The following is a 504158-nucleotide window of genomic DNA, read 5'->3' as shown; positions in this document are numbered from 1 at the left end:
TTTACTTGTAAACACGTGGAAAAACACATTTGCACTTTTTAATGCGTTATATATAAGTGAATAAATATTACTACTTGATTCATTTTGCAGGTTCACAGTCTGTTTTCCATCTAAAAAGTTTGTTTGCACAGTTCTGTTGTTCTTAAGCGAGATCGGGCCTGGTTAGTACTTGGATGGGAAACCACTGGGACTGATGTTGTGTCCTTAGGCAAGACACTTCACTCACATTGCCCACTGTGGCTACAATAGTGTGAAGTGAATGAATAAAGCTCTATAAAGAGTTTGAGTGTCCAAGAAAGTACTACAGTTGTCTCTCGATATATCGCGGTTTACCTTTCGTGGTCTCGCTGTTTCGTGTGCTTTTTTACAGTATTTGAACGTGCGTTGTGTCCTGCGTCCTGATTGGCTGTTGGACTGTAGACCATTGTCCATCAGTCTCCTCCGTGCCGTGTCTCCTGTCCAGTACAGAATGTGTTCAGACAAATTTACATAAACGTCGGATCGCGGTGTGACTCTGAAGTGCTGTACGTTTGCGATTTGTTTTCTCCCCGACAAAACCCACAATGTCGATGAAACATTCTGCACCGACAAAGACGCCTACAAAGGTTTGAACTTTGAGAGAGTTTAAACGAGAGAGAAATGTGAGGAAATGTTAACGCCTGTGTGAGAAAAGTGTATAAAGTGTGTGGTGAGGGGTTTTACAAACATATAGAATAATTTTAAAAAATAAAGCTGATACTTCGTGAGTTATTTTTAGAACGTAACCCTCACGATAAACGAGGGACGACTGTACTTAAGTAGATTTTGAAGCGGATTCTTTTTACTTTTACTTCACTACATTTGAGAGCAGTATTTGTACTTTCTACTCCACTAGTTTAGTTTTTGAACAGGACTGAAAAGTAAAAGTATATTCATTGTTTGAGACCTGCTGAAAAGACCAAGGGTTTTATTTTTAACAGTCATAGTAAAAAAAACAACTAATTTTGTTGTTTGTTACAAAATACATCACAAATCTCTCAAAATCACTCCATTTGAAACTTTATTAGACCTCAAAATCTGTGTGAAATACGTTGACTTTTTACTCTTCAAGTACATTTTTTAAACATGCACTTTAATATTTTTACTTAAGTTTATTTTTTGCTCAGATATTTCTACTTTTGTTACAATATTGAGTACTTTTTCCACCATTTCTACACGCTACTGTCTTATTTTTAGACCGCGATAAACGAGGGACCACTGAATATAAAACTAATGCCTTATTGATATGTTAAACAAGTCATTTCTATAACTACAGAAGCCATAAAAGAGTCTTGTTCCGTGTAGAAAAACCCCACGTCAGCTCCAACTCTACGAATAGTTTGAAACGGTTGAAACGAGCTGAACCTTTTGCCCTGTGCCTGTATCAATAACTTTATTATCCACCAGGAGATTAATAAACTGTCATCTCGAGGCCATTTACCTGCAGTTTAGTCTCATTACCAAATGCAAAATCAACACATGACTTCATATAAACGTTAAAGGGCTTGAACTTTGACCCCTGCGAGTCGCACGTCAAACACTATTACGCATCAGGTCAGATTGGCCCAGACACGCAGACATGTAAACGTAAGTAAAAAAAAACGCTACGGCTACCCCCAAAACAGCCCCGCAAGAGCCAGGCAGGTCCACGTCTGCGCCAATACGTCCACGTCCGACGCTCGTCCTTCAACAAAAGCATGACATGAGACTTCAAATGAGCCGGCGCAACCCGAAACTGCATAACACAGCCCCCTTTACCTGCGTTTACTGCTCCACTGAAACACCGAGCTGTTGTTCTACCAATTCACCACACCATAATTGCGCACCAAGCTCCATATGGTCTTCATCTGCGGCACGGCGGAAGATAAAAGACCAGTGTGTATGTAAGCATTTTGGGGCAAATTGAAGGCAACATAACTTGGGATAGTTGGGGAAAACGGCATGATGTCACTATTATTATTCTGTAACTGCTGATGATCCGGCTTTGAGGAGTTCTGGAGCGCAGACCTGCCCTGGTGTCTTTGAAGTGCTGCAGTGGAAAACAAAAGACAGTTTTATGAATCAGGAAATGTTAGTCAACTCATCACTCATTCTGTATATGTCTGTTCTGACCGGAGCGTCTTGGAATTCTTGAGTTTGGTTTGTGTTTTGGGACGGTAGCGTGTAGCAATAGTGGAAAAAGTATGGAATATTGTTGTAAAAGAAGAGATACTGGAGCAAAAATGTACTTAAAGAGTAAAAAGTAAACATTTCACACAGATTTTGAGGACGAATAGAGTTTCAAAAGTAGTGATTTTGATAAAGATTTGTGCAGAATTTTGTAACACAGACAACAAAATTAGTATTTTTTTACAACAACTGCGTTAAAAATAAACCCCTCGGCCTTTTCAGCTGGTCTCAAGCAATGAAAAATACCTAAAAATGTTCAAAAACGTAGTGGCGTAGAAAGTACAGATACTGCTCTCAAATGTAGTGAAGTAAAAGTAACAAGTATCCGCTTCAAAATCTACTAAAGTACAGTCGCTCCTCGTTTATCTTGGGGCTTACGTTCTAAAAATAACCCGCAATAGGCGAAATCCGCGAAGTACCAGCTTTATTTTTATATGTTTTTGTCTGTAAAACCCCTCACCACACACTTTATACACTTTTCTCACACGGGCGTTAACATTTTTCTCACATTTCTCTCTCGTTTAAACTCTCTCAAAGTTCAAACCTTCGTAGGCGTCTTTGTCGGTGCAGAACGTTTCATCGACATTGTGGGTTTTGTCAGGGAGAAAACAAATCGCAAACACACAGCACTTCAGAGTCACACTGCGATCCAACGTTTATGTAAATTTGTCTGAACACATTCTGCACTGGACAGGAGACACGGCACGGAGGAGACTGATGGACAATGGTCTACAGTCCAACAGCCAATCAGGACGCACAACACAATGGTCTACATTCCAACAGCCAATCAGGAGGCAGGACACAATGCACGATCATACACTGTGAAAAAACACGCAAAATTGCACTAAAGAAATCCGCGAAACAGCGAGACCACGAAAGGTGAACCGTGATATAGTGAGAGACAACTGTAAAGTGCAGATACCTAAAATGTATACTTGATTACAGTACTTTACTGACATGACATGTAATGACATGTATTTCAATGTGTGTAAATACTTTACACCTTATCAGGCTTAACTGTGTAACTAATAGCAACCCTAAAATGAATGAATAAATGTAACTCTCGTGTCCATGTCAGTGCAGTGTTTAACTGTTCAGTGTGACCTGCTCTAAGGGTCAAAACTGCTTGGAGTTTGGGTTTCCACTTCCCCCTGACCCTCTGATATTCACCTTATTCTGGAAGTTACCGTGGGCACAGCCGTCGTCTCTGGGGTTGTATTATTTTGCATGAGGCTAGGGGATCTTGACAGTAAATACACTGCCTGGCCATAAAAAAAAGTCACACACTCACCTTGACTTCGCTTCTGCAACGTCACAAGATTTATTTCCATCCAGTGTTGCATTAATTTCCCACCAAGATGTTGCATTGATGATGGTCGAGTCTGACGCTGCATTCAGTATATTCAGGTGTCAGACTGTTGCTGAACCTAGACCGGACCAACTGCAGCAACTCATACATATTTGCTTAGTTAAATCCAGGTGGCGACTTTTTTTTGACCAGGCAATACAAACTCCAAAGCCGTTTTCAAGCCTTGGGACAGTGTTGACTTGTTGCTCACATGAACACTGAACATTTTACACAAATCAACCCACTTTACATCAGATTCTAGCAGCGAATCTTTCCCCAAATTCTCTATTGAAACGACAGGGATTCCCGCTTAACAGGAAGAGCCACAACAAAGAGCAGTTTAGTCGCATTTACAGCAAAAGTGGGCGGTTCCAAATAATGTCAAAATCCAACAAAGAATTTGATTACTACACAAAGATTTGGTTTACTTAAGCTAAATCTGAGTTATGCCTCATGCCTTGATCCTCGATGACTCACAGTTTGTTGAATCGGATTTCTGACCTATAAGTTCGTTTACACGTTTGTGGCTGTTTAAAAAAGTAGTTTAGCTTTTGATCCCGTGAAATTACTGAACAAAGCGGACAGATCCTTTATAGAACGGTGTTTTTTTGTATAAAATCTCTGACAGGAACCAAAACAAGCCTACATAAACAGCTTAATGCCCGGTAGGTGTGGTAGGTGTAGGTGTGTTAAATGTAGGTGTGTTTGGTCTAGTTTGTTCTGCTGCAAACAACCAACAATGTAACGTACTGCATGCTAACCCTGATTCATTTTATATGTGATCGGTGCTGTGTCTGTGGAGTACCCAGCTGCTACTTTTGGTATTCTTCTTCGTCCTGACTGCTCACGTGCCAAAAATGTGCAGACGCCTGAACCTGCCTGCAATATGGAAATGTATTACGTGACTTTTTACCTCTTACTTTTAAACTAAACCCAGCCAAAGAACAAAAAATAAAACATACATGCCTTTTTCTAACTGAACTGTCTCTGTCAAGTCAGTTAATATAATAATAATAATACATTTTAGAGCGCTGCAACAAGAAAGAACTTTAAAATGCTAATTGCGAAAAGCTAAAACATCAATAATAAGCTTTTCTAAATAAAAAAATGTCTTTAGATTCGCTTTAAAACAGTTCAGGCTCTGTGTGGCTCTCAGCTGGACAGGGAGGTAAGTCCAGTGTCATAATGAGGCTGAAACAGGATGCTCGGTCCTCCATCGTACGGAGCCTCTTGTTGGGGACTTGAAGGAGCCACCTGAAGATTTGAAGATTGCAAAGTTGATCAGATCTTGCAGATACAGCGGTGCCTGAGCAGTGATGCATTTATGGGTCAGGAGAAGGATTTTGTATTCAATCCGGGATGAAACATGAAGCCAGTGCAGAGCGTAAAGGTCCTATGTTACACACAATTGACCCACGTGAGCATTAAACCGTGTTATAAAGCGGTTACCTCCTCAAAAACATACCTAGAGTTGCGTTTGAGATGTTTGAGTGACCCTTTATTATTAGTCTGTCTACGTCCACTTCCTGTTTTACGACGTGACATCACAAGGTGGAGCAGAGTTTCGTTTTGAGGGAAGAACATGTGCGAATGAAACAAAAACTCCAGGTCTGTTTGCGACGAGGAAACATCATAACGTAGATCAGAAAATTGCGTAACACGGGCACTTTAACAAAACCCACGTGACCTTTCCCCGCTTTGTCAGCTGTAGCTATGCCCATGTGGCGTTGTTAGGTTTATTTATTTAATTTCACATGTTGTTTCGTTAGTCATCCGCTCTTTACGCCACACCTGGATCAGACTCGTACGGCAGACGGGCTCAGAGCGTCTCCACGGGGCTAACGCCAGCCCTCTGCCCAGTCAGGTTTATAAAAGTGCAGTGGATTAGCTCACAGCCGGGGCTCCGTGCACTCACACCAGCAAACACAACCGCTCTACCCTCCACACGGCTTTTGTTTAGGGATTCCTCTGTAGCCCAACACACACGCACGCACACACACACACATACACACACGCAATCTTAGGCTCTGCTCCAAATTAAAATACCAAGGCTTATTGAGCAATACTCCTGTAATGGGTTCATGGTTTTATCTTTGTTGGGTGCATAAGTGCGCATGCAGCCTGAACTCTTCTCTTCTTACATAAGCTAGCAGAAAATCTCCTAAATCCTCCTTTTGCTGTTGTTGTGTTGGAGCATCTGAGCCGGGGGCAATTAGAACCTGGAGCCCGGCCATGGGAGCAGTAGACCATTTAGCGCACGGGCTAATAAGGGCAGTGCAGTTTACATGTAAAAACAGAGAGATGTGTTAGCGCGGTGCTATCCAGGATGATAAATGGTAATAAATAGTACTGGAGATTTGTGTAATGCAGGTTTAGCTTCTTATACACAACAACTATGGACAAAATGTGCACATAGATTGTAAATTGTCTTGAAAAAATGGACAATATTTCAACTAACGATGCTCAAAGGTCAAATCAATTAGCTCAAATATTTAGCACATTTTTATTAAGTCCTTCGAGATGGACTTTAGGACTTTATTACCTAAATTCCATACATTTTCTATAACCATACCTTGTGTTCTTTCAAGATACAAACAAAAATCTACATTGACCATAACGAAAAACGTGTTTTGTGCAGCTCGTCTACAAAAAACTCCATCGTTGCAATAGGCTAAATGAATACCCAGGCTAGTTTGGACCATTCTGCGCACAAAACTATGCCAAATGTTTACTTTTCTAGCAGCCAAACTTGCCATTTCAGCAAGTGCATTAGCCATTGGGAAAACTACAATGAAAAGGAAGCTTTCAAGTGTTACAAAAGAGGAGTTGAAAGGTCACAGAGAAGGGAGAAAAAGAGGGGAAGAGACAGAAGCAAAGCAAAAAAAAAAAAAAAAAAAGACGGGGAGAAAGAGCAGGGAAGGTTGCTGCTAATTCTTCCATATCTAAGCTTCTTTGCAGAAACTCCCTTTGTCTTCCAAGTCCCAGTCATTAGAGCCTAATCCTATCAAGCAGGGGCTAATCTGAGGGCACAGGGTTCAGGCCTCCGCTCCAGGGGCCAGCACGCACACACTCACACAGGTGCACAAATCTCCACACTGACGCTGGCATTTTGTTTTTCAGTCAAAGTCAGAAAGTGAGCGCTCGAAAACAATATTAAAATCCCATATTAATGACCTTACTTGTCTACTTAAACATTAAAACAACATCAGTGTCAGCGTCCAGCAGTATAACGCATGAATCATTTTTTTTTAGTTTGGAAACAGTTACACAGAAGGAATGTCAGATATGCAGCGTGGGTACTTTTGGTTCCATCACAGAGTACACGGTTTAGACTTGACCGCCATCAGACCGGATGTGACTGGATTTGTAAAGATGTTTGTTTATCTCATGGCTAAAACGCTCACACGCAGTCAGACTTGGCACATTATAATTGCTCTGTTGTTCTGATGCAGCTGTTGTATATATTTTCCACCTCTAAGTATTTTAATTTATTTTTAAGCATATCTTTTTTAACTTTGTGCATGCCCTTATTTGTATTTATTCAGTATTTTTATGTTGCTGTTCCTAGTCTGTGAGCTGCGTTCACTGACAATGGCAATAAAAGTCTTTTGATTCTGTTTCTGTTTCTAAACTCAATTTTCCAGTTTCTACATGAGAAAAAGCGACCACTAACAGCTTGATGTCGACGATATGAACTCATTTGAACATTTGCATCTCTTGTGTGCAAACGTTCCTTGAGATATGTTTAATTTTCAAATTCGTATCCTTATTTCTTCTTCTTCCAATTACATCACACACTTAAATTCACAAAATTAAGACGGTTACTAACAATAACTTGAGATCCAGATCACACGCTTCTTCAATACTTTACAAAAAATGTGGATCTGGTCATCGGTGAATCTTCCTGTTTTCAAATAGACATGATTGACAGGTGGATTAGCCAATCAAGGACAGGCATTGGAAGAAATAAAGGGGAAAAAAATCGCAGTGGATTGAAAAACAGGGCGGATTTCTGCAGAATCAATGACACTAAACTCTGGTCACTTAAGTTTCTCTCACCTTAGACCAGGGGTGGGCAAACTTTTTGAGACACGGGCCACATTGGGTTCTAAAACTTGACAGAGGGGCCGGACCAGGATGTATATGTGTAAATATTAGATTAAGAGATTTGGCCTGTAACATGTAGCTAATCATGAATAACTTACTTTGGTACTTTGATTGGATTTTGGTGAAAAAACTCCGTAGTAAACACTCAGCGCTCACTATCCACTTTTCTTTTTTTATAGAAGGGCTGATAAGAGAATAAGAGTAATGCAAAGTTGATGTAGCTGAAGTGCGGCATAATTTGGGCCGGATTAATAAAACCGACGGGCCGTGTGTCGCCCCTGAGCCGTAGTTTGCGCACCCCTGCCTTAGACTAACAATCAACTCCTTCATTTCACGTGTGTCACTAAAAAAAGCAGATCTGATTTGACGATCACGGGCTTGAGACGCAATGGAGGACGTGGGGATCAGACAATCAATCTGTATCAAACCAGTCAATCTATATAAAAATACAGTGAAAAATATCAGTCTGTATTGGCAAATCAACTTGAAATGACTTGTAGCGTCTCTATAATTGCGTATTTTCTTGAACCACTACCTGTTACGCGCTCTTGAGCAGTAAGACTTTGAAGTAACAGTACTCCTACTTGAAATTTTGGCTCATCTCCACCTCCGACACACACAGAACCAAAGTCCATTAAAGTTTCCAGAGCAGCTTTGATGTGATTTCTCCGCACGTGTCGGTAATGGCAGTTCAGGGCATGATTTCCCCCTCCGTCCCCGCGGCTCCTCTCCCCGGGCCACCATCATTCTCCTCTTTATTTCTGCCCTGACTATGCCCCAGATTAGTTATTGATCAGTCCGGATATAAATTATTCTAAAGTGAAAGCCCAACAACACAGTCATTATAGATCGACTATTGACCAGCTCAGATATATCACTCCATTTCCCCCGCTCCGCACACCTGCCACAGAGCGCAGAAATGCTCAAATAATGAGAGGACATTTTTATGACTCGGGCACACTCGGCTTGACCTTTTGGGGAAACTAGATGGATAGCGGCCCGGGTTTCAACAGTGATGCCATTTGGAGAAAGGGGCCGAAATGACCTGGGGAAATTAAGAGCGGGACAGGTTCCGATGGAGATGGACGAGCGGCTGGAGAGGTTGTGTGAGGTTTCCAGTCAGTAATTAAATATAAAGTGATAGTGACAAAATTAACCTCTTACCACAAGGGTGCAGCTTGTTTTAAAGAATGGCGGGCGGAAGAACTGATTAAACTGGACGACTTAATGATTCAAATAATATGGTCGTGATGGATGGAACACGGGACAAAGAGAAGAACAGATCGACTTGGGGTGTATCGTTATAATTTGATCGGGAAGTGGATTCGTATAAAATCATAACGTATCAGGTCTGAGGATGTTACAATATCGACATGTACATTTAGATTTCTTTTTGGAGACTACTTTTTCCTTCTGAAATGGTCCCTACTCCTGTAATATGTAACGTATAGCTTCTTTTTTTATATTATTCTGCCATTAGAACTGCTCATAGAACTATGTCTATGTGCAACAGAAAGATTTTATTTGAAAAATCTGTGAAAAAGTTGAATTGAACTTAACTTAAAAGGTTCTATATTATGCAAAAAATGACTCGTGAAGTTTAAGACAAGTTAGAATGATGTTACTGCATCAAAAACAGACCTGGAGTTGTGTTTTGTTTCATTTGCAACGTTTTATTATTCATCTGTCTTCATCTCAAAAGCTCAAAATGCTCTGTTCCACCTTGTGATGTCATGAAGTGGTCAAGTTAACAGCTCCCTTTTTTACCTTTAGTTCAGTAAAAATCGGCAAAACTGGAGTTTAAATCATCCAAATGATTCTAATGAAGGTGATTGGAGTTTAAAAACACAGTGGAGCACTTCCTGTATCACCACATGATGACATCACAAGGTGGAACGGCGTGTTATCAGTTTGAGAGAAGACTGAATTGAATTGGTTTTGTTTTTTAAAGATAACGACACATCTTTGCCTGAAAATACCCTCAAATAACTTCATAATCATAGACTTTTTGGATAACGTGAAAATGCGGAGTTATATTTTGGATCAAAGACACAGAATAAGTGAAGAGGAATCCACTTAAACACCCGTAGATAGCGTCAAGCCAAGCAGATATTTCCAGTTTGTTTGTTTCCCCGTGTTTTCCGGAGCGGGGGTTAGGACAACTCAGTGAACAAATGGGGGGATTTTGTGTTAGGGAGTTTAGCAAAGTGTAAAATACTTAGAGCATGGGCCACATAACCCTCAGCTGGGTACGGTATAAATCAACATATATTCTTATTGGCCTAAGCCCTTGTTATGAGTAAATACATCCACTGCAACAGAGGCTGGCAGGGTTGAGGGAAGACTCAGCCAGCAATAGCAGAGACGAGCCGCCGTGTGTGTGTGTGTGAGGGTGTGTGTGTGTGTAGTTAAGGGGCTAAGGAGAGGATAAGGAGATCAGCAGAGGGGAATATCACGCCTCTTAAGCATGTATACAATTTCAAACTTTTACTTTTTCAGCCCAAATCCCGACGCATCTGAGCATGAGTCTTTTTCTTTTCTGCCCTGTTAAAGCCTTGACCCAAAACTTAAATTATTTTTTATGTTAAATGTTAAAGTGGGTAGTGAGTTTTACTATCCGCTTCAGATTTATCAAAGTAGTTGTAGTTGTTGTCTACTCCAGTAACTTTGAGCCTTAAGAGGAGTAAGAAAGTGATGTGAGTCGAGTCAGCTCTTTTGAATGGTTCGTTTACATCGGGGCTGTCCAAACTACAGCCCAGGGGCCAATTTTTGTTGGCCCTCATGCCTCCTCCTAAACTGGCCCAATTGATCAGGGAAGTATTTTTACTACAAACTGAAGAGATTCTATGTCTGTAACCTGAATAATATCACATTGCATCATGACACAGACCTAAAATAATCTTCCAAGTCTTATAAAAGGTACAATTGCGGCGTCAAACCTGTGTTAAATCCACCATTTGACTCCCCGTAACGACATTGGTCTGTGGTCCTCTGCTTTAAATATGTTTCAGTGAAAAAAGTCTGGACACCCCGACAGGAACCAAATCTTTTTCTTTCAATTATTCATGCATTTTTATATTGAACTAACATGAGAAAAGCACAATACTACTTAGATTTTCATAATTTCACATGGTAAACACACTCTCACTCTCAGTTTGAACCATTTTAAACAGATCTGAGCATTGGTGTGTTTAGTTTATAGATAAAATGAGTTATCGTTTTGGCTTTTGTCACATAAATAAAAGGTAAAAGAGCCAGTGTTTAGATTCAAAAGATTCGGATCCCGCAAAGAAGCCGAAAGTCCCATCACTCCCACCACACATCATAGAGAATTCACAGTAAAACAAAGAGAAAAATGAATATGCCACTCAAGAGCCTCGCCCAAGAATCTAACCCACAACCTCTTTCTTCCTCTAATGTGTCTAACAAAGTCTAAAAATCAATCAATCTGAAATACTTGGATGTTGTGCTGCCACTGCTGTCTCCAACATTTTCCGACACAGGGCCAGAGAGTTTATGGCTTTCAGTTCTTGTCTGTTTAATTGATGGCATGAGTGAATCTGGAGAGACAGAAAAAAACAGTTTCATATTTCTGTAAGCATCCAACTTTTGGCCAACACAAGAAAAGAGAACTTGGCTCTAATTCCGTCTCACGCTGGCATTTGTGCATTTTAAGTTCTTGGGGGCTGCACTGGCGGAGGGCCTGAGCCAGTAAATTGGATATTAGGGAGTGATATAATAGAGCCTGTGTGTGCTCCCGTCCTGAGGAATTACTGCATCCAATATCCCTGCGTATGCGTCTAGGGCTTCCGAAAAACCAGGCCAGATAGATCCTCATCTCATAAGGGGGCCAAAGAAGACTATATCCATCGCTCCTTAACTTTTATGAAGCTCCCAAGCTCGACAATGGGATTTGCCAGGGTGTCTTTACCCCTCATCCACACCAGGGGAGGGGCTGTGACAATGCACATATAGTTGCATTCTTCAGCTCCAAAGCGCCGCTCTCCCATTTGAATACAAGCATTCCCAATTGTAAAGTGCCATTCTTCTCTCCCTCAGTGAAGCAGCTCAGTGGTTAGTTATGCCTTTTTGGTTCCTTCTGCATCTTTGCCTTGACCCCATTTTTGCACAGTGCTGGGTACGAGCAAGGGCAAGGTAACAGCGCCGATCATTTATAAAAGTATTTAGATTTTTACAGTTAAATTCGTTTGGGAAAATTAATGTTATCAAACTGGTCAAATCAAAAATAATGGCAAAAGACAAGCGCACGCAAACCAAATGTTCTGTGCACAATGGCACCTGGGAACCTCACCGTTAGCTTCACTACTTCCTGTCCAGTTTTATAATTGAAGTTTTTTGCAGAGTTACGCTAAAATGAATAAATATTTAAAGATGGGGAGTTGTGTGTGACAATATGTTGAACACTACACAAATACAAAGAATAGTTCACCAGAGGACACATATTAGAAAGAGAGATGTTTGTGTCTTAATGCTAACGCTAATGCTAATTTTGAAGCATTATTATATTAAAACAACACCACAAACTAAAGTATTCTACACTTAAAAATACTTGAGTTGTTTTATTTTAGTTCATTTTAATTTCACGAGGTTGTTTATTTTATATGTTCCGTTGTGAATAAAAGAGACTGTTAGCTTTGAGACACAGTGACCTAGCTAGCATGTTGCTGTGCCTATTGTTGGTGAGACTATCCTTAAGCAAAAGAGGAAGTTTAAATGGGTAAACTGGACAAATCGTTGTAGGAGTGAAGACGTTTCGCTGCTCATCCAAGACGCTTCTTCAGTTCTGGTCAGATTGCCCAAAGCAAACAAAAACAAAAGAACAATAGTAGGGCCATTAAAGGTTGAATTGGGTGATTAGCTGTTTACAGTTTCAGTGTGGTTAGCTCCTCACTTCAGACAGATATAAGGCAGTGTCCTGCAGTAATCTGACCAGAACTGAAGAAGCGAAACGTATTCACTCCTGCAACGATTTGTCCATTTGACAGATTTAAACTTCGTCTTTTGCTCTGAATCAGACCTGGACGATTGAGCGATTACACAGACGAGAACATCTTAAATTATTCTGCGTTCGTGACATCCAAACACTGTAGAATTCCTGTAGTCTAAAACAGAGCCGGTCAGAATTCTGTGGTGAAATTTGTTGTTTAACTTTCAGATAGCAGATCTGTTGGCCCGGTTTACGCTTAATATCCCTATTGTTGTGGGCCTGGCCACATGAAACAAAAACTGGCATGATGTTTAACGTCTTCTCTGACAGCATAAATAAACAGAAGTGAAATTAGTTTTTCCCTGATATCTTCAGAAAGTGATGCTATTATTCAACCGAAAAGATGGGACTGTTCTTTAGTTCAAAGGGCTTTTACGGCGTATCCGTGGAGACAATCTATAACAAATAACAGGTTTCAACATGTGTGGATCATAAGAAACTATTTTAAAATCAGTAAGTCTTCCATAGAGTTGCATCGGCCTCTGTTTTTATCTGAAATTGACCTAATCAGATTGAATAATATGACGCAACCCGGACATATTTCCATTAAGAGTAGTGTAAAATGTGTTTAAAAGTCAAATTCGAGAGACACTAGATATAACAAAATGAATAAATAAAACTACATGGACATAATTTTGCTCATAGAGTTGCCCCGCTGCATATATATACCTCTCTGACTCCTAACAAATGTACAGCTTGTGTCCTTGTGCCCCGATCTCTGCCCCCCTCTCCCCTGGGGTAAATCCTAAGACGGCAACACCATGAGAGAGTGTGAAATTAAATACATTACGGCATTGCAGATTAAAGTGTTTCTTAAGCAGTTGCTCATCCACATCAAACTTTAGCCTTTTAAAGCCTCACATTTGATCTAAGTTTGACACCAAGGCCAGACGTGAGGAAGAGGACAGTCACGAGGCTGCGAGAACGAAGACCAGCGCGAGTAAAACAGAGTGCTAATCCCCAGCATGACAAAAATTGGAATAAAAAAAACATTTGAAAGGCTCGCATGCTTGGAAATGAAGTGGGCATGTGTTCTGTTTCACGAGGCGTTTTTAAATGGCATAGCGTAATCGTGGAATTAGAAGCCTTCTCACACAAGCTGTTCCTGACCAGCGCCCGGCCAGGTAGTAGTCACACATACCACTCTTAAAAGTCATAAATGTTAATGAGCCATTTCCCAGTTAATGAGAATTACTCACATCGTCCATCACATCACTACAGTCTGGGCCACACATGTCCACGGCCAAGAACCAACAACTGCTTTTCAAACATCAACTTTGTGTCATTTAATCAAACTATCCTCAGTCAAATCTTGTATCCTGTTTGGCTTTATACTTCACGATGCAACTTTTTCCGTTTAACCTGATCTGGGACAGTCATACAGAGTCATTACAGTCACTAACTTGTTATATCCGAACTGAAACAAGAGGCGAGATGGAAATAGTCATTCTGTGTCATTGGTATTTAACATAAGGGCGTAGCAGATGTCATCAAGTTGTCCTGTAGTGTTAGGTTCAACTTGTATTCATGGGCTTCAAGCTGTAACAATTAACCAAGTGAAATCTAAATCACTTCTCAGTGGGAAAACATTCACACTAGATCCTTCAAATCAGGAAATGATGATTTGCCTTAAACCCACAGACAGATGTTTTAGTTTTGTTGTAGAGTGAACTGTGGTGTGTTTTGTGTTTCTGTAAATGTGCATTATTATGTATCGTCTCCGCAAAAAATTTTGCTTTGACTAATCAACAACTTCTGGCGTCAACCCAAAGTGCTTAAAGTGGGTCGGCTTAAAAGAAAAAGATGATTTATTGCGATGAGGCCACCTCTAGCACATTTAACTATTGGTCATCCATCCTATCCCGCTCTTTTAATGTTGCTTTGTCTAGCTCTAACAGGTGTTTGTGTTGCCAGGGTTGGATCTTGAAGTAGTTGTTTGGTTTTTAGTCTCTTGGACAGCTGCAGTGAGCTGCGGCTCAATCTATATTGTAATAGGCTGGAATGAAACCTACATTCTACAATTTGATGATGACATAATTTGAGATGGAGGGCGGGGGCCAAAAACACTCCCATAAAGGATTTTAATTCACTGTTTTGGAAAGAAAACTCAAAGTATGATCCACCAATGGGAACTTTATTATTCATAAGTAATTTGATCCACAAACTTGCCACATTAATCTCAAAGTCCTTGCAAATGACGACAAACACAAATGACACCACATTCTGAAGCTTTTGTGAAGATGGTTCTGTGTGCGACGGATGTGTTGTCCTTATGATCTTACACACCACAGAATTCATCAGCAGTGAATCTCTCTGAGTCATGCAGACAGGAGATGACCTTGAGCAGCTTTCAGAGGTGACTGTTTCCAAGTGAAGGAAGTCAAAACAGACGAGTGGATTAAGTGAGAGAGGGCCTCCCCAGAGACTCATTAGAGCACAGTACAATCAGGAGGGAAGGTCTGCCCAGCGCACTTTACATCTGACCTCATCCCTGGACAAATGCTTTTGAAAGTAAAGGCTAGAACTAATGCACTGCTTCATGTGTAAATACATACTGATAATGTTCTGGAAACCCTGTAACTAGTTTTCAACATTTAAATGTATTTTAAGATTGATTACTTCTGTAAAGACCTTTGACAGTAGGGCTGGGCCTTATGGCAAAAACACAGCATGATTTTTCTTTTCCCCATATTAATCAATCTCAGTCTTTTTTTTTCTTTTCAAAAACAAAATAAAAAAATAGCCCAATTTATTCCTAAGTCCAAACTGTTCCAAACCACATACCTTTCCTGACAGACCTCTTGTTTAAAAAAAGACCAAAGCTTTGACGATTCGACATGACTGAATCTCTGGTTCTGGCTGATTAATCGGTCGATGAAGGGAGAAAGTGTGTGATTTTAACGTTTTGAGAGTCCACTTTTAAAGAAATCCAAAATCTGACTTAAAACTACTTTAGTTGGGAGTTGAATCCATTCGTGGAAAAAAGTTTTATACTAAGTCGTGTTGGGTTTTAGGTCTGATACTTGTACAGATGATTCGCTCTGGTTTGTTGGTCAGATGGAGTGATGTATAAAATTACCAACTCAATTTTATACATCAGGACAAGTCGATGTTTTCGCGTCTCAAGAATTTTCCATCCAAAATGTTTGAGCATAGATTTTACACATCATTTTGGATCATAGTCAGAAGTTACAAAACGTGCTGCCCTTCTCTGCGCTCTTAAGTTTACTCTTATCCTTTGATATACAAGGATCCCAGATGGTAGCGCAGCAGTCGAGGATGCTGCTAACTAGCCGGTTATTACTGGTGGTTTTAGCCTCCAGGGGGCAGTTCCTCCTGTTAAAGTTCAGGGTGTTTCTTATCTTCTGTGACACTGCGTTGACTCCCATTGTAAACTGCTATTCATGTTCATGCTAAGGTACTTGGTATGGTCTGACTCTGACAAAACTGTATAAAATCTGTCATGTTACTGAGTGAAAAGAGCAGTTTGCATGTATCTGACCACTTCTACGAGGCACAGAGGTCATGTAGGAGGACAGCTTGATCCGTGCTGGACAAAATCTATCTGTAAACCAAACAATCGTCATCAAATATGCAATTAGTAGTGCCATGGGTTGTGTGCAGAGATTGGTCAGTCATAGAAATGGAAAACAATAGTGGCCCGAGTACTGTACCTTGTGGGACACCAGAGTTCACCTTGTTCTTTCTAAGGTAACTCCGTCTAGGGCTAGCCACACGCAGCTGCATAGGAACGATGCTATCCAGGAACGGATTGCACCAGTGATCCCAGTGTGACAGCTTCCCAACAATCTCTGGTGAAAAGCCCTGATCTCGATTCAGATTTGATTAATTGCCCAGCCCTTTTTTGACAGAGCCTTTAATAGCCGGTAATGTTGTCTTGTCAGTTATTGCGTTTATGAAAGAGCTATGCATCTGACTTAAACTGTGTCTCGCAATAGCAAAATCACCATATGACAGACACTGAACAGTTCTGTCAAGGAACCACAAAAGAATCATTTTAGATATTTTTGTATCATTAAGAAAAGGTCTGAGAATTTAGAAGATTATCATATTTTCTGTCTGTCAAACCACTGAAAATGTGCTGAGCGGATAACTTGGCTTACTCTGACATCTTTGATCCAAATGACAAAAGTGAAATTTACGATTAGAAATAAATCTTGACAGACCGATTGGAAAAGGCCTTCCTCAAAGCAACAAGTCAATCATCACGCAGTAAACGGATCCAGCGGCGAACCAAGCGCAAATATATTCACGATGTCATTTGAGCGAAAAGATTAATAAGGAGTGAAATCAAAATAAACACAGCCATATCAAAAACAGTTGGAGCAGGTTACCAGGGATTTCTGTTGGTGGATAATATTATATGGCCTTCATAGGGTTGATCCTGAACATTGGCCTCCTTTACTCTGCTTTTCTTCCTGCTCAAATGGTGGGATTAGCCCAGGAGGAAGTGCTTTGATTAGACACAATGGGCATCCATCCTCTGTTGATTTGTGGGATTGAAGAAGTAAATCCCAGACTAAAAAGCTAATACACACGCACCGAGAAGTCTTCAAGGGAAGGTTCTGGGGAGGAGTTGAAAAACAGACACAAATTCGAACGCTCCAAAATCAAAATACGTTTCCCGGGTCAGAGGAGGAGACATGGATGAGGTTTTCTGGATATGACAGGAATATGTACGTTTACTATTCACTTCCAGTCGGAGCAGAACCTTTTGCCACTAGAACAGTGTCACTTTACACACGTTACAACACCTGTCACTTTAAATAACGTCTTTTTGCACAGCTAATTTTGCACTATTCACACTATATTTTGTATTTAGATTCAGCCAAAGTAGATTTTTATTCTAAGCCTTTATGCATGTAGATTTATTTGAGTCGATTTTTTTTCCAGACCAAGGTTTAGTTTGTTTTCATACCTGACCGTTTGGACTCCTCTTCCTCCGAGCAGTCACGTGATGTTGCTGTGACGTGTCCGATCAGCTGATTTAAACAGGTTTTGGCGCCGTTTTCTAACCAGTGGAGGCAGCACTTTGATCTGGGAAAATAATTTGTTAAAAGAAATTAACAAAAGACCAGATGAACCAGAATATTTTTGCAATATATTACCAAAACACACTCCTAGTTTGTTCATTTTACTCATTAACAATGCAATCAAGTGATTTATTTTGTGGAATTTTTTTTATTTTTTAATGTTTTATTGTGTAGATTTATCTGTTTTCCATCTTGTTCTGTTGTACATCTGCCACATTTTATAAAAAGGCATATTTTTAAAGAGGGAGGACATACGCACTTATAAAACAACTAATGCCATTCTACTTTTTTCTCCAAATTCAAAGTTGTAAAAAATAAATACCTTTGAGCACACAAGCCTAACCCTATAATCACTATATTATCCACTTTCTTCGGCGCTACAGACAAAAGTGGGCTGGCGAGTGCTGGCTGGGGATTTCTTTTGGATTTACACATCTACAATTTCGCTCAACGTCCCCTAAATCAAGGCCAGTGTTGGAGGTGTTAGCTAAGGCCGTGTGTGCCGCCCAAGCACCCACTTTAAATGCAGCTTTAGCATCACGGCAATGTCACAGTGGGCGTTACATACCTGTAAACAACACAAAAAGAAGGATTTCCTCATTTAAATTCTTTAGTCAGTCTGCGGGATTTGCTTTAACGGGCTGAGCGGCAGACAGCTGACTCCTAATCTGCGCGTATAGCTGTGTACTTGAGCGCGCACATGCTAAAGGAGTTTTCCCATGCACCACCAGCCCCAGTCCTTGCTCCGTATGGTTAGCCAGACTCTGCAGTGGCCCTTTGGTTTCCTCTGAAGCCTCTCCAACACTCTGGACTCTCGAAAACACACACGCACACACACACATAATGCTAAGGGCCTAAGATTGCCAAACTGCAGCAGACTGGCTTTTCACTTAAGAGCCACAACTCTCTCGCTCTCTCATCCAAGCACAGTAGTTGGCAGAGTTGTAGTTTGACTCATTCTTTATTCCTCCTTACATGTGTGATGTATGTATGGATGTCCTCAAACAAGCGATATCTACAATATGGAAGAGCAGATCACTACTAAATGACACTTCCAACGTCACGCTGTATTCTTTTACTATGACATATTTTCAAAAACCTTCCAACTGCAGCATGTCGGCTGTCAGGAGTGTTCAACTAAAGACAGCGTTTCCACGGCAGATCTCGAGCAGCAGACCGAGGACAGATGAGACAGTAGAGAACGGCATTAGATTGTAACGGTTAAGACGATGGTCGAATGATTTGAACGTCACAGTAATGAGGTCGTAGGTTAAAAGTTTGGGATTTGCATGGGGTTTCTTTCATTAGTGTACAGAAAAACTTGCACTAAAGGTTATTTATCCTGCTCAAAAAATGGGTTTCGTTACTGCACAACAAAAGGTAAAACACCAAAGTTAAAATGTATAGAGAAAGAGAAATGTCTTTATCACTAACAGCTCTTAAATCTATTACTTTTATATAGTAATGACGAAGGCAGAGAAGCACGGATTCCCTCATGATTCAGTTTTATACAATACAACCCTCAGCTCGTGGGTGTCAGTGTCATGTGATATTGACACGGTCTCTAACCTACTGGACACAAACACATGGATAAGTCTCTCCAAGTCTGTTGGACCGCTGTAACGTCCTGCTCACTGTACGACAGCTGCAGTACATTCAGAACACTGCTGCTCGGGTCCTCACTAGAACCAGGAAGTACTTCACACATGTGTCCTGTGCTCAGGTCTAGAACCAGGAAGTACTTCACACATGTGTCCTGTGGCTCAGGTCTAGAACCAGGAAGTACTTCACACATGTGTCCTGTGACTCAGGTCTAGAACCAGGAAGTACTTCACACATGTGTCCTGTGGCTCAGGTCTAGAACCAGGAAGTACTTCACACATGTGTCCTGTGACTCAGGTCTAGAACCAGGAAGTACTTCACACATGTGTCCTGTGGCTCAGGTCTAGAACCAGGAAGTACTTCACACGTGTCCTGTGACTCAGGTCTAGAACCAGGAAGTACTTCACACATGTGTCCTGTGACTCAGGTCTAGAACCAGGAAGTACTTCACACATGTGTCCTGTGGCTCAGGTCTCTGGCTCCTGTGGCTCAGAGAACAGACTTTAAAGCAGCTCTGCCGTTTTGTTCAAGTCTCTCTATGGACCAGCACCAAAGAACATCTCCCACTCTGAGGACTAAACCGGGACTAAACCAGGACTAAACCAAGACTAAAACCAGAACTAAACCAAGACTAAAACCAGGACTAAACCGGGACTAAACCAGGACTAAACCAGGACTAAACCAGGACTAAAACCAAGACTAAACCAGGACTAAACCAGGACTAAACCAGGTCTAAAACAAGACTAAACCAGGACTAAAAGTGGACTAAACCAGGATTAAACCAGGACTAAAACAAGACTAAACCGGGACTAAAACTGGACTAAACCAGGACGAAAATTGGACTAAAACTGGGCTAAAACTGGGCTAAAACTGGGCTAAACCAGGACTAAACCAGGACTAAACCAGGACTAAACCAGGACTAAACCAGGACTAAACCAGGACTAAACCAGGATTAAACCAGGGCTAAACCAGGATTAAACCAGGATTAAACCAGGACTAAAACAAGACTAAACCAGGACTAAAACAAGACTAAACCAGGAATAAAACTGGGCTAAACCAGGAGTAAACCAGGACTAAACCAGGACTAAACCAGGGCTAAACCAGGATTAAACCAGTATTAAACCAAGACTAAAACAAGACTAAACCTGGACTAAAACAAGACTAAACTAGGACTAAAACAAGACTAAACCAGGACTAAACCAAGACTAAACCAGGACTAAAACTGGACTAAACCAGGACTAAAACTGGACTAAACCAGGACTAAACCAGGACTAAACCAGGACTAAACCAGGACTAAACATGTTGAATCAGCGTTTCATTTTTCTGCAGCTAAAACCTAGAACATTCTTCCTGAAGATGTGACACAGGCCTCAACTTTGACAATGTTTAAATCCAGACTCAGACGGTTCTGTTTATCTGTGCATGTGACTGAAAGCGTTTTATTCTGCCTCTTCTCTTTAAATGTCTATTTTATGATGATTATTTATGTTTTGATCCGTTTGTATTGTGATTTTAACATCTTTCTTATTCTTTAAAACACTTTGAATTACTTGTTTGACCAATTATACTGTACAAATAAACTTGCTTTGCCTATCAACAGATGAAGTATCTCGTCATATTGAGATACTGATGCTTTGGCACATCTGAGTCTGATGCTAGAACCTGCTCTACCTGATTTATAAACCACGATTATAGTTTGGCTAAAAGCTGCAGCCTAATGCCTACTTCAACATTTGTTACGGTACATGTTGTATATAGTGACTGTGTGAAATGAATCTCCTTGTTAGCAGTGACTTTGAGGTCCCGTCCGGGCAGACACAGAAGAATGTGACACTAGTGCTAATCTCCCAGGCTGCAGGGGTAGCTCAAACACACAGATTCTGTTACAACTTCGACCGGGCCCCAGCGGGACCGTCCTGAACACACGGATTATAAGGGCTCTACTAAGTCACTTACTACCCCCAACCAAAACTGACATGATCACGTTACTTCTGAATGGAAAACTATTTTGCAGTACTCGTCATAACGTGTACAGTATTTTGACTTTTAAAGATGTAAAGACATAGATTAAATTGATACTACTTCACTGCAAAAAGGACTAATATTTTTACGTTGAGTTGGCTACGGCGAGCACATGTTCAGGTTGAATTCAAAACAGCGCTTTGTCAGATACAGAATAGCGTCTCTTTTGAAGTCTGTTTTTTTTTTTAAAGAACTGAGGCAAACAAAATTACACAGATATACGAAACATATGAAAGAAAATAACCAGTGTTTTCAGGCTGCTATTCTATTGTGAAGTTGTTGACCAGCCATATTTATTCCGCTGGTTTCTACAGCCACTAAACAACAACAACGACGACAACGACAACAAGCTGCAATTTATGCCACAGATAAAATCACAAGGAACAAACAGCAGCCAGAGGTTAAATGATTTGTTCAAAACTCTAACTCTGCTGCTATGAAAGGGTTACTTACTATATGCGATAAATTAAAAATGACAGCAATTGTGGCTTATGAAACAAAAACTCAAAATTACGACACTGTTCTGTTGTGTTGCAATAACAGTTAATAGTTTTTGTTCAAGATTGCTCATAAAAACACTGCACAACTGTTAGACGAGCTTTAAAGAAGACATACTGTGCTTGTGTCTGCGATATACTTATAATCTAGGACATCTTTGGACAATTAGGTTATAATTTGCACATTTTAAATCACAGTATTCATCTAAAACGACTTAATAAGCGAAACAAATCCGCTCACGTCCACCTTAGAAAACCACGTTGCCCAATAGGAGCTGACGTCGCCGTAAACATCACAACAAAGCGCCGTGGAGCTGTCGGTTTCTCTTACGGTTAGCTGCACATCACACTAGCGAGCAGCAGATTTTTTTTTTTTTACATTTGCACCAAAAGGACGATGCAACGCTGCTGAATCCTGCGCGTATCGCTGTTTAAGAAAATAAAACTGAAAAACGAACCGCTTCGATTAAGAATGCATCGTTTTCTTGAGCAATAAATCAAACAAATGCAAGACAGTTTAATGCCATATGGTGGAACATGCCCAACACAGACAAGCAGATGGTGGAGCACTATCAGAAAAGTTACACATTTATAATATAAACTCTATGACTCTAGATTAAGCTCAAGATTATGTAGGTTAAGTAGACTTTGTGCTGGTGTTGTGGACAGTGCTTTGGTCGTACCGCACACATCCTGTTTACTCCAGTGGCACCGGTGCTCTCGGGTCCTTCTCTGGTCCTTCTCTGGTCCTTCTCTGGTCCTTCTCTGGTCCTTCTCTGGTCCTTCCCTGGTCCTTCCCTGGTCCTTCCCTGGTCTCTGGCAACGCTGCTGAATCCTGTGCGTATCGCTGTTTAAGAAAATAAAACTGAAAAATTAACTGATTTATTGCTCAAGAAAACGATGCATTCTTAATCGAAGCAAACAAATGCAAGACAGTTTAACCAGAGAAGGACCAGATCCTTCTCAGGTCCTTCTCGGGTCCTTCTCGGGTCCTTCTCGGGTCCTTCTCGCGTCCTTCTCGGGTCCTTCCATGGTCCTTCCAGGGTCCTTCCCGGGTCCTTCTCGGGTCCTTCTCTGGTCCTTCTCTGGTCCTTCTCTGGTCCTTCTCTGGTCCTTCTCTGGTCCTTCTCTGGTCCTTCTCTGGTCCTTCTCTGGTCCTTCTCTGGTCCTTCTCTGGTCCTTCTCTGGTCCTTCTCTGTCCTCTGGCAACGCTGCTGAATCCTGCACGTATCGCTGTTTAAGAAAATAAAACTGAAAAATTAACCGCTTCGATTAAGAATGCATCGATTTCTTGAGCAATAAATCAAACAAATGCAAGACAGTTTAATGCCATATGGTGGAACATGCCCAACACAGACAAGCAGATGGTGGAGCACTATCAGAAAAGTTACAACTTTATAATATCCTTCCTTCCTCCTTCTCGGGTCCTTCTCGGGCCCTTCTCGGGCCCGTACCGCACACATTCTATTTACTCCGGTGGCATCGGTCCTTCTCTGGTCCTTCTCTGGTCCTTCTCTGGTCCTTCCCTGGTCCTTCCCTGGTCCTTCCCTGGTCCTTCCCTGGTCCTTCCCTGGTCCTTCCCTGGTCCTTCCCTGGTCTCTGGCAACGCTGCTGAATCCTGTGCGTATCGCTGTTCAAGAAAATAAAACTGAAAAATTAACTGATTTATTGCTCAAGAAAACGATGCATTCTTAATCGAAGCAAACAAATGCAAGACAGTTTAACCAGAGAAGGACCAGATCCTTCTCGCGTCCTTCTCGGGTCCTTCTCGGGTCCGTACCGCACACATTCTGTTTACTCCAGTGGCACCGGTGCTCTCGGGTCCTTCTCGGGTCCTTCTCGGGTCCTTCCATGGTCCTTCCATGGTCCTTCCATGGTCCTTCCATGGTCCTTCCATGGTCCTTCCATGGTCCTTCCATGGTCCTTCTCTGGTCCTTCTCTGGCCCTTCTCTGGTCCTTTTCTGGTCCGTACCGCACACATTCTGTTTACTCCAGTGGCACCGGTGCTCTCTGGTCCTTCTCGGGTCCTTCTCGGGTCCTTCTCGGGTCCTTCTCGGGTCCTTCTCGGGTCCTTCTCGGGTCCTTCTCGGGTCCTTCTCGGGTCCTTCTCGGGTCCTTCCATGGTCCTTCCATGGTCCTTCCATGGTCCTTCTCTGGTCCTTCTCTGGTCCTTCTCTGGCAACGCTGCTGAATCCTGCACGTATCGCTGTTTAAGAAAATAAAACTGAAAAATTAACCGCTTCGATTAAGAATGCATCATTTTCTTGAGCAATAAATCAATCAAATGCAAGACAGTTTAATGCCATATGGTGGAACATGCCCAACACAGACAAGCAGATGGTGGAGCACTATCAGAAAAGTTACACCTTTATAATATAAACTCTATGACTCTAGATTAAACTCAAGATTATGTAGGTTAAGTGGACTTTGTGCTGGTGTTGTGGACAGTGCTTTGGTCGTACCGCACACATCCTGTTTACTCCAGTGGCATGGGTCCTGCACGGGTCCTGCACGGGTCCTTCTCGGGTCCTTCTCGGGTCCTTCTCGGGTCCTTCTCGGGCCCTTCTCGGGCCCTTCTCGGGCCCGTACCGCACACATTCTATTTACTCCGGTGGCATCGGTCCTGCTCTGGTCCTTCTCTGGTCCTGCTCTGGTCCTTCTCTGGTCCTTCTCTGGTCCTTCTCTGGTCCTTCTCTGGTCCTTCTCTGGTCCTTCTCTGGTCCTTCTCTGGTCCTTCTCTGGTCCTTCTCTGGTCCTTCTCTGGTCCTTCTCTGGCCCTTCTCTGGCCCTTCTCTGGCCCTTCTCTGGTCCTTTTCTGGTCCGTACCGCACACATTCTGTTTACTCCAGTGGCACCGGTGCTCTCTGATCCTCCTCGGGTCCTCCTCGGGTCCTCCTCGGGTCCTTCTCGGGTCCTCCTCGGGTCCTCCTCGGGTCCTCCTCGGGTCCTCCTCGGGTCCTCCTCGGGTCCTCCTCTGGTCCTCCTCTGGTCCTCCTCTGGCCCTTCTCTGGCCCTTCTCTGGCCCGTACCGCACACATTCTATTTACTCCAGTGGCACCGGTGCTCTCGGGTCCTTCTCGGGTCCTTCTCGGGTCCTTCTCGGGTCCTTCTCGGGTCCTTCTCGGGTCCTTCTCGGGTCCTTCTCTGGTCCTTCTCTGGTCCTTCTCTGGTCCTTCTCTGGTCCTTCTCTGGTCCTTCTCTGGTCCTTCTCTGGTCCTTCTCTGGTCCTTCTCTGGTCCTTCCCTGGTCCTTCTCTGGTCCTTCTCTGGTCCTTCTCTGGTCCTTCTCTGGTCCTTCTCTGGTCCTTCTCTGGTCCTTCTCTGGCCCTTCTCTGGCCCTTCTCTGGTCCTTTTCTGGTCCGTACCGCACACATTCTGTTTACTCCAGTGGCACCGGTGCTCTCTGATCCTCCTCGGGTCCTCCTCGGGTCCTCCTCGGGTCCTTCTCGGGTCCTCCTCGGGTCCTCCTCGGGTCCTCCTCGGGTCCTCCTCGGGTCCTCCTCGGGTCCTCCTCTGGTCCTCCTCTGGTCCTCCTCTGGTCCTCCTCTGGCCCTTCTCTGGCCCTTCTCTGGCCCGTACCGCACACATTCTATTTACTCCAGTGGCACCGGTGCTCTCGGGTCCTTCTCGGGTCCTTCTCGGGTCCTTCTCGGGTCCTTCTCGGGTCCTTCTCGGGTCCTTCTCTGGTCCTTCTCTGGTCCTTCTCTGGTCCTTCTCTGGTCCTTCTCTGGTCCTTCTCTGGTCCTTCTCTGGTCCTTCTCTGGTCCTTCTCTGGTCCTTCTCTGGTCCTTCTCTGGTCCTTCCCTGGTCCTTCTCGGGTCCTTCTCGGGTCCTTCCATGGTCCTTCCATGGTCCTTCTCTGGTCCTTCTCTGGTCCTTCTCTGGCAACGCTGCTGAATCCTGCACGTATCGCTGTTTAAGAAAATAAAACTGAAAAATTAACCGCTTCGATTAAGAATGCATCATTTTCTTGAGCAATAAATCAATCAAATGCAAGACAGTTTAATGCCATATGGTGGAACATGCCCAACTCAGACAAGCAGATGGTGGAGCACTATCAGAAAAGTTACACATTTATAATATAAACTCTATGACTCTAGATTAAGCTCAAGATTATGTAGGTTAAGTAGACTTGGTGCTGGTGTTGTGGACAGTGCTTTGGTCGTACCGCACACATCCTGTTTACTCCAGTGGCACCGGTCCTCCTCGGGTCCTCCTCGGGTCCTCCTCGGGTCCTCCTCGGGTCCTCCTCGGGTCCTCCTCGGGTCCTCCTCGGGTCCTTTTCTGGTCCTTTTCTGGCCCTTCTCTGGTCCTTTTCTGGCCCTTCTCTGGCCCTTTTCTGGCCCTTCTCTGGTCCATACCGCACACATTCTGTTTACTCCAGTGGCACCGGTGCTCTCGGGTCCTTCTCGGGTCCTTCTCGGGTCCTTCTCGGGTCCTTCTCGGGTCCTTCTCGGGTCCTTCTCGGGTCCTTCCAGGGTCCTTCCCGGGTCCTTCTCGGGTCCTTCTCGGGTCCTTCTCGGGTCCTTCTCGGGTCCTTCTCGGGTCCTTCTCGGGTCCTTCCATGGTCCTTCCATGGTCCTTCTCTGGTCCTTCTCTGGTCCTTCTCTGGCAACGCTGCTGAATCCTGCACGTATCGCTGTTTAAGAAAATAAAACTGAAAAATTAACCGCTTCGATTAAGAATGCATCGTTTTCGTGAGCAATAAATCAATCAAATGCAAGACAGTTTAATGCCATATGGTGGAACATGCCCAACACAGACAAGCAGATGGTGGAGCACTATCAGAAAAGTTACACCTTTATAATATAAACTCTATGACTCTAGATTAAGCTCAAGATTATGTAGGTTAAGTAGACTTGGTGCTGGTGTTGTGGACAGTGCTTTGGTCGTACCGCACACATCCTGTTTACTCCAGTGGCACCGGTCCTCCTCGGGTCCTCCTCGGGTCCTCCTCGGGTCCTCCTCGGGTCCTCCTCGGGTCCTTTTCTGGTCCTTTTCTGGTCCTTTTCTGGCCCTTCTCTGGTCCTTTTCTGGCCCTTCTCTGGCCCTTTTCTGGCCCTTCTCTGGTCCATACCGCACACATTCTGTTTACTCCAGTGGCACCGGTGCTCTCGGGTCCTTCTCGGGTCCTTCTCGGGTCCTTCTCGGGTCCTTCTCGGGTCCTTCTCGGGTCCTTCTCGGGTCCTTCTCGGGTCCTTCTCGGGTCCTTCTCGGGTCCTTCTCGGGTCCTTCTCGGGTCCTTCCATGGTCCTTCCAGGGTCCTTCCAGGGTCCTTCTCGGGTCCTTCTCGGGTCCTTCTCGGGTCCTTCTCGGGTCCTTCTCGGGTCCTTCTCGGGTCCTTCTCTGGTCCTTCCATGGTCCTTCTCTGGTCCTTCTCTGGTCCTTCTCTGGCAACGCTGCTGAATCCTGCACGTATCGCTGTTTAAGAAAATAAAACTGAAAAATTAACCGCTTCGATTAAGAATGCATCGTTTTCGTGAGCAATAAATCAATCAAATGCAAGACAGTTTAATGCCATATGGTGGAACATGCCCAACACAGACAAGCAGATGGTGGAGCACTATCAGAAAAGTTACACCTTTATAATATAAACTCTATGACTCTAGATTAAGCTCAAGATTATGTAGGTTAAGTGGACTTGGTGCTGGTGTTGTGGACAGTGCTTTGGTCGTACCGCACACATCCTGTTTACTCCAGTGGCACCGGTGCTCTCGGGTCCTTCTCGGGTCCTTCTCGGGTCCTTCTCGGGTCCTTCTCGGGTCCTTCTCGGGTCCTTCTCGGGTCCTTCTCGGGTCCTCCTCGGGTCCTCCTCGGGTCCTCCTCGGGTCCTCCTCGGGTCCTCCTCGGGTCCTCCTCGGGTCCTCCTCGGGTCCTCCTCGGGTCCTCCCCGGGTCCTCCCCGGGTCCTCCCCCGGTGCTTCTCCGGTCCGGCTCTCGTCCAGCTCTGGTCCACTCTGAGGGGACATAGAAAAGCCTGTATCACTGGTGGGCCACAGATCACATAAATAAACATATGTTCAGTGACAGCTGTGAACCCCGGGGACAAACGCTGGCCACCTTTTCACCTCACTACATCAAACAGAAATACGCTCTGATATAGTCTATAATTAAATATAAAAGAGTAGATCAAATATTGGGCACATTAGCTGTAATGCCTTTTGTGGGTGGTTGTGTGCGCCTGCAAACAGCCACTATCACAGTCATTCACACATAGCCCCGGCCAGCAAGCAATACTCTGTATTATTCATGAGGGAGAAAATATTCAAATAATCATGAGCCCATGCACCAGAGCCAAACAGTATTCCCGGGTCCATACATGAGAGAAACACATTTACCACCAACACTAGCTGCCACACGCACTTAATACTTTTATTTGATATATCCAATTTCAGAATTTCAAAGTTCTTATTCCACGTCATGTGTGATGTCCTGTTCTTTCCTTTTTTCATATTTTCATATATTTGGTAACTAGAAAGGGTAAGGATAAAGATTTAAGCTGTTCTTTGTTTTATTCACTAAAAGGGCTTGAGCGTGACTGATTTCTGTTATATTTTAAAACAAGGCAGATTTGAGGACGACGTGTAGATAAAGAGATTACGATAAAACCTTTTAATTATAAGGAAAATGCTAATAGTGCAAAACTTAACACAGAGATGCTCAAATGCACTAAACTAATTTTCTGTAATACTTAGTTTGTAGTAAATTTAAATGACATTATCGGTCATCAGTTGCTCTGTAATCTAAACAACTGGTATCAGCATCTTTTTTATTTTTATTTTATTTAACATTTATTTAACCAGGAAAGTCCCATTGAGATTACTAATCAGTTTTTCAAGGGAGTCCTGTCCAAAACAGCAGCACAGTTAGTTACATTACACACAGACATTTCAACACATCATAAAATGGATTCTTAAAAGCAATTACAAATCATAGACTTAATTTCCAAACCTTTCAACATAGATTTAAACTGAACTATTGAAGTCAGTTCTTGTAATTTCAAGACTTTTTGTAAATTATTCCATGTTGAAGGTGCAGAATATTGAAACGCCACTTTACCAGTCTCTGTGCGGACACTTGGGACAGAAAGAAACCCCATGGAAAAACCCCTTATCAGTCAATCTCTCGCACGTAATCAAGAAAACCCCATGTGAAAAATTCCGTATGTGTTTTTTTACTTAAATTTCCAAAGGCCAACCACCATTTCACCTCACTCTACTGCAGCATAAGCTAAAAATGTACCCGCTCTGTCTGCTGTGTTTTTGGGTGTCAGGGTGTCACTCAAGCCCGTTGCCGGAGCAGTGACTTAAACAAACCGGCTCTGTGGACCCTCTCTGTTCTTCCTGTGTTAGCTGTCACTCACTTTGATTGGCAGACAAGTGTCGCTATGAGGGAATGTGGCAGAGATCTGAGAAGAGAGCAAAAGCCACGGCGTCTCAATATTTCATCTGGACACAGCGCGGAGAAGGGCTCATAGTTTAAATTCTAATCATGTTAAGGCCACAGGGGCATGTCATTTAGAAAAATCACACCTCCCTCCCAAGGCCGGCCCCGAACAATTTATTGGAAGATTCCATTATTTCTCCATTATGCATATGTGTTTGTGCGCGGGCGGCCGACACAAACAGACAGAAAAAGAGCATAAGTAAATAGCTTTGGTTTAACTCATCAAGGGCCAATCCGCCTGGCCCTGGGAACAGCTGGGGTCCTCAGGGGTCTTCAAATTGGTCATCATAATGACTCTGATCGGGTTGTTTGGCCCCTGGATAATGCTGCAGTCTGGATAATCTGACCACAAACACGATTTTATATCATATGGTAAAAACACAGTGGATGTTTTGTGTTTCTATTGCAACATACAATCGACTATTTTTACTAATACCGTTTATAAACCCATTCTTACACCACATAAACACATATTTTTATCCTTTCTTGGACAGTAATTAGTCAGTTTAATTAGACAAACATGGTGCATTCAGTGTCCAAAGCTCTAACCCTGATAATATTTAGAAAAACAGAGGTGGAACTAGTTTTATCCGCACAAACAGAGCTACACATTTAATGATAACAGTGATACGCACGACCCCAAAGCCTCTCGTAGCGTCACTGCTGTAGCATACGGCCCGATGTGCACAAGGTTTTCTCATCCATTATAAATGAGTGCAGAGGGACTTTTTCACATAATGAAAGATATAAAGAGAATTGTATTGCAGAGGGCGATAATCCATATTTCTGCCCCGGACCGTGTGCCGGGGTTATTTTTGGCCGTCAGCCGCCTGTTTTAATGGGTTGCATATTTATAATGTCATGGTTTTATATTTTACAGCCTAAACAGGATTTCCTGCAGTCTCAGAGCCGTAATCAGGGTTAGTTCATAACTCACCAGGGATTATTGATGCACTTTTATATGAGCATCCCAGATCCCATTTTCAACAGAAGGCCACTGACCAATGTGGAATCACCGTGAAACTGAACTGTCCTCCATGCACAATCTGGACTATTTTAATACTTATCTGAGAAATGATCATCTGTGTGTTGTTTGGAACAGAAAACAAATAAATACATATACATTAAACTGATTAGTGCTGGATCTTTGACAATTTATGAGAACTTCAGCTTTCAGTGTTGTCCCTCACGGTTACAAAGTGAAGCCCGCTGTCAGTAAATCAAGTCCGAGGGGATCATTTACTCCTAATGGCCCGAGTACGACCGGACCCCCTGTCTGTCCAACAACACGGCCCTCAGCAGCTCCGACCAGTGTGGCAAAATGTCACCTCTGAAATTAGCCATCAAGCGGCGGCCATTTTCCTCCAAGCTAAATGACTAAATAAGTAGAGGGGCTGTAATAGGTAGCAATCTGGCCCTAATCTGATGAGATCATTTGGAAAACGCCGGGCTGGAGGTTAACAGAGTGGGAGGAGGGACAAATGAAGTTAAAATACACGTAACAGCTAAAAAGTGGCAAACAATGCATGTAAAAGTATGAGTAAAAGTGTAAACGAATTCAGTTCATTCAAGTCTTATGTCGCATGGGGCGTTTATGTGCGGAGTTTGCATGTTCTTCTCGTGTGAAACTGAGACTTTAAATCTTTATGGGACTTTCCTGGTTAAATAAGGAATCAATCAATCAATACTATGTTAAAGTAAAGATGTAAAAGTACAAATTCAGGTACAATTCAGTTTTATTTATATAGCACATTAAAAAAAAAAACTTCAGCTGACCAAAGTGCTTCACATTAACGTCAATAAAAAATAAAATAAGACAATACATAGGCAAAGAACAATAAAACACCAAGATATCCTGTGTAGCTTGTATTAAATGCCAGGGAGAAGAGGTGCGTTTACAGTCTAGTTTTAAACTGCGTTAAAGACTAATCTGACAGAGAGCGATGCCGTTCCATAGTATTGAGCCTCAAGACTCTGGAACATCATAAATTTGATGTTTTCTAACGTTCAAATGTCAAAATTGAAGAAAAAAACGCATGCAATGTGTTGAGTGTGTTTCTGTTTAAATTATGCCAAAGCTTATGAAATTCTCAGCATTTGTTTAGCCAAAAATGATGGAAAATAAAGTTGCTGTTGTCTGTGTAATCTATCAGTCGTCTAGGTCTGATCCTTGGCAAAAGACGAAGTTTAAATCTGTCAACTGGACAAATCGTTGCAGGGGTGAAGACGTTTCGCTTCATTTCAGAATCGAAGAAGCGGCTTGAAACGTCGTCACTCCTACAACGATTTAAACTTCGTCTTTTGCTATCAAGTCGTTGATAAAAGTTCATTAGTACTGCACAATTATGAGTAAACTGACCAAGTACTTAACAGAATTCCCACAGTAAGATCCAAGAAAACATCTGTGAACTCGTCCTAATTGAAATGATCCTCAGTCGCGATGAGACGGGGTGAAGCGCAATAGACGTAAACAACACAACGGGTCAAGTGCGATTGTTACAGAGCCCCGTAAAATGAACCGAAAATCATTCCAACTTAAACGTGTAAGTATATTTGTACCTTTGCCAAATCTGCTCTTTACATGGTCTCTATTGAAACATGTGGACACAGCTGGGAGGTCACGTGACGGCAGCAGCGGCGTGCGTAAAGCGGGGATTGTGCTAGAGGTGGTGCGGGGGCTGCATATTATTGTCGGCGGGCACCAGATGCCAGCTGGCAGGGGCACAAAGGAACAGACAGAGAGTGGCTCCAACAATTACTGTCATTCATCAACTGCGCCAACACAGAAGGTCTCTGGAATTACACACACAGGCCCGGATTCATCCAGATACAAGTGGTTATAGAGCTGTACAAATATGGCGAAATACTGCAGTTGCCAATCTTTCTGCTGGAGGTTGATGTGCAATAATAATAATAATGAAAAGGAGAAAAAAAACTTGGATAAACCTTGCACTGACAGCAAAAATAAACCTCACGCCATATCTGAGGATGTCATTTTATTAACCTTTTATTAATAGAGCTGTGTTTAAGTGCACTACACAACAATGAACGCTCCCTTTGTCTCGATATCAGTACAACCTCATTTTCACGTAACCCACTTTTTAAATCAAATTGTTATTAAGTTTAATCAGAATGGGGTCAGTCCTGGAAGCAACTGGGCCTGGTGTTTAGTAATTAACATTCTCATTAGGGGAGACAAAGGTGGCTAATGGAACGACGGGAGAGTGAGAGCACAAAGACCAAGCAGTTTGGAGGTTTATATAAAAAGTGAGGGGAGTATGTAGACGATGGATATTCAAATAGAAACAGTAAGAGCTTAGAAAATGTGATCTGCGTTTGGGGACAGCTGTCATTGGTGAAAGATTTAATGCAGTAATGACATCACTGGGTACTACAGTAGCTTTGGCTGGCACCCAGAATACACACTACTCCAATACTTTACAAAGAGTTCACAGGGGCGTGATCGACAAGTGAATGGTAAATGGTCAGGGGTCGCGTTTTTACATAGCACTTTTCCAAAATCGAGACACTCAAAGCGCTTTACATCACAGAAACACTCACACAGTCACACACACATTCATGCACAGTGTACACAAGGACACAGCAACATCTGTGGGAGCTAGAATCGCATCGCCGACCTCTGGGTCAGTGGACAAACGCTCTACAAACTGAGGTACTGTCGCCCAAGACCGGCAAATCAGGGACACACGTTTCGTTCATATAAAAAAATAAATATGGCTGCTTACAAGGAGAAAGAAAGAAAAAAACAACAACAACACAAACACTCTGAGATCAATTAGACTTTGTTTAAAATGAAGAAAGGAAAGGGAAAAAAATACATAAAAGAGAATGGAGACTCAACCCTGAAACTGAATGTCAAAATTAGTCTTAACTTCATAACTAAACTCACTCATTCATTTTACCTGCTCAATAATAAAACATTAGCTCATTGTAAGACCCCATATCCTCCCATATCTATATCTTGTCAACTCCTATTATGTTTTGTACTGTACTGTTATTTTTTTCATGAATAAAAAAATAAAAAATGCATTAAAATAATAAAATAAAATAATAAAAATAATATAATAAAATAATAAAAATAATAAAATGAAATAATAAAATCAAATAATAAAACAAACTCAAATAAAATGATAAATAACCAATGAGCTCCTTCGTTACACATGCATCACTTAAATACAGAATATCTGACTGCACAGTTCTGTCAGAAGAAGACGACTCATATCCCTCTGTATGAAAATTACACCAAGATTCATTAAGGATTGGACAGGCAAACAACATCCGTCTTCTAAAAGTTCTTTCTGCAAACTGTGATCAACACAAATTTGAGATATTGTTTTAATAGTTTACATTTTTCAAAAAGGCTGAGTAAATCTTGCAAATCAGACCAGATTTACAAAACCGTTGCAGGTCTACACCAGCGTGCACAAAGACATGTGCTTCTAATATGTTCAGATTTGACATAGTCCAGTGTTGCCCTGCACCACCAACAGGAAAATGAATGTCAGCCTCACTTTGCTCCACCCCTCTCCTTCCTCCCCTCTGAATGAACAGATATGGGCTATGCATTTGGACGGCTGCCTCTCCTGGAAAAGCAGCTCCTTCGATTGCTAAAGCCGTCGCAGACCTCTGAGGCCTCATCTCCCTCGGTAACAAGACAAAGAGGCTAAATGTGTTGATGGTGGCAGACGCGGCAGGAATTCCGGGCAAATGTGTCAAATTAGTTCTCGCGTCTCTCCACCTGACTGTGATCTCTTCTCCTCTCTCCTCCCACACACCTCTCCATTCCTCCAGTGACCCTGTCCCTGGGCCCTGTGTCGTCCTATGTATCCATAGACACACACCAGACTGTTGGCTTTGTGTTAACTCGGCTCGTAGATTTGTGAAGAACAAAGCTGGAACGACAGTCGTGGTATTTGTTTTTTTATTTTGCCAGTATTGTCTAAGATTTCTGGAATTACTTTTTAAGAATAATTATATTTTATTCATGAAAAACATGTGCCAGGATGCTACATCCAAAACAATCCAATAGAAACATTTGCTTAGTTTCAGACAATGAAAGTTGTAAGAGTTGATAAGTTTGAAGTGTTAAAGTAAAAAAGTGCTGAGATGACAGCACAAACGCACTGGCCTACAGTCCTGTTATGTTGTCAAACAAATGTTTAATAAAATAAAAATGTGAATGTGGTGAGAAGTGCCTAAAGACTCTGGACAGTGTCGTCTCAGGTTTGTTGTATCTGTACATTTCTCCTCTGCTGTAAAGGCCATGTTCTAGTGAGACTCCAGGCCTCTATATGATAGACTGTTTCATAGCACAGTATACAGTATAAAACCAGTGCTCCCAGCCACAGCCCTGAGCGCTTAGAGCTAACGTGTGCTGCAGCCTTTACTTATGCATGAGACACCCTGATGCCATCCGGGAATACTGATTCTTTTCCCGTGATCAAACTTTCATGGCCTAAGCCACTCCAAAGGGAGTAAATGATTTACTACACAGCCTTACAGTATGGTAAGTAAGCAACTAATGTTAATTCAGCCTTTTCTGATAAGGTATCAAGTAGAGGCCAGTGCTACATTTACCCTTGTGTACGTTTAAACATGAGCAGAGGATAGTGAGGCCAGAGGCAGGGGGCGTGGCCACTGCAGATCACGCATATACACACTAAATATTAAAACACAATATTTATGTGTCAGCTTTAACACAAAATAGTCAATTCAGAACTTTTCTTCTGCATTTAAAACATAAAACATAGTTGCAATAACTGACTTCTACACGCACATAATGATGTATATAATGTGTGTATATAAATATATTGTGTTTATATGAGCTGACAACACTCCAGGTTTATAGATTTACAAAAGAACTTTTCCTGCTGAGGGTTTAAATGAGCAAAATTAGGCAATTCCATTATTTCCTCGACTATATGTTTAAATAATTAAAGAAATGTGGCTAAATTATGGATAGTGTACAGTTTGAAGAAGGGTTCATGTGGGGCCTGGGGATATAACCTCACTGTAACGACGCCTGGGTAGATGGAGGACACATTAGTTTCATGAGTCATTTTTCACCATTGGATTTTACTAAGCAAAGGAGCAGACCATATGTTTCAAACACATCTACAAAAACCACGGACCGGGGCAATAACAGGCCCCTCTGAACTGCATCCGGGGCTTTAGCACTGCCCGGTTAAAGTCTGGATCTTAAACTGGCATAGCATGGATTTATGCCATTAGCCAACGGGACTGACATCCAAAAACACACACTTAGCTGCTACCACACATAAACACCTTTCAGCATCCAGCATGGCGTCTTCCTGTTCAGGCTCTCTCCAATGTGGAAGCCAAGTGCACATACTCTTCTAATTACCCACCTTCCTCTAATTATCCAATCATAAAGCCATTAGCAGTCTCACACCATATTAACATGGGCCTGCCTACATGCCAACGTGTGCAGTGCCAAGACGGAGCTAGAGGGGATTTTCTCAGCGTAGTACCAAACCAGGTGCTGTATCATATAAGGTGAAATGTGCTTTTTTTCATGAACTAGTTTGAATGTTTCTATTGAATTGAGTTTACATTTCAACTAAACCATGTGTCTAATCTCATGCTACTGTAGTGTTAAGTATAAACATCATCCATGAGTAAAGCGTGTCATTCTGTACATACGGCAGGGGCAGTTTGCATGTTCTCTGGGTACTTCATCCTCCCTCATCAGCCTAAAAAAAAACCACAGCAGGTTAAAGATTCAACTAGGTAATCCTGACCAAGATCCTGGCCCAAGATCTGGTAATGGGTCCTCAGGCAGTGACTGCAATTTGAAACAGCTCCTGAACACACCATTTAAATAATGAGAAGATACATCTGCAGCCACGCAAGTCCCACATCTACCCCATCTGTAAAACATGCAGATGTACTGCACCTGCAGACCAGCGCCACATGTTAAACACAGGCATCATACTGCACCTCCACTGTCTATGAAGGATGTACAGGCTCGTCCCCAGGCTGCATCAAGAAGGATTTCTTGAGGACATTGCCTGTAATTGTCCCTCTCCATCTCCATTTCTATAGTGAACTGTTCATCTTCATCATGACATACACGCTAGCTAAAAAATGAAGATATTCAGACATTAGCTAAAATGTTGTGGGTGCTCATGTGAAAACTGACTAAAAATAATTACATTTTTACTCAAAGTTATTGTAAAAGAAAACAGACACAGCTAATGTGGCTAAAGGCCTGTCTGTGTTGAGCTCATTATTTCAAATTCTTTATAAATCAGCTGTTGCAGTAACTGGGTTGATATATTATATGAAAGTGTGTATAGTTGTAAAAGGGTCATCCTGGATCATGTAGAATAGATACGTAGAGTTCCAAAGGCAGATTGCACAACGATTCTCCAGACTGTTCTTTACTTTATTCATAGCCGTGCGATGGATGGAGAGTTATTGGAGGGAATGGGGCAGACGGGCGCAGATGTTGGCACAGCTGCAGCACTGGGAGATGCTCAGGTTAACATGGAGCCCACAACGTGCACAGACTAAAGTCATGGTCCCACATAACAATTCAGAGGTCAAAGAAAACCAAACTAAACCAACAAATAAAGCAAAAGCATCAGGAGACGGGGGCGCAATGAAGGTTTTGCTTATTTGCTTCACTGTAGAGAAAACATTTCGTACTTTTATTCTAGTCTGGCTGAATACTGTCTATGTCAGAAAAGCAGAGGAGAATAACACCGCTCTCTATAGGACTGTGGCTGAAGCCCAAGGCCCGGGCTGAAACTGAGCCTGTCAACACTGGCACTGGCACAAACAGCACTGCCACCAAATGCAAGACAAATCCATTTATTTCAGCATCCCTCCACATCCGCCGCTCACAGCTTCATAATGACGCTCTGTTTCTGTCTCTATGAAAACATCCTCATTATCTGACCAGCAGCACAAGGTGACAGCGAATAAAAGAGCTTTTTCAGTGGGAACAATGGGGAAGGTATAGACTGACAAAGCGGGATCTGACTGAGACGCTGCTCATGAAGACGCACAGCTGTTGTCCCTCTCTCTGCGCACAATCAAACGTCTATCATTCAAAAGGGACAATCAAATAAACAACTCTTTGTTTCACAACCTCACCATTGTTTTTGGTATAATTAATATTCCTGCGAGAAATACTTGTATAAACTTTGTCAAATTGCTTCTTAAAGGTCCGATATTACACAAAATTGACCTTTGTGAGCTTTACATCACGTTAGAATATTGTTATCTCATCAAAAACACACTTGGAGTTGTGTTTTGTTTCATTCACACATGTTTGACGAACAGTTTATCATCAGTCCACGAATATTTGCAAGGCTAAACTGTGGGCTAACTCATCTAAAACACTAATATTACCTTTACAGAACAGTTAATACAAGCTGTAAAGATACAAGTAAAAATAAATGACTTGCACCGCGCTCCCCACGACCTCATTCTGACGTGATCATGTTGACAATATCTATATTTGTGTAATGTTTCTATATAAAACGCCATGTCTCGTGTGATCTGAGAAGTCTCCTCTGACACTCCGCACAGCTCTCTGTCAGCAGCCTCATAATCACATCTGTAAGAGTAACTTGTTGGTTGAGACAGAAACTGAGGACATCTGACACTTCAAACCAACCTCAAAACCGAGTCTCGGCCCAAAACTGGAACAGCGCGGAGACAAAGACACTCCCATGAAAATCTCATACAGTACAAGACGCGAAAAAATATCTAATGATGATTCAGACCTAAAGACTTCCATATGGGAAAATACTGGAGCATGAAATGTGCATGGAGGAAATGGCTGAGCTGATGTAGAGCTCCCCCTGTTGATGCACTTGAGGTGTAACATGTTGAAAATTTGGAGTAATGGAAGTATTTTCAAGACCTAATTTACGTAACGCTATTATTTTGTTATATCCTTGTAATTAAATGCTCTGTGATCATTTGAAGAGGAAAAAAACACACAATTTGACATGAAAATAAAAGGTAAAACATGGAATTCATACACACAATCTATACCTGCCTGATTGTTCGTAATAAACCCACAGACTGTATAAAATCTCATCGAGGCTAACAGTTATAGCGGCTAATTTGGAGCTAAGTTACATATTTGGAATTCAAAACACGAGTATCATAGCAACCAAAGAGCCAATCCGGAGCGAGGATGTTGAAAGTAACGCCCCGCACTGCTGGTTTAGAACAGAGCGGGCACTTAGCAACGCTGTCAGTCAAACCTGTTGCTAACGCCGGCGGGATCTGTCTGTTATTAATGTTCATATCTTGATTTACGAACACGATAGCGAAATAAAAATACCAGGATGATGTAGCGGGTGTAAAGTTAAGTGAATTGGAGCCAGAGTTGATGGAAACGGAAGCGCGCCCATGAGTAATTCTTACTGAAACGCGGACGCTAGCAGGTTAGCCATGTCCATTTATATATAAAGTCGACGAGTAAACACAATTTCCATCATTGCTTTCCAATATCTGGTCAATATTTCAGATTTTAGTTAGCACGTAGCTGGTTAGCCTCCGCGGTTAGCCTTTTGAACTCTAAATTAGAAGTGTATCGGATAAATTCATGTGTAAATTCACTTTTGGACCCCGCGTTGGCCGTCACTGTTGAGCGCCATCGCAGTGACAGAACATCCCTCCTCTCCTATGTAGTTCCTGGGCACTTTCATGAGGTCTTTGCCACTGCCCGTCCCCGCCGCTTCGTCCCTCTGCTCCTCTCCTCCTCTCCTCTCAGGATCTGTGTTGTCCCATCATCTTCCGCCCATAATATAACATGACACTGGCGGTTGCAACAAGGCCGTCCAGCCAAGCCGAACGTTTAAGACCAATGAATATCATTTGCTCCCGGTCGGCTCCCTGGCGCTCTCAGAAGCTCCGGCCGCCACAGTGAATCAGCACTCGCGCCTGTCATGTCGGCGTCGTGACAGAATACACCCGCACGCACGCACACGCACACAAAAACACACACTCGCTCACTCTCTGCCTGTTCAGACCACTTTGCTACATCTGAAGGGTTTGCCATTCTCAATACTGCCCACACTGCTCCAGCCAATTTGAGATTTCTGCACCACTTTGTCATAACTACAACATAAAAAGTCTTAATAAACCATGAACAAAGACTTGATTCATGATGAACAAATGATTTATTAAAGCACAAAATGGACTCTTGTGAGATTCAAGTCATGTTATAATGTTACCTAAACAAAAACAGACCTGGAGTTGTGTTTTGTTTCACTCACACATGTTTAAATTACCCTTTATTATTAGTCTGTCCACATCTTCAAAACTCAAAATGCTCTGTTCCACCTTGTGATGTCACCAAGCTGTAGGTTTTTTTTTCAAGCCAACAACTACATTTTACCTTTAGTTCAGTAGAAATTGGATGATTTCAGCCCCGGAATTCCCCAAACGATTCTAGTACAGGTGCATGGAGTTTATTAAAACGGTGGAGCACTTCCTGTATTACCACATGATGACATCACAAGGTGGAACAGAGTGTTTTCAGTCTGAGAGAAGAACTCAAGCCTAAGTACGCAGGGTTTGTGTGTTAAACATGTGTGAATGAAACAAAAAACACAATTCCAGGTCTGTTTGCAGTGAGGAAACAACATTATAACACTCCAATTAAGAGGTTAAAACTTAATCAAGTAATTTCTAAGCCTGAATCAGTCTTAAAGGTGAGGTGCTTTTTTGTGTGTTTTGTGTTTTACGCCAACGATTGTATGGAAAAGCAGCACTTGCAGACAAAATGAGATCACTAGTGTATCTTTATTTCTCGTCAACCAGAAGTAAGCGCCAAAAACAGCTGCCTGATTGGTTGAAGAACGCTGTACTAAAGCCAGAGAATTAATGAATTTAGATATTAAAGATGTGCCCCTCCTTTGACACAAACTATTATCAACATTTCCATTATTGCCCTTTCTAAAATGAAAGTATAAACATGTAAATCAACCCTCATAGGTGAAAGCAGTTCTCCTCAGACTCATTAGTTGGACACAAGTCAGTTCGGCCTTTTACTTTGGTTAGAAACATTCACAATGACCCCCGCCCTCTCACCTCCGCTCCTGATCCTACCGTAGCCTCCTGTTTAAATTCCCTGCGCTCTGTGAATGCCCTCCCTGGGGATTCTCTTAGCTTTGATCAGCCATCCCGACCATCCAACCTCCAACCCGCCCTGCTCACCGCTGGGGGGCACGGGGGAGACCAATGAGGGGTCCGGCGGGCAACACTGCTGGAGATAAGAAAGGAGAGAGAGAATGAAAGGGGAGGGCGTCTCGTAAAAGATCAACTGGATTTGGTTAAAGGCTGGATAAGTGAGGGTCTAATGAACACCACTATATGGCCTTCTACATATGTATCTGAACAGCTAATTACCTGGAGAGCAGCACCTGCATCAAGGTCAAAGTGTCAGTCTCCAGCGCTAACAGCCTGATTACAGAGCAGCTCATGTTAACAAGCTGTAATCACGCTCCACGTTTGGTCTTATGCAAAAAGGAGCAGCTTATGATCTTAAAGAGACATATTAATGCTCAGGCTTTTCATCTTAAAAGTGTGTGTTTGCTGGACAAGAAACCGCGGTGGAGTCCTGCGCCTATTCACTTCACTGAAACGCACCAGCTAAGCAATTTCAACTCCCGATTGAGAGTCACGGCAACATTCACACGAAGTCAGAATTTATATGAATACATGTACTAGTATGTGTATAGTATAGACAAGGGTGGCTCCTTTTAAGTACAGTTTGACATAGAAAAATGTATTGTCTACTTTATGGATGAGACAGGAAATGGAACAGGAGATGAAATAAAATAAATGGGAGTAAAAGCGTGATATTTCCCCTTTAAATACATCTCATGCAGGTTTTCAAGCCCGATACACCCTCAGACAGTAAAGGGATAGTAATCAGCTATCAAAGATAACACAAATGAAGATTATAGATAGCAAAATATGCAGCTATCTTTGAAACTGAGTGATGATTAAGATAATAGACGCTGAGGAAACAGGAGGGGGACTCGTCTCACTTCGATAAACAGCTGAGCACAAGTACTCAAGGCTTTGGGCTGTAACCAAAGACACACAAGCGACGCAGCTAAAAGTTTCTCTCTTCTATCTTTTGCTAACAAACCCATTGTCCTCTCATGATCAGACCCTTAGTGTCCATCACAGAGTGTCAGTGTGTTAACATCCACCTGCACTTATTGTGCTCTGTAATGTCATTGTAATGTTAATACAAATCACCTCTGCAGGCCTTTAAGTTCAGTCTGGCTTTAAGTGCCACACTTATGCATTTACACTTTGAAATACTGCCCACTTGTCATTTATAGATTCAGATAGGAGTCAACTTAACATCTCGGCTGTATCTCTTTGACAAAGATGGCTTTCTAAACAGCTCTAAACAAACTCTCCTTAAAGCCCTGATGAATAAGTGAAGGGATAAAAGCTACATCAATACCATCCGGGCGCATTACCGTGCCAGATAAATAAATAAATAAGACAGGGGTCTGTGGAGATGTGCTGCGTTTCTTTGTACACTGAACGTATCTTATCAGAGCGTGTAAAAATAGTCTGACAGAGGCTAATTGTGCTTGTTGTTGAATAATGAATCAGAGCAGAGGGCCTTCCTGGAACTGTTCCCCAGTCCACACGGGACAGCTTCTTCCTCTGGGCCGATAGGTAGAACATCTGCCCCCCTAGATCAGAGATCTGAATTTAACAATAATCCCACATTAACTTGGGTTCACTTCTGTGAAAAATACGGCTATAGTGCTCAGACTGTAGACACAGATACTGAATCTCTATTGTGTCTTTAAAAATGTTTAAACATGTTTCAATGTGTTTATGACATACATACATTATGACATACATTTAATTTATATACACATTTATATACGTGTGTGTGTGTGTGTATATGTATTTATAATACTGTAATTGCTTAATTGCTCAAAACACAGAACAGTTCACTATTTAACTATTTATGAACCATTTCAATGGCATTTGACAGCACTGAAATAATCCTCTTACGGGACATGGTGAGTGAGTTTTGTTGGTAAATAGCAGCATCAAAGTTAAGTGTGAGGTTGTATGTTTTGTAAATGTCTTAGTCCCAGTCTGAGGAGTGTGCTCAGCTGATGGAAGAACGCTTACAGTTACAGCAGCTAAAGCCTTGTTAAAAAGTGCTTTCCTTCGCTGTCACTCTAAACGTGTTTCTTTAATAAGTCACTGCTCCACCGCTGCTGTGGCCTTTGTTGTCATTGCCAGACAGTACAAAGAGGACCACAGCTACATGTGTGTACTGTAAACTGTATCGAGTGTTTCCTTTATCCTTCCCCTTCTACACTCACCACAGTGAAGTGATCCCCTTCATCGCACGGGCTTGGGACAAGTGCAGCACCTGCTCCATGAGGCTATGAAAGAAAACGAGTCAAGATCGTGACACAAATAGTGCATTTTCAGCTTCTGCTTTTGATGAACTTCAGTTAACAGCCATGATAATCACTTTGTCAGACTCCATATATCTTAAACAGATAAAGTTCTCTTTCATTATTCTGATTTTACACACACTCTAGAACAAATCAAGATAATGAAGCAGATAAGACCTCGTTCTGTGATATGCATGTAATCTATGGCTGCTAAAGTTTGTTCAAACAGGTTATGCGATATGTTTTAGTTACATTATGTAAATACAAAAACGCAAAATGTAAAAAATACAACTGCACATCAGTGGTGGAAGGTAATGGAGTACAAGAAGTAAAACAGATACCAAAAAACTAAGTACATTTTACAAAGGATACTTTTTACTTCACTACATTTCAAAGCAGTATCTGTACTTTCTACTACACTACATTTTTAACTGAACCGAACAGTAAACGGTACTTTTCCTATGACTTGAAGGGTAATTTTTGCTTCGTGGAAACATCTTGTTTTCAAGCTTCACCTTTGAGCAAACAAAAATAAATACACAAAACACATAAGAAAAGTGAAGAAATAGATTTGTATTGTTACCACTGACCAAAATATGCATAATTATTTTAATCAGTATCACGACATTTGCATGTTAACAAATTTACAGCACAAAATTGAGTACGTCTTTACATTACGTCCACGTCTCGCCTCAGTATCAGTGTCCACTTATTGCCTTCTAAAGCTGATGGAGAGAAGACCACTCTATCAATATTTCATGTGATCATATGAGGTGGGTCTATGTGCCTTATGCTCTCAGCTCTATCTTAAGCCGAAGCCGTCAGTACTTAGGGCCTCGGAGGAAATCACTGGTGGATAGCATCAGTGGCCTGGTGGTTACTGTAAGTTCATCATTACCATGTTAACATTTCCAGTAATGTTGACATCACAATATCGTTATGGGCCACGGAGGCAGGATTCAGACATGGACAATGTGTTTAAGGGCACTGGAGACGTGATGAGATTACAGCCTCCATATGGTTCACAAAGTCACTTTTACAACATCTGTGTCTGCTTCTGAACTACGGCGGCACAGAAGCACAACAATAATACAGTATTTCAACACAAACACTGACAAATAACACAAAAATAGCACATTCAGTGAATAAATGAATCCTTAAAGGGCCCATATTACACGGTTTTGTGATCTGTTATAATATTTCTCATCACAAACAGACCTGGAGTTGTGTTTTGCTTCATTCACACATGTTTAAACACAAAAACCCCTGCATATTTAGGCTGAGTTCAAACAGAAAACACCCTGTTGCACCTTGTGATGTCATCATGTGGTAATACAGGAAGCTCCACTGTGTTTTTAAACTCCACACACTTTCACTAGAAACATTTGGATGATTTCAGCTCTGGAATTGCCGATCTCTACTAAACTAAAGGCACCGGTTCACTTTAAAACTACACTGCCTGGCCAAAAAAAAGGTCACACACTCTAATATTTGGTTGTTCCGCCTTTAGCTTTGATCATTCTCTGTGTCATTGTTTCAGTTTCGCTTCTGCAACATCACAAGATTTATTTCCATCCAGTGTTGCATTAATTTTTCACCTCTTGCATTGATGCTGGTCGAGTCTGACGCTGCACAAAGCTTCTCCAGCACATCCCAAAGATTCTCAATGGGGTTAAGGTCTGGACTCTGTGGTGGACAATCCATGTGTGAAAATGACGTCTCATGCTCCTGATCCACTCTGTCACAATTTGAGCCCGATGAATCCTGGCATTGTCCTCTTGGAATATGCCCCGTGCCATCAGGGAAGAAGAAATCCATTGATGGAATAACCTGGTCATTCAGTATATTCAGGTGTCAGCTGACCTCATTCTGCTGAACCTAGACTGGACCAACTACAGCAACTCCAACGTATTCGCTTAGAACAGATCATTTTGAGCTTTGGAGATGTAGAGAGGCTAATAATAAAGTGTTATTCAAACATTTGTGAATGAAACAAAACAACTGTTTCTATGTTACTATGTTTTTGATGAGGTAACATTATAACAGGGTTTAAAGCTTCAAAGAGTAAACGTTGCTTAATATAGGACCTTTAAATAAGCATGAAATACTTATTAGGAAAGTGATCTGTCAATAATGTGTCTAAAGTCAAAACAGATTACATAATGATGCATTTTACTGAGACCACATCATTAGACAATTACATAAATGGTGATGTTACGACCCAGCTTTGCCAGGGTTAGGGGAAATAACAAAAAACAGGATGTTCAAATGGTATAAATAAAGTTGTAATATAATGAACAGGAATGTAAAAGGCAAAGTCACAAAATATGTACAGAAATGACTCAAAACAATAGAAACAAAGTATAATTTACACCAAGTAAACCAATGGTACTGAAAACTAACCTGACTAACCCAAACTACAAAACCTCAAAAACTATGAGTGTAACAATAACAATGAGTCACTATAAACAGAATCGAGTGACAAATGAAAATGAGACACACAAACAAACAGTAAACCAGTGTCTCAAAACACACAAAGCCAGACACAGTTTAAATAAAGGCTTGGCTCTTTCTATAAATAGCCCATGTGGGTCACAAACAGCATGAATGCAGAGGGACGCCTTATCTCAATGTCTTTAATATTCCAATATTATAATCAGAGCCACTAATGCAGGCCGCATGCATGATGTCATCGCATTCGGCCTGATTATTTGAAACATGCTCAGCTCTGAGCTTGCAGAAAGTCACTGGACTCAAAAACACCATTAGCCAGGTGGTATGCCATGAATTAAAAATAGCTGAACATGGTTTTCCAGTCAAGCTGCTCTCTAAACCACCCCGTCCTGAACAACATGCCCCCGCCCCGCGCAGTCTTTCGTGACAGACGGCTGCTTTCCCTCCGACCTGATGAAGAAATCTGTGGTACTAAAGCTGAAAGACACAGGCGAATCTGCCAAATGGTCCCGTCATGGATAACTGACCCACATACTCTCCCACTGGCCTGGCCCTCCACCCCATGTCATCTCAGGATGTTTTCACAATGTTTTACTGTCCAATCTGTGTGCTGTATACTCAGGCTAAGTGTGAATTAGACAGCGAGCAGAGGGAGGATGTGGCAGAGACACCTCTGGAGTTATGTTAGCACGCTGTCACAAAGCTTTAGACAGTTCTCACACACACCGCTGTGAGAGCTGCAGCGTCAGGCCTGGATTAACACCAGGGTTAAACTCAGCTCAAGTCTGCAACAAGACACGTGTACACACACACGTTTTAATTATAAACATCCTCCTGTACTGAATTAAGAATAAGCATCTCAACATATATGTCAAGTACGATATATTGTCCAAACATCCCTTTTAAATTGGATCAAATTATTATATTAAAACTCAAACAAGTTTGTCCTCACTAGAAAAGTTAAGCCGTTTCATTTGAATTAAATAATGGAGAGTAGAATTATTGGCCTAGAAATTCACAGCTCTGTCGATAAACTATAATGCCCACAAACAATGCTGTGTCTGCGCTTTACTAGCTGCTGTATATTTAATATGCGCTCCATCTTCCTGCCTCCTCCATCCTCCTCCTCCTCCTCCTCTCCGCTCCTCCATCACTCCTCCTTTCATCTGGACGTGCCCAAACAGATGGAGATGCTGAGGCTCAACGGTGCGTTCCAGCAGCACAATCTGTCTCCACTCGTGTGCTTCAGGTCCACGGGAAAAGGCCAGAGCAGCTCTACATCATGCGAAGGTTTGAGCGACGGATGAAATGAAGTAACTACAGAGAAATGGGGCCTCTCTTTGTGCACGGACCTTTTGTTGTCTCATAACCAGTTTAGTGCCACCCACCTCTAGTTTCACTTTGCTCCTGAGAAAAACTGGGACACATTTTGGAGACATCTTTAGCTACTACAGGTTCTTACGGCGCACTTTTACATAGCAAACGTCTACACTGTTTAAAAAATACACTGCTTTTCAGATTGATTTCACTACGTGTATCTTAAAAAAACTCTCTAAGTGGTATTAGAACGGTAGCGTGTCGGAAGGATCAGCGGAGAGAGATATGAATAATCGTAGAGGCATTATAGAGACGAGAATGGGCGTGGCTTGTGCGTTCTTACACATGGGTGGCAGGAAGGGCAATGCAGGCCAAACGCATTTAAATTTACCCCATCACAAACATGTTTATCTTTATCCCTACGCAGCCGACTGGAGGGGGGAAATCGCTCTGATATCGCCAGTTCAAAGCACTGTCAAGTTTAAAGGGCACATATTACACTGTTTTCTGATTTCTCAAATGAAAAACACTCTGTTCCACCTTGTGATGTCATACAGGAAGTGCACCTTTGGGTTTTTAAAGTCCGCACGCCTTCACTAGAGTCATCTGGATAATTTCAGCCCTGGAATTGCCAATTTCTACTGAACTAAAGGTAAAAAGGTAAAACTACCACTTCATGACATCACAAGGTGGAACAGAGCATTTTGAGCTTTGGAGAAATAGAAAGACACGTGTGAGTGAAACAAAACACAACTCCAGGTGTGTTTTTGAGAAGGTAACAGCGTTAAAACTTGGTTTAAAGCTCACAATTTTGTCCATTTTGTGTAATATAGGACTTTTAACCATCGCAAACAGACAAACTAAAGCATAATCTGGGTTAAACGTTATGTCTTTGCACATTAAATGAAGCCAAGTAGGTGAGATAAGACTACGGTTTCACAAGATTCACAAAAGAAGTCTCACCTTTTGCTTATTTCATTTCCTCTACTTGTGTCGCTCTGTTTTTTTCCTCAGCATATTTTTATTTTCGGGGTCAGGGAGATGCTTGCCTTGCATTTTTCCAAGTTCAGACCCAAAACAGATCAACCGAGTCAAAGAGAAAGTACTCACTCTAGTGGTGACTCCTGACACCAAACCCAAAAACCCGCTGGTGTGAAGCGGAAAAATTAACAACACCAGACAATAAATCTTTCATCCCGCCAGCAACGCCAAGGTGAAGTAAGTGAGCTGTGTGACGTGTTAAATGTGTTTGGATCAAGGCTGGCAAACATGGCTGAGGAAAGCATGAAAGATGCATGGGGCCACTGGAGAGGTATAAAGAATTTAGCGATATAAAGGATATATGACAAATAAATCCGGATGCAAATCTCACCGGGTGCCACTGGGACGTCTCGAATGAAAACGGAGTGAATAATACAAGAGCAGGAGAAAACATTTCATCAATGAGAGGAAGTGGGGAAAAGACTCTTCCAGTTTGGTAAGTAGCGTCCGTAGAACTCTTTCCAAACTGCTCGGTGCCGTGCCAATAAAATCTTCAAAATACACCGGAGTAGAATGGCCTAATAGAAAATAAGGATGTTTTGAAAAATACAAACCTCTCAACACCTGCATTTCTGAAAATATTTTACGAAACACAAAAATGAGCGTAGTGTTCTGTGTAACCAAATCCTAAAACTGCTCTGAATGAATTAACAAGTTTGCAGAGTTATCTAATAGAAGCATTCATTTCGGACAGCAAAAAATGTAAAAAACCTCTCCTAAAACCTATTAAAATCGGAAGTTGCGTAATGACTCTGCCTTGAAAATTTAGAGAGACATTTTTCACCAAGGAAAAACTTCTTGTGGAAAGTCATCGCCATGGAGAACCCGCGTTGCCAAGCACAACTGTCGCTGAACAGCGTCCCTGTTCTGGCCGGGCCCTGGCTCCCTGTAGATGGGACTCATTGATTAGAGTTGGAGCGCGCCCCACAGTCCTTGGAGTCATTAAACTCAGTGGGTTTTTGTGGAGTCGGAATGAGAGCCCAGGGAATTGTGGGAAGGATCCAGAGGTCATATTCATTAAGAGGTTGGAGTCGGTTTTTGGTCCAACGTGGATATCATAGTTACTGTTATGTGTAGTACTTTTGAGAGTTTGTTTTTTTACAACCAAAACCCCAAATTAATTTAAAAGACCTGAACAATTCACTGCACCACGAGTCGTCTGCCATGTTCTGCTGGTATTAGCGACGACTTGAGTTTGTTGTGTTAAAATGCACTGCAGCTATTAGCAACATGATGCTAACATACCACGGCAGCAAGATGACAGCTGAAACATTTCTAGTGCTGTCATAGACTATATATATATAAATGGACAAAGCTAAGCCGCTAGGAGCCACGTGTCAAATACTTCAAGCTCTGTCCAATTCACTTTACATTGAAAAATCATCATCTTATTTTACCTCCGTCTTCTCATTTTGGTCTTAACCCAAAATGTGTTGTCCACATTTGAGGATGCCACGTCTCAGGAGGTCGTCTAGGCCACAATTCAAACTTTTAGGAGAAGAACAACAGCGTACAAGAACAGCAACAATGGAAATATATTAAATTTAGACATTTTTTAATAGTTTAGAATGTTTACAGTATTTTTATTTTTTGTAAAGGCATACGTCTTCCTGCTCCTGTCTGCAGCTCTTCACATGAGACACATTATTCTAAGAGGCACAATTGTTGTTTTTAATTTTGTTTTTACTCAGGACAAATGTTGCTGTGTTCAGGGTCTTAATAGTTGTTGAAAATCATTATTCAAATGTTTTATCAAAATGATTAAAATGTCCACATATGAGGACATTCAATTTACATAATTTTTCTCAGAAACTACATAATGTAAAAAGATAATTCTTTGTATTTACACTCATCAGATCCCATCAGCTCGAATAACAAAGAGAAATTAATAAAGCTTGTCATGCAAGAGCTCGGGTCTTAGGAGGTTAAAATCTTGGTATTAACCCTCTACATGATCCTGGTGATTTTATTTCGCTATTGTGTCTGTAAATCAAGATATGAACATTAATAACAGACAATTCAGCTCTAAATTCACCCTATAACTGCTAGTTTTGATGAGCTTTATTTGACTTCACTCCCTTGGTCCTAGTATAATTCACTTAAGAAAACAAAAACAAAAAACCTCCAGTTAAGATTTTGTTGGTACAGAAGGTAAATTTGGCAGAAAATGATAAAAGATTGAAACATTTTTATATAAACCATAACATTACTATAACAAATCGCCAAGTTGACCGCGGGTTTCTGCATTTTGCGATAGGTATAAACAGACTCTCTGTGTAATCGAAAAGGAAAGTAAACCCCATTACAAATAGCTTCTTTATATTTAACCATTCTGTCGTGATGAAGGCGCTCTCCTCCGCTCAGCCCCAGCACAAGTGTCATAGTGAGTTACTTACAGGTATGCGTGCGGGTGACACAGCGCTGTTGTGACAAATGCTCAGGCTCAGTGTCACATCTTATACCGAGCAGTGACTGACACTCTGAAGAACACAGAGCGGCCACTTTACACAGCCTGTCCACACGCTTTACATTGTATATCCACAAGAGTTTAAGCGCCGTCGCGGGAGAAGAGCGGCACGGTACACGGATTTCTGATACAATTCAAATATTATAGTTTGAATAATCTGTAAAAATACTCATACTTAATCCAGAATAATCAAACGCTATGAAGTCCGTGAAGAAAATATATGAATGGATTGGATTTCACAGTGTCAAGTGTGAGCGTAGACTGTATAAAAGTGGACTAAAAGAGTGTGACGTCATTCATAACGTCCAGTCAAATGAAGCTAAATCGAGGCAAATTGTCAATCAAACCTGTTGCTAATGGTAACGGGAGCGACCTCAGGGAAAGAAGTCGCCTGATTTGTCTGTTATTAATGTTCATATCATGATTTACAGACACAATGAAATAAAAGCACCAGGATCATGTAGAGCGGGTTAATACGGACATTTTAAAACCAAAATAGTCGATGGAGAAGGAAGTGCGCCCATGATCACTTCCTATTTGGAACGTGACGGTTAGCAGGTTAGCTACGTCTATTTATATATAGAGTCTGGTTGTGAAGCTTAATAGAGCACTAAAGAGCATTTACCCACCAAAAAACTGGAGATTTATCACTGCTAGAGCTCCCAGGGCACTACTACTTGCACTGAACTATGCTGGATTCACCACATTTTCACTTTAGTCTTGTCTGGGCACCTCATTGTTTCTTCATCATGAGACAAGTAGTGGGCACCGGCGAGGCACTACGCAGGGTGCGCAGGGTAAACTGGGGTAAACAGGGAGGAGCTGTGCCAGGGGTCTTTGTCCGTTTGGGTTTGGAGTGGCAGCTTCCCTCAGGTCCAGCAGACACACGCCAACTTCAATAGATACATGCTTTGTGTGTAGGCTGGAGAGGAGCCATGAGACGCACAAGACACACACAGAAACATGTTAATTGTCTTGTATTTTGAGCTGGGAAAAAATCATTAAGAGTTATTTTGTTTATTATTCACATTATTATTATTATTGGTGGTATTATTTTGCATGGAGCTAGCGATTTTGACAGTAAATAATAATTCTATACGGACTACAGAGATGTTTTAAAGCACATGTGTCAAACTCAAGGCCCAGGGGTGAAATCTGGCCCGCCATGTCATTTTATGTGGCCGCGACAAGGTAAATTAAAATGTATGACTGTCTTAAAATGTCCGTTTTTTTTTTTTTACATCTATGCAAATTGGCCCTCGGTGAAATTGAGTTTGACACCCCCGCTTTAATCAGAGAATCGGTGAGGTGTTGACTTTCTGATCATATGAACATAGAACATTTCGCACAAATCGACACTACTTTATATCATATTTTTTAGGCAAAACTTTTCCCAATTGAGGCACTGAAAAGAATGGAATTTCCCCTTAACCTGGAAGTGCCACCTCAAAGAAAGCGCAGTATGGAGCGTTTAGATGCAAAACTGTCTGAATAATGTCAATAAAGAAAGATAATTAATGCAATAATCAAACACTATTACTGATTTAGTTTTAGACCATATTATGTATTGCGTATTTATTTAACAAGGCTTGGGACTGACACATGAAGTGCACTTGCTAAACTTGAGGTTCAAAAAGTAACTTTCAAGTTCACAGAAATATTTGCTCGCTTGCCGATAATGAACACAAACGGTCAAAGAGTCTAAAACAGCCATCACAAATGTTTATGTGTGTGTCTGTCCAATGGCACCTTGTAACCTGAAGCGTGCGCCAGCTGTACGCAGGAATGTATTGGCCAGTGTCCTCTCCAACCCTTGTGCATCTTTCAACCCTTACCTCTGCCAGGATCTCAGAGGAACAGAGCATCCGTTGACAGCAGGCGCTCCTCCAAAGACATGCTTCTCATGCCCTGTGGAGGCCCTCAGTACAGGAGAGTCCAACCCCCACCCCAGCTTTGTCCCGCAATCAAAGACAGCTTCATTATGTGCTGACTAATTCTGCGTCTGCCCCGGGACCGCTCAGGTAATGGCGGCGCAGGTTGGCCCTCAGCACAACAGCCGCTCTGAGACTTCAGGGGCCACTAAGCCGAGCCCCCCTCCCCAACAAAGAGCTCTCTGAGGGGGCAGAGACGCACAGGTCCTCCCTCCACCTGCACGGGGAGCCAGGCGGGAGAAAGGAAAGGGGAACTTAATCCTGGATGTGTGCAGCAGGAGAGGAGCCAGCGCTGGGACAGGCCCTGATACAACATTTGAATACCTCGACCGGGAACACACCGTCGTGCCTCTCCAATTAAATTATACAGTCCACAATGGCGAGGCCTTGAGAATTGACACCTCTATTGAGCGCATGTTAGCAGCTTTGTGGGCACTGACAATTTCCATTTCTGCTCAAATAGATTTGCTCCCAAGAGGTGCAACAATAGCAGAGCAATCCCTCTAATGCCGTTTTTGGGAGGAAAATAGGGATGAGAGCTGGGGATTTGGAAGGTTTACTTACAGGGAACCCAGGGAATATTCACTTTAAAAGTGATAATATATTTGAAATGTCTGATAAAATGCTCCGGGGACAGAAGTGTTGTTTATGGGATCTGAAATGTAATGTCAAATATCTATCACCAGAGTCACTTTAAACAAAGAATCGCTCACTGTCCACACTTTCTCAAACATTTGTTGTCCTTGGTGTTGCCACTTCTATTAAAGTGTCATCATGTCTAGAAGGATGAATACTGTCCCCTGGAAATGGAAAAACTCAAATAGTACTTTATTTACTGAACTACAAAATGACTTTTTAAATACATTTTAGCACAAAACATATGAACATATTAATTAAACAATCCTTTCTTGTGTTTCTCATGTGAATCATTCATTCTGAAGCTGGAGGAGCCGTGTGTCTGTGCACATAAAGCTGGTCTTGTTCTGTCTGAGACGGTCAATAAAAAGTGAATATGACAGACAAAGGTACATGGATAATGTGCCTGTCTCTGTCTCAGTGCTAAGTGAATGCTGGTGAAAAGAAAGGCCTTTATGTTTGACCCCATAGGTCAGACGCACACAAGCGGATGTGTGTGTCACCACTGAACCCGCCCCGTCATTTCAGTCTATTTCACAGATGCATCAAATTATTATTATTATTAATTTTTTTTATGATGGAACTGGGCCTGTCACGATAACACATTTTGAAGCATGATGTATCGCTACAGACAAATATTGCAATAAATGATAATATCTAAACTTAGATTTAAATAATGCAAGATAATCCCACTAAACCATTAAAAGACATGAGCTGAAACAAACAGCAAAATGCACCAATAATTAGCCATAAAAGGGACTAACTCACTCCTCCACAGCTCAAATCTTATCGTATTACAACAAAAAATACCCCAAATCTCCTCATTTTTGCAAAGAAAAAGTACTCACATTGAATATTGAGGCTCAAAGAATATTGTTCCAGCTTTAATATACTGAACGATAAAACTGAGCTAATCTGCTAGCCGCTTTGTTCCAAACAGGAAGTGATTACGCTGCAATGAGCCTCGTCATTTTGGTTTTAAAATGTTCGTACTAACCCGCTCTACATGATCCTGGCGTTATGTTCGTAAATCAAGATATGAACACTAACAACAGACAAATCAGGCACCTTCTTTCCCCACGGTCTCTCCTGCTAGCTTTAGCAACAGGCTTGATTGACAGAGTTGCTAAGCGCCCGGTCCCTGCTAAACCAGTGGTGTGGGCGGGAAGGGGGTGTTACCTTCAACAGCTCCACTCCGGATTGGTTCTTTGGTTGCTACGACACTCACGGTCGGAATTCCAAATATGGAAATTGGCTCTAAATTGGCCCCTATAATTGCTCGAGTTGATGAGCTTTATTTGACTGGAGCTGAACACTTGCGGAGGGGACATCACACTCACTTAGTCCACTTCTTTATACAGTCTAAATGAAACTATAAAGACGGCAACATCCATGTCAACTTACTTAATGTGCAAAACCTCTAAGGATTTTCTTTTGTCCTTGACCAGTAAGAGACACCAAAGGGTCCAAGTCAAGACAAAACAAGACGCAACGGAGCCAGAGGAATGGAAGAAGAGGAAGGAGGATTCTCTTTCTGGGTCAAAGCCTAATTGATTTCATTATGAGTTGTCCATCACGGCTCACGCACCTGCACCAACGGCACCTCGGATCACGTGACGCCACAATGATATAAATGACACTTTTTAATTCCACTGTTTAAGTCGGTTAATTTCCAGTGAGAGATTTGACTCACTTGATTGTTCATCTCTTAAACAACACCTCACTTAATGCAGTACTTGTGTTTTCAGTTGGTGAGTATCCGGGGAAATATGACACGTGAACACAGCAGCAGCAGCCGTAGCTATTCACCATGTTGTGCGTTTCATTTGTAAATCCATCCCCAAAGCTCTTGTGATACACGCGCTTTACCAGAACAATTATCTCCTCAGGATAACCAAGTTGGAATAATTTCCCCAGACTGCGTATCTGTTTCTTTACAGTGACAAACTCATCACAAGTTTAAGGGAAAAGTTCCATTGCAAATGAGTTGTGTAGGTTCAAGGCTTTTGTATATAAATCCTGCAGTTTCGTCCAGGCTTTGGATCAGACCACTGAATTACATCGCTTATATCTTGAAGTCAATGTTTGCTCTATAACAGGTGTCCGAACTTTTCTCATTAAAGGTCACATATAAAAACACAAAGCTGAGGCCGATTGAGGGCCATAGACTCGTCGCCAGCACAGTGAATACTTCAAATCTGTTTTATTATTACAAGTTAGACTGAACCACTAGAACCACTACATCCTCAATAATACATCATTAAATATTTGATATGGGCAGTAAGTAGATTTTCAGAAAGTAAAAAGTAAAAAGTACTGTTTAAGGTAATATGGGCCGATTCACCTGGAAGCTTCAGGGCCAAGAAAAAATGGTCTGAGGGCCGCATTTCGCCCCTGGGCCACAGTTTGGGCATGCCTAATGAATAAGATATCTGAAGAAACTAAATGTTAAAGCAGACCTATTATGCTAAATTGACTTTTTGACCACGTTATAGCTGTTTCCTCTCAACATTTACTCAGTCAAATTTTTGTTGAGTGATTCGTGTCTGTTTGAGGAATCTTCAATCGCTTATTTTCACTGTGACTGGTACACGCCCACTGCTCTGTACTTACTTCATGCTCCAATTTTATTATCTAAATCTGTGATACACATAGGATTCGGCAAAGTTGCGCAGTAATTTTGGTACAGATGCATAAAAATCCGCAGCTATCCATTGGAGACGTCAACAACTTCACTGCTTTTTGCTGTGATGTTTACGGCAGCATTAGGTCCTATTGGGCACCGTGGTTTTCTAATGCAGAAGTCAGTGTATTTGTTTCTTTTATTATGTTGTTTTAGACGAATATTGCGATTTACAGTGTCCAAATTAAAACAATTATCCACGGGTGTCATAAGTTTGAACTCTACAGCAGACACAAGCACAATACGTCTTCTTTTAAAAGACTTCTCCCTCAAACCAATGCTTTTCCTCTATTCCAGCCATTATTACCGTTTATTTTGGTCCCCTGACAGTAATCTGATACCTGATGTTCACTCAGTACTCGGGCTCGCTCTCCTGCATCAGCCCAAGGAGAACCCACAGCAATTATAATACTTAGAATAATTCCCCCAAAGTGGAGCCGCCATTAAATAATCCATCCTCCGAGTCTTGTCAGGACTTTGCTGGACTTATGACATCATCCCGGCTAAATTTACTTGAGCAGATGTCCGAGCCAAGAACCACTGGAGCAGGTATCACGTTCCAAAATGTGTACTCTCTCAAAGGCACGTTGGGTGAACTTCAGAACGTGTTATCAAAATAGTTTTCTAAGTCTTAAAGAAGTTGAGATTCATGCATGTTTAGGTGGGTACCTGCTTGGGGCCTGATAGGACGGAGAGATCATTAATAAGGTCGATTTGTTCATCTGAGGGTTGTATTTGTAAAGGAGCACAGTACAATTAAATACATGAACGAGCAAATCTGCAGTGTACCATGAATACTGGATGAACTCCACACAAATATAAGTCCGACAGCTAATCATGATTATTATGCACATACACGACCTTTCATTTATTTATTTTTTCTATATTTGTACTACTTTTTACATTTTAAATACATACGGAAGACATGAGATATATGAAGCAAGATATATGGAATCATTTGGAATGGAAAAAAGTGAAATAACTACAAAATAAAGAGTGAATATTTTAAGGATTTTAAGATAAAACATTTTGTTATTTACCTTCGCAATTCAATAAATCTTACTTCATATATTTGACCCGCTCTACATGGTCCTGTTGTTTTTATTTTGCAATTGTGTCCGCCTTGGAACGCCTTGGGGTCCCACCGGAGGAGCTGGAGGACGTGTCTGGGGTGGGGGACGTCTGGGAGTCCCTGTTTAGACTGCTGCCCCCGCGCCCCAGCCCGGATCAGCGGAAGAAAATGGATGCATGGATGGATGGAATTGTGTCCATAAAAGGGGCACTACCTTCGCTCTGGATTGGCTTTTTAAATGCTATGATACCTGTGGTTGGAATTTGACTCAAAATTCACTGTAGATAGTCGTAAAAAATAAAGAAAAAAAACATTGGATGAGAGGGTGTGTCCAATCTTTTGACTGGTAGTGGACATTGAGTGACGGCTAAAGAGTCTAACGTTGACCAGTGTCCACAGTTTCCTATGAATCCGTCAGGAGAGTTTGCACTTTGCACTGAAGATCTGGATTTATAATATTGCACTTTATGCTATACATTGGTAATCCAGTTAAAAAGGCCATAACACTATAATCAAGCATCGATCACATTTTATCTAGACATTTTTTCTAAGCTTCCCCTGTCTCTGTGTGTCCATCAGAGTCATCTTTTTTGAACAATGTGTAAAAATGGAGCGATGTGGCTAAAAATGGTTCAATCAATCAATCAAATTTTAGTTCTATAGCACCTTCCAACAACCAAAGCTGCCGAAAGTGCTGTACAACATTAAAAACACGATTAAAAACAATAAACATCATACGAATCAACAGCGCATATTACACCAGTAAAATAAAGCGTCACAGGGCGAAGTGTTAAAAGCCGTTCTAATTAAATAAGTTTGGCTTTAAACAGAGATGGAGCGCAACTCAATGGGCAACGAGTTCCAGAGTTTCGGACCGGCCACTGCAAAAGAACGATCGCCCCACTGTTTGCAGATGTTGCCCAGTAGATCGTAGAGCTCTCCTGGGTTAGTGAGGGGTCAAAAAATGGTTTTGCGCTTATCTGGGTTATTGAAATCAGTGCTTGCATGATTCTATAAATACATTTGTTACCATTTTTACAAAAGCGAAAACTTAATTTGTGAAGTTTACTATAACTTGTATTTAAGTTATAGATTTAAACACATTTTTGGGCTTTGCTATAGATTTAATATCAGTATAAGATAATAGCAGCAAGACAAACAGACAGTATCAGCCATATATATCGATTTATCATTTATATATGAAAGCTGGAACAATATATTTTGGGCCTCAGTGTTTAATGTGAGTACTTTTTCTTTGCAAAAATGTGGAAATAATTTTACAATACGACAAGATTTGAGCTGCGGAGAGGTGAGTTAGTCCCTTTTATGGCTAATTATTGGTATATTCTGCCCTTTGTCATTTGTTTTTGATTTATTTGTTGCAGCTCATGTCTTTAAATGAAACGGTCTATTCAAAAAGGGTTTACTGGGATTATCTCGCGTTATTTAAATCTTAATTAGTGGCACAATGTACAGTTGAAACCAGACGACACGTGCTTTTTTTTCCCCTCATTGTCTCACATGAAATCAGATTAAACATTTCCTGTTTTAGATCAATTAGGATTACCACAATTAGTTCTATTTGCTAAATGCCAGAATAATGAGACAATTTTTCATTATTTTCTACAAAGTCAGATGATAATGAAGGATATTCAAAACAATGGACCCAAGTCACTACTTATCTTCATGGAGATGTTATTGCTTTGCCCAGAATGTACCACAGTATGAGGAAGCAGGTGACTTCACAAGGCCGGGGTACAGTCAGATCTATGGAGAGGCAAGAGGCATGTTTTTCCTAGATATTTTTGAGCAATAAAAACACACAACGCAACAAAGGCTGGATGCAGTTCATACCAGAGGTTTACATTACACTATATAACGAGACACATATGCTGTTTTTTCCTCACTGTCTGACATGAAATCAGACTAAACTTTTCCTGTTTTAGGTCAATTACAATTACCAAAATAATTTTTATTTGCTAAATGCCAGAATAATGAGAGAATGATTTTTTTGGACAATATTTTATTATTATTTCTTCAAAGTCAGAAGTTTACATACATGCCATTAGTATTTGGTACCATTGCCTTTAAACTGTATGACTTGGGTCAAATTGTATTTATTTATATTTTTAATTCTTTTTTTATTATTATTATTATTATTTTATTCATTTTTTTATTCTATTTAATTTAATTTTAATTTCATTTATTATTTTATTTTATTTATTTAGAGCACATGTATCAGGTACACTTAAAGCACATTTCACAAATTAATCCTTATATAAGCTCAAAAAACGTGAGACGCTTGTGGAAGGATCTCCAAAACAATAGTTGGTAGGAATTTTGGCCCATTCCTCTTGACAGAACTGGTGTAACTGTGCATATGTGTCTTTTTATACTTAACTGTAGTTTAAATATCATCATTTATCTCAATATATCGTGCTTCAAAACATGTTATTATGCCACGTCTGACCATCCCTATTTTTATCTTGCCCTGACTCTACAGCACCATGTTTTCTCCCTGACGGTCCCATTTGTCGGCCCTGTGGTGTGTAATTGTAAATACAGAAGAAGCGACTCGTGAATGCGCCCTCTGCATAGATGATGTCCTAATTGAGAGACGCAGTGGAATGGTTATGGGGTGTTTTCATTTCATGGTTCAGTCCACACTCGCCATGCGCTCACACAGCCGTACCCACACAACGGGCCTGCGGTTGGCATCATGAATAAATTGAATATCCCCTTACTAAGCTGCTAAATATGTCTACGGTGGCGTGTTACGGTGACTCTATAGAGCACAAATACATACAGAAAGACGCCAAACATTAAGGATCTAACGTTCTATCAAAAATAAAACACTTAAACTTGAAAAAAATGTCGGAAAGTGCTGGTCCAGACTGTGCACTGCTGATCACCCAACCAAAAGAAAGACACAAACACGCCATTTTGGACATCCTGAATTTCCAACGTAGCCTAAATCTGGGGGTTAATCGCATTCATATTTTAAAACGATCCATTCATCTGGCCCTTGTGTCTTCTCTACCGTGCGTTATTGTTCAGTGGATTTGCGCACGGAAGAGCGAGAGGAGTGTTTCCGAGGAGAAGAAGAAGATGGAGATTTGTGGTTTAAATCCTGAACATGGCAAATGCAGTGTTAACTTTGCTGATGATTTAGTATTCTGATCCCCAGGGCCCGTTGTGTTCTAGTTAGTCAATGTTTTCTGGTTAAAACTGGAAAAAAAATGGATTCTTGGGCTTTAAGTCGTGTTGTGATGTTATTAACTGATCAAAAACACACCTGGAGTTGTGTTTTCATTCACACGTTTGGGTAATTCTTTGGTATTAGTCTGTCTACATCTAAGCTCAAAATGTGTCGTTCCACCTTGTGATGTCATGAAGTGGTACTTTTCAAGTTATCAGCTCCTTTTACCTTTAGTTCAGTAGAGACTTGCAATTCCAGGGCTTAAATCAGCCAAATGATTCTAGTAAAGGTGTGTGGAAGTGTAAATAGATGAATGTATGAATTTTATTTTATTTTAGTTTACATTTTTCTTTTTTGAAAGACAAAATAAAACATTTTCTTCATTAACTGCAACCAAAAAAGGATTGGGCTGATGTACGTGCTTATGTAAGACCATCCTGACCAACACAAAACTCAACAATACAGTAACACAACACTATTTATTTACTTAATATCTTAAACACAAATGTCTTGGCTCCTACTCCTACAGATTGAATTCATGTTTTAAAGCTTTTTTCAATTTAGACAGAGTTTTAATTAACGTAACTTCATCACTGAGATTATTCCAAAGTCTTATTCCTAAAACTAGACACACATCTTAGTTCCTATTTTATTAGATTCAAACTGAAACAAACCTCTTAAGTTATAACGACGACTTCTTAATTTAAAGAAGGACACAATATCCTTGTTCACAACACAAAACAGAACAGAAATGTGCAGGGTTTGTGCGTCAAACTTGTGTGAATGAAATAAAACACAACTCCAGGTCTGTTTGTGACGAAGAAACATTAGAACAGATCAGAAAATAGCGTAATATGACTCGTTTAAATGTTCAAACCATGCACTAATGTCCCATATTCAAAAGACAAACAGAGTGTAGAGGTCATTTTAAGTCGATGGTTAAAGTGGGCGGGGCTGAATGTATAATAAGCAGCAGGGGCGTGTTTGGGCGGTGCCAGAGGAGAAACATGGGGGATCTGTAAAGTAAAAGTGTCCCACAGATTGTTGACTCCGTTTGTAGATTCTTTGGAAGTCGTTTAAATCTGTGCATGTTTTAAATTTGAAGCAGACCCATTCTGCAAAATCGACTTCAGAGCTTTTAACCATGTTATAGTTGTTTTTCCCTTCGCGTTTACCCTTTTGAAGTTGTATTTGTAGTGACTCTTGCATGTTTGAGTGATCTTTCATCGCTTATTTTCAAGAAGCCATTTTATTTTCACTGCTAATTTTCACCGCCATCGACACACGCCCACTGCTCTACTCACTTCATCCTCCAGTTTTATTTTCTTAATTGAATTTTTAAAAAGTGCATAGGATTTTGCAGCGTCACGTTGTCATTTTGGTACAAATGGAAAAAATAAATAAATCTTGTTGTGATGATGTTTACAGAGGTGTCCACTTCCATTGTGCACCGCAGTTTTTTTCAGCAAACTTGTTTCTTTTATGTCGTTTTAGATCAATATTGCGATTTAAAATGTCTAAATTAGGACATAATGATCCACGGGTGTCATAGATTATAACTATAGAGCGAAACAAGAACAATAGGGCTTCAATAAACAACTAAATGTAACTATTGTTGGAGTAATTCTTTATCAACGCTTGTTCAAATGTGTTGGTTCATATTTCACTATTGGCACGACTGGATTCAATGTGCTGGATAAACAGGGCAAGTCACAAATTTCTTCAAAACCAAATTAAACCAAAGTTCCTCTTGTAAATCCCATTTGATTTTATGTTGGTGTGTACAGTGGCCGCAGCAGCGCACAGCTCCAGGGCCCGGTGTTTGATCCCTGCTTGTAAAAAGGATTATCCAGTGGCAGAGAGAGGAAGGAGCGCGGGTGTGAGCCAGTGCATGTGTGCGTTTGTGTCACTGTGTGTTGGGTGAGAGTGCATGAGGCTGGACAGCCCACGGGACAGGGGCCGCCCCCCCGAGGAAGCCCGTCTTAAGAAGCTCTGTATGGCTCCAACTAATGCTCACTTTGTCACCCAAACAGGGCGGGAAAGATAATCAATAGCCTTTGATAGCTACTATTAGTGTTTTAACAAGCTTTTCCTCACGCTGGGATGCTCTGCTGAGGGGGAACAAGCCAGAGCCAAAGAAGCCCACATCATCCTGACCCTGGACAGCGTTAGACAAATGGATTTACAACTGTTTCATGCTCGTATGGTTGGAATATGTGAAGAGAAAGTTTATTTTAGTTTGTAATCATATGGAGGTAAAAAATATGAACTGAAGAAGTGTCTTGGATGAGTAGTGAAACGTCTTCACTCCTACAACGATTTGTCCAGTTGGCAGATTTAAACGTCATATTTTGCTGTGATATTTAAGTCCATATACACAGTGTAATTGTTCAATACAGGCATTTCCTAAAGTGTTAAAGAAGACCTGTTGTGCTTGTGTTGCTCTATAGTTATCTCTAACACACATGGATCATTAGGTTATAATTTGCACATTTTAAATCATAATATTAACCTAAAACGACTTAATAAAAGAAACAGGTTTACTGACTTACACTTTAGAAAACTGTGGTGCCCAATGGGAGCCGACGTCGCTGTAAACATCATCACAACAAAGAGCCGTGGAGCTGCCAGCACCTCCTATAGAGATCTGCACATCACACTAGCGAACGATGGATTTTTTTTAATTTTTTTTTTTTATACCAATATGCCTATGCAGTGCTGCCAAATCCTACGTGTACCACCTATTAAGAAAAGGAAAAAAGAATGAAGTGCGTACATCACAGTGGGCGTGTACCGGTGGCGGTGAAAAAGAGGCTTGATCGGCAATATGGCATCTTGAAAATAAGCGATTAAAGACAGTTGAGTGATTCGTGCATCTCTGAACAATCACTTACAACTATAACATGGTTAAAGGCTCTGAAAAGTCCATTTTGTAGAATAGGTCCTGCTGTAAAGGGATTTTGCTCCTAAAAATAACCCTGATCCTCTAGTGCAAGTCCATAAACAGGTTCAGTTCAGGCTTTTCCAAACGTGTTAATCATGATCACTGATACTAAAGTACTTGAGTACCACACTATCCTACTTTTATTGGTAATTATTCCCAACACTCCACATAACAACATGGCAGTTTCACAGACTGAACCAAATCTAATTTGTTCCATCTGCATGTGTCACATCATTAGAATAATTCCTCCCTCCTCAGCTGTTTCCATCAATTTACATCGTACAAACTAAATGATCTGTTCATTCTGAAGCCTCTCGTGTGTTTTTTCTTTCATTTTCTTCATTAAATCTCAAGGCACTTCTTTCAAAATTAGAACTCGAAACCACTAATGACCATAATTGACCCAAAATGGGACTTGAATAATTACAGAGTGGCAGGATTACTCATTCAGGAGAAGAGGAGATTAATCTTGTACTTGAGAGCCTTATCAAGGTGCATTGTGTTGTTCTGCTGCAAACACTTAATCTCGTATCGTCGCACATTGAGTAGGTGTACACTGGTTAAGTTGTAGTCAAAACAGACGGCACAAAGAGAGGTGTGAGGAAGCAGGAGACATACTCTGGGTTCACTGAATAAAGTAAACTTCAAAGCTTGATTACTGACATTTTATTTGTAAAGAATTGCAAACCAGTCCAGTACCACTCACCAAGATTCGAACAGTACTTTCCAGTTCAAGGGCAAGCGCTTAACCACTGTGCCACTATTGGGTGTAGTTTATTTACGTTTATGTGTCCAGCTGCAATTAAAAGGTCCTATAATACACAAAACTGACTCTTGTTAGGTTTTAGCCGTGTTATAATCTGAACATCATACTTAAAATTGTGTTTTTTTTGAGTAACCCTTCATTATTATAAACTCAAAATGCTCTGCTCCACCTTGTGATGTCATGAAGTGGTAGTTTAAGAGATCGGAAATTCCCGATCTGAAATTAACCAAACGATTCTAGTGAAGGTGTGTGGAGTTTAAAATCACAGTGGAGCACTTCCTGTATTACCACATGATGACATCACAAGGTGGAACAGAGTGTTTTCAGTTTGAGAGAAGAACTCGGCCTAAATACGCAGGGTTTCTGTGTTAAAACGTGTGAATGAAACAAAAAAACACAACTCCAGGTCTGTTTGTGATGAGGAAACGACATTATAACATTTGAAAATAGTGTAATATTGCCCTTTAATTCATGTTTATGAGTTAATTTGGTAGAAATATCAATAAAATAAAGCCATTTCTATCTTACCAGTGGAACTTACTCTCAAATAAGTTGCTTTTTTCACTCAGTCAAAGCTCCGTGATGTCCTGATGTCGCCACAACAGAGGACAGATCATGAGTTGTACTGTGAGCTATTCCGGCCGGTGTGTTCAAATACATTCTGTTCATTCCACGCAAGGAAAAACTATGACTTGGGTTTAACCGTCTTCAGCGTTCACGAGCATCAGCGAGCGAGAGCAGCTTGCTGAAAGAGCGGAGGAAAAACAGAGGCTGCACAATGAAATCTCGTCTGTTTATCTCCATATTGCTTCCTCTTTATCTTATCCTGCAGGAGGGCGGAAAGGAGGTTTACAGTAAAGCTCGCAGGGTGAAATTATTCCTGGAGCCCCGAGTTTAATTATTTCCTCTCGTATCAATACAGTCCACCGACGTAATTTCCGTGTTGATCTGATTAAAAAATATGACATTCTGCCAGGGCACGGTCAAATTGACTTTGGTGGCAAGGTCTTGACAAGAACCAGACACACGGCTTTATGCATCACTAACGGCGTAACCACATTAGCCATGCGCCGCTTCCTCCGCTGAAACGCAAAGAGGTGCTGGTTTAGGTGAAGACAAATGAAGATGAAGAAGAGGCTGTGTGCTGCAGACGACGTGACAGGTGATGGAGGACTGTGCTCTACTCAAGTACATTTTTGAGTGGATGCTTTTTACTTTTACTAAGTTTGAGAGCAGGTATTTGTGCTTTCTACGCCACTATGTTTTAGCTAGAGTGGAAAGTAAAAAAAGAAGTGAAAAAGGCTGAGGGGTTTATTTTTAACACGTTAATAGTCTAAGCAAACAAAAATATACAAATACTGAACATAATCTATCAAAATCCATACATTTGAAGTTTTATAACACCTTAAAATCTCTCTCAAATACTTTTTATTCATGTATATTAACACTATATTTTTCATGTGATACTTTAACTTGAATCAAGTAGCTCAAGTAGTGTTAAAATGTTGAACTTTGAAGGTTCCAAAATGCACTTCATAGATTTTGATTTTGAAATTATTGTAGATATTGCTTTTTGCTATTGTTGTATTTTTTTTTTATTTTTATATATTTTTATTATTATTTTTATTTATATATATATATATATTTTTTTTTTTTTTTTTTATTATTATTATTGTAGGTATTGCTTTTTATTTGCAAAAGAGTATTTAGTTTAAAAAAAAACAAAAAAAAAAACAAAACTCCAGCTTAGTTCAGTTTTAGACATTTTCAAAGTAGATAGATTCCCATTAGTTTTGAATAATGCAGATGTGGCTATTATGAAGTAAAAGCGTTCAATGTGTTCAAAAAACCTCACCTAACTGGCAACACACACACTGCCTGACCAAAAAAAAAAAAAAAAAAAAAGAAAAAAAAAAGGTCACACACACTAATATTTGGTTGTTCCGCCTCCCTGAACCACTCTTTTACAATTTGAGCCCGATGAATCCTGGCATTGTCGTCTTGGAATATCCCCGTGCCATCAGGGAAGAAAAAGTCTATTGATGGAATAACCTGGTCATTCAGTATATTCAGGTGTCAGACTGTTGCTGAACCTAGACCGGACCAACTGCAGCAACCACAACATATTTGCGTAGTTAAATCCAGGTTACAACTTATTTTTTGGCCAGGCAGTGTACATATATTATACATAAGAGTTGATCTGAAAAAATATGGAGATCAGAGTCAGCCCTTTTGTAAAAGCAGAACCCAGAGGAAGCCGGTGAACCGCTGACACGAGGAAGCGCACACCTGTACCACGAGAACAGGTGTTTTCCACTCCACTTCAACATGGGCCTCCTGATTAGGAACTGCCACGCTTCCCTTCCCACGTCAAAGACTAGCTTATCCCCCCATTAGACCAGCTCAGACTCTGGGTGAAATCACGGACAATTACCTTATGGGAAGCTACAAAGCCACCTTTTTTTCTTTTTTTTTTTGAGTAACACTCTTCTACACGCACGCCGCTACTGGTTAATAAGTTCAGATAATCATAAATCCACCAAAAATACTGGATAATAGTCGCCATCGCTCGCAAAAAGACGGTACATAGCTGCAGTTTCCAGAGCGAGTGGATTACGGGGGTACAGTATAGATCTTCCTCCCGCTTAATCTGTGGACACATAGGGAAACGATTAGCAGACAGTGGGAGAGGGAGGGACAGTGTGATTATGCACAGCTGTGTGAGCAGGGGGCCAATACAGGTCACATTACCGACCTCTAAACAGTTTCACCTGCGTCGCTACGTTATCCCGCGCTAAACACTTTCACCTGGACGCACCGCTGTTTTAACTTCTCAAAATATCCCATAAGAGACAGACGACGCGGGACGCTTTATTTAAAAACCGTGAAACAAAACATGCAAGTCCACGTAAAGGATGGAGGGATCAGAACGGTTCCTTTGTTGAGCTAAAATGAGTGAGGACACGTGGGACAGGCCTGGGTGTTTCTCGCGTTCTGTAGTTGAATGCGTCTCCGAACGTGACTGGAGTTGTGATGTTGGTATCTCCTCAAAAACAGACCCGGAGTTTGGGTTTTGTTTCGTTCACACGTGTTTCAAAAGTGCAAAATGCTGCGTTCCACCTTGTGATGTCACCAAGTGGTAGTTTAAGTTAACAGCTGATTTTTACGTTTAGTTCAGTCGAGATTTGGGAATTTCAGAAGAGAAAGAGACATAGAAACTGAGAAAGGAGAGAGAAGTACAGAAGGAGAGAGACAGAGAAATAGAGACAGAAAAACAGGGAAGACAAGAGAAGGAAAATGAGATGACAAACAGAAATAGAAAGACAGAAGTACAGAAGGAGAAAGACCGATAGAGAAAGGAGAGAGAAAAACAGGGGAGAAAGAGGAAATAAGGAAAATGAGATGACAAACAGAAAGAGAAAGAGAGAGAGAGAAGAGAGAGAGAGAGAAAAAAGAGAGATACAGAAAAGAGAGAGAGAAAGAGAGAAGAGAGTGACAGAGAGAGAGGAGAGAGAGAAAGACAGAAGTACAGAAGGAGAAAGACCGATAGAGAAAGGAGAGAGAAAAACAGGGGAGAAAGAGGAGAGAAGGAAAATGAGATGACAGTAGAGAAATAGAAAGAGGAGGAGAGAGAGAGGAAGACATAGAAACAGAGAAAGAGACAGAAGTACAGGAGAGAGAGAGAGAAATAGAGAGGCAGAGAGAGAAAGATAGGAGGCGAGAGGAGGAGAGAGAGAAAGACAGACACCGAGAGAAAGAGATAGTAGAAATAGAGACAGAGAGGAGACACAAAAACAGGAGAGAAAGACAGAGAGAAGGAAAATGAGATGCTAAAGAGTAGAGAAATAGAGAGACAGAAAGGAGGAGAGAGAGAAAGTGAGATCTGAGTATAATCTGAGTATTAAAAGGTCTATATTACACAAAGCCATGTTATGATGTTACCTCCTCAAAACACCTGGAGTTGTGTCGTTTCATTTACACATGTTTGAGTAACACATTATTAGTTTGTACATCTCCAAAGCACAAAATGCTCTGTTCCACCTTGTGATGTCATGAAGTGGTAGTTCAAGTTAACAGCTACTACTTTTTATCTTTAGTTCAGTAGAGATTGGCAATTCCAGAGCTGAAATCTTCCATATGTTTCTAGTGAAGGTGTGTGAGGTTTAAAAACAGTGGAGCACTTCCTGTATTACCACATGATGACATCACAAGGTGGAACAGAGTGTTTTCAGTTTGAGAGAAGAACATGTCATTCTAAATATGCAGGGTTTGTGAGTTAAACATATGCAAACTAAACAAAAAAACACAACAACTCCAGGTCTGTTTGTGATGAGGAAACATTAGAACATAGATCAGAAATTAGCACAAAATGATCAATGTTTCTGGTTTTGGTTTGTATTTTCAGAAACGGTTCAAATGCGACCGTGCCAAAGGTGGAGTTTTCGCGGCGTACATGTAAACGTAGTGACCGTTGGCTCGTGTTGGCAGCTCTGACCAGCTCTGCAGCCAGGACGCCAAGAAGTGGAGGAATATTAAACAAAGGAGGAAGCAGACGCTGAAAAATACCTGCTGGCCCAATACGAACGCTCCATATGCCAAGCTCAAGCCTCGCTGCTGCCCGGCCCGCCTGGATGCCCACACACACATGTACACTTTATACACACACACTTTATACACACAGACGTACACTTTATACACAGACACACACATACTTTATACACACACGCTTCACTGGGGACAAGTCAGCAAGAGTAATCGTGGCCTACTTTTCTGCCTGAAGCGGACCACTGCACACTACCTCTGCTGAGGACGAGCCGAGGTGCAAGGTGGAAGAAAGAGGGAGAGAGGGAGGAGAAAGAGAAGGAGACGGAATGAGAGGAGGAGGAGAGAGAAAGACAGGAAACAGAAAGAGGAGGAGGAGGAGAGAGAAAGACAGGAGACAGAAAGAGAGGAGAGAGAAAGTGAGACAGAAAGAGAGGAGGAAAGAGAATGTGAGACAGAAGGAAAGGGAAAGAGGAGAGAGAAACAGAGAAGGAGACAGACAGAAAGAGGAAGAGAGAAAGAGGCCGAGGGAGAAGGAGGAGAGAGAAAGAGGAGGAGAGAGAAAGTGAGACAGAAGGAAAGGGAAAGAGGAGAGAGAAACAGAGAGAGAGAGAGAAGGAGGAGACAGAGAAAGAGGGAGAGAAAGAGGCTGAAAGAGAGGGAGAAGGAGGAGAGAGAAAGACAGGAGATAGAAAGAGGAGGAGAGAAAAAGACAGGCGATAGAGAGACAGAGAGGCCAAAAGAGAGAGGGAGAAGGAGGAGAGAGAAAGTGAGACAGAAGGAAAGAGAAGTAGGAAGAGAGAAAGGGGCAGAGAGAGACAGGAGGAGAGAGAACGTGAAAGATACAGGGACAGAGAGAGAAAGAGGCAGAGAGTAAGAGAGAAGAGACAGAGGGAGGAGAGAAAGAGGCAGAGAGAGACACACAGAGAGGAGGCAGAGAGAGAGAAGAGAGAGAAAGAGCAAGAGAGGCAAAGAGGGAGAGAGATGGAGAAAGAAGGAGTGAGACAAAGGAGAGAGACAGAGGCAGAGAGAGACAGGAGAGAGCAAAAGAGAAAGACAGAAACCGAGAGCAGAGAGAGAGAGAGACAGTAGAAAGAAAGACAAAGAGAAAGAGCGAGAAGGAGAGAGAAAGAAAGACAAAAGAGAAGGAGAGGGAAAGAATGAGAATAAGAGCAAGAGAGGAAGGGAGAGAGAGAAAAAGAGGGAGAGAGTGAGAACGAGAGAGAAAGAGAAAGAGGGGGGTGGCAATTGGAAAGGTCATGGAAAAGTCTAAGGTAGGAACAAGCAGAAAACTCCAATTTGGGGTGAGGAAATTCTAAGGATGGGGTAATGAGCCCACAAGAAAGACACAAGATTTAACAGGGAAAAGAAAAAATGTCAGAAGTCGGAATCTTGGTGGAAAACAGTTCAACAGCAAAGATCTGTGCCAAACTTTGGAAGAGAATTGGCTTTTCTTTTCCAAAATAAGAATTAGTTCTGGCCATTTGCTTTTTCTGGGAGCTGAATATTCTGATGAGGTGAAAGGAATAACACCAAACCAGTACTGGGAAAAATATGGGTTTTGTATGCAAATTAAAGCACACCACTGGTATTTTTTTAATGAACAGAGTTGATGCACTTGTGTCTGTTGGTATATATAGTTATAATCGATGACATCCTGGTTACTGTCATAATTCGCACATTTTAAATCACATTAATCTAAAACATAAAACAAGTCCGTTAACTTCATTTGTACCAAAATGACGACATGATGCTGCCGAATCCTACGTGTATCGACAATTAAGAAAATAAAATTGGTCAACAAAGTGCGTACGTCACAGCGGAGGTGAAAACAGGGATCAGCAAAATGGCGATCTCACAATAAGTTATTAAAGATTGCTCAAACTTGCACGTCTGATTTAAATGTGAGATAACGTATTTTCCGGAGTATAAGTTGCACCAGCTAAAAATGCATAATAATGAAAAAAAAAAAAAAAAAACAAAAAAACATAAGTTGCACTGGACTTTAAGTCGCATTTTTGGGGGGAAATTTATTTTACAAAATCCGAGACCAGGAACAGACATTTTATCTTTAAAGGCAAATTATAATAAGAATAAAATAGAGAACAGGCTGAATATCAGTACAGCACGCTGACGTAACACATTTATATTTATTCAGCGACATGAAGCACAGACAGAACTGAACACGTGTCTGGTTTGTTAACATACTAATAATATGCAACAATTTAGCTTTATTAGATGACGTTTTCTATTAAAGGTGACACTGCTGATACTATAAGTTTGGTATAACAAAAACAAAACAAAATTCATCATGAAAATGTATTGTTAAAGGTCATATTTTACACAAAATTGAAGAGTTTTGATATGACCTCCTCAAAAACAGACCTGGTGTTGCGTTTTGTTTCATTTACACATGTTTGAGTAACATTTTATTATTAGTCTGTACATCTCCAAAGCTCAAAATGCTCCGTTCAACCTTGTGATGTCATGAAGTGATAGTTTAAGTTGACAGCTGCATTTCATCTTTATTTTAGTAGAGATTGACAATTCCAAGGCTGAAATTACCCAAATGATTCTAGTGAAGCCGCATGAAGCTTAAAACTTCCACCTTGTGATGTCATGTGAGTGTTTTGAATAAATAAATATGCAGGTTTGTGCGTTAAACATGTGTGAATGAAACAAAACAACTCCAGGTCCGTTTGTGATGAGGAAACATCATTATAACAGGTCAGAAAACAGTGTAATATGGGTCTTTTTAAGGTCAAGTTTAAATATTCTGCTTTTATCACACGCAAAAAGATGAGCGCATGTATTTATCAGCTCATACTACTGGAAATATATCAAAAAATCAGAGGAAACAACATAATAGATCAGAAAATGGCTTAATATGGGCCTTTTTAGCAATAGAGAAAACAAGCAACCAACTACAGGTGAAGCGCTTCTTATTATAAAAAAAGACGCCGTATATGGTTTAATATAGGCTAATATCGCTGAAGCTCTGGACAACTTTAATGGTTAATAAAATGGCACAGTGTGATTGCAAGAAGTGATGCGTTGACACCTCAGCGTAGGAATATAGGGCATTACATTTCATTAAACTGTCAGGTGAGCGCCTCTTTTTATACCTACCTTATCTGCGTGTACAGGAGTGTGTGGGTGTGGGCCTGGTCTCGGTGAACACGGTGAATTATCTGGAGTCTGAGCCTTGAGCATTTTAATGAGCGTTCCACAGATCTCCACTCACCAGTCTGATTACTTTTGTGTCAGGTGGGACTGAGAGAATGTCCCCGTGTAATCCCCTGACAGGAGAAATAAGAAAAGGGAGGGAAATGAGTTGTAACAAGGAAAGGAGTTGTACAAGAAAAGCTACATCCTAATCACAAAGCACATGCAGATAATGGTTTTCTCACCGGTTTAAAAAAAAAAGGTGTGTCTTCGGTAGTTTGTCTTCGGGTCGCCTCATTGGACAGTGCGAGGACTCGTTTATTTCTGCCCGACAGCTCCTTCTGTGACAGACGAGATAATGGGCTTGAGTAGAATGTTCCCAAGTTTGGCATTAAAATGGTGTATCTCCAGGCAAATTTACAGGTCAGATCAGAGGAGAGGCGACTTATTATTCAGTATATGACAGCTGGAGCAATATTTTTTGGGGTCAGTATTTATTGTGGATACTTTTTCTTTGCACTACTGGGAATTTTCCAGTTATTTTTTGACTATATGATAAGATTTAAGACGTGAAAGGTGGAATAAATTACTTTTTATGACTCATTACAGATGCAAACTACTACATCTACTACACTTGCTTGTTGAACTTTGACACAGAAACTTTTAATGCAAGTTCTCATGATTGTCCAAGTCTAAAAACTGGCTGCACTAGAACTGAAATGGGGAAAAAACCTTGGGATTATTTTGCTTCCCTAAAATGGAATACATTTCAGATTAGTGCCACTAATGCACTTTAATAATCTGGTGATAAACATTTATACTCACACTTGCTCTTGTTTTTAATGTTTTAAATGAACCTATGCAGTTTTTTGTTTTCGTTTTTGTTTGTGTTGTTCTGTATTTAAGAGGGTGCTCATGAAAAAGAAAGCACCACTACCCTCATTGGGATCTTAGTGTAAAAATAAAGAAATTAAACTATAAAAACACCTGCAGCAGAATAAATGCATGGTAGAATACTTTAATGTCATACCGTGGGACATTCCAGGTAAAAAAAGGGTATCGCCATGGAGACGAGCACGTGCTGGACCAGAAAGGCTACATAGAGCACATTTAACACGATAATACATTACTTTTCCAACTCTCCACACTGAACAAAATCACCACAGACCAATGACAGAACTGATATTTAATGTTCGATTAACCAAACAAAGTACAAGTAGTTAAGTACTGTACTCAAGTAAAGTACAAATACCTACAATTTGTAATTTTAGAGTGGATACAGAGGCCTAACCTTGAAGCTAACAGGAAAAAGTAACAGTTTTCAAAGAACTTTAAAATGTTTTATTGATTAAAGTGGTTGTGTATCAGCAAATTGATTGTAATTGAATTGTTTGGAACTTCTACTCACCTCACACATGTTGTCGGCCATCTTGTGTTTCGGCCAAATGAGTCCCCAGGGAGCCAGAGCATCTTAAGAAGGTTCCAGGACAGACAACTGTGAGTTGAGGAGGAGGGGTGTCCAGATATTTTAGCTTGTTGTATCTTGTTTGGTTTTTCACAGTTAAAACAGATAAAGTAATGTAGAGCGCCATTTTTAACAACTAATTTAATTGAATAAAGATTTACACTGTTTTGTTAGCAATAACTTTTAACAGGATTATGGTATGTGCTGAAACGTACCTGTGCTGCAGAGTGGGCTCAACCGATTAAGGGAGATGTGCTATTAAAGGAGAAAACCTCAGTCTGAGCAAAGTGAGGATGCTGCAATTTTAATTTTAATTTTAATTTTAATTTTAATTTTAATTTTAATTATTTTGTATTTATTTATTTTATATACATATCAACTTTTCCTGTTATTATAAATATTTTTGGTGTCAGAAATAAATGCACTTGGGTAAATTCTCTCAGCTCTGCTCTGTTCCTCGTCAAACCGCTAAGATTACTATTTGGGCGAATACTTCTGTACTTGAAATGGTCTGAAAAGTAAAAGTTTTTGTTTTTTTATTATTACTTTTTGAGACCTGCTGTAAAGACTGAGGGGTTTCTTTTTTACACGTCCGTAATTATAGCACCTGTAATAGAATGAAAGCGTGGTAGAATATTTTAATACTATACCGTGGGACCTGGTAAAAAGAAATAGAAAGAAATACTACATAGTGCACATTAAATATGATGCAAAGTCACTACGCAGGTACATGAAAGAACTGTTTTTTGAGGGGTCAGTACGAGCGTTCATGTCCCATTAGCCAAACGCTGACAGGAGCAGGGTCTTGGTAGAACAGACGTCTCGGGATTTCGTCTGCTACTATTTAACTACACAGAAGAGGTCAATAGAAATAATCTCACCCTGACCTAAAGACAAAAAAAAAACAGCAGTTAAGTACAAGTGTCTCTCCAAATCCCATCAGGCCTCACCCTGAAGTTCATGTGTTCAATTTCCTGAAATAATCATCCGCTAATCACAGAATCCTACAGAAGAAGAAGAAGTAATTATTATTTTTATCGCATAATCTTTAGGGGTGCGGCACAGTGACCTATGTGACGCCGAAAGCATCACTTGTAAATGGAAAAAGAAAATGGAGGAGGGGGGAAAAAAAACGTCCAGGGAGGGATTTGACTGTATAATGAAAGTAGCTGATGCATATTCATATTCATATTTGGATAGGCAAAGTGAGAGACAATGGGAAGTGTGAAGTTAGCTGGCCCCTTTCAATACATTCAGCTCTGTCCCGTACAAAGACAGAAATTTTACGCTGGGGCCCGGTGAGGGATGGCACAGGGGGGAAGCCGCAGCGCCCCTGAGCGTCGTTGAATCGGACAGACAGGAAGTGGTCCTCCGCGAAGCCCCGTCCCCATGGCGATTCCCATGAATTCCCACAATTCCGCTGGGCCGTTGTTTGGTTACTTATTCAGAGATGCAACGCCATGCACCGGTGTCATAAAAGGGACAAGTGGGGGGCAAAAAGTATAGAAAATGATATTCATTCGCTATCACAACATGCGCCCAATAAGACTGGCCGTTTTGGTGGGGAGAGTTTGATGAGCCGGTCTTTTGTTTCTCTTGTAACTTCAGCCACAAAGGTCAGTCTAATACATGAAAGATCACAGCTTCACAGTGTAACTCCCACTTTCTACTGCCAGTATGAGCTGCATGTACGAGCACAAGAAAGAGTAGTGTTTGGTCCTGTCTCCCGTGGTATGCAGAAATACTTGCCCACATAGGTTTAAATCAAGAGATAACACCCCAGCTCACATGGCACAATTACTATAAACTTCTTATTCAATACACGACAGATGGAATGATACTTTTTGTGGGTCAATATTTATAATTAGAACTTTTTCTTTACACTATCAGGGAACGTTTTGTTATTTTTCTGTTCTATGATAAGATTTGAGCCATAGAGACTTGAATAAATAACTTCTATGACTCATTATAGATACAAACTGTGACAAAGTGGGCCTTGTCGTTTGTTCATTGTCAATTTTTTTGCAATATACAACCAAGCAGAACTATCCCGGGTTTGTTTTGTTTAGTTTTCAATGAGTTTACCTTTAATTTAATCACCACACACAAACACGTCTGTTACTTTAAAGATATTTTATTGTTTTTTTGGTTTTTTTGGCAATTCAGTTTAATACATTCATCCACCTGAATCTCCACATGGTCCAGACAAAAAGGGGGCGTGTCTTCTTCTTCTTCTTCTTTTTGTTGTTTTACGGCGGTTGGCAACCATTGTATAGGAGCATTACCGCCACCTACTGTTCCGGAGTATGGGACAGAATAGGCTCACAATCTGATGCGAAAGTAAATAAAATAAAATAAAATAAAATGAAATAAAATAAATTAATATAATCTAAAGGGGGCGTGTCCTGTGTCGGCCATGTTTATAGGCTTGTGTGTGGTCATGGGCCGGAGCATGTGGAGGGGAAAAACTGGTATAAGTTTGTTCGTTTCTTTGTGTCAATGTCTTATGTATTTTGTTTCAATGTTTTAAGTGTTTATATATATTTTTAAACTATTTAGTTAAGGGACTTGGGCTCAGAGAGATAGTTCAATATGAGATATGGCTAAAGTTCTACCCACTGCACCTGTGAAGAACAAGGCGTATACCGGGGGGGAGGTGCTTCCTGTGCAGGGGGGTATTTAAGCAGTGCCAATTAGACATTCGGGGAGACATCAGTGTAGCCAGGTACATGTGGATTTTCTCCTTAGTGTCTTAATTTCTGTTGCTTTGTTAAGTTCAGCACAGTTAATTGTTTTTGTAAATATGTATTATGAGCTTCCCCACACAAACGAACAACTAAAGTGTTTCATTCTGCTGGTTTTTTTATTGCAGTTTGTGTGTTTTAATCATAGTATACATTTAAAATACTTTTTGGGATATGTCCAATTTAGGATTATTGTGTTAGTGGCATAAATGAGTTTCAATATTATCATTTATCGTCTATATTTTCAGTAATTTTCTATCTATTTCTGCCTTGTTTGGGGTTGTGCCTTCAGATATTTCAGGGACTTCAGTGATTTCGCATTTAAAACTTGAGATATATTGTGAACGGATCAATCAGAATTATCATAAAACCTGGCAGCTGTTCCTCATTTATTTTGAATCGGAACTAACACTTTTTTTTTTCTTAAATTTCCCATTATTTATTTGTATTTATTTATTTATTTATTTTTATTTTGTATTATTATTATTATTATTATTATTATTATTATTATTATTATTATTATTATTATTATTATTATTATTATTATTATTATTATTATTATTATCATTGATTTATTATATTCTATTTATTTATGCAATTACACAACCAATATATTCAGTCTTTTGTATCTGATTTTGATATTGATGTATAATCCAACCTAATTATTTATGTATATGTGTACCTATATGTATGTGGGTTTATATGTATGTATGTATTTATCCTTTTTTTTCTCTCTCTCTCTATTTGAAAGTGCCTGCTGTCCTGTTGTGTTTTTGTGTAATCTTTATATATGTTCAAAGCATTTAAAAATCAACGAAAATAATTGAATAGTAATAATAATATCGCACTTCTCATATAAACTCTTTTCTTAAACGTTAAAATGGTACACTGTTGAATCGTATGTATGTTTTCTAAGGAGACCTATACACGAAGACAAGCAGTGTATAGGATCATAACAAGTCGATCGAGTGTTTAAAGTATTTTTAAAGGAATTCTCCAAGGCGTAAATATCGCAAAAGCAACATAGTGAAGCTTTAAGAAGAAGAACAGGCCGATATGTCTTCTCTCTCCCTCTTGTTTCTTTTATGTCAGCCCATAAAGACAGAGCTTTATGCACACACCAATGTAGGAGGCTCACTGAACATGGACGGGAATGAAAATGCACCACAGGGGAGTACTATACCTTCACCATCATCATATATGCGCTTACACAAGAAGGTAGAGACAGGGCGGAGGGAGGCGAGGCTCTGATGGAGGAGAGAACAAGGGGCACCGGCACAAAACAAGGCCGTCTGCTAGTTTAATCACAAAATCTGGACGAGCAGGCGGGCCGTGTAGTCATCAGCGGAGATCACATCTGAGAATGACATTACAGGGTTGGCCGTGGGTACTGCTGCCGGGCCTGGAGCAGCAGAGGTACTAAGGGTTTTTACTGAAGCCGTGACCTGTCGTTAGAGCACCTGCTGAAACGGCCCCGGATCACACAGTCGTCCATACCCACGCGGTAATGGTGTAAATGCTGCTCGTAAAACTGTGTATGGGTGTGGGACCGAGGCTGCTCAACACTTTCCATTCATGAAAAGTTACACGGGGATATGGGACAGCCAGGTGATTATTTTATTATTACCATAACCGTATAAGTCTGAGTTTATGTGGCAAGGTGAGCTCTGAGTATGAAAATCAAACTTTCAAAAGTGTGGAGTCTTTTTGTCTCAGTAGATGTTAAAGTTTAGCTTTATGTTGTTGATTATTTACGTCACTAAAGTCCCATAAAACTTAATAATTGTGATTGTGGGATTTACAACATACATTTATCATTATATTAGCTATTATTATACGAACCAGTGGTGGAATGTAACAAAGTTAAAGTAGTAAAGTGCTGTCTTAAGTACAAGTTTTAGAGTGGATACTTTTACTGAGAGCAAGTATTTGTACTTTCTACTCCACTACATTTTGAACTTTTGACTGGAAAGTAAAAGTATTTTTTATTATTGTTTGAGACCTGCTCTAAAGGCTGAGGGTTTATTTTTAACACGTTCATAATTTGAGCAAACAAAAATAAAAAAATATAAAAATATAAAAATAAATAAATAAATGAAAAAATAAATAAGAAAAACAGCTAGAAAAAAATTGCTCAGTCTTTATCAAAATTAATACATTTGATGCTTTATTACATCACAAAATGCGCAAAATACTTTTACTTTTTACTCTTTAAGTACATTTTTAAACGAGTACTTTAATACTTAAGTACATTTTTTCATGTGATACTTTTACTTCAGTATTTCTTTTGCCCTGGTATCTGTACTTTTATTTAAGTAACAAAGTCGAGTACTTCTGTTTGGGAATCATTTTTTTTCGATAATAGATTGAACATGTGCGTTGGATTTCAAACAGAGTGACAACATTTTGACCTTGTTTTCATTTTGGCAAAGAAAACGACTATCTTTACTTTTTCAGTGCGAGTTGAGTGCATGTGCGTGTTGCTTACCTACACTGTGGCAGGATGGGGGATGCACAAAGGTGGAGCAGCAGCAGCAGCAGTGGTATAGAGAGGGGAGGGATGCTGCAGGGGAGCAGGAGTACACAGTTAAATATTAATCCATGGTGATTCATCTGCTGTGGAAGCCTCCAGGCCCCTTCTGCACACGGCCAGCTGTTGCGCTCCAGCCTGGACGTGGAGAGGCTGGGTCATTGCCCAGAGTACCCAGGCTCGCACTTCCTCGGCCCGGGGAGCAGGCGGCACAGGGCCAGGGCAGGTGCTGGACCTGGAAGATATTTAGGCAAGGGGGATGTAAGCAGAAGAGGGAAAAAAAAGAGGGTAAGGTTTGAAATGGCAGGACGAGAGAGTTGGAAAAGCCCATCAAATACCTTCTTTCAAATGTAGTCAAGTAAAAGGACAAAGTATCTACTCTAAAATGTGTGCTTAAGACAGTACTTTACTACCTGTACTTCATTAAGTAAGTAATAAGTAGGAGTCAGGCACTTGGAAGAGCAGCAAAACATCTTCACCACTACAACGTTTTGTCCAGCTGACAGATTTTATTCTTCTTTTGCGATGGATCAGACTTGGACGACCGAGGGATTACACAGATACAAATAAAAAAGATTTGAAAACACTATCTCTGTGTAAAATTGTTTGAGCCTCATTAACCTCAGTGCACTTGATCCGGTCGTGTATCCCGGTGTCAGTGCCACAGTGAAACGCAGAAGGTGGATCACAGCTGTTATTTGGACATCAGTCAAAACCTAATGTACCTTGAGCACATTTGGATTCCACAGCGGACGGTTTGAAGACAGGGTCAAGAGAAGAACTGATATTAAAGCTTTGTTTTGGCATGAAGAAGGAATGAATTAAGAAATTATAACTTAGAAATGATGAGTTGGACTGAAAACACTAAAGATTGAGATCAGGGATATTCACCTTATTCTAGAAGTTGCCGTATGCGCTGCCATCATCATTCGGGTTGTAGTATTTTGCGTGGGGCTGTGGAGCTTGACAAAAAATAAATTCTATATGGACTACAGAGTCTTTTTAAAGGGAATTTGTGCAGTGTTGATTTGTTGGTCACATGAAAACTAAACATTTCACACAAATCAACCTAGTTTAAATCAGATTTTAACCACAAAACATCCCAAATTCTCTATTAAAATGAATGGGATTCCTCCTTAACCGGAATCGCCACCGCAAAGAAAGCGCAGTTCAGTCGCATTTAGAGGCAAAAGTGGGCGGAGCCAAATCATATGAATAGGCTGTATCCACTGAGTGACAAACTTAAAGCCTGTAAAGCAGTTTGGCCTGGTGTTCTTGAACGTCGTCTTATGGTAAACGACCACATTTTTATCAGAATCAGAAGACTTTTTATTGCTATTGTCAGCGAACACACAAACTCACAAACTAGGAACTCGCTTTGGTGATAAAGTGCAACATAAAAACACTGAATAAGCACAAATAAGGGCATGCATAAAGTTAAAAAAGATATGCTTAAAATAAAATAAAATACTTTAAGAGATAGTGTCCAGTTTAGTGCAGATATTCTAAAGTGTTGATGGTACAGACATTACATATAAGTGAGACAAACAGCAGAGGGGAAGAAATTGTTGTTATGACGAGAGCAGCAAATCATGAGGGCGACCGTACGTGGCGCCATCTTGGATCATCTTTATGTGCCGCTTTTCCACCTTCAAGACACTCAAAGCGCTTTAAAACAAGGAACCAATCACTCATTCGCACTCACATTCATAGACATTTGGGGAGAGGTTGGTTAAGTGCCTTGCTCAACGACAGCATTCATTTGTGGGAGCCAGAATCGCACCGCCAAACCGTGAGTCCTTGGACAAACGCTCTACAAACTGAGCTACTCCCGTCTTATCGAGATTTTGCACCGGCGCCATCTTCACGATAAATCTCATCGTTCTCCGCAGCAACATAGAAAACGCACTGACCTTTTTAAAAACCCTCACTTTCGTTTTTGCACATATAAACTGCAGAATTACTTCGGAAACACTCCTCCAGACGCATTAGCGAGTGGCACCCCATTGTCTTTAACAGCACCTTCACTCGGAGCGCGGGGTGCAGTCGACAGAGAGGTTACTACAGTGTCCTTAACAACTAGAGAAAACATTTGAGTGGCGAAGAAAGAAGAAAAAAAAAACGCTCAGTCATGAATTATACAGTAGATCACTTTCGACGAGGGCCAAGCAGAGACACTACGAGAAAGGAGATTCACCCCTATTCTTGTAACGTGGGAAGCCACCGGGGAGCGCGATTTATGGCCAATTGAAGCAGCGGCAACATCTCTCGCAAGGCAACGAGAGGATCCATAGCAACGATCCTAGCGGGGCATATTAATCCCCTGCTTTATGTAGTGCTAAGTGTACAATAGTAATCAGGATTGGAGCAGGCCCCACTGATCATTAAGGGAAAAGGCTATATAAAGAATTCATAATGGGATTAGCCCACGGCAAACAGAGAGAAAGACAGAGAGAGACGAGCCGGTGTGGGGGTAGGTGTCTGGAGGAACAGAAATGGGCAGAGGGAGGCTTGGTGGGTGGACGGACGGGAGGGAAGGAGGGAGACACTGGAATTAAATCACCCATCAAATTGCACGGAGGAATTTTAATTTACAGGTTAATGTTGTATTGTGTGACTAATCACAGCCAACCGCAGAGATAACCCGGGAGGACATTAGAGCTGCAACACCCCAGGAGAGTGTGGACAGGACAAGGAGGGTTTGAACACATGCAGTTTATGAGGAAGTAGTTTATGTTTTGGGTTGAAAGGGGGAGATATTTTGTTAAAGTTCTAACAATAGCAAGCGATCAGTGCGTTAACCAACATGCTGTAGTGTAGGAAAAGAACATTTCTATTCTGCAAACTGGACAAAAAGTTTTTAGAGTGAGGTTCTGGTCAGATTACTGCTGGACACTGCCTTATATCTGTCTGAAATGAGGAGATAACTACACCGAAACTAACACACCTATTTGTTTACAGTTCTGTTTGTTGCCTAGGTCTGTTAAACTGTGCCTGCGTCATATTTCGCACGATCGTTCAGGCCTTTAATGGGAGCTCTCAGACCTATTAACACACTGTTAATAGGTGTGTTGATTTAGATCTGAGGATGGAGTTATTAACAGGAGATAAATGATGTTCAAGCCGTCCATTCCTGTGCTAACATGGATTGTCTTGCCTATTTAACTCCCCTTTGTTGTCAAATCATTTCTTTTCTTTGGGACTAAGAGGAGTTGTTCGTCGGCCCATGCTGTCGTATAGGCTTTGGTTCTTATAGGCCTTTTGCAAGCAACAGGTACCTCGAACTAAAAGGAAAAAACTATAGATATATATATAAATTGAAAGGTAAAAACCTGTGAAACTAGATGCACTTTCTGGTGTCTGTCCATAAGGCATAACTCTGGACGTAATGGTTGGATTTGGCATATAGATCACTTGTATTGTCACTCGTTTCTTACTATTTTTTTTAAATTGTAAGTCTTTACCATTGGAATAGTTTCCAAAGAAATAGAATCTAAACCAACGATTCAGTTCCCAGTTAGAGCCCATAGGATTAAAATCGCAAACAGCCCCAATGGATTACAAAGTTCTCTCTGCTGTTTCTTATTTAGAGCTGAAACTCCAAAAACAGACAGAAAATGGGGTGTTTTTCCCGATACATTTAAGTCGGTACTTTTCCTGGTTGTCCTTGTATGTGGGACTTGGCTCGGGCCTCCCTGGGTCTCACTCCTTCAGCGCCGCAGCAGACCGGGAGGAGGACTTTATTACAGGCACAGCTCGTTAGCTTGAGTGGTCTTAATGAAGCAGCATGGTGATCAGACAGAAATCATGCTGCAGAGGCCTTGCGTCATTACACCTCCCTTTAATTATGTTGATATACGACCGGGTTGAGTCGCCATATCGAACAAACTCACAAGTTTTCCCTCCCACACAACATAAGATTAGAGCAGAGAGCCGTATAAAATCAAAGAAGACATTATATTTTCTGGTATTTAATATTTAAAAGGGCTCATTTTACACTATTTTCTGATGTCTGTTATAATGTTTCTTCATCGCAAACAGACCTGGAGTTGTGTTTTGTTTCATTCACACATGTTAAACACACAAATCCAACTTCAGGTATGTTTTTGATGAGGAAACAACATTCTAACACGGCTAAAAGCTCACATGAGTAGATTTTGCTTAATGTAGGACCTTTAAACTGTAACACACATGCATTATTTTACTTTTTGTTCCATGTAATTCATGTAATGTAATGTAATAATAGAAACAGGCCCATTAACTTTCCATTCAAACTGCAGAATTGAGAAGACCCTGCATCTTTATAGTGGCATTTCACCTGTTTTTTATTGTTGCACAAAGTCGAAGTGACATTTTTGAGCCCAACATCTTTAACCGGGAGTCTGACTTTTCAGAATAACTGCAGAACTACGCAGAGATTTGTAAAAAAAATAATAAAAATTTAAATCGGATCAATTGGAAACAGTGTTTTTTATGGGGAATGTTTCTGAAGTTGCTGGTCATTTGCCTACAGCTACACTTGTTCAGTCACAATAGACGTTTTACAATAGAAAAGCGCTGATTTCGGAGGCGAGTGAGACCTCTGAATCCTTCATCAGTAAAGCAGCATGCATCTGCAGCAGTGGTAGTAAAACATTATGGTGTGCCGTCTAGTGCCACTGCTCTGTGAAACATTCTCATTTAGCTTTGGTTGGACTCAGAATTATGATAGCTATATTATGTCATGCTTGCCTACCTATTTCATTATTCAAAATGAACAGAAATCCAGTTATATAATATGAGGGCAGAAGTTCTTATGAGATTTGGAGAGCTCAGCACTAGACATCTCCACTCTGTGTTAATTGGTTTTGCTTTTGAAAGGCCATCATTTTCTTTCAGGCCCATTAACCATAATGCTCTCGAGTCCCGGATTAGTTCTCACTCACTAAGACTGCTGTGTTGTCATTAAATTCAATTTTACAGGGCACCCACCATGTGCTAATTATTGCTCTCCCACCGTACCACATCTTGTTCATTTGGGCTTTTCCCAAAAAGCATCACCTTGTTTAATTAATTTATGTCGAACTCTGGGTGAATTGGAAAAATCAGCTTTAAGTCGTCAGTTGCCTCCATTTAACATCTATATATCATTCAAATACTCAAAGATTTTACAAGCATTAAAAAATAAACACTTTTAGTTTGATGTTGTTATAGAAGTACATTTGACATGTTCTTTTTCTCTGTAGTCCTAAAGAAGAATAAAGAAATTATCCTCGTTTCATAAAAAAGACTGAACTACTGTTTTGGTTTGCATCGCTTCAACTTTGTTTAAAACATGGTTGCAGGTAAGAAATTCATTATTCAGGTCTAGACCAGGGTTAGGTAGGGCCTCTCCGATAGCTTTTACCTAACGACCATCCTAAAAGCCTCCCAAGAAAACTACCTGCATTACAGAGCCGGCTGTGTACAGTGTGTATTCACTGTGGAGGCACTCAGGGAAGGCTGAATAAAAGATGAAATATTCAACATCCACTATGAGCTTCTATGGGATTCATTATTCAAGTCCAGCCGGTCTAATTGTTCTAATGCAAGGAGAGATGATCATATTTTATCCAGCCTTCCTTCGCTAACATTAGCTAAGTCGCCTGGGAAGACAATGGCATCCAAACAGTATTTTGAGAGGTCGCATTTGAGACGGGCACATTAATGACTTTTTAATTTGAAGGAAAGGTTTTACAGACTGTTTAATTTTTCAAACCCAAAGCTCTTTACCTGAGGCTACAAACGGCCGAGAGGGAGGACCTAAATCGAAATGTAGAAGTTTTTTAATGTGGAGAGCATTTCTGCAGCCTTTATTATTAATGAGCACAGCATTGCTTTCAAAACCAAATAGACCCAGAGGAACAGTTTGAGGATGACTGTACAAAGGGTTACATGAAGAGTGATTATTTCTTATTTCACTTTTTACTTAATGTGCTGAGATGCTTTCCAAAACATCCCGGGAGTTGAAGGCCAAATATTGGTGAGGTCAGTGACATCATGCATGCATATGTCTTTAACACAGTTTAAGACTAGACTAAAAACAAGACTCCCTGGTGTTTAAATCTAGCTAGACAGGATATTTTTATGTTTGTTTAGCTTTGTTGTTTTTTTTTTTCTTTTCCTGTGTAAAGCACTTTATGCAGCTTATACTAATACTACAATACTAGATAAATAAAAATAAATGTTTCTCTAGTTAGTTAATATTATAGTAATACAAATAAATAAATAAATAAATAAATAAATAAATAAATAAATAAAATAAAATAAAATAAAATAAAATAAAATAAAATAAAATAAAATAAAATAAAATAAAATAAAATAAAATAAAATAAAATACAATACAATACAATAAAATGCAATAAAATAAAACAAAAGAATGTATGCAACCTAGCAGTTTTTTTCCCTTCTTTTTGCTATCTATAAAACAGGCACATCTGTTTTAAGTGCCCGGTTTTGTGCTATCCAAATCTGAAGGCCTTTGGAGATCCAATATAAGCCTCTTTTATATTTCCAGGGAGTACAAATAATGATTGGTTTTATCTCAGTTGGAGATCAGGTATCAAAATGTACTTAGCCCCTGTTGCTGCCAGTCAGCGTTAGCCCAGCACAAACCCCACAACCTCTTACTCCTCTCCTTTTCACAGTCTGAGTCCCAGCTCCGCTTTACTGTTTTGGTCCCGTTTGTGTAGGAAGGAGGGGACAACGCATGGACTGTGTGTACAAATGGACGTAGCTAACCTGCTAGCCGCTGCGTTACAAATAGGAAGTGATTATGAGCGCGTTTCTGGCTGCATCAACGCTGGTTCCAATTCATCATTTTGGTCTTAAAATGTTCGTATTAACCCGTTATACATTATCCTGGTGTTTTTATTTTGCTATTGCGTCCGTAATTCAAGATATGAACATTAATAACTGACAAATCAAGCGTGAAGTTGCTCCCGCTAGCATTAGTAACTGGTTTGATTGACAGCGTTGCTAAAGGGGCGTTACCTTCAACAGCCTTGCTCCGGATTGGCTCTTTGGTTGCTATGACACTCGCGCTCGGACGTCCAAATAGGGAACACGGCTCCAAATTGGCCGCTATAACTGCTAGCCTCCACTTCTTTATACCGTCTATTGGGACAAGAGACGCCAGAGCAGCTAATGTCGGTGGTTGGTGCTGTTGGACTGTTTTTTTTCCCGTGCCTTATTGGCCCAGAGTCAACAGTGTGTCCATGTGCGTGGTTTTGAGTGGCTTTAGTGTGCACTGGAATGTACTTAATCTGCCTGCTGTCATAATGCAAATGAGAAACTGTGCTTGTGTGTGGTGGGGGCGCAGGGGTGAAACGGTCTGTTCCCAGTCGCAGCATGAGGGAAAAGAAGGTTAAGACTTCTGCCATATCAGTAGCTTAAGTCCTGGTTTGGTCCTGTCAAAAAATATTGTGTTCGAGTGAATAGAAATAAGAGAAAGATGAAATATATATAGCTTTAGATAGCGTCGACATTTCACCAAACAACGCAAGTTTAGCCACAGTGGACAAGCCAAATGACACCATGATGTCAAAGGTCAGTTGTCAAGATGTGCAACCCCAACAAAACACTACTTTATTTAAGGAAACCCCCAGGGACATGTCTTCTCTCCTTAGCTCTTCTGTCTTTCCACATACTCCCACCCGTCCAATCACAGCTCAGTGTTCTTCCTCATCTGCAAATAACACACAGCGACACTTGGGCTAATCATTGACATCATCCTATACAGTGATATACACTTTAAAGCTAACTGTAGGCACTGCTCTGTCTGAAGCTATTTTACTTAAGAGCTTTTTTTTAAGCCAATCTGGCCATAAAGAACTGACGTAGCTGGAACTACAACAGATGAGTGGATTTGCGTGCTTCAACAAGCCTCTCACACGTAAAATTACAGTCACAAGCTAGTTAGCGTTAGCCAAAAGTTTTTCCGTCAGTCGCTCTCACCTAAACTGGACCATGAACGTTTGTATTGATCACAGATTTTGGAAAATGTGCTGTTTAAACCCATTTTGTGCATTTTTCTCAACTTTTTTGACCGTGTTTGCTAACGTGTGCTTTATGGCAGCCGCTCAACATTCCACTACATAGACATACATGTAGAACACCCCCAGCGTGATGTGACTGCAAAGTATCTATTGTTCATTTTCTGTATTTACTGACAAAGACGTAGTTAGCGTTAATATTCGTAAATTACCGTGCTAATTTTGATTGATATATAAGACAGACGACGCAGACGCAGTATTTCAGACCCTTTGTACACGTGTAACATTTAATTAACCTGATTAATTGATAACAATAAGTTGACTGCGGTAAGACGACAAAACTTGTTAAACAGTTTGGGGCTATAGGAGCTTCGGCGCTTCAGAAACCCTCCCCCCTCCTCCTCCTCCGACAGTTAAAAGTACAATAGCGTGGACAGATCTTTAAATAGCACAACAGTTAATTAGATTGAAAGATTAATTAACAACTTATCTAATCCATCAAAGGGCTAAAGATAACTATCTAATTAACAATGCCAGTGAAGAAGTGTGGCAAAGTTTGTCCAACATAAAAGTCTGCCATTAGCGAGAGAGGCTCGTTATCTAAAGCATCTATTGTTCTCTGATGCCGTTCTCAATCACTGGACTTCACTCTTCACTCACACATATCTGCCCAGGAAGTTTATTGATTATCCGAGTTCATACAAGAGCTGTTCTTAATGCGTTTGCTTTCATGTCTTTCCTTTGTTGCTAGCCCTGCCATGCACCATATTGCAAATTGATCCGTCCATCCCAACTACCCCTTTGTACCCTTGGCCCCTCCGCATGTTGTCTTTGCTTTCGCTCACTCCTGTCACTTTGCGGATGGCATCGGCATGGCTAAACACCGCCGCTTGATTACAGAGGGAGGTCCACGCCTGGCTGGACGCATTGATGAGCTCCTTGAGGTTTGATGATGTAGCCAATAAATGGACACTTCTGATTATCTGACCCCACGCCCCTCGCTGTAACAACAAACCCCCTCCTCTTCCCCCCTTTCCTCTCCTCTTTACACCTCTTCACTCGATCGTCCCTCTCAGGTGACTAGATTTGAAATGAGGTCATGCGAGCGTGGATACAAACAAGGTTGAAGAGAAGGGTGTCCCGTCCTTCAAAGTGAAAGGAGAATGTCTACGATTACACGCAGGCTGAGGTGAGGTTCGTTTAAACTACTCGCTCGGGTTTTAATGGGTGTTACTGCATTTTTTACTCTGATTGGGAGTTCAGTCACATCCAGGGATTATGCAGCCTTTGTTGAGTTTACAATTTAAGATTTTTTTCATTTTTCCTTTCAGATCAGATGCCTCAGTATCAGCTACACTACTGTTCTTAGATAAATGCCTAACGATACTCTTGCATCTCTTAAATAATTAAAATAGATTTGTAAAATACAGGAAAAAAAACACTTAAATGTCCTATAATTACGCAAAAATGATTCTTGTGAGCTTTAAGATATGTTATAATGCTGTTAGCTCCTCAAAAACAGACCTGGAGTTGTGCTTTGTTTCATTTACACGTGTTTAAGTAACATTTTATTATTAGTCTGTACATCTCCAAAGCTAAAAATGCTCCGTTCCACCTTGTGATGTCATAAAGTGGTAGTTTTCAAAGTTATCTGCTATTTTTTACTTTTTGTTTAATGAAGATCGGCAAATTCCACGTCTGAAATCATCCAAATTATTCTAGTGAAAGTGTATGGAGTTTAAAAAGAGCGCTTCCTGTATTACCACACAATGACATCACAAGGTGGAACAGAGTGTTTTCAGTTTGAGAGAAGAAGAATTCAGCCTAAATATGCAGCGTCTGTGCGTTAAACGTGTGTGAATGAAACAAAACACAACTCCAGGTCTGTTTTAGATGAGGAAATAGCGTAATATTGGCGCTTTAATCCCAATACCCCTTGAAAAATGTTTGTTTGAGACTTTGTTTGCATCGAAGTAAACTAAGTAAACTTGGACGAAGTAGTTAAATCTATGACAGCTTGTCTAATGCACTGGCCACTAATGATACCTAGCAGTGCATTTCATAAAGTTTGTAATGTTTTAAAGCAAAGAAGTTTTACCCAAGTTGCAAAACCTGTCCCTTTAGGCTCTGAATGGACCACAACTTCCAAGACAGGCTTCGAATAATACTTTTAGACTTGCCCTGAAAAACTTGGCAGGAATTTGGAACGGAATCTGTAGTCTTTTTGACGTGCCTCCGGTCCAGGACTCCCTCCACTCGGCTTAAGACAAGGGGATGTGCCTGTAATTAAGATTGGACACTTTTGCATCCCCCCATACGCAAAAAAACATGCACATTTTCCCAAAGCTGCTGTTGTCAAGGCGATGTCAAGACGATGCAAATGTGGAAGATGAAATTTTGTGTGGGGAGTTGTTTTCAGCAGTAAATGTATTTGGGGGGAGGGGTAATAAGGGGACGGGGGACTGCGGCACAATCATCTTGATTTCTTGTGTTGAACGATTACATGCCATGCTAATTGCTAGCAGAGGGATCTTTAATAAATATTTCATTCGGCACAGCATCATTACTGCCTAATGTCGTTATTAATCTCCGCCGGTAATTTCCACTCAGGAGAAGGCTTCTTTGTGAGGGGAAAAGCAGTGTTTGGGCCCCTAAAGAGAGAGAGGGAGGGAGGAGAACGAGGAGCTAGACTGTGGATTGATGTACTAGAAGTTTAGAGAAGATGCTGAAAAATGGCTGGAAGAAGGACAATAGAAAGTGCACGGAATTAGTTGATTTATGCACATAATTTATAATAAAGTGGACGATTCATTCAGGACATAAATCAACAATAACAGCCCCGTATAACTGTTAGAAAGAACGAATGAGCCATCAAGACTCATCGCCAAAACAACCCACAAACTCACCAATCACGGGTTCACAGGAGTATCACAAAAACACAGATTTAAGTTGATTTTGAATGAGCTCGGAATAAAAACACAGGAAGTCAATTTGAGCAGGATTTGAAGAAAACTTTTTAAAATGTAAGCTATTTCCCAGCAGCCAAAAATAAGTCAAGGGTGCCTAAAATGATCCTTACAGAATTTGCAGAATAACCACTGTGCATGGCCCTATAGCATGTTGTGCAATCCATCTCTTTCTTCATGCACTTTAAGACATTAAGAAGGCGTGAAAATGGTAGCAAGCCGAGCCTTGGGCAAATAACAAATAGCATTAGCTCTATCTATCTGGGCCTGCAGCGATGCTATAGCCAACTGCTATCACACTGGCTTCTTCACACACATTCTCCACAGCATCGGTGCTTTTTAAAGAAAAATTCAATCTTGAGTAATAAGTGCATTTGCGACGGAGCTGCAAACCAAAGGCAAATCCAAATCCATGTTGGTTTTATCGGACATTGTATTTCATGGCAGTATTCCAAACTTTTATGAGAATAGGTTATGAATGATTACCAGAAAAATGATTATACGCTTTGCATGATGTTTCAATAACACATCCATCACGCCGGGCCATTGGCAGTGACAGTGGAGGGGGGGAATGGGATGGAGAGATGAATGAAAAGACGAGAAGAGGATCTGATTTACTGACATACAATAAAATAAGTCTTAAACATCTATCTGTCAAGGCCTCCCCTCTCCCCTTCAGTCTCTGTACACACAAACACACACACACCCAGATGGAGCAGACGCACAGCGATGGCATTGCCCTGAAAGAAAATAGAGCTGTGTGTACCATCCAATTATCTGTCAAGGGTGAATAATGGCCCCAATAATATATTCACATTGCCGTTGCCGATCAATTTTTAATCAAGCTGAGAAATATGGAGGAAGTGCAGCTAAAATGACCCACCAGGAACTCTCCCATAATGCCTCAGTACAGGAGTCTCTAATTTTGCACCAATCAAATTACCCACTCCCCAGCGAGCCCCCCTCTAATGTTCTTACAGCTCAGCAGCCAGCAGTGCAGCCTACTATTGTCTTATTACACGCCGCCACAACAGAGCCCATATCAACGTCTCCGCAGGCTCTCACTTTTATAAGGCCAGAGGTCAGGGGTCATTCGCTCTTAAAGGAACATTTGCCAATAATTAAGTGATTAGCTGGTTAATGGGTGCGGGGCTGTTTAGTGAAAAAAAAGAACGGAGCTGTTTTGTGTCACGGGTGAATAAATATAACGTTGGAAGAGATTGGATGTGTTTGTCGTGTATTATTAGACAAAAGGAAAAGGCTGGGGGTTTAGTTTTAACGCATTTGTAGGTTGAGCGAAAATATACAAATAAAAACAGCAAAGAGAAAACGAATCATTCAGTTGTTTTGGTTTATTTATAAGACCTCAAAATCTGCGCAAAATACTTTAATACTTTTACTTAAAGGGTCCATATTACACTATTTTCTGACCTATTTTATAATATTTCCTCATTACAAACAGACCTGGAGTTGTGTTTTTTTGCTTCATTCACACACGTTTAACACACAAACCCTGCATATTTAGGCTGAGTTCTTTCGTCAAACGGAAAACACTCTGTTCCACCTTGTGATGTCATCATGTGGTAATACAGGAAGTGCTCCACTGTGTTTTTAAACTCCACACACCTTCATTTCTAGAATCATTTGGATCATTTCAGCTTCTGGAATTGCGAATATCTACTGAACGAAAGATAAAAACATAGCTGTTAACTTGAAAACTACCTCTTCATGACATCACAAGGTGGAACGGAGCATTTTGAGCTTTGGAGATGTAACACAGTAATGATAAAGTGTCACTCAAACATGTGTGAATGAAACAAAACACGACTCCAGGTGTGTTTTTTAGGAAGTAACGCATTTTAACATTGCTAAAAGCGTCACAAGAGTCAATTTTGTGTAATATAGAACCTTAAAGTAGATGTTTTCATGTGATACTTTTACTTTTACTTGAGTATATTTTTATATTTTTGCTCCAGTGTCTGTACTCGTACTTAAGCAACAAAACTGAGTGCTTCTTCCACCTCTGGCTGCAAACAAAACTCAACTATGTATTCAGCAGTACATTGAAATAATATTGTGCGCATTGGATTTTTCATTATGCGTTTCCTTCAATCCACCAGTGTGAAGATTTAACAGGGGGTCTGCTTTGTGTGAACCCTCCTATATAATGCCTCCCCATGAGGGCTCAAACAAGTCACCGCGGGGCCGGACCAATCTGCAATGAAAGCTTTCCTATTTGTAATAAACCCGGCTCTCTCCAAAGAGCAATCCTTGGGAGAATCCAGTATCTCCTTCTCGCCATAACAACAGCATCAGTAAAACAAATGAGCAGGTAGGTAATTGCAGACAAACAAAAATTACATTTCCAATAACGGATCTTGTCTTTAAGCTCCCAGAAGCCCCCGGCCCTCCTCAAGTGTTTAACAGCCTTAATATACCTTCTCATCAACCTTTCCTTTGAGAAGTCACAGGAGAGAGGCTATCAACGCACAACTCCACGGCGAAACGCTTCTGCAACGAGAACACACGCTGAGACGTTTATTTGGATATGACAGCGATCTAGGAAAACGGTTAAAATAATACAAATGCAGGGTGTTGTTTTGGTAGAGCGTTTGTCTACTAATGCGAAGGTTGCGGGTTCGAATCCTACTCTCAGCATTAAGAAAAACGAACAAAAAAGTCGGCGGTTTGCTTTCAGCTTCCACAAATGAATGCTGTTGTTGCGTTTTTGGGGCGAAACTTAGTGTTTACGTGCACTGGTGTGTGAATATGTGCGTGAATAGATGATGTAAAAGTGCTTTCAGTGCCTTTTAAGGTGGAAAAGCCGTATAAAAATGTGAAAATTTGCCATACCATCATTATCATTCCCTGTTTATTTTCTTATTTTTGGTCTAAATCAAAATGTCCCCCAAATGCCCTTTTTACATTTTCCTGCGCTCACTGGTCAAAGTTATTCTTAGCCATAGCGTCACTTTTCCGAAAGCTTTGGATAAAAGTAGATTTAGTTATTTGGCCAACGTCTCACATCAACTCTTCAGATACAATCAGCATGACATAACCAGATTCACATCTTTGGCCCTGATCCCGAACATCATTTGTAAGAGACATTAAAGCCAAACAATGAATTGATAAGTACAAGCAAACTCAAGCCCTGACACAAGCGGGAGTGTATATTTCAGACACAAAGAAGGAATTCCTCAAAGTACAGTGGGAGCCGTCTATTCCCCGCAGCGCTCAGATCAAATCACTGTTTATCTGATGGGGCGCCTGACATTAGCCCAAACCAAAAGGTCCCTGCACGGCTTCCTCTTATCAAACCAAGCCAACAGTGAACTCCACGGCGCCCCCCCTTCCTCCCCTTCACCACTGGGGGAAATTGATTAGTGCCGGAGGCCAAACTGCAGTTAAGTCCACACAGCCCTGTTCATTCCATTATGTGCACGGGCCGAGCGCTATCCACCGTTCTGACTCATAGATGGGAGATATTAGTGGATCATGTGGGATGATGGAGAGTGTAAACTCGGGTTCGAGGGTTCAGTGACCTCAGCGGGCGACAAACAACCGAATTTAACAAGAGATCACCCGAGTTCAGCTCAGACGTGGAGCAACCAAAGCAGAATTTTTTTTTTAGCGGTTAGCTCAGGATATGGGAAAAACTTCAAAAAATACAATACAGACATCATCAAAGCCAAAAGTATGTTGTAAACCTGTCTACAACCCTCAATTAGAGATCGACGAAAATGTGTTTTTTCATGTCCAACGCCGATACTGATTGTTAAGAATACAGAGCGAGTGATAGTCATTGAGATCTGCCGATATTTTTGGACCAATATTTTGATTATTCCTCATTTAAATTGACTATAAACTCCTCCCAAGTCCTTTTTTAACCACAAACTTATAAGAAATCTGTGTAGTCATGTTTTGTGCAGCTATATTTTTGTATTAAAGCGTTAAAATAAAGCTTTGTGTGTGTTTTTTAAGCAGCAGATTGACCAAAACAGAATATCGGTCAATGGAGGCGATTTAAAGTCAATAGACAACGTGCTAAAAAGTCCAAATATCAGCTCGGTGTATATATAGGTCTCTATCTCTACCCCCAATGGTCTAAAATGATAGCAAAGTATTAGTATAATTAAGATACTCTATTACTTTCCTCAAGTGGCTGCATGAAAAGAAAAGATACGCACATTCGCCATGATTTGCCATTTTGTTTTTCCGGCAAATGGAGGAGACTGAAAGCTGAGAATCATGTTGTTCCAGGGCATTTCTGTCAGCGCTACTTTCTCTTCAAAACTTTAAGACTCTGACAATCGTGACGTATAAACACTCAGAGGAGACCACGAGAAAGTCCCTGAGATATTTAAACGATTAATTCCTGCAACACGTCCTCTTCCTCTCCGCTTGTCTCCAGACTTCTTTCATGGCAGAACAAACAATCTTCAACATACCTTTCTTATTTCATCAAAGCATCTCCAGTCGCAGTATTCCAGACCTGCAAGTTCACACACAACTCCCCAGAAAACCAACCCAGCAGTGTTGAAACTGCTGGAGGCACTTTATTCTCCCATTAAGACTTGTCAAGGACCTGACAAGTCTAAACACTGTTGTAGCAGCGTACAGGAAATTAAAACTGCTTTCCAAATCAAGTGTATTCCTTCAAATGCAGTTGTGTGGTGGTTTGTGTCGGGAGCTCAGACACTTTAGGGAAAAGTATGAAAAGATTTGTATTATTAAATTACATCGTGTGCTTTACAGTAGTACTTATATAAAGGTCCTATATTACACAAAATGGATTCTTATGAAATTTTAGCCATGTTCTAATGCTGTTACCTCCTCAAAAACACACCTGGAGTTGAGTTTTGTTTCATTCACACATGTTTGAGTAACACTTTATTATTAGTTTGTACATCTACAAAGCTCAAAACGCTCTGTTCCACTTTGTGATGTCATGAAGTGGTAGTTTTCATGTTAACAGCTCCTTTTACCTTTAGTTTAGTAAAGATTAGCAATTCCAGGGCTGAAATGATCCAAATCATCCTTGTGAAGATGTTTGGAGTTTAAAAACACACAGTGGGGCACTTCCTGTATTACCACATGATGACATCACGAGGTGGAACAGCGCAGGGTTTGTGTGTTTAACATGTCTGAATGAAACGAAACACAACTCCACGTCTGTTTATGATGAGGAAATAAGTAAAAAGTATTAAAGTACACACAGATTCAAGTTTATTTGTGCAGATTTTGAGGTTTTATAAAGCAGAAACCAAAAAACAATTGAATGGATCGTTTTTTTCCTAGCTGTTTTTATTTGTATATTTTTATTTGCTCAAATGAAACACAGCTCCAGGTCTGTTTGTGATGAGGAAACAACATTATAACATAGATCAGAAAACAGTGTAATATGGGCCCTTTTGAAAAAACTTAAGTTCAGCCTCTTGTAATATTATTTGCTATTATTACAGTATGAAACAACAAAAGAGCCTAATTGAAAGTGGGCCGTATTGTTTTGGCGTGCAGCAGAGGCACACACAGCCCACAGGCCACACCCTCTCTGCTCCTCTGATGTGCTTTTCATGTTAACACTTTGCAGAGCCATAGGTACATTGTGTGGCTTCCCTCCATACAGAGCCCATCCGAGCCCATTTAGGATGTTTTTATGGGATAACATTGGTTTTATTTTTCTATGAAATTTTTATACTTTTGTGTTTCCCTGATGCAAGATATTTTTCCCTCTACTGCTTCCACTTTTGTGTCTTTGGATAATGTATTTATTTTTTGCCTTGAGACTAGTCTGCTTTAGTCTCCTATGGAAAGTAAACTTACTGTGGGTTTTCACTGCATTTATACTAAACAATCGATGCATTTTATTATTTTATCAATTATGTGTCAATTATGTTTTGTCCATTATTATAATACAGTGGTCCCTCGTTTATCTAAAAATAACCCGCAATGGGCGAAATCTGCGAAGTCGTCAGCTTTATTCTCTATGTTTTTGTCTGTAAAACCCCTCACCACACACTTTATACACTTTTCTCACACAGGCGTTAACATTTTCTCACATTTCTCTCTCGTTTAAACTCTCTCAAAGTTCAAACCTTCGCCGGCGTCTTTGTCGGTGCAGAACGTTTCATCGACATTGTGGGTTTTGTCGGGGAGAAAACAAATCGCAAACGTACAGCACTTCAGAGTCACACTGCGATCCAACGTTTATGTAAATTTGTCTGAACACATTCTGTACTGGACAGGAGACACGGCACGGAGGAGACTGATGGACAACGGTCTACAGTCCAACAGCCAATCAGGACACAATGCACGTTCATACGATGGAAAAAAGCGAAACAGCGAGAACGCGAAAGGTGAACCGCGATATAGCGAGGGACAACTGTACATCTGTTTGAGTAAAGCTCCCTGTACAGTAGAAGCCACAGCATTATCGTACGACTGTTCCGTTGCGCAGTGTGAACGCATACACACGTTAGCTAACATATGTAGCTTGTACGACTGTGATCTGAATGTTGATTTAAACTCCGACATGAGCAGAATCGCTTTGAACCCGCGGCGCCGTATCCCATCTGACATCCCACAACAGGCTCAGGGCATCGATCCCCCTCCCAAAATGGACATTGATCAGATCGGTGTTTGAACACGCGTCCTCACTGAGCACGAGCAAAGGGTCAGCGCTAGATCCGTGTTGGGCTCGGGTCTTTTGTTATAGGAATCAATGGGCTCGAAGTCAAAGGAGGCCTGTCCAATGAGGTCATGTGAAAAGTACTTACATGTCTGACTTCAATATGTTATTATCCTCTCCTCGCTTTGAATAGGCAATCAACCGGGAGTCCAACGACACTGGTCACACTGGACAAAACAACACGGTGAATACGAGTGAAATCATTGAAATCAGTTGGTATAAAACAACTTCTGCTGACCTGGTTGTAGGTTTAAGTTGGGGCATAGTCTTTTCCATCTACTGTCATAAGTTCACGCCACTTATCTGACCTGAAACAACAGCCGGAACATTAAACTTGAGTCTTATTCCGCCTACAGTACTGACACAATAACACAAAAAAAAACATCTGATAGGCAGCTAATGCTCAGTGCTCAACTTATATATTTAAATTTTATTCAAAAGCTGAACGCCGCAAAAGAATACTGCAGATGAACAACACGGCGAAAAGTACATGGACAAAGAAAAGTGATAAGGTAAGCAGCTTCTGAAGTAAAAAGTGCAGAAGAGAAGAGGAAGGAGAGGTGAGAGCTGAAGGCTTTGGCAGGGCCCGAGCAGGCCATAAGCAGACCAGTGCTAAAGGGCCCAGGACAAGTGTTGCTATGTCCCCCTGAAACCGCCGAGGCCACTGGGTAATGAATAAATAAACACCCCCTCCAACCATGTAGCTTCTTCCTCTTCCTGCTCTGTGCGCTGCCAGCCGGTGCACACACACACACACACACACACACACACGGGAGCAGCATAGACAAATAAACAATAGACACAAATGAATATATGCATGATCGCCATGAGTCTGAAAAGTAAGGCAGATGTTGTGAGGAGGAGCAGGTTGTGTAGACTTCTCTGTTCATGAGTGACTTTTGTTTGGCCCGTTCACATTCGCACCAGACAGTTTGGAGACATTTGGCAGCAAGTCCAGATTCAGAGCTCGTTCCGTCTCCGCGGTCATGTCCAGTAAAGAGCTGCAGGAGACAAGAAGCTACACAAACGCTTGTCGCTTATCTCCTGGTCTAACGGAGGAAACTCAGTCAAAACTTCACTTTTTCCATTCTGCTTTTTGGCATCGAATCTCAAGCTCAAATCAACTCGTCACCGTTAGTATAAAAGTTCAATATACTATACGTTTTAATGATCGTTTGACAGTAATAACAACTATGACAACTATAATAACGTTCACAAAGACGCAAATTTGATCCAGTATCGTGGCTAAAACCTAAAAAAAAAATAAACTCATCGATTCTCCACAGCTCAAACTAATGATGAAACGGTCAGCAGTTGTTATCCCTCACACATCACCGCTGTTATTGCTCAGTCCAACCTTGACCTGCTGCTGGCCGTAAATCACCGCGAGGCCCGGCTGGCACCTCATTCTGCTGTCCGAGAGCCGCAGCCCCACATCAGGCGCCATTACACCTCTGAGATGGAGAGGATAACAAGGCAAACAAACACCATCTGAATCAATGTGTCCCAACCGGAGGTACGCAGTGCGGCGCTGAATATTTCAAAATGTTATGAGTTTGACATAATTATTGAATGAGGACGGTCTTTAAAAGCAAACGTTTTACACGTGCGTGAGAGGGAGACTTCAACGGTTAGCGCAGATCGCACGAGACAAAAGGGTCTGGAAAGTCCGCGTATTAAGATGTTATTTTTAGGCGCTTTACGAAAGTCTTGAATAAATAACGTACGGTTTTAACAGCAGATAAATAAAGGGTTCGTTTTGGAGAAGAATCACGTGATGATCCTAATGTTTTATTTTATCGTAGCTGTGAATTAGAGAAACACCAACGTAGGACGATATATCGGGCCGATATTTGGACATTTTAACTAGTGGGTACCAGCCTTAAATCTTCAGGAGAGGCCGATATTTTTGTTTTGTTCGATCTGCTGCCTGAAATAATACAAATAAATATACTTTAATCCAGAGAAATAGCTGCCCGAAACGTGACTACACAGCTCTCTGAAAGGTTTGTGGGTGAGTTTGTAGTGAATTTAAATGACAGAAATAATTAAAATCGGCCCAGCATATCGGCAGAGTTAATCGGCCATAGGTCGCGCTGGATTCTAAATAATCAGTATAGGTATTGGTCCTGAAAAATACACAAAAAAACATTAAATATCAGTCAAGCTCTCATTAAAAAGATGAATAGTTTGCTCAGAACCACCCATCCTCAGTGCCACCGAGATAAAGTCGGTGTATCGAAAGTTCAGCCCGACTTTAACCTTGGAGCCAGGCCGTGGGCGTCTGTATGCAGCACATGTATGTCCGACTGCTGTGCGCTTTATGTGGATGCAAATGAGCAGTGTGGGTTTGAACGTGAGTGTGTGTGATCGCGGTGCTCCCCGTGCGGCTCCGCTCACACAGGGCCCACGGGACTCATATGCCTCCCTCTTATTAATTCATCAGGCTTAACCATGCAGCACTTTATGGCTCTGTTTGCACTGAAAACTACCACACATCCAAAAGTCTAGGTCTCGTGCCCCCTCGGAAGTCTTCATCCGGTGATCCAGGTGTTTGGAAACAGTAGCCGTGACGGGATGTTCAGGTTCTGTAGGTTTAAATGGGAGGTCGTTTTAGTTTGCTCTGTTGAAGCCGTGTAACGTCGAATTTTGACTTTTTCTGCATCCGAAAATACTCTACTATGGCAGGATGAGAAGATTACATGTCACAGATAATGGTTTCTTATGGGTTTTCTTATGGGTCATATTGAACCGCCTCAGTTTCTTTAGTTTGTCACATTAAAAACAAATAAATTCGGCTTTAAATATGAATTTCCTGAAGTTTTAATCAGTGCCATTCAACCCAAAATAGTCACATTTCTTCTCCCAAAAGCTAAAAAGTCCAAACGTCTGCCACATAAAAAAGACCCAAGATGATTACTAATGATTAGAAATGACAACATCTCGTTTTCGATTAAAATTCAACAGATTGCAAAACCCTGTAGGAGCTGCTTCGATTTAGCTCAGAAAATTGACAAAATTATTAAATTCTGCCCGGGCCAAACACATGTACGTGTGTAGGTCCAGTTACAGCGACTCTTTACTTTTAAACAAAACAATCTTATCAAATAAACTTTATTTAAATAACCCCAGAGTCCAGACTTCATCCACTTTGTTACGTCTGTTTTTCTAAGTCCCACTGGGGAAACTTTGAAAACTGGATTGTGTTAAAAATAAACCCTTTTGAGGCTAAGAGATTTTAAACTTTGGAGTAAAAAAGATAATCTAAGAATCTATCAATTCCCTCCACGTGAATATGTCTTGATTGCCATGTCTAAACCAATTGCCATCAAAGACACAAAGAGGAGAGGCTGGAGTGTGGCACATCAGGAGTGTGTGAGTGTGTGTGTATGTGTGGGGGTGTGTGTGTGTATGTGTGTGTGAGTGTGTGTGTGTGTGTGTGTGTGTGTAAGTGTGTGTTTGTGTATCTCCAGGCTCACACTAACCACACAAAGTACACAGACTATGGTACACGCTAACTTTTCAAACAAAGACAAAGAAAGAAAGAAATACATAAATGAGGGAATGCAAGTCTTGAAACACTGCAGCACATTTTAGTAAAGTATAAACGCAACTAATTTCACTTTGTCGAAACATCAGTATTACACATAAAGGCGACATAGAATAAAATAGAAAAAAATATATATTTAGAACATTTTAATCTTGTTTTAACATTGATACTCTTTACTATACTGTCTGCTCAAAGAGTTTTGCACTTCCAGGAGGAATTTTTCTGGTCCAATGTGGCTCACTACTAAGTGTACACTGCCCCCTAGTGGACATAACGCTTATAACATGTAAAACTTCTCATTCATTGTTATTGGGGCAGGATTATGTTACAATAAACTTTAATTTGAAATACTTAGATATGCACCAGCACTTTCAACAAACTTCTTTCTCCAGCTAACCCTTTTTTCTTTTTTTTTCTTTCTTTTTTTCTTTATCCAATCCTTTTCATGGACGTCCTGCTTAAAATATAATAAAAGCAGAAAAACACAAGTACACAAGTCCATATAAAACATTAAAAACAGGTGCAGTTGTGTGTACATAAGTGTGATTGTGTTCGTCTCGTGACTTTCTTAAGCTGTGTCTCACTTCTAAGGCCCTCGCACATTCAGATCTGTCCACACATCAGTCAAAAAGCTCCATGTGTCGTCTCACTAGCGTTATTATTATTATTTTTATTTTTTTACCTCTGAGAGAAGACACATTCTCGGAAGTGTTGACAATTCTCTTGTTATCGTGGATGTCAGATTTCCCACTGCGGAGTCTCACTGCAACACAACGACTGACAATGTTTGAAAATGTTTGAAATACAAGAGACAGAACCAGACCAGGCACACGTCAAGTATGTGCTTAGGGGGAGGAAATTACGGAGGAAAACTGACTGAAAATTAAACTGCACGATATGAGGAAGACTTAGAGTAAACTGTCAGTATATTTAAGGTTTGATAGACCTGTCACGATAGCACATTTTGCAGCAAATACAGAGAAATATCACGATAAACGATAATATTGAAACGACTTTATGTCACTGTCACAATCCAGGATAATCCCAGTAAACCCATTTTAAATAGTTTCATTAAAAGGCCTGAGCTGCAATGGATAAATAGCATAGAAATTGTTTATTCTACTGCTTAAAACTTTCATTGTTACATAAAAATGGCAAAAATCTCCCCACGTTTGCAAAGAAACTGTAAACACGATTAATATTAAACCCCAAAATATAATATTGTTCCATCTTTCATGTACATATAGTGATAGTAATTATAATGTCAGGTCTAAAGTTTGATCAGTGTTTCTCAAATTGAAGGTCAGTCCTTGTTTAGATCAAACTAATATAGACCTGGTTTAGTTATGGGGTGTTCAAAGGTCAAATATTTTCTCAGGTTGTTAGCATTTCTCTGTAACTACAACTAATATGAGGATAAATAAGGAATAAAAATGGATGAAAATAAATTCTTAAAGGGGCTCTGTTACACAAAATGGATTCTTATGAGCTTTAAACAATGTTCTAATGCTCAAAAACACACCTGGAGTTGTGTTTTGTTTCATTCGCACATGTTTGAGTTACACTTTATTATTAGTCTGTACATCTCCAAAGCTCAAAATGCTCTGTTCCACTTTGTGATGTCATGAAGTGGTAGTTTTCAAGTTAACAGCTATTTTTTTTTTTTAATCTTTAGTTCAGTAGAGATTGGAAATTCCAGGGTTGAAATGATCCAAATGATTCTAGTGAAGACGTAGTGTGTGGAGTGGAGCATTTCCTGTATTACCACATGATGACATCACAACGTGGAACAGAGTATTTTCAGTTTGAGAGAAGAACTCAGCTTAAATATGCAAGGCTTGTGAGAAACAAAACACAACTCCGGGTTAGGGAATGGAACAATGAACAATAATATCATTTATCCTGATACAAAAGTTTGACAATAATCGTTCGTTATATTTTAAATAATTGTGATAATCGCCATTGAATCACCAGAATGTGCAGAAAAAAACAAAAAACTACTCATCTACAGGGAAGTCAACGGGGGGGGGGACAAAGAGGTCTGTTAACCCAGGGTTTGGGGGCCCAGAATTGAACGCTCTTCTTACTAATTTGTATGAGAGGGGGGCCCATGTGAGACTTCTTGCCCTGGGCCCCTATATTTTGAGTCGACGGCCCTGCGTGTACAGTAAATTCTCCACTAGATCGTCGTTATTTTCACTGTTGACAAAGTACAATGCTGTAACAATTGTTTAAACAGGGAACTTATTCATAAGATTAAAATTATAATGATTCATATCCATAACATTTTATTTTAAGTGTCAGGAAGTTGTATAATTATCGTGATATAATCGTTAATCGCAGTTATTTTGGCCACGATAAACGTCAGAAAATAGCGTAATATGGGCTTTTTAAACTAATTACTATGTCCCACTATATATATAAGTATCTACAGTGAAAAAAAATACTGTAATGTTACTCCAGCTGCTTTTATTCTGATAATTCTGCACTAAATATGGTTTGATTGCTGCGCGTCACTGTCAATTCTAAGCAGACGGAGACATATTCATTAATATAATCAATAGGCGTCTCTTACTTTACTCTTCCTTTACTTTTTCTTCCAGGATAACAAATCATGTGCCTTTTCTGACCTCCCCCTCCTCTTCTCTCACACCATTTAGTTTCATGTCCTCTTTCACCACATCTATAAATCCTACACTTCCTCTTGCCCTCCTGCCTGACTATTCTAAACCCTTCCTGCTATCTTTTTCCCTACCTCTCCTCTCCTGCTGTTTCACACACAAAAACCACTCAAGTCAGGCCTTTTTGTTGACTTTATCCCCCAAATATGAGCCGTATCTCGCTGTCAAACCCCCAAATAATTAAAAAAACGATATTAATTAAAGCATATTAAGAAGTTTGTTGATGATGGAGCTGTTTTTTCATAGACACAAACATCTTAAATCACTATTCTTTTGCTGCCGTGGGCCACATCACTTAATGCGTTTTCCTCCCGGGAGCCTTTCTTGGCAAATGGAGTTGTTTATTTGACTGCGGCCTCTACTCCAGCCGCTTTCTCTAATTAAAAAGTGGCAAAAACGTTGAGGACTCTGCATTTTATTTAACGGCTAATTGTGCTGACGCCAGGGACATGATTTTATACATTCTCTCCTCAAGATCACACGTAGACTATACACACCGGCGTGGTTTTTTTGTCCAAACGGTGGGGTGAATTTTAAACAGTCGCGAGTTAATCAAGAGGATGCAGTGGGGATATGACAATGACTCTTAAGACTAGAGGACGTGCGTGCGCTTAACGGCGAGCTCCCATCAGACGCTGCAGAATAATTGCCTTGTTTACTAACAGGTGTTTTTCCATCTTGGTACAAAAATGAAGCGTTCTTGTTTGTAGAGGCGCTTGGGGCTTGTCAGGTCTGAAATGTAATGAGGCGTCTAATCAACAGTTCAGTGAGTGATGGGTAAAATGACATGCAATAAATGATTATACTGTTATAAAGCACTGGGTCTATTCTTATTTTGCAGCATATAGTTATAATTTTGAGCCCACGAAGCTTTAAAAGGCAGACACTACACGCAAAACTCATTCTTCTTCTTCAATTTTTTGTTTTTTTGGTCAGTTTGGTCTCTTATCGTACAAGCTTTCATTTGGAAACAACAAAACCATCCACTCCGCACTGAAACATGTTTTAATATTTAATTTAATCAACCTGCCTCCATAGAGTTATATGGGACATTGTAAACTCCAAGGCTGTTTTCTCAAAATGCGTTTTCCCCTCATACGGACATAAGGATCAGCTCAAAGTAGCACCTACACACATCAAACTTTACTGTCTTGTACTTAATAGCACTCTGATGAAACGCACAGAAGGATTTGTTGATATCAAACTCCAAACTCAAAAAAAAATCAGGTGATGTTTGAGTTTTTAGGCACATTTTCAGTCAGATCTAGTTCACGCAAATACTAAATAAGATATCTAAAAACCTCTTTGTACTTTTTTTTGTGTCTAATATGACAACAAAAAGAAGCTCTTGTCATGTTTCTGTTTTGAATGTCCCAAAAACGGTCAATTTCAGCTGTTTTTACACATAAATTACCCATATTATTATATTAAAATGAATGTTGAGTAAGCATAAAGTGCAGAGGTGGACCTATTGACCATAAAGCCATAAACATGTGCAATAATTATACCGTACATCATTTCATTTCAGGTTCTCTCACCACATTAAGTGTTGGACATGAGGCTGCAGTTCTCCTCCTTTGCCACTAGTTGTCAGTAAATCACCAAAGGAAGGATGTTAATTGTTGTTTTCTCAGACTGTTGGCGTGTAATGCATAGATCTATTAAAATAACATATAATAACGTGTAAGGTAGTTTAAATATTACATCACGTGATACAGACCAAATTATTTTAGTTTAGGCTAAAGTAGCATAGTATCATTTTACTATTTGCGTTCATTTTAAATCAATAACTTTGCTTACACAAGTCACCAGATGAAAATACAAGCACGAGGTAAATCACGCTGTGTAATATGTCTCCTGTGCTTCGCCCGGCTCTCGTCCAATCAAATGAGACTTTACTGCAGGGGTGTCCAAACTGAGGTCCAGTGGTCAAATACGGCCCTCGGGCAAATTTTTGTTGGCCCTCAAGTCTCCTGCTCAACTTATTATAGGCAGAACTTTTTTTACCATAGGCTAAATCTCTGCCACTATTACCACAAAACCTAAACCTAAATGATTGCTGTTCCAAGCTTTATTAAAGGCACAGTCAGAAGTTTGTAAAATGCACCAACGTCAAAGACTCACTGTATCAACACCGGTCTGTGGTCCTTCACTTCAAACATGTTTCGGTCCAACTTTGCTGTAGTAAAGGCCTAAACCGTTTATTTATCCCATATCTTAATCCATTCTGTCTTGTTTTATTTATTTATTTATTTATTTTTGTACAGGTACCAGATGTGACCCCATGAGTAAAAAAAGCATCAACTTACACAATCTACTCTATAAGGTTAATCATTAGGTCAAAGGTCAGTATGTTATGCTTCTTTATACTTACATGACACACAGGTCTTATATAATACACAGTATAATATACTACTGCAGGTTACAGGCCGCTCCTTTGATTAAAGTGCATCATTCTCCACTGGCCTAAACTCAAAATATGCATTTTCAAAATGCATTTGCTGGCATAAAAATCAGATTGACCCCTAAAACTTTGCCTTAATAAAACTCTGCATTTAAACATGTTTATAGCCTCGTACATGTGCCATTTCTCTCCAGGGGCAGCCTATTTTTATGATGTTTACTTTACCCATAATCCAGTTCTGACGCTGTGCATGGCGTTTCCTGTGATTGACAAGCGTCTGTTTGTGTTTATCTGCTTAGAAAAACTGAATTTGACTGAAATTATCCCATGAGATATTTACAAGTTTACTGGCTTTTTGAGCTCCTCTTTAATGGCCCCCTTCTCCCCACAGTGAACAGGCTGGAGCCCTATCCCATTTACAAAAAGGATTAAAGGGTGTTTTTGTCACTCTTATCTAGTATTTGAGCACTTGATCACAGAGCCGTGCCCTAATCCTTACATCGATGCTCCATCAACTCCACTCCTCAACCAATTCACCCTCAAAAGGCCTATTGGGGACAGACCTTTTTCACCCCAGCAACAACACACAATCTAGTTCCTTGTGTAGAGACCACGGCTTTGATAGTTGAAGCCAAACGTCTAATCTTGTCGACTTTTCTTGATGGGTGCAGCCTTACAAAGCATGGTGCAGATTTGTTTTGAAATCTAAGAGGGAGATTACGTGGGGTTGGTTGGTCACGAGAGGGTTTGTTTACAGCGGGCTTTTGACAGAGATGATAAGCTGTTTATGTCAGATCTATCAGGAATAATTGCATGTGTTTGTGCTGCAAAGTGGTGTGGAATAAAACGGCCTGTATCCGTTTCCTTAAAGCGATACGTGATCTGCTTGTGTTTATTGTTTGTAACTTTACTCAGACGACAGCGGGGGTGAGCGATAGGTCTTCAGCGTGAATGTCACAGTTTTATTTGAGCCAGATAACGACATTGATTTGGTCACAGTTAACATACGCTTTATTTATAGATTATTATTCATTTAAGAGGTAAAGAAAGTCATCTGCTTCTTAAACTAGTTCACACTTCACTGTAATTAGTTACGTCTACCTGGCAACTTCTCCAAGAGATCGTTTCACGGATCAGACAATGACTCGATTTTTAAGATTTTTAAGCGATTAGACAGAGAGACACGTTTATTTTTTCGTTTTAATAAATATATGCAAAATGTAACACGCACATTGAGCTCGATTAGCCGCACAGGTCATTCCAGAAAGTGCAAAAACATCATGTTGAACACACCTGACAAATATCCTGTCTCCACCACGTAGCCTCTTTTATTAAATCCAGATCGGTTTTGTTTTTACAGAAGAAATGTGAGCAAGAAATGTTCACAAAGTCTGTCAGGAAAATGTGCAGTTAAATGTTTGGTGTTGCAGCCAATGGTGAAACATCCACGAGATCTACATCGTCTACAGTTCGTCCACCAGTTCCACCTCGGAGTAGACGACACCAGCGTCTACCTCAGGGGCGTCAAACTCATTTTCACAGAGGGCCACATCAGCAAAACGTCTGCTCTCAAAGGGCCAGATGTAAATGTAAGACAGTATAAGCATCACTAAATATAACCAAACATAATGTAAAATAAATGTAACTACTTTTTACTCTCGTTAATTAACTGTTTTTGTTTTTATTACGTTACAAATGTTGCATATGAATTTGCATAGCTATGAAAAAATGTCTGTTTAACTGTATCTCCTGATGAACTGATATTTTAAGACAGTCAGACCTTTTAATTCACCTTGTCGCGGGCCACATAAAATGACACGGCGGGCCACATTTGGCTCGCGGGCCTTGAGTTTGACACATGTGGTCTACCCGCTCCACAGAGTCCACATCCACCTGGACAACTCGGTCTACGCTGTGAGAGTCATGTTCTTTGACTTCTCCTTTGCGTTTGACGCCATCAGGCCGGTCCTGGATTGTGGATTATACAGTGTGTATGTCTGAGCACCAGGACTCCGCAGGGAAACGTCCTCTCTCCTTTGCTCTTCACCCTCTACACCACAGACTTCAACTCCTGCACTGAGTCTCGTCACCTTCAGAAGTTCTTTAATGACTCAGCAGTGGCGGGATGTGATGGTGAGAGGGAGTATAGTATAGAATGTGGTGGACAACTTTGTCTCCTGGAGCGAGAGGAACCACCTTCAGTTCAACGAGATGAAGACCAAATGAACTGGTGGTGGATCATAGCTGCAGTGACCTCCATCTCCATCCGGTGGTTATGGAGGAGGAGAACAAGTACTTGAGGGTAAACTTGGACAATAAACTGGACTGGAGCAGGAACATGAACGCCGTCTACAGGAAGAGCCAGGTTGAGGTCCTTTGGCATCTGCGGGACAATGCTCAGGATGTTCCACGAGTCTATGGTGGTCAGTGCCATCTTTAGACTCGTAGAACATCCTGAGCATTGTCCTGAGAGTCTGTGGTGGTCAGTGCCATCTTTAGACTCGTAGAACATCCTGAGCATTGCCCTGAGAGTCTGTGGTGGTCAGTGCCATCTTTAGACTCGTAGAACATCCTGAGCATTGTCCTGAGAGTCTGTGGTGGTCAGTGCCATCTTTAGACTCGTAGAACATCCTGAGCATTGTCCTGAGAGTCTGTGGTGGTCAGTGCCATCTTTAGACTCGTAGAACATCCTGAGCATTGTCCTGAGAGTCTGTGGTGGTCAGTGCCATCTTTAGACTCGTAGAACATCCTGAGCATTGTCCTGAGAGTCTGTGGTGGTCAGTGCCATCTTTAGACTCGTAGAACATCCTGAGCATTGTCCTGAGAGTCTGTGGTGGTCAGTGCCGTCATGTCCACTGTGATCTTCTGTGGTGAGAGACAGTAATAGACTCAATAAGATCATCAAGAGCGCAGACATGTTGTGGGGGAGGAGCTGGACTGTCAGGCGAATGTTGTCCAAAATCAGGACAAGAGCTCGTTCACCCAAAGACTGTTAGGGCCACACTGCTCCACTGAGACAACCCCAACCCTAAACCGAACCAAACTAACCCCAACCAAAACCATAACTACAGCAGAGACTCTGTGTGTAAAAGTCTCACTGTGCAATCCCTCTGCAGTACTTCATACGTCACTGTTGTAAAACTTTATATAGAGATGTAAATATGTCATGAGGGTTACTATATTTGTAGAACTTAAGTTAAAATCCTTATTTGATTATTTATTTATTATATTACTGATATTTACATGTTCTTAATCTCATTTTTGACAGGTTTGTTCTTCTGTTGGTCGGCTGCACGTCTGTAACAACAACATTTCTCCTTGAAGATGAAGAAAAGTCACTGTGATTCTGATTTTATTGTGTAACCACGATCTTGAAAACATGCCAAATCAATACAATATTCCAGACAGTTTTATCGATATTACTATGAAGCAGTTTATTTGTTGTGATGTTAAGAAAAACAGAAAAATGTGAAAAAGAACACGGTTTATATTGGACTCTGAGTGAATCTTTTAGTTCACATTGTGTTGAATGAATTTGCTTGTGGAAACAGACAGAACCTTGACCTCTGACCCCTGCTGCCGCCTCGACGGGACTGTACTCCAGAGCTGTGGGTGAGCAGTGGTAGTAGTAGTAGTAGTAGGCGACCGCTGTGAGCTTGTCAGTGGTCAGGGGGGTGTTTGTGTCCGTCATGGGGCAGGTTTTCTCCATGTTTTATAAAGATGAAAGTCTGTTGTTCCGGCAGTGGATTCTTTAGGAAATGACTGTGGCACATGCTGAGGTTGGAGCCAAGGCCCCGGCGACACGGGAACTGTCTGGCTGGAGCCCAAGAGCCGCCGTGAGAGGCACTCTGTGTAAATACTCGTACTCATCATGCAGGGTGGGCGGGGCGTCTGGAGTATTTCATGTTATTTATGTCACGGCAATTAATCAAATCATTTTTCAGTCGTCTCTAATCGTTAATAACAAGTTTGGGTCATTTAGAGGAATCAGCCAAATCCTCTAAAAGTCTTTGTTTTTTATTATCATTATTGAAAGCATTTTTTAAACATTTAATTTGTTATTGATCAATATGTGGTGGAAAAAAAATGTATATTGGTTTGTCCTATTATTCAATGGTCAAAGAAGTATTTTTAAGTAGTAAAAGTAAATACCAGAGCGAAAAATACTAAGTGAAAGTAAAAGTATCACATGCTAAAATCTACTTAAGTAAAAGTATTAAAGTACCTGTTTAAAAATGTACTTAAAGAGTAAAAGGTAAAAGTATTTAGCGCAGATTTTGAGGTGTTTTAAAGCGTCAAGATCTGTGCTAAATTTAAATTTAATAAACGGAAACAACTGAATTGAATTTTTTCTAGTTGTTTTAGCTTTTTCTAGCTGTTTTATTTGTATATTTTTTCCTTTTTTTTTGTTTTGTTTTGTTTTTGTACATATGAACATATTAAAAATAAACTCTCAGCCTTTTCAGCAAGTCTCAAACTAAAAAAATACTTTTACTTTTCAGTCCTGTTCAAAAATGTAGTGGAGTAGAAAGTACAGATACTGCTCTCAAATGTAGTGAAGTAAAAGGAAAAAGTATCCATTAAAAAATCTACTCAAGTAAAGTCCAGATAACTATATTTTTAATTAAGCACAGTACTTTACTACTTTAACTTACATATTAAATAGAAAATGCTATTCCAAAATCCCAACAATTACCAAACTGTGCCCTGCCTTCTTTAATAAATAGAGACTTATTTCATTTACAACATAATGTCAAATGTACCGTGTTTGCTACAGAGATGAGAAAACTACAATGAAGACTCGTAATGTGAATGCGACTGCTCCCACATCAAGAAGCACAGACTAAACAGAGCTGACCCCACCGCTGACCTCACCCATACACAGGTCATTTGTCAGTTTACTTTAAGTTGACACACACTGCACTCTCACTATGGGAAACAGTACGAGCTGGATACTTTACATTATAAAAGTTAAATAGTGGTGCATCCAGGTGAGCGAATATGGTCAGTTTATATAATAATCTCTGCTAAACTGTTTATTGCTTTGTTACTTTTTGTGTAAAATGTCCTACTTAACGATTACTGCTGTGCGTTTGCTGCTCCTTCTGATCATTTGTGCCACTTTTAACAGTGTAAAGCAAATAAAAAGAGTCAACTCACCTTTATTTAGTCTAAAAATGCTTTATATTAAGTCTTATTTTTAATACTGGCTTCTCTAATTTGGATTTTTGACTCAACTTTTTATGTCCTATTTTTATGTACATGAATCTTTGTCTCCCTCTAGTGGAGATGAAAGTCACATGTTGTTGTTTTTTTGTTTTTTTTTTCTTTGGCTGAGGAGACTTAAACCAGTCTGGTCACCCATATCCAAGTGACTCCTGTTTGGCCCTAAAACCCCACAAGGACTGTTAGGGTGACCTCTGACCCTGTCATGCCCAGTGGGGTGACCTCATTTATCACCTGGATGTGAATGTTGTGATAGGGGGGTCATTACCAGAGCTGGGCCCATGTTGATTTTTAAAGGGGTACCTGGTTGTGCGGGGGGCGCTCTGGGGTATATGGAGTCTTGAATAGGAAGCACTTATGCAGCAGTGCGATAGTTACAGACAGAGTGACGCTGTCTGGGCTGCTGCTGATTGGCTGGGGGCAGGGCTGTACAGAGGTTAGGGTACCACCAAAAGGTCTGTGTGAAAGCAGGACAATGTGGTTTGAGTTAAGGCAAAGCAAATGAGCACCTTTTATATTTAAGAGCTGCTGTGCAAAGACTGGGGCATGATCAAAAGTCAGTTCTAAGTCGTCTAAAAAAAGTATAACATAACACTAACAAAGTAACAAATATATAAATGCTGTGGATTACACATGTCAATATGAGGGAAACAGATGCATTTCAGCGTATGCCCCATAATCACTGCATGAGTAGTGACTTTATAGATGATTAATGGGCGGCTGGTGTTGTATGTATGAACCCATTAACTGTTTATGTAGCTTATACAAGGCAGCTTTGTACAAATTAGCACTCATACCCCGGAGGTTCACTTCTGTTACACGGGCTGTACAAAGGATATCAACACTGCAGACGCACAACATGACTTAAGCACGGTCAGTCTGTCCAAAGTGCAGAGTTTAGATTAAACATTTGGTTGTAACAGAAAGCGATATCATATTTTTGATTTAACATGTTTAGACGTTTTGGACTTTGAGTTTGTTTAAGTGTAAAATGATTGGCTTCTTGGAGCTCTGGGGAGAAGGTTTTCTGGTGGAATACTTTTATTATAGGATCTATGCTTCAGGTCTTATAGTTTTTGTAAGTGGTTGTCTTCATAAGCCAAGTTTATGTGGATACGTTTGTCATTTTGGTCAAGATTTAGCTGCAGGTCCAATTCTGTTTATTTTAGTTACACACTTTGTTAATATTTGATTTATGGAGCCAACATAAGTTATTAACACGGGGATTCATTATGGAGTTAATCACTTTTGTGGAACAATGTGCTGGTTGTTCCTTTTTCTTAATTTAGTCTGAAAAACCTTGTTGCCATTTGGAAAACCCACATTTTTATGATATTGTAGGCCTGCTTGGTGTGAAAGGTTTGAGCGCTGCTGTTGAAACAAAGCAAATTATATGAGCAAGTTTAGTGAGTTTGAAGTATTATAATAACAATTTTGTGAGATTTTTGTTTGACAGGCTGTTCTCGCTTCATTAGCATCATAAAAATATAATTATAAATAAGGTTTTGCTTAAAATCTTACTTCCCTGGTTGGATATGCGCAGCAGATGTGACATAAATGGAGGTAAGACACATGACCATTCACACAGACAGTGGTTCCTTCTTTTCTGCATCACTCGAGGAAAAAACTAAAACTTAAAACACAACTTTGCCCAAAACAATCCATCTTTCAAACAATCAGGGAATAATTTAGCTCCATAAATGTTTCTTTTTTCATGTTGTGTGTCTATATAAATGTTATAACAATCATATGTAAAGCTCATCTGATTTGAAAATACAAATAAATAACAACACCTAGGTCTATATTGACTTAGTTTAAACTGTTCCTTGAGAAGCCTTGTGCATTTTGGGTAAATTATTCATATTCAGCTTTTATTCACAAACTGCACTTGACTGATACAAAATATAATAAACATTTACCAGACGTACTAACCCACCAAACTAATTAAAACTAGGAATACATGAAAATATGTTATGCATCTGTAATAATACATAGTTTCTTTTTTTATCTGCACAGACTGTACTGACATGTTATGGCCACACGGGGGCAGTGTGCGCTTTATTGAAGTTAAGCAGAATGAGTTAAAGCAAAAATAAAAAATTATATATATAAAAATAATAATATATATATATATTTTTTTTAATTGTCAAAATATAAGAGTCAAGCAAAGTTTTCCAATACAAAAAAATAAATAAGTGATGGATGTGTATTTCCCATTACCTCATATTATTCTCTGAGACAGCAGTAGCCTACACCTGCGCATGCGCATTAAGTAGCCTCTTCAGCTTATTGTATAAATATGATTTTGCTGTCTGTAACATGTCATTAATCATCAGACAACCATTTTAATCCATGTCTGTTTGATCAAGAGGCGTTACTTGTAGTGTGGTGATCAGTCCACGTGAGGGCGCTGCAAATCTACTTCAGCATTAAACGAGCTGCTCACATGAATCACACACATCTAACTTTATAAGAGTGGGCTAGAATATGTTATAAGGAGGAGGCCAGTGCAGGTAAACCACACATAAAAAAAAAAAACATGTCCAAAGCACTGACCACATTAGTTGATTATAAATGTGTTTAATTTGAAGCTGAAATGAAAAGTGTGTCAGGGAATTATGTCCATGTATTAACTCATATTTTCATATTTTATCTTTGCAGTGAGGAACATTGATTTAGCCAGACGTCTGTGGCTGGTTGTCCATGGGAACTTCAAAGTTAATTTAGGAACAAAGGTGACACGTCCGGAATTAAAATAAAGGATCAAGGGGGGGTGGTAAAAAAAAAAAAAGGAAAAAAAAGAGGGGGTGGGGGGGTGGCAATTTTAGGGCCCCTACGGTTTTGCGGCCATTGTGGGTCCTCTACTAAAATGTGGGCCTACGTCACCGCTTCCGCCCTGTAGATACCCCCCTCCCCCATCTCTCTCTCCCTCCCCCGGCGGAGTTGGAGCTGATCGACTGCCTGCAATCCAACATGGAGTAGAGATGGGGCTCTAGCGGGGCCACCCCTCGGTAACAGCGACGACGCGCTTTTTACGCACAATTGGAACGGGAGTTGTCGGTCGAACCATGCAGCTCGGGACTTAAAAAACAAAACAAAAAAAACACAAAGCGCGTGCCTTGTGTGTGCTGAGGGACAAGACGTGGAGAAGCGCAGAAGACACGGCTACCAAATTGTCTTGTGTGTGTGTGTGCGCTACGTTACCAGCTGGAAGACGATGGTCTGTTGAAGTTGGGAGCTCCAAAACGCGATCGTGCGTCTCTGGGAAGTGTCGGAAGAGAAAACGCGAGGCACGGTCGAAGGCAACGCGTCCATCAACCGACACTCAACACCACAAAGGCGCAGGGGGATTTATGCGGAATTGGAGACAGAATCGGAGAAGCAGCGGTGAAAGAATGACGAGCGAAAAGTATGCAACCGCCGTGGAGTATTACCTTAGGTGAAGCGAGAAAATGATAGAAGAAACACACCCTAACGAGTAAGTACAGCCATACACTTCATATCTTTATTATGTGGCTTTTCCTGTGAGCACTGTGGATACAAAGTTGGAGATGGCACAGGCAACTTGGAGGAATGCGCAGCGCTGTTTATGGATGAGGCTCGTGATCTCTGTATTTTCTTGTGTTCGAGCTGCTGTTGTAAACCTGTGCTTTGACTTTGCTCTGGAGAAAGGGGGTCTAGGGCCCCAACATCGGGTTTGACTGAGAAAGCTAGAAGAGAGGGGGAGAGGAGAAGGAGAAGGAGGAGGGGAATAAGCGTGGGTGGATCGGAAACATTTTCTGAAAGGGTCTGAAGCGAGAGAGCACTAGCAGGCCCTGTTGCAGTGTAACTTCAAATCCACTCTACGCCCCCAAGTTACGTCTTTTTAAAACGCACAAACGGGCACTACGAGTCACATTATTCCATGTGCGTCTTGTTCACGAAACGCAACAGCCCGTGCCGCGCTTACAGGGCCAATTTGGCTTCGCTATTTGGTCACATCTGTGTGTGTTTGCTTCCAACCGAAGGGGAAGTCTCACAGGATATGAGATATCCGATATGCCCCATCCGCCATCTCTTTCACAATCGCCCTCATTTGCATAACCTACCGCGCTCCATTCATAAAAATACCAACGGTAAACGACAAGCTCCTGAAAAAACACCAATACGGCCTGTTATTCTTCGCTGGTGGGTTTTATATCGTGGAACTATCGTGCGTAATGCGTGGCGTAGTGCGTCGTGCTGTTGCGAAATGTGGCTAATTAAAAAAAAGAGATGTAAGACGCTGTAGGCCCATACTTGTCCAATAAACCCATATGTGCGTCCTTAAACCTTTAAAACTTACCGTACCAAGAATGAACAGCCGTGTGAAACATACTCTCCAATAATGCAGAGCAGGTGACGAAGCGCTTTTAGTCGCTCTCTAAAATAAACACCGCTGCGCCATTGAGACAACACTATTTTAAGCTGGTGGTTTCTACTGCAAAAAAAATGGCCTAGGCTACACATTATTTCTAGCTTTGACTACGGTGTTTTTAGGGTCTGTGTTCGCCTGTGAACTGTGCCATCGGCTTGTTCCTTTGGGCTGGTGCCAAACTACTCCACAGTCAGTGTTGGGAAGGAATGCCCCGCTTTGTAGTTGTGTGTCTGCGGGGCGGAAAGGCGCAGGGAACCGGAGGGCATGTTTGCGCTGCGGTGGCATGACGCGGGCGGGCTCATTCATAAAAAAAAAAAAAAAACACCTCTCACTTCAGTCTGCATGGCTCTGTACCACTGCCATGTGATAAGTTGCAGGTTACGCAGTGAAAAGCCAGTGCAAAGACGTTGCTCTGCGGATGATTTGAAGTTCCCCTGGCCTGCTCTGCTTCTCTGCTTTAGAACTTTGTCACGCTGAGGCCACATAAGTCTCATAGTATATTATAGGTCAGGCAATAACAGGCTTAAAACAACCTCTCCTTCCGGGGAAGCTGCCACTGGCCATGACGTGTAATTATGAATGAATGGCGTGATGATTACCCAAACCACACCCACAAAAACACTCAAAGGACTCTTGAGTTTAGCACAACAAACCTGCTCTGTAAGTGTAGGCCTACATGTGTTTTGACTTTCTTCGAAATTGCAAGGAAGTCCAAGCCTGACCTACCTGCCTTCCCACCTGTCAGTAACTCTCACAAGCTCCTGTTGTTCTTAGGTTGGGTTTGTTCAAATGTCACCTGCGCGCCGCAAATGTGCACAAATGTTTTAAGCCAGATTAAAGCACAGAGATCGCAGACGAGTCCGGAAGCGGCGGAATAGTTATGTTTGCTCATTATCAGAAGCATAAAAGAATCATAAAATGCATGAGGCTGACATGGCACACCTACAGCAGAGGGTGTAGTCTATGTGCCACAGTTCAACCTCTGTTCTTTTAGATATTTATCTGGCCTCACATTATTGACACTAACTTTTATATACTTTGACTCACAATGTGTTAACTGCTCCCTTCTCGCTCGTTTTACTCGTGGTGACGGCGCCGTGACGTGATTCCTCTGACTGTATTACAGGCAGAGCGTAAGAGGGGAAAAGCTGTTCTCTCATTTCTGAGTTTTATAGAAGTGTAAGATGCCCCTTCATGCCTTTAATAGAGCCACAACAAAAGCAGGGGAGGGGGGGAGAGTATTGATCCGGTGTGTTCTGCTGCAGGGCCACTATGTGCACTGTCAGTATTGGACAGGATATGCCTGGTGACATTCAGTTAAGGTCAACTTAGATACGAAACACAATCCCACAATCCCATCCCAGGACAAAAAGCTCTGTCCAACTGGCAAAAACGACAGCGATGAGTTAACACGTTTGCAGGGTCGTTATGTTCTGTCTTTTCGTTTTTAGTGCAAGGAGCTTTTCATATAGACTGTGGAGCATGTGCAAAAGACTTGGTTAAGTACGAACATAATTTAAAGTATTAGGAATATTAGAAAAGTAGTGTATGCGTAGACCCATGGCTTCAGTAGTTTTAAGTTAATATGCAAATAAAACACAACCTTGGCCTTTAAAAAAACAGCTCAGTCTTTCTTTCTTTTTATACTTGTAACTACTTTGAACTAAGTGTTGATACTAAGGAAATGCTTTGATACCGCTGTAATTTTCAACTCAAAATGGTGGCATTTTCGCTCATCCTTCATGTCTCTTATCTTATACTAGTTTATAGATCAAGAGCGTTCTAAAACTAACCCGCAACGGCCCTAATTTCCTTTTTAAAACCCCTATAACCGTCATATGCGCAGGTCTTTAGATTCTAATGAAACTACAATGAACTCCCAGATGAGTTTACCGTAAAACATCTGTGCTCAGTGTATGTGATGAATCTGAGCCGCTGAAACCTTGTGTTTCCTGTTTACATGATGTCTTTACTCTTTATTGCCCACCTGCTACACCTGTTATTATCTTTATATAGAAAAGGCGACGTCGCAAACAGGAAGTGCCGAATTAAGAATGGAAGCCACAAACTGACGATGACCGGAGACAAAGTGTGAGATGAAAACTCCGCAGATAATAATGACGACGTGATTATAATAGAGTCATACGTGCAGCAGTCGTTCACGCAAACCCTATAGTCTGGCCTTTGTCACTCTGCTCCCAGCTCGTTCAGACGCTTTTTTTCGTCTCTTCTGTTTCTTTGGGCTCCCCCTCCTCACGCTCAGTCGCATCATGTGGGGCTGATCCTTGTTCTGTTCCTGTATTGCACAAAGCAGATCATCACTGCTGCTCTTCACAGTTTTTATCTAAGTGCTCGAGCCGGACGCCAAACTGTGACCTCAGATTCTGCCTGATCTTTACTTGTCAGCTGACGTTTTGACCACGATTTCGAAAAAAAAACACAGTAGAGTTCCTGTTCACTCCTTGTTTACTCAACATAGCACCGGTAGTAGGCCCTTATTCTGCACAACTTTACTATGACCCTTATGTTTGGGGAATCCCTTTGTCTTTAAATAGCTGTTGAGTCTGAGCAGGTCTGAGTTTATGTGGTGCTAATTAGGTTGACGTCCTGTTTAAGTTGTTTGTCCTTGTTTAGTCCAGGTATAACAACGGTTTAGTGGCACTACATCCCTCAGTACAATGTTCACGCAAACAATCGTAGCACTAAGATGAAATAAGAACACGAAAGCGCTGCAAACCGTCAAAGAGGATGCATTCACACTTCTCGTTTGGTTGTGGTTTGAGCCCAGTTTAGTCCGGGTCTAGACGTGTGTTGGTTTAGTACTGAGTCTGATCTAGTCCCGGTTCAGTGCTGCTTTATCCGTTATGGCATATTTTTACTTGAGAAGCAGTTTTATTTTATTTTTGCACGTTCAGATATATATTCTAGTATCACCTGCAGGCTCTAAATGATCCAGCCTTAAATGTAAAAGTACACATGTAGATTTATTATTCAAATTTTGATTTATTGAGCAAAGCCAAAACAATATATTTATGTGTTACTGTATTTTTTATTTTATTTTTCTTTTCTTTTTATTATTATTATTATTATTATTATTATTATTATTATTATTTTATTTATTTTATTTATTTTATTTATTTTATTTATTTTATTTATTTTATTTATTTTATTTTTTTATTTTTTTATTTTTTAATATTAAGGTTTTGGTATTGCCTAAGACATGGGTGTCCTTGTAACTTTTCTTACTAAGGGATCTTGAAACATATTCGAAGCGGAGGGCCACAAAACGGTGATCAGTACTTTGATTTCAGATGAGTGCATTTGATATAGTTTTGCCGCCACCACCGTACCTTTTAATAAAGCTTGGAACGTTAATTTTAGGTCTTTGTCACAACGAAATGTGATATTATTGAGGTTATAGTGGTAGAAATACTTAAATTGCTAAAAAAAAACGTCTTTATGATCAATTGGGCCTGTTTGGCAGAAGGTCTGACGGCCAATAAAAATGGTCTGAGAGCTGCATATGGCCCCAGGACCGTAGTTTGGACATCCCTGGCCTAAGAGGTAATTCCATAACTGTTACCTCTAATGTAAACAAGGGCCAAAGCTCAACTAAGTCACACAATAGTTATTATTCGACAAATGTTTGTTAATGGAACGTTCGAACTGAGGAAAACTTGTTCTGTATCGATGTCGTTGATACGTTTTGTAACTTAGCGCTACTTTGTCATTTTTTTTCTTCTTTCACAAATTGCCACATGTCTGAAACTATTTCCAACACATTTTCCCAACAAAATAGGGACATAAAACAAAGTGTCGTGATGTGCTGCGAGATTAATCACAATCAAATCGAAATCTATTTGAATCAACGCAATTAGCAAATCGCAAAGGCTGCAGTCCTGTAAGTACCATAATCTCCAAAAATACTGCATAAAAACTGCTAACCCTATAGTTTAGAACTGTACAAACATGTTCTGAAATGTTTACAGTTCTTTTATTAGTTTTATATTATATATTTCAGTCTTTTGTCAATTTTTGTGTATTTAAAATATGAACTTTGAACAGAATCAGTGGATCAGTCGCAAATCCAATCGCAATGGTAGTACTTGTCAGAAAAATCATAATTCGATATATTCCCCAATCGTTCAGCTCATCGCCAAGAAAATTAACCCAACAAAAATCAACATGAAATTATGAAAAAATTGTGATCATAATCTGATATCTACAGTCAAAGTTTCAAAAGTGTGTCTCTAGTTTAGCTTATTCTTTCACACACTTATCGCTTTTGGTGTCTAACCTAAACAAATATTCTGCGTAGGTTTGCATTACCTTTAAGTTACTTTGCAGGACACTTGATAGAATACTTCACCACAACTAGGCCTGTACTTCATACTACACTTACTATATAAACTTTTTGTTCATTATATGGAAGCTGGAACAATACTTTTTTAGGCTTAATGTTTATCGTGTGAAGTTTCTTTGCATTACTGTGAATTTTTTGTTTATTTTTTGGCTATATGATAAGATTTGAGCTGTAAAATCTGAATTATAACTTCTGTGACTCATTACAGATGCAAACTATGTATTAACTAGTACTACAGTGTTTCATTCTGCTGTTTATTTACTGCAGCTCATGATTTTTTTAACAATATTGTAGATTTTGACTAGTTTTTGTGGTTTAAATCTGCTCTCATCAGTGGCATAAATCAGTTTCAGTCTTATCGTTTATCGCGTGTATTTACTTTACTATCAAACTTTAAAATGTGTTATCAGGACAGGCCTAACCACAACGTACATACATACAAAGCCAGATATTGGAGTAATGAGAAAAACTGTATTTATTTATTTATTTATTATTTTACACTGCACTCAGCCACATTCATCTTGTAAATTATAATGAAAAAGTTTGAAGAAAACTAAATTAGTGTTAGAACTGGTCATATGATGAAAACCTCTGACAGCTGACGGCTAATGTAAATGAAATTAACCTGATCAAACAGATTTGTGGAGGCTTAGAGAGTCACCGGGCTCGACCTGCAGTTTTAGGTCCTTTTTATAAGAGGATACAGCGTGTTATAATATGGGTTAGGTGGCTTTTTAGTTGCCTTTTACAGGTTTAGCAGCAATCAGCTTATTGTTAGCTGCTTTGTGCTCCTAACGCCCGTTTTGTTAATAGGCTTCCTTCTTTAAACAGTGAATCCTTCCAGCATATACCGTATTCTTGAAGTACTGAATTGTGCTAGACTTTCCCTGAAGTTTTTAATGGTTTTCTCAGAGGTCACACCTGAAGGTCACACAGTTTGGACCATAGACGGTATAAAGACGTGGACTAAGTGAGTGTGACGTCAGCCACAGCGTTCGGCTCCAGTTACATGAAGCTCGTCGAGGCTGGAGCGGTTATAGGAACGACTTTGGAGCGTAGTTTTATATTTGTAATTCCGACCGTGAGTATCATAGCAACCAAAGAGCCAATCCGGAGCGAAGTTGTTGAAGATAACGCACCCTTCCCGCTTGCACCTCTGGTTTTGCAAGGGGGCTTAGCAACGCTGTTAAACCACATGTGTCAAACTCAAGGCGCAGGGGCGAAATCTGGCCCACCATGTCATTTTATGTGGCCGCGACAAGGTAAATTAAAATGTATGACTGCCTTAAAATGTCAGTTTATCAGTAGATAGGCAGTTACACAGTCATTTTTTTTTTACATGAAATTGAGTTTGACACCCCTGTAACCATCAAACCTGTTCACGCTAGCGGGAGCAACCTCGTAGTCTGTTTATTAATGTTTTTATTTGGCAGTCCTGTCCATAAATCAAGATATGAACCCCAGGATCATGTAGACCGGGTTAATACGAACATTTTAAAACCAAAATAACGAGTCTGACAGCAGCAGTTACAGAGAAAGGAGCCACGGTTTTTCAATAGAAAGTGAATTGGAGCCAGAGTCGATGGAGCCGGAGCCCGAGATCACTTCCTATTTGTAACGTGGCGTCTCGCAGGTTCGCTCTGTCCTTTTATTAAAACAGAATATGATATACAAGTCATGAGTCTTCATAAGTTTAATGTTTCACACTGGTGCAAAGTTGTTTCATTTTATTAAAGTATTTCATTGGATTACACAGTAAACTCAATTCAAAATGAAGTTTGTGTTTTTAATTTATTTATGAATATATTTGATCATATTAATTTTTTGCCAGTCACAGGATCACTGCATGACTCTCGTTTCAGTAAAAATGAAAATAAACGCTGGATTTTATTTCTTTAAAATTTCAAAGTACAACATCTTGCTACAGAGAAATACTACGATAAACGCTAATACTGAAACTACTTTATGCCACTGATGCATCAACAATAATGCAAGATAATCCCAGTAAACCATTTTTAAATAAACACTATCATTAAGTGTCATGCGCTGTTATAAATTAATACCTGAATGAAGCAATAATCAGCCACAGAAGTTACGTTTCCAACTCACTACAGTTCAAATCTCAACAAAAAATACCCCAAATCACCTGAATTTTCCAAACAAATTGTATTCATGATGAATTCTGAGCAATTATGGAGCGCAGCCTAGGTAAATATAGGCATTTTATATAAGCATTTTTAATTTAAAATGTGGAAAACTGGGAAAAAAAAAGACAAGGCAGGTTTATTTGTACAGCACAATTGGTACACAAAGTCATTCAAAGTGCTTTACAGGATAAAAAATCACAATAATGGCACATCAAAACACAAATAATCATCATGAAGTTAACATTAAAAGAGAAAATAAAGTCTTAGCTTAAGCATTTCCACTTAAATCCGTGTACACATTGCACAGTTGTTAATAACGCTCGGCCCCATTGGTCACTTTGGTAATAGATGTCATCGGCTAACACTGCTGTGCCTTTAGTAGCTCGCTGTTATGTCAACTGACACATTGGCTCACACAGGCACAAACAGGCCGTGTATTGTGCTGGGCCATGTGAGCGCTCCATATAACTGCAGCTGATTGACAGAAAGCTGATCAAATTCCCCCTCAGGAGCCGCTAGTCTCAATACTTGTGAATGAACTCGTTTCACCTCGGCACATTATTATTTCGACTGGCCCGAGCTTGGACATAGTAGAGGACAAACGTGGCTGTGTAAATGGAAACGCTCAACTGGTTTGCGTCGACGATGGATTCCTTCATCGCAAAAAGATGCCATCGTTAAGTTTTATTAGTTGTTTAGAGCAGGAAAGGCATGTGAATGTGAGATTTTAGCTAAATTGTACCCAGATTAGATGCGCAAATTCACTGTTTTCATATCCGAAACTTCTGGTCTTAAGTATCTGATTCCCGACATCAGCCGATACCAGCGCAGATACAGCGTTTATTTCCTTTAAACTAAAATAAACTAAGACAAAACTGATGCAAATGTGTTATGTAACTGTGATTTAGCTCGACGACAGATCGACAGAACAGTTTTGTGTAAGTAAAACCTCAAACGCTCAACACTTTTTGAGGCGGCCAGGAAATAAATTCATATGTCCAACCAGGATATCGGCTAAATATGTGGAAAACCGATACCCGATCCGGTTGATATCAGATCCCATCAGATCGGTGCATCTCTAACCAGATAAAGTCAAACTGAAGCTGATTGAGGAGATTCTGGTGCATCACGTTTACAGACAAAACACTAAAATGACAAATTCTTCTGTGATTCTCCTGATTTTTTATATATTTTCTGCTTTGATAAAGTCATAAAACCTCTTCTCTCAGCTCATTGCATATTTCACAGCCTGTGTTTAGAAAAGTTTGCCGATAATTGCAGCCTTAATCGAGTCTGTTCCTTAATATCGAAATGGAGTTTGAAATTTTAGTATCGTGACCACACTACTCCAAGGTCTATCTCTTCGTTTACCCCTTTTATTTACTATATTTTCTTCTCCATCCAACAAGAAACTCCGCAGTTCAGTTCCAGATGTAGTCACTGTGATAGTTATTGCAGTACTTTTTGAACTACTTTTGTGTGAAGTAATAAATTGCATGTATTATCTGGACTAGAGATCGGCCGATATTGGGTTTTTTCATGGTCGATGCGGATGCTGGTTGCTTTACCGATATTTTTGGGGCAAATTCAGATTTTTTTCTCCTTTTTTTTTGCCAAATGATGCAATTTTTATATACAACAAACTCACCTACACCCCTTTTTTTAATCATAAACCTTTAAGAGACCAGCGCAGTCACGTTTCGAGCGCTTTTGTTTGCGTTGAAGTGTTCAAGTGTTTATTTTTTAGGCAGCACGTCAGCTCAGACAACATATCTGCCTGTGCTGGAGGTTTAAGACCGACGGACATTACGAAAAAGTGCAAATATCAGCTCGAAATATGGGTCTGCGTCTGTCGTGGACTACAGCACGGCGCTGTCTGGAGGTGTGTCTTTCTGTTGATCAAACCAAGGAGTGGCATGTCGACTTATCAGAGGAAGTATAGTCACCCTTATCACAAATGGCTGCCCTCGCTGGCCTTTCTATCTGCCACACGATACGCAGCGTGCTTTCTCCATTCTTTGTTTTATAGTATTAGGAGCATACTGCCTCATTTGTTTCCATGTGTTCCTCACTATCACGAATGTCACGTATGCGGGAATCAATACACAAACCAAAAGTATGTGCGTCTTAAACGGCCATTAGCGACGCTTTAGAGAAATGGATAAATACTGACAAACAAAACATTGGTTCGGTTTCTCTCCGCGGCAGAAGTTTGGTGAAATAAAACCTTTAAAAGATCGTTTTGTCCTTAGACTCGGGTTATAGACCTTTTAATGCTTTCTAGTGATTTGCTCAGCTGTGCGTTTTACCATGTAATATCTCACTATATGGAAGGGGTGGGTAATTAATTAAATTTCAATCACTTTATTGAGGCTTGAGGCTTTTAATTATCAGATCTAGCAGCCAATCATGAAGCAGAATTGTACTTTGAAGGAGTAATGCTCATTTTTGTGCCATATTTCTCATCTTACCTTTTCGATAAATGCATGTTGTGTCTTTGTTTGTAGCTAAAGTTATAAATATCAATGTCATTTAGGTCCTATATTATGCAAAAATTAACTCTTGTGAGCGTTAAGCCGTGTTAAAATATTACTACCTCATCAAAATCAAGCCTGGAGTTGTGTTTTGTTTCATTCACACACGTTTGAGTCACACTTTTTATTAGTTTGTCTATATTTCCAAAGCTCAAAACGCTCTGTTCCACTTTGTGATGTCATTAAGTGGTAGTTTTTAAGTCAATAGCCACGTTTTACCTTTAGTTCAATAGAAATGGGCAATTCCAGAGCTGAAATCATCCAAATGATTCACATAAAGGTGCGGAGTATTTTCATTTTGAGAGAAGAACACGGCCTAAATATGCAGGATTTGTGTGTTAAACGTGCGAATGAAACAAAACACAACGCCAGGAATGTTTTTATGAGCAGACAACATTATAAAATAGATCAGAAAATAGAGTAAAACTGTCTCTTTAATCTTTGCAGCGTGTAGTTATCAGCGCAGTGACTATATATGTTGAACAGTGCCCACGATAGTTAAACCAATTGTGACTCATGATTAGCGGAAGTCAGCAGAGAGTAAATTACACACTTGGATAAAAGACATTCACAAGACGGGGTTTATGTGCAGGCTCGTGGCATTGTGTGAGGCTGTAGGACCACTTTGAAGTAGTACACACCCTGTTGGCTCATGCTGATAGGTCACCGAGGTCACGAAGGATGACGATTTTTACCTTATCACCAGGAAGAGTGCGGTGAATCATTAAAGATATGGTTTTGATTCCTGGCAAATCTGTGCGCCCCTTGGTTCTTCTCATCATTTCATCAAAACTTGCACATGAGCTTGCTTAGATCTGTGTAAAACGTGCGGTTGAGTAGTTCCGGTATCCGTCAAACTGTGTGTAAAATGTACTAAACCGAAGCGGGTAGGACCAGTAACAGGTGGATCACAAGTAGAAGTTGTTCATGGTTAATTTGTTATCCAAATGCGCACGCTTTATAACAATAAAATCAAGCACACAACCGCCCACGCGTCTACATGTAGGACTTTACGATTGCGGTTGAGGAACGGTTAAACTCAAAGATGACATTAAACTGTAGGTTAATGGGTAGTTATTCATTTAATGTTCAGTTAAACAGCCAGTATGTCCAAAAAACGGCTGACAAAACGGTGAAAATGTGGAAGTGGTAGCTTGTTGGGAGTTTTGGGAGATACTGAGGAAGGCGATGGATAATGATTTCTTTGTTTGATAAAATGTAGACCAGTATTTCGCCTTGTATTTTTGTTGTTTGAGCGTTATTGTAGAGATGTGAATATCAACAAAGTGAATGATTTAGGCGCTCTGTTGATTACATTTCATTTCTGCCACTCCTAATGAAGGGGACAATCATCATTACACGTTCTAGAGCTTGTCTTTTGATATTTTTTATTTGCTCAGTGACCAGAAAACGGAAGTAGTACATTCGTGGATCATGTAAACGCTACTATTCCTCATGGACCTAACCTTCATTGTGCAAATAAGACAAAACAACAGACAACGAATGAACCTGGCCTTTTGAGCGAGCAGCATCTGTGTTTTAGTAGCCCATGTAAAGCATGCATGGTTTGCCTTATAACATGAACACTAACAAGTGGAGGAAATCAAGTGTAATTTGATAAAGGCAGTCAGGAGGAACATTTATTTAAAGAGGCTATGCACACAAGCGCACGGTCCATGGCTCAGGCTGTGGTTGCTCCTCTGCAGGGTGTTTGTCTGCTGTCATTCACTCACTTTTATGAATGTGTGTGGGTGGGAGCTGGTGAACCAGTTTAGCCACCTGTGTGTGTGTCTATGTGTGTGTGTGTGTGTCTATGTGTGTGTGCCCATGTGTGTACCGCTCATCCCTGGGACTGTCTGTAAGCTAATTATATAACAACACCTTTCTCATTCACTCCTACACTCATCTCCTTCCTTCGTCTGTCTTTTCACTGTTCTCTCCATCCTACGGCCTCACACCAAACAGACAAACAAACAGATGTACATCCTGTTATTGTCAAGCTCAGGTCTCATGTTTAGGGTTCATGTTTGACTCTTGCCGTTTCACCAAGTATCAGTTATGTATTGTAATCCGCAGGTTATAAAGTAAATGCAATACTTGTGTAGAGGATGTAGCGTTTGGGCACAGGCCAAGCTACTTTGTTGAATAAACTTGACGGTTAAAGACGTAAAGTAAATGAAGTGTATTTTCAGTGGCGCCGTGTCCCTGTGTGCACACTGACTTGTCCTGTAAAACACCTCCCACCGCTCCACTGCCAGGACCAAGTTGTGACTTCAGACACCCTCAAACATTCTGCTACAGTGTGAATCCAGCCCTAAATAAACTCGTCTGCTATTAGCTTAACTCCTCTTAACTGGTAGATTCACAAATGACATACTTGTTTTATATGAAGGTAAAGTGTTTATGATGAGAGCGTTTGCATGGATTAACAGACTGTGACGTTCCATGTTTTTGTTTGTGATTGATGTGATGCAGTTGGGTGATTTTGCAGCTTTGTGTCTAGTTGGTAAAAGGGTTCTAATGTAATTTCCTGCCTCCGCAGTGACAGCTACATCGTGCGTGTGAAAGCAGTGGTGATGACTCGGGACGACTCGAGCGGGGGCTGGCTGGCCCAGGACGGGGGAGCGCTGAGCCGTGTGGGAGTGTGTCGCCTCCTTCCCCCAGAGCTCACACCGTCACCGGCCACAAGCACCCACAGCCGCTCTCAGTTCCTCATCCACGGAGAACGGCTGCCGGACAAACAGGTACTGGTTAGATCCTAAAGTTACAATCTACATAACACGATGTTCATTCAGACTTTATAAAACTGCTGCTGGTTTTCATTTGTTTAGTTTAGTCAAGTGAAAAAGTGTGCCAAATCCAGGTCTGATGAAGTAAATGTCACTTATTGTTAGCTGTGTAAGGCCCTGTCCACACAGACTAGAGCTCCAAGTTATCCATAAAGATTAAGTACATGTTATCCACACAGAGCAGGAGTTTTGGGGGGTCTTTAAATGACTTTTTGAAACCAGGTCATAGAGTGTAAAGACGTAAAAATACAGTTTATGTAACTGCACAATTACATCATATCCGCATCTTTCTTAGATGAAGACATCCTAGCCCCAGCATTTTGTATTTTCTGCATAATTTACTACTTACTTTTATATAAATCTTCTGCTGCATCGCCACCCACAAGTGACACAGAGAAAATAAATAAATCCACGGTGGAGATAGTCTCCATTAAGTCTGTGTTTAGACCATCCTGACAGCTTTATCTTTATATTGCAGTGAGAATCAGAAGTCCTCTCTCTTCTGCAGATTTTAGATCCATGTTGTTTATTCTGAATCTGCCTTTTTATTTACAATTAACAATTTTTATGCACTTGCCCCATGTCATCTCTACCCGTTTTTGTCACTTTCTGTGGCAACACACTCAGGCCCGGTATATGTGTTGCAGTGGTTTTAGACATTTTGAACAATCTGTGTTCCACATTTACTGAACCGTTGCTCTGTCTGATTTTAAACTCCAGCCTTTTGCCTCCGTGTGGATGTAGCCTGTTTAGTTCTGTCTTTGACCTGCATGCTGGGCTCTTAGGTGATTCTGGAATGTCCGCTGAGGAAGGACCTGGTGTACACCATCGCTACACCGACGTTTCACCACTGGAAAGTGGAGGACCGAAGGTGTGGCCTGTCCTTCCAGAGTCCAGCTGATGCCAGGGCTTTTGACAGAGGAGTCCGGAAAGCTATTGAGGACCTGGCTGAAGGTGCACACCTCGCTCCTAAAATTCATGAGTGAATTATATTCTTTAGTCTTTTTACTGTGTATTTAATGTCGACGTTTCTTTTTCTAGGCTCAACAACTTCATCTACAGCACTCCAAACAGAAGGCGAACTTGGGGATGATGATGTCTTTACTGTAAGTCCTTTACATTTGCTGCTTTGTTTGTGCTTTGTGGCTGTGAGATAATGCCTTTACTGTAAATTAGTCTGGACTAGACTGAACTGTTAAAAGTCTGACTGTTTCAGAATGTTTCATATTTGTTGGAAACCCAAATGAAATAAGGTTTACTCTAGATCTGACAGTTGTGCTATGCATCTTAAATCTGTATATATGCACCCATATTTTAGGACATAATGCAGGACCCCCTCCCTACGACCTGCCACTACACATGATAAGTGTGTGTTTTTGTGTGTCAAGGCCCCTCTATCTTAAGTAAGCATGGAGGAGTCCCTCCCACCACTCTGTAACTGAACACCATGAGCAGCAGGCCAGGTCACGGGGTCACTTCCTGTGTCCCACCACCTCCCTCTCCACTGGTAACACCCCCACCCTCCCAGCAGAATAAGAGCAGAGCGACCAAACTAGCAGCTAGCAGCTGTTTCCCAGCTTAGCGTGGAGCCGGTGATTTACGAGAGGAAGTGCCTCGTGGTTCATCTTTGACTCGGGCTGTCTGTAAGGGCCAAGACTAATAGGTGCTCTGCTGGGAGTGTACAGCCGCCTCAGAGAGGCACACAAACACACCAGGAACAGGGGAGCCATTGCTGTCAGAGGATGGAGCAAACTGTGAAATTGACCATTAGCTTTTCAGTTTGGTGTTGCCATTAAGAGATAATTCTCTTCAAATGAAACAATGTCCTCTTTTATTTCAGTCACAACTGCTTCTGTAAAATTGATGTTTACTGGGAACTTGAAGCAAAGTTTCTAATATTTCCCAAGAACATTGTTCCAATCCCAGTCTGAAATACCAAGTTGTAAATTCTGATGCATTTGTTAAGGCCTGCTTTTACGTTCTTCCTGGCATGTGTAAATGACCTTTACTAAAGTTAGCTGTGGCTCTCATGGACAGGGGAAATAGTGTGGCAGATTTACAGCCTCTGGGCACAGCACAGGATGGTGAGACTCACGGATGGATGTGTTTCCTAAAGGAATGCCTTTCTCTTACATTAACCTTGGTCCCTTTTACTGTCTTTATTTTGGTTCAATGACAGCTCACATACTGAGCAACCAGAGGAGAACCCCTGGTAAAGCTTTTCAGGCATCTTTAATGATGAATTATCTTGAGCATAGCTTAAAATGCATCTTGTCCAGCCAGAGACATTCATACACAGTGGAAGATGGTTCAGAAAGAAAACTCCACTATTTTCTTCCAGCAGAAATCTGGTCTGTGTTTTGAATTAGTTGCAGTTGTGGAGGCCAGAGCAAGAACCCGTTTAAACTGTATTAGCTCCTCCCTCGATAATGTCTTCTCCAGGGGGGCGGAGCCTGGAGCATGTCATGTTATTTTTGGCTGGCTGCTTTAGGGCTTTGTAAGAAAGCTGGGGGAAATTCTCTGCATGGTGGTATCCATGTGGGGAGAGCAGCACTGGACACAGAGCAGGGATATAATGGGGATAGCTTGAGCAGACACACCGACAGCAGATCTAGGTCATATAGTGCTCTCTGTGCTGGTTTTAGCCACTGGAGTGACAGTCAAGCATGCTTTTTGGAAATATGGTTCATTTTAATGCAGTGGAAGTCGAGGAGTAATTTTGTCTTTGTTTTATATTTATATATTTCTCTTGCATTCATGTAAATTAAGTATTTTATCAATCTCAAACCTGGAAGAAAAAGCCAAATGCTGTGCGTGGATTGACTGAGCATTGGCACGTGAAATTCATGCATGTGAATACAAGTGATGTGCCAAAGGCTTTGAGATCGATACGACTTCCTCCTTTCACATTTTAAAATCACTTAAGGCAGATTTATGAAATTACATCTTGCTAAACGGTACCAGGCTGACACCTGTTCAGTTGGTCATTTCACACTCCGAGGGGCAGAATGACAGGAGCCCACCTGCCTGTCAGCTGCCCTCTCTGCTGCCCCTAGAGGATGACCCCCGATGAGCCCCAGTGAAATGTTGTCTCAGATACTGTACATGCAGCAGTCTGCATGTCTGCTGTCTGACCCAGGTTTGAGTGGGCGCTTCTGACAGCTCAGAGAAGAGGCGCAGTATTTTAACTTGCACAAGTAAAAAGAAAAGTGAAAGTGCATGATGAGAGGGAGGAGAGGCCCAAAAGGTAATACTGTGGGGTCTCTGTGTGGGGTGTTTGATTGCATATTTTATCGCAAGTTTAAACATGCGAGAACAGTTTTCACTTGAGTTAAATGTTACGTAGCTTGCAAAACATAGTTCAGGTTTCCTGTTTTTCCCAATCAGAGCTTCGCTGCTGCGTCCTGTTTTTGTTTGTCCAATCGTGGCGTCTTCTAGAACCTCGTATTTGTTTGGGGTCTCCAATCAAAACTTAACTTTCATCCCACATCCTGTGTTTGTTTGTCTCTGACAGAATGCCACAGACAGCTCATCCAACTCCTCCCAAAAGCTGGAGCTTTCCTTGCAGCCGCTCGAGTCCTCACCACTTCCTCACAGACACCGGTGTATGCTGGGACATCGTCATGACTACCCTCGCCATGACCTCCATGACCCCTATCGCCTCTCAGACCACTACTTCCTGGAACAAGTGAGACCCAAAAACCTTTATTCTCTATTAAATCATGAAACATGATAATATTGTACTGAAGCTATCAAAAGCAGTAGTGCTGCTGATAATCCCTTGTGTATCTGGTAACCAGTGTGTTGTTTGTTTGCAGCCGCTGTCTCGGATCCCCCGGCGCGTCACCTTCCAAGAGGATGAAGAAATAGTTCGCATTAACCCTCGGGAACGCACCTGGGAGCAAACAACAGAGCGATTGCACAGTGGGCGGTCGGAGCGCTCCTGGCTCACTGGTTATGAGGACTACCGCCATGCCACAGTGCGGGACAAGTTTATCCAAATGGAAGACACAGAGTCCTATGTGGACTTTGCCAAGACACAGAAAGACTACTACACTTATCCCCTTGCACCAGCCCTGTCCCCCTCAGACTCTGACCCTGCCCTCGGACCCTTGCCTAATAAGGGCCACAGTGGCTCTTGTCACCATGGCTTCACACCTGTGGTCTCCACTCAGCCACGCCCGTACCTTCCAGGCTCCTCCCCCTCCACTAACGGTGGAAAGGGAAGGAAACCCGATGGCATGGACCGCGGCCAGTGTGAGCACTGTGGTGAGGCCTTTTACCTCTCTGAGAACCGCAGAGGCCGGTGCCAGGATGCCCCAGACCCAGTGCGGGTGTGCATCCGTCGGGTCAGCTGCATGTGGCTGGCAGACACCATGCTGTACCACTGCATGTCTGATCCGGAGGGGGACTACTCTGACCCCTGCTCCTGTGATGGCAGCGAGGGCAGCGGTGGAGGGAGGGTGGGCACGCGTTGGCTAGCCCTGTTTGGTTTGTCTTTGGTGGCACCCTGCCTCTGCCTGTACCCCCCTCTCCACGCCTGCCACAGGGCGGGGCTAGCATGTGGCTGCTGCGGAGGACGCCACAAGGCCATGAGTTGAGCCACCGCACTTGGAAACCTTTTTAGAGGACAAACTACCCAACGCAAGCACAGGGAAATGGAAGGATGGGGAACAAATGGGGACAAAATTTTATGGCTGCTCGCTCTTTTGCCTTGGTTCTCTGGGTTTCTTTACATATTCCAGACACTGAAATAAGCCAAAAAAGCAGTTGGTGCATTTTGTAAACAGCCTGGGAAGATAAGCTCCCCCTAATGGCAAACAGTTCTCTCAGCTCTCCACATGGCCATTTCATGCTCTGTTTGTAGTGAGAGAGCTCTTTTTCAGGGGGCCTTTTTATAGCAGACCTATATGTCATGTATAACATATGCAGGTACTTTATACTTTGTACACTGACGTGGCGTCAAAGAACTTGAATTCTTTCTCTTCGTTCTTTTTTGTTGTTTCTTTTAATGTACATGGCCATTTTATTTATATTCTATTCCAATACTATGGCCCACCCAGCTAAACTCCAGTTTGAAGAAAAGTCTGACACTACACCTCTCTAAGTTTGTATGCAGTTTTGTGTGTGTGTCATCTGAGGATCTGTGTGTGAATGTATACAACATGTGCCGAGGCCTTTGTTGTCTGCTCTGCATCTTATGGTTAGCCCATGTATATAGATTGCATTGCTCTCTGCCAACAACTTTGTTGGGTGAAAGACGTGTGGTACTCTGCTCATCCTAATCATCTAATATCCCAAAGAGTAGTGTTTTTAAATTATTTATTTTCTCAAAAAAAGAAATAAAATAAACTACCAGTGAAGTGATTCTTGGTAGCAATGACTAGAGACGGTGCTTCAAGTTGAACCTTTAGCATCTGTTTCCCTTTCATACTGTGCCTAGACAAATTATTACTCCAGTTTAATTTAAAGTCTGGGCTTACTGTAGTGTACCTTGGTCAATTCAGATCCATCCTATACTCACAAAAACCTGGTCTATGTCAATGGGGAACAATAAATCGATGTATACTTTGAAATTGGTGCCTGTTATGCCTTAATAGGAGATGAGATGCTCAAACTCAACCCCCCGAAACCCAGTCGATGTCAGAGAAAATGAGCATGGTTTAGGCTCCAAGCAATCAGCCTCATTACACTGTCAAAAACATGTGTAAACTATTTTTATACACAACACATTTGAGTGTGATAAATAAGGACTCCAGTTGCCTGCGATGTACAATCACTTCCTTTGTTTAGGTCCCGCCCTTTAGTCGAGCCAACCAATTACAAATCAGTATTCTGAAAAGAAAATCTGCTGCCAACAACGTTTCAAACTGTCCCCGAAAACTGTGGTTACAACTAAAATATTTATATAAAGAGACCTCAGGTATGAAACCCAATTGCTAGTGATTTTGCTGTCATTGCTGTATGATCAACTAAAGCAGAAATCTCTTTTTACAGTAGTTGTCAATGTGGTGACTTGTATTTTGTTTGCCAAAATATTTCAATATTTACATCATTATGACTTGATGTAATAAAACAAAAAAAAATCCTTAAAAATAGGCAAAATTTGTGTAGTAAGAATCACAACAGCTACATGAGCTATTGAAATTACAGGTACATCTCAATAAATTAAATTAAATGTATATAAATCCACAATGAAAACAAAAAAACAAACTGTATTTCAAGCGTCTGATCGTGATGGTTTACGGTTAAACAATCCCACATACAGTACATAGTCGCGTTATGTTTATGTACTACAGGATTCATCAACTTTTTATAATCTATAGTAACGATTTATTGAGATGTGTCCGTACGTCCTCTTGCTCCATCTGTGCAAAAATCACCAACATTACCCATCATGCATTTTGTTAAACGTCAATGTGATGTGAACATGTGAGAAAAAAACACTAAACTTTAAATTCTTGACCAAACCTGTACAACGTTATACTACGCTCGGTAACGATACACATAAAAACATGCAAGACATCATTCACTACCATCTTAGATTACAGTGCCAAGGATATGTCACTGACTGTAGGTGAGTTTCCAAATGCGTGAGGATGTCCCTCTTCCTCTTCCTCTTCAGTCTGTTTCATACATCCTGCCCTGTGTAGTCCTTTAAAAACGTCCTTGCCATGTGTCTGTCTGAGTATCCCAAATACAATTCCCCGGGAAGATCCTAAATAAATATCACTTACTAACAGCTATCTCGTATAATCGGATCATGTGGTTTCAGGTAGGGGCTCATAAGACTAGAAAGAGAGTGTGTGTGTGTCTGCTGGCTTTAAAATCTCCATCTTGTCCGATGTTTGGTGCGCGTTCCTCATGTCAGAGCCATTTACAAGTGCCTGAACGCATCCTCTTTATTTTCTTGTGTATTTAAAGGAAAATAAACTCCATGTAATTGAATTAGACCCATTTTTTACGCTTAGTATTTTTACCTCTGTAAAAAAAGAGCAAAATTATATTATATATATCAAGTGTATGTTGTACATTTTTATTTCTATTTTGTTTTTTAAAATAACTTTCTAACATGTACGATGGATGTAGCTCTTGCTTTTGAGAAGAAACAGGAAGTACTTTGTAGATATGGAGGAGTGGCCAGGTCTATGAGAAAAACAGTGAAAATGTGTGTCTTACTTTCCACCTCCAATAAAGAGAGAAAACAGAAACCTGGAGTCTGTGTACATCCATTGGTTTTCATTTATCGTTCAGAAAACTTTCCCTGACTATAGTGGTGCTCATTCTCACCTCTGGCAAGTGGGTTCAGCCTGGTAAGCCTCTTGTTGGACTACGCAACATTAAACATAAAAAGAATAAAGTCCAGTCTGATATCTGCTCTAAAATCTTTCATTTGAATCATCTCTGGACAAGTTGGTTCCCTTGTACTTTGTGTGGAGTTTGAGGAACACTGTCCTAGTAAAACTCCAGTCTTTAGTCTGATTCCTGCCTTCCCCACTGCCTCCCTCCGCAGCAGGAACATGTGATAGCCATCGAAGACGTGGGGCTGTTTCGCTCAGGATGTCTCTGGAAAAGCATGTGGGCGATAATGATGGAGCACAACAGAGGAGGGGGTAGAGAAGAAAAAAGGTCCCCGAGGGCTTTTGGGGGCCTGCAAAGCAGCTCTACAGCTTTAAACAGCATCACAGTCCACATGTGCAAACATTTAAGATATCTGCTCTGGTAATGGGGTCAGTCTGGCCCTCTTTGGGTGCACACAGCTCTGCCACTCACTTCAGCAGTTTACTAAGCTCGCCTTTACCCTGATCACTGCTTTTGTCTTATACTTTAACTATTTAAAATATTTACACAAAAAACACTGTTCCCTCTTGTGTTTTTCAGCAGAACTCAAATCTCAATGGACCTGGACAAGCCCATTTGATTGTTTTAAAATGTACTTGTACCTTGCAAATTCATTGGACACTTGAGATCAGAACTTAAGAAAAAACCTCTCTACTCCCACCCAGTGGAAAAAATGTAGGGCTGAGGTCGTCTTTATGGACACGTGATACAGGTGAAGGGATATTAATGTCATGTGTCCATAGAAGAACTAGAAGATGCTCCATTAACTTCTACACATGATACGTCTGATTTTGGTGTGTGATGCTGATGCAGAATACACTTCAAATGCTGCAAAGGCATTTCAGTTCAATTAATTTTTGTAAAACCCAAAATCACAACATCAAGTTGTCTCTTAGAGCTTGACCAGATCATTGATTTAAGACAGATTAACCAAGATTCAAAGAAAACAAGCAAATTGATAACTGTCAGAGAACAGAGAATCCTTAGACCCTCCTTCTGCAGGAAAAACTCAAAAAACCCAGTGGGGAAAAAGAGAAGTCTCGAGGAGAATCAGGAGACCCTTTAAGGACCTAACCAGGACTGAACCAGGACTGAACCAGGACAGGCATCCTGCAGATGTGTCCAGGATTAACACGCATCCATTCGCAGATAAAGTTAAAAATTGTAGGACCAAAACCCACTCATGACTAAGGAACAGAGGAGGGCTCATACAGGATAGGGTAGGAGGAGGAAGGGGAGGATCAGGGTGCACAGAACAGGATCAGGGCACAGGAGGGCATCCAGGGTCCAGCCATCACCGGGCAGTTAGCGGCCAAGCAGCTGAAACAGTTGTACTCCCCAGAGGGGAGTGGGACAGGGAACAACTTGTGAATAGTAATGAACAGACTTCAGGTGAACTGAATAGTGAATGTTGTTGACAGGGAAAGTGGGAGGAAACGGACGATAGTGCTCAGGTTACCATACTTCACCAGCAAAACTGGGTTTTATTTCTGCTTCTAACTGGCCTGGTCATAAAAGAGGAACTTTTAAGCCAGTTCTTAAATGTAGAGACTGTGGGGGGCCTCTTTAGCATGGGCAAGGAGATGATTCCATAACACAGGAGCTTGATCGCTGAGATATCCCTCCTCCTGTGCTTTTAGACACTCAAAGAAGCTCCAGTAGTCCAGCATTTTGAGAGCAGAGTGCCCTGTTTGGATGATATGGTGCTATAGCATCTTACAGATACGATGGGGCCATGCCATTTATGGCTTTGTATGTCAGGAGGAGGACTTTAAATTTAATTCTGCACTTGACAGGAAGCCAGTGAAGGGACTTCAGCACCAGGGTGATGTGTTCTCTTCAACAGTTCAGGGTCAGGGGAAGTGTCCAGGATTAAAATGGAACAGGTCCGGAAGAGTTTGGGTGCAATCTTTATTTGAGGCTCGGAAACAGAGCCTCTTCCTCTGGTGGCGCCAGGGCTCTGCCACCGTTTTATTTCCACTTCCTCCTTCTGTGTCCGAGTGTTGAATCCTTTTGTGTTTAGTTGAACAAAAGTGCTGCCAAATTTATCAGTTGACAAATCTTTGTTCTTCAGAAAACACTTGAGATATTTCTTTCCTGAAAAAACAAATACTGGAAAAAATAAATAAATTAAAATCATACAACACAGAATTCCTTATAAATCACTTTTCTTTATTTAAATCAGCGTTGTGTTAGGCAGTTATGCTATGAACAACACAAGAAAAATAAAAAATGACAAAATAGAAAGACATATAGACACAGAGTGATCCAGTTAACAATAACTGCACTTGGCACTGGATAGACAATCAATGGAAAGAGGAAAAAATATATATTTGTTTTACTCAAAATAGAAGTGCCTCCAGTCTGCATAATGCCAACTGTTGGTGAATTTAAGACTGGGAAACAGAATTAAGTGACAGAATAAAACAGTATTGATACATGAGAATACTGTTTTGTGGCATTACTTGTTCAAATTGTATAGTTTAAACTCTTTAAACAGTTATCTGCCTCCATGCTTTGGTAGATCTGAAGATATTAGATAGGTGGATAACTACAGAGGTGCCATATTGTGTGACTTAAGAGGCAAGAAGTGTTTGCACCCATGTTCAGTATTCAACCCAGAGGAGGCAGAAGCAAAGCAAAGGAACTAAGTGAAAAAAGCACACCCCCCCCAAACCTGAAGTACCGTCACACAGCTGTTGTCAAGTTCAGGGATTTACTTTGTGCATATGTCCCTTATCGAAATTAACAATCGTTCATTAAAAAACCTGGAGGAACTCGTTACATAAATGAACTCCATTTACAATGGTAATAGTGCACAGCAACACAAAGTCATGGAAAAAAAATCAATTGAAAGATATAAACTCATACACCCAAAAGAAAGCAAATAAGAGGAACCCCTCCCACAGAAAATTCATGATATCATTTATAAAAAACGACATAAAAATGTGATCAGCACACTTGAACAGACGCTGACTGCGGCCCGTGGCTGTTTCATGTGGACCCTGATTGTGATCTTATAACATTTCCTTAGAACTCTTCATTAATTAATCCACTCCACAATTTTATTTTTATTTAAAGATTTAAACTTAACTTTCTTATAATGCAGTGGTTGGTGCATCTGCTGTTTACCACCAAAATGTTTTTTTTTTCTTTTTACTAAACAAATAATGGTTGTCTGCTTGTGTAAGTGGTAAGCAAACATGCAGAGTGAACATCCAACTTAACTTCCTGGTTTTAACCATCACCACTACAACACACATAAATAATTCCGACTCCAAATTACATCAGCAGGGCAACCTTAGCCCTTCTAAACCTACTAAAAAGAAAGTAAGAGGCTTGAGTGTGATCGGCAAACATGGAGGATGGTTTTCAGGGCTTGCGAGGGAAGCGTGAGCCAATCCCCGACCAGGACAGAGGGGAGACAGGAAAGATGCGAGATGCAGGGAGGTGAAGGCCATGTTCCCACCACTGTTAGGGGGACACTCTGAGCCCAACATGGGGGGGTAGGTAGATATATACTCTGCAATGGTTGTAAGGTGAAATGTGATGTGTGCGTGTGTGTGTATTGTAGGTGTGTGGCTGTATGGTCTGTCCATCCACTGCTTTATCTGACGGTGACTCCGAGTTTCTCCAGCACGCGCATTCCCTTCTCCTGATACTCTTCTCGGGTGAGCCAGAAGTTGTCCTTGTCCTTCATGATGTCGGCCAGCACAGCTCCCCCCAGGAACACCATGTGCTTTCGCCTCGGAGGGTCCTCGATTCGGATCTTGAATTTCTACAGAAAGCAACAGGAAGCAATCAAAAATCGGAGGAGGAGCAACCAATGGCGGCTTAATCACCTGTGTGTTTTTCTGTTACATATTCACCTTTGAGGATGTTTTCAGTCTTTCATGAGTACAACATGAACATATAAACACTTAAATAAATAATTGACAAAACTTAGACAAACTACTACACTTCATTGAGACTGCAGCAGAACACATATAAACATCCCTTATATTGTTTTTAATAATTGTGCTTCAGTACTAACCAATTCTTGTTTAATATAGTAAGATTATTATAGTAATCTATGAACCAGTAAGTGCTATGATAACATAATATGACAAGATAAAAAGGAAAAGAGCTGGCTTCTGACTCCACCTGGTGGTGGTCAAAGGGCATTGCTCCATCTGGAACACTAGTGACAACGATAGTTTAACTATTTCAGAACAATGTAATCGGGGCGCATTCTCATATTAAATGAACTGTATTAAATTATTCATGCAGGCATCACTTAGAGTAAAGCTTTCTCAAATGGGTAACTCCACCCAAGCCAAATTAAAAAGGTATTTAAACATATCTGTGATATGAGGCAAACACAAACCCTATCCTAAAATTAAAAAAAAACATTGTACATGATGGCTCAGTTATTTATGTTGTCAGATGATTATCCAATCAGAAAGCAAAATGAGCATTATACGAGTATTTCAGTTGGGTTGCCAGTTCCCACGACTAAAGCCAATTGGAAATGAAAGTTAAGGACTGTCTCTGGTCTGAATACTCAATACCAAAACCCCAGTACATCATTAATCAGAACAGCTGAGCCACTGTTGCTCCTTAACCATCACTGAATTAAATTTTAGTTCTGCTCTTAATTCCACAAATGTAGTAAAAGTACGTAGAGTAGTTTCTTACTGAAAGCTTGTCTACATCTCCTTTGAGCACACGCTCCAGGTAAAGCTGCTTGAGCTCCCTCTCGAGTCGTGAGGGCAAGCCGGGGTACATGGTGGATCCTCCCGACAACACAATATGTTTGTAAAACTCAGACCTAAAAACAAACAAAAAAACACTTAGAATTTAGGTTTATACACGGAATGCAATGTACTAGAAACTGTAAACCTTTATTTTAACCTACATAAATACAAATATATATTTTAGTTTCCCTTTTTAGTTTAAAATAGTGCTGACCTAGTGTCTATGTCGGCAGCTTGGATGGTGTTAAAGAGGAGCTCGGCCACACCGACACCCTCCACATTGATGAGGTGAGGCTGGAACAGTGCCTCAGGAGCCTCGAAGCGCTCTCCTCCCACCTTGATCACACGGCCATCTGGCAGCTGGAGATGAGTGGGAAGAATACATGAAAAGAGAGGGAGAAAAGTATTAACACAGATTTAGTTGAGACCATATAAAACACAAAGAGCCTAAGGGTATAAATACAGTGTCTGAGAAAGAAGATACTGCTCATGTGCTATGAACAAGAGGCCCTGTTGTTCTCATCAACTTAAAGGTTATACTTAAACCTATGTCGTTTTGGTACACTAATAAACATAACTTGGTGAAAATAAAACTCATACAATCAGACATAACAAATTCAAAAGTGCAAGCTAATATATGTGTGAGTTTTTCTATGAAGGGCTTCATTGAAAGGGCAGAGGGAGGAAGCACGGCCCAGCCACCGCCGCAAAGTGGCTACACAGGAAATGATGTCACACAGTTCAGCACCACTCTGACATTGGCCTCCTTGTTTAAGTGCGCACACATGTTCACATATCTACACACACAAAAGTTGGGTTTCCATGCGGCTTTGTGGGGACAGTACCTTGCATTAATTTCCCAAAGCCAACTCTAACCACAACCATAATTATTACTAGCTTAACTTTAACCTTAGGCCTGTCACAATGACATATTCTGAAGTTTGATATATTGCTGAAATAAACGATAAGATTGAAAATCATTTATGCCACTGACACAAAAACCCAAGAGCAGATTTAAACCACAAAAACTATTCTAAATGCACAATATTGTTAAAAAATCATGAGCAGCAACAAATAAACAGCAGAATGAAACACTTTCGCCTTTAGTTTGCATTTGTCATGAGTCATAGAAGTTATTAATTCAACCTTTTAAATCCAAGAAATAAACATATTCCCAGTAGTACAAAGAAACCGCACACGATAAATATTGACCCCAAAAAAATAAAAGTCAATATAGTAATTATCATGAAAGGTCTACTTAACCTTAACTATAAACCACATAGATGATCAGATACTGAAGGATCGATCTCATGGGGGCCTGATTTTTGGGCCCCACAAAGCGACAGTGTATACCAACTTCACCCCTCACAATGTGACGAATACCCGCCCATCTAAACACACTCGTCACAGTCCATACAGAGACACAACATGTGCCCACTGAGGCGTGTACGACACAGACTCCAGCCTCTGCATTTAGACTTGTGGTTCTTGCAGCATGGAAAACGTCTTTGGAAAGAAACCCAAGTCTGGTGGAGCAGCACTATCCACCATATGTTTGAGTCCTTTCAAAACATTAGTCAGCAGCACTGCCCTGTCCTCAAGGAGTAGCTACCAGTGGCCATGTGGTCGTCAACATGAAACCAAAATAATATTATGCTTCAGTTTGTGGACTTAAATTAATACATCCGAAATTTCCTGTAGCAATAGTTTGAAAATAACTCATTTATTGTCAGTTTTGGATGAAAAAAAAAAAAACTGTCTACAATGGCACATTCTGTAAAACTGTAGGCCAAAATGTGTATTGTTCATAAAGCTTTAAATCATACTGTACAAATTCAAGACAACTGCAGTTCAGCCAGAACGCTGCTGCTTGGGCCCATAAGTCCTGTGCTCAGGTCTCTGGCTCCTGTGGCTCGGAGAATAGACTTTAAAGCAGCTCTGCTTGTGAACAAGTCTCTCCATGGACCAGCACCAAAGAACATCTACCACATGTTAGAGACACATGAAACATCTCACACTCTGAGGACTGAAGAGACCGGCCTCCAGCTGGAGCCCAGAGTCAGGACTAAGTCAGGACTAAGTCAGGACTAAACATGGGGAATCAGCATTTCAGTTTTATGCAGCTAAAACCTGGAACAGTCTTCCTGAAGATGTGAGACAGGCCTCTACTTTGACAATGTTTAAATTCAGGCTCAAAACGGTTCTGTTTAGCTGTGCATATGACTGAAAGTTTTTTATTCTGCACGCTTCTCTTTTAATGTTGATTTTATGATGATTATTTATGTTCTGATCTGTTTGTATTATGATTTTAACATTCTTATTCTGTAAAGCACTTTGAATTACTTTGTGTACAAATTGTGCTATATAAATAAACTTGCCTTGCCATGCAACCTTGTGAACAAAGGACTATGCATCCTCATCAGTTACAGGAGAATGTGGGAATATAGTACAAGTATATACCGTGATGGAATGAACTGTAGGGTAGGATAGGAGGATTTAATGAGCACATTTACACTTGCTGAAATTTGATAAGAGTTTTTGAAGAGCATACTATGACTGTTCACTCATGAAACTTAAAGATGAACTGATGTATAATTACCGTGTATGACTCTACTAGGACAGTGGTCTCCAGAGCGAGCTTCTGCTCCTGTTCGATGTTATAACCAACATAGCACAGCTTTTCCTTCATCATTCGCACCGTCTCAAAGTCTGCAGAGTGGTTAAAGGCGTACCCTCTCAGCAACAACAACTAGAAACGCAGGGCAAACAGAGTTAGTTGTGCAGAGAACATTGGTAAAGTAAAAGTTATACTATTATAATGTGTAGGCACCTTGATGAGGTAGCGAGTAATGTCTCTGCCTGCAATGTCCAAACGTCTTGTTAAGTGTGGCAGACTGAAGCCCTCGTACACTGGACAGATGTGTGTCACTCCATCCCCGGAGTCCACCACCACTCCAGTGAGCAGCCCTGAAACAAAGGATTGGATAGCATGTCAGAATGGGATCAGTAACATTATTCACCACAAGGGGTCAGTGCATTTGGTGAAATGTATCAGCTTCATAAGGCAGTGTAGTGTGAGTGACATCCAGTTGTTCATCTTATCAACAATCATTTGTATGCATTTACTCAGAAAATACATAAATGTTGAAGTCGGATGTGATTATTGTTGTGGCAGTGTTTAATATTCATTAATGTGTTAACACCACATCAACTTGTTTGTCCACATTCTCTAATGTGCACTTGTTTGATACCCACATATACATAACACGCATTTATTTTATCAAACAAATCTCATACCTTGAGCGTACAATGTCAACACAGCTTGGATAGCAATGTAGACTCCCGTAAACTGGTAGGTCTCAAACATTACCTAAAAACAAAGGTTAAATCAAGATCAAGACTTACTACTTTCGTTTCAGTGATAGACTGAAATCTAGTCTAGCACCATTTAGAATAAAGCATACCTCAATGATCTTCTCCCTGTTCTTAGTGGGATTCATGGGAGGCTCAGTGAGAAGGATCTTGCAGTTGCGTGAGTCAATGTTGAGCTTCTCTGGGCCAAATGTGTAGTCCCACAAGTGTTTCATGTCATCCCAGTTTCTAACAATACCATTTTCCATGGGGTAGTTGACTTCGAGCATGGAACGGAGTTCGCTAGCCTCATCTCCAACCATAAGGTCCTGAATAATAGTTGAGGAAAACCAGTTAGAATTAATCTTTGCATTAGAAGCTTAGCAACAAAACGATCAGCTCTAGCTACGCACACGTAGAGGACATTTTAGAAGACTGAGAATATGCAATTTTTACAACCATTGTACCCATATAACACCTTCACTAAGAAACCATTGTCCTGCATGCACAATAAGACTTGTTTCCATGCATACTCCTTAAGACACTCCAGATTTCCTCTAGCTTTGGTAAACCACTCGTTTTAGTACCATTCAACTGGCTGCATGCAAGCAGCATGAAAATATAAACAACTCCAGGTTAGCGTTTAGTGTTAGCCACACAGTCAAGCATCTCATGTTCCATTTAGAAACATCAAAAGCCCACTGAAGACAGCCATTTTATGAGCTCATCCTGTGTGCTTTGGCATTAACAAAGTACCAGCCCAATGTACTGCCTCCATATGGTCTCAATAAAAAGTTAAAAGAAAAGCACATGTGCTTCCGTCTCTCAACTGTCTGCCAAGCATCCACAGAATGGGTCAAACCGTTACAAAAGCTTTTTATTCGGTATTATAATGTAAAAGTAACAAAAGCTCATAGAAAATGGCATCTATTTAAAATCATCACAATTTTTGTCAGCAGCTTTCAGTCCGAGAGCTGAAGCTGCAATTACGGTGTTATTTGCAAGTTACCTTCAACAACTAGAAATAACTAAGTCCAATAATTTAAAAACTCAATCCTAAATTTAAAATAGAAAACAAATACAGCATTTTTAAGGTAAACTTAAAATCATGACAGCTTCCTGCAGCAGGCAAGGACAGGAGGCACACACCAACCTGAACTTACCATCTTCTGAGAATTCTACTTCAGCAGGGGGAGTAACAAAAACATAAAGGAAAAGGGAAGCAGATATTGAAAAAATATATACACATAAGGGAAACTAGACAGGAAAGGTGCCGAAAGGGTATGTGCTAAGACAATTAATGAGCAAATTATATATTTTTGTTGCTGTACATTTATAATAAGCACCGTTTTAAAGTGCAATTTCTTTATCAGAGAAATGTCTGTGTTCCAAAAGACACTGTTTTTGTTCAGGACAGGAGTATACCTTAATCTCAATATTTCCAACTTTGGCGGTGGAGCGGATGATGGGCCTTCCAACAAGCGCAGGGAAGATGTGCTCAGGAAAGTTTGAGCCTGCATAGCCACACTTTACAAACTGGAAAAAAAGAGTGAAGATCATGGTTATAGGTAGTCCTGAAACAGCACAGTGAGGTGATATCTTGAGCTGCGGTGCACGCTGTCATTTCCTTTCGAGTGCTTATTCACACAGAGGCCACCATTCACCTCAAATCTCTACTTATTTGTCATGCGTGCTGAGCCAGCATCCTCCTTAACTGCTGATAAAGTTCCTAAAGACATGTTTCAGCTGAGAAAAATAATTATTCATTTAACAAAAATACAACCATAAGGCATAAAAAATACAACCATAAGACATTGGCTACTTCATCAGGAGTAACAGGCGCTTGTTTCTAACAGAGTGAAAGCAGGGCCTTCATTTGTTCAGCAATAAGAAGTCATATAAATTATCTATGATCATAAGTAAACGCAATCAATGCACTGCTGTGGTATTTAAAGGACTGAGGCATAAACATTGCGTAATTGATCTTCCAGGCCTGGTCGCAGAAGCAATTAGCGCCAAGTCTATCGTGAGACTTTTAAAAAACTATTACAACGACTGCAAAAAAAGCACAAGAATGAAAAGGGAGCAGTGTGACAGCTGGCCTCGGGCTGCCCATCCCGGTAACAGCCAGCTGATGAACCCGAGCAGAAAGATGGCCAACAGAAGCTAACTGTTTTAGCATGACAACCAGGGCTTTGGGAAAACTGACTCATTTTACTGTTTAAATTTAACACATGTGTAATAATAAAACAAATGCGTGTAGTTCGTGTCATTTCAGATAAAAACGCGGTTGCAGAGGTGGTGTTTGCAGGTTGACGGCGCGGTTGGATGAATGAAAATGTAGCTAGCATGCTAACAGCTACACACCCAGTTGACGCTAGCACAGAAGCCCTACTTCCTGTTTCAGCAAATCGTTCATAAAAACGTTCCCGGATAAACAGCACTCAAACAGATAAAGGTTGTAAGAAAATAGGCAGACGTACCCCTGTTCCATTGTCACAAACCACTACTTTCCTTCCCTGGCTGTCCATTGTGTAAAAGCCCAGTTACCGCTGAACCTCCCTCAACTTTCTTCAACAAGCCGGAAGGAAGACACGGCGCCCGGCGGAGAGGAAGGGAAGGGTGCGCATCCGGTGCTCAGACAGCCGCTCTCTGTCCAGCAGCAAAATAAAAACACACACAGGGATTTCATAGGTCTGCCTTTCTAAATATTGTACCCCTTTAGCTGTATTATAATTTTTCCTCCATATTTAACGTTTTCCTGACGCTTGTAGGCCTATAACATAAACATACACAGACACAATAGTGAAGTGGAAACAGGTACAACTTACTCTCTAGAGGCAGACACTGAAATATGTTGGCTTGTAGGATACAGGTTAAGCAGCTCAAATGCTTCGTCTTATCTAACCTTTGGGTTGAAAGGCTTCAGCCAGCCAACTGGATAAAAGTTTAAAAAAAAATAAATAAATGAAAAAAAATCAGTTCTCTTCAAAGAAATGTGTCATCCAGTTTCACAGATGCGAGAAGAGGTGAACAGCTCTGGTGACATTTACCATCATTATTATGTATTAATAATATCTATATGAGTAGAAACTATTATTGTTATTATTATTTAGACAGCACAAAAGTGTAATAACTAAGAACCAACAAAAACACATAGCCATAATAGAAATCAGCAATTTTATTTCAATATTCACAAATATTTTACAGCAGTAAATTAGAAATAATAAAATAATAGGTCCGAAGAATAGAAATAGGAAATTTTTTTACAGGGATGAAGGCACAACTAAAATAAAAATATGTTGTCATATTTAATATATTTATCTCAACTTTTCCAACATAAAAAAGTATTTATGGGCTAATTATTTTCTTTTAAAATAAAACATTTCAATGCACTTTATTGGCTGTTCGATGTTTGAGTACAGATGAGTACAATTGTAAATGGGTGAACTTGTGCTGCTGCCCTCTGCAGAATACGATTGCCCATTACAATCTTCAAAAATGCTGAATATTTGCATCTCCAGTAAAGAATAACATATTCACCAATACTTTGCCTGCCAGGCAAAACGTATATGGCCTCAGTCGTGTTTTAGAACATATTCTCTATTGTACATGTTTACATGCTACAAATTAATATACTTTTATAAATGTTGGCATGCCAAACAGTGCTACCATAAATGCTGTACCTAGATGATCTTACTTTTAAAATTCATCTAATTTCAAATCAATAGAATCTCTAGATGGAATCATTAAAAACATGCACAATAGTTTTTGTCTGGTTGGTTAGATTTCAATTAACTTTTATGAAAATAAAAATATGTTCATAAAGGCCATTATACAAGTTTTTAAAACTATTGTTGTTGATTTGTCCATTTGAGTAAAAGTGGCGTAAGAAGCTTCAGGGCACAGTAGGATACACATTTGTGAAATTAGCTGAACTAACTGCAGCTTCACATGAATGTAACAGACAGTTCAATGGCACAGTGACATAAAGCACCTGTACCCATTTTTATTGAAAATGAGGTAGCTCTTTTTTTCTTTACAATTAAGAGCTAGTAAATTCACAGCGTATTATACGAGCCATATGATTTGCTGTAGCGACCCCAGAAGGGAAAAGCCATAAGAAAGGATGACCAAGATTAGTATAAGCTGCCAAACAACAGACTCTTTCAATGTCCAAAAGAGTTGGGCATAGAAATGGGACATACCATCCTGAGAACTGCTAAGGCTTTGACTGCTCCAGTTCAGCACAGGGCACAGGTAGTCCTGGAAAAAGACATATCGAATTGTTTCTTTGTAGTAGTTAGTAACTAAGTTGCCTGTAACTTTTTATTTGTTTACTACTACCTTTAATAAAATCAGGGAGTTGTCTTAGGTACTCATAGGTTCATGTGTTGTCACTGCAGTTTGTCCTGGAAAATGTACAGCTGAGTCCTTGATAGGCTCCAGCTGTCCCTATTGAAGAAAAATCCCAATAAAAATTAAATAAAATAATTTCAGTTGATCAAAGTATATATTTGCCTACACACTAAACATGATCATGTTGATGTATACCCGGTGGGACGCTAATGCAGATACAGCCCCTGGCTGCTTCTTTAAGCCAATGAGCACCTAAAAGAGATTTGTGAAGGAATTGTAAAATGTACATTAATCAACCTGGTAAAAGGTTTAGTTCTTGATGACCAATAAAACTTACAATATTTCTTGAGTCCACATCAAGGCATTGTAGTAAACCCATATTGGTATGGGAACCACCCCACTGAAACTGCAGGCCAGCAGCTGAGTGAATGTCCTGAGATGACCATCTTAAGCCAGGTGGGATGCTAAGAAGGTCAGACAATATTATGTCACATATCGTAGTTGAGTAACTCTAGTGAAATAATTCTTTAAAATATAAACAAACAAACTCTAAATCAAGCTACTATTTTACCAGAGTGAGCCAAACTGTTTGGGTTTGTGTTCTTCATGGTCACTTTCATCTTTGAAGAAAAGCAGCGTATCTAGTCCATAAACCGGATCCTCCACTTCTTCAGCTGAGCCCAACTGTGGGAAACTGGCCAGAAACAGCTGTTGAGCTTGAGAGTGGAGCACAACCTGCCCCCAAACAAACAATCAGCAAATAGCATGTTTGAATGTAGCACATAACTAATTTTGTAGTGAGAAGATTTTTTTTAAAGGTACCTCACAGCTAGTTATATCACACTGCTGTCCAAGGGGCTCCTGTAGGTCTTGAAATAGCTCACACTGTCTGTCCTCCTGTGAGGGTGCTGAGCAAAAGTCAGCAAAGCTGTCACTGGGCGGAAGACCTTGTAGACTTTGTACTTCTCCCTCAGCTAATTGGAAAGGTTCCTGGCTCGTGTGAGACTCTAGGCTGACACCTCTGGACACTTGTTGTACTTCAGAATGTTCTTCATATTCTGAGTGTGCAGAGGTAGCGGAGGATTCCTGAGCTGCAAAGTGATCTTCATAAAAAAGACCTGTATCAACATCAGAATTGGATGTGTTGTACCAAATGAAATCATTGTTGCAAAAGGATCGAGAGAGCCTATAGTTCCTCAGTTCCTCTTCATCATCAGTCGGATATTCATCAGTGTCTGTGTCTTGTGAAGCAAGAGAAGAAACATTCGGCTCAAAATCCTCAGACGGTTCATCTTGTGATGAGCCTTCATCACATGACACATTGTCCACAAAGTCATACAAGCCCACTGTCTGAGAAAGTGTTGAAACACTCTTCTCTTTCTTTCCTCTTTCCTCTGCTTCTTTTGAAGTTCGTAAAAAATTAAGATTGAAACTATGCTTTCTCTCTTTGTGACTTTCACAAGACTTGTCAATAGATTTATCTCCAAAATGACCCCATTCCACCTGAAGATGTGGTTTACTGTTACTGTCCTGAGATGATTTATTTCTTTTCTCACAGTGGCTGGCAATGGTGCAAATGTTGCCTGTTGACGTGAATCCACAAGATTTGGGTTCAGAATCCAGAATTGCGTCCTCATCCGGGGTAACATAGTTGTGTCTCATTGCAGACATTCCCTCTCGTCCATCCCAAAATTCTGCACCAGCCAGGCCACAACACCAGGCTTGTGCTGCCTGTTCACCAAATACAGAAAAGTCTGCAAAGTCTGTTTCATTTGTGAGAAAGCAAGCTTTCAGGACTGAACTCTTGTCACCATCATAAGGGTATTTTTCAGATAGTCCATCTGCACAAGCTGCCTGGTCATCCATGACCCTAAGACTCACAGTAGATGTGGGCTGAGATTGCTCAACTGGCTGATTTAACCTGGAAACAGATTGACAGGGATCTGGGAGTAAAGGTGGAGAGTTGGAGGCAGATTCCCACGGAGAGCAATTAAAGCCATCAGCACCACCAGGAAACTCACTAAACTCTCCAAATTCTTCCTCTTCTGCCGGCGCTTCTTCATCCTGGTTGCACACTTGCGGCAGGGATGAAGTCAGCTGTGGCATGGCGTCCATTGGGTTCCCCTTGCCAAAAATAACAGTACTTTAGTATAAGATGCATGTTTTAATACACATGAACAGAAGAACTAATGTACGCACGTCCATACACCTACACTGTAGGCACTCACAGCTTAAAACTACTTGATTAAGATTAGGCCCTTGGGTAATCCTCTTATGTCAAACACATACGCAGTTAATAAATACTGAAACTGACCCAGCTCTTTATGGATCTGTTTGTGTTCTGTCAGTTGTCAATCACAGTCAATCACAATAAAACACAGATTTTAAAACTATACTTGCTCCATTAAAAATATTCTTAATACTAATGTTAATACAAATAAAACACTGCTAATTCAGGCCACAATTGCAAAGCTAAACAATATTATAGCTAATTTACAATGGGCTAACAAGGGTGTGTATGATAGCGTTCAAATCCACTAGCTTACCTCCCACCTCCCACCTCCCACCTACCAAAGAAACACTATGATATGTTGGTCCAGAGGATAAACTAACAGCTATTACACGTTTATTTTTGCATTTAATCAAAGATATTCACCCAGATTGTCGTTACAGCTCTTCAGCAGCCGTGTTCCTCATCCTTCATCATCATTCCGCGGACACTCAGTTGGTGCTGGTGTGTTGAGCAAAGATAGGACTAAAATGTAAGAGCTCCCACTTCGGTTCAACTGTTCTAAACCGGAAATGCGTCAAATCTAACGGAGTGTCCAGTTAAACCGCGTGACTCTTCTTTGTGACATAGACGATCTTTGGTGTTGTCGGTCATCTTGGAGGGTCAGGCGCGTTATGGCCAGGCAGCGCCACACCGCCATCTACTGGGAGAAAAGTGTATCTACATGTGATTTGATGTGGAAGAATACTTGGGAAATGTATTTAGCTGCAAAATACTGAATACCCTCTCCGATCAAAGTACTGCATTCTGAGTCATACTATAAAAACTCAATTTAGGCCTAGGTTTGTTTTCATTGTTTGTGATGCATTTCCTGTCACTGACTGGAGAAGGAAAAAATCACACATACGGTCACCACAGTAACAGTGGTTTCTGTTTTACTCATTGATTGTGTGCAGTTTGAAGGATATTTGTGTGCTCAAGTACTGCAGTGTATTTCCTTTGATTTCAGAAAAGTAACTGTTCTTCTGAATACGACCAAGTGAAACATTAAATACACTATATAAAAAGACTTTTTTTTCTCTCTGTCCGACATGAAATCATAATAAACTTTTCTTGTTTAAGGTCAATTGGGATTATTACAATTATTTCTATTTGCTAAATGCCAGAATAATGACAGAATTTTTTTTTAGGCAATTTTTTTTCATTACTTCAAAGTTTGAACTTTACATGCAGTAAGACTACCATGTATTTTGTATTAACAATTTGGGAAAACCCAGAAGATGATGTCATGTCTTTGAAGCTTTGAACATTTGAGTTAATTAGAGACACACCTGAGGATGTTTTTAAAGACACACCTGGATCACACTGCTTCTTTGTGTAACATCATGGGAAAGTCAAAAGAAATTAGCCAAGATATCAAGAAAAGAATTATGGACTTGTAGACATCTGGTTCATCCTTGGGTGCAATTTCAGGAAGGACATGGATTCTGTTTCCCAGAGATAAACGGGTTTTTGTCTGAAATGTGCATATCAACCCAAGAAGAAATGCAAAAGACCTTGTGAAGATGCTAGCTGAAGCTGGTAAGAGTTACAGTAACAGTTTGCAAGTGCACACAGGGACAAAGACCTTAAGTTTTGGAGACATGTCCTGTGGTCTGACAAAATTAGAATTTGACTGTTTGGCCATAATGAGCATTGGTACATTTGGAGGAAAAAAAGGGGAAGCTTGTAAGCCTGATAACACCATCCCAACTGTGAAATACAGTGGTGGCAGCATCATGTTGTGGGGTTGTTTTGCTGCAGGAGGGACAGGTGCACTTAACAAAATAGATGGCATCATGAGGAAAGAACGTTATGTGTAAATACTGAAGCTACATCCCAAGACATCAGCCAGGAAATTAAAGCTTGGGCGCAAATGGTTCTTCTAAATGGACAATGACCTGAAGCATACTGCCAAACTGGTTAAAAAGTGACTCAAGAGTAACAAAGTCAATATTTTGGAGTGGCCCTGATCTCAGTCCTATTAAAAATTTATGGGCAGACCTGAAAAGGCATGTGCGAGCAAGGCGGCCTACAAACGTGGCTCAGTTACACCAGTTCTGAATGGGGCAAAATTCTGACCAACTATTGTGAGAAGCTTGTAGAAGGAAATCCAAAACATTTGACCCAAGTCATACAGTTTAAAGGCAATATTACCAAATGCTAATGAAATGTAAACTTCTGACTTTGAAGAAAGTAATGAAAAATTGTCCAAAAAAATCCTCTCATTATTCTGGTAAATAGAAATAATTTTGTCAGTGAGAAAAAAAGCATATGTGTCTTTTTATATATAGTACATCAACTTCTGGTTTCTACTGTATCCAGCCTTTGTTGCATTGGGTGTTTTTATTTGTCAGAAATATCTAGGAAAAACATGCCTCTCGCCTCTCCACAGATCTGACTGTAATCAGGCCTTCATCAGATAAATTTTAACCCCACAGTGTAGTATATTCTGGGCAAAGCAATAACATCTTCATGCAGACTTTTTTGACAGACTATCGAACCATAAAAGTCACCTTTAAATATAAGAAAAAATGTTATTAGTTGTTGTTCTTTCAAAAGTTTTAACATTTTAATTAATTTCATTCAATCATTTTAACCTAGAATGTTTTAGGTCAAGAAAAACAACGAGCAAGATCAAGATGAAAAGATTTATTGGTGTGGATACTTAATTTTTAGTTTCTTTTTTTTTTACAAAAGCACAATGAAAAATGCTTTTAGTGATATGTTAAACCAGAAAGTGTGAACCTGCTTCTTCTTTCTTGTTCATATCTTTACAAATTATGTGAATCAGAAACTAAAAATATGGCCTTTAACATTAAGCATGACAATACTTATAATAGGCTGAATGAAATCTAATTTGAAAATAATTCAGAACTGTAAACCTTGTTGTTAGTTTGAATAAATAAAACAAAATACAATACACACACTTGTAACACCTTCGAGACCAGACTCGCCAGATCATAGCACAATGGAGAATATAAATCAGTTCTTGGTTACATGACAAAGAGTATGTTACCTTACTTACATAACAAACTACACAGACTTTTGTAAAGGTCAAAAACAACCACAGCAAATTAAACTTAAGGTTAAAAAGTGTTTCAGTTATCAGAGTGCAAACTGTTTTAATTTCTTAAACTGATCAAAAACAGATTCTACAGTCACCTTCACCTTAGGCAACACATCCATTTACAAAGGAACAACATTTATAAGAGCTAAAAAACAAAACCAATTTACTGTAAATTAAGAAAAACTAGGATAAACTTGGAATATTTCAGTTTGTGTTATAAAACTGGTAAATGAAACACAGACACCATAAATGTTTTACATGCAGTTCTGTTAATACTGGAGTTACGATGACCATTGCTTGTAAATCTCTACCCATTTAAAGGTCCGATATTACGCAAAATTGATCCTCGTGAGCCATGATTTAATGTTGTTACCTCCTCAAAAACAGACCTGGAGTTGTGTTTTGTTTCATTCACACATGTAACCCTTCATTATGAGTCTGTCAACATCTTTATTAACCTGAAAGCGGTAGTTTTCAGGTTAACATCTCCTTTTATCTTTTGTTCCAGAACTGAAATTATGATGATTCCAGTGACTGTTTTCTGTTTGAGACAAGAACTCACCCTAAATCTGCAGAGTTTATGTGTTAATCATGTGTAAATGAAACAAAACAACTCCAGGTCTGTTTTTGACGAGGAAACGACATTATAACAGATCAGAAAACAGCGTAATACAAGCCCTTTAAACCAACCACAACCGTTATAAAATCAAATAAGCATTCTGCAAAATAAAAATATATCTGTCATAAAACACAACTTTAGAAAGAAAATACTGTACTAGCTATACGCCACATAATATATGAGATTTCCGCCCGTACCTTTGATGCTACTTTATACTAGCAAAGCCCAACAGGACAACAGAAATAACTCAAATTTGTTCAAAATCAGTCTATCCTAACAAAGGTAGGATGGAGAGAGAATGAAGCACCTTAAGAAATCCATATTTAATTTCGCATTCTCAGATTCAGTCACAGTCGTGTATTCAAAAATGCTCCCTTAGGCCTGTTACGAGAGAAGGAACAGTATTTTTTTGGGGTCAGTATTCATCGTGTGTACCGTTTTTTGCACTGGTAGGAAACGTTGTATTGTTTTTTTTTGGCAACGGAATAAGATTCGAGACTAATACTAATTACTACAGTGTTGCATTCTTGTTTAGTGCAGCTCGTGGTCATTTAATAGCTTACAATTTGGGGGATAAATCTACTTCTATATCAGTACCAGTGGCGTTTATTGTGAATATTTACGCACTTCACAATTTGGTATCGTGACAGGCCTCTTCTCCCTTATGACATCTCGGAAGGAATGTCCTGAAACAGCCTCAACGCAAACAGGATGCTGCAATGGAAATTAGCCAAAAATACAATACCACTGTGCAGGGCCGGTCCTACAAGTCAGTAGAACAGCCACTAATCCAAAAAAAGTGACACTATGTAACTTCAACGCAAATTATCTCCCCTGTTTTTTACACAAACATGAACAATATACATTCAGATAGCGATTCCTGCTTCCCAAAAAACAGCTAAAGTCGCTTCTTACTGTAAAAAGGTAGTTATATAGCTTGATTTGATGGCGTTTATATGATCGCTAAAAAGACTCAGCCACTACTAATGTAAACAATGACATGTGAGCTCGAATCTGCAAAGGGGACTCAACAGCCACACGTTTTTTTTTTTAGAAAGACATGGAGTGTACTGTGGAATGCCAGTTATAATCCTCATTTTGGGAAAATTAGGTCGAGCTGGGACTGCGGTGTGTTGCCATGACAACTGGAACAAACCCAAAAGACGACGGGGCCTTAAGGAGAACACTGCTATGTACATCAACCGCAGAAACACAGAACAAAAAGGGGCTTAAATTGTGTCAGGGAATAGTTTCAAAATAATAATACAACTAGCCAAACCCTGTATCGATCGATCTTCTTTAGAAATACGACCACATTTCAGGAGACACGTGTCAATCAAACGAAAAGTTATCCATCAAATTCATTCTTTAGGATCCTTATGTAGCTTTACCACAGCTGTTTTGTTTTGTTAAAAGAAGAACACCAAAGTATTCTTCACCTAAAACACAAAGAAAGCCCCTGAATGTTACACTTACTTCCAAATCCATTCACAGAACACGTCTTAATTAATAATCCCTAAAGTTGGTTCTTTGCTGCAGTGTTAACAGTTGGCGATGGCGGTGATACTGATGATTGGCTTATGTGTGTTTACAGGTGATAAAGTCTTTGCTTCGCGCAGATCTAAGTGAGGTTAGCCGAGTTTGGTGATCTGTAGATCTCCATCTATCCGTACTGTATCAATAGAAGGCAAAGACTTTACTTTGTGATAAAAGTCAAATAGCTGGTGTCCATCCACAAATATCCGGAACCGCTGGTGCTCACAGTGGATCTCCATCTAGAAAAACAGATAAGAAATTTTAATGAAATGAGCCATGGACAGAGTGTATTTTAAACCTCAAAAGGATATTATTCAGTTGCTCTAATTTTAAAATATATAAAAACCGTAATAACCAACACAATGGTCTAAAATAGAAATATAATTATAGTATTAAATCACTGAAAATGAAAAGCAAAAGTTCAGTTGTGTTCAGTAGCGTTCAGTTGCACTAACATGGTATTGACTTTATTCTGCTACTTTCAAAATAATAATACAACTAGCCAAACCCCGTCCCGATCAATCTTCTTTATAAATACGGCCACATTTCAGGGGACATGTGTCAATCAAATGAAAAATTATCCATCAAATTCATTCTTTAGGATCCTGATGTAGCTTTACCGCAGCTGTTTTGTTTAATGAAGAAAATAGCAAAGTAATCTTCACCAAAAACACAAAGAAAGCCCCTGAATGAAAGCCCACTTTCACCATAAATGCGACCAAACTGCGCTTTCTTTGTAGTGGCACGTCCGATTGAAGTTCCACTTGATCCAATGGAGAATTTGGGAAAGGTTTTGCTGCTAAAACATGATATAAAGTAGGTTCATTTGTGTAAAACGTTCTATGTTCATGTGACCAACAAGTCAACACTTCACCGATTCTCTGGAGGCTTTAAAACTTTATAGCTTTACAGGCTAGAACTTATTTGCGGTCAAGATCAGCAGCCTCATGCTAAATAATACAACTCGAATGACAATAGCGGCGGTCACGGCAACGTCCAGAATTAGGTGAATAATGATTAGAGTAACAGAAGTAAAAATACTAAATTTCAGAAGATTGAAAACGTTTTGAAAGTTGCAGCTGCAGCGAAATTACAAGCAACAACACTGTATCGACATGAGGAGCCTAAACGTTCTCTTCTTTTCTAAATGAATTACTTGTGCTGAGAATAGCAGGACATATTCCCATAAGCTTCCATGAGATACACTTTTAGAAACAGTGTGTAAACGTGCACAGGATTACTGGAGCAGAAACTTGTGCTAGACTTGTCCCGCGGTCCTATGAACATTACTCATCATCACCCATATGTGCAGCTGCCACGCTCATCCCCCAAACCTACGCCACAATTACACAGCTGACTCCACCTTCACGTAGAACAAAAGCCTCGTAAATAATGAATGTAATGTAGGTGGACATGTGCTTTTATTCAATTATCGTACTGGACGTGTAGAGTCATGTGTGTTCGAGCTTGTTTCAATGATAAATATTCAGGTGTGCTCTGATTCAGTGCAGCACCAAGACATGAGATTAAATAATAACCTATCCTACATATAAATCTTAAGCTTAAGTTAAGTGAAACCTTATGAAATTAACTAGAAAGTGAATCATTTATTTTGCGGCTGCTTTCGGTATAAGCCACAATGAATGAAGATGTGAAAAAAACCAAAGGCATAACAGGAAGTTGACTATATTTACTCAAATGAAGTGGACATAAATACATTTATACATTACCCTAAAAGGTTGGTCTGGGATGAATGGAAAGTAATCAGTAGAAGCTTCCTCCTCAGTCCATTTGCCAGACAATCGGGCGTTGCGCATGAACCGGCGCTCGCTGAAACGGGCGGTGAGTTTTAGGGCGACATCGCAAGGGGGATCCTCTTTCTCAGAGTGACGTCCACAGGTCAGGCTCACGTCGAAGCTTTAAAATGAAGGCAGCATAAGGGATGTCAGATGTGCAAAACTATGAGCCAAGGCTAATCCAAAATAAGTCAAAGTCATAAATCTGCTTCTGCTGTGTAAGAGCAAATAACAGCGTGGCAATGGGCTATAATCCGTTAACAATAGTCCTGGCTCTAATCCCAGGGGCACTGCATCTTGAGGGAACCATACAGTCATAAGGCATTATCAGCCCACATCATTTAAAACTTTAAACAAGAGATGAATGTGTGTTTTTGAGCTCTCCTGACCAAGACATTCACATGACCTCTACTTCTGCCTGCAGCTAAACTCTGAGCACGCTGATGTCACTGAAAAGTTCTGCCAAGTATGACACAAGTTTCCATGTAGGGTAAAGACACACCCAAAACAACTATACACAGACGGGTCCTTGCTCCCTCTTTCTTCCCCAGTCTCTACCAAGGGGCCAGGAAACGCCCAGCCTACGCATACTTAACAAGCCACTATTTTCCACAGCTGCTCCTTCATCTTGTATCTTAAAGCCATCTCAAAAACATGCATTAATGGATTGGATAAGGCACGTTTCAGCACATAATCTCACCTGTTTGGTTCCAAATCGACAATACCCATCACTATGATCTTCTTTCCTGGACGCATGCCACCTCGTATGCGTCCACTGAATGGCACAGCCTGGCAAGCACACAAAACAACACGTTAGGGTGCTTTCCTTGTATTTTAGTTAGCCAAAAAGAGATAAAATGTTATTACTGAGTTGCTTACAAGAAGTGCTATGTCCTCTTTATCCGGAGAGATGATACCAGGGTTCTCCAGAGACTCATTGAGGTGGTCATTCTCCACATTCTGCAAAACCAGTAGTAAAAGTAGTGCAATAATGTACTGTGCAATGAATAAACTTGGGTAAACATTGGCTGAAGAAGCTTGTTGATTGGGATTAGAGGAGTAATAGAGTTATGAGGCCTATGGCGAACACAAACACAGACACCCATCAACAATAACGGGGTGGCTGTACATCTAGACATGCTGGAAATACAGACGCTTAAGTGGTGCAAAAACAGTATAAATGTTGTGCACCATCAATGCGCATCAAAGGTCGGCCTGGATGAGCAGGTAGGCCACATCATTCTGCAGACAGAATTACACACAAACGTATTGGGTTTCCTACTTCCTTCAATGATGAAAGAGGAGTAGCCCTGACCGCGCGCATCGCATCGCATTTGCGCCGGATAACGGTGCGCTTGGATCAAATGTGCGGGTAACTGCACAATTAGAAAAACCGACGTAAGGAGGGTCCATCCAGTTTGGTATGAAGAGCCAGATATACTTACTATCCCGTCGTTCTCCGCTGCCTGCACCGCCATCTTGAGCAGAGTCTCATAGGATGCTGAATGTGCGCGCCTGGACAGCGTGGTGTGTCAGCGTCGTGGCACTCGCCCCGGAGAAAGCTGCACTACCGGTCTTTTCCTGCTCTAGGCTCTGCTCTCCTGGTGGATATTCACGTCTGACCGGTGCAGACAGGCCTCACAGCCGCTCCATGTGCTGTAGAGAAAATGGGTGGATATCTGCTGACGTACATACTTTATCATAATTACAGCTAAAAGCCTAATCCCCTTCTGTCAAAATGGCTAATCAGACAGATTTTTCTAAACCCTCTACCCAATCAGGCATTCCTCTGATGGAATAAATACATTTATTTGCAGTGAGTGTCTATATTTAGGCCCTAGTTCAATTCCTGGCTAATTGATCCATGGGTGTTCCCAATAATTGTCATAATGATGTGCTGCTATAATTAAACTATAATGACTTTTCAGAACAAAAATATGTTGACTCCACTGAAATGTCAACACCGTCTGGTGTAGGCCTTTATTTTGACTACTGCTCCATCCTATTCCCCTCTCAGAAAATGGGACAGCAGTTAGGCATGAGTTATTGCGCCCTCTTGTGGCCATCTGTCAGTATCACACAGCTCCTGCACCATTTTTTATTGACCAAAAGGGAGCAGTATTTAACCTCCTCCTGAACTGTACAAACCACCTCTTTGCAGTGCGGTAAAACGATTGATTCAACCATTCCCCTGTTTCCACCTGTTCTTCTTATTGGTGTGTTCCAGGTTAAACTGTGTCAGATTTTATTAAACATCTAAGAGTCTGGACTTTTTACAGCAGCAGATATTTTCGTAGAAAGATCATGGACCGATCTAGATCAGAGCTAACATACGTTTCGCCCTCAGCCTGATCTGAGTATAAATGACCTGACTGTCGTGTTTCTGGAGTGATTTGACCCTCTCCCCCTCCCCTCCCGTGCGCACGCACACTGCGCGCCGCCGCTCCATCCTCTGTGCGCTGCTGCCATGGCCGCAGAGAGTGCCGCTCAGGAGGATGTCACAAGCCGAGTTGCAGACTCTACCGAGATGGAGGAACGCGTAAGAGCATTTTGCATTGTGTCTTGTTGTGTTAGGCTGCTTCAGTCATGTGCCACTTTTCGATCGTGTCTTTATTTGACATGAGCCGTTTGCTGCATCCTCGCGTAGTTGCCACAAGATGGACATAAAGTCTGCGGAAAACTGCTTCCGCAGATACCTGCCGGTTCATTTACATACAGACCATGACGAGAAGATGGCAGTGATTTAGAGCAGTTTAGCCTCCAGGATCGTCCCCTGCAGCTCCTGTGAGGGGAGTGAAAGTGCGCGATGAGCTGGTCTCTGGTGGACCGCCTGTGGGCCACTGCTCTGTGTGCAGAACATTTGTCACACTGTGCATAGGAGCTTGTGACGCTATTATCGACGTAGACCTGAGCACGGCGGTTTACTGTTGCACCTGTTTGTGAAAGTGTAGTTTTTACATCAAACTGTAGAGTTGTTTAATTTTCCAAGCAGAGAGGGCTCTGAATAAAGAGTGCAACACTGGGTCAAAGTGCTGTTCTTCTGGTCTGCTGTGGCATAATGGGTTTAATTTCGGCTTTTTCCAAAATGCCTGCAGCAGTTTTGCCTTCTAAGCATTTCTTTAAGTGGAATCACCACAGGTTCACGGATTCTTGCCTTTGTAGTAATTTGTTATCTTACTTTCACATCACATTTATCAGTTACTGTTATCTATAATTTAAACATAAAAGGTTTAGTGAACAAATGGTACTCACCTCCTTGATGTAAGCTACCAAAGAATCTTATGGGAAACACAAGTCGTCCCTGCCCACTGCTTCTTGATACCCAACCTGTTCTACCACTTCACATTCATGTTAAGTTTTTTTTTTGTCAGCTGATGCACTTCAGTTGTTGTCTTCAGAACGACACACATCAGATCTACTTGTTGGACTAATACTTGTAGTTTGGTGAGATTGATTTTCTGTTTATGGTGGCTGGGAAAATGCTTCTTTTACATAACATTTATTCATCTTTGCTTCATATTAGCTCTACCATCCATGTCTTGGATATAGAGGTTAAAGTGGCAAAAGTAAAACCAAGCAAATGCAGAAGATTACACTTGAATCTCTTTAATCTGTGCAGTGGAGAATGAGACTCTGGATTATACGAGCTGGTCAGAGAACTGTGAAACAGTGCTGTTATTACAGATTACAGTCTAAGGATTGTTTTACCATCAGATTTATTTAGTCAAGAAAGCAGAAAATAGTGTGTACAGAACAGTGAAAACTATTTAATATCAATATGCAGGTGGGTTTGATTGAAAATATATTTTATTTATGTTAGCTAATAATAGATTCACTGTTACATGACTCCTGCATGCAATTATCATTATTAATTACACTGGTCATCATCATGTGACCTACTTTCCCTTATTTTTGAAACCTGTTTTGTGATGGGGTGTTTTTTTTTTTCCAACATTGTATTTACTTTTGTTTTCAATGAATGTTCTATGATTTGATCCTCTAAGCTTCAGCTGAAGGGGGAGGCCATGACAGTTGATGTGGAGACTCCATTGCCTGCTGGACAGGAAGAAGCTGCGATCCGTTGCAGAGATGTGTGTCGATCCTATGGAAAACTCAAGGTTCTGAGCAATCTCAACCTGACTGTGCCACAAGGACAGATGTAAGTAACACAGCTGAGCAGGCAAAGAATAACAGGCATCACTAACAGGCATATCTGGCATCACCTCACTTTCCTCATATCACAAGCACGGTCTTATCTGCTTTAGTCCAATCAGATTCACATGGGTTTCACCAAGCACCATTATGTCTTGCTTTTATATCACATATGTACCCTGTGACCGACTGACCAAAGTTCCTCACCAGGATTTTTTTTCAAATCAGATTTACATTCTTCACCTCGCCTAGACACAAAAAGTTACAATTACTCAGGACTTAGGACTTAGACTCAACTGCATTCATATATTTATTATCATAATATCTACAGTTCTTGTTTATAACTACATTAAAAGCTAAGGCTGGACACTTCTTTTCTTCACATTGATGCCTCACACATCACAGCCTTTATTTGACTATATTCTAGTCTTGTTAAACCAGAGAAAAATTGCTTTCATTACCTAAACATAAACAATACAAACTTTTAATAATTTAACAAAAAAATAGTCAATATTCTTCTAAAGTCTGAACTCTGCTCCAAATATTTTACTGACAGAGGAATGTGGACCTTTCGAGTAAAAACAAACAAACAAACAAACAAACAAGCATATCGTTAATGATTAATCAATGATTAATGATGATGAGATGTCTGGTTCTCTAAAATTAGGTTAATTACACAGGCCACCTGTTCCAGACTTGTTCCAAAAGGTTCAGCAAGGTGCAAAAACATCACCTGTCATCTGTGGCTCTACGTCACATGAGCTGACATGTATGGTCATATTGTGCCTCAAAAGTGTCAGTTTTTAGGCATGTTTTAATTCCACCTGACCTCTCTGTGTGCGTTTATTTTAGTGTGGGCTTAACCCTAGAGTTGTCGGGGATATACACACAAACTTCTTTTCATAGATGTCATTTATTGTTTATCTTTGTCACCTTGGGCACACGAGAATTACAAGATAAGAATCTCAGACAAAATCTCTAGAGTTAGAAAGAGGATAATCTGAAACATGAAAACAATGGCATCTATAATATGTCTGTAATGTGATTTCTAGTAAAGTTTAGTGTACTCTGCATGTCTCTATAGCAGCACATCACACAGTTCATGCAGTAATCATAGGTTGAACATAGTGGCATTATTCCACACAGTGCGAGTGCGTACTTCTAATTGGGTATTTATTAACTCATTATTGTTGCTTTGTGCATTCTTTGTTCCAGAGACAAGCAGCTGCATTCACATAAACATACCACGTGTTCAAAAGCCACATAGTTTTGTCATGGTTCTCTGGTTTCCTCAGTTACAGTTTGTCCTCATCAGTTACAGTGCTACACATTTTAATATTATGGTTTTATCTTTTGCAGATATGGTTTGTTAGGCCCCAGTGGTTGTGGGAAGACTACACTGCTGAAATGCATTGTGGGTACTCTAAAAATATCACGAGGTCAAATTATTGTGTTGGGAAAGCCACCTGCATTTCCTGGCCATGAAGTGCCGGGGAGAATGGTTGGATACATGCCACAGGTAAATCGATAAAAGATGAAACACATACCACTATTTGCATATAGATGTCTAGACGTGTTTAATTGTCACTAGTTATGGCAGCTCATGTCACCTTGTCATTAATCATCTCCTGAAGGATATTTATCTGACATATGATGAATAGTGTTGATGCCTTGGTGACAAGTGTTGGTTGTAAAAGACCATTATAAATTGAAATACTGGGTCTGTATTTCACACAGTATTTCTAGTATAAACAGCACCTATGAATGCCGGTCTGACTGATGAGAGTCTCAAATGAATAAGATACACTGTGGAATAAATGTGGCCAGACTGAACCCCATTGAACAGAAACCTTACTCCAGTGATGTAGTATTCATTTTACTGTATAAAACACAATCATAATAATTACATTCCGCACAAAGCTATTTTAACTGCGGCTGCACCTGTACAGTGTATTTACATTTGAAACCTTTGTTCTGGCCTGGTCTATTTGAAGCCTCTACAGTACAGGCAGTGACCTGTGTCTCATCTGAGTGTTTCTCGTTACTGTCAGGCAGTGAATATCAGATGGAGCTGCTCGGATTCAGCCCAGGTCATGTGTAACTCTGATCGTCTCTGTGGGATGTGATCTGTAACACGTCTTGAGTTCCCAGGCCTCAAATACGTGTTGTTGCAAAGCTTCTAAAGTACAGACAACCTTTTGACTTTTGGAGCACATGCACGAAAGGCATGTCCCAGCTATGTGCCTGAAACTGTGTGAACTGAAACTGCAAACTACTGTTATGTCGAATATCTAAAACACAGCAACCATCCTGGATTAGTACTCATTAAGTCATACACGTCACCAACAATTACACCAGTGAGCACAACTTTATCACAACATACAGCTCTGTTTTCATGAGGGTTTTGTTTTTAATATAAGCCAAAATGTTAGTGGAATTTACAACCTTCTGAAGTATGTTTTGTCGTGCAGGAGCTGGCGTTGTACAATGAGTTTACCATCAGCGACACTCTGACGTTTTTCGGACGTCTTCACGGTCTGACCCGAAAAGAAACACAGGCTCGCATGAACTTTCTCATTGACTTCCTCGATCTACCTCAGAAGAACTGCCTTGTTCGAAATCTCAGGTAAAGTGCGCTGACGCTATCTGTAACTTTATCATGGGCAATTTGAGACATATCTGATTTAGATAAAAGTCCAGCGGGGCAGGCTGAACACTTTAAATATCCATGATGGGCCTACATGAGTCCTATCTGATGCCTTGTACTGTATTTGTGTCTCCTGGTGACACTTATAGGGCCATAAAGTGACACAGCAGTGCTTTGTGTTCACAGATTTGAGTTTTGGACTTTGATACAAGCTCTAATGCCTCCCTCATAAAGCATGTACAATAAAACATGTCTATTTATCTGGTTCTGGCATCATTTGGACTTGTGTTTCGTTAATGTTTTAGTTTAACCTTCCACAAAGTACTTATGAAATGATAAGTAATTTCATAGTTGTACTTAGTATGGAGAGAAGTGGTGGAACATAGCAAAGTAAAAGTCGTATGTTTAAGTAAAAAATGTAGGTATCTGTACTTTACTTAAGTACATTTTAATTATTTTTCATTTTTGTTTTAGATCTGATGAAACGTCTGAGGGTTTATTTTTAACATGTTTGTAAAAATATACAAATGAAAAGCAGTTTTCATGTGATACTTTCACTGTTACTTGAGGTTTTTTTTGCTCCAATAGCTGCACTTTTACTTCCACCGCTGATGGAGAGATACAATTTGATTTTGCATAATATTTTGCAGAACGAATTGAAACGTCTTACTTAAGAAAACATGACAAATATTTCTGGAGTGGATACTCCAGAAATATTTGGAGGCAGCAGCTTTGACACAGTGTTCTACTTTAACAGAACATATTGACTTCATATCAAATAACTGTAATTAAAGTGTATTACTGTTTTGTATAGTACTACAGTTTATGATTACTACTTTCTACATCTATATATACACACAGAAGACATCAGATATATGGAACCAGATATATGGAATTATGTAGCAAAGAAAAAAAGGGAAATAACTCATCTAAATATTTGCTTTAATTTTTATTTTGTTCAAATTGGTCAGGGTAACCGGACGAATTTGCTTTGCTGACAATGCTGCAAACTTTCTCTCCGTGATCTTCTATAAAAATCTAAAATCGGGAAGAAATTTGGGGATTTTCTTTGTTGTTTTTTTTGTTTACTACATTCCACACCATATATTCATAGCAAGACTATGAATGCCTTCAGTTAAACTCCACAATGTAAATAATCATAGAAATAAATAAAACGTGTGTCCAAACTTTTGCCCAGTCGTGTCTGTAGCTGCGAGCACTTCTTCGGTGTTGTTTGTTATTGAGTTGTCCGTTGTTGCCAGGCAGGTTCATCTTGTCTCCTGAGAAAAGAATTCATAGAAATGTGGGAGATTCACCTTTGTCACCGTTTATTTCCAGTCCTTTACTCATTCTCATGTGTTTTGTCTTTGTCTCAGCGGAGGTCAGAGGCGCAGAGTTTCTTTGGGAGCTGCTCTGCTTCAAAACCCTGAACTGCTCATATTGGATGAACCCACAGTTGGAGTTGACCCTGTGTTAAGGACCAAGTACGCACCACTATTATAGTAACATGCACTGTGTCTTGTTTTAGATGCCATATAACTCAGAAAAATGTGTATCTCGTAGCCGTTTAAAAAATTGAAAATTGACTCTTTTGAGCTTTAAGCCATGTTATAATGTTGTTACCTCATCAAAAACAGACCTGGAGTTGTGTTTTGTTTCATTCACATATGTTTGAGTAACACTTTATTATCAGTCTGTCTACATCGCCAACGCTCAAATGCTCAGTTCCACCTTATGATGTCACATAGTGGTAGTTTTCAAGTTAACAGCTACGTTTTACCCTTTGTTCAGTAGAAAATATTAGTTCCAGTGCTGAAATTATCCAAATAATTCTAGAGAAGGTGTGTGGAGTTTAAAAACACAGTGGAGCACTTCCTGTATTACCACATGACATCATAAGGTGGAACAGAGTGTTTTCTGTTTGAGAGAAAAACTCAGCCTAAATATGCAGAGTTTGAATGAAATAAAACACACCTCCATGTATGTTTTTAATGAGGAAACATTATAACATAGATCAGAAAAAGGGGTAGTATGGGCCTTTAAAATAAGCCTGCAGAGCACTTGCATCAAACAAGACAAACACGGCAGTATTATTTCTCCCATGTGGTTTCTTAGACGGTTGGCAGGCAACAGCCGTGGAAAAGCTTTTTCAGAGATTTTCAGGAAATTAGTGCCACTAATTCAGTTTTATGTAATCTGGTTTCCTCTACAACCTTTTTAGAATTTGGCAACATCTGGTGGAAATTGTGAAGACAGCGAAGGTCTCCGTCATTATCACCACTCACTACATCGAGGAGGCCAGACAAGCCAATGTGGTGAGAGAATGCACCGTGACACACTTAAACAGTCAGGGTCATAAATGTGAGTGTAATCAGTGCAATCATGAGCTGCATCTCTAGGTCTTTTATGTCCTGCCTACAAAAACAAAGAGCCTATTGAGGTTTCTCCTGGGTATAAACAAAGCTCGCTCAAATGCAGTATATTGGCTTGGGCAGATGGTACAAATCCAGGTGGCATTAATATAGTCAGATTCCTCTTTTGAAAAGCTAATACAAAAAGCATCAGTATATGAAACAAAAGAAGAACACTAAAACTATTCAAATCACAAATGAGTGTGTTACTGTCCTGCAGTGACTTTAGTTGTATTTTAGTCATGATTTTATTTAGCATTATATTATTATTATTATTATTATTATTATTATTATTATTATTATTATTTAGTCATATATGTTAGGGCACTTGTCTGTACTGCATATTTAGCCTTTTCCTTCCATTAGTGCTTCTGGTGTTTGCCTCCGTCAAATCCCATGGGGATTTACCATTAATCTTGTTAAAGATTTTGAGTAGTAAGTTTGCACTGTACACTGGGTTTAAAATGTTACAGAGTAGGACACTTTAGGCCTTTTACTTCTACCTGAATAAAAAGAATAGCCTAATCCTCAGTTCTGGTAATATTATTAGTGATTTAGTATCTGTATAAAAGTAACACTGTGAGTTTGTAATCATATATTTTTAAGCTTTCAAGCCCTGTTTTTTTTTTGTGGAGGGGAGGTATCCATTTTTGATTTTAGTCTCTTCATATAGTGGTCATATGTGAGTCTTTAAACGTGTTCATATGTTTACGGGGTTAACTGTATGTGTTACATGTAGCTCTGACACGTCTTTAGAAAGAATAAAAATAGTCGTAGATGTCCTAGTCTGTGGTTGCATCACTCCTTAAACCTGCCTGGCTGCTCACAAACGCATTGAAACCAGCTCTCACAAAGAATAAAGGGCACCTGTTGATTTATTCTTGTCTTTGTGATTCTTAGAGATTGACATAACTATGTCAAGGGAAAAAGTCACTGAAGGGGCACTCAGTTGACTGTTAATTCACTACTTTGAAAACTGGCCACCATTTGTGGCCTATTTTTGCACAATGGCTTGTAACAAGCCAACTTGTTTTGTAGGTTGGTCTGATGAGAAATGGCCATCTGCTGGCTGAAGGTCCTCCAGATAAAGTCATGAAGCTACATGGCACAGCAGTAAGTACAGGACCCCATCTGTCCAAAGGAGGCACAGTGTATGATCATGATAAACACTGGATTACACATTTTGATTTTGTCCACAGACTTTGGAGTGCACCTTTTTAAAGCTTTGTCAGTCATCAGACCAGACTGCCACTAATGAGAGCCCCAGCCCGCTGGACGGAGTGCTGGAGAAGAGCCAGTCCTTTGAGAGCAACGAAAGTCGGCCTTTTCTTGGTGTGAACTCACCTCCAGACGACATTCCCAAATTTACAGGTAATATTTGATCAGATACGTGACTAACATGTTATCAAACCCAATCAGCAAGCTTGTTTTTCTTTGTTCGTTTGTTTTTGAAACCTGCTGGATGATTTGGATGCCACAGCGGACTGGAAGGTGCGAGCCAGACATGTGTTACCGAAGTGTAGAAACATTGCTGCCCTGACTATCAAAACACTGGTGCGATTTAAGAGGACCCCGGGGTAGGCCACATTAACAGAGTCACTCACATTTTTTGAGTTTAATGTGCAAACTCTAACCATTGTCTTATTTTTAGATCCCTGTGTTTCCAGTTCCTGTTGCCTGTCATCCAGATCACTCTGATTTGTCTTTGTATTGGAGGGGATCCTCAGGGAATCCAGGTTGCTGTGGTCAATAACGAAACATACCCCTCCTCATATAGCCACTCTCTGCTCTCCTCCATAGACAACTACAGTATCCACCAGGTAAGAGTGTTTTGTATTCCCTGTACACTCACTAAAAGTTTTTGGCATAGCAACCAAGTGTCACATACAAAAGCAGTTACATTGACAACAACACAAACAGATACAAGAACAACAAAAAGTTTTTGCAGATGAACACTAGGGGTGACGTCACACTCCCTTAGTCCACTTCTTTATACAGTTTGTGTTGCCAACTCTGAGGTAAACATAAGATGATATCAGATCATTACAATATGTTTTTACACTGCTACAATCATAGAAATGTTCTAATGGAATTTAAAAGCAAAATTTCAAACTCTTTCCAGGTGCACCTATCACATTCAGATGCTTTTGAAGGGATTACTAATGGAGAATACTGGGGAGTCATCGGATTTGGACAGAATTTCACCAGCTACTTGACAAAAAGGTGAGTCTCTTTTTACTGTATTTCATTCAGGGGCTATGTAATGTCGTCAGTAAGTTGTCGTCAATGAAATTCCCTACAATGATCCATCCTTTTGCTTTCATAATCCCACAAACGTTCATATGGAAGTGTACGCTTATACTCAAAGTGCAGCAACAAATACTGAGCTACTGTTTGCAGCTCTTTCTTTGTTGACAGCCTCCTCCTTCTGTTGGGACTAGGGTTAGGCTGTATTTTATGACAGGCTAATAATAACTCTATGCAGCGTTTATGTGTCAAAAATATAGTTTGCCATTATTTAAAGTTGACATCAAAGCCGTTAGTGTTTTCCAGACAGTCCTGTGACGCACAGAAAGATTCCACACAGCACAGTGGAACACATTCAAAGAACTTGAGCAGAAAGGTTAAATTATCCTAAAAATGGTTTATATTACTAACTTTAAACTGCTTAAAGTTCCTATATTACACAAAATTGACACTTTAGAGCAGGGATGTCAAACACATTTTCACTGAGGGCCACATCAGCAAAATGTCTGCTCTCAAAGGGCCAGATGTAAAATAAATCTAACTACTTTTTTAACTTCTTAATTAACTGTTTCTGTATTTATTACTTATTCAAGTTACAAATACTGCATATGGATTTGCCTAGATGTGAAATATGGCTGTGTAACTGTGTATCTCCTGCTAAAATGACATTTTAAGACTATCCTACCTTTTAATTTACCCTGTCGAGGGCCGCATAAAATGATCTGGAGGGCCACATTTGACCCGTGGGCCTTGAGTTTGACACATGTGCTTTAGAGCTTTGAGCCATGTTGCAATTCTGTTACCTCGTCAAATACTGACCTGGAGTTGTGTTTTGTTTCACTCACACATGCTTGAGTAACACATTATTATTAGTCTGTCTACTTCTCCAAAGCTCAAAATGCTCTGTTCCACCTTGTGATGTAATGTGGCGGTAGTTTTCAACTTAACAGCTCCTTTTACCTTTAGTTCAGTAAAGATTGGCAATTCCAGGACTAAAATAGTATAGAGTATAGAGTTTAAAAACACAGTGAAGACCTGACATCACGAGGTGGGACGGAGCTTTAAGAGAAGAACTCAGCCAAAATATGCAGTTTGTGTGTTAATACATGTGTGAATGAAACAAAACACAACTCCTAGTATATATTTGGTGAGGAAACAACATTATAACATAGATTTAAACATGTATTACTAGCGATACACGGATACGTAAAGTGCATGACCTTTTCCTCTCACTTCTCAATTATAAACCTTCTCTGTCGGCACTCTGTTTTTTAGAACGCAACGAGCTAAATATCATTTTCGCCAAGCCAATTAATAACAGCTAATTATACATTACTCAGAAAATGAACTCCACCAAGCTGAATAAGAGATCATGGGACTGTTAGTCAGCTGTTATATAGGGTAAAGGCCATTGTGTTTTTGTAACTGCGATGTGCACTCAGAGACTCCTGGGTAGACGGGCTGGTCCTTCCTGTCCTGAACTCACCTTGACAACAGCAGGATTTGTGTGAGCCAATCAAACGCTGATATTCTGTGCGACTCATGTGACTAGTGAACAAACAGGAGGTGTCTGGTTTGACCGATTTGCCTAAATACTAATCAAGTGCTAAAAATAGTCTCTATCACCTGATGGTAGTAGAAGGTTTGTGTGCTTAAAAATGCTGTTAAAAGCGAATTTGATGTTGACAAAGACAGATTTTTAGTGGCTCCTGTAGTTTTTTTTTCCCCTTATTTGATCTTTAAAAGTTCTCTAAGGAAAGAATAATATGGATAACTGCAGTAGTAGAAGAATACGAGTACAGATTTTGGAGCAAAAAATACTAAAAGTAAAAGTATCACATGAAAACATCAACTGAAGTAAAAGTATTAAAATACCTGTTAAAAAATATATTTAAAGAGTAAATGTAAAAGTACTTTGCGCATGTTTTGAGGTCTTATAAGGCTTCAAACGTAGTGATTTATTCAACAAAAACAACTGAATAAATCATTTTTTTCCAGCTGTTTTTATTTTTTTATTTTTTTGTTTGCTTGCTCCAATTACAAAAGTGTTAAAAAATAAATCCGTTAACCTTTTCAGCAGGTCTGGAACTATTATAAAAAATACTTTTACATTTCAGTCCTCCAAAAATGTAATGAAGTAGAAAGTACAGATACCTGCGCTAATGTACAGATGCCTAAGATTTGTACTTGAATATAGTACTTCACTCCTTTGACTTTGTTACATTCCACCGGCGCATAACTGTGCCCGATGGGAGTGTTGGAATGGCATCTACGTCTACAGTATTACACTCTGTCTATCAATGTTTTTGTTATTACCTTGTTATAAAATTCCTTTATTCACACTGACGTACATTAGTTAGTCGCTGCGTACATGTTTTTGGTTTTGTTTTCCTTGCAGTGATGTATTTTTTACGTTCTTTTCGTTTGTTTCTTTCAGTTATATTTTGTAATAAACTTCTCTTTATGTTTTCTCTTTGTTTGTTTTTTACAGAGCCTTGCAGCGTCACGTATCCAGAGAAGTGGTTGATGGAGGATCTGTGCACGTCTGGCTGGACTACACGAGTAATACACAATCAGCTTTTCGTTTCATGTTTTAGTGTAGCTGTACATTAACGTATACTGATATAGTTCCCTGAAAATAACTGGTAACGTCGTGGTTCCGTTTCTTTTTCCATCAGATCGTCAAATTGCCCTTATGCTGCAGAAGAAACTACATGACGCTTTTCAGGTAAATCCAGATAGTTTCTTGTCATTATCGAAGCTCAAATATATCGTGGGCTTTACTTTGTTGAATAAATGTTAAACTGTCAGTAACTATCAGTTCCTGTTTTCAGGCTTTTACTGAGAGCAAGTTGGGAAGTCTGTCTTATCAAGTTGCCCTGCCTGTGAAGGTAAGTTAAACAGAACTTCTTTATTTACCTGTGACTGTTTGGACGTCATTAAAACTACCCAGCTACACCAAAGATCAACTGCTCGTGGTTCCTGGTTGTGAAAATGAGTTGTATATTGCGGCGACAATAGATCAGTTGGTTTGTTTGCTGATCTGAAGGTTGGCAGTTCGAATCCCGCTCTAGACGTAAACATTATTGATTTGAGCAGTTCATGTTGGTGGTGCGATTCCAGCTCCCACAGATGAATGCCGCTCTTGTGTCCTTGGGCAAGACACTTAACCCATCTTGGCCCCAGTGTCTACGTACATGAGTGTGTGTCAGTGTGTGTGAATCGGTCAATTAATTTGTTTGTTAAATAAAAGTAAAATAAAATTGAGCTGAACTGAACTGATTTAAAGCGCTTCGAGTGCCTTGAAAATGGAAAACCGCTATATAAATATATGACTATTTACCATATTTGTTTGTTTTTTCAGTTTGAAGAGCCAATCTATGGGAGCCAAAATACAGATTTCACCACCTATGTGACTCCCGGTGCTGTTCTCAGGTTCGTAATTTACAAAAATTGTCATATAACTTGTTCTGCAGTACAATATTAAGTTGCAATGTCTCCTCTCTTACAGTATCACTTTCTATCTCGCTGTGGGTCTGACCGCTCTTTCCTTCGTCCTGGAGAGAAAGGAAGGCCTGCTGGACAGATGCTGGGTGGCAGGTGGGTTTATTCAAGATTATCAGCTTTGCATTTGACACTTGCTTTTGGAATTTTTGTAGAGTATTGTTTACTTCAATCTCTAAACTTCAACGTCTGTGAAGTCTAGAGTGTACTGTCTGAAAGAGCCAGTAGGGGTCGTCATTAGGCAGTACATAATCCCATGTGTTTCCAACCTTTTTGATGTTCCTAGTATATATTTTATGTTAATACTTTTGTTGTTTGCTTGTGAAACAGGTGTGAGTTCTTTGGAGACGATGCTGGCTCACCTTTGCTCTCAACTCTTTGTCATCAGTATTCAAATCTTTATGCTGCTCATCTTCGTGATGCATGTGTTTAAGGTTTGGCACTCCACATTAATAATAATAATAACAATAATAAAAATAATAATGATGATGGTGATAATAATAATACCATTTATGTCATGAATCCAGAGATAGAAATCTGATTTTAACTGCACAATAACACATCTTTAGACAGGAGTGTTTTGTTTACCCGCTATTTCGGTTAATTTCTGTGGCGGTGTAAAAAATATGATTAATATTGGGTGGATATATTTAATTATTTAGTCTCTGTAAGTTGTAAGCGCCTGTCTTTTTCATATACATTTTGTGTTTGGCCAAAAAACTACATAAAGGATCTTATTAGAAGTGGAATGTGCATAGGTACTTGCAAGGTACTTGATATGTCCTTGTATTTATTTATTTATTTATTTAAACATGCCAAAATTTTCTGTTTGTATGTGAAAACCAAAAGAAAAAATGTATTATCCTTTATAGATTTTTTTATGGATACAGGCTCACAAGGCGGCAATGAAAACCCCTGTGTAGGTCCAGTGGTTTTATAGAGGTGAGCAGTCCATGTGCGCGCGTTTGTTCACGTTTTAATTAAGTTCAACGAGACCTCCACTCCATAAATCTGTCCCTACGTTTACTGTATTCTCCAATCACTGTAGTATTGCCACGACAACAGCCCCTGATTGCTGTGGTAACGGCCGGTCATGTGACCCCCTGAACAGGTCTATTTCTGCACGTTGTCAGGGGAGACGGATAGTGTATAAGGAGAGGGTCGTGTGTGCACTCGGAGACAGTCGTGCCCCGTAAAGACAGAAAGAGGAGTCAGTTTAATCCAAGTTGTTTGTATATTCTTTCTGTGTCAGTTCAAATCCCTTCTGTTTTGCATGAATTTGTTTCGTTCTACAAGTACACAAGTCCATATAAAACATTAAAAGCAGGTGTAAGTGCGTTATTAGATTGCGATTGCGTCACCAACGTAGCCAGTTTTGCTTTTCCTTGGAGTATATTCAATTTTTGTGATGCAAAACAGCTAAAAGCCCTTTGTCCCGTCTCAGTTTTTGGTGCAGCTCATCCTTAACCTTATGCAGTCATGTGATCTGGTATTAAATGTTCAAGTATCAATGATTAACAAGCAGGTGAGGTGTTCTGGCATTTTTTTTTTTTCCCAGAAGTTCAATACAAAACATCTATTAACATGCTGGTACTTGCTGTAAAACGATACACTAACAAACTGTACAGCTGTGGATGGAAATATTTGTGTTAATATTTACATATACGAGAATACAATGCTAAACTAACTGTATTTTTCTGTAAAAAACATGACCGCTAACTGTATATGCTTGTTTGCAGATGCCAAATGAAGGCTCGTTGGTTCTCATCATCATACTCATCGTGCTGCAGGGAGTGACTGGCATCTCCTTTGGTCTGGTAATCTCGTCTGCCATCGATGACGAGCAAAGTGCTAATCAGGCGGCACTGGGCATCTTCTACCCAAACCTCATGATCAGTGGTAAGAATCAGAGCGTGTGAGCAGGAATGAGCATGTCCATAGATTCCTTTGTAATTATAATAGTGTATTTTATGTTTGGCATGATGTGGTTAGGCCTGTCCCGTTACTGTTGTTACTATATCCACTTCTTGTTCTGCATAAGAAAACTGGAACACTTTTTTCTCATTTGTTCATTTTTTTTGTAAACATGCAGAGATTTTTGTTATTTTAGTTGTAATATGATAAGATTTGAGCCATAAAATGTTGAAAAAGTCACTTCTTTGGCTAGTTGTAGGTTCATTCTGCTGTTTATTTGTTGCAACTCATGTTTTTTTTATGATAAAGTCTATTTAAAATTTCTATGTAGCAATTTATCAAGTCTAGATGTGACAGGTCTCGATGTGGTTTGCATTAATTTGTACATTAATTAATATTTTGGCATTTTACTGTTTTAATTCTGCTCTCACCTTTATGAAAGCGTTTTTTTCCTTTTATATATAATCTCTGTGCTAGTCTCCCAACCATTTCTTTGTTCCTTTGCAGTCATAGCGTGCATTAGTGTACATAAACCTGTGATCCCCTCCAGCTGTAGACAGTGAGACATAATCGGTTGCGAAACGTTTGCCCGAGCTCTATTTTAATGACTTGTCCCATCTTAAATCTAAGCTAGTGTTTTGTAATTATAGCTGTTGTTATGGCTTAATGTGAAGATCCTAAATTAGTTCTATAATTTCTTTCCTTGCAGGTGTTATTTGGCCGGTCGAGTGTATTCCTTATCCTCTCCGCTACCTCAGCATGGCCCTGCCTCAGACCTTTGCTGCAGAGTCCCTTCGTTGTATCATGTACAGAGGTAATTTATTGCTGGGTTTTTAGAAGATATCACAACATTTAAAGGCCAATCATGTTTAATACAGATAGGGAACATCTAAAATTGATATAGTTTAAAGGCGGGTTTTGGTTGTAATGCACATTTTAGGGTCTAGCCACTAATTTAAATGACCAGGTTCAACATTTGTGCGTTTACTATGTGGATATATCATGGCAAAGTACAATGTAAGGCCACAAAACAAGGCAAATTTACTTGTATAGCACAATTTGTACACAAAGTAATTCAAAATGCTTAAGCAAAGTGAAGAAGAAACACATTTAAATAACAATACAACAAATCAAAACAGAAACAGTCATCATAAAATTAGCATTAAAAGAGAAGAGTGCAGGATAAAAAGCTTTCAGTCATCTGCAAAGCTAAACAGAACCGTTTTGAGAATGGATTGTCAAAGTAGAGGCAATCTGTAGGGAAATACTAATATTTTACACAATGCAATGCAATACAAACACAGTTATCATAATGTAACACCAAACAAGTCACTAGTTATTTCATTAGAGGCAGATTTCAGTGTCTACATACTGTCCAGTGTTTGGTCCCTGTGCGCTAAATGTTTAATCAGCTCTGGATCCTGTGTAATGCATCCACCTGGAGCAGACGGTGTAGTGGTTTCTTTGGCCGTCCCTGTTCTGCCCATATCTGTGTTGACCTCGTCTGTACGGACAATGCCGTGTAACAGCAGCTCGCTCTACCTCCATGTTACGTGATATTGGTCCCGAACAGGAAGTGAGAGGAGCTGCTCTTCGGACCCGACCCTCAAGGAATGCTAAAACGTTAGACAAAAGAGAAAGAACTGCTTTACTCAATAGATCAGCGGGTTAATTATGATGTAAACAGTAACTATAAAAGGGGCGAGGATAAAGCACAGACAAAGAGAATACAATAGAACCAAACGGGGAATTTGTAGGTGCAGTGATGTGCTTTGAAAATGTATTTGGTTACAGAATACTGAATACCTACATTAAAATGTACTTTGCCATGCATTTAGTTACAGTTCTGAAAACTTAGAATACTTTTACATCAAGTTGCATTATATTATAGTGAAAAAACATGCGTGCAGGTGTTTTCTACCAGTTCAAACCCAAAATTACATGATGAAGTACCGCCATGTATTCCTTTTATTTTAGGAAACTGTTTTTCCTACATATTTTCAGTACATTTATTATAAGTTACTTCCCAACACTGTGTGGCTGTACCTGGATCAAGATGTTGAGTTTGAGCAGGATTTACTGGTTACTGACCCATTACTGAGACGAAAGAACCTTTGACGTAATTTAATGATAATGAATCCTCAAAAAAATGGATGTCTGCCAGTTACTATCCATGGATGATCTCTTTCTCCAGCAAAACTTTTTCTGATAACGTTGCTATTTCCAGGTTGGGGTCTGAGCCAGATGCTGGTATGGCGTGGGTTCGCGGTCACTCTCGGCTGGAACACTTTCTTTCTCGTTCTGGCCACTGTCATTCTGAAGCTAAGGACTTGACCGCCTACTCTCTGTGAATGTTACTCATTTTGTGGGACAGGTGAGGCCCGTGCTTACAAACCAACTGGGGTATTGGCTGTGAGCAAACTGATTCACAGAGAAGAAGAAACGCAGCGTTGTCATCCCACTTGCCTATAGCCAGTTGCCTGTTTTAAGTGCACTACATGTTTGAAGTGCTGTTCATCTGAATGCAGAAACAGAACATATACTGTAATGTTGTACTGGATATAAAAAGACGTATATATTTACTATCATACTGTGCACATTAGCCCCTTACTTCTCTAAGAACAGATCATGCACAAAACTCAGGTTATAGTTTTTTCTTATAGTCTTAGCGCTAACAAAAGATAGAAGTAACTCATACAAAATTAATTGGAGACGCTGATGCCCCGCTTTTGACTTGCTGCCTATTTCATCTGACTCTTGTATCCTGTGTTGTCTGTGCATGACAGGAAGTGGAACATGTGTCACATCTTCTTAACATTGACAGGTGCTCAGCCGTGAACCGGTTGACCTTTGAAGTTCAGTTTTAGTGCCTGCATTTACTGTAGAAACCAAATACTGATACCAAGATGGATGGGTTTGTCGAACATTCTACTCCTCTATGCTGAATCCAATGAAGGCTGTGGATGTGGAGACTTTATTTTACACTTTTAAATGTCTGGATTGACTTGTAAAAAGGGAAAAACATTTATAATTATGAAGACTGGTCTAAATATTTTGTAAGTTTTAATGATGCGTTTAATTGTGTTTTTGCTGGCGTTATTCATGATCAAATAGTTCCATGGATAGCTTATTCTTTTTGTCTTTTGTTAATTAATCTCGCAGATGTTTGTGCCAACACTAAGAAAGAAACGTTTACTTCTTGCATTCACTGTATGTTTTCTGAAATCACAATGCTGGCCATAAAGGATGAAAATGTACATGAGCACATTATGCTATGTGATAATCTAAATGTATTTATGCACTGTTAAATAGCTTACTCTTGTCAATGTCTGCTGACCAGGCCTCCTGTTTCTGTTTGTGAAAAGAACCTTAGAAGGACACGGCTGTCAGTGTTCAGTTATCCAAGTGCTTTTGAAAATGTAACGTATATAGCTTACATTAAACCAGCACATTACATTTAACATTTAAGTTATACAAATGTTTGCTGTGAATTTTAAAATTGTATTCGCAAGAGTATTTAACAGAAACTTTGACTTGTGTTGGGTTAATACGTCCTGCACTGAGGATTTAAACATGAATTCCTTGTTATGAATATTGTTCTGCCTACTGAAAATCAGTACATTTTGTTTACAGATGCCTTAAAAATATATTAAAACAAGCTTGGGCTAAACGTTAGACGCTTTTATCCCCCATGGTTTATTTTAGAGAGATTCCTGTATTATGTAAATCATCGCCTTGTTTCACTAAAAGGATAATTTGAGTTGTTTACACTTTTTTTCCTCTTTCTTTTCTGTTTTATAATTGTAGCTTACTGATTATTTGTAAAGTTAGACATTATAAAGGCACCATTCTCAGTCATCTACCTCCTGTGTTTCTCCCTAAAGGGCATGTAACCAGTGGACACTTTAATGTTATGACACATTCTTGGATTTTGAAACAATAAACTTTGTTGAGAAATATGCCCTGTGTCTGTCTGGATTTCACAGTGAAGTATATAGAGTTATTCCCGTGGTTACCAACAGCCCGAGGGTTCTTTGAAACAGATTTGTTTAATGACTTCCTTGCATCACTGTGTTTTATGTTACCATGACAATGCCGGGGCAGCTGTCTTTGATTCATATCATTCCCTTCTCTACAAGACTTTTTCACTAACCTTAAAACTGCTCTATCCTGCCCTCCTGTCATTAACGACGTAATTATGAGTAAAACTAGACCTGCTACTGCAAAGTACTTCTGCCAGTGTTTCCAGACTGGGTACACGGGCTTCTTTTGGTGGTGTCTGTTGCAGATTAAGATTGCACTCATGTCCTGATTTGAGCCCAGTTTAGTTCTAAATGTCAACTTGATTTGGTCCTGTTCTAGTCCTCGTTCGAGTTTAGTCAAGAAAAACAACATACTTTACTGCGCCTGTAAAGAAATTAAACCAGGAAGTGGCTTATCCTGGGTTGGGCATGTTGTCAATTTACCTGGATTTTATATTCTGGTCTAGTCTTGTTTGCTGTTAGTTGTAAACCCAATTACACTGATAGTATTTGGTGTGAACACTGACTGTACTATCCCAGAATACTATTAATATCATTGGTTCATTCAAATTTAGCATGTGCTGACTGATTATAAGGAAGTTGTTTCTTTCCTCATTATTTTCCCCAAGAAATACAAATATAAATATGAATACTTTTAAATTCATGGCGTTTTCTGAGAATTCTGGATTTTTTTATTGCGTCTCGAGTCCAGTTTGGTTCCACGTAGGATGCAAACTTACATATATATGGGAAAGTAAAAGATATGTACTTTTCTGACAACCTAGTATTAAAACTATTTAGTGAAATGAGAGTCTGTCTGTCTCTCCACAGCCAATTACAGCAGTTCAGAACAAACCTAATTATAGCTAGTGACTGTGGAGTTACACACAATGACGCCCCAGGAACTTCGCAGGACAATGTCTATGGGATAAAAAACAGTGTATATCTTTTTATCTTTAAATGTAGAGATGTCTGGTCAACGTTTGGTCATTTACTGCATTATCCATATAGGTGATTATGCAAATGAAAATATGTGTTTGTTTAGTATTTTTTGTTGACTTGAATATCTCCAAAAATGGTCAGAGACTCATCTTCAGATCATGTGCCAGGAGGTTGTTTGAGTACCCCGCTCAATGCATGTATTTTCAGCTGGTAGCCCTGACCCTAACCCTAACCCTTCCCCCCAGCACCCATCCGGAAAAGCAAGGTCCAACATTCAAAACCAGGAATGTCTTAATATGAGACAAGACTGCACTCAGCCACTGTGCAGACATTTCAACTGTGTGCCTTCTGTTTAGTTGAAAACCTAATTCACATTTCATTACATACGATGAAGACCATGAATCAATGTCAGAATAAGGCTGGATAGTGATTATAAAGTTTGTATTTCACTTAGATCATCACTACTTGTATTATATGTATTCTGCGTTGCTGGGAGATGTTTTAAACCAGGCTGAGGGAGTTGGACTTTTCAACAATGAACCCGGTCATGTGTGGGTCAGCTAATTTTATATAATGAGGACAAACAAAACCAAACAATGGTGAGATTTGATGTGTCAGTTTGAAGAAAACACACCCCTCCATGTAATTCATCTGGTCCGGTCGGCCCGTGTGCCTGGTTTGTGATATGCTAAACATTCTGTAAACATTATTCTGCGCATGGTTACTGTCACCATGGCAGCATGACAACACAGCTCAGCTCGGCCCTCACACACGGGACGGTAGAGTTATTTAATATTTGGCTACACATGAGCACAGCATGTTTCTATCACATAATCCTGTCACACACTGCTCCATGCTGCCGTCTTGACTTCTGCACACTCCAGCTGTTGCTATGTTTGGGCCTCATCACACAACAACAACAACACACAAGAACAGTCTCCCTGAGAACACACTGCCCTTAATACATTTGACTAGGGTCACCATAGTAGATGCAGGACCAGAACTATTGCAGTGCTCCAACTCACATAGCTTTATTTAACACAGCAGTATATCAAATAACTGCAATATGTGGTTGAGTCTGCACACAACATTTTGAGGCCATTTTTGCAGTTGCGTAAGCAGTTATGTGGAAGTAGTACAATGCAATTTTCCGTGATTGATTTATGCAATTTGATTATAATGCTACTCTAATCCTAATATTATTACAGACCAGTGTTTTTTTCTGATTAGTTGCATAAAGACCGTAAAGATTGTCTGGACATTTAAAAAGCACATGCTGCCTGGTGGTAAAGTCAAACCACAGGGTCCAAGTGTTCGCCTCACTGCTCAATTTTTCATCATTTCCTGACGCTTCACATGGAACTGCAGCCCATTGGCTCTTGGAAAGTGAAGTACATGTCAAAACATCCATCACGAAGGACCTGGCCAGAGCAACATTTCACCCGAAGAATCAAAGGAAGGTGTGTCTGCAACTTTCAGCACTGGAAACGTCCAGGAGTGGGGTTGGTGCTGTAACCATAGCAATGTAAACAGCAGGGTTAAACACAGATTAAAATGAGTGCAGGATTATGTAAGTTATATGTGGTAGTGTGCAAATGGCCCTTAAGAAGTCTCAGGGTCTTATTGCAAAATGTCCTTGAACATCCATGCATCTGGTGTTCAGTAAGTTTACAAAGGAGTAGGCTGTTAGCAAATCCATAAACATTTTTGGCCTATCTAAGTGACTAAGCAACTGTGCAAAGACAAACCTGGATTCCCTGCCAGCCATGGATCCACCCAGTAAAAAGCATTTATGCATGTGTTAGTGTGTTAGTTTGAATAAAAGTGGCCTAAAGGTAAAGCAGAATAAAAGGATTCATGCCAGGACAATGGAAGGAGAATCACATAACATGATTTTTTTCTTTTTTTTTCTACCTGTTGCATAACTTCCTGAGCGATGATAAAGATTAAAACCATAACCCTGCAGACTAATTTGGCCCGTTTTGTAAATAAATGTGATTGTCTTTATTACTAAGTTACAAAGTTATGTTAATGATGTTAATTATTTTAAATCAGCGTTGCTTTCATCCTGTTATAACAAGCTGCAACAGTGTAAACGCTCATATAATTGGTGAACTACATGTCCCATAATGCTTTGCGGGACGTTTTTTTTGTTTTTTTTGTTTTTTAGTTTGGCCCCGCCCCCAGCGTACGCTCAGCGAACTCAGCTCAGTGTTTACGTTGAGATGCTCACAACAAAGGACAGCGCACCACGGACACTGTCATTTTAAATCAAGCACTGGATATTTACTGAAACGGGACAATTTACAACTTACAATAACAAGGACACAAAGCCAAGTCTCTCAGCCTTCATCTGGTCTCTCTTTTTACGTGGCACGCCTTTGTTTTCTTATGGTTAGACAGCTTCCAGCGGAGAAATTCAAGACAAAAATCTCTTTTTTTTGTACCGGTTAATTGTTAGCTAGCCTGCTAGCCTCAGCAAGTTCGGAGAAAGCATCTGCTGAGGACAACATTAAACAGAGACCACAGCAGACACACTGGACATAAGCATCCCGCCAGTGTGTTCGCGGTAAGTCCACGCAAATACACGACTCTTTAATAAATAATAATGTCCACACCGCGAGGAGACACGTCCAGCTGAACTGTCCCGTGGTTTCTACTCATCTCCTGCTTTGTCTTCTGGGCTTTCGCTTTGTCAACTTGTTATAACGAGCACACCACTTGAGTATTTATTTCCTTTGTACCTGGAGCAGTTATTTAATGTTATTTAATCTATATTAGTAGTTTTCACAGACCAACTTACTGTGCAGAATAAAACAGGGATTCATGCTGTAGCAGATCAGTATCCTACATACATTTTTATGAATAAGCCTAAGTCTAAATCCTCTTGAGAACAGAATGTGTGTGACATGTCTCTGGTGTAGACTAGAACATCTTATCAGGCACGTTGAGCCGTCTCAGGGGGCTGTGTGAGAAAGTGACGGGTCATTGCCTGAAAAGGATTTGGACAAATGCGTATTATTTGTTAATGGCATCTGTGTGTTCTCCCATTATTCATCTTATCTGTCATCTGATGCTCTCCATAGGCAGACTCCTCTGTCAGGCGGCCTCTGCTCAGGCAGGTTGGGTAAGTGATGATGTGATAGGGTCAGTGACTGATCAAAAAATCTAATTTTGAGGTGTTCCCATAGCAGGGAAAGAATATGCCTTTTCTCTAAAACTTGCCACTATAACAATGCTTCAAATGCACACACACTTTTTGTTCATTTCTGATGTTACTTTTGACAAATTAGAACGCTAATATTTCTCCACATACCACTACAATACCAATAATGCACATACAATTTTTAACCTCTTTACCCTTAAAATCAGATGAAAAATATGAATGTTCATCAAAAACACATGTGTAAGCTTTGTGCAGCACATGAGCAGTGGTCCGGTCTCAGTTTCAGTAGGAAACTGGAGCCGAGGGTGTCAGACAGAGCGCAGAAGCAGCTCTGATGACTTCATGGAGGCCCATCAGTGCTGCCTGTATCCTTAGTAACTCAGAGACACACACGGACAGGACTCCTGCATGGACTTTCTGCTGACGAGAACATGGTTACATCTTGAGTTATGTGTATGTCTTGCTTGCTTCCAGTTGGCACACATTTTTTAAATCACATTCTTAAGAACAACTGCAAGCTTGTCTGTATTGGCGACCCTTTTTAATCTTGATGTTGTTCTGTACATTATTATTCATGTGGTTCATATTTTAAGACTTTTGGTACACACTTTTCTATTAATAGTATTAGTAATAGTTAATAAACTACTAATATTTTAAAGAGTATTTATTGTACTATGGCACTACTGACCATGGAAACTCCCTTGTGAGACAATAAAAGTCTCCGCTCATAATTGCTCTATGAATTTATATTTAGGTTTATATTGCTCTATCACATGTCATTTTTTTAAATTCTAAATCTTTTCAAAATAATAAATGCTACTGTGTAGGGATGTCACAATAATGTTATGATTATTGTAAGAAGAAACTAGAGTTGTCAAAAGTATTCAAAATCTGATATTAATCGATACTAAAACTGATAAAACAAAACTATATACTCATTTGGGCTGTATCAATGCTAAAAAGGTCACATAAATGAACAGCTTTATTCTTTCGCAAGAGACCGATATGGGTCCTGCCGATATTTTTGGCAAATACGTAGAGCCGATTTTAATTATTTCCCCTAAATTCTGTTATTTAAATTCACCTCAAAGTCCTTTTTTAACCACAACCCGATAAGAGAGCTGTGTAATCACGTTTTGTGCAGCTATGTCTTCGTATTAAAGTGTTAATGTAAAGCTTTGTGTGTATTTTTTAGGCAGCACAAAATATTGGCCTGTGCTGGAGATTTAAGGCAGGTAGCCGATACGTAAAAAAGTCCAAATATTGGCCCGACATATTGGTCTATCTCTTGGACCACTATGGAACCTACCAGGACAACTGAGGGATTACACAGATATAAGGCCACATGGGAATAGAAAAGAAAGTTCTATCATTTAATGTTGAAAACGCATTGTGTAGGAAGAGTTTTTTTTTTTTTTTTATTGTTTTGGTATCGGTATTGAGTATTCCTTAGTATCAACATTTTAGTATCATGGCAACACTAGTAGAAACATCACAATTACTCACAATTACTGACGTTGTGAAATCCTAAACTACATAACCACTCCTCTTTTATGTGACCAATATTGTCGCAAATAGGATCTTTTATTTCTCACTATTATATTGTGACCTGAATAAGTAATAATCCCCAGTATCGATTAACAGACCTGTCAGATCCTTTCAGTGTTTAACGCAGTTTAGGACTAGACTGAAAACCCACCTCTTCTCCCTGGCATTTAATACTAGCTACATAGGATTGTTTGTGTTGACTTTTATGTGAAGCAGCTGAAGTTGTTTTAAATGTGCTGTCTTACCATCGCTAATGCTGTTTGAAGGACTGCTATCAGGCTCAATTTTGTTATAATAGAATTTACAGAGGCAATATGTATTATATATAAAAAAAATGTGCCCACAGTATACACTTTAAACCAAGCCTTCTGTCTGTGTGCTCTCCTCTGTCTGGCTGCTTTAGACCAGTGTAACGTGGGCACAGCTGATCTGTCCTGCACACAGCCCGGTCCTCTGCGTTGTGCCGCTGCTGAGCAGGCTCAAGTTTGAGGAGATTACGTCTGTGATGGAAAGTGGGTCAGACAGTGGGCACGTTTTTACAGCGCTGTTTCACTGAGGTACGGAGAGAACAGAGAACCAGGGCTGTAAAACGTCCAGCTTTTTTCCAACATCTTTCTCAAAGAGGCAATGTCTAGTACGATGTCGTCGGTCTGAAAATATGATTAGAGTTTCCATTTTGCATATTTGATGGTCTATATCCGTTTGATTACTGTGAGTAAAAATGCTGATTGTTGATGCCAGGAAAATGAAGATAAAACTCATTATCTGTTTAAATCAATTTCTCATATTGTTTGGCCTACATTATAACTGATTCACATATTTTTCCTTAGAATCTGCCAATAATAGATCCAAAAGGAAATAAACAGTGCGGCCATTGAGCTGGGGAAGTTGCATCAGTGAATTGGCAAGTTATTTCTGTAACAGCTGGCCAGACCAATTCATGAATAGGAACCTTAGTGCTATGTCCTGGAAGAAAAACACTTGATAATATTGGCTGTTCTGTTTTGAATTTGAGCTGAAAGTTTAGCTCAGTTATCAAAAGCAGAGAGAACATTTGAGGCTTCTTGTTTTTCATTGATACTATCTGGTTTCCTGATGTTTTGTTCAGATCACTTTGCACACTATCTCCTTGTAATGGTCTTAAACAAATAGTACAGTTGTTGCTCATAGGTTTGTAAATAAAACTGAAATTGCACTTGAATGATAAGTTTCGCAGTGTCGTCTTCTCTCAAATGTTAATGCTCTTGGATATGGAGGTTTAAAATATACCAAACTTGTCAGAAGAATGTCACATAGATATATTTTTTCTGAAATCGTTCAGCCTCGCTTTCTTATGCTGTTCATATTTGTGCCTAGTCCTTTGTATCAGCCTCTTCTGATGGTGATTTGTGTCTTGTGATAGTTTTTTCGCTCTTTATTCTCCAGCCGATCTGTGATTCTTCTGTGAAACTGGCCAGTGCACATCCTTACACAAAAAGTCCACTGTTTATCTGTGTCTCTATGGTCAGAATGACAAAAACAGGACATAAAAGCCTTGCTGTTAGCCTGTTAGCTTTTCTCGTGTGGCCTCAGAAGCTAATCATTACAGATCAGTAACACAGCAAATGGAAACCAAAGAGGCCTCTGTTCAGCTGCCCCAGGAGATGCTCAAGCTTATTGGTTAAATATATTATATTGTAGTGATACGTTTCTAAATTTGCATACATGCTTTACATTTCCCTAATATGTATTTATAGTTAGTATCAGTTGAGAAGTGTGATGCTAAAATACATTAGGAGTAATATTCTGTACATACATTTTGCACTAACATTATGAAAAGAGGAATTGCTTCTATTAAAAGCATCAAGATGAACACATTTGTTGTTTTAATGTGTGTGTTTCAGCTTTGAGGTGATCTTCCACATTAGCAGGGCGTTAGAGGCGTGTTTTGGGTGTGTGAATTCACTGTAGGCCTGCGGTCTGATGCTCTGGTCTGTGTTGGTGTCTTTGAATCATTGATGAGGATGTAACTGGAGCTGTGCTCGTCCTGTTTCTGGTCTTATCAGTCCCTCTCAGAGTGAGGCCTGTGACACAGCTCTGAATCTGCCTCCTCACTGTTCTTCTTGTGTACTTCATAATCTTATTTATTTCAAAGAACTCAAATTGAACATTCATAACACCTTGGATGTATATGCTGTATCATAATTATTTTAATTTGCCAGTCTGTTTGCTTGACTCGCCCTTGTGCCAGGGCCTCTGGAGACCTGTCTGGAGCATTTTAACACAGTGCAGTGCCAGATACTAAGGCAGGATCTTGGTCAAGAGTGCTGGGGACCAGCATTTCTTTTGGGTTGATAGGGGAAACTGTGGGGGTCCATAGTATAGGTAACCCGCCCAGACTCAAGAACAACATGCAAATTCCACATGAAAAGCCCACATGGTCCAGGAGTTGAACCAGATACCTTTTTGCTGTGAGATGGGCATCCTAACCAATCAGCCACTATGACACATCTGGCAGATCGGATATTACATGTTCTCAAAATCAGGTATTTGTGCCTTGTAAATGTGGAATGTTAATAGATACCAGAGCTGGCTCCAAACACGTTTGTTTGTAATGTTGCTGTGCTCTCAGGTGAGTCATGAGGTGAAGTTGGTGGTGAAAGTGAGGGTCTGTGTGATGCCCTCACATCTGCTGTCAACAGCGCTGTTCAGGTTTACATTCCTCATCGTGTTCCTAATGCCGCGCTCCGGCGGCTGACCTGCTCCACATATTTCAGGCCTTACTGTTTATAGCTGACAAGTGTGAGTATTGTTGTGGCAACTCTTCCGCAGGCCGGGTGTCTGGCTGTGGGCCAGGTGGATTATTGTAATCACCCTTGTTACCAGCCGCCACTGTTTCTGCCACAGCCAGGCTTTGGCCGGAGCATACTTACATGTGAGCTTTAATTTCAGCACAGAAGCTTTAGACATGCTAATGATCCTAGCTTGTATGGAATGTGGATAGCTCACTCACCATCACAGTATGGCCATCTTCCAATGCTATTCGTTGAAACATAATTCAATTAAAGTAGTTCAAATCAATTAACTGGATTACAATTGTCGCCAACATCTGAAGGAATGTAAACATCAGAGGTCTACAGGAAGGACCCGGGCATGACTGAAACAAACTCCAGAATCATTTCCCAAAATATATGAGAGAACACTTGAGAACAGACTATAGATCCTGTCTCTTATGTTTGACCACACATGTATCTGTGTTACTTATTACCAGAGGCGCGGTGCACACGGCCCCTCCAGAAAGCCCAGAGCAGCACAAGTGTATGTCTGTGAGTGGGCAGGGAATTGGGACTTCCTGTACATCAACACGCACTAACTGTAAATCTCACTGGGGTCCGCTGCACTGACCAGTCTTTAGTTTAACCATGTGTGAACCTGTGCACAGGCCAAAGTCAAAACCTAAGGCAAGAAAAAGTGAATTCATTATTGAGCACAGTAATACAAAATGTCTACGCATCGACTTCTCTCTGACTTATTGACTTGGGACAAGGGAAGCGATAAGATCCACCAAGACCTTATCGCTTCCCTTGTCACCAAACTGACCTCTTGGAAAATGTTGCCTAGAGGTCATCTTTTGTTTTTGTCTCAGTTATGTGTCGTTCTGTTTGACAATAATTTCCACTGGAGAAGTATATTGATTTACGCTTAGCAGTTGCTGTGGGCGGTAGAAGGATTACAGATCATCTCATAGACTCTTTATATGATAAGAAAACATGATCTTATGTGGTTTATGAATCTTTATCTTGGCACACACTGTTACCATGACTCCAACCCCCAAGTGCATCCATAAATGAGCTCACTCCAACTTATGTGAACACATTACTAGTCTCCATGTGAATTGAAACGGCCAGATGTGCGCACGCCTCCCACACTCTCCAACGGAAGAACTTGACCATAATTTGCAGGGTTAACACGTGTCTAGCCTTTTATTGAGTGCAGTTGAGATATAAGCATGTTTTAAATGGGCTCCACTGGTAAAGCTGAGGTTTATGGTCAGGCCCGGCCTCCTCTGCCTTCTATAAAACTTCCCCATGATGTGAAGCGTTATGCCTGTGTTTAGTCACATTTGGAAAAGGCACAATAACGACACAGCAGGAGCCTGTCGTGTGAACGCTGTGTCTCTGTCCATGTGGCTGACGGCTGAACGACTGCTTTATGAATAATTTATGTTCTTGTTTTTGTCCTAAATCATCCGTAACAAATAGGTCTATTAACACTGACCTATTGAAGCCTACCACATGGTTTACTGAGGAACTTTTGATCCTCCTTTAGCTACTGGCTATCTTTTTTTCTTTCGAGCGGTCATGTGGAGTTGTGATCTGCAATCTTTAAAGAGTTTGTTTCGTCATGATTCACAGCTTTCTTTTGACACATGGCATCTATTTTGCCCCACCCACTACTCCCGTTGGTTAGCCTACACCACCAATCACGCTGAAGTGTGATCTTTTAGAAGAAGAGGATGGGTTGAGTTACCTAAAGCAATATGCCATGTTGACGACAAGGATTATGACTACAGTATATCGGAAAATATGCAAAGTGTGGCATGACTGTACTGCGATGTCAGTGTTGTTTAGGTTTGTCCACTGATCTGAAGGTTGGCAGTTCGAATCCCGCTCTCAACATTACGATCTTAGGGAGAGTCTATGTACACTGGTGTATGAATGTGTGTGTGAAGTGGGACAGTGGTTTCTTGTTGTTCCTTAAAGTGCTTTGAGTGCCTTCAGGGTGGAAAAGAGCTATATAAAAACGTGACCATGACCTTATTTTAATATAGTTTCTGATGCAATTTGAAGGCTAATTTTGGAGATTTCTGTGAGAACCTCAGTGTTAGTCCAACATTGCAATATGGATGATTGCCTTGATCGTGTGAAGGATCGTGATAAAACCAAAATGTCATCTTGATTTGAAGTGTGAATCAGCACAAATGATCTAGTTTTGGTGTGTACCGTCTGCGTGGCTCTCTGTAGCAGCTGCTGTTTGTCACTGAGCTAAATGCTTGATGTATTGATGTGCTGGAGTCTGCCCCCACACGGAGCTCCTGTTACCACTGAAGATTGATCACTTATTAGCATCACTTTGACAGGTGCATTTGTTAATTTGTTGGCCTAAATCACAAGCCATTCGAATAAATGGTGTTCTAGATATAAACATAAGAGCCTTCCAATAACACAATTAATGTTCATTTGACGTCTGTGCGAAGCAGCTTTCCAGAGTGAGACGTCTTGTAGTTAACAAAGAAAGGTTTTGTTGGGAAGGTTTTGGCTAAAACCTTTTGCTAGATCAGCTGAGTGAGCTTGTCTGGCTACTGCTTAACAAGTTCAGGATCTAGATTAATTCTTGTGTAGTGCATTTCAGATTGGGGATTTAGGATTACCATGGTTCCCAAATGGTAGAAGTTACATTTATTTTGTACGTTTAGACAGTAGTTCTTTATTTTAAATTAGATTATGTTTATCTGTTGTTCATAATCATAATCAGCCTGGTTTTTGAGAATAAGGAACATTTTTATATCTTATTTTGGTCACAGTTCGTTGAATGCCTCTCAATCAAGATATAATAAATACCTAAGAAATTGCCGCTCACAGTTTTTCTTCCACCGAACACGGCGAACATGAAAGGCCTAATTGTGCTATAAAACACACACTCATGTCCTGTTCCTCTGCCACGAGGTGTCTCATGACCTTTGAGATAAAAGGCTCCGGCTGAGATCACAGCAACCACAAGAAGAACCAAAGCCAAACCTCATCCTCCATCTTGATCAGTGTCATCGCCAACTTTACTTTTTATTTTTATGGTCCTTGTATTTTCCCAATCTGAGTCAGAGCCGAATTTAAATCAGTCATGCAAGTCGTTAGTTTTATTTTCATTTTTTTTTACTGCCAGAAACAGTTATAAATGTTATGTGTCAGTTGAATTCATTTAAGTGAAATAGACTTTGCAGAAGTTTCATAATATTTTGGTAAAAATACTGTATCGCTGTCATCACCAGATTAAATACTACACTCAAATCAGTTTTTTCAATGTTTTTCTGCACTCATCTGTTTGCTTGAGCGGTTTAGCAGTTAAATGTGGGCTCATATTTAACTTAAAATAAACATATTTACAGACTAATAAAGATAGCTGGCATATTACTTGTAGTTTGTCCTTGTATGTGTTGCCGTAGAAAATGACATGTGCAACAATTATATTTGGGGGTCAGTGTTCATCATGAGTACTTTTTCTTTGCACTTTTCTGAGGATTTGAGCAGTAGACGGTTGAATAAATAACTTCTATGTCTCATTAAGTGCTTCATTGATATATTGCAGCTCATGTTCATTAAAAATACTGCAAATATAGAAAGTTTTCGTGATTAGCCTACACGCACATATTCAGCTCTGAGTCAAATTGGGGAATGACACTCCTCTCAAGTGCCGTTTTTGTTCTGCACAGTCTTTCGCAATCAGATCAAAGTCACAGTTAGAGTTGGTGACATTAGTAAATCAGTCTGCATATTTTTAGACGTTGTACCTGTAGTTTAGACCTCTACAAACCTGTTCTGAAAAGCCTGTGATTCTTGTTTTACTTTATCTGTTCATATTTCAGTCTTGATTCTGGAGTCGTTTACAATGAGCATCCGACTTTAAACATACCTATCATCACAATTGCGATACTTAGTCCTATTTTAGTCCAATATTCTGAAGTAAAACCACTACAATTACTCTTTTATGTTGTAGAAATAATCCCTAAAGCTCCTTTGCTAGTCTTTCTGTGTGGGAAATTGGGTTTGAAGTCCCATGGGCCAGCTTCAGCATGGTGGAGTACAGAGGCTGGTTTGTGTGGAGGATTGTGTTGTAAAGGACACATGAGCCACAGGTTGAAGCCTTCACGCCTGCAGCAGCCGCTCTCAGCTGTGCACACCTCCACCTGCATGGTTCTTTACACACATAGGCATATACTTGTACTAGGTGAGTCTTATATTGACCGAGGTAGACTTCTTGGCGTCTTCTGACCTGTGTTTTTTTTTCTTCACTAACGCCTGAAGTGAAACCATTTCTATAGGTATTACTCAGACTTTGACCCCACTGATGTGAAAATATTTAGGTCGCCTTTTGTTGCTCATTATGGTACTGCAAACAAGACACGTGTTTGAAAGAGAGATTGTGAGGTATCCAAAACACAGTGTATATTTTCAAATGGGCATGTAGCTATCATATATTAGGTGTACTAAACTGTATGATCACATTAGTTAGTGGTCACATTTTTATAGCTCTTTTCCACTCAAAAACACTCAAAGCGCTTTTCATCAAGGAGCGACTCACACATTCACACACACATTCATACATCAGTGTGCGCAGACACTGGAGGCGAGGTGTCTTTAACATATTTACTAGCCTTGCATGTGTGTCAACTGTCAATTTTATATTATTTTATTAGAGTAGCATTTAAGCTAACAGGTTAATGATAAACATGGCTTTGAAAACAGAGCTGTGATCTGATCCCTGCCTGTGACAATGTGCCCTATTGTTGATTAAGTGCTTCTCTGTTTTCTGCAGCTCTCCGCACAAACACGGTCACTTATCTTAATGCACTCCTCCGATTGGTCGGCCTGTGTCTCGCTGAGTGAGTGACAGGTCGATATAACCAATTAGTGTGAGGTGCAAACCGTCAGAACTTCTTTAATGTTTCTATGCACAGGTTTCAGCTTTGTTTTTGGTATTTACACTAAAGGTTTGGACACACCCTCTCATTCAGTGTTTTTTTTCTTTATTTTTTACTACTTTCCACATTTTGTATTCACATGGAAGGCATCAAATATATGAAGCAAGATATGTGGAATTATGTAGTAAAGAAAAAAAATGTCATTACTAGTAAATATTTTTCAACAAAGCAAAGGTATATATTTGAATTTAACTAAAAAACACAATATATTTGGTAGAATTTTTTTTTTCTTTGCTACATAATACCATAAATCTTAATTCATATATTTGATGTTTTCCATATGTATGTAAAATGTAGAAAGTAGTCAAAATAAAAAAAAAAAAAACACTGAATGAGATGGTCTGCCCAAAACAAATGGTGACTACTTTGAGGATTTGAATCTAAAATATAAAACAAAATATATTCAGTAAAGTTATTTTTTTTCTTTGCTGCATAATTCCATATCTCTTACTTCATTTATTTTGCTGTATTTTGTATGTATATAAAATGTAGAAAAAAAGCAAAAAACATTGAATGAGATGGTGCGTCCAAACTTTTGACTGGCAGTGTATTTTTAACCGCTTCTGAAACGTGAAAAAAATATGTTTTAAAATGTTCTGCTTTAATTTCATAGCAGAATCTTCATAATTCTTCCATCTGGCAAAGCTGACAGTTAAACTCCTCGTTCACGCTGCAGCTGGTCCTGTTCCTGTGCAGCCTGCGTTTTCCATGTATATGATTTCACGCATATTCGCCGCTTGTCTGTTGTGCTACTGTGGTCAGGGAAAACAGCAGGTGCGGCGTTCGGCCCGTGCATTCTCGCATTCTCGCCGTCAACTTTTTCGCAGAACGCCGTCGTCCTTTGAGCGTGGCGTCTATTGTGTTTCACTCTTGTGTATTTTAGGAGCTTAGCAACAGTTGGCACCAGTCCACCATGAACTGTGTGTCGGAGGCCGAGAGCTTAGTCAGGATCAGTCACACACACACGCACACCCCTACACCGCGCACACACACACACACACACACATACAACACACACACACCTGCTGGAGTGCTGTACTTGTGAGGACATTTATGAGGCTATCAGAAGTTCAAGTAGGCCTGTCACGATAATGCATTTTGAAGTGCGATAAATGTTGCTGAAGGAACTATAAATGATAAATAATAATATTAAAACGTATTCATTACCCCCCCAAAAAAAATATTGTAAATGTACAATGTATTTAAACAAAACATGAGGTGCAAAAAGTGAACAGTTTGTGTCTATAATGAGTCATATAAGTTATTAATTCAACCCCCTACAGCTCAAATCTAAAATCAAATCAATCTCAAATCAAATTGCTTTGCGGAAAAAAAATGACAAAATATCCCACCAAAAGCAAAGAAACTGTACACACGATAAATACTGAGCCACAAAAAGTACTGTTCAGTCTTTTATATATTGATAAGTTGATATAGTAATTATCGTTACAGGCCTAAGTTCAAGTGATTTTCCAGACAAACAGGCTGCATTGACTTTATGATAAGCACATAAACTCCAACAAGACAAGAACATGTGGAAATTTGTGCCAGAAGGCTGATCGCAATTAGTTTTTACTGAGTACAAGCAGCTTGTCCCAAAGCAAACAACTATTAATTATACACTGCTTCTGTGAACTGTGTGAAGAGCAGGGTGACGCAGGTCGGGTCACAATGACTCTACTATTGGCACTGATATAATCTAGGAGTAAAAATAGCATCATAATTTGAAGAGTTTATTTGAAAAAGCAGTGCTTCACCGTTTTCAAAAGCCAAATCTATTTTAGTGCAGAAAAAATATTATTACATCCCTCATCAAATCCACTTATTTATCTGTATAAGATAGGAACAAAATGGGAAGAAAAATCCAAACAGAGATGGCTTTAAACTTTCCAAATGAACTCTTGGTTTATTGTGTAACTTTTTATCAAATATTCAAAAATGCCACAGCTAATTCCATTAAAAACAGGTTTTTAGTTGCTTGTTTTTAAAGCTACTTCAGTAAATGCTTAAATGTTTCCTTATTGCTCTGTTATTAACTTCAAAGGGCATTTTATTTATGGCCAAAATATAATTAACCAATAAAACACATTCACATGACAGGAGTACTGCCTTACGGTACTGTCCTTTAACCTGTGAGGTATACACTGTTCTAACATAAATAAATACATCAGCCATCTCCTCTGTTACACATTTACCAGCACTCCTGCCGCACATCACATGAGTGCGGAGTTTACGGCTCACACTACTCCACTGCGATGCTAAATATAAACCTATGTGTTAATTAATGCTGTAAAACTGAGAGCACAAGATGTTTTATACCTGCGAGTGTGGAGAGAGTGTGATGGTGTCATGTCAGTTAAAATACAGGGTAAACTATGATGGAGAAGAAGACGTAGCAACCTGAACCTCAGCATCACTCAGGAAACACTCAATTATTCATTAAATGGTCGAACAGAGGCTTTATTTTGATTTTAATCCCCCATTCGCTTCCTTGGAGTGTAAAATTAAGATGAATGTGAAATTACCGTCAGTGCTGGATGAAGTACTCAATGTTGTACAGACACAGAGGTAAAAAGTTACTCAAGTAAAAGTATCATATGAAAAAATGTTTAAGTAGCTGTTTAAACATGTCCTTTTAAGAGTAAAAAGTCAAAGTATTTCACACAAGTGTTTTTAATTTGTTAAAGTGTAAAAGATGTATATTTTGATCGACAGCCGAAGCTTGAATGAGAAAACTTTAGTCAAGAAAAAAACAACCACTCAAATCGTCAGTACCGCACTTAAGGAAATTTTACAGTGTGAGCTTTTTACTTTTGTTTCATCTGTACTTTCGACTCCACTACATTTTTGAACTGGACTGAAAAGTAAAAATAAAATGGTAGTGATGGTTAATGTATGGCACTAATAGAAAAATGATAATATCAAGCACAATCTATACCACAAAAATCAGACCTTACTTAACTACTTACCTAAAGATATTTTGTGTATTTGTTGTACTCTGGTTGCATTTCAATTGGCCAAAACTGTATCTGAAGCCTATAATTAGTGTGACTGTGTGGAGTGACTAATCTGGTGGTAATCCTGTCTTTGTCACTTTGCAGGGCAGGACCAGTATGAGACATGAGCTGAGGCTGAGCTGACCCTCCCCCTCTCCTCTCCCCCTGTGCCCCTTCCCCCGTGCCCTCCCTGTGTCCCCTCCCTGACGCAGCTCCTGCTCTTCCTGCTCCGTCCCTCCAGAGGCCCGGCCCGATGTACTCCCCAGAGGACACCATCTCCACCACCGCCTCCACCAAAGTGCCAGTCAAGTACGGGGAGCTCCTTGTGCTGGGGTAAGAGGCTCATTGATGATTAGCTCTGGATGTTCATTACTGCTGGGCACCATTTGGACAAATGCATACAAGTAACACACCACAACAAGTAACTGAGTAACTTAATTCGATTCTAAGTCAAACCAAGGTTTAGTTTTTTGTAGGTGAACTCCAGAAATGATTTTCCACTTTCACCACAGTGAAATAGAAGGCAAACCCATTTTAATGTGTGCTGTCACTGTGTATCCTTGGCAATATATTTATCCTTGGGAAGGTGACTTCCCTAATTCAGTTGTACTTTTTATTTTGGGAGTAGATTGGTTATAAAACCCCTTCCTCCCTCGTGTCTTTAGTGTGTGGAAGTCATAGAAGTCATCCACACACCCAGTTCTCACATGATGCTCAAGTACTTCCTTTAACTGTCTGTCTCCTGTACAGTCCCAAAAGGCCTATTTCACTCCACTCCCTTCCCGAGCCCACTCCAGCGAGGAATGCACAAGTCGGAAAGACTCCTTACACACAGACACACATACACACGCATCCCCACATACATACACACACACACACACACACACACACATACTCATACACATGGGTTTACATGTTTTTTAGGGCAGTTAAATTGACTGACTTTCCGTTCCTGGAGACTGATTATAAACCTAAATTATAGTCACTATCTGCCGAGCATTAACCTAAATCCTAACCTGAAACTATTTTAACCCATGTGTGAACCTTAAACCACACACACATCAGACTGACACTTCTCAGTTTCTCTGGTTCTTCTACAGCTGACTCACAGTTTGTTTTGATGTGCTGTTCCACAGCTGCACTGTGGGACATAAGTGTGGAAATTTTGCTCAGTGGAAAAATGCCATGAACAGCTCCATACTTTTACAGGGGAGAATCCCAGCTTCTGTTGTCTCAGGTTTTAGATAGACTTCAGGATAGTAGTTATTCCTGTGATTCCAAGATGTGGTAAGTCAGAGGAAAAATTAAGAGTGTTAAAGAGTCCATGTTGAATATAACTTGCCTTGTGCTTACTGTAGGTAGTTGCACATTTGACCTCTTGTGCTTCAGGAAGGAAAGGGCTTTGACTTGTCTTGTGTGAAGCACTCAGTGATTATCAGTTACAGCCAGGATATTTCTGTCAACAGTTCATTTTTGTTAGCTTCACATTAGTCCCATCATGTTTAACACTACACTGTCTCTGGCCAAATGTCACTAATGCGATGTTTGGTTCAGATATAACAGTACCTTTTGAACCCAAGCTTTCTCTCCCCCCTGATGCTGGCATAGTACAGGGAGTCATCTTGTAGCAATTACCCACACAACCTGTCTTTATACGTTTTATAGTCTTACCATTAGTTGGCCACTGACGTATACCCAAACATTATTTTACTACTGTTTGCATGGAGCACACTGCTTGTTGCCTAACTGAGTGCTATTAAAGTTGTGTCTCAGCCTGCCTTGACCAGGTTTTTCCCCACTCGGGTCAGCAGCCATTTACACAACACACACTAGGTATACTTGGATACATGTATACACTTGCACGCGCTCATGGGACCCTGACTTTGTGCTGCCAGCAATACTTTGACTTGTTTCCAACGTCTCACTCTGCCCTCTCTCCGAATAAGGCCTAAACTTCACTATGGTGACGCTCTTGCCATGGTTACTGGTCCCAAACGTTGACGCGGCCCTGCTTGCTCACCATGGTTACTCGTAAACCCTCCGAGCACTCGTCTGAGCCCCACAGATATGCTCTCTCACCAGGCAAATGCAAACATTTAGCTGCCGGCTGGGTGGACTTGCAGTATGCATTGCCTTTTGCACTGGACTTTGTCAATAAATGGTGCAATTTGAAGTAGCGTATCATGGTACAGCTAGTTTTGCATTTTAAAAGGTATTTAAAACAAGTCTAGTTCAAGTTTTAGCCTGGGTTAACGCAATGATTAGATATTGTCATGTCATAGCCCTGAAACTTTGAAAAAGCTCCCGATCCATGTAAAGAATGCCTATTGATCATTTTAAAAGACTATTAAGGCAAGGTAAGTTTATTTGTATAGCACAATTCATACACAAAATAATTCAAAGTGCTTTACAGAATAAGAAAGACATTAAAATCACAATACAACAAATCAAAACATAAATAATCATAAATAATCATCATAATATTAACATTAAAAGAGAAGAGTGCAGAATAAAAAACCTTTCAGTCATATGCACAGCTGAACAGAGCCGTTTGGAGCCTGGATTTAAACATTGTCAAAGTAGAGGCCTGTCTCACATCATCAGGAAGACAGTTCCAGGTTTTAGCTGCACAAAAGACTCCGCTCTATAACGCAGCTGTTAACTAGTGCTACTATTTTACTAATATCTGATTGTTGTTTTTACGTCTTTGTTCTGTATTTTATTTTGTTTTGCTTTTCTGTTTGTGAAGCACTTTGGTAAAACTCTGTAGATTTTAATCATGCTGCATCAATAAAGTGGCTTGGCTCGATTACAGCTTTAATTCTAAAAGGCTTATTGTTCATTATAGTTCATAGAGATCATTAATCTTAGCTTCCCTGTGTTGGCACTGAGATATTCAGTGACACTCTCTGAGACAAAGTCTTACAGTTTGACTGTGGTCCACGTCACAGAGCCTCCTTCTGTGTGAGGAAAGGCCTGTTTATCCCCACGCCTCCATCAGTCTAAATGCTGCTCTGTGCATGTTTATTTTCTCTGGGCTTATGTTTGGGCCCCTCTGTTGTTTATGGCGACGTGCTTTTGTAAAACGCATTTGAAAAAAGCATTGTGGGAACATTGTGTGGGTCTCACACATAATGCTCTGGGCCTGTTCCACAATGGCCTTCTTTCATGTATAGTTGCTCAAAACAGTCTGTTGTTTTTGTCTCTCTTTGCAGGTACAATGGCTCACTGCCGAACGGGGACCGCGGCAGACGCAAGAGTCGTTTTGCACTATGTAAAAGACCCAAAGCAAACGGAGTCAAGCCCAGCACAGTCCACGTCGCCTGCTCTCCACAAGCAGCCAAGGTGACCCACACGGCTAACCGCACACTGCAGTAGACTCCACAAAAAATCTGTGTTTCGAAGAAGCTTTGTGTAAAATTATTACATTGCACCCACTGGGCCTAGTTTGTGATACAATAGATCACACTGTCTCTGTTAAGTATAGGAAAAAGAACAGGAAACAGAAAATAGCTTTTGTTTTTCACAACATCTGTGTTTAATGGATTCTCTGGAAATATTTGCTTGTACCCATAAGTCAAGCTTTAGCTACTTAAATTGAAATAGTCTGGAAGAGTGATTGTCCCTCCCTCGCTGTCCTGTGGGTGGTCCTAACTGACCTAAAAGATGTTAAAAGTGAAAAACTACAGGAACTAACTCCACCCTTCCTTTGTCTGTTGTTTTTTGTAAGTCATTGAACAGATGTCAAAAAGATACAGTGTGCTTTGTCCATTTTTCTGAGTTTTTGACTATGAAATCCCTAACAGTATTAATCTTTTCTTATTTCTCAGGCCATAAGCAACAAAGACCAGCACAGCATTTCCTACACCCTGTCCCGAGCCCAGACGGTGGTGGTGGAGTACACACATGACAGCAATACAGACATGTTCCAGGTGACAAACACCTTCTCCAGTAGTGCATGGATCGTGTGTTCTGTTTGTGCTCATTGCTTCATGCCTTGTTGTTTCAGATTGGACGATCCACAGAGAGCCCCATAGACTTTGTGGTGACAGACACTATCGCAGGCAGCCAGAGTAACGCAGACACTCAGTCAGTCCAAAGCACCATCTCCAGATTCGCCTGTCGCATCATGTGCCAGCGCACGCCGCCTTACACTGCGCGCATCTACGCCGCGGGCTTCGACTCCTCCAAGAACATCTTCCTTGGGGTTAGTTATTAATTGATGATTAGTTTAGAAATATTTCAACATGTCTCCCACTTTAAACTCTTATACCTTGGTTCTTGTTTTTAGGAGAAAGCTGCTAAATGGAAGACACCAGACGGTCAAATGGATGGACTGACCACAAACGGTGTGTTAGTGATGCATCCTCGCAACGGCTTCAGCCAGGACTCGAAGCCTGGCGTCTGGAGAGAGATCTCTGTCTGTGGCAATGTCTTCACACTGAGAGAGACACGCTCAGCACAGCAGAGAGGGAAGATGGTGAGACTAGTATTTCATTTTTCTCTATTATTCTTGTTTCTATTTGCTTTTATTAAACTTTTATTATTACACACTTATTCCTGACTTATATCCAGTCTCCAGGTATCTTATGCACCAAAACATAACAACATTAATTCTTGAGATAAAACCCCACAAGGGTTCATACAGCGGTGCCAGTGGCGTGTCTATAGTGACCACGTAGATCCTTTGTCAGTCAGGTTGAAGCACTGCTCCATCATAGCCAGCAGAGGGCACTCACACCTTAAGCACACTGGACAGCTGGTTCTGTGTTAGAGGACTGAGAGTTTCTTTCCCACCGAATAAATCCATGTTGTTATCACTCCTCCCACCTGCTCCTCTCTCTCCTCAGTCCTGCTCTCAGTCACTGCACATTGTATTATCAAGAGGAGCCATGTGTGGATTATGTGACACTATCAAAACCTATTCATATTTTACAGTTGATTGACAATTTAGATACTCAACCGAGGAGGAAAGCCTTTTATAATTATACATGGCCAATTGAGCTTCATGGGACTATTCAGTTTTATTGACTGCACACAGTGGCAGTCGCAGATAATGCAAGGCTTAATTGGTGGTTTTATCATACTCCCAAATGGGGGGCAAGAAACAGTTACCCATATTGATTGCATTGTACTTTACCATGAAATATCCAAAAGGTAAATGCACAAATGTTTAACCTGATCATTTCTAATACTGACTGGACCAAATGCCTCTTGTATGACTAAAGAAATCTGTTTTTTAACAATATTCATTTTAGCTGCCCCCCATCTGTATTAAATTATGGTCTTCAGAATGTTATGGTGTCATCTGAAACCCAGCAAGACCTTCACTCATGAGATTATTTTGAGTTAGTTCTGTTTTTTCACAGTACATACACTTTCTGCCTGGAGATGAATGTCTGTATTTCTGTAATGATTTTATTGGATGATATGGTTGTGATTGCCACAGGGCCACTTACTAGTTGTGTATAAGGTTTGGGTCATGTCATATATTGAATTCTGTGTTACACTGCCACCTAGTGTGGTTTAATGTAAGATGCAACCTAGAATGCTGTGTTTGTGTCCTTTAGGTGGAGACTGAGAGCCAGGAGCTGGTGGATGGTTCCCTTATTGACTTGTGTGGTGCAACGCTGTTGTGGAGAACAGCTGAAGGACTGGCGCGCACTCCCACACTCAAACACTTGGAGGCGCTACGACAAGAGATCAATGCAGCACGTCCACAGTGTCCTGTGGGCTTTAACACTCTGGCCTTTCCCTCCATGCGGCGCAAGGACACTCCTGATGAGAAGCAGCCCTGGGTTTATCTGCAGTGCGGCCATGTGCACGGCTACCACAACTGGGGCGGCCACCTTGAGGAGCGGGAGGGGCGGGAGGGTCGCCTTCGAGAGTGCCCCATGTGCCGGGCCAAGGGTCCTTATGTTCCGCTGTGGTTGGGCTGCGAGGCGGGCTTCTATGTGGACGCTGCTCCGCCCACTCATGCCTTTAACCCCTGCGGCCATGTTTGTTCTGAGAAGACAGCCTCCTTCTGGAGTCAGATTCCTCTGCCCCACGGCACGCACACTTTCCACGCAGCCTGCCCGTTCTGTGCGCAGCAGCTGAGTGGGGAGCAGGGCTACGTCAGACTCATCTTCCAGGGACCTCTGGACTAGTCTCAGCGTGGGAGGAGCATGCGGCAGTGACTGCTTTAACACTAACTCTGTGTTTCAAGGCTGTTTTCTGCAGTAACACAAACTGACATTTTGTCTCTTATTTTTAAGTGACCTTTGTATTGCTTTTTCACACATGACAAAAAGATGTCTATATTTTCATGAAACCAGAGACACAGAAACCAAACCAAGAACACTGCTGCGTAAAATGATGTTTCATTTAACAGTATTCACCTGTACAACTGTAGGGCAAACATACAGTGTTTATGTTCCTGTTGCAATACTTCCCTGTGTACATGTGTCAGAGCTGATGTTTATTTATGAGAACAGCCTTTATCCCTCAGACCTTCAGCATTTGAAAGTACACTTTATTGTGGAGACGGTGTGGGTTTGGTCTGAGGATCATGTTTCTATGTTTGTCTGTCCCTTATCCACTGATCTACGATCTGTGTCGTATTTATTCCCTCTTCTAACTTGAGTGTGACTTTGTATTGGGTGTAACCTCTTCAGTTTGACTTTCCTCTCACTCGGAAACATGCATCATTGGCCTTTCACATTCAAAGCAATACATTTGGGAATCTCCCCAAAGCATTATGGAAAAATAAGGCATCTGTGTAAGCAGCCATCCCTTTAAAGAGGAAACATTGTACGGATGAGTGAATGTTACAACAGATCAGCCACAACACTGCAGTATGTAGCAAGACAAACGTCAAAATCACACTAACACAAGGAGGCAGACATGTGTTTTTTTCACTTGAAAGTTGTGGCTTGTAAACGTAAAAGTTAGCCAGCATTCAGACACAGCAGCATTCAGACAGTAGCTGTTTTAATCAGATTTGCACTAATACTATATTAGAAGACTCCAATTGCCATAAAATATTAGACACAGATACGTCTGAATATGAAAACATGTTTTCAATCTATATGCAAATTTGTCTCAAATGAAACAAGCTACTCATCACATAATACAAACTGTCAGGACTGTTGCATTCACTGTAGCCCCAGTTCAGTCACTCTACCCCAGGACAGCTGTGGCCATAGATGCAGCTCATCACCAAGTGTAGAGTGAATGAGTACTGACCATCAAGTGGCACAAGTGCAAAACAATTTTACATACATAATAGCCAGTCATTTGATTATACCAAATTAAACTCTTCTTTTCTTCTGTAAAAAATGAAACATTTTGAAGGTTGTAGCAGTCTTGATATTTTGCATGCTCATTGACAAGATCAGGTGCAAAGAACTGAGACACGCACTGTAGAAGCCTTCCCTCCAAAACAGCCTTTACCTCCTGGTAGGTCACATGTTCACAGCTGGAGTGTGTGTATTAGGCTGTATACGCCTATGAATGTTTGTCTGTCCACATAGTTTTCACCAAGGTCTTCCTTTTACTTGGACTGCAACACACAGCTCACCTCAGGGAGAAACTTACCGCCCAGCTGAATAATTGCATACAGATATAAATAAGGTCTAATGAGGATACCTCCACAAAGGTCAGTGCTTTTGTTTGTCTTGTGGAGAAGGCACACGATAAAGGGCTTCTTCACTCTACTGTTATGTCCATGACTGTCTGTATCTGTCCTGCCATAGTCCTCCTGCTCCTGCACTGTCCCTCCTCTCCTTGTGCTTACAGGCGAACGAATGTTTGAAGCATACACTTTTGTAACAACTTTAAACAATAAAGTGTAAAAGTGAATTAGGCGGAGTCATGGTTTCATTTTTTTTCTTTCTTTATTTGTCAGGGACCATCTACAAATTCATTAATCGTACGAAAGAAAAGATGATTTGTGCCAGATTTAGCTACTTCTATTTTGCATGTGCAGCTTCTGGGCAGGTGAATACACATTAAATATACACATTTCATTACAATGAAATTATAAGACTCAGTTCATCATTAAAATTAGCTGCGAAATACATACAAATAAATAAAATAAAATTTGATATATTGAATTGTTTCTAACTAATAAAGTTCAGTAATGGCAACAGCTAAGGTCCAGGCCCTTTATTAATTGCAAACATCTAGCCACAAGAGGTCAGTAATGTGCAAATGTTTACTTGTCAGATCTGCATAAATGATGACAATGTAAGTAGCATTTTTATTTCAAATTTCACAAACATGGCTTGTGTCCCCAGATATGTGGAAGACATGGTCAAATCAATATCGCTCTTACAGATAAGAATAAACATTGCAATAGTTAATTTAAAAACACTGGACATGATGTTGCTGTGGCCACAAGACGTTTAAATTCAGCTGATCTAAACTTTAAATCTAAAAGGACTCTCTCTAAATATCCTGTATTTAAACCCCAACACCTGCAGCTAATCATTAATCAGTGCTAGTGCAGCCTATGCAGCTCAGTGAGTGAACTCTGGAGTTTCTGAGCTTTCAAATGAGGCTTGGCCTGTCCATATAATGAGAACGAGAAAACATTTGTCCTTTATCTGTAGGTTAAGACACTGGCAGCCCAGGTTCAGATGTGACTGTAGCAAGAGTGTAGGCCACATCCACCCCCCTTTAAACTCCTGAACCTGAAGAATACTGGTCTAAATCTGTACTTGTATGTTCAAAGCAAAAGAAAGATAAAATCTGTCAACTAGACAAAGCACTGTAGGAGTGAAGACAATTTGCTGCTCAACCAAGCCTCTGCTTCAGTTCTGGTCAGATTACTGGTGGACACTGCCTTATATCCGTCTGAAGGGAGGAGCAACTACACTGAAACTCAAAACAACTATTGTTTACAGTTTCTGTTTGTAGGTTTGGTCTATTGTGCTACCCTAAGTGTGCACTGTGCCTGAGTCCTACTTATCAGTCATTCAAGCCCATAAGGAGTGATTTCACCCTATTAGCATCCCGGCTAGCACTATTGTTGTCTTTGTTTTGCTTTGGGTCTGAGGATGGAGTTATAGATAGGTGATAGATGATTATCTTTCCAATATCTATAACTTTTGAGTTTCAGTGTACCTCCTGCCTTCAGTGTCCACCAGTAATCTGACCAGAACTGAAGAATTGTCTTGGATGAGCAGAAAAAGATCTTCACTCCTACTATGTTTTGCCCAGTTGACTGATTTTATTTTTCTTTTCCAAAGGATCAGACCTGGACGACAGAGGGATTACACAGATATCTTTTGTTCATAATAAAACACGATATTATACTGACAGATGACAAAACACAGTGTTCATATTGCACTTTATTGAGTCCTGAGGTTTCAGAACTGGGCTGGGACCTCACACTCAACACTTTTTGCATTCAGACGTTTGCTCCACACATCTCCAGCACACAATGTTTTTACCACGCTCCGCATCAGTACAGTCAAGTAAAATCAACACTGCATAAAATATTGCACCTTCTTGTGTTGTCCCTAAATGAACTAATGCAGAGTGATACTGACATGGAGGCATTAGACAACATAAAGGTAACTGTGAACTATGACGATGATAAAAATGAAAGGAATGCACAACAGGGACTCTCTCAAACAGACACACCCAAATACAGTTAGGAAGGCCTTCACTTTTTGGACAAACATTACATCGTCTGATGGCATATCTTGGATAAGGACACAATACAAGGTGACAGGACATAGAGGCGAACAGGCATTAAACAAAAGGACTTCATTTCATCATCTATGGCACAAGCAGTAAAATCTGAAAATGTTCAAAATTTCAGTTGAAGTGCCAATTTCAGAGAACTTTTCATTAAGGCTTATTCTTGTTTAAAACGTACATTTAGAAGGTGTTTCTTTTTCAGTCCTTTATAATAACAAGAACAGACATGACAAAACAATGTGAATGCAACCTTGGGCATTCACAAGACAAACTTCATTGTCGTGTCTAGACAATACAAATATTGAGCTGAATACTACTGAGCCATAGTATATAAACAGTATATGCTGCCATAAATTCTTTGGAAAAATACTGTCAAACAAAACAGTACACTGGTATCTGTAGTTGTGGCTCGAAGAAGTTGTAAAAGTGTTACATGTGATGTTAACATTAGACAGTTCATTGCTTCATGGAAGGTCACATTAGAAGTGCTGTGTAAACAGTCAAATAAAGTTATCTAAAGTAAAAAAAAAAAAAAAAAAAAGTGTGTTCACCTTTTCAGTTAATCATAAATTTATGACAGATGTAACTGTTAATGGACATTTATAATTTATACTATTTCTTACTTTTTATGTGATCCAGCAGGTGGCAGTAGATTAAAATTTGCAAAACAAAGCACTGCTTGTGCTGCTACGTCCTATTTGCATCCATTTTATGACAAACAGGGGTTTCACATGTACATTTAGTGATAAAGCCAGCTTGGTCACATGTTACAGGTGCATTGTGGGATGGGTACTAAAGAAATTCAATGATCCAGAATGCGCAGGTTTCCAGATACAATTTTGTTCTCCAGCATAGAACCGGCAGGAATGTCAATTCGATCTCCGTGATTGGCTATAATGATGACAGTTCCCTGGAAGGAGGACGAGGGGGTTTGGTTAACTTTGAAACAAAGCCAAAATAAAAAATAGTAGAAGTGCCATTTCTCATCACAAAGATGCTGCTAATATAGCCAACGATATACTACAAGTTTTAAACATGTAAGGAAATATATGTTTTTATATCTGAAATATACACATCTTGTATTAAAACTTACCTTCAAAGAAACATTTTTCCCAAATGTGACATCTCCAGACACTGTGAGGTGGTCGAGCTCCAGCATGTCTGGGATGCTCTCAAAACGCATCAAGTATTCCTGAACCTGAAAACAGCAGACAGCCAGATCATGAGGTCATTGTTTTACTATGTAAATCAAGAAACATTAAAGCCCCACTGTGTAACCTTTCCCTCAGTAAATAAGCATTAAAGGGTTTTGTATTTCTCAAAAAAATGTTACTGGTTTGCCTGTAATGTTCCGAAGTATGGCTTTAACTTGATGCAGACAAGTGTTTGAGTGCCAACCAGCAGAAATGTTATACAATGGGGCTTTAACATAAACAGTAACTAAATCAGTGGTTCTTAACCTTGTTGGAGGTACTGAACCCCACCAGTTTCATATGCACATTCACCGAACCCTTCTTTATTGAAAAATGTATTTATTTATTTTTCAAGACATAAGTATGTTTTACTGGTGCACAAAATGAACCGTGCATTAACATCACTGTGTTCAAAGAATAAAACTAATACAGTGCCAGAACTCACAACAAATTACATATATACCTTTTTACAAAGACATCACCTTTTTTAATACTACCACACTGAAATTATTTTAATTTTTAACCTTATGTATTCCAATAATGAACTTATTGTATTTGTGGTATTTATTATTTTTAACATTTTAACACACACCGATCACCTAATTTCCATCAGGCTAGAATAATAATGAATATTTACTGCAAATCAGTATAACTTCTGCTGTTGCCTTTGAGAGACCAGTTCAAAATGCGTGGCGTCACCTTGGCCACTCTCATGTCATTTTCACAGCAAAGTCTGTTCCTTTTCTTCGTTTTTATGTCGTTTTATGTTTTTATGCCGTTCGAAAGGCTCATTTAAGTCGGGCAGGTACTTCGATAGGCACATCAAAGGGTGCATTTGTCGAATTGGGGCACGGCCAATGTCTGGAGATGCTTGCGGTCCGCAAATCATACGAGTCGGGTGCGTGTCTTGACCTTCGCCGAACCCCTGAGACTGACTCACCGAACCCCTAGGGTTCGATTGAACCCAGGTTAAGAACCACTGAACTAAATGTTAAAAACAGATATCATTCTGCTATGTAGATGCCCATATATGTCTATGTAGAGCGTACCTTAGTGAAGGAGCTGCCGAGCTTGACGTGTGGCGTAGTGGGGAACTCTCTCTTTGGGCTCATGGTCAGAGACCCAGCGTCCAGGCTGTAAAGGTTGGACATGACCAGCAGCAGGTCGGAGGTGGTCTTCACAGGGAGGAAGCGACTACGCGGGACGTTAATGCCAAGGGCATTGTCAAAGCATTTGATGGCTGCACCCACAGCGGTCTCCAACTGAATCACATTCTGACCCCCATCCAGAGTCTGCCAGAAGAGACATTTGAAGTCACTGTAGTAAAGTGTTTGTGTTGTTTCAGTGTGCAGTATGTGCAGTATGCAGTGTTAATGCTAATTCTGTGAGTATGTTGCTGTTATGTTTTCTATAATCAAATATATTCTAATGTTTAAAATATTGTACCACAGAGCCAGGGTTTTGGTTGATTGAAGCAACAGGGAATATGACCTGATTCTAGAATAAAGGTTACTCAGTTCTGTTTATTGAATGTGTAATGATTATTAATTGCACATCAAAGTTACAAACTACAGAGGTGAACCTTCTGTCGTAATTTAATATCTGTAATCGCGTTGCGCCTGGTTTGAAAGTGCAATAAAACAGACAAAACACAAGCCTCATTTACAGGGACAATACTTTGACATTACTCTAGCGTTTTTAAATCTCCACCACAGAAATTTTGATTGTACTGAAAAATGTAACACTATGTTCCAAAGTACGGCTTTAACTTTCTATTTCCATGGAAACATGCCGCTGACGGGCCACATCCAGAAAGTTATAGTAATAATGTAATAAAATAACCCAAAAAATACATTTTAGCACCTAGAGCTTTTTACGCCTGTTGTAATGAAAACAACATGGAGATTTCATAACAGTTTGGCCTGTCATTCACTCAGATCATGAGGATTACATAAATCATCCAGATAGAAATAAGGAAACCATCTATTTCTTGTTGCAAAAAGTTCTAAACATTCTACCATTTCTCTATTGTCTTATTAAGCTGCTCTTAAGATTTTTCTGTACATGTTGAATGTTATCTTCATTATCTTCAAGCCACAAAATTTTTTTATCAATGCACTTCCTCAATCTCAACCATTAAGCCTTAAACATGAAACATAAAGATTACAGTGCTCATTATACTCACCTTAGGGTTCACTATAATCTCCATGTCCATTGCATTTTGCTCTTGCAGCCTCTTCACAGCAGCCAGAGAAATCCACAAGTTGTTGGTGTTGAAGATTTTGAACTTTGTGACAGATTTGAATTCATCCACATGGGCTTTAGGGACCTGGGCAATCTCTAGCAAGCGCAGTTTACCGTCATATTCAATCAATGTACCACCCTGTGTGTATTAAATAAGCATCAATACAAAATCATATCATCAGCAGTGTTTTAATTACTTAATCATGCACATGTAACTTTTCTGGTGAAGGATATGCCACTTACTTGTGTTCATGGAGATGTTATTGCTTTGCCTGGAATTTTCTACAGAATGGCATTAAACTTGTATATCTCTATGGAGTCGAGCAAGAATTTGTGTTTCGCAGGGGAATTTTGGCAATATAAATGTAATGTTTTCCCACTTTCAAAGCAGTCAAAGCGCTTTACATCATTCACACCAGTGTCCACAGACACTGGGGCAAGACATTTAACCTACATTGCCCCAAGGTCACAACAACAGCATTCATCTGTGGGAGCGGGAATTGCACCACCAACCTGTGGGTCAGTGGATCTGACCTCTCAATGATGTTTACGTTGAGAGTGAGATTTGAACTGCCAACCTTCAAAAAACCTACCGACCGAGCTACTGTTGTCCATATACAGTTGAAAGTAGAAGTTTACATACACTATATAAAAAGGCACATGGTTTTTTTCCCTCACTCTCTGACATGAAATCAGACTAAACTTTTCCTGTTTTAGGCAAGTTAGAACTAAAATTATTTCTATTTGCCAGAATATGAGAGAGAGCTGTAACATTTCATTGCGTGGCACCACCCCTGGACCAACTGGCACGTAACAAGTACAACTTCTGGTTTCAACTGTGTATAAACACTTGCAATTGAATAAATGCCAGATACTTCAGTTTAATGCCATATTGTTATTTCTTTGCTGGGAATTTTCAACATCTCCACAGAGAAAAACTTGTGTTTACCCTCCCCTAGAAAGGTTACACAGTGCACCTTTAAAAACCAAGGAGAGTGTTTTATACCTTAACATCAGCCCGCGTTTTGTCCGTCACCTCCATTACAAACTCACAGCGTTTTCCATTGGGCTGAGAAACTAAGTGGTGGAGAATGTGCAGATCTACGGTGGCTCCCAAGTTGTCTATGTTGGACACAAAGATGTACTCCTTCCCCTCTGCGATGAGCTGGTCGAGGAGGCCTGAGTTATAGAAGCTGGCGTAAATGTCACCGTGGCCTGGAGGGTACCAGCCCTCTGCACTGGACCCACTCATGCTCATGTTAGTGGCCACCGGAAGGAGTGATTCTTTGTTGATACGAGGATACCTGCCAGGGAAAAACAAAGGGAAAAAGTTATATACTAAATGAAATGCTTGAATGAAACTAGAACAAACAAAAAGATAGATACTGTTTTCAGATAATCATAGTTATATCTTCAAAAATGCAGTGTAACGTGGTCTTTTGAATTTTATGACGAAAAAAAAGTTAAAGCAAGAAACATTTGCCATTAACACATAAACCCCCCCGCATATTTCCAATCCAACTTTATTTCTAATGCACTTTAAAAACAACAGAGTTGACCAGAGTGCAGTACACAACAGACATTTTAAAAACACAGATAAACAGACATATAAATAAATAACTACAAACTGTACACTATAATATATTTATCTTAACACTGTGTCTACTTAGTTAAATAAGGTTTATAAATTGTAATCAATTTGTAAACAATTAGAAGCACAGTATATGATTTATTTGGAATTCTTTGAACATCACAACTTCAGGTTAGTCATGTGCATTATCATAAACTGTATATATAAATGGACATAGCTAACCTACTAGCCCCAACGCCCCAAATAGGAAGTGGTCATGGACCCGATTCTGGCACCACCGACTTTCATTTTACATTTGAAAATTGTCACCCCTCTCTATATAACTGCCCCTGTCAGACTTGTCACTTTGGTCTTTATTTCACTATTGTGTCTGTAACTCAAGAGATGAACATTAATAAGAGAAAAATCAGCTGCCTTTTTTCCCCAATGTTGCATTAGCAACAGATTTGATTGACAGCATTGCTAAGTGCCCGCCCTCTGCCAAAACAGCCATGAGGGTAGGAAGGGGCCTTACCTTCAACAGCCTAGTTCCTGATTGGCTCTTTGGTTGCTATGGTACTGGTTGGAAACTAAATATGGAATTTGGCTCCAAATTGGTCCCTATAGCTGCTGTGGGTTACGTCACACTCAGTCCAGTTTTTTTTTACGGTCTATGATATTTATTCATTTTTCTTGTCTGCCCACATTTGACTGGGCAGGTGCCTGGTACAGTGGCTGGTCAAGTAGGAACAGATGCCAGATATGCACACATCTACAAATGTTATTGTGCAATTTCAGATAAGACTTGTGTGTGTACAAATACATTTAAAGGGGTTCCTTGAAATTAAAACATGGTGAACTTCCTTGACCATTCTATGACTTTAAATCATGTTACTTACTACCACTGTTTCCTCCTCAGTACATACAGAACAATGTGAGAATTATATTAAACTTGGTGTAACAAATAACATATTTAGTAAGCCCTCTCTACTGGAGGCACACTAGAGGTAGGCCTATCGCAATAATTATTATATTGATCAGTATAGGAGGTCAGTATTTATCGTGTATACTTTTTCTTTGCACTACTGGAAGTTTTTGGTTATTTTTTGGCTGTATGATAAGATTTAAGCCAAAAAAGGTTGAATTAATAAGGTCTATGACTCATTACAGATACAAACTAAGTACTCAAGTGTTTCATTCTGCTGTTTATTTATTGCAGCTTATGATTTTTTTTTAACAATATTGTACATTTGCAATAGTTTTTGTGGTTTAAATCTGCTCTTGGGTTTTTGTGTCAGTAGTGTAAATTGGTTTCAATATTATTCCTTTTCTATATTTACTTAACAACACATCAAACTTCAAAATATGTTATCGTGACAGGCTAACTGAATGCATACCGCAAGAGGCCCAAAATAATTGAAAAATCATGAAATAAAGCTGTCCAAATTACATATTTCACACTATATTCCCCCAAAATGCACAAGGCCTAAACTTTGAGAAACTTTAATAAACAGTTGCGTAACAGAGCAGTAATGGAATTTCCAACCACACATGACACGACAACACTGCGTGACAGATTACTAACGAGGTCAACCCTACCAGGGTCCACTGACTGGTGTCTGGCATCGTACCATCGTTTCTGTCAGAAAAGCCTCTTCTGCTTTAATATTAGAGCAGTTGGCTTAGCTCATGTTGACCTTTGAATGTCTATTGAACATGATTACAGTTTTTTGCAGGTTCCCCCCCCTCATTATACTGATGACTACTGCATAACAAACACAAATCTGACACGCAGGTACTGATACATTCATAGCCAGTCAATTTCCTATTCAATTTCTAAAGGTTTGTAACACTGAGTAAAGACACATTTCTGTACTGTACACTCATATACCACAACTGTACATAGAGATTATATGGAGGGGTGTCTATGTGACTCATTTACCTGCTCTGGTTAAAGTTGTGTATCTTGACCTGGGTGTGTGTGTACTTCTGCAGGATTTTCTTTGTGTCTTCATCTGTATTGAAGGAGTTCATGAGCACCAGAGGCACGTCTGTTTTGTAGGTCTTATTTAGGTGCTAAAACAAGAAATCATTGGTCAGTTTGTCATTTTCACAGTAATTATTCAAATGGTAAAGACACTGCTGATGCGGCTTCTACATGTAATACGTACTAAACATGGATATTCTTTCTTTTTTTTTTTTTTGTTTGCTTCGACCACTCCACTGTGAACACTTCCTGAGTCATCTCTAATTTAGTTGGCTTTAGTTGATCATTTTTGAAAAACTCTACCCAAGTCCAAAAGTAAGGTGAGGTGACCTGAGCAGACGAACAGTGGCTCGGACACAGGGTGCAAAGTGCTGCTGTAGGAAAGAGAGGTGTCCCATGGGGCTGTTATGAAAAGCACAATATTTCTCTCATGCTATACTCCCATGACTTTACAGCCTCAACAAAGTCCAATAAAAACAGTTTGTACTTCAACCATATGTAACAAATATATTTTCAAACAATTCAGAAATAACCAGAGATAAGAAGAATACTTTGAATATGTATTTGGTTACAGAATACTGAAAACCTGCTTTAAAATGTATTTTGTAATGTATTCTGTTACACTGTCCAATCAAAGTAGTGTATTCTGAATAATTAGAATACGTTTACATAGAGTTGCATTTAAATTATAGTGCAAAAACGCAGCATAGGATTAACAACAGCTTTACGTTTGCTTCGCAGATTATTACGCATTTCATCACTAATTAGAGAAGGAAAAATCACACATGCCTCACCTCAAGAGCAGTGTTTTCTGTTTTTCTCATTAAAACAGTGCAGTTTGAACCTAAAACTGTGATCAAGTACTGCACTGTATCCCTTAGATTTTAGGAAAGTGACTTATTCTGAATCCTAACAAACTGTACCAGAATACAGTTACTCACACTTAGTATTCTGAACAATCGGCTGATTAATTTAAATAATTAACGTTAACCGATTGTAAAGATGTGAGTGTTTGAGTCACGAAAATTACTTTATCGACTTACCGTTCAATTTATGGAAGCTAGAACAATACATTTTGGACCTCAATATTTATCATAAGTATTTCTTTTGCAAAAATGGGGAGATTTGGGATATTTTAGTTGTAATAGCATAAGATTTGAGCTGTGGAGAGGTGAGTTGGTCCCTTTTATGGCCAATTATTGGTAAATTCTGTTATGTATTTGTTGCAGCTCATGTCTATTTAAAAATCGTTTACTGGGATTATCCTACATTATTGAAATCTTAATAAGTGGCATAATGTAGTTTCAATATTATCGTTAACTGCAATATTTCTCTGTAGCAGTATATCGTGCTTCAAAATTTGTCAAAAATTTTCAAGACCTCCAATGTAAAGACTCCAAACCTCCACCTAAACACTGTTGCCATTTACAAATATTTTCTGAGTCCACATTTTGTAAGCAAGTCCCTCTCCTGCTGCACACTGGCTCCACTGTTTTTCATGAGAGCCTACAGACCAGAGGCCCACATTGCAACAGATCCTCTTTCACTACCACTTTCACTGGAAGCTCCTGTTTAAAAATGCATGGATTTCCAAAAGCAGTGAAGACATATACAGTAATGACAGCTCATGTACACAAAAAGGTTAGCTAGCTGTTACTTTCAATGCCATAAATAATAAATGAGAATTCAATTAGGTCAGTTTTCCACATTGTGCCAGGCAGGGGGGTCTTCGTTACATAAGAGCATTGTGAATGGTATTTAATTAAGTGTAGGGGATGTTTTTTCATTAAAAACACTGTCATTTCCACGATAGCTTAAAGGCAAATTCCTCTCTGGTAGATTTTATGTTTTAAGGTTTGGTAGCTCATCTTTTGTCTTTAGAAAGTTGCATTTAGTTTGACCAGGCTACACAGATAAGTAAAGCAAATCTATTTCAGTTACCAGATATTTAGAGCGTGTAGTTTCATATTGACTTTTGAACAGCTTTACAATAGACACACAGCTAATGTACACTACCAGTTAAATGTTTGGAGACAGTTTTTTTTCTTTATTTTTACTACGTTCTACATTTTATATATATACAGAAGACATGAAATATATGAAGTAAAATATATGGAATTATTTGGCAAAGAAAACAAGAAAACAAGAAATACCTAATAACATATATATTTGATGTCTTTTGTGTGTATATAAAATGTAGAACGTAGTAAAGATAATGAAATAAAACACTGAATGAAAGGGTGTGTCCAAACGTTTGACTCAGTGTATATTGTAATTATCTTCCATTCTTGCGCCATGCTGCATCCACCTTGCTTGTTTTCACACTCACACTTCAACATTGACATTTCTTCACAACCGGTATCAAACTGATTCTCATTCACAGAACACACACCCACAGCAGACAATCCACATACACTGACCACAGTAATACATTGATTATTTTATTACTGTGTTTATTACTGTTTAAAGAGCCCATATTATCCTATTTTCTGATCTATGTTATAATGTTGTTTCCTCATCACACACAGACCTGGAGTTGTTTTTTGTTTCATTCACACATGTTTAACACAAACCCTGTATATTTAGACTGAGTTCTTCTCTCAAGCTGAAAACACGCTGTTCCACAATCTGATGTCATGTGGTGATACAGGAAGTGCTTCACTGTGTTTTTAAACTCCATACACCTTCACTAGAATCAAAATCAGAATTTTTACTGAACAAAAAGGTAAAAGGTAGTTACTACGGTAGGTAGTAACTTGAAAACTGCCACTACATGATATCACAAGGTGGGACAGTGCGTTTTGAGCTCAAACATGTGTGAATCAAACAAAACACAACCCCAAATATGCTTTTGATGAGATAACAACATTCTAAGATGACTCACAGCTCACAAGAGTCAGTTTTGCTCAATAACAAGTTCCCGGTTTGATTAAAATTGTAATTGGTTGTACCTCTATCTGCTGCACAGTGAGATCCAGAAATGTGTTTTCGTTGCGGACGCTGATCAGGCTCTTGGGCCCTTTACATCCCATACTGGTGCCCAGGCCTCCATTCAACTTGACCACCACCAGTTTATTCAGACTGTTGGCCACATTATCAGGAAGTCCGCGAGCTGCTATTTTATCGTAAGGCTGAATCTGTAAGAAAATGAGAATGAGAAATATATTGTGCGCATAGTAAACAGGGAAAATACAAGTCGAAAATATAGTAGTAACTTGACAACGGGCCGAACAAAGAATATTTCATCATAGTCAGCAGTTGTGTCAATAATTAAATGATAAGATAGTAATAGGTTAACAGTTAGATTGGCTAAAGTAAACATAAGATGCATGTATACAATAAGGAAGTTGGCAGGTCATTCAACTTCAGATAAAAAAATATGATTAAAAAAAATTTGCGGAATTTGAATGAATGGATGGATTGCACAACAGTAAGTCATTCTCTGTTGAAATACTTGGCTTTTGTAGGTGCTGTTGTAATGTGTTCTGTGTTCAGGAGAATGTGTGGGTTTATGAGAAGCTGAAACGGTTAATTCATCACTGTTCCTGAAGATTGAACTCAGATGGTAACCAAAGCAGAGCAGCAGAAAGGACCAATGCCAACATATGATCTAGCGTGAAGTCTTGTGTCACCTCCTCTGACCCGAATGGAAGATGGTGTTACAACCATAACACAGCAGCTCATCACAAATGGATGTCTCATATTACTGACAGGAAATCTATATACCTCTATATACCAAATATAGTTAAAGAATTCTTGCTAAAAAATATGACAAAACAATAAGACTATAACAAAACAAATAGGCTTGAACTTGGAACCAAATGAGGGACTGACATGTTTGAACATGAATGCAATAACAAATATTAACAAATTAGCCACAAGTGGCAATGATCCCTCATCGCAACCCGCACCTACGCCATGCTTTGCCCCAACACCTAAGCCCCACCTTGCCCTAACCCTAGCCTAAACCTAGATCTAACTCCTACCCTTGAGCCTGTCCCTACCATAACCCCTAAATGTGACCCTGACCTTGACCATAACCCTAACTCTACCCTAACCCCTAAAATAACCCTACCCTAACCTCTAACACCTAACTCCTAACCCTAACTCCTAATCCTACCATTTTTTAATGTGGTGATTAAAAAATAAATAAAAAATCCAAGATGGCGAAATTGCTTAGGGGACGCTATTGGCACCATTTAAAAATTTTCTTTCTACATTATGTCAAGGGTCCATACTCACTCCGGAAACTTCACATCTCATCGGTTCACTAGCAGCTACTATTAGTAGTGCTTTGTGATATTAATAGGCCCTTTACCAGCTTCTGACGCTCGGGCCTAAAATGTGTCGTGTGTGATTGTTGGATTGTGAATATGTGATTCCCCAATAACACCAAAATAAGCATAGTGACTGAGCAGCCCAACCACCAAAACCTGCAGCTATTTCATGATGACACGCTCAAGTAAAATGAGGATCCTCAATCACCACACCCCTGCCCTAATTACAATGTGTCCATTCACGAAGCAATTTGGCCAGATTAAAAGTACCGCAATAAACATGAAGGTCTATGAAAAGGAATCACATCCAACAGCTTATTTAATGCATTGTCATTGTAAGAAACTCTCAAAGAGTTAGGCTACTTTCTATCCATAGCCAGACGGCAAAATTACAAGTCCCAAAATTGATGTCCTTCATACTGAGGTAAAGGTATGTTATGATAGCCCTGTGGTAGATGAACATTATTATTTTTAAGATTAAGAGTGTGCATCACTTATCCAACTAGCCATTTCCAGGTTAAATCAAACTCCAAAAATAAAACTGGACTTGGGATCATTGTATTGTAGAGAGATGGCAGGCCAGCCAAAGGGTGTTTTGTGCTATGAAAATACATAGCTTTACACAGATAAGATAAAATTCAGTTTCCCACCCAGCTCTATAACAAACCTGAAGGAAATATAAGCCTTGTAAATGGAGCAAAGGCATCTAATATTACTGATGAAATACATAGATGTGTTTAACCTGAGTCACATGGCATTGCACAGTAATAATAATCAGTTTAAAGTAAGTATATAAGCTTTAATGGTCAAAAGGAAATCAATTTTAATTGGAAGATAAATTCATTAAGTGCACTAAGGTCTGAGAACATTGATGCATAATAAAATATCTTACCGAATCCTCTGGAGGCCTTTGTATTTTGGGCCACTCCACTGATGGTCCCTTGACTTGTAGGAATCGATGGAAAAGTTTCTCAAAACCCTGAAAGTCTTTTTTAGCTACCTGGAAAGAGATCAGATAAAAAAAGACATTTGAGTAACCTGAGATTATTACCTTGATAACAAACTTAAATATTACATGTTTTTTCATTTCACACATTTAATTTAATTTTATATTAAATCTTGGGCCTGTCACAGTGATTACCTTATCTACTTAATGCTCACTAATATGTTGATATTTATAGGGTGTAGCCTTTTCTGATATTGCTGTAGTACATAACGTTTGATATGTTGAGGGTTGAGTAATTTACATCTCTTGATAACTACTTCCAAACTACTTAAGGTGATTCTGTTATTTATTTCACCTCATGTTATATTACTTTAACAATCAGACTACTCCAGACCTCCATTTTGCATGTCCATTTATGTAAATAAAAAAGGAAAAAGAAGTTACAGTTTCCATTTCAATATTATTGTTTATCATGATATTTTTTCTCAAAATGTGTCATCGTGAGTATGGTAACTATCCTGAAACAGATCTTTAGGACACACCTACACAAAAGCACGACAGGGTTTACTTAAGGTAATACTTTTTTGTACACTCCTACAACAAATCATGTTGGTGCATTATAGTCTACACTAAAACTCATGTAAACTTGAGCAACATACAGGAATCAAAGCAGTTTAAATGGGTGTATAAATGAACTACAGTTTCCCATTCATGACACTATTATGACATACACTTCCGATAGTGACTGCTCAAGTAGGAGGAACTCAACTGGCAATGTGCTCCAGTGTGTGTCATTCCACTGTTTTCCAAGGCATTTTGTGGGACCACCCTATTAAACAGTACCAGATGCTCCTGAAGACAAACATGAACAGCCACAGAAAGTTTGTTCATACTTCTTTCTCTGGGCCTTTGGAAGTGTCCAGCAGTTTTCCCAACTCGGTGTGCATGGAGCTCTCCAGCTGCTGTCGCATCATTTCCTGGAACTGTGCCATGTTGTTATCTGGTGCCCCCTTACTTATACCTGGAAATAGTGAAGAGCTTTAAAATAATGCTTAGCAACACATTATGAACAGTTTGCAATAGAAGCGTGGTTTGTATTGTGTGCATGGGGGCCTCTGCAGTTTGTTTTAAATCTAATAATGTTTGTGAGTACCTTTGGGGTTAATCATTAATTAAGATTACCATAGCTATGGTCATTAAGTTGTTGTTTTAGAGCTAATTTAGACTAATTTTAGACCATACTTTTCAGGTTTAGATCTAGTGGTACTCTGGTGGTAATATTATCTTAGGGGCTACTTGGCGCAAAAAGAAACTAAGAAACATTGGGCTATGTCACAGATCATCTATTCCAGAAGCCCAAAGACAGTCAACAGTTGTAAAGTAAAGCTTACACGGTTGACAGTGCGTAATAATAACTTATAAAGCCAGTCACATAAACTTAATATCATGTCTGGAAAAAGCCAACAACTGAAATATTTGTGTTTCCATTGCCTAAGAGCAAAGCATGACCCTATAGAACCTTTTTACAATCAACCTGTGTGGACCTTGAGGCTCTGTTATCATCTCCCTGGCATGGGAGCTGCCTGCTAATCAAAGTATATATATATATATATATATATATATATATATATATATATATATATATATATATATATATATATATATATATATATATATATATATTTTTATATAGATATATAGATAGATATATATAAACGGTACTCTCTCTAAGATTTAAAAAAAAAAAAAAAATTTTTTTTTAGAATGACAAAGTTATTCAAATGCTGCCACAAGCAGCACACTGTATGTCTGAACACCAGTCAAATAGAAAATTAATGAGACAGAATCTAGGAGACAAACCATAAATGGTAGTCTGACTGAGAGAAAATAAAGTCCAAAAATGTAGACTATTCGGCTGGTAATCCATTCCAAAAATCTGGTGTCACTTACCTTGTACATAAAGTTCCATTTTTCCCCTCATAGAAGTTTATAAAACATTTAACAAATCAACAAAAAACAAACAATCAAAGTCCTTAGAAATGTTTCCTTTGAGAGCAGAAAGCTGGCCTCTTTCAAAACCCACTCATTGCTGATGTGTGGAGTCCTGTCCTGATAAAAGACTTCAATGGATGTGAAATTGTGACAAGTGCAGCCAAGAAGTGTGGACATCCTAGAACAAGACCTACTAATTATATTCTTCATCCTCATTTGCCAGTTTGGCCACTGTAAACTACGTCACAAAACTAAGCACTCAACCTATGAACTGAGGCCCGGCTGTTTCAAGGATATATCACTTTATTGCCACGCTGTCGGTGTGTCAAAGCCCTTTCAGTCTGTGGAATACAATGTGGATATTAAACACAGGCGTCTCAAACCTGCGCTGATAAGTATTTAATGCGGAACTGAATGACAAATGGGTGGACGAGATAAACGGGTTGTGCAACTGAAAAGTCCCAGCATCTTTAACGTACTGCGCATTTGAAGATGGTCCAATATGCTTCCCTTAGAATTTGCGTTTAGGTTGAATGTAGCTGCTAAAAAAGCGCAAGACTATGCACACCAACGCAACACAGTGCTCAACCTCAGCGTATATGGCACAATACAGCGCTAATACAAAACATAAGCTCGTTAAATTCAGGACTTACTGTGTTACAGGAGGGTGAAGACGAAAGAAAGTGTAGCTGATCCGTTGAGTTGTCCAGCGGCCGTAATGACCGCAGCAATCCCGCGGATGAATCGGATGGACAAGCGAAACGAGCTTTACTTTAACATTGAACAGCGAAGGCAGATAGTTAATGTATCCAGAATATATATATTAACACACAAAAACTGTGATAGTAATAAAATTGAATGAATTGTGTTCTTTTTCTGAAATAAACTACAGTAACAGTTGAAGCCAGGACTGCTCGGACGTTAGCAACCAATCACCGAAGAGATGTGCGTGACGCAACTCTAACCGACCAATAGGATTTGACTACGTTCGATTGGACGTTTGACACTTCCTGGTTTGTCAGTTCCCAAATTACCAAACGTGTAGCACAAATTCATCCATTGATCGATGTATTGTTGAAGTTATTCCCATCGTTCCTACACATGTATGTGCCTAAATATCATGGTAATTATCAGCTACAAGCTACAAGTGCGGAAGAGCTTTTCATATAGTGCAGTCAGTGAGCTATTACCGCCATGTAGTGGTCGAAGTTAGAATTGTCCGAAAGAAAGCGTGTGCATTTTTGTTCTGGCCTGCCAAGTTTACCTTCTCATTTTTCTTTTTGAATACATGGAGATTCAGTTAGTTTACCAGACTAAAGCTTGCTGATGAAATTTCATTGTAATGTACAACAGTGCAAAAATATACTTGTCTTGTCTCAACTTGAGTTTTTTTATTCAACTTGTAACAGTGTTTGGAAAGGTGCTTTTACAATGGTAACAACAGAAAATACTAATTTAACGTTTAGGATAAAATCAAATCTGAAATGTAATGTGTATCCAGATTAATCCTGAAACACATTACCACCTATAATGCCCACAGTGGTGAACACATAAAAAGTTACGCAGGTATTGGAGTGTACATCACAGTCGTGCATCTGGTGCTTTACTGTTTAAGTACTTTTCAGGTGGACTTGCAGATTGTAGTCATACACCCAGAAACTCCACAGCGGTATCTCTTTCTTCCATCAGTTCTTTTGCCGTTGCCTCCATCTTTGCCCGAGAAAAATCATTGATAGCCAGGCCATCAACAATATTCCAAGTCTTGTCCTATTTTTGGAACAATATGTTAGTTAGTTATTTAAATATAGCATTATCTTGGAAATAGTAAACCTAAATGTATTAAAAGTTAAATCTTAATATTTAATCTTACCTTAATATGGACAGGGAATGAATAGACAAGATCGTCTGGAACGCCATAAGAATTTCCAGTGGAGTAAATACCCACTGATGTAAACTCACCCTGAAATAAGAAAGTGATGTTTATTTCTTGAACTAAAACAATATTCTACAATATTCTGTCGCATGCACACTGAAACAGTTAAAAGAGTGACCTGAGGAGTCCCTGACCACAGCTCCCTCATGTGGTCACAGATGGCCTTCGCTGCAGACATGGCACTGGACAGCTTCCTGGCCTTGATGACAGCGGCACCTCTCTGCTGCACAGTCTGCAATATGGTGTGACAAAATTCTATTGTAAATATGCATGCATTATGTATTTAAGAATGTATTTTTCTGTAAAATCTCAAATTCTGACTATTGGTTGAATTAACTTACAGTAATAAAATCTCCTTTGAGCCAAGCATCATCCTTAACTGCATCAAAACATGGCACCTCACTCCCAGACATGTTGACAACACAGTGGTGCACATCAGGGTATTGGGTAGAAGAATGATTTCCCCAGATAATCACATTCTTCACCTGAGTGGCTGGAACACCACATTTCATTGCCACCTACGTACATGTAGATATCTTGAAAAACTGATCATAGCAAAATTCTTGTTTTACACAGTATACCAGCATTTGTATGATACCCCAACCATGACATTAGCATGCTTTACATGCATGACTTTATAACATTTCATATGATCATCAGAATGCCATTATCTAATGTAAAACCAGTTCAAACTGAATGGAAGCAAATATGTCCAGTTGGCAAGGCCCAAATGATAAAGCACAATTTAAAGCCCTACTGCATAACATTTCAGCAACAAAATTAGACCAGTCTCATAATTAAACCTGGAGATAGGGCACACCACCTGATTGTCTCTATGTAGATGCTATTGCATTAGCTGGATATGGCATAAAACTTGTCAACCTCTGTGGAGAATATTCTTAAATATGGATGTATATCTACATCCTGGCCAAGTTAATGCCAGTTCTGTGGAGAGGAAAGCCAGTTGAAATGCTGCATGGTGGAGCTTTAATAAACTATCTTGGTTTGGTTTATTTTCCCACTCCTGTCAATGGCCTTAAACACCAACAAGACGTTGCAATATGTGAAGGTTGTCCGGGTCATAGGGCATAATCCCATGCTCCATAAATCTAGGGCTTTGCAGCTCTGATACAGCAAATATATTGTATTTTAGTTATAAATTAAGATTTGCAGTGCCACAATTCTCTGTTGGAAACAATTAATTGAGGAAGATGTCATCATAGCATTTTAAATGAAAATAGTAGTATTTAAAAGAAACGGGTAATTAAATGCATACATACCTGAGAGCGAGCCCTGTTGTGGTCCAAACGGGTGAGACAGGAGAAGTTCTGTTTAGGGATTGAGGGTGCAGACTTGGCTGCAATGAGACAGTTTGTGTTGGCAGGATTTCCCACAACCAGCACCTAACAAACGAGATCCAATATATACATTATATATATTTAAAAACACAGAACATGTATTGGCTGCAGCTTGTTTTGTTAAACTATTCTGAAATGAATTACCGGTACTATTATTTTTCACCTTTACTGTCTTCTTGGCATACTTGTCCAGTGCAGCTCCTTGGCTCTTGAAAATTGCCACATTAGCCTTGAGCAAGTCTTTCCTTTCCATGCCATCTCTTCTAGGCATGGAGCCAACCAAGATGGCTACATCCAAGTCCTTGAAGGCCACCTCTTCCTTGTCAGTCGCAGTGATTTCTTTCAGGAAAAAAATAAAAATAAAAAAACTTTTACGTTATGTAAATATGGAAAAGCAGGTAACCATGCCACTACAGAGCAGTTGGTTTTTTTTTTTAACTTTCTTTCTGTTTAACACTATACAAAAAACCCACCTCTTCTCCCTGGAATTTAATTGGAGCTAGACAGGATATCTTGGTGTTTTATTGTTCTTTGCCTATGTGTCATATTTTCTGTATATCTGTTTTGTTACTTTTGCGTAAAGCACTTTGGGCAGCCTAGATTGTATTTTAAATGTGTCATATAAATAAAACTGAATTCAATAGATTTTTGTTTTTGTTTTTTTTTTACAGAACAACGAGTTAATACTGGGGCCTCCCACTAGCCGGTTTAAACAAAGCAAAGGACAACCTCAACATAAAGAAAACATTCCAGGTCACAAAGGAGAAGGATAATGGTTTAGTTTTACCACTGAGTGGATTATTTTCAATTGAGATTAACCATTACCTTTCAGAAGAGGAAGAGCACAGTCCTGCATCTCCATGACAACTCCTTCAAGAACTGGCATCATGGGTGTTATGTCCAGAAGGAGTAAAGCAATTGGCTGTAAAATGTAGTAGAAATAAATCATAAATGAACAAAGACCAGCAGTTTACTAATTGAAAAATGAAATCTTAGTAAACTGCCAATTAATTTGAGTGCCAAGAAGATCAAGTAATTTTAACCTTGGCACAGTTCACTACCTGCCACTGATGTCAAGGACACACATTGTAAGACTTGATTTAATTAATCTAAATGCAAACACGCAATACATATGCGTTGCGTAAGACATTAGTCATTATTTTACCTGATCTTTGCCAAACACATCTCCCTTGGCAATGCTGTACAACAGGGAATATGCAATCTGGCCTGCAGCACCAGTTACCAAGACTCTAAGGGCCTGAAACACACAGAGTTAAAATAAATACATAAAGAAAAAACGACAACTGTGGTTGCCCTTTAAACGTGTCTATTCTAGTCAACAGGGTGTGCTGCACAGGAGGCAGAATAAAAATAGACCCCACGCCCGTGAGTAGCGACCTTGGATTACATAAGACAACTTAAGTCATGACAGGAGCCATACTTTAACTTAAACTATAAAACCAAATAAAGGGTTAGTGAAAAGTGAGAAAGTTTTGTACATTTCAATTGACTGAACAGTTTCTGGTATTAACCGTTTTGTGTAAACATATTTAGCTCGTGTAACAGGTGGTCATCACGTATTACTAATGTACTGATATATAACTATGCATTAGCTACTCTAACTAACAAAGCAGTTTGTAACACCATGCAACACTACTTCATTTATAGTTTTACTTGCCATGTTCAATGTGTCCCAGTCTCAGCCTTTCTGTCCTTCTGCCAGTCGGAGTGTTCAAACAGAAGTGCAGATTTGCGTTGAACTCGCGCTGCTGGAGTTACTGTTTTACGACACTTCTCTGTTTACGGCAGGTGGTTGGTTTGGGTAATTGTAGTTCCTATACTTTTTCATAAAACAATTGTAAATGTTAAACGTGTTACTTGTTTGTACTACGGGCACCACATGGCGTAAATCTAAAAGGCGCGTGTTTACAAGTGGTTTACTTATAGATTTCTATGCGCTTTACGAGCGCACGATGTCAGGACAAATGCTGTTAGCCATTAGCTTTGTAGCATTAGTTGCTAGGCGACAACCAGCAAAACCAGCTAACGCTAATTCCTTGGGAACTGTCGGTTGCCAGTGTGGACATGTTAAGTTTCATTAGTGTTTCAAACGTTTGTTCAAATGCGATGGCATTGCTAGCGTATTTTTCAGTAAGCATTTAAGCTGTTATTTTTTGGTAATCTTTTTTCTCCACGTTATCCATTTATGTTGCAGAAGTGATTTCAGTGTAAACTCCGAAAGATGTCTGCCATGCTAGAAAAAAAATGAAGGTAAGCCGTTTGACTCCTGTAACTTGACAGGTGCACACCCGACACTGACAACTCTAATCACTGTTGGCAAATATCTGTTACTCCTTTTAGGTTGGACTTATTACGCAAACTTCACTTTTTGTTAGAGATTATAACTGTATGTTAGTGGCCTGAGCTTGATGTAAAGTGAGAATAGTCATGCATGATAAATTACCTCATTACAGCCTCATTACATGGATCGGACCAGTGCACTGAGAATAGAGTTACAAATTGACATAATCATAAAAAATCGTAAAAAGATCTTAATATTCAGAAAGTTATCTTAAAATTCTAAAGAAGTTAATAACTTAAGATAGTACTTTGGGCTTTATAAATCGATTAAACGATGTAACAAGCACATTTCGTTTATATTTTCATTAACTTCATTCGACTCTAATTTGTTTCTTTGGTGTTTTGTGCTGCCTGTTTATGACGCAGACAACCCAACTGTGGTGGTGTGCGTGGGTGCTCCTGGTGCTGTGTCCCTGATCTTCTCCAATTACATTTTTTCCAGTATGGCATCAGAGTGTCAATAAAGGGCAGAGATTCCTCCCTGTATTTTATCTTTAGCATAGATAGTATATGACTGTACAATCACAATGCATCACATTTACCACCTTTGATCCACCGGACACTTGGAGACACAGTGTGTAATTTAATCCTCCACAGTATGGCATCAAACTTCTCAATCTCTATGGAGAAAGTTCTGAAGTATGGTTTTAACATTCTTTTTTTGTGAAATCTTGCAAGTGAAGTGGTGCCACCTCCAAAGTTACATGTTAATGAATGTATTACAGCCTTTCAAATAATAACATTAGTGGTAGAAGAGAGCAATGGCATCCTCTTTTTAACAGTAACGATACACCCTTGCTCTTTTAGTCTATTTTATTTCATTCAGTAGTATAATAAAATGACCTTGACATTTTTTGTCTGTCTCCATCCCTGTTGATATGTGGGGATTAGCTATAGTTAGTTGTTGTTAAAAGTAAATCCTTTTGAAAACAAAAAAAAAACAGCACCAGTACTTGATAATATCTGGAGCCCCTGTGCCATGGTGGCTGGAGCTATTCTATGTGTGCTGTAAAAACAGATCACTCTGTGACCCTATCCACCCACAGTTCAACTGACTCAGGGCCAGTGTGGCCAATAAACACACACATGTTCTTTTAACATTATGGATGGATAATATTTCTTAATACTGTACAATATTTCTACAATACTTTTTTTTTGTTGTATCTGTAAGTAATATATTTTCAAACATTGTGCTCTCTGAGGAAGACTTGTGTTACTGGTGCTGGGCAACATATCCAATTAGTGATAAAGCTGTGAATGTTGAATATAGTTAATAATTTTATGTGTTGGCCAGTGTGTCACCCCCTCCTAATTCAAGTTTGGTGATGTTTGAGTTGTGCAGTCTGAGAGGCAGGTGTTGATAAGTCCAGTTTTATGATTGTGCCACTGACCTGTCTCTTGTCCTTTGTCCACTTGACCTCTTCCATTTCATGCTTTCATTCTGTCACCTCCTCTCCTCCTCCCTCTTTCTCTTTTTCCTGGTCTTCTTCTCCACTTGTCCCTGCAGACTGCACCTGAGTGACCCTGTTACATGGACAACAGCAGGAGAGATAGCACCACGCAGCTACCAGTATCTCCATCTTATCTCTGCCGCTGGACCAAATAGTGCTTGCAGTCCACTACCAGGTAAGATTTTAGCCCAGAGCTACAGACCTATACATGCCTATACCTAGATGCACATGCACACAAATGCAATGCTTCATGACATGGCAAATAATAGGACCCAAATAGGGCCAGACCTGTCACAATAACAAATTTGGAAGCACGGTATATTGCTACAGAGAAGTATTGTGATTAATGATGATATTGAAACTACTTTATGCTACTAATTAAGATTTAAATAATGCAAGATAATCCCAGTAAACACTTTTTATATAGACTGTTTCATTAAAAGACATGAGCTGCAACAAATAAATAAAAAAGCAGAATGCACCAATAATTAGCTATGAAGGGGACTAAATCACCCCTCCATAGCTCAAATTTTATGATATTACAATAAAAATACCCAAAATGTCTCCACTTTTGCAAAGACAAAATGCACTCAATAAATATTGAGGCCCAAAATATATTGTTCCAGATTTCATATATTGAAGGATAAGATGATGATTATCTAGTTGTTGTTGTTTTTTTAAAGGAAATACAAATGGCTTTCAGTACCAATATTAATTTTCTGAATATAAATAATACAAAAAAATATTATATGAAAGTCTGAACTCTGCTCCAAACCCAGTGATATTATTGACAGATCATTGGATTAAAAATAACCTAAGCCTATCATTGACGATTAAAAATGACTGAATCTCTATCTCTATTACATTTGTATTAATTGCACAGCCCTAGAGCCACATGTCCCTTTTTAATCTACTGTTTTATTTTTTTATTAGTTTGCTTTTGTCGTAATAACAAAGCCATCCACTAGGTGTCAGTATAAGACTTTCAGTGCCATAAACTAGACCCACTGGTATTGACAGGAATTTCATTAATTGAATATTTAGCTTAATGATTAAAAAATTTACACTTTTATTCAGAATGTTAAAGATGCTTGAAATATGCTAAACAGAGTTGTCAAACTTAGTTGTCAAACTTAAACACCAAATATAACATGCTGTTGACTGGCAAACACCAGCAATATAGGTGGACTCGATCACTGATCACAATCCTGTACATAAATATGTTTTGATTTTTTCACCATATACTTTGGGTCTCCTAATAGTACGTACATTATGTGATTTTTAGTCATGATGGTTAGAATTTGGCAACCAACTCTTAAATCTCACATCTCGGTCTATTCTATACCTCTCCTCCCTGTGTGTTTATATAAGGAAATGATCTGTGAACAGGAGTTGATGGATCAGACTTCATATTAAGACATAACTTGTTTAAGAGTTTGTTGGGGTGATTGATGGAAGTGTGTCTCTGTTTCCTCCACACGTCATCTCTCAGCAAGATCTTCAGCTCAATCACTAATATGAGAAGTCATGACTTGTTTCGGAAATGGGGGAGTGTTCTAATCTAGACAATTTTTATTTGATATTGTCCACGTTAGTCTCGAGGTGGCACCAAAATACCACATGTGAGCTACTTTGAAGCTTGTTCTGTGTTCTCTGTGCACAATCGCCAAAATTGATTCAACACTTACTTTCTGTTTCCAAAACTCTCACAGAGGCTGACAGTGAGGGACCACATGTTTCTATCATTCTGGCTTTTGTTTTTTTGTATTTTTGGTCTTTTAAACAGTCCCTCCCTGTCCCACTGCACCCAACCTGTTTCCACCACCTTTTCATCAACCTGAAAACCCAAATCCCTCCAACTGGACCACTAGTGCTACCTTGCTGTGGATGCTGGCGGTCACAGCCCTCTGCACAGCCATAATGGGCCGCAGCTCAAATGGGGCCACGTCACCGTCAGCATTCCTGGTCCTTCCAAGAGGCCGGTTGCCTGCAGGTTACCAGCCACGCTGCTTGTCCCTGTTTGTCCGCTCTCACTAAAAGGAAAGAATGTTTTCCCCCACAACACGGCTGTGTGGGGATTAAGACCCATTTTGAGTGGCCCCGGGTCGTGCAGCAGATGTTAGCCAGGATAGTGCTTGTTGCCGTGCCGACGGTGAGCCTACGGGATTGGCCTGCCCAGACGACGTTAAGCTTGTGTACATGTATAGAAGGGTATTTGAAAGGGTTATGAGGGTCCGAAACACATTAAAGAGAAAAGTGGTGGGAAATTTGGCACAGTGGTCGAACTGATTGTCTCAGGAGACAGTCATAACATCTGCAAACACAAACCTGTAAGAGCCATGCCTATTGCCCCTTTAGACTGCTGGGATGTGGTCAGTTCAGACCTAATGGTGTGGTGCAATCTAAAAAACAACATGACATGTTGCATTTGAAACACAATATTGACACAATGTAGACTGTTATTCTAGTGTTACAGGTTTTTTTTTCTTAATTGGTCCTGAACTTTACTTTCTTGTTTTGAAGTTATGCTTTATTCTTCACTATTGCTTGATGATGATGACTGCACTGGGAAAAGACAGATGAGTGAATATTAACTGTGCTGACTTTGTATAAAGTCATGAGGTTTTGTGTGTGTTCGATGCATAAGCTGAGTGTCTCAATCAGACAGGTGTGACTGCAGGCTGAATGTATTTAACATGAGGGCCAATGCAGGGCAGGACTGTCACACTATGAGCAGAGGAACCAGGGCCAGACAAGACATGACCCTGCGCTCTCCTGTTGTAACGGCTGTAGAAGGTCTCTGTTGTCTCTGGGTGTAGTTGAGCTGGTCTTTTTGCCTTGCCCAAGATGTGTCATTCAGGGTAAGTGGAAAAGGAAACTTCTTGAGGGCAAAACCCATGCGCAACAGAGGCATAAGCAGTGTGTCATTGTGAGTGAGTCCTAGTTCACGGTGCAGGGGTTGTCGTAACATGCAGGATGTGTTCTTAAACCTGCACTTTCACAGACAGAATAATTGGAGACATTATCCAATTATCAGAAAAATTCAGCAGTTCCTGTGTCCAAATGGCTTTATAAAATTCACAAATTCACAAAAGTATTTGTAGTATGTGCATGAATAACACAAATACAAAAGTCTTATCACCTTCCCCTGTTTGTTTCAGCAACAAAAGTTAGTTTGAAAGTGTGGAAGCACAGCAGCTTGAGTTGACCATGAAGAGCCTTTGACCCTGGTGATGAACTGTGATAGACATGTGCCAGGCAGGGAACAAGAGCTGAGGGGACATGATAGGAAGGATTCTCCTTTCTTCCTCTGGAGAGGAGACGACTGCAGCAGGAGCGCCTGTGAGATATGACACCACCGAGGTCAGACTCCAGATTACAATCCCCTTGGTCCGAGTGGCACAGACGTCCAGTGGCTGTGTGCCATGTCAAACTGTCAGAGAGTGGCCCGCCGAGACGTGTCACGGGTGTCACGGCCTGAGCCCAGAGGTAACGGACAGCGCGTGTGTGCGTGTGTGACAGCCACAGAAGACCACTGAGGAGATGAGGGGACGCACATCTGACCTCTGCTCTGCCAGCTCCATCTCGCTCTGTGCTTCTGACAACAACTTCACCACAACCTCCTTTTGACAGAGTGTGTGTGCTAGTGTGTAAAGTTAGCACAACTTAATCAAAGTTAGTATTATAATCGAGAGGCAATATGACATATTATTATTGTTACTATTATTATTTACACTTTTAATTCCATGATCTACAGCGGTGTGAGGTTGTTGGTTGTGATGTTGGACGTCTATGCGTTGTGCTGGTCATGTGTATTTGCTGGTCACAAGGTGAGGGGCGTTCAACATGAAACGCTTAAGAGACAAAACTGTGAAAACACAAACAAAGCCGCAGTGGGTTTGACACATGTCACAGAGGACAGACACCGGAGAGGCCCACAGTCCCCATGAACCGCTTTGAAGTCTGCCAGCAATTGTGCTGCTAGTTTGGGAGTATTTCCTTTCCTGCCCTTGGGCATAGCTGCAGGGCAGATGCACTTTGCTTTTGGTAAAACATTGTCAAGGATTAGACCTATTAGCTGAACAGGAATACAGCACAGCAGAGGTGGCTTTAGCTCTCTGTTAGGGGGGGATTGCTTAGAGTCTCACTGATGGATTGCTGTAACATTTAGTGGGCACAGTTTGGCCTGTGTAAAGCTGTTTTCTGGCTGATTAAGACCTGATGAGCATAATCGTCCAAACCTCTCAAGTGTCCCTTCAGTCGCAGTCATTATGGTGCTGTTTGTGTTTCTGCTCCAGGCGCTGGGCAAATACCTTTGCAGCAGCAGCAGCAGGTTTCCCCCTCTTCCCTCTTCTTTCCTCCATTACCTCCTCTAATGACGTTTACACATGTGCTTAGGAGAGCTCTGCTCATCTGTCTGTCACTCTGTCCGTCTATACTCTTACACTACCACAGGAGAAGAATACACATTTTTATAGCCCATTTTTTATAAAATAAAAAATAGTACATTTTAAGTTGTAGTTTAAGATAAATGAATCAACAATTGTAAATACAGATTTATTTATTTATTTAACCACCATGTTCATTTCATCATTCATTTTTATAATACATTATATTATACGTACATTTGGAAATTAACAAAAAAGAACAAAACAAAGAATAAATCTAATGTAATCTGTCCCTTTTTAAAGACAAGAATCATGTTTAGATATAATATAAAATATAATATAAAATGCCAAATTTGAATAAAATGATTAATGTACATATTCTTATTTCAAAAATGGAAATTGCAGTGTTTCAACATCAAAAATACAAGAACAACCGCAGTAGAAGAATGCCACAAGATATTCCACAATCCAGCACAAAATATTCAAATAGATCTGTTAAAGTGAAAGATATAATGAAACACCATCCAATAGGGATCAAATCACAGTTCGGTTAAGTTTAGCTTCTTGGAGTGGGCCTGTCACCATAACTACTATATCAACTTATCGTTCAGTATATGTAAGATGAACAATATTTTTTCAGCTGTATATTTAACGCGTGTACCTTTTTCTTCGCACTAGTGGGGACATTTTATGTTGTACTAGGCCTTCATAATGACATTTGAGTTGTCGATGGTCCAATAATTTACTTACATGACACGTAGATACTAAAACTAACTACTATAGTTCATTGTGTCTGTTGATATGTTGCTGTCACTTTATTTGTTATGATTCACTTAAAGGGATTACTGTGATTACCCTGTTTTAAAATTATTGTGAAAGTGATATAAATTCATTTCAATATTATTGTTTATAGTGATATTTTCAGAATTGATATATCGCAGTTCAAAATTTGAGGCTTTGGTTCGGTATTTTTTTGGCACAGAAAAAATATCTTCACCTCATTTTAAAAGGCACCAGGTAGATGCCAGGTCTTTTATTAAAATAAATATAATTTTAAAAAATGAACAATTTGCCCTGATGCTCAGTAGGCGGTTTGTTAAATAGTTCAATATAAGGTTATAAGGTTAAGGTATACTTTATTTATAGTGCTGCCTGTCAGGATCAGTGAGCTATGCCGTACCCATATCCATAGCTTAAACTAGGCTTGGACTACCTTAGCTGGAGGATTTTACCTTAGCTGGAGGATTTTACCTTTGGTGCATGTTTTGGGTTGAACCCAGTTGAAACTCACCCAGACATGGGAAGAATGCTGTAGATTGAGCAATGCCAGATAATTGCCTTTTTGAATTTTAAGTATTTTAATGGAATTTTGCATAAACCAAGCATTTACTCTCTGACATGTGAACAGTGGATCATTAGAGTGAATGCGCAGTCTGTGCAATTAGTGCTTCAAGTATTGCTTGGTTTCAGAAGATATTGCAACATTCTATAGGCCAACAGTGTTTAGTACAGATGGGGACAACTAAAATTAATGTTGTTTAAAAAAAAAAAATTTCCTGGGTCTAGTGGGTAATAGAAATTATCAGGTTTAACTTTTGCAAATTTACCTTTCAGATATTTTTGACAAAGTACAATGTTATGAATAGTGAAACCTCTTGATCCCCATTTAAAAAAAAAATAAAAAATTTTGGGAAGATCCACACTTTTGGAAACATGTAACAATTTTGAGTAGATGTCAGTCATGTAAAGCCAATAGGGCGTTATTACACATTGTGGGCCTGACCTGAAGATGACTTTGAGTCAGACCAAACTTTGAGTCAGACGAAAAAGATTTCTACCTCTCAGTATATCTTAGGTTTCACCACTTGTATTGATTTTGTATGCATTCTTTGTATGTTTTCATTTTTGACTAGTCTTCTCTGGACACCTAAACTTTTCAACTCCTCACCTCTGCATGCCCTTTGGTGTTTGAATAGTACTTTAAGTGATCTCCCTGTTTCTTAAACTCACACACACACGCATCAGTGCACACCGCTGAGCACAAATACATATACTCTGACACGCATACTCGCATCACTCCTCAATGAGACTTGCCCAGCAGCCATGTCACCCAAGCTTCATTTTACTACTGATTGACATGCCTGTAAAACGCCCGCCCCGCCTCTCCACACACACGCACACACAGATACACACACACATGCACATGCACAGGCTGGAGCTGTCACCTCAGTCAGTCGTATTACCTTAACCTTATTTTGTTCTGCCTGTCCGTCATTCCTATTCTTCCTCCCCCGACATGAGAATGGCTCCCTGGGTGACTGTGTTTGAGAACATGAATGAAAAGGTTTCCGCATGCCACCTGGCGCCACTTTGCCCACCCTCCACCAAACCCTCTTGTCTGGTAATGGGGCAGGTGAAAAGACATACACATATATATACAGTACCTGTCTGTTACTGCATTTGTGTGCGCTCCGGGCTCTCTTCCTCTACTTCCACTCTTCAGGTCAAGTTTATAGTGCCTGCAGTCCTACACAAAAAGGTGGGGGACTTACAGATAAACTGACATTAAGCTGGGGAAAGAAGTCTCTATAAGTTTACAGAGACAAGCGCATTAGTGTTGAAGTGCTCATTAACAATGCTTAGAGGCTAAACCTGTGACATTAACAGGATTTTACACTTTTTCTACTTTGTGTCAGTGGCATAAAGTAGTTACAATATTATCGTTTATCACAATATCACATTTCTCTGTACCAGTATGTTGTGCTTCAAAATGTGTTATTGTCACAGGCCTAATTGTCGGCTGCATAGCATAACTGCCTATAAACTTGTTTTTTTTATTGGCCATATTGAATTTTCTACTCTCCAGACCCTGTATTTGTCATTGGCTCTGTCACAAGGATTTTTACAGCCATAAACTCAAACATCTTATTGAATTTTCCACTCTCCCAAAAAACAATTGTGATTTTACGTACTCTTAAAGCCTGTTACCTTACACTAGGGTTGTGAGACACTGAGCTTTTTTCCTCTCAAAACAGCATAGACTAAGGTAGTTGCATACAAAATGTCTGCTTAACTAAATGCTTGCGTGTAGAGTGTGTACTTGGTTGTACTGGTTTCCCTCACTCTCCTGATGCCTTATCTGCCGGCTCAGCAGCTTGTTCCCATGATCATTTTTTAGTCCTAGATTAACATCACTTTGCTCTTTGCTGTTGTTCAACCTGGATGGATTTCCCTGATTTCTGATTCTTTGTTCTGGGGCATTTTTAATTTCATCTTTTGTCGTCTAATTTTCTTCCCCAGGACACTGTTGCACCAAGGATGATTCCCTCAAGGGCACAGATAAGATGCTGGAAGTGTGAACATGTAGCGTTTCATATGTATGTAAATGCAGATGTGTACATTTCCCCAGGTATCGCAAGGTTAACAGATAGTGTGCAAACTGTATGACTTTTCCAAGCACAGGATGGTGTAAGGGTGCTGTGGGAGGACATATCAGCAGTTTGTGATTGGTATGTGCACAACGTCGGACTGAGTGCCTGAATATGTTTACTGAATACATGAATCTGCCTGTTCACGCAGCTTTGATTGAGGCTTGGCAGCAGTGGAAAGTGGAAATGACAATATTGGAAAAAAACATCCAAATATGCTCCCATACGGGGCTATGTTGTTGTTAGCAGTGATAACTCTGCTTGAGATGAGCAATAACTTGCTTATTGTTTGTTTGCCAGGTTAATTTTGCAGCCAGTCATGACAAAAAGTGGACGATGTGAAATAAATGAAAAATGGCAGAACAGACTGACGCTTGATGTGTGTGTGAAAGTTGGTGCGAGTGTATCGGGAGGAGGAGGGCAGAAATGGCCTTGTGTCAGTCACCCTTTGGCAGCTCTTTAACCCTGTAATTTATCACATCACTCCTCTTGCTGTGATGGGACCACTGCTCCAGCTGACAGCAGCGCCTCTGGCAGCGTTTGTGTGGGAGAGACAGGACCAGAGAAAGGAAGATGGCTGAAAACGACACATACCTGGAATAAAACGAGAATTCTTAAGACGTCAAACAAAAGCTTGGGAGGAGGATCCGGTTTCGGTGCGACCCAGAGTGGAGTGGTTTACTGCTGTAAACCGCCTCGTTATTTGTTTATTTTAACACGGTTGTTGAGCAACAACATCATTAACAGCTAATCGTCATTTAATATTTTGTTTTGTATTCTGTTATTCTTTTGAATTTAGGCCAAAATATAGCTGGGCATGTTAGTTCAAGTTTGGGATGAATTGGTTTATGGAGACAACTAGTCTTTAAATAAGATTCCAGATCCCAGTGGGAAAACAGGTTTTAAAACAGAAACACTAAAGGACTAAAGTAAAGCTGCTTTGTAAATAACTGGTTTTCTATTTGGCATTTTCACGAGATGCATGTACTGTGACTCAGAGTCAAAGTTTTAACTTTTTCCTTCTCTTTTTGTTAGGTAACACCTTCCATGTCTACATAGATAGCTTGAGCTCTCTAACCCTGTAGTCAGGTGTTAAGTGAGAGTGAAATGGTGAGAGGAAGTGATGGTGACAGAGAGATTCTAATAAAGACTCTTCTGACCTTGGACTGGAAATTGGTAGAGGAAATACCATTCAGTATATTTTACAAGACTTGGATATAAACTTCCCTCACTGAACTTGAATCATCTGTTGAATGCTTGTCAGTAAAACATTATTAAAATGTTTTTAAATAGGCAAATGTTGTTAGTTTTAATATCCCTTCTTTAAAAAGATTTCTTTCTGCACCATGTATATTCACCTGAAGATCCTAGCACAGACCACATTGTCCCTCAAAGGCACTTTGTGTCGCACACGCTCAGTGCTCACCCAGAGGGCACAGTGTAAAAGAGACACAGAGCAGACAAGGTCGTGCTTCCTGTGGACTGTGTTTGAAAAGGAGGCATATGTTTTCCCTCCTCTGCTTTGATGTTAAAGCAGTATCTTTACTAGTGCAAAGACAGGGTACAATAACCTAGACCCCCACTCTTCACCCGGGCCCTCTGTATGTCAGCTCCACACTCCCACAATGCACTGCAGGAGGGAAGGTTACCCGCGGCAACCTCAGCCAGGACGCAGTATGGCAGCTGGCCAGAAGCTGCACAGCTTTCAGCATATGTGGATCCCTGCATACATTTAGGTGTGTGGGTAGTTTACCATGATATGGAAAAGGAATATTGCAACATTGTCAGTTTACACATGACTGAGTCTTTTGGTCCAAAGCATAAGAGTAAAGAAACTGTTTGCACAAATTAGCAACATGTGATTTGTCAACATTGTGTTTAAAGTTGTGCAGTTGCCAAGATGAAAGAGCATGTGACTATGGTGTGTTCATAAAGCCTGAACAGAGAATTTTTCCTTTCCTTCACCTTGTTCTGTTTATATAGCCACAGGGTTAGCGATAATGACAAAAAATATAACTCCATGTTATCACAATGATGATATTCAGACAATATTAAGGTAATGCATCCTAAATATGCAAAAACATGCCTGTCAATTTCTGAGGTTGAGGTTCAAGAATTGCAGAAAAAGTGAATGAACTGTAAAATGAACCTAAATCATATCACAACTACCATGGGACAGCCTTTAAAAACTATTTGGACCAATGACTAACTTAAAGCTTCTTGAATCACATTGTGCAAACAAAATTCTGGCATAAAACTGCGTATGAGACAACAAAAGGATGTCATCAAACTCGTTTACATATGACTGATCACACGCTAATCCAATTCATGATTTCAGTCTATATCTCTTTTGGTACTAGTAGTAGTTGGACTAGTGCGGCAGAGGAAAAAAAAATGCATGTTGTGATTTGTTACTACAACTCATAGAGTTCATTCTAGTTTTTAATTGTAAAGGTTAAAAGCGAGAAAGATGAGACTTGCTGCATAGTGATGTTTGGAATGCAGTTTTGTTGAAGCTGTCACCTGCCGAGTGTCTGTCCATCACTAGTGTCTGTGTTGTATGAATATAAGCTCACCTTCAACCAGTTCCCAAGTCAATCTAAGGTCAAGGTGTGTAGGGCTGTCTGCCTGTCAAGAGCCAAGCACGGTTAGGATACCTAAGCTGTCTTTTACCTATACATGTCAACTGTTTTACTTCATAGACCAAAAAAACGTTGTTGCCAACTGTTGCCAACCTCCTGTACCTATTTCTTGTACCAGTCTTATAAAGGTTCTCTTATAGCATCAATCTGTATTTTAATATTTAAGTTTTAATTTCTGAAATTTTACTATACAATAAAAATGTTGAGATATGTTATTTATTGAGGGAAGTTACGTAGCTCAAAAATACAATATAAAAATAACTGCTAAAAAAAATGTATTGGAGTGGTGGTCTTAAATTTCAGCCAAATTTCTGAATTAAAAATACTATGATTTTGACACAATGATTTTTAGTGATGCCAGGCTGAATACTCCTCTTCCCAGCCTTTGTCATGATGAGTGTGAGGAAAGATGGGTTTCTACAATGAGAGTCAGAATGAAAATCATGTACTAAAACTAGTATTGAAACTAGATAATCATTTGAGCAAGTATAAATACTAAAATTCACACAGGACAGAAATGAACCTTTCCTGAATAGTTTTAGTATGATCTTGAGCTGTATGAGAACCAATATAAGACCACATGGACCACTATGGAACTTAACTGGATGACACAGAGAGATTACACAGATATAAGGCCACATGGTAATATAAAAGAAAGTGCTATTATTTATTGGTGAAAATTGCATTCTATTGCCTAAAGAAAGAGTGTTTTTTAATTATCATTGTTGTATCTGAAATGGTATTCAGGATCTACTCTATTCCTTAGTATCAAAATCAAGTTTGAAGTTTCAGTATCTTTACAACATCAGTGTTTGTTTGCCCGACCTCGTCTCTGATTAACTGTTTTTTTTTGTCTCTTTCTTCCTCTTGTCCGCACTCGGGTTACAGGTCCTCGTCAGATGGCGTTCTGCTTGGCTGAACTGCACTTGTGGTCCACCAAGAGCTCACTGCAAGTCAATGGTAAAGGCCTTATCTGCTTGTCCAATCTCTCTCTGCTCCTCTCTCTGTCATTCTCTTTCTTTCTGCTTTTGGTCCAACTGTGTCCAACTCTGTCAGCGCTCACTTTGTTTTCTCACCTCCTCTCAAACTCAGACCACACAAATGGCCGCTAGTCTTCATTCATTGTCCTTAGTCACTTGAGAACTACTTCCTTCTCTAACTTTCCTTGTGCTCTTTGGCTTCCCAATTGTTAGACCAACCCTCCGCCAAGAGAAAATCACAGTTTTTTTCCTTCTTTTCCATTTTGTCTTGTCTTTCACAGTCTGCTGAGCTCCAGGTGTAGATAGTGTCTCTCTGTGGCTGTCTTTGTGTTTGTGTTTGGACGTGTACATGTGCCGTGCTGGGGATGGTGGTGACATATCCTATATTTGTTTGTTTTTTCCCCTGCCCCGTGTGTCTTGCACTATCTTGTAAAATGTGGAAGGATACATCTGAAGAAAAGGACTTGATCACTGAGGCGTGTCATAGCCAATCAAACCATTTCTTTAGTGAAAAGTAACATTTAAAAACTGGAATAAAATTGTGTTGAACAATTTTGAACTTACTTTTACCACGGGAATATTACCCAACAGTTCACTTTTATTGTATGTTTTATAGCATATTTTGTAAATTAGAGGTGAAACAACTAATCAAATTTATAATGATAGATTCAACTGGATTATCAAAAGGTACATTGATATCAATCGATACCAGTGCAGAGACTGAAAATAGCATTTATTTTCTTTATAGAAAAATAAAGCAAGACAAAACTGATCCAGCCGCGTTACGTAGCTGTTATATATTTCCAATGTACAACTCTAGCTACAGAACAGCTTTGTATAAATAAAAGTTCAAACCCTTAGACTTTCTGGACGGACTACGACCTGTAAATAGTCTTATTACATCAATGTATATGTCCAAACTGATATTTGCAAGCTGATATCTGATTCAGCAGATCATTCAGTGTCTGCGCCGATATCCGATACCAGTATCAGAACGGTGCATCCCTACTTATTAAAACTAATCAACAACTAATTTAGTAACTGATTGTGATTTATGGCACTGTATACCAACTGTAAAACATGGCATGTGCTGATAAAAAACAACAACACTACAACACAAATTTTTCTGGAAAATGATCTGCCATCATTATCATCATCACCATCAAGTCACAGTAGTTTTTAAGCATGTTGGTCCATTTTCTTTTAACATCTCATATTTATGCCTAATTTCAGATTATGGTTCAATTAAAAATAAAAATAAATAATACACAGATTAATTGGTGTGAAGTAATTGTTAGTTGCAGCCCCTTTTTAAACCCACTAACCAATATCACATTTTGGATAAACTAATTTGAGTCCCCCATTATTGTTATATCAGGCACATAAAACTACAAACCTGAGTGAAGTCTGCTACTATATTAGCTTACATCATTCATTTGCAGAGCTGTATGTGCATATGTATTCAGGTGCTGTGTTTGCATGCTCTCCTGTTCTATTAGTGTGACCTGGCCTCGGGAGCAACGGCAGCAGCCAACAGCAGTGCAGCGATAAAGAAACGATGTGTTGTGCAAATCTGGCTGCTTACGCTCTGGGCCTGCAGGAATAACACTCCACTCAGCAACTTTGTGCGGTTGTGGACATACTCAGAGGGCTTCTCTTGCCCGCCTCTGTCTAGTTTTAAATATATATGTCGTATGTATAAATCTGTCTATCCCTCAGGTGGTGACGGGTTAAGGCACTCCTCTGTCTTTATTAAAACCCCTCCGCGCCCTCCATTTCGGCTCGGACCCCCTTCCAATTCACCCTTCCCTCCCTCCCTCGGTCTCTCTCCTTGGGTCTTATCTTAGCTTCAGCGCAGGCAGACGGGACAGGCCACTGGCTGATAGCGATTGTTTATCCCGCTGTGCGAAATTGCTGATCTGCCTTGTGCTTTTCCCTGACAGCGAGATGCTCATCGTTTTTTGCTCTGTCTTTCTCTCCCTCTCCTCTGCCCCACAGATACAGATATTGGCACCTATCAGTACTACGATAAAGGAGAGCCAGGTAAATACTGTTTATATTGGATGTCTGTTTGTGGTAAAGATAACTGCTATTTGTCTTGTTTTTGCAGTGTATGTATATTTTCTTATGTAGGAGGAAGGGATTTTGAAGGCGACTATATTACTCACACATATTACAGTGCTATACAGCTTCTTGTCCCCCACACAGGACATCGCCAATATACACTTAGACTGTTAATATGTGGGATTAGAACCCTAAACCTTTAAATACACATTCCACATTGGTTATTATTAGTCCTGTCTGCGCGTCTATCTCTGCCTGTATTCGTGTTGACCTGGGGTCCTGCCACACAGCGATAGGAAAACTAAACTGTTGACTTTTGCCTAGATCACATAGCATAAGGCCCCATGTAGTCCAGCCTCATATTGCCCCGGGCTGAAGGTTTCTGTTACCATCTGGAAGCATGCTCATCGCTCTCCAGTCTGAGCCACTGTGAAGAGATGGGCCTCTTTCTCTTGTTGGATCTGTAGACCACTTTATTTGATCTTCACTGTCACAGTCACAGACATTACATCATGGTCCATACAGATAATTTGGTGTTTTAGCGGTTTTCACACAGTATATTTCAAAGTTTTTGTTAAAATTGAAAGGAATAAAAATTATTTATGTTTACCGTATTTTTGCATAATTCTTTTTCTCCAACTCTTATTTTGTTGTACAGTATTTCTGTACCTCCTCTCACTGCGCCTGTGTTTCATCATGTGGTTCTCTCCCTCGCCTCTCATCTGAGCAGATACCTTCTCTTTCATTTCAATCTTCACAAGAGAGACGATGCTCTCGCTCCAAATCCTTTCATTTGGAGGATTACTAAAGTGTGGCTTGATATCAGAGTAGAGCAAGGGAGGGGGAGCCACAGACAAGGGGAGCTGAATCACTATCCAAAAGTATCCTAATACTTCAGACTGGAGCTTGGGTCATGGCCACACCAAAGATTACAGTAAACTCTGTCTGACTTGTGTGGCTAGAATCATGCTATGACATTTAGCTTTAGAAAGGCTCTGTTTGTGTGTTTGTGTGTTTGTAGGAGGCTTCATTCATTATTACCATGGTGTGCTTCATTTGAATTTGTGCAGAATTATGTCATGTATTTCATTTGTATGAAAAAATTTGTTAGACAAATTTATGGAGAAGATTTCTGCTCTTGAGAGTGTCATAATTGTACTATAACTGTACAAAGATAACTGTGTCAAACAAGAGAGACTGCTTCAATTAAATATTTAAGAAATAATTCCTTTTCTAACCACTAGAGGGAGACCCAAGCTCATCAGAGTGACTCTAGGGGTGCCCTGCAGCCAGGCCCCCTGGCTGAGGAGCAGGTGCCCATGTCTGGGCCTGTCTGGCCTCTTATCTGATTAATACTACTAATCCTGAAGCTGCTCCTGCCTGCCAGAGAGCCTAGCGCCACACTGGCCACTTTCTTGCCTCAGGCATCTGGGCCATGACGCTTGGTTTTAGGTTGCATTGTGCCAACACACGCTTTTGGAGTTGCTGGGATGTTTGAGCTCTAGATGAAATCACTGCCCACTTCCTCTTTTGTGCAAGTTATACACTCATTAAATGTCTGGCTTTTCTGTTGCAGCTGGCCCACTTGAGCATCACTATTACAATGAGAAACTGCATTTCTGTGAAGGTGAGTTAGCAGCTGATGGCCCTCTCCCAGATAATTGAGTAGATCTAATAAGAAGGCTGAAGTAGTGGCCGTCTCCCTCTGAATGACCATCTTGTGTAAACGACTCTTCTCGGCAGTCAACTGTACCATCTCTCCCTCTTGTGCTTCTTTCCCTGATTGTCACCCAGTAGTGGAATACAAACAGCCTTATCAGGAGACGAACACTCCCCCACAACCACACACACACTCTATCCCTTATTTGCATGCATCTGTTTACCTCCCCTTCCCACTCATTCTTAATGGAGAACCCTTTTTAATAGTTTGTTTCAGTCGAGATGAAAAGACAGGCAGGCAAATAAACAGATAGCAGTGTGATTGCAGCATAGTGAAAACAGCAGACCTCCTCCACATTTTCCTCTCCCACTAAAAGTATAAACCAAAAATTCAATTAGCTCTTTTAAACACGTCTCCTTTCCTCCCTTGGTGTAATCACTAGAGATTCATGCAGTGACGGGTGGCTGTGAAATTAAAATGCATGTGAAAGATATGTGCTGCAAACTGCAAGGTTGCGTTTGGTAGATAACTTTGGTCCTAAACTCTTTGCCTTTGGAATTTCCTTTTGTAGTTTTCCAATTCTCAATTACACGTTACTTTGAAAATCATGATCCCTATAATTCACAATAAATAAGAATTATATGGGACTTTGTGTCTTATTATATGTTTTGACCTGGTCATAATACGTGAATAATGAATTTACTTTTCAAAGTCCTAACCTTCTAATAATGTTATTTTCTTTGCAGCTCGAGGTCTCACATGGAACCCTAGAAATCACAGACCTGAGAAGCTTCGTGATTCGCTCAAAGAGTTGGAGGTACACGCCCCCTCTCTTAACCTCCCAGGGACCCCTCCCTTCCTCCTTCATCGTCTTTCCCTCTCAGGGGAGTTTGGGAGTTTTCCCTTTCCGAAACGGCCGATTGATTAACAAATAAGGGCATTCTCTCTCCATTCTCCCTCTCTCTCCACTCACTATGTCATTTCTCGTTTGTTCTCTTTTCTCCTTGTGCTCTCTCATCACCTCTCTTTCGGCCTGGCTCTGTCATCGAGGGGGATATTTGAGGGGATCAGGGTCTACAGGCTGCCCCTCATCCTTCCTCCCTTCCTCTCTTCCTCTTCTTCGCCTCAGAACTTATGGAAGTACAGACCAAGCTTTGTTTTGCCAGGACCTGTCTGTTCCACGAGAATGCATGCACATAGACAACATTAGCCGTCCATGCACCTCCCTCCTGTCACCCAGAACTATTGTCTGAAACTAGAAACACCCCGACTCACCTCCACACCCACACTCCTTCCCTCTCTCCTCCCATCCAATCACCCCAGCTGGGCCTGGAATGTGCCTGGAATGAGTGACCTTACGCGCACACACACTGCACACTGCACACTGCACACTGCACACTGCACACTACCTGCATCTCCTTTCATCTTCTTACTCTCCATAGCATTAGAACTATTTTGTAAAAGAATCAAATCTAACTCTGTATTTCATACATTACATTACATTATATATGTTTTATTCTCACCACTCTCATCACCTTGTCCATCCAGGAACTGTTGTTGACCAGCACCTGCGTTCACAACAGATGGAGAAGCAAGAACTGTTGCCAGGTACACACCCCTCTAAGGCCAGTGACGCAGATAAACGGGGCCTTTTGAAGTTCAAAAGCGACTTACTATTCTATTTATTTTATTTTGTATAATGAGCCAAGAAAATGTCTAGTAGTGATAATTGTTAGTAAGTAATTATTATATACAAATTACACCTCAGATCATCCAGCATTTACTGTGAGATGCAGAGGCTGCACTAGCACTAATAAATGATTGGCTGCAGATGCTGGGGTTCTGTTGTACATAGGTCTTTGGTGATAGTGTGAGGCTCATTCTGCTTTTTGATTGGATATTGGACTTGAGAACCAAAACACAAAATGAAAACATAAACAACTTGTACATCATGTATAATATTTTTGTAATAAAATCATCATTACAGTCAGTAAAATCAAGATTTGATTTGGGTCTTAGGGTACAGATGGGTAAATGTTTATGAAATATTTAAGAAAGATCCAATATACCCTACCTAAAATGAGGCATACGGTCACACAATTGTGGATAAGTTTATTAAATATCAATGCTAAAATATGACCAAATATTAATATTATTTATTTGTGCAGTTGATGCTGAGCAGTGGGATACTGATAACCCTATCACTGAATGGACCTCAGTTGGAACAAGTATGTGTCGACCGCACATTAGTTGGACGACTTCCAGGCAACACTGTGACTGACGGTTAGTTAAAGTTTCTTTATTATTTCAAATCATGTATGTACCTTATTTAGCATGTGCCCAGTATCTATGGTTTTTCCTCTTCTACCAGTGAAGCTAATGAACTCTGATGCACCTTTTTTATAAAAGCCCTGAATGAAATTATGATGCAAATATTTCAGAGGATGTACTAACACAGTAAGATTTAAGAATAAAAAAAATCAAATCACCATTTTTTTTGTTTCTTACATGACCTGGATACTCATGTCTACCCACGGTCATCCACACAGACAGGACTCAACATTTACATTCAGTATTTAAAAACTGCAAAATAGTCGACCACTCACTTTCTGTCACACTGTCAGTAAAACTACATGCTCAGTCTGTCATCTCATGCATTTACAGAAACAAACTGCTTTTGGCTTTCTACTTTGTCACACAATAGCTTTCAATTGAGCACAAACATAACAGGTGCCACAGGTGAGCACTGCAACTTCGGTGGCTAATTGTGGGCAAATCCTTTTGTGCTGTGTGCGTCCAGGGGCCTTCCCTTAAGAGCATCCATCAGTGTTTTTCCTCCATTGTGCATTCCTCCAGGGACTACCACCTCCCCACACTTCCTTGCCTTTGCTCTGCAGCTCTGGCAGGAGTGAATAAGGGGCTGTGGACACCAGCCCAAATCTGCTAATTATTTCTTTCTCTCTGTATCAATTATTTGCCCATAACACCGCCCTATTCCCTTCCACTCAGGTCTCCAGACACCTGATAAAGCCTTGCCATGCACTCTCCCTGTGCACACACTCATTTGTCCATTTGTTCTAACACATGTAATTACAACGCACAATCTTTTTCAGGGTCAGATCCAGGCACTTACAGTAATGTCTGTCCACACGGATGTACACAGTGGCAAATACACAGGGTCACACACAGTCAGCCAGGTACACACAGCGCTCGGCTCCCGCTGCGCTCCATTCAAAGCCTCGGAGGCACTAATTATTAGAGTAATGGGTGTGAGAGGGTGGGTTCCGGGGATTTTGTGTGTGTCAGGGGTGTAAGTTAGAGGCTGTTCTAACATCTGTCACTTGTTAAATTAGCTCAGACAATTAGAATAGCAAGGCAGGCTACATCACACCATCAAACACATTTAAAACATCTAATTATCCAGTGTACAGTTGCAATGTGAGACTGTGTGTGGCGTTGGGATGTTTGCTGAGTGAGTAGCCTATGCTGCTTCTATGTTTAGAATTTATACTATTTTAGTATTAACTTTGATTCATACTTGACCAGTTCAACTAAACTGAGGTCTTGGTTGATAACGATAAACCAAGATTGTTATATTCACATACACTGAACTGACTATATGCTGGCAACGTATTTGTCCCAGACTACAGAAAGTGGTACCAGTGTTGGTTGTTTTGTCTTCTGAGACAATGTAGGCCTGTGGTTTCAAACTGCAGAATATAATAGGAGCCATGGTTTCATCATACCAAATTTTAGATTACATGTATTTTACACCATCAAAGTATTACAAGCTTCCATTGGCTGATGACGAGACTAAGCTGAGCATATGCTCCACGATTAAGCATCCTTAAGTGATTTTTCGTTGCTGGTTTCATTTACCCACGTTTAAATGTGCTTTGGTTAAGCCTATTGGCCTCTTATGTCAACATGCTGCTGAGGAGATGGCATTAAATGGATTTAGTAGAATGTGTATGAGAGAGGGACTGTGAGCGCCACTAGTTTGTTTCATGCGTGTGGCTTTGAATACACATATGAGAGTGTGTTGCTAACAGTGCATGCGTAAGACATGGTTGAGGGCTAACATTCATAGTAGTATACATGACATCTGTGCAGTTTCTCTTGCAGTAAGTACACATTTACACACAATGGGTGTGTGGATGTGTCAGAGGGGTGCATTGAGGTTTTGGGCTGGGTCAGGAAGGTCTGGCCCTTAATACCAACCCTGCCACCTGCTTCAGTGTTGGACCAGTCTGTTTTCATATCCACTCCTTCATTTGGGAATGAATAGGATTAAATGTAATCCTGTTTATAGACACCCATAGAGATCAATACTAAACTGCATTTAACTTGATTCGTCTGTAATCTACCACAAAGACGCTTACTATTGCATTAAACCTTGTATGGAAAAGCCAACACTTTGTTAATAACATTTTTTTTGTCATAGTTTGGGAACCAAACATTTTTTTCCTTAAATGCCCTATAATCCAACTTTGTATTTGGGACACATTTTATTGAGTTGACCTGATTTTAAGATGCCAGTTTGTATGTTTTTGTCTAGCAGTATTTTTTGTTCTCTTGTGAAAATGTACACAGTGGTTTGAATCAGTACGAAGTGTAATCATACTGATACTAGCGCAGTTGTAAATACTCACAAACATCAACATAGCTAATTGCTGGTTAGATTTCTAAATCTCGGGGTGCAGCCTTCCTCGCTCAACTCAAAGCGGAATATCTGAGAGACATGTGTAATACCCCCCTTTCCATTTAATTGGCTTCATAAACAGATTAATTTTGAAGGAGAGGAGCTTAATTGCTAATCAGCGTCTCCATGCAGCTTGTGAAGAGTTGAACAGGATCAAGTGTTTTCTTCTTTCACAAAAAGACCTCAGAGCTTGCACTACGAGGGGAAGTAAGAGATGAAGTATAGAAAAAAGATTGTAAAAGTCAAGGATGAACAGAGTGATGAGGGAGAAATGGAAAACAAGTTATTTGCTTTAAATACAGCATCTTTTCTAATGTCATGAACAACTGTGATTATGTCAATGCAGCAATCGTCACTGATAGGCTGATTGTGCTGTCCTTCCTGGAGCAAAGCCAGCTGTGTGCAGTGTACATCAACAAGAAGAACCTCACCTCATCAGAGACAGTGCGAAAAGCAGAGAAACTTTCCCCCTCTGAAATCAAGGTAATCAGACTAAAGTTGAACTAGACTAAAGTTGATTCCTTAATTGATAGAAAGGCGATAAAGCAGTATCCTTAAATTCCTTTCCTAAAACAAGACATCTCTGTGTCCTCAATGATCACCTAGCTAAATGCTAACCTTGGCATTATCACATTACTGCCAGACCCTTTTGTTAAAGTGTATGCGTGGTGTGGGTTTGTGTAAAAGCAATCGTTCCTGCCGTGAGTCTGTCTCCAGCACAGCCCTGATAAGACACACACTCTGCTTCTGCCTCACACACACACGCACACACACACTCACGCACACACACACTGAGCCACCTCCCAACAATACACGCCACACGCATGCACTGCACCTTACACATATGTCCGGACACACATGGTACTGCCCATCCCCCGCACACTCACACCCAGATTGCCCTGGTCCACTGGGCTAAGCTGGAGAAGGGAAAGTGGGGGGTGTTGGGAGGCTAAACTAATCCGGCCCACAGAAAGTGGTTTTTGATTATTGCTGACCAGCAAACGCCAGCAGAAAAAACTAGAAGAGGCAAGAGATGGCAGTGAGGGATGGAAGGATGGAGGAGAGTAGCTGCGATAGAGTGTGTTATTAACCCGCTGATTTCAGATTCTTTGCCTTTTCATTTGTAATCTGTCACTGATCTCTCCGTTTGGCTTTGGGGGCAACGCTTTGTTCCCTTTATCATCATATATCCTTCCATCTTTTTATTCCTGTCTGTATTTTGGCTCCAAATCAAATCCCCCTTCCCCTCACTCGTCCACTAAAGTGTTAGTAGGGCAGACATGGATCAGTGAGCCTCAAATTTACTGTATTCATACAGTGCAGGTTGTCAATGTAATATTTTTGCATTGGCTTTAAAATCGATTTTAGTCCCAAGAGTCTGGTTTTCACTGCTTGTCTTTTAATTTCAAATGAGATGCCTTTTTTTTATATCACAAGTATTAAATTTATAATTTATAATCTGTGTTTACATTTTGTTCTCTTCAAGTTAATTGTTCATTCTTTTCTTTTTAATAATTTGATCAATATTATATGAGTTGATTTATATTGTCATGCATTTGATTTTCTTGTGAATATGACTGCTGATAAAACATGCGTAGACATCCATTTAGATCTCAGTGAGTTTGGAGTTTCCATTGACAATGACATACACAGATACAGTATACAAAGTGGGAGTGAGCTGGACTGGTCATATAAGCAGGGTCACACTTGAAGACTTGCAAATTGACTTTGTTCACAATCACTTCCATAGAGTGGCCTTGGTGAATGTGTTGCGTCTGTATGTATGTATCGCATGTACAGTTTTTCCTTCTTATCTCTCCCTTTGTTGCTGTCTTATGTGCATGTTTGTGCGTACCCCCCTTCCCCACATCCACCCGAGTGCCACGAGAGCTCATTACTGTGTGTCTCTGTGTTGTGGCCTGTAGAGCGTGGCAGACCTTCCCAAAAAATATGCACATTGCTAAAACAAAAAGCCCCACAGAACAAAACACATACAAGGACATTAATAATAGAAGATCAAAAACAACCGTAGACAACAACATAGTGAAGTAGATTGGGGAAGGACGATGAATTTGGGCAACAGATAGTTTCAGGGTGTGTGAAGCCTCAGTTGGGTCAATCAGTGAGTTTTTCAGTAAGTAGTGCTATTTCATATTGTCTTACTCATAAGAAGTGGTTGTTTATTTTTTCCACTAGCACAGATCTTTGCTATCAGCTCTTTTTAATCTCATGTCCAGCTTTTCTGTGTGGAGCTGAGTGGCCAGGGGCATAGGCTACACAGACACGTCGCTCTCAATCGTCAGCAGGATATAGCTCTGTGCTGGTGGAGCCAGGTGGAATCTGAAGAGGAGCTGTGGCCATGGAGTCCCACAGAATCACATAGGAACAACCTGGTTCTGCTCAGCTGCTCCCCCACCGAGGGTCTCAAGGTGAGCACCAAGGCCTCAGCATATTGTTATGTCACAATATAACATCTTTGTGGTATGAAGAATAATAATGATTTGCAATTCACTGTTGTTTGGAGTGAATTTTTTAAAGTTTCGGTTGTAACATTCCTCAAGTATGTGACCATCTTTATAGAATCACACTTTCTGAAGTAAAGTTACAGTGACATAAACATCCAGCTAAAACATCTTTAGCTTACGCTTTTAGTTTTTTGGAGTTTATATTCACTTTTGACATAGATTTGCTTCTGAAATGCTCACAAATCATATTTTTTAGTCATTATCAATGTAATGTGACTTGAATAATCGCAATAATTGATTAAACGAATAATCCCAATATTCCATTTCAGAACATTAACAATTTAACTGAAAGTGTGTGAACCTCCAACAAGCTCTCATAGCTCAGCCTTTAGCCACAAACAGGACATGTGCTGCCGATTGGATTTTTGAAGGAGTATGTAATTATATTTTTTGATACCATTAAATGCCCGACAAAATAAGCACAGTAGCTTGGAGTATGGGTTGACAGGATTTGACATTATTTGTGATAAATAAACAAACTGTTTTAATAAGATTCTATTGCCTGGCAAATCCAGAATGATATCTTTCTGTGTTTTTTTACACAGATTGATATGAGTCTGGTCCCCACGTCTCAAGCCCGGTCAAACGTGATTGTGCAATCAGATCTGTTTTTTTTCTGTGACACACGTGAAACGAAGGAGCTCATTGGTCACTTATGATTTACTAGTAAAATCTAATTTATCACACCTCAGATTAACAGTTTAGTGCTTCACTCATTGATTCTACAGAAATCCACAATGTTTTTCAGCCCAGTGTAATATTTTTTTTCCTTTATTATTTCCAGTATGGATGGGACCGTGTGTTCCTTATTGGTTAATCAATTGTCAATCACGGCCATTTGAAAACAGGGAGATTCACTGGTGACTCACATCTTTATACGGTATTGAATAAGTTTTGCATTCCAGATCCCAGGCAAATGTTTCTGTATTACTGACCATTTATGACAACTAATTTTATGTATTATTTTCATTAAGAGGTACACAGATTTGGTAGCTTAAAAATGTACACGACCAGTCAAAAGTTTGGACACACCATCTCATTCAATGAAGCGAGATATTGAATGAGCTGGTAGTCATTCAGTTATGTAGTAAAGAAAATAAGTCGATTAACAACTACTTCTAAATATATATTTGCATATTATATTATTATTAGTAGTATTATTATTAAAATGTAGAAAGTAGTAAAAACCAGTAAAAAGAAACTTTTTACTGGTATATTCATTTTAAATTGGTTATAAATCTTTGTGCATTCTATGGTCCATTACTAAAAAGTAAACCCTTACCATATGATTTAAAAATTGTTCACAGCTTACCAACTCCTATTCAACATCCACAGACAAGCAGATATTCCACTGTTGATTTCCCCACACAAAAACAGAGGGTCACACAAAAGTACACGGAGCAACTGCAAAATATTCACCACATAAGCAGTAGAGAAAATGTGTTACGAATTGCATGCTAAGACAAGTAATTCTTCAGTTGCAAATAAGGGAGAGATGAAAAGTAGAGGGGGCTTTATGAATATTGAAATAATCAAAGCTTATGTTGTTTGCTGTTTTTCCACATCTCGCGTGTTGGAACGCACTCAACATTTATCGCACTCCTTCACCGAGTTTATTCCTTCTTCTGGCCCTCTCCCTCCCACTGTTGTTTCACTCCTCCTTCCTTTCCTCCACGCTTCCAGAACATTAAAGTGTCTTTGCGGGTCTGCGCCATCGCGTGCTAATGAAAGCGTTTGTTGTCATTTTTCAGATGCGCGGTGTGAAATTAAGCGAGCAGTTTATGTAAGAGCCGTGAAGAGAATCAAACGCCAGGCACACATCGGGAGACGGCAGCTACTTCAATCACTTCAAGCTCATATATATGTTCCTTTTGTTCAGTTTGCTATCTGCCGCACTAAGCCAATTTTCTAGCCAGTCTCTCGGCATTTAAAAAAGTCTGATTTCATTCCCTATGTGGTCTTAATTCATACCCCCCTCTACTTCATGCTGATAAGTGGAGCCATGGCATGCAGGGGGTTGGAAGGTGCGAAGAAGAGAAAAACACATTTTTATGCAGCGGGTTAACATTTTTAATGATCTTTCTCCATGGTTCCCTCCTTTAACCCCACCTGCCTCTTTCCAGACATACAAACACATTGATTATATGCACAGACATTTATGTAAAATTAAGTTGCAAATATTTCCAGGAATCAAAAATAGTTATTTGAACTACTATGACATAAACCAGCGCCTTTCACTTTGATTTGTTAAATTCAGATGTTTTTTACTGTTTAATTATGAACTATTCTATGGCGTTATCTCTCACCAAACACTCTTTTGCACTCATTAGATCTACTTTCTAGTGACTGACATATTGAAACATATAAAATGGAATAACAAGATTTGATACGAAACATAAAACAAAACATAAAGCAAACTTCTGCTCTTATAGCAAATATATTAAATGCCAAAAAACAACAAATTTTACTCTCACGATGTATAAATAGTGTTGTCACACAACTTACCAATGAACTAACGCTGTGAAATAAAAAAACACAATATACTTTTTATTATGCATTCAGTGTTGGAATGTCTCAGTAATATTCCCATCACACCACAATTACCGTTTCTGCACAAGCACCAATTATGGCAGTGGGAGTGAGTTATATTTGGAATAGTAATTTTGCTGCAACTGTGCATTTTTTCACATCACTACAGCCACTAACCCTATTTCCCATACCTAAAAATGTCCCCCCACCACCCACTGTCCCTTCATCCCCCCACTCTCCTCTGAGTCCCTCAGTCTCTCCACCAGTCTCTCCCTGTCTTTCTCTGCTCCGTGAGCTGGAAAATTGGCTTCAAAAGGCCACTGCTGTGAACAAGGGCCAGCCACACAGTTGGGCCCGTCCGCTTTATCTTTTACGCCACGGAGGGGAAAAAAGGTGCCAGCGAGTGAGAGAGAAGAAGAATGGAAAAGAATAGTTTTGACCAGTCACTGAAACCAATAACCAGTAGAAAGCTACTTACTAGAGGCTTGTGTCTGACTAGGGCCTATTCCTACATTAACTTTATACTGCTTTTACTTGCACTCACCAGGTCGGAGGCATTCCCACCTGCTAACCAATTATCATCAACATCCAAAGCTTTCATACATTCTGCAGACACATTTTCTCAAATTTGTCTTGTGTTTAGGTCCCAACGTGCTTTAGGCTTTCGCCGGTGGAATGTCACTGTGGACCCCAGCCCTGTCCTGTCTCTGTAATCTCATGATTAGCAATGTTTGCTGTTTGCTTCTGCTCAAAAATAAATACATAAAAACAGAACAGTGTGACACTGACCTTGACCTAGACTCCCTATGCAGCTAGATTTGGCATATCAAATGGTAACAGTTAGAATTAATGCTCCCATTTAGACACTGTACGGTCAGCACTGTATATTCATCAGAAACAGTATTAAAACCCCTACATACAATATGTCTGGCCAGTGCAACAGTGAATAAATCCTTAAAGTTATAGTTTACAATGCATGCTGGACTGGTGTTTGTAGGAGTGTCTTGCCGTTGTTGTGTCTTCTTTTGAAGGGTCGCCTATGGGAGGGTTGAGCTGAATCAGCTGTGCCTCCTCCTGACGGTGCCATGGTGGCATGCTGGCATCGGGCAGCAGGCCTGAGCTGGGCAGGCGATGAAACGGCACAGGGGATGAGATGAGGTGGAGGGTCAAACTCTGTGCACCTCAAGTGTGCTTACTGTGACAGCATTCTGGACATGCCACGTTTGTGTACTATTTATTTGTGAGATTAGTACATGTATGTGACAAATGGGAGAAATGTAGCCCTCCAGATAGCTGTGCTCACCTTGTATAGCCCACACTTCACATGGACTTTGCTGTCTGTTTGAAATAAACACACACAGCACCTACCCCCCAGGTAGCCACAGGAGCAGGCTGTGGGGATTAGAGAGAGGAAAAGCTTTTGGGGGACAGTCATCTGCTCCTCAACTGGTCTAGTCTATGGGCAGGAAAGAACTTCATTCCTGCCTCTAAGTCCCCTTTTGGCCATGCCTGCCAAAATACTGGGCTGGGCAGCTTTGCGAAAGATGGATGGCAGGCAGGCAGCCGATCCCTCTTTCTGTCTACATGGCGAAAAGAAATGGGCTCATTTAGCCAAAGCTGCCATGGTCAGTGCAGGCCTCTGATAGAGGCTTTGGTAAGGTGAAATCCTCTCTAAAAGCGCTCTTACCGGCTGTAGAAGAGTTGGGCGGCTGATTTGTTTTGTAGTGTTCTCCCACTGTGTTTAGTGGTACTGTTTATCAACAGTACCACCAGTGGCACTGCCTTTCTCACGCCATGCTCACTTTGTGCCATCTCTCACTAACAGTCCTAGTGCACAAGCGAATAATCTGAATTCTTGCTCAAACAATCATCACAATAACTTTTTTCTTTTTACCCCAAATGTGTTCTACTGGGAGGTAGACCAAGCTCTATACTCTGTATTACACATGGTTTTGGAAAATGAAAAACGTTCAAACTTTACAAAAAGAAATATGGTCTGTACCAGTTTCATCAGTTTTATTCCCACCTACAGTCCCAGCTGCACATAACAATATGTGATTGACCACATAGAGTAAAATAGATTGTTTATGTGTAATAGGTACACACAGATGGACAAATGAGAGATTACACTGATGTAATATGTGGGGTTAAACTATGTATTTGTTTGTATTCTTTTCTCTAGGTACTGAACTCCATCCACACAGAAGGCAACCCCATTGACTGCCGCTTTAGTCTTCTCCAGCCTTATCAGCTCTTGACAGTGGAACTTCCTCAAACATCCCAAACTTTATCAGAGGGGCCTCGGGCTGACTCCTGTGTGTATGAATGTGCTCGTGGACGACTTCATCGTCTTTCTGTCACCCACATCCCACTCCCATCCCAGCCCACCTGCTGCTCCACTCACCCCTCAGAAAGCATACTTATGTTGGGCTTAAAGGACTCCTCCCTGGTGCTGTATGACCAACGGCGCAGAGTTTCTCTTCTTGCCTCTTGCCCTGTGCCCCCTGCCCTTTTGGCCTGGCATCCATCTGGTGCTGTGGTGGTAGTTGGGGGAGGACAGGATGAGCTAATGTGTTTTGATGTCGGCTTAGCTCCTTTAGGCCTTGCATTGTTATCTGAAGAGATGACCTCAGCCGCCACTCTACGACTGACCCAGCACCTGCGCTGCTCTGGCAGTCTGGAGGGGCTTCACTGGGGGTCCATGCTGGATGGAGGCCCAGAGGGGACAATGACCCTCATGTTGGCATTTCACACAGGACCTCTTGGTGTACTGAGATTTAGATTTGGTAAGTGAAATACTCAAAAAGGATTTTAAAATAAAAAGTATAGATATGTATTGCTAGTTTACAGGCTTTGGTGTGAGTGTTTAACCTGTTTTGGCTGTCCAAAAATGTTTTTTCAGTTTGGATTCATAGATCAAACTGAATACATTTACTTTTTGTCCGAACAACTTCCTTATGAATAAATTTTAACTCTCCTGCCATTCTTTTTGGAACCATATGTAAATACGCCATTCCAAGACCCTCTTACCGCAGAGAACTGAGTCAAGTTAATTTGTTGATGAGCGGCAAGGTTAGCAAGAGTCACACTCTCAGAGGTCATTCAATAATCACCCCAGGGCAAGAGCTCCCCAGGTACTTTCTGGGATGCATTTTTCCGATAAATCATTTACAGTGGATGCAGAGTCCCGAGAGGGCTCTAGATAAAGTTTGCCAATCAATTTTTTTCAAAGGCACTATCCACACTTTTAAACACATACAGCCTGACTAAGTTTCTGCATGTTTAATTGTGATTGTGTAAACAATATGTGACAGTGGCCCACAGTGTGAATGCAGTTGTGAGTGGGAGGTGGGAGAAGGTAGAAGAATGTGCACACTTAAGTGTGTGTTTGCCTGTGTGCGCAGGGAAGGGGGATGTCTTCCAACAATAGCTACCCCGCCTCTGATCGTCTGCCAAGGTTTTGATGAAGAAAGTCACTGCTCGTTGTTTTTCCCTGATAATTCTCCCTCCTGTGTGTGTATTCTTCTATTTCTGTCTCTCTGAATGCACACATACACTTTAACTTGTTTATTTGTTAGCTTGTGTTTCGATACTGACTTGTTCGTAAAGCTTGCTAAATAACAGAATGGGAGAGTTGGGAGGCTGCAAGGAAGAAAGAGTTGGCTTTGCTCCAAGCTCTCTTTTTCCATAGGAGACAGGCCTCCCTGGTACACCCCACCCCCCAAGCCTCCTGCTGCACCAACTTATCTCATCTGGGCACACATTGGCCATGGCTGGGCCCGCAGTGGTGCAGGCTGGGAAATGCAAACTAGCAAGCATGCTGAAAGACACATTATAAAGGACTGGTCATTATAAAAATGGCTGCAGATAGAAGTGGTATTGCTGTGATATTTAATGTACCTAATGCACCCCCTTTGTGTGCCTGATGTCACACACCTGCATATTAAACACATTAAATAGCAGATGTATTAGTCACTTTTAAAGGATCTTTGGAGGATTTGAAAGCTTGCAAATTGCCAACTTGTGATTTTAATTCTTCTTGAAGCTGTGTCTCACTACACATTAAACTTCCTGTGACATTAATGTTTTTAATCAGGATTGCAATCGCTTCTGTAACTGCAACATTAATTTGTATTACATAATGTGTAACACAATGTGCAACTCTTTTGCGGGGCTCCACAGGGTCTCTGTCTGGAGGCCACATAGGTCCCGAGGAGGTGCTGCAGCAGAGACTGTGCTGTGGTCAGGTGCAGGAGGCTCTGGGCATCCTGGAGGCCCTGGACTTTAACGCTGCAGGAGGCCAGTGCTTCAGAGGCCTCAGCTCCATCATCAACCACCTGCTCAGACTGCCACTCAACAAAGAGAGAGAAAGTGAGTTTGGAACTGTACAGAACACCACCCATTTATTTTTAGATTTGGATTAATTAAGCCTGCAACCCTTACTACAGCACTTAGTTTTGTTTTTTTATTTCTGCTATTACAAATATAGGCTCTGTTGATCCACTGTGTTTCTCCTTTACAACTCTAAAGTTATTTTTGTCTGTAGATCAACTGGAAGCAGCCCTGGGTGTATTTTATGCTGCTCCTGCCCCTTTATGTGATACAGTGATTCTGGAGTACAGAGACCCTGTGAGCAAGTACGCCCGGCGCTTTTTTCATCACCTCCTCAGGTAATCTCTTCGTTCTTTCAGCTGTGGACATATACTGTTTTCCCTAATTTCCTCCCTTGAGGGAAGTGCTGCTTTGTGTTGTGCTTCTGTGGGAGGTCAGGGGTCAGATTTGGCTCTGGTGTGAGCCCTCCTGGAGTTTTGTACCTTTAATATGTAACATTCGCTTTCAATTAGATTGTTTCTGAACCCAAATCAAAGCATATGCTGTGTATGTGACTTCGGTTCATTGATTTTGACTCTCGACTTTCCACTCAAATAGACTGATTTAAGGGCAATCTGTTTAAGGCATTACCAGGACCAATATTCTGTCAATACGGCTTACTATTGCTATTTAAATAATCCTAAAAAAGCAATAGCCTTTGAATGTGAGTACACACTAAGACACATAGAAATGCAGCTTTGAGTCATTCACAACACATGCACCTGTTTAGACTGTTGTTTCATTTTCCCTTCTGCCATGAGAGCCTTTTGAAATGGCTGTTTGACTGAAATAGACCCTGTTGTTCCCACACACTGCTGCTCACCGCTCTCCATCACGCAATTACCCACCATTCCCTCCTTTTCGCAGTGTTTTTTCTTCCTCAGCCTTTGTAGCCGAGCCGCGGCGTTGTTTGGCATCCCTCCTCCTCTCCTCTCTTATCGCCTACCTGCATTCTTTTTCTCTCCATCGACATCAAATGAAGGAAGCCCCCTCCTCCTGCCCACTGCCTTTGCAAGCATTTGTTTGTTTCATGTTGGCTCCAAACTCAGAAAGTTGAGGCGTTTTGTTCAGGGACACACTGTTCACTTTTGCCAGCTTTAATTATGGATGCGAGGAAGAGGGCTTGCTATTCTCACTTCAATTATGGACTGTTCATTGGTTTGGGGTTCAGAAACAGCAGAGAGGTGTGTTTATTTAGCTCTGTGGATCTTAGAAGTACACTGTACAAAGATTACCTCTGATCTAAAACACAGACGCTTTTTTCTCTATTGTCCAGGCATCAGCGTTTTGAGAAGGCCTTTCTACTCGCTGTAGATTTGGAGGACAGAGACCTGTTTATGGTAAGTTGAGAAATGGAACCAAAACAAGGAAGTCAGGCCTTATTTTTAGGATGTTGGAATTCTGTTGTATAGGTAATCTTAATTTTTTCATCAACCAATCCAATCAGTACACCACATCTACTACACAAATCAGATAAGACCATGCATCTAATTCTATTTGGCACCTTTGGCCCAGTCGAGCTTTTCTGCACTAACACAGATTAAAATACAAAATACATTAAAATGATATTCAACTATATAAATACATCAGTGCAACATTCATTCTCTCTCACTCATTCTCTCTCATACACTATTGCCTCATAACTTTACTTTTCCCTTTATATATATTTATTTGTTCTTTAAGCATTACACAGTGAAAAATGCAAAAGATTTAAGAACATTTTTAATACACAGATTGTATATAGAGGTGAGTTAGAAATGAACTAAGCTGTTGCCTTTGCCTGGAGTCTGCAGTAGAGAGTAGCACGTGTCACAGAGCAGGTGCGATCGCAGTCAGGGGCCCTATCTTTTCACTGCCTCTTTTAGCCTTAGCTTTAGCCTTTTCCTCTCCACTCATCTTCCTTCTAACCTGCCGCTCTCTCCTGCACTACATGCTGAAATGCTCTTCTGTGTCTTTAACCCCCTTTTTTTCCACGGGCCCCCTATTTTATTCAGTTTCGCCGACACCTAACACATTGATACAAACACATAGACACTGGGAAAGCAAATTGAATAGGTGGAGTCAAGCCTGTGGACCTTGAAGGAACACGAGGAGGCAGGGACCCTTTCAAACACACACTACTTTGACTTTGTGTGTGAATATATTACACTTATTCAGATGGGCTCCATTCATGTAGGAGTCATGCTCTTTTTATCTACCAGTACCCTTATTATATTTCACATATTGAATCCAAAATCTTTTCACTATGTGGATAATAATAAAAATTGCACAGAGAACTGTCACACTACTTCCAGTTAACCACATACACAAAGGCAGTGACACATCTACAGGCCTGACACCATTATGATGTCATTGCACATATATCTACAGCGGATTGTCATAATGCACCAGTGAAGCCCAGCCACTTCAATTATGAACTTTGTGCACTGGTCCATTACATTGTCTAAACAAAAAGGACCTTAGGCGAGAGCCATAATATAATGATAAAAGGGTTATGCTAAAGAAAAGGCAATTATTTTTTAAGTCTGTGTTTTAATCTTACTTCTACTTAGAGAATTATCTACATTACTTCACTGTTAAATGTGCCACATGTGACACAGTCAGTATGAAGTGAGTGCACTCATTCACCAACTCAACATATTTGACTGTTGTGCTTTTAAATTGTATAACCTTTAGTCCTATATTACACAAAATTGACTCTTGTGAGCTTTATACCATGTTATAATGTTGTTACGTTATTAGAATCATACCTGGAGTTGTGTTTTTGTTTCATTCACAGATATTTGAGTACCGGTAACCCTTTATTATTAGTCTGTGTACATCTGCAAAGCTCAAAATGCTCTGTTCCACCTTATGTCTAAATATGCAGGGTTTGCATGTTAAACACGTGTGAACGAAGCAAAGCACAACTCCAGGAATGTTAGTGATGAGGAAACAACATTATAACCTACATGAGAACATTGCGTAATATGGGCCCTTTAAGCTATCATTTGAACAGTGTCTCAGGCAAGAGGCACACTCCTGCAGAATAGTTTAAACATGTACAAATGAGTTTATGCAATACTGTTACCCTAGCTTGGACTGGCTTATGAAAGTAGAATTTCTTACTATGACTTTATGTGGGATTAAAGATGGAATATATACAAAATTATTTATATTTTAGTTCAAACTACCACCCTTTTTGAACCCCTTTTGAACCCTTTTTAATTCTAGTGTATTTTCAGTTGCTCACATCTAGGGTTTGCAGGTTTGTCTAAAAAATCTTGAATGAATGTGCATTTTGTTGAACAAGTAACTTTTTAATCCAGATCTGTAACATTCTAAACCTTACAATGCTTACTTCAAACAAGCTCTTTTTGCATGAGTGACCACGGAGTGCACTGACCAAAAAAGCCAAAGGAAAAAGAAGACATTGACATTTCACCCTTTGCTCTCTGCCGGGCACTAATTAGGCTGTGTTGTTGCTTTAACCTGCTGCTTGGTTGATTGGGCCGGGGTGGAGGGGTTAATGAGGGCAGCCCCCAGCCCCGTTAAAAACCTTGTCAACTTCACTGTCTCCGAGAACTCAATAACCATCGACCTGATCAAACGCACTCTAGTGCACGCATACAGACTCACACCGATAACGCACACACCTTCACCTCCGCCCAGCATGATACACCCCCAGTGCTAACCCCAGCCCCCTACCTCTCCTTAACCCCATTGTTTCCATTCTAACAATAGAGGCCCTCCAAGCCCTTTACAAATAACAAACCTTTTGTTCAAATGAAACACTTTAGTGTCGGCCTAAATTGAGGGGGAGGAGGAACTCGTGGCTCTGGGGGTGTAGTGAGGGGGGGTCTCGTTGAAGGTAGGGGGTAAGTGAGTCGTTTGCATTTTTTTCTATAATTAAAGCTGGTCGGTGGCACCCTAATTAGGCTTTGATAATGAGTTGATAATGTACCCAATTAGGTCATTCGTCAGTCATGACAATTTATTTTTCACCTCCCACTTTTTTTTACACATTCGTCTTGTGTTTTGCTCTTGATGAAGCTTGTTAATTAAATCAAATAGTGTCATAGCGCAGTTCAACGTCTGCTCTTTTTTCTTGATTCTTGTCAGATACAGCAATAATAACACCCGCTGTGTCTAACAGGTTCAGCCCATATCTTCTCTGCCAATCTGATGCCACAGGACAGACAGACTGCAGTAAGCTCATTGTTGTTGTTAACCTGTCTAATTAGTCTTATTAAAACCCTCATCTGATAAAAGTGTATAACAGATGTGCTGTATGTCCTGGGATTACACTGTACCACTGATGATGAATATAGATTTTTACTTCTGATTATTCAGCATTTTACTACCAAAGCTTAGGCAAAATCATAACCTCTTTGTGTTTAATAAATTGCAACGTTCCATACATGCGTTTAATGTTCACATACACATTTAAGTGGCAGGTTTTCCATAATGTAAAAGGACAGCACTTTAAAAGCATTTGAAAAGCATGAATCAGATGCCTCAACATTTGATCTTGTCTGAGTGAATCTAGAATCTTAGCACAGAAAATCCATCTGATGTAGTTGATAATATGCTGTAAATGGCATTACAAGATGTATAGACCTTAATCCTGGACGTTTGGCTCCATACGTTGTTGAGCTCTGTACTTCCTCCATTGAGATTATTTGACAGCCCAATATGCCGGACTGTGCACGCACTGCATACACAAACATGTCTATTGATGTGCGGCCACTTTGTACCCGTTAAACTAATCCCTCATTTATTGGAGGAAGCCCAAATATCAGTCAATATCAGGCTCTCAGTGCCCACCCCAGCCCCTCCCTCCCTCGGAGTGTCCCACTGAAACGGCCCTCTTTATAGGTGCAGTTAGCTGGCGTGCTTCAACCCCTAAAGCTCTTATATAAATAAGATTAGTGTCGCATTTGAGCGTCAGGGAATAAGAGGTGTAATATCTGATGGTTTTATATGCACTATTATTGTTATCCCTTCTTAGTCGGCCTGATACCCTCTCTCTCCCTCGTCTTACATTCACTCGTTCGTTTATTCTTTGGCTGCCTCTCTCTCCTGATTCAGTATTATGAGGAGCTAAGCTGTAATGTGGCAGCCTGCATCAGATGTTCATATTGTTTTCGCCTGTCTGTCATATTCTCTCGCCAATGAGAAGAGCTTTGTACATTTACTGGTCTGTCATGTGTACTTCCAACTACTGCTGTCACATTTTCATGTTCTTATTTTGCTACCTTTTTCTGGTGTTGCTGCTCTGTTTGTTATCAATTAGAAAGCCTCACTCACGTCTCCTTGAGGGGCCATGTCCTTGTTCACTGGGGCTGAATTAGCCAGCTCAGTTCTTGGAGCCGATTTAGCTTCTTTTGAGGCCATTTTGTTGTGTGCCATTTTCACATTTCCTCCTAACTCTTCGCCACAGAGGCCAGGCTTCGCACTATAATTACCCAATCTGTTCCTATTCACACTCTTCAATTTCTGGCTCTCTTTCTCTCATTCGCTCCCACTCCCCCTTTTTGGAACCTCAATCTCTCACTGGTCCCCACCTCTTTTGGTAGGTGGCACCCCCTTTTGTGCCTCTGGGGGTACAAAAGCTGAGTTACAATATGGGGTATTAGGGCCGGGTGCAGGCCCAGCTGGGGGCTGGCTTTAGCCAGCTGAGGGTTATCCATGGCGAGCCCTGAGTCACGGCACTGATGTCCTGTGATGTCGCTGAGGCGGAAGACTTTGCTTAACGTGCTGTACCCTTTGATGGGCCCTCGGGCCTTGCATTCAGCCCTAGAAGCCCCTCGTTGTGCTTAGGGATTGGAAATCACCAGTTCAATCAATTTGGAGTGTTCCCAAAACTAAGAAATATATTTTTTTACAACTTCCTAAAATTTTCTAGTCTCCCACAGTTTCAATTTGTATCACAAAAGGCTTTTTTCAATTGCAATAACATGATGTAAAATGTTGTCAGTTTATTTAACTAAAATTGAATATCTGTATTTAAGACTATATCTTATTATGTGGTCTTTAAACTCTGTAAGTAGAGGCTTGAGTTGACTGTAGCCTTGGCGATCATCAGAGCAGTTCACTGTGGTGAGGTTATTAACGAACATTACTGTAGCCTTGAGCTTAAATGAAGCACCCTCAGACATCATTTAGAAATATTATCTCTGTCCATGGATGTGTGAGACTCAGACAGAGATACAGAGCATGCATACTGTTTCCAATATTGTCCCAGGCTTGTGTCATAATGTGCTTGGCTGGATACGTCTCTGTAGCTAGAGAATGCAAACGTTTTTAAAAGGTGACCAGTTTTCCGCCTCCTCTGCCGTTTTTGAAATGTGGCCGATAACATCCTCCCAGTTCAAAACGAGAGACGCGGCCGAGCGGGGGTGCCAGAGCAGGCTGATTTCAAAGTTTTTTTGAGGAAACGGCATTTCATCCAACCGGTGGTCTTTCTGATGTCAGCCTTCAAACGGCTCATTTTTTTATTTCATCTGTTTCCTCCTTCTCCCTCTAAACACTGTCACCCACTCCTCCAAAAAAAACTATTGTCATTGGAGCCTAGATTCATTTTAGATTAACTTTCACATTCCTTTCTTTCTTCCATTACCTTCAAAGGACCTCCATTATGTCGCCAGCGATAAGGGTGAGGTGGTGCTCGCAGATGTGTCCAGGAGGAAAGCTAATGAAATGGAGGCCCGGGTCGACGCAGGTAAGAAAATCATGATTAACCACCAAAAAACTATCACGTTGTTCCCTCTTATATCTCAAATGTGCTCTGGACATCTGATAACCTTGCTAAATCCGGCAGTGACACCAACCCAATATCACATTTAACACTGAACTTTAAATATCCTTTTTTAAAACTTTGAATTAATAAAATGACCAGGAAGTACACATAGGGCTAGTTTTTTGTCATTACCAGGGGCTCTAGCACTGCCCTTTGACAAGCCCTCCTTAAAATACATACCAAAGAGGATCAGGCTGAGTGTGTGTTCCTTACGCACACACTATTCCACACAAGAAGTGCTCAGAGGGCTGACATGGGAGCGTTCGAATATGCCAGCGAACGAGATGAACATGTCTTTGAGTCCTTCATTGGTGTTTAAAACTGACCGGCGGGCTGTGTGCTAGCGCCAGGGTTTGCAAATGAAGCAAGAGAGAGGTATTTAACTCCACTGTATAAGGTCAAGCCCCCGAGGCAGCCCGCATGTTTGTGGCAGAATGTAAATAAGTGTGGGAGGAACTGCGAGGGCCCTCTCTATGCATGCAGGTGTTTTTAGGACTAATGGAACAGGCACGCTCCTCTCATAAGCCTCTTAATTATGTCCTTGATGATTTAGCCCCATCACCTGCAGCATGTCCTATCCTTGGACTGCAGCAGAGGAGCAGCAGCAGCGCGAAAAACAGGAAGGAGGAGGGAAGATGGGACATGAGGAGGAATGACAGATAGAAGTGGAGGTTAAAACAATGAGAGAAGGCAAAGAAAGTAGGTAGATTGAAAGTTGCATCAAAGAAAAGAAAAGAAAACAGTGAGAAAGGAATGGAAAGTTGCCCGAGGAGAGTGCAGACCTGGGCTAAGGGCACAATGGTACTGTCACTCAACTTAAACCAGGGATCGCTTTGCATCAATTCACAAGGCAATCGGCAATATATGTAATGTCTCACAATGATACCAGATTTTGTGCACCAGCATTTAATGAAGATTAAAAAAATAAAAAATCCAAAATAATAATCATCTTAACTGACTAGTCAACTAAAATAATAATCTTCATATATAGAGAAATCTTAAAGGTGAACCATGTGGCTTTTCTGGTGGAGTTTCTGGCACCTACTTGTCTCCATGGAGATGTTATAGTTTTAGCTTGAATAGTCTACAGTATGGTATTAAACTTCATCATTCCATTACTTATGTATTTATTATTTAATTACAGGCATTTCTAATATTCAAACATAATTTTGAGAAACTGTAAGCGGGGTTGTCTCTCTGCAAATGTGTAGCTTGGCCCCGTGTCACCACCTGGATCCATAAAGATAGATGAGTTTAATCCCTTACTGTTCCAGGTAAAGAAATGGCATCTCCTTTAGAGACAAGCAGATGGCGGACCTTCCACCAGTAAAGTTACATAGTGTATCTTTAAGTAAAATCCTCTGTGTGTTCGGATGGACACACGGAACACTTAATCTCGGTGAAAAAGACAAGTCATGAATAATGAGTGGTTCCTGTCAGGCTCAGGCCTCCAGTGAACAGGTGTCTCACTTTACACATTATTAGACTGGCGTTAATGCATCTAGTTAAACAAAGAATAGCAGGTATCTAAAACAAGACGTTAGAAGAAAAACTACTGATGTGTAAATAAACCAGTAACCAGGAGATGTGTTTGCACTGATGCATTTTCTCACACTACTCTTTTGTGTCGGACACGTTTCGGGTGGGTGCTGCATCCTATATGAATACTACTCATACACTAGTCATAAGTGATCAGTTCAAAGGCAAATAGGACACAACCTTCAGTGGCTTCCTGGTGTGTTCTCTGTGAAACAATGGAGCAACTTAATGTCATGAGACAAACAAACAAAAGGGAAAATGCAAATATATGTGACAAAAGTTCAATTGTACCTGTGCGTCTACAGTTATAAAAAGAGAGGTTTATAACTGTCACACTGAAACAACAACCTACTTCACAGAACAACCCAAATCAGATATTGTTTCACAAGTGGTGTACTAAAGTGTTTATGTCAAAACTGGTGTAAAACTGCTACTGTCACTGCGAGTACTACAAAACGTCACTTATTATATCAGTAAACCAGTAACCATCAGACATGTGTTTGCATTGATACATTTTCTCACACTGCTCACTTGTGTTGGATGCCAGTGTTTGGAACTTTCTTTTCTTTTATGGGATCCGAATCTTCTGGATCTGTTCATTTTACAGAGCCGTTCAAAAGACTGGCTCTTTTACTATTTATTTATATGACAGAAGCCAAATTGAGAACTAATTTTAACAACAATCTAGAGAAAAGATCAAGCCTTAAAAGTGTTTAAAATCGTTCAAACTGAGAGCGAGGGTGTGTTTACCCTTTGGAATGATGCATAATGTAAATAAAACATTGCACTACAATAATAATTTTAAAACTAACTGTTATTATGATGTCAAATATGTTTTTTTGTGGAAAAAGCTCTCACTCATGCCGCCTGTTCTGGATTCTTGTGTCGGTTCAGTGTTAATCAGTATAAAAATTCAGACAAATTAGAAAGAAAGACATTCGGCTATTTTAAACAATGAGATCCGGATCCAACTGTTCAGACTAAGGAACCATTCAAAAGAGCCGGTTCATTCACAAACTGTTTGGAGGGGTTTGCATCTTGCACGAATACTGTTCTCACACTAGAACTAGTCGTGAAAGAGCAAATAAAAACGCATCCGCAAAAATAGTACTTAGTAATAGTAAATAGGACGCTACCTTCAGCGGCTTCCTGGTGTCTTCTCCCTGAAACAATAAAGCAACTTAATGTCACGAGACACACAAACAAAAGGGAAAAGGCAAATATATGTGACAAAAGTTCTATTGTACCTGCACATCTACAGCAGGTATGAAAAGAGAGGTTATAACTGCCACACTGAAATCTAAATCAAGTATTGTTTCAAAAATGGTGTATTGAAGTGTTAATATCAAAACTAATTTAAAACTGCTACTGCTAATCCGACATGTGTGACTACTACCACAGTCAGGCCTACTACTACAAAACATGTCACCCATTAAATTTACACTTAACTGCAGTGAAGAAAGAAGTATTTAACCCCATTTAGAGAATTCTATGTTTATGGCTATGTAAATTATATCTATATATTTCCAGACTTTATCAATCCCTCTCCCAAGAATTGTTGTGTTTAAGCTCCCAATTAGCACTTCTGTTTTGTAAATGTGGAACTGAAATTTAGGGTGTTATTTTTATGAGTTAATTCATCAATCTATGGATAAAATTAGTCACTACACACTCTAGAGAGCTTTTTATAGCAGGAGTGAGGAAACTGAACATTTTCAACACTGTTACATGCAAAACAGTGTGAGTCCCAGTGCATATTATAGAGGCGCTTTTACTGTGAATAGCATTAGCACAGTCAGACGCACAAGTTTTATTCAGATAGATTTGTTCAGCATCATGTCGACACGAGCTGGTCTGTAAATCAGATTGGACAGCGACACAGTATCTGCTCATATTCATGTGCTTGTATTGTACACCCTCACGAGGAGGGAACGCACAATGGAACACACATTTGAGCTTTGCAATGCTTCAATGCTAGAACAGCTTCGGAAATCGCTTATAGCTGTCTGGCTGACAAGTGTGTTGATTCGGATAGATACGGTATTGTGCAAGAAAGAGTAGCGAACAAGTGCGCGGGAAGGCCTCTCTATCTCCATCCTTTTGAGCGGCGCCTTCTGCCAAGAGGAGAAGCCAAGTTGGTTGCCGGTTCGTCTGTCTCCCCCTCACAAAGCCTGATGTGACTGCAGGGCCTTTCAGTTGGGCAAAGAGACAAGAGCTTTATCTTAAGATCCACTTCTCCACCTCCTCGCGCTCTCTCTTTTCTGGGTCCTTATGGAAAAAAGCCTGTTAGCTCCGGTGGGAGGGTGAAAAAAGGAAGCGTTTGTTTCGGCACCCCCCTCCCTCCCTCGGTGATTCCACTCACACCATCTCCAATCATGTTCGACTTGTGTCTCGCTATAAAAACTTTTGGAAACGCTATTGTTAAGGCTTCAAAGAGCAAAGGAGTAGCTTAAGCCCCCATTCAGACTGTAGTTACACTGAGGCGTGCTGATATGAAAGGTGGAGGAAGTTTTTAGAATGTGTTTTTGAAGATCGTTTGCACAATAACCTATTCGATAATAATTGTAGTAAAGAACAACTGAAGATTTATTTTACTTAGAGTCTTACAATGCCTGACGTAGGGAAACTGGCTCTTGCCCCCCATCTAGAAGAATTACATCATCACATTCTACGTTATTAAAGGTGCACTGTTTTTTTTGTTGTTGTTTTTTTTAATATAGCTTTGCCTAACTTTTCCACAATATGGTATAATCTTCACAATCTTCATGGAGATTTATGTCATACTTTGGCTTTCGAACTCTCCACCAGAAAACTTACATTGTGCACCTTTAAAGAGCCCATATTATGCTATTTTCTGATCTATGTTATAATGTCGTTTCCTCATCAAAAACATAGCTGGAGTTGTGTTTTGTTTCATTCACACATGTTTAACAGACAAGCCCTGCATATTTAGTCTGAGTTCTTCTCTCAAACTGAAAACATTCTGTTCCACCTTGTGATGTCATGTGGCAATACAGGAAGTGCTCCACTGTGTTTTTAAACTCTGTACACCTTCGCTAGAATCATATGAATACTTTCAACACTGGAATTGCCAATCTCTACTGAAAAAAAGGTAAAAGGTAGCTGTTAACTTGAAGACTGCTGCTATATGACATCACAAGGTGGAACAGAACATTTTTGGGCATTGGAGATGTAGACAATATTAAAAGGTTATTCAAACATGTATGAATGTATGTTTTTGATGAGGTAACATTATAACATGACTCAAACCTCACAAGAGTCAATTTCACATAATACAGGACTACTTTAAACTTTACTTTAAACCAAATCTAGGATGCATAATGACAGTATTTTTAATGTGCTGTTTTGAAGAGGTAAATGAAGTTGTTATATATGCGGCGCTAATGTCTGCATTGCATTTAATTTCTGTTTGTTGACAGACTTTGTGAGTGGTACTAACAGTGAGCCTGCTCCCAGCCTCGGGGACAGACAGACAGAGAGGAACCAGAGTGCAACAGGACCCTCACCGCCCTCCGCTCCCACAGCGCAGTGAGTGTGTGTGCTCATCATGTTACACCACATGTATGTTAGCTTTTATGTCCTGTTCTGTTTATTCAAGATCATTATTATACAAGCACGTTGGACATCGCGGCAACACTTTTAATGTAATAGACAGGGTTCACATGACGCCCATATTTTAAAATTGAGGTGGAGATTAAGGACACTTTTTTTAAATCTGGTTTATGGTTAATATTTCTGTAATTACTGGGCAAATTTGAATTAATGAACTTTCTTTTTTCTTTATCTTTATTTATACAGCCCCAATGAGGGCACTTGAGCTCTCTTTTTCATGGGCGCCATGTTTAAAATATAATAAAGCAAAAAATAAACAAATAAACAAAACAAACATGTATACAAGTCCATATAAAACATTAAAAACAGGTGCAGGTGTGTGTATAAAAGCTCGTTATTAAATTGCGATTGTGTCACCAATATTTCCAGTTTTGCTTTTCCTTGGAGTGTATTCCATTTTTGTGAAGCAAAACAGCCAAAAGCATCATTCCCGTCTCATTTTTTGTGCGGCTAGTTCTTTGCGTTATGCTGTTTTGATCTGATATTAAATGTGTCATACACTGTCATACAACACAATGTCTCCTCTGTCAGCAAAAATTAACTAAGAACAAATAAATTGTATAAAAAATATATATGAAAAAAGAAATATCAAAAGTTATTGTTACTTGTCAGGAGGTGTGCCGCCTTTATATACCAAAAACACACTATGTACATTGCTAATACGACAGTTATGAAGCAAATTTTTACTATAGAATTCTGACGTACATTTAATCTCAGTTTTACTCTATTAGTAGCAACTGTCACAAAGTCACACAAACCCAACAGTTTTACCATTTAGTCACTAGTGCATATTTAGGTTTAGAGTTTTTCTCTCAAACTGAAAAAACTGTTCCACCTTGTGACGTACAGTTTTAGAAAGCATACACGTTCATTAGAATCATTTGTATAATTTCAGCCCTGACGTTTCCAATCTCTTCTGAACTAAAGATAAAAGGAGCTGTTAACTTGAAAACTACCACTACATGACATCACAAAGTGGACCAGAGCATTATGAACTTTGGAGATCTAGACAGACCAATAATGCTACGTTAATGAAATATGTGTGAATGAAACAAAACACAACTCCATGTGTGTTTTTAAGGAGGTAACGACATTATAACATGACTTAAAGCTCACAGGAGTCAATTATGTATAATATAGGACCTTTAAGGTAAGAAAAAAGCTCCAATATGATTTGATATGACGCTATATTTACGCCAAATTAAGTAGAGTGGGGCTCAGTACGGACCAGTGGAAAGAACCAAATAAGTCTTTCAGGAACTGTGAACTCTGCCTTATTATAGAGTCAAAGTGTGACATCTCAAATCCACATCAGCACATGGTCTGACACTTAAAACCGAAGTCATTGAGCCCCATTATAACTGTTCCGGTCTGCAGTACTCTCCTCGCTCCGGTGTCTGGAGTTTTCACACATCTCACATGCTACTGGGTGATTGTACTGTTACTGTTTTGGGCCTACATGAATGAAACACTGTGACTAAAGCCATCCTCTCCTTTGTCTCTCACACACAACAGAAATATAGCCATCCGTGTATTGTATTGGGATGAGTGGGGGGCAGCGGTGGAGGGGCTGGTCGTTGTCATAGCCACACTAACATATTGGAGTATTTATATAGGATTTGCGTGTATTAGATAAAAAGGCGCTCTTGTTCTTTTCATCCTCATAGGCTTTTCATGGCTGTTTGACTGTAACACTGATGACTCTCACCACTGCAGCCCCCCTCCCTCCCCTCTCCCCCTCGAAGCCCCCTCCATCCGTCCCAAATCCCTTCCTATCGGCCAATTTAAACAAGCCGGGTCCTGTGAGTGCGGAGACACAGAGATGCTGCGTCCTAAGCTCTTTTTTAAAAACTGTAAAAAGGAATAAGAATGCTAGAGAAAAGACTGGTAAAGAGGGTTAGGGCAATTTGGCAGCCAAACGCCCGCCGCACTTCCCCAGGTCTTTCCCCGCATCAACAACATTGGCGAAGAAAGCAGATCCCCAAACAGTCCCACAGATAATGGCCACGGAGGGGAAAAAAAAGACAAAAGCCATTGCGTTTTTATTGCACAATTTCGCCCCTTTTTCTGTTAGAATATGCTTTATATCAGAGCCTCTTCGTAATCTGGTCTCTGATGAAGTTTCATTGTTTGTCATGTGAAGCCAGTGACAGCTTAACTGAGATGGAGTAGGGGAGGCATTATAGCGCGGGCGTTTTCCCGTTTGGCTCGGTGAGAAAAGAGCAGAGAAAACAGACGGAGGAGAGCACAATAGCAGTTTGGGGGCTCCTCGCTGCATTCCCACATTCCCAAATCCAACTCCAGCGCACGAAGGAGAGAGAGGGAGAGCTGGGAAACCGGGCAGCATCCCAATAAACTGCAAAACTGTGGCTATTTTCAGGTTTACTTTATGAAGGCTGTCACGCAAGACAAGCAGATTATCATTTTCAGAAATAACTAATTAGATGGTTCAGTATCTGATATATCAAAACACAAAAACCTCAAATTTAGCAATGACCCACTTTGTTGTAACTCACCCGAAGCTCAAAACTTAAGTAAGATCTGGACCATCAACACAAGTGCTAACCTTTTGCCTTTGTTCCTTTCTGTCTGAAGTGACCGAAAAGTGAGTGAGAGAAGTCAAGTGCCTGAAACCCTGCGAGTGACAGTGAGCGGCCATGCCTTCAGGACTCTCAGACACACAGGTATGTCGGAGCTGTCTGTGGGAAAATACTTCACTAATCTGACCTATGGCCAACAAACTTACTCACATTTTCAGACTGAGTTGAATTCAACACTATATATATGTTATTATTTTACAAATATTTACCTGGCCAGCCCCGAGACACGTCTTTCTCTTTGTTTTTCTGTAAAGCGATCAAACGTTATCTGCGGCCCATCGGTCAAAGACTGAAGGCATCACCCCTATTAGAGTTTTAGACACATTCAGAGTAAACTTTTCTCACATGTAACAGTGTTGTCTTATAACACCTGTGGTTCTGAAAACAAGACGTTTTTCTACAACAATATCTGCTGCCATCTTTAATAATAATTTTAAAAAACCCAGCTGCAGTTAAATTATAACTTCTCTGTCAGCAAAAACGAACTAAGGAGAAATCAACTGTAAAAAAAAAAAAAAAAAAAATTGTAATTGAACAATGCCACTTATATATGAATATCACATTATAATCATATAATACTAATGCTAATATGACAGTTATAAAGCAATTTTTACAACTGAATTCTGACCTGCACTTAATCGCAGTTTTAATCTATTGGTAGTAACTATCACAAAGTCACATGAACTCAACCCGTTTTACCATTTATTCACTACTTAAAAGACAAGAATTAACATCTAGTTACTGTTTATTCATTTAAATAATAACTATATTCTGACGTCTAATGGAAAAACTGGCTACAGTTCTCTGTACAGCTGCTTTGGTTTCTCTGCTCACAAATATGCAGTATCCCATTTTCACTTTGTGCCTAGACATGTAATGTAAAAGTTGTCAAAACTTCTTTTTGGCTGTTGCACTAAGAGTCTATTATTTTTCTGTTGGTGCTGAACAGTGTCAGACTGGTCTGACTGGTCTGCTCAGGGTGAACTGTTGCCCCTCTGTAGCTCCGCCATAACATGGGAAACCTAGGATAGGACAAAGTTGCCATGTAAGCAGTAAGCTGTGCCTCTGTCTCATGTGCAGTTGATCTTGCATTCAGCACACAGGCTTTTATTATTGACTGAGCCAGACTTGGCACATCTTTGATCATACACAAGGGCCGTAGAGGAAATCCCATAGCCTATTTATCCACCTTGTAGTGTGATCTATGTCCAAGAAGACTCTGCCTTATTAGTGACTGACCATTTTCGAGTGTAAAATATACTGAAGTAAAACAACAGAGCAACACTGTGTTCATTATTGTATACTTTTTTTACTTCACACTCCTTAAACCCTCAAAAACATGAACATTTAAAATCCGACTTGCACCTGTACCTGTATAAGGCTGTTACTGTTGTAAGCCGTGCTCTGATTCTCATATGACATTGTGTGTCCCGCTGCACATTTAGCCTGAGTGCTTTTGTCTAGCGCCTCATGACTCACTGGTCATTTAGGTAAACCACTTTAGGAAAACATGGCCTCTCCTTGGCTCTTACCTATCATTCCTTCTGTGCCCTCCATTTTAATAATTTCATTTTTTTCAGGTTGATTAGCAGTGGTCTTTTCACTGTTTGCACTCTGTCATTTGATAATCCGGACTGTAGGCTATTGTAGAGAATTTGCATCCACATTTTAAATGAGTATGAAAGGCACAGCTGGGTTTTAATGTCAGTCAGAAACTCAATCATAAACACAGCTCAGAGCCACAGACGCAGGTGAGTGACAGAGGGAGCGATCAGTTTTGTATGTGCCACATTACACTGCGCTCAAAAGAATAGTTGACTTTGTTTGTTTTGTGGTTTGATTTACAGGTTTTGCAGGAGGTGACAAAGCCAGTGCAAATGTAAGTTTATGAATGGATTCACTTTACATTTACACTTGACATTTATTTATTATGATAAGTAACGCTGCGATTGATTTGAGTAAATATACAGTGATGATTATAATTCACATCCCATGCTTTGTGGCTTTGTATTGACTTTGTGTCACCAGTGAATGTATTTGTTCTTATAGCATTATATTGTTCTTGATTAATTGATGAGTAAACAGATAATCTTGTTTATCCCATCACAATTCATTATTTCAAATATCGATCTTTACACATTTATTCAGAGTAAATTATTGCTATCGTTTGTAGCCTTTGTAACATGACTCTATTTCAAAATTTCTATTTATTATGAAATTGATAAATGTATTCTTCTTGTCTTTAGGAAGATGAAGACCCTGGGAGCCTTCGAGTGGTACATTTAGGAATGGTTTGACACTGCACACATGTAGTTTTATAGTTTTTGTAAAGGTGTAATGTTATCTGCACTTGTAATATTGTGTTGGATGCAACAGTATTAAGAGTATATTTCACTCTTGACATATTGACTTTATAGCTGCCAAAGTGTATATATTTGTTTTATAGTAGTCACAGTATTTATGTTAATACTTTTACTTTTCCAATCAGCCAAAATCATGGCACATGTCTTAAAGTGTAAACTCAGCTGCAAACATTACCATTGGGACTTTGCATTTATAAAACATGACTCTGTTTAAGCCGTACCATTAATAAGAGGGCAAAATAAAAGCTGCTATTATACTTCCATCAGCTCTGATATTCAATACATTTACTATGTGTGTGCTTCTGTCGTGTGTGTTGGCCAAGATTACGGGCCACAGTTTTATTCATGAACAGGAGCCAACCCGCGACTTTAAAGCATCGCGCCGAGCCCCTTTCCTGAACAGCAGCCATGGCCGTGTCAGAGCTGTCGACGCGCCGCGCTCAGCCACTAATCTGACAGCGCCGCGCGAGCCCTAATCCCCCACTGTATCGTAATCTATTTACTTTGCATTCTAAGAGGATTTCCACCAAAAAATATACAAGAAGCGATGTTGGGAATGGACAGAAGATCAGCCAGGATGCTTTGCTCGCTTCTCTTTTTTGTTTTGTTAGCTTTAAAAAATCATTGTATGTTTTTTGGGGAGTCAATTCACGGCGAGAGCGATGGGTGAAAGACTTACATTTGTGACTGATACTAATACTTCTCTTATGTAAACATCAAAATGCAGTGTTTCCTTTCGGATGATGCAGTCACACTACAGAGGCTGCTGGTGATAAGTGGCATCTGTCTCTGCCTTTAGTGCGTCTCTTGACACGTTCATAATTTACAGACCCAGGCAGTATTATCTTACGATTGTTTGACTTGACAGCTCCTACAAAAGCTGCAAAATCGGTTAACATCCAAGTACAAGTTCCTCCCATGTGCGCTATGGCCTACACACAGTAGCCCCCTTTGACATGCAAACAGTGAAATCTGTTCTGTCATAACACCATAAACAAAGTAGACGACCGAATACTCCGCTCAGTTACCCTTTAAGCAATTATGTCAGCTTTGTAAATCAAATGTAGTTATGCCTCATTTAAAATGTGGCCAGCAGCTCATTGTGAAAACACTGCCTTTCGCTCAAATCTTGTGTCTGTAGAGATGACTGTAGAGATAGGCTTATTAGTGGTATTAACATACTGTGTGGAGCTGGAACGGCCTTGTTAACATTTGGAAATGAATCCAGCCTACAGCTCTCACTTTTATCAAGGTTCATTGTTTTTTCTTCTTCCTCAACAGCTCAAAGTGTTTCTACCCAGACCTTATCACAGCTAATGATGCCAATGATTGTACTGAAACGCTCCCCTCTGGCTCTTTGTGGTAAAGATTTGTTTTACGCACACAATAACATAATAGACAAATATCCCAGCATGCCTTGGGGCAAGAGGGAGAGTGCAAATTAACCACAGATGAGAATTTGAATTGTATGAAGTGCGATAAAGTGATTGGTCTTACTGATTAAGAACACAAGACCCAAAAACATTATTTGAACATTTTTAGATGGATAGAAATGTCCACAATGATTTGCCTAAAATTTGTTTCATTTTACTTCCTGTTGTTTGCATATTGGTTTGGCATGTTAAAATGCGAGATTCTCTTCCTGCCACTGCCCTGTTCATTTCATAGCTCTATTACATCTTAAAGTTTTACCTTGCTACTAACTCCAGTGCTTCTTACAGCATATTTTAAAGGTGAAAGGTCGTGAGTCATGTTAAGACAATAGTACATCGCTTCTACATTTCAGACCCATGCTGTTGTTTTTCGTCATTGCTTTTGGATTAGTGCGTGGACAGAAACTGACCATTTGCAAATAATGAGTCTGCTAAATAAACAAGGAAATTGTGAGCGGAGAGGTGATGCCTGAAGGCCAGTGAGTCTCGTGCTAAGCCTTTGCAGGGCTGGAGCAGAGCAGACATGTCGGGACACGGGGCAGGGTACATCCTTTCCACATGAGATAATATGGGCCCTTTTAAAATACCTTTTCTTTTCGTCCTGCTCTTGTCCCCCAAACACAACCGATTCACTGTATGGAGGAAGTAATGGTCATCTTTACTGTGTCCAAGCATGACTACTCTGAAACAGTAGTATCAGATGATGAATCTCAGTATTTGCATAGGCTTGCAGGGTTTCAGATGACATCACAACATTCTATAGGCCAATAGTGTTTGATAAAAATGGGGGCAGCTAAAATTAATATAGTTAAAATGCTGTTTTTTGATGTCTTTGCGAGTTCTAGGGTCTGGTCACTACTAGAAACAACCAGGTTCAACGTTTGTGTTACTTTTTGAATATTTTTAGTTAAAGTACAGTGTAATCGATAGGAAAACCTGGCTCTTGTCCCCATCCGGGACTATGACATCATCACATCCTGGAATCCGATCAGGTTTTCAGGAAGTTATTTTGGACAAACAATAAAAAGTCTGTTTCATTTATAACTAAGTTGAGTCATTGTTTTTGGTCAAAAGTTTCTGTGCTATGGGGATTGGTGCCTGTCCCAAGCACATACAAGTGCTGATGCTGAAGGCTTTTTTTGGGCATTTTGACTAAAAAAATGCATTGTCCAGTGCACAACAGACCTGTGCTATGCCTGTCCATTATGTGTTCCTCAGCCTTCTCTCCACTCAGTTTAGAAGCTGTTCTCTCTGTGCTTTAAAGGTTTCTGAGGATCCTGACCGAGCACTTTCTTCTATGTACATTCGTACACACATGAATACTCAGTGCCTTGTGTCATATAGATGCCAGAGCAGCATTTTCCACTGACTCCTTCTCCACCTGGACTCAACTGTGAAATCCTCTATTCTCCCTCCTAAGGCTTTGGGTGGTGGTGGTGTAGGTTTAAACAAGTACAAGAGTTTTCTATAAATGATAGTGAGAATGTTGTAAGCTGGATTAGGACTTTTACTCCTCACGTGTGGCCTAATATAAAACCCTCAATGAGATTGTTAAAATGAACTGTCACGTGACAAAGCAGAGAAACCAGAGAAGTGGCGTGACTACTCCCATGTCCTGTACAGTTGACCCTGAGTTAACCTGGTAAGTAGAATCCTGCTGTATCACCTCTCATTCTCTATGAACACACCAGGATGCCAAGGTCTGGCCACAATCAGCAGCCAATGAGCGAAACGCACCTGTTTTTTTTCTGCACAGACATTAGACAGGGAGCAGCCTGAGCATGCAGGCTGGTATCAGAGATCTGCGGCCTCCTCAGACTCCGGCCTCACACTCTGGCCTCACACTGCTGCTACTGTCTGTTTTATCTGTGTCTGGCTCCTTCCATCAGATACACATCAAGCTGCTGATGCAAAAAATGTCTGTGCAGTTCCGGTTCATCTCCTGGACAAGTGTGAACAAAATGTCAACAGCTTCTAGACTCAGGTAGTAGAGCAGGCCAGGGGTCAGAGGTGAGCCGGACACGTGCAGAAATCGATTCTTCTATTAAGAACAGTACAGAAGGAACGAGACCGACTTGTCAATATAATGAACCATGAGAGGACTGCGACTTCACTGTATAAAGATGTGAAATTTGCTCAATATAAAGACACTAACTGAACTCTGACCTTCAAAGGCATTCAGCTCATGAGGATCAAAATAAACAGGCCCATGTGAGTGAATCAGACTCATCAGGGCGCGTCAGGCGCGTCAGGAGATGAATCTTTTACTTGATTTATTCTCGTGATTGTTTCCTTGAGCCTTTATTATTATTAGCCTGGTATTTCTTCTTGGCATTAACCATTTAAAACAAATACTTATTTTTTTCTTTACTCTTTGAGTTTAATCTACATCAGATCTTTTATGTTTATGCTGTAGAAAATGTAGAAAAAACAATTACACCAAATCCTGAGTTTCGCCTGAACAGATTCAGTCTTTGCGCGCGCGTTTTCTATTTAACGTGAAAAACTGTCCAGAAAAAAAACCGTCATATTGTCTTGTCTTTTCTCTCTGGTCGTTCCTCGGGCCTTCATGACCTCCGTGGGCCTTCGGGACCTCTGCTGAGGCCCGTGCGTCCCGCGTGCGTGCGTCCCGCGGCTCGTGGAGGCGCAGCTGTCTCGGACCTGTGGCTCGCTCCTTTCACGATCCCACTGTGTCGCAGACAAATGTTTGTTCGATGCAAATCAGACAAATCCGCCGCTGTTCGGAAACACTCGCCTCGCTGTTTGCGCGTCTTGGCGCAAATATGTTTAATGTCTCTTTGGCCGATATTTATTCAGCTGCGAGGCTCATTTCCATAAAGAGAGCGAGCCCATCTGAATCCGCCCCGCGGGAAGAGCCGGACTACAATATGTATCGATCACTTGATAATCTGATCACGCAGAGGGATTATCGATGGTTTTCAAGGTGGGGTTCAGGGGACAGTGGGGCTCGCGCGTGGGTCCCACTGGGACAAACAGAGGCTGTAATTCAATTACAAAATGGCTGTTTGTTATAATTGCCTGTATTTTTTGCTCAAAACAAGTGTCTGATTAAAGCCTCATTAAAGCGGCAGGCGGCGCGTGCTCGTGTTTTTGGGGCATAACTTCTGTCCCAGTTGGACTCTGAGGGGCTCATTCAGCTCATTTGTGTGGCCTTCACAGGTAAAAACATCATTGTCTAACATAACCTTGCCAAAGAACTGACGCATTTCTCTCCCGCCCATTTATAACCACGTTTATGCCCACGAGCACAGAGACACGTGACCCCTCAACCTGGCCCCACAACCTGGCCCCACCCGCGTAATTACGCATCAGAGGCGGTGGGATTCCTCTGGGTTATTTTCGAGAATCCAACTCAGGGCGCTGCAGTAATTATCACGCCATTACAGGGCTGCATTCTATTACGCCTCGATCAAATGTCTGCGGGCTCCATATTTAGGACTTTTTACCGTTGCGCTTAAAAAGACGCTCGGTGCGCCTTGAGCAGGGAAGATGTTAGCGTTTCAATTTGACAGAGACATAGGATTAAACCAGCTGCGCTCTAAAATGGAAATGTGGGCCTACACGCGTTCACGCCTTGTATTAATTATGGACTCATTTGCATTTACCCTCTTAAACGTGGTTTAATTAAAAAGAAGCAAAATAAACAAGCTTTAAACAACAGTGTGACTAGTTCAAATGGGAAAACAGCCTCGTGAATATCAAACCATTAACCAGAGCTTCTGTGTGTGTACAAGGCGGATGGTATTTGGTGCAAAAACAAAAATAAAGTGTGATTAATAATTGGGACTTAACAGATCTTTATTGGATGAACATGTATGTAAAAATGCTCTTGTTAATGTTACATTCAACATCTCATTGTCATTTTGGGACTAGGAATCCATTTCCCCTCAAAAATGCTTTGACTCCAATATCAAGCCAAGTGCTGTGTTCAAAACATGTCAGATGGCAGACAGTGGCCAGAGGGGAGGCCTACGAGGAAAATGAAGTGGCCTAAAACTTTCAATTAAAGATGAACGCCAAATCAAACATACAATGATTTGGTTTCATTATTTCAGACATTTCAATTTGTTAATAAAACAGTGTTGATATAAAAGTTGGCCAATTTGTTTTCTTTGGAATAATCAGACAGATTTACATACAATGTTATTTTTTAACTTTTTTTTTCTCCCAAGTGGTAATAAGCAATTTCAAATTTGGAAACACCAACTAAGCATGGTCATTGTAACTGACCCAAATACATATTTACATATTTCAGCTGCATGAAGCAGCTGACTAAAAACTCTGTCATCCTAAAATAACAAATTTGAGAAATAAAAACTATACAGGATTTGATTGGGCTGGAGGTAAAGAGGGCACACTGCGGGCAGTTCCTGTGGCGCAGCAGAGGAAATATTCCATCTGTCCCCGGAGTGTTTGGTCTGGACTAAAGTTTGGTTTGTCAGGCTCCTCCTGAATGTGCTGCTTCAGAGACACATCTCACTCTGAGCCTCAGACTTCATTGTACTAACAGAACAGGTCAAATCAAAAGTCCTGCGGTGGTTAGCAGTCAGGTGTTTTTGTCTTTAAAAATAAGTCAAATGCTGCAGGGGAAAAGGTCAACAACAGTGAGAAAAAGCCCATCATAAGACTTGGAACCTCCAGGAGGCCTGGTCCTTGTAGTCCAAGCAGTCTGTGGCGTTAAAGTTGAGCTTCCATGAGGAGGCCGCGCTCTGCTCTTTGTAATCCAGGCAGTCAGAGGAGTTGAAGGCCAGCCCCGAGCCCCCGTAGGCCTGGTGGTGATGATGGTGATGGTGCCCTGAGGACTGGCTGATGTGGTGATGGGGGTGTGTCGACATGGAGGAGGCCGTCATGGGGCTGAGCTGGTGCGGGTGGTGATGTGAGTGCATGGGGGCCAGGTATGAGCTGCAGTCCACACTGCTGAAGTAGGAGCTGGAAGGGGGGTAGCCCTGGCCGTAGCCCGGCGTCTGGTTGTAGGACATGGGGTACGAGGTGGCGGCGGTGGCAGAGCCCGACATGGAGCGCTGCATACAGGAGGCGTTGGAGGGAGGTCCGGGCTCTGGCAGGGGGGCCACAGCTGGCGCAGGGGCGTTACCGGGGGAGATGGCAGGGCTCCAGATGGAGGACACAGTGCTGATGGAGGTGGAGGTGCTCAGGGCCGGCCCGCTGTGGTTCGTGGAGGACGAAGAGGAGGAGCCGGCGCTGGACACAGCAGGAGGGGTGAACTGGCCGCTGCTTTCTGAACCTGTGCTCTCTCGGGCCGGGGACGACTTCTTCTTTGGAGGCCTGGCTTTGGCACTGCTGCCGCTCTGCTGCTGCTGCCGACATTTGGCCCTCCGGTTTTTGAACCACACCTGCAAACAGAAACCAGTTAGCGCCTATGCACAGTGCAGCTATAAGAGACACAGCGGGGCCATGCAGGGAGGACATTATGGAGGAAAATTGAGGGTTATTAGCTATCAAGGTTCATTTCCACCCTGGCCCCTTGGCTTGGACCATCCAGGGGTCTAATTTCATACCAGGACGACAGTAAGATAACAGGCTATTGGGTTGCACCACACAGTAGGGTAACTTTAGAGCAGAGAGAGGGTAGGATCATGTAGAGCATTTTGTTTCACACACACATTCTGAAAATAACTCAAATTGTGTGAGAGAGAGGCCTTCCTTGAATTTAAATGCTTTAAACTGCAGCATTTGTCCAACAGGTGTTTGAGAAGCATTTATGGAACAAGGCCTGGACCACATGCCCATATCAGGTTCATGTTACACAAACTCTTAGAATTATTTAAATGGACCAAGTGTCACATCTACATCTATTCACACGACTCTGGATATTTTGTGAATGGGTTGGTGGGATTTTTTAAAGAATAAAAACCCATGTGATTTGAATGCATTAGGCTGGCCCCTGCTCACTTATGTAAAATTATGCTAAGAACCAGAACTAATGCTTACAGTCCCATATGTCCTGCATCATGAAGGATACAGTTCTCATAAAATGAGTCAGATCAACACAAACTTCCATGAGTTTTTTCAATCAAGATGAAAGTGTAAAGCTATAAAGTGTGATGGAAATAACTCCATATTGTAAAAAATATTTTATTTTACTATATTCTGGGTAATTAACCAAAAAAGAACTCAAACATTTTGGTCAATTCAACAAAACAGAAGAACTCCATAGGCCAAAGTGAATTAAAAAAGTGTAAATATTTTGCAACAAATCGCATTTTTTAAAACCAATGTTGAAAAAAAAATGTAGATTTACCTGAACTCTGGATTCGGGCAGGTTAATCTTCAGGGCCACCTCTTCCCTCATGAAAATATCCGGATAGCGGGTCTTTGCGAACAGCGCCTCCAGAACATCCAGCTGAGAGCGGGTGAAAGTTGTGCGTTCCCTCCGCTGTTTCCTGGGCGTCGCTGCGAGAAAAGGCCGAGGTAAATATCCCGTTTTACACAGAGCACAGAGCCTGACACTACTGCCCACGTTTAACTTAATGGAAGATCAAAACATATCGACAGCAGCTCATCAAATAAAAGCAGAAAACACGTGATCCATCTGTTCACTCTGTGCGTAAAATGTGGACATTTTAAATACAATCCTCAACACGAAGGCGCCAACCAAAGCGCTCAGTCCAGTCAAGTTTTGTCACTTAAAATTCAAACAATTACACCATCAAAATATAAAACTAAAATGTGCCAATAAGTATGATAGGCCCAACTCTAAATACACGTGTTTGAATTAACTGTGCGCGTTTCTGTTTTATCTCCTGCTCTTCAGTGACACTGCACCAGGATTTAAATCTGGTTTATTTATCTGTTTCCTTTTTAAAAACACATTATTTTAGTCATATTTACTATTATTTGTTTTGTAAAGTTGTAATGTTCTTCTCCTTCTTATTGTTGGTATTAGAGCTGCCGTGCGCCTTTACGCGCTGTACCAACCTGGATATCCCACGGACGGGTGCAGCAGGTCCATGGCTGCGCCGCTCAGCCCCAGGCCGTTGACGCCATAGGGGGGCTGTTTGAGGTAGGACATCATGCTACAGGCGGTCACTGCTCCACCCAGCTCCAGCTCAGGCCAGTGGTGCGCTTTCCCCCGATGCTGCAGCTTGACGGGACAAGAGGCTGATCCAAACACTGCGCAGAAAAGGACAGTTACACCGAGCCACACACAACTGCAGAGTCACACCGGCTTAAACCTGGAGCCTCTGATGCGCGCGGTGATATAAAGACCTAGAAATGAACAGGTACTTCCTCACATGTGTTTCATAAATAATTTACTTTGACTTGAATCTTGGCGCTCGATGAAAAGTCCATTAATTGTTGCGCGATAAACCTGGAAATTATCAACAGGGAGACACACTATTCCCCGAAGGAATATTGGATTTTTGTGGAGGGATAACTGGGGTCAAACGGCTCCATTACAGCAAATATCGGTTTGTTGGATACATTTATTGTTTCATGTAAAAATAGAAATATCCTCGTGGTGATGGCCAGCCCCAGAGCAGTTTGTTTAGTCCCATTACCTCACACCAGCCCACACTGTGTTCATACATATTTTAGTAGAAATCTTAATAACCTTTCTATTAACGCGCACATCCGGGCATCACAATTAACTCTTAACGAATTAAAATACAAAAAAATTATAATATTAAAGAGAAAATACACAATTTTTGCAGAGTAGTGTGTTGTGATGGTGAGACAATAGTTTGAATCAGTCACATGTAAATCCTGGTGTGTGGCTCACGCGTAAAGACAACTGTTCTCCCCGTGGATATTTCAGCTTTTTCACTTTTTTAAAAATATATTGTGTAATTAATAAAACCATCTCCCAGAAAGTCAATGGTTCTAGATAAATAGAGGTCACTTTTACGCACGAGCAGAGCAATCACTGTCCTTAAACATGTCACTGTCTGTGTGCGTCCTGAAGCACATTTTCATCATAATACACGTTTATTTTAGTTTAACGCATAATCTACATTTTAAATCAGCCTTGCACAAATTAAATGCTCATCCTTTACTCGCAACACACTGACCAAAAACAATGGCAGTGAGTTGAGAAAAGAAGTTTGATCGTTTCACCCTCAGGAGCTGCAAATTCAAGTAAATGTAACCAGCGCAGTAAACACATGTGTTAAACCCAAACTGCAGGTACTGTTTAAATATTATGAATGACATTAGTGGCCATGATGGGTTTGATTGTTTTTCAAATGAGCTGCTGATGGAGTTTGTGTGTATTGCAGCGGACCCCGGGCCCAGCGAGGCCCGAGTGAAAAGGCCAGATCCCGGTGCAAATGAACTCAATTAGAATTTAGATTAGACCTCCGGGGAGAGCGCGTTTCACGAGGGCTCTTATCAGCAAAAGAAATTAACAAAAACCAAAACACGCCTCTTCAATTATCTACTAAGTGCTGCCGATGTTTTAATGGCCAATTGCTGAGAAAACAAGTGGAATAGAAATATGAAATTATCTACTCTGGAACAAGTTGACTTCATTTAACCCGAGTGCGCGTTAAGTGAAATCTCAACTATATTAAACAGACGCGCGCAGAGAAGGACAGTGAAATGAAAGCACACACTCGAGCCAAAGCAGGATTTAAATATTTAAATAATACTTACAAAATGTGTCCTTTTACTTTACGCTTTGGCACACGCGTAAATTAATAAAAACTAATAGTGCCAAAAACAGATGATCGTTTCTAACTTTAAACTTAAATTTAAACTGTCTGCGTTTAAGCTCAAATCTGGGCTGTTTACCTGCAGGTTTCCGTCCTCTCCCGAACTCCCAAGCGGCTGTGAAATTATCCAGCAGTAGGAAGTCTGCAGGGCACGAAGTGGAGCAGCTAAAAAACTAGTGCGTAAAAGCGAAGTGCATCACGGACGAGGGGAAAAAGCGGCGTAAAGGTGCGTGAGTCAGTGCGTCCTCGGTACAGCTCCGCGCGCTTTTACAGCCAAATAAATCAAACTCATTTGGTTTCAAGGGGCATGTCGTTGTCTGTCAGAGTTTAGAGAGATTTTCTAAATGCAGACGAAAGGAGATTGATCAGCCTCTCTCCGCCCTGAGCCTCTATGAGCGGAGGACACCTGCGGAACTAGTTTCTCTCCGCCAATCCGCTCTGGCCTCTTTACTGACGGACACTGAGCTCGGCCAATCACAGAGAGGAACGGGTGACATGTGTCCGCGCGCCGTCCCCCCTCCCCGCGCGCCCCCCGCCTCTCGCTCCCGTGGCTCAGTTCTTTTAAAATTATGTTTTTACCGAGGCCAAACAGAGGACAAAGTATGGGAGAAAGCATCCGCCTTGGAAATACTCTTTTTTCTTGTATGCATCACTAGTATTCTTACTTTTTCACATACATTTTATTATTTTTTATTATCATTTTAGCTCAGGCCCATCTCCAGCATATTTATTTATCAGGAAAGGAACAGTTTATCCAAAAAGCTGCGTTAACTGTAAACCAACAAATGAACATAACCAACTTTTTGAGACTTTTATTTTCCATTATGCGCAAAAAGGATGTGGAGCTGCTGTTTTTAATACAAATTAGACATCCCCTGTAGAAAAAAATTGCTATAGAACACGTTTTAAAGTGACATTTTTGCGTTTAAGGTTTATGCGTAATGCGTAAAATACAAAGATGCAATTTAAAGTTATGCATTTGGACTTTTTTATTGTCAAACAGCCGCTCTTTTCTCTCCACACGCAAACACACAGCACTCTCATGAATATTAATAAGATCCCGGCCTAATCCCCATTTAGATTTACATTTGAGGATGGTTGACGTAAAGTTTAATAAGAAGAGGCCTCTGAGACGAAGGAGGAGGAAAAGAGGAAATACAAAGCGCCTCGGTCACTGCATCAAACGCACGACTGCTGTAATGTTTTAGTCCATAGCGCTTTAAATAAACAGGGTTTGCAGAGTCTTTATCAAAATGTGGATGCTTTGACTGGGTATCCTTCTGCATGTTTTCTGTATTAAACCCGAAAGCTTTAAATTAGACCTGGGTGGAAACAGACTAATGCACCAGAGAGAGAAAGAAAGAGAGAGAGAGGACAGACACAAGGGGAGGATAGTAAACCTAAGTATTGCCTATAAAAAGCGGCCTGCGACTTCAGTTTGGGGCAGTGCGGTGGAAATCAAGGTCAGTGGGCTAAGTGGTGAGATTTGGAGGAAGCCGCGTGCGTAAAGTCCAAAAGTCTTTAATTCCAGCATAAAGGTCCGAGCAGAGAGGGCCCTCGGAGGGTCTGGACGAAATACCAGCACCTCCTCTCCTCCTCACATCCACACGGGTTTAGTTTAGTTGAATTATGCAAAAAGGCCATTCACAACGAATATGGTCGTGCCAACACAAAAGATCAGCGTTTATTGTGACATTTCCCCCACATTTGTTGTTTTATTCCTGCTTTCCCTCGATGCGAGATAAACCCCTGAACAAGTATCAAGTTATCACCAACCTTTTGTAATAAGAGTATTTTGTCTAATCCCAAATTGCAGTTGAATTTTCTTAATGCTGAGCTGGTAAAGCCTGGGATTAGGCGGCGAGGAGAGCAGAAGAGAGGAGGGGGAAAAGTTTGGTCCCTCCAGCCGGCGGGATTGGAAGTGGGGATGTTGTCGGTGCTTATTAAAGGCATGATGCATAAAACACAGCGTTGGACGAGCCGAGGCGCTGATCGCACAGAGCGGGCCCCGGGTCCCTCAGGTGTGGAGCAGGAGAAGGCAGAGGCCGGTCCTGTGAGATGAGGCCAGAGACATCAAAGCTCACAGATAATCCATTCCGCTGAAGGACTCTCAGCTGCGCACCGCACCGAGCCACGGCAGCTTTTACGCAGCGTTTAGCTCCTGAAACACCACAAATAAGACTTTTGTCTGCGTCCACCACAAGATCACAGCCACATGGAGCTGCTAAGGTAAGACAGAGCAACTCAACTTTTATTATTTTACAAAAAAAGGATATTTATATTTAACGCAACTTCTAGGCCTATAGGAAATTGATGAATAGTTTAAAATAGAGGCTAATAAACTTTTTAATGTATTTTGTTCTCACGAAAAGTCCAATAGTCTGATTAAAATGATCCGCTCAAATTTTGGTTAAATTTTATATTTAACCAAAAATAACTTTTACGCACGAACATCCCACTGACTGTGGGCAACAAAATGCAAAGTGAATACTAATTTAGTTTGATTTGATCTGAAGCTGACAGCTGTTCAAATAATTTGATTGAGCTGAGAGCGCGCGCAGCCCCATGCAGTCAGTCCTTCAGTATTTCTGTGACTTTATTCTGCAGATTACAGCTGGCCCTGATACTCCCTGTAACACACAGTAAAACAAAACGCCTCGGGGGAACACCCAACTATTAAAGTCAACGACAAACGCACCAGGTCCCAAGCAGAGAAGAAACGAATTGGCAAATTAATTTGAAAGTGTTGGAAAGGCCGGGGAGGACGTCTGCTGTCAGAAGCCATTTTGCCGCTCTAATCAGGGATGGGAGGCTGCCTGCAGGGATCAAGTGCAGGGTTAAAACCAAACACATTTCATTTCAGTTGGAGGTAAACACAGCGCTCATTAAACGACGCGAGAAATATTCTATTTAAATCCACACCAGTGTTTTTCCTAATCTAATTTCACATTTGTGTGCATCTGTGTGTCCAGTCCAGCGCGCGCAGCAGCACAACATCTGCGCTAATCTGCTCTGAGGAAGCGGCTCTCACCGACCTCAAACACAAAACCCCGAACGCCAATTTTCATTTATAAACGCGCACAAATCACAGGGGAATTGAACAGAGCGCGGAATAAAAAGCGTCGCTAAACGATGGCTCAGACTAAAGGCTTTTGGAGACACTGGACCTGCGCGCGCCACAGACAAGCGCGCGGGGTTTTTACTTTATCATAATAAAATGAGGTGAACAGAAAAGAAACATTGATCAGACTGAAAATTAATGACAAGGACTGATCCAAACTTTTAAAAAATGCGTAAAATATAAAAGTATCCCGCGTTTATTTAAATTAGTCTAAACAAGACAAGCTCAGTCGAAATAATAATAATTAATGTTACAACATTTCATCAAATACAATAAAAATAAAGAGACACATTGAGTTTATGGATATGAAACTGCAGAACTTTATTGAAGATGGGTTATGACACTGGAATAAATAAACAGCAATGTCCACACTTAAACATGTGAGAAGTGAAGCTATGAAAGTGGAAGTCACTTCTGCATATAATAAATACAAAGTCAGTTGTTGAGCAAAATGCATGAAATGCAATGGTAGATTACTCACAAGCAGCTTAAAGGAAACGGCAATAAATAATATATCATTGTTTTTGACTGCAAGAATTCCTCCAACAAGGAAGATTGTAGCTACTGGTCAGAGCAGGATGAAAATATACAAGACATGATTCAAAATAGGCTGAACCAGCTCAAACGTTTGGTAAACGGCTTTGAATAACAATAAAAAAGGATTAAGAAAGGTGAAATAGACATTATTCATGTTATAGTTCCCCTTAAGATATGTTACAAGAGTGAAAAAAATAAAAAATACATAGTCAAGTAATGAAGTAGTTTTAAAAGTCATATGTTTTGTTTGTTTTTTTCCATTAAAAGTCCAATTGAAAACACACTCTCTTTATGACTCTACAAAAGTCTGTTGTGCTGTACCTCAGTCTCCTCAGAAAAGCTTGTGCTGCTGCTCAGATTCAAACAGGACAGTCGACAGGTTTTGCACTTTTTGCTCATGCAGGTTTTTTAAAGTACCTTTCCTCATTAAGCAAACCCAAAATAAAACAAAGTATAGAATATAATAGACACTGCTTACATCATTGAAAAGTTGGTGCAAAGGCATCGCTAGGCTCAAATATTCACCAGAGCCTCTTGAGTGAATAAGAAACCGGAAACCCACTATAATAATGTTATTATACAATTGTTTCATCGGCTACATTTGTCGTCTGTAGTGTCATGACAATCACTGAAGAACACACTTCTCCTCTTTCTTGGCCATCTTGCCTTTGTTTTGCTCCAGTGTCCTCTCCAGGTGCTCGTCCTCTTCCTCAGCCCTGTGAGGGTCAAAGGTCAGAAGGTCAGAAGGTCATGATGGACAGGTAAACCATCGCTGTGGCAACCATCTATGTGCCACCGGAGGACTGGCACGGCGCCAGTGGCCCAGGTCTGACCCTTCACCTGCCTGGCACCCTTTCAGCCAATCAGGGCTCCAATCTGGACCAAGTCCCGCCCCCACAGGTGCACTGCTGCTGCGCTACCCTGTGACTGGAGGCGGGCTTAACCTGCTGTAAACTCTTTTCCCAGAAATGTCTGTAAATGTAAAGATAAGCAGCCGCCTCCACAGACTCAACAAAAACTTGATTTAGACTTCACAAAAATATGTTCTATTGTTTTCTTTATATTTTCTATAACTCTTAAAATAACTTACTCTTTCTCTTGGGCATCCAGATCCCTGACCAGAGCGTCCCGTTTGTTGACCAGAATGACCAGTTCATCCAGAAGCAGCTGCTCGCGCCTCTTCTGAGCCTCAGTCTTCTGCCAATCTGTAACCACCACATGAAAGTCACTGGGCATTTCCAACACACTGGACAAACATCCACAAACTGTGTCTTTTACCAAAGACTCAAACTCTAGAAGAAAACATGATTATTACAGTGATATGAGCCTGCACTGCTGCGTCTGAAACCTCCGCAGCTCAAATCTGCGTCACATGATTTTACCTTGGAGGAGGCCACACACATGTGGTGTGATCATCTCTCCATCAGCCTCTCTCAAGTATGAGCCCACACAAAAACCACTAAAGACATCGTCATGACCAGCACAGGGTTTCTGCTGATCACTGCGTTAATAATCAGTGTGTGCAAAGAATATCTGGAATCAAAAAAGAACTTTTATGTGAGGAGTTTACTAAAGTCTAAAAAACAAATTTGTTTTACTTTAATAAAGGAAAAAACAACAGAAAAACAAAGTACATTTGGTTGTAAATGCTTCTAACTCTGTTTAATGTAACACAGGGATTATTTGATTCTATTTAAAAACTAATAATAACTGTAATTATTGTTTTAAATGTATGAATAATTCAATAAATGTGTTCCAAAAAATAAACAGGTGTGCCCCAGTCTCAGTTCTTTGGGGTCCGTTCAGGAAGGGGCCCCACAGGATCCAGGTGGGACCCTGATCCAAATCCCCTCTGCTGCTCCCAGAGGAGAGGGCAGCCCACGGGAGAGCTGCTTTCCCCCGGGGGAGAATATCCGCCTGGCACCCTTAGGAGCCTCAACTCCCTCCTGCTTAAAACTCCTGGTTTGAAAATAATAGATTCATTATCATAAGAGCAGCGCCCCACACTAAACATGTCACGTGTTTTTAGGAGTTAACCTCCTGTATTACCACGTTGCACATTTCAGCACCTATTGATTTATAATAAAAGGAAGGTGCTAAAATGTCAGTTGTAAGTGGGGCTTTATTAAAAATAAATAACCCCCTTATTGAGTCAAATTGTGGGAGTGAGGCGGGCCGAGGAGTGTGTGTGTCCCGCTGCGCTCAGTCTGTTTGTCCTGAAAGGTCTGCTCTCCTCTGGCCTCTCCGGACACTTTGAAGTCAGCCATGGACCGAAATGAACACAGTCCCAATATTTGGCCCGCTCCAACACTCTCCCTTTCTTCTCTTCCTACTCTGGGAAGCAAATATGGCTGGTGTGTCTTTGTAGTCTGGTGGGCAAATATTTTAAAGTCTGTCTTAATATGTCTCTAAATGTGTTTGAAGTGACAGAAGGAAACAAGAGATGTTTTAAACAGTTTAGAAATGCATGAGTCATCTTCATGATGACTAAGTAATGCAATATTTGCCATAACCACTCCGGTCTCTCACAGACCTGCTCCAACAGTGCCTCACATTCAGTCAGACAAAAAAACAAAAAAAAATCACTTAAGTATGTAAAAACTCCACTCCCCACCTTCCTGAGCTACTGCAGCCAAAAAGCCAAAGTCCTGGTGAACCCCAGGGTGTAGTGAGGGGGGTTACGGGGCTAAGCCGCAGCTGTCAATCACAGAGTCAGAGTCCCGCCCCCCTCATTAAGAAGGTAAACAATAAAGAGAGCCGATGAGAGACGTGACCAGGCAACACCAGAGCAGGGCAGGCTGGGTAACCAGACACACAGAAACAACAAAACACCCTGCAGCCCTGCACAAGTCCCGCCCCCAAGGGCAGAAACCCCTCCCACCGAAAAAGACTGAAGGGTATAGAGGCCCCGCCCCTGAGCACATAGTGAGGTTAAAGAGGGGAGACTTGGAGGCAGGGCGTACAATCCCGTTGGATTAGCCCCCTTTCCTCTCTCTATCGGGGCGACAGGATCGTGCTCAGACAGTGGGCGCGTATTCAGATAACCCTGGCCGTGCACGCAGATGGTAACCATGTGAGTGTGCAACCGCCACACAAGAATGCACTGGTTCAAATCCCCATGAACCCCTCCCCATGGCCTCCGCACACAAATGTATTCAACAGACACCAAAGTGCTGCAAAGCCACGTTTTCAGGGAGCAATGAGAGAGAACGAGGGCAACCAATCAGAGCACTGCCCTGCACGACACGTCTGTTTACAGTCAAACAGGAAGGAGCGACAGGTTGTTCTCTAGACTTAGACGTAAAGGAATGATACGAATCAAAATACAAACTTAGACTGACGCCTCTCTTGTTTTTCCTCTCGCTGATTTAGCTCATTCTGTGGGTTCCAAAAGCCGTTTTTTTGGCCGATATCCAAATGAAGGCAAGAGAAGTGACACCGGGCGGGAGGAAAGTCAAAGAGAAAAAGAAGCAGACAAAATGAAAGCAACCAGGGAAAAAACTCACTGATTTAGATTTGTGTAAACAATACGAAACGTACTACACCTGTAACAACTGTAATTGATAAGTATATAACACTAATGCATTGAAAGGGATAAAACCAACAAACTTGAGTTTTTATTCTCACTGTGTGTACCTCAAATGAGTATCACTGAAAATCCAGCCCAAACAGCCTCACAAAATAAAGTAAATTAACGAGGGGAGTTCAGCGGCCTGTGGAAGCAACACTACTTGTTATCGGCTGTTCCAGTCAACTAGCGCCCCTGAAAGAGTTGGCGACATCATCAAAAGTGGCGGGTGTGATAGGATTCCTCGGTGAACCTAATCAATCAGGGTCTGTAGCGTTCTGCCCCGATGTGTTACAAAGCCCAAATAGATTTACAAATGCGCTGTGTGTTTGGAGGTGGGAGTGTTGCTGGTGGGAGGGGTGTGGGGTGGGATAAGCTCCTGCATAGGATTACATATTGATTTTAAACATATAAAAAAGCTTATCATATCAAACCGTAACAGGAAAAACTCAGGGACCCGTCTATGCATAAATCCCTTTTAGATGGCAGGAGGGCGTCCACTTTAAAACATGCACGAACACAGCCCACCGGCGGACCCCGACACCGCCGATACATAGGTGAGAATCAGTAAGCAGATAAAGAGGCCATAGTGGATCCATTTTGTGGCAGCGAGAGGAGCGGGGCATACAGATGGTACCTGGCGTCGCCCCAATGATGCATATGCAAGAGGGGGGTTTACTGGGCATGCTCAGTAAGACTTCTGTGGTTTCAAAAGCAAGTAAGTACGTTTTCTGAAGTCTTTAAGGATCAATGCGAGTCATCTGTCTCCCATTGTGCTGAGATTTACTTATTGATTAGTACATGTGTTTTTCTGTTGCCGTAGTGTCCTCCCGTTTATCCAGGCATGGGACTAGGAAAGAAACAAACATCCATGAGTCTCAAGAATATGAAAAGTTAGGATCTTTGCCATAGAAACTACCATTTCACAACTACGGGTATTTCTTTTGAATGGTCAGTGGTCCTCAAAATGGCACCCTATAACAGAAAGCTGAATATAATTAACTAAAGAACAATAATTTGACGTAGCACCCAATGAGCCCCCGCTTTGGTCCAGAGGAAACTGAATGCTCGTACGCAGACGTGTGACCTAGTAGACTATTTAGGAATGATGCAACTAAATTAGTCACAGTGTGCGTATCCCCAGGGCCAGAGATGGGTAAGATTTCAGACGCTTCTACAGACGTATCGTTTGTCTCACCTTCTGCTCTCACTGTCTGTAGTTCTGCCCTGTGTTCTGCATCACTTTTTTACTCTATATTTGTCTCCCACTAAACATGATATGGCTGAAACATCTGTGAATTATTTATATGTAGTAAAAGGGAGTGTTTCAGATTATGTAGTTTAAATGGCTCTTTCAGATGATGCCATTAAAGGAAGTGGTTCAGATGATGTAGTTAAAGGGAGTGTTTCAGATTATGTAGTTTAAAGGGACATTTCAGATTATTTAGTTAAAAGGATGTTTCAGATTATGTAGTTTAAATGGCTCTTTCAGTTTATGCAGTTAAACAGTGTTTCAAATTATGTAGTTAAAGAGACTGTTTCGATGTTTATCACAGTTTCGTGTGATAAATTAAAATTAGTTTTGGCCCAGGACTGATATATTGTAAAAGTTTAGGGTCAAAATAAAACCACAGGGCGCTGGATGCATCGAATTATAAAATGTTTTATCAGGAAGTAAGGCCTGTGCCCTGTTAGCATACTAGTTATTAGCAGCGGTGTGATTGCAAAACTCCAGTCTAGCCTCAGAAAGTCGTGAAACAGACTTATAAACTTGTGGTGAATAATTAGGTAGCAATTGCATAAGGGAAGTGAGAAATAGTTCTGTTTTTCATGGTTTTAAGACAGTAAAAAGCAGGTACAGTGATTTTAAGTCGAGCAGAAATTCACAAGTTTCACAGTTTTTCTTTAATGTATTTGAAGTGAAACAAGAAACTATGCCGGTGAGCTTCATAAGTAAAGATTGTACAGTAACCCTCACATAAGTCCTGCTATTTTGGGAAGAACTGACCAGTTTAATGTGCAACTCGGTGGGTGCATTTTAACCCCTGAAATGTAGGCGTCAGAAGATATTGTTTGGTGTTTTGCTTGCGTCCCTCTATATGACTTCATTCACTTTACTAGTCGTCGTCGTAGTAGTAGTAATAGTAGTAGTATTACTGGGTATCCATTTACATGTTCATTTTTCATAGTTTACAGCTAATCCTACACAGATAATTATAGGCGTAGTGCATCCTATGACAGTGACCCTTTACAATGGACTTTGAGGTAATGGTAACGTAATGTAGTCTGAGCGAACTCGGAGGTATACATTTTTTACAGTAGGAGTTTCCGAACTGTTGAAACTTGAATCTCCTCCTTTGTTTCTGTCTGGATTTACTGGTTAGACATATCACCAGGACTTAAGAACAAAATAAAAGCTGGGCATTTTAACACTGAACAACACATAGCAAATGTTCAAAGACAGGTGCAGGGACACTCTCCTCTGCAGCCTGCTCCTATCTGTGGCGGCTACAGAAAGCAGGAGCAGGTGAATGTTAAGTGCTTTCCTTGGGGGGAACGAAGGCCAGCTGATAAGTTAGACAGCGGCAAATCCAACAAGTCCACATGAAGGAGGAGAGGAGAGAGGTGACACCACACAACACCTTCACACCTCCGCTCCTCGATACTTTCTATTCACACAGAACATGGCTTACGTTACTGGACAAAGAAAATGAAAAAATATCTAATTTCCGAGGTAAATATATATTCCAGATCTTCTTGAATGAAGTTGTAATCTTTGTTTTGTACTTCAAAATGGTACAGAATGCGTTAAACTGCAGGAAAAAAATAGAACGAATTATAGGATTTGGAGAGAAAAGTGAAAATGCACGATGACAAGGAGATCCATGAAGCAGAAAAGCGTAAAGCCTTCCCTTTGACTGTAGCTGCAGCTCAATAAAAATAAATAAATAAAACGGCCCGGCGAAGACAGAGGCAAATCAGGAACGCCGAGACTGGTACGCATGCCCGCTCCTCCACCCGCCCCCGCCTTTCTTGCTAATTACAATTGATTTATTATGGACCAGGTAGCTTATCAGGTGCCCAGTGTAATTACAATGGGTGTCCGAAGGCTGTATGCAGAGGGGGGTTTGGGGAAAGGGGTTGGCGGTGGTCAATGTCGAATGGCAAAATCAATTAGCATTGATTTGGCAAAAGGTTCATTTTGCCAAAGAGGACGGCGTCGAAGGGGATTAAACTTCCCTGGACCCCTGACAACTTTGATGCGACACAATGGCTGCATTTCTGGCTGCGCTGCAGTTAACAAGCTTTCAATAATTTACCTGCATTTGGATTTTTTAAACCCCCTGCGCAGCCTTTGCTCTGCGCTGCTGTGGCTAATTTTCAATTCAGGCTTCAGCTAACCATGTCTAGGTAGGAAACAGATAGCATTGATCAAATATCAACGAGTGAAATCCCTGGCAAGCGCACATCTTAATCCTCATCAAGAAGTCAACCTAGAATTTAAATAACACAGCTGTAGGCGCAAAATGAAGCAAACATCTGGACAATATTCAAGAACTCATGTTTGCATGCTGAGCTCTACTGTAGATCTACCTGTAAAAATGTTTGGTTTAATTTAACGACTGCGACAGATTTCTGGCATAAAAACACTTTAGAAAGTAAAAGAGTTGCTGTAGTTGTTCTGATTAAATAATGTGACAGCCTGAACCTTGTTAAGTTTCTCTGTCAGCATGTTGTCAGATTATTGGTTTGCTTTTATTTCCACTGACTGACGCTAATCCTTGGCTCCTGCATTGTACAGAATTTAATTTAAGTGGCGCTACCTGGTTTTGCAAATGGCGTTAATGGAGAAAAGTTGAGAATTGCGAGTGTCTGACACCTGGCGGCTCTCATTACAGCAGTGTGGATGTGTGGCTTACCCTCTATGGCCAGCATGGCTCTGAGCTCCCTGTTCAGCAGCTCAAAGCGCCTCTCCAGATCATGCTCTTTCTCCCTGTGGCAAGAGTTGAAGAGAGGAAAAACACAGGCAGTGAGTGACAACAAACTTCATCAATATGTTAATGACTAAATCATTAAGCACTTAAAGAAACCTGCAATAAACATTGATTCTGTTAGTCTCCTGGACCTGCACTGGCTTCACATTAATCTACTGCACAGCTGATACACACTGTGGAGTGGATAGAGCCCTGGGTTAAAGTCAGGAAACATTTAAATACATTCACACTGGCTGCATTGGTGAGCTTACATTAAGTAGTAATAGTCAAAAGTATACAGGATTCCCACACTTTGCTTGAAATCATTTTCCAGAACATTTTTATTTCTGTAGTCCCAGTATCTACAAACACACGACCACCGTTTTATACAGTTTTTTAAATACAGTTTTAATAATAAAGATGTAGTCTAAGCTTAGGGTAAATAAAATATATAGGAGGGTTTGGGAGTGTACCTCTGAGAAATTTGGACAAAATAGGTGTAATTTCCTGTATTTTAGTGGATTTTAGAGTAAAAATACAAAAACAACTGCTGTAATAGATGACAGCACAAGTCTCTATTAATGTGATATCCAATACTAAGAAAGAGTGGAGAAATTTTCATGAACAAAATACATATTTTCCAGGATATTTGACCTTTTTTTCAAATTTTCCATGTTCGTCTGTATTTTCCAGGTTTTCCAGAATATCCAGGACACGTGGGAACCCTGGTATATAAAGTGTTAGATGGATTGATTGTGAAAATAGATAATTATGTTTCAAATAAAATATGACACTGTGCACAATATTAAACATTTCTGCAATACCTTCTGTTCATTTAGAAATCCATTTGGAAAACGTGTGTCTCTCCAAACCTCTCAGATTAGTAGCTAACTTCATACTTAAACGCAGGCTGATGTTTCCAAATACTGCAGGTTGAAAACACTATATATGAATGATCTGACAGTCCAGTATTCCTCACTCTCTAGGATCAGCGTACATATGGAGCAATGAGCAGTGAAAATCTTGTTAAATTAAAATAAAATGGTAACTAACATATAGAAAGTGAGGCTGATATGACCTTTACCAGAGCGCGATAGTGTGTGCGTTCATGGATCCCTCTGGTTTATGTGTATGGTTCACAAATTAAATTCCTGCCTCTTTCAGACATATTATAAAATGAGCTCATTTGGCCCTTAATAGAATTTGTCCTTCACAGACGCCTTTTCTCTTCGCCTCCACAAAGAGAGAACAGAAAGGGCTCATAATCAGGCCCTCTGTCAATTGGCCACTTTAAAAGGCTCCCCTTTCCCACGATGTAATGTGATTATGAATACTTCAGTCTCCGCTCGCGCTCGTTCAGATCTCAAATGAAGAAAAGTGTGTGAAGTGTGTGTGCTCTGTGTGTGTGTGAGTCTCACCTGCCACAGCTGACCACATACAAAGAGACTGCCTATAGAGTCATGATTGCTACATTTCTATTGATTTCATATCCGATCCACATGTCAATCAATGAGCTCATCGACACAGGGGGTGATGAGAGTCTAGGGATGTACATTTCTCTGGTCTGCTTCCACTCGTTTTATGGTGTTTATGAATCTCACGTCTAAGCTGGAATTAGCCAATACATAATTTTACCACTCGAGGCAGGGACTTTTTTTTTTAGAACCATCTTCAAATCTGACTCCAAAGTGTGTACGAAAACGTCAACAGACTATGCCACTGATATGCCTAAGGAGTCATTTTGAGGACACACAAGCAAACATTGATTTCGGTGTTTTCCTGTGATTCACATTTTTTTCTGACATGCATAGTCGTGGCATATAGCAAAAAACTGCACTGGAATCTCGTAGTTCACCGTCTAACCTCTTAAAACAGGTTCGTATGTGAAATCTGAGAGTTTATGATCACCCCAATTATATTTATTATCATTATAATGCGTTTTTTTAGGATCAAGATTTAAACCCTCACAACTGGAGCGCAGCATATTGTTCAGTATATGGACTATGTGAATGTGAAAGGTGAAAATAGAATATATAAAGTTAAGGGGACTGGTGTGAAATGGTGAAATACATACAGCAAGGAGAGCTGGTTCTGTCTCCGGATGAGCGCGTTCTTCTTATTGACCAACATAAACCACTCCTGCATCATGGACTCCTCCTCCTCTTTGTTGTTGCCTGAAAAAAAAAAAAACACAGAAAAAGCAGTTAGCTCCAGTGTCATCATACAAGCACAATCACTGATCTCTCATTTAAGGTTAATGTAAATCAGACAAACAGCAATTACGAAAACAAACCTAGAGAGGCCGTAACAATAATGACCTAAATACCGTGAATAAACAGCTCAGAGTGGTCTCTTAGCCCACCGCACCGGCTCACTTAAGTGTGTATGTTCGCTGTGTAAACATTCATGCTTCACACCACGACTTCACAACGTCAATATGGCTTCAACCAGGCTGGGATTAACTCTGCGATTACAGTCAAGTCTCTCAGTGTCGGCCAATACATATCCAGCAATAACTCAGCAGGCCTCCAGAGCAGACCTAACACAGCTCCTTCAGTCTCCCGTGCTTACAGTAATACCTGCCCAGCCCGCGGTGAGTTAGCAAGCCTCCGATGCATGGCTAATATAAGCCTGGCCTTCGCCCGCGGCTAAAGCATTAGCTCTAAGTCACAGGCTTCAGTGGGATACACACAGCTGATACTGGCACTACACAGCAACCAGACAGAGATAAATGTTAGCATTAGCAGGATCATAGCGGCTACAGTGGAGACCATGGGATAAGCTACTAATCTTACAAATATGATTATCACTAAGAGGAACAATTATAACAGGCTTTGGTTTCTTAAGTTAAATTAGTTATTTATTTAATGTATTACACCAACAATCTGGCAGATACATAAAAAGATAAAGCTCCACTCATATTCAAACAACTAAAGGCAATTTGATTCATTGCCTCTTCTCACATGCGGGTGAGAGGAACCAAAAGTACTCTAAAAACTATTGTCATTATTATTTGATTTTGCAAACCTATAGCTGTACATTCTGAACAACAATTCTGAACAAATGCCAACAGTTTACTAAATGGGTGGTCATTTCAGTTGGGACATGAGCTGAGGCTGTGGCTGCTTTATCAGTAAAAGCAGCGTTCAAGCTCTCCACATCTGTGAGCGATAAAATGGGAAAACAGAGATCAAAAATCATCTTATATGAGCTTTTGTATTTCATCTGCAGCTTTCTCACCTTCTCTAGAGACAAGGCTTTGTCACTATGGCAACCATTTAAACCAAATAGTTGAGTTTTTTTTTTTTTTATTCAATGGCCTTGGACTTATAGAAAGTTGTAATGTAACAGGTAGGTGAGTAGGGTAGAATGACTAAATTTGCTGTTTAAATTAGTAGGATTCTGTTTCAGACTAGAAATTATAAACAACTCTGGGAACCTTAACACTGAAAAGACTGAAATATGAACTGAAACTAATACAACAGTCCCGTGCATGTGTTTGTACGTCAAAACTACAGGTCCAACAAGATTGTTCTATAAAAGGACAGGACATTTTGTTCTTTGCAAAGGACATTCTATTATCTAAACAATTGCTCTAACTTAAATTACGATTTCAATTTGATTTTGATACAGCATATTGTTCAGTCCTATTGGTTGGGATATCATTATATTTTCATTTGGTATTTTTTTGTGTTGCTGGTGATGAAAGGCAGAGAATATGTGTGGACAGTGGTGGGTGTGTGGACATTGCAGATACTCTGAGCCAGCAGATGTATGTAATTTCATTTAGGGGGATAGAGAAGAGGGGTGGGAGGGAAAGAGGAAAAGTGCGAATGAAAGAAAGCTCCAGGATTTAGCAGAAATCGGGGCTCGTGGATTACTGTAGTCAACTTTGAAACGGACGACACTCGGAGGGGGGATAAAGCCGCCACTGACAGGTCATTGTGTTGCCTCGAAGTCAAATAAAACAAGCAAATAATAATGGCAAATATTAAGCTCCTGTGACATTGTGGTGAGGCAGGCTGGAGACGAAAGGGGGATTATAAAGCTATATCCCCCACCGCTCGGCAGCCACCAGCCAACCACCGCTCCCATTTTGTGAAAAGGAAGAAGGGGAAAGGCTGAGGAGACGAAGGAGGAGAGGAGGTCAGAGGAAAGGTAGCGGGAAGGACAGACGGGACGAGGGGGAGGCAGGTGAGTGAAGCAAAGAAGCGGAGACGCACGACAGCTGCTCCTCCTCACTCTGCCTCTCCAGGGCTGACCTTTGACCCTCCCACTCTACCTGACTCTTAAAGAGACACACACAAGCATTTAGTGAGGAGCGTTTGATACAGTGTACGCATAATGAAGTACGAAGGAAGTACTTGTCAAAATTCAACAACAGGTTTAAAACAACAACAATATATATTAGGAAAAAAAAAAAAAAGAAAAAAAGTTAACTGATTCCCCCAATGGGACAGCGATTTGTGATCAAAACAACACATCTCCTAAGTGCCATATGAAAGGATGAGAGAAGCGTTGATTGTTGTGCATCATCAAGACAAATGGTGTAAATATCCCTGGCAAACATGGCTGACACTGTGTTGGTGAAACCAGCCCTGGCTCTGAGACACGGTGGATCCATGCTGGCTCTCAGGGGGCCATATTGGATCAAAGCATCTGGCAGTTTGGCAGGAGGCGTTCAGGGTCTTGCTGTTTGCCTCACAGGCCGATTCTATGTGTTCAACACCGAGCAGGGCGCGAAGGAAACAGGCCAAAGTCTATGGAGACGGAGAGCACGAAATTTGGCACAGGTGCAATGTTTGATCATGACATCAAAGCATTAGGAGAAAAGTGTCTGTGCTGGATACACTGGGTGTCCCCCTTCCTGCAAGACACGTTATCATCATTAATATCACGTTTGCTGCTTCTCTGTTATCAATGTGTCGACAATGGTGAGAAACGCACAAAAGATACAATCAATCCGACACATAGGCACACAGTGGCTCTGGCAAGATACAACTGATACACACATCGCGACAACTGCTCTATCTGATTGCCTGTCTGCACGCTCTTGTTTCACTCTCTCTGTCTCACATACGGACATGACCGGATTCAGTGACACAGACCCACATTATCCCCATACGTCAGGTGGAAAGCCTTCTTAGCATGGCCGATTGTTTGGAGGAAATCAAAATAACACAAAGGAAGAAAAAGCAGCGGTGAAAAGAGAATCAGAATGAGCTTCAATGGCCAAATAAGATTAAGATAGTCATCTCGCCCACTTTTACTCTTCGTTCAGAGGGAAATAATGAAACCGTCCCTGAGGTGGCCAGACCAGCGCTGATGGAGGTCACCGATTGACTTTAATTTCTGTTATAAAAATGTGTCCCAAAGAAAAACAAGGATTTATTCATTTAGAGTTGACAGTTTTAAGTTTAGATTCTATCTCATCTCTGCCCTAAGCCCCTCTGTAAGAAGAATTCAGCAAACACTAGATTTAATAAAGCCACGAAAAATCCATAAGTGTCCAGGGCTTGTGCTGGACCCCAGCCTGGATAAAAGAATATTGTGTCAGGAAGAGTACTCAATAAGTATAAGCCCGATGATGTTATTATTCAAAAACAAGACTCTTGAATATACATATAAATTGATGTCTGAAAGAATAAGCATTCCTACAAGGCCAATACTTGGCACTAATAATTGCAAATGCATGACGAGACACACCGCAATAAAAGACCAGAGCTCGTACATCTCATTTCTTGTCCCACCATTTTGTCATTTAATCCAATAGCTGCTAATCCAATTTATCTATTGGACATGTAAAAGACCAGGGAGGAGGAGAAGTGAGTGAAGGAGGAGAGCGAGGGAGCAGACCCCGACTTCTCTTGTGTGTCCAAGTCCCTGTGTTTTATTTCGGGACGCTCCACACTTGTCTGTCTCTCCCATGGCTGGCTTCATCCGAGCGCCGAGCCGTCTGATATCAGCGGGGATCAGGCAGATGAAAGCCAGAGATGCATGAAAGGCAACGGCGAGAGGAGGAATAAAAAGAACAGGATGAACATTGTTTCCTGTGATTAGGTAAGAGCTCGTTAAAAGGCTGTCACTGCGGCGACGTGAATATGCATGACAGGGGCCGGGCTAATCAGAGAGGACGACCAGAGGGGGCGAATTGTGCGTAAGTAGCTGAGTGAAGTCTTGATTTAATTAATGTGAGTACAGGCCTGTCTTATTAGGGGAAGAGAGAGATGCTTGTATGCAAGGGAGCAAACAGGCCCTGAGAAATCATATTAAAAGTAAAGCTGCAACAACTTATAGGAGATTAATACAGGAAGTTTGTGTGTCTTGAGAATGCCTGTCTGTAAGCAGCACCAATGATTTTGAACTTTACAATGTTACTAAAAAAAATCTGCAAATAAATCCCTAATAGTAACAATATACAAGCAGCGATTTAACAGTCAAAATTACAACAGTGAATGTGTAAGAATCAGACCACACTCACCCACTGCATACATGCGATTCCTCCTGCCCGCTCCCTTTCTATTGGCCTCTCTACTGGAGTGGTGCTGTTGTAATTTTTTCCATGGAGGCTTGTTCGAGGCCTTTTTAGTCATCCTCAATAGCACAATAGTCCCAGCATATAGAGCAGATTCCAGCTTTATTGAACCTGTGTATAATGTCTGCTGAATGGAGCACATTAACCGACTCACTCTCACCTCCCCCCGGAAACGTAAAATACAAAAAAAAAAAGAAAAACGAGAAAAAAATCGCCCTCCTTACACTGCGCCACAATAGCTGCCTTTTCCACCGGTGTCATTTGTCAACCACTGCTTGCTTTGCGGTTCACAATGGAGGAAGTGGAGGAGCAGGGGAGCGGTCTGTGTGTGGCTGAGGGGTTTGGGGGTAAAGGGGTGAATTGACTCTTTAAAATCATAAGTAGCACTGTATAATTATTTCAGTGCAGTTTCTACTCTGCAGTTCTCCGCTCCAGAGCCAAAGCCCAGCAGCAGCAGGTGTGGTCATTCACATGCAGTGATCAACAGTACAATCAATAACATATCAATTATTCAACACATGACAGGTGTCTTTTGCACTCATCAATAAAGTGACGAGGTAGGCAACACTTGTGATCTGGTCTGTTTGAGGGCCCTTTTTAAAATTTTGACCCCAAAGATATGATTTTTAACACAATTAACAATAACCTTACTAAAATATGAATGTCTTTTTTTGTTTACTTTTTCCACAATGTCATTCAAGTATTTTTAAGTGCTATTATTTAAATGTATTACTATTAAACATCCATTCATTACTGAGGAATTAACACATTCTTTTCTTTATTTTGTTATTTTATTTGTTTAACATCACTGTAAATGTACCAAAATGATCCAAAAGGTAATTTTTCGTCTGTTGTCCCGGGACAGATGTTAAAATTATCTACCTAAAAGCAATACATTACACAACATCATAGTACAGTGAGAGCAGGATGATGGATTAAAGCCTATAGTAGTACCACACACTTTCTTTATATTAGTTGGACTAAAAAAATAAAAAACTTGACACACTTCTATGCCATTCTTTAAATCAGCCATGTATTAAATGAAAAGACAAATAATAACAATTACTGTTACGGATATGTATTGATTACCATTTATAAATTTTGCCAGTGAGTTATAAGTATAAGGTACATCAACTCTACTGCAGTGAATATCACCAGTCAAGTCTACAGAGCCATTGTTGGAAGTTTGTCGCGAGTTAAATAATAGATTGCTTTGTCCCTCTAATGTTTTCTCCTTGCTAACACGGCTACATAAACGGACCCATGCTACACGCCCTTGGACAAACACATGTGATCCTGAGCCAACAGTAGATCAACCTCCAGACACCTCCACCTTCCAGAGCAAAGACGGGTGGGGGCTTGGGCAAACAGATCACATAATGGACTCTATACATTTATATTAAGAGAATTTATCCAATATTTTACTTACCTCTGCTTATTTTATAGATGAAGGAAACAGTAGATTCTTATGGACTAAATTGAAACTGCACAAATACAACAAAAATATATGGCATTATCATAATCCTAGTACTATTTGGGAGCGGATTAAAAATTAAAAAGGTGACAAAACCCAGATGAAATTCACAGTTTAGTTAAATAGGATGTAGAGGTAACTATAGCACCTGAAACCTACATAGAGAGGCCCCATCTGGTCTGGGAATCAAACCGAGGAACTTCTTGCTGTGAGCTGAGAGCCTTAACCACTATGCCACCATGATTCGTCTTTATTTTTACTTTTCACTTTTGAAAAAATAAGAAGAAATATATTTATTTGTGACTGATTGTTGCATCTTTGTGTTAATGTACCACCTCTCATCCAACTTCATCACAGCTGTATCACATCACACAACTGATGCACTGAAGAAAATGACCCAAGGGAAAACAGAGGCTGGGGCAGTTTAGAAAGAAATTTCATCATCAAATACCAATTAGCATGTAAATATGGACTGCCCCCTATCTTATTCTTAAAAAGTTACTTCCTCCAATTCACCACATTCATAATAACTTTTGCATCCTGATACCCATTACGTCTAAACGGTATGACCTGATGAACTGAACAGGTGACATCATTGAAAGCCTGCAGGTCCATTATAGGAGCCAACCTGACCACAGACAATACACCTAAATGACATTTCGTAGTATTTTCTCTGTTTGTCTCGGTGCAGCGACTGAGCCGTGACAGTCACACAAATGCACTGCCCCCCTACCCCCTACGCCACCCCTGCCTCCTCATCCCCCCGCTCCATCAAATTGTGTTTTTGCCACAAATCAATAAACATTATCAGAGAGTGGCAGACTATGGGCTGGTGGAGGCAGTCTGTGTCTGTTTAAGCTCAGACCGCCCTGTTCCTATCACACGTTGGGTGAGAAGGCCAGGGGGGAATACTAACAAAATGTGGCTGTTCAGTCCATCTAAAAAATATAGAAGCAATGTGTTAAGCAATTCACGCTATGGCAAGTTTGTATGAAAGTGACTATGATTTTAAATGAGTTAAATTGAAATGTAGGTTCAAATATAACACTAAAGCCATCACTTTTGTAGCAGTAGTACTAGTAATAATAGTATTGATAGTTTTCTCCAATGGAAACTTCACTACTATGTGTCTCCACTACATGTAAAATAGTCAACTAATCATTTTCTTTAGATTGTAAGGATTTAAACGGGACAAGCGCATCCAAGTGAGTGGTTTTAGCTGAATTTGATTTGGTATTTTTTGATATTTAGATGTAAAAACATTGATTAACTCATGATTCACAGGTTTAATCTGTCTTTATATGAATACACCTCGTTTCCCATTACTTCTCTCTGCATGAAGGTGGAGTCTTGGGAGTGCCGTTTGGATCTGATTTAGAGTTGTGTAATAGTTTTGATAGCTTTTGCCATGTTCCCTTTTTAGTCGACTACCGCCCTAGTAAGTGTAAGTGAAGCAGAAATGCATGTAGAGTTGGGATATTATGATCGTGTCAGTTAAGGTCCAATATTTAAAAGCAGTTGTAAACCTAGGTCATAGCATCTCAAATCTGTCTGATCCCTTAATCGTCAGTGTAAAATAATACAACCTCAGGTCCTAATATTTCATAATAGCCATTTTCACGGACTCTACATAAGATGATTTTTGAGCCGTCTTCACTTTGCTCGGGGCTGAAAAAGAGGGAATTGTGGGGGCCTGCCACACATCATTTCTCAATTACCTACCTCATTATTGTCACTGTGTTCATTACTACTATTATCATCATGCCTCTTCCTCAGCACCCCACTTTAGGCTATGTTAGGCCTGTGTGGATGTGTTGTCAGGTGAAGAGGAGGAAAAGAGCGGCAGAATTGAGAGGGTTTCAGCGAGGCCAGAGCACTTCAGGTAATTAATATAGAGAGAGGGGGCAGGCGAGGGGAGCAGCCAATATGTGTCTGCCTGTGTGTTTTTGCACAGTGCCTGATTGGGGAGCTCACCTGCTGATACCCCCTAAAAGGTATTTCATTAGCTCAGTCTTTTACCATGCAAGCACAGGAACAAAGCTCTGTTACGCCTGTCTCCACTCCAAGTGGACGGGGCCCTCCAGGACGTCCTATAGCTGTGTGTGGGGAGAGTCTAAAGAAGAGCAGGAGAAGAGGCTATCCCCGTTCATAATCTCATGACAAAGGCCAAAAAGGCATCATCCTATTAACGGCGTGATCTTCAACCGGCTCATGCTAGCTGCTTTCCACAGGGGGCTCTCTTTTATTATTAAGGTGAGTGGGTGATAGGGAGCTCCCTATTAGCCCGGGACAAGGATAGGTGTAGAGGGGGAGAAGACACAGGCGAGACCCCATGTAGGGTCCTGCCTGGTGCTTTTCACCATTCTTCACAGAAGAGCCTTGGTGCTCTAGACCTTTGCTTCTCTCTTCCATTAGCCCTGAGAGGCCGAGTGTGAAAGCTTCTTCAAGCACAACAAACCAGCACTAATGCCCTCTGAAGAAGTCAGCTTCAATTTCTGCTAGAAAAGATTTGATAGACCAAAACATCCATTAAGAGATCAAACATGAATAAAAAACTACTAAAATGGCAATGTAGCATTTGGTAAATCGTGAAAACATTTATACTGCAGTAAAATGTCAAAACACTGCAATCTGCAGTCACTGAACATTTCATTTCTCCCTCCCTGTGCTCAGAAAACTCCATAGAAGACCTGTGGTGCAGCAGCTGGGCCCAAACACCTGCCATAAAGTCTGTTCACTCTCCAGAACCACAGCTGCTCTATCCGTGTTGTACTTCACATAAAGGACGCAACACTCAAAAAGCATTATGTGTGTTAAGTATTTTTTTAAATAACATTTTGTAATAAATCACATTGCATTCTTATGGTTAAAAAAGTTCTTTCAAAAAACACTACTCAAAGTTTGAAATAAACTGGGCCTGCGAAAAGAAAAACAGCTGTCAGCACATGTCTGAGAGAGGGAGAAGCAGAAGTGAGAAAAGGGAGAGATTAGTGTTTTTATGTTTTAAGGGTTTTGTCTTGCGCTCAGCAGGGGACCTGCTGTAGCCTCAGGTTATACAGCGAAGAGGAGGGAAAAAATACTATTTGTGAATGAGCCTGGTGTACTTACATACATGTGACAAGGTCTAACTTTTACAAAACATACAGGAATTTCAATGACAGACAAATAAACCACTACTATCATTTCTGACTATTCTAGGTTAAGTAATGGATTTTAGCCCAAAACAAGCACATTTACAGAAATAACAAAAAGTGAAATAGTGCAAATAATATGAAATTATATTTATAAAATATAGCAGATAGAGATAGCATTGAGTGACCAAAGGAGACTTTGGGACCTTTACTTCGAAAAATACTCTGCCCCTGCCACTCTCTTATATTTCTGTGCCTTACACTTACACACACTTACACACACACATACACCTTGTCTCATCATGGCGCTTCTTTCTGCTCTGTATCCAGTAAAAAGCCTGCTCTGACCTGGGTGTGTAGCTTATTAACCTCTCCATCAGTTCTTATCAGTCTATGAAAGGCCCAGTCATCTGCCACTCCTCTCCAATCTAAGGGCAAATTTTCTTCTCCTCCTCAAGTCAAGTCTATAATTCAATCCGAGCTCAAATCATTTTCGGGTTGGAGCGCACATTTGCACTTTTACACCTTCACTGTAAAAGGGTATCAGGGGGTAACATTTTGTCAACCTTGAAGCGGTGTGTTTCAAGGTTGGCCACTGCTACATCAACAATATGGAGGGTCTGTGTATGTGCGGTCCTCCATGTGCGCGCGTGTGTCCGGGTGCAGAATAAATTAATGGCTGATTTCTCCCCTTGCTTTGATGGCATTAAGAGCCCTCTTCTCCTCAATGTACCGCGTTAAATGCTTTTCTCTTCTCCACTTTTTCCCTCCGTTCTTTCCTCCTTTTTTGACAAGCAGGGCCACCCAGCAGAAAGCAACTGATGCAAAACGCCAGAGTAATCCCCCTCTCCATCCACCACCCTCCTGCAATCTTTAGTCTTTTGACACAGTAGCCATTATCTGTGGGATTTAGCTAAACCAAACCTTCATGTATTTGTTAGGGCCTGGGTTCGTTTTCTCCTCTGACTGCTCCTCTTGAGAGCGTGGCCTAGCCGGGGAGGAGGGTTACATCATGTGTGCAGCTATGTCGAGACAGAAGGAGGAGAGGGGGTCTGCGGAGCGAACCCATCTGTTTGGGTCTCTCCTATTGTAAGATCAGAGGGGCAGACTCAAAAAGGTAGAGGTATAATGCCTTCTCTTATTCACAGAAAGAACAGGACAAAAAGGTCCATGGTGTGAATTTTATTAACAACTCCCCCACAAACTTCACTCACTTACATTTTTAAATATGTACAAGTCAGATTAAAACTATTTGAAAACTGAAAATATGAAATGTGAAACAATGTTGACAAAAAGGACAATGCTCTAACCTCTGAACCATAATAAAAATACATATGGGTGCACGATCAAATTACTTAGTCGTAAATTATACAAGTCATAGAGAACTAAAGGAAAAAACATAAATTAAAATGTATTTCAAATGAATCTTTTAAGGGACACAAGCTTCTCCCTCTCAAGTGACAAATACCGGTGCATTTGCCTTGACCACCCTCAGCCTCTGAACTAAAAACATTGTTGTATAGGATCAATGCGAAAGCTCAGAGTTAAGCCCAGGCTTGGTGAAGCTAAGCCAATGTTAAGTCAGGTAGTTTAGCCCATGGAGAATTTGAGGTGTGAAACACGCGAGGGGCTTACGAAGGGCGGAGAGACACATGTTGGTTTAGAGCTAACACAAACTTTGACACCTGGGAGTAGTGTTAATTGTTGATGTGACAGCTCAGCACCATTAGAGCCTGTTAGAGGGATATAAAAATCTGTGTTATATTAGGTAATGTACAATCATTATAGTCTTGTTAAATATAATGGCATTTCTTAAGTAATTCCACATTTGACATTCCCATTTTAATGTCAAATGTCCGATAAAAACTGATACATATGGTGCAAGTGCCATTCATAAAGATATATTTTGGGTAAACTTGTTTTATTGGTTTAAGTGAAAACTCCTGCCTCCTATACCTTATGAAATCTGTAGTTTTATTGTAATTTTAAGATGTAACATATAACAAATCACTAGCAAAAGAAAAACTCAATTATGTCATACCCGAATGACTGAGGGATTACACCGATATATGACAAATCCCAGAAATATTTTTTGTGCAACTCTGAGCAATGAGCATAATCAAAGCCCTACATGCAAACAATATATGCACTGCTGAAGTTCCTCCATAACAATGTATGATAGAATGTTTAATAGAATTTGGCACATTTGGATCCCTAACCAAACAAATGTGTGTGGTGTTAGGGAGCTGTGATAACCCCCAGTGGAGAACTCACAAACCCGCTGCTGACAGACAGCTGCTATCTATTGGCACAAGTGGCTCCGCCTGCCCCATTAGCTGAGAAGGGAGTGTGTGTGTGTGTGACGTTGGGGGTGACTTGACCCCCTGGGGTAGATGTTAGAACAAATTTGAGTGGTGTCATATTACACGGCTTGTGACGGGAGGCCGATGGGAGGCGAATGATGAGTTTGCCTAATGAATTAATCTGTGGACCAGTAATGGCTTCACTAACAACATTAGTCATCCTTATTAAGCAACTGGGCTCCCTTCTGTACTCGTAATAACGTGCTGCGCTCTGACATTTCACATTACCGCTATTTTTTTGCTAATTTCCATGGCTTGTTGCTGCTGTCAAATTACAAAAAGACAGTATAAATTGCATGACTCTATTAAGATCAATTTTAGTTTGATTTGCCAAAACATTTGTGTTGCTACATCCTTCTTAATTGGCCCAATTTCCCCCACTGTGTTGGTGGTAACTATGGAAAACAAATCACACTGCCTTTCTAATTTGACTCTCCATTACATTACAAGTGACACCACAACTCTGCTACCACACCACTGCCTGGAGCTCACATTCAATACACAAATGCAAAATTGCTTAGCTTAAATAGATATTTAAATGGTAATGTATTGGAAAAGACAGCTGTTGGTATTTGTAGCCTGGAGTGCTCATTACAATGGGAAATGGGGAAAAGTGTGTATGGAGGGGGTAATGACAACAGTAGCATGGCGAGCAGCTGTGTTAGCAACTGAATGGTGTAATTACAGGCCAAACCTCTGTCATTAACCTGCATTGTCGAGTGCCACCACATCAGTTACCATAAGAAAGCCTTGATTAATTGACTGCTAGGTACAAATTAAATTACGGAAGCAGTAGTTTGTAAACCAAGTAATCAACTACATCGAAAATACTAAGTAGGTCTCTCCGCTAGGCCGTAAAAATATCCTTTGAGCCAGGCAAAACTGATTAAGTTTAATATAAAACGTTAACGCGTTCAGGTTGTCAAAATAGTATTATATTTGTGTAGTAATCAAAAGGTGAATATTGCATTATTCTATTTTGTCTGTTGTGTGTTTGGATCATGATGGCAAGGGGCTGACAATGTCCCAGCTTCATGCCCTGAACAAATGTCTTTGTTTATGTGAATCTTCTGTGTCCTTAGTGTCTGAATACATGTTTCGTGGCTACAGTCTGTCTGAGTTTCCTTGTGTGTGACGATGCGTTGGCAGCACACAGCCTGGTTTGTTGGCCCGGGTGCTACATGGTGTCTCGGGCAGAGAGGCGGTGGATGAAAGCTTTGGCGGGATGCTCCAATAAAGAGCAGATTATCATAAGCGGCTATTGTCCACTTCCCAATTCTCTCCCACGCCAGCCCCCTCCTCTCTCCCCTCACTCGGCTGAAAATGTTAATCGCCATATCACTGGCAGGCCAATGAAGGGAGGACTGTGTGACCCAGCCGGGACAAGTTTAATTGGTTTAAAATTGACAGAACGATTGGAAAGAGATAAAAGAGGAATAAAAAGTTAAGTAATCAACAACCAATCAGTATAGTCTTTACACACAGTAGCAAGCGGTTAGCACCTTTTCCCTCCGTCCCAACAAGCCCTGCCTCCTTTGGTCCCACCCGTTGACTCCATCCACCCAGCTCGTTTTATCTGAAGATTCTCAGACAATGCCTTGAGGATCCCGTTCCCTAATCTTCCTAAAAATCCCCTTTCATCCCCACTGTTAAAGAATGTATGAAAGCCTGACACCGAGCTGGAGAAAATGGAGGTGGAGGGGGGGGGTAGGAGCGCTGCACATCTGGGACCCAGGGTGGTATCGTCCATTTGGGAGGGGGCTGGGCTGGACATAGAAGCCCTGCGCTGTTCTTGCAAGTTGTCTAATGAAATTGTTTTGCTGCTCAAACATTTAAATGGCAGAGAGATTAGGCAGAGAGTGGGAAGCGGAGTGTATCTGACTGGGTGTTGGGGGGGGTTAGGGTTAATCTGTGTTCTGACCCAGTTGAACTTTCAAGTCACACACATGCATTTTCACACAAAAAAAAAAGGCCTAAATCCTTTATTTTGTCCCCTCAAAGGCAAGAAAAAGGCAATAGGAGTGATCCCTACATCTTTTCTTCACCATAGGGAAGAATGGCACATTTGCTCCTGAAGAGAATCCGGGATGACCACAAACACATTCCTATGGCTAGAATTTATCCATGCCATTGGATCCCTAGCAACAACAAAACTTTGATCACATGCATTTACCTCATCTTGATTTAGTATTACATGCCACTGTAGACCTTTGTCTAGTATGGTAATCCATTTACAAACCGTGGTGTTACTTTTACAAAACAGCCATCCGACTTTCAAAGATGGCGGCCAACTCTCGCTAATACCCAAAATATCCTCTGACTAGGATTATTCCAGTATCGCTTGCGCAAGGCATTGTTACAAAGCATTAACAGGTTATTGTCAAGTGAAAAGACTAGGTGAATTAATAAAACACCTGAAAACAAAGCGTGTAGCAGATTAAAGCCTCCCTCTCTGCCTCCATCTTTGAGTCTGTGAACCGGGGAGGGTATTATGGTCCCAACACTTTTTCTGTGCTGAAAGATTAGACTGGTTATCCCATTAAAGTTGGTAAAATGCCATTCTTGTGTCTTTAAGCTCTCGTATAGGAGGTCAAGATGAGTCTGCCTTGCGCTTACAAGGCGGGTATGGATGTAATCTGTCCAAAGTTACAATAATTAATGTTAAGCTTCTTCGACAATGCGTTTGTGAAAGAACTGGGCCTGATAATATACTTAAATCTGAGCTAGCTGTTTGTGTAGCGGCGACGACACAAGGCGAGGCTGGATATGCGTGTGCGTGCATATGTGAGGGAGTCCTAGTGCCACTCATGTTGTAGCTCAGCTTAAATCTTTAGTCAAACTATAAGCTGACGCGGCCACAATGCTGGATTAGAAGGACATGGGAAAAGAGGGCGAGACAACTGCTCACTTGATGGGAAGGAAAACAAACAGCACTATTCACACCATGCATTTAACAAATACGCCAAAAAAAATCTCGATCCTCTTTGCATCTATCTAAACAAAATATTTTTCTTTCCCAACTACAAAATCCATAAAATGTTGCTGTATAATCTAAGATCAAGAGAGTTATGATTTATTAAAAAGTTGAATGACCTCACATATAAAACACGGACATTTTTACATGTTATTTCTAGGCGTGATTCAATTTTGATCAAAGATTCATTTGTTGGAACAATTGTAAAATAAATACAGATTTTCCTCAAAAAGCCGTACTGGCATGGTTAACTTGCTGGACTTTATTTGAATACAGAACTATTCACCTTCTGATTAAAAAAATATAAATATATATCCCTAGTTCAATTCTGTTCAGGTGTATGGTGAGATGTTAAAACGTAATGCAGTGGTGCAGAGAAGATTGAAGGTTTAAAAGTACTGTAGCTTTATTTCAGCCTCAAAGCAACAAAAACACCCAAATGTCTATCTGTTCATTAACAACTCTTCCTTATCATTAAACATACTGTATATTAATTAACAAAACATGTTACACACGTCCTCCACGAGACCAAACCGTACAAGTCATTGAGGCCTTATTGGACGACTCCTTGTGCTTTCATGTTTGTTATGTGTCTTGTATTTCTCACAGACTTTCAGACACAAAGGTTTATTATGACTAAGACTGCTACAATAAAAACACAGAGCTAAAACTCATGTTCCCAAATGCACAGTAGACTGTGAGGACAGCCCGCAGAACAGCAAAGTGCCATTATTTGGATAATGGTATCTATTAAGGTATACCACCTGAGCAGTGCAGAGCAGTTTGCATGTATCATACAACTTAATAACAGCTTTTAGACCATCTGTATAATAGTAGCAACAATATGTCAAGAACATTAAAAAAGACAAGAATTACATAGACTCATAACAGCATAAAAATAAACAAGTCCACTATCAGGTAGATGTGGCTACAGTAGTAATTTACCACCTCCATATGTGACTGAGGAGTGAATGAAATAATGCACTAAATTGTAAAACAACTCTGAGTGACTATAATCAGACATTTTTCAATTTAAATATAGCATAATATAATTTAGCTATATATAGCTGGGTACTATCAACCACCATCTGTAAATATTTGCAAGTCTGTCAGAAGTACATTCTCCTAATGTAGCACATGTGAAGGACAGTGATCCCAGTGGTGCAAGAATAACAAGTTCATTAGTGCAGGGGGGAGGCCGTAGGAATTCAAATCCCCCCCTGACTCAGCTACAGTCTGTGATTGGCTGGCTGTGTCGGCATGGCGAGACTCATTAGAGCCCAGCAGTAATTAAGAGTTGTTAGAAAGTGAATTCTCCAACCGCAGATTAGAAAATTAAACTATTTACTGATTACATATTAATAGAAGACAACAATGGCGCTTGCCATAAGCTTGGAAGGCAACCAAGGAATAAATCTGTGTACTTAATTACCATAAACAATGGGAGCATAGAAATGGAGTTTTATGCACTCTCCCTCCTGTAATGTGTCTGATATCAGAAGACACTTGACAATTCTTGTTCAATTATCTCTATTATTTAATGTGCTGTGAACTGCCTCTGAGTAAATAAATTAACTACCCCAATTACTTTGAATTCATCTGGGGAGGGACATGGCGTCATAGAAAGAGCTCTGGAAAGATGCATTGTGCCCAAATTTAGAGAAGGAAAAATGTCCATATAATCTATAATGGATTTATAAATTACATCATTACAATGGACTCCAAACAAACAACTGAAAGACAAGGCTATACTCCTGACTCTGGTGTAACAGCCAAATGTGAAAGGTAAAGATGAGGTGACAACACTGATCAGGAGCAGCAGCAGAGCACAGTGGCTCTTCCCAGGCTGTGTCATAGATCAGAGAAATGAGCTTTAAGTCATGGGTCAGTCGTCTGCCTGTTCACATCTGCCTCGCGCTCCTGCTGCTCTATGCACTGCCCTGGCACCGCTGCACACTGGGCTCACCCAAACCTCTCTCCACATCATCTGCAACACTCCTCTGGCTTCTAACATTTTTGGGCAAAATTAACACCAGTCTTACAGGGTAAAAGTGAAATAAAAATGGTCAACATCCAAATCTTAAATGTGTGTTTTGTTTTGTTTTTATTTGCAACTACAAAATAGCACCGCTGATAAACTGGGCTTATGGATATATTGGTAAGGCAAATGTTGTTGAGAATGCTCAGAGCAATTTGTTTGTTGTGGATCAGCTTGTTGTGGAGCAGTTCGTTGTGGATCTTTCCACAAAAAATCATAGAAAATATCATAGAAAAATGATATTGTTGGGATGTAACTGGCCTTACTTTCCCTTCTGCCCCTCTGTGCAGTCACTGGATCAATAGCAGATGTTTTGCTTACAGCCAATGGGCCGCAGCTTCAATCAGCTGGTCATGCTTGAGAGAAAAATATCTATCATCTATGACAGCGTAGGAAAGGTGACCTCGGCTGCTCAGGTGATAAAGGTTACTTTAGTGACCACCTGTCATTGGCACATCTCGCTCTGACGCCTCCAGACTCCAGCCCAAAGGTGCGATCCATAAGCTATTGGATGAGTCTCACGGATAAGTGCTGCAGAATGAGATATGAAATTCAGGTACTGTGCATGCGGCAAAAAGTTGTAAATACTTGAAATCTGACTTCATGGTGATATTAATTATTTAAAAGATACACTTCAATTTTGGATAATCAACTTCAGACATTTTAGGAAGTTTATTTGACTTGTATTTTTCCGAAATAGATAAGCATACTCCTTAAGGAACCCAGGTGAAAAAAAAGAGAAATCTTTATGGCGGAAGGTGTAGGAAAGTAAATAACCTGCGTATAGCGGTGGCTAGCGGATGCTTTATCAGTGGGTGACGATGTAGCAGGAAAAACAGCCCTTCAGACAGACACAATGGCATGTGCTCCAACAGGGAGAGAGGGCACAGACGCACAGAGCAGAGGAAAACGAGGAACCCCAACACAACAATCACAGCAGAGATAGTCTCAATATCAGCACCCAAATGGGATAGGAAAGGTGAGCTCAAATCAAAACCACCTGGTTTCCTTTTCAACAGGTCTATACTTTTTCTATCCCGTCCTCTGTTGCCTTTTGGGCTTAAGAGCCAAAATCCTCCAAGTTACAGGCTGATATATCAGAAGGAGCATGTGAGTAGCAGCTAAATATGACAAAAGCAAACAGAAGATGTTCTGCAAACTACATTTTACACTTTCACACCTGTTTTTTCTTGTATGCATGAATCTTGTGTGAGAAATGGGATGGTATTCTCCCATTTCAGTAAGGGACTTAACGGAGCCAAGGCCCCTTTTTTTGGCTGGGCACAGTGTCTCATGTCTTAACAAGGCTTTACCCCAAGCCAAATCTTAAATAAAAACCTTCCAAATTCAGCTCCATTGCCAAACCAGATTGCACTTTGTATGCGGGGCAGGGCGAGCATTTGTGTGTCTGTCGTGGATTTGTGAACTGTGTCAGCGCTTGTGTCGAGTTGCCTGGTTTCTCACTCTTTTTTATATTTAGTTGCCTCTCCCTTTAACTCACCCGTCCTTCCTTATACAGCATATCAATGAAGGCCAGATATGTACTAGGGAAGGCGCGCGTGTGTGTATCCGTGCATGGCTGAGCGCACTGTTCAATACTGTGCAGGCTGGCTGGGGCCGTGCTGGCATACGGCAGCAGTGAAGACTTGGGCTGGGGCGCTGCTATCTCACCCAGTTATCGTTTCCCCCATGAAGGGCTCCCTTATCACCCCGGCCCAGAGAGGTCTCCCTTCTCTCCCCAGCCCCACTGCCCCCACCCTCTCCCTCCCTGCTCCACCTCCTTCACACCCCCATTCCCTCCTTTCATATCCACCCAGCGCTCTGTCGCGCAACATTCAACTGAGATGGGGGGGCCTTCAAAGATTCTCACAAACGCGCACAGAAGCGCACACAGCCCCTCCCAGCGCAGTTGTCTATGTGCACGCGTATGCTCAATTTGCCAAAACAGTTTTTCCAGTGTAATTGGGCTTGGGGTACCTGTATCCATGAGATAGCGCAGCCTCTTCTCCACACGCGCTGCTCGGGCGTCTATGTGCCTCTGCTCGCTCTCCAGTGCCGACAGTTCCCCAACCACATACTGACTGGTGTCTTTGAACGCCTTCTGTCAGCCAGAGAGAGGGAGGCAGAGAGACAGTCAGGGAACAGGCAAAGTAGCCCGATACAACATTAAACACAGGCTACGAAAAAAGGGTGAATGGATAAAGAATAAAAGAAATTGTGCAAACAGAGGATGAAGGAGAATGGATGTGAGTCAGAAAGATATCTGAGACAGAAGAGACAAAATGGTTTCAGAGACGAAATGACAGGTAGAAAGGACATGAATCTTAATTAACACACTGAATTTAATTAAAAAGTGTTAATTTTTATGAGAGTTCTAATCTGAAGGTGGATGATCTGTCGGTAAAAAGACAAACTGTTGCTTCTGAATGAAAGAACTGTGTGAGAATGGTGTAATTCATTGAACAGAAGGATTATTCTATGCAACTTGACACTTTGGAAATAGTAGTGTGATACTGTATGAATCTTGAAAATGAGCAGCATATGTGTGATCTCAAAATAAAGGCAAGATAAAGACAACCAAGCAGAATTTGATCATTTTGAATGAATCACTCCACGTGCACGTCTGCTTCTAAAACATTTCTGACCCAACTGTTCATGTCAGCTTATCCCAACACCTGTCAATCTATAGCTTCATATTTTATAAGCATCCACACATAAATACATATTAAACTCATCAGCCTGATTGCTTTTAATATACTGCTGTTTTGACCCCTCCTCACCCCTGTCTCTTCAGAGTGAAAAAAATTCACTATTGAGGATTTTTATTTATTTATTTTATTGCTGATGCACTTCATTTTTTCTTAATGGGAATGTGAAGTAGTGAGCAGAAGAGAGGAAGTTTTTGTATATTCCACCCAGGCCAGCACTTTTAGCTGTCTTCTTTCATGTGAGCGCCCTGTGCACGTGTGTTCTAGCCTGTGTGTGTGGAGGCTGATTCCCAACAGTCTCTGCCCCTCCTGCTGCCTCGCACGTTCTCGCTCTATCACCATATTTTTCCTTGGCAAATCAATTTTACACATGATCAGCCCACTCCCCTTGCCGCGCTCGGCCCAGCCGTAATTAAGAGGAGGGAAATTACCATATATATTATATTAATGCAAACATCATTCAGCAGGTAATTCTTGGCTGATCGGGATAATGAAAAGGTTGAACACCCATTAACCCTGGGGCCCAGGCAGAGGAAGAGGAGGAGGGCCTGTGTATTTGTGCGTGTGTGCTGGGACGAGGGTGAAAGTGCAGGGAGACTCACCCTGTGGACTCTGATGGCACACACTCAATGAAATAATAGCATTCTTCTAGACACACTCTTGGTAAGTTTAAATATGAGCCAGGATAAGAGTGCGTGTGTAATCAGGTCCAATACTATGCACACACATTATGAATTGCAGAGCAGCTCATATCTACCATTTCCATAATTAAAATGACAGTGTGCAAGATCAATACAAAGATGTCTCTGTTGAGAAGTGGGCACAGTTAAGTGAATGGGAATTTCGGGGCGGGAGGACAAGGTGAAGAGTGTGAGGTAAGTGTTAGATAGAGCAGGCCAAGAGAAGAGATTTATCTATGAGATGAGTTGAAAAAGCTGAGTAGAAAGAAATTAAAAAGGTCAAAAAGGAACAATTACAGGGCTCTAATCTGACAATGTCCAGAAAATGTCTTTCTAGCCACTTCAGGTAATTTGTAGATGAGATGTGTCCAACATCTTTGCAAGTCAAAGTTTGAATGTAAGGACACAATTAGGTTTTCAAGCTCAGGATTGGCTATTGCTATTGATATAGAATGTGGTCTAGGTCTTAATATAGTTTTCAGCATGTCACAAGGGAAATGCACTGTAACATGAATACACGTTTATTCAACTAAAGACAAAATGACAAACCTCCTCTTCAAATGGTCGGCAAATATCAGAGTTTGTTGGTGACCCCCTGTCGTCGGCTGCTCGCCTCATATCCTCAGGGATGGATTTCTGCCTCTTTACCTCTGTCAAAAGAGCAGTGAGAAGGCCCATTTAGAAGATCTATGCTGACGCAGGTGTGATCTTTTTGAACAAAAACTGTACGTAGTTGTTTTGGATACTTGAGTCCCAGTACAAGGTCACTGCAAATGTCAGGGCAGCTCTACTAATGTCTTACCCTAACCAGTGCTCCTAAACAAAGTCGGCTTTTAACAAAAATACCAAGTGTTATTATAGTTGAAAGAACAAATATTGTGCGTGAGTCTGCTCTATAGTTTTATAATTTATGACACCCGTGGATCATTATGTTATAATTTTAAATTGCAATATTAATCTAAAACAACTTAATAAAAGAAACAAGTGGGCGTATGCCAGTGGAGGTAAAAAAAAGGGGGTTGATTGGAAATAGAGCATCTGAAAAATAAGGGCTCAAAGAATGTTTAAACATACATGAATCACTTCAAATACAACTTCGAGAGGGTAAATGATACATTAGTTAAATTAAGATTTTTCAGAATGTTTACTTTAATTCATGACACTCAAACAGTATAGGCATATATTCTAGAGCATACAGCACATCTTTAATATCCTTTCAAAGTATATCAAAGTACATACTTATAGAAAAACATGAAGCAAAGGTTTAATAAATGACACTAAACTTAACCAGAGACTGATAGTAAGTTACTAAAACGTTCATATACACAGCAGTAATAAAGGTGTTGTGCTTGGTTCTCACCTGGTTTGCTCTCCACATACTGGCTGAAGGACTTCAGTTGTGTTTTTCTTACTGCAGAGTCTTTGTTGAAAACGACAGGGCTCCGCAGTCTCTCTGTTGCCCTCCGCAGACGCTCTGCACGGAGTTCATCTGCATTGTTCTGTCACAAAGAAATCAACAGCTAATGTCCATCATTTAACCCTTGTGTGGGTGGAGGTCAGACAATACAATGGGATCATGGAGAGATAGAAAATGCTGAAAAACTGATTTTGCCATGTATATCCACCTGTTGGCTAGATAAATCAAAGTAAAAAAAAAATACAACAAACTTTCATCACAGCTTCAGAAACTACATAATTTCACAGTCTAAAATAATAAAAATGGCCATGTGTGATTTTTGAAGAAGCTTCTAGTGTGGGCATACAGCACAGAACATGGGAGAGGTTGCCATTATACTCTATGTGTGCGCACTAACACACTGTAGTCTGACTCATAAGAGAGACAAAAAGGAGGCAATTAACTTGACTTTCAACAAAACCTCGAACCAGAAAATATATTCAAATTATGCAAAATGCAAAAAAGCACTATTGTTTTCAAAGTGAACACATGTTAAAAAGCTACACGCTTGCTTCTCTCGCTATCAAAAAATGGGATGCAGAAATGGTTTATTACCAGGGCCTCCGAATAAACCAAGCCGAGTGGAAAAGAAAACCAGTTTGGGCAGAGATTGACATAGCGGTAACATTAATAAGACTACGAAACGTGTAATAAAGTCAACAATTAGGGCAAACATGTTCCACTGCTTGAGATTGTGAGGCAGGCTCTAGAGTTAGGATGGCTAATTGAGACAGTGTGCAGTAAACAAAAGGGAGCTGTTAGTTTAGTTTTAGATTATTGACTTTCAATAACAATGTCGGCAATTACTCTGTTCTCACTTTGCTTTGTCTGTCAGCCGCCCACTACAACTTTAAATCCAGTCAAATTTATGAAGTGAAATGGCCAATTAGTAATTTTCGGCAGCATGTGGCTAGAGTGAACGTGTGCACCCGAGAATGTAAGGGCCAACACCAAGGCAATCCCCAGGAGCGCCACAAAATTACTAATTGCAGAATGAAAGGGAGGAGTCAAGTGGCTGCTTCTGCTGTTTAATAAAAAACGGTAAGTGGAGCATAAAGTTTGATTGCAATAAAAAGTCCCAAGTGATGAAACTGAATATTAAAATTGTTTGCATATGTGCATGGTAACTATAACATAACAGCTGCATAAAAATGCATGATGTTGAATATGTTTTGCAGTACAAAGCTTTGTATAATTAATAGTGCTGTCCTTGTCATATTTACAAGGGGATTTAGATTTTGTTGATTAATTATTGTTGTACAGTGTGGAGACTAACAAAACTGCAAGCCCCAGCAACATTTACAAAGGACGGTAGCTTTAGCCCAAAAGCAAATCCCATGAGAGAGAAATTCTAGCTGCATAATTACTGCTGGATTGTTACTGAACTAGTGGATATGACATAATGTGACAATATTCACATTCTCATTACAAACTGTAATTTGAGGAAGTGGTTTGTATATAATGGACCATTATTTATAGTTGCTCGTAGCTGTGTAAGGGTTAAATAAAGTTTATATATTCTACAGTTGAACCTCTGTGTAGTCATGTAATTAAGTTGTATAGAAGAGGATTCAGACACGCATCCAAAGTCTTGTTGGCCACATAATCATTGTGGTGGTCAGCACTTGTTCAGATGCACATGCAGCAGACCACCTGCTCACTGGGTTAGCCCTGTGCCTCCTGTCACAGTCTGGGACCAGTAGATAGAGTCCCTACCTCCTCCTGTCCTGCTCCCTCTCCCTGTGATCTGTTATCAGCACGACCATCGCTGTGGTAAGCTGTGGTGAATTCATGGGTTTTGGTTTGGTGTCTGTGAATGTGCAGGCCGCTGCGTGACTAATGTTGCAGTCTGCTGAGCGTCGCACGGCCTTATCGTGCACGAGACGCTGCGCATGCACACAATCACTAATGAGAGAAAGGACTGTGTGTGCATGGGTTCAACTACACAGGATCAGAGCAGCCTTCTCTAGGACACCCAAAATACACTGTATACCATTTTATTATGAAATGCCAGACTATAGTTATTCCCCTGGATCAGAGTTTAACAGTGGTAGTTAAATTACAGTGAACCATATAAACGAATGAACATACTGAGCATACATTCAAATCATGATGCTCCCTCTGTGGCATTACAAACTGTGTCAAATGGGAACACAGGCACACATAGCCACTCCTTTGGGCATAAAGGGCTAAGCCTTTTAGGCTTTGAACACAAGAGGGTGTTTATGTGAATCGATGATCAAAGACGCTCTGTGTCGCCATAAGCACAGAGGGTCTCACTTGTACTGACAGTCGCACACACTCACCTTATTCCACTTGACATTCAAAATCAATTAAATAGATGTAAAGACTGCCCGGCTCCGATGTTTACTCAATATTCACATCAGAAGATATAGCCACATGCAACAACAAGCCCCCCTCCCCAAGTGTCCGCTCACACTAGAACTGTCTGAAAAGGTCAGAGTGGATAAATAAGCTACAGGTAAGGTACAACATCACAATGTCTGTGTGTGTCAGACTGTTGGGGCTGGAAACATTCTTCTACATGAGAGTTTGTTAACCAAAACATTATCTCTTTCACAATAACTGACATGGGACACAAATGTGAGATATAAGAAACTGTACCTCTGGCCCCTCGCCTGGACTGAGCGTGGAGGAGGACACAGATGGTGACGAGGAGGAGGATGTTGAAGATGGAGATGAAGGTGAGGTCGCTCCTGGTTTGATCTCGATCTTCTTCAACTTTAGGTCCACATGTTTACTGTTCAGACCTAGTGGTAGAGATGGAGACACTCAATACCAAACAAAATAGAGTAAAATAACATACATTTTCTTATTCCGGCTCCTTTTATCACTTTGGTTTGTGTTTTAGCTTTTCTATGGCAAAGGCACACAGCTCCCCTGCCATGACTGACCACTGCACTAAAGATGAAAGAGCAGAGGCAAAGTGTTTTATATGCCACCTCCCAGTGTCATCCACACATAACACTCAAGTGGACTTGTTTAAAACAAGTATAAACATTATGAATGCTTTACACTCCAGATATCAACTATATAGAATTATTGACTCAAGTTACAAATTGAATTTTGGTCTATTTCATGTGAATAAATTGTATCAACAAAGAACAGGAAATGAAAACACAAATGAAGCTGAGATACGGCACTTCAAAGCTTGACAGAGCATTGCCTGTTGTGTTTATGCTTTTTTTTTTTTTTTTTTTTTAAAGTAACTTCACCTATCTCACATCAATGGGAAAATAGTATTTCACGGCAAAACAAAGCAATTACTACCTCTGAAGATTGCTGTGAATGCTCCCCTAAAGATATGATTTTATTGTGACTGGGGAGGACTTTGCCAAGTTTATTAATTACATTTAAAACTTCATAGTAAAAGAAATACGAAAGAAGCAAAAAGAAATCAATCAAGTGAGTTAGTAGTTAGTTTAAAGCACCACAGACATTGAAGCATGCAGCCTAAGCCAGTGTTTTACCCAGAGAAGTTAGCTCAGAGCTGGGGTTAGTAAGCTCCAGCGGCCCCAGTGCGGTAGAGGAGTCTGGAGGTGAGGCCTGGAGTGGCAGTAGGTTAATAACCGGAGGAGCTGCAGATGTGGCACCAAGCACAGCAGGATCAGCCTCAAACTGAAGCTGCTCTTCTTCCTCCTCTTCCTCCTCTTCCTCCTCTTCCTCCTCTTCCTCCTCCTCCTCCTCCTCCTCCACCTCCTCCTCCACCTCATCCTCATCATCACCACCCCTTTCAAAGTCAACATCGTCCTCATCTCGCTGATCCTTCACTCCATCTATAACGTATGTGGATAAGGAGCAGGGACAGGTCAAAAGAGACTGAAAAGGCTAAAGCAGTGCAAGATGGTGTAAAGCAGTCGAAAGGAAAGCAGTGAGTGAAAACAGGTTTTAGTAATAATAACCAAAGAAAGAACATGGGCATCTGCAACAGTTTCTAATATAAAAATGCTAAGACCAAGGGGGAAAAAGATTTAAATTTTGCTAAGGTGGAGCATCAAATCATTTCTACCATGGAATTTTTTTTTTATAAATACAAAGAGGCTGTTTAGCGGAGTTTGAAATTCTTTGAACATAGTCATTTGACTGCTACAGGTTGTTTGCTTCATGCTCCAATTCATTTTTTTTTTATATTTTTTTTCATTTTAAAACTTACAGTCAGGTTTCAATCAACAAAGGATTTTTTTTTCCTTTGGTCCCATCTTGTTGAATGTAGCAGCATCAGTTTGTGGAAGAAATTCCCATTAGTAATCCACGTATGACTGTTAGTAAGAAATTTTATCATCGTTTGGAAAAATATTTTGAATAATCGGGATTTTAAAGATATGCTTATGTAACTGAAACTAGAAATAAGTGGACGCTGGTGTGACTCTCTTGTTCATCTGGTTTTGTGTTTCAGCCGCTGAACAATGTGTATCAGCCACAAGTGAAAGTGTGTTTCCCTTTTAATTTTCTTTATTCATGTGTTGGTTCCCTGCTTTCCACGATCCAGATAAAAACGGCAGTAACAATAACGTCCAAAACATGAAGGCATATATTCCATTAAGTCTCCTGAGGGGTTCGATAGAAACAAGAGTGTCTCCGCATTACCAACAAAGAAAATAAAATTACAACGGGCCCATACGGAGATCCGAAGAGCTCTAGCTGCATGGATAACCCACCATGGATTAAGACAAAAACAATCAGTAAACAGCGAAGGAACACGCAAGCACCCTCCTCTGCTGTTTACAACTTGCTGGGCCGAGCCGCCGAGAACAAAGAGAGAAAGATTCTAAATAATAAGAGCATTTCCTGTTTTTTTTTTCTAATTTGCTGGCTGCGATGTGGAGCGTGCTAGCAAGTGCCGTCCCTGCGTGGCTGGTTGGGGTCTAATTAATAGGAGTCCATGGTGATGGAGTTTGGAAAGTTTCTTTGCGGGCAGATACTTGGAGGGGGGGTCCGTGCTGCACTGAAGGAGCGTGAATGGTGCGGAGAGGGAGAGAGATGGTGAGTTTGTGTGTAGGGGCTAGGATTAGCCGTTCTGCTCGGCAGGCCTTGTGAATCACAGCCCAAAGCATTTCTCTTCTCCTCACCTCCTCCCCCTTTGCTCCCTTCTTCCCTTCAACTCCTTTTTTAATGAGATCAACAATTAGTTCAATTCAGAAAGGCTGAAAGAGCAAAGAAATCAAGTGCCCCTCTTCCCCGACCATACTTTTTTGTCTTTGTCATTTTCAGTTAACGAGTCACTGATCTCACTTCTATCTACGGATTTACTTATCAGGCTTTTGTCAGTTCAAGTTTACCACTCATCTTAAACCTTACACATGTAATCTACCTGACTGGTCTCTGGGAACTAGTACTTAAGCTTAGTCCTCCTTTATCTCGCAAACATCTTTTTTCCTTGAGGATTACATTTGAAAGAGATACTAAAATCATCAATAACTGAAATAAAGTTAACAACTGGGAAAACACATTATGTCAAAAGACCCTGTAGTAAACAATGCTAAACATCAGCATAGCAGCACAACTTTCAAATAAGTTTTAAAGGTCAGATCAGCAACCAGACACTTCTCCAACTTATCCAAAGCCCAAAGTTTCAAAATCTGTCTGTAATTTTGTAAATGCCACTGTTTGTAATTTGTGAGCACTAAGTCAATGATGTCTGAACTGAATAAAATGGAAGGTGTGATGCACAGACATCTTAAACAAACAACAAGAAACATCTAATAATGGTCATTACCATAATAACCCCAATTTCAGGAAAATGGAAAGCAGTGGGATGTGCACACAACGCAATTTGCTCCCCTGTAAGCTGTTATTAGAAGCGTTTTTGTATTTGGAGCATAATTTGGCCACACCATGTGTTGTGTTGATTAACAATTACTGAGAGAACGAGACAAGGGAGGAGTTGCAGGGTAAATTGCTGCTCTGAATATTGGGAAGGTGTTTTTACGAGTCAGGGTTGTAGTGGAATAACATTTCTTTTTCTCTGCGGATTAGGCAGATCCCCCTTCAGAGAACATAATGGAAATGTGGGAGTCCTAGTGTGTGTGGAAAAGGTGTACATTAAAAGCAAATGTTCTTTTGTAGACATTAAGTGTGGACTGATGCGATAGCTTTGTGTGCTTCTCCTATCGTGTAAACTGACCTCCAGCAGGACTGGCCCTGGTTCCTCTGGCTCGATCTGCATCTAATGTGCTCAGATCAGACATTTTGACTCCTGATCGAGCCTCAGCGATCAGCTGCCTGGCCCCTCTCTCTCAGCTGCCTCCTCCGCTCTGCGTCCCTGCTCCTAGGAATAGAAAAACAACACATGTAAGCAAGCAGGGAATAGCAAGCATATTACAAAAAGTTAGACACAATGCATTAATGCATTTAGTTGAGCTTGTGGTCTCAACTACACAAACTGTTAGACAGATGCAGTATTGTACATACGCCTTCAGTAATAGCAGAAATGCCATTTTGAGGCCAATCTGATGGAGCTGATAGTGTAGGGCACTACACAAACACACACCACAGCCAGAACAGAAGTCTTTGAAGGTGTCAATGATGGAACACATAACAGATGATGCTCTAGGAAACGTCTTACATGACATTTTGACTTCTTTGCGTTTATACTTTATAAACAGCAGTTCTTAAGTGTATAAAATCACCTACTAAATGCACTGCATCAGTGCAAGTAGATTAGAATGTTTTTGCAGTTGTTCTGCCCTACTGTATATTTTGTATTGTACATAATATATTTATATTGTATATTAAGTCTATTTTTAGTTTGCCAAAGTTCATAGTTTGTGAATTTTGCTCACTGACTGGCAATAAAACTGATTCTGATTTATTATAGAAAGTAAAAACATGCTGTGAGTGATGCAGAAACCCAAATACTGCTAATGATATTTCTAAATATAATTTGTAATTAAGATTGAGCTTCTCTCTGTGTATTTAAGAACAGACTTTTTAAAAACAAAAACTTGCAAACTTTGAAAATGCACTTTGTGCAGACATGCACATGGCCCAGGGGAATGTGAATGTCTGTCACTGATCTTCCTCCCTGTGGTTTCCTGTTAATCAGGCTTCTCCATATTGAGCCAGGGGTTTTAGAGTTGGCCTATTGAAGCCACCAATTTATCCATTAACAAAACAAGCAGCACCCGCTAATGAGCTACATCTCTCAATTTCCATGTCAATTGTTTGTTTGTAGCTATTGTTTGGCCTGGACAATAGGGATCTATTGTAAGTGACAGCAACCTAATGCACTGGGTGTATGTGTGTGTTGGAGACAGGTCTGGTGGATGCCCACGGGGCAAAGAGAACACACCTTAGAGAGGCTGATAAAGAGCAGGAGACATTATAGTGGAGACAGAGAGACGGTGGCAGAGCAGTGAGACCAAAACACAGATAAGAGTGAGGAGGAGCTACAGCAGAGGATTATGTATAGGAACACAAATATTGTGTATATTAAAGCCAGCTACTTCAATTACCAATTCACTACACATATTATATCTACATGAATTAGGGACATTCTAGTGGAGACACTTATAGACTACATCATGTTATCATGAGGATATGTGTTCCATAATAATCATTATGTCCCAAGATGACACTGGACATAGAATGGTCTGTATACATTACAGTAACTGAAGAAGGCCTAATAAGAAGATGCATTGTTTGGGTTTGAACTGTCCTTTACTGTGTGACATAAACAAGTTGTATCTGTATGTGGGAAGCTTTAATCTAAACACCAAAGAATGAGGTTGTAAAAGTCAATATACAAAAAGCTTGTCTTTTCCTTACTGCTTTTTGGTATAATGATGCCAGATCTGACATTCTGGCTAAGGACTGGTGATGATATTCAGTCTGGTCTTAGCCGATAGGGACACAGTTTTGAGTATGTTAAGGCCATGTACATATACATTAAAACAGATGGGGCCCCACCATGTGCATTATTGTTGTGAGGCATTTTCAAGACAGAAAAATGGAAATTGCTTTGCCTATCCAGAGGCAAGGATTACAGGCATAGAAAATGCATCAGGCTAACTTAGTCAGAGGTGCTGATTAGAATATACAGAAAAGGTCCCAACGGAAAAGACAGTACATCTATGAATATACAACATATAGGCTACATAAAGGAGTTGGAATACAAATTAGAATACAAATTAGAGGCATTATTTCTTTATATTATTTCTTTATCTTCATTCTGGATACAAGTTTCTAATTTTTAAAATGTGTTAAAATATATGGAGCAAAAGTAAAAGTGTGCAATGCATCATGATCAAAGTTTGGGAAAAGGGAAGAAAGTAAAAAGTGATAAAAGACACATCAGCTGGTGGCCAGGATGGATGGTGATCAGGAGTAGAAGACTTCTTTTTTCCAGAAAGCAACAGTGTGGACAATTGTGGACTGTGGTTCCATTGACTGCTGGAAATGTCTTGGGTAAAAGCTGAACGCTTGAGTGCGGGGCTGAGACAGAGGGTTTCTGTGGTCTTGGCGTTGGGCTGGAGCGCTCTCTGATCGGGGGGGAGCAGGTTGTCGCCTTCACTGCTCTTTTCGAGGCCAGTGGTAAAAGGGAGGGAGGCCATGCACCAGTGAGTTTGTACAGAGACCTGGCGTGGGTGCAGTCTGATGCCCTGTGCACCAGACACAGCTCCAGTGGAAAAGCTCTGCCAACCTCCCAGACAGTCAGCCTAGCAAACTCATTCACTGCTAAGAGCCGCTTTAGGTCTCTATCTTGACTTGGCACACAAACAAGCAAAACAAAAGGGAAAATGGGAGAATGACGCCTATGCAATTGGACGACAAATAAAGTCACAGTGTGTTCATGTCAATAATTGGTATGACGATAAATTATGTCACTAGCAATTTAAAAGTAAAGAGGAAATAGTGCCACAATCTGACCTGTAATTACACTACACCTGTGATACTAAAGCCACATAATTTACAATGATCATGTTTATTATTGGATACTTGGGAGAGCAGTAGAGTTACCTTCTAATGTAGAGCTCTAAAGACGAGTGTGAGGGAGACGCTTATCGTGTGGCACCAGACGGAGTGCGCGGATCAATGAGCGCACGAGGCCCACACTGATCAATGCATTTGATAAGGAATTAAAGAAGAGCCACTGTACAAGGCTATCAAAGAAACAGGACATGGCCTAATTATGATTTGACATGTGCGTGCCCATGATAGGGGTCTGCCTCTGCCTCTGCATAAAGGTATACTCTGAAATATATAAAACCAGTCAATGCATTTATTCAGAGCCTGAAGAAATCTTTATATGTCGTTGTTGAATGTGTTAATGTTATGATTTAGTATTACATAAGGATTTTAAAGTCCAGAATACTTTGGCATGCGTTACAATGGTTAGAAAGCCGACAGTAGCTGAGTTGGTTTTGTGTTTGTCCACTGAGCGGAAGGTTGGCAGTTCGAATCCCACTCTCGACATAAATATCATCGCTTGAGTGGTCAGTTCCATTGACCCACAGGTTGGCGGTGAGATTCTAGGTCCCACAGATGAATGCTGTTGTTGTGTCCCTGGGCAAGGCACTTAACCCAACCCGCCTCCAGTGTCTGTGTAGAATGGTGTATGAATGCGCGTGTGAATGGCTGAGTAGTTCCTTGATGTGCTTTGAGTGCCTTGAAGGTGGAAAAGAGCTATATAAAATAATGAACATTTACCATTTAGAAATTTATCAGTAAGACTATATAGCGTAAAATGCATGAAAGATAAAACCATCCCAAAAGGAGGAACTGCTAAAAGATAATAAAGTGTAAAATATAGATATATAAATGTAGCTGCATTTTGAGGTTACTGCGTTATAATAAGCAGCTATAGTGTTCAGATCAGGGAGTATGTCAAATTCTGAACAAAGATTGGATGTTTCAAAAAGTCTATTTTCTTAGCAAAAAACCCAAAAAACATTCTGTTAAACTGTAGTTGATTCTACACGTCTCTTGAAAACAGGGCTGTGTCATACTGTAAATGATAATTGTGTCAGAGAACAAAGCTCAGTTGTATAGTGGGACTGGTCCAACAGGTAAAGTGAGGCATGGAAACAACACACTTTTCACACGCTGGCATTGACAGCCAAGTGAAAGGTTTTGCCCTTTAAATAGACAAGATAATTACTGAGGGAGGAGCCACAGTGCAAATAAAAGGAAGGGAATGAGAACAAGTGCAGAACTTTGGGACCTTAAGGCATTACAACAAATTATACATTATTAACTGTTATAATGGCATAGCAACAAATCTGTTATAATAACATGCTGAGTCAAACAGGACGGTATAGTAAGTTAAATTATGTTAAATTATGCCATCAGCTGTATCTGCATTGCTACGTCTCATTAATAAAAGTTTATATATATATATATATATATATATATATATACATACACACACAAATAAAATTTATCTGACTGCTAACAGACTCAATGATTTACTTCATTCTTCTCAATGTTTACTTTCCCAATTCTTCACCAAATGCTAACAATAACTAGCCTGTTAACAGTGCATCAATGTTACTGAAATTATACCAGGTTCACACTGGACTTTGACACCTTTCTAAAAACTTTTTTACTTGTGCAAAAATAAATCAAGTGGACGGGCAGAAGACAGCACTACAAAGTGGAGCACTCTTGCGCAGTGAAAGTGATGTGGTCCAATGTGCACATGAGGTATGTGAGATGACCGATCAGAGAAGAAAGGGAGAGAGAAATGTGAAGAGACAGAGGACAAACACATGCCTACATCTCCAAGTGCTCAGAGAAAAACATGGGGCGTGTTTCGGGACTCTCCTGTGATGGCTTGATCAGCTCTTGTGATGCAGTGGGGAGAGCGCTCTTTCTGCTGCTCGTTACTGCACAGATCTGGCTCTGCTTTGATCTCGGCTCCAGCCAATTCAGCCACGACACATCCCCTCGCTCCCCGGCACAAGCATGCACACTCACTCCAAAGGAACTCCCCACCTAACTATTTAGTTTCATTAGGGACAAATTCTTAAGAAAGACCAGAGAGCAAAGACGGGGAGGAGGGGGGCAAAAGAGAATAAAAGGAAAGGAACCACAGTAAAACGAGGGCTGAGAGAAGGGATACGGGCAGCAAGATTTCATTTTGAGGAAAGACATTTCCTTAAAGTGGCTCTAATTCCCTGTTTTATTACAAATAGCAAAAATAAAAGTTAAACCATCATTTGAAAAAAAAAACAAAAAACAAAACAGTTCTGTATTCAATTCTAGAAAACGCATTCTGGAGGGCCTCACTTCTCAAAGTTCAATTAATAATCAGCCAAATGGACTTGGTAGTAGTAGCATCTACTTTTACCTCTTTAAATTGAATAGAATTTGTACCATTTGCATTTTGTTTTGTACTCTGTGCTGTGTGTCATGCCCTCCATTTCGGCCTTGTTTTTGTCTACTGTTTCGATGCAAATAAAGTGGAAAATGACAAAACCATTTCCATGTAAAAAGAAGTGGACAACAGCCAGTGAAATGAGGACGCAGGGCATCTTAAAGAGGTTCAAAGAACAGCTGACGAAGAAAACACCCATGGGTCACAGCGGCAAAGACCCTAGTTCTTTCCACTCAAGAGTAGGACAAGAAGAGAGAAAGAAGAAAAGAGAGGGGAAAGAGGGGGAGGAGGTACGGATGGTGTCCCGCAAAAATCAAACGGCACCCAATTATATGAATCACAACGAGTCAGTGAGCAGGGAACTCTCTTACCTGCAAAACAGCCAAGCATTTGCGCGCACTTTCAGACAAATTCCTTTCTCCGTTAGCACACACACACACACACAAATTCATCTCCGTCCTCAGACTCTGGTGTAGCACTTTTGCGCAGGATGCACAGGAACACACACAAATTCACACAGGACCACATGCAAAAACAGTCTCCAAAACCTTGTGTGGGTCTCAATAATTAGCCTGGCCAGGCCGCTGTGAAATTACTGTTCTCATCTGCTAATGGATGAGAAGAGTTATACACACACAGACACAAACACACACTACTCCATTAAAGCTATGTGGATGGTCAAAAGTACAACAAAGTGTTCTGGTTGTCAACGATTTTGTAACTTTTTCTGTTATAATTCTATTTCCTTTCATTATTCAACAGGAAGCTGATTCGGGGGTAAATGCTCACTCTACTGAGCCCTGGTTATATTTGTAAGCACCAATATTTTGAGTGCCTATACAGTTTTATTTTTTATTTTTTTTACCATTCATTAAAACAATATTCATAATCTCTATCATAAGATATTTTGCAGTCAGTCATAGTCAGTAACAGTAAGTAGAGATAAACTGATGTATCGGTTGGTCGATATATATATGGGGCCAATATTTGCACTTTTAGCATATCGGCTATCGGCCTTCAATCTCCAACAGAGGCCGGTATTTTGTTTTGACCAACCAGCTGCCTAAAGAGTACACACAAACCTTTATTTTAACACTTTAGTGCAAAGAGATAATTGCAAAACATGACTACACAGCTCCCTTAAAGGTTTGTGGTGAAAAAAGGCTATGGGTGGTGTGGAGTAAATTTAAATGATATAATTTGGGGAAAATAATCTAAATCTGCCCTCTGTACTGGCCCCAAAAATATCGGCAGAGCTGACTGGTCAAAAATCCCTATCAGTTGATCTCTAATAATGTTATTTATAATTTGTCATTTGAAACTTCTATTTGACCAAATAAAACCAACCTTGTTCTATCAATCACATAACGCACATTCTTTATCAAGAGGTCAGAGGTTGCCCTTGTGGGTTCAGGGTGGGCAAGTGGAATGTGACCCCAGAACATTACAAGACCTGAGCCACTGATGTGTTCTGATGGTGCCCACCAACAATTAGCAGCAGTGCAGTCAAGGCATGAGAGGTCAAAGACGCCAGTGAAGCCAAAGGGACATATGCAGGAATATATGGAAGAAAAAAAAACAACAACAAACGACTAGAGAGATAAAAAAGACGAGAAAATGTGATGTATGAACAGGAGAGTGACAGAAGGCAGAGTGTAAAGAGAAAGGGAGAAAAGTGAACCTGTGACCTTAGATCAAAGAGCCAGTCACTGTGGGCTACAATTAGGATTGGTAGGAGGGACAGCATAGGTCAAGAGAACAGGCCTACAAACACATGCTCTCCTCCACACACAGGACACATTACACACTGCTGTGCTCTGTCACTGGAGACAATGATTTGGAGATATTTATGAGACAAAGTTAGATATATTATAATTATATTATAATTATTATAACAGTCAGACAAGTTCAGACTGCCCCTGCATCACAACCACAAAGATATGGTTCAGGGCAGTTTTCACAGACTATTCAAATATTAATTTTATATAAATACTTTATCTAGTACTTGCTTTATTGCACTTCTGGTTAGATGAATGCTAAATTGCCTTGTACCTGCGACTGCACTGTACAACACAGGTGAATCTAATCTGCCATGTGTGTACGAAACGAAGCACACATACTGTATTTCATCGATAAGCGCGTGAAAACGTATTAAATCAGGCAGCTATATCTAACTAATGTGTGTGATACAAAAATGTATGTGTTCATTAACGGGCATTTAATGCCAATAACTATTTGAGAAGTCTCTGGCTTTTGTGCTTTGGGCCCTGCATGCCCCAAACAGCTAATGTAGATCCTTCTCATCTGAGTCTAAATCATTCTCTTGTCCCCACATTATCCACTCCCCCAGAAGAATGGAGGCAGCTTTAATTGAATTAAATTATACCTTATGCATGCTAAATCAAAGCACCTACTTAGACAAATGGAGAATTAGTAGGGAACAGCTTGGGCCTCTTGAGCTGATAACATGGACATGTGCGCACACACACACACACACACACACACCCACACACACACACACACACATACATACACTAACCATGCTAATCAAAACAAGACATCAAGTAATCTAATCTGAATCACTAACAATTATCAGCACATTGGCCCAGAGGCCAGTCGTATTCCTTTGATCAATGCTTTCTATTAAAAAGTGTAAACAATTCAATATCTCCTCTTGCCCCCTCTATCACTTCTTTCTGTGTGCACGTGTGTGTGCGCGATTGTGTGTGTGGTGTGTAGGAGGGGGTTATTAACCAATTGTCCTTGGAAATGAGTAAGGAAATCACGAGAAGAGAGAGATGGGCAGAGAGCAGAGGGCCAAGCTACTTTGAGAAGCTAATCTGAGAGAAGTCAGCCATCTTGCACAACAAGGGACACTATAGAGGACCTTTATTTGTTGCCACTAAGGAATATATCCGGGCCACAACAGCTTTGAAAAACGGTTCTAATTTGGACTTTCTCCTCTAACGACTTTCAACACACAGTCCTTGGATGGCCCTCATTTATTTTTTTGAGATTATGCTGAAATGGTTATTTCTGTGGCCACACTCGAACAAGTAAAAGCAAAGACACAAACACACACTTGAAAAACATCTAATTCAAGGGCACATTCCTCTTTAAGGATTCCTGTGGCAAATGCAGGGCCATGTGCCTGCTGCCTTTTAGATATTTCATTACCAAAAGGTATTTATTTCATTTTTGCCTCAAATCCCTTGTCGTCACAATTCTCACAAGACAGAATTTTTTCAGCACCCCCTTTTCCTCTGTCTGAAACCATTTGGAGAACGTCAGTACAGATTTGACCACAGTGCTTTCCCATGGAGGCTTGTAGTCCATTGGTGCCCCCCTCCCATCACAGTATATTATGTTCAGTGGAGCGTGCCTGGTTCAGAGCTGGCAATTTCAGCCATGTCTTCTCTAGTCTAGTTTGCCTCGGTACGCTGGCTCCCCTTCAGTACTGCGATGTACTTTTGCTGACAGGTGTTTGTGTACAACATTTAGCCTGTCTGAGGAGGAACTGGAGGAGCTGCAAATTTGGCCCAAATGTCAGAAAAATTGTGAACCAACCAACTAAACAGAATGAGAGGCAGCACTATGTATGGGACAGGAATAGGAATGGAGCAGTTCATTCTCATCTGCAGTCTCTCAGACAAGTAGAGGTGCAAGTCTTCAAGAGAGTACTGGATAAAGTTAATCCAGAAAACATTAACTCAGTGTTTGCTAAAAGGACCACAGGACAAGGACAGTGGAAACCATTTGAGCATGACAATATTTTCCACATGCTGTTCTGTAAAACAACCCAGAGTGACTTACATCAGAAACACTTGTAGCTTTGGCTGGTGCAGTGAAGGCTGAGCTGGGGAAAGTCTTGTTGCTGGCTTTCATGGCAGCATCGCGGCGAGCCTGTTCAAGCAGAAGACGAGCTCGCTCCTTCAGCTCCTCCTGACGGGACAGGACTTTCTACAACACAAGAGAAGGACGCTATTAAGACATGCGCCAGGAATATAAACAAATGCGTTTGAAATGTGTGAAAGTGATGGTACCTTTTCAGCTGTAGGACTTGAGACAGGGGCTGGAGTTGGGGTCTAATCAAAAACAAATTAGTAGATTAGTGGGTTAGAATTAAACAAAACAGATGAACAGTAAAGATCTGTCCTGCTATCAAATATGAATTCATTTTACGTAGACCAATGACACCAAACACATTATCTGCAAGTTCATCCTAGATTTAATACATGCACAAAATAGAAGAAAAAATGATTCATGCATTTTTTTTATTTGACTAACAAATCTGCCTTAGGTTGCACCCCATTTACCTGATAAAAGCTGATCAAAAAAAGGTGTCATCACAGTCATAACCCCCCACTGCCCCCGCCTCCTGTGACCTTTACACTTGTAAACAGGAAACTGTAATCTGGGGTTAACCAATGCAGTCAGGTGTGTTTGGTGTGAGTGTGTGTCATCTTGTCCGCACATGAAAACAGGTACGTGCCAGTCAGTGTGTGAGACAAGATGAGGTGTGCCGCGTGCAAAGCGTCGCCACGCCTGAGTAGTCACGACTCTTTATGTCATCAACCAAAGGGATGAGAAATATAATGAAAAATATAATGAAATGTCAAAGCAGGAGGTTCACTGAGGTGCCCTCTACAGTTGCTGCATGTGCATTGCTTGGCCTTGACAGATTTTAGTTTTTAGCAAGACTTACAAGTAGGAAAATGATAACACACTAAAATAAATGATAACAGTAGGAAGTCATTAAGTTATGCATCATTCAAGCATTGAGACCTAGCTCATGTACAGTTTGTTATTTTATAATACATTCGATTTTTCAAATTGAGGTAATGGCGTTTACCGGTTTCGGACTTGTATCTATGTGGTTTGTTGGAGTAGAGCTGGTGTCTGCGGCTGGCTCGGACTCTGCATGGCGCAAACTGGCCCTCTTCTTCTTGATTAGGTCAGCGTCTCGGTTGTAGGAGAAGCCTAGTTTCTGTTGTGGAGGTGATGAGGACATCTGAGTCGCTCCTCTTCTGATGGGACCTTCTGACTCTGTCCCACTCTCTCTTCTTCCCTCATCCTTTTGTGTCTCTGTGTCCACTCTTTGTGGTAGGTCTCCCAGGTCCAGGGTGTCTGCTTTAACTACCTTTGGTCTGTCCTCAGAGGCCTTATTCGACTCAAGGGCCGGCCTGGAGTCGGTGGTGGTTAACATTGTACGTGGAGCTGGAATAGGACACGGTGATGTCAATTGTGCAGATGACACTTCTGCTACTTCAGCTTTCCAACTAGAGTTTATCTGGTCTTCATCTCCTGTTTTATTATAGTTTTCTGCAGCAGGTGACTCAGCCTGTGATACAGGTGGTCGTAGCTGTACATCATTTAATTCTGCATAAAACTTGTCCTGTCCAATGGAAGCATTAGTGTCAGTCTCAAAGTCACCCACTTTATAAGTGCTTCGACTACTGTTCTCTTCTATCTGCACTACGTTGAGTTCCTCTCCAGAGAAGTGTGCTCTGATCTGGTACAGATAGGTCATTACTGTGAGTTTGTCAGGAATTGCCAATAGCACCATGTCGGAAGGTTCCAAGAGACGGGAGATGCCAAGACTGGCAAAGCCATCATATGCCTGTAAAGAAGAAATAAAAAAATGTCAATATTTATCCATTTATTTTTTACAGTAAATAGTCTTATGTAAAACACAGATAAAAATGGGCAACAATATATGTATATAGTAAGTGTGTATCCAGTTTATCAACATGGTCAGTGTACATATGCATGATGTATGATGTCTATGTGTACAAGACACCTTTGGTTTGGCTTATGACAGTTCATGTCAAGGATGGTTGTTCCTGATAAAGGGAGGCAGACACATAGAGACAGAACACCTAATCCCAAAGTATATGTGTCTATGTACTAATATGTGTGCTTGTGTCCTTATCTGCTGCCTACATCAACCTGCCCACGCTCTCCGTCACGCGTGTAATTGGTCTGATTAGACTTTGATGAGAAAATACAAGTCTGATTATCAAGCAAAGCGACACACCAAGTCCAATCCCCATCATGAGATAGACTGGCTGAGACAGAGAGGGAAAGGATGAAAACCATTATCGCAGCCAATGACAGGTAAATAAATAGATTAGCACTTGCCTGGCTCCTATGCTCACATGACCTGCCCATCCATCCCACACAGGTATCAGAGCTCGTATCTTAACCTGCTTGATAGTGTTGATCTAAGTCCAACATGTTACACCGCTCATTTGTTTCAGCTCTGTTTGATGTCTGTAGACCATCGATCTCACATGCCCTATGGGATTTTACTCAATTCAAAATGTATCAGAAAATTAAAGTATGAACCGGATATAATGGAGTTTGAACTGTCAGCCTACCAAACTACTGCCAATGTAAGTCTGCCCCTTCATACCCTGACAAAGAGGGAGTTTGAAAGAATTTGAAGAACAAGGGGCATGATTGGGTTTCTAACAGGTATTCAAGGGAGGAAAGTGTGCTGACATTGTTCTCCTTTCACACACGGGCTCGGCCGTGAAAGAAAGCGACAACCTGTTCTGTTCAATGGGAACAAAGTGAAAGAATATAAGACAAAATAGCGAGAGGAGGAGAAAGTGAGAGCTGTGCGACATGGAGGTTCATGAGCGGTGTTTTGTTTGAGCGTTTATGCTAGCTTGACATGTTCCACTGTCATCCTGACCCTTAAGTACTCCGTATAAGGCTTACATGGTTAGTAATGTCTGCCTCATATTGTCATTGATCAATCAGAACAATTCATAAGAGCTCTTGACAAAAAATTCAAGGAGAGTTATCTGGATCAACAAAAATGTTACTGTTTGGTCTTAAGTGAGAAAAACACTTTTTAGCAACATATAAACTTATTTTCTCATAGATTTCAGAGAGACTATGGTAGCACAAAAAATAATAATTTGAGTAATTTAATCTCGTATAATTCTTGGAGTGTATTTTTTTTCTTTTTGCCCAGTATAGTTACTTTTGAATGTGAATATAACAGGAAATTGAGCAATAGCATTTGCGATTTTTTTTTTTTTGGACTATGGGGGGAGAACTTTAGACTAAAAGGGACCCCATAGTCTCCTGTATTTATGAGAAACATGTCATAACCTTTTTAGTAGATGTAAGCAGAGCTCCTATGGAACGATAACATGCCATTTTGGGTCTATCAATTTGCAGCCATCTTAAATTAATAGTGAATTTCACATAGACAGACAGGGCTTTAGATTTGGACTAAATGTCAGCGCTCTGTGCCCCAGGTCGCTGCTCCCTGCTCCTCCTTCACTCCCTTCCGGTGACTGACAGCTATCTATCGTTGTCAATCATCAGCACCCTTTTCCCTCCAGCCCAACCCCTCACAGTAACGCTCAGGGCAATTTAGCCCGCTGCTCGGTGCTTTGCTATCAGATGGCATGACAAATGACTTCTCCTTGGTCTCATTACACACACATAACTGCACACAGTCACCAAACAGACATGGCCGACTCTAGCTGGTCAACAATATGAACTCAATCTTGAGCAGGTTAACTTTCATACACCAACCTATAATGGATATGTTCAAAGGTTGTCACTGAATATTCATCTTATTCATCCTATTCTCTCCCAACCTGGTCCTGGTATTGATTGAGCTTATCAGTCATAATTCAGTGGTCTGAGCTTATTGCAATCACTCTACACAGATAAACTCTGAAAGGAGGAGGGGGCATGTCTATCAACTAGTCATAAAGAGGAGAGATAGGTGTCATTTTGGTGCGTTTCCATTCATGCGCTGCTGTCAATACATCTAAACAAAAGCTTCAAAGCGATTAAAAATGAACAATAGGACACACTGCTGTCTCTGTATTTTTCTATTGGGCAGCTTTTATGCATTTACACAAGTCTATGTTGATATAAAGCGAGTCCATGTAGATCTTCACACTAAACTGGTCGCAGTGCATGCCTACCAGCTATCACCTTCTACAGCATATTTCTATATTACTTATATCTAGCCAATTCCTTCAGGGCTTCTTGAGCACCTGGAGGGGGGTGAGGGGCAGTTAGCAGATATGGGATTGGGTCTCCTTCTCCCTCCACTATGGTTATTGTCAACAGGGTAGCATTCATGCCTAACAGGGCCACCAGAGGTTATCGGCCAGCCAGAGTGTGTATGAGAAGAGGAAATCAAGCTGCATGAACCCGACTCATATCGTTCGCTGTAGCCCTCGGGCCTGGTGTAGTAACAGTGAAATGGGAAAAATGGCAGTATATGCAGGAAAAAGGGAGAAGCTGCAGGCACATGTGGGAAATAGGAATCAAACTGCACCTGACCATGCAACAGTGCGATGGCAAGATGTTCGGTCGCTCAGATGATGGTCAAGTGTAGGCAGTGGCCATTTTGGTGTTTGTCACTAGAAGTACAACTGTTTTAATGGGTTCATTTAGGAAGACAGTTTATTCATAAAGATAGTGAGGTTTCAACCTGTTTCAACCCCTGCCAGAATTGGCATGAGCATAGTATAACTGGAGACTAGAACAAATCCCTTTACTTAAAGGGAGAACCATAGCTGCACTGATAAAAATGTGTGATAAACAAAATAACAAACTAAATGCAAGAAATTGATGTTGATAGACTTGAATAGGTTGAGCTGAAACACCATCACTCCTCTGCCAGGTGAGTGTGTGTTTCTTGAGCACACAGAGCCTCATGTAAACAACGCAGCGAGGGAAAAGTCCTTGTGAAAATGTCATTACACTGTTGAGTGTGTAAAACAAATAGCACAGGGAGAAAGCACATGCACATGCATATGTGCCTGGCTTTGCATGTGTTCTCTCTGGTCGTCTAAACACTCCCTTCAGAGCGTAGTCACAGATTAGAGGCAGATCTCTAAATAAGGCTAAATGGAGATATGGACAGGAGGTAAAGGGTGTGAGGGCCCAGCAGTGGGCGCCGCTTACCTTTTTGTTGTTTTCTTTAATATCCTGAGGATTTAACGACTTGTAGTCTCTGAAAAAACAGTGGAGAGGTTTTAGGGAGGCAATAAAAAAAAAAAAGAAAAAATCAAGATGTGTCACTAGCAATGTCTTGTTAACATGCTGTTTCATAGCTGTCTAACAGTCAATATGAGCCATATACAAGTATAAAAATTAAATATAGGTTTTAGGAAAAAGAGGTTTAGGTAGACAATATAATATATTACTGTGAATTAACATCAATTTCCTACATGTTAAATAATATAATAATATATGCAAATATAGTATGCCGTACATCATGTCGGGCCTGAAGTGATGAAGCAGAGCGCAGAATGCCAGGCCGTTCCTCCAAGACGTGGTGAAGTTGGTGATTTTTACTCCACGGTAGTTTTTGGTGACATCACGACACCAGGCCAAAAGAGACTGACTTGCATTTGGCTTTCCACCCAACACCGGACTGGGAAATGGACTGAGCTGGAAGGATAAAGAAGACAGAGAGGTTAGAAGAATTACACAGACTAAACAATAAAAAGGTTTATCTTAACATTGATGATGTATAATTAAGGGTTAATTACACAGAAGTGTATGACGATGTAAATGTTTATTAATTATCGTAGCCTTCTTCAGTTCTTCTCGTCATTAAAAGGCTTTCAGTATTAGAAGCGTTTCCTCTCTCAGACTCCAAATCCCACAAATCCTTAGTGGCGTGTAGACAGTGGACTTCCTCTAACAGGCTCCAGATCCACACTGCCCTCATTATTCACAAGGCAATAGACTAATCTGGTTATGGAGACGGCGATAGGGGATAATTCTCTCAGATCATTTGAATGTTTAGTGGAAAATACATTGAGATTGTATTAATTAAGGAGCAGTTTAAGTAATTTATTTTATTGCCAACATGATGTAAAAGTATGAACAATTAAAATTGTATAACATCTTAAACATTTTAAATTAAAGTTTAAAGAGCATCTAAAAGTCTAAAGCACTGTTATTAATTATATGGAAATTACATAGACATTCTGTTGCCTCAGATTTTTGCTTTCACCTTCATAAAATTGGCATCCAAAATACATACAAGATCACAAAACAAACAGCATAAGATTTGACACGGCAGCATTAACAAGACAAGCAACAGCCAAACAACCCCCTCTGTTGGAAATTGTGGGGTACTACAATGGAACGCATTAATGGTTTGTCAGAGCAAAGAGTTGCAGTGATAGCGAGAAAAATCAAATTGAAGTAGTAAATAATTGTATGGAGTTTTTATTATTATCATTTTTTAATAAACTGAAAATATTTTATTTCTTGTTTATTTAAGTAATTGTTTAAAATGTGAACATAATCACCTTAGAGGGTAAAATATACAACTGCATAAGTCATACTATGTTTTATTATATTGTACCATTTTTAAAAATGAACATAAGCATTTATTATAAAAAGTAAAGGTAGAATTCAATTGCACAGGGTCGTTTACTTACTGTGCATAAAATTAATCCACTCTTTCTTGACTCTAGATTTTAAAAATATATATGACAACTTTTATGGCGCCTTTAAGACAAAAAATGTCATACAAATTTATATTAAAAGCTTTAGAAGTCCCTTACACATCAGTTACAAACACTCAGTTACATACATACTAATAAGGCACCAAGCGGACTGTTGTGTCATTGTCATTCGACCTCTGATTATGAACCCAACACTTGCTAGAAAGCCACTAGGGGAAAAGCAGATGAAAGAATCTGGAGGCCATCTTTAAGAGCAACTTCTAACCTTTGTCAAACTCTGTGTTTTTGTGAGTTGTGGAGGGCCCTACGGCAGCGTCAGCTCTGGCAGGCAGCAGCGAGAGCCTGAGGGGCGGACACTTGACATTTCCGGCTCATCTCTAAAAGAGGGCCTTAACCTTTACCTATAGCGTCTGCAGACACGTTTTGGGCAACCTCAGTACAGTCAACACACCACATGAGAAAACAAACCAGAAGATAACACACTAAAGTCAATGGTAATAATGACTACACAGTTCACAACTGTTCATGCCATTATATTACCTGTTTATTTGCTATAAATCTAAACAAGAGGTCCATGTAATACGCAACGATTAGAGAAAATCTGTGCATTTAGCAAGTTAATTTATAGATAAATAAATAAATATGGGTTAGTCTTTACTTGAAGGAACAATGTATACAATCAATAGATAGTTCATTTTCCAGGTCTGGGTCAAAAACCTGTTTTTCCTCGTTCATATTAACTGAGGAAGTAAATACGTTTTTTTTTGTTTTTTTTTTTCACCAGTGTAAAGTGGTCTTCCTTCAGGCCTCCCCTTTCTACTTTTTCAAGTGACGGTTGAAAGTAGCTGTCTAATTTGAGCGCTCTAATTACGTGGGATTAGAGACCAGGTGCTATTAAAGCAATTAGACACACAGCACACTTCAGCGCGGCACACTAGCTGAAGGAAACAACAACACACACACCTGTCTATTATAACCATTGGCAAGGTAATGCATATTGTATTAGGTAGAAGGGGAAAAAACACTGAAGAGGCCAACTAAAAGACCCCCAAGTTAAACACAATACTTGAACAAACAAATAAAATAAGCAGGGCCTCTAAGCAAGAGACCTGTTCAACATAACGCCAAACCAGGTTCAAAAGTTGGCTTTATAAAAGAGGACAAATGCTTCTGATGGTGTTTCAAGCATGTCAAACAACTGTAACTTTCCCAATCAGTTTCCGATGCTATTCCATCATTCTCTCTCTAGACAGATAATCCTTTACACATGTTTTTACAAAGTAAATTTGAATATTAAACAAATTGCATATCTTGTTTTACAGAAATAAGCTGTCTTTCCTTGAGACACAAACACACAAACACATTTGTATGAGAAACAGAAATGTGTCCTAACTTATCAAACATTTTGTGTGTAGCCCAAAGGAAGGTGTGCACATGTATGTGTATGCTCTTTATGTGTGTGTGAATGTCAGCGCGTGTGTGCAAAAGACAGACGCGGCCATGTAGCGGCTCGGCTCGAGGGGGGGATTAGCAAAAGGCATTGCCTTGGCCACAAACATTTCATATTAAAAATGAAAAGGCAACCTTCATTACTATCAGTGGCACATAACCTCCCCTCATCCTTCTGCTCTGCGACTATTATACACAGGCCTAACAGTCTGGGCAGAAATACAAGCCACTGACAAGAGATTCCATTATTCCTGATGCCTCGGTGTCAACAACGTGCATCGAATGGGGCAAAAAGAGAAATGGAGGAAAGGGGAAAAGGATGTGAGAGTGCAAAAGAAGGGGGGCTAAGCTTAGCACAATACAGCAATGACAAGATAGTGGCAAACTGGGAAATGGAAGTGTTCATGTAGTCTTGGTGTGGCTGTCACAAGGGGGATTTTAGGTGTCAGTGTGATTTTGGGACATCCACATGAGATGAGAATCATAATTGTGTTACAAAAGTGGTAGAGAAAAAAATCAAGGTAATTATTTTTCTACTATATATTATTTAAGTTAATATCATAAATACTGGAATATTTTAATTTATTTCATCTTCTTTTTTTAGTTCATGACATAAAGAATGTTATGTTTTATAAGTTTTCTAGAATACCGGGGTCATTTGGAGGCCTTGGGGGAGCCCTAAAAAAGATACAAGTCAAATGGCTTAAGTGTCGGCTTTGTCTCTTACTTGAGGGCACAACGCTTCAATGGAAACTTAACTGGCCTCAACCCAATGACATAAACCCACAACTCTGTGCAGAGGAAAGAGCCTCTGTGTCTCTCCAATCTCACTTTCATGGCTTCAAAGCAGTGTCAGAGTGTCACATTTGAGGAGGTGTTGAATCTCATACTCTTTAAAACTTGTAATCCGCTCAAGAACCCGACGGCAAAAAAATGTTACTTGCACACACGCAGACATCAGGACGCATACTTAGAAAATCACTCGCATCAAGTGTTTTGTACAGTAAAAATATATCATTATGTATGGACAGCCATACAAGATTAAAAAAGAAGAAGAAATCTACAGTTTAACCATTTCCCATGTTAAAACACACTTCCATAAATTGAAGACATTGAGCTCAAGAGGCTGTGTACAGGTGCTTGAAGGTCCTCATCTTATTGTTGAGGCTCTAACAACCAAAAGCTTCAATTATTTAATTGCAATTTCAGCCAAAACAAGCAATTTGTTTAATCTAGACATGCTATGGTGACCATCTTAGCATTCAAAATAGAAAGAAAACCATGCTGATCACCTCATGTAATCGCACCCATGAAATTGTGCTTTGGATTTCAAACGCTGCCTGCATGAGAGGAGAGAGGAGGGAGCAAAGTCCAATCAAAAGTTCAATTATGTAAATGCAGATGTGGAGGGGAAGGAACAATAGGGAAAGGGGGAGGACAAAAGGTTGAAACAGGCTCAGAAAGCGAATGTAGCGTGAAAAATAATACACATTAACATACAAAGGAAATATCGCATTACTCTTGTAATAATATGTATGGTAGGAGGAGCTGCGGTGTGAAACTGTGTGTGACTGTGCATGACTACAGTGTCGAACAAGTTGGGTTTGGGTTTATGAGTCAGACCAGGTGCACGAGGGATGATAACCTTTATATGGGGGAGAAAGACAACTGTAAAAAGGCTTTTCAATACTGACAGCATATGCACATGATGTCACAGCATTCAAAGCTGCAGTGAGGGGCAAAAGCAGTTTGAGCGACAACCTCAAGTTAGAAAATCCATTCTTGCAAAAACTTTAGAAAGTATAACTGTAAAATAGTAAACAGATAACACTGAAAAAACAGAAGAAAAATGAATTATAGTGATTCAAATAAACTATTGGGACCAGGTGACAGGTAAATGCAGAGACTGAGGAATAAAGAGCCACTTATAAGTTCCTCTGTAATATGAAGGCTAGCCAAGCAATAAGCTAGCATTTTCTAGACATTGAGTGAGATTGCTGTAAAAACAAGTGGAACATATGAGGAGAAAGTTATCTCTAAATAAACTCTGATATTTTGTTTGTTTGCTTGTTTTAGTAGTAAAGGAACAATAATTATCAATATGAACCTAATATAACCCATCCTTAACGAAAATAAAGTTTGCGCACATACTGTTGGTTTGTATATGTGAACCTGCAAGAGTGTTTAGCACTTGATAAAAGCAATAAGGGTCTAAAGTGTGAGGTGTCAGACGACAAACAGGGCTGTGAAATAGAAATGCAATTGTAGAATTAAATGGAGACAACAGAGTCTGGAAGTGGTGGCAGACAAACGTCCGCAAGTGTCGGTGAGTTCTCTGACACATGTAACACAAGGCACATTAAGGCTGTAGCTTTGGAGGAAATACACAGTTAATAGATAGATGTTAAGCTATTCGTTTTTCTATACTGTTGTTGTGTTACTGAGCAAGACATTTTATCCACCTTGTCTCCAGACTGTGTTCAGTTGTTGCCGCCTATGACGCAATTCAGTTGTGGCAAAACTTGGTTTGTAATCATGCAAAGTTATATGTAATTTTGGCTCATGTTGGCAGTACTGGCCATTTCACCACCGCAGTCAGACCAACAATAAGAGAATACATTTTGTCTTTTGTCAGACTTATTTATTGAGCCATTATAGCCATAATCATCATGCCAATTTGCCGTGAAGTCTTGTCTTTACTTTATACTAGGGCTGTAGTCAACTTAAGAAATTCGGTATCGACTTAAGCAGATCACTTAGTCGACTATAAAGGGGGCGTGATGAACCCATATATTTTTTACCATCTCTATATATCTGAAACTAAGAAGCCTAAAACAGCAAGGGAGTTCATGCAAAAACAACCATTTATATTAGAACATTGTTTCCTTGTACTTTTTTCCTGTATAAAAACAGATTAAATTTGAGTTTAGTTTGCCTTTTTAAATATAAATACTAGAGATAGACTGATATATCTGCTGGCTGTTAAATCGTGACAATATTTAAATTATTTTAAGCTATTTATACATTATCTTGTTTTATTGCATGTGCCATTTTCCTTCTGTTCTTTAACTGTGCGGTGCAATACTGGAATTTCCCCACTGTGGCACTAATAAAGGATATCTTATCTTATCTTATTAGATCTTTTTAGCATATCAGCTATGGGCCTTAAACCTCCAACACAGGCTGATATTTTGTTATGGTCAATGTGCTACCTAGAAAATACACACAAAGCTTTACATTAACACTCTAACATGAAGAGACAGCTGTGTAAAACATGACCACACAGCTCTTTTGTAGGTTTGTGGTTAAAAAGGGCTTGGGGACAGTTTGTAGTGAATTTAAATGACATAATTTGGGGAAAATAGTCAAAATCAGGGCTATGTTTTTTCCCCAGAAATATCGGCAGAGATAATCAGCCAGTGATTGTTCTGAATTCTGAACAATCGGTATAGGCATTGGGCATGAAAAAACCCATATCGGTCGATCTCTAATAAATACAAAAAATACCAAATCTTCAGCTCACTTACTTTTCCTTTGATAGTCCCATATAAATCCTTATAATCTAAATAAAACTGTTAGTCAACTAAGACTCCACTGACTAAACATCCCACAGCCCTACTATATACATCGATCAAAATCAGTGTAATAAAGGCTCAAACTGACCTCAATCAGTGTTTATCATCCTCTTTTTTAACAATAAACAATGAAGCAAGATGAAAGTAAAGACAAAGAAAGGAAGAGAGGACAGAATTAATCTCCTTCAACCACTGTGTTCAACAAACAAATTAGTGGTGCAATGGATTCAGCGATCAGGGAGTCGATAACACAACGATTTATCAATGAATCTAAGTCTAGGATGGAAAAACTCATTATAGTGGCGCCTTCAAGAATCATGTCGGCATTTGAAGAGGGTGCCTACATTTGTGTCTACATTTAAGGTACATGGATCTTGACATACTTAATAGTTGCAAAACACTCCCATATAGACTGCCACTGTCCAGAGTTGTGTGTGTGCTCTGTAGTGATGAGGGCAGTGATAGCACAACCAATTAAAATGAACATAATTACAAAGTCACCTCTTTGACTCCTGATCAGAATACACACCCACACATGCATACCAAGAGTGGATCTACCAGCAATACAAACAAGCACATCATACATGCAGAGCAACATTAAGGAGGGTGTAAGATGGAAAGTATTAGCCCAGTTTGGTACAGGCTCCATCTACAGTGAATGGTAATATATTGTTTGTACTTTAAAATAAACTGGGAAAATCATATTACAAGTTTCACACTGTGCAATAGATTCCACTGAATGCTGACTTTTTGTGGACACATTTTTTCTGAAAGTAATATCAACTTTGTTTAATTTAAAATAATGTTTATGGAATATCATTTCCGTTCTTAATCTCACCAATCCAACCTGACCAACCCGGTTCTTTAAAATGAGATTAAACCAAGACTATTTGGTGAATACAAGGTCCAACACAGTTATGACCATGTCCATGTCCACGGGTACAAGCCTGTGACACAAGTTGAATGCCATACATTTCCATGAAGACGAGGAGGTGGCAGATTCCCCACTGTAAATGTTGCACAGTGAACCTTTAAAGCTATGGAATGAATTCCACAGAACGATCATCGCCCGAGATGCTACTTAATATTTCCTATAGCACCTATAAGAGCATACACCTGCATACCATTAGACAAACCATGGGCTGCTGCAAGGATTTACAAAAAGGCAATTAAGGCCTTATCATCTTTACGGTTGCTCTCATTTCCTCAAACAGAGACTCTGTATATGTGTGCACTAGACTCCACACTCACTCACGCTAAGGCACTTCTGAGAGCTTTTTTCAATCACAGCAAACGGCTGGTTTAATTCAATTAAAACATGGTGATGGCCGCTTACGGATGACAGGATAAAGGTACAGCTGCCCAAGTGGGGATAGTTTTCAGGAATGTGCGGGGGGTCTCAAAGCTTTTGGGGTCACAAGAAGTTTTCAAGTGCACAGCCTTCCTCCTCTTCAATGAAGCCCCCTTAAACCTCACCAAAACCTCAGATGGTTCTGGTTTAAGCCCACACACACCTAGAGGACGGGGCAGATTAAGACCAGATTAAGATAAAGTTACCCCTTCTTCAGCCGCTATGTCATTCAAACCCTAGCCCTCTCTGGTCAGTGGACAGAGGAACACACAAGCCAAAAAGATTTGCTTCATTCTCATACACACACAAAGACTTTCTGGTCATCCTCATAAGCCCTATTAGTCTGCCATAGAGCCTCTCATAGCAGACATCAATCACAGGAGGATTAGTCAATTCCCTCTCTAAACGAGTGGCAAGGGAAACTTCCCTTTAACTCCAAAGCTAGCCTTTCTTTGAGAGATTACATAGTGATTTGTTTTCATTTTGTTCCATCTTCATCGTTTTGTTTCTTTTCATTTCTCTCCCTACTCTACGTTTTTCCCGTTCTCTCAAGCTTGCAGCTTGTGAGGTAATCCTTGGCAGATAAAACTAAGGAGGACTTACCAAAGGCAGATTACAAGCCGCGCTTTGCGGAAGGCCCTTTTACACCAGTCAGCATGGGTATTGAGGAGAGCAAGCACTTCGCAGTGCTTAACTTGTGAACTCTACAAGCACTCACTGGAGGAAGAGGTGGAAAATGATAGCAGCATTACAGTAACAGGATCAAAAATATCTCAATACAATACACACCTGCCTCCCAATACAGAGGTTATATCCGTGGGATGTAACCGAAGGACCTGGCATTCACATGTAATTCCAATGTTTGTTAAGCGGAGTCTCTCTAATGCATTTCTCAAAGTGAGCTGATGCTGTCAACATTTTATTACATGTTTCCATCATTTCAACTCCAGGCCTGAATGAGCACAAACAAGATACCTATTGCTTGGCACTTAGTTTTTCCTTTTCCCTGGACCTGGTGACAGCAATGCCCTGCAGCCTGACCCACCACAGAAAGCCCAGTGATTGGACATGGACTGCATGAGTGAAGGAACTAGGTCTCCACTCTCCCACCAGATCCAATGACAGAGCACTCGGAGAGTCCAAACAGATGGGGAGGGGTCCACATTGGAAAAGGCAGACATTCAGGAATACTAACTAACCCCTGGACTTCTCAGGGATTATTCGACTAATATTACATGGCTTATGGAAGGCCTACAGAGGATCCAGTGGCTGGGATTCAGAAATTGATCACTGTTAGTAACTTCATTAAAGCATCTGGGACACAGCAGTGCAAAAGGCCATTACTTAAATTAAAATGCATAAACATTTTTATAACCATTCTAACCAATTTCGAGTAATTGTCACAGTTGGATTTGCAGGACTGCTCCAGTGTGCATGAATGATTGTACTGCATGAAATGTGTGGGGCTAAAATTCTGATGGTTAAAACTTGGGTACAAGCTCTTTAAGAGGCTTGTTCTAGTTACTTTATTAGATGTATTCCAATGTTTTCGACAATTAAACACTTAAAGTCCACTACAACGCATTCTCGACTGATGGACAGAGGGCGTGATGAATATGTGTGTGCGTATCAAAGAATAAATGAGACTTTAAAGTCACTTTAACAAAGTTGAAAGCTGAGCAATTATTTTTTATGGACCTTTGTGTGGCACTAGAGAAAAGGCTGCACCTGAACATTCTAAGGGTTTTTTTTATAATGAGAAAAGTCAAAAAGTGTAAAGATAGAAGTAGAGGACTGTCCTTGTCCCTTGAGCTTGCCCATGTCAAGATCAGTCATACCAACAACCTCTACTCCGCTTCTCAATGCAAATGTGGTCCTCTATAGCCACGAACCCTGGTGAAAGCTAATTAAGTAATATCACAGCCTTTAGTGCACCCAATTAAATAATGTTAATTTATTCTCATTTCAATTTGGAGGAAGTCTCAACTGAAGTAGGAGATGTACCACTTAATATGAATCAAGTAATCATACAAGCAATCAAGTATTCAGGAACACTGAAGTGATCTGTTGATTTATGGGAGCAATGTGGAATTAAATAGCTGATAAACTGACATGCAAACATTCTGTAAAGTCCACACATGCCTTTAATATGTTTCTTCTTCCCAACCAAGTCAAAACATAAAATTCAGTCTTGTACTGAATACAGAAGTTTGATCAAACTTTTTCCCACATACATATAAGAGGTGGACTTTTCTTTATATGAAAAATAGGGGAAATAATTCATGAAGTGGGAACTTGGCAAAAAAAAAAAAATCCAAAGATCAGAGCATCTAAGTGTAGAATGGTCTGACAGGAGAATATAGAGATAAAACAAAAGGAGGAGAGGGATATCACTGTATTACTGGGAGGGGAGATGGACTGCATCCAACCAAACACAACTCCAACCCATCCAACAGGAACCCTTTCTGTTCATCTGAATTAATCCGGCGCTGCAATCCTTTCAAATTCTCCACAGACGTTAAACTTAAACTTCAAGCTGCAAAGAATGTATATCTCCAAGTTGGAACAAGTTGGAAGTGCAGACGTAACAGACTTAAACAAAGTTATGCAACAACACTGCCTTTCCAAAAGAAGATGTTTTACTCGTTTGTTGGTTTGAGATGAAACATCACATAATAATTTCAAAATAAATCTGCATTGTACATTTAGCCACAACAATGCATTGGCAACAGCTTATATACACTGGCAGATATCCAAAGCTCAGAGCTCTTGATAGAGCTTAATGTAAATCCTATCCATATGTATAATACCTGTGCAAAGAGTAAGTGGGCGCTTGCCATATGTCTCAGTGATGTTCTGATTTTTCACAGACTGCCACTGAAGTAGGTGATGTTAATGCTATGACAGGGGGATATAGCTTTAACTTATGTGGAAAACATTCTTTTTTCAAGTGAATAAATAATTATGGTTCTAGTGCTAGTTTGAATGATAAATTTGCAATTCTGCATCGCTGGAGCACGTGTAGGCTACAATAAATATTCAGACAAGAGGAAACTGTTCTTGGGTAGAATGTGAGCTAATAACTAAATATACTTAACAACAAACATTAATAGCAAAATAGTTTCTTATTGATTAAAACAATTTGTTGAGAGAAATGATTTTGCAGAATATTTTACATGACTTGTGATCCAAATCATGAGCATATAGCTACTGAAGCAATGATATGTACTTTTTGAGACACTGGCTCAATGTATAAAATGTAAATGTGATACAACACATGCTAATCTGTGTTTCTTGGCAAAGGCCTGATTTAATTAAAAACACATGTGAGGCATCCCTTCTCCTCCAGGGGAGGTTATAAATGTAAAACAATTCTCACATTCTGAGATTAGACCTCAATGTGCATTTATCTTGTTCCAATGGCCCACATGAAATGCATATGAATATGTGCTATACACACAAGATAGCGGTTAGCTGTATTTTAGGGGAAGGTTACAAAAATCTGAACTATGCCTAGGGTAAAATATGCATTATAAAAACAGATACATGGAGGCACCAGCACAAATCCACATGTTTACACTGATGTGCTGGTTTTGCATTGGCCTCTCAGAGTGGGAATGTCTCCAGATAATCCTCTCTGACTTCATACATTCAAAGGTCATCTCGCAAACCTACACATACCCCAAATGTGTGTGTGCACCTTTTTGTGAGAATGAGATTTATGCTGTATGTCAACAAACCCTGTAGGCCTATTCTTGTTTACTACCAATATCTGCTGGTCTTTCTTCAGTTCCACAGCCATCTCTCTCATCCCCATTCTTCCCCTTCTTTAGTGCTCTCCACCTTTATAGCTATTCCCCTACCTTTTCTCAATTCATTCACTCAATCCCTGCAACTCTTCCAACCCTGGGTTCCAGAAGCAGGGGCATCTCTTGGCGAAGTGCGGCCCACCACAGGCCACTGGCTTTGGGTAATTAAAGTGGTTAAGGCCCCCTCACCCACGGTCACAGGCAACTGCAGCTGGGTGATAAAGGCACTGTGCCATAATTACATGGGCGGCCAGCATCACCGCCCAGCTACACTAAAACAGTCAGCTAGACAGCAGCCTGGGGAGGGAGGACCAGTGTGTGGAAGGGACTACGCAGGGCTTGGCTGTGTGCTGGGAGCGCGCAGTGGGTCGACACCCCCTTGTGATCGCTCTGCTGTAGTTAAGCCTTCTGTGTTTAAGCCCCACATAGCCCCAGTGAGACTTTTACAGCCTCCCTTTCCCACACCACCCGCCAATCATTTCTCACCAGTGGTCTGTCTCCAACCACGAATGCATGTGACCATCAGCCATTTAATTGCAACCCAAAATGATTTTGTTTAATGCAAAACAGTCCAGTAAACAAATACCTGTATTAAAATGAGGGTTTGGGAAGCGCAGTGCTCAAGAAGCACAGAGAAAAGAGATGGGGATGTGCAGGTGGAAACACCTGCACAAAGAACATTTGTTCAAAAGATCAAAGTTTGACACTAAAAGGCTAAAATAATGCATAACATAGTGGTTTGATAGACATTAAAGCATAAGAAAGAAGATCTAGGTTGCGTCTACGGAAGGTAAAATATGTATACATTTTATCTGTTTGTCTATAGGCTATGGCTGACTGGAACCTATAGTGGAAGAGAAGCCAGAGTTCAGACAAAAACACACACGTTTTTGAAAGAAAAGTGCAAACATTGAACTCTTTTAAACAAACTGAATTGACAGAGAGCTCAAACTTTACCAGGGCTAACGCCAGAGTTCAGTTCAAGCTGACCAAACATCAGTCAGAATGCACCATACCACAGCACCATTATATGATTGTTATTACAGGTACTATAATGTGACATACAGAAAGTCTGAATGAGACTAAATTAAGTGATCACATTGCTTGTTCCTGTCATCCTGTCACACAGTATTTTATGTGATTTACCTTAGGGGAGGAGGAAGCCAGCTCCCTCCCCATGACTGCAGCCACAGAGCTGGGTCCTGCTGGTGGGGCCCTCTCCTTGTCTGGGCCAGGACTGGGTTTGGGATCTGGGACACAGGAGCCAGCATGAGGACTGACACTGGGTGGTGGGGGGGCCCTTCTCTTCTGGCTGCTTCCCTCATCCAAAGACGAGCTGCCAGTGGGAGGCTGTACAGGGCTGGATGTCCTTGGCTCGTAGAATGGATTGGATCTGAGAATGAGAGAAAGGAAACAAAAGGATCATGTTAGCATGAATTGCAAATAAACTGCCATTGAGATTTACACTGTATTTTGTCATTTCCTTGAAGGACCCTTTATGCATGTTCACTTTTTGGTCATCTTTGCATTTCCACTTCACAGAGGACACTTGGAATAAGTGGATAGAGCATGTTCAAATAGCTCAACAACCTCATGGATATGATCAACATGACAGTGACAGCTAACTTTGCAGTTATAACAGCTCAAGTACAGAAATAATGAAATATCATTTGTTCACAAAGCTCTCATAAAAACAATATACTATGTCAAGTTATGCAACGGCGGTGTAAAGGCAGCATTTTGTAGATGAAGAAGCAGCATTTTTTCTATTACAGTATTCAACAAAAATAAGCAAAGCTATAAACACAAAATGGAAATCTGGGTTGCACAGTGAGAGTGAGAAGTAACTGACTCAGTTCAGCTGTCCACCAAAAAGGCTAGTGGTCATAGAAGGCAGGCAAACAGAAGAAATGCACAAATAGGCACAGCTATTGAGCAGCTCTAACAGACCATCTCAGACTAAAAGACGTTTTGTAAAGCGTGTAGTCAAAACACTAGGTTGCCCTCTTGAACTCCTTCATTCTACCAAAAACTGCTCTTGTATCAGGAACAAACTGAAAATACTTGCCAGTCAATAACTTGTCTGTCTTTAGCAGAGAGGACAAAAACATATGGCTATCTGCCTGACAGTTTCACTCAGCAGTCATGACCTGGAGGTTTACATTTACAATTTAGCCATGACCACTCTCTGAGGTCACCCACGAAATCAGCGGCATTCATCTGTTTACAAAAGGAAAAGATGCTCACATTATACATATTGTTATGGCTGGTTGCAACAGTAAATGGTCAAGATCCAAACTTAAAGAAATATACTTTGCCATCTATATATAAGGAATAGGGTAAAAAATTAGGGCAACAAGGTGAAATGAACTGGTGGTTGTGTTGGGGGGGTCGGAGAGGGGCTAAGGAATGAAAAAAAAGTAGGAGGGGAAGGAGGTAGACAAGCTTAAAGAATGCAATGAAACAACAGGCCCCTTGTTCCTGTTGAAAGAGATGCTTCGTCAACTGCCTGTCTGGATAGGAGAGTGGGGTAGGGGGGCAAGAAGTAGCACTGGACAAGGGTACTAGGTTTGCCTGCCTGCACCAACTAGGCAAGGCACCCTTTGTCCTTATTGGTAATTTAAAGTTGAAGACAATGCAAAAATATTAAATATGCTGTCAGCACTTTTTATAGTTAAAGGAGTTAAATTGTAAAAGAAAATAGCCAGAACAGCTTTGAATAATTTAACCAAATGTCAGCGCATTTCATTGTTTCTTGCAGCACTCCAACCCTTTGAATTAATGACACACTTCTTATTTAAGCCTTCAAAAGTATGAAGCATTAATTGAGAGACAGCAATTATGCAATTCATTCAAACATTTTCAGAGAAGGGGAAGTAAAAATAATAATGACATCTAATAGTATAAAGGATTAAGTCTTACTCATCAAGCTCGTCTTCGTGGTTGTGGGAGGTTTCTGCGTAGAGATACTTGCTCATGTCGACTGGCCGCACGCCTTTCTTCTGCCTGGGTTTGGGGGGCTCAGGGATAGGTTCTGGGTCTTGGTCTGCCTCTTCAAATGGGTTTCCTGGGGTCTCTGGATCTTCTGACTCAATAAATGGATTTGAGGAATCATGGTCATTACAGAAATCATCTTGGTGTCGTGGAACTGGCTGGACAGGGGTCTCTGTATTCAAAAATCGAAGAATTAACACATTGCAATACAATACAAATCAACTAAAACACTGGTGGTGTTTCATCAAAATCATTCAAGTCCAGGCATATCCTGAAATGCTAGACTAATATATTCAATACTAATAATAATACTATTAATTAAGCATTTTAACAATACTATTCATATAGAAAAAAAAAATAAAATAAAAAAAAAAATATATATATATATATATATATATATATATACACACACACACACACAAAAATGTTTTATATTAATAGTGTATGATAACAATATAAGTGCATCTGTGATCATTTAGTTCAAATAATGTCTTTTTTGATGTGCGCAAGACACCTCTTTTCAGCGTGTGGGACATAGCTGGCCATCATAATGTCAGCATGTGCACATAGAAAATATTCTTTTCATAATAAAGAAAATGCATTAGTCTTATACAGGGCTTTTCCAAATGCCCAGAGTTGCTTTACAATTTCGTACATTAATCACTCAATCCATACTTGGTGGTGGTAAGATACTATTGTAGCCACAGATGGCCTGGGGCAGACTGACACAAGCACGGCTGCCAATCCGTGCCCCGCCGACTACCACAAACACTCACACACCACATTCATACTAGGCTATGTGGGTGAAGTGCCTTGCCTAAGGACACAATAACAGTTTTAATGTCTTGTTTGATGTTCTGGTTGATTTGTGTAAGTTAGGAAGTTTAAATGTTTTAGCCCATTTACCCAGCACCTGCTTGAGGGACACATTTGACTGTGTTATGGCCTGTTCACAGTACCTTCCTCCTCAGGCTCTCCAAAAGGATTGAGGTGGTTTGGATCTTGGAGGTCATCCTCAGGGTCGTCAAATGGATTGGTGCTCATGTTAGCAGGGGCATCTTGATCTTCATCTTCCAGAAAGTTTAGCTTGTTGATCAATTCTATTGCCAAATAATCCATGTTAGATTTAGACATTTTTAAAACAAAGTAACGCATAAAAAAAATACAAACAAATCACAAACAGCACTTGAGAGTGAGTGAACCACAAATAGCAGCTTTAAATGCCACCAAAACAGATGTGCACAAACAGCATTCTGGATAATATATTTAGTTAAGCAAAATGTAGTTCCTATGGTGAAACTACCAAGACTGCATAGAACTTGTCCACATAAACTTTACATAAATAACATTTTAAGTATATAGAGGCAGTTGGTGGCCAATCAGATGGTTTGAATAACTATTAAGGGTTTTCTGTGCTATTCTTGTCAGTTTGAAAGAAACTGAACCCAGATAAACATAAGGGCAATTTCTTTGTATTGTTGTTTTGGTATATTGCAAAAGTCATCAGTTTACTTATTATTACTTATTAATTATATTAAGATAAAGAGATTTGTCAGATGCTGTGTGGAGTTCAGCTCACTACAAAGTGTAGCAAAAGAAAAATCACAAAAGCACTTTTTACAACACTACATGGGCCAAAACAAAAACTGACACAATCACAATACAATAAAACTGAAACTGTGGAAAAGGGACATAAGAGGAGGGATTCAAATGTCCATTGGCGGAAAAAGAGGTGCAGCACATTGAAACAGAAAGAGATAAAGAAAAGAGAAAAAAGACCTTGGGATGAAGCGGCAGGCTTAGTTTTGCGTGCTCGCTTTGGGAAACCATCATCATCATCATCCCCATGTAAGCAGCTCAGGGCATTCAACTGGTTTACTATCTCTGTAAATGGCAGGCCCATTGAGGACAGGTGGAAGAAAGAACAGCAGAGAGAAGACAAAATAACACGCAAAATTCAACAGTACAGCCAAACACAACTGTTTGTTTTGTACTTAGCTAGAGTAAAATAAACTAGCACACCCAATGTTTGAGACACTATCTGGTTTGATAAAAGATAATTTGGCCATGTTTAGCTTTACATTTCCTGGCTAAAGTATTTATTCTCTTTCCTAAATGACATCTTAGTAAAACTTAGACCTAAATGATAATCTAAACAGCTAGAGTGAGGTTTTGATTGGCAGGCCTTTGAGGTCAATAGTATTCAGTATTCCTTAGAGATGCAGCCATATTTGGTTCTTTAAATGTAAAATTCATTTCTTCTACACAAAAAGACACACCACAAGGCACATCTGGCCGTAACATAACAGTATTGTCTATGGACAGAATCTCAAAGATGGTGGGGTGTTTAGGCAGCGTGGCCAAACCTTTGATTCAAGGATGCACACAAGTGAATCACGGCTGAAGGCGCTCAATGCACATACATACAAATGAGATGAAGGACAGAGCAGAAAGAAAAGAAAGCATAGGGCTTAACACAAAGTGATGCTGCCCTGAAAGTTGGATTAAACAAAGCAGAAAGATACAAGGCCAACACTGTATGACTATAGAATCTATAGCAAACTCAGAGTATGTAGTCCATAAAGGTACCAGAACTACATGAGGATTTTGCAACTGAACAACACGAAATATATATATATATATATATATATATATATATATATATATATATATATATATATATATATATATATATATATATATATATATATTATATATATATATATATATATATATATATATATATATATATATAAAAAAATAAAAAAGAAAAATAGATACAAGATGAACAAAAGAAGAGTGCCAAAAACAAAATAACTATTGGAATGATCAAATTAGCAAGGTGGCTCATTCATATGACCACTAAAGCTGAAAGAAAAGTCATTGTGGTTTCAGTTAGGAAAGATTATTTTTAAAGACTCAACCGGGATAACACATTTTTATTCTTAAAGTGTGTTACGACATATGAATTACGAGTTTTTGTATACCTGTGATTTTGGCAGCTTTCTCCTCCTGGTTTACTCTGTTCTCCTCGTCCTCTTCATTGTCCTCTTCAAAATCATCCAAATTTCCAATATCGGCCTGTTTCATGCTCATCAAGCTGGCAAGACTCTGCATGTCTTCATCCCTGGAAGGACAATGGAGATTCCACAATACACATATTTTGACTACATATGTGAAGATGTGCTGCCTACAACAAGCAAACATTTAATTCTTTCCATGTATTTTTTATTTTATTTATCCCTTACACTGGATAACTGTATATACTCCACAACCATCTCCTCAATATCACTCTCCACCATCATATTCTGTGCATTCAACTCTGTGTTCTTTGTGTTGGTGCTTCCCAGGCCTGTGGGTTCAATGAACAGTGATAGAGTTTGTTTGTGTGGTCCACATCATTCGGTGAAGGGTTAACAAGGGTTATGTGCCATCGACCTGTCATCCTCCACACAAAGAGCTAGCTCCACTTCATTCCAGTCATGTGGGAGGTTGTCTTTAAATTAAACTCGCTGCTATCAAATTAGACTGAATAACAAACAGACGCTCCAACGAATGGCTTACAATGTGTCTTCAGAAGAAAAGAAGTCGGCCTTAAAGCATAATGTGAAAATGAAAGCAGCAAATAATAACTTGGATGGAGCTGAAAATGCATTTAGACAAACAGCAGTTTTAGTCTTTTTCAAACACATTCATGGCTCCTTTTTGCATCAATACTATATTTTACCATTGTTTAAATAGGCTGTGGTAATACAAAATTGTGGTTTCTAGGTTTAAACTATCCAAAAGAATACATATTTTAACTAATTATTTTTAATGTGGTGATCACGTCAATAGAGGTACTCAACACTCACAAAACATTTTTCATTAATATATTTTCTATAATTTTGTATGAAGTACAGGCACAAAAAAACAAGCTGTCGAACATTTCTGCCAGACTTACGTGGCCTTTCCCTCACGGAGGAAGATGCAGGAGAGGGAGAACTGCAGAGTGGCAGACACCACTTTTTTGGACAGGGGCTTAAACTTCAGTTTGACATCCGTTTGTGTGGGCATGGGGCTGGCATACTGCTTCATGTTGATACTGCTGGTTGCCAAGGCCTTCCTCCTTCCTGATGGCGACTCCTACAGAGAGACGAGTAGCATATAATTTAATATAAATCTTGTATTATTCAATATTTGAATATCTAATGGCAATGTTACTTTTGTAAAAACACTAGCCCTATTTTATCTTCAGTAGCAAAAATTATTGTGTATTTTATCAAGTCAAGTCATAGATGACTTGACGTACAAAAATGTTTACCTGTGGTGTACTACATTTGGGAACAGCATAACTATCTACAAAGTGTGTCTTCTATGCCTCTCATTGTAAATTCAGACATAAAATCCTTGCTGATATTTCCTATCAAAAAGGTCCATGCTGAAACCATTTTACTGCACCTCAGAGATGTGCTTTGGGCCAGGGGCTAGCAGTCAAATTGGAATTTGGGAATATGCCACAGACCAGGTGATAAGAGTTATAGAATCAGTGACAGGCCCTTAGCGTGCATGTGTATATGTGTGCGTATGTGTGTTTGTGGGTAGGTGTGTGTGGACACAAGCAGTACACTAGAGGACAGTGTGAAAAATGAGAACTGCTGCAAAACCTTGTCACCAACTGTTAGATATGGAAACCAAACAGCTGGAGATGTTCCAGCTTTTTGTCTGCCTCCGTAGCTTTGAAAAACTGATTTTCACAGCATGTCCGACTCTAGAGGTACTGCTTAGATGTGTGGGTAATATTGACAGATCACAAAAACAATAGAGCTAGGTTCATATTCTATACACATACCGGTACTTTAATTTAGTATATCAAATACCAGATCCATTCCTTTCATTGTGCCATTCATAATTACTTTAATGAGGAATACATTTTTGGCAGTTAATTTTGATTGGCGCAGTGGGTTGAGCGTTCATCCACCAACCTCAAATCACAGCGCTACCAGTTTACCATGATGTACAAAATACTTTCAGTAGCTCTTCTTTTGTGGGCATTATCTAGGTCAAAATCAAACACACATTTAATAAGCTTTATGAAAATATAATTATATCCTTATTCATTACCTTTTCAGATTTTGTTTGACAGTACAGGAGATAACCAATGGATTACAAAAGCACATTGTGTATTGTTTGGTAAATGGCACTTAAATAAAGTCTTCAGTTTTGGTTCAAGATAACTTGAACCACCACAGCATAACCCTACACACAATAACACACTTTAGCTACAAGTATTCCTCCTTATATGTGCACAATACTGAGCAAAATACAACAGGCTTTCATTCACCCCACACCTCTGAGAGAAAATATACATATAAAGGGCAGTATCAGAGATAAAGCGATACAGGATCTTGGGCTGTTTCCTGATGTGTTCTCATTCAAACACATCTGGGCTTCGTTTTGTGAGGAAAACTGAAGCTCACTCTTATCGCAGAGGACTGCAGGGTTTAAGTCAAAGAAACACACTTGCCTATCCATTCAGTTTTGTAAAGAGGTAACACTAAACTAAAGGAGTAACTATGGTTATTGCCACGGATCTCTTAGTTTTCTTATGGCAACATTTTAATAATTATGAGACAGTGTTAAAATTGTAAGAAAAACAAGACCACAGTATAAGAGTTATTCACAATTTTGACAGCTTACCTTACCTGTGACAACATTTGACATTCCTCATGCATTATACTATTTTACATTCCCTTGATTCTAATCCTACTCAAATATATGACTGGGGAAGCCACTTTTGCTGCTATGGCCACACTTGAGTTTTGTCACATAATGAATAAATGCAGCGCCGTCATCACCAACCTCAGTTAAACCAAAGCACCCACCAAGTCAAGAGACAAAGACGAGCAAATTCTCTCCAACTCTTATCTTCCAGCAGATTACAGCCTGCTATTATACTAAGCTAATAGCGCATGGAGATACTTTATGAATGAATTTGTCCAATGCACCAAACACTTAAGAAGAGGGGATTTAACAAAAAGGAGAATGGGGAATGGATGGGAGGAGAGGGGTATTGAAAAATAGAAAATACCAAAGGATATGCAAATACCTTTGTGAAAGAATGGAATAAGTGTTTCAACAGATTTGAGTAGGCCATGCAAACAATGGGAATGTGCTCTATTTCCCTGGATGCCGCATGTCAATCAATAGGACTTGAGAGTGAGTGTGCATGTGTGTGTAACCGAAAGGTGGATGGGATTATGAAGGGAGAGGGGTTATGACATGATGTGTAAAATGAAAGGGAAGGACAATGCACAAGTTTAATTTATTACTGAGAGGGCAGGACTATCAATATGCACTCTCCTCTGAGCACTGAGAAGGACTAAATACCTGAGCTGAATGTTTGTGGGCATAAGGTAAAAGGTTCTTAGTCCGAGAGCACTGGAAAGAGGATTGGAAATGATGGCTATATGTGTGCTGCCCCCTAGAGGCCTCAATGCGTTACTGCAGCTTACAAAGAAAAGCCAAGTGTGTAATATGAAAAGTCTTTCCACTTACATATTGGGGTGCGCTTTGAGGATTTTTTGCTGAATGGTTGAAATTTTAATATGTACTAAAAAACAAATATATCCTTTTACACATTTTGTATGCTGCAATTCTTTGTTATAATGATGAAAACAGATTGGGCATTTACCCATCATCAGCCCCTTGCCTTGTGCCAGCTGGCCCAGGATCGATCCAAAGGTGCACCCTGGTGGGGGTAGAGGGGTCAGGGCAGGAAGGAGGTATCCAGGGGTTCTCCTGAATCCCAATGCCCCAAAATGCCAACAGGACGGGCCATAGAAAAGGAGGGGCCATAGAAAGGAGGGGCAGATCCTTTTTGTCACAGAGAGATGGATTAATTAAGATGAGTGCTAATAGAGCTTGGAACCTAGGACTGGCAGCTGAGTAGTGTTAAAAGTGCCCAACACACTGCAATCAGGTAATGGTTTTTTAACAAAGGTCGCAAGTCAATAGGTCTCAAATAGGTCAGTGTTCATCACTGATTTAAAACATTTTGAGATTTTTCACCATAAAATCATAGGCAGTTTTTTAATTTTTTACCATCAGTGAAACAATGAGCATCTGCTTGATATGGAACAAAACTTGTCTTAAGCCGCGTGTCTCATGACACATAACTTGAGAGGACAGAGGTCTAAGGTAAAACAAAATGTTGTTTGTTAAGTTGAAGAACTTCAAACAAAAAAGCTAATTATTTCTGTACTCACATTTTATCTGGTATGGGGGAGAAGTTAAAATACACATAATACTACTTTTATATACTTTTATATATATATATTTACTACTTTTATAAACTCCTTTCAATTGATATGTTAGATTTACTTTAAAACATAGAATACATTTTTAACCGCCATTGAGGCCGCACCACAATTGTAGAGGTCATCTTTAATTTCTTTATATTATTATTAATAATAATAATAATATTAATAATAATAACGTAGTTGGTATAGACTAAAAAAAATTACCTGAGCTCTCACTGAGTAGCCCTTCTCTCCAACATATCAAATCATTTGGTTGGTGGAACTGTGTAGTCAGCAGATTGGAGGTGGGGGCACTGTGCTGTTCCTCCTGCCTCAAGGTCATAGTTATTGGAAATGGAGACATCCAATGTGCTCACATCTCTCTTTGAATCCACACACAATAGACCGATTCCTCTGTGTCAATTTGGCCTCCCCTGATAACTGATAAGGTGGGCTTTTTACATAGTAATATGAATACTGCACTATGGGCTTTATAGGCCCGCACACATGCAGATTAAGACCAATGTATTCATCTGCTACCTTTGTATATGTGGATTTATTTTCTCCTCCCCAAGCAGGATGGCTGTGTATTTTAAAAGGCAACAAAAACATAAAGGGCACGCAGTACTATCACCAAAGTTATGTGAATTACAATAACAATACTGCCCATAATGGACAGGATTGTGCAAAATGGGTTTATATAGTTAAAAAAGGAGAAGGAGTCCAGTCACTTCTCCAGTCTCTGTTATCAAAGCAGAGAAGACTTAAACTAAAAGTATGCAGTGTGGAAAAGATGAAAGAGTGCCGGTATTATAAAATGTTAAGAGATTGTTATGAACAATTAGGATTGAATTATATTTTAGGAATGTCATATAGAACATTTTAATTAATAAAGCATTTCCCCCAAAACTAATAGATGTAATTCAAGTCTGAATCTTAGCCATGGTCATATTTATGTGTGTGTTTCTCTAAAAGTAGGGTTGAATGATAAGAAAGAAAAGTGAAAGGAATGTCTTTAATGTGGGGTTGCCTCCAATGGCAGAAGATGAAAGCCGAGGAGCCACAAACTAACTGGCCCTTAAAAAGCCTAATCCTACCCGAGAAAGATCATTTTTCTGCTGGCGTGCACTGCTCTCGCACAAATCCAACAAATAATCTAAGTGTAACGTGACTCTGCTCCGACCGGTCAACCAAACCAAAACATGTGTCATCTGACACAGAAAGGCAAACATTTTGGACAAAATGACTCATTTTAATATAGCAAAATCTTAATTTAGATGGCAGCCTTTTCCAGCCACCAAGATATTTTTTCCATCATTTTTGACCATACAACTCTCACTTGTGCCTTATCAGTGTGTCCAGGACGCCCTCCTCTCTAACTCCACGTGTCTTTTGGGTGGCCCTGGGTGCCCCCCATGCTCACTCAGACCCAGAAGATGCACTTCAGACAGGGGGCTAATGGGAAAATAAATTACCAGCAGGCAAAAGCCCTGCCTCTGCACTTCTGCTGCAAAGAGAGAAACCCAACATGGCAGCCGTTTACAACAAGCAAATGGTCAAGAAACTGAGTGAGAGGAGTTGAGAGAAAATGGCAGTAAGGAGGATAGAACTGGATGGTCAAGGGGAAAGAATAAAAGGGGGAAAAAAATGAAATTTGGGGTAAATAATTGCGAAAGATGGGCACAGAAAGGTCAATCGGATTAGACCATCCCTGGTCTGTCAAGTGCCTGCTCATCACTTTCTCTACATTTCACCATCACTGTTCATGATGCATCAAAACACAATATGGCTAATAACATGTCTGCCATACAGTGCCAATATGATCAACTTCTACATCTAAATTCATTATGAATCCCCCTAAAACAGGAAGCTATGTGCCGTATACAGACACAACTAGAAACGTCAGTACAGTACACCAGAATGGTATGTCAGTGGTGAGGCGTGTTAGGGATAGGCTCTCATTTTATAGGTCAATCTACAGTCCTCATGATGAAAAGGGCAAAGACAGAATATTGGCAATGAGTGGGTGGCTGGGTGCTCCTTTAGGCCTTTTGCAAACAGTAAGGGTGCTGTCCTCAGTGGAGGACATGAACTTGGGTGTGGGAGAAGTTCTTGCTCTTGTAGATTAATTTGTATTGTATAAATGGAAGATGTTTTTTTTTTTTATTGTCAATTGAGAATTTTTTTTCTAAAATGTATAAAGAATAATTAACATGTTCAAGCACATTGAGCAGTAAAATACAACAATAATAGAAAGTGCAAACAAAAGGTGCAGCTCAACAGCTGGGTCATCAGATTCGTGTCAGGGCAGTGTGAGAAGAGGAGCAGTCCTCAGGACTAAAGTGTCCCTTCTCTGTGTCCTGAAGCCCAGGCATCATAGTTAGCCTCCAGCGGGAGCCAGGGGGAGACACAACAGACAAGCCTCCCCCAAGCCTCACTCTTGCTCCGCTATGTTGTTTCGGTCAGTGACGATACAGACCACTCCTTCAAAGTTTTCCCTCTGAAACATCTTCTGACATATGCTGTAGAAAGTCTGTTGTATTGTTGTAGCATTTCAGAGCTAACTGGCTAGCATAGCTAGCTCCATGCAGGGTCACCATGGATATAGGAAAAACAAGCACAAATCACACAATCTAATAATCCTTAACTCCTGTCCTTTGAACTGCACAAATTTCACTTCTTAGCTGGTAAAAATTCCAAAATTTAAGTGAAAATTCAAGATAAAAATTTTAAAAGTTTAAAAACTGCTCAGTGTGTCAGCCAGTCAGCCACATGAGCAGCCAACCACAATGTTGGCAACCACAAGCTAAAGACATGGACAGAATAGCTCAAGCATTTGGCTAGAAGAAATCACTCAATGTTAGAGATGCTAGTTGTTCTTCAAAGCACTTGGAGTCTTCTTAGTTTATTTTTGCAGTTTTCTGCAGGCTGCTGAAATCCGACATGGCTATGATAGGGCTCTAATCCAGGACAAAGCTGATTGTGTAAGGGGGAGGGTGATCTGGAATGGCCTGTGACAAGAAACAATTGCCCCAAGTGAGAGCCTGCCTCTCTTCCAGTCCGCTCCATGACAAAGGTGTACTCTCCATGCTAAGTGACAAATCTGAGGAGACAAAGAGCATTAGCAGGCTGATGCTCTGCTTCAGCGCTTCTGATTGTGGCCAACTCAAAGAGAATATAATATGGATTTTTAAGAAGGAGCAGGAGAGAAAGAAAGAGAAACAATGAACACCATCTACCAAGGGGGAATTAGTGCAGGGATTTGATTTTTTTTTTTTTTTTTATGTATGCAAAGTGTTTATTTATGAGCCCACAACACCATTTCCAAATTCTTTTTTCCACAAAATTTAAAAGATTCAAGACATGAAATACCATAAAACATACTGTGAATTATATTTGTAACGGTAACAGTTTGTGACACAGAAAAGTGGGTGAGCTGTAACCTGAGAAGACTTGAGGAGGAGTGAGGAATGACAATAAAAAGACTGTGCCAGATTTGAGTTTTTTGGAACGTTTTCCTAAAAAGGCAATTCCGCAAACTACAAAGCTGTTCTTTCCGATGGCTGCTGCAAGCGCAAATCTATATCCAAAACAGAGGGGCACCATGTTTGGGGATCAGTCAACTGTCAGCGACTGGCTTAGTTTCTGGGACCAGAACGCATAACAGGCTGCTATTCACTGCAACCAAGCTGAACTGGTGGCAATGGTTCTATAAACCAGCTATTGGAAATTCTTTAAGATAAAGTTACACAAGTCAGTCTACACCTAAATACATAACATATTCTTTCATGCACATTACTACACCCAGGAGAAGGGCCCAGCAGGTCAGGCTTGTGGATAAACAGGGGGATTTGCCAGGCAGTGTTTTGGTGCCACAGAAGCCCGTCTCCATCACAAACCGCCATCTTAAGAAGAACCAAGAAAACAAATAGTTTGAGATTGAGATAACTGCTCTGCTGTCATCGTCCTAACAAAACTCACACTGTGCCAAATTCTGTCTGACCACCCAGTTGCACGTAGCACATGACACCAAAAACAAGGGGCAAGACTGGGATTAGGGGCAGAGGTGAGAATGAAAGAAGGTGGCAATGTGAGATCTCTAATGGACATGGAAAAATCTAAATGATGGTCAAAGGGAAACATCAGGACAGGACAAAAGCAGAGATTAACAAAACTGAACATATATATATATACACACACACACACACACACACAATTGAAGAAAAACAACAAAACACAACAAGTACAAATTTCTTCAAGCAACCAACCATAAAAATACACAATGGGGGATGCTTTTTGGTAACAGTTTTAGCTTATATGTGGTCCCATACAGATTAGTAGGAGACATAAAAAACATGTCTCATCTTAAATTTTGCCATTTCATGTTGGTCACAAGTAACTAAAACAACAATAAAACCTTTGGAATCTGTCTACAAACAAGCACTTGGGATTCTCAATAGAAAACTGCAACAATATCATCACTGCAAAAGACTTAGCAAACATTAAATGCTAAGCTTTGGAAACAGTTGTTCAATATTATTAATATGGCACCTCCACTACTCAAAAGGTTTGCCACATTAACATGGTCAACATGCAATGGCCAGTGTAGTATACCTAAACGAAAAACTGCACTAGACCAACCAACATTCTCTTTCAAAACTATAACAGGATAGAACAAACTACCAACACATTTAAAGCTATGCAAAGACTTCAAAAAGTTTAGCGCAGAAAAAAAACGTTTTTTAAAGAACAAAGAAGTGCCAATATTAGTTGTGTTGCCAAATGTACGAAAAACTTTACTAAATTATATCCGATTAGGGGCAAAGAGGGAGTTGAGTGGGAATGGGATAGAGCTTTTTAAATGTCATTGTGTAAATATATTGCATTGTTTTATGCTGTTTGTGTATTCTGTGTTTTGTATGTCTCAGGGACCGCAGATGGAAATTAGCTTTAAGAACTATAGTCTGGTACAAAGCATCTCTTCAATGTTTCTTTGTTTAATGTTCCTGTACATGGTCCTTGTAAAGTAAACTAAATAAACTAAACATGCTCTTTGTGTTCATTTAAATTGTAGCAACAAAACTTTGCGAGCAAAAATTGAAATCAGGTTGGGAGGCTATAATTACATAATATATCCCTGTGTCTGGAGGCAGGCAGCAGCAGACTCAGACTAAAGGTCGAGGTCACAACTTGGAGCTCCGAGATTCAAATTGCACCTTAATGACACACACAAATATCGATACACACAGTAATTCAGGACACGCAACAGGGTGAAGACCAACAGCTACACTAGCACCACAACTAAACGTAACACTACAGGGATCCAAGTACCGGTAATCACTCATTGGTTTTATGTGCAGGAGCTACAACTTTTGACATAAACACAGTTACGCTGATAATAAGCCGCCAAACTCAGAAGTAGAGCCACAAAGCGAGACCTGTAGACTCATGGTGGTAGCAGTTAGTCAGCAGACCAGCCATGTGATGGGGTAGTGTGGGGTGGATTAGGGAGCAACTAAGCCTATTAGGGTAACATGAGGGACCACCCGGCCTCTACCAACACACCTACGCAATACAACAAATACAGTTCACAATTGATATCCATGTGTATCAAATGTATTAGGGCCAAATAGGGGAATAAAAACAGCAATGTGCAAACCTCACCAGTTCCAAATGCTGCTATTTGAATGAATGAATTAAGTTTGTTTTGGTTGTTCACATTAATTTTTATGATCCCATACCAGGCATTCAGCACCACCGCAGCTGTGTTTTCATCATTTCTATCACCTCCTCACAATAAATGAGCACTTTGACTTCCACAAACTATTTAGGAAATGAGAATCGAGCAAAGGTAAAAAAAAAAAACTTTGGAGACACATGCGTGCACACAGATTAATCCCAATTTGCCGGCCCCAGCACAGGAGGAACTTTTGGGATTTCATACTTCATACCAGCTTTTGTCACCTTTGCGTGAATAGAAGAGGGTTGAAATAATTGTGTTTTTCTTCCCCGAGGCCCAGTCAGCGATCACAAGCCAGTGGCCTAGGTAATGTGTTCCAAGTTAAAAAGGAGGGGAGGGCACACAGAAGGCACTGGATATATCATAGATGTGTGGGGAAGTGGTCTATCAGGGAAATGTGTGTAAAGGTAAAAGAGCAGGGCTGCTAAGTGAGTCTTACAGAACACAACAGAGTCATCATTTTTCTATTGAAACTGGTTGTGTTTAACGGGAAGGTGTCTGCCTAAGGAGGAAGCTACTAAAATGGCTGGACTGGAGTTAGATGCTGTACTTTCTACTTTAGGCTACATTTTGTTAATGATGTAAAAAAAAATGAAAGCCGTAACCAGATGCAGCAGATGAAAATGTAACTAGTGAATAAAACTATGGGCCCAATGACGTTTGAACTGTGGAGAGGCATTAAGAACTGAGAGAAGACAGAACTATTTACTGCTTCAGTAATACATAGTCATAAGCCAATCATTTATCATTTAAATCATTTTATTTATTATTTATTTATTTATTTTGTAATAATTGCAGTCATTTGGCAATTAAAACCAACAAATTAGCTATTTTGATTTGATTGATAGGGACTTTTCAGCCCTTGTCCAAGTAAATTAAACAAAAACAAAATGGTGATGTGATCCGTTTTTAGATATGAACATGGATCATTTCATTGACCAAGTATCAATGCTATTTTTATATGACTTCTCTCTCCAATTTCACTTTTAAAGAGAGATGTAGCTGTCATAAAGGCTACAGTGTCTGTAATGGGATGGGCATTGGTTGAGCACAGAAAGGCGAGGTGCAGTGTGACTGTATATTGAATATATTGAGACATGATAGCTTAGACACAATTGTCCAGTGTGTGAGTTATGGAAATCCTTCACAAAAGCTTTGGAGATGGAGGTACACTGCCATCTCCAGCTTTGGTTAATATGCAAAAGCACAATCCACACAGACACAGTGTGGCCCACACAAAAGAATCAGTCAGCACAGGCCTTTCAAATATAGCCATCCAATCTTTTGACTCTCAATTTGCTCACCTTTTTGATAATATGCTCCCATTTAAAAGAGCAGTCAAAGGCGAGGGTAGCGTGCAATTTAGAGATACCACAGTGAAGCCATTTCCAGAATACCACCTCTCCTTCCCTCCTTCTGTCCTGACTTATACCCATCTTTTGATTATGTGATTCGCTTTGGCAGACGAACAAATAGAGGAGAGAAAAGGTAGTGTTTGACACTGCCATTTTTCAATGACAAAATACAATCTAGGCAGGACTGGTAATTCAGCGGCGAGGGATTAACCTAGCATGAGGTTGGCCCCCAGATTAAGAACAAACCAGCGCACGGGGATCTTAAATTTCATCATCTCCACGGCTCAGGCACAATGGCGTATTCTTCCCTCTTTCCTGTGTTGTCTGATGAGGGGTCAGAGGAGCTCACCTCTCCGTTTGCCAGCTCCAAGACTATTTATGGAGCACTCTACAGACCTTTTCATGCATGAATCAGTTCTGAAAAAATGAATATCAACAATATAGGATTTGTCAGTGTTAGACTGTCTGCACTTCACTCATTTGTTTGTAATCAGACAACTACCCACATTACAACATGATGCATTGGATATTCATCAGATGTTGGGCTGCACTGCCCTCTTGTGGTACAAAAATATGCATTTGTTATTACATGTAGAATATAAAAAGAAAAATATGACATTACAAAGTGACAGTTTATTATGGAGGTCATATACTGTTATTATTATAATTTTATATTATTTTTTAAAACACTGAAGTGATGCAGTGTAATATGGGTTTTTACAGGTGCTCAGTTGCCCTATCGGCTTCTGCCTCGTTGTTTGTGGTCGCTCTGTCCTCTTCATTCCTGCTGTCAGTGGACTAGCCTGGCTTTGATCTCACTGTCATTAGTCAGGTATGCACACACAAATGTGTTTCTTTCTCTTTCTCTGCACTTTCTTCACTCTCCCACGCTCTGCTCTGAGGACAGCAGCTGACCTGCTTGTCTTCTCAGCTTTTTATCAAAGACTGCAGCCGCCGCTTGCACTGGTGCTTTGAGCCAGCATCCACATGAGGCAAGAGGGTCAAGCACATAATGACCTCCTCACTGTTATCAATATTTTAAAAATGTGTTAACTGTGATAAGAACAGAAACAAAGATTTTAAAATTACCGTGTAATGTAAAAAGGGCTTGTAGAGACTAAATGTGACCTTGGGGTTATTATATATCTATAAAAAATTATATGTATTTATGCATCTTGGGACATTATTTAGTAAATGTGAATTGGTCTAACCATCAAAAAATATTTAAGTAATACATGGCAGTTGCAACAATAATTGTATTAAAGCACTGTCATGTAATGGTGCTTTACCACCACATGATGGCGCTGAATGCACATTTAATAAAATGAACACAGCCAGAGAATTTTGGGTGGTTTAACTAAAGGTTGACTTACATTTTCAATGACAAATGTCCACTCCTTGTCTTCAAACTCCTCTGCATGTGGGTCCTGTGAGAGTAGACAAAGCATTAATACAAGATCAAGCATTTCGCCAGAGACAGAGATGACCTCATTAACTTGTAAATGTGTTCACAATGTACTGTTTGGCTCAAATAGCCTTTTACAAAGTAGACAGTGATTATGTTCCAGCAAAAAAATCAATAGGCAGTATTAAAGGCAGACAGTGATGGCCTGGTGTAACCTCTGCTTTGGCACACATACTCCTTCAGATCAATATCTTGCAAGTCACAAAGACTGCTCATTTTGCTAGCATATGCATGGTTCTTAAAGGCTTTATTTCTGCACATTTCAGGAATGTTTTAAATTTTGACATTACAAAGGTAAGGCCTTCTTGTATTTTTTGTTATTGTAGTCCTCTTAAGAATGGAATCTGACCTCATATTCTCCACTGAAATGGAGTCAGTAAATATACATGGTAAGAGGAGCCGGCTCGGTGAGTGAGTGTGTCACTGCAGAGGCCAAACGGGCTTAAGACAGCTCACTTGGACATTTCCTGTTCACATGTGAGTCATTTACACTCCATTACTACTATAAGTACAGCTAAGGTACAGTATTAGCAATCCCGGCCTCCCAACACTGGTGCTACTACTTACCTTAAACAGGGTGACTGTGATCTCAATGTTTTCAGGGACTGGCCACACCACCACACCACGGTAAGGGTTTTTAATGCCAGGCTGCCAGCTGTGGGACTATGGGACAGACATACAGTCAGTCATTGGAAAGAACATTTAGCCTCCCATCATTCAAACATGAACGCTAATATAGAAGGTATATTACAAACCTTGGACGATTTCCTTCGACTTCTTCGTGTCCAAACCACAACTAGTTTGTCCGGTTGCCTAGGAGAGAAATCACAGAAATGAATATTGTGCATACAATATTGCTGTATATCTTGGAGCACCACCATGCTATTACCATTATAGACTTGACAAAAAAGCATTTTAGAGTAACATTTAATTCAGTTTTGTTTTTGTATAGCCCAAAATCACGACAGCAGTTGCCTCACAGAGATTAACAAAATTACTGATCTAACCAAAAGAAAGGCTGTTAGCAGATTAACCACGATTCATAGGAAACAGGCAAATAGATAACTGTCCCAGAGCATCCCCTGACCTTAGACCCTCCTTCTCAGCAAGGAAACTCCAAAACTGTATCCCTTTTTACAATGCAATTTATCTTTTAAAATATGGTGTGTACTCAATCTAATGCATGCATCAGTGGAATAATGGGGTTGATATAGAAACACTTGTTATCAAGGTTTCCTCAGTAACAAATGGTAGCAGCCGTCCTGGTATAAGAATGGTCTGCTTGTACCAGAAGAGTAGACAGAAGAGAGGAAACAGGGGCTTATATGGAGAACAGCAGAAGACATCTAACAATTTGTGCTTCGAGCAGAGGTCCAACATAGAGACTATTGTTTTAGGTCATCGACTGACTTCTGAAAATCACATTCATTTCAATGGAGAATTTGAGAAAAGTTTTGCTGCTATAATATAACGCAGGTTGATTTGTGTAAAATGTTCAAGCTTCCAGTGTTCCAATAAGTCAACAATGCATCAACAGAACTCACTGTCAAGACCAGCAGACCAATGCAAAATAATACAACCCAAAAGACAATGGCGGTGCTCACGGCAATTTCCGTAATAAGGTGAATTGATACGCTGCAGCTGGTGTCATCACTATTCCCTGGGAGTGTGGTGATAACTGAAAGCACTTCTCTATCTGGGGCCTGTTAGACTTTAAAATGAGCTTTATTTGAACACAATCTGACCATAAAGCTGACATAGTTGAACTACAAAAGGTGAGCTAATTTGTCTCTCTTAACATTAGTCACAAGTTAGCTAGTCATTAGCCAACAGTTTTTCAGTTAGTCACTCTCACCTTTTGTGTTGAAAATCAAACACCTAAACAGGACCATGAGCGCTCGTATTGATCACAGGCTCCTGTAGTTTTTATTGTATTTTATTGTATTTTTATTTGTATTTTGTATTGTATTTCTGACCATCCAAAAAACTTTTCAGGAGTATTTGCTAATGTGTGCACTGCATCACCATGGTAACCAATGAACATTCCATCATAGACATACATGTAGAACACCCCCAGTGTTACTGCAAAAGTATCAATAGGAGGGCTGCGACTTTTCACACATAACAAAGGTTTAAAAGCACCGAAAGTTTAAAACCAGATGACGACCAGAGGTAATAATTATTATAGGAACCATACTGTAAATAAATGCTAAGTCTTGTCTAATTTACATAATATTTGACAAAAATAACAGCAAAATTATTTTCTTAAAAGGGTGCACTGCGTAACTTTTCTAGTTGTTGGTATACATCAGGCTCGTCTCCATGATGAGGTTTTTGCTTCTCTCAAAAATACCTTTAAAAATGTGTTCTTATTAGTGCTGTCATGACCAAGATATTTTGGTCCTCAATATTTATCGTGAGTATTTATTCTCTGGAAGAATGGGGAGATTTGGGATATTGATTTTGTTGTAATTCTATAAAATTTGAGCTGTAGAGCAGTGAATAAGTCCCTTTTATGGCTACTTAATGGTACCTTCCGTTATTTATTTGCTGCATCTTATCTTGCATTATTATTATTGTGTCAGTGGCACAAAGTAGTTTCAATATTCCTCTGTAGCAATATATTGTGCTTCAAAATTTTTTATCATGGAAGAAGTAGTTCTTATTGTAAGCTGGGATGCCTCTCCACAGATCGGATTTGTAACTTTGTCACCTGCTTGTCTTCATGAATAAATGCATATTTAAGATGTTGATTGTCTTGTATGTAAACTGTCCCTGCATTTTCTGGATTGATGACAGAGATGGAGGGGTTCCTTCACGAAGACTCGGTTCTACTAATTTTGAACTTTTCTTTTTCAATATTTCTTCATAAACTTGAAAACTATGTTACATATTTACTGGAGGAACTATACCAGACAATGGTGATAATTAGAAAAACATTCAAACTTGACATATGTACTGTTAATGAAATGTTACATTTTAATCTGGACGACTGGGGGATTACACAGATACATTTAGCTGCATCTAGTTTTCATCTTGTTCTGTACATCCTTTCTTCTTCTAAAAGTGTGGCATTTTCAAGTTGCAGGAGTTAACAGATCAGACTAAATGGTTCATCCAACATAAATACTTTGTGATTTCCCCAGGCTGGTAAAGGATGAGCCCCTCTCTGGTTGTGTGCTGATTGAGCATTGCACCACACTCACATTTACCACTCTAGTGACCGCGTAACTTTTCTGCCATGTTATGTCTATGTGAGTTATTATACAGGGGATATGTGTCAAAATCAGCACACAAAATACAAATCAAAATCTCATCAAATCTCAGAAGCTGAGCAGGCTCGTGTCCTGTGGTTAGTCTTGGAAAAGAGACTACTGGGAATACCAAGTGCCATGGTGGGGCGGCAGTCGCTGTAGTGTAAACTATTGTGCCCTTAGGCAACACAATTCACCCATGTTTCTTGGTATGAATCTGAGGTATGTGTGAATGATATGTGGTGGTCTGAGGAAGGGATACAATAGAAGCTTCTCACCACCAGGTGTTGAGTGAAAGAATAATGCAATGTAAAATGTCTTTGAAAGTCCAAATGCACTATTATCATGCAGGCCAAGACCCTGAATTTGGCAGGAGGATTTTTGTTTGGCAGGAGATGATGGAGCGCTGCCATAATGCACACATGCTCAGCACAAGTCGGCATGTCACAGCCTGACACAGGCCGGTCACTGAACACAGACAGTGACGTGCTTTCACACTTTGTTTGAACAACTTGTAAAAAAAAGCTTTGCTTACTATTCACCTTGGCATCATGCCTCCATGGTTAATATTGCCATTGCTTCTCAGCAAGAAGGTCTAGGGCTTGATTTCTGGACAGGATATTTCTGTGTGGACTGTGGGGTTTGCATGACACTATCCTAGATAAAAATACCAACTTTTTAATGTAGAAGCCTATTCATCAACATCTAAGTGCAAAGGGAAAAAGACAATTAGAGAAACCACAGATGTGACATGTGTATGTTCATTTTATTCACAACAAGCAGAGATTGTTTGGACTCAGGTTTTCAAAGTACAGTAATTATTTTAGGGCTACATCAAACTGAACAGTAGGGCTACATTAAACTGAATAGTAGGGCTACATTAAACTGAATAGTAGTCACACGTCATTTGATTGTTCTGGTTTTTGTACCATATCATCTGCCTCATGTCTGTGATTTGAGTAGTAATAATGAAAGGCCCTTAAGATGCTGCATCTTGTTTTCAAAAAGGACCTTTTTTTTATTTGTCCAGAATAAATTTGTATAATTTGATTATGAAGCTGCAATACATGGCAGAGAATTTGACTTCATTCTGTGTGTATTTCGGTTTATTTAGAATAGAATCAATGCATTTGACCTATTTAGTGTTTTCCAACATCTGAATAGTAAAAAGATGTAGTACTGTTTACCATTTTACGGTACTGTTTTGGAGAGAGAGTCTGAAACATCAATGCTCTCGGACCTCTCCTGTCATGTCATGTGTAGTGAGAAGCAGTCTTGATTAGCCATGCTTGCTTTCAGTAGAGTAGAATTACCATGTAATCAATACAGCCACTGTGTCATTGGCAGGGTATAATCCTCATATCCTCGCCACACATGTGAGGTTGCCTTAAGCAGTGTTTTCAACTATATTAGTAAGAAAAAGACAAAAGCACATTCTTGCTTAAATACTACAGCCTCAGGGCAGCAGTAGTAATGTGAACAAGCCCTAAGTAGTGGATGAGTCTTAGCAGCTGAGAGATGTAATAGTTGTCACTACAGAAAGTAACTTCAATGTTTTGTGTTAAAACCATACATTCAGTAAAAAAATATATATATATCTGGGGTTTAGTATGCCATTATGTCAGCTACTTTAAGACTTTGGGTTATGCATTATATTACAAAGTAACTTTTCATTACTGTGGAAATAAATAAGGAAACTATTTGTACCCCAACTAAATGCTCACACAGTGACACAGGGGTTCTGTACCAGTGTTTGTGAAACACTTAAACCAAAGTGAGCAAACCTGAGCTATTGTTTTACACACTGAAACAAAGGTCATCAATATTACAAACCATTGAATAATGGATTATAACCGCATACAAACGTATACTGTACTAATACCATAAAAGAATCAGATCAAGTTGCAAAACAAAGCATACTCCAGTCAGTGCGCAGAGCCCACCCACCTCTGGCTCTGAGAAGAGGTGTGCATTTTTCTCATTCCATTCTCCGACACGTTAACATCTGTCCAGGTTGAAGCTCGTGGGGCTGTGTGTTAGTCACGCCTCTGGCACTCCACATTGCATGTCTGCAGGCTACATCTTTGCTCCACAAGAGCCTTCTTTCACTCTACACAGGATCTGTACTTACAGTGTGTATAGAACTAATAGATACTAATCCATACAAACCATGTAAACATACAGACAGTCTATCGAAATGTATTAACACTATGAAATAGAATGTTAGCTAAATTATGTTAAAACATTTATAAAATCGGAATTAATCCCATATAAATATAGTATGTCTTGATTTATGTACTGGATGTCTGCTTTTTGGACATGACATACGCATTGTGCAGGATGCTAATATTCTTCCAGCATAGAAATAAAATGCATTTAGTATGGCTGCATAAGAGAGAAACATAGTGAGACAGTGAGCCCCTCCCAGCGTGCAGACATGCCTGCACACTGTGTGTGTGAGCTGTGTGTGAATTATGGCCACCACTCAAGCATTCCAGCGCAGACAGACACATACAGTTTTCGAGGGGGAAATATGACAGTGCTGTAGAAGCCTGTTATCCCAAAACTTACCATTTCTTTGTACACTCCACCATCAGCTCCTGGTAGGATGCCACAAACTGGAATTTGGAGGCATGCTTCCCTACACGTTGCAGTCTCTTCCAAACTGAAGCCATGTTTCTCCGGGAAACGTTTTTCAGTACCTATCCCGTCCTAGGCTTCCTGCCAGGGCTTCCTTTGGGCGATATCCCACATATATTTATACTAATCTGAACATATCCTTCCACCTTTGACACATGGTTAACGTTTACATGAAGCACAATGGCCACCGTAGTATGAATCCAAGGTCTTTAAAGACGGAACGATAGATCCAAACGTGGAAAGAAGCAGCAGTGGTCTGAAATGTCAATGGGCATTTTTAGTCGTGAAAATCACTTCATAATTTCCAAAGACGTGGCCAGTAATCCGCGTGTATGAATCATAGTCCCAATGTTGTCCTGAAACATACAATATACGTCCATTAAATACACCGAAAACGTAACAGAAGTAAACAAGCATGTCATTTTAATGTTACACAAATACTGACATAACATAGCGGTCCCTGAGCGGTTTTTGGGCTCCGCTAACAGTTTACAGTGTAGGTTGACGAAGTATCTGTGAAAGTCAATGTGCAGCTTTACTTTGTTCATCAGGGACAGCGGGGGGACTCCGTGTACCCCGGCCGTCCACACACTTCTGGGGACGACTTAAAGTTGGTTTGCTTTAATGTTAAAATGAGAATTTGAGTCGAAGCAAAAGCGACAAATAAACAGAGACCATTTTGGAGCAAACGGACAGTATTACGTTAACAATGGACAGCAATATGGCATAAGAGGAGAGATAAACACTACAATTACACATGAGGAATATGTAGGAATGTGTAACTAAGAAACAGCTTGGGCCATAATAGTCCGCTAACAACCGGGAGGATTGAGCAGCTAACCGTTTACATGTAAAAGTCCGTTAACAGTCAAAATGACACTCACCTGGACGCTATTCACAAAACATTATCTTGATGCTGTACTCTCTGCCGAAAAGCTCAAGCAGGTTATTTTACTTTTGGCTGGGATATAAGCCAAGCCCGACTGTCTGGCTAATTATCACCCTTTTTCGCAACAGTACCAGAACGAACCTTCAGCTAGCCTAGCACTAGCGGCTAACGACAGCTAGCATCATAACACGGCAGCAACGGAACAACGGAAACCGAAGCTCTGCTCAGACACATCTGCTCCAGCCTCCACACGAGCCAGTCTACACACATGGATCTGTTCAAATGTCCTCACAGGTAATAATAAAACTACTAATGCTAATAATAACCAGTGCAAAAATACTCTTAGATGAATGCACGATATATTTGTAAAATCATCCCTAAAGTAAACAGCTGGCTAACCATTTCTTATCTTTATTATAAAATAGCCAGTTCCAGTTTCCAATTTCAAGAAATAAAACAAATGTAGTGCTTATTCAAGTAGTACAAAAAAAAAAAAAAAAAAAAAAAAAAAAAAAACAGTGTAAATGTGTGTTCTATGATTAAACCTTGTAGGCTATATTCCTCATGATGGTACTTTTATTTTGAAATGGTGTAAATGGATTTCCGGTCAGATTACCTGTAATTGACAAGTGTCATCTATTTTTTCATGTATTTATTAAAACAATAATATTCTCTGTGACAGCCAGTAGCTTAACAGCTGCATTGGTGTGACTATGGTGGTGTATGCGTATATTGCCATTATTTGTGCTGCTGTGTTTCTTAGATCTTAGGTGTTTTTTGTCTTAATATCATCTTACATTTTTGTGAAAAGATACTCTAGACACAGCCGGTCATGTCATGTTTGCATTTGTGTGTGGTGTAGAGCACCACCACTTAGTCTATTGCCCAACCCAGTCTGTGAAAAAAAAAGTCTTCTGGCTCCAGACACCATGTTGTTTCAAATGTCTGACATGTCTACATTTTTTTCACATTATATGGTATTTGCATGGTATTTACAACAGGGAACGATTATGAGCAATTCACAGGCTACAGAATGGGTGCATGCCGTACCCCCAGCTGAGATTTGGCCTATTTGTTCTGAGCATATTCTGCTGTCAGATGCACAGTGAATGCATGCTGACAGTCAAAGGATTACAAACACCTTTATATCAATACAAAGTGAAGACAAATAATTAACCTTAAATAATGTAGTCCATATATTGATATAGGCCTTAATGATTCAGGTTTTATCATGACTCTGCCTTTATGTTTGGACAGCAGAGTCAACAAATACAAGAGCATTTTGAACTCTGGCAGCACGTCAAGTTCACCCTTGGTGCTAGAGCACTTGAAAAACATGTTAACAAAGCCGAGTCCTTAGATAGACCTAAGTGAGTGCGAACCACTTCATGGTGACAGATAGCAGTGTCATGAGAATATCATTTTGAGTCTCTATTGTCTTATTTATATTTATTTATAAATACATTTTAGGATAAAAGAGAAACAAACACTTATTTACTTTCCTGGAAATTGGATTTCTCGGCATTCTTCCACAGTGGGAGTCTAAGTGGTGCTTATTATCAGATAAGAATGTCTTTGTTTGAACTGTGCCATCCCAAATCACAGCAAAGGTTTCCTTTGGTATCTGCCTCGTGCCCGGCTACAGGAAGTGGGTTTCATCTGATCTGCCCATGGGTACAGGGTGTGGTGATTCCTCTGGATATAACCATGACAGTCTGTGGACATTCCATCCATTTCCGTTGTTTGAGAAACAAACCAGCTCATGTATAATAAATCTTGGTATTCTTTCTTCCTTTGCAGTGTGAGGAGAACAAAAGTGTGTATTGCAGTCAGAATCAGCAAGGTAAGTTCATTTGTCCTCTGCACTTTTCCTATGTTGAGCTATGCTTGATCAGGTATGGTAAGATGATTTAATATAAATGCATACAATGGCATTTCAAAATGTATTGTATATGTTTATGCTTAACATAGCCTTTATGATATGTTGGTCTGCAGAAATACATATACAGACATATATAGAGAGAGGATGATGTGGAGAGTAGTCACTAGATGATCACAGTGCTGAGATCATTAGTGGACCTGTGTCAGCCACTATCAGCTCAGTGGATGAACAGTGACGCTTCACTGGACAAGTCTCTCCTCACTCAATCCCCCATAAGAGAGAAAAGGCTCCATGTCTACTCACACAAGCCCAACAAAGGCTAAATGAGTCCCTGGACACCATTCTGGGGCAGTTCTGAAAAGCCACTGGGCAGGTTTAGGGACACAACAACAGAGCCAGAATGACTTCTTTGTGCTCCAACTGCACTGCCTGAGATGAGACATTTCCGCCCGCCTCTTAAAAAGCTTGTTAATTAGCTACAGTGGAGTGGCTGAAATCATTAATGCCTTTAGCGATTGTGGTGATTCAACACTACAAGCCATTTACATGTACTCCAATCAATACAGTGTTGTGTCTGAGCGACTTCCTGACACTTACACGTGGTACATTCAAATTTAAGAGTAACACTGAAACCATACATACACGCTTTTTTGTTTTTCTTTAGATTATTGACTGTATAATACAGAAAAATAAGACTCTATTGAAACATAGGTTACAATTTTGTAAGTTTGCCTTTACCTTGTAATTTAAAAGCAAATGTTCTTTGTAGGCGTAACTTGACATTTTGACAAATCTCTCACATTAGTGATGATTAGTGGCTAATCTGAAAACGCATCCAGATGTAAAGGTCTCAGTTGAAAACATGAGGCTTTGTAAATGTAAAATGAATGAGGTGACAGAGGGCACATTCATGTCTAACAGAACTCTGAGGACACCCAACAGAGAAGAGACACACAACCAACTTTCCAACTTTAGAAATTCAATAACTGAACAAAAACTTGCGTTAATTCGGGATTGCTGTAACATCAGATATTCCATATACCTTGGTCAACAAAACACAATTTGCAAATTATAATATACAATCAACACAATATCCTGTTTTCATTAGGTCTTAATTTTTAATCTGAAAAGCAGTGTACACTCTATAAACATTCTTTTTTATAGTTCATGTTTAAAATATGCCTAAATTTAGATTTTTAAAACATAAAACATAAATATAAATGTAATGTAATTGCAATACTTCTCAGAGTTGCAATTTGATATTTTTTCAAAATACTTACCATGCTTACAATACTTACAAATATTGCCTTTAGTATATTTTCTGTAACTGGTCGTCTTGTTGTAGTGATTTTTGAAATGGCACAAATGATAGCTGTCAAATGTGGGCAGTTAAGTGAAGGAAACACAAAGCAGATGTGGAGGGGGCAGAAGGTCGCCGTGGCAATGCTCTGTGCTCTCAGGCCAAACTCAAACAGATGTCTGCAGTGGACCCGCTCTGAGATAAGGAGTTATGAGACTGTACACATATTGAACTTTCAAACAGCACAGACGGAACATGAGATGTGGCATTTTATAAAAAGCGTTGATATATAAATAAATTTGGTAATTCATTTACCTACAACGTATTATGCTTTTTTTCTGGTATGTAGAAGTAATGACACACATATTATTTTCTCTTGATTTAGTTGTCCTGGATGTATTCTGCAAACAAGTCTCTTTGTATCTTCACTAACCCTTTTCTGGTGTTATTTCACTTTTTATTTAATCTCCCTTTCATGTTACAATTACAGTGCACAAACAAACCAATCAAAAGCAAGTTTACAGAGATGTCAGTGATGAGTAAACAGTGTACTGTTCAGGGTTCATTCTCTTTTGTGGTCTATACTCTCACTAACATTTCCCTGCATCTTTTCAATATGAATCTCTAAAAACAGTGGAAACGGGGTCATGACTAAGTGCTCCCAGCTCTGCAGTATTTACTTAGAGTAATTGAGTTTTGTACATGTTTACAGTCATCAACAGAATAACATCCTTTACACAGTGTATAACAAGCACTGTCCTGACTAAATCTCCCCTAATAAGACCTTTGGGTAACTCAATGACAATAATTCAATTCATTACTATCACTGTCCCACTTACACCACACGACCAATAAAAGAAGATCACAGGAGTCAAATGTGCATGTGTATATTTCAACTATTGATTTACGAGTGGGATTCTCATAAATCAAAGTTCAAACTTTTAAATATCATAATTATTCTTAAATGTGCTTCTCCTTAAGGGGATTTGAGTAACATTTTATGTTGTCAGCTTTGGCATTTGATACGGTTCTAACTCAAGGGCTTTTCTCCATGACAACAAACTACTGAACAAAATACAGTGAGTCCATAAAGTCTCTTTACAATAAAAAAATACAAAGGCAATTGATACGATATCTTAATCAGACTTGTATTAAATTAGGTAAAAAAAAACTTTGGAAACCTCTGAGTACAATAGAACACGTCTATATGGGCACCTCACATGTTCTTGGTCTCCCACTTCTTTTTCTATCTAACATTGTCCCTGTCTCCATAAATTTCTTGCGGCATGCTCTAAACCATGATATATTTTGTACCTTCTCTTGAGGAAGAGCCATTTCTTAGGGGTTAATTCAAAAGGATTATTTTTTAATTAACAGGATGCCTGACGTACAAAAATACAATGTGATTAAAAGTCTTTATAACCATTGAGTACAATAGAACAAATCTAATGAATATATCTTATCAACTGCCTATGTAATTAAATTTGTAATTTAAATTGTAAAAAGACTTTTTGCACCCTGTACAATCATTGACATAGACGGGCATCGCTTTTGTGTGAGAATTAGAACTATAACAGACCTTGAAAATGTATTTGTATGCTTTTTTTTTTTTTTTTACCATTGCATTTAAGGTTGAGTCAAATCCAATAATCTAATGAATCACTATGAATCTATTCTTGATACAAAAGGCAACGGAAATGTCTATAAATAGAGAGCATGTTTAATACAGCTTTCATACCAGTGCACCTCGTCTCTCTGATGTTCTGTTGTCTCTTTTTTCAGATATGAGTTTCCTGAGCGACATCACTCCAGGGGGCGATGCCATCATCGTATCCTCTCCTACCACTTCCTTTTCTCAACATCCTTCTCTTTGCTTTTACTGTTGTCATTTTGGTAAGTTCAACAGTATTGCAGTTCTGTCCCTAACCCTGTAAAAGGACCTACTAAATAATAAAGATACTGTGGAATATATTTGTAGCTATCAAACAATAAAAACACATTTCCTGCTTGTTGGTCCCTGTGGAGATTTGATTCACCCGTTGCTCCACCTCAATAAATGGTTTGACCCAGATAAATATTTTTGGGAGTTTATTATAGTCCTTAAATCCACAACACACGGTTCTTCAATACTTCACAAAAATGTGAGTCTGAACAGGTGGATTAGCCAATTAGGGCTTAATGTGATTGGTCAATCACATTTGACCGGCCTTGAGTCGCAACAGAGGGCACGGGGACCAGACTGACATCAATCTGTATAAAAAGTACAGAGAGAGATCTGGATTTACCAGTCAACTTAAACACAGAACAAAAAAGCCCTTTTATTTGATTTTCATCATTTAATTTCCTAAGAAGTTTTTTATTTTTTAAAAGGATCATCAAACTGTATTTTAAGTCAGAGCAAAGCCTAATTGATGGCGTCAAAGAGATTAAGTGAGTTCTGCATTCTCATAGTGCTGCTTTAAGCAAGCAACTATCAAATCAAAGGGATAAAAAATGTCACTACAATTTGCCACTAATCATACAGTGCTATGCTTTAAAGTATTAATTATGTATACCATATAAAGACACTTCTCCAGGGAGTCTGGGGTACTTCAGTCCTTCCGGGTAGAATGCTTTATATGTTATAATAAACTACAAAGTCATTGAGTCTCAGACCATAATGGTATTAAATAATTTTGCTCTCAGTGTGTTCTGGGAAGAAGGTTTCACTGCATCACCGACATCTTCCCAGCAGCAGACTGATGATGTCATGCTTTCAGGCTGTGGACAATTTCCCAAATGCATCCCCTGTAGCAGTCCTCGCTCAACCCAAATCCCAAGAGTAAATTTAATCTAAAAACTGAAGTCATCAGTCATGTGCCTTTTATCATAATACAAGCCTGTTACCATTTTGGTTCCTGTCCCAACTGGAGCTATCATCTTCCATTTTGTGTACAACAGATGACCAACATTTAAAGTCCAGCTGACCGTTTGTTTATACAGGCCCATTTTAATAGTTGATATTAAGACGTTCTAATGGCGTTGAACTTGGAAAATAATGTGATAGGAGGTTCCATGGTTTCCTGATACTTTAACCGTCCCTGTAAAGAAACTGTACAGTAAGATAAGACTTTTATCTGTCCTACAATGAGAACATTACAGCTTTGAATTAAAAGACTTAACAATAGGCGTAAAAACATGGCACTATGGTAAATATAAAGCAAACAAACAGAAAGGGAAACAATCTCAAAAAAGTCGAAGCACAGTAGAATTGTTCATACAAAATGGACTAAGGACTTGTATGTACCTCATAGACCTAATGTGTTTTGGTTAGATTACGGTTTACCATTTAAAAATAAGGTTATTATAAGACCCTTTATTAGTACAAATCATCCCACCAAGAATACCTTTTTTTTTTTTTAGCTCTGTTAATTTCACTATTGTGACATAGGCCTAATTAAGATTACAAATTAATCCACTTTTATGGTGGTGAAATAGCTCTGAATTTGTTTTTCTCTCAAAGCAGTCACTGTGTGTATCCAAATGGGCATGGATTGGTGGTGCTTAAGTTCCCAGTGTTCCTATCGTAGTAGTAAAAGATGACAAGCAAGCAATAAAAATCACATTGTAATAGGAGCTTATAATGCCAAGTCTGAACTCAGCAAGCTGTAACTGAACTCCAGCCCCCTCTAGTGGTGAGTCCATTGTAAACAAGGGTTTAAACTGGATTTCAGACACAGTCAAGCTGGTTTAATAAGAAAAATGGAGAAACAACAGACCAGAAGAGAATGTACAAAAACAGAAAAATAAATCTTTATTTTAAGTCATGACATTCTAGGCCACAAATGTGAAATAGTCTTAGGAGGTTGCAGAATATCCAAACAGAGCAGAGAAACTTTAGGCACAATTATGGTGAGAACCTCAAAAAGGCAAGTGCAGCAGGAACATTATGACAAAGAGGTGAGGTTAGGCCTGTCACGATAATGACTATATCGACTTATCGTTCACCATATGAAAGCTGGAACTATATCTTTTGGGGCTCAAAATGTATTGTTTGTAAAAGTGGGGGTTAAAGTCAAACGTAAGTGAAAAGTTTCTGTTTAATACAAGGTTGAATAAGTGACTTCTATTGCTAATGTCTCACTCTGTTATTTATCACAGCTCAGGCCTCTCAATGATACTGTCTTTTTTTTTAAAAGTTTTACAAAGATTATCTTGCATTATTATTATTGCATCAGTGGCATAAATAGTTTAAATATTATCGTTTATCGCAGTATTTCTCTGTAGCAATGTATTTCTCTTCAAAATGTGTTATCATGACAGGCCTAAGTGAGGTCATGGAAAATGGACATCAATAGATTATTTGATTCACTGACCATTTTGGTTTTCTGGTTCAAAATATCATTATTAAAAACTTGGTATTACCCCAGATTTAAAAGTAGTCTATTATTAATGTTTGTAAAACATGATATTCTTAAATTATCAAAAGAGTGGACAGTCAAGTGACACTTAAAGCTAAAGCAATGAAATGAAGATTAGCTACACAGACCTATGAGAAACAGAAAAGAGACTATAGAATACTTAAAACTGACCATTATCCTAGTTCTGGCCAAAAGCCTTCAGAAGAAAAATGACATTGTAAACATTTCATGTTGTCACAAACTGCAGCAAAAGACTATCAACTATTTGGTGTGAACAGAACATATGAGATTGTAAATGTGTGCTCCATACAAATAAAGTAGCCTTGCTAAATCTATCAGAACAAAATCATATCGATTTGGCTTAATTTCTTCATTTTATCATAAGTATCTTTACCCTTAAAATTAAACATGGGAAGAGTCCAGCAATTTCACATCAAATACCTTAATCAACTTAATTAAATACATACAGAGAAAGGATTTAAGGCCTCAAGGTGAGCGTGTCACTCTCCATCCTGACCAGCAGAGGGAGTGCCAACAGAGAATATTGCCTTTTGTCAAGTTGATGTGGGCAGAGTATTACAGTACATTCATGCTACTTCAAAGTCTGCCAACATAAATACTGAAATAGACCCTTCAGACATTCACAATTTTATCTTAAACCTACTAGAGAAAAAAAGTGGCTTTCTCTGGATTCATAAAAAGCTTGACCTAACAGGTCTACCTTACACACAGCACATATACCTCTCCAACATTTATCTCAATAGATTTTGGATACTATTATCAGCTGTCACTTCAATAAAATAAACAATATCTTTGTAATAAATGCTAACATCTTAAAATACAAGTTTTGCTTGTCTACAAAAAAATCGCTCACTGTGTCTTCAAATAAGCAAAACAAGGAGGTACATCTTGATACAAGAGTTAGTCTAAGCCAATTGGGATGTTTTTCTCTGATAAACCACACCCAGACCCGCTGAGCAAAACATAAAGCTCTTAGTTAAATGGATGAATTATATATGAGGAAAAGCTAATAAATGTGAAAATGTTTATAGCAGAGCCTACACAGCAAAGTGAGTAGAACTGTCTAGGCTGCAGCACATAATACTCTGAGGAGTGTGGGCAGGAATAGCAGCACAATCTCCAGCAACAGTCACTGAGGATGTGTTCACTTTGGACTCACAAGGTTTTCAATGTTCACAAATCTTCAACTGAAAACAATACTTGTCTAAAACCTTATACTGAATTTCAAAGAGAACACTGCCTCAGTTTAGGCCAACTGTTTTCATAATACAGCATTTAGAAGCTCGATGTTGAGCTGACACACAGTGTTAAAGCTTCATAAAGGTTATATAAATATTGTATAAATATGTGCACACACACAATGATCAATGTAACAAGTTTGGTACAGCTCATTCTACAGCAAAGCAGGGTTAGCACAGCTCAGATTCTGTCAAAGAAAATACTATGTCGGCTGCACAATGCGTCACTAGCATCTTCAAGGCTGTGTATTATCACAATAACAGCACAACGTACAGCTGCCACCTTTAAAAATAAATAATATAATTTGACCTTGACCCTCAGGCAAAGGTCCCCATAGTCTTCTTCCTTATTATTCCCCTGTCCTCAGACTGGGCTTTCTGCAGGCATCACTGACAGGTCAATTTGGGGTTACTGAGCCAGGCCCAGATTTGGATCATCTCCTGTGGGGTCCTGGGGTGAACCAACATTAAGCTGTTGTACGCACAGGGGTTTGACCTGTATTTCTCTTCAATGTTAAATGTCCTAAAGCCCTTGTGCTTCTCTGGGGTCAGCCCTAGCTTCCTGAGGCACATGCCTGTGTATACATCATCGATGGGATAGAGTGCCACATGCTGCGACACATTGTGAAGGCGAGCGGCGATGTCCCCAGAGTAAAGATAGCCTCCGCCCCCAGCATACGGCGGGTATGTGCCTATATACATGCTCTCTGGGATAAAGTATTTGACCTTTTTGTCTCTGTGTGGCCCCGCATTTGTGATCACATCACCTATGAACAGGTCTTTGGCCTTGGACTCTGGAAGGGCTTTGAGAAAGTTCAGGATGCGATGGGTGTTAACAAACACATCATCATCACCTTTGAAAATGAAGCGGGCACCCGGGCAACGAGTTTGAATCCACTCCAGGAATAAAACTTCTTTAACAGTAAGATTAAAGAAGGAGTCTCTATAGTCCCACTGAATGATGTCCTTGTGTTGCTGACTCTCATAATGCAGCATCGCAGACAGGTCTGGGTGGTGGTCTTCTGCAGTGGCGTTGCCAAGTAGGAAGATTGTGATGATGGAGTGGTTCCCCAGAAAACCCGCCCTCCCCCAGGACTCTCGGATGGCCTGGCGCCGGTCAAAGTGTGGAGCCAGAGACTTGATGGCCAGCAGCAGGAATGGAGGCTCCTTACACATGTCAGGCTGATCCACCTTAAGTGTGTAAGAGCGACAACGCATGTAAATAAGAAAGTCCTTAAAGCGCTGTGGTAGAGAGTTGTAGTCCTTTATTTTGGTGGTGACCCTAAGATCAGGCTGGCAGGGGTCAGAGCCAGAGTTGGTATCATTGAGCCATTCTGGTAAGTCTGATAACGTGGAATTGGCCAAAATGATGGGGTTGTTGTGTATGTCCAGGATCTGCTGCTGCCAGTTCCAGTATGCAGTATGAGGAACCAGCTTGTTCCAAAACGGTTTGGCCGGGATAACAATCTTTGACCTGTTTTTGTCCTGGTTGTGGTGTCGGGAGATGATAATAAAGATAAACAGGTTGACCATCATCACAGTCACCACAACCTTGAGCTTCATCCGGAGCGCCATGACAAGGACCTGCACCTTGCACCACCTGGACACAACGAAAAGAGTCTTAGAAACAGAACATCACTCATAGCAAGACATTACATGTTAAAACAGAACATGATTTCCTAATGCAGCTGACCAGTGACAGGAAAGCCCACATGAAGATGTGACTAGTCCACACTTGGCTGAGAGGAGCAGGAAGTCTTAATGTAAGCATTGATTTTTTTTTTTCAGTCTGAGACACAATTCTCTTCTAGCGGGAGTCAGGAAATGTTACCTGTTAATGACATTTAAATGGACAATGATGAAAGTAGACGTCATTCCAAACGACGTCTACTGTCTTTAGTCAAAACCAGTGCAAATAGCAACAGGAAATGTACATCCTCAGAGACGGTTTTCTCTGGCTTCAGCACACATAATTTCAAACTGTAATGGAAGGCTGCAACAATTGTGACTAAAACTATGGGTTACATAATAAAGTATTATAAAATAAAAGTAAAAAAATAACTGCGCGTTTCACCTCACATTAGTTTACAGTACATCACGTGTACGTGAGTATGAGTGCTCCCTTCTGCACTGCTGTTTCTATCCTGTGTATTGTGTTATTCTTTCAGCCTCCTAGCAACACCAGCTACACCTCGGCCCTGCTCTCCATTTAGCCCTGCTCACCTGTCGTCTCCTTTGCACTCACCCTTGACTCTATTATTTTATGTTCAATGCTACACTTGTACCCTGACTGGGATGCGCTCTCAGGACATTAGCCTTGCTTTGTGGTTCATGAGAGATTCTGTTCGTTTGACCCCTCCTTTCTCATCCACAATCTCTGTCTCTCTCCTTTTTTCTCATGGATAATTACGCCTTCCTGCCCGCTATACCAACAAGAAGGGGACTTCTGGGAAATGAGGGGGTGGGGTAGCGGGCTATCCTAGGACAAAAGTCTATCAACATGTTGACAAGACTACAGCTTTCATTCATCTAATTAAGACATAAGTGTTGGTTGCCAGCTCTGTACTTATAGAATACATTTTAGAGAATTTTCCAAAAAGCATTTTAATGAAAAATAAATGATTATGAGGGACAGATTGGCTGTGAAGCATTATTGAAGGTCCTTTATTACGCAAAACTGACTCTTGTGAGTTTTTATTTTTAGCCATGTTAGAATGTTGTTACCTCCTCAAAAACATACCTGGAGTTGTGTTTTGTTTCACACGTTTGATTAAACATTTATTATTAGTCTACATCTCCAAAGCTCAAAATGCTCTGTTCCACCTTGTGATGTCACGAAGTGGTAGGTCAAGTTAATGGCTCCTTTCGTTCAGTAGAGATTAGCAATTCCAGGGCTGACATTATCCAAATGATTCTAGAAAAGGTGTATGAAGCATAGACTGTATATAATATATACATGGACATGGTAAACCTGATAGCTGCCACGTTCCAAATAGGAAATGAGCATGGATTGGCACTTTGGTTGCCGTGATGCTCACAGTCGGAATTACGAATCTGAAGCTCTGCTCAAAAGTCACCCCTATAACTGCTGCCTCGACGAGCTACATTTGACTGGAGCTGAACGCTAAAGGTGACGTCACACTCACTTAGTCTTTTTACAGTCTATGGTGTGGAGTTTAAAAACACAATGGGGGACTTCCTGTATTACCACCTGACATCACAAGGTAGAACAGAGAGCTTCAGTTTGAGAGAAGAACTAAATAGAAGAAGTCTAAATATGCAGGGTTTATGTGTCAAACTTGAATGAAACAAAACACAAATCCAGGTCTGTTTGTGATGAGGAAACAACATTTGAATATAGATCAGAAAACAGCTAAATATAGGCCCTTTAAATATAGTTGTATTAAATTGCTGATTTTTAAATAAATAAAAAGAATACAAGATGCGAAAGCTCTAAGCAACCACAGACCAAACACATATGGTGATGTTTGCTATTGCCCAGCACACAAAACAGTTGTGAAGCACACTGATTACATCTTCCACTGACAGAAGACACAATGGAAGCCTATGTTTGACCACAGCTTTGCACCTGATAAAATGTGTGTTTAAGTAAATCATCTCACCTGAGCGGGGGCTGGGCCTGTCATACATAGAAAACAATGATAACGTAGACTAAACAGGCCTTTTGGATCCACAGAAACAACTCTAAACTTTAATAATAATCATAATGTTATAGTTTTGTTCATATTTTTGATAAACTATTTCAATTAGAAGACTTGAAAATGTGTTTCCTCAGAACATGCATATAACTCACCTGCAGAGGAGGGGGCTTTGCTTGCTTCCTGTTCTGTCTCCTCTCTCTGTCTTACCCCATAGTAATCACCACCTCTGGGGAAAATCACATCTGAGCATGGGAGAAGAGAATATGAACCTGAAAAACAGATGAAAAAAGTAAACAGGTTTGCAAAGAATACCCAAAAAACTACCATCAAATGTTTTAAAAAAGTCATCAGAACTGAAACATGTGCAGGTTTAAAGGAGGAAGCTCCATCTGAAACTATTATTGGTTTAGTTTGTGTAATAAAGTACTGTATTGGACCATTAATGATGTTGAGGATAATTAAAAAAAATACTCCAGATTACTTTCAAACTACGTGTTGTTACTTGCAGATGGTGTTTCGATTGGATTGTGACTCATTCAAGTTAGTCTGATCACTGACCAACATCTACGGTAATGTAAAGTCATAAAACGCAGCATCAACAAGACCACAACAAGCTATTCTCAAGCACTTATACTAATTGAGTATTTATACTGACTGGCTTTTTAGAGCATATGTGCTGCCGCTTGTCATCTAGGGTGTCTTATCTCTGCTATTACACATTTTCGTGGTATGCCAAAGTCCGCTTGCTCGGAACGGCAATGTCGAATGTCAGGTACAGCTTTCAGTCCAAATATTACCTTTAAGTTATAAGACCCTCCACCAGAAAGTTCTCAAACACCAGACAAACAGCAGCAGGCGACGCAATCCTGTTTTACAAGCACATGCAAGAGCAGACCCAGCTTTACTACATGCAAATCATTACAGCACCGTCCTCCCTTTTTTCAACGTCGCCTCAAAAGCCACACCCACTATTTTCACACAAGCACACAGCTCAAATTTAAGAGATGGCCAAACAACTGATTACATCATTACTCATTATTTACAGGAAAACAGTTAACATGTGAGTGACGTTTACTCAAATCAAACAGGTGCATTGTAGTTTTTGCCGTGGTCATGACTAAATGCACACATGAAACCAAACAAACAAAGGGAACATTTTTAGGGCATAGCACAAGCCACACTCAGCCTTATAGAACTGTTCTTTAAAACTTTTTCGCAAATAGTTCTCCAAAAAATACCCCGGTCAAGGTTGGTCCCTGGGTGTCTCGCCTGGGTAAATAAATAAACATTGCGACTAAGAGAGGAATGGCAGTTTCTGTTGATGCTGAGGTGAAGATGTCCTTAAAACCGCTTCATTGAGTTAAGTTAATCATTAGTTCAATGGAGGTAAACAGATAACACATTACTCACAGTGTTGCCACCATAGACTGTATAAAGAAGTGGACTGAGTGAGTGTGACGTCAGCCATTGTGTTCATCTCCAATCAAAAAAGGTAATCGAAGCGGCAAATTTGTGCCCGAGTTCCACATTTAGAATTCCGACTGCGAGTATCGTAGCAACCAAAGAGCCAATCCGGACCGAGGCTGTTGAAGGTAACGCTCTTTCCCTCCCACATCACTGATTTAGCCGGGAGCAGGCGCTTAGCAACACTGTAAATCAATCAAATCTGCTGGAGTGATCTCGGTAAAAGGAGGTGCCTGATTATTAGTCTTCATATCTTGTATTATGGACACAATAGTGAAATAAAACTACTAGGATCATGTAGAGCAGGTTAATATGAACATTTTAAGATGAAAATGACAAGTCTGACAGCGGGAGTTACAGAAAGAGGTGTGAAAGTTTCTCAATACCAAGCCCACCTAGTTGGCATTTAGCAGGTTAGCCATGTCCATTTATATACACAGTCTGGTTGTCATCAAAAACAATGATGACAACCAGACTGATAATATAATGTCATTACTTTATACTGCTATGCTATGCTGCTATGTTTGTTTAGTTTACAAGGAAAAAAAAAATCACTCAACCAAACGCAGCAAAATCTTAAATGTATTTATTTAATAACCAAATTATTATGCTGTAATCTGTGACTCAAATCGTGTAATATGAGTTCTGCATATGTATATTTTGTATATTTTGCAAGATTTAAGAGGAAAACTATCATCTGTGTGCACAAAGCTTCTGTTTCTGTGTCATGATAATCACTATATCGACTTATCGTTCTTATCGTACTGGAACAATATATTTTGGGGTCTCAGAATGTTTCATTTGTACAATTTCTCAGTAAAAGTGGAGGTTAAAGTTAAAAGTAAGTCAAGTTTCTGCAAGTTTCTGTTTAATACAAGGTTCTATTTCTAGTTACTGTTTCATTCTGTTATTTAGTCTTAATGCTACTGTCCATTCAAAAATGTTGGAGGATTATCTCGTGTTATTATTATTGTGTCAGTGTCATAAAGTAGTTTGAATATAATTGTTTATCGCAGCATTTCTCTGTAGCAGTATATCGTGCTTCAAAATGTGTTATTGTGACCTATTTCCGTGCGCTCACCACTTGTCTCTGTGGTGCTTGAAGGCAAACAGTAAAACGCGTAATGCAATTTCAGGCTGTTGTGTATAATGTAACACTGGCTTAGATGTGTTAGATTTCCCCCTGCTGGCTTTTCTGGACATTTTCCAGGATACATTTGGCCAATTGAAGCGAGCTCGTATGATTCTGTGCGTATATGTTGCTCTATTAGCGGCGTAGCGCTCACAGGGCTCCAGAAATAGCCGGAGGTTGACATGCTGTCTCTGTCTACAGTCACCATCACGTGCCATTTTATTTTCTCAAAGGACGGAGGAGGCCAGGAGGATATCTGCAAGTACTAACAGAGCAGGCAGAATGTGAGGCTTTTGTATAGGCTTTTATCAGTCAGTGCAATATTAAACTACGCTGCTTGGTGACCACTATTTGCAATATCATTAATGCTAAATAGGCCTGTCACGCTAATAATTATATCGACTTCTCGTTCAATATATGAAAGCTGGAAATTTTTGGCTGTATGATTAACTGATTTAACCCGGAAAAAGTTTAATTAATAACTTCTATGACTCACTACACATACAAACTAACGACTAAAGTGATTCATTCACATTTTTGCGGTTTAAATCTCCTCTTAGGTGTTAGTTTCTTTACGTCGATAGCGATATATTGAACTTCAAAATATGTTATCGTGACAGGCCTAGTACTAGCGTGCATGTGGCATACTCTACGTCGCTTCAATCATCATTCACTTATCACTCAACTCTTGTGGTACCTTGAAGACCGGGGTGTGTCCAACTGTTTCGACAAACCAGTTGAGTCTGTTCCTCACAATTACCTCACGATGAATACACAGGTATGTCAGGGAAAATATAGACATAAAACAGAGTTATCCTCCAAAAAGTATTCTAAATGTACAATATTGTAAGAATATGAGCTGAACACAACACTTAAAGTAGTTATTTTGTATATATAATGAATCATATATCATATTTCAACTCTCAAAAGCTCTAATCTCATCATAGTGCAGAAGAAAAATCCTACGGGTACAAAATGAAAAATATTGACCCCCCAGAAATCATTGTTCCATCGATGTTGTATTTATCGTGACAGTCCTACGAATACACATTTCCATATAAGATGATGGTGGGACACAAAGCCCATAATAATGCCCCCTCGACGCACTTAAAATAGACAGGAATTTCTCATTATCAACAAATACTTGTCACTCCAGCTCCACAAGCTAAAGGTCACCTCTCTGTGCGCAGCTCTCACTGTAATCTAAAGTGTAGCGTGTTGTTGGGTAAAAGCACACAGGCCGGGGAAAAACATGCTTAATGCGCTACACAAACATGTCACACTTAATCCAGACACATGGCTCAACTGTGCGAACAGATGATGACTGAAATGTATATCCAATGTAACCATGTGCTGCCCGGAGCTGGGAGGCATTAGAGGCGTTTACATAAGGCTGTCCCGGAGGTTAGAGACAGGCCACGCCCCCTCACTGCTAGGTAACTACAACTGAAGCAACGTTAAGCTTAAGCAACGACACAATCAAAATAATAACAGTAATGAATGACAATGTATAGCTTTTAATGAAACACAATCATAACAGACCACAACTAAATACATAATGTGTTTAGTTGTGGTCAAACGTCCATGAGTATGTATGTATATAATAAAAATATATATGTTTTATCATAATAATAATAATGATAATGAAATGTAAATGTAATCATGTACATTTGATTCTAAATAACCTTCTACAGCGTCAGTAAAAAAAGTAAATGATTTATCCAGTGGTTAATAACTGACTTCAATTAGTAAACTCACACAGAGACAAACATCACAGGTGGAAATTAAATAAGGAATCTGTTTAAACATCAATTCATTGCACATCCATGTCATTTGGATCTCAGTTCATAATCAACATTTTGAGCTAAACAAGACACATTTTTAACAGTTTCACTTATGATCATAAAATAAATACTGAAGGTGTTTTATTTTCTGTTTAGTAAGCAATAATAAAATTTAATCGACAACCATGATGAAATAAAAGGGAGAAATGTATTTATTTTTTCTCTTCCAGCCCTACAGGCAGATTTTAGCACGAAATACCTGGCATTTCTGAAAAATCTGTCAAAATATTTAACCACAGAGCTATTTGGCGATGGAAATACAACTACAATTACAACTTTTTGTCCAGTTGACAGATTTAACTTTGGCTTTTACTATGGAAATACATCAACACCTCAAACATGTTTTGTGCATAAAAGGCCCAAACAAACAATGGTTAGTCTGTACTTCTGTGGTTGTTGTTTTAATCAGACACGCATTTGTTGACCTGGTATACATATTTCAGCTTCTTCCTGTTGCTTTCCTTCCTGTTATGGTGTCATTTCTGAAATACAAACGAGGTCGACAGAGCATGAATCGGGACGAGGGAACGTACACCTTTTCGCACACATGGGGTGAGGAGTCCTGGAGAAGGTGTCAGACAGTAGGGGGCGCAAGCTTTACTCACTGTCAAAACCAAGTAAAGCAGCCTACAAGACACATCACTACACCATCACTACACCATCACTACACCATCACTACACCATCACATGACGATTCCGAGGAATGATTTAGGAAGTAACCGAAAGTCTAAAACTGAAGACGACTCATAGATTCTTCCCATTGCAGATTGATAATATAACCTGAACTTCACCTCACAGACGCAGCTCGTGTTTGGTGTTTCTCATGTGTCAATGTCATCTCTCTCTCTGTCTGTCTAATTGTTATCTTCCTGCAGACACTTCTCTGTTGCCTAATAATATACACCGTGATCATCAGTGTGTAGCAAACAGGACACATCAGATATTACAATTAAAATAGAAATATGTTATGTAAGTATACCCTTAGCACTCGCTGTGGTTAGCCTATAGGGACTAGCTTGTGTCATCTCCCTTTATGCCCGAAAAGGAGGTATCAGCGTACGGGAAATACAATAAAGAAACACTTTGTACTGTTATGGATTAGATGGCGTAAGGGCAGTGCTGTAAGCTGATTATTATGTTCTAATTGTCAGCAAATATCCTAAAAAATGCGGAGTACAAAACATATTAACCCTGAACATAATGTTTTATGTGTATGTTATGTATTTGCATTGCTAAAGGGTAACAAATCAGGTGGAAATCACTTGGTAACTTCACTTAAACACTATAAAAAGGCATTTTTCTGTCAAACATGTGTTATACTATAGTGTAAAGAAGGTCAGATTATCAAAACATGGATAATAATCTGAGTGTACTTCTGAATATTGAGTATACAGTTTAAAAAAGATGCAAAAATAGGGGGAAAAATTGCAAATAAGGTGATATTTGCGCACTTTTGTAGGTTATTTTAGTCATTTCACAGTTGTCCGACACTGATGCAACTAATACATTTACAAACACGCTTTAGCACACTTCTGTTGGATTGACATAGTAACAAATAAAAAATAGGGGAAATATAAATATAAATATACACTTTATGTCAACATCACAGTGACGTCCTCTTATACAAGTGTCAGAAAAGCTGTATACAACAACTTTTCGTACCCAGCCTGAGCAAATTACCAACAATGTGGGAGTAAAACGTTCTGAAATCTAATGTTCTTCCAACGACGCGTAATGCCTCTGCTCCACTCAAAACTCAGCGTGGCATCCATTAGCAGATGTCAGGACTATACTGGGGAGTGTTGCTGACATTCTCAATGGGCTTACTTCCCAATATGGTGACAAAGACAGGAAGAGGGAAAGGAACCGAGAGGACCTTATACAACACGGGCAGATACTTGCGACATATGTTTTCATGCAAATCAATAGAAGGTTTCTCGGTCTGTAAACAAAGAAACAGAGATATTTTACTTACTATGTTTGTTTTAGGCGACATGTATTGTAAGCAGAGGTGTGGTAGTTACATTTGCTCTGCTCTGCCCTGCTCCTTCAGATAAGTCTCAGGTTTTCCGATTCGTGGTAGTCCGTCTCATGAGAATACAAGATTGCACGCACTATTTTGAGTTTTGTCCAATTACATAAATCAGACATTTTTATAATTTACCTTAATATTATTTAAGTAACAGTACTTTTACTTGAGTTTCATTTTTGGCCACTCGGCCTCTGATTGTACTGCGCACAGGGAGCCTTCTGTGTGTGCAGATTAGTTTAACGCTCACCTCCAGTTATGTGATAAGGAGATCAGGCATAGCTCCAGGTGAAAGCATTCATTCAGACATCCATTCAAACTTTCTCTTGCAGGCCTAACTCATGCCCCAGGTCCAGACTATTTAAACGCATGGCTCTACATAATGAAGAGGTTGATATGATGTTGGCCAATTCAGAGTTAATGGCTCACATGTTTAACTGACACAGACCTAATGGGACGAGACCATAATTAGCAGCCGCCTCCGGTCTTAGTCTCATTTAGGCTGACCTAAAAATGTGACAGAAAAAGTTATGAAGAGAGAGTGTTACAGTGAGGCCGGGCCGGCGGTAAGTGGTAAGTGGTTACTGCTATGGGTATATGGAACGTTTCACCTAAAACACAGTAAAACTTTTTATTTTCTATAATTAGGACTCGGAATCGAAATGTTTGGTTCCTTTGCTTTAAATGCCCGCTTCAGTGAGCCAATACATGCACCGCACTGATTTGTTTAACAGCAGTGCAGGTGTTCACGCGTGCAACTCTGCACAAACAAATGGCACCCACAGAACTCATATTAAACACAGGCCTACATGTGTCCAAACAGCATGAGGTTTAACACAGGCCTACAAGAATCCAAACAGCATCACGTTTAACATAGGCCTACAAGAATCCAAACAGCATCACGTTTAACATAGGCCTACACATGTCCAAACAGCATCACGTTTAACGTAGGCCTACACGTGTCCAAACAGCATCACGTTTAACGTAGGCCTACACGTGTCCAAACAGCATCACGTTTAACATAGGCCTACACGTGTCCAAACAGCAACACGTTTAACGTAGGCCTACACGTGTCCAAACAGCATCACGTTTAACGTAGGCCTACACGTGTCCAAACAGCATCACGTTTAACGTAGGCCTACACGTGTCCAAACAGCATCACGTTTAACGTAGGCCTACACGTGTCCAAACAGCATCACGTTTAACGTAGGCCTACACGTGTCCAAACAGCATCACGTTTAGCATAGGCCTACATGTGTACGAACAGCATCACATTTAACATAGGCCTACACATGTCCAAACAGTATCACATTTAACATAGGCCTACATGTGTCCAAACAGCATGAGGTTTAACATAGGCCTACACGTGTCCAAACAGTATCACATTTAACATAGGCCTACATGTGTCCAAACAGCATGAGGTTTAACATAGGCCTACACGTGTTTAAACAAAGTGCAGTGTATCGTTTTGTATCTGAATAAACAGTGCGTCCAGAGCTGTATCTGGTCTAAAACACATCAAGTCTCCAGTGTGGGACCTTTACAGTGTCTCAAGGTCAAAGGTCCTGTTTCAAGAACAAACTCATGGTTTGTTAACCTTTGAAAAGAGGTCAACTCACAGTTTTTAGTTTCACAGAGAGAATTAACCTAAACCCTGAGTCAGTCATTATTGTAACTGACTCTGTGAACCCAGCCTGGTCCAGAGCAGGTTTTATTCCTCTAAAACCCAGAGTTTAACCAGAGTTTGCTCCTGGAGAACTCTGACTGGGCAGTTCAGTTCCCCATTCTCAGAAATATAGGAACAGTTAAAACCAAGTTTAATGATTAACATGATGATGATGATGATTTATAAGTACGTTTATTTATCTTTTTCATACATTTTATTTCGGATTTTTAATACAACCCAATTTACTGCTACTGCTTATTTTATGATAACTTAAATTGTTTAAATATTTATGAGATGTTTTTGTGCAAAGTGATGGTGTGTAAAATGGTATTTAACGAGCTACAAAAGTGTAAATGTTTTACATATTTGTATTTTAATGCATCATATTAATTATTCATTAAAATATTGCTTAACATCCCATTTTAATATCAAACCTTAATTTAACCTGTCCACAGTCACATGACTCTCGTTTACCGTTGCCATGGTGAATCCTCTTTTCTGGGATCCATTGTTCATGGCTTCTCTCCTCAGCTAAACTCAAAGTGAAAGTGAAGTGAAACTGTGTCTATCTCTGCTCCAAACCTGTTTTCTGAAACAGGAAACTCTGAGTTGGTTGTGTCTGAGTAGGATAACCCTGAGTCAAGACTTAACCTCATGGTAGGTTCAACCTGTTTTGTGAACTAGGGCCATTGTGTTGTGTGTAATAATAGGCGTGTTTAAGATGAGCAGGACAGTGAAGGCAGCTGCAGACGGATGGCCCTACAACACGGCTACATAGGCACCGATAATATCATTAAATCAAGACGGATGCAGGTGCTTCGCGAGACGGGTGAAGGCGAGAAGCCCAAAGGTATGATGTGAAATGTAGTGCTGTCAAACACCTGCTCTGACGGCTGATTGGACTTGATGTTTTGATGAAATGCGTTGAGCTGTAGTTCAGAAACATCCCTCCCTCCTCTTTCTTCATCCCTCATCTCTTTACATTTATATCATCACAAATGTGTAAAGTCAGAATGGCCTCGGGTCTTGTATGAAACAGATCACTTCAAACAGGAGGGCTCTGGAGCGAGGCAAGAGGTGTGAGCAGCAGACCTTGGGCCGACCTCCACGGGTCACGATGACAGTAAAAGTGTTTGGAATTGGACAAAAAAGCACTATATCTGTATAAATGTGCTGCAGACCTGCGTATTTGTTTTAAGTTATAAGTAGGGTGACCAGACATCCCCCTTTACCCGGGACAGTCCCAGTTTTGAGCCATGTCTCATGTCCCAGCAGATTTATCCAAAACCATTGATTTGTCCCAATTTTATACAAGAAATGCCCCAGGGGTCTCTATTTTAGTTTTTTGATATCCAGCAACATAAAGGGGAGAATAAATCATTTTTTAGCTAAAATACACAAAGATGCACTTGAAAATGACCATAAAGCAAAAAATAATAATAATAATAATAATTCAACAACAAAAGTCCCTCAGATTATAAAACTGACACAGGTGAATTGACAAAGAACAATGTTATTCACTCTTTTCACAGTTTTATTTGTACCAGTCCGGGCGTGTCCCAGTTTTTAATTTAGAAAATCTGGTTACCCTAGTTTTAAGTCTATTGAAAAAAATCAAATTGTACCCAGCCCTATCTATAATACAATTGTCCTATTACCTGCAATACGAGTTTGTTTTTCATTGTTATCAAATTCAACCCTTCAGAATAAAAATGAAAGAATATATTGCCCTGAGGAAAGTAACATTACAAAGCTCAATTTTATATAACAAATGTTCACAAAGCTTCATTATTGTCCCACAACAGTTTACCAGCCGAGTTCAGAGACGCAAAATATCTCCAAATCCAAACGCAAAGAAATAAAACAATGATATTAAAAAGGGAACTCACTTTTTTGAACCAATCACGAGCTATTTGCAACATCATAAAGGGCAGGAAATTGGCACATTTTGCACATTTTGCACTTAGGCAACATGAAACATAAAACTAAAGAAGTGAACAGGACAAGAGGAGATGCAGCAGGCAATTTAGCAACAAAAAACACACAATAAGAACAAAAAAAGCACACAAAAAAACGTTATTGCCCATGACTTCTTGGTATAGAACAAGCTCATACTGAAGATACTGCAAGTCGGTATAGACAGAGGCTTGAAGAACTAAAATATGTCCCACTTTACAGGTTTGTTACATTAGTCATATGGTCCACCCTGCTTTTGTTGGGGAAAATGTGGCTTGGACATTTCTCTGTCTAAACATAGCAGCTCACTCTACACTTGTCTGCAGAGCAACAGCGGAAAATGTAACTCATGTGATGTGAATCCTTGTGTCCTGTAGTGGAGACGAGGGGGACATAAAGCCTACGGGACAGGTTCAAAGCCCGTACAGCTTCAACTTGATGCGCTGTTGGCTCAATTGGGTCACAGCTCATTTGTCCGGGTTTGTTTTTTTGCGTCAGATCAGTTCAGCACACTTGTTGGTATGAGTCTGCTCCCATATGTTAAGACAGAACCACAAAAACAGGCCTACCCAGTGTCAAACCTACCCAACTAAGGCACGAGACTGATAACTTTTTGGGGAAAACACTACAGCGAGACAGTGTGGAGATACAAAGTACGCGACCAACCCAACAGGAACCAAAGTCCCTCCTCACCTTTACGCGCTCCTCTCTGCGGGTAAAACTCACTCCATGGCCGCTCAGCTCAGTTTGGTAAATCCATGCGTACTGTCCCGGGGCAGCTAAGCGGAGGATAGAGTGTTTTAGTGTTGGAGAGCTGCTGTTGTCAGTCCGCTCCTTCAGAGTGTGATCACTGCGCGCAGACCACCGCAGCCGACGTGACGTTACGCGCTCTGGTCCCAGCGGAGGGGCGGGGCCAACTAACGGTAAGGTTTCAGATAACAGCTTTTTTAGGGGCCTGGTTTTGGTGGTATTATTTGAAATAGCGTGTCTATAAGTATAGGTGTCTGTTTCAGCAGTTGTAGATGTATTTTTTTTTAGATTTTTTTCAATATATATATACTCACTAGGTCTATATTCTAGTGCCCCCTCCGCTGCTCTTCTGTTACTGATGGGACTTGCAGGTCTTTTAGGGGATCCGAGTCATTTAAAGAGCCGTTCAAATGACTGGCTGTTTTGTTTTGTATTTATATGATAGAAGACAATGTGAGAACTCATTTTAAGTACAAAATAATGACAAAAAGATGCCACCAAGGCTCAGATGTGTTCATATTGATTCAAACTGAGAGTGGAAAAAAATAAAAATAAAATAGTAATAATAAAAAAAATAAAAAAAATTAAAAAAAAAAATAAATAAATAAATTTAAAAAATAATAATAATAATAATAATAATAATAATAATAATAATAATAATAATAATAATAATAATAATAATAATAATAATAATAATAATAATAATACATGTAATCTTATTGTGCCAAATCTCACTTGTGTTTCCTGCTTTATTTCTGTGCTGATCCTTGTGATTATTCAGGGTTAATCAATATAAAAATGCATAAAAATTAGAAAGAATAAAAAAAAGTGAGGTTCTTTTATAAAATGAGATCTGGTTCCAGCCGTTCACGCTAAGGAACCGTTCTAAACACTGACTCTTTTGCTATGTATTTATATGACAGAAGACAATGTGAGAACTTATTTTAGGTACAAAATAATCACAAAGAGAAGTGACCAAGGCTCAGATGTGTGAGTTTACCCTTTGAAATGATAAATAATCTAAATAAAACACTGCACTAAAATAATAATCAAAAATCCAATGTTATTATGATGCCAAATAGAGTTTGTTTTTTTGTTTTTTTGTTCACAAAGCTCTCACTCATGTTTCCTGCTTTGCTTCTGTGCTGATCCTTGTGATTATTCAGGGTTAATCATGGTATAAAAATGCATAAAAATGAGAAAGCAAGAAAAAGATTCGGTTCTTTCATGAAATGAGATCTGGTTCCAGTCATTCAAGGTAAGGACCCGTTCAAAAGAGCTGATTTCATGAACTTCACTTCACTTTTCTGTCTGAAATCATTACAATTCTACATAGCCATATAATGTACTGTATGTTTCAGAGGGTTTCAGATGACATCAAAACATTTTAATCTACTGTTTAATACACATGGGAATTATATATTCATAATGTTAAAATCCATAGGGTCACTTATGAGACGTAATCAACAGAAAAAGAAAAAAAACTCTCTCCTGCCCCCCATCTGGAATAATGACCTAGTCACATTTGAGAATCTGAAAACCAACAATAGAAACTGATTCATGCCAACCCACAATTTCACTCTCATACCGCAGAATTAAAGTGAAAAGTATGGGAAGTAATTTTGTTTCATTTTGACCATAAAAACCCCACAGTTGCCATGTGAGCATGAGGACTTGATGCTCTTATAAGAATGAAGCTGTTAAAATTAGAGTTAACGTTGTAACTCGTGACTTCAAAACTCAATTGCATTTTAGTGAAGACAATTACAAATGATGAGTCTGGTGAAAAAATTTGGCCTTTAGAAACACAGATTAAAACTTTTGGATCAAAATTATGTCCCGAGATGGAGCTTTTCCAGCTTTGAAGAGGGTTAGGTGATAGTTTAAACAGAAAGGATTAGTTGTAAATGTGTGTTTTTGCATGTTTTTGGTGTTTTTTTTGTGCATATAGGACCTTTGACTGACTTAACTAGTTTCAGCTTGTAAACCTTCACAGTATCAATATCGGTTCTTTACTTTTGGGATTTGCTAATGTCCCAACACTGAAACTACCCCACCCAATGCATCCTTGTGATAGACTGGGCGTGGTCAATTTTAAAAAATCCAGGATGATTCCATGTCACATTTCAAAACATTATTCACAGGGAGTAGACTGTTGACAACTCATCATTACTGCGTGTTTTATAACGTAAAGCTGCATAAAGGATAGAATGATGCTCTCACACAGACAGACAGATGGTAGATGGGACAGTGTCGTAGGTGGAGGAGGCTCCTGGGTGATGGGTGTAGCAGGGGGCTTTCCCTAGGGCACAGTTAATGACCCGCGCCTGGATGAAGGTGGTCCGACTTCAACAAAAAACCATTAGAGGCTCCGATTAACAGGCCCAGCAGTGGTTGCAGGCTGTGGAAGCAATTAACTTCCTTGTACAGTAAGAACAAACTTAATCTGCGTTTTAATCTGAAAAAAGAACCAGATGTCTGGCAATATCTACTTAAATAACTCTACGTACTAATATAAATGTGTAATTCAGGGTGTGGTGCACTCAAAGGACATGAAATCGCACAACGGTGAATAATAGGCTTTTAAAATCGAAGTCAAAGCACATCCGTACTCTTTGTTGCTTAAAAGACCGTTTTGATAGTATTTGAATACACAAATACAGCATCATAAAACAGCATTGTGTCGAGGTCAACGTTTCTTTCTTATTTTGCATTCGTCTGGTATTTTCCCACAGTAGTTTATTGTTAATGCGTGATCTTCCCTTTTATATTTCCCCATGACGTTCGACCGAGAAGAACTGCCTCACTGTTTAACTACTTTAGATTATCAATATCACATTGTTCTAATCAGTGTCATTACTTTGCAGCGTGCTAATTGCCTCATACATCACACGCCTTGTTAGTGTCACACATCGCTGTAGAGGCTGTACATAATATGCATACGCTCGGGGTGCTCGGTCGGGGGTAAGGGCGAATACCAGGTGCCGTTTCAGTCCCTCACCAGTCACAGAGCAGTAACGGCTGGAGCGGGACCTGTTCCAGCTTGTGACACAAACCGGAGGGGGTAGAATGACGGAGGCGCGGGTGTGACAGGACTAACCGGCTGCCAGGACTCAGGTGCGCTCAGCTGACCTCCCAGTCTCAGGTGGTCTTTGAAGGGTTGTGTTTGTGAGCACCCGAGGGTATCTCCTGCCTTCAAGTACAGCAGCGCTCAGAGCCACCCAGCTGCCTGTGGATCATCTTTAATTAACGTGGGACCAATGCAAAGGTCTGTGAAAGGAGGGACTGACAAATTAGAATGAAGGAAATGCAAACAGGCACTTACTGATACTTTGCAGCTGATGTCAACAGTCCCTGGGGATGTGACGCTAACTGAAGCTCTGTTACTCAAATTAAACTTTAATCTGAGCTTTGTTTGATTAAAATATAACCAGAAATAGCTGATTTAGTTGGAACTACAACAGGGAACCAGCAGTTTTTCAGTGATACTCTCGCCTTTTTGTTGAAAATCAAACATCTAAACGCAGGACCACGAACGCTCGTATTGATCACAGGCTCTTGAAAATGTGTTTAAATCCATTTTCTTTTGTTTTTTCTTGAGTTTTCAAATGATTTAAAAACTTTTTTGTCCGTGTTTGCTAATGAGTACATTGCGTCACCAACTGAAATGCATGTAGAGCACCCCCCCAGCGAGATGTCACTGCAAAGTATCAATAGAACGAATTCATTTATAGACATGAAACAAACGGACATGAACCTGGGGAATTCTGTTTGACCACAGTTACCACTTTATACAGTAGCATTTATTGATTTGTCAGGTATATGAACATTGATATTGTACGGCCTGTGTATTTGGATGGTTTTGAAAAGAGCTGATTGGACATGTAACTAAATTATTGCTAAAAATGCAACTCTTATATGATATTTCAGTTTGTATATGTGTAGTAGCCACTGTAAATAAGTGGACTAAGTGTGACGTCACCCGTAACATTCGGTTCCTGTTAAATGGGGCTGGCAGTTAATTCACGAATTACAACCGCGAGTATCAGAGCAACCAAAGAGCCAATCCGGAGTGAGGTTGTTGGAGGTACCAGCCCTTCCCGCCCGCTCCCTCCTAAATCAACAGATACCAGGATCATCAGTAATTGTTATGTTAAAACTAGTAAAAACTGTCTGATCTTGTTGATTTGAGCACAGCCGTAATGATGTATAAGGCAGATGATCCTGAGCTCCCCCCTTGTTTACAGAAGTTATTTGAACAGATCTTAAAATAACAAAAAAGTAAGACTAGAACCAGTAAAAAACATTCTGTCCGAGGGGTTAATGTGTGGAACAAGCTTGATGATAAATTAAACAGCTCCCACACAACAGAAGCATTTAAAAAGAGGTACAGTATAAAACATTACTTTTACTCAGGAATGATTCATGTGACCTGCTGTGGTTTGTAGTTTTTTTCTTTTGTTACATATTGAGTCATATGTTATAGAACTGATGCTGCTTTTCTTGGAATTCTTGTGCGTTGTTATTATTAAACAGCGTTGGGCATCATAAGTAAATTTAACTTCAGCCTAAACCCTTTCGGTCATGATAGTAATGTAGAAATGTTATGTACAACCTTATAAAAGTTGAATAATGTTTGATTTTGAATGTAATGACCGAATAAAATATCAATTACAAAATGTAGAGCGGGTAAATACGAACATTTTAAGACCAAAACAGAGAGATAATGCTGTTACCTCATCAAAAACATACCTGCCGTTGTGATTTGTTTCATTCACACATTTTTGAGAGGTGTCAAAAAACAAAACAAAAAAAAAAACAGGTCCGTTGACAAAACATTTGGGGCCCTGGGCAAAAATCCTCATATGGGCCCCCCTCTAGTATAAATTAATAGGAAGGGAGTCCAATTCTGGGCCCCCCGTTGACTTTCCTGGTCGTACCCAACCACTGTGGTAGCTAAACAGTATATATCTGCGTAAAGATTTTTGTGTTTTTGCATTAGATTTGTGTATATTTTCTGAGGAGCCCCGTGCATCGTTACAGCCTCTGGAAAAGCAGTGTCAGTGTCAAAGTGCACATTAAGCTGTCTGGGGCTCAAAGGGAAAGAGGAAGTTTGCATGAAATCTGACCAATGATTCATGTGATCACGATAAATCCTGTCCAATCACACGGCTTCTGGCTTCCTTTTTAATTTAGGAGAAATGGGAACTGTGGACGGAACAAGGAACCTTAACGGTGCTATATAACGCAAAGTTGACTCCCGTGAGCAGTGTTGTAATGCTGTTACCTCATCAAAAACAGACCTGGAGTTGTGTTTTGTTTCATTCACGCATGTTTAAGTAACTCTTTATTATTAGTCTGTCTACATCTCTGTTCCACTTTGTGATGTCATCGAGTGGTAGCTTTAACGTTAACAAGTAATTTTAGCCTCAATTGAACTGCTTTACTCTACAATACACAAGAAAATCTTAAGTTGTTGCGTTAAAAAAGTAAAAATTTTGCTGAGGTTATTATTACTTGATGACATCACAAGGTGGAACAGGGCGTTTTTAGTTGAGAGATGAAGGATTTGTGTGTTAAACATGTGTGGATGAAACAAAAAACAATTCCAGGTCTGTTTTTGAAGAGGAAACAACATTATAACACAGATAAAAAACTGGCGTCATATAGTCTCTTTAAAAAAATACTGCATTATAGCACCAAATATATAGAACAGAATACGAATACTACAATCTCTGGTGAATATGAAGGTCATCTTTGGTTCTGCGACTACATCTTTAACACTGAATTCCACGAATAAAGATAAAACACACTTGAAACTTCTACAGGAATAAACGTACACTTTGTAACATGCCGCTGAAATGGTTGTGACTTTTTATCAAACAGTCATTTCCTGATAAAATCTCTGTCCTGAAAAGCATCTTCAGGCTCCAACTAATGGCTTTTCACGACATTTTAGGTTAGAAAAAACACGCTCGCCCTCTTTAACCGCAAGTCTAACCACAACAATCTGCTGTAAAACGTCCTCAAGGTTCAGGAAATTCCTAAGACATCTCCAGGCACCCCTTTATTGTTCTTCAAAGTCAATGAGACAGATTCACATAAACAACGTCGGTATGTTCTGTAAAGGAGGCTCTGGGTGTCATCGGGGGAATCTTGTTTATTTTGCATGTTGATAGAAGTTTCTTTGTATGTGGAGGTGAATGAGAAACAAACGCTGTCTTTTTGAGCCCCAAATACTTTACGTGTTGTTGTTTTTATATTTTGCTAAGCTACCTGGCTACTAAAATGAATCGTTTTTATCTTCTATTCAGTAAATACGCATCTCGCTTTTTCACCCTTGAATTCCAGCATTATAAGCATAGCACACATATGACATATCCATCTTTGGTATGTACAAATACTTGCTCACATGAAGATTCCAGAGCTTGAACTTCTACCTTAATACTATTTTCTCTCACTGTACTCTCAGCGTTTTGTAGACTGAGGTCACTTCCATCATTTAAGCATTTTGTGATTTGTCTTTGAGCAACAATAGTCTCTTTGTGTCGGTTTCGATCCTGGCAGCGATGTCCTTGGGTCGTGTGACATTGGGTCTCGAGTGTGAGCTGCTGGTTTCTCTGGCGCAGACCGGCCGGTGGTTGTTTTTTTTTTTTGTTTGGAGCAGGAAGATCAGAAGGGAGTCGGCTCATCGATACATCATTGCGGTAAATAAGTTGTGCCGGTGGCGACAAACATGTTTCATAATCACAGACTGTACAAAGAAGCGGATTAAGGGAGTGTGACGTCGCCCATAGCGTTCGGCTCCAGTCAGATGAAGCTCGTTGAGGTTCAGGCAGATATAGGAATGATTTTGGAGCCAATTTCCATATTAGGAATTCCGACCGTGAGTATCATAGCAACCAAAGAGCCAATCCAGTGCGAGGCTTTTGAAGGTAACGCCCGCTGCTGGTTTAGTAGGGAACGGGCTAGTGGAAGTGACCTCGGGGAAAGAAGATGCCTGATTTGTTTCTTATTAATGTTCATATCTTGAGTTAATAAAAATATGAAAATACAAAACAAAAATACCAGAATCATATAGAGCGGGTGAATGTGACAAAGTGGGCCTTTGTCCCTTTTAATAGTATTATGATTTGGTTTTGCACATCTTTGTTCATTTTCAATAACTTCAATACTCAACGAAATAGAACTATCCCAGGTTTGTTTTGTTTAGTTGTAATCAGTTTAAATCACCACACATTTGTTAAATATATTTTATTTAGTTAAATGTGTCTATTCAGTTTAGTTCAATAATCATCTTACCTGCATCGCCACATGGTCTAGACAAAGAGGGGGCGTGCCCTATGTCGGCCATTTTATAGGCTTGAGTGGGGTCGTGGGCCGGACCATGTGGAGGGGGAAAAACTGATTTAAGTTTGTTTATTTCTTTGTGTTAATGTCTTGTATATTTTCATTTCCTGAATTAAGTGTTTATAGTATGTTTAGTTAAACACTTTTGGTAAAGGGACTCGGGCCCGAGAGATGTTTTTAAGGAATATAGTGTTTATGTTACTCCCACCGCCCCCTGGACAAGAGATGGAGTAGACCGGGGGAGGAGCTTCTGGTACAGGGAAGTATTTTAGTCTGGCCAATTAGACAGATGGAGAACACCAGTGTAGCCAGGGTACACGTGGCTTTTGTTTCAGTTGTTTAAGTTTGGTTGCTTAGTTTTTCGTTGAGCACTGTTAATTTTTGTACATATGGATTATTTTTTGTGTGTTCACGGTGTACCACTACACGGAAATAAATGTGTCTTTTGAGTCTGCCTCCTATTTTGATCACTCGGGCCAGCTTCCCCACAGTGAATACAAACATTTTAAGACCAAAATGGCGAGCCTGACCGTAGCAGTTGGGGGCTACAGTTTTCCAATGTAAAGCTAATTGTCCTGAAAGCGTCCACATACTCCCCATTTGGGACTTGACATTCAGCAGGTTGGATATGTACATTTACAGTTTATGGTCACAATAGGAAGTCTCAGGTGGTGGAAACAGTTTTAAAATGTTCATATAGCTGACTTAGCAGATATTTTCACATAGCTGACAAAACTGATTTCACAACATTTTAGACATTTTACATTTAAAAAAAAAATTCCAAATCAATGGGTCAGTCGGGCATGACAGAACTCAACTGGTTATTAGTGTCTCCTCTCAGAAAGTGAAAGCCAAGAGGAGAAACACTCATCGCTGGGTAATTATTTGCTATCTAGATTTTCACTTTTGTGGTGCAGTTAAACAGCGAGAAGTTAAAATGTATTTAGGCTGACCTGTCACCTACTCAGAACAGTGAAGGTCAGTGTGTTGCATCACTGGAGTGTTGGGAGCGTGGTATTACTGTGAGCTGATTATTACTCAAAGTCAATACAAGGCAAACCGGGGTAGAAAGAATGTTCCCAAAACACACTCAGCTGTCAATCATTAGCACGATCAGCCCTCTGGTACAGCACAGGCTTATTTATAAGATTCGGATTAAGACAGCCGGATTATACAACAAATATAGTGCAGCTGATTCATAAATAACATGATTTTACAAAAGGCCTGAAATGTACAAGTTGGGGTCAGAGGTTAGTCTACTGCTCCAGTGTCCAACCCACCGGCTTTTAGATCCTAGTCCTGACCAGTCCATACTATAAATGTTTACATACATGGAAGATACATTATTATTACATTATTACATTTCCTCTTCTGAAAATAAGAGGAACAGAGGTATAAGTTAAGAGAGGGCAGATATGTATAGGGCCGACTTTGAAACAACTACACACTCAATTGCTGTATATACAGTACATGCGTCTGGGTAAGAAGAAGAATATAATAAAGAAAAATAATATGAAAATAAATTCTTTTTAGACATCCACAACATGCATAACATGTTGTGGATGGGACCTGTCACTTCTCTTAACTAGAGTGTGAAAACAGGACTGTGTGTTCCATTGTGTGTGACCATTGCACACATCCTCCCAAACCGTCAGAATCTCTTGAGTGAAGACAGAGCGTGTTACTGAGACATGCAGAGGGATGCTCGGATGAATACAAATGCCACTGCGTTATTTGTGTCCGATCCATCATCTGTGTAATTGGAGCATGACTGGACTGTCCATGAGAAATCCTCCTGTGCTTCTGAAATGGAGAGCAGTGAACAAAACGGTTTGGAGTCATGTTTCCGGACGGAGAAGTTGAGAAACACAATGTGATCGGCTGCAGACGGATGATTCACACCAACTCTTTTAGACTGCTTAGACCTGCATTAAATAAAAAATAAATAAAAATACAGCACAAAACAGCAAGGATTGTTCCACACTATGGCATTAATTATCTATCTATCACGACCAGGCTACTGAACAGGTCAGCTCTGTGAAGAGGTGACCCTGCTCACAGCGAGAATACGTGTCTTTCAGTATAAACACCTGTAATTGAATAACGACATACTTTCAAGCATTTTAAGCAAAGCAATAGTGTCGCCATGGAGCTAGAAATGTTCCATAGTGCTCCTTTAAAGGACAATTTTAAAAAAGGGAACCCAGAACTTTTTTGCTGTGAGGCAGGAAATCATATGCCTGTGTTTGTGTCAGAAAAGACGTGAATTACTATTTAAAGCTTTTTTCTTGGATTTAGACAATTTGTAATGGAAACACAAAAAATGTATATTAAAAAAATACAAATATTTTGAGAGTATACTCCTTTGTGCTGTGGAAGTAGTGCATTCTGGGAGTTGTCTCTGATGTCATGCTTTGTGGGTTGTGTTGGTGATAAATGTGTCAGTGAAGTATTGTCATCACAGTTGTGTCTCATTTGTTTTTGCAGTGTTTGCAGCGGCTCAGTCTTATCTGATGATGCACGCTTTTCTCACCACCGCACACTTCCGATCATGTTTTTTTTTTTTTTTTTTTATCCATTTATCATAAAGAATTTTCAATGAACCAACAAAAAAAATCTTTATTTCTGGTCACATACAGGAAATTCCTTGGAGTTCAAGCACTGATTGTGATGCATTGATGACAGTCACAGTGTAACTGTGGGGTCCCACCCTCTTCAAGGCTCTGTAATTACACATGATTACTGACATCATGGCAGCAGATCTGTTACTAAAATGCACTCTTCAGTCATAGAAGGAGGTGCTCACTTAAATAATGAAGAAGTGAGAAACAACTCCACAACTTCTTGATTCTTTTTTGATAGTTTCTGTAAATTTTGTTCTTGTAATAAACTCATCAACACAAAACAGACACTACCTTTAGTGGTTACTGATCTCTCTGTACTTTTTATACAGACTGATGCGTCTGGTCCCCACATCCTCCATTGTGTCTCAAGTCGGTCAAACGGAATTGTCCAATCAGATCCGTTTTTTGACACATGAAACAAAGGAGCTCATTGGTCACTCATGATTTACAAATAAGCTCAAACTTCTCTCACCTCAGATTAACAGAGTTTAGTGTTTTGCTCATTGCTTTTTCAGCTCCGTGTTACACTTTTTCCCCCCCTTTATTATTTGAAAATGAGACACACATCTTTGTAAATTACTGAAGACGTGCATGTTCTGGATCTCAGGCAAAACACTACCAGTCAAAAGGATATATTTTTTTTATATTTCTTCTTTATTTCCATGATTTTTTACATTGTAGAGTCTCACAGAAGTTTGAATGAATGCATATGGAATGTAGTAAACCAAAAATAAACTCAAAATATTCTTGTTTTAGATTTCAAAAAAAAAAAAAACAAAAACCAAAAAAACCCAACTTAGCATTGACTTTTTGCATTTCTTGACCCAGACGCGGCACAGCTGTGAAATGAAAACCATAAAACCACACTTAATCATGAAGCTCCCTGTGAGAAATCCACGTGTTTGCAGCGCTGTCAGCAAAATAAATGGTGGCTACTTTGAGCATTTGAATATTAAATACATGTTAAAAAAAATCTAGTTAAGTTATTTCACCTTTTTTCTTTTCTACATGATTGTGTATATCTTGCCTCATATATTTAATGTCTAAAATTCGATGTATCTAAAATGTAGAAAGTAGTAAACATAAAGAAAAAGAAAGAAAGAGGAATGTGTGCTCAGACTTTTGACTGTGTAAAAGTGTTTCTGGTGTGTTGTGTGATACATTTTAAACAGAAAATACTTGTGCGTTAGTGCATGTGTTTGCCGGTAAAACACTCTCTTGGGACATGGCTGTTACTGTCCCCAGCTCATGTAACACTTAGCAACAGGCCAACACTTCCACCGTCTCACCAACCTCTCACTGAAGGGGGAATAAATGTCTTTGTCTATGGAACCATTTCAAAGAGCCAAAATGCAAAACGCGATCAACTCAAGTCCAGAGAGATCCTTATGAAACAGGAATGAATCTATGGATAACAGTTTATTTTTCCAAAACGTCATGACTAAAGAAATCCACCCCCATGTGTGCATACTGACAGCAACGAACAGAAACGCACCCAAAAAATGCCATTTTGATTAAAAAAATTGAATTACTGTTTAGAATTTGACTATACAGACAGGATTAGATTATGCACTTAAGATTTTAAAAGCATAACATCCGTGTAAAATGGAGGGGAAAGTGGTTGGTGCTTTAAGTCCTGCCTGTCACTCGTCATACATGTCTAATTCAAACATTTAAGTATATATCAAAGGTTAGCGACACTGTCAATCAAACCTGTTGCTAACACTATCGAGAGCCGCCTCAGGGAATGAAGGCGCCTGAATTGTCTGTTCATATCTTGAATCACGGACAAAAACAGCAAAATAAACCATAACACCAGGATCATACAGAGCAGGTTAATACTCACTGCAGCAGATACAGAGGGAGGGGTGACAGTTTTTCAGTGTTAAGTTAATTGGAGCCAGAGTCGGTGGAGCCGGAATCACGTCCATGATCACGTCCTAGTGCGAGCTCACGCCTCTCGCTGCAGAAGTCATCGCTGTTTAAATACACTTCAGTACAGATTAAATGAGTACAGGACAGCAGACTATAGCAGATCACAGACAACACTGACCTTTAGGAAGCATTCAAGAGAAAAGAGGCTATATTTTTCTAACTTAAGTGCCATTAGCGGCCAGTGAAACATCAAACGTCATAATACTGATACTATAATAGAGCTCAACAGTGACGATCCACCCCCAGCTGCTCAGGGTCAATCAGCTCTGTGGTAACTACTGACCACAAGACCTATAATTTTATTTCAAATCTTTTATAAACTGTTAAGTTACTAAAGCATTTTGCAGAATCTTGCGTTTTAAATGTGTTTTTGGTCCTAAAATGTTATGGAGAGTAGCTGGTTAGCCTCTGTAATGCTTTTGAACTCTCAATATTTGAATTTGTTGAGAAGTCTATGGGAAAAATGAATGGAAATGTTACTTTGTTTAAGTGGGTGGGACTGCTCCATAAAGCATTTACCCCTGAAAAGGAAGATTTGAGCCCATATTCTTAGGCCATTACGTCACATATATTGAATGATGTTATTTTGTACCTGAATGTTTTGGCCTTGGGTGTGTGATGTTTGGTGCAGGAGTTTACTTTCTGCCAAACAAACAAAGGATTATAGAAAACAAAGGACAAAACCCTGGAGAGGAAAAGTGAGAGCACAGGGGCAGTGAGCCAAAAATATTCCTGTACATAAAAATCCCTTAGAGGGCCTCGTACAGTGAGAAGTATGCAGGGCTCTGATAGCACTTGTCCTGTGTGCGACCTCCAGAAACCTTATCTGCCCAGGGCACTCAGAAATATGAGAGCTACCTGCACAACAGCCCTGAGAGCTCCTGTACGTTTAGGGAGTATTCACACCTACGGGCCTCAGTCTGACTAAAACGAACTAGAGTTCTGTTCCCCGGTCAAGTCCAGACTTGATTGTATTGTATTGGTGTAAATAAAACAAGAGAACTCTGATCCAGACCAGACAAGTGAAGTGGGTCTGGGTCCACTTCCAAACGGACTCTCATGCGGTTCCCTTATGGTCTAAATACAAATGGCCTTTATCCGAAACAAACACAGGAAACATGCGCCTTTTTGTGCTTGATGAGGCACCGTCAGGACGGAGAGACGCATCTGGACACGGGTGCGTCTGTCCGGAGGGCTCGTGGTCAAAGGGCCCGCTCACCACAGGACCCAAGGTTTTGCTGGCTGTTCATGTGTAAACAAACACATTGGTGAAAATGATGCCACTTTTAATCCAAATAGATAAGAGGCCTGGGAATTTCTGAAAGCATTCCTCACGTTAAATGTGGACATGGTGCATGTCTCGTACCATCACATAACACACTTCCATACCCAGTATAAAGTCTGCATAATGCACAAAAACAGCTCAATACAATCATTTAACACACATAATGTGAATGCATTACTTTATATTTCTTACCCTTATGAATATGGAGCAAGAGCAGGAACAGGACAGCATCACCCAACCTCCTAAAAGCCCCTCCAGGTCCTGAACCTGACCCCTGCTTAGTCCATTTACATCCATGTGTCCAGAATGAAATCCATTCCTCCTGGGAAAAAAAATAGTAATGTGCTGCTACTTTATAATTTTCCTCTTCTTCTCTTCTCATTTATCACAGTCTAATTAAAGCTGCACTGGTCTCTGATTTGCCCTGCCCCCTGTCAGTTCTGTCCAGTGTGTGGGCTGATTATCATACACCTTGTATTTGTTTACTTTTTATAATCCACTTGCCAAATGTGCAGTGAGAATACCATCCTAACCAACAGAAAAAAATAAAGTTCACATTCGATCTGAATCAAACAAGTGAACTTCAGCACTTTAATGGTGAGAGCACATCCTCAGGTAAAGACCTGACTGAGATGAAGACACGCTCATCCTAAACAAGCCCCATGCACTGCAGCAAAAGCCCGAATGTAACGAATCCCGCCGTCCACATGTCGGAGATTACTCTGGTGCCGCTGGCAGTGGGGTCCCACAGGATGAGCTGGATGAGCCCCACACACTCAGCTCACACACTTCTGCTTCATGTTCAACACAGTTTCAGCCACAAACCACAGTCAGATGCATGTGTCAGAGACTCTCGTAAATTCTGAATATAATAATTTTTTTTTACCAAGGTATTTGTATTTGTTTTTCTAGAAGATAATGCTCAAATGGTAAATAAAAGGAGCTCAAAAAAATAGGCCCAGATATTAGGTTTTACTCACAGAAATCAACTTGCCTTGACTTCATATACAGTCACATTTATCTGCAGTACTGAAAGTAAAGCATCTCATTAGCCTTTTAACATGTCAGTTTACTTTAATGGTTTTATTTCATGACATTGAGGTCATTGTAAGTAAATACTTTTACTTCTCCATAATCGAACTTCTCACACTGACAGATATTCTAGGTTTTAGTGTATTGGTTTTGGCTTCCTGTTAAGAGAAGTACAAAAACTATTTGAAGAAAAAACCAACAAGACTTGACTGTTGATGCAGAGGAGGCCACAAAGCAGATGGAGTCTGGGGGGGTGTATGCAGGGTGTTTAGGGGGTTTCCAAAAGCGTGCAAAGAACTTACAACCATAATCTTCAGCCACCACACAGCTTAACACTCCTCAAATGTAGATTCCTGTTTGTCACACAACTGATCAGCTCATGTCCTAATACAATCAAACATTTATCATCAGGTTTTCAGGCTTGTTTGTTTGTGTTTGTGACTGAAAATTATAGTGAGTCAGGTGTGATGTGTAATATGGTCGAGTTAAGATGAATGAGCCTGTTAAAGCTCTTTTACATTATATTGTTCTATTGTAAAATAAACCAGGAGCTCAGTTTGTAGGTGCAGTGTTGTTCTTTGGGACAGTGCCAGGACACACTGCTGACACAGAACAGTCACACTTATGTATCTGAGATTAGAGGAAGAGACGAGAACAGCTCCTGGAAAAACTTCAAGGTCTTTTTGGAAGAGGAACAATGCTTCAGTGCAACTGTTTATCACTCAATGATATCTTCACACAGTACATATTTCATTATTTCTGCTGTTACTGGACCACTTCCTGTTCTACAAATGTGCTGCTCCAGTTATAATACTGCTAATAAGAAGAATAAGAAGAATAAGAAGAATAAGAAGAATAAGAAGAATGCCTTACTCTTGTAATGTGTCCACAGACAAAGCCTCTCAGTGCTACTCATCTGGTTATTTAGATTTTCATAAACTGAATTGTACATTTTACTTATAATGACACACGTGTAACACATAAAGCTGCTTTCTTTCTGAATCATCTGCTGTGGTCCTATAAACTGTCAGGAATGTTATTATCATTAAACAAGGGTCAATCCAGTCCATGCTGATAGTGACATTTTGGAGAAAGTACTAATGTATTTATAATACGAGCCTGAAGCACCAGGGTTGAAAAAGTTGGAAAATGTGCTAGACTTTTCCAAAGAAGGATGTGAGCTCATATAAACAGAGGCCGTACAGAGCTGCACACACTGCAGGGAGCAGACATCATAAGATCCAAACTCCTGAACACGCAACATCTTGTGCATTTTAACTGAACTATTGTCGCCAGGGCCAGGAAAGAGGAAGTTAAAATCCCAAAGAAAATGGTGGGGGCTTTTCCAGTGAAATAAACATGTTTACGTCTTAAACAAAAAAAGGTCTGTGTTTCCAGAACATACACACACACACACACCCCCACCCACCCACACACTCACACACACTGAAGCACGTTTTGGTGACTTTGGTAATTCAAGTTGTGATAATGCAGCATCTCACTGTCATCAAAGTCATTTATAAATATTAAACACAAACTCTAAGAAACTGGGAAATGTACATGATAGTCACAATGTACAAACACACAGTAAACACACACGTACAAACACACAGTATACACACACACACACGTACTAACACACAGTATACACACATGTACTAACACACAGTATACACACACATACAAACACACAGCATATACACACGTACAAACACACCCCATACACACACAGTGTACACACACAGTATACCCCCCCCCCCACACACACACACTAATGGCATCAGTGCTGTGATTTATGATGATCTGTACAGTTATATGAAGCTCTATTCTTGATGTACATATCTGTGTTCATTTATAATGCTTAAAACAGTTTTAAATGAGCTGTACTGCAGATTTTTTTATGAAATGGTGGGAAAACATTGATTTTGCACATGTTTTTTGGGTGGAAGCAGAGTTTAAATGAGGTTTATATTTAGGCTTCAATTAACCTCCCATTCAAAGCCCTGACTGTGTGAGGCAGTGGTTTGGAGGAGCTAATGAGCAGAGCCTGTTGACTGGAGTGTCAGGCTAAAGCACAAACATGTTGTGAAGTACGAGCTGCAGGGGGAGGTTAGCCAACTAACAGCACTCCACCCAGCGACTGTGGCTCCTCAGGGTTTACATCAGATGCCCTCCCAGCTCTTACGCATTGTCAGTTTATTCATTGTTCCCTGACTGAGAGACCCTGGATCTATATGAAGAAGATACACAATCAATCCCACTGCTTGAGCTGCTTTAATTGTGAAATGTGAACGTATTCCAGCAGGTCTGTTTATTATCACGCGGCCTGTCACACAAAAAAAAAAATCAAATATTAAGACACTGCACTTGGACTATGGACTAAATCTGTTATTATTTCAAAAATGTTATTATTTTTAGTCTGATCTTTATGTTGAGGATTTTAATCCTTTTTTTTTCTCTCTCTCTCTCTGGCAGCACTTTAATCTAAACTCACAGTCATAATTCCTGGGTGTTCGTCTTTGGGATCTGGAGGACGACTAAGTATAGGGAATAGAAAATAAGTAAAAAATGTTATTCATGCATCGTTAATAGTATTAGTATTAGTAGTAGGTAGTATTATTTCCCTTTTTCCTTTCTATTGTATGTATGTGTGTATATATGTGTATAAAAACTGCCCTTTTATTTATTCATTTATTTGTATATTTATACATTTATTTATGTATGCATTTATTTATTTATTTGTATATTTATACATTTATTTATTTATTCATTTATTTGTATATTTATTGATTTATTCTTTCACTCATTTATTTACTTATTTATTTATTTATTTATTCATTCATTCATTTGTATATTTATTGATTGATTGCTTTATTTATAAATTTATTTATTTGAATACTTATTTATATATATATTTATTTATGTATATATTTATTTATTTTATTTTGTTTGTATGTTCTGCCAGTGGGTGGTACTGTCAGGGTGGGTTGAGGTTGAGGGCGGGGCGTTGACATTCAGATGTGTCCTTTGTAATTGTGTTATCATTGTGTTATCTGATATAATGTACTCTGTCTGTCTGGCAATGTTAAACCTGTTGGGAAAAAAAACAAAACAAAACAAAACATGCTGAGTTCATACAAACCTTTACATTCACTTCAATGGGCCAAAACTTACTTATGATAGGCCCATATACAGTACCCATAAGACCCAATCCCATGACCCAACAGTTGTTTTACCAATAGATGAGGCTATTGACCGTAGACAAAAACACAACAGTGACATTATTTCACAGCTCCACTTATTCCTTGGTGACGCATTGGCCTATTATGAAAACGTCGTACGTGTGGTAAGTCGTGGTTAAGTGCCCAGATTGTGATGATGTTTGCTTTACCACTCACTGTTTGAACACTGCTTCATTCATCAGATGCCAACTCAGAGAGGAGCCGAGTGGAAACAGGAGCCACACGCGCGCTCACAAAGACGCGTCTGTGCACTGTCCCACTACCGCAGAGGAGCAGAGGGGCAGAGGGGCTGAGGGGATGTGGGACCACTCCATGCTCACAAGACACAGGTGAGACCAGTACAACTCTGAGCTGAAGCAAATCCCTGCGGTCTATCCAGTAAAGGCTTATATTAATTAAGAGCTGCTGCAGGGTAAATATGTCTAATGTAGTAATTAGACCTTTAGGTTTTCCTTTAGGTACAAGAATACAACTAATACATGAATAAAATGATGACATAACAACGTAGAGCTGCATTTAATCCTGTACATGCACGTCCAAAACAAAGATTATTTCCATTAGTTTACAAATGTCAAAGAAGCAGCTCAACAAGAAGTAAAATAGCTCCCTCTTGTGGTCAAATGTTGTTACGCAGGACACTAGGCCTGACTTTCCTTCATGCTGCTCTTAAAAAACAACACATATTTATGATTTAAAGCACAAACCACACATTGAACCTTTAGTTTAATGTGCATGGGATGTTTTTGATGTATTTGATATAAGATTCCCATTTCCAAAAATATTATAAATGAGTTGATAAAAGGTTCAAGCTAAACAAAGGTCATGATAGCCAAGCTCATATTTCTTGCATACAGTAAAACAAGGCAAGTTTATTTGTATAGCACAATTCATACACAATATAATACAACAAATATACAAATACAACAGCAAAATATAAATAAAATTAACATTAAAAGCGAAGAGTGTGGTGTGGGTCTATCCTTTACCCTGGCACATCCTCAACTCTCTCCCGTCCTTTCTCGTGTGTCCTGATCTCGTCTGCTGAGCGGCTCAAAGCTGGATGGATGGAGCGGGACAGGAGACAGATGGGACAAGACGGAGTTACATGACGTGAAGCAACATGAGATAACTGCAGTGGACAAGCAGAGTAAACCCCTTAAACACTTGAACTTGAAATTCAGATTCTCCTCTTTGATTCTTCAGCGCTTTTTTACATTGTGCATCTTTAAAGGTGACTTTTTGTGGACCTCACTGGCACCCGTATGAGTTTATTGACTTATCTGATCATTTTTAGAGACTCATCGATCGATTTTAATCACACATATACATTTTGTTTAAAGGTCCCACATTACGCTGTTTTCTGATCTATGTTCTAATGTTGTTTCCACATCCAAAATAGACCTGGAGTTGTGTTTTTGTTTCATTCACACATGTTTAACACACAAAACCTGCATATTTAGGTGGTGTTCTTCTCTCAAACGGAAAACACTCCACCTTTTGACCTCATCCACGCTTGCATCTTGTTGAACGTTAATATTTTAATCACTCAAACTTGCACATTTTGCCTTCTATTTTGTCTTGTTGTTTACATGGTGTTTGTTCGTTTGACATTTGCTGCAGATCATCCGCCGGTTGCAACAGGTGCTTTTAAGACAGCTAATCTACAAATCAGATTGGGAGCGCTCACATATTCGGCTGCCTTCACATAGTCAGGTGAAAAGCCCTCAGACCATATGGCTCATCTGTTTAAGACTGGCCTGGTGACTGTGAAATCACGACTCCTCCTGGTCATAATAGGATGAGCCTCTCCCTCTCTCTCTCTTATAATCTTTATTGCTGCACTGTGTCTATGGGTCAGTGTGTGAAAGCTGCTGCAGACAAAGCCATGCTCCTCTGTGCCGCACGGCTCCTGTGAAGAAACAGAAACTTTTGAGGGAAAAAATGGCAACAATTCACCAATCCATCTCTCTGGGAAGCAAAGAACTGAGGGCTATGTATAAAGATGAAAACAAGCACTGCTATCAAAGCTGCGAGGTAGGTTCAGAGCTTTTGAAGTTTCTGTAGCAGTTCTTACACTCAAACAGTAATATCATAGTTAAAATATATGTTGATTTGCTAAATGTTCCATATTTAGAATAGAATAGAATGCATTTATTGTCACTATACACATGTACAACACCGTACACATGCACAGCGAGATTAAAAACAACTCACCCTCCAGTACAGACATGGGACACTCACAACACAGTATAACTAAAATAACTAGTGCCAGACATTTAAACATTAAAACACCCCAGACTACAACTCTCAGTCAAACAAAATTTACAAGTAAATACTGCAGAGTCACATACTGCACTTGATCAAGTATTGCACTGTATTAGCTATTGCACTGTGATAAATATTGCACTATGTTAAATATTGCACTGTATTAAATCATGCAATAATTTCACTGGCACCTGATACAAAAGTCTCAGAAATGATAAACTGACTTTTTATCCAATTACCCTTGATAGTAGTAAAGTAGAATAGTAAAACCAGGGATACATATTTGGTTGTTTCCAGATTCAGAATGAAATGTTCCAGATGGAGACCAGTTTTCCCTGTTGATTACAGTATTTTTAAAGTCAATTCACAAATGTTGAACCTGATCATTTGTATTACCGACTACACTCAATAATTCACTGTATTGCAACAAGAATCTCACAGTAACAATATTCACTTTAGCTGTGCTGCCTGTATTAAACATTATTGTCCAATAGAATGCAGTGATGTCATCTGAAACGAGCCACAGCTGTAATAGTGTAAAGAGGATTTTAATATGCACTCAGAAACATTTACGTCCAGCCTGGTTCTGTATATTCATCGAGTGTAATAGAAGCTTTGAGAACAGAAAGTCTCTGAAGTAGCATAAACCTGCACTATAAGCCGATCATTGTAATAGTACGATGTAATGTGTGATCACAGGAGTCGCCTGCAGACAGTAATGAGGCTAAAGGCAGAGCTAACATTCGCAGCTCTGTCTCACTGGAGATCTACGGACTGCAGAGAGAGCAGCACGACCAGCATGGATACTTCTCCAACCAGGAGTACTACAGGAGACTGGAGGAGCTCAAGAGCGCCCACCTCAGGAACATAGCAGAACTGGAGCACATGTACATCAGTCAGGCTGTTGAACGTTACAACAGGGAGGGTGAAGAGCTGACCAGAAACAATCAGAACAGACGACTGTTCAGGTGGGAGCTTCTTAATCCTTAATCATTAAATAGATGGTTTTGTTTAATTTCAAAGCATTTAACTCAGTATAGTATGCTCCTAAAGAACTACTGATATAAACATTTTTACTGTCCAAACAATTCCACAAGAACAAACACACACTGATAATCCAAATATAGACTGAAAACCTACCAAATATACTGCAGGTGTCAGAACAGAGACAGAAAAGACAGTTATGTTAAATGCACCATCTGCACCTTCTCTGCAGCGATGGCCCAGTGAGACGACTGCAGAGGATCAACTCACAGGAGGAGCTAGACTTTCATGACACCACCAGCGGCTCAGACCAATCCGAGCCCTGTGGAGAGGAGCAGAGAGGATGCAACGAGGAAGAACAACTAACCACACCAAGAAATGACTGTTCGTTTGGGAGGTCCGTAAGTAGGTCATTATAAGGACTTTGTTAAGCTGGTGTTTCCAAACAAATGTGTACCTGGTTTATGCAGTAGTAGAAGAAACTGGAAAATGTATCATATGGAGAATCATATCACATGTTGAAGTCAAGTTTTTGGTTTTGATTAACTTAATTTACAAGTTTAGTCCTTGTTTAAGCTACATTATACATAAAATATATAGTATACATTTGTGATTCATAATTCATTTGTAGATTTTATTGCCTTCTATACAGTTTTTTTTAATGATACAAAACTTTTGACGTAATAACCAGTGTTGGGAACTTACTGAATACATGTACCAAAAATACATACTCTGAATGCTAATTTTGAGTAACTCTATTTAAGCACAGTTACTTTTTCATTTTTTTCAGAATGGAGTTACTTTACAAAATTAAAAGGAAAACATGATAGTACTTTATTATGCAATTTTGACTTTAAACTGCACAGTATTGGTTAGAAAAAGAAAACACAGCTCTTACAGTGTGCATGTGTGTGATTTTTCATCTCTAATTAGACATAAATTAATGCATAATAAACAGTGCACTAAAATAAAGCTGTTTGTAATTTCATGTCATGTTTTTTACACTATAATATAATACAGCTTGGTGTAAAGTTGTTCCAATATTCAGAAAACAGTACGCTGATTGACCCATGTGACAGAATACAATAATCTGTATTCAGTATTCTGTAACTAAACACATTTTGATATTATTCTTCTCATCACTGGTTATAACTATTTACACATCATAAATAATGAATTGTTTTCTCCCACAGCCTGATAATTAGCCCACAGGAGCCAAAGAAGCAAAAGCAGTTTCGGTTCCAGCCCAAGAACCCCAAATCCAAAGTGTCTGGTCTGAGTGGGATCAAAGCCAAGGCCAAGTCCAAGGTGACCATTCCAAAACCATTTCAGATGATGCTTCGAGAGGAGGAGAGGAAGAGGCACAAGGTACGCTCACGCTCAGAGGTGGAGCTGGAGAACTCCCTGCTGAGACGCGAGCTGGAGGAACTGAGGGAGTGCAAAAAGCAGTTTCGGGCATCACCGGCCCCCGCCCACATCCACCTGCCCCTCTACGATGTGGCCAGTCAGAGGTTCAGCCAGCGACCCATTACACTGGGCAAATGTGACCAAACCAAGCAGCTTTTTGACTCTACAAAACCATTTGCGTTTCTGGAGCGAGAGAGGAGGAAGAGGGAGGAGAGGATTGTGGCAGAGCTGGGAAACCTGTGCTCCAGGGACGAATCACGCAGGTTCAAAGCCAGACCAATGCCCCGGTCAGTGTATGGCCCCAAACACAACACAGAAAGACAACCACTGTTTGTCTCCATGGAGCGAGAAGCCACCGAGGGCCACAGTGACCCCAACTCTGATCTGGAGACAGAGCCAGTCAAGGCGGAAAACGTGTCACCACAAGGAGGGAAGCTGTCAAAATGTGCACTCCCCAAACCACTAAAAAAACAGATGGAGGTCTCTATTGAAATGATTAAAGAGAAACCGTGGTCTTACATAGACCCACTCCGAACCACAACTTGTAATGTGTGTTCACCACTGCAACCACCTTCAGACAAGAGTGAATACATTAGTGTATGAGCCTAAAGCCTGCTGTTAGACTAATATTTAAACTAGTATATAACAACTGTAAAACCTCTGAACATTTTTTAGACCATGACCTAAATATGATATGTAAGTCAGTGGGTGAAATAAAGACAATAAAACCCTGCCCTGTTGTGTTTGCTTTGCCATTGATCACACCTCCTTAAGGCCCCGCCCTTAAATCAAGAGATGGATGGAGAGTATGCCCTAGAAGTAACGTGAGAACATTCCTACATGAGGCATTATCAGTTCACACTCTCCTGCTGCCAGGCAGACATAGGACATAAAGAGGTGGACCTGCTGCAGCCTGTTTACTCTTCTCCTGTGTGAGTGTGTCTGCATTGGCCTAGCCTGTTATTATAGCTTATTCTAAACAGTACTGCATTATTGCATATCTGACTTTAATTGGGGACATAACAAGTCCTGGCACATACCAACACAACTATTGAGATTGCAGGATGTATGAATGTGACCTACAAACTCAACTGTGCATCTTATTCTAGACTTGAAGTATGTATTCCCCATGATTCCCTTGGTTTTGTCCTGGTTTAGTCCTGGTTTTGTCCTGGTTTAGTCCTGGTTTTGTCCTGGTTTAGTCCTGGTTTTGTCCTGGTTTAGTCCTGGTTTTGTCCTGGTTTAGTCCTGGTTGTTGAAGCCTTTTTCCTGGTTTGGAGAGACTTGTGCACAAGCAGAGTTCATTAAAGTTCATTCTCTGAGTCACCAGTAGCCAGTGCAGTGCAGTGATCTGGGGCAGGGCTTGTGTGTTTGTTCTTCCGAGGTACAATCATTCTTTGAATGCATCCTTCACAAGTCCATATATAATCATAATCACAGTTGCAGTGTTTATACACACCTATCCAGGCACAATGGATTAAAAGTAGCCCTTTGCACTGGTGTGTATATACAGCAATGTTAATTACTGTAATGTAAACTGTCACTAAATAAATACGATTTTATTCAAATAAAAATTAAGCACAATTGAACCAGTGTAATCGGAATCATGATGGAAAATGGTTAAACAGAGAATCTGGTTACAGAAATGTATCTTATAGTCAGAATATGGGTAAAGTGTACATGTTGTTCTAAGGGTACATCACCAGAAAAAAGTGATGCTATTTTAGTCATAGAGATTTTCTGTAAATTAATGTGCTCTTTTTTACAACAGCCACGGACTAACATGACATGTGCCGGTAAGTTTCCATTCAGACAGACTTATTGTGGTTACTTTTTCTGTTTTGATTGACAGCATTGCTAAGTGCCTGTTTTGTGCTAAACCAGCGGTGCAAGCAGAAAGGGACATTACCTTCAACAGCTTGTTGGTTGCTATGATACTCGTGGTCGGAAATATGAAACTCGGTTCCAAATTGACATTATAACGACATTTTAACACCAGAGATGCCTCAAGTGTAAACGCCATTAAAGGAATAATAAGTGGTTTTCAAAGTCAGGGGGCAGTATGTGATCTCCACAGACCTGACTAGTCCTGATTTGTTCTTGTGAGGTGATCTTAAAGAAAAGGTGTTTGTGAATAAACCTCAGACAATAAATGGCTTAAAATGTAATATCAAGGATCAAATAAGAGCCATAAGCCGGAAATGCTTTAAATGTTATACAAAGTGTGTTGGATTGGGCTGTTCAGGGAGAAACCGAAAATGGTGGACACTTAAAAAAACATTATTTTTAAAAGTCAGGTCATTTTTACTTTCCCTAGTTTAAGTAGTGATAAGTTCAAGTGTAAGTGAACAATTATAACCGTATATATTGCCAAACATCTCAGAAGGTTCAGTTTATCTACTGCTAAAATTTGGGGAGTTTAACTTAAGAATTATAGGAGCTATTGAAGATTTAAAAGTGTCAGTGACTTTTGGGCCACTCTGTATAAAATAACTGCTTAAGTGTTTCATTCTGCTTTATCGTTTATCGCCAATATTTTCTTCACCAATATATAAATAGTTTTCATGACAGGCCTAATTGTATTCATTCCACTTGAAGCAATTTATAAATAAATCTCAAAATGATCAAGAAATGAAAAGAACTAACACTGATCAACATTTTCAATTTTTTTAACAGCAAACTGCATTGATCGACCTCAGGGTCCCATGAGCCGTAAGTAAAAACCTTATGGTCCATGTCTTACTTAGGCCATGATGTTTAGACACCTCTGAAATACTAATACATTAAATCATAAAAATGCCCAATGTAAACATGCCAATGATTTATTTTTTTTTCAGGCTCTTGTGGACAGTATTTACCCTTCAGCCCCGTCACCCTCCTCATCATCACAGCGATGCTTGTCCTACTCCGCAGATGTTTTTAATTCAGCATTATTTTGTGTCTTGCTTGGATTTTGTTTTCAAATTAGACAAAGGCACAAATATACCAGTAATGAAACACTTTAATATTTCTTTAACAACTTAACACTTGCTTTTCTATTTGCTTTTTGCACTTTTTTAAGCTTTCATTCATTCATTATGTACTGTATGTTGTTTTCTCGTACTGTATTTAATCTTTATCACTCATAACATTAACTGTAACAGCAGATAAACTATTCCTAAGCTAAGATCTTGAGGCTGTGGAAGCTGAGAGACTTTCTGCTGTACCAGTGTGTGCACATTCAGTACCAGCAAACAAACAATAACAAAGAACAATATATTTTAAATTGTTTGTACCTAAAAGCAGATACAGCTGTGAAAGCTCAAGAGTAGTCAACGTGCCCTTTTAAAAACAAAGAATCACTGACAATGAGCTCTTCATGAATGTAATTATATTCATAAATTATTTATTTATTCTTATAGGATGCTATTTATACTAATGTAAATACTTTATATATGATATTATTCACTATTTTTATTATGGCAATGCCTTTGAGATTAATAATAATGTATTTAATATAGGACTTTATAAATAAATATGTTAATTATAACAAAATAATATCCATACATTTTATTTACAAAAAAGAGTTCAGTGACAAAAAACTATTCTGAAAATGACCAATGCTTTATACCCAACATATATACCACCTGTGTCACATTTCTGTTCTTCAGCACATTAAAAAAAACATAAGAAAAATCTGTGTGTTTTGTGTTTGAGAAGAGGGGAGGGTGTCTTCAATAAGGTGACTTATTGAACCAATAAGATCAACAGTGGTACAGTGGGGTGAGGTGTCAGGTGACAGGAAGTTTTTTTTTGAGAATTGTAGCTGGGCTCATCAAACCAAATATGGCTTTTTATGGAAATTCCCAACAAGTGTCTTAAAGAGTCTGAGCTGGACAGACGCCAGGGTGTCCTATTGTATGAATGTTGTTTCAAAGTTTCTATCTTAGTTTATGATTGTGTGGAATACTCACATGTCACCTGTGTGTTTGATAATACTGGGTGTGAACAATAACAGTGGGTGAACTCATCTTCACCTGGCAGTGGCTGTGGAATGTCGTATGATTGTGTAACCATGGAAACCAGTTACAAAAAAAAAAAAAAAAAAAAAAAGTTAAATGGGGAAATTGAACATGAACTCAAAATTCTGATGCAATTAGAAAACCTAAACTGACTGATCTTCCACATGGTGGCGCTAGTCGCCCGCAGAAATCAGATGGTCTCAAAGAGCCATGACAAACCTTTATTTAGATCAATAGAAAAGTGAAAGTAGCATGTAATGTGTGTGTCAGTGTGTGTGTATAGTGTGTTTTTGTATCTTTACATTAAACTTTTGCGTTATAAATGTTATGTAGTGAGGCAAAACAAGGCGATTTTATTTGAATAGCACAATTTGTACACAAAGTAATTCAACATGCTTTACAGAAAAAGAAAGACTTTAAAATCACAACACAAATAAAAACAAATAATCATCATAACATTAATATTAATTCCCTTTGACACTTGAGTTTCCTCATTCTCTCAGTGGCTGCACAGTTCCACAGTGTCAGAGAGCTGCCTGGGCCCAGAAACTATTCTGCTGTTGTGGCATGACGCTCACTGCATCATCAGGAGGCTGTTTCTGTTGCCATAGCTGCCCTGGAGTAGACTGGCCCCTCCCACCTCCGTCAACACAGACTCGCGCACGTGGGTTTGTGTAAACACCACTTCCGGAGCAGCATTTCTCATTCATAGTTGTCAGAATAGACTTTCTCATTGACTTTTCCTAATATAAAAAAGTCAAGTTCAAAAGTCTGCTCAGGGATAATCAGCTACGTGCTAATTAATGACCACGACACTTATCATTTGACTTCACATCTGGTTCTGAAACTTGCCAAGTTGTTGAAGCATTTTGTAAAAACACTGCCCTCTTGTGTTTTTCTTTGCCATTGATCGCTCATCCCTAAGGCCCCGCCCTTACATGATGAGATGAACGATATGCGAGGGCATCGGCGTGCTCATAGTGATAACCTGAGGATATTCCCACACGGGGCATTATCAGTTCACACTCCTCCGGGAGCCACGCGGACATGAAAGACAGACAGAGATGGACCTGCTGCAGCCTGCTTACTCTTCTCCTGTGTGAGTGTGTCTACATAGGGCCCAGGTCCTGGTTACAGCCTATTCTAAACAGTACTTCATTATTGCATATCCTACTTTATCATATATTCCTGTTGTTATTTCATTTACTCAATATTGCATCATCACCATCTAGAAACGTTTGTCTAAATGATGCAAGGCCTTTGAACGTTACTTTTATTTACTTATGAAGCTCATATTTCATGTTTTATTGTTGAGTGCGCATGACAAATTATCTCTGGGTAACAGACACTAATAACTTAACCACGAAGTTGCACAAATCTGGATAACAAAGCGTTTTCAGATCGGTAAGATGACAGATGACATTTACGGGAAGCGCAAAGACGTTACGCGCTCACTGTACACGTGCAGATCATAACGCCGCGCTCTATGAGACTAATCCTTACTGGACAGGAGGGATTTTTTCGTTTTTTACCAATGAATATCTATTGATACAACTCTAGACAGCCTGAAGGAGCGACACTGTCCTGATATCTGGATAGATCCACGGCCCACGCGCAGAACACAGCGACAAACAGAGGTATCCAAAGTGTTTACGCGCGTGCCAAAGTCGGTTTTAACTGTTCATCGTGAATCAAAACTCACCTGAAGCGAGCTTAGAATCTTTTAGGCGAATTAAGGCTTTCTAAATGCGAAAAATGTGCCGAAAAATGTCCCGTTAGTCCTGCTTCCGCGCGTCTTCAAACTGCGGAATGAGATAATTATTTCCTACTTTTGTCAGTTGGACGATCGAGGTTCATAAATCGGACGCTGCAGGGTTTTTGCTCAGTTGCTGCTTAAAATTAACTCTGACAGTCCTGCTTCCTGGGTCAGACATGTCCAGACAAGTTCAGGCTTGGGCCACTCAAATTCAAGGCTAGAAATTAACTAAGTACAAATATTAACCTTACTATAACTGAGTAGATGTGTAGGGAGGGTAATAGTCTTGTTCTTGAGTAGGTCTATGACTCCATCTATCGTGTAATTGTTGTATAAATAGCTACATTTTACAGAATAGAAGGTACTCGGCTCTGGACAAACCTAAATTGTGCATTCCTCAAATGTTTCTGCTCCTTTATGAACCTAAAAACAAATATAACAGCACTGAATCTCCTGCACTGATTGCACTATTTTAGAAGCAAAACTTGCACTTGTAACTGCACTTTTACTTACAACACTCTTTCCACCACTGCTTAAAATAAACTGACCGACCAACCTCTTGAGGAACCTTGCATTGTCCCATTGTCCTACCTACTGTAGTGTAATAAAACTTAATCAGAACTTAAGGAGAGTTTAAAAAAGACGTGGCTTACTCAGGTAAAAATATTGAGCCAAGAGTAAAAGGTATTGCTATTACAAAGTAGTAAAGAAGTATCTATTTATAGCTTTTATACTAGACCATATTTATGCTGTTTTCTCATCTATGTTAATGTTGTTTCTTGGTTAGTTTCCCTGAATATTTAGGCTCATTTCTTCTCTCAGACTGAAAAGACGTCATGTTGTAATACAGGAAGTGCTAAACGGTGTCTTTAACCTCAACAAACAACAAACACTACAAATAATTTGAATAATTTCAGCCTTGGAATTGCTAATGTCTACTAAAGAAAAGGTAAAAGGAGCTGTTGACTTGAAAACAACCACTTCATGACATCACAAGTTGGAACAGAGCATACTGAGCCTTGGAGATGTACAGACTAATAATAAAGGGTTACACAATCGTGTGAATGAAACAAAACACAACTCCAGGTGTGTTTTAATGCAGTAACAACATGCTAACATGTTTTAAAGCTCACAAGTCAACTTTGCATAATATAGGACCTTTAAAGCAAATAGTTGTAGACCTACATTTACACCCAAACACCAATTTCCAAACTAGTCTACTCTGTGATTCTCCAGTAGGGTACTATTATGAACTACATTTTTTAGAAATAATGTCATAACTATATTTACCGTACAAAGTATTAGCCAAGATAATTTACCTCGAATTCAGAAAATCTGCTTAGACTGCATACTGTCAATGTGGCTTTATCAAGACACCCACCTTGTACGAATGGCGTGTGCTTCAGTGATGGTGTGGCGTGTGCTTCAGTGATGGTGTGGCGTGTGCTTCAGTGATGGTGTGGCGTGTGCTTCAGTGATGGTGTGGCGTGTGCTTCAGTGATGGTGTGGCGTGTGCTTCAGTGATGGTGTGGCGTGTGCTTCAGTGATGGTGTGGCGTGTGCTTCAGTGATGGTGTGGCGTGTGCTTCAGTGATGTGCAGTTGGAGAGGGGTTGATGGTGCAGATTGGCAGCTGCTTGTCAAATATTTGCATAAACTTAAACATTTGTTTTGTTTGTGTATGTTTTGTACTTGTAGTTGCCCGCTGTTATGCTCCACGTGTGCCTGCCAGTCCATGCAGAGTTAACTGTGGTGCGAGAAAATGTAAGTTTGAGGTCTCACCTGAGCTGCACCCAGATGAATACGACTGTTATTACTCATGGAACAATCAGACCGTAAGTACAAGAAGCTACTGCTCAATTTGTATTAATGAGATTCACTTTCTGTTCTGCTGGTAACACTGCTTACATATGACATATGATATTGTTTTTGTTTTTCTGTGTAATTTCAGGATTTTGCTTTGGCCAGTAGTCAGGGACATACCAACGAAGTCCTGGCACATACCAACAAATCCCTTGAGATTACAGGATGTATGAATGTGACCTACGAACACAACTGTGCATCTCACTCTAGACATGAAGTATGTATTCCCCATGATTCCCCTGGTTTAGTCCTGGTTTAGTCCTGGTTTTGTCCTGGTTTAGTCCTGATTTAGTCCTGGTTTAGTCCTGGTTTAGTCCTGGTTTAGTCCTGGTTTAGTCCTGGTTTAGTCCTGGTTTAGTCCTGGTTTAGTCCTGGTTTAGTCCTTGTTTAGTCCTTCTTTAGTCCTGGTTGTTGAAGCATTTTTCCTGGTTTGGAGAGACTTGTGCACAAGCAGAGTTCATTAAAGTTCATTCTCTGAGTCACCAGTAGCCAGTGCAGTGCAGTGATCTGGGGCAGGGCTTGTGTGTTTGTTCTTCCGAGGTTCCATCATTCTTTGAATGTTACTGTAATGTAAACTGTCACTAAATATGATTTTATTCAAAGAAAAATTAAGCACAATTGAACCAGTGTAATCGGAATCATGATGGAAAATGGTTAAACCGAGAATTTGGTTACAGAAATGTATCTTATAGTCAGAATATGGGTAAAGTGTACATGTTGTTCTAAGGGTACATCACCAGAAAAAAGTGATGCTATTTTAGTCACAGAGATTTATTGTAAATCAATGTGCTCTTTTTTTTCAACAGCCACACCCTAGCATCATGTGTGCCGGTAAGTTTACATTCAGACTTATTAACTTATTGTGGTTACTTTTTCTGTTTTTTGTACTACAATGAGATTTAAGCTGTAGAGGGTCCAATAAACCACTTTTATGACTCATCATAGATACAAACCATAGACTGTATATATAAATGAACATAGCTAACCTGCTAGCTGCCATGTTCAAAATAGGAAGTGATTGTGGCCATGGTTCTGGCTCCATTGACATTGAAAAATCTGTCTCTGTAACTGCTGCTGTGAGCCTCATGATTTTGGTCTTAAAATGTTGGTAACGTCGCACTCACTTAGTCCACTTCTTTATACAGTCTATGATACAAAATAACTACTTAAGTGTTTCATTCTGCTATTTATTGCAGCTCATGTTTTTTTTTTTTTTTTTTTTTTTTTTTTTTTTAACAGTATTGTACATTTAGAATAACTTTATTGGGATAATCAGTTTATTATCATTTATCACCAATATTTTCTTCACCAATATATAAATAGTTTTCATGACAGGCCTAATTTTATTCATTCCACTTGAAGCAATTTATAAATAAATCTCAAAATGATCAAGAAATGAAAAGAACAGTAACACTGATCAACATTTTCAATTTTTTTTAACAGCAAACTGCATTGATCGACCTCAGGGTCCCATGAGCCGTAAGTAAAAACCTTATGGTCCATGTCTTACTTAGGCCATGATGTTTAGATACGTCTGAAATACTAATACATTAAATCATAAAAATGCCCAATGTAAACATGCCAATGATTTATTTTTTTTTCAGGCTCTCGTGGACAGTATTTACCCTTCAGCCCCGTCACCCTCCTCATCATCACAGCGATGCTTGTCCTACTCCGCAGATGTTTTTAATTCAGCATTATTTTGTGTCTTGCTTGGATTTTGTTTTCAAATTAGACAAAGACACAAATAGACCAGTAATGAAACACTTTAATATTTCTTTAACAACTTAACACTTGCTTTTCTATTTGCTTTTTGCACTTTTTTAAGCTTTCATTCATTCATTATGTACTGTATGTTGTTTTCTCGTACTGTATTTAATCTTTATCACTCATAACATTAACTGTAACAGCAGATAAACTATTCCTAAGCTAAGATCTTGAGGCTGTGGAAGCTGAGAGACTTTCTGCTGTACCAGTGTGTGCACATTCAGTACCAGCAAACAAACAATAACAAAGAACAATATATTTTAAATTGTTTGTACCTAAAATCAGATACAGCTGTGAAAGCTCAAGAGGAGTCAACGTGCCCTTTTAAAAACAAAGAATCACTGACAATGAGCTCTTCATGAATGTAATTATATTCATAAATAATGTAATTATTCTTATAAGATGCTGTTTATACTCAAGTAAATATTTTATATATGATATTATTCACTATTTTTATTATGGCAATGCCTTTGAGATTAATAATAATGTATTTAATATAGGACTTTATAAACAAATGTGTTAATTATAACAAAATAATATCCATACATTATATTTACAAAAAAAGAGTTCAGTGACAAAAAACTATTCTGAAAATGACCAATGCTTTATACCCAACATATATACCACCTGTGTCACATTTCTGTTCTTCAGCACATAAAAAAAAAACATAAAAATCTGTGTGTGTTTTGTGTCTTTTCCTCATTAAAAAAAAAAAAAAAAAAAAAAGTCAGGGATAATCAGCTACGTGCTAATTAATGACCACGACACTTATCATTTGACTTCACATCTGGTTCTGAAACTTGCCAAGTTGTTGAAGCATTTTGCCAAATCCTGCGTCTTAAACGTCCTTTTTGGACTTAAAACAAGCGCGTTATGGAGATTAGTTTGCACGTAGCTGGTTATCCTCTGCGATGTGTGATCTTGCTTAGAAAAAATAAAAATAAAAATCTACTGGTTAAGTGCATTTGATGAGCAGATTTTACAATAACACCTTTTGTGTGAACCATGGTGTCAGTGCAGGGTTTGGCAGGGTGAGGAAAGATGTCAAAATGAAACGAATGATTAATGAAAACTGGCTGTAAAACTATATTTATATTAGAGCCATGACAGAAAACAATGTGATAGAGCAAATGCGCCCTCTAGTGTCGAAAAACAAATAACACAACCACTTCATCTGAGACACTGGGGACAGCATATAAGTGTCACAAAATGGAAAATGTATCATACAAAGAATCATATCACATGTTGAAGTTATGTTTTTGGTTTTAACCCTGCTTATTTACAAGTTTAGTCCTTGTTTAAGCTATTTACATTATACATACAATATATAACATAAATATGTGATTCATAATTCATTTGTAGATTTTATAGTCTTCTATAAACTTTTCTTAATGATACAAAACTTCTGACATAACCTGTAATAACCAGTGTTGGGAAGTAACTGAATACATGTACCAAAAATACATACTCTGAATTAGGGATGGGCCGATATGCGATAATATCATGGCATTTTTAAATAATCGTGATCATCGCGCACGATTATAATCGCCTTTACTGCTCCAGACTACCACATATTTGCAGTTTCAATACAATGTTTAGATGTTAGTTCTGGTGTTTGCCCACTCTGTCATAGCAATGACACTTGTAGCTTCTGTGCTTATCTCTGTCTGAACTATATTCTGTCAGATATCAACAATAAACAAAGTCTGTAACTCTCCACAGGAACGTGCCAGTGCGCGCCTCATCCATGCGCACAGATGAGATTAATATGTGCAAATCTTATATTTTTACCTACAATAATGCAAACTGCAGAATAAAACAACAACTTTCAAACGATAGACAAATGAAGTCTAATTCATACAGCTAAACACAAATGTGCCAGAGCGCATGGTCCGAATGCACAGTATGTGCACAAAAGCAAAGGTAACGATGATGATACACGACATACTTCACCTACAATTAAGTCAATAGCAGAATAAACCACGCTTACCGATCGAGAACAGCATCCAATCCATCAAAAAAATAAGGTCCTTTACTCCTGAGTCCACTGTGGGATCTTTACTCTTTGCCACAAACCGCTCCAGGTCAGAGATGCCTCTAGTTTAACTTGTACAAACATCCACACTGTCCTCGATCACGTACTTCCTTTGTTTTGTCCGTTGCGTGATGTTTAAAATGCAAAACAACAGTGCGTAAAATGCACCATTATGCACACATTTCTGCATCCACTCGGCTTCGGCCGTTTCCCAATTCGCCAAAATGCCTTAAACGCATCGTTCTAAGTGTTTGCCGATGGAGACTTGTGTCACTTCCGGCGTGACAAGGACAGTCCCATTTCTACAAGATGGCGGCACATTGAGGAGCACACATTTTCTTCCAGGTACGTCTGTTTACGGAAAACCATGGGTGTGCCATGTGATACATCGTCGTGTTACGCTGCTCATTGGCTGTAAGCGGAAAACGTCACTAAATGTGTGTGATCTAATTGGTTGATTCTACAAGGGGAAGTGTGGGACGTAAACTTTCAGTCATCTGTAGCACTGATTCGCTGTCTGGGGCTCCAGTCACCCACAACCCCCACCTTAATGGCCAACACTGGTGGTGTCAATCAGAAGCTAACACGTGTATTTAGCACTGAGGAACAAAGTTGGCGCTGGCCGTGTCCCAATTCGCCAAACTGGCCTTAGAATCACCATTCAAAGTGTGCATCGAAGGGCAGTTACGTAATTTCCGGCGCGACAAGGGCTGTCCCATTTCAACCCACCCTACTGAATGCGCCCACAAACCTGCCCTTCCCTTTCCACTGTTTCCATGGAGATTGGACGTAACCGAAGCGTGCATTCATGCACAATTCACGCACTTCTATATCCCATCATGCACCGCAACTACGCAAAAAAGAGAAGAAAATGGAGTCCGCTGCGCAATACACATTCAAATGTGCGCACTGGTTTACCTCATCTACAACAGTGCGACATGAAACTGTTAAATCTGAATAAAGATAAGTACAGTGTGTTTGATGATTAAAAAGGAGGGGAGTTACATGGAATAAAGGAATGTGGAGTTATTGCTAGACAATAAGAGACATTATTATCATGAGAAATTATTATTGCAATTACTAATGTAAGAATGTTCGTTTCTATTGTAAGCGTCAAAGACCAAGAGACTGAAACATAAAGTCAGAAGGTTTAATGAGTTCCACACAGGTAATGTGAAAAATGAAGCAACGGACTCTCCAGAAAGGACAGAAGAGAATCCTGAGACGTGCACAAAATCTTCATGTGTTCCGGTACATTCCATACGTCTGCGCCCCTCGTGGGCACGTGTCATTTACCTTAGTGTTAGTAAGTCAAGACACTAGTTTGATGTAGCACTGCACTGCTAGAAAATACTTTACAATAATAATATGAGAAGAACTGGCACGGCATAGAAGGGAAACAGTGCCCTCTACTGTTATTAAAGTGGTGTAGCAACTGGCCAAAATACCGAACATTAAACTGCAATATCCCACTATATGTACAACTAATCAGTGTTCTCTGGTTTATAGACTATGAATGTGAAAATTATATTGTTACCTCTGTCTCTTATTACGTTTTCACAAGGTATATTTTGTTAAAGTTATGAAGTAGCTACAACTGAGAAAAAAATCACCTTGAAACTTATATTTGCCTATTGATATTCAATCTAAACAAAAAGAAACTTCTACTCTTCTATTAAGTAATAAATAATTAAAAAATAATGTACATAATGTACGTATCATACGCTCAAAGGCAGCGGTGGAAGTGCGGTCCGTGGTTTAGGCCTGTCCCACTTCAGCAAGATGGCGGCTACACTGAGGAGGGCAGATTCTCGACCGGAACCTTCAAACTACACTTTGAAGAGTACTTCGAATTGACCCTTCAAAAGGTGCATTTGGCGAATTGGGACACGGTCGCTGTCAGACGTTTATTATCACTGAAATCAGCCAAAGAAATGCAAAAAAGTGACGGAGCAGATTTCATATTTGGAGTACTTTCCTGCAGCAGATTGGACATGGAAGATCTTATTTTGTGGACATAATTTATTGACTGGATTATATTCTCTGGACCTGTACGGAACAAATGAGGCCAACTTTACTTGAATATGTTAATGTTTGACAGAACCAGAGCTGTCAAAGTGAAGTCCAAATCCACATTTGTGACTTTTCTGTAAAACCTCTTTCCTGTCAGTGCTGTGGTGATTGCAGGTGAAAATGGTTTATATAATATTCAGAAAGACAAGCGCTGTAGCTTTCATTTGATGTGTAGATTGTTTGTGTGACTGATGCAGAAGTGTATGTACATTGCTGTAAACTTGTAAAGTAAGCCCGGGCCGTCGGAAAGTTAACAGGCTAATAATTATCGTGATAATATCGTTAATCGCGATTATTTTGACCACAATAATCGTGAGTATAAAGTGTAATATCGTCCCATCTCTAGTCACCACAAGGAGGGAAGTTGTCAAAATGTGCACTCCCCAAACCACTAAAAAAACAGATGGAGGTCTCTATTGAAATGATTAAAGAGAAACCGTGGTCTTACATAGACCCACTCCGAACCACAACTTGTAATGTGTGTTCACCACTGCAACCACCTTCAGACAAGAGTGAATACATTAGTGTATGAGCCTAAAGCCTAAAGCGTTTCCCAGTTACAGTGAAATATAAAATGAATAATACTAGTACCGGCAAACCTCATTCATTTACTTTTCCCCTGTAATGCCCACATTTCTCCACCAGATGGCGCGCTTGGCCTTTTTGGCGCCCTCTTCTTTTTTCCCAAAATAGCCCTTCTGTCAATATGAACTTATTAAAGAAAAGAAAAGTGGATAGTGAGTGCCGAGTGTTTAACACGGAATGGACAACAAAATATTTTTTCAAAGAGGTACGTTCAAAGGCTGTATGCTTGATATGCCAAGAAACTGTCGCGGTTTTTAAGGAGTACAATATCAGCCGTCACTTCGCTACGAAGCATGCCAATTATGCTAGCAAGCAGTCAGCGCAAGAGCGGGCAGCTACGGCTGAGAGGTTGGCAGATAATTTACAGACTCAACAAAATTTTTTTAACCGACAAAATATCATTCAACAGTCAACTACCAAGGCAAGCTTTTTGCTCGCATTCAAATTAGCAAAAGCTAGCAAGCCCTTCTCCGAAGGCGAGTTTTTGAAAGATTGCATGGTGGAGACTTCCCTCTGACAAATTTTAGAGCTCATTGTGGCCCTCGAGTCAAAAAGTTTGCCCACCCCTGGCCTAAAGCCTGCTGTTAGACTAGTATTTAAACTAGTATATATCAACTGAAAAACCTCTGAACATTTTTTAGACCATAACCTAAATATAATATGTAAGTCAGTGGGTGAAATAAAGACAATAAAACCCTGCCCTCTTGTGTTTCCGTTGCCATTGGTTACACCTCCTTAAGGCCCCGCCCTTAAATCACGAGATGCGACGGCATGCGGCGAGCTCATAGTGGTAACCTGAGGGCATTCCCACACGGGGCATTATCAATTCACACTCTCCTGCAGCCAGGCAGACATGAAGGACATAAAGAGATGGACCTGCTGCAGCCTGTTTACTCTTCTCCTGTGTAAGTTTGTCTACATAGGTCTAGCTTGTTATTATAGCTTATTCTAAACAGTACTCCGTTAGTGCATATCCTACTTTATCATATATTCCTGTTGTTATTGCTCAAGATTGCATCATCACCATCTAGAAACGTTTGTCTAAATGATGCAAGGCCTTTGAACGTTACTTTTATTTACTTATGAAGCTCATATTTCATGTTTTATTGTTGAGTGCGCATGACAAATTATCTCTGGGTAACAGACACTGATAACTTAACCACGAAGTTGCACGAATCTGGATAACAAAGCGTTTTCAGATCGGTAAGATGACAGATGACATTTACGGGAAGCGCAACGCACTCACTGTACACGTGCAGATCATAACGCCGCGCTCTATCAGACTAATCCTTACTGGACAGGAGGGATTTTTTCGTTTTTTACCAATGAATATCTACTGATCCAACTCTAGACAGCCTGAAGGAGCGACACTGTCCTGTTATTTGGATAGATCCACGGCCCACGCGCAGGACACAGCGACAAACAGAGGTATCCAAAGTGTTTACGCGCGTGCCAAAGTCGGTTTTAACTGTTCATCGTGAATCAAAACTCACCTGAATCGAGCGTAGAATCTTTTAGGCGAATTAAGGTTTTCTAAATGCGAAAAATCTGCAGTTCCATGTCCCATTTGGCCTGTTTTTGCGCGTCTTCCAAGTGCACATTAACATTATTTTCTGCTTTTGTTAGTTGGACAAATGCGATAAGCTGCAATGTTTTTGCTCAGTTGCTGCTAAAAACTCTTTGACAGTCCTGCTTCCTGGGTCAGACATGTCCAGGCTTGGGCCACTCAAATTCAAGGCTGGAAATGAACTAATTACAAATATTAACCTTACTATAACTGAGTAGATGTGTAGGGAGGGTAATAGTCTTGTTCTTGAGTAGGCCTATGACTCCATCTATCGTGTAATTGTTGCATAAATAGCTACATTTTAAAGAATAGAAGTTACTCAGTACTGCATTCCTCGAGTGTTTCTGCTCCTTTATGAACCTACAAACACACAACCACATATAACAGCACTGAATCTCCTGCACTGATTGCACTATTTTAGAAGCAAAACTTGTACTTGTAACTGCACTTTTACTTACAACACTCTTTCCACCACTGCTTAAAATAAACTGACCGACCAACCTCTTGAGGAACCTTGCATTGTCCCATTGTCCTACCTACTGCAGTATAATAAAACTTAATCAGAACTTAAGGAGAGTTTAAAAAAGACGTGGCTTACTCAGGTAAAAACATTGAGCCAAGAGTAAAAGGTATTGCTATTACAAAGTAGTAAAGAAGTACTTGTATGAATGGCATGTGCTTCAGTGAAGGTGTGGTGTGTGCTTCAGTGAGAGTGTGGCGTGTGCTTCAGTGATGGTGTGGCGTGTGCTTCAGTGATGGTGTGGCGTGTGCTTCAGTGATGGTGTGGCGTGTGCTTCAGTGATGGTGTGGCGTGTGCTTCAGTGATGTGCAGTTGGAGAGGGGTTGATGGTGCAGATTGGCAGCTGCTTATCAAATATTTGCATAAACTTAAACATTTGTTTTGTTTGTGTATGTTTTGTACTTGTAGTTGCCCGCTGTTATGCTCCACGTGTGCCTGCCGGTCCATGCAGGGTTAACTGTGGTGCGGGAAAATGTAAGTTTGAGGTCTCACCTGAGCTGCACCCAGATGAATACGACTGTTATTACTCATGGAACAATCAGACCGTAAGTACAAGAAGCTACTGCTCAATTTGTATTAATGAGATTCACTTTCTGTTCTGCTGGTAACACTGCTTACATATGACATATGATATTGTTTTTGTTTTTCTGTGTAATTTCAGGATTTTGTTTTGGCCAGTAATCAGGGACATACCAACGAAGTCCTGGCACATACCAACAAATCCCTTGAGATTACAGGATGTATGAATGTGACCTACGAACTCAACTGTGCATCTCACTCTAGACCTAAAGTACCAGTATGTATTCCCCATGATTCCCCTGGTTTAGTCCTGGTTTAGTCCTGGTTTAGTCCTGGTTTAGTCCTGGTTTAGTCCTGGTTTAGTCCTGGTTGTTGAAGCCTTTTTCCTGGTTTGGAGAGACTTGTGCACAAGCAGAGTTCATTAAAGTTCATTCTCTGAGTCACCAGTAGCCAGTGCAGTGCAGTGATCTGGGGCAGGGCTTGTGTGTTTGTTCTTCCGAGGTACAATCATTCTTTGAATGTTACTGTAATGTAAACTGTCACTAAATACGATTTTATTCAAATAAAAATTAAGCACAATTGAACCAGTGTAATCGGAATCATGATGGAAAATGGTTAAACCGAGAATTTGGTTACAGAAATGTATCTTATAGTCAGAATATGGGTAAAGTGTACATGTTGTTCTAAGGGTACATCACCAGAAAAAAGTGATGCTATTTTAGTCACAGAGATTTATTGTAAATCAATGTGCTCTTTTTTTTCAACAGCCACACCCTAGCATCATGTGTGCCGGTAAGTTTACATTCAGACAAGTCAACTTATTGTGGTTACTTTTTCTGTTTTTTGTACTACAATGAGATTTAAGCTGTAGAGGGTCCAATAAATGACTTTTATGACTCATCATAGATACAAACCATAGACTGTATATCATGGCGGCGCCTCTGACTCCATCGACAGTGAAAAATTGTCACCCATTGTCAAGCATTTACATAGAGGGGTGACAATCATGATTTTGGTCTTAAAATGTTCGTATTAACCCACTCGACATGATCCATGATCCCCGAGGTCGCTCCTGCTAGTGTTAGCAACAGGTTTGATTGACAGCATTGCTATGTGCCTGTTTTGTGCTAAACCAGCGGTGCAAGCAGAAAGGGACATTACCTTCAACAGCTTGTTGGTTGCTATGATACTCGTGGTCGGAAATATGAATCTCGGTTCCAAACTCCTATAACTGCTCTAGCCTCGATGAGTTTGATTTGGCTGGAGCTGAACACTATGGGTGACGTCATACTCACTTAGTCCAGTTCCTTATACAGTCTATGATACAGGGTGGCCCAAAAGTCACTGACAGTTGAAAAAAAGTCATAACTCTTTTGTTTCTAAATATTTTTATTTTATTTTATTAGAGCATTTAGAACTATCCTTCTGACATTAATCAGCACCGAGGAACGAACCCTCATTGTACAGTGGTACTTTGAGTCACATGGGTCAAATTCACAAACCCAGCGGTGTCACTGTCGACATTTTAACACCAGAGATGCCTCAAGTGTAAATGCCATTAAAGGAATAATAAGTGTTTTCAAAGACAGGGGACAGTATGTGATCTCCACAGACCTGACTCGTCCCGATTTCTTCAAACATCTCAGAAGGTTCAGTTTATCTACTGCTAAAATTTGGGGAGTTTAACTTAAGAATTATAGGAGCTATTGAAGATTTAAATGTGTCAGTGACTTTTGGGCCACTCTGTATAAAATAACTGCTTAAATGTTTCATTCTGCTTTATCGTTTATCGCCAATATTTTCTTCACCAATATATAAATAGTTTTCATGACAGGCCTAATTGTATTTCCACTTGAAGCAATTTATAAATAAATCTCAAAATGATCAAGAAATGAAAAGAACAGTAACACTGATCAACATTTAATTTTTTTTTTTTTTTTTTTTTTTTTAACAGCAAACTGCATTGATCGACCTCAGGGTCCCATGAGCCGTAAGTAAAAACCTTATGGTCCATGTCTTACTTAGGCCATGATGTTTAGACACGTCTGAAATACTAATACATTAAATCATAAAAATGCCCAATGTAAACATGCCAATGATTTATTTTTTTCAGGCGCTCGTGGACAGTATTTACCCTTCAGCCCCGTCACCCTCCTCATCATCACAGCGATGCTTGTCCTACTCCGCAGATGTTTTTAATTCAGCATTATTTTGTGTCTTGCTTGGATTTTGTTTTCAAATTAGACAAGACACAAATAGACCAGTAATGAAACACTTTAATATTTCTTTAACAACTTAACACTTGCTTTTCTATTTGCCTTTTGCACTTTTTTAAGCTTTCATTCATTCATTATGTACTGTATGTTGTTTTCTCATACTGTATTTAATCTTTATCACTCATAACATTAACTGTAACAGCAGATAAACTATTCCTAAGCTAAGATCTTGAGGCTGTGGAAGCTGAGAGACTTTCTGCTGTACCAGTGTGTGCACATTCAGTACCAGCAAACAAACAATAACAAAGAACAATATATTTTCAATTGTTTGTACCTAAAAGCAGATACAGCTGTGAAAGCTCAAGAGTAATCAAAGTGCCCTTTTAAAAACAAAGAATCACTGACAATGAACTCTTCATGAATGTAATTATATTCATAAATAATGTAATTATTCTTATAAGATGCTGTTTATACTCAAGTAAATATTTTATATATGATATTATTCACTATTTTTATTATGGCAATGCCTTTGAGATTAATAATAATGTATTTAATATAGGACTTTATAAATAAATGTGTTAATTATAACAAAATAATATCCATACATTATATTTTTTAAAAAGAGTTCAGTGACAAAAACTATTCTGAAAATGACCAATGCTTTATACCCAACATATATACCTCCTGTGTCACATTTCTGTTCTTCAGCACATTAAAAAAAACATAAGAAAAATCTGTGTGTTTTGTGTTTGAGAAGAGGGGAGGGTGTCTTCAATAAGGTGACTTATTGAACCAATAAGATCAACAGTGCTACAGTGGGGTGAGGTGTCAGACACTGACAGGAAGTTTTTCTGAAGAGCTGAGCTCTTCAAACCAAATATGGCTTTGTATGGAAATTCCCAACAAGTGTCTTAAAGAGTCTGAGCTGGACAGACGCCAGGGTGTCCTATTGTATGAATGTTGTTTCAAAGTTTCTATCTTAGTTTATGATTGTGTGGAATACTCACATGTCACCTGTGTGTTTGATAATACTGGGTGTGAACAATAACAGTGGGTGAACTCATCTTCACCTGGCAGTGGCTGTGGAATGTCGTATGATTGTGTAACCATGGAAACCAGTTACTAAAAAAAAAAAAAAAGTTAAATGGGGAAATTGAACATGAACTCAAAATTCTGATGCAATTAGAAAACCTAAACTGACTGATCTTCCACATGGTGGCGCTAGTCGCCCGCAGAAATCAGATGGTCTCAAAGAGCCATGACAAACCTTTATTTAGATCAATAGAAAAGTGAAAGTAGCATGTAATGTGTGTGTCAGTGTGTGTGTATAGTGTGTTTTTGTATCTTTACATTAAACCTTTGCGTTATAAATGTTATAGTGAGGCAAAACAAGGCGATTTTATTTGAATAGCACAATTTGTACACAAAGTAATTCAACATGCTTTACAGAAAAAGAAAGACTTTAAAATCACAACACAAATAAAAACAAATAATCATCATAACATTAATATTAATTCCCTTTGACACTTGAGTTTCCTCATTCTCTCAGTGGCTGCACAGTTCCACAGTGTCAGAGAACTGCCTGGGCCCAGGACTTTAAAACAGTTCAACTATTCTGCTGTTGTGGCATAAATCACACTGCACTGTCAAGAGTTTGTGCACGTGGGGTGTGTAAACAGTGACGCAATAGTGACGCAACACTTCCGGAGCAGCATTTCCCATTCATGTTTGTCACAATAGACTTTCTCATAGACATTTCCTCATAAAAAAGTCAAGTTCAAAAGCCTGCTCAGGGATAATCAGCTACGTGCTAATTAATGACCACGACACTTATAATTTGACTTCACATCTGGTTCTGAAACTTGCCAAGTTGTTGAAGCATTTTGCCAAATCCTGCGTCTTAAACGTCCTTTTTGGACTTAAAACAAGCGCGTTATGGAGATTAGTTTGCACGTAGCTGGTTATCCTCTGCGATGTGTGATCTTGCTTAACAAAAAACTACTGGTTAAGTGCATTTGATGAGCAGATTTTACAATAACAACTTTTGTGTGAACCATGGTGTCATGCAGGGTTTGGCAGGGTGAGGAAAGATGTCAAAATGAAACGAATGATTAATGAAAATTGGCTGTAAAACTATATTTATATTAGAGCCATGACAGAAAACAATGTGATAGAGCAAATGCGCCCTCTAGTGTCGAAAAACAAATAACACAACCACTTCATCTGAGACACTGGGGACAGCATATAAGTGTCAGTATAAAATCACTGTGTATTTAAATAACAGACCATTAGTGTGTTAGCTGTAGGAGTCAGTGAGCATGCGCAGATCAGTATCCTCATCTCCCGAGTCCATCACGCCACATTAGTCCAGACTAATCAGCCGTTCAGATGTTATTATTCCCACAAGAGGAACACGCTTCATCTGATTATGTGCAGGTAAATTTATTTTTGTCTGACAAGATCAAACACGACAGAAAAACATGAACAAGATAGAGTTTCTCACCACGCAGCCACCGAGGCGACCCGGACCTTACACTGACGAGGAGCCAATGTTTTAGGCAAATATAGTCTAATGTAGATCTACAAAAGACACAGACTGGAAAGGTCATGAAGACTAATAACCTGCCATTGTAATCGACAAGCCATAACTTATAAATGACAGATAAATGTTGGGCTATTACGGCCCAAAAAAAAAGCCAAAAAATGAATAAGCCTTGGTTCTGCGGGAAAAACACTTGAGCTCAGAGTAGCCTAATGTTACTAGGCCTTGTCTTTTCTTGGTACAATATTATTAAACAACTTCAGTATTGCATATTTAAAGGTAGGACAGGAGTTTTATTACTTCATTCCTCCTCTTGGCCTGTTTACGATGAACTTTAACCCTGACCTAGGGCGACAGTGGCTCATTTTGTTGAGTGTTTGCACCAAAATCTGAAAGTTGATGGTTTGAATCCCACTCTCGACGTAAACATCATAGGTTGAGCGGTCAAATTCACAGATCTACAGGTTGTCGGTGTGATTCCAGGTCCCACAAATGCATACAGTTGTTGCTTTGAATGACTTGAAGGTGGAAATCTATTTAAACACGTGTCCATTTAACCTCATCAGCCTTTACATAAACAGTAATAATAATAACTTTTAGCAGAAACTACAGTATAACATAAATCTCAAGTGAGGAGGAGGAGGAAGCTTTGTTATTTTCTGTCTCTAAATAGACGCTGCACATTTTTATGATGAAGATGCTGACAGGATCCCGCATATCGCGCCAAGAATCCATCAGTACGAAAGACAAAAGGTTAAAAAGTTTAAACACTTCAGCTTGCAGTCATCTATCTCCCATCTCCACAAACTGTGCGGATATAAGCCTATTGTATTTTCTCCTATAGGTTTATTATACAGCTGAGTGCTTCATCTTCGCAGCAATTGATCCATTTAAGGTAATTAAAAAGCCGATCAGAGCAATCATCGGAGTGAAACATCCCCAGGGACACATCTCCGACATCGGGGAATTAGCATGCTGATCACAACAAGTATTAAGAGGAGGTTTTTAATGTGTGTTACACGAGCAAAGACTGTATATGTTCAGTAAAGCACAATTTAGTCTATGTTATAATGTTTCCTCATGACAAACAGACCTGGAGTTGTGTTTTTTTGTTTCATTCACACATGTTTAACACACAAACCCTGCGTATTTAAGCTGTGCTCTTCTCTCAAACTGAAAATACTCCAGTCCAGTCGTCCACTTTGTGTTAAAAGTCCACACACCTTCACTAGAATCATTTGGATGATCATCTCCACTGAACTAAAGGTAACGTGTAGCCGTTAACTTGAAAATGACCACGACATTGTTACAGCCCTAGGTCTCCAGCTCCTCTGTTTCTTTTTGCAAGCTTCGAAACCACAGACCTGTCCTGCAGTTGGTGGATTGGTGCGACGTCCCAGAGCCTGGTCGCTCCTGGGGTTCCACCTGCAGCTGCCACTCCTTAAAACGGACCCGCCCCCTGCCACTCGGTGCTGCTTGATTCTGACTGAACCGCACGCCACTTGTGACTTGTGAACCTGTTAAACTTTAAACCCTGTAAGTCGAGAAACCTGTAGTACTTTGAGTTAGTTTTGTTTTCATCTTTTGTGTTTTACCTTGCACTAGTTTTGAAATTGTTGAGATTTCTTTTGTTATTTTAATTTGCAGTGTAATTCTGAACTCTCATTTACCTCATAATTAAAAGAACCACTTATTATTTATCTTTTCACAGCCAGGATCGTGTTAGTTCCTTTCTACCCTAGGAATAATTTGTAATATACATGACATCACAAAGTAGAACAGAGAATTTTGAGCTTTGGAGACGTACAGACTAATAATAAAGTGACTCAAACACATGTGAATGAAACAAAACACAACTCCAGGTCGGTTTTTGAGGAGGTAACAACATTATATCATGTCTTAAAGCTCACAAGAGTTACTTTTGCGTGATACAGAACCTTTAAGTAAAAGCTATTGCAAAATATCCTAAATGACTTTCAAAGCTGGTAAATTAGCTTTCTGCTCAACCTTTTTGCAAGTAATCAAACTTATTAGCTAATGTTACAAGCCAAATTGTTAGCCACATTTCCTTGGGGTATTTAAATTTACACTTCAGCATTGTCAAGTTAATTGCCATGGACTGAGGGAAATAGCAATCCTTCCATTTGCTTTCATTTGTTCTTAATTGGTGGCTTTTGTAGCAGAGCTGTGTCGGAGCGAGGATTCATTTGCAGCGTGATGTGCGAAATCACACGACGTCTGCTGTTCTTACAGGCACAAAAATGACATTTGAGGTTTTAATTGCAGATATGTGGTGTTTTGTTTGAAAGATGCAGAGGCTAAGTATAACGCACAAGTGGAAAAATAACTATGTTCTAATTGACCTTATACACTTCTGTGCATAGTAAGCCTAGTTTCCAAAAATGATGAGCCTCACAAAGTCCTATATTACACAAAATGGACTCTTGTGAGCTTTAGGTCGTGTTTAAAATGTCCCTGGAGTTGTGCTCTGCTTCAATCACACATGTCTGAGTAATCCTTTCCTTTTAGTTGGTCTACATTCCCAAACAAAACACAACTCCAGGTCTGTTTGTGATGAGGAAACTACATTATAAGAGATCAGAAAACAGTGTAATGTGGGCCCTTTAAGGCTGTGGTTGATTTGTCTAAGGTAAAGAAACACTGCAGAGATTTTGAGGCTGCGTGCTCCTTCATCAGGACAAAACAGCAACGGACCAGGGATTATCATGGCGAATTGGTTCAATATTTCACTGGAGCATTGTAACTCTTCCCTGAAATAAATAAATAAATAAATAAATGAATGAATGAATAAATAAATAAATAAAATAAAAAAATAAAAAAATACAACAGTCAGAGTATTTTTAAATTTACTTGCAAATTAATTAAATTGACCATTTTCTTTTTATTTTCTTTCTTTTTTTTATTGCAATGTTCAAATACATCTGACCATCAATACCCTTAGATATATCAATAAATTCAATACATATGGAGTGAGCTTAAGGAGTGAAAAACAGATTTACAATTGTATCATTATCAGATTATAAAAACAAAGGTTTTACAAAAAAATAAATAAATAAATAAATAAATAAATAAAGGATGAAATATACAGTACTGAAAATATATGCATAAATTAATTAAATTTAAAAAATAAACAAAAATAATAAATAAAAATAAATAAATAAATAATAATAATAATAGTTTGACCATTTTCTTTTAGTATTTAAAACAACAAGTAAAGAGTAGTGGGTGGGGGTCCTGAGCATCCAAGGCAGGTCAATGCAGGATTACTCAAACCCACATGAAAGAAAACTTTGAACAGGTTTTAACATGGGTAACAGCTCGTAAGAGTAAATTTCACAAAATATGTCCACAAATGTTGAGTTCTACTTGTACCTCAATGTCCAGTATTTCCACTTCCAAAGATCCTACCAGCACAATCTCTTCCCACTGTTGTTTACCTGCTTCGTTACATCAGAAGTGTGTCAAAACAAAAAGTGCTTATCACAAGGAGTTGGTGGATAGCAGATTACCCATGATCCTCTGGGGGCACGGTTGGTGTTGGTGGATTTGACAGACTGGGAGCTTTGGGGTATAGAGACAGAGATGGTGCAGTTCAAAGACTCAGCACTTCTGCAGAGGAGAATTACAGTCAGTCTGTGCTGGATTTAGTGGAGTTTAGTGATGGGGCAGATTCTATACAGTCTTATTACCCCGTTTAATCTGTCAGATGAGCAAGGGGACCCCGAGCAATGGAACGTATAGGAAGTACTTTGGGGATTATGGTGCAAAGTTGACAGCCTCGCCCCACGGAATGCAACGTTTTAATGAAGCAAACAGGAAGTGATTAGAATGCATATTATTATCTTGTGTTTCTGCTAATAGATTTTGGCTCGTCTTTGCTTCTTTTTTTCCAATACGTCTGTCATCATGGGATTTGGTTCAGTGGGATCTTCTGTGCTTTATGTAGTAATATACGTGTTCCTTGGCCTCCCAGACAGTTGATTTAGTAGCATCTCGTCAATTTAATATCATCTGCAGGTAAACAGATGAGGATTAAAACAAGAGGATGAGAAAACGCAAACAGAAGAGAACGTTTTCTTCAACATGGCAACCGTTTTTATAGCTCTACGATTGTGTAATTATTGTCAGTTTATGCTTGTTTTGTTGGAAAAAATGCAAGAGAATTGACAAGAAAGAAAAGAAAACACAAACACTTAAAGGTGCACTGTGTACCTTTTGCTCAACCAGCTGCTTGTCTCCATGGCGATGTTATTTCTTTGCCTAAAACAGGTGTGTCAAAGTCATTTTCACAGTGGGCCACATGATTAAAATGGCCGCTCTCAAAGGACCAGACGTAACTATAAGATAAATGTGACCAAATGTAACGTAAAATAAATTCAACGACTTTTTCTATATTTATTACTTATTCAAGTTAAAAATATTACATATGGATTTGCTTAGATATGAAAAAATGTATGTGTAACTGCGTATCTCCTGATAAACTGATATTTTAAGACAGTCAGACTTTTTAATTTACTTTGTCGCGGGCCACATGACATGACCTGGCGGGCCACGTTTTGCCCACAGGCCTTGAGTTTGACACATGTGGCCTAGAATGATCCATAGTAGGACGTAAAAGCAAGGTACACTACCAAGTCAAGTTACAGGTTAGATCTGTGGAGAGGCTCATTGTGAACTGGGTATGTTTGAGCAGTACAACACATGTAATTGAATGAATAGAAGATAGATAACATTAATGCCATACTTGGGAACATTCCAGAAAAAAGCAATAACATATCCAAGAATTGCAATGTGTTGTTTTAGATTAAACAAATACAACAGTTGAATAAAGGCTGATCATAGTGTTAACGGGTTGAACATATGGGACGTGCTGTATCTGCAGAGTTTTAAATAACACTGATGGTCCTTTCCAAATTGCAATAGAACAAATTGAAATTCTTCTTTTTTTCAGTGTAATCACCATGTTTTTTGGCTGTGACGGGTGAAAGTAAACAACCAAATGATGGTGAGATTAATTGATTCAGATCCTGTTGTGGCTGCAGGCCTGTCAGCCAAGCATGAATTTAATTAGGACGTCTGGCTCATCTGAGTGAGAAAACAATTGGCCCCAATTTGTGTTGCTTTGGAATCTAAAGTGTGCCTATATAGTGCCAAGAGAAGAGGGCAGAGGAGGCGCTGAGGAAATAGTACCAGGGATTTATTCAGAAAGAGGAATTCTGGTTCTCATTTTTAGCCAAAGTGGTAATACTAATTCTGGGGTTTAGTCTGGAGGCACTGGCAGGACAAGGCTTAAACAAACTCACTATTAAGGATTAGTTGCTCTGATTTGCAGTGTTTTTTTTTGTTCCTCTGCTGACGTGATGTTGTCAATGTCCCGCTGTGGCGCTGCAGTCTCATGAGAATGCCAAAACACGCAGAGGATCGACTGAGAAGAAGTGCTGCTGCGTGACATGCTAGCTGCTGAAATAGCTTTTTCTTAACACGCCAAACTAAAACTAATTACCTCCTCAGCTCCTCTATAAAAATTATGTGTAAAATATTATGACCAATTAACCTTATAATCTAATAAAAGAGATTTATGATGACAAACGTTTAGAGTTGTGTTTTATGGTTTTACTTAGGACCCAAAAGATTCCAGGTGAGTTTCTACTTTTAAAAATTGTTCACCCACAATAAATTTAAAGTGAAAACCCGAGTTACTTGGTTGGAAAGAGTCTCCTAGAAAACCAACAACTATTTTACTGACATTTTCCACTAATGTTTTTCCTCAGTATTTACCCATTAGGAAATGATTTCATTCAAATACAAAAGTGCTTTTCTTGTTGACAGTGAGTGGGTTATGTGGATAATAATATAATAAGAGCGTCAAACTTTAAACTGCAAAGACCTGCAACATTTAGAATCCAGTTTGTTGCTTCAAGGCAGATCCTGGACCTGCCCTAAAAATGTATTTCCTGAAATCAAAGAACATAATTTCAGTTTGGTGCAAAAGTCTTCATGAGGTGTTAAGTCACAGCTTAGGGAGTATTTACCTAAAGCCAGACAGTTTATTCATTTTCAAGTATGAGGGGAGTGTTATGGCTTTCTTTAGCAACTTCTCTGTTGATTTTTATATCTTTAAGGCTTTTGACTATTAGAAATTCCACAACAGGAGTCCACATCTCTATTCTGTCACATTTTTTTAGGGTGAAGCGGCCACTCATCCAAGCTGCTTCTTCAGTTCTGGTCAGATTGCTTCACCACCAAAAAAAAAAAAAAAAGGTCACACACTCTAATATTTGGTTGTTCCGCCTTTAGCTTTGATTGTGGCATTATTTCGATTTCGCTTCTGCAACGTCACAAGATTTATTTCCATCCAGTGTTGCATTAATTTCCCACCAAGATGTTGCATTGATGCTGGTCGAGTCTGACGCTGCACAAAGCTTCTCCAGCACATCCCAAAGATTCTCAATGGGGTTAAGGTCTGGACTCTGTGGTGGACAATCCATGTGTGAAAATGACGTCTCATGCTCCTGATCCACTCTGTCACAATTTGAGCTCGATGAATCCTGGCATTGTCATCTTGGAATATGCCCCGTGTCATCAGGGAAGAAAAAATGCATGGAATGATGGAATAACCTGGTCATTCAGTATATTCAGGTAGTCAGACTGTTGCTGAACCTAGACCGGACCAACTGAAGCAACACCAACGTATTTGCTTCGTTAAATTCAGGTGGCGACTTTTTTTTTGGCCAGGCAGTGGATCTACAGATATAAAGGAGTGTCCACCAGCAAACTGGAGATGAGCAGCAAAACATCTTCACTTTAAAAAACGTTTTGTCCAGTCACAGAATTTACATTTTCTTTTACTATGGATCATACCTGGACGACTGAAGGATTACACAGACACGTTTTGCCAATCATGTGTTTTATGTTAGTATTTTTCTTTGCCATTTTAGTCTATAAGTATGTACATTCAATCAATTAACTTACGGTGAAAATCTGAGTTACTTGATCGGAAAGAGTTCGCTAGAAAACCAGCACCTTTTCTACCGCCATTTTGCACATGATTTCAGTTTGGTGCAAAAGTCCTCCCGAGGTTTTAAGCCCTAGTTTAAGGAGTGTTTACCTAAAGCCGGACAGTTCATTCGTTTTCGAGTATGACGGGGAGTCCACATCTCACTTAGGAAAATAACTCAACCCATTTTTTCTCCAAGATGTCAATAAAAAGAACCTGGATTCGAAAAAAAGAGCGCTTTGTGATTTGCAGAGATTTGTCACTGTCCTGCAGAGTTCAGCGCTGGGGAAAACAGTCATCCATCAAAGAGCCTTATAACTCACTGGACACTGCTCTGACCTTCAGCCATAAACACCATTATCCATGTAATACAGCTTGTGCCTCGGAATAATTACACGCAGATGAGAAGGACCTTTAGCACTACACCCATGGCTGCCTATAAATATGAATAGAGCGGTTTGATTTGATATCAAGGCATAGATGATTATATGCTGAGTGGAAACGCAACGTGTAGGAGGTAGCTGTGATGAGGCCGAAAAAAAACTTTAAATGTAGAGCTGTCATAGAGAGAACCCCCCCTCTGCGCTGGTAATGAATATGTAGGGCGGCAAATGTGACACTCACAAGAACAAGTTGTCAAAACACAATGTGCTAAATGCCTTCTGATATGTAAATGATAGCGGGACAAGTGCATAGGCGGCACCTGAAATATAGACTGCAGCTTTATAGCCCAGTGCTATTAAGGTGCATTAGAGGGAAAGATGTTTGGAAAACCACTGTTGAGTTTGAAGAGAAACGGCAGGGGTCAAGTGCAATTTGCCAGGAAACAATAATGAGATCTGGCAGCCAAGGGGAGGGAGGAGGGAATTACTTGAATTTTACAATTAAAATGCTCAGGTTTTGTCTTTTCAGTGTAATAAGAAAAGCAAGCAGTGTTGTGTAAATGCTATACCTTCAACAAGCTATTTCTCTGTCCAAATGTTCGCTATAGTGACCCCTTGTGGCCGTGCAATGTTTTTTTTTTGTCATCATCAAGTCATAAATGCTGCATTGAGCCACTCCTTTGTAGCTAGAGTGAGTGATCTTCAAGTAAAATTTGATGGATTTGGAGAAGGATGTTCTTCTGAGGAACCAGCCCAATTACACTGGATTGGACATTTTAGGTGAACTGACTGGCCAAGGACACAACAACAGTATATGCTGTTGAATACCACATGACGATTTATCATTTGGACTTTCAGATAAAGATAATAACAGGTACAGTATATTTTTGCATGTGGTACATCACCTGCACGATTCACTAGACAAAGAAAGCTGAAACCACTTCTCATACATTCTCCATGGAGATGTTTTATGTCATACTGTGGAATATTACAGCCAAAGCAAAAACATTACCATGGAAACAAGTAGGAAGCTCTTCTCCAGTACAAAGAAGACTGAGTTTTTTGGAGATTCAAGTGAATAAAACATGAAAAAATAGAATAAATAAATTACATAAAGTAAAAAAATATTAAAAAACGTATTATTATTATTATTATTATTATTATTATTATTAGTAGTAGTAGTAGTAGTAGTAGTAGCATTATTATTATTAGGCCCGAGCCTGGGACAACGTCTCAGCGAGGGACTCATTAAAACCACCTCCGCTGTGGCAGTGATTGGTATCAAAAATTAGAACTTGATAAGCTCTGTCACCGAAGAAACAACAAACAAACAAAAACAAACAACAAAAGACGACTCGGTAGCACCCCCTCAAACTTTCAGTTTCATGGGGCAAATGGAAGCCCAACTCAGAAAAAAGTCAATTCCAAACTCACATCAAAAAATAGAACATGTCAGGACATGACAAAAATTATATTATGGCCCCGCCCTACAATGTACAGGATGTCGGCCATATTAGATCAAACCTGGGAATGGCAAAAGCACACACCCTCACATTCACGACATTTCCTCGCACAGTTTGCATCACAAACTCTTCAAATTTTGGCAAATCCTACTAAACCCATGTGTAATTAAAGATTATCAATTACATTTTGAATATGACTTTGGGTGTGGTCAGGGTGAATTTTCAACAAAATCGCAATTTTTGGAATATTTCAATAAAATATTTTTCTTTCATACATTTTTTGTTGGGAAAATGCTAATACAGTGTTTCTGCACATTTGTGAGCTGATATGCAAATCGTGGCACTAGTTCACAAAATGGCTCTCTAGAGCCCTCTTCAAATTTCATTTTCAAAAATTTGCAGAAGACAATCTATTTGTCGTGAATTCACAGGGGCCTTATTTGTGATGGGGCACATTATTATTATTATTCTTTATTATTTTGGTGAAGCCGTGCTGAGAGCTGAAGTGGTTCATCTTGAGGCCCGTTGAGTTCAAGATCCGCTGAAAAACTTATTAGCTTGATGCTATTAGCTAGTTATCTTAGCTTCTCTCTCTAAGTGCAGAGAGAAAATGGCAGAAAATCGGAATGTAAAGGCTTATATATGCAACTATTAGCAACCATGGAATGTATCTGGTTACCATGACAGTGGTTAGCTTGTTTTGATTTAATTTTAGGTTTGTTGCTATGGTTTTACATTGTGAAAAGAGCACTAAACATTGTCAATTCTTGACTCACGTGTGGGTCACTATATAATCTCAGGGACTTCTGCTGGTGTATTTTTGCCTTATGCTCATTATATGCAAGGTTTTCTTAATTTAGCTAAACAAATGACAATATATTCCCTTCTTTACTGTTAACAGGTGTCAAATTGGTTAAAAATAGAGACACTTGACCCATAACCCACATTGAGTCTAGACCAGGCCTATCACAGTTATTATGATATCAGTTATGTTGAATAAATAGGATTAAAATTAAATTTATTTTGTGAAAAACATTTGAAATTTGACATGAACATATCTATTGCCATACTGAACAAAAAAGTTAATGAGAACAGACCTGTATTTGCAACCATGTTACCGTGGTAACATAATAAATGTGTCATTGAAATGAATGGGGTTCAGAGTACTGGTCTTTGTTGTAGACTAAATAGAGGCTCTACACTAATCCAGCTATGACCTAAAATTCAAGAATGGTGAAAAATTGTGAATTTTCATGTGCTAAAAAATGTATGCTTCAAAACGACTGAATAGCGTCACCTCAAATGTCAAAATACATTATGGCAATGAGAGGCCTTTTTCATTCAATTCAAATTTCAATTTGGTACAAACATAGCACATGTCAAGACAAGCAAAAATGTATATCATGACCCCACCCTAAACCCTACAGGAAGTCGGCCATGGGAATATAGACTACTCTGTTGAATTTTCTTAAGTCATTAAATGTGGGTGTGGCCAGCCTGCAAAGAAAAAAGACGTTTTTTGAAGTTTTAAATGGCCCGTAACTCAATCATGCAGTGTCCTATTTCCTGGCATTATTATACGTTTTGTTCAAAATCTTGTTCTGAATGCAATGATATACAATTTACATGGGTCAGACATTATATTTCTCCACAGCGCCCCCTTGAACTTTTGAATAGGACCAAAAAAATTACTTTGTCAAAAACATTTTAGATTCATCATGGACATCTGGCTTGACAAACTGAACAAAAAAGCCAATGAGAACATACCTCTATTTGGAACCATGTTACAATGACACATAATAAATGTGTCATTGGGGTTCAGAGTACTGGACTACTAGACTAAATAGAGGCTCTACACTAATTCAACTATGGCCTAAAATTAAAGATTGGTGACAAATTTTGTATTTTCATGTGAAACAAAATTAATGTTGCAAAATAAACTCAATAGCGCCACGTCAAAAATCCAAATACATTATGGCAATGAGAGACCTCTTTCATCATAGACAAGTTAAATTTGATACAAACATAGCACATGTCAAGGCAAGTAAAAAATGATATAATGAATTCACCCTAAACCCTACAGGAAGTCGGCCATTGTGTGCGGAACCCATTTTTTTTCAAAATTTTAACTCACAAATTTTTTACGCCATGGATGTTCATTCAAGAAACTTGCAAATTGGTCAAAATGAACTAGACCCATGTGGGATCATAGGCTGCTCTTTTGGGTTTTGCTAAGTCATAAAATGCCGTTTAGTATTTACTTGCACCTAACTCAAACATGCTGTGCCCTGTAAACCGGCATTAATATACATTTTGGTAACACTGTTCTGAACCAGTTTCTCAACCAACAATTTACATAGCTGAGACAATCCATTGCTCCACAGCGCCCCCTTGAAATTGTGAATGGGATCCAAAAAATTTTTACGTTGTCAAAAACATTTGAAATTTGGCAAGAACTCCATGGTGGCATGTACCCTGCAGTCGCAAGGGGTGGCGAGGGCCTTTATCACTTTTAATTATTATTATTAGTAGTAGTAGTATTAGTAGTATTAGCATTATTAGTATTATTAGTATTTTGGCTAAAAAGTTACATATTTTGACTATAAAATATTATTTATTATTATTAAATATTTACTTGACTCTTAATAGTATTTCTTCAACATTTCTTTTTCCTGATTCCTGATCCTTATACACTGAAACCACCACTACACATCATACAAAAGGTAAACTACAAAAAGCAAAAATAAGCTGAAATCTAAAACCTCAATGTGGAGCAACACTCACATTCTCATGTTTTTCCAGTTGCCAAAAGACGAGGATATAAATGTAAAAAAAAGTCATCTAGTTTTAAACAGAGCCATTTGCAAATCCATTATTCATGTCTCCCAGGTAACCACAACACCTCTATATTTTTAACTTTCAATTGCTTTTATATTTCCTCCCCACTCCTGCAGTGTCCTCTCCAGACCTGTTTTTTTTAAATTTATTTATGTAGGTTTCAATCTTCCTTTCACACTATGCAAATGTGTTTATTTACAGTGCATCTTTTTTCTGCTGAAATGTCAAAATGTCTACAGTGAGACGGACGGTCACACAAGGACAATGCAAATCCCAAAATGTCAACCAGATACGACCTCTCCAGATGTGCTCGGTTTGAATGGGCAGGGTCTGAGTACAGAATATTTTGTAATGTGTTTAGCTCAAATACAAACATTTTTATTATTATCATGATGCACAATTCAAGGATTCAAAGACACAACTATCAAAAACAAAATGAGACTCTACCAATGTTTCAATGGTCAAGAATATTACTCTTTTTTTTCACGGGAGGGCATCTGGTGTCATTCAGGACCTGTCAGTGTTAGAGATGTGTAAATGAATGAATGTCTGTTTAACTTAGAGTTTTGTCACATTATTCTAGATCTATTTTTCATTCAGAGTGATTGATTACACGGGCTAAATCTTGTTACATAAGAGAGCGATGGATTATTGATTAGACAGTGTGAATCAAACTGAATTAAAGAGTTTACAAATAGCTTTTCCTAGTGTCAAAAGTGAAAAATAAACATGAAATCGCCATAGACGGTATCAGAACAGTAGCTTCCCTGATACCAAAACCGTAGGCGTAGCTAATTAGAGTAATCAGAGGTTTGTCTAAAGAAAACAACAACAAAATGACAAAAAACATGCAGCATCATAGATTGTATAGGTAAATGGACATCGCTAACCTGCTAGCCGCTATTTTCCAAACAGGAAGTGAGCATAGGTGTGCATCCATCCATTCCAATTCACTTTCTATTGAAAAACAGTCACCCCTCTCGCTGTAACTGCCCCTCTGACCTGAAAATGTTCGTATTCACCCACTCTACATGATCCTGGGATTTATATTTTGTCCATAAATCAAGATATGAACATTAATAACAGACAAATCAGGCACTTTCTTTAAATGAGGTCGCTCCGGCTAGCGTTAGCAACAGGTTTGATTGACACCGTTGCTATGGGCCTGCTCCGTGCCAAACCAGTGGTGTGGGCGGATGCTCTTGAAGGGGCGTTACCTTCAACAGCCTCACTCTTGATTGGGTCTTTGGTTGCTATGGTACTCGCGGTTGGAATTCCTAATATGGAACTTGACTTTGATAAGCTTAATTTTTTTATTTTTGAATGAAAAAATTAGCGCTGAAAAAATAAAAATAAAAATAAAATAAAATAAAATAAAATAAAATAAAATAAAATAAAATAAAATAAAATAAAATAAAATAAAATAAAATAAAATAAAATAAAATAAAATAAAATAAAATAAAATAAAATAAAATAAAATAAAATAAAATAAAATAAAATAAATAGTACACATGAGAAACTGATGTGAGTAAGGTGAGACTATTTGACGATACTGAGAATCAGAAGTAGGGATAAAAGTAATAACGGGGTGTTACGTATGTTGGATTCATTTGGTATAAATAGAATTTGCTTTTTGTTTGAGATTTTATTAGCAGATTCTATGCAGGCACATTTTTTTATTTCAGAGCTGAGTGCTTGGAAATGGGGTTTGGATTTGAGAAATGGACGTGGCCTTTGCCAAATAAAATGCAGAAATGAACAATTTTTTCTGTGTTTTTGTTCTGATGGGAGAAGACCATGATAATGTTTTTTTGTTTTTTGTTTTTTTTAATGATAATATTATGGGCTTATTCATTTAATTTGCGATGAAGGTTTCTGAGCAGTTACGGAATAAACGAGTGATATTTTCAGGTCGGAGACTATATCTAAAATACTTTGATACTAAAACATTTGCAGGGGATATTTTATGCAATATTTGGAAATGGGTTTTGCATATTTTGCTATTGATGGTGTATTGATGTGGAAATGACCACGTTTTATTCTAATTTATTCAGTTAAGAATCACATTCCAGTAAAATGTTCCTCTCGGTTAAATGCTCTTTCTCAGATGTGTTTCTTATCGCATTTTTGTTTAGAAAGTCTAATCCATTGATGAATCATTTGTCAGTTGTTATGATTCATATAAATTGTGATGTTTTCATTAACTGAAATAACCCGATTTCAAGAGAAAATTAACATAACCTTAAATGTTACTATTGTTTTCAACTGATGAGTACCGAAGCTGAAAATAGACTTGAAAATAGACTTTTTACCTTTCAAAATATATTCATTGTTCCATAATGTGCAGCTATGGGGGCGAGATTTATGTTTGTTTTCGTGCGGTGAGAGCTTGTTGATGAAAATTGGATAGTTTGATTGGCAGTTTGCTGATATTATAGTCGCTCCATAAATCAAGATATGAACATTAATAACAAACAAATCAGGTGCTTTCTTTCCCGAGATCACTCCCGCTAGCGCTAGCAACAGGTTTGATTGAGCCCAACACTCAATCAAACCTGGTTTAAGTCTATGAAGTCCAGCACGTCTTCACCCCTCTCACTTTTAGGTCATGTGAGTCTGGCCATTTTCAGATGATGCTCCTTTTTTCAGATGAATTTTGTTAGTGTCCTGTTGATCTTCTTGGATGTAGAGTCACGGACATGTGGCGAAAGAGCGAAGTAAACCAACCTAGAGATTCCTTCTGCTTACGATTGCAGAGCTCGACCAAAAATACAGATGTCTCTTTGTAACCACATGTTAAACAAAGTGCTGGTCTTGTTCTTAGCACGCTTTATTACCTTTGCATATGTTAATTCCCAGATATTTACGTTATAGTTTACAGACAGATTGTGTATGTGATTATCGTGGCTTTCAAAGAGACAAAATCATTCACGTTTTGTTTTGCTGCGCTCAAGACCTCTAAGACCTCAAGACTGTTTTGAATAAGCAGTGAGCGTTCTTTGGAAACTAATAGGAGGGGAAATGCAGCAGTGGGGCATCCCTGCTGAACAGACCTGTGAACTGGAAATCTTGGGGTTGTGTGAGGATATGGCATAATACAGCTGTTTTTACATTTCATATAAATTGTGAGTCGAATCCAAACCGTTCAAGTGTCTTAAACCAAAAAAAGGGTTCAACTGTACGAAAAGCTTTATAAAAATCCGAGAAAATTATAAGTGCTCTGTTATCAAGTAGTTCTGAGAAGTCAATTAGGTCAAAAACAGTGTTATATTGGAGCCATAGACGGTATAAAGAAGTGGACTAAGTGAGTGTGACGTCAGCCGTAGCGTTCACCTCCAGGAAAATGAAGCTCGTCGAGGCTAGCAGTTATAGCGGCCAATTTAGAGTTGACTTCCATATTTGGAATTCCAACCGCAAGTATCATAGCAACCAACGAGCAAATCCGGAGCGAGGATATTGAAGGTAACGCCCCTTCCTGCTCGCACAACTAGTTTAGCAGGGAGCAGGCACTTAGCAACGGTGTCAATCAAACTTGTTGCTAACGCTAGCGGCAGCAACCTTGGGGAAAGAAGGCACCTGATTTGTCTCTTATTAATGTTCATATCTTGATTTTTACACACACAATAACGAAAAAAATACCAGGATAATGTAGAGCGGGTTAATGCGAACATTTTATGACCAAAATGACAGCAGTAGTTACAGAGAGAGGGGCGACAGCTAGTTAATTGTAAGCAGAGTCGATGCAGCTGGAAGCGAACCCTATTTGGGATGCAACCGCTAGCACGTTAGCTATGTCCATTTATATATCGCCTACAGTCTATGATTCGAGCTAATAAGTTATAAAACCAGATTGCATGAGTTTTTATTTGACTGGAGCCAAACACTATGGGTGACGTCCACTTTTTTATACAGTTACGTTCGGCGTTTATAGACTCTGTAAAGCAGGGGTGTCAAACTCATTTTCACAGAGGGCCACATCAACAAAATGGTTGCTGTCAAAGGGCCAGATGCAACTAAGACAGTATAAATGTAACTAGATGTAACCAAATGTAATGTAAAAAATATGCAACTGCTTTTAAATCTTGTTAATTAACCGTTTCTATATTTATTACTTATTCAAGTTACAAATATTGCATAGGGATTAGCATAGATATGAAAAAATGGCTGCGTAACTTGTGTATCTCCTGATAAACTGATATTTTAAGGCCATACACTTTAATTTACCTGTTCGCGGGCCACATAAAATGACATAACGGGCCACATTTTGCCCACGGGCCTTGAGTTTGACACGTGTGCTGCAAAGGAACAATACAAGATGAAAACAATTAAATATAACAGTAGCTGAGTGTCAATTAAACTAAAAGAAAAGCAGCAAAGTGAGACCAAAATGTAAAAGAACAACTGTTGCTAAGTGGGTTCCTAAAGTCCCCGCGCCATATTGGTCACGTGACACAACCATCTGCAGCTCAGGCTCGACGAAGTGAACCGGAGCCAGGAGCAGTGACTCAGGGGGAGTTTGTCTGGCGCACTTCACCTCCTTCACCTCGGCCCTATGGAGACGGCTTACATCTGTCACCGCGCCAGCACTTACAAGGGCGGCATCGCGACACACGGCTCCGAGCTTGTTAAACATCAATAAACGTCACATTCGTATTCTGTGGGCATTATGCGGCATGATTATGATGGATGAACAGAAGTGGGAGCGCGCGGAGAGGTCTGCCTTGCTCTGCTGGTACATGGGAGTTTGGCGGTTTATGAGGAGCTCGTGTTGGTGTCAGTGCAGTACTTTGAAAAGTTGAAGCGCCATTTTGGCTCTTAATTACCCGGACCACATGCTGTTTTAAGAGGAGACGTCGATATAGCGTTCGCCTTCAATATTTATAATGTTTATGTAGGCTAACTTGTCAAACAGAGATGAGAAAGTGCAATCTTCGAGGAACACACTTGGTACAGCCAATTTAGCCTTTCAGTCGGTTTACTTCAGACCACAGAAAACCACTTTTTAAAATGTCAGCATGTAAGTTTAAACAAAGACAAGATGAGAGAGAGTTTTAATCAAGTTTTGCTCCATTTGTGTGGGTGCAGTGATGCATCCCCAGGACTAAACTCGGAGATTCCAGTTTGTTTAGTAGTAGTAACCAGGTAAAAGTAGTAAAGTACTGCACTTAAGTAAACATTTCAGGTATCTGTACTTTACTTAAATACATTTTAAAGTGGACACTTTTGTACTTTTGCTTCACTATTTGAGAGCAGATATCAGTGGTTTTTACTCTACTACATTTTTGAACAGAGCTGAAAAAATAAAAGAAGTATTTTTTATTTATTTGATTGAGACCTGCTGAAAAGGCTTGAGGCTTTGTTTTTTTTAATCAAGTTCATAATTTGATTAAACAAAACTATACAAATAAAAGCAGCTAGAAACTTTTAATTCAATCGTTTCTATTAACACAATTCAAAACCACTACATTTAAAACTCAAAGTCTCAAAGTTTATGCAGAATATTTATACTATTTACTCTTAAACCAGGTACTTTAATACTTTTAACTTAAGTAGATTTGTTAATGCGATACTTTTACTATTACTTGAGAATTTTTTGCTCCAGTATCGGTACTTTTACTCAAGTCATGAAATTAAGTACTTCTTCTACCACTGCCATTAACTGTACAGCAAGTTCACCCCTGGCACACACCTCGTCTTGATTTAATTAAAGTAAATCACTGTATGATAAAACATAAGGCTCACATAACTCCTACTCTGTTTAATTATGTAATATGAAGATGATGTTGTTTGACGTTTGTTACCTAAGTGTCATAACCAGTTACCTTATAATTGGCCATAACGAACAGTTATTGCTAACGTGGACATTCTCCTACAGAAATGAATGCTGACAGAATCCAGTGTTTAAATGAGCAGCGCCAAACCGTGTTCAACCAGGGGTGAGATAGGACAGTGTGACAGGAGCAAGAGCAGGCTGTTTCACAAAGCAGTGGTCTGAGGGTCAGTCGTACCCATCCATTACTCACCCAGGTGTTACAGCGGGGTGCACACATCTGAGAGCAGCATTAAATGGCAGCTCATACAGCTAAACACAGTGAAAGAAAAACTCCAGCCCCAGACCATTTAGAAAAGCCGTAGCAATATCACGAGAACACTGTATTTCTCTGTAGTACACATTTAATATTGGGAGGTCATCGGCAATGTGAACAATTCTCTGTCATTTTTTCTGGGTAATTCTGTGGCTCTGAACAAAACAGATAGAAGTTCAAACATAAAAAACAAATTTGTATACAAACAAACAAATGTCAGTTATGTTCAATGTGAACAAGTGCACTCTGCCTCCACACTGTACATTCGGTTGCATAATGCCTGAAACAGCCAGTGGCATCTCTATACAAGTCACTTTATTTGAACTGCACATAATTTTATCTGTGCTGGCCAATGCAAAGCACGCCCACTCCTCACAACATTTAATGGACATTCATGTTTCCATTAAATACAAACAATCTTCATTAAACAGCTCAGGATACAAAGTGTGACTTTGGACATTTTCATAAGGTACTCTGCACAAGTGCACAAGGAATAGTATACACATTATAAAGTTGTCACTCTGTGCATCATATACATTTGAGTCAATAGAAAAAGTACAACGCTGGGTAACAACACCAAACAAGCAGTGTTGTTTTTGGCTTTTCCCAATCTGTCCATTCAGAGCTCATATCTGTTCAACAGTGCACTGTGGAGCTCTGAGCCTCTGTCTCTGCTCTCCAGTGCGATGGGGTCAGCAGACGGTCAGCTAGGGGCTAAATAAAATATTCCTTCTGGTTCTCACTTGAACCGGTGCTGTGTGAGTTGTTTTGGCTGCTGAAAGGCAGCTCTGGGCAGTCGTCTGGTTTGACTGTTTTCACATCCTCGCTCCGACACGTCCATTTCTTCCTGTACAAGAGGCGGCCCATTATGGCCAAGGCAGAGAGGGTCACGAAGATCACCAGCGCTATCACACCTGCAAAGACAACAACGACAGAGCGAGTTTGTCTACTTATACACTTAAGCTGACGCAACTTGTGATATCATTATTTTTTATTTAAAACAATGTTGTGGCAGTTGTACTAAATGACAGTGCTGTACCTCCAATCAACGCAGAGTCACTCTTCACAGCATTCATTAAAGGTTGACCCATTTCCACAGATCCAGACTGGCCTGTCATCCACACAGACAAACTCAACATAAACACCAGTGAAAGATTAAGTGTGAAAAGCAACATTATATGTCCTGTTACCTGACAGTGTGTGAGTGGTTTCAGCTGCAGGAGAAACTCCTGAAGATGATCCACAGCGAGACTGGACCAGGGGACCGGAGACAGTGGTGGGACTGGAGTCTGGATGTAGCAGCGCGGCCTTTAGAGGACTCACGGTGTTAAAACGAACAGAGGACAAGCAGCCTGTGAAACCTGCAGCAGCTATTCGAGCCAACTCTGGCTCCAACTCTGTAGTATCTAAAGAGAAACATCCATAGTGTAAATGAAACTCTATTCAAAGCCATTCTTAACTAAAATGTACAAGATTTGCCTTAAAGTGACACCATCTTTCTTGAATAGTTTCCATGTACCTTGTACTCTGCCCAGAATCATTGATCTGAGGCCATTAAACTCCACATCAAAGGTGAGATTGAAGTACTCCTCCATGTTCTGGTCAACCTACAATTGTACAACACAAGGAAAAGTAACAGAAAAATCTAATAAAACCTTTTAGCCTATGCATCCTCATTTATTCATTAATAAATCAAAGAATAAATATCACAGAATAAGTAAAAACATCTTTCATGTGTGCAGGAGTAAGATTTGAATAGTAGCACACAGTATTACCTGTATGGTGACTCTGTCTCCGTCTCTACTGAGGATAACGCTGTGGAGCTGTCCATTGGCCAGGTTCCCCACTCTGCTCCTCAGCACCTCACTGGCTCTGCTGCTGTCCAGTCTATAGGACACCTCCAGTTTACCTACACACACACACGTTTTATATAGTAGTCCTGCATTTTACTACATAGCTTGTTAAACAGTTATTAGGAAGCAGTGATGGGACTGGCTTGTAATTAAGTATATGATGGACTGCTATGTTAATTTGTTTTAATACACAGCAGAAGTGTCAGTAGCAATAGTAGTAGTCAGGAAGCGTCTCTGATATGTTGTTTTACTATCGGAGAATAATGCAGCTAAAGTTTTGGGATATAGAAAGTCTTTCCAACAGTCTGTAAAAACATATTGACCTAAGTAGTTTTGGTATTGATCCATGCATCAGAAAGGGTGGCTGTGAGAATGCACTTCTTACAAATAAGATACAAGCTCTGTTTATTCCCTGTGGAAAAGTTTTATCACCAAAAAAAACCTGCTCTGGATGGCAAGCCTTTAATGGGGAACCTTGGTTTAAAAACAGCCACCTGCAGACTTCCTCATCACCATGGTAACTCTAATGACCTCTGGCTATCAGCTTCCTTCAGGCTCACTTATTGAAGCAAGCACATACTAAGCTATTACAGCCTTTTGTCTGTATGATTCAACACCGTTTTAAAATCCTGACCCAGTCCGTGGTAATACAACACATTTATTCAGCTTACTGTGTTTGTTAAGCAGCAGGGCCAGGTGCTCTCTGTGGTAGGAGCTGATGTAGAGGAGCAGAGCTGGAGTTTGAACACTCCTGAAGCTCAGAGACACATTTTCTGCTCTGAGGCTGAGGTCAGTGTGGACAGAGACGTGTGCGCCGCTGCTGTGATTCAGGTCTCTCTCTTTAGACCCCTGGAAGCTGTAGCTAATGGATGTGGATGATTTGAAGCTGGCTGAAACTTCTGCAAAGAACAAAAAACAGAGTATCATTACACAAAAATCAAGTTGAGGTATTCCCTGTTTACTCAAAGCTCCTGCAGTGTGAATGTCTGTGGAGCTGGAGGCAAACAGATTTGAAGAACATCAAGCAAAACATTATCATTTATTTACTATCCGATGTGTTTTTGCCATTTTACTGAATGTCTCTCAGATACTCGACTGTTTGCAGATGTTGTTTTACTCTTAGGGCTCTGCAAATAATACTATTTTTATCAAAACTGAAATTCAGTCAATTCTTTTCATGAATGTTATGGTTGGGCCATTTTAGTCAAGAGAATGACAGCCAGTCTTTGGGCACTAAAAGCAGGTCATTTGCAGCAGAGTTTAGACTTTAAAAGTGCTAAATTGCTTAAAAGTCTTTATTGTTTATGTTCAAGAAATTCATTTTGGGAGTCACTTTTACAAAATAAAACTGAACTGAGAATCATAATCAATCAATATTAGTAACATTGCATCTGGCAGTTTCGAAGCTACATTCGTACAGAGTAACAGCATTGACAGCAGCTGTTTTTTTTAGATAGGTTTGGGTTGTAAACAGTTGGTTGAATGGAAGAGCAGTAAGAGCAATAAACACAGTAAATGATAGATGCAGACAGTGCAATCCCATTCACAGAGCACTCCAGCTCATGTTATCATGCATACAAACATGACACATATTTGAAGGTTGGTTTTGGTGTGTTCAGAGCTACATTTGCGCAGATATTTGTTTTCTTGGTTACAGTTTGTATTGTCACCGCCCTTGTCTCTTTTAAAAATGGACCGTGAGTGTGTGAGTGCTGTCTCAGCTCGAAAATGTGTCAGTAGGACATTCTGTGTCTCTGACATCTCATCTCAAAAGCACAAATGAAACTAGAGTAGCAGCTGATAGATAAAAGAAATACTGTATAAATTAAGGCTGCTAATTAAAACTGTCATGTATGAGAGCTGCGATTTCCGTGATGCAAACGTTGAGGCTAACGCAGCCGGTAGTGTTGCTAATTATCTGCATGTGTTAATATCCTAAAAAAAACAGTTCCTGTTTTGTGCTAAATGACAGGAAGGGACGTGTCATCAGTCTTAGAGTTTATCAAAACATCTTTGAAAGCAGTGATGTCGTTGTGTAAGGCACTGAGCGGTAGGGTGTGGGGGAGTGAGTACCTCGCTCACAGAAGGCTCCAGTGTAAGCAGATGGAGAGCAGTCACAGTAAAAGCTGCTGGGCCGTTCCACACAGACACCTTGGTGCTGGCACAGGGAGCCGTAGCTGGGGCAGTGGCCTGGACAGCCTGCCTCTACCCCAGGGGTCATCCTCGCCCGGGCCTCCAGATCCAGAGTGACCCCATTCAGCTGAAGAGAACGCACACATCCCCTAAAGCCCTTCTGTCGAGACGCTGTGCCTCCTGAGACAGAAAGACGAAGAACAGCACTGTTCAGTAAATCAGTTCTAAACAAAAATATATCAAAGTGAACTACAGTGTAAAGTATAACATGACATACAGCACATATGATTAATGCCCCTGGTTTGGTGAAAACGTGTTTCAACTGTCAAGAGTCAAGATGAATGCAGCATGAGAAACATAAGAAATATAAGCTATTAAAGTCATAGACACTTCTGTTCTTATTTTAGAATCAAGCTTAAAAAAGAAGCAGACAAGCCCCCATCTTTACTGAGAGCCGCACTTTTGTTGCTAATTGAAACACTGCAATGATGAGACATGTCAGATGATGCCTGTGATGTGATATCAGATTATTGTTCCAGCGTTCCTTTCAGTGCTTCAACAAGAATAAAGATTTGTCACCGCCTGTACATTTTTAAAATCGTGGGGTGATGAAACCATTGTGAAACAAAAACCAGCAGGTAGAAAGAACCAAGGCGCTGACTTTCACTGGCAGCTCGTGTGCTAGCAGAGCACCATGTGGATTGTTGGTATCTAGAAAGTTGGCGAGCTGTCAGTCTTTTTGACAGTTTACTTGTCCTTCTGACCTAGCTGACTGTGACTGAAAAACACACTTTTATTCTTATTTTTAGGGAGAACATGAGCTCCAAAAGTTATTGTTTGTGAGACCTAAGAGTGCCCTCGTAGTACAGAGGCAAAAATAATTATTTGTTAGTGCCATATTGGCTGCCTGGCTGAACATACTCATGATGATACGGTTTACATCAGGACCAAAGTTTTTCTTGTACTGTTGAAGAAAAGCCAAAAATGTATTTCTGCAACATGGATCGGTAACTAAAAAGAAAACAGCAAACAAGTCCATTGATAATGTTGGCTGCAGAGTGTGTAGGAGTATTAGTGTTCTGCTGACAGGCCTAGTTTCTGCCACTATCTGCTTACTTCAGGAAGAGCTCAGGTGACAAAGATGTAGGGTCCCCAGCTCTCGGAGGGTCTACTAAAATACAGCCAGAGTGCAGACTTACATCACACTTTGCGTAAAACAATATGGATAGTTAAATTTTAAAACGAGTACTGTGGCTCATAAAATTAAACATTTCTGAACAAAATTAGTTCTGGGGTGTAAAAACTAACCACCAATAGTGAGCATCAAAACAGAATTCAAAGCAGTTGTTGAGTGTGTGTGTGTGTGTACCTATAAATAATTGGCTGTTGAGTTGCAGGTGGATGTGCCCGTCGGCTGGAGCCTCCTGAGTGGCAGCGGGCAGCTCGTCCACTTGGAGTGAAGCCTCTTTAATATTTCTCTCCGCCCGGACTCTGTGCCACCTGTCGTCGTTCAGTGAGGCGTCTGTCTTCACACGCACTTCTAGCGGACCATTACCAACGTCAAAGGAAAACAGGACCTCATTGGCAGCTGTGTGAGAGAAACGACTCACTATTTGACAACCAGATACAATGTGACCAAATGAATATTGTACAGCCTCATCTGCAACAAAAATTCATTCAACATACTTATAACAGAACCTGAAAGCTCCTCTACTATAGTAACTTGAGCTACAATTGCTTGCCTCTTTGGACCAGCCTCCTTTGCTCCTCACATCGATCACCTGTCCCTAGCTCCCCACTGTGCCCTCCCTGGACCACTTTCCTGACCACTGTAAGAAAACACAAGACTTGCAGTTTTGAGGATGCTCTAAACTGCCCAAATTCTCTTTACTTCTCTGATTGTTGGCAAATGTTTTCCACCCAACTAGAGACATAATGACGTGAATTTTTAATCAGCAATCCTACAGCTGTACAGGCTTTTCACCATTTGCTGCAGTCTTGTATTCTCTCTAAAGCTTCTCCATGCTGCCTCTGTCAGTCACAGAATGCAGCGTGCCAAGTGTGATAAAGATGAAGCAGATTTGGAGCAGGACTGTAGATGAACTGAAGGGAAGCTTTGATATGAAGATACATGGAGCCTTTAGTGATGCAAACAGCTGCTGTCATCAGCTCCCTGACGTGGACATGAGGGCTGCCTCTGCATTCAGGCTACATCCAGGCTCAAAGGAGTAACACTTGCTCTGCACTTACAGTAAAGTAAAACTAAAGGACCTCCTTGAAAAAGATATGATGCATCTCAAAGGGGCAATGTCACATAAATCTATAAAAGAAATACTCAAATAAAGAGAGTGGAACTAAAATAAAAAAAAAAAGTTGATGAATTTGGCCATCAGTAATATAATTCAATCTTCCATCTTGTTCAGCTAAACTTCCTTTTCACGTCAGTCTGATGTAGTTACTTTATGTATGCTACTTTTATGGTCACTGATAAACATTGACTGGAGGTAGTGAATAAACTCTCGGGGCATTTTAATATCAGCAGAACTGTCTGTAGGGATCTTTTGTGCTGTGTGATTTATAGCCCCACATCCTGCTTTGTTTCAGCCAATAAAGAAAAAAGTCTAAAAGTCCAGGATTTGTATTAGTCACTGACAGTGACTGGTTAGTCTCTTAGCCCTCCAGCGGAGTTAGGGGCGAATGAGAAACCTTAACTCATGGGATGATCCGCTCTCACAAGTCATATCGAGCATCTGAGCGAAGTCCAGATTAGATATCTTAGCTCTGGGTTTTACTTACAGCTGAGTTCAATCCGAATGAAGTCTTTGATGCCCAAGTTTTCGAGGAAAACCCCAGAGGATGAAGTCGTTTTAAACAAGAAGGAGATATCGGCACTCAGCTCTCCGTGGAATGTGGGAAAGTGAAGGTAGGACGTCTCTTTGTCAAAGAACGCAGCGTTCCAGATATTTCCTGAAAAGTATATGTTTGATATTTATCAAAATCTTCTATATATTGTATGTAACCTTCTGTATGTAGTCTACATATATCTCTATGCTGGTAAATAGTTGAAGATTGTGTCGTCATATGAGTTAGCCTAATGTTACAACAATTTAGATTTTAGGATGCTAATAACTTAACATCCACTCTAAACTATTGTGACATTATAATGCTTTTACTTGTGAAGTCCCAGCAGCTTATCAGTTTGTTCCAAGGCTCTTTTCTTTACTTTTTTATTTTAGTTTGGCCAATTCATCTCTGTTCTGCACACTGGTACCTGGTGCTGATCCCAAACTCTAAACTATAATTACAAGCCGTGTGAGTTATGTGGCTGCTTCTTAGGCCATATACCAAGCGATTTGTGTTGATGGCATCACGTAAAAAATATCATTTGGAAAGAACTATGTATAACTTACTGTCTCCATGGCAACGAAGTGGTCCAACTCTGTAAGCACTTTCTGAACCGGGCCTGTTTATGTCCCTGAGGACCAGGGATCTGACTGGGAGGGTTTCTTTATGGGTGAGGACGCCTGAATCGCTGGTCCTACAGAAAGTGATATAAATCATTCACTACAGTCCACAACTGCAAAACATGTCTTTGATAAAACAGCTGAGACTACCATTCAGCGTGGTCGGCGTCACAATTACACTGATGCCTTGGATCCAGGCACTTGTTCTGCACACCACAAGCACACTGCTGACTTCCGGGTTGAGCTCCACCCCAATAACTCTGCACCTGTCCCCCTGTTGGTCCCCCGACCCACCAACTGTGTGAGGAACCATCTTAAGCAAACACAGACTTTATTAATCATCAGTATTGAATTAAAGTAGATTACTGGCCATACTATTACCAACCGTGTGTGTTGAAAAGTCCTGACATCTTGCAGTGATAGGCTACTTCCTGTTCACAGTGCTCTGATTGGCTTATAACAGCAGCCAGCAGTTCCTCCTCAGATGTGTATTCAAAGAAGGCTGAGTGCTGCTTCTTACTCGGTGAAGTCTGGACTCTGGTCAGTTCAGTGTTGTTGTGTTCAATCACCATCCATGTGTTCTCCTCTAACCAGATGAAACCATATTTAACTGTGGCCCACATGTAAAATGTCTCACACAGCAGAGACTAAATCAAATGCTGCTGTGACGTAGTGCATGAAGTGTGGCTATGCATGCTACCTGTCATGTTGCAGTATATGAGCTGTGGTTTGATGGGCCCGCTGCCATCCACATCAATGTAGTAGAAGCCTGACGTGTTGCCTTTGTGCTTGTACGCCTCGCAGGACTGCTCATGTACCGCTGAGAAGGAAAAGATCTAAAATTAATAACTTTCTCACGCACGCATTCAGTTTACAAGACAACAACAAAAAGCATTTTTTTCAAGGGAGACACAAGCAACATTTGTTACATGATGTTCCAGTCCTTAGTGTTGTGCACAGAAGTTTGCTGTCTCAAATCAATTGTATAACATTTGCATTTGTTATGTCTTTTGGCATTTTTGCAAAAGGGCAAAAGTCAGTTTTGATGAAATTGTCAGGCAAGGTCAGGTAAGTCAAAATGCATTTGTAAATACTGTAAATGGAAAGCAATCTTTAAAATAAAAGGACTGAAAACTGAAACTGAAAATTGCAAATTGGTTTTAGACTTAACCAATGATCATTCTTTTGTTAGTAATTGGGGGACTAATAGCACACATTATTATGATTACAGTGAGTAATAGGTTGCTGGTATGATGCTTGCTAATCTATTTTATTAACACTCTATTGTACAAACTTGGGCATCAAGCTGCACAGGGGTCCTTTTGTCATGGAACCCCTCTTTAGGGGGTCTTCTCAGAGTTCAGGAGTTGGACTGTGGCTGTAATGGCCCTGTTTTATCCCTGAACAAAGCACAGAGCTGTGGCAGGTTTGGTTTGCCTGATGATGTAGTCCGTCTCGTCCTCCACCTTGGAGACGGTGTACACCTTTATCTGAGGAAACCCGTCCTGAACAAAAGTGACTGGTGTTGTGTGCTCTGCTTTATAGAGATGTCGATGGCCTCCTCACAAGTGCAGTCAGGGAGGATGTGCCTCTCTCTAATAGGCTGCACTGCTGCAGCAGCTTTGGCCTTAGGGGTCTTTACTGTAGAAGGCTGAATGTGGATCACATTAGAGATGTTGAGAGGAGGGAAGTCAGACTCATGATCGAAGGATGGAATTCAGGTTTGACCACATGGACTATTGTGTATTCAGTACAGGAGCTCCTGTCTTTAGCCTTTTAAACATTCAGAGAATTACCGTAGGCCTAAGTGACTCTGAGTCTATGAGACCATTCTGCACAGGTCAGAAATGCACTGGTCTCATTAGAATAATTGTGAATTCCATAGTTATTTACATTTGGCATGAGCTCTGTGGTGTTGAGCTCTGTGGTGTTGAGGTCTGTGGTGTTGAGCTCTGTGGTGTTGAGCTCTGTGGTGTTGAGCTCTGTGGTGTTGAGGTCTGTGGTGTTGAGCTCTGCGGTGTTGAGGTCTGTGGTGTTGAGCTCTGTGGTGTTGAGGTCTGTGGTGTTGAGTTCTGTGGTGTTGAGGTCTGTGGTGTTGAGCTCTGCGGTGTTGAGGTCTGTGGTGTTGAGGTCTGTGGTGCCAGAGTGATGTGGAAATGTGGAATTGTTAACTCTGTTTTCTCTGAGCAGCCAGTCAGGACTCTTTTCCTCTAAACATGTTGAGTGTTTATATTATTATTCTATATGTTGCAGTTTTTGTGACCCTTTTCACATATACCTTAAATAATGCTGGGTTCTTTTTTCTACCCATTTGCTGGGTTAGGGTTATTGTGTCACTTTTTTGGGCTATTTTCACAGAATTTAGTTGTTTTGCTTAACCCAAACGCTGGGTCAAGAGGTTGGGTCATACTTGGGTCATTTCAAATATCACACAATGATAGTCTTGTCTACGGCCTGGGTCAAATCTTCTCAAACAACCTACTGGAATGGGTCAAATATAGACTCTCCAACTGCTCTCAGCAGCCATTACCCACCTCTGCTGAAAGTCCAGAGAAACAACTGATGAAGATATTTATACATGTTTTATTACTTCGTCTTTGTGATTTTATCTGAAACTTTGTACAATTTAATGATTTTGTGCCGATTAATGTTCATGTTATGACTAAACGTTTGACTTCTAGCTGTTAAGCCTCTACAGAGCATCAACTTTAACTGTTAGTAACTACCTAAATAAATGAACGTTGTGTTTTATTCAAGATCTGAATGTGTCTGACACAAGGCCACACAATTTGGGTTTGATTTTATATTATTCAAGCTTCATTTGTCATGGAGGACGACATATTTTAACTGTGCATTTCTGTTCTTCCCTCTCTCAGTGAATCTGCAGCAGACTGCAGAGTCCACAGCCCTGAGCTCTGCACTGATAACTCAGTCCTAAAGTGTTATGTTAAATAATATTATATTTTATAAAGTCCTTGTAGAAGAAGTGTCATCAAATACATTTGACCTGTAAACACTGTTCACACAGTGGAATCTCCTGCGACTGAATCCGGGATCTGAGATAAACCAACTCAGCGCTCAAGCTTCTGTCACTTCACCAAGGACAATGAATGTTTCACTGCTGAATTCATAATGTGCTGCTGTTAATCGTGTGACATGTTTTGAATGCAATTATTTACAAAAATGCTTTTTCTTAACAGATATTTATTAAATAGCACTGTGGTGGACATAATACATTTTGGTAGCATTAACCCAGCAGACTAGTTAAGTATAACCCAGAATTGAGTAGAAAAAATGACCCAAAAACAATAACCCAAACTATTGGTGCGATAGTGACCCACTATCGGACCACCATCGGTTGTTATTTTACACAGGTTATTTTTAACTGACAGATGCGAGGCCACCAATCTACACCATCAGCCCCTCCAACTGCCACCAACAGTCACACACACCACATTCATACTAGACAATGTGGGTGAAGTGTCAGTGACACCTGATTTTCCCAGCGGTGTCTCGTTGAAGTACTAACGAGGCCCAGCCTTGCTTAGCCTGTGAGATCTGACAAGGATCTTGGGTATACTATATGCTATACAGCACAGCACATACGTATAAAGCTCATTCCATAAAGCTTCTTCCTTCACTTAGGAGTTGCAAATCCAGGCAAACCTGTCAGTCAGCGATGACAGGGTTGACACAGCTGGACGCAGGAATAAAAAATAAGATTGCTGTAAGAACGGGTAACTTCTTGGTAAATATTTTTCAATCACATAAACAGAACTCCATTTGAAACATTTAAAATTTTCATTAAAGTCGACTTTTCTTGTGAGTTTAAACCTTGTTTTTCTTGACGCCTTAATCTCCTGTCCATCACTTTGAGCTTGTGGCTCACATAACCCTGAAGATAGTGAAGGGATTTGATCTAAGCCTGACCTCTTGCCACAACAAAGCCTGAGGGACTGGGAGTTAAAAGAGCCCGAACACACACATACACACACATCGACACTGTGTAGCGTTTGATCACGGCCTGATCAGAGTGCATTGTGGGACTTACAGCTGTGACAGGTGGCTCCGCTGTAGCCGCTGCCCGAGCAGTTGCAGTGAAAGGTGCTCCAGGACTGACTGCAGCTGGCGCCATGTTCACAGTGACTCGGAGAGCATCTGTGGACCAACAACACAGACACGAGCGCAGGTCAATCCTCTTAAACTGTCCGCTTCAATTCAAGTTTATTTATACAGTGAATTTAAAACCACTTCAGCTGACCAAAGTGCCTCAAATAAAAGTCAACGAAAAACAAAAGATAACGCGATGCATAGGAAATGAACAATAAAACACCAAGATATCCTGTTTGGCTTGTATTAAATACCAGGGAGAAGAGGTGACAGTTCAGTCTAGTCTTAAACGTAAAGACTAATTTGGCAGTACATTAAACAATATACAATCCAGATCCAAAAAAAGAAACTACTTGGCAATTAACTCTTAAATAATGTCAACTTCCTCGGGTTTATTAGAAACTTAAAATATGCCGGTGTGACTTTTTGCATCATGGTGGAAAAAGGTCTTCAAATACAAGTTCTATGAGAATCAGATATGAAAAATAAATAATGAAACGTCAGGATTCAAATACGCAGAAAGCAAATAACTAAACTTATCAGCTCTTCAAAGATAAACTTGCACTCTACACATCTACAAACTGGATGGACAACCTTTATTTTAGGCAGAGACCAGGCAAGATGACAGAACTTTCCAAAAATCTTCTAAAGCCTATTATATTTTAACACATAATGCGAAGAGAGAACTTTCATAGCAGCGACTCCACCGCTAACTTTGAACTGTTCGCTTTAATATTGTACTGTGGGGTCTCTCCATCTGTACCGCTGCTTTCATCACTGTAATGAAATAATATGTCACCTTTTGAAACAGCATGGCTTCTTTCTGAGGGTGCTTTTAAATAGTTTCTGGATAACTTTAGGCTTCGCTGGCACAAAGAAATTAAACTATTTTAGCCTAGAGCATTTCAGAAGTTAATAAAGGTAAAAATTTCATCTTTTAACGACAACAGGAGAGGATCGGTTTTAGGTTTAATTAAACGGAAGTAACCGATTTGGAGTTTTTTTAGGTTGTTCCTTGCTTCGACGTGTAATTGGGTTATATTGGCCTTGGGATGAGCAGTTTGCGGTGAAGGGAGTGAGTGGAGGAGATGAGTTACTCTGATAGGAAATGGAGGATTGGGGGAGCTGGGAATTAGGAGCAACTGGCAACAAAGGGGGTGCGGGCTGAGATGAATGGTGTAGCAGTAACTGTGTAAACATATTTGCAGGGGGAAACGGGGTCAGCAGATTGCGCTGGCAAAGACACACAGAGGAGCAGACAGCTAAAGCAGCATGTATTTTTAATCGTTTGCTGCAGTTTGAGAAAGCCCTGACTCAACATTTCGCGAGAGATTTTAAAGTTCCATCTTTAACAGCTTTTTGGCGTATAAAGGAACAGATGTGCGGTCGGAACGCGGTGCTAATGTGCGACTAATATTGAAATTTTATTAAGTGATGTAACGCGGCTTATCTGCAATTATGCGTTTTCAGCACAAACACAAATGAGAGCGTGTGCATTAGCGAAGAGGTCAAATATAATCTTTATTTGAAAGTCACTGAATTTCCAAAACATTAATATGATTGCAGCTGCCATTTAGGTGCTGTGATTATATTGATTTAGTAAGAGCACAAAGGACGAAAGAGACCCGTGGTTTGACCTGGCATTAGCGCAGTTAAACAACCAATTAAAAGGACACGGGAGAATAAAGTGTCTTATAAGGCCATCCTGTCTGGGCAGCGGAATGGTGGTAATTAATAATGAATAGTACTGAAGAGACTTGTTTTTGTCGTTCTCTTGTGATGCGGTGAGTGGGGACAATGAATTACACTTAATTGTTTCAACTATTGTTCGGAAAAAATAACCGTGTATCTGCTTGTTTGGAACATTTTGATAATAATAGTTTTCCAGATGCTCAAAGTCGCTTGACAATTTCGTGCATTATTCATTTCCTATTGTAGCCGCAGCTGCCCTGGAGTAGACTGATGGAAACGAGGCTGCCGATCTGTGCCATTGGCCCCTCTGATCATCGCCAACACTCATAAAAACATCACTTTCATACTACGCAATGTGGGTGAAGTGACGAGATCAGGCTTTGACAAGAAGGTTTAGTACTGTCTAAGTATTTGTAGATAAAATGTAACTTTCCTTTTTAAGCACAGTGTTAAATACAAGGCTGAAATATGGACTTTGTTTAACTTTAACTCACCTTTTCTAATGGATTATTTTGACAATGTATAAAAGCTCCACAGTAATAATAACATACGGCCACTTTTAACACTCCAAAGCTATAATTATACACATTAGATCGTTTTTCAGCTTTTTGATCAAACACAATTCTCACTTTTTATCAACTTTTCCTTTCACTAATCCTCTGAAAATTGACTCGCAAATGAGTTGTTGCAGAGGTTGTTATTGTGAAGATGATAATTATTATCCTTTGATGAAAACAATCAGAGGCAGAAACCCAACAAGGCAAATCATACTTCCCTGGGCCAAAGCTTTTTACAGACTGTCAGTCATTTTGTACGAAAATATCCCCAAATTCTTCCAAACGAAATCACACTGAGCCACAGAGATTGGCCCGAGATAAAATACTGGGGGTTCAATGAGGATTTGGTGGCGACCAAGAGGGAAAAGAGAGATTGCTTTTTCCGCCATAGTTATTTCAGGGCTTTGATCTCTGTCGAACGGTAGCTCAGAATAAGCATCGTGTGTATGTGTTTTCTGTCTGGATCGGTCCATATCGCACCACTGCTTCAGATATAAATTACATTTTCACAACACAAAGAAAACAAAACACCATTCCTGCTGTGGAAAAGCCCATGATACTCAATGACAAAACAATAACAGGATTGTGTTCCTAAAATATTTCGGGAAACACTGATCCTGAAACAAAGGTGTCACATTTCCACGTGGATCCCAGCCGATGTCGTCTAGTAATCTATACTTTATCTCAAAATACATGCTGCTGTATACGGATGGGATTAGAGTGGATTCGCAACAGTAACAACAAAACATTGTCAACAAAAATCACACATTTAGATCCTCGTAGCGCAGTATGGATGTATAGGTGCTCATAAGACAGCACGAACCTGTCAGCGATGCCACACATGTCGATCTGCAGCTGACTGTAATTTCCCAGAAGCCTCTCCTGCACCATTATGAGGTCCACAGGTTGGTTGTTTACCACCAGGGAGTGCATACAGCCTCGAAATGAACTAAAAGGGTTCCTGCACCCCTCCACACTGTCTTCAATGGGGCATCCTGCAGGGTCAAATCAAAGACGGTGTCACATCACAGAAGGGACTGCGTAGTTTTAGAATATTAAAACCACAAGCAGCATTCAGCGCCGTACCGCCAAAATACAAGTGTGTTCCTTTCGTGATTGTTATAGGTGTGTTGGTGTAGGCCGAGGCGCCTTCGTCTCCATCCACTGTCAGAGTCACATGACCTCGTCTGGAGATGAGCTCCATACTGTGCCACTGTCCGTCACTTAGAGATGACCCTAAGAACACACATGAAGGTTTATAAAGGTTCATTTATATTTAACAGCACACTGCTAATAGTGTCTAAATGTATTTGAATAAGCCCATACATTATGCAAGCAGTGTTTGAGAAAGTACTTATGTTTAGTGTAGTGAGGTGAGAATGGTGCTGGTATTTATTGACTGACATAAAGATGGATCTGAATCTGGTAATATGAGATAGTAATTTACTTCCACTTTAGAAATTGTCACAGTTCTGCCTCTGTTTTGGTAATCCCCAGTCCAATTTGGTGTTCCGGTCCTTTGTTTGCTGCCTCCCTGTTTTCCCCGCACCTGAAGTTCGTTGTTGTCCCTGTGTTCATTTCGAGTTGCTGGATTGTCTGTTCATTTGGTTGTTTGTTCATTTAAAAGACACTAAACTTTATGTATTCACCGGGACAAGGAGTCTGGCAGTTTTCTGGCAGTGACAGAAATGGTCAAATAAATGGTCAGATTTACCTTTTGGGGACATTCAAAACACGACAAAAGCAAATAAGCCCCACTCCACATTCTTTCACTGGTGCGTTAATTCTCTTTCCAAAGGGCAGGCAGTAGTGGAATGTAATAAAGTACAAGCAGTAAAATATTGTACTTAGGCAAAACTTTTAGGTATCTGTACTTTATGTAGTTACTTTTACTTAACTGCATTTGAGAGCAGTATCTGTACTTTCTGCTCCACTACATTTTTGAATAGTAAAGGTATTTATTTATTATTGTTTGAGACCTGCTGAAAAGACTGAGGGTTTATTTTTAAACCAAGTTCATAATCTGAGCAAACAAAGATATACAAATAAAAACTGCTAGAAAAAAAACTATAAATTCAGTTGCTTCTGTTGAACAAAATTCAGCACAAATCTGTATCAGACTCACTCCATTTGAAGCTTTGTTGTATCTCAAAATCTGCGGAATATTTTTACTCTTTAAGGACATTTTTAAACAGATACTTTAATACTTTTACTTAAGTTCCTTTTTTCATGTGATACTTTTACTTGAGTACTTTTTTGCTCCTGTATCTGTACTTTTACTTAAATAACAAAATTGAGTTCTTCTTCCATCACTAGTGACAAGCTACAGCATCTACTGACTGTTAAATTATTTCAGAATCATAACGACTGTGATATTAAAACTCATCAATTTCAACTTAACTTGAGCGTAGTTTCTTCTTCACTTTAAAATGTCTAATCTGAAATAAAAATGACACAATCTGCGCGTAAATCGCTTCTGTTATCATCATTCTAACCTGTTGTAAGCTCTTGTTGAGTCTTTCCCGATTTATAAAGTCTCAGACAAAGTTTAGAGCTGCTCAGATAAATCCACACGACTCCTCCTTGCTTCGGAAGGTCAAAAGTGAGCAGCAGCCCCTCTCTGTCCCACGTCCTGAACTGAAGCCCCACTGATGAGGCCATCGATGCCGTCTCCATCGTCCACGGCAACGAGAGGAGGCTGTGAGGACCGCTGAACGTCATGGCAACAGATACGGGCTCGACGCAAGAGAAGGTGACATTGCCCTGAGAGGAGAGGAGTGTAGGAGAAGTGATTAGGGAGGAAGAGTCCAAACATGATAATGCATGAATGTGAATTAATTTGCGAAGGGCGTGCGGAGGTGCCCTGACGCGCAGAGATCTCATCAGCAGGTCTCCTTAAAGAGCACCAAGTATTACCATAATGATAATAGTGTGACAGAGAAGAAGTGGAAGTGAACCCGTACTCCAATGTCACTCAACAGTCTGCCGAGGTCACGGACAAACCGCTGTAGGGACATAAGCGGGAGTACCGAGTCTGGCAGAAGGGGGGCAGTGCAAATGGAGAACAGCAGCTGGTCATCTCAGTGTGCCGGCCGACGACTCTGAGCAGTATTAATCGCGCTAATCGTACATCTTTGCAAGTGAGGCTGATATATTGAATCCAGATTTCTGTTGGGAGTGTGGGGTTCTATTTTCAGTGGCTCGCTGCAGCATAGTGACACTTGATCAAACCTAAAAGCTCTTTGCGGGGCAGTTAAAGCGATACGCCATAATGCAGGCTGAAGATGAGAGTACCTTAGAGAGTCAGTGCTGTTGTGCATTAGCTTGACACAATCCATTAGGCACACAAACATGTAGGACCAAACATTCCATGCACAAACCGGCGCAAGTGCAATTTCAAAACATAGGTAGAGGCAAAAACGTAAATGCTTTTCGGAGGAAGTATTTTATATAAGCTCAAAATTGGACCGGTGTAATTAGGAGATAAACAGTAAGAGGAACGCAGTCTGTTGTGGTAATATTTGACTATAAAATGTAAAGCAAAAGGGTAAATAAATAGCTGCTTTCTAATAGTAATTTTGTACTGCCAATGCGCACTTCTTGCATCTGTTCCATGCTCCAATAGGTTGAATTTGACCCATTTTAACCCACTTTATATTATCAAACGATGGTGTTGCTTTCAATTTAGTGTTTTATAGTTTTTGCAATCTATTCCTGATCAAATTAAGCCTCAAGTTCAAGTTCCATATTCACTGGATTGCAAACAGCGTGATGACAAACATAATCTTTTGGCTGTCTTGGAAGGAAACTGTTTGTTTTTAGCTCCAGGTACAGGTGGACAGTTTTGTAAAAGGGCAGAAAATTAAAAAAACCAAATGCCCATTATGTCTGTAGTGCAGCGAGCCTCAGAGGTGCACACGTCTCACTCGGTGTCACCCTCTCTCCCCAGACCTCGGCTTTGTACCATTTTTACTGGCTGGTCCATGTGAGCCAGCCAAAAGCGCTATTTATTTCTTTTTTATTTGATTTGTAAAACATGTTATCCAGCAGGGTGCACGATTAGATTTATTTTTTAGAATCCAGTTTAAAGGTGACGGGCACGGCGCCACGTGTTTTTCAACCAACTGCAAAAATATGACCATTTGCAACGACTCGCTGTGGGTGATTTAATGATGCCAGTTCACATTGTATCGTGGAGGAAACTGTACCAAAACAAAACAAAAAAAGACATGTTTTGCTAAGAACATGCAAGCTACAAGGCTCTGTGCTTTTTGGTGAAGTTTACCATGGAAATATATAGTCTAAACAGTATTTGCTCTGACTAAAATCACTCTAAGCAAATATATAGAACCTAACAAGACATTTTCTAAGTACTAGATCTAAAACAGGATTATTCTACGTCTAGACTAAACTAAACCAGGACAAAAATGGGACTAAAAACTACAAGGACACTCAGACTGACTCGGAATTCTGCAAATGTTTAAACTGCAGAGGAATCCCGAACTATAAATGCTGCACATATCACAGCTCGAGAACCAGGGGTATTAACCTTATCCAGCCCCGCCCACTTTTGCAGTAAATGCGACTAAACTGTTCTTTGTGTCGGCACTTCCGGTAAAGTGGGGGTCTCATTCAGTTCAATGGAGAATATCGGAAAAGTTTTGCAGCTAAAATATGAAATAAAGTAGATTGATTTGTGCAAAACGTGATCAACCGGTCAACTCTGTGAGGCTTTAAAACGGCTCTGTGGTCTTTATAGAACGTCTTTGCTGTCAAGATCAGCAGCCCCAAGCTAAATAGTACAACCCGAATGACGATGGCGGCGCCCACGGCAACTCCGGGAATAAGGTGAACACGCTTTTATTACTCAAATTGACCAATGCAACACAGTAATAAACGCTCACAGCTTCATTCACAGTAGCACAAAACGACAGAAGGACAAACGCAGCAGTTAGAGCCGTGAAACTATCCACAAACTTAAAGGAGATCCAGCTCACCTGCACAGTTACCCGCTGGTCGCTCTGTTTTGCGAGGTAAACCAGGTGCAGTCCATTATAAATCACATTTTCCAAACATCCATGGAAGTTTCGGTTTGGCTGCGCTGACCTCTGCGAGCCCAGGACCGGATCTGCTCCCACGCTGATCTACAAAGGGAAGAAAAAAGAACCACAATATCAGATTAAGACAGGAAAGAAACCGTGTCGATGTGCTATTTTTTTGTGTGTTTTGGACAGGATAGGCCTACCTGGTCATGGTCCCAGTGGGAGAATTTTGATGGGATCTGGACCCACCGAGTGCTTTTGTCCACGGTGAGGTTGAGGTGTGTGCTTTGATGCTCAACAACAAAATGATGCCAGTGCTGGTCGTCTAAAAGGCTGCCTAGGGAGACCAGGTGTCGACTGGCAGGAGAAACGCCTCTGCCTTCAAAACAAGAAACAATAACGATGTCACATGAAACTTCCTTAAAAAAAACACACACACGGACATACACACACGTTGGATTGCATGCTCTTTGGGGACGTTACATCGCGTTACGTTCATTTTCTGGAGATGGTGACCTTAAACAGAGTCACTATTTGTCTAAGTTTAACCTGAACTTTAACTTTAACCATTTTTAACCCACGTCTGTCATAGGGACATGGTTTTAGTCCCCCACGATGTGACATATCCCATCCGCACACGCACATTGAGAAGTTGTCCCCGTGTCTTGTCACTGTGAAGGAAACGGGAGACTGCGTTCTTATTTGCTCCATTGTTGTTTACTGGCGTTCAGGGTTGTTTTGTCTCGCTTTGATCTAAAGTTCTAAACCATGGAAACGTGGTGGTTTTCCTCAAGGAGCCTCACCTGGGGAACTCATTTACAACCTGAGCTACATCTGCCGCAGAAACTGACCCAAAAAGCGAAGTTAGCAGCCAAATTAACACTAAAGGGATGTGAAGAAATCTGACGAAAGAAAACAAGGAACAGAGTGCCATAATTCTGTCTTTTTTTTTGGTTCGCTGACAGGAATCTGATATACAAGCTGTCGTATTCTACTTAGACGCAGGTAAAGTAGCAACAAAATGCACTTAAGACATTAAATATAAATGAGAGGACTATCAAAAAGAGAAAGAGCGAGAGAAAGGGAGCGTGAGAGAAAGAGACAGCGTGAGAGAAAGAAACAGCGTGAGAGAAAGAGAGAGTGGGAGAGAGAGAGTGTGAGAGAAAGAGACAGCGTGAGAGAAAGAGAGCGTGAGAGAAAGAGAGAGCGTGAGAGAAAGAGAGTGAGCGAAAGAGACAGCGTGAGAGAAAGAGACAGTGGGAGAGAAAGAGAGTGAGAGAAAGAGACAGCGTGAGAGAAAGAGAGAGTGGGAGAGAAAGAGAGTGAGAGAAAGAGACAGTGTGAGAGAAAGAGAGTGTGAGAGAAAGAGAGAGTGGGAGAGAAAGAGTGTGAGAGAAAGAGACAGCGTGAGAGAAAGAGAGCGTGAGAGAAAGGGAGAGCGTGAGAGAAAGAGAGTGAGCGAAAGAGACAGCGTGAGAGAAAGAGAGAGCGTGAGAGAAAGAGAAAGAGAGTGAGCGAAAGAGTGTGAGAGAAAGAGACAGCATGAGAGAAAGAGAGAGCGTGAGAGAAAGGGAGAGCGTGAGAGAAAGAGAGTGAGAGAAAGAGAGAGTGTGAGAGAAAGAGACTGTGAGAGAAAGAAAGTGTGAGAGAAAGAGAGTGTGAGAGAAAGAGACAGAGTGAGAGAAAGAGAGAATATGAGAGAAAGAGAGTGTGAGAGAAAGAAAGTGGGGGCAAGAGACAGCATGAGAGAAAGAAACAGCATGAGAAAAAGAGAGAGAGCAAGAGAGTGTGAGAGAAAGAGAGTGAGAGAGAAAGAGACAGTATGAGGCAAAGAGAGAGTGTGACAGAAAGAGACTGAGAGCAAGAAACAGTCTGAGAGAAAGAAAAAGCGTGAGACAAAGTGAAAGTGTGAGAGAAAGAGTGAGAACAAGACACAGCATGAGACAAAGAGAGTGTGAGAGCAAGAGAGAGAGAGTGTGATAGTGAGAGCTAGAGAGAGAGAGCAAGAGACAGAGTGTGAGAAAGCAAGAGATAGAGCAAGAGAGAGCTTGAGAGAATGCAAGAGAAAGAGTGTGAGAGAGTGAGAGACAGAGTGCAAGAGAGAGAGAGCGTGTGAGAAATAGCAAGAGAGAGCGAGAGAGACAGAGAGAGGGAGAGCATGAGAGTGAGAGACAGCGTAAGAGAATTAGAAAGCCAGGGATAGAACCAGAGTGCACAAAAGAGAGAGAGAGAGCACAAGAGAGCAAGAGAAAAAGCGAGAGCGAGTGAGAGCGAGAGTAAGAGAGAGAGTGAGAGAATGAGAGAGAGTGCACAAGAGCGTGAAATATCAACCAAAGAGAGACAGAGTGAGAGAGACAGAGAGAGGGAGAGCGTGAGAGTGAGAGACAGCGTAAGAGAATTAGAAAGCCAGGGATAGAACCAGAGAGTGCACAAGAGAGAGAGAGAGAGAGCACAAGAGAGCAAGAGAAAAAGTGAGAGCGAGAGAGTAAAAGAATGAGACCAACCAAAGAGAGACAGAGTGAGAGAGAGTAAGAGAGTGAGGGAAGGGCGAGAAAGTACATGAGAGATAGTGCAAAAGAGCAAGAGAAAACGCAAGAGTGAGTGAGAGCGAGAGAGGGTAAGACAGTGAGAGAGAGAGACAGAGTTTTTTTAATGTATTTCTTGAAGTCATTATAGATTAGAGGCAATATGTCCCATTTTTATACAACCCTTTTCCACCTTCAAGGCACTCAAAGCACTTTACATCAATCAACCACACAGATCCACATACACAGATCCACACACACAGATCCACACACACATTCACACACCAGTGCACACAGACACTGGGGCGAGGCGGGTTAAGTGTCTTGCCCAAGGACATGACGACAGCATTCATCTGTGGGAGCTGGAATCGCACCGTCAACCTTCAGATCAGTGGACAAACACTCCACCAGCCAAGGTTCTGTCGTCCATTTATACATAATTTCCTCAATTAAAATACTCGCATCATTTCATTCCACGTGTAAGAAATGAGCTGAATATATAGTGCGTTTCATACTTCGAATATAACGAGTACTAGAATTTAACTGCGCCGATTTATTGACGGCTGTATAAATATATGTATAAGTCCAAAGTTATTGCTCTTCCCCGCCTGCGGTCAGTACAATCGAAACTTTAAGGAAAGAGGAACTGCAGACATTTTTATAAGTCTTAGGTCACAGCCATGAGACCATTATAGAAATTCTGCCCAAATTCAGCAAAAATACTGCCCACCAAAGCTCGAAAACTTTGTTAAAGAAGTAGTAAAGTCTCCTTAGCTGTTCAGGCAATCTTTAAATCTTAACGAAGTGAATCCTTATCACTCATTTATTCCAGGGCTTTTGTGCACAGCTTAAACATTTTATTCTGAAAATGTCTTTTGTCACCGTTTTATTGTTCTGGTCTGGAGACATTTTAATTTAATCCAAACACGTTTTATAACATCCAATTACATTCAGACAGCATCATACAAGACTCAATGCATTTTTCATTCAGCCAGACTGTGGGGTGACACAATTTTAGACTCTTTTTTAATAATTCAGCGATTCCGGGTTCGTAAAAAAAAAAAAAAAAAAAAAAAAAGTATTAAAAATGTTGAACACTTATTTCCACAATGTTAAATTATTCCATGCAGTTCCCCGAGGCTATATCACCTAATCATGCGGCGTCTGCTTTGGAAAAAAAGCATTCACGGCAACTCTGGATCTAATTAGCTTTGCCGTTATTGACAGCTCTTACCAGATGACAAACTGATGTAATTGTTTTACCAGTTTCCTCGGGCTTCGCTGATAAGGATGGATCACGTATAAAAAAACAGAACACAAACAAGATGGCTGCTTTCAAATTCCGAAATGTTACGAGTGTTACTTGTCGAAACGCTTCTGAAATTACCTTTTTCTCCGAATCAAACACTGCAATTTATGTTCATCGTCTTCCAAAGAAACGAAATCAGTCACAACCAATTTTCACTTTTCAAAACTCCCACAACAATCACCCATTTGTATTCATGGCTATTTATTTTGAATGGCAATTAGCATAAAGAGGACGACTTCTGGAAGATCAGTTTGAGTTGTGGTGTAGCTGATCACTCAGATCTCTCCCGGCTGATAAAACGAGGCAGTTGTGGGCAGTAAAATTACGCAAAGCTGGCTCTCCCTGACACCAGCGGGGGATGTATCTGTTTGTTTACACCCTGATAACAGAGGAGACAATAAAAACACTGTTATAAATCATTGTGAAAACCTCAAAATAAAAGCTAGACGCAGAAGCAGTAAATCATACACCAACAATACGGAGAATATTAGTAAAGATATTAAAGAAAACGCCCCGATCAAGAGGCTGATACATCTTACCTGTACACAATAAAGCCATAGTCTGCAACCTGTCTGCACCTCATTCTTCACACATTTGTAGAATTGTTGTCAAATATAAAATGTTAAGACAACTGCAGCACTGATACAAACCCCCAAAAGCATGAAGGTCTAAGTAATAGGTGTCTAGAGCAGCCAAAAAACATCACTTCAAAGTCATAGTCCAAGAAATTACTCATCATTTGATATTGTTGACATGAAAAGGAAGAGTAATCCAATTTTGACTCAAGAAAAAGAACTGTTACACTGTAAAATATATCACTAAAGTAAGAGTTAAAGGTCCTATATTACGTAAAATCGACTCTTGTGAGATTTAAGACATGTTAGAATGTTTTTACCGCATCAAAATCATACCCGGAGTTGTGTTTTGTTTCATTCACACATGTTTAAGTCATGTCTGTCTATATCTGCAAAGCTCAAAATGCTCCGTTCCACCTTGTGATGTCACAAAGTGGTAGTTTTCAAGTTAACATCTACGTTTTATCTTTAGTTTAGTAGAAATTGGCAATTCCAGGTCTGAAATTATAAAGTGTATGGAGATTGAAAACACTTTGGAGCACTTCCTGTATCACCACATGACATCACAAGGTGGAATAGAGTGTTGTCAGTTTGAGAGAAAGTGTTTAACAAGCGTGAATGTGACAAAACACGATTCCAGGTGTGTTTTTTTATTGTTGACATAGATTAGAAAATAGTGAAGTCATAGTTTTTAAGGTAACCGCTGCCTTTTCCCTTTAATTTAGTAGAAATTGTCAATTCCAGGACTGAAATTATAAAGTGTATGGAGTTTGAAAACACAGTGGAGCACTTCCTGTATTACCACATGACATCACAAGGTGGAACAGAGTGTTTTCAGTTTGAGAGAAAGTGTTAAACATGCGTGAATGTGACAAAACATGATTCCAGGTATGTTTTTGATTAGAAAACAGTGTAGTATGGGCCATTTAACATATGGGGTTTGAAAACTACTCCGTGAAATACAATTAAAAAGTAGTTTTATTATTTTAAAGTCTACAGCTGTCATGGTAACGTCTTTCAACAGCTGAGCATATAATGGTATTGTACCTCTAGTGCAATAAAGGTGTATATAGTCCAGCTATAGTGCTCATCTGTCACTAACTGAACCGTAGGATGGTCCAGGGGCCGTTTGACCTCTACCTCATCTGTTGGATTAGTCATCCTCCTGTGCATTTTCAGTCCACACTTTTATCTCACATCGTTAATTAGACCTGACATTTTCTCCTGCATCTAACAAACTATACAAAAGGACAACATGTAAAATAATAAACACCGCTCTGTACTATTCTCTACACTTTCCGGAGGTCGTGATATCTGATCTGTGTAAATGAAAATCCTTCTAACCCGGTTTTAACTTTCACATTTCAGTTGTAATCACTGGAGTGTGTGTCGGAGAACACTGCTGCGACAGAATGAGATGCAGAAATAAAACAGTGGGCATGCTGATTACAGTTATGACATTTGGACATGCAGCCAAAGTAATTTCAAAAGCACAAATCAATTTCTGTCACTTCCACTGGCTCAAACTCTAGAGAGCTCCAGAGTTGGCTGCACTGAAGCGGCTATAATCCACATTCTCCATAGTAAGCCATGCCATCAACTTATAATGTGTGAGCTGCAAAAGTCTAAATTAACATTTTAATGCATTTTAGGGAAGATAAAAATGAATTATAATGGGGAGTGTGCATGCTATTTAATAAGCCAATATCTTGTATAGCCATTTGGACATCTCCAGGCCACAGAGTGGAACTAAGTGTGAAACATTAAGTGCTGCAGACGGAGGTGTACACAAAGAAACAAGGCACCAAAACAGGCATTAAGGCTGTGGACCCATTAATGAAATGGTAAGAGTGTAAATTCATTTCACAAGTAACTAGTCTCTTTTGTAATTTTCAGTGTTTTAAGGGTTGAGTTTGTAATGGATTTGTGAAATACAAGCAGTTATTTGTGAACTAGACAAACTTCACAGGGAAAAGAAGAAATAAAAAAAAACAAACAAATAAAATACATAATAATAATAATAATAATAATAATAATAATAATAATAATAATAATAATAATAATAATAATAATAATAATAATAATAATAATAATAATAATAATAATAATAATAATAGTTAGGGTTACATGGTCAGATTTATGAAAACACAATGTAATATAATTAAAAAAAAAAAAAAAGATGATTTCCACTGTTCATTCTGTCTTCAACTTTAGTTTAATACCAGGTCTGATATAGATCAAGACAAATTCAATTCAGATTTATTTCTATAGCACATTTAAAACAACTTCAGCTGACCAAAGTGCTTCACATAAAAGTCATCAGTCTAATCTAAACTGTTTTAAAGGCTGAGAGGATCTGACAGGGAGAGAGACGCTTTTCTAAAACTCTTCAGGAAAGGTCCAGTCTACGTATTTTATTTTATTTTTTTCTGAGTAGATACTTGCTGCAGTAAACATCTAGTTTCAATCATATTTTTTAGAATTGATTGCTATCACCTAGACAAGGAAACAGTAAAAAGCAAACCCTTAGAACCTCACCATTAGCATTCAGAGAGAAACTGTGGCCTACACCAAAATCTTTGCACTTTTAATTAGCCTACGGTGGGTGGCTGGAGTCTGTAATATCCAGGCTCTATCTAGCAAAGGCACTGACACTAAAAATAGCACTAATTGTTGGACCGCGTGCTTCTATTTCTTATCTGATGATTTTCTGGGTCTTACCTGTTTGCAGACGCAGAACCAGCTTTCCCTTCTCCAGCTCCAGAGTGATGCTGTGTCCACTTAGCCCGTCAGCGTGGAGCAACGTACCGGAGTTCTTCAGTGTTTTAAAGTTGAGGGAAATACTTTGTTTGACCATTGTGGGTTTAGGACTGAGCCTGAAGAGTAGACTGCTCCGACCTGTGAAGCTGACCACATCGGAGTCTGAAAAAATATCAATGTCGTTGTGAAATATACCTCAACCGTGACGAACTAAAGAATCTGTAATCAGTGGAGTTTCATTTTTGCCACAGGGTCTTTCCTTTACAGTGCAGGGGGAAGATTAGAGCCTGGATGAGCAGAAGACCAAAGGCGATCTATAAAGGCTGCACTAGTCAGGCATCAAACGTGAAATGTCAGCTGAAATGTATTGATTAGTGTCCCCATCGCGAGACCACCCACCGCTCACTAGGCAATCAGTATATGCCTCTTTGTTGTTGCATTAGAGTCTATTTGCTTTCACTAAAATATATGTCGTGCTCATCAAATTTCATTCATCTTTCCATTAGGCGTCGCTCAGGGGGTGTAAATTATGAGGTTGGCCGAGATTCTTCCTTTACTTTTGGTCTCCTTCTAATACTTTTACCACTTAGTTCAATTTAGGTTGCTGTGATCCTGAGGCAGTGCGCACCATGGACAACGCTCCACTATAAGCAATTGTTCTATTTCCCTTTGCTTCATTATGAGCAATTTAGGTCAAAGCCAGGAAACTGCAGGCAGCTCGAGAGGACACGTTAGTGGCTTAAGCATACACGGTGTCATGTCTGCCACATGGTGTTTCAATACTTACAGTAAGGACATCCATACGCCTCGATCCTGAGTCCGATCCTTCCGTTGGTGTTCCAGTCCAGTGGGATGAGGCGCAGGTATCGAGCGATGACCGTCTGCTGCAGCTTGTGTTGAACCACGCTGTCTGCATTAGTGTTTCCAGAAAACATCTGAAAATACCACACACTGTAGTTGTTTATTTGTTACAGCAATGACCACCTTTTTACTTCAATATAAGTCCCTTTTGGTCAGACCTGCTTCTCTATAAGTGAACATTTCCCTTTTCATCTTTTCTTTGAGGTTGAGCCCTGGTCCCAGAGGCATGTGTGAGAACTGATGCGTTTGATTTTCCTCTTTAATGAAAGGAATGGTGTGGAGATAAGGCCACGTTCCTACTGAATGCCTTCTCAATCAGGTAGAAAATTAGATTTGTGAAGCACAAGTTGTAGTTTTATGTGTTTGATGCTTTGGTAAACACTTGGTCCATGGAGAATAATAGTTATTAACCTCCTCCATCCTATAGCACATGTCGAGTTTTTTCCAATACTCACCTGAATATAAAGTTTAACAATGCATTCTAGCACAAGTCTTCAATGCTAATAAAAGAAGTGTCTGCACAAAAGTGCAGATCATCAAGTTCAGCTCTGTGTCTTTGAACAGGTGTGTGGAGAGCACAGCCTAACCTTCAGAGAGAGGTGTTTGATATATGGCCAAGCCTGGATACACAGTCTTCCTTTGGGAGCTTTTAATTAACAGAGAAAGTGACGGAAATGAGGAGAAGGAGACAGAGGTTTAGGAGGTGAGGCAGGAGCAGTGTTTCCCACAGAAACGTCTTAGTAAATGCAGATGATGGCCAACTGAAGGTGACAGGCATCACAGAAAAATGACTAATGGACTTTTTAATAGCTTTATAGTCACGAAGCCTGAAGGCCAAATGGGGTTGACTGAATTTTCTCTTCTATTATGTTCAACCAAACCTGAATCTCAAATATGGAGTTTGTTAATGTGGAAATAAATAATGAAAAAGAAAATGTTTTGATTTGTTAAATGACCGTCCCCCATAGCACTTTCAAAAGCATTATGACCGCACAAATGTATTGTGTGTTTCACTTAACCTTCATATGTGATTTCCTTCAAAACACAGCCAGTCAATAAACAGTCTGTTCTTTCAATGAGCACTATGCTTTTTTTACTTTCTACATTAAAAACACATTTTCAACCATTTTGTTCGTATTTCTCAGGAAGCGACGCCTGCTTTTATATTTGCTACTAATCCAGTCTAAATGAATCTTTCTTCCCTTATTAGGAGAGCACTTCCACCACCATCTGCTGCGGCTCACCTTAGTGGCACCCGTTCAAAGACAGGCGCACGGAGGAGCAGTGAATGAAAGAGCATTACTCAGCTCCACTCAACTCTGGCCTCTGCGCTTAAAGGAGAAAAGTCCTGGAGGAATAGTGACTGATGAAGCAGCTCAGCCGATGACTTTGTTGCCCGAAAGCCTTAATAAACCAGGCTGACTAATATGGAGCTTTGGAGAGACGGACGAGACGCGCTGCGGATTTAGCCCGATTTATAGCGACTGTGGAATCAACACAAGCTCTAAAGCCTTTTCTACTCCCCCAGTCCCTATGAAGGAATCTTAGCTTGACATTCACTTTGCCCTCACTGCGAGAGCCTTACCTCTCATCAACTTAAAATTGAAGCTGTTCTACACGACATCACTTTAATAGGGAGAATTGTCTGTCTACAAGGTAACGTCTGACTGCCTCCGCATACACTCTCAGCGTAATGCACTTAACACAGAGTGCTACAGAGCCCGCGGGTGAAGAATACATTTTAAAAGCAATTGTGTAAGTAAATGAGATGCTAATTCCTTGGTCTGTTAAAAAGTAAGTGCAGCCTTTTTGACATGTGGCTTTATTGGGCTTAATGCATATAAGAACATAACAACCCTGTAACTCTATACTAATTTCAATAAATGTAAATCCTCCACTACACATCTGCTGCTCTGTTGCATGTTAAAGCTTCATAAGTATATCAGGTCAGTGAGCGCATAATAAAACGCTAATTTACTGTTAATAACAAGGAGAGGCTCATTACGTTTACAACATAAGACAACTGAAGTCATGCATGGAGCTGCAGCTAAATGTCTGCTACATTATATATGCAAATTTATTCTACGAGCTCATATAAAACTTCCACTTTGCATTTAGGGCCACAATATACGGTATGCAAATGCCAAAACAGTATACCATTTTTGGATATAGATACATTTATACATATATTGAACCAGGAAAATGTCATAGCCTGACATACTGGGACTAGTTTCTAGTTTCTAAGGAGGAGGTAATTTAAACAAGGCAACTTTATTTGTACAGCACCATTTGTACACAAAGTAATGCAAAGTGCTTTACAGAATAAGAAAGAGATTAAAACTGCAATACAATCCATAAAAATCATCATAAAATTTAAATTAAAAGAGAAGAGTGCAGAATAAAAACCTTTCAGTCATATGCACAGATAAAAAGATCCATTTAGAGCCTGGATTTAAACATTATCAAAGTAGAGGCCTGTCTCACCTCTTCAGGAAAACTGTTCCAGATTTTAGCTGCATAAAACGGAAACACCATGTTTAGCCCTGACTCTGAGCTCCAGCAGGAGGCCGGCCCCTAAAGTCCTCAGAGTGTGAGATGGTTCATATGGCACTGACATGTCAGAGATGTACTTTAGTGCTGGGCCATGGAGAGACTTGTTCACAAACAGAGCTACTTTAAAGTCTATTCTCTGAGCCACAGGAGCCAGAGACCTGAGCATTGACACGAGCATGGACTTATGTGTGAAGTACTTCCTGGTTCAAAACAGTTTTAGTTCAGTAATGTGTCGCTTCAAAAATATAACTGAATTTCACTTTTAGTTTATGTCAAATAAAAAAAGATCTCATAATCTTTTCATGTACCAATAATGTAATAATCATGTTGCATGTTCCATGTCACACTGTCCTTCTGTGTGTATCTGTTTTATGTCTATGTAGATGTTATTGCTTTGCTTGAAATATTAAAGGATTAAATCATCTTGTTTTCTTTCAATTACAGGTATGTTTATTGCTCAAAAACTTCACTAAAAAAATTATTACTAAACTGTGGGAAAGTAACATCTTCATGGACACAGTGCATCTTTAAATTACAATTCTACTATTCCACATTCTCATTCTACTCACCCCAATGCCGTCCTCCTGTCGATACTGCCTCCAGTTATGTCCCGTGTCACTGAACATCAGCAGGTAGGCCGTCAGCCAATCAGAACTGCCGTAGCGCCCCTGTGTGGCCACGGCTGTGATCTGGGTCCGCTCTCCCAGATCCACCTCCAGCCACTGGTACCAGTCTGAGCTCAGGGGAGACCACCCTCCAGCTCCTGACACACACAGAGCAGAAAACCGAGTTATAAACCAAAATGCAGGATGCCTTTTATCCCAAACTTTGCAAGCCCGAGAGCACAAATACTTTCCCTGCCTTAGTTTTTGATGTTTTATTTAGAATAGTCTAAAGAGTTTTAATCTGTAGCTCAAGGACCGCTCTTAATATGAGTCAAAGGAATTCATGACAACCACCAAGAGCTTTATACAATATTAAAGCCGGCCACTTCATAACGCAGCGTCAAATAATCCTAGTGCCACGAGAAGTTAGAGCGACTCAGCACCCATACCATGAAAACATGTTGAATAATTAACATGGCCATAGGTGTATATGGAGGTCAGTGTGCACGGCTGGGCATAAAAGTTAAAGTGCTGAATCATGCCTGCCTGATATTGAGCAGTTGCAACCATCTTATAGAACAGGGTGATATGAAAATGGGAAGAGAAAAGCCTCGTAAATCCTGTATAATAGACAGTACTTAAGCCCAAGCCTTCAACTTCAAAACATGCATGAGCGAGTGGGCAATAAGGAGCCTCTACTAAATTATTCCAGTATCTTGCTTTTCATTTTGGTCTAAACTTGATTTAATATTGAGGCTTCCAGTGTGACGGCTTAATACACTGCTTGGGCTAAAGATGTATTGTTCCAACATGTGTCAAACTACACTCTTTTGTCTGTTGATTGATGATCTTGGAGGATTTCCACTGTTGAAGTAAAATAGCACAGTGTTGACGCTTCACTTGGAGCTGTAAATAACTGAAAAAGCTGCCTCTTTCGTTGTTAGTTTTTCTGAGCTATAGAACAGTCTTCCAGAAGACAGACTGGAAGAAACATAAGAAGCTCTTCTGTCAATTATTTTTAGCACGTACCAGGTAATTACTTTTAGCTTCAAGATTAGCATCCGTAATTTCACCATTTTATAAGGGGTTATTAATGCACTGCGTATTGTTCAGAAAATATAAAAATAGCTCCTGTCGTGGCTTTTTTCTGTCTTTTTCTTTTTTTCAACTAAAGCCATGGGTTGCATCTTTGAGTCTCTGCTCATTTTGCTGGTAAATTAACTTGGAATGAGCCAGGCCCTTAGAGAATGACAAGAGAGTATGAAGAGTGTTAGCAGTCAGAACAGACATAAACAGATATAGGAACTTATAATTTATTCACACGCTTTTGTAAAACAGATGGAACCAGTGCCTTAAGCCGTCACCGTCGTGGGACTTTGTTTTACAGTTGGCTCCACGTCATTCCAGTGTGAATCATGTAAGTATTGTTTTGATATTCAGACATATTCATGTCTAATAACAAGTGACAGTGTTACAGCTTTTTAGTAATGTTTGACACTTTGGTTCAGATGTGGAACAACAAATTGATTGACTTGGAAAAAAAATAAAAATACAATGCATGCCGTGTTTTCACAGCTTAAGCCATCAAGCAGTGGGTACCTGTCAGCCTGCAAGCAGCGCTTCCTGCAGACTCCCAGGTAAATAAAAGAAATCACTCACATCCACCACTGCATCGCGAGAAAAACATCAGGGCCATTCTGTCGTGTACAAAACGCCAGAAAATTATCTGCAGATTGAAATGACACGTAAACAGCAAATAACCTGATTTCTTTGTGCTTGTTCGCACCTGTACAGAGGAGGGAGACATATCAGAAAATGGATATCATCAGCGTCTGCAGAGATGTGGTCGCTGTATCAGACTGTTGTGGTGAAGGAGCTGAGTGAAAAGGCAAAGCTCTCGATTCACCGGTGAATCTATGTTCCTCTCACCTCTGGTCATGAGCTTTAATGACCAAAAGGGTAAGATTGTATATACAAGTGTTCAAAATGAGTTTCCTCTGCAGGGTGGCTGGGCGCTCTCTTAGTGATAGGGTGAGCTTGGCGTAGAGACGCTGCTCCTCCATGTTGAGAGGCGGCAGCTGAGGCATCTGCACCGGATGCCTCCTGGACTTGTCCCACTGGGAGGATGCCCTGGGGAAACCCAGGACACGCTGGAGGGACTCTGCCTCTCGGCTGGTCTGGGAACACCTGGGGGTCACACTGAAGGAGCTGGAGGACGTGTCTGGGGTGAGGGAAGTCTGGGAGTCCCTGCTTAGACTGCTGCCCCTGTGAAGCGGCCCTTAATAAGTGGAAGAAAATGGATATCATAGAAATTATTCTTCTGAAGATAAAACCTTGTATTGTTTATAATTACTAAAAATATAAAAAATGAAACATTGAAACAGGAACAGTGTGATCTCTCACAGCTATCCACACTTCTGACTTACTGTAAATCGAAACACCTGGATTTAAACAGGGCAGTCCTGCGTGATGTTATGTAGTGCTTGAAAATGCAGTGGCCACTAGAGGCAGCACATGCTCAGTTTTTACAGTGTTTGACCAGAAAACTCCAAATTTACCCTGTTTGCACAAAAAATGCCAAAACAGGTTTAGGAACAGTAGACAATGTTATTAACACTCCACATACACATTTTAGTAGCAAGAAAAGGTGATTTAGTGTTTTGTTCCACTCGATTGACTATCTGATTTCTGAACTATATAAAAGTACTCTTGACTTCTACATATTGTGTCTCTCCTCCACATAGTGCTTGATCTCTTGATAACTCAAGAGTCATTGCTGAAGATGAAAGGTGATTCTTGTGAGAGCTCAGACGCTCCAGCTCTACAATAATACTACCAGCACTGTCTGTATCTAAAAACAGAACAACAATAACTACTGTAGCCTGTCTGGAGTCTGGACATCATAATGTGCACTGCAGCGCCAACTCCACTCACTGCCCTATGGCTTTTAAACAGAAATGTAATCTCAAAGCTGTCAAATAATCACTCTAAAAGCAAACACAAACATTAATCTTCTTCTTCATCACGCCTCAGCGCTTGGAGAAATTATTAGCAATGGATTCAATGTGTACAAAACATAAAAGACAATCTTACAACTTGGTGGAGGAGAGTTTTGTGCGAGCTTGAGTAATGCAAGTCTGTGTGGCAGCAGAAAAGATAACCTATTTACAGGCGAGCGTTTAAGTTCAAATAAAAGGATTTCCTGTCACCCTGTTGGCGCGCATAATTTTTCTTTCCTCTTTAGCTTCCTCTCTGTTAGCTGGACTATTAGCTCCATAAGGCGTACATAGCATCATTCCCAAAAAAGTGAACATTAAAAGTTTAAAAGCTTGTTCAGGGATAATCAGCTGCTTGCTTCTGTTTCTGAAACTTTACAAACGGCGACGTTATTAAAACATTTGGCAGAATTGTGCATTTTTAACAGCCTTTTTGGACTTAAAACAACAGCCTTATGGATATTAGTTAGCATTAGTTAACCGTGGATCTATTAAAATAGCCTCCGCGATCCCATTGAAATCTTGAAATCTGAATTTTCCAAAAGTCTATGGGAAAAATGAATGGAAAAACTCAAAAACTTCCAGAACCAGAGCAGACTGTCACTGTGGAGATCCATTGAACATCAGATCTTGTTGTTCTCAGCTTTTCTTCTGTCTCTTTCTGCATAAAGTCACATGTGGCGCAGTATCCGATCATACCTGCTAAGATTTGCTCCAGTTATCATGAAAAACGCACTTTGTTACCCCTGAATCTGTTGCATCCGCTTTAAATGTTGATATTTCAAGTTATTATGAATATGTCATTTAGGCATATTCTCATATTTTATAATTCTGACTTCAATTTGGTGAATTTGACAACATTTGGCAACTTAGTATGTTCCATATCGTGTGACCAGACGTCCCCATTTACCCTGGACAGTCCCAGTTTCGAGGCCTGTGACCCCTGTCCCATTAGATTGATCCAAAACCAGTGATTTGACCCAGTTTTATACAAGAAATGTCCCAGGTGTCCCTATTTTTGACCAGTCTGATCCCTGCCAGTAGTAAAGGGGTCATTTGTTCAGCCAAAATACAGAAAACCAAGCACAAAAATGAGCAAAAACTGACTGATTATGACTGATTATAACTGACACAAGTGAGTTCATGTGCTCTTTTCACAAATTTTATTACACTAATGATCCCAACCCGGGTGTGTCCCAGTTCTGAATTTTGAAAACCTGGTCATCAAAACTTTGTTCTAATGTTATTCTCCTTTTATTCCACAGATCGAGTTCAAAAGCTGACTGATATGTTTTAAAATTTTCAATAAAAATGTAAAAATATGACCTTTTGACCATTTACCATTTATGCATTAAATTGACATCCATTATAATAGTTATTCATAAAGTTTCCATGCCCCCGGATATGCTCTCATTCCATATATCCCACTGTTGTGCATGTAGACTTTGAAGTTGTGTGCTGTGCTCCCTACTGAGAAGTGAATCATGAGGTGACCCACACTGCATCAGAGTAAAACAGGAGGGAGCTTCCCTTTTACCGGCCCCCTGCACAGCCACCGGCATCAGAGAGAAGGAGGAAGAAAGAGAGACAAGTACGTGGCGATCATTTATTGATGCTAAACTGATGAATTTTAGATGTGAATACAGAGCAATGGAGTAAAGCGCGCATTTGGGTGGTTGAGAGATCAGAGTCCAGGGAAAGTGACAGATCACGGCCTGTTTTGCAGAGAAACATAACGCCTAATAGCCCATCAAATCATAAGCTGCGTCAAATTCCATTACTTTAAAATCACCGAGATCAGCCTGAATCAATAGAGAAATAAATATCATATCATTTTAAAAGCGTTTTCTAGCGTTTTTGGACCTCACCGTCTCTCCGGTTGAGTTTTGCATAGCCTGGACCGTGGCTACTGAACAGCTGCGAGGAGCTTCTGAAGGATGATGGAGGCAGGTGAGTAACCATGGCACTGTCGCACATATCTGGAAGAAAAAAGAAGAAGAAAAACAAATTACGATGAGAAAGAAACTCAACGCGAAGTCTCTTTAGCCAAGCAGCCGGGCCAGGGATTACGAGTTCTATTTATACCACAGCTTCTCCTACAGTAGGCCGTATCACAAGTAAGGAAGCGTATGCTAATAATCTGAATGGCATACAGTTTAGCTTCTCACCTTGTAATAACCACACTCTTTTATCACTTTGCAGATTGCCCTTAAAACTTCGAGCTAAACTATTAGGCTTTCAAGTCATTACATTGCATTACAAAGGCAACAATGCATTTTGCCTTAATGACCCAAACATCACCCCAAAGAGCAAACTCATTAAGCCACAACCAGTAAATTAAACTAGTTCACTAAAACTTTAGACTTGACAGCGCAGTTTCTTTCTTAAATCCAGTCAAGTGCCATGTCATGTTTTATTGCTTTAGGCTTTCTCTTGTAAATGTTTCCACAGATCCGTCTTAATATCCCCTTCTGATGATTTCTGGAGAGCGGCACGTGTCTCGGTGTTAAAATGTCTTTGGGGAGAATGTATTATTGAGGGATCGAAGGTTTCGACGTTATTTCAAGGTTTTCAGAGTCTTGCACTATGTGGGTCCATGGTATGTTTTTTTCTTAAGAGGCCTTGATGTGTGAGGGGTGTGGTCTCCGTGTTCTGGTGTTCACCATGAGACGTGATAATCTAAGGAAGTCGCAGCTATTTAATCAAAAGGAATCAAAAGCAAAACCTTCATTGTGCCAAGACGGTAACGCTGACCCAGAGAGACAATAATTAGCGTGTTTAATGTGTGTTTTATGTGTATATTTCAGTATATGAAAGCTGGAACTATACTTTTTGTGGGTCAGTATTTATCATATGCACATTTTCTTTGCACTACTGGGAAAATTTTGGTTATTTTTTAGATTTAAGCCGTAAAAAGTTGAATTAATATTAAATCTATGACTCATTACAGACACAAACAAAGTACTAAAGTATTTCGTTGTACTATTTGTCCACGTAATCCGTAGTAAAAGAAAAATCAAATCTACAACTTGATTTATTTATTGCAGCGTGAGGTTTTATAACAATATTGTAGATTTAGAATATTTTTGTGGTTTAAATTGTGTTGCGTTTATTGTATCAGTCGCACAAATGAGTTTCAACTTTTATTTTTAAACGTTTATTGTCTGTATTTACTTCAGCAATATATCGCACTTTAAAATGTGTTATCATTACACAAATAGTAGTATCTCACGCTACTTCTTTAACTGTTCTTTTACTGTGACCTAATATAACTTGTAATGGGGAAATATTCTGAAATGAAAATAGCGCCTTTTCAAAGATTGACTGTGATTGCACTGTATTTAACACAACTTTAATATATTCTTAGTTCTTTGAAAGCTCCAGGCAAACATTTGTACCCCCTTCATTAAATAAAAATAGCTATTGTTGGCACAGCATGTAAGGGAATCTACAAATCAAAAGGAATATTTAATAATAAAAACAATATCAAAAACTTGGCTGTGAAAGGGTTTGTGTAGTAAATAAAAAGACGTGGGATGTAAAGAGGCGTGTCGTGATCGTACGTTATACCACAATGCATCAATATTTACAGCTCCGACTGTCACAACAAGTGCTGGGAAGTCCTTTATTGAATCTACTGACCCACAAGTTGGCTGTGCGATTCTAGCTCTTACAGATGAATGCTGTTGTTGTGTCCTTGGGCAAGACACTTAACCCACCTTGTCCCCCGTGTATAATTGTAAGTTTGCATCAATATTCAGGGCTCTGATGCACCAAATTCTTAAGAAACTTTGCTGTAAATCCTTTATATTATATCCTTTTATAGTTGAGCAGTCAGATCCACTGTCCCACAGGTTGGCGGTGCAATTGCTGTTGTTGCGTCCTTGGGCAAGACACTTAACCCACTTTGTCCCCCGTGTATAACTGTACGTTTGCATCAATATTCAAGGCTCTAACTGTCACAACAAATGCTTAGTAGTTAATTATCGATTAACAGACACTGGCAATGCACCAAATTCTTAAACATTTTTTGGTGTAAATCCTTTATATTATATCCTTTTATGGTTGACCATTCAGATCCACTGTCCCACAGGTTGGCGGTGCAATAGCTGTTGTTGTATCCTTGGGCAAGACACTTAACCCACCTTGTCCCCAGTGTCTGTTCATGTGACAAATGCTTAGTAGCTAATTACTGAATAACAGACATTGGCAATGCACCAAATTCTTAAAACCTTTGCTGTAAACTCTTTATATTATATCCTTTTATGGTTTTTCCTTTTACGGTTGCTGTTGTTGTGCCCCTGGGCAAAACACTTGACCCACTTTGTCCCCCGTGTCTGCGTGCACTGGTGTATAATTGTAAGTTTGCATCAATATTCAGGGCTCTAACTGTCACAACAAATGCTTAGTAGTTAATTATCGATTAACAGACACCGGCAGTGCACCAAATTCTTCTTATATTATATTATGTGAGTCATTAAGAGTGATAACTTAAGGAGGCGTATTTACTCATCTGGGCGTGTAATAGCCAAAAATGCACCCTCCCAATTTCAACCAAGCACTTAATGAAACTGCTTTTACACGGATTCAAATAAAGGCGTAGTTTTAGACAGAGGGAGAGGCACGACGTTGATGATTCTGTATCGTTGCACACTCGCTGTCACAACACATCTGACATGTTTGTGAAAATGACACTTAAATCTCTTTCCTTATCTCTGCTTATACGGCCTCGCACGAAATAACCAGCCTTCAGCTAAAAAAAGACGCCATTAAGATCAGGACCTTTCTCTGTTGCTCTGCTTTTGTGCAAACCTAACTCCTGCTTGCTCCTCTGTTGAATTTGAAGTGGGTCTCTCTGCACTATTCCGCGTAATGCTTTTAATTAAACCCCGCATTACGCTGATGAAGTTGATAAAAGGGAGAAAAAGACTGAAAATTAAAAAGTATTTTCCTTCCGCGCTGCTTGAAGTGCTGGGGAATTTTCGGAGTTGTGTGACAGTGATGGAGGACTAATTTGACCCTGTCTGACATGCGGGCTGATAAGGCTGACACAGAGGTGCTCCTGTCCGCCTGCCTCTCAGTGGCTCTGGGCTACAGAATGGGATGTGTCTGTGTAACGAGTGATCTATGCGCACATACACCTGCTGCTCACAACACTATACGCTGTCCGCTCGGGGCCCGTGCAATTGGCTGTCAGCAACATCTGGCATGTGCCCTACCCCAATGAAGTCATAGCATCATTAGTACAGCTATAGTGGTCCACATGCCCACATCACAGACAGCAGAGAAAGAGAAGTGTGATTCACAGGAGGAAAAGAAGGAGGGTGGTGCTGCAGCCAATGTGAACTGGACCCAGTGAGTAGTGTATGTAATAATGTACAGTTGGCAGGTTGCAAGTGGAGCTTATGTGGTGATCTGTGTGTATTTCTCACATCCAGAGATGGGCACATGATCAACAAATCAATAGTAACGTGAAGGTTGTGAATAAGAAATGCTGCAAAAAAAAGAACAGATTGAAAATGTGAATGTTGTAACCTTCCAAATAAGGCTATACAATTATTATTCTGTATTTTTGTCAGTAATTTTGTCATTAATTTCACTTTTGTCTGATTCTTAAACCTCAACTAATGCATTTACATTTTTATTACACTGGCATAATACTGTAAATATTTGGGATTCTCTAAAAATATCAATATTTTGGTCAGCATCACCCACTCCTGGATCTATTAAAAAGGCTGTGTTTACTAGGTCATCTAAGGTGTGATTCAATCTTCTGATGTGTCCATATTTTTGTGGTGTCCTTGGGCAAGACTCTTCTTCAGCTTTGCCTGTATAGAACTTTCTGGACTTGTAAAGCTCGATATAATACTGTACATGTTAGGCTCTACACATGATTTGATCATATCACGTCACGTGAAAGGCCTTCTGTGGAGCTAAAGCACAGTCACCTGTTGCCGTGGAGCATAGTGCTGATAAACAGCAGCCGCTCCCTGTTTGTGGCTCTATTGATTCATGAAGCAGTCATTTGTGAGCCAGTGGATCAGGCCACAAAGCTATCAGCACTTTGGAGGCTGGCAGGGGTCCAGGATCATACCCCAAAACAATTCAGCACATAGCACTCTGTTTAAAAGGGCACTTTCCAACTTGCTTCTAGCTTCCTATAATTTACACCATTGAACTGTGGCCGGGATATGTCAGGGTCACTGCAACTTCTGCAACTTATTTTAATTTTGAATTAGACTTGTATACAATAACACACATTATAATTTAATATGCAGAATATAGTCATATATAACTGGTTATATAAGTAGATGTGTTTTGTAACGCACAACATTAAAACATCTGAAGTTATGCATCTTTTAGAATACGTCCCTCTGTACAGGCCAGTGGTGAAGGCGGGTCCCGTTAAATATTCATACTGCAGAGACCAGGCTTTGCAGTACTTAGTACATGTAACTCCATTTGTTTAAATTTCTTTAATAGTACTCTCCACTCAGTTCAGTTCAAACCATATAAAGCTGATTTAGTCCATGGGAAATTAATTAAATTGGCAATATATTTATAGAAATAAAATACTCTACATTCAGATGTTAATTAAAATAAGATTTCTAAAGGTAGATTGGAGCCAAAGGTTAGTCATGTGTTATTTGGTATGATCACACATAACGGGCACTTTAAAACTCAGGAAACTGCTTTTACTATGGAGAGCAGTGTAACGTCTTTCTGCAAACATGTCATGGGCATTTCATATTTAATTAAGCCAGTGATTTATCTTTCATTTCTTTCCACCCTGTCAGTGAATTTGAACATCTGTGAAGCCCTGACCTGAAATACCTTGAAAATGAAATGAAGCTACAGAGAGGCTCTCCCGATTCCTCTGGCGCTGACAGTCCCTCAGGTGTGTGCTGCTTTCTGCTCTATATCTTCCGCCCCATTAAGTGTGTCATTAAACCGCACTTCACATACACACGTCTTTGTTGCCTCCGAAAGTTTGCCTCTGCTCGGTCCTCCGGTTCATTGTGTGCTACAATCTTATGACCAGGACATTTCTATTGCGCTCACATTCACCAAGCCATTGCTCCTGATCTAATTATCCCTTGTGGCAGCGTTAGAGCAAACAGATGGAGATTTGCAGTCCAAATTAACATGCAGCCGGCTTTAGTGCACTGAGGTTTTGTTAAACACCTTCAGCCCGCAGAAGTAGATTTTATGGGTAGAGTAACAAATAGTGGCTTGTAACGGTATAACTTCATCGTGACATCTGCGGTGACTGGGAATTCTAACTAAATCTGCTCTGGATGTGGAAACAAACTAGTCCAGAGCATAGTTAGTTAGCTGAATTCATAACTGTATAACACATATCCACATACAGACAGAGGATGATAATAAAATAACAAATTGGTCGTTGTAGAGGTTTATAAACTTATTTGTGAATTGAGGTATAACGTAGCAACATTGTTTTGGCTCACATCATTCCTAAGATGTCCATAATGGTAAAGAGTAAATGATCAAATGTGGACATAGTGCTTTTTCACCACATAAAGGAACCACTCACCCATTCACACACACATTCATACACCAGAGTACGCAGACACAAGGGGCATGGAGGGTTAAGTGTCTTGCACAAAGGCCACAATAACATTATTCATCTGTGGGAGCTAGAATTGCATCTCCAACCTGTGGGACTGTGGATCTGACCACTCAACCAATGATGTTTATGTCGAGATCTGGATTACAACTGCTTACCTTTGTGACAAGTGGACAAACACTCTACCAACTGAGCCACCTTTAGAAAAAACTGTTGATTTGTTTTAATGTGATGTTACCGCTCTATTTCCATGTCCAGTACTTTACACAAACCTTCTACTTACGCAGCTTATTAACACTATCAAACGTTCGAGTAGACACCCATTTATTCAATTTCAACATTAATCTACAAAACTGTCCCACCTGTAAGATAAAATCATACAGATATGACTTTAGATCTAACTCTATTATGATTCTCCCCGTGTGCCACAGACCGGGCTGACCTCCACACACAGGGAGGGAGCTCCGCCCCTCTGTGATCCCAGGTGAGCACAGGGTCGTTTGATGAAGTGAGGTGTGTTTAAGGAGCCAAAGCTCAGCTGGGACTGGCCTTGAACAAATATCAATGTGTCACAAACTCAGATGGATAGGCCTCAATGCTCTGTCAGCTTTATCACTTAACTACGTGTCCCTGGACTGATAAATCTGGATTCCTGACTGACGGGTCCGCGGTACCTCGGCCTTCACTTCATCAGATCACATTCATGGCTTCGATTCCTCAACATCTTCAAATAAATGACATTATTCTAGAGAAATGGTGCTCCCTCTCACACTCATAACATTAGCACACAGATCCACCACCGCGATACATGCAGTGGTACGTGGGATTTGGAGACTGTACATTCTGTTCTGAATAGAGGGCATAATCAATATTAATATAAACAACAAAACTTTCATTGTACACACGCAAAACAGGCAATTTCCTTTAGCTTCATTCAAATGCAATTAACACATCGTTTAAAATGAAGAACAACAGAACTCTGAGATGGCACGACCTTCCTAGACAAAAATATTCCCCATAATTATACAATATTTGTGTATACTGGCTAAATACTGTTGACCTCGTGCACTTACGCATATGATTAGTGCTTGTCTAAGTCCCGCAGCTCAGTGCACTTTTCTCTCAGAACTGAACTTCAGCATTTTTGGGACGACATCGACGAGCCGCGAGGTGTCACGTGTTGCTGACTCTGATTTGGCCGGTCCCTCTTTAGTGCGTTTTCGATCAGACCTCTGCAGACGATGTCATCACTAATAGGTAGGTCTCTGTTGCCTTGTCGTTTAATAAATGAAAGATGGGATCATGTTTTTGGGGATTAGTTCTCATCATGTGTCCATTTTTTTTTGTAATAGTGGGGAATTTATAAGTGTGTGTGACTATTTTGTTGTAGTTTCATTCTGCTATTTATTTGTTGCTGCTCGTTTTTCATAGTAAAAGAACAATTCAATTCTCTCAACTGGACAAAAACTACAAACTGAAACTGAAACTAAGACACTTCGCACAGACAAATGCTTTTCAGTTGACAGTTGCATGAAATAGTTTCAATATTTTCAATAGTTTATAGCGTTTTTTTTTTTACTGCATCAATATATCAAACGTACAGATCTGGATCATAGACTGTATATATAAAATTTTCAGGGGTGTCAAACTCAATTTCACCGAGGGCCAATTTGCATAGATGTTAATGCCTATCTACTGATAAACTGACATTTTAAGACAGTCTTACATTTTAATTTACCTCGTCACGCCCACATAAAATGACATGGCGGGCCAGATTTCGCCCCTGGGCCTTGAGTTTGACACATACAAATGAACATGGCTAAGGAAGTGATCATGACCGCACTTCCAGTCCATCAACTCCAGTTAAGAAAACCCCTCTCTGCTCATTTTGGTCTTAAAATGTTTGTATTAACCAGCTCTACATGATCCTAGTATTTAGATTTTGCTACTGTGTCCGTAACTCAAGATATGAACATTAATAACAGATAAATCAGCTGGGTTCTATCCGCGAGGTCGCTCCCAGTAGCGTTAGCAGCAGTTTTGATTGACATCGTTGCTAAGCGTGACGGGAAGGGGCGTCACCATCAACCGTTTAGCTCCGGATTGGCTCTTTGGTTGCTATGATACTCGCGCTCGACTCCACATTAGCCCCTATAACTGCTCTAGCCTCGACGAGCTTCATTTGACTGTAGCCGAACGCTCACTTAGCCCACTTTATAGTCCACTGTAAACTTTCCTTGGTCTGAATCAGAGTTTTCCCCCAATTCCCATGTTCCCGAGAATCCACTTGATAGTTTTTGTTGAGGATGCAGAAGCCTAGATAGCAAAGAGAAAATAATGAGCCTATAATTCACCAAGTTGAGACCATTTGCTTAATAAGGACTCCCAATATCCTCCCCAGCACTCATCTGCGTTATTGCTCCTTTGAATATTTTCATTATAGTGATAGTAATAATCGTGTGCCGCTCCCTCAGACTACCCGACACAGCTGCCTAAAGTAGGAACCAGAACTACCAAAAGTTTGCTCAAGGACACTTTAGAAGATAAATGTCGAAGGATTGTTTCTACACTTTCTGCTTCCTGGCTGTGAAATGTCAGAGGAACAGATGTGATCTCAAGTTCTGTCAAGGTTGTCTTATCCTTGTAATAAAATTATTCAGACAGTGATTGAAAGCTGAGAAAAATGTATATGGAGTAAATTAGCTTAGCTCCAAGTGTTATTTAAAGTGACCCTTCTCGGAGCATCACACATTGTTAGTGGATATAGCATCAACCTTTTAAGCCAGTTTGATGATTTTAATATTACCCTTCGCTGTCTAGAGCTCATCACTTTGAACCTCCAAGTGACAAACCATTTGAAGAAACAGGCTTAAAATGTCACTTCTGTCTTAACCTCTTGCTGTTGAGACGAATGACTTTTGTGGAGTCTTTTGCTATCTCTACCTCGCAGAAACCCTAGCACCACTTTTGGGGCAAAGTGTCTGCTACATCCTCCCCGCGAGGGCTGCTCAGTATTCCCCGTGCGTCTTTTAAATTCTGCTCTTGAGTGGCTTCGTGTTGAGTGTGCATGGTCAGATTACATGTCCGCACCAGCAGCACTATAATCTTTCATTAGATTGTGATTAGGACACACTCTACTGACTCCATATCAGTTAGATAAGCGATAACAATGCCCTGAAGGGCTTAATAAAACCAGTGGAACAAGAGAGAGACGTCAAGAGCCAGACCTGTTCTGTGCCTCTGGGTTCCTGGGAAGGGAGGCTGGATGTGTCGTATATTTCATTTTTATGCATGTATGGTTGCCTCCAGGCTGAAATCCCATATTCTGGTATAAATTAGACCTATCTTATCGCACATTTAGCAAGTGGAAGACTCACTGGGTTTCATTTTGTAAACTGATCTGATACTGATGATTGATACGTGATTAGGCAATAACACATTATGACAGTGTTTTCTGCTGGCCCTCCTTCATCTCCACCTCTGCTAAGAATATTTTTAACACATTATTACTCCCAAACCCAGATGACGCACACGTGCAAATACAGCCAAAATACAAATTACAGTTGCACATTAAAAACAAAATGGGTAGAGCATGAACTTGATGAAGGGTGTCAGGGTATTATCAACAATAACGAGTAGATCAGCAGCGATATTGTCATTTGTGTTCAGTCTGGTTAACCCCCTCATGAAATGAGCATCTCTAATTCTAATAATGGATCATTATTTTACTGGAAGTCTGTTCTACATGTTTGAATGTGCCAAGTGCAATTTCAAGCAAGAAAAACAACAAACAGCATGATCAAACAGTTTATCTTTCTAAGCTGTTTAAAGGTGCACTATGTGACTTTTCTGCATGCTTGTGTCCATGGAGATGCTATTGCTTTACCTCAGACAAGCAGGTAATGCAACCGGGCCAAAACATAATTGTATTTTAGCAATTTAAACAATGATGCAATTGAATAAATGCAAGTTATACATGTTTAATGCTCCACTAAAGCAATAACATCTCCTTGGCAAGTGAGTGGCGTCCAGTAAAAGTCCCATAGTGCAGCTTTAAGATAGTTTGCCATCTGCTAATTCAACCTCACAAGCTCTAATTGTTAATAAATGAACTACAGAGGAGCTTGAGTCACTGTTTTGGCACAACTGCAACTGTGCTGTGAAAGAAAAGCTTAATCTGCCAGTCAAGCCGGCTCTTCCTGAAGTGCATCATTTGAATGTAGTGTCCCTGTGACCAAGGCTGTGTTTAATGAGTGTCTGAGTGGAGGGGATGGCAGGTCACACTGAGTGGCTCTAGGAACATGTCCCGTTCATGATGGTTTTGCCTCTTTTGTTCACTCGGACAAATAGCTCCAGTCAGACCTTGCCTGCAGCACTGGCTCGACGCTAGCGCAAAGTCAAATCAAAAGTGAAGCGACGCATCTGGGCCAAAAAGGAGATTATTAAGTGAATGATGTATTATGTTTGCTCTGTGGGAGGGTAGAAGGGCTTTTCAACCACTTATCGATTTGAGAGCGATGGCGGCTGTGGGTTTTGTGTTGTGTTTGGTTTTGATGGGGTCTTTGCCAATTCTATGGGGCCTGTGCAATTTATTTAAGTGCGTGTCTCTCACTCCCACATTAAGTAAACATTTTGATGTGTTTTATTATATTACATATGCTTGCTAATTAAATCCAATGCAATGGGCTGTTTTAGTAGTCTATAAATTCCACTCCAATTATCTAGTGAAACAGAAGTATTTTAATGATCTTGCTGTGCCGGGTATGTGCAGATAATAGCCATATACCTTTAGGCCCAGTCTTAACGCCGCCTTTTGCATTATTAACCAAACACGATTATTAAAAAGAATGTTCTAATGTGAGGTTTTTGCTAATGAGATGTGTGATACGCCCATCCCCAGTCAACTGCTGATCGCATACGCTGATCTAAAAAATGCTGCCCAGTGTTTACTACCTTTAGGCACTGTTTTTCAACTGGGACACTCTAACCTTTCACTGTGGTACAAGGTTATCTTTACATACAAGTCTGCACATTTCAAAAGAAAAATGGCCTCAGATTCAATGATATTCATGTATGCTGTTGTTGGTTGGTTGTGTGTGGTAGAATTTATGAGCACATGCGAACTGCGACTATGAGTTTGCGTTATAGCAGGACACAAATCGAACACATAACACACATAGCTATTTACTTTAATACTTTCTAAGCTATTTTTATGTTCTTTTTCAATGCACGTGTAGCCTGTTAGCAGACAAAACCAACAAAGCTGTGAGGTGGACAGACAGTGTGATACCAATAAACAATAAACATTACATAACATATTTTTCTCACTTGTTAGTAGTGACAAAAATATTCCATTCTATAGCAAGCCGTGCTGTTATTCAGGTCTTATTTATCACTCATCTTTGTAATCATCACAGCCAGAATACACCCCTCTCCACTCCACTGACTCTACAGGCAATTTACAATCTCCAATTAACCTATTACCCTGCGTGTGTTTGCCTATGTGTGTGCGTGTTTGTGTGCATCACAGCAGACAACACGCACTCCTCTCTGGCACATAGTTACCTTCCAGACTCTCTGACTTGGAGGATTTCTAAATAACACTTTCGAACGATACCCACTCTTCCCCGTGACCTCATATGTTGGGTGAACTTTTCAATATAGTCCTGCCGCCACCTGCAAGTCAGCGAGGTTGTATTTATTTGTTCAAATGACAAGTTGCATCGCCTCTACAAGTCTCCCGTCTGAAGCGTCTTTTGTCTGCTCAACTGTTTCCCTGTCACACACCGGTGCCACCAGGTCTCTTTCGCTCAAATCCTGATCTTTTCTGTCAATTTTTTAACTGGACGTGACTCGAATGCAAGGGGAAAGATAGTGATGCAGGTTTATAGCTTGTCCTAGATGAGCTTTTCAGACGTAATATGGCAAAGTGTGCATTTTTTCCCCCAGTGGGCAGGTGTAGAGCAACCTCTCAGGCTACATTGTTCAGCCAAAGACCTATTTAGCCGTAGAGTTAATGGAGCTTTTGTGCTGAAAATCTAAAATAAGCACAACTTTCACCCACTATAGGACATAAACTGCTCACTACTTCACTCAAATCACCATGTTTAGAAACCCATTTGCATTTTGTACTTTTCATTCTACCCCTAAATAGCTTAAAATCCCACGTAAACAAATGTAAACTCAATGCTTTGTCCACAATATCTATTCTGAGAAAATTCCCAGAGCTCACCTGCTGCCACTGTCCCAGACGAAGCCAAAAGTACTAGGGCGACCTGTGCAATTATTCCCGTGACTTTTCTCCTCCAGGGATCCATTGTGGCAAGGAGATAAACAGTTGAAAGTGAATGTGTGGTCCTCCCCTGTGTCTTCTCCTCTTAAACTTCCTCTTGCTCCTTCTCTTTTTTCACACAGATCCCTAATGAACGGCGCGCTCGTGAGTGGTGGATCCAGGGCGCGAAGTGCAGCCTCCTTCCTCCACTGAAACGAGGCGAGTGAGAGGCTGCTCGCTGCTGGTCCGCCGCGCGATGCAGAGAGAGAGAGAGAAGAGGGAGAAGAAGAGGTAGGAGGAAGGGCGAGGGGTAGGGAGAGGTAGAATTACAGCGAGGGGGGTGAGAGTGAGAAGGAGAGAGAGCAGGAGAGGTGAGAAAAAGAGAAAGAGGGGTGGTAGGAGTGGGACAGGGAGGGAGGGAGGGTAAATTGGAGAAAAAGAGGAGGGGGAGAGATGTAGAAGAGTAGGAGAGAGACGAGAGAGAGAAGAAGAAGAGGCAGGAGGGAGGGTGAGGGGGAGATAGAGGTGGAATTAGAGCGAAGGGGGTGAGAGAGGTAAAGAGGGTGGAAGGAGTGGAAGAGAGAGGGAAGGAGGGAGGTATGGAGTGAGAAAGTGAGGGAGTGAAGGTAATTTGAGAGGAGGGAGAGAGATGTAGAAGAGTAGGAGAGAGACGAGAGAGAAGAAAAGAAGGTATGAGGAAGGACGAAGGGGAGGGAGAGGTAGAATTAGAGCAAGGGGGTGAGAGTGAGAAGGAGAGAGAGCAGGAGGGGTGAGAAAAAGAGAAAGAGGGGTGATAGGAGTGGGAAGGAGGTAGGTATGGAGTGAGAAAGTGAGGGAGTGAGGGTAAATTGGAGAAAGAGAGGAAGGGGAGAGATGTAGGACGAGTAAGAATTAAAGAGGGGGCTAAGAAAAAGAGAAAGAGGGGTGGAAGGAGTGGAAGAGGGATGGAGGGAGGTATGGAGTGAGAAAGTGAGGGAGTGAGGGTAATTTTGAGAAAGAGAGGAGGGGGAGAGATGTAGAAGAGTAGGAGAGGGATGAGAGAGAGAAGAAGAAGAGGCAGGAGGAAGGGCGAGGGGGAGACAGAGGTGGAATTAGAGCGAAGGGGGTGAGAGAGGTAAAGAGGGTGGAAGGAGTGGAAGAGAGAGGGAAGGAGGGAGGTATGGAGTGAGAAAGTGAGGGAGTGAAGGTAATTTGGAGAAAGAGAGGAGGGAGAGAGATGTAGAAGGGTAGGAGAGAGATAGCAGAGAAGAAAAGAAGGTATGAG

At 40.0% G+C, this 504158-nt stretch overlaps 13 protein-coding genes across 17 annotated transcripts; 4 read left to right on the top strand and 9 right to left on the bottom strand.

The window, feature by feature from the left end:
• The first annotated feature begins 112138 nt into the window (after nt 1-112138).
• On the top strand, nt 112139-132652 carry LOC117382174 (sprouty-related, EVH1 domain-containing protein 2-like). The gene is made up of 6 exons (XM_033979264.2): nt 112139-112690; nt 125195-125396; nt 126227-126395; nt 126483-126547; nt 128956-129129; nt 129260-132652. The coding sequence occupies exons 1-6, from the start codon at nt 112665-112667 to the stop codon at nt 130040-130042; spliced, it is 1419 nt and encodes a 472-aa protein (XP_033835155.1). The 5' UTR covers nt 112139-112664; the 3' UTR covers nt 130043-132652.
• Nucleotides 132653-134933: 2281 nt separating this feature from the next.
• On the bottom strand, nt 134934-143512 carry LOC117382838 (actin-related protein 2-B). Its single transcript, XM_033980072.2, has 9 exons — nt 143353-143512; nt 142295-142405; nt 140983-141198; nt 140816-140888; nt 140349-140485; nt 140118-140267; nt 137733-137878; nt 137460-137592; nt 134934-136560 (listed from the first exon to the last, which is right to left on the bottom strand). Exons 1-9 carry the CDS (start codon nt 143398-143400, stop codon nt 136390-136392), a joined length of 1185 nt encoding a protein of 394 aa, XP_033835963.1. The 5' UTR covers nt 143401-143512; the 3' UTR covers nt 134934-136389.
• Nucleotides 143513-144033: 521 nt separating this feature from the next.
• Nucleotides 144034-148012, bottom strand: aftphb (aftiphilin b). 2 transcript variants are annotated; one of them, XM_033980259.2, is made up of 7 exons: nt 147885-148012; nt 146051-147352; nt 145800-145963; nt 145566-145692; nt 145424-145480; nt 145217-145324; nt 144034-145135 (listed from the first exon to the last, which is right to left on the bottom strand). In XM_033980259.2, the coding sequence occupies exons 2-6, from the start codon at nt 147341-147343 to the stop codon at nt 145241-145243; spliced, it is 1725 nt and encodes a 574-aa protein (XP_033836150.1). In that variant the 5' UTR covers nt 147344-147352; nt 147885-148012; the 3' UTR covers nt 144034-145135; nt 145217-145240. The 2 variants fall into 2 exon arrangements, 1 of the variants encoding a protein (XP_033836150.1); XR_008648986.1 differs by having other exon boundaries at nt 144120-145135; nt 145395-145480; nt 147885-147998.
• Nucleotides 148013-152254: 4242 nt separating this feature from the next.
• LOC117382512 (galectin-related protein-like) lies at nt 152255-157794 on the bottom strand. 2 transcript variants are annotated; one of them, XM_033979711.2, is made up of 6 exons: nt 157771-157794; nt 155964-156174; nt 155398-155478; nt 155219-155307; nt 154453-154639; nt 152255-152961 (listed from the first exon to the last, which is right to left on the bottom strand). In XM_033979711.2, exons 2-6 carry the CDS (start codon nt 155994-155996, stop codon nt 152818-152820), a joined length of 534 nt encoding a protein of 177 aa, XP_033835602.1. In that variant the 5' UTR covers nt 155997-156174; nt 157771-157794; the 3' UTR covers nt 152255-152817. The 2 variants fall into 2 exon arrangements, with proteins under 2 accessions (XP_033835602.1, XP_033835601.1); XM_033979710.2 differs by having other exon boundaries at nt 155398-155487; nt 157771-157787.
• On the top strand, nt 156986-175347 carry abch1 (ATP-binding cassette, sub-family H, member 1). Of its 2 annotated transcripts, none has more exons than XM_055227453.1 (20): nt 156986-157057; nt 158523-158677; nt 160030-160189; nt 161142-161296; nt 162694-162801; nt 163539-163632; nt 164767-164841; nt 164928-165099; nt 165209-165305; nt 165380-165548; nt 165851-165951; nt 168467-168537; nt 168654-168703; nt 168810-168866; nt 169340-169410; nt 169487-169575; nt 169810-169913; nt 171219-171378; nt 172103-172207; nt 173621-175347. In XM_055227453.1, exons 1-20 carry the CDS (start codon nt 156986-156988, stop codon nt 173725-173727), a joined length of 2172 nt encoding a protein of 723 aa, XP_055083428.1. In that variant the 3' UTR covers nt 173728-175347. The 2 variants fall into 2 exon arrangements, with proteins under 2 accessions (XP_055083428.1, XP_055083429.1); XM_055227454.1 differs by lacking the exon at nt 156986-157057 and adding an exon at nt 157901-157962.
• Nucleotides 175348-178568: 3221 nt separating this feature from the next.
• Nucleotides 178569-199644, top strand: peli1b (pellino E3 ubiquitin protein ligase 1b). The gene is made up of 7 exons (XM_033979210.2): nt 178569-178926; nt 191908-192135; nt 195018-195147; nt 195633-195734; nt 195812-196009; nt 196094-196282; nt 197373-199644. The coding sequence occupies exons 2-7, from the start codon at nt 192056-192058 to the stop codon at nt 197949-197951; spliced, it is 1278 nt and encodes a 425-aa protein (XP_033835101.1). The 5' UTR covers nt 178569-178926; nt 191908-192055; the 3' UTR covers nt 197952-199644.
• Nucleotides 199645-201124: 1480 nt separating this feature from the next.
• ugp2b (UDP-glucose pyrophosphorylase 2b) lies at nt 201125-216479 on the bottom strand. 2 transcript variants are annotated; one of them, XM_033979209.2, is made up of 10 exons: nt 216355-216479; nt 214603-214730; nt 213656-213763; nt 211438-211623; nt 208442-208575; nt 205936-206233; nt 204871-205068; nt 203735-203977; nt 202586-202690; nt 201125-202402 (listed from the first exon to the last, which is right to left on the bottom strand). In XM_033979209.2, exons 2-10 carry the CDS (start codon nt 214699-214701, stop codon nt 202295-202297), a joined length of 1479 nt encoding a protein of 492 aa, XP_033835100.1. In that variant the 5' UTR covers nt 214702-214730; nt 216355-216479; the 3' UTR covers nt 201125-202294. The 2 variants fall into 2 exon arrangements, with proteins under 2 accessions (XP_033835100.1, XP_033835099.1); XM_033979208.2 differs by lacking the exon at nt 216355-216479 and adding an exon at nt 215660-216065.
• A 590-nt stretch (nt 216480-217069) lies between these two features.
• Nucleotides 217070-220761, bottom strand: mdh1ab (malate dehydrogenase 1Ab, NAD (soluble)). Its single transcript, XM_033979540.2, has 9 exons — nt 220671-220761; nt 220158-220250; nt 219818-219914; nt 219156-219331; nt 218915-219037; nt 217976-218152; nt 217753-217866; nt 217572-217661; nt 217070-217468 (listed from the first exon to the last, which is right to left on the bottom strand). The coding sequence occupies exons 1-9, from the start codon at nt 220671-220673 to the stop codon at nt 217346-217348; spliced, it is 996 nt and encodes a 331-aa protein (XP_033835431.1). The 5' UTR covers nt 220674-220761; the 3' UTR covers nt 217070-217345.
• A 2010-nt stretch (nt 220762-222771) lies between these two features.
• Nucleotides 222772-271115, top strand: wdpcp (WD repeat containing planar cell polarity effector). Its single transcript, XM_033979539.2, has 18 exons — nt 222772-222979; nt 234151-234222; nt 236241-236285; nt 237883-237933; nt 238713-238783; nt 239515-239574; nt 240135-240249; nt 243015-243151; nt 244906-245097; nt 249905-250508; nt 251905-252093; nt 252269-252392; nt 253370-253433; nt 258703-258796; nt 263854-263962; nt 266642-266730; nt 268494-268525; nt 268893-271115. Exons 1-18 carry the CDS (start codon nt 222784-222786, stop codon nt 268941-268943), a joined length of 2295 nt encoding a protein of 764 aa, XP_033835430.1. The 5' UTR covers nt 222772-222783; the 3' UTR covers nt 268944-271115.
• A 2972-nt stretch (nt 271116-274087) lies between these two features.
• On the bottom strand, nt 274088-279525 carry otx1 (orthodenticle homeobox 1). The gene is made up of 4 exons (XM_033980020.2): nt 279215-279525; nt 277400-277594; nt 276723-276874; nt 274088-275814 (listed from the first exon to the last, which is right to left on the bottom strand). Exons 2-4 carry the CDS (start codon nt 277494-277496, stop codon nt 275083-275085), a joined length of 981 nt encoding a protein of 326 aa, XP_033835911.1. The 5' UTR covers nt 277497-277594; nt 279215-279525; the 3' UTR covers nt 274088-275082.
• Nucleotides 279526-282547: 3022 nt separating this feature from the next.
• ehbp1 (EH domain binding protein 1) lies at nt 282548-371492 on the bottom strand. Its single transcript, XM_055227028.1, is given in 28 exon segments — nt 282548-283509; nt 283884-283998; nt 290282-290355; nt 292410-292509; nt 310828-310951; nt 312788-312888; nt 313599-313737; nt 316320-316465; nt 317186-317411; nt 319016-319035; nt 319840-319942; nt 319944-319983; nt 328832-328992; nt 329076-329117; nt 329885-330652; nt 333982-334030; nt 334292-334470; nt 346832-347078; nt 348608-348851; nt 349639-349779; nt 350459-350563; nt 351667-351806; nt 352623-352804; nt 364428-364481; nt 365087-365182; nt 365275-365332; nt 370345-370769; nt 371298-371492. Coding segments are annotated over 27 exon segments (3849 nt in total). The 5' UTR covers nt 370449-370769; nt 371298-371492; the 3' UTR covers nt 282548-283418.
• Nucleotides 371493-378249: 6757 nt separating this feature from the next.
• On the bottom strand, nt 378250-394757 carry b3gnt2b (UDP-GlcNAc:betaGal beta-1,3-N-acetylglucosaminyltransferase 2b). The gene is made up of 3 exons (XM_033979682.2): nt 394590-394757; nt 383958-384074; nt 378250-381743 (listed from the first exon to the last, which is right to left on the bottom strand). The coding sequence occupies exon 3, from the start codon at nt 381716-381718 to the stop codon at nt 380531-380533; it is 1188 nt and encodes a 395-aa protein (XP_033835573.1). The 5' UTR covers nt 381719-381743; nt 383958-384074; nt 394590-394757; the 3' UTR covers nt 378250-380530.
• Nucleotides 394758-456103: 61346 nt separating this feature from the next.
• cntnap3 (contactin associated protein family member 3) lies at nt 456104-503089 on the bottom strand. The gene is made up of 24 exons (XM_033980038.1): nt 502856-503089; nt 490904-491014; nt 486004-486197; nt 482808-482955; nt 481982-482182; nt 475055-475230; nt 474807-474953; nt 472305-472572; nt 470896-471045; nt 470633-470804; nt 467502-467608; nt 464151-464270; nt 463836-464036; nt 463601-463763; nt 463397-463524; nt 462783-462953; nt 461356-461574; nt 459927-460166; nt 458525-458752; nt 457776-457909; nt 457520-457607; nt 457191-457406; nt 457040-457111; nt 456104-456914 (listed from the first exon to the last, which is right to left on the bottom strand). Exons 1-24 carry the CDS (start codon nt 502938-502940, stop codon nt 456715-456717), a joined length of 3939 nt encoding a protein of 1312 aa, XP_033835929.1. The 5' UTR covers nt 502941-503089; the 3' UTR covers nt 456104-456714.
• Between the last annotated feature and the right edge of the window lie 1069 nt (nt 503090-504158).

The sequence above is a fragment of the Periophthalmus magnuspinnatus genome, chromosome 15 (assembly GCF_009829125.3).
Source record: "Periophthalmus magnuspinnatus isolate fPerMag1 chromosome 15, fPerMag1.2.pri, whole genome shotgun sequence".
In the NCBI taxonomy this organism is placed as follows: Eukaryota; Metazoa; Chordata; class Actinopteri; order Gobiiformes; family Gobiidae; genus Periophthalmus; species Periophthalmus magnuspinnatus.
The sequence above is the reverse complement of the archived record's forward strand: the minus strand, read 5'-3'. Positions and strand labels throughout refer to the sequence as shown.

Bases quoted from the DNA above. Each gene is read 5' to 3' on its own strand.
- b3gnt2b (XM_033979682.2), bottom strand. From the start codon at position 381,718: ATGGCGCTCCGGATGAAGCTCAAGGTTGTGGTGACTGTGATGATGGTC.
- ugp2b (XM_033979208.2), bottom strand. From the start codon at position 215,690: ATGAGGGGAAAAATGGAACTTTATGTACAAG. The intron at 205,069-205,935 runs GTATAAAACACT...TAATACACACAG, and splicing joins AAACGCGGGCTGATGTTAAG to GGTGGTACATTGATTGAATA. The intron at 202,691-203,734 runs GTACGCTCTACA...TGCTGTTTTCAG, and splicing joins TCGGCAGCTCCTTCACTAAG to GTTCAGGAATACTTGATGCG.
- abch1 (XM_055227453.1), top strand. From the start codon at position 156,986: ATGGCCGCAGAGAGTGCCGCTCAGGAGGATGTCACAAGCCGAGTTGCA. The intron at 158,678-160,029 runs GTAAGTAACACA...TATCTTTTGCAG, and splicing joins ACTGTGCCACAAGGACAGAT to ATATGGTTTGTTAGGCCCCA. The intron at 160,190-161,141 runs GTAAATCGATAA...TTTGTCGTGCAG, and splicing joins TGGTTGGATACATGCCACAG to GAGCTGGCGTTGTACAATGA.
- otx1 (XM_033980020.2), bottom strand. From the start codon at position 277,496: ATGATGTCCTACCTCAAACAGCCCCCCTATGGCGTCAACGGCCTGGGG. The intron at 276,875-277,399 runs GTTGGTACAGCG...CTTTTCTCGCAG, and splicing joins CCCGTCCGTGGGATATCCAG to CGACGCCCAGGAAACAGCGG. The intron at 275,815-276,722 runs GTAAATCTACAT...TTCTGTTTGCAG, and splicing joins TGCCCGAATCCAGAGTTCAG to GTGTGGTTCAAAAACCGGAG.
- aftphb (XM_033980259.2), bottom strand. From the start codon at position 147,343: ATGGACGCCATGCCACAGCTGACTTCATCCCTGCCGCAAGTGTGCAAC. The intron at 145,964-146,050 runs GTACCTTTAAAA...GTTTGGGGGCAG, and splicing joins GTGATATAACTAGCTGTGAG to GTTGTGCTCCACTCTCAAGC. The intron at 145,481-145,565 runs GTAAGTTTTATT...AATCTCTTTTAG, and splicing joins ATGTGGACTCAAGAAATATT to GTGCTCATTGGCTTAAAGAA.
- LOC117382838 (XM_033980072.2), bottom strand. From the start codon at position 143,400: ATGGACAGCCAGGGAAGGAAAGTAGTGGTTTGTGACAATGGAACAGGG. The intron at 142,406-143,352 runs GTACGTCTGCCT...CTTTTTTTCCAG, and splicing joins TTTGTGACAATGGAACAGGG to TTTGTAAAGTGTGGCTATGC. The intron at 140,486-140,815 runs GTATGAGATTTG...CCTTTGTTTCAG, and splicing joins GTTGACATTGTACGCTCAAG to GGCTGCTCACTGGAGTGGTG.
- peli1b (XM_033979210.2), top strand. From the start codon at position 192,056: ATGTACTCCCCAGAGGACACCATCTCCACCACCGCCTCCACCAAAGTG. The intron at 195,735-195,811 runs GTGACAAACACC...TTGTTGTTTCAG, and splicing joins GCAATACAGACATGTTCCAG to ATTGGACGATCCACAGAGAG. The intron at 196,010-196,093 runs GTTAGTTATTAA...TCTTGTTTTTAG, and splicing joins CCAAGAACATCTTCCTTGGG to GAGAAAGCTGCTAAATGGAA.
- mdh1ab (XM_033979540.2), bottom strand. The intron at 219,038-219,155 runs GTGAAAAATAAT...CTCGTTTGTTAG, and splicing joins ATGCCAAGAAGACAGTAAAG to GTGCTGGTTGTGGGAAATCC. The intron at 218,153-218,914 runs GTATGTATGCAT...ACATGTACGTAG, and splicing joins ACAACAGGGCTCGCTCTCAG to GTGGCAATGAAATGTGGTGT.
- LOC117382512 (XM_033979710.2), bottom strand. From the start codon at position 155,996: ATGGCGGTGCAGGCAGCGGAGAACGACGGGATA. The intron at 155,488-155,963 runs GTAAGTATATCT...CTTTTACTACTG, and splicing joins CAGCGGAGAACGACGGGATA to GTTTTGCAGAATGTGGAGAA. The intron at 152,962-154,452 runs GTAATGTATAAA...CTGTTTTTCTAG, and splicing joins TCCCAGACCAACCTTTTAGG to ATGGAGATCCACTGTGAGCA.
- cntnap3 (XM_033980038.1), bottom strand. From the start codon at position 502,940: ATGGATCCCTGGAGGAGAAAAGTCACGGGAATAATTGCACAGGTCGCC. The intron at 467,609-470,632 runs GTTCGTGCTGTC...GTTGGTCCACAG, and splicing joins ATGTGTGGCATCGCTGACAG to ATGCTCTCCGAGTCACTGTG. The intron at 463,764-463,835 runs GTTGGTAATAGT...TGTTTGCTTAAG, and splicing joins AGGACTTTTCAACACACACG to ATGGTTCCTCACACAGTTGG.
- LOC117382174 (XM_033979264.2), top strand. From the start codon at position 112,665: ATGATAGAAGAAACACACCCTAACGA. The intron at 125,397-126,226 runs GTACTGGTTAGA...CTGGGCTCTTAG, and splicing joins AACGGCTGCCGGACAAACAG to GTGATTCTGGAATGTCCGCT. The intron at 129,130-129,259 runs GTGAGACCCAAA...GTTTGTTTGCAG, and splicing joins ACCACTACTTCCTGGAACAA to CCGCTGTCTCGGATCCCCCG.
- wdpcp (XM_033979539.2), top strand. From the start codon at position 222,784: ATGCTTTCATTCTGTCACCTCCTCTCCTCCTCCCTCTTTCTCTTTTTC. The intron at 236,286-237,882 runs GTAAATACTGTT...TTTCTGTTGCAG, and splicing joins CTACGATAAAGGAGAGCCAG to CTGGCCCACTTGAGCATCAC. The intron at 252,393-253,369 runs GTAATCTCTTCG...TCTATTGTCCAG, and splicing joins TTTTTTCATCACCTCCTCAG to GCATCAGCGTTTTGAGAAGG.